At 42.9% G+C, this 576,716-nt stretch overlaps 3 protein-coding genes across 5 annotated transcripts; 2 read left to right on the forward strand and 1 right to left on the reverse strand.

Annotated features, from left to right (window-relative positions):
• The first annotated feature begins 252,674 nt into the window (after positions 1 to 252,674).
• Positions 252,675 to 374,861, forward strand: Vwc2 (von Willebrand factor C domain containing 2). The gene is made up of 4 exons (XM_063234339.1): positions 252,675 to 253,117; positions 254,139 to 254,937; positions 277,455 to 277,584; positions 374,370 to 374,861. The coding sequence occupies exons 2-4, from the start codon at positions 254,242 to 254,244 to the stop codon at positions 374,519 to 374,521; spliced, it is 978 nt and encodes a 325-aa protein (XP_063090409.1). The 5' UTR covers positions 252,675 to 253,117; positions 254,139 to 254,241; the 3' UTR covers positions 374,522 to 374,861.
• Zpbp (zona pellucida binding protein) lies at positions 363,505 to 445,978 on the reverse strand. Of its 3 annotated transcripts, none has more exons than XM_063234337.1 (8): positions 445,850 to 445,978; positions 444,209 to 444,289; positions 438,113 to 438,238; positions 434,024 to 434,173; positions 431,324 to 431,542; positions 423,601 to 423,677; positions 400,557 to 400,734; positions 363,505 to 363,945 (listed from the first exon to the last, which is right to left on the reverse strand). In XM_063234337.1, exons 1-8 carry the CDS (start codon positions 445,971 to 445,973, stop codon positions 363,908 to 363,910), a joined length of 993 nt encoding a protein of 330 aa, XP_063090407.1. In that variant the 5' UTR covers positions 445,974 to 445,978; the 3' UTR covers positions 363,505 to 363,907. The 3 variants fall into 3 exon arrangements, with proteins under 3 accessions (XP_063090407.1, XP_063090406.1, XP_063090408.1); XM_063234336.1 differs by lacking the exon at positions 363,505 to 363,945 and adding an exon at positions 390,224 to 390,432; XM_063234338.1 differs by lacking the exons at positions 363,505 to 363,945; positions 400,557 to 400,734 and adding an exon at positions 416,530 to 422,836.
• Positions 445,979 to 446,208: 230 nt separating this feature from the next.
• On the forward strand, positions 446,209 to 484,571 carry Spmip7 (sperm microtubule inner protein 7). Its single transcript, XM_003463470.4, has 9 exons — positions 446,209 to 448,777; positions 453,998 to 454,095; positions 462,389 to 462,465; positions 464,576 to 464,714; positions 466,043 to 466,110; positions 470,050 to 470,091; positions 470,406 to 470,513; positions 479,347 to 479,454; positions 484,392 to 484,571. Exons 1-9 carry the CDS (start codon positions 448,219 to 448,221, stop codon positions 484,513 to 484,515), a joined length of 1,323 nt encoding a protein of 440 aa, XP_003463518.2. The 5' UTR covers positions 446,209 to 448,218; the 3' UTR covers positions 484,516 to 484,571.
• Positions 484,572 to 576,716: the final 92,145 nt, after the last annotated feature.

The following is a 576,716-nucleotide window of genomic DNA, read 5'->3' on the forward strand; positions in this document are numbered from 1 at the left end:
CAGAAATATAGGAAAAAGACAAAACGAAAGACCAAATTACAACCTCAAACCTCCAGCCCATCGCAAGAAACCCTAGAAGCGATGTATATAGAAGAAAATATATCCCATCCACCTCATATATTGGACACAATAGCCACTGAAATTGACAAGCAACTCCAGGAAGCTTTAAAGAAATTCAAACTCGAAATAATCTCCCAGATAAAAGAAGAAATGATAAAAGAAATGAAAGAGATTCTAAATATATCTAAAGAAAACACAGATAATAAATTGGAGGAACTAAACAAAAAGATAGAATCCCTAGATGAGCAATATAAGAAACAAACAGAATACATAATGCAGATGCTCAGAGATATACAGGAAATAAAAAACTCCACTGAAAGTTGTAAAAACCGCCTTAATGAAAGTGAAGATACAATTTCAGACCTTGAAGACAGGATTGCAGCTAGTGAACAGGAAAGGAAAGATCTTTTGAAAATAACAAGGAACCAGGAAACAACAATTCAACAACTGCAAGACGATGCAAAGAAGAATAACATAAGAATGATAGGGATTAATGAAAGAGAGGGAGACAACATGAAGGATGTCAGGAGGATATTTAGAGAAGTAATAGCTGAAAATTTCCCAAGCATGAGATCAGAAACTGACATCAGGATCAGTGAAGCATATAGAACTCCAAACAGTCATAACCAAAATAAAACTACACCCAGACATATAATAATCACCATCCCAGAAATCCAACACAAGAATAGATTATTAAAAGCTGTCAGAGAGAAAAGACAAATCACTTATAAAGGAAAACCTATCAGAATCACAGCAGACTTCTCAGCACAAACGATAAAGTCAAGAAGAGCATGGAGTGAAGTATTCCAGATCCTAAAGCAAAATGATTTCCAACCAAGACTGATATATCCTGCAAAACTATCATTCAAAATAGATGGTGCAATATGATACTTCCATGACAAAGAACAGCTGAAGAACTTCATGAACACCAAACCAACCCTGCAAAAAATATTGAAAGACAGTTTAGATACACAAAGGAAAAAACCACTAAGCAAAGCAAATAATTAAACAGAACAGAAAGATAAAGATGCAACAGCAGAGAGATAGCATTCCTACAATTAACCAGCATTCAACAGTAATAACCATTAATGTAAATGGTCTCAATGCACCAATCAAAAGAAACAGACTAGCAGAATGGATCAAGAAACAAAATCCAACCATATGCTGTTTACAGGAAACCCATCTAACCCAGAAAGATACTCACAGACTGAAAGTCAAAGGATGGAAAACAATTCTTCATGCAGCAGGAATCCAAAAAAAGGCAGGAGTAGCCATTCTGTTTGCAGACAACGTGAACTTTAAACCAACAATGAACATAAAGGACAAAGAAGGTCACTACATACTCGTAAGGGGAAAACTCCAAGAGGAAGACATACCTAACTTAAATATATACGCACCAAACTCCAGAGCACCCAGTTATATAAAACAATTATTAACAGAAATGAAAACTCAAATTATCAGTAACACAATTGTAACAGGAGACCTTAATACACCACTGACACCATGGGACAGATCAACCAGACAGAAAATGAGCAAAGAAATAACAGAACTGAATCACACCTGTGAACAAATGGGTTTGATAGACATATACAGAATGTTCCACCCAACAACATCAGAATACACATTCTTCTCAGCAGTACATGGATCATTTTCTAAAATAGACCATATATTAGCTCACAGAACATATTTAAGCAAATGCAAAAGAGTTGAAATCATCCCTTGCATATTATCGGATCATAGCGCTCTGAAATTAGAAATTAATGACAAAGGATACTGCAAAAATTCTGCAAACACATGGAAACTAAATAACACACTCTTGAGTAATCAGTGGGTCACAGAAGAAATTAAAGAAGAAATTAAACAATACCTAAAAGAAAATGAAAATGCAGATACAACTTACCGGAATCTGTGGGATGCAATGAAAGCCGTTCTGAGAGGAAAATTTATTGCACTGAGTTCCCACATCAGGAAAACAGAACGAATACAAGTAAATAACTTGATGCTACACCTCAAACAGCTAGAAAAAGAAGAGCAAGTCAAGCCCAAAGCCAAAAGAAGAGAGGAAATTATAAGAATCAGAGCAGAAATCAATGCAATAGAGACTAAGAAAACAATCCAAAGAATCAACGAATCAAAGAGTTGGTTCTTTGAAAGAATAAATAAAATCGATAAGCCCCTAGCCAACCTTATTAAAAAAAGGAAAGAAAAAGCTCAAATTCATGCAATAAGAAATGAAAAAGGAGAAATCACTACAGACCCAATAGAAATACAGAGGATCATCAACACCTATTTCGAAAACCTCTACTCTCAAAAGTTTGATAACACAGAAGAAATAGACAGATTCTTAGAAGCATATGAAGTACCAAAGCTAGATCAAGAGGATATAAAACTGTTGAATAACCCAATCTCTGCTAACGAAATTGAGAATGTAATTGGGTCCTTGCCCACCAAGAAGAGCCCAGGCCCAGATGGATTCACTGCAGAATTCTACAAGAAATATAAAGAAGACCTAATGCCGACACTCCTCAAACTATTCAATGAAATTGAAAGGGAAGCAATCCTTCCTAAGTCATTCCTGGAAGCAAATATTACTCTAGTACCAAAACCTCAGAAAGACCCAACTATAAAAGAGAACTATAGACCGATCTCCCTAATGAACACAGATGCAAAAATCCTCAATAAAATATTGGCAAATAGGATCCAGCAAATCATCAAGAAGATTATACACCATGACCAGGTGGGATTCATCCCAGGAATGCAAGGATGGTTCAACATACGCAAATCAATAAATGTAATCCACCATATCAATAAAGCCAAAAATAAGAATCACATGATGATCTCTATAGATGCAGAAAAAGCCTTCGATAAGGTCCAACACTTATTCATGATAAGAACTTTACAGAAAATTGGAATAAATGGTCTTTACCTCAATATAATAAAGGCCATTTATGACAAACCAACAGCCAGCATCATACTAAATGGCCAAAAATTGAAAGCCTTTACTTTAAAATCGGGTACAAGACAAGGATGTCCTTTATCACCACTCCTATTTAATATAGTACTGGAAGTACTAGCCAGAGCAATTAGGCAAGAAAGAGAAATAAAAGGGGTAAAGATAGGAAAAGAAGAAGTTAAATTATCATTGTTTGCAGATGACATGATACTCTACATAGAAGACCCCCTAAACTCCATTGAAATACTCTTAGATACAATAAATATTTCAGTAATGTGGCTGGATACAAAATCAATACTCAGAAATCAATAGCATTCCTATACACGAACAACAAAATTACAGAGAGGGAAATAAGAGAAACTGGACTATTCACATTAGCAAGCAAAAAAATGAAATATTTAGGAATTACTCTTACGAAAGAAGTGAAAGACTTATACAGTGAAAATTATAATACACTGAAAAAGGAAATTGAAGATGATCTCAGAAAATGGAAAGACATCCCTTGCTCATGGATAGGAAGAACAAACATTGTGAAAATGGCCATTCTCCCAAAACTGTTATACAGATTCAATGCAATCCCAATAGAAATACCATCAACATACCTTATAGATCTAGAGAAATCACTCCTAAATTTGATCTGGAACCAGAAGAGACCTAGAATCGCAAAAGCAATTCTAAGCAGCAAAGACAAAGCAGGAGGCATCACAATCCCTGACTTGAAGTTATACTACAAAGCAACAGTAGTAAAATCAACATGGTATTGGAATCAAAACAGAGCTGAAGATCAGTGGAATAGATTAGAAGATACAACCACAACTACGAACACACTCAACCACCTTATCTTTGATAAAGGAGCCAAACAGGTTCACTGGAAGAACGACAGTCTCTTTAATAAATGGTGCTGGAAAAACTGGCTCTCCATTTGCCGAAAACTAAAGCTAGACCCATGTCTGTCACCATGTACTAAATTAAAATCTAAATGGGTCAAAGATCTGAATATTAAAACAGAAACACTAAATCTATTGGAAGACAAAATAGGTAGAAACCTTGGAGACATAGGAGTAGGTAAAGAATTCATGAACAGGACTCAAACCGCACGGGAAATACTTCCCAGAATCAATAACTGGGACCACTTCTTATTAAAAAGTTTCTGCATGTCAAAAGAAATCTCCAGCATAGTGAAAAGAAAACCCACAAACTGGGAAAAGATTTTAGTGAACTCTCTCTCAGACAAGGGCCTCTTGTCTAAAACATATAAAGAATTAAAGAAACTCAGACCTCCGAAATTCAAAGATCCAATCCAAAAATGGGCATCTGAGATGAATATGCAATTCTCAGATGAAGAAATGCAAATGGCAAATAAATACATGAAAAAATGCTCATCATCATTGGTCATTAGAGAAATGCAAATTAAAACCACACTGAGATACCATCTCACTCCTGAAAGAATGGCCAGGATCAAGAAAACCGACAACAAATGCTAGAGAGGCTGTGGGGAAAAAGGAACTCTCCTGCACTGCTGGTGGGAGTGTAGACTGGTACAGCCTTTGTGGAGATCTGTCTGGAGATTTCTCAAAAAGTTGGGATTGGAAATCCCATTTATTCCAGCTATTCCACTTCTAGGCATATTCCCAGAAGAACTGAAAGCATCATACCACAGTGATATATGTGCACCTATGTTTATAGCAGCACAATTTGTAATCGCCATATCTTGGAAACAACCCAAGTGCCCATCAACTGAGGAATGGATAAAAAAGTTGTGGTATTTCTATACAATGGAGTATTATTCAGCTATAAAGAAGGATCACATTGAGATATTTATCAATAAATGGGCGCAGCTTGAGACCATACTCATAAGTGAAATAAATCAATCTCACATGTGTGAATACCGAATAGTTTCCCTAATGTAAATAATGATTCAAATATATAAAAATATGTGGTAATCATGATTCCCCATTAGGTGGCCTTGAAGTCTTATAAAGTTTTCACTCATTAATTAGAAAGGCTTTATTCTGGGCTTCTTGATATGAAAATATTTGAAGCTAGAGTATATGAAGTTTTATCCAAATATTTCAAGGAAAAAGACACTATGGTAACTACTATTAAGTCAGGTTATAAGGTGATGAAGTACTAGGTTGTTGAAACAGTCATGCTGTGACCTCTATTGTTATATTGTTATGTCCTGTTTTATCTCAATCTCTCCCTTATTGTTTCAAAAAAAATTATTTAGTCATTTCTTATGTTTGTCTTAATTAAAGAAAAAATTCAAAAAAAATTAGGATATATAAATAGTAACTCTTTTCGATTTCCTATTAACTTGTTTTGAAGTCCTGTAGTACTCCCACGATCTTGTTTTGACTGATTAGACTCTGTTCCATTCTATATGATAGTATCAAGTTTGAAGACATAGGCAACTACTTTGAAGACAATAAGATTCACTAAGATACCCATTCTGGTTTGACTATTGTCTTCTTTGGAAGTCCTGTAATGTTTACAATGCCTAAGTTTTATTGGTCTTGTTCTCTACTGTTTTGTCCAACTTTATAATATCTAATAAGATAGACAATTCTTTTTAAGGAAACAAGGGACAACGTTGATAACCATTGTTGATAAACTTGTACTCTGTTCTACACCATGTGCTATGTCTATCCTTGGTATTGACTGACAGCTTTGTTTTGCCATATTTGACTGTATTCTTCCCCCCCCCAAAGAAAGTAATAAGCACTAAGGAGTAATAAAATCCAAGATGTGTAAATTTTGTTGTAAAAAAGAGAGGGAAAAAAAAAAGAAAGAAAAAGAGCTCTAACGGATATAACAGCAAGTGTGTTTGGGGGTGTTAAATAGCTGACTTTATCAATGTTTTTGGAACATTGAACACAGCTGTTTGCAGTCTCCCTGTTTGAATGTCCACCTTGTGTTCTTTGATACTGTGATTTGAGGAACTATTTTCAAGAAGATAGTGTGTAATCTACTAGCAGGTGATTTCTTACTGTTATGTTTTTTTGTTTTGTTTTGTTTTGTTTTGTTTTGTTTTGTTTTGTTTTGTAGTTCTGTATTGCGTGTACCCTTACGCCGCTTTGGTTTGTTTTGTGTTTTTCTCTTTTTCCTCTTAAATAAAAAAAAAATAATTTTTGGACTTCATCATATTCTGTATTTTTGTAATGTTTCATCCCTTCCTCAAAGTGTTGCTCTTTCAGTTAGAAACCCAGATACCTATATTTTGATGTGTGGATTACTTTTTTTAAATCTCTATTTAAACCACCCAGGAATAGTTTAAATTTAACTTTAAATATATTTAGTGTAAATCTCCAAGTAATTACATAAATTTTTAGATGTATGGTGTCCATGCTTCTAGATTAATATTATTTTAAAATTTTTAGCTCAGTATGTAGGCTTCATTTATTACATGGCTAAGTGAAATGCATGGGGTTCCATCATCAGTGTGATATCCATATCCCACTTCAGCTTTGCTAATGTAGGTATTTTGCAAAGATAAACGTTCCAATCCCATCCTTGATGACAAGTTTGGTGTGGACATGTGTATCTACTTCCAAAAATTTTTTAGCCTCCAACTAGACTCACCCATCATTCTCCTTTAGCCCTTTCCATCAGCCCTTGGAAGAATTGATCTACTTTTTGTATCTAGTGCAATATGATCCAGTGGGTTTGCTCCTAGATTTCCAGTCCAGAGAACTCAAAACAGACATTTAACTATTTGTGCATAAATAGCCATAGCTACACTCTTCACAGTAACCAAAAGGTTCTAACAATGCAATACAAGTATTAGCAACAGAAGAAGGGACAATAAAATGCCATACACTTCATCTCTACACCAGATTACCAGGCAGCACGGAATGAATGGAACACTGACACATGCTGCAACATAGATGGACCACTTCATTCTTCCTTCCATCATCATCGCCACCCAAATACCAGGAGTCTTCCAGGACTTGCCCTCTGCAGGTTTGTGAGGGAGCAGGTGGAGAGTGTGATCTGGCTGGCAGGAATTCTTCCTGGGTCATGGCAGCGATGGCTGTGTGCATGTGAAGGCCACGTCTCCTCTTTCTCTCTAGCCCTCAGCATGGCTCTGTGACAGGTCTTTCTCTGTCAGCAGACCTCCCAGCATCTCCTGAGAAGCACGTGCCAGGCTTTGTTCTGCTATTTGTGAATCAGCAGTAAAGTTCCCTTCCCCACCCTTCTCGAACTTCACCAGTTTTGGCTGCCGTTCTTCATACATTGCACCTCAGGATTATGGGTATTTCTTACAGCTGTTGAAGCCAGAGTTAAATTTCTTCTTTCCATTCTTCCTGGACTTGAATGGTGTTTTACAGGCAAGGGTGACAATGTCATTTTTATTCACTCACTTTTCTTAGTGTGCTTCAAATTCTTTCAAAACACTTTCATGTGAATAATCACCTCCTATCAGGATGGCACCCCTGTGTGGTTGGTATGTATCTCCCAGGCTGTAAATCACCCTGCATTGATGCTGCAAATGGCAGCAGCTTGATTAGAACCAAATTCTTCTGGATCCCTTGGCTTCTCTCCGACACACTGAAGCATAAATTTCCAGACCTTGGGAAAGTTAGGTAAGATGTCTGAGCCTACATTCTTCATCTGTCAGAGCAGAAGTAACTGTTCACGGGGAGGCTGATGAACTGGCAGAGCAGGTGTTCATCATAGGCCATGTGCTTTGTAAATGTTGACCTGATATGAACTGAACAAGATACAATGGTGCCATGTGTGATTTTCCAATCATTGCCCCAAAGATACTCTTAAAAAGCATCAATTAGGATGGGGCATCTTATATGGTGTGATGAGCTCAGAAGGAGATTGTATTGTTAAGTGTCTTAATTACTTTCCTCTAGCTGCTGAGACAAAATACCCAAGACCCAAAGTAAGGGAAGCAAAGGTGTATTTAGCTCACAGTTTGTGGAAGTTTCAGTCCATAATCAGCTGGCTCCAAGGCAGAGTGGTGTGCCAGAACGACAGCGATTCATGCAGGTGGAAGATACCAGGGTTACCAAGCAACAAAAGCAACAAAAGAGGAGAGAGAGAGCAAAGCACTTTTCCTTCCTTGTGTGCAGGCTGCCTCCTAAGGTGGGTGCAGTACTCACATCTTCAGTCCCAGCACTAGACAATAAACAAATCTCTAACTCTAGATTCAGCTGCCTCCAAAACACCTGCCCTCTATGATTGCATGAGGCTTTGGGAGCACATTCAGACACAAACCATAGTGTAAAATTGGAGTGCTCATGGTACCTTTTCTGGTTAACCTGGTTTGCCAACTGACTGGATCAGGAATCTCATCAGTGGGTGAATGGGCTCATAGCTGATGGGGCCGTTAGGAGGTGGTGCCTGTCTGGAGGAAGTGGGCCCTGAGGGGGTAAAACTTGGTAACCCTGGGAAAGCATATATCATCTCCAGGTGCTTCCTCTCTGGGCTCTTCCCCTGCACTCTGATTCCAGGTGTCCTAATGCAAGCTCTATCCTCCCCAGGCCCTTCTGCCATGATGCATCTGCCTTGGAGCAGTCTGCCATGGGCTGAACCATCTGAGGCTGGGATTTCAAATGAATCTCTCCTCCTTCACATTGGAAACTCCAGGTGTTCTGCACTAGCAGTAGGAGAGCTGACCACACATTACCTGTGTGCTGATTTGCATGTTTTCTGTCTGTTAAGAGAGCAAGCTGAATCCAACCTCCTGCCTGGGGTCACACTGTAATGCCACCAGTCAGTAGCTGTGCCACACTGTCTGATGAAAGCCTCCTTTCTGTCTCTGAATATTAATGATAACAGCAATATCTAGATTATAGGTTGACTTTTATATATAATGTTTATACCATACCTGGTATATGGTCTCCATTCAATAAACACTTGCTGTGACTCTGTGTTCCAATTGCCACCAATTTAGCTATTTTGGAAGCAAAAGTGATCCTGGATTTTGGGAGACACAGCACCCCAGGCATTGGGAAAGGGTGTCTCCCCTTTTAATCTAGCAGCTTGGCTTTCAAGTTTTTAAGCTAAGCCCTTGTTCCTAGCTCCACATCTGTGTGTGTGTTTTTTTTTTTTTGTTTTTTTTTTTTTTTGTTTTTTTTTTTCTGTATCTGATCAACATCGGGTGCCTTTAAAATGGCAAATTGCTGAAACTGCAAAGCTGGCAACAAGAATCCAGATCACGGCTCCTATAAATGGCACAGCCTAAGAAGACAGCTGGCTCCTCAGATGACACTTGTGCTCCTACATAACCCGACTCCTGCGGGTGGGGTTGGTGCGGAAAGCGCACCCTCTGCAGTGCTTTGAGTATGAGCCAGTGTCTGTAGGATCTCAAGTCCTCTGGAGAGATCAGCTCTCTCATTCACCTCAGCCCATGCTATTCAATGAATGCCACAGCAGCCCCCACCAATCCAGAGGAAGTGCTTTGCATTTGCAAATCATTCTGGGAAGCCAAATGAATTGGCATTTCTAAGCTTTAAAAAAATGCCTTAAAGATGCTTATCAATTTACATCCTGAAGCAGAGCCAAATCTTTACTCATCACATTTAAAAAACAGCATAACATAGAATTCTCCCATTGAAAGAAAATCAGTTGTTCCTTTACTGACTTGTATATAAGCCTAATAAGTATCTTAAGGACTCAGATGGTGACACATGAGAGCCAACCACATATGCAAGAGACCAGCTTTCAAGATGTGGATGGGGACAACAGAGAGGGGAGATGCTCTGCCTCCCGACCCAGGGGTGGATGTCCTCACCCTCTGTCTATTGGGGAAGAGGACAAAAAAGGCTCAGATCAGCTCCACTAAGCTCACAAAGGGCCAGCAGAGTCCTGTGGTTGAAAGCACCTAGAAGAACTCTAAGTAAATGACGTGGAGTGTCTTGCTTGCTTCCAGTGGCTTCTGCACTCCATGTAGATTCTTCCCACTTTTTATTTTATTTTATTTTATTTTACTTTTATTCTAAAAAAGGGTAAAACTAAAAAAAAAAACAACAAAGCAGATCAAAAGCAAAACAATGTAAGTGACACAGATTTCAAAGACAGACAACAGGAGATCATCACTGTCTACCATAGTGTCTCTTGTTTTCTTCCAAATAGTTGTCTATATCTCACACACAATGAATTCATACAAAACAGAGTAATGGAGGCATTACAGGCCTTCAAAACCAGATAGTAAAAATGGCTGCCATATTGTCTCTTCAAAGTAACTGTCCATACCTTCATGTATGTTGAAATTAAAGAATACAATACAATATAGACTAAAACCACTCTGAACAAAGATTAAAAGCATTACTGGATTTCACAGCATGACACTACAGAATCAGCACTGGATACCATAATGTCTCTTTTTCTTCAAAGTAGTTGTTCATTTCATCATGCATTATATAATCACTTCTCATAAATTGTTTAGAAGTTCTAGGCATGTTTAAGCCTCTGCATGTACATCTTTCCTTTCTGCATTGGAGGGAAAAAAAAACGAAACAATTAAAACAGATTACTATAAAAATAACAAACAAAAAATACAAATGCATAACAACAGCAAACACTTGGCAATGAAAATTCTTCTTATGTTCTGATTGTTACCTTCAAGGAGAAATGAGCCTCAGTGAATCGAATCGCTCCTGTACTCTCTACATTGCCTGTAGCAGATTGTACCTCCCCGCCCAGAGATATTCCCCATGATCATTCGAGCATCTTCCTTGTACCCCAGTTGGGAACCCTTTGATCTGTTTCTTCCCAGTTTCTGTTCTTGATACCACTTTCATTTACATCTCTGCATTTAAACACAGCCCTCTGACTTTCTCTCAGTCCCCGACATCCAGCTGAAGCAGAAAGGCCTCAAATCAGCTGCTTATACTTCAAGCTCTGTCTCTTCAATTGCCACAGAGAATTTCACCTCCTGAGAGATCCCCGGGAGAACCACTGACTCCCTGTGAGTCCTCCAAACTACTTACCTTCCCAAGAGCAAGGTTTTGCCAAACCTTACCTTCCCAAGAGCAAGGTTCTGCCAAACCTCAGCTTCATGGAGAAGGTGTCTGCAGCCCAAAGGGAGTCAAATGAAGTTAATCCTGGGTTCTTCTAGGAGAGGTGAGAGTGTAAGGATAGGCCATACATCCTTGTGTTGCTGCTGTGACATTTGGAAGGCACAGAATTTTTAATGAGACTTTTATTTTGTATCACACTGATAAACGTTATCCACCTACAGTCTGCAGACTGCTTCTGAGAAAATTCTCTTAACATATCAGGAGAACTGTAGGGTATAGAAACTGATCGGTTCTTTACACGTAAATCAACATCAAAAGTTCCATAAGCAATTTCTCCAGGTTGACACCAAGTCTCCACTCCAAAACAGCTAGAGACCATCTGCCCACAGATACTTCCCTCTCTCTACAACCATGATCACCACCTGTTTTTGTAAGTAAAGACTTAATGGAATGGCCATTCATTGGCCATTCATTTTTGTAATATGTTTAGATTCCTCCCGCACCACAAGAACTGAAAAACTATAATGTCAATTCTCTGCCTTCACATTACAAAAGCTGCTACCATGACCAGTCACGAACAGACTAACATTTTGATAATAACGTTTGTATGAATTTTCCTTGTGGAAAATAATCTCTCTGATCGGTGTGAAGAGGAGGGAATGGGCAGATCTCGGGCACCTGCATCCGCCTCCCCGTGTGTCTGGAGGACTGTGGATATCTCAGCAAGCAGGGGAGCATGGCAGGTTCCAGAGGCCCCGCAGCCTGTGGTAAGTGCTCAGTGCACTCTGCTCAAAGCCCAGACTGTTCGGGACCCTCCAGGTTTCCAGGTGCAGTGAAGTGGATAAGTGGGTTTGAGGCATCTACATCCACCTCCCCATGCCAGCTGCACTTGGAGAGCTATGGAGCTTCCAACAGGTAGGTGGGCGCACGCTATCCCCGGAGCCCAGCATATTTGGGACTCTGCACCTCACAATCGGTGTGCAGAGGAGGGGCTGGGTGGATCTGGGGCACCTGCATCCGCCTCCCCGTGTGTCTGGAGGACTGTGGATATCTCAACAAGCCGGGGAGCATCACAGGTTCCAGAGGCCCCATGGCCTGTAGTAAGTGCTCAGTGCACACTTCCCAAAGCCCAGACTGTTCAGGACCCTCCAGGCTTCCAGGTGCAGTGAAGTGAATAAGTGGGTTTGAGGCATCTACATCTGCCTCCCCATCCTGGCTGCCCTTGGAGAACTGTGGAGCTTTAAACAAGCAGGTGGGCACACAGTGTCCCTGAAGCCCAGCTTATCTGGAACTATGGAGTTTTAAACAGGCAGAAGACGGACATTGATTCTATAGGCCCAGTGGGTTGGGGTAACGGTGTGCCAGAGTCTCAGGAGCTACGAACATACAAGGGGATTTCCAACAGACCCTGGGGAAACTTTCAAATAATACTTGAAACATAGAAATATAGGAAAATGACAAAACGAAAGACCAAATTACAACCTCAAACCTCCAGCCCATCTCAAGAAACCCTAGAAGCAATGTATATAGAAGAATATATATGCCATTCACCTCAAATATCGGACAAAATAGCTACTGAAATTAACAAGCAACTCGAGGAAGTTTAAAGAAATTCAAACTCAAAATAATCTCCCCGGTAAAAGAAAAAATGATAAAAGAAATGAAAGAGATTCTGAATATATCTAAATAAAACACAGTTAAAAAATTGGAGGAACTAAACAAAAAGATAGAATCCCTAGATGAGCAATATACGAAACAAATAGAATACATAATGCAGATGCACAGAGATATACAGGAAATAAAAAACTCCACTGAAAGTTGTAAAAACCGCCTTAATGAAAGTGAAGATACAATTTCAGACCTTGAAGACAGGATTGCAGCTAGTGAACAGGAAAGGAAAGATCTTTTAAAAATAACAAGGAATCAGGAAACAATAATTCAACAACTGTAAGACGATGCAAAGAAAAATAACATAAGAATAATAGGGATTAATGAAAAAGAAGTAGACAACATAAAGGATGTCAAGACGTTATTTAGAGAAGTAATAGCTGAAAATTTCCCAAGCATGAGATCAGAAACCGACATCAGGATCAGTGAAGCATATAGAACATCAAATAGTTATAACCAAAATAAAACTACACCCAGACATATAATAATCACCACTCCAGAAATCCAGCACAAGAATAGATTATTAAAAGCTGTCAGAGAGAAAAGACAGATCACTTATAAAGGAAAACCTATCAGAATCACAGCAGACTTCTCAGCACAAAAAATAAACTCAAAAAGAGCATGGAGTGAAGTATTCCAGATCCTAAAGCAAAATGATTTCCAGCCTAGACTGATGCATCCTGCAAAACTATCATTCAAAAATGATGGTGAAATACGATACTTCCATGACAAAGAACAGCTAAAGAACTTCATGAACACCAAACCAACCCTGCAAAAAATATTGAAACACAGTTTAGATACACAAAGGAAAAAAACCACTAAGCAAAGCAGATAATTAAACAGAGCAGAAAGATAAAGCTGCAACAGCACAGAGATAACATATCAACAATTAACCAGCATTTAACAGTAATAACCATTAATGTAAATGGTCTCAATGCACCAATCAAAAGAAACAGACTAGCAGAATATATCATGAAACAAAATCCAACCATATGCTATTTACAGGAAACCCATCTAACCCAGAAGGATACTCACAGACTGAAAGTCAAAGCATGGAAAACAATACTTCATGCAGCAGGAATCCAAAAAAAAAGCAGGAGTAGCCATTCTGTTTGCAGACAATGTGAACTTTAAATCAACAATGACCATCAATGAAAAAAAGGTAACTACATACTCATTACGGGAAAACTCCAAGAGAAAGAGATAACTATCTTAAATATAAATGCACCAAACTCCCGAGCACCCAGTTATATAAAACAACTATCAACAAAATGAAAACTCAAATTAACAGTAACACAATTGTAACAGGAGACCGTCATACTCCATTGACACCAAGGGACAGATCAACCAGGCAGAAAATGAGCAAAGAAATAACAGAACTGAATCACACCTGTGAACAAATGGATTTGATAGACATATACAGAATGTTCCACCCAACAACATCAGAATACACATTCTTCTCAGCAGGACATGGATCATTCGCTAAAATAGACCATATATTAGCTCACAGAACATATTTAAACAAATGCAAAAGAGTTGAAATCATCCCGTTCATGTTATCGGATCATAGCGCTGTGAAATTAGAAATTAATGATACAAGATACTGCAAAAATCCCACAAACACATGGAAACTGAGTAACACACTCTTGAGTAATCAGTGGGTCACAGAAGAAATTAAAGAAGAAATTAAACAAACCTAAAAGAAAGTGAAAATACAGATACAACTTACCAGAATTTGTGGGATGCAATGAAAGCCATACTCAGAGGAAAATTTATGGCACTGAGTTCCCACATCAGGAAAACAGAACAAATACAAATAAATAACTTGATGCTACACCTCAAACAGCTAGAAAAAGAAGAGCAAGTCAAGCCCAAAGCCAAAAGAAGAGAGGAAATAATAAAAATCAGAGTAGAAATCAATGCAATACAGTCTAGGAAAACAATCCAAAGAATCAACGAATCAAAGAGTTGGTTCTTTGAAAGAATAAATAAAATTGATAAGCCCCTAGCCAACCTTATTTTAAAAAGGCAAGAAAAAGCTCAAATTCATGCAATAAGAAATGGAAAAGGTAAAATCACCACAGACCCAATAGAACTACAGAAGAGCACCTATTTCGGAAACCTCTACACTCAAAGGTTTAGGTTTGTTAACACAGAAGAAATAGACAGATTCTTAGAAACATCTGAAGTACCAAATATAGATCAAAAGGATGTAAAACTGTTGAATAACTCAATCTCTGTTAATGAAATTGAAAATGTAATTAAGTCCTTACCTACAAAGAAGAGCCCAGGCCCAGATGGATTCACTGCAGAATTCTACAAGAAATACAAAGAAAACCTAATGCTGACACTCCTCAAACTATTCAATGAAATTGAAAGGGAAGCAATCCTTCCTAAGTCATTCCTGGAAGCAAATATTACTCTAGTACCAAAACCTGAGAAAGACCCAACTAAAAAACAGAACTATAGACTGATCTCCTTAATGAACGCAGATGCAAAAATCCTCAATAAAATATTGGCAAATAGGATGCAGCAAATCATCAAGAAGATTATACACCATGACCAAGTGGGATTCATCCCAGGAATGCAAGGATGGTTCAACATACATAAATCAATAAATGTAATCCACCATATCAATAAAGCCAAAAATAAGAATCATATGATCATTTCTATAGATGCAGAAAAAGCCTTCGATAAGGTCCAACATTTATTCATGATAAGAACTTTACAGAAAATTGGAATAGATGGTCTTTACCTCAATGTCATAAAGGCCATTTATGACAAACCAACAGCCAGCATCATACTAAATGGCCAAAAATTGAAAGCCTTTACTGTAAAATCAGGCATAAGGCAAGGATGTCCTTTATCACCACTCCTATTTAATATAGTACTGGAAGTAGTAGCCAGAGCAATTAGGCAAGAGAGAGAAATAAAAGGGGTAAATAAAGGAAAAGGAGAAGTTAAATTATCATTTTTTGCTGATGGCATGATACTCTACATAGAAGACCCCTAACTCCATTGAAAGACTCTTAGATACAATAAATAAATTCAGTAATGTAGCTGGATACAAAATCAATACTCAGAAATCAATAGCATTCCTATAAACTAACAACAACATCACAGAGAGGGAAATAAGTGAAACCACACTCTTCACACTAGCAAGCAAAAAAAAATGAAATATTTAGGAACTACTCTTACGAAAGAAGTGAAAGACCTATACAAGGAAAATTATAATACACTGAAAAAAGAAATTGAAGATGATCTCAGAAAATGGAAAGACATCCCTTGCTCATGGATAGGAAGAACAAACATTGTGAAAATGGCCATTCTCCCAAAACTGTTATACAGATTCAATGCAATTCCAATAAAAATACCATCAACATACCTTATAGATCTAGAGAAATCACTCCTAAAATTCATCAGGAACCAGAAGACACCTAGAATAGCAAAGGCAATTCTAAGCAGCAAAGGCAAGGCAGGAGGCATCACAATCCCTGACTTGAAGTTATACTACAAAGCAACAGTAGTAAAATCAACATGGTACTGGAATCAAAACAGAGCCAAAGTTCAATGGAATAGATTAGAAGATACAACCACAACTTCAAACACACTCAACCACCTTATCTTTGATAAAGGAGCCAAACAGGTTCACTGGAAGAAAGACAGTCTCTTTAATAAATGGTGCTGGAAAAACTGGCTCTCCATTTGCCAAAAACTAAAGCTAGACCCATGTCTATCACCATGTACTAAATTAAAATCTAAATGGGTCAAAGATCTGAATATTAAAAGAGAAACACTAAATCTATTGGAAGACAAATTGGGTAGAAACCTTGGAGACATAGGAATAGGTAGAGAATTCATGAACAGGACTCAAACCACAAGGGAAATACTTCCCAGAATCAATAACTGGGACCACCTCTCATTAAAAGTTTCTGCATGTCAAAAGAAATCTCCAGCATAGTGAAAAGAAAACCCACAAACCGGCAAAAGATTTTAGTAAACTCTCTCTCAGACAAGGGACTCTTGTCTAAAACATATAAAGAATATTAAAAAAACTCAGACCCCCAAAATTCAAAGATCCAATTCAAAAATGGGCATCTGAGATGAATACACACTTCTCAGATGAAGAAAAACAAATGGCAAATAAATACATGAAAAAATGTTCATCATCATTGGTCATTAGAGAAATGCAAATTAAAACCACATCGAGATTCCATCTCACTCCTGAAAAAATGGCCAGGATCAAGAAAACGAACAACAACAAATGCTAGAGAGGCTGTGGGGAAAAAGGAACTCTCCTACACTGTTGGTGGGAGTGTAGACTGGTACAACCTTTGTGGAGGTCAGTCTGGATTTCTCAGAAAGCTGGGACTGGACGTTCCATTTCTTCCAGCTATTCCACTTCTAGGCATATTCCCAGAAGAACTGAAAGCATCATACCACAGTGATATATGTGCACCTATGTTTATAGCAGCACCATTTGTAGTCGCCAGATTTTGGAAACAACCCAAGTGTCCATCAACTGAGGAATGGATAAAAAAGTTGTGGTATTTCTATACAATGGAGTATTATTCAGCTATAAAGAAGGATCACATTGAGATATTTATCAATAAATGGGCGCAGCTTGAGACCATACTCATAAGTGAAATAAATCAATCTCACATGTGTGAATACCGAATAGTTTCCCTAATGTAAGTAATGATTCAAATATATAAAAATATGTGTTAATCATGATTCCCCATTCTGTGGCCTTGAAGCCTTATAAAGTTTTCACTTATTAATTGGAAAGCCTTTATTCTGGGCTCCTTGATATGGAAATATTTGAAGCTGTAGTATATGAAGTTTTATTGAAATATTTCAAGGAAAAAGACAGACACTATGGTAACTACTATTAAGTCAGGTTATTTGGTGGTGAAGCACTAGGTTGCTGAAATAGTCATGCTTTGACCTGTATTGTTATTTTGTTATGTCCTTTTTTTATCTCAATCTCTCCCTTATTCATTAAAAAAATTATTTAGTTATTTTTTGTGGTTTTTTTAATTAAGGGGAAAAATTTTAAAAATTAGCAGGATATATAGTAGTGACTTTTTTTGATTTCCTATTAACTTGTTTTGAAGTCTTGTAATACCCCCATCATCTTGTTTTGACTGATTAGACTCTGTTCCATTCTGTATGATCGTATCAAGTTTGAGGGTATAGGCAACTACTTTGAAGGCAATAAGTTTCACTAAGATGCCTATTTTGGGTTGACTATTGTATCCTTTGGAAGTCCTGTAATGTTTACAATGCTTATGTTTTATTGGTCTTGTTCTCTACTGTTTTGTTCAACTTTATAATACCTAATGAGATAGACAATTCTTTTTAAGGAAACAAGAGACATTATGGTAACCATTGTTGATAACCTTGTACTCTGTTTTACATCATGTGCTATGTCTATCCTTGGTTTTGACTGACAGCTTTGTTTTGCCATATTTGACTTTATTCTCTCCCCTCCCAAAAAAGTAATAAGAACTATGGAGTAATAAAACCCCAAATGTGTCAATTTTGTTGTAAAAAAGAGAAGTAAAAAAGTGCTCTACAGGATACAACAGCAAGTGTGTTTAGGGGTGTGAAATAGATACCCATATTAATGTTTTTGGTTGGATCATTGAACACAACTTTTTGCAGTCTCACTGTTTGAATGTCCACTTTGTATGCTTTGATACTGTGACTTGAGCAACTATCTCTAAGATGATAATATGTAATCTATTAACTGGTGATTTCTTACTTTTTTTTTTTCTTTTTTGCAGTTTTGTATTACTTGTACCCTTACACCGCTTTGATTTGTTTTGTTTTTTTCTCTTTTTCCTTTTAAATTAAATTTTAAAAAAAGAAAAAACGGAAAATAATCTCTCCTATCTATGGTCCTCTTCAGTGCTGTGTAATTTTCACCACCATTGATCGGGGCAGACAGTGTTGAGCCTACTACCAAAGTTAGTTCTCCGGGGTAGGAATAGTTCTTTATAGGACATAAGCACTAAGCATCTTACACATTTAATCGTTTGATTACAAACTTATCCACAAGGGCCATCAGTAAGTAATTGGCACATTCATAGCTTATATTCCAATGATTTCATATTTTCAACACTTTGCTCGTTAATACAAAAATTCTCAAATCTTATTTGTAAAAAGTTAAAAGAAATTAACAGTATGAAGACTTCTGTTGTCCAGTCCTTTCCTTTGAGGTGGGGTCAGGAAAGACCTGAATGGTGAACCCCCTGGCTTTGCTCTCAAGGTGACCCTGCTTATGCTATAGCCCCTAGTGTTGACTGGGCGCTATAACACACATTACTCAATCTACACAATTGCACAGGGGCAGGCCCTGGATTTCTGCAATGGATTAGGAAAAAAAAAATTGAGAAAAAACAGATTCATTTTTGTCAAATCAGACTCATACACATCTCAGCTCTTTCTCAGTACCGTTGTTTATTTTTTTTAAATTTCCGGGTTCTGGTCTGTCTCTCCCTTCTCACCTTACTGGGCATGATCTGGTCCACACTTACATGTAGCCACGTTCTCAGGGAAAGAGGTCTGCCTGTGAAGCACCTTTAACTTACTCTCAAAGTCTGAATGCTTCCTAGACTTCCCTCCTCAGGAATCTGTAGCTCCCAGGTGTGTTTTCATGGGCTTTCCTAATGCCCTATGATGGGACTTCCTGCTTGCACTTCCTCTGGTAAGAACTCTGCGCTGCCTGGTGAACCTATCCCTGCTCCCGGGAAGTACACTTGCAAGGAGACTTCAGGGAGGAGCCTTCTGCTTTCCCTGAAACTGCTCCTTAAGTTCTTCCAAAAGAGTCACCTTGGGCCCCTGCTGTTCAGCCCTGAGTTACCATCCGGGAAAGGCAAAAGCCAAGAGGCCAACACTTCACAAAGAGATCAGAATCCTGTGGCACAAAATTGAGACCGAGCTCAAAGCATGTGAGTTTCAAATTGTGCTTTTGCAGGTCGATGGTGGGTGGTGGTTTCCGGGCAGCTGATCTTTTGGACAGAAGTGAATCATCTCCTATGGAGACAAAGAAAGGAACTAAGGACCTTGGAAGCAGATAGACTTAGTCTCAATCTGTGTACCGTGGTCCCTGACCCCAGGATGTCATGCTCATTTCTCTGAGCCATGATTCCCACTCAGCAGATGAGCCTCAATGTTGGGGAGGAACAAACCAGAGGAAAGGATGTGCAGTTCTTGAAAGGAAGCCCTGGGTCCTGCCCCAGATGGTCCCAGCTGCATTAGCATCTCTTCCCCTTTCTTCCAGGCATTCGATGTGGCCAGGGAGCTCACAGTAGTCAGAGATGACTGCTCTGCTCCAGGTCTCAGGGATCAGCCTCCTCCATCACCCTTCCCCTGCCACTCTTTTGCACGGAATCACTTCTTTTCTCCTCACAACCCCAGCACCCTGCAGTCAAGACTGGGTGTGGGCTTAGGACTAAAGGCACTTAAACAGTCTCTTGCCTTTCCCGTATTTCCGTGCCGTGTGGTGAGTCACAGGCCAGGCAAACACAGTTCTCTGTGCTATTGAGGATGAATCACTGGTGGAGGAGACGAGTTGGGCGACTCCCCTTGAATGCAGAGCAATTGCTTTAGCATGAGTTAAACCAAACCCATCTCCATGTACTGAAATGTACAGAGTTGGCTCTGCTATTTTCTTCTCCCTTTAATTCGCTCTAAGCAATGTAAGCCAGGCCAGCTAAGGTGTTGCTATATGATCCTTGAAGCCAGCTGACAATTTTCTGTTTCCTCACATCGCACTCCCTATAAACGGTTGAGGACAGTGGAAAGGCAGAGCCACATAGCTCCAGGACTGTCAACTGGGTTTGAGCCTCAAGATGAGAGGCTATGACTTCCCAGGGCACAAAGGTTTACATATCAGAAACTAAAACGACAGCCTAAATCATTCAGCTCAGTTAAGTTGTGCAGATTAATTTCTCTGCATAGCCTTCCCTTGCATATTGCAAGAAGCTTTCTCTCTACCTGGCCAGCTCAGCTCACACTATTCATGTAATTCCCACCATTCTCACCATCCCCCACCCTTGAGCCATTGCCTTCTTCATGAGTTAATAAATGCTGGGTGATGATCCAGATCAAGGCCTCTGTTCCATGGATCATCACCTGGTCTGGACTCAGGACCCCTTTGGTTGCCTATGACTATGAACGTGTGCCAGAATCTTTATTCTCTCTGTGGATTACACTGCAGGTAGGAGATTAGAATTAACTTGCCAGGATTCCAATAGTATTTGAATGGGATTACAAATTTAAAACTTCATGAGCTATGAGGACAAAAAAAGAGATTACAGTACTTGGATTCCAATATAAAAACTGGATTATAATAAGTGGAATTGAGGTTAAGATAAGAGCTTATCATGCAGACATGGCCCTCAACATACAGGTTATGCAGTGGAGCATTCAAAGCAAGATCATACAGAGTGGTTAAGGGAGAATGATCAGGTAGGAGACCAAGGACCCAGTCAAAGATCACAGCCTAACTTAGATTTTGTCTAATTTCTTTTCATGAGAAACTGTCCACATCTTCGTCTCTACTCCTTCAAAGTTATTCTTAGCACTTTCTACTCATTCTGTATCTGATTGCCTCCTTGCTTCTCCTCATAGATTTTATCCAGGCCATTTCCCCTGAGCTCCACAGAAGACATACCTGTGACTCCCAAGACCTCTGATCTGTAGACAGGCTCTTGGCTGCTGAGACTTTGGCTGTAAGTAGAAATGGTGGGATGGATGTTAACAGGAGCCAGAGATAGCACAGAGCACGTGGTAATTACTGCAGTGCCAGCTGGGGAGGGCGGCATTAAAAACAGTATTTTTATCACATCCATAGGAGATATTTAGATTAGAACACAAACAGCACTCAGTTAAGTTTGTGTATTTCTACTCTGCTGTGATGTCTGTTTAACAGTTAAACTTAAATTATGCAGGAGGGAAAAGCACAGTTTGTTGGAAAAGCCTGAAAATTCATGCTTGAAAGACTATCTTTCTTTAGTAAAGTGCTTCTCTACAATAGGGACAGAGTGGAACTTCCCTACAAGAAAGTAACCATCCCGAGTCCCAGGCTGCCACTCTGCTGATTTGGCCTAACTTTCTGGTAAAGGATGTATAGAAATTCTCCAAGGATTCTGCACTCATTCATGTTCCATATGTCTGTGACTTAACAATGAACTAAACCAGGACTGTGTTACATTCAAATAAATAATGAGGCTTGAACAGTGAAGCAGGTAAACACACATGCTCTAAAAATACAGTGGATGCATAATTTCAAAGATCTATTACAGTGAAAGACATATTGCTATTAATCACCCTCAGAATATGGCCCCTTGCTCTGAATAACCTTACCCTACTCTGCTTGCCACGTTCTGAAGCAGTTCTGGGGTCCTCGTTGCTGACGGAATTCACTTGGGCTGTCTTGGCCCTCTCTTTGTCCTGAGCCCATTCAAAACTGTCCTGTTTCATCATCGTTTTGACTCTGAGGAAGAGCCAGAAGTGCATGGTGCTACATCCAGGAAATAAGGTGGATGAGAACAGGCCACAGCCTTTCTGCAAGCTGGCCTTTCAGTCACGTGGCACTCAGCAGGCGCCGCATTTCTGCTTGCGCCTTGTGAAGACACTTAGGAAAGAGGACTCCCAGAACCGCTTCAGAAAGTGACCAGGATGATGGGATAAGTGGGATCCTAGTGAGAGGGACGATTTTGAGCAAGATTAATGACAATGTGTCTTTTACTGTAATCCATTTGTTAAAAATTTAAACATTTACTATATATTTTGATCCCATCTCAGAGGCAAATAAATGTAAGTGGCACATTTTTAATTTATGTTACTTGATTATGTTATCTTAAATAAGGGAGACATTTTTGGCATCTTCAGTTCTGAGATCACTGTGTCTGATGGAATTTCACCATGTTCATCTGTTCTCTTGAGTCTCACCCCAGCTTTGACTTTGGAAGTGGCTGCGGTCACTCTCTTGCTCTTTTCTCGTCTGCCTTTCATTCTGGCATGAAGCCCTGTCAGACAAACACAGGTACAAGGCAGGAACACAGATCGTGCCTTCAATGTGTATGCAAACACAACATCTTTCACATGGCTAAAGGACTTGCAAAGCTCTATGCAGTTAATTTTATTCCAAAGAACTACTCCATCCTACACTGAAAGCATGAGGATGCAATTATTTTCTTAGACTTTCAGGGTAATTCTTTTAGCATCTCTCAAAATACACTGGAGAAGCAGAAATCACATTTCCAATAATGACTGTGTCCGGGATGAGTTATGTTACTTAACTTCCCTTCCTGCTGGCTTTGGGGCCTGATTGCTTAAATACCTTAGAGATATTATGACTCATTCTGTATTTGGTTGGTGTTTATGTTAGCAACATCCAAAAATCAGAGCTTATATTCATTTAAACTCCAGTGATTGAATTAGTTATTTTCAGCTGAATCATCCAGTACAGATTAAAACATAAAAATAACCTACGCTTCCTAAATGTTTAGTCAGGTTGTTGGGAGGTTTGAAGGGTTAATTAGGAAAAAGGCTGACTAATTATATTTTTCCACACTGGGAGTGCTAAGGCCTAAGTCAGCTGATTCTGCTCAACTCCAAAAATGACTCTGCAAGCACGTTGTCAAGTTCATTGCTTTACCATTGACATGCCAAAGAGGTCAAACATTAAAATATGCCCAGAGTCATGTCATTGGCTAGGAACATACTATTAACATTCCAAATTTTTAAGAAATTGTTTGTTATAAATTTATGGGTTCAATAATTGCTCCTGAGCTTTTGTCTGCCATGCATTATGAATTGTGCTAAGGAAAGCTACATTTATGAAAATTCCTGGGCACACCTAGAGGGAAACCACAGTCAGTGCAAAATGTAAAATTAATCAAGCAATGAAAATGTAATGGGATATGCTGTTCTGCTAGAAAACTATGAGAGGCTGTGAATTTTAAAAAGCAAGGAAGTTAACTAGTGTGGGTGGTGATTAAAGATTCCTAGGAAGGAGGCATTTAAACAGAGACTTATGCTTTGTGAATTTTCCCATTGGAAGGGCACACCAGAAAAGGAGAAAAAAGGAGGCTAAGAAGCAAGATTCTGCAGACCAAGAGTTATACATGCTCCTGCAGCCTTCTGGGGGACGGGGAGGTCTGACACCCTCTTAAGTAGAACTACTAATATGTGCATATGCATGTATGCACATGTGTATATTTTGTTGGAATCAGATAGGCAAATATGGCTTACAAATGCTACTTTAAGAGTAAGCTCCAGAGAGGGTAGACACACTTTCAAAATTAAACATTAGAGGTAACAGTTAATAGCACACCCAGAAAAATGGACAAAATATAAACAACAGTTGCAAAACACTGAATGTGAGGTAAAGAAGGCCAGGGGGCTGTGAGAAGTCCCTCAATAAGTGAGGACCCAGGTTCCTGCTCAGGGTGCTACCTGGTGAGCAAAGCTCAGACTGGTGTTCAGCAGGGAAACCCAGCCAAGACTAAGCCAAACACATGGAGTCTGCAAAGACCAGGAGACTGCGCATCAGAGCCAAGAGAGCTGGAGAAGGAGAATTCTGCACACCTTATAGGATTCACTGCAAGTGCTAATCTGAATCCTGATCACAGGTGTTTTGGGAAGCTCTGGTACGGGGGAAACAGCACCTGAAATGATTAGAGGTGAGAACAGTTGGTGTGATCACAGACCAGGACAGAGTGCCCATTGTTTCCAGTAAAAGCAGGATTTGCGTGATTTGTGGGACTTTGGGGAGTTTATCTTGCCGTATCTTGATTTATTAGAGGAGAACAATTAGCTTTCGCCTGGTCACATTTGAAAACTATTAAAAACTAGAGGGGAAAAACTCATACCATTTCAAAGGAATGTAAACTCATCCTGAGGTCAAGCTTACATAGAAATCATGATTTCTGTAGGTGTGATCTTCCAGGATCTTCATTTTGGAATTCCAGCCCCAGAACAGTGTTAATTAAAAATCTACAGTTTAAGTGGTGCAGTCTGAGAAGGAGTGTTTTTATTGCAGCCCAAACCAAAGGAGACAAAATTGGCTCAGAGAGTGATTTTCTGCCTAACCAATATCAAACACTGTGAAAGCAGTGTTGGAACTTGATGGCAGGTAGAGGTGAGAAGAGCTTGAAGGTGCATGTGAAGTAGAAACAAAGGCTTTTTTAAGGGAAACTAGAGACAGGAACCACTGCCAGCAGCAGAAGCGCCCTGCAATAAATGGTTCTTCATACAGGGAAAACATGATATAATACAGAAGCATGGATCAATAGGAAGAAACTAAGAATGGACGGAACTTCAAGGAAAAATGGAGAAGCACTATTAGGGTTGGAGACTTTAACAACTTTGGTAATTAATATATGAGTAAGGCAGAAAATCAGTAAAAATATAGAGAATCTGAACAGACCTGTCGCTCAGCTTCATCTTCATGTAATTGATGTACAGAAAGTTCCATTCAGCAAGGGTACAGTATGCATTTCTTAATCTCATGGGAACACTCACCAAGGTAGAACCCAGTCCAGGTTGTAAATTGGAATGCAAATTGCAAAAGCAGACACCCCAGCCTTGTTCCTCACCTTTTGATGGAAGTTTTCAGCCTTTTTTATATCAAGCCTAGGTTTGGCCTAGGTTTTTGTACGTGCCCTTTTTCAGGCTGATAGAGAAGCCTTCAATTTCTACTTAGTTAATTGTTTTCACTTTTTTTAAAGAGAAGATTCATTTTGCAATTTTGCAAAATAACTTTTCTGTATCTACTGAAATGATCATGCTGCCCCTTTCATGCTGTTATTAAGGTATTTCAAATTGATTAGCTTTGTTGACTTAAACTTTGATTTCTGGAATTAATCCCAGTCATGGTGGACAAAAGGTTTCTTGTGTTGGTGAATAAGGCTGGTTATTACTGCTAAAGGACAAAATTGACTTTGATTCTTTTTGTGTAATTTCTGTCTCTGTCAATACTCTTTTGTTAAGATATATCATTTCTCTAGCTTCCTTTTACTATTTAGTCTTGATTTAACTTAGTTCTTAAAAACATATGTGGCAGTTAAGTCTTTGTCCTGTAACTTCATCCTGAACAACTTCTATTGATTTATTAGTTTTCTTTCTGTATAGATCATAGTTTTTTTCTTTGCACATCTCAAAAATTGTTTTGAAAAGCAGACACATTGAGTATTCCCCATGCACCTACCCTAGGAATCAGGTCCTCTTTCCAAGTGGGATGTGTCACAGCTTGTCATGGAAGTTATATTTTGTTTAGTGACTTTTCTAAACTGACTTTGCAATCTCTGGATTCATTTCTCAGCTATGGCTAAGGTCTATATTTGTCGTGAGCTATTTAACAGAGATTTCCACAAACACCTTGGGCACAATAAACAAAGAAACAAAACCCCAACCCGTGACTTTCAATACTAAGTATAGTAGTATCGTTGTTTACAGCTCTGCTTTAGCCTTCCTTTCCTGTTTGCACAGGACATGATGGTCAGTCTGTCAGTCGAGGACATTCCTAGATTCACCTGAGCATATTCTTGAACCTAAACTGAGATTTCATTTTCTAGATTCTCAAGAATGTGTGGAAATTTTTTAAAGCCTTTCTTTCCCAAGGGTGCTTATTCCTTCCTCCTTTGCCTATTTCTTTTTGCATAAATTAGTCCTACTCCAAGTGGTAGGAGCTAATACTCATTTCCAAAAGTTTTTGAACATCCCCAGGTAGGTTAATCAGCCCAAAACCTATCCCAGAGTCCTGAGTTATGCAAAATAAAGTCAAGTCCCTCAATCAGGGACTACCTCCCAGACAAAAAACATTCTGTTCTATCTGGTATTTTTCAAAGGCTACCTCCCTCCCAGACAAACAACATTCTGTTCTATCTGGTATTGATTTTGTACCAGGAACAAAGGCTGCTTCCTAGAGACCTGCTGAGCTTGCGAGAAGGAACCCACTGCCTTAGTTAAAATACTGCGACTTTCTCACTCTCATACACCTGGGTTTTGTCATTGCTGTTTTTAATTAAGTGTTGCAAGTATTTTAATAAGCTTTTTATTTCATATCAGAGCTCCCATAAAGTATATTCCAACAGAATGTTTTTCTTATTTGTAGGGACAGACCTTTGATGCGACTTCCTCTCTGTTTTCATTGATAGTAAGATTTACAAACTGAGAAAAGAATCCTGTGCATTTCAGAGAGCACACTGACCATTATAACACAAAGCGTAATCAACTATATAAGTGATTGCATTTAGTAATAATGTAGCAATCTTGTCTCACTTCTAAGAACAAACGTGTCTTGAAATGTTAGCAGTAGAGTAATCTGAGTGCGAGACATACAGACATGCTCAGCCTTAGCACTACAATTTCCAAAACTCTGAACTGTTCTAAACTCAAAAATTGATATTAAAAGTAAGTCAAACTAAGTAGAATGAATTCAGGATTACCTCCTGATTAGCGGGCTTTCAAACAAAGATATCATAGTGAATAGAACAAGGAAAGACATTATACAAGATAAATTATAAGAGTTCAAACACAGAAATTACTTGATTAAACAATTCCTAATGAAGAACAGCACAATTTGTAATAGCTAAAGCTTGGAGACTGCCTGTACACCCACTAGCAGATGAATGGATCAAGAAAATGTGGTAAAAAAAAAAATCTAACACTACTTTGCCATAAAGAAAGATAAATGTGAGGTATCTAGGAATATTATTGCAACTGGGGAACATAATAGTAAGAGAAATAAGTCAGACCAGCAAGTGTAAATATTGCATGATTTCTCTTCTATGAATGGAGACAGAAATAGAAGACAGAGAAATAAGAAGCAGGAAGATCTTTTTTGAAAGTATAGACAAACAGGAAACAGTGGGTGAGGGATGGAAGGGAAAGGGGGTGGAAAAGCAATTAAGACAAAAATGAAAATGGAGCTTTTGCAGTCGAGATGGAGATCAAAAGTTGGAAGGAGCAGGAAGGGAAGAGATGAGCAGAGAACTAAAAACAGGAAGAATTAAGCAAGATGCCCATGTACCAACTCCCCGTGATAACTGTGATTAATACGTACTGCAAACATGGACTAATCAAAAATTTCAAAAAATGCCTTCCTAATGACTACAAAATATGAATATAAAAACATTATACTTTTACTCAAAATGATGAGATTTAAAGAATAGGAAGAAAGAGAACACAATGCAAACTCTCCCGATCAACATGTGTCACCACCGAAGAACTAAATACTGGGCTCCCTTCCAGATTCTTGTGAGCAGTCTCTGTAGGATCGAAGGGCGTCCACTCTGAGGCCATGGTCCCCACCTGGTAGGAAGCAGCTGAATAGCAGGTGGTGAGCCCAGACTAGTGAAGCTTCATCTACTTTTACAGCGGTACCCAGCCTCTTTTCAGGTCACTTGTGGCCCTGGATCTGCACTGGGCAGTGAAATCGGTGACCTGTGAATGCCGAAATCTGCGTTTCTTGCTCCTTTGAATCATTCCAAAGCATCGCAGTCCAACCTGGCCCACTGAAGAATGATCCTCAATCTGAGCCCCAGGGCCCAAAAGGCTGTGGATCCCGGGTCTAGAAGTCACAAGGTAAGTTTGCAAATTCTCAGACAAAATCATTTTTAAGAAGATTCTTCAAACAGACAAACTAAAGTCAAGTTTTCAACTCCAGCATATTTTAAATATAAAATAACTTAATGCATTTTATACACAACACTTTTTCCTAGGCAGCTACTTGACATGACAGAGACTACAGAGACGAAAAGTAAAGAAATAGACCAAAGAAATGCCAGGGAACAAAACACGAGAAAAGCTTCGAAAAATAATGGTAGAAAACATCCGGGAAATAAACCACTGCAGAATACGGTGAGGCAAAGTAAATTCTAGGATTTTTCAAAAGAATTACAATATGTAGTTCATTGGGAAATAGAGACAAATTTAGGGCAGTAGTAAAGATGTTAGAGGAAGTTTTAAAAAGAAATTGGCATCTACTGCTTACCAGGCGTTTCTGTGCTGCACGCACGCTATAGACACACACAGCTTACAATGTCACCCTAATGTGCTGTTTCGTTTTTATCAACTTTACAAGTGTAAATAACTGTTGAAACCTTCCCTAAAGTGTCAGGGATGAGGGAAGAGTACTGACACCACTATTTTATTTAATGAGCACTGAAAGTCCCAGTCAGTTCTATTAGGCAAGAAAAATTAATGTAAGTATTGAAAATGAAATAATGGAACTGTCATTTCTCTCATAGGATTTCAATTATGCATTTAAGTGTCAGGAAAAACAATTAAACATCAATAAATCTAATCAAAGTTCAGTGTCATTGACCCATAAGTCTGTAACAAATGGGGTGATACACTGTGCACAGATTGGGAATGTTGGTATTGTAACAGTGACTCTTCCTGAACATTAATATGTGCAGTTAGTGTAATCACTAACTGCTGTGTCTTTTAAAATAGAAATTGACCGTAAAATTTTAATTTATACTGTAATTTATAGGTCCTGCACAGGAAAATTAACTATAAAAATAATTTCCTACCAGACTGATGTAATTTACCCAATATAAAATTTATTATAAAGCTATTATAACTAAGTCTTAATATTATTTTTCTGGAGCAATAAACAAGTAATAGAAGAGTAGGTATTAAAAATTATAAATGTTCACACAAATGGACACTCAATTCACAACTACATTAGTACTGTAGAGTTATTGGGATAAGATTTATAATTTAATTTAGTGTTATTTGGATATCAGTCTGAAAATTAGAAAAAGTTGGTTTTATATCATAGGAAGTTAAATTCTAGTGAGTGTTAAATTCAAATTTTAAAAACTTAAATTGAATCTAATTTTTTAAAAATAAAAATTGAATTTTAAAAAATAAAGATCCTAGAAAAGTATTAGCAATATCTCTATATTGTTGTCCTAGTAAAATATTCCTCAGATAAGGCCAAAGCACCTGGTCAGAATAAAAACATCAAGGGGCTGGGGATTTAGCTCATCGGCATAAGCGCCTGCCTTGCAAGCAGGCAGTCGTGAGTTCGATCCCCGGTACCGATAAAAACAAAAAAGACCAAAAAAAAAAAAAAAAAAAAAAAAAGAATTAGAAACATCGATCAATTAGGGTTCACTAAGTTAAGAACATTAGATTCTCAAAAGACCATATTGAGAGACAAAGAGGCCCAGCATAGAATGAGAGGTTATGTTTACCGCATGACCACGGTAAGGTGTGTGTTGGGCACATGCGTTTCACTTCTAAAACAACAAAACACTGAACAAAAGTCAGTGAGATCAAAGAGCAAGAAATCAAGAAATACTGAGAAGGTACCCCAAAAAGAGTGTGTATCACAGGAAAAGAATGTGGCAAGCATATTCAATTTATAACCAATCAGAGAAAGAATATAAACAGATTTCCTTGGCTGCCTTTCATAGAAAGGTACCTGGGATTGAAGACCAAGAACTCAACAGAGAAAATCCCCTCTAAGCTGTTCACTCCCTCAGTCTTATGCAGTTGTAGTTTAAGGAAGGAGACATGCCACAGATGTCAAGCAAGACAGAGTTTCTCAAAGCTTTGAAGAATAATTGGGGACATGGAGAAAAGCAAACCAGAAACTGACTGAACAGGAGGCCTGGAATGGTAAGGAGAAGGAGGACAGGGGAAGCATTGCCCACACTCATCACCAGTTTCCTCCACGGGGTGTTTGCCTGTCAGAGTTAAAGGCAAGAAGCAAGTAACTCCAACACAGAAATTAAAAAAGAGAGCAGAGATTTTTAAAATGTCATACTGCTGGGCAAAGACCAGAATTCAGGAGCCACCAACAGGGAAGAATCATAGAAAAGACATCAGAAACTCATTCAAGCTTCCAGAGCCTAGATTTCAGGAGGCCAGGTAGGTGGGCAGCAGACTAAGCCCTAGGGAAGGCCGCGTGGTGACCTTGAGTACACTCCTGATGGTGCTGGGTGGCAGTGACCTCAGGAACACAGAGAGCTGAGGACATTCTTTATGAGAGAACTGGGCGGGAGGACCTGCACTGCCACTACTGTTCCAGGCAGCCGAGGCAGACAGAAAGGTTAGAGCAGTCAGACAGGCTGGGCCCTGGAAGGAGGCAGTGCATAAGGCCAGACACCCTGCAACCTTGGAGGAGTCACACACCTCCTGTGGTGGGCCAGACCTCAAGACAAAAGATCAAACAAATACACCCACATCCTCTGGACTGATATTCTAAAAGGGTCTCTATCACCCTGAGGGAGCTAGAAATCATCATCCCAACCTCTACAGGAAGAGTCACTGCTCCTTAAGCATGCCTGCTTGCTGTGCAACTGGCTTCCGCAGCTGTCCCTGATTTAATCAAGTTTACCTAAACAACTAATCTTACTGGTTTTGTCCCACCTCATGCTCATCTTGTGAGTTCCCCTGTTTTCCCACCTTGGACCCATCTCACTTTGTGGTTTTGCCTTATAAAATGTCCTTTAAAAGGAGAGTTTTTGGCAACTCACGCGGCACCTCTTCTGTCTCACTCTCAGACAGAAAGTTTCTCTCAATAAATATATTCTGTTCTTAACCTTCACTGTTCCTCGTTCTTCAGTTTTAGAGAACATGAACTCATACTGGACAGCTAGTAGCTTGGGAGTTTCGCTTCCCTGTATCACTAGCAAAGGGCAATGCCTCCCATAAAGGTGGTGAATAAGAACTGTAAAATGGGTCAAAGAAAAGACACATGGCATAAAGAAAAAGAACAGAGTGTAGAGAAATAGCACCATGACAGGCTATTTAACTTACTACAGAGACAAAGCTGTATAATGATGTCTTCTCAAGGAACTAATACTGGATCGATTTCACCAATTCCAAAGAAAGCAATTTTGACTGATTAGGCAAAAATCTACTTTAGGTAAATTTCATCCTTAAAGCTTAGTTGTAAAGGCAAAATAATTGACTTAAAGAGAAAAAATACCTTTATAATATTTGTATAGATAAGATTTACGTAGGATAATTACAAAACAGTAACCATATGGAGAAATGGATACATTGAGTGAAATTGAAATTACAATTATGCAGTTGATGAAGAGGAGCCAAGACAGGGAAAAGAGCTGATCGGAGACGCTATTTGTAACACAGTCTTTGAAATTGTAATGGCTATTTATGCAATATTACAAGCAGACTGAGTAACAAAAGAAAACAGAGCCATTAACTCACTCAAGTACATTTCTCTATGCAGGAGATTTTTATTTAATTCATATCGATTTTTCTAGAACTTAAGAATGCACATTTACTTTCTCTTGGAAAATATCCTCATGTTCATGTGTACCTGATCCTTAAGTAATTCATCAGTTTTATTTAAGTATTTGCTGTATGTCTTTAAGTAGACTTCTAGTTCTTACTTTATTTTGTTAGCATATCCAGTCCAATTTTCTTTTCTGAAATTATTAAGGTTTTCTTTTCAGAAATATTATTAATAAAGCTGCCATGTATTTCTCATAGTTGCCTGAGAAGAAAGTGCTATTTTGTTTCATTAAGCAAAATTTATTGTATTCATCATGCAAATTAATTCTATTTTCCCATGATAATCATTCAGCTTTTGCTCTGAGCATTGTATATAACTTTAATTGTGTTTATATCTGAGAAAATATGTACATTACACTGCTTGAGGCCCAATTATCCTAAGCTCACTCTTTTCTGGCAATAATTTTTCTGCTTATCAAATATAAACTATTTGTATAACATAATGCTTGCTATCTTTGACACTGTCTTCTCCATTCTTTCTCTGGAACTCTACCTAAAATAGCGTGTGTAGTGCATGTCCCCTGGATTAACTCCCTGAAGCTCCACCCTGGAGGGAGAATCCAGTTCCTCTCTCTCACATGCGGCTTATGGAAAAACAGCTCAGAGATCTGTGGTGTTTTTGTTCACCTCACAGCAGAGTTTGTTCCTGGAGCTTGTTCATAAAAGCATTCATGATAGCAGCCAAGAGGTAGCACAAGCCCTAATTTCTGTCAAGAGGTAAATAAAATGGATAAAAATTCCATTTATATGTCTATACAACAGGGCATGATTTGGACATGAGATAAACGTGGCATTGATAGATTCTACAGCTCTACGCCAAGTGGAAGAAACTTGCTGACAAACTTTATCCCACAACCCACTCACGGAAAGATACACAGTAGGCAAAGCTACAGGGACAGAAAATAAGGTCACGGTTCTTCAGGGTGGGAAGAGGGCTATAAACAGGACAGATGAGTTTAGATAACTCATGGGTGCTGGGTTTTACTTTGAATCTTGGCAAATATTCTATATGACTGTAGCATTGTCTTCAGATCTGAAAACTTTCTGTATTTTAATTGTGCACTTTGCATGGGTGAATTGTATGGTGTGTTAGTTTTTACTGAATGAAGTTATAGTTTGACAAGTGTGATGTGCTGGCCACCGGCTGTGCCTCTCCTAACCACACCCTTTGTCTCCCACCAGCAGCCTGATGACCTGGCCATGTCCAAGAATCCAGAGCAGCTTGGCATCTACAAGCCTGGCACAGTCTCAGAGCCCTTACCTCCCTCATTTCGTGCAGAATATGTTGAATTTTGTTTAACTCTCAGCCTCTCCCTCCACTGATTGATTGATTTAGAGATGGATCCCTGGTCTGAATCAACGCGGTGAGTTTCCCATGGATTTCTGCATCTAGCCTGAGCAAATCTGTACAGTGCCCCTTTAGGAACTCTCTGCCCCTGTCTCCCTAAAGATGGAGTAAACAAGTTTGAAAGGAAAAAGAAAATGGTAAATTTTCATAGCCTTCAGATTCTGCCTAGTTCCTGATGTTCAACTGGGACCCTGCTCTGCCTCTGGCTTAGTGGTCCTTCTGAAATGCCCCATATCCTTCTAGTTATTATTTACAAATTAACAGAGATATTGAAAAATACATACTAATTTAATTTTTGAAAATTATTTAAAACAATGGCACACATGAACACAGAAATGCATCAAAAAGGAATCTGGGAGTCTGAAACAGGAAGATCGAAAGTTTGAGCCCAGCCTGGCTAATTCAGTGACTCCATAAGGCCCTGTTTCAAAATAAGAAAATGCTCAAAAAGGTGCTGAGATATGTCTTGGTGCAAAACTCCTAAATTAAAACTCTAGCACCTACCTCAGGCCCGAAACATAAATGCATAAAAGTTTATTAAAAATTTCAAGTAGACACTTCTATCACAATGAACCCTGCCAGCGGCTGCCAACTGCAGTTACATTTATTATTTTTCTAAATTATTGTACCTCCCCATCAAAATAATATACCTCTAAAGCTATTGTTTGATGTCTGTGTGTTAAACATTGCTTATTCATTTTCCAAGTTAAAGGGTAAAAATTTAACTTCATTTCACTGCCTATTTTACTTTATTTCCCAATGAAATGTAATCCATAGTTTTCTGTTGAATCAACAAACAGAATGTACAATGTGATAGTTATTTAATGTTTTTCTGCGTGTCAAAGCATTCACCACAGTCATATTTTAGGGATCGGTATTTTATTTTGATTAATTTCAATTTTTACTTTACCCTACCCAATTCTCTTACTTTCATTTCTTTTGGGAGTTGTTAAGCCTGTGTAAAATTTGGAGGTATAATACCATAAATATGGATATGCTCTCACCTCTATCAGCTGTTTTAAAATTTTGCTAATTTGGCGTCGTTCTGTTACACACACACAGACCAAAAGCCATTTCAACCCCACAGTATGTAAGTGGTTCATGAACTTAATTCCTTCCACAATTCTAATCACAAACCAAATTGGTTGGGAACAAAATCTAATTCAATGATTAGGTTCAGTGTTGAACTTAAGGGGAAATTAGATTCAGTTTACAACCAGAGTAATGGAAAGAAAGCACTGCACTGTAGTGTGACATGACTTCGCCCCGTGGCCTGGAACTGCGGAGAACGATGAAGGTTTCCCAGGTAGCTACAGAGCAGCGCCCTCCCGTTCACTTCACCACTGCCAGCGCTGATACCACATCTTCTCAGGACAGATGAGCTGGGCTGAAGTTTGCTCAGTGGTTCTGATAACGACTTGTATGGTTGTTTTTCTTCCAGATTCAAGGTTCGAAAGCATGTGACACACTGCATTTAGCTCTGCTCTCTTCAGCCTCTTTTAATGTAGAAGGATCATCAAGTCGCTACCACTGCTTCTCTTGCCTCTCATCACGCTGACCTGGGACCCAGTCACCCTGCACTGATTTGAGCTCCACCTGATGAAGTGAACCCCTCTCCACTCCCTCCGTCATCCCCAGCAGCCCCAGCCGCTCCCCTCTGCTGCTCCCCAGGGCTCGGGGATCCCTCCAGCTCAGCTCTGTTCTTGGCTACTTTTCACTGTGCTGGAACAAGTATTGTGGTTCACATGTCTTGGAACGCCTATTCCACCTTGGCAAGAAATGACACCTAGCAATAAATAACAGCTTGCAGGAGTCTGGGCTCCTTTGGGCTTTGTCTCCTGGCTAGCCACAGGCTGTTGGGAAGCTGGACACATTTCCACTGGGAACTCTGGCTCAGCCTGTCTTTCCATTTTGTTTCTCAGATGTCTTTTTTTTTTTTTTTTTTTTTTTTTTTTTTTTTTTTTTTTTTTTTGGTACCAGGGATCGAACTCATGACCTTGTGCTTGCCAGGTAGGCAAGCGCTTAAGCTACACAGCTAAATCCCCAGCCCCACCCATTTTCTTTTTCATAACCCCCAGCCTGTCCCCAATTGTAACTTTTCATAATTAGTAAATGTTATCATAATTTAATGGAGAAAAGGGAAGTTTACAAATTTATTGTATTATCTTTAGCAGAAATCTTGCATGTAACTTAACTATCACTCTCTATGTCATATTTTTGTCATGTTCAATCATGAGCTACATGTTATTTTGATCAATGTCATACTGCAAATACGATGGTGACCTCAGAAGACTCCATCACCTCTGACTTCATAAATGTCTTAGTCCATGACTGTGGCCACCCAGCAATGGAGTCACCTAAAATACTTTTCTCAAAACAACTCTCTCTCTCTCTCTCTCTCTCTCTCTCTCTCTCTCTCTCTCTCAGCAGTATGGCAGCATATTTCCTTTTAGAAAAACAACACAGTTCCACTTGGTTGGGTATTTTGTTTACTAACACATTGTGGCTATCTAATCATAACTGCCATTAATGAAGCATCTGCCACCACCTTACACCTGGCTAACGTTAGGCTACTGTGGTGATTCTTTTGTACATGGCCTATTGTTCACTGTAAGTGGGTCAAACATTTTATGATCTTAACCATGAAATTTGTGAATGACGTCATCCTTAGCATAAACTCGCCGACTTGACTACCTCTCGCTCCCGAAATACCACACAGGGTGTGGCCTGGACAGTACTTGATTTTCTCATGGTTCTGGAGGCCAGAACTCCAAGATGGAGGGAGCAGCAGTCCAGTTCCTGGTGAACGTCTCTTCCTGGCTCATGGACAGCACCTGCTCACTGCAGCCAGCATGGCCTTTCCTCCGTGCATGTGTGGAGTGAGATGGTTTCTACAGCCTCTAGTTCACTCAGGTTAAGGCTCCACCCTCAAAACTCATTTAATTTCAATGACTTTGTAAAAGCTGCATCTCCAAACATAGTCATACTGAGGGCAAGAGCTTCGAATGCTCTAAAATAAATCTGACTTTGGAGGAGACGTGATTCAGTCCATCACAGAAACTGTGTGAATAAAATCTAACAGATGGCTCTGTGCCTTCTATCATCACCCTAAACTTTTCAGAAATTGTATTTCAATATTTTATATTCACAGTATAGTCTAAATATAGTCACCAATATTTTATTCAAATTTACCAGCAGAATTACAAATAAAAGACAATGTCACTTACTTGGAAATGGTATTTCATTTCAGTGTTGAGTATTTCAAACATAAATCCTTGCTTTGTGTTCACTCAAGACCTAGATATGCTAAACTCCACATGAAAGCCAGCTGCTCAAGAAGGAACTATAGACAGCACTATTTTCTCACAATTGTTGGTATCCAAACCTTCTATTCTACCACTGAAAGCTGCTTTCATCATTCAGAGCTTTCCTCTCATTCAGTTCTTCAGCACAAAACACTAACCTAACTCCTAGTTTTGACTGTCAAAAATTTGAATGTGCCGATAACAGTACAAATTTCCAGTCAGTTTCTTAATCCACAGAAAGCACTGTTTGTAACAGCATCAGGTAAAATGTGGAAGGCTGAACTCCTTAACTTACTATTTATAGAAAGTTGCTTTCTCTCTATTTATAAAACCTTTCAGTTCTCAGAAACTTTCAAGATACAGACTTCATCACACTGCAACAAATTTTAAAACATTACCCTTCATTATGATAAATTAATGCTACATTTGGAATTAAGCATGAGATCACCTTTCTCTACATAGGTTTTGTTAAAAATTTTTAAATAAAAAAAACTATAAATTTGTCTCAAAATATGCTTCCCAAAAGATGGAAATTGTGTGCATTTTATTTAGACTACATATACAAAAGAAAGGATTGTACTGCCTGGAAATACCAAGCAAGGAATCCTCTTGTAGAATGTGCTTTTGTGCCAAGAGTGGCGGTATGCACCTATAATCCCAGCACTCAGGATCCTGAGGCAGGATTACCGTGAGTTCGAGATCATTCTGGGCTACACAGTGAGCTCAAGTCCAGCTTGAACTATGTAGCAAGATCCTGTCTCAAAAAAGGAAAAGTGGGGGATGTACTTTCATAAGCTTTGCACAGATGCTTTTGCCTCTCACCAGGAATGCACACTTTGGTGAGTTCAGTGATGTCAGCTGGGTAAGACAACTTTACTTCATACCTTTGCCCAGAGCCTGTAGGATTTTCACCTGGAATATTTCTTTTAAACCTTATTAACGGTTTATCCCCTTTCAAACTTCATTATTAAAATTTACTTATGGAAGAGAAATTGATTATATCTAAAGATTGTTTCTTACTGAAAATCACATGGAAAAATGCACTCATATTTCAAATGGACTCTGTGGAGTTTCTGTTCTCTGCCAGATATGAGGCAGGGAGATGGTGCGGCCTTGAGGGAGGCCCAGTAATTACAGCATGGCCTCTGTTCCTGTTCATGAGCTTATTTGGGGTTTGTTTGCTTTGGTTTAGCTGTCTTTTCAGGACTTAAACCTCTTAGTCCACACATTTTAGCCATGTTTTGCAGGCACGTCGCAAAGCACTGGACATCTAGGATCAAAAGACAAATGTTGAGGCCATGTCTGTGATGTTTTCTTTGCGATGCCTTTGACAGGATCTGTGGTGCTCTGGAGGCTGGTTTAGTAACATGTAAAAGAAGCAAGACAGACAGGCAAGGTGACGATTAGAAGAACACAACTGTGAAACACAGCAGTGAATACCTGAAGCATAGTGCAGTATAATGAATAGTTAATAAGCCGTGGAATCTGCCAAAGTGTCCACCTGATTCTCTGTCATTTAATCAGTGACTGTGCATGAGCTCGGGGCCTTCTCCAAACCTCATTTTCCTGATACATAAAATGAATACACCTTTCTGCATTGCAAGGAGGAAGCAGAGACTAACACACCATAAGCAGCTGCCCAACAGGAAGCTCCACACAGATGTCTGCAGTCCTAAGAAACTTTGTTTTCACTAAGGTGGAAGTTTCAAGTGCAGTGAGCCCTATAAGAAAGTTACAGATTAGCGTAGCCTCAATAATCAGTAAAACTCAAACTATTTCTGGGCTAAAATTTTCCTTAAATGTGAGTGTGTGTGTGACTGTGTACAAGTGTGTCTGACAGCAGAGCTTGGACTCCACTTTTACTAAAAAAAAAACAAAACCAAATAACTAAAGGAAGTGGATTCCAAGGAAGTGCACAATTTTGCTTCGTAAGTCAGATAAAGTTTGCAAAAAATAGTGATTAGCTGAGTAACGTTAGAGGCATGTTAGAGAGGTGATTCCAGCCTATTTTCTGCATGACTCTCAATTGAGTGCTGATGGTCTTTGGGTTTGTGAGGAAGGTGAGTTGGTTCTGACGGGGCCTTATGAAGATAGAATTGGTGACATGACTCACGCTGTGTCTCGCAGGGTGCATGATAGACAGGTCAAGTCGGCCAGAGAAGAGCTTCAGTTCCCGACTGTGCACAGAGAGGGACTGGGACTTCGTGCTGCTAGTGAGGAAATTGCTGTCTCTGGGGTGGGGTTCCATAGGAAGCTTAGACTGACCCCCGTGGAGTTACTGTGCAACTTTCTTGATGTTTATACGAAGATTGAGTCAAAAGTTTCTAAGCGATGCAAGGAAGGTCAAGAATAAGAATTGCGGTTTCTTTCATCTGAATCAGAGATGAATAGCCGACCTCATTCCAATCTCATTTACATCTGGTTATCAGGAAATATATAAAAGTGATGGGCAAGTTTACTTCAAAAAGCCTTGGCTTCTACACAAAAAGTACTTTAAAATATCAAGATCAACATTAAAGTTTTATTGGTTATATTTTACACTTTTAGATCTTCAAATAAATAATTTAGTAGTTTTAATGCCATCCATGCAATTTGTCTCTATAGAAAGCAATATTTCAAAGCTTGACTTTATTAAGAGCCTCAAATGTGGTTCAAAGTGGGTATTAGCATCCTCCCTCTTCCAGTTACCTATCATGATCAGGTCTGTGGTTTATTTTTCTAAAATATTTGTAGAATAAAATAAAGGCCCAGTAATCAAATACATTATCAATATTTCATATTCCTTACAGTAGTTTTATAGTTGCTCTTTACCTATTTTTAGTTTTAATTAGTTAATAAAGCCATCTGGTTGTGGCCATCACATGGATAACAGAAATGGCAAACACAACCATGAAAAACCACTGGTGTATCTGGTGGCCCACTAGGAAATCACTTTCTCTCTAGAATGTTCTATTTTGCAAAAGTCTGCTCTATCTTTATCCTATCTAGAAGACTTATCCAGGCAATTGGAGCTGCAGTAGAGATAAAAGACATCATTGTAGCCTACAAACATGGAAAGTTTTGTGTGACTGCCAATCAACCTTTTGTCAAGTCAGTAACATAGGGAAGTATCTTCAGTTAATTTGTGGAGGCCACAGAATTGCCTATTATTTACGTGGCGTTTTATTTTTACCAAACAGTTTCACACAGATTTCTTTTAATAATTTTTGCATTACATTATCATTGCCTACATTTGCATTACATTTGAGAACGCTAGACCTCAATTATCTTACATAACTAGATCAAATGGAGAGGTAAAATTCCTTAGACACTCATGCAAATGTCTATATTCCCAGGCCATTGGGTTATTATTTCAGTGCTTTCCAGGAATGTAAGAAACACAAGAAAGTTACTCAGTTTTCTTGATTTGCCTATTAGAGAGAATTTGAAAGGATATTTAATTTCTAGATTAAGCTCAGTTTTCTTTGTTAGGAATATATGCATTTCTGTGAATTATCACCATGACAATTATGTACTTTCAGCTGACAAACATGATTACTACAATCAAAAAGATACCACATAGTAAATCCATTCTTAAGAGCAAGATAATATTTGCAAGGAAAAATAAGGTTTGGGATGAGATAGGTATTAGAGATGTATAAACACATTATAAAGGCATAAATGGAATAAAAACTAAATATTACCATAGTGGGAGCAAATATTCAGAGTGCACCAAACTAAATGATAGTACAGAAAAAAATAGTACTCTATGTGATTTACTGATAATGACTTTTTTAAAGTATGTTATTGGATTTCTGGCAAATCATTTTAAAAAGTACTAGATAAATACTATAAGCTATACAGGAAAGGAGAGGAGAATACATGTGTAAGTTTTAATACAGCAGGGGATGATGTGAGGAGGGAACCTGGAAAGAATTATCAAAGTATAAGAACTTCCAAGTACAAGATGAACAAATGTTAGGGACCTAGTACACTGACAGTTAAATATAATAATGTATCATGAGTGTTGTACATACTGATAATTTCTATAGTTAAAATATGCTAAGAGATCTCAGATGTTCTCACCACAAAAACAATAGGTAACACTGTGAGGTCATGGACATGTTAATTAGTTTAACTGTGATAATTGCTTCACAATGTGTTCAGGTTTTCAAATATCACATTTTATACCCTACATGCATCCAATTTTGTTAATTATATTTCAATGGAAGTGAGGGATCCATCAGAATCCAGTGTTCACAGTTACCACAGCACAGCATTTCAAATATCCAAGTTGCAACACAAAATTCTGAAGTATGCAGTGCACAAGAATGTATAGACCCTCATATTAAAATAAAATAAAATTAATAGAAACAGCCCCCCACAAAAGCACAGACATAGGATTCACCAAGCAAAGCTCTTTGCATATGGGCAAAGATCAAAAGAAAGTGGAAAATGAAGTAAAGGGAACTAAGAGATTAAAACATCACTTTAAAAGGAAGTCTCACCTTCTCTCAGGACTGCCAGGCCAGGAGAGAGGGTTTGAGTTCTGCTCCCACCTCCGTCCATGTATCCCGGATAATGGTGGTTGGCAGCTGGCAAAAGAAACTGGAAAGAATCCACTCCTCCCTCCCTCCACTGGCAGGACTCAGGGCCCTGCAGGTGGCACAGTAGGACCCTGGCTGTGGTGCACACAGTGGACAGGCAGGACTACAGATGCAGAAATATCTCATTCAACAGGAACAGTCCAAGCTAACAGCTGGTAAGATAGGAGACCCAGTGTTGTCCTTGGAAACAAAGACATGAGGAACAGAAATGGGTGGGGGGATGACCCCCTTTCTTTTTCTTGTCTCTTTTCTTTTGTTCTCTTCTCTTCTTTATCTTTTCTAAACAAGTGGGGAGAACTCCAGTCACCGAAAATTAATCCCATCCTCCAAATCTAGAGACAAAGATTAGCCCCAAACCCAGCAAAAATCCCCCTGCACTCTTGGCCAGAGTATACATTTCTGGGATCCGACTAGGACCCAGCACAGAACTGCAGACACTAGAGGAATTTCACTACTTTCATTTTTCTCCATCTGGTTGATTTCCCTCTTGGTATTCAGCTAAATTGGTGTTTTGAACTGCTTTTCATTTTGTTTGTTTTTATTGTTTGTTTTCCTTTCTTTTCTCCTTTTTCCTCTGTCCTGTTTTGTCTTGTTTCATTTTTCTTTCTGCATGTTGGGTTTTTTTCAGAATGTGAGGTTATTTTTCCTTAGTGATTTTTCTTTTTTTCTTTCTATTCCTTTTTCTTTTCTTCCTTCCTTTTTCTCTTGCTCATGATTTAGAACTCCATGTTTTTTCTTTGGTTTTATTCTCCTTGTCTTCTTCCTCTCATTAGCCAACTGTCTCACTTGATTTTATGGTACTTTCATGTGAGCAAACTTTGTCTCTTCTTTTTTTAGTTCACTTCAAAACTCCTAGGCCTTTTCCTCCAATCTTTTCTTCCTGTGTCCTCCAACTAGCCTCATTCATCTCTCCATCCTATCCACTATCCTCCTGAAACCCCCCCCACACACACACACACAACAGAGTAAAATCACTCTACTAAGTGGAAAACGATGTATACAAGTTCCTGAAATAAGTTGGATTATATTTTTGTAGACTTTCCTCTTACAGTTATATATATCAGACTAATAGTTATCACAGTTTGTCAGTATCCAGGCTGCACTTCAGTCTATTGTTACAGCCAACCGACATACTTTAATCAGAGTGTCATACACTCAAAACCAGCTTTTCCATTCTGTATGAAACAACGATAATTGTAAGGGGTCATGACCATTGGCATAGTCCACTATCAAAAGAATGGGCCCTCGGTCAAGTAGACAGCAACTCCTCAGTTTTAATATGTTGAGAAGACAAGTTCTTGGGATAGACATAAAGATTAAGAATAACCTACATCCAGAGGACATCTGGAGGAACAAATATGTCTTTAAAAATCCTCACCACAAATTATAAGGTTATCCAACATAAGAAATCTACAAGCATCAAGACAGAAGATGAAATAAAAAAGAAAGTGAGAAGATGAAGAAATAAAATGCAATAAATGTCCAGTCCATCTCAGACAAGTTCAGAGCACAGAGAGACGGGAAATTGGAAGCTGTCAGATGGAGCTCTCTGAAATGATAACAGCAGAAGTAAAAATGTAACTGCAAAATGCAACAGAAAAAGTAATCTCTAAGGTGCAAAAAGAAATGACAATCAAAATGAAAGACATTAGAGAGTCACACATAAATAAATAGAGGAGCTCAGGAGAATGCTGAAAATAATGTCAAACAGACAAGAAACTGAATCAATGAAATAGATGCAAATGGAAATATAGCAGATAAAAAACCACATTGAAAGTGTATGTAGCAGCTTCAACAAAGGCAAGCATTGAATATAAGATTGAGAAGAACTTAACTAATGACAAAGAAAAGAAAGATATCTTAAAAATATAATAAGCAGGGGCTGGGGATTTAGCTCAGTGGCATATGCGCCTGCCTTGAAGGCAGGCAGTCGTGAGTTCAATCCCTGGTACCCATAAAAACGAAAAAGACTATATATATATATATATATATATATATATATATATATATATGTTATTATATATAATATATATATTATATATAATATGTTATTATATATATATATATATATATATATATATATATATATATATATATATAATGAGCAGCAGAGGAAGGGCTGGGCGGATCTAGGGCGCCTGCATTCGCCTCCCCCTGTGTCTGGAGGACTGTGGATATCTCAGCAAGCAGGCGAGCATCAAAAGTTTCAGAGGCCCCACGGCCTGCAGTAAGTGCTCAGCGCACTCTGCCCAAAGCCCAGACTGTTCAGGACCCTCCAGGCTTCCAGGTGCAGTGAAGTAGGTAAGTGGATTTGAGGCATCTACATCCGCCTCCCCATTTCGACTGTGCTTGGAGAACTGTGAGGTGTGCAGCAAGCAGGCGGGCGCACACTATCCCCAGAGCCCCGCCTATTTGGGGCTCCTGCACCGCACCATCTGGGTACAGAGGAAGGGCTGGGCAGATCTGGGGTGCCTGCATCCGCCTCCCTGTGTATCTGGAGGACTGTGGATATCTCACCCTGCATCCACCTCCCTGTGTGTCTGGAGGACTGTGGATATCTCAGCAAGCAGGTGAGCATCGCAGATTCCAGAGGCCCCACAGCCTGCAGTAAGTGCTCAGTGCACTCTGCACAAAAACCAGACTGTTCAGGGACCCTCCAGGATTCCAGGTGCAGTGAAGTGCATAAGTGGGTATGAGGCATCTACATCTGCCTCCCCACTGTGGCTGCACTTGGAGAACTGTGGAGCTTCCAGCAAGCCAGCAGACGCACAGTGGCCCTGGAGCCCAGCTTATCTGGAACTACAGAGTTCTAAAAAGGCAAAAGAGGGCCATTGGTTCTACAGGCCCAGTGGCTTGGAGGAACTCGGTGCCAGAGTCCCAGGGGTTGCGAACATAGAAGTGCATTTCCAACAGACCCAGAGGAAGCTTTCAAATAACACTTGAAACACAGAAATATAGGAAAATGACAAAATGAAAGATCAAATTACAACCTCAAACCTCCAACCCACTTCAAGAAACCCTAAGAGTGATGTATATAGAAGAAAATATATGCCATTCACCTCGTATATCAGATATAATAGCTACTGAAATTAACAAGCAACTCCAGGAAGCTTTAAAGGAATTCAAACTCGAAATAATACCCCAGGTAAAACAAGAAATGATAAAAGAAAGAGATTCTGAATATATCTAAAGAAAACACAGTTTAAAAATTGGAGGAGGAACTAAACAAAAAGATAGAATCCCTAGATGAGCAATATAAAAAAAAACAGAATACATAATGCAGATGCACAGAGATATACAGGAAATAAAAAACTCTACTGAAAGTTATAAAAACAGCCTCAATGAAAGTAAAGATAGAATTTCAGACCTTGAAGACAGGATTGCAGCTAGTGAATAAGAAAGGAAAGATCTTTAAAAATAACAAGGAATCAGGAAACAACAATTCAACAACTGCAAGATGATGCAAAGAAAAATAACATAAGAATAATAGGGATTAATGAAAAAGAAGGAGAAAACATAACGGATGTCAAGAGGATATTTAGAGAAGTAATAGCTGAAAATTTCCCAAGCATGAGATCAGAAACCGACATCAGGATCAGTGAAGCATATAAAACTCCAAATAGTCATAACCAAAATAAAACTACACCCAGACATATAATAATCACCATCCCAGAAATCCAACACAAGAATAGATTATTAAAAGCTGTCAGAGAGAAAAGACAGATCACTTATAAAGGAAAACCTATCAGAATCACAGCAGACTTCTCAGCACAAACAATAAAGTCAAGAAGAGCATGGAGTGAAGTATTCCAGATCCTAAAGCAAAATGATTTCCAACCTAGACTGATGTATCCTGCAAAACTGTCTTACAAAATTGATGGTGAAATACGATACTTCCATGACAAAGGACAGCTGAAGAACTTCATGAACACCAAACCAACCCTGCAAAAAATATTGAAACACAGTTTAGATACACAAAGGAAAAAACCACTAAGCAAAGCAGATAATTAAAAAGAACAGAAAGATAATAATGCAACAGCAGAGAGATAACATATCAACAATAAACCAGCATTTAACAGTAATAAACATTAATGTAAAAGGTCTCAATGCACCAATCAAAAGAAACAGACTAGCAGAATGGATCAAGAAACAAAATCCAACCATATTCTGTTTACAGGAAACCCATCTAACCCAGAAGGATGCTCACAGAATAAAAGTCAAATGATGGAAAACAATACTTCATGCAGCAGGAATCCAAAAAAAAAAAAAAAAAAAAAAAAACAAGAGTAGGCATTCTGTTTGCAGACAATGTGAAATTTAAACCAACAATGACCATAAATGACAAAGAAGGACACTATATATTCATTAGGGGAAAACTCCAAGAGGAAGAGATAACTATCTTAAATATATATGCACCAAACTCCAGAGCACCCAGTTATATAAAACAACTATTAACAAAATGAAAACTCAAATTATCAGTAACACAATTGTAACAGGAGACCTTAACACGCCATTGACACCAAGGGACAGATCAACCAGACAGAAAATGAGCAAAAAAAAAAAAAAATAACAGAACTGAATCACACCAGCGAACAAATGGATTTGATAGACATATACACAATGTTCCACACAACAACATCAGAATACACATTCTTCTCAGCAGTACATGGATCATTCTCTAAAATAGACCGTATATTAGCTTACAGAACATATTTAAACAAATGCAAAAGAGTTGAAATCATCCCTTGCATGTTATCGGATCATAGAACTCGGAAATTAGAAATTAATGATAAAAGATACTGCAAAAATCCCACAAACACATGGAAACTGAATAACACACTCTTGAGTAATCAGTGGGTCACAGAAGAAATTAATGAAGAATTTAAACAATACCTAAAAGAAAATGAAAATAGAGATACAACTTACTGGAATCTGTGGGATGCAATGAGAGTCGTCCTCAGTGGAAAATTTATTGCACTGAGTTCCCACATCAGGAAAACAGAACGAATACAAATAAATAACTTGATGCTACACCTCAAACAGCTAGAAAAAGAAGAGCAAGTCAAGCCCAAAGCCAAAAGAAGAGAGGAAATTATAAAAACCAGAGCAGAAATCAATGCAATAGAGACTAGGAAAACAATCCAAAGAATCAACGAATCAAAGAGTTGGTTCTTTGAAAGAATAAATAAAATCGATAAGCCCCTAGCCAACCTTATTTTAAAAAGGGAAGAAAAAGCCCATATTCATGCAATAAGAAATGAAAAAGGTGAAATCACTACAGACCCAATAGAAATACAGAAGATCATCAACACCTATTTTGAAAACCTCTACTCTCAAAGGTTTGATAACACAGAAGAAATAGACAGATTCTTAGAAACATATGAAGTACCAAAGCTAGATCAAGAGGATGTAAAACTGTTGAATAACCCAATCTCTGTTAATGAAAATGAAAATGTAATTAAGTCCTTACCTACAAAGAAGAGACCAGGCCCACATGGATTCACTGCAGAATTCTAGAAGAAATGCAAAGACCTAATGCCGACACTCCTCAAACTATTCAATGAAATTGAAAGGGAAGCAATCCTTCCTAAGTCATTCTTGGAAGCAAATATTATTCTAGTGCCAAAACCTGAGAAAGACCCAACTAAAAAAGAGAACTATAGACCAATCGATCTAATGAACACAGATGCAAAAATCCTCAATAAAATATTGGCAAATAGGATGCAGCAAATCATCAAGAAGATTATACACCATAACCAAGCGGTATTCATCCTAGGAATGCAAGGATGGTTCAACATACATAAATCAATAAATGTAATCCACCATATCAGTAAAGCCAAAAGTAAAAATCACATGATCATTTCTATAGATGGAGAAAAAACCTTTGATAAGGTCGAACATTCATTCATGAGAGGAACTTTACAGAAAGTTGGAATAGATGGTTTTTACCTCAATATAATAAAGGCCATTTATGACAAACCAACAGCCAGCATCATACTAAATGGCCAAATATTGAAAGTCTTTACTTTAAAATCAGGCACAAGACAAGGATGTCCCTTATCACCACTCCTATTTAATATAGTACTGGAAGTACTAGCCAGAGCAATTAGACAAGAGAGAGAAATAAAAAGGGTAAAGATAGGAAAAGAAGATGTTAAATTATCATTGTTTGCAGATGACATGATACTCTACATAGAAGACCCCCTAAACTCCATTGAAAGACTCTTAGGTATAATTAATGAATTTAGTAATGTAGCTGTATACAAACTCAATACTCAGAAATCAATAGTGTTGGGAGCCGCGGCCGACACCGGTCGCCTTACTTGGCGGACGTAGGGCCTGTGGGTGGGAGCGGAGCCTGAGCTAGATTGCCCCTCCCATCGAGTGAGCCAAAATGGCGCCTGCTTCCTGCCCCCTGATTGCCCTGGCAACGTAAACAACCCGCTCTGTAAGATAGTCTGCCGAGCAACAGCTGATGTTAGCCAGTCAGCCCGCATCGCGCGCTTTGAACTGATTGGCTACTGTTGCCCTATAAAAGTGAATGCCTCTCCCGCCACGAGAGGAAGCACAAAGAGAGATAGAGAAAGTCCACCGGCGAGAAAGGGCTGGTGACAGAGCGGAGGCCTCGCGGGGCCCACGTGGAGACAAATAAAGGCAAGGTTGCACACCGCCAGACTTTGTCGTGTGTCTTTCCTGCCGGCCGGGAGCGACCCCGACACAATAGCATTCCTATACACGAACAACCGAATCACAGAGAGGGAAATAAGAGAAACCACACTCTTCACACTAGCAAGCAAAAAAATGAAATATTTAGGAATTACTCTTATGAAAGAAGAGAAAGACCTATACAGGGAAAATTATAATGCACTGAAAAAAGAAATTGAAAATGATTTCAGAAAATGGAAAGACATCCCTTGCTCATTGATAGGAAGAACAAACATTGTGATAATGGCCATTCTCCCAAAACTGTTATACAGATTCAATGCAATCCCAATAAAAATACCATCAACATACCTTATAGATCTAGAGAAATCACTCCTAAAATTCATCTGGAACCATAGGAGACCTAGAATAGCAAAGGCAATTCTAAGCAGCAAAGGCAAGGCAGGAGGCATCACAGTCCCTGACTTGAAATTATACTACAAAGCAACAGTAGTAAAATCAACATGGTACTGGAATCAAAACAGAGCCAAAGTTCAATGGAATAGATTAGAAGATACAACCACAACTTCAAACACACTCAAACACCTTATCTTTGATAAAGGAGCCAAACAGGTTCACTGGAAGATAGACAGTCTCTTTAATAAATGGTGCTGGAAAGACTGGCTTACCATTTGACAAAAACTAAAGTTAGATAGATGCCTATCACCATGTACTAAATTAAAATCTAAATGGAACAAAGATATGAGTATTAAAACAGAAACACTAAATCTAATGGAAGACAAACTGGGTAGAAACCTTGAAGAGACAGGGGTAGGTAGAGAATTCATGAACAGGACTCAAACCACACAGGAAATACTTCCCAGAATCAGTAAATGGGACCACTACTTACTAAAAAGTTTCTGCATGTGAAAAGAAATCTCAAGCATAGTGAAAAGAAAACCCACAAACTGGGAAAAGATTTTAGTGAACTCTCTCAGACAAGGGACTCTTGTCTAAAACATATAAAGAATTTAAAAAAACTCAGACCCCCAAAATTCAAATATCCAATCCAAAAATGGGCATCTGAGATGAATACGCACTTCTCAGATGAAGAAATACAAATGGCAAATAAATACATGAAAAAATGTTCATCATCATTGGTCACTAGAGAAATGCAAATTAAAACCACACTGAGATTCCATCTCACTCCTGAATGAATGGCCAGGATCAAGAAAACCAACAACAACAAATGCTAGAGAGGCTATGAGGAAAAAGGAACTCTCCTACACTATTGGTGGGAGTGTAGACTGGTACAACCTTTGTGGAGGTCCGTCTGGAGATTTCTCAAAAAGCTGGTAGTGGAAGTCCCATTTATTCCAGCTATTCCACTTCTAGGCATATTCCCAGAAGAACCGAAAGCATCATACCACAGTGATATATGTGCACCCATGTTTATAGCAACACAATTTGTAATTGCCAGATCTTGGAAACAACCCAAGTGTCCATCAACTGAGGAATGGATAAAAAAGGTGTGGTATTTCTATACAATGGAGTATTACTCAGCTATAAAGAAGGATCACATTGAGATATGTTTCAATAAATGGGCGCAGCTTGAGACCACACTCATAAGTGAAATAAATCAATCTCGCATGTGTGAATACCGAATAGTTTCCCTAATGTAAGTAATGATTCAAATATATAAAAGTATGTGGTAATCATGATTCCCCATTATGTGGCCTTGGAGCCTTATAAAGTTTTCACTTATTAATTAGAAAGGCTTTATTCTGGGCTTCTTGATATGGAAATACGTGAAGCTATAGTATATAAAGTTATATTCAAATATTTCTAGAAAAAAGACAGACACTAAGGTAACTACTATTAAGTCGGGTTATTTGGTGGTGAAGCACTAGTTGCTGAAACAGTCATCCTTTGACCTGTATTGTTATGTTGCTATGTCCTCTTTTATCTCAATCTCTCCCCCATTCATTAAAAAAAATTATTTTGTTATTTTTATGGTTTTTTTAATTAAGGGGAAAAATTTAAAAAATTAGCAGGATATATTACAGTAACTTTTTTTGATTTCCTATTAACTTGTTTTGAAGTCCTGTAATACTCCCACTATCTTGTTTTGACTGATTAGACTCTGTTCCGTTCTATGTGGTAGTATCAATTTTGAGGGTATAGGCAACTACTTTGAAGGCAATAAGATTCACTATGATGCCCATTCTGGTTTGACTATTATCTCCTTTGGAAGTCCTGTAATGTTTACAATGTTTAAGTTTTATTGGTCTTGGTCTCTACTATTTTGTTCAACTTTATAATACCTAATGAGATACACAATTCTTTTTCAGGAAGCAAGAGGCATTATGGTAACCATTGTTGATAACCTTGTACTCTGTTTTTATATCATGTTATGTCTATCCTTGGTTTTGACTGACAGCTTTTTTTTGCCATATTTAACTTTATTCTCTTCCAAAAAAAAAGTAATAAGAACTAAGAAGTAATAAAACCCAAAATGTGTAAATTTTGTTGTAAAAAAGAGAGGGCAAAAAAGTGCTCCAAAGGAAACAACTGCAAGTGTATTTAGGGGTGTTTATAGCTGACCATATTAATGTTTTTGGTTGCATCATTGAACGCAACTGTTTGCAGTCTCTGTGTTTGAATGTTCACTTTGTATGCTTTGATACTGTGACTTGAGTAGCTATCTCTAAGATGATAATGTGTAATCTATTAACTGGTGATTTCTTACTGCTTTTTTTTTTTTTTTGTAGTTCTGTATTACTTGTACCCTTACATCGCTTTTTTGTTTTGTTTTTTTCTCTTTTTCCTTTTAAATAAAATTTAAAATATATATATATATAGTGAGCCACAAAAAATAATCCTGAGTCCCAATCCCACCCTCATGCATTCCAGCCACCATCCTGGAGCCTCTTCGCTGGTAACCAGCTCAGGTCAGGATACAGCGGCCAATCCCAATTCCATGCACTCCAATCTTGTGGAGGTTCTCTGCCAGTGGTAACCAGCACAGGCAGAGAAATGCAGTAGCCAGTCCTGCACCACCACACCCAGTGACCACTATGAGCTACCCATAGCCAGCACTGGCCAGGAGACCAAACAGTCATGTTTTGGAGAAATTTAGCCATCATGGGAAGTGCCTGAGACCCCATAACCTGATTGTCCAGAAGAACCCAAGAATATGTCAAGATGAAGGAGTAAAAGCAGTTTCTGGCCTCCACACCAAGCAGAGTAAGTCCAGGAGATGTAAATATGGAAGAGAACAGGAGTTGCACACCTGAAGATCTAAAGTGATGGCAACTGAAGTAAAGAAACGACTTCATGAGGCTATGAAAGGAATTAGGACAGAAATGCTAGCTCATGTAAAAGAAGAAATGAAAGACATAATAAAAGAATTGCTAAGCACCTGTAAAGAAGACATAGATAAAATAATAGAGGAGCACAGGAAATGAAGGAAATCTTAAATGAACAATATAAAAATGATTCAAAATACATGAAACAGATTTAAATAGATATCCAGGAAATTAAAAACTCCATTACAATCTGGCAAAACTGCTTGAACAAAACTGAATATAGACTTTCAGACGTTGAAGACAGCTTTGCAGTTTATGACCATGAAAGGAAAAATCTCTTTAAAACAACAAGGAACCAGGAAGTAACAATTCTATAGCTGCAAGACAACCAAAAGAAACATAACTTAAGAATAATAAATGTGAATGAAAAAGCAGCGGTCAACACAAACAACATAAAAAGTCTATTTACAGAAATAATTTCAGAAAACTTCCCAAGCATAGGAAAAGAAAATGAAAGGGAGGCGTATAGAACTCCAGCCAGCTATAACCAGAATAAATCTACATCCAGATGTATAACAATCAAGATCCCAGAAATTCAGCACAAGAACAGAATATTAAAAGCTGGTAAAGAACAGATCACCTATAAAGGAAAATGCATCAGAAGCATGACAGATTTCTCAACACAAACCATCAAATCAAGAAGAGATTAAATGAAGTATTTCAAGTCCTGAAAGAAAACAACTTCGAACCCAGATTGATGTATCCTGAAAAAATATCTTTTAAAATTAGTGGAGAAAAAAGATATTTTCATGACAAAGAACAACTGAAGGAATTCATGACCACCAAACCAACCTTACAAAGAACACTGAAGGACATTCTAGAAAGAGATAAATAAAAAAGACCACGGTTCCAGGAACTGCTGTAGAAGGGGCTCACTGAGTGGGGCAGACAATGGAATGGAAAGGAAAAGTAGGCAGGCAATGGCAGGAAAATAGCGTGGCAGAGATGAGGCAGTGGATGTTCGCCATAACCATTAATGTAGATGGCCTCAGTTCACCAATAAAAAGAAACACAGGCAGCAGGGATCAGAAGAGAGGGTCCATCAATATGCTTTACACAGAAACACATTTAACCTAACAGGAGGTTCATAGCCTGAAAGTCAAAGGAGAGAGAAAAATGCTGTATGTGACAGAGAACCAGAAAGAAACAGGGGTAGCTTGCCCACCAGCTGCAGACTGGTTAAGAAAGTCATGGCACTCTATACAATGGAAAGCTACTTAGCTATAAAGAATGATAACCTTGAGGCTCTTGTAGGTAAATGGATACAACTTGAGATCATGCTTATGGGTGAAACAGTTCAGAATAACATGGGTGAATATGATGTTGTCTCCCTAGTATAAAAAACTAAAGGAGTTAGTGGGATCCAAAATGCACAACACATCCTGTGACCCTGAAAGGGGGAGAAGTGTCTAAAAAGGGAAGGAAGTAGCCATTGTTAATCTTACCGTGTTTTGAAACCCTGTATTGTTTAAATTGTTTTGATTAGTCTGGTTTTAATCTGCTTTGTTATGTTTTATTTTATTATATTTGATGGCACTGGCAGCTCATTCAAAGATAACAAAATATAGCATGGTCACCATTATTGATTTCCCAGTATCTTGTTTTGAAGCTCAATATTGCTTTTATTGTTTTGTTTTGATTGATTTTATTCTATTTTGTTTTGTTTATCTGTATTGTGTCTGATAGTATGGGCAGTTACTTTGAAGATAACAAGGGGGATAACAGTAGCCACTGATGTTTTCTTATTGTTTTGTTTTCATTGGTTTTATTATGTTCTATTACATTTGGTTTTGTTGTGCTTGAAGATATGAGCAGTTATTTTGAAGCTAACAAGAGACATTATTGTAGTCATTGTAGATTTCCTCTTACCTTGTTTTGAGGTCCTGTACATGTTCATTGTTTTGTTTTGATTAACTCTATTCTGATTTTTTCTGTTTGGTTTTATTCTCTTCAAAATAAATTTTAAAGAAAGAAAGGAAAAAAATCAATCCAACAACTACAAGATGAAGTGAAGAAGAGCAACATAAGATTGACTAGAATCACTGGGAAAACTAGAGACAGCACAAAAGCCATTAAAAACCTCTTCACAGATATAATGTTACAAATTTTTCCAAACATGGATAAAAAAATTGACATATAAACAAATGAAGCATATAGAACTCCAAAGAGCCATGACCAAAATAATTCTGCACAAAAGCATATAATAATCAAGATTCCAGAAATTCAGCAAAAGAACAAAATATTAAAAGAAGCTAGAGAAAAGAAACATCATTCACAAAAGTAAACCCAAAGAAATCACAGCCGACCTCTCAACAAAAACTCTTAAATTAAGGAGGTATTTGAGTGAGGTAGTTTAAGCCCTAAAGGAAAATAAACTTCAACCAAGATTGATGTAACCCACAAAATTATCTTTAAAAACTGATGGAGAAATAAGATACCTACATGACAAAGTAAAACTGAAGAAATTTTTGACTATCAAACCAGCTCTACACAATGCTCTGAAAGACATATCAGAAAGATATAACTGAAGAAATATCTGACTACCAAACCAGGTCTACATAATGCTCTGAAAAACATATTAGAAAGACATAATGAAGACCACAAAAACATGAATATTAATAGAAAAAAGCTGCCAGGCAGGACAAGCAGTTAAACTGAGGAGAAACATACTGAACAAACAACAGGAAAATGACGTGAAAAAGAAAAGCCAACACGTACCAACTATGATCATCAATATAAATGGTTTCAACTCACCAATCACAAGAAATACTAGCAGAATAGATCCAGAAGCAGAAGCCAACAGTATGCTGAATTCAAGAAACACATTTAACCGAAAAAGAAATTAATACACTAAAAGTCAAAAGATGGAAAACAATTCTATATTCCACAGGAACTCAGAAAAAAACAAGGGTAGCTATTTTATTTGCAGACAATGCAGACTTTAAGACAAAAATGATCAAATGACACAAAGAAGGTCACTACATACTAATTAAGGGAAAACCGCAAGAAGAAGAGATAACAGTCATAAATATATATGCACCATACACAGGTTCTACCAGCTATATAGAACAAATATTAACAGACATGAAATAAATAGAACAAATAGTAACAGACACAAAAATCAAATAAGCACTGAAACAACTGTAGTGTAGAGTAATACTCCACTCTCACAAAAAGATAAATCAACTAGACAAAAAATCAACAAAAAAATGTTAGAATTAAACCAAGCCTGTGAACCAGTGACTCCATAGATATCTAGAGTGTTTCATCCCAAAATATCAGAATGCACATTCTTCTCACATGCACATGGGATGCTCTCCAAAATAGACCATTTATATGAGCTAACAAAACAAGTTTCAGTAAAATGTAGAGTAGTCAAAATCATACCATGCATACTATCTGACCATAGTTAAAGGAAACTAAAAATTGATGATAAAGGAGATCACAAAAACTATACTAACACATGAAAATCAAACAACATTAATGCATGAAAACTAAACAACACATTTCTGAACTACCAAGGGGTCACAGAGGAAATTAAAGTTCAAATTAAGCAATACATATAATTAAAGAATAATGCCAATACAATATGACAAAGCTTATGGGAAACAATGAAAGCAGACCTTCAAGGGAAGTTTATAGTGAAAAACTCAAACATAAGGTAAACAGAATGAGCTCAGACAAACAACCTAATATTGAACATCAAAGATCTAGATGAAGAACAAATCAAACCAAAAGCTCATGTGAGGAAGAAAATTATAAAAATAAGGGCAGAAATTAGTAGAATACAGACAAGAAAACAAGACAAATAATCAGAGTCAAAAAGTTTCTTCTTTAAAAGAATAAATAAAGTTGATATACCATTAACCAATCTCATCAAAAAGTGGAAAGAGAAAATGTAAATTCAAGCAATTATTAGTGAAAAGGGGGAAATCACAATAGATTCCACAGAAACCCAGGAGATCAATACCTACTATGAAAGCATATAGTCTAATAAGATGGAAAACAGAAAAAGTGGACAGATTGCTAGACACAATCAAATTGCCAAAACTAAATCAAGAAGATATAAAATTCTAAATGACCTGATCAACCAATGAAACTGAAAATGTAATTTAAAATTTACCAACAAAGAAAATCCCCAGGCCCTGACTGATTCACTGTTAAATTCTACAAGAAATTTATAGAAGAGTTAATGTCATTAGTGCTGAAATTCTTTAAAGAAATTGAAAGGTAAGACGAACTAAGGCCATGAATGCTGAAACTCTTTAAGGAAATTCAAAGGGCAACGGTATTTCCCAAATCATTCCTGGAAGCAAATATTACCCCGATTCCACAATCAGAGGTGAATTCATCCAAAAAGAAAACTACAGGCCAATCTCCCTAATGAACATAGGTGCTAATATCCTTAAAAAGATACTGGCAAACAGAATGCAGCAAATCATCAAGAAGATTATACAACATGACCAAGTAGGACTCATCCCAGGGATGCAGGGATGGCTCAATGTATGCAAGTTAATACATGTAATACATCATATTAACAGAACCAAAGACAAAAATCTCATTATCATCTCTATAGATGCAGAAAAAGTATCTGACAAAGTCCAACACCCATCAATGCTAAAAGCCCTCAAGAAAATTGGAGTAGTCTTTACTTCAAACTTACAAAGCCCTCTATGACAAACCAACAGCTAACATCATATTAAATGATTGGTGTGTAGACTAGTGTAACCACTGTGTGAATTGGTGTGGAGATACCTCAAAAAACTTGGATTAGAGGCTCTATTTGACCCATGTATTCTCTTTCTGAGTATCTTCCCAGAAGAATGAAAACCATTATACCCCAGCAATATATGTGCACCCATTTTATAGCAGCATGATTTATAGTAGATAAATCTTGGAAACAACCCAAATACCCATCAATCAAGGAATGCATAAAAAAGTTTCTAATATATTTAAGTCCTACTCAATCCCTGAAGAAGAATAAACTGAAGACTTTCACAGGTAAACACATGCAACTGGAGACCATACTCATGAGTGAAATAAACCAGACCCACATGTGTAAAGATCATATGGTCTCACTAGTATGAGAAACTGAGTGAGTAAATAAGATCCAAAATGTACAACAGATACTGTGAACTGGGAGGAAATTGTTGAAAAAGAAAAGACAAACCATGATGGAGGAAAGGGGAAAGGAAGAAAGAGAAAAAAAATGTAATTATATACAAGATAGTTAAGATCTGCGGCTAGTTTCTCTTACTTCATTGAAATGAAAGATTTGAGAAAAAAATGTAATTATATACAAGATAGTTAAGATCTACAGCTAGTTTCTCTTAGTTCATTGAAATGAAAGATTTGTGCTAATATTGTTTGGACAAGATGTGATGCCTATTTATTGTACTCTAAATAACTACTATGAAAACAACCATATGCAACGTTTTTACTGTAACTCTACTTCTAATCCGTTTTGAAACACTCTTTCATTTTTATTTTAATTTTTTCTCTTTAAAATTAAAAAATGAGGCAAAGAATGTATCAGTAAGTAGAACTTTTAAAGATATCAAATTCTTGAATTAAAAACACAATAACACAAATGAAAACTTCACCTCAAGGGTTGAAGATCAAATTTAACCATGCAGAAGAAAATTGATAGATTTAAAGATGGAGCAGTTGAGATTATCCTGTTCAAGGAACAGAAAAAATAATAAAGAAAAAAGTATTTTGTAGTAATACAAATTATATTTGTACAAATTCAAGGTGGTAGTTTGACTTTCAAAGCTAACCATCAAAGAACTTAAATTTAAATTTAGAATCTAGAAAAATAAAAAGCTAGTCAAGGGGCTGGGAATTCACCTCAGCGGCATAAGCGACTGCCTTGCAAGTGCGTGGTCGTGAGTTCAATCCCTGGTACCGATTGTATAAAAGAAAAAAAAAGCTAGCCAAAATGGCCCCTTAGAAAAACTAACAGCAAAAGAATGTGGTAACGGAGGAATTAAGGAACATAAATGATACAACAAGGTGGAAGTGCTTCCTTATCAGTAATTACTTTGCATAGAATTGAAATAAAGCCTGAGTTAAAAGATGATGATCACCAGAACCCATAAAAAGTATGCTGCCACCATGTGCTTTGTTGGAAAGTCCGTTACTCCACCAGGCGATGTAAGCAGCAGCGAAGGCCTGGACTCCACGCAGGTAACTCGCGAAAGGGAGACAGAGGCCTCATGCAAGACACTGTAAGGCAGGAGTTGCTGCAGGAGACAAAGAGGAGCGGTTTATAATGGCGAACGTGCCTATGCATCAAAAACTGTAATGGCTAGAAATGCACAGTGAACACAGCCGCCCTGACATGTGAAAACAAAAACAGCAAGAATTGAAAGGGGAAAGAAACAGTACTAAAAAGTAATCACCACCCCCACGGTCCACTGTCAATAATGAGTAGAACTCGGTAGAACTGTAAAGCCTACCTTATTGGGAAGGGGGTAAAATTGGAATTTTTTTGTTGTTTCCTTTTCCTGAGATTTAAGACTCAGCTTAAGTCTTAAAATAATATGCATAAAAACCTGAGGTATCAAGTGTGTGCAATTACATGTGCATGTGTGTTTCTATAGTTCTGGAAATTAATGTTTTGCGTTCTGATAAAAAATTATTAAAATAAAATAAAGATATAACCTCCCACCTCCCATAGACACAATACCTGAAACTTGGGAACCCTCAAGTTTGCGTAAGTGGCGCCCAACCCCCACGCGTTTATGGCTTTGTGACTGGTTTGGTGTCTAGCACTCGGTTTGGTGATGTGAGTGCTACACCCGCCCAGGGATGGAGCCAGGATGTGACTAATGGTGGGAAGGAGGCTGCCTCCCTATCTTGCAGGTTCCCGCCTTGCTGTTTGCAGACACCTTGAACTGCGGTGCCACCTTGCCTTGGAGCCAACTGAGTATGAACTGAAACCTTCAAGACCTATAAGAAATAAACTTTACCTCCCTTCACTTTGGGTGTCAGGTATTTTGTCAGAGCAAGAAGTAAAAAGTAAGGAGGGCAGGAATTCAACTGTGTAACTCAGCAGTTCCAAAATAAGATCAAAGTGCTGTAGCTGTCCTAAAACATTTCTAGAAAGTATTCAAACTTCTTTAGAAATCGTGGCTGCAAAGTGCATTATTCTCTTTAGACATTTCAACTAAATCAAAGTCATTGAAGACTGAAAACAGGATAATTTCTGTGATTCACAAAGTGCTAAAAATTTATTTTAGATTGCTTTGTCTTAGAGACCAGGGATATAGCTCAACGACAAAACACCTGCCTGGCAATGCAAAGTCTGGAGTTCAATTCTCAGTACCAAAAAAACTCAAAAAACAGTTTCAGAAGATTGCTTTGTTTTAGATAGACAATGCGACCTATCCTTTCAGAGGCCACTGTAATATTTGGATACATTTGTGCATGATGTACTGTTCAAGTGAGAATGTTGACATTGTCTACCATCACAAACGTTATCAATTTTTTGTGAATAGAATATTCAACATACTCAAGCCCAGCTCTTTTGAATTATGCAACAATTTTTTTTATTAAAAATCGTCCTGTTCGGTAGAACCCAGAATTTATTCCTGCTATTTAAATGTGACTTTATATCTGATAACCACAGTCCTTCCATTCTCTCCCATCTCCTACATGCTCCAGCCATTGTTCGTAGCACTTCTTTGCTTTCTACTCCTGTGAACTAAGCTTTTTTAAATTCCAACTAAGGGAAATCATGACTTTGCCTTGCTGTGCCTGGTTGTCTCACCAAAGATCGTGCCCTATCTGCCCACAGATCAGGCCACAATTGATAAGATCTCATCATTTATGTGGCTCAACACTATGTCATCGTAAGTGTGCACTATTTTCTTATCTGTTAGTGGGCAGGCCGGTTGGCAGAGTATCTTGGTAATTGTGAATAGTGTAGGGCAAAATGAAAACGCAGACAGCTTGGATGAGCTGATTTCATTTCCTTCTGATGTGTATCTAGCAGTGGCAATGCTGAGTCAGATAGTCAATCTACTTTTAATTTTTTGAGGAAACTCCATAAAGGTTTTCCATGTTGGTTAAATTAATCTACATGTGTTGAAGTGGGTTTGAGGCATCTACATCCGCCTCCCCATCCCGGCTGTGCTTGGAAAACTCTGGAGCTTCCAACAAGTAGGTAGGCGCACGCTATCCCAGAGCCCAACCTATTTGGGACTCCTGCACCTCACCATCCATGTGCAGAGGAGGGGCTGGGTGGATCTGGGGCACCTGAATCCACCTCCCCATGTGTCTGGAGGACTGTGGATATCTCAACAAGCAGAGGAGCATTGCAGGTTTCACAGGTCCCACAGCGTGCAGTAAGTGCTCAGTGCACTCTGCCCAAAGCCCAGACTGTTCAGGGACCCTCCAGGCTTCCGGGTGCAGTGAAGTGCATAAGTAGGTTTGAGGCATCTACATCTGCCTCCCCATCCCAGCTGCGCTTGGAGAACTGTGGAGCTTTAAACAAGCAGGTGGGTACACAGTGTCCCTGAAGCTCAGCTTATCTGGAACTATGGAGTTCTAAACAGGCAGAAGAGGGCCATTGGTTTTACAGGTCCAGTGGCTTGGGGTAATGGGGTGCCAGAGTCTCAGGAGCTGTAACATAGAGGGGTATTTCCAACAAACACTGAGGAAGCTTTCAAATAACACTTGAAACACAGAAATATAGGAAAATGACAAAACGAATGACCAAATTAAAACCTCAAACCTCCAGCCCATTTCAAGAAACCCTAGGAGTGATGTATATAGAAGAAAATACATGCCATTCACCTCAAATATCAGACACAATACCTACTGAAATTAACAAGCAACTCTAGGAAGCTTTAAAGAAATTCAAACTCGAAATAATCTCCCTGGTAAAAGAAAAAATGATAAAAGAAATGAAAGAGATTCTGAATATATCTAAAGAAAACACAGTTAAAAAACTGGAGGAACTAAACAAAAAGATAGAATCCCTACATGAGTAATATAAGAAACAAACAGAATACATAATGCAGATGCACAGAGATACACAGGAAATAAAAAAACTCCACTGAAAGTTGTAAAAACCGCCTCAATGAAAGTGAAGATAGAATTTCAGACCTTGAAGACAGGATCGCAGCTGAGTTCCCATATCAGGAAAACAGAACGAATACAAATAAATAACTTGATGCTACACCTCAAACAGCTAGAAAAAGAAGAGCAAGTCAAGCCCAAAGCCAAAAGAAGAGAGGAAATTAAAAATATCAGAGCAGAAATCAATGCAATAGAGACTAAGAAAACAATCCAAAGAATTAACGAATCAAAGAGTTGCTTCTTTGAAAGAATAAATAAAATCGATAAGCCCCTAGCCAACCTATTTAAAAAAAGGAAGAAAAAGCCCAAATTCATGCAATAAGAAATGAAAAAGGTGAAATCACTACAGACTCTACAAAAATACAGAAGTTCATCAACACCTATTTCGAAAACCTCTACTCTCAAAGGTTTGATAACACAGAAGACATAGACAGATTCTTAGAAACATATGAAGTATCAAAGCTATATCAAGAGGATATAAAACTGTTGAATAACCCAATCTCTGTTAATGAAAATGAAAATGTAATTAAGTCCTTACCTACAAAGAAGAGACCAGGCCCACATGGATTCACTGCAGAATTCTAGAAGAAATGCAAAGACCTAATGCCGACACTCCTCAAACTATTCAGTGAAAATGAAAGGGAAGCAATCCTTCCTAAGTCATTCCTGGAAGCAAATATTACTCTAGTACCAAAACCTGAGAAAGACCCAACTAAAAAAGAGAACTATAGACAGATCTCCCTAATGAACACAGATGCAAAAATCCTCAATAAAATATTGTCAAATAGGATGCAGCAAATCATCAAGAAGATTATGCACCATGACCAAATGGGATTCAACCTAGGAATGCAAGGATGGTTCAACATACATAAATCAATAATTGTAATCCACCATATCAATAAATCCAAAGGTAACAATCACAAGATCATTTCTATAGATGCAGAAAAAGCCTTTGATAAGGTCCAACATTCATTCATGGTTAGAACTTTACAGAAAATTGGAATAGATGGTCTTTACCTCAATGTAATAAAGGCCATTTATGACAAACCAACAGCCAGCATCATACTAAATGGCCAAAAATTGAAAGTCTTTACTTTAAAATCAGGCACAAGACAAGGGTGTCCTTTATCACCACTCCTATTTAATATAGTACTGGAAGTACTAGCCAGAGCAATTAGGCAAGAGACAGAAATAAAAGGGGTAAAGATAGGAAAAGAAGAAGTTAAATTATCATTGTTTGCAGATGACATGATACTCTACATAGAAGACCCCCTAAACTCCATTGAAAGACTCTTAGATACAATAAATAAATTCAGTAATGTAGCTGGATACAAAATCAATACTCAGAAATCAATAGCATTCCTATACATGAACAACAACAAAATCACAGAGAGGGAAATAAGAAAAACCACACTCTTCACATTAGCAAGCAAAAAATTGAAATATTTAGGAATTACTCTTACAAAAGAAGTGAAAGACATACAGGGAAAATTATAATACACTGAAAAAAGAAATTGAAGATGATCTCAGAAAATGGAAAGACATCCCTTGCTCATGGATAGGAAGAACAAACATTGTGAAAATGGCCATTCTCCCAAAACTGTTATACAGATTCAATGCAATCCCAATAAAAATACCATCAACACACCTTATAGATCTAGAGAAATCACTCCTAAAATTCATCTGGAACCAGAAGAGACCTAGAATAGCAAAGGCAATTCTAAGCAGTAAAGGCAAAGCAGGAGGCATCACAATCCCTGACTTGAAGTTATACTACAAAGCAACAGTAGTAAAATAAACATGGTATTGGAATCAAAACAAGACGAAGATCAATGGAATAGATTAGAAGATACAACCACAACTACAAACACACTCAACCACCTTATCTTTGATAAAGGAGCCAAGCAGGTTCACTGGAAGATCGACAGTCTCTTTAATAAATGGTGCTGGAAAAACTGGCTCTCCATTTGCCGAAAACTAAAGCTAGACCCATGTCTATCACCATGTACTAAATTAAAATCTAAATGGGTCAAAGATCTGAATATTAAAACAGAAACACTAAATCTATTGGAAGACAAATTGGGTAGAAACCTTGAAGACATAGGAGTACGTAGAGAATTCATGAACAGGACTCAAACCACACGGGAAATACTTCCCAGAATCAATAACTGGGATCACTTCATATTAAAAAGTTTCTGCATATCAAAAGAAATCTCCAGCATAGTGAAAAGAAAACCCACAAACTGGGAAAAGATTTTAGTGAACTCTCTCAGACAAGGGACTCTTGTCTAAAACATATAAAGAATTAAAAAAAACTCAGACCCCCAAAATTCAAATATCCAATCCAAAAATGGGCATCTGAGATGAATATGCAATACTCAGATGAAGAAATACAAATGGCAAATACATGAAAAAATGTTCATCATCATTGGTCATTAGAGAAATGCAAATTAAAACCACACTGAGATTCCATCTCACTCCTGAAAGAATGGCCAGGATCAAGAAAACCAACAACAACATATGCTGGAGAGGCTGTGGGGAAAATGGAACTCTCCTACACTGTTGGTGGGAGTGTAGACTGGTACAACCTTTGTGCACATCAGTCTGGAGATTTCTCAGAAAGCTGGGATTGGAAGTCCCATTTATTCCAGCTATTCCACTTCTAGGCATATTCCCAGAAGAACTGAAAGCATCATACCACAGTGATATATGTGCACCTATGTTTATAGCAGGACAATTTATAACCGCCAGATCTTAGAAACAACCCAAGTGTCCATCAACTGAGGAATGGTTTTAAAAAGTTGTACTATTTCTATATAATGGAGTATTATTCAGCTATAAAGAAGGATCACATTGAGATATGTTTCAATAAATGGGCGCAGCTTGAGACCACACTCATAAGTGAAATAAATCAATCTCGCATGTGTGAATACCGAATAGTTTTCCTAATGTAAGTAATGATTCAAATATATAAAAATATGTGGTAATCATGATTCCCCATTATGTGGCCTTGAAGCCTTACAAAGTTTTCATTTATTAATTGGAAAGGCTTTATTCTGGGCTTCTTGATATGGAAATATTTGAAGATATATATACAGTATATGAAATTTTATTCAAATATTTCAAGGAAAAAGACAGACACTATGGTAACTACTATTAAGTCGGGTTATTTGGTGGTGAAGAACTAGGTTGCTGAAACAGTCATGCTTTGACCTGTATTGTTATATTGTTATGTCCTCTTTTATCTCAATCTCTCCCTTATTCATTCAAAAAATTATTTATTTATTTTTTATGGTTTTTTAATGGTTTTTTTAATTAAGAGGAAAAATTTTAAAAATTAGCAGGATATATAGTAGTAACTTTTTTTGATTTCCTATTAACTTGTTTTGAAGTCCTGTAATACTCCCACTATTTGTTTTGACTGATTAGACTCTGTTCCATTCTGTGTGATAGTATCAAGTTTGAGGGTATAGGCAACTACTTTGAAGGCAATAAGATTCAGTAAGATGCCCATTCTGGTTTGACTATTGTCTCCTTTGGAAGTCCTGTAATGTTTACAATGCTTACATTTTATTGGTCTTGTTCTCTACTGTTTTGTTCAACTTTATAATACCCAATGAGATAGACAATTCTTTTTAAGGAAACAAGAGACATTATGGTAACCATTGTTGATAACCTTGTACTCTGTTTTTATATCATGTGCTATGTCTATCCTTGGTTTTGACTGACAGCTTTGTTTTGCCATATTTGACTTTATTCTCTCCCCGCCAAAAAAGTAATAAGAACTAAGGAGTAATAAAACCCCAAATGTGTAAATTTTGTTGTAAAAAAGAGAAAGAAAAAAAGTGCTCTAAAGGATACAACAGCAAGTGTGTTTAGGGGTGTTAAATAGCTGACCATATTAATGTTTTTGGTTGGATCATTGAACACAACTATTTGCAGTCTCACTGTTTGAATGTCCACTTTGTATGCTTTGGTACTGTGACTTGAGCAACTGTCTCTAAGATGATAATATGCAAGCTATTAACTGGTGATTTCTTACTCTTTTTTTTGTAGTTCTATATTACTTGTACCCTTACACCACTTTGTTTTGTTTTGTTTTTTCTCTTTTTCCTTTTAAATAAATTTTTTTAAAAAAATCTACATGCTTTAACAATGTGTGAGTTCCTCTTTCTCCACATCTTTCCTAGCGTTTATCCATTTTATCTTTTCTTGTTGAAATAATCTCATTCTGGTTTCAGTTTGCATTTCCTTTAAGATTCCTGCCATTTTGTTGTCATACTTAAGTCAGTTATGTAGTTTCATTCTAAAAATACCTGTTCATATTCTCTCCTCTTTTTTCAGTGAATTCTTTGGGATTTTGCTGCTGAGATTTTGGGATTCTTTATATACTCTGTATATTAACTTTCTGTGAGATGAATAGTTTACAATTATTTTTCCTACATTCTAGGTTGTCGCTTCTTTCCATTGTTTCCTTTGTTGTGCAGCAAAGTTGTAACTGGACATAATTCTATTTGTCTTTTTTCCCCCTTTGCTTCCTGGGCTTTTATGTATTTGTCCAAAAGTTCTTGGTCGGACCAGCGTCATAGAGTATCTCACTGTTTTCTCCCTTTTTCAATTTTACACTGTTTTTAATCCATCTAGAGTTTGACATTGATATGGAGCTAGGTAGAGGAATAGTTTCACTGTTATATATGTGGACATCTAGTTTCCCAGCACCATTTATTAGAAAGAATATCCTTGCCAGTAGTGTGTTCTGGAAAACAGTCATGTAGCTTAAATGTGTGGTTTATTTCTAGGTTCTCTATTTTATTTCATTGGTCTTTGTGCCTATTTTAATAGGGTACCTATTAAGAGAAGCAATGCCCCAAACTGCTCTCTGAGATTTTCAGTAGTTTTGAAGACTTTAAAATTCAAGCAAATTAAAAGGTTTAAAATTTGTAACACAAATTAATTTTGAACTGGGTGTGTTTACAATAAGTTTCTCAGTATTCTTCCCAATAAACATGTTATATCTTTACTTTTATTCAAAGAATATTTTAAGTTTAATTTTTTCCAAGCAGTTGTGCACACATTGGTAAATTAGTTTCTTAATTATAAATATGCTGTTTCTGTTAGAAACAATACATTAAAATGATCTATTTTGTTTACTACCTGTGTATAGAAACACAAATTTTGTGAATTTTAGGTAATAATTTTTCCACAGAACTTCTACACTCAATTATTAATCCTAATAACAATTTTTACATTTTTTGAATGTGTCATCACAAACAAAAGTTAATGATCATAGACAGAAATACCATTTTTCTACCTTTAAATCCTGTGAATTTATTTCTGATTCATACCCAATTTTATGTTTTAAGATTTTTAGTAACATATTGAACAAATGTGATAAGGTAATATTACATATTATCTTTAATATTTTTAAACAGCCATGTGAGTTATGATATTTACAGCAGGCATGTTTGCCAAGGTTTACATTTTTAAATAAATATAAGCAATGTCTTGTACTATATGTCTCTATAATTTTTAAGGCACTCTTTGCTTCAGCAGCATAGATACTATAATTTTTAAAATGAAGCTTGAGTGCTAAATCTCACCAAGAAATTTTTGTAACTATAGTATTGATTGGATTATTCCCACATTACAAATAAATGCTAAATATCACTGAAATTTTGAAATGAATTATACCCTATATCACACCAAAATCTGATACAAAAAAGGAAAATCTTAGCAAAAGATTTTGTGCAATTTAAAATATCTGCACAGGACAATTCCCATTTGGCTAGGTTCTGTCATGAATTCTTAAAATTCACATTTGAATTCCTACAAATTCTTCCACAAGAATGTAAAAGTAGAAAACATCCAATATGCTTTTCGAAGCCTGTATAACCTTGACATTAAATATGGAAAAGGACATTATGAGAAAGGAAAAGGACAGAGCACACCTCTTCTTAGCATAGATATGAAAATGATAAACAAAAGTTTAGTGAAGCCACTCTAGTCATGCATAAAACTGTAACTACGTTGTGCATAAGTGATGTCTATAAAAATGGTGCTTTAATATTAAAAATACAAAGCTGTATAACTCACATTAGAAACTAAAGACACAAATATGATTAGCTCAACAGACATAGCACAAAACATTTGACAAAATCAAAAACTAGAGACCAAATTTAGAAAGCTCAAAACAGATGGAAATTTTCTTAAGATTAAAAAGTAAAACCACAGAAACAAAAGGATTATGAGAGTGCTATAGACCATTATATATCAGCAGAGTAGATAATCTGGAAAAATGTGTAATTTCTAATTTTTGCGCATACATAATGATTATCTTTAGTGTGGTGGGCTGGTACATGTGCATAACACATCTTAATTCTTTTCTCATTTTGTCCATTTCCTACTTGCAAAATCTCTACTTCTGTTTTTTCTTCAATCTTTTTTCCATTCCTTTTATCCCCCCCCATCTTCCTTTGCTCCATCATTTATCCCCTTTCACATCTGAAACAGATCTCCCTGATTCCATAACTTCTTAGAAATATACCACCTACTTAGACAAATATCATCAAATGCCCATCAGAAATAAGAGTGGCAGAATCAACTGTTACATTTGTCTCTAAAAGACTATTAAGAATGAATGGGCCACACTGGCCTGGCTATCCAAGATAAGTGTGAGACTGAAGAAAAGCAGGCAGGCAAAATCAGTGAATGTGATAAAACAGGAAGGTCATGTACGTTGTTAAAAGGTGGGATGTTGGTTATCTCTGGGACAGTAGTTTGCCTGAGAAGCACATGAGGTAAATAACTGGGTTCTAGTAATAACTTCATTCATACACACATCATCTCAGTTTTGAAAACATATTCAGACACCTAGGTCCATCTTTCTGAAATCTTACTTGAAGTTGAAACAGATAATCAATATCATCTATGCTGTGTATTTTTCTCTGACTGCAGTTTCATTTATCTCTCTGCATATTCAATAGTTCCATTGGGCATGAAATAGAAATGTTAAAAATTATCTTTGGAAACCATGAAATGTTTGCTTCTGTTTTAGCTAATGGCAAGTCCAAGCTTCCGTGGATCAGGACAAACTTGTCATCGCTGACTCCTCTGTTAACCCCTTGCTCTTGAGACTGTCTGCCCAGGGCATCGTAAGAGCTATACTTTCACTTATATCCAGATGCCCGCCAGCTCTCTGCTCTTCCAGGGTTACACCCTGGTTGAAACACTGCAGTTCTTTGCTGAAATGATGATGACAATGCAGTATTACTGCTTCCACTCATTCTTCCTGTTTGTTCTCAGCACAGTGAATGTGATTCCCCCGAGTAAGAGTTACCTCAAGGCATTTCTCTGCATCACACCTTGTGTATGCTTTTCTTTTCTCTCTCTCTTTTTTTTTTTTTTTTTTTAGCTTTTTCGTTTTTACCAGTACCAGGGATCGAACTCACAACTGCCTGCTTTCAAGGCAGGTGCTTATGCCGCTGAGCTAAATCCTCAGCCCCTGTATGCTTTTCTTTTTATGGTGTATAGAAGTGGACAAAAGCCTGCACAGCCTGACCTCCTCCGCCTTTATCCACGTCTGCCGCTTCTCTGCCCACTGTGTTAGAGCACATGTGACTCTGTGTTTTCTACATCCCCAGCTGTCACAGTCCACCCCTTTGTGAAACTGCCTCCTCCATCATTGCTGTGCATCTCAGGGTCAGTTAGAAGGCACACTTAGCCTTGCTGTCTCACTGATTTTATGTCCTAAAGTTGCTGAAACGAGGCATCTTATTAAATGCTTTCTAGACCATACACCTGAAAATACACTAATATTAGAGAAAAAAGGAATCCTAATTGAGCTATTCATCATGATTTGACTTAGTCTACAACATGACTATATGCTACATGCTAAATGACAGTGCTACCCTAGAAGATTATTTTAGAATTATTATTGTGAACTAAATTTTTCAAAACTTTATTCTTTCAATTTTTCCAGAGGCAAGTTTATGTTTATTAAAAATTATAAAAGATAATTAGATAACACATAGATAAATGATTAATAGATGTCTGAAACATAGACATCAAGTTAGAGCTAGAGTTGTTTGTTCTCTCCCTCTGAGAGAGAGAGAGAGAGACAGAGACAGAGACAGAGACAGAGACAAGGATCATTCTATCAAAAATGAAACATTATCTTCAAACTCAGGAGTAAGGAGCTACTATGGCTTGTGTTGAGATGTCTGCCTCACCCAAAGCCTTATGCAGTCATGGGAGTGGGCTTCTCAGAGGTGGCTGGGTCTAAAGTTAGTGACTGATTCATGGTCCGATACTGAGATTAAGGCTATGAGTGCTACACATGCTCTAGGGACAGAAAGAGCCTCTCTCTCTCTCTCTGTCTCTCTCTCTGTCTCTCTCTCTGTCTCTCTCTCTGTCTCTCTCTCTCTCTCTCCCTCTCTCCCTCCCTCTCCTCCCTCCCTCCCTTCCTATCTCTCCCTTTACTACCTCCTTCCACCATGACCTCTTGCCCCTTTGCTATGTGCCATGCTGACTTGGAACCAGATGATTACAGAATGAGACCTCAATGAATTGAGCTAAATATATTTTTCCTCTTTTAACTTTGAGTATTGATTACTTTGTCTCAGCAGTGAGAGAAAAGGAACTAACACCCAGCTCCCTAGAGATTCCCATGCAGGGTGTCTCTCAGTTGATATCACTGATAAGATGTGGAGGTATGAGCCCTCTTTAGTTTGCAAGTCCATCCTCATCCCTAAAGTAAGATCTTCACACGACAAAGGGCAGGATAGGGGCAGGTGAACTAGGATGATTCTACTCTCTATAGTGGGGTGGCAGCAACTTGGCAGCTACCGCCCCATGTTGAACTCAGCTTTTCTCCCATTGCTTATTAAGATTACTCCTTGCTACCTGAGGATGTGAGAAGAGACACTCTGAGTGTTTTTAGTGACTCTCAGATCCTCAATGTAGTTTCTTCTACAGTTGGAGTTGGCAACAACTACTTATCTGTTCTGTGAGGATGGGCTTCACTGTACCTAACCCAGAGTTCATTTTAAAACTATTTGATGAACAATCAATCAAAATCAATTAATGAAACACACTACTAAAGACACAGACAGGGCTGAGTGTGGTGGCTCAGTATTGTAATCCCAGCATTTGGAAGGCTGAGGCTGGGGACTGCATAAGTTTGAAATCATGCTGAACTACACAGTGAGACCTTTTCTGTACAGAGTTATTCTTCTTAATATCTTCCCCCTAAAATTAAAAGCATCATACCACAACAATATATATACACCCATGCTCATAACAGCACAGTATAAATCTTGGAAATGCCTACCAATCAATGAACGAAAAAATATGTATTTTTAATACAATGGAATACTACTTGGACATAAGGATAAAAGTTCAGATATTTCTAGGTAATGAATGTACCTTGAGACCATACTATTACATGAAATAAATTGGTCACATGTGTAAATATCACATTGTCTCTCTGGTGTGAGAAACTGAAACTGTAAATAAGGATCAAAATATAATAGATATTGTGAAATAGGAAGAAATTGTTCAAAAGAGAAGAGGAACTAGGGAGGAGGAGAAGCAAAGAGAAGAAGGAAAAAGAAAAACAAGAAAAGGATAAAATAGAAAACACTTTATAAATAAGGAAGAGGGGAGGATTAAGGGAAGGTGGGGAATGAGAGAAAAAAGAAGAATAGAGATCTAACATGCATAGCTACAAATTCTCTGTGATAAATATGATCATTATGTGTATCTAAAATGTACCAAGCAGCTTAATTTAAAAAGAAATATATATATATATGACAAGATGGGCAAGCTAATTAGCAAATTCAGGAAAAGAACAAATTCAAGCAATGTCAGTTAACAGATGGTTCCAAACCAGGACCAATGATGCCATGGTCCCGAAAAGAAGCACAGAGCGATAAGGGAATTAGAGAGATGAAAGGGACCCTGGAACCTGAGAGGAGGCTCCAGAAATGGCTCCTGCTAGGCACTGCCTGGTAGACAGCAGGGGGCGCTGTAGAGCACAGTTTTATGGATACTAATCTGGGTAACTATGCAGACAATCTATTCTTTGCTCTATAGAACGCATTTTTAAAAGCCAAGAGTGCTGCCAACATCACAAATCTAGAAAAGTCTTCTTCTTCACTAATTAAATGCTCCACAACTCTAATTGGTTTTGAGTTTTTACATAGACATTTTTGTTGGATGGTTTCGGTGGTCTTTATAAAACTACAGCACCACTGCATACTTTTGCGAACGAGAATAAGTACAGGTTTCAGTGTAGCATAGCTGGTGTGAATGTTTGTGATATCAATGCTTTTTGTTTTATTTATAGCACTACCATCTTTTCTTAATGAACGGTCTGTAGACTTTTGAGTTACTTTGCCAAACTTGGGGAAATGTCTACTAAGTTTCTTTCATTAACAAGTTGTAGGATTAATGGCATTTCAAGATCTATCGATTGGCCACTAATCTTAAAGACGCCTGAATTTCTCATTATCTCATCTGTTGTGGACAAGTGGTAGACACTGTTTTATTTTTTAACAAACACTAATGTCACTTTTCAAATAATGCTAGAGGTAAATGTGACAATTCCTGTGAATATAGATCATTTCTCCTCGTGAGTTAAATTATCCAGCAACCTAAGAAATATTTTGCTGCTTCTGTTTGAATTGTATATTTTTCTTTGAGTAAGTTAATTCTCTCAGTAATCTAAAAAGTCATTATTCTGTACATCTCAAAAGAAGACTAATTTCCACTTCCCTTGTTATTCATCTTTCCAATTTAAAATTAAGGTTCTACATCTCAATATGGATTTTCACTCAGTACTTGAATAAATAAATTTAAAGATGTCAAAATAAGACGTCTACAACTAGGTTCAAATCTGGTGATGTTTTTCTCAGTTTTTGATGAAATAACCCAAAGTATCTTTGATATCACAGGTAAAATGGAGCAGTCGTGTTTTATCAACTTCTTGCTTAAATCTGCACCTTGTGTTAAATTTTTTCTGTCAAGCCTTTGAATAGTCTCTATAAAATGTCACTTCACCAATGTTATGAGCTTCAGCAATTTTCATTTTTGTCAGTCTTTGTGTATGACCCAAAGGGCTCCAAGAGAGTGAATTGTGATGCATCCACTTAACTTGATTAGGAATCACCTAACAAATAAGTCAATTCTGGGAGCATCTGTGGATGACAGACATGCAGGCTAGCCAATGGATCTGGGTGTAGCCAGCCAACGAGCTTGTAGATTGGTCAGAGTAAACAAGAAAGCAGTACATTGCCTTTTTGTTCAGAGGAGCTACCGGTTTTACCATTAACCTTCCAACACTGGTTTCCAGTTCTGTCAGGCTTCCAGGGCAGGTTTTTCAGCTTTCTCCAGGAAGCTGTCAGGCCTTTCTTTTCCAGCTGCCACTGGTCCCCTTCAGTTCTGCAGGACACAAACTGCCCTTGTGGGTTCTTCTCTTTCTGGTCCTGCAGACAGCAGTGTGACTCTTCTAACTCGGGCCCTGTAAACCTACCAGATGTGTCCCTCATATAACTGTGCGTGTATTTTATACTGAATCAGTGTCTCTAGAGAGAGAACCTTAACAAATATAGGCTCCCACGCCAACTGCCACACAGCACAGTTGTAGGATGATAAAATCTCTGGAGCTTCACCATTTTTCCTAGTTATTTCATCTTGACTAAGAATAATTGGGGCTGGGGATTTAGCTCAGCGGCATAAGCACCTGCCTTGCAAGCAGGCAGTCGTGAGTTCGATCCCCGGTACCGATAAAAAGGAAAAAGACCAAAAAAAAAAAAAAAAAAACAAAAGAATAATTAACAAAAATTATGCAAATTCAAAGTGCAGGATGTGATGCTCCAACATACATACACATTGTGGAGTCAAACCGATTACAGTACCTGTCATCTCATATGATTGATATTGGGGGGAGAACACTTAAGATCTGCCCACTTACCAACTTTCTAGCATTAAATACATTATTATTAACTAACGTGCTAGATGGTGAGTCTCCAGAAGTTTGTATATTTAGCCAACACTTTCTCATCTCCTTCCCTGATAACCTTCTCCTGTTTCTCCGAGTTCATCCAGGATTTCACATCCAAGCGAGATCATGCTGTATTTGTCCTTCTATGTCTCTGTCATGAGCACAGCGCTCTTCACACTTGTCCGTGCTGCTGCAGTGCAGGATCTCTCTTTATGGCCGAACAACATTCCACTGTACGTAGCACGGCATCTCTGTGTATTCACCCATTACTGTGTACATTTTATCTGTGCATTTATCCATTGATGGAAACCTAGGCTATTTGCTTACCTTAGCTATTATTAATAGTTCTGCTGTTAACCTAGGAATGCTGACTTCCACATCCCAGTTTCAGTTCTGGACACACACCTAATAGTAGGACTGTTGGGTCATGTGGTAGACATTCTTAATTTCTGTGGAGACCCTGTACTGTTCCCACAATGAGTGTACCACTGTACATTCCCAGCAACAATGCATAAAATGTGTCTGTTTCTCTGTGTTGTCTCCTCCATATCCTAGCTTTTCCTTTTGCTGTGAAATTAAACTCTAGGAATATTTTGAGAAAAATTTCTCTCATTGAGATGATTTGCAATGACCTAACTGTACAGGGTGTGAGAAAAAGCTATGTAACTGCATATTTATGTCCAGCGTAAGTGTATCTCTTTCAGCTTCTCTTAGCTGGATCTCAAAATACCTCCTCATGCCTTGGAAATGATTACAAAGGACAACCACAGAGCTTTTGTTTGCAGAATTGCTCAGTGTCATTGAGTTTTGATAGCTCCAAGTGTCAAAAACATCTAGAGCTAAATACACACATGCAGAAATGAGTACAGGTAAAACTAGGAAAATCTAAGTTAAATTTACTGATGGCAGTGATGCCGATCCTTGTTGCGATATTGTATTATAATTTTTCCTAACATCACTATTTGGAGGAACCATGTCAAGTTTACCTAGGTTGAGAGCAGTAGTGTAGGTCTGTAACTGCAGTGCTGTGTGGCTGAGGCAGGAGAACCTCACGTTTAACAATTTAGTGATCTAACAAGACTGTGCCCCACTCTGATAACATCACAGTTATCACATACAATGTGGTTATGCTGGACAGAGAGACAACTCATATTCTAGGTAGTATGGAGCAGACCATGCCAAACTTATTCATGCTAATTGTAAAACTTATTAATTATTTATTTCTAAAACTCTCATTTAGGATCTTCAGGCTGCAGTTGATTACAGTTGAAACTTCAGGAAGCAAATGGACCATAAGGGAGGACCACAGTGTAATGCAACATAACAAATCACAACATGACAGATTAAACCTTTTGCAGTGCGATGTCTATACCCAGTAGTCCTGTCGATATGACCAGCAGTGACTGGTGAGCCAAAGATCTGTCTGAGCTTGGATTTCTCACCACTGCTGTAACTCTGCTTCTTCGGTGTTTAAAGAAAATGTTTACCGAGGTCACTCTCTCCCTTCAAAAATCGTATTTATCTCTCTCCAGATAATTCCACTTCCAACAAAATTGACGATGCTCCAACATCTACAGTCTCGAAGATGGGTCTGCCTGTTCCCACCCTTTTCCCTGTGCATCGGATTTAGTTTTCCTTGGAAAAATTTTGAAATTGAAGCTGACACAGTCCTTCACTCCAATGTCAGCCCTTCACCACCTTGTTATGAATCACTACTATAGCTCTTTAGTTTTCCTCCCTTCTCTAAATCTCCCTTTCATTCATTTGTCTGGTGCTCTATGATTCATACAGTGGCTCAATAATATGTCTATCGTACACGGATTAAGTGTCTACCATGTACCAGGTATTGTACTGTGTACTTTAATGGTCGTCATGCTATTGAATCCTTATAATAACTATAATTAAATTTCTCAGTTATATGGCTAATCCTAAAATCTATAATATCTTTTTCAAAAAATTATGTCATATATACAAATCTGTAATGAGATTAAATGCAAATTCCCTAATTCAAACCCACTGATGTAAGACATACTTTGTAGCTGAGTGTGATGGCTTATGCCCTGCAATCTCAGAACTCAGGAGGTTGAGTAGATCTCTGTGGGTTCAAGGTTAGCCTTAGCTACCTGGTAAGTTCAAGGGCAGCCTGAACAATGACACAATGAGACTGTCTCACCAGCCCACCCCAAAAAGAGGTATTTCCTTTTCAGTTCAGTCTATTTACAAGATTCTGGCAGAAAAAAAAATATACAAGCAGCACATAAAATTCGTGAAGATTTACATAAAGTAGTTAGTTGGTAAGAGAGGTTAATGTTGGTAATAACATATTTCCCTCTCGACCAAAAAAATGGTCATATCCTAGTTGTAAAGTTCTATATTCTGAATATGACTTGATTTCAAAATATTGTCATCACAAAGTAATTCAGTTAAGGATCTTTTTTGGAGGAGCGGTGTCCTGGGAATCAAACTCAGTACCTTATGCTTACTAGGCAGGCACTGTGCTACTGAGCTATATACCCAGCCGTAAGTTACAGATCTCAAGAGGAGAGCATACTGGATTTAAATTAGATCCTAAATTCAGTATTGATACACTCTCAGAGAAGGAAGAGGAGGATGTCCAAAGCTGTGAAAGAATGAATTTCTATTACCTTAAACCTCCCAGGTTGTGGCCATTGGTTAAGGCATTTTAGGGAACCAATACATACCACTTAGACAGAAACTGTCTGGTTCTCTTGGCTGAAAGGCTAACAAACAGGGAATGGCTCTGTAGCAGAAGATGCCTCCTCCTCCAGCCAGGACCCGCAGTTTGTTAGTTGTGCAGGCAACAGTTCCAGTTCCAGTTCCAGTTTCTTAGAAACAACTGGTCACTGTGATGCATAGCTGGTCATTATGATGCATACTGTAAGAACCAATCCCCAATCCACAGGCCATTCTGCCTCTGTACATCCTGCTTGCTTATAAGCCGTAGACCACCAGAGAGATCAGAGCCTGAATTTTAGGGAATGAACTCAATCAGTGCTCATCATTGTAAATAGGTCTGCCTCCAAATCCTGGGTGTCATTTCACTGTTTTTGCTTGCTGTTGTAAACCCTCATGGCAATTGAGTCCGAATGAGCTGCATCTTGGCTCAGGATTTTCACAGTAGAAGGTGCTTGTGGGAAAGCAGGTAGCATCTAGAGGTAACAGTCCAAAAAAGGTGTATAGGTTAGGAACAAGGTGATTAACAACAGTCTACCAGGATCTCGAGCTGTAGTGTGGTTGGGTGTGTTTGTGCTTCCCATAATACCTAACAGCAATGGGGATCACATTCAGGCAGCATATTTGATTGCTAGGCTCAGAGGTGAGTCTTTGGCTTATAACTCTGAGGGCACAGTTTTCACATTGCAGTTATATGTCTCAGGCTAATGCAGGCATTATGGCTCAGGGGTTTCAGTCCATGGTCGCTTGCCCTGCTGCTTTGGGCAGGGCCATCACATGACATCTCTTCTCTTTGCTTCTCTTTTGCTATGACTCTTTTGCTCCTTCCTTCTTCACCACACTCTCCCTTGGCAGCAGGGCCAAAGGACCATCGGCTGAAACCCCTGAAAGCATGGTGTGTAATACACTCCCCTCTTTTTGATGTTGATTTAGCTCAGGAAATTGCTGCTGTGAAGAAAGTTGACTGAAACAATGAATTGTCACAAAGTGAACACGAGTATAAAATCATTCCCAAAACGAAAAATTACAATCTTAACATTCTCAATTAATTTTGTATTATTATAAATATCTGGATATTGGAGAACATTAACCCCAATTACATTGGGTTACTTTACCCTATTTTTTGGATTGTCTTATCCTATTTTTTAATATTCAAGTAAAATACAAATGAAGTACCTTATGATTAAAGATACTTACCCAGAGAGAATAGAAAGTGTCTGAGCTACATTTTATAACCAAATCTGATCCAGTATTCCTTTAATGAAACCCACCTTTTGCGTCTGCACTGTGCCCTACAAAGGTTCATGTGCTGCATTTATGGTTTCTGGTGTGATGGTGCCAACCTGGGGAAACCCTAAGAGGTGGAGCCTAATGGGAGATGATGAGGTCACAGGGCTCCACCCTTAGAAGGGATTAAAGCTGGTATCAAGGACTTAGTTTCCATCATAGTGGTACTGTTGCCACACACACACACACACATTACATGGGATTGAACCCAGCGCCTTTGCACTGAGCTACATTCATGTTTCATTTTACTTTTTCATTTGAATCAGGGATGAATTTACCCAGGCTGGGCTTCAGCGTTCGACCCTCCCGCCTTAGCCTGACAAATAGCTGGCATTATAAGCTTATTGCACCATACCCATGCCCATATTGAATTTATGAATATTCTCCTTTATGCTTTTATTTGGAATTTACATGGCCTGTTGTCTCATTGCATTTCTATTACTTCTTCAAGCAGGCTTGGCATATTACAGTGATAAACATTTAAGAAGTTTAGATAATCAAAGCACTGTATCAGAACAGATGCCACAGGCTGACTAGGAGAGATCCAGCTCCTCCATGCCAGGATCAGATGGCTGTCTCTCATCAATTTTTCATTTTTCCTAGTTTGGTACAGAGCATTTGGGTAGGATCGCACTGAAGGTATCATTTCTGCCTCCCTAATAACTACCACTGGTTGAATAGGCATCTGTCAAGTGCCTGTTCCATCATCCTTTCCATTTTTATTACACATTTGAAAATACTGTACTGGAATTTGCAGCTTCATGGTCTTAATATTTTATGTGGAAGCACAAACAGTCCTAATTTTAATATAAAGCAAAGTGCTTTTATATGTCTTTTATGAACTCTTTCTTATACTTCCTAAGGATTTCACATTACATCTGCTGTTTATCTGGCTGGAATTGTTGAGGGAAGAGATCAAGTCCAGCTTCATTTCCTTCTGGTATAATTACTCAGTTGACCAAGCATATTTCAAAAAAGCACCATTTTCCCATCTATCACCACACTGCCTTCATCATGAAGCTCATATGCCTGTACCGATGAATGTTTTCCCTCTCTTATCTTTCTGCCAATATTGCACTGCCTTAGATTCTATAACTTTTAAAACTGTTATTGTCTCCCCAGGATGGCTACTGAGCAGCATATGGGAGCAGAAAATGACAAAACCTTTGGAGAAAGTGAAGCATTTATGACTGGGTTGTAAAATGGTGCAACCAGTATAGAAAGCAACATGAAGGCTCCTCAAGAAATTACAAATAGACACCATGTGACCCAGCAATCTCATCCCTGGTGTGTATCCAACCGAACTGAAGCCACAGACACTGAAGAGCTGAACTCTCTTTCCCAGAACAATTTTCACACCCATGCTCGTACCAGCACTTTCACACACAGTAGCAGAAGGGGTGGACCACTCAATGTCTATCAATTGGGAAGTGCATAAATGAAATGGATATCAATAGTGGAAAAAATATCCCACCTCTAAAAAGAAAATCCTGCTGTCTGCTACAGCATGACTGAACTTCGAGGACACTTCAGTGTGAAATAAGCTAAGTACAAGAAGACAAATACTGGATCATTCTAGGAAAGGATTCAAATCCAGGCAAATTGAAGGAAAGGGTAGTTACCAGGCCATGGTGGCAGAAGTGGGGTGGGGTTCACTGGATGCACTGTTCACATTTCTAAGATGAAAATCTCTGCAGCTCTGCTTTACAACATGTGAGTTTATTCAACACTACCGAAGTACACACATTAAGATGATTAAGCTAATAAAATTTACATTAACTTTTTTGGGGGATACCAGGGATTGAATTCATGACCTAGAGCATGCATGGAAGGTGCTTATGTTGCTGAGTTAAATCCCCAGCCCTTATATTAACGTTTTATCACGATAAAAATTTTCAATATGTGATCTGTTAAGTCTCTGAGCTTTCAGAGTGAAGATGTCACATTCACCCATTTATTAATTTCTTGTTTAGTTTCTGTATTGCATTCATAGCTTCTGAGGCAGAAGTTCCAAATGTATTAATTTATAACATGGATATATAAGTATTCAAAGTTTTCCACCACTATTCTGATTTTTAAGGAATATTTGCTGCTAGTGTTTCAGAATACTAATAATGGTTTTATATTGATATCATCCCTAGCAACACTGCTGAGTTTATTTACAAAAATTATGGTTTTATTATTATTTTGGATTTTCTATGTATGTAATCACATTATCTGAACTATAACAAGTATATTTTCTAATATTTTGTCATCTTGTTTATTTGTTTGCAATGCTTTTCACTGGATAGTAAAAGAAGAATTGTAACTTAAGTGTTAATGGAAGATTTTTTTTTTTTTTTGTCTTTTTTGAGACGGGATCTCGCTATGCAGTTCAGGCTGGCCTTGAGCTCACTTTGTAGCCCAGGCTGGTCTCAATCTCACAAAGATCCACCCACCTCAGCCTCCCTAGTGCTGGGATTATAGGCATGAGCCACCAAGTCTGGCTGGAAGATATTTTCTGTATCAAAGTTATGTACAATGAAATTTTTTATTTATTTAATTCATAAATTAATCTCTGTACTTTAGTCTGGATATTTTGGATTAATCTCCGTACTTTAGTCTGGATATTTTGGATTAAATATCCAGTTTGGATATTCTGGATATTTTGGATTAAATGTGTTCCATTTCCATAATATTGCCTTTTATCAATTCTAGAAAGATCCTATCAATTTAATTCTTAAAGAGTGATATTTTTTCAGTACTGTAATTTTATTGTGTATATATATATGTGTGTATGTGTGTATGTGTGAATTTTATTATAAAACTCTCCATTTTCAGATATTTTATTTATCTATCCTATATTTACTTTGCAATTATACCTTCTTCAATTTTTAGTTTTTATTAGGAGATATTTGCAGTGAATAATTATTACATTCCTCATGGGGAATTAGTATATGTACCTAAACCTCTTAATTCCTTTTTTACTACCTTTCTTTCAGCTCCTTCCATCTTTTGGGCTCCTTCTCTTTTGCAGAAGACCTATCTCCCTGTTTCCTGTTATAATTGGCTTAGTTACTATTATGGTTTTTGTCTGGATGTCCCCCCAAAGATTCAAGCAGTCTTGGGGGGGTAGGTTTTGGAGGGGGCAGTTTGGGATTGGTTCATTGTCTAGTACATTTTTGAGACAAAATATCCAACACCCAAAGTTAAGGAAAGTAAAGTTTATTTAACTCACACTTTGAAGAGATTTCAATCCATAATCAGCGCCAAGGAAGGGTGGCACATGATGGAGGGGCAAAGCTCATGGCAGTGGAAGACAGCAAAAGCAATAAAAGCCAGAAAGGATAAAGCAAACCTCTTTTCCTCTGTTATATTGTATGCCGGGTACCTGCCCTAGGGCAAGTGTAGCACTCACACCCCCATCTCAGCACTAAATATAGACAATGAACTCTAGATTGAGCCACCTCAAAAAAGCACACCACCTCCGTGACCATATGAGGCCTTTTGGGGATCTTCAGACACCGACCATAGCATCTCTCCTTGGCCCACAAAGTGTTGCCAGAGCCCTAACTGTTTCAGCATTGCTGAAAACTCCAAGTCCCAACCCTCCTCTGAAATGTAAGGCAAACTATCAGCTGTGAGCCTCTATACAAATGAAAAGTTAAACACTTCCAACATGCAGTGGTACAATTTAAACATTTCTGTTCCAAAAGCTAAAAACAGGAAGCTACAAAAGATTAGAACCAAAGCAAGTCCAAAATCCAGCAGCACAAGCGTTGAGTCCTATAGTTCTATGTGAGGCACCCCTGGCAACCTGTGGCAAGTTGTGAGCTCCAAAGGGTTTATGGATCCACTCCTCCCACAACAGCACTGCCAGTGGTGTTAGCTCCCATGGCTTCTCTCTCAGGTATGTTTTGTTCTCTCCTTTCAATTTTCCTCAGGCAACCATACTCCTTGCTTCTCTAAACTTCTGTGACCTCCATGCACCTTTGGCTTCACATTCCCAGTTTCACACACTGTCCTCTCAGAGGCCTCCCAGGCCTTCTGACATTGGGATGGAAGCCTTCTCAACCTTGCATTATGCATGTACCTAAAACCAGAACCTCATGGATGATGCCAACATCTGCTGCCAGCTAAAGCAGTACTAAGGCTTCCTTCTCTCTTAAGTGTAAGGGCTGAGTGCTTGGATCACTGAGCACTCTGAATCTAATTATGAGGAACAAATTTTCTATGCTGTCACCAATCTGCAACATGGTGCTCTGCAGTTTTCTTCTCAAAGCAAAGTAATTCGTTGTTGCAATTTTCAGGCTGCAAGGGGTGGAGATGCTGCTTCATATAAGATGCCCTACATGGCATCATTTCTATTCTCCTGTTCCTTCTCATCAATCAAGATCACTGCTCTGTCTTTACAGTCCAGGGCTTTACTGGATCTTCCCTTCTGAACAAACTCATAACATTTTAAATTATTCTGCTCAGCTCTTTGCTCTTGATTTTCAACATAAACTTGGCTAAAAGTCCCCAACAATAGCAACGCCACCAACTCAACATTAAACTTATTTGCCAGATTAGTTAGTCCATCATCTTCAATCTTAGTCTCAAGCAAAATCTCTGGACATGAAAAAAATGAAAACCAAATTTTTTCCAAGCACTAACACACATTGTCTGGAGTCCAACAGCCTATTAAGTCCTTCTTCCCAGCAGAAACCCACTGAACCTGGTTTTCTGGTTTTTTGAGCTCTGTCCAGAATCTCCCATACAGACAGAACAGTCTAAGGTATTCCAGCTCTACCCTTTAAGTCAGTGTCTCCAAAACTTTCCAAATACTCCCCACAAGCCATTCCTAACGACTCTTAAACCACATGGTCAAGTATAGTCACAGCAATGACCTCACTCCTGGTACCAAATTTTGTCTTAGTTACTTTTCTCTAGTTGCTGTTACAAAATACCCAAGACCAAAAATTAAAGAGAAAAGGTCTATTTCACTTGCAGTTTGTAGAGGTTTCAGTCCATAATTGGCTGGCTCCAAACCAGGTGACATGGCAGAGAGGCAACCATTCATAGCAATGGAAAAGAGCAAAAGCGTAAGGGTAAAAGGACAGGAGAGCAAGCTTGTTTTCCTCCCTTACATTGCATACAGGCTGCCCAGCTTAGGAGGGTATATGTTACTCACATCCACAATCCTAGCACTAGACTGCAAGCCATTCACAATCTCTAGATTCTGCCACCTCCACAGAGCCCACTTCCATGACTGCATGAGGCTTCAGGGAACATCCAGATATAAGCCATAACATCTATCTTGTATTTTGCTCTTTGCTTATAATTTGGATTTTTCATAAAAGAGAACCATTTGATGTTTAAGCTTATGTGTCTTATTTATTCCACTTAACATTATGGTCTTATCTATTTTCTTACAATGACTCAAATTTTTAGCTCGTTATTTCAGGATAGCACTCCCTAATGGATAAATAACATATGTTCTTTACTTATTCCTCTGCTTCTGGACATATAGATCATTTAAATGGTTTAGTTATTATCAGTTGTGTTGCTATAAACATTAATATTTACAGATCACTGTGATATGGTGTCTTTAAGTCCTTTAGGAAGATACCTAGAACAGAAATATCTCAGTAAAATGAAATTTTTAGTTTTAGGTTTTTGAGAAATCACCATACCGAGTTCCATGATAGGTACACTAGTTTACATCCTGACCTACAATGAAGGAAGATCCTGTTTTCTTCACAATCTTGCCAGTATTTGTTATTACTTAATTTCTGAATGATAGCCATTCTTTCTGGAATAAGACGGAATCTCAGTGTTCTAATTTGCATTTTTTTTTACTGGTCATAATTGTTGAACATTTTTTCATGCATTTATTGGTCATTTGTAATTTTTCCTTTGAAAAGTGTCTATTCATTTGACTTGCCCAATTTTAGATTTTATCTTCCATTTTTCAAGCCTAAAAATTTTTAGTTCTTTATATATTCTAGATATTAGCACTTTGTCTAAAGAATTGTTGGCAAAAATTTTCCGTATTCTAAAGGTTGCCTTTTCACTCTGTTGGTTGTTTTTTGTTTGTTTTGTTTTGTTTTGTTTTGTTTTGTTTTTGCAGTGCAGAAGCTTTTAAATTTGATATGGCCGTTTGTTTGTTCTTTCTAATATATCCTGTGTAACAGGGTTTCTGCTCAGAAAGAGTTTTACCTATTTTATTTTAGAGCAGGTTAAATGTTTCTGTTTAACACTTAGATCTTTGATCCATTCTGATTTCAGTTTAATGCCTGGTGAGAGATGTGAGTGGAGATTCAGTCTTCCGCATGTCAATAATCCTCCTTCCCAGAACCGTTTGTTAGAGTCTCTCTTTTCTATAGTGTGTTTTGATTCCTTTGTCAAAGATCAGACGCCTGAATGTGCCTGGGGTTGTTTCTACAATCTTTATTCTGCTCCACTGTTTCACATATCTGTTTTGGGGCCAATACCATGCAGTTTTTATAAATGTTACAACTTTTAAAAGTCATCTTTTCACAAGTAAAAAGCCAAAATCAACTATAAATATGTTTCCATATAATTATTTTATATTTGGGGTTATATAATTCTGTACCTTGGTGTCAACAGTGATACATATTTTCTGCTATTTAGAAAAATTATGCAGATGTGTATGTATGATTAAGGAATAATTATATGAGATTGATTACAGTAAGGAACTTTATAAACATAAGATCTAGATATGTTATAGTATTATCCAATATAAAACAACTAAATTATGTTTCTTTCATATATTTGAATGCTATACATATATTAACTACATGTTAATCTCACAAAACATCACCTAGCCAAAAATTATAAATAGAATAATACTTATTAAATAATTTCATCTGTTAACTATAAATACAGGCAAGTCAAATTTGAAGTTTTGGAAGCTAACATAATGTTTTCTTCGGCCTGAATGAAGTACATCAAAAGGGCTCTGCGGTGTTGCTGGCAACATTCCATTTGCTCTCTTGTGACAAATTGTGTCTTGTGGATTTTTCTATATGTATGTTAAACTTACACATTTTGAGGAAAGCCCTACAATCAGATACTATTTCTCTCATGACGAGTTGGCTAAAATCAAAATGTCAGACAACAGAACTTGGTAGCCAAGCTATAGGAAACCAGATACTACCACATAACATGTCTATTTAAACTGCCAAAAATTGATCATGTTTTATTTAACAAAGATACTTGCTCATTTTCCCCAGAAAACTAAATTAGAGGAAAAGCCATGAATTAATATTTCCCTTTCTCACATGGAGTGTGGAGGAATAGGATGGTGGTGAGTGACCTGGGAGAAAGCAGTGCTTTCCTGACAGTGCATTTCTGATTCTTTTCCCGTCACATGTAACACTTCACTCAAATACAGTACCAAACTAAGTCAGGAGTAAAGCAACGTCTTATCTCTGAGAAATCAACCCTGAGTCATTCTTGAAGAGAACCCCACAGCATCACTAAACTGCTCTGCAGCAGCCCAGCGTGATGTGGGGGAGACGGGGGAGAAAATCGCACAGCTGAAGTGGCGGAAGCGGAATGATGAGAACAGGCGTTCATGATGTCAGGCTTCTTACGCTTCAAACTCCACACGACAAGGAAACCCATGCAAGGAGAAAGACACACAAAAAATTAATGATTACCTCAGTCTGGTGTTATTTTTTGTGGTGAACTATTTCCATTTCTATAATAAATATATAAAATGAATAAATAAGAAATAAAATAAGAATATGAAATGAATACTGGAGTAAAATTTCAAGATTTTCTTTTGACCTATTGTAAGTAAACTCTCTAAAATAATACATGAATTTATATTGATAAGAGCATTTACTCATGAGAGTTGGCTCTGGTATTTTAGTGCTCATATTTACCTAAATGTCTTATTTCTACAATACAATCCTAGTTAATTTTCAATTTTTGTCTTTGTTTTACACTATGCATGAATTATGATTGTATTTGTGGATTCAAATTACAGGTTTATTTTAGCCATACATTACATAAAGCATACTGATGCATGTCACTTTGACCATTTCCAAATCATAACCATTTCCATAACCATAAATATGTTATTTTAAAGACATAATTTACAGTTAAGAAAATGTATTTCAATATCTAAATTTTATTCTGTTTGATTGGAAACTCATGAAACACCCACATTACAACTCAGGAGATAAAAGAAAGAAACATAAAACAAAAACCATTAACAGGAAATAAGGCTAAAGGCTCTTGATTAAAAAAAAAAAAAAGAACTTGAAAGCCTGACAGCATTTTTTATGGATATATGGCAGAGTGATTAATTACAAAAGTATCTTATTAAAATCATTTAGCATCTGTTTAGGGAGACTTTTACCTCTGCCTGTATAATTATGTTGTGTCTAATTGAAATTTTGGAGAGAACAAAATCAGGGAAATTTTTCCTAGACAGCTGTTCAACAGACCTAGATAATAAGTTTCCCATCATTGTTTTTTTTTTTTTTTTTTTTTAATACGAACTTTACTGAGGCTGTTAGTTTGTTTATGGGAGACACAGGGTGTGTGTGTACTAGATGTACCCTAACAATCCTTTCCATTCTACTGTTTATTTCATTATATTTTTGACTACATTTTATGTATCTTGCATTAACTAGATGTTTAATTGCTAATTTGTGCCAGACTCTATGAGAATTTACTGTTTTTAAACATAGTCTGTGTGTAAACGAACTGAAGCAAGTCAACCGCAAAGCCCCAGCAAAGTGATAAAAAAGAGCTGTGCAGTCCAGATGACCAGACCCTGACCAGGGAGGTGAGAAGGGAGACAGGACAACTGGAAACTGGACAGTGATGACATCCAAACCCCCATCCCAGAATCCCCTCCCTGGGATATACCACCCCCACTGCAGAGCCCTGCTTGCCTATCTTCAGGTGAACGATTTATGAGCTATAAGTGACCTCAGATCAATTAATGAAACTTCACATTTCTTTGGGTGGTAACTTTATTTGTAATATGTGAGTAATATAAAAGGGACTAAAAGACCAAATGAGTACTATAATTAGCCACTTTGTGTGCCAGAGACAAAACACCTGATATCCACATCTTACAGGAAGGCAAGATTAATTGTGGTTCATAGCTCCAATCCATGGTTAGCTGATTCCAAGGAACAGAGAAAAAAAAAAAAAAAGCGTAACAGAGAAAAAGGTGTTAAACTATGGTGATCAGGTAGCAGAGAGAGAAGGGAAAGGCTGGGGACAAATACACAGCCTTCCAGGTCTCATAAACCCTAAGAACCACCTCCAACCAAGCCCTACCTCCTACAGCACAGTCCAGTGTGAACTCATCTGTGGGGGAATCCATGATGAATATAACGCCCTGTGATCCAGTCATGGTCCAAACCATCTTTGGGTATCCACTGAAACCTCTGTTTATTTTATTTCTTCCCCTGAGTATCTAACGCATGCTTTTGTCTGTCATAGTCACTATTTTCTTCCCGACTTGCATCATTAATCAAACTCTGCTTGAGTATCATCTTTATGTCATGTACTCATATGCACAGGCTTCTCCTTTTTATCAGAATAGTTTTCTGCAGACTTATTAAATTCAATTCCCAGTGTACTCTTTAGACTCAGAATTACTCAGCTGAATTGATCTACTGCATAGCCTCTCACTTGATATAAAAATCTGTGAACAAAAGAAAACTGTTGGAACAATTCATGTGTATCAACAGTGAGCTGCAGGGATGCTTTCCGGTAGGCTGTCCGTGGCCTGGGAAGCACAGGAAGCCGTGGCTAGTTTTATCACTCCCTCTGTTTTCATGATGGAAAATAGCTCTGACACTTGAAATTTTTACACACCAAAGCAATTGAAAAGAAAAATGCAATAACAGACACTCATGGTAATGATGAGTTCTTACTGAGTTTTTGAATGTGCTGATCTGAAGGGCAGATTGGTCCTCTCCTAATGAAGTAATCAACTTTCAGATTAGGAAGCAATCCACCTCATAAACAGGAGGCATGAGACAAACAGATGCAATGCCCCGGGTAGTCGTCCTTGTGTAGCCACAGCCGAGTGAATCTTAAGACCAAGTATTCTTTCTGTAAGTAAAAATTAGCCAAAGTGTATAAAATAATGAATTCAAACATTTGCCAACAGGCACGCGGGACTCCAACAAACTGTGAAAGAATCAAACAATGTAAGCGTTATGATTTCCTCAGCTCTTCCAGAAGCAGTAAGCTAGCAGCCCAGGACAGGAGCCCCAGCACAGCAAGGCAAGGTCATTGAGCTGAGCAGGCCAACCACAGGAGCGGGGATGTGAAACAGACTTCAGATTTTTAAGCAGAGGCCACTTCTAGACGAGCTATGCATATTCAGAGCACCAAAGTGAGTGAAGAAAACATGTCAAAGAAAGAGTGACCAACAGGAAACTGTGAACAGAAAAATGATCACAACTTGCATGAGACAATGTTTGCACTGAAGCAGATAGTAGAAACTTTGCAAAGAGCCATGATCATCCCAGAGAGAACCCAGAAAGTCCATACATAGGATTAAGGGCAGTGTAGCTCCTGACCAAGACAAGTGCTTTCTTTCAAAGCCTTGGAATACTGAAGGGGATTTGCAATAAATTAAAAATCTGAAACAAAAAACTAAAATACAAAAGTATTAGAATGTGAAACGCACATTGTTCAATGTGTAAGGGAAGATTGTTAACCATGCAAAGAAACAGGAAAATGTAATTCACACATAGGAGAATTACAACTCAACTGAAATGGACTTGAAAATTCCAGTCTTGAAGGGATTAGCAAAAGAATGCATTACAGAACAGTTACAGTTACGTTCAAAGATTTAAAGAGACATACGCATATACACATAGGATGACAAAAGACATAAAAAATAGCCAAATGCAAATTCTAGAGTTAAAAGACTCTGTGTAAAATAAAATATCACTGATCCATGAACTTGAAGACAGGGAAATATAATCTCTCCAGGTAGAAACAGACAAGAAAACCAAGGAGGACAATGAACACATACAGCTTCTGTGAACCGTGAGACCACATGGAGTACAAAAGCATACAAAAAGGAGGAACAAGAAAAGGAACTGGAGACTGGGGCAGGAAGATTATTTGAAGAAATAACAGCTACAAATTTTCCAGCTCTGGTGCTCGAAGAAGTTCAATTGACCTGAGGCACTGTAAACTGAAACTGTAATATATCACTGACACATCCCTGAAATTCAGTGATAAAGATATTAAAGATGTAGCCATGAAGAAAAAAAGATAAAATATACCCAGAAGAACAGCAATAAGATTCACCACCAGAGGCATTTCATTTTGTTTTGTTTTGTGTTTAAGATGGTTTTGTTTTTGCCTAAGCTTCAAGAGACAACAGGCAAAGCATAATCTTACTGCTAAAATCAACAACAACAACAAAAACCTCCAATCCAGAATTCAATATACTTTGAAAATAATAGTGAGCCTTCCAGCTTCGTCTTGGAAATGTAGAGGGTTGAAAATACTGTCCTGCTTATAATAAAAATAATCCTAGGAAAACAGGCAAATTAGTGACTTTTCTTAAACCAAGCAGACAACAGAGATCTTCAGGCAAACTGTTTGAAAAGCTGAGGAGACACACACACACACAGAAGTGAGAAACAAGTTGTGGATGTCTATTTCCTGAGACAGGTGCCATCAAATACTACGTAAGTCAATATACTCCACACAGGTAACATTTTCCCACCAATTGTGAAAGACTGAGTGTGGAACACAAGGCAAATGTGTAGCTGCTGGAGGCATCACACCATGCTGGAGGCACTTCTGCCAGGAGCCCCATGGACATGCGTATCAGTATCCTTGCAGTCACTGAGACAGAATACCCGATGCCTGCTGCTGAGAGGAGAGGCGGGTTTTGGCTCATGGTTTTAGCTCATGCTTCAAAACATGAGGTCATGGTAGAAGGGCCCAGCAGATAAACGTTGTTCAATTCGTGGCATCCAGGAAGTGCAGAGACAGGAGGAAAGCCAGGGACAAGGACACAGCTTCCAGGTCATGGGACACTGCTACCTCCAGCCAGCGCCACCTGCTAGCAGTGCAGTCAGTCATAAACTTATCCGTGAATGAGTACAGCACCCCACGACCCACTGTCTTCCACACAAGGGTCTCTGGGGGGACACTGTCAATCTAAACCATTATAAAACCCAGAGTGGAAAGAGGAGAGAATTCTGAGAAAGTTTTCCACTGCTACTGACCACCACTGAAATTCAAACCAGACGGTGCCTTTATCTATTTCTAAAGAATAAAAATACTCACCTGTAGGTGCACAGTCTAAGCTCACTGGTGAAGATCTGCTCTAGCCAGAGGCAGTCAGAGGAAATAAGCTCTGTTCCTAAGGAAGCTGCAGAAATGTGTGTTAGGAAGAAAGCCAGGAACACATGCGTTCAACGCCGAAGCATCAGTAAGAGCTCAGTGCCCTCGCCTTCCTCCTACTCAGGCTGGCTGCTATGCAATGCAGTGATTGGCGCAACCAATAGGGGTCTCTGCAGGACTCAAGCTTCCTCCAGGAAGTAGAAGAGAAGGAAGACAAGGTGCGTTGATGAATGCTGGTGAATGAGGGTCAGGTCGTGGAACTGTAGTAACTTAAAAACCAACCCAATTCTTGCCAAGATATATACATATGCACTCAGGCCTAACAGAAGAAAAGGTGGGTTTATCTGCAAGTGGAGGAATGTGCACATCAGTATTTCCTGTTTTATATAATAGGTGTGGATTTTATCAAAAAATTTTGATGCTAACAAAAAGGCAAGAAAAACATGATCATAAAGTCATACCAGAATCGCTTTCCGGTATGACACACAAGATATATGTATTGTTCAGCTTTCTCATGGCTGACACAATACCCGAAGTTGAAGAGGGAGAGGTGTATTTGGCTTGTGGTTTCAGAAGATGACTGGCTCATGATTTTAAGGTAGGACCATAATGGTAGGAGGAATGACAGGAGCAAAGCTGCTTAGATCATGGAGGCTGGGAAGCAGAGCAGGGGACAGTGCCAGAGGCGAAGGGAAGAGGGACCAGATACAGAACCAAAAGTCACAAAGCAATGACCCACCCAGACACAGGCTGAAGTGTGCTTTACTAAGCCTGCAGGCAGTTAGAGATCCTTCAGGCTGACATATTTAAATTTAACCACCACAGTACTGTTTAACAAGGGGGCAGAGAAGAAATAGAATAACTCAGATTAAAATGTTAAAAATTGTAATGTAGTGACCATTCGCTGGGAGTTAGGGTCTTCCCCAGGGTGGCCTGACAATGTCTGGAGACAGTTCTGACTGTCTTGGCTTGGGAGTCCTACTGACATCTGTGGGGTAGAGACAAGAGATGTAGCTCAATATCTCACTATGCTCAGAGAAACCCTAAAACAACAACAAAACTCTGTCCAAAGTAGCAAGGCCAGTGCCAGTATACTTATCACTGATGGAAAATAAACAAAGGAAACATTAGATAAGAAATTCCACTAGAGAGAGAGCAACTGTAGAAAGTGTGTAGAAATGCTTGACATCGAGGTGGGCTGGCCCACACTACCAGCCTAGCCCAGCCTGTTTAGCTGCCGCGCCTGGCCACAGGTCTGCAGAGGAGGAGCCGGGCAGATCTGGGGTGCCCTCACTGGCCTCTCTGCATGTCTGGAGGACTCTGGATTTCTGCGCCCAGACTGCTGGAGTTCCCTCAGGCTTCCAGGTGCAGTGAAGGAGAGAGGTGGGTTTAAGGCTTCCACATCAGCCTCCCCATTCCCGGCTTCATTTGGAGACCTGCTGAGCTCCCGATAGGTGGGCTGGCCCACACTACCAGCCTAGCCCAGCCTGTTTAGCTGCCGCGACTGGCCACAGGTCTGCAGAGGAGGAGCTGGGAAGATCTGGGGTGCCCTCACTGGCCTCTCTGTGTGTCTGGAGGACTCTGGATTTCTGCGCCCAGACTGCTGGAGTTCCCTCAGGCTTCCAGGTGCAGTGAAGGAGATAGGTGGGTTTAAGGCTTCCACATCAGCCTCCCCATTCCCGGCTTCATTTGGAGACCTGCTGAGCTCCCAATAGGTGGGCTGGCCCACACTACCAGCCTAGCCCAGCCTGTTTAGCTGCCGCGCCTGGCCACAGGTCTGCAGAGGAGGAGCTGGGCAGATCTGGGGTGCCCTCACTGGCCTCTCTGCGTGTCTGGAGGACTCTGGATTTCTGCGCCCAGACTGCTGGAGTTCCCTCAGGCTTCCAGGTGCAGTGAAGGAGAGAGGTGGGTTTGAGGCTTCCACATCAGCCTCCCCATTCCAGGCTTCATTTGGAGACCTGCTGAGCTCCCGATAGGTGGGCTGGCCCACACAACCAGCCTAGCCCAGCCTGTTTAGCAGCCGCGCCTGGCCATAGGTCTGCAGAGGAGGAGCTGGGCAGATCTGGGGTGCCCTCACTGGCCTCTCTGCGTGTCTGGAGGACTCTGGATTTCTGCGCCCAGACTGCTGGAGTTCCCTCAGGCTTCCAGGTGCAGTGAAGGAGAGAGGTGGGTTTAAGGCTTCCACATCAGCCTCCCCATTCCCGGCTTCATTTGGAGACCTGCTGAGCTCCCAATAGGTGGGCTGGCCCACACAACCAGCCTAGCCCAGCCTGTTTAGCTGCCGCGCCTGGCCACAGGTCTGCAGAGGAGGAGCTGGGCAGATCTGGGGTGCCCTCACTGGCCTCTCTGCGTGTCTGGAGGACTCTGGATTTCTGCGCCCAGACTGCTGGAGTTCCCTCAGGCTTCCAGGTGCAGTGAAGGAGAGAGGTGGGTTTAAGGCTTCCACATCAGCCTCCCCATTCCCGGCTTCATTTGGAGACCTGCTGAGCTCCCAATAGGTGGGCTGGCCCACACTACCAGCCTAGCCCAGCCTGTTTAGCTGCCGCGCCTGGCCACAGGTCTGCAGAGGAGGAGCTGGGCAGATCTGGGGTGCCCTCACTGGCCTCTCTGCGTGTCTGGAGGACTGTGGATATCTCTGCAACCAGGGAGGGTCCACAGGTTCCTGAAGCACTGCGGCCTGTGGTGAGTACCCTAACCCGGCTGCGATTGAAGAACTGTGGAGCTTCCAAGGGGCAGGTGGGCGCACAGTGTCCCTGAGGCCCAGCTTGTCTGGAACTGCAGAGTTCTGAGCAGGCAGAGGAGGGCCACTGGTTCTGTAGGCCTAATGGTTTGGAGTAGCGCGGCGCCAGAGTCCCAGTAGCTCCAAACATAGAAGGGGATTTTCAAGAGATCCTGAGGAAGCTTTCAAGTAACACTTGAAACACAGAAATATAGGAAAATGACAAAACGAAAGACCAAATTACAACCTCAAACCTCCAGCCCATCTCAAGAAACCCTAGGAGCGATGTATATAGAAGAAAATATATCCCATCCACCTCATATATCGGACAAAATAGCCACTGAAATTGACAAGCAACTCCAAGAAGCTTTAAAGAAATTCAAACTCGAAATAATCTCACAGATAAAAGAAGAAATGATAAAAGAAATGAAAGAGATTCTAAATATATCTAAAGAAAACACAGATAAAAAATTGGAGGAACTAAACAAAAAGATAGAATCCCTAGACGAGCAATATAAGAAACAAACAGAATACATAATGCAGATGCACAGAGATATACAGGAAATAAAAAACTCCACTGAAAGTTGTAAAAACCGCCTTAATGAAAGTGAAGATAGAATTTCAGACCTTGAAGACAGGATTGCAGCTAGTGAACAGGAAAGGAAAGATCTTTTGAAAATAACAAGGAACCAGGAAACAACAATTCAACAACTGCAAGACGATGCAAAGAAGAATAACATAAGAATGATAGGGATTAATGAAAGAGAGGGAGACAACATGAAGGATGTCAGGAGGATATTTAGAGAAGTAATAGCTGAAAATTTCCCAAGCATGAGATCAGAAACTGACATCAGGATCAGTGAAGCATATAGAACTCCAAACAGTCATAACCAAAATAAAACTACACCCAGACATATAATAGTCACCATCCCAGAAATCCAACACAAGAATAGATTATTAAAAGCTGTCAGAGAGAAAAGACAAATCACTTATAAAGGAAAACCTATCAGAATCACAGCAGACTTCTCAGCACAAACGATAAAGTCAAGAAGAGCATGGAGTGAAGTATTCCAGATCCTAAAGCAAAATGATTTCCAACCAAGACTGATATATCCTGCAAAACTATCATTCAAAATAGATGGTGAAATACGATACTTCCATGACAAAGAACAGCTGAAGAACTTCATGAACACCAAACCAACCCTGCAAAAAATATTGAAAGACAGTTTAGATACACAAAGGAAAAAACCACTAAGCAAAGCAAATAATTAAACAGAACCGAAAGATAAAGATGCAACAGCAGAGAGATAACATTCCTACAATTAACCAGCATTTAACAGTAATAACCATTAATGTAAATGGTCTCAATGCACCAATCAAAAGAAACAGACTAGCAGAATGGATCAAGAAACAAAATCCAACCATATGCTGTTTACAGGAAACCCATCTAACCCAGAAAGATACTCACAGACTGAAAGTCAAAGGATGGAAAACAATTCTTCATGCAGCAGGAATCCAAAAAAAGGCAGGAGTAGCCATTCTGTTTGCAGACAACGTGAACTTTAAACCAACAATGACCATAAAGGACAAAGAAGGTCACTACATACTCGTAAGGGGAAAACTCCAAGAGGAAGAGATAACTATCTTAAATATATATGCACCAAACTCCAGAGCACCCAGTTATATAAAACAATTATTAACAGAAATGAAAACTCAAATTATCAGTAACACAATTGTAACAGGAGACCTTAATACACCACTGACACCAAGGGACAGATCAACCAGACAGAAAATGAGCAAAGAAATAACAGAACTGAATCACACCTGTGAACAAATGGGTTTGATAGACATATACAGAATGTTCCACCCAACAACATCAGAATACACATTCTTCTCAGCAGTACATGGATCATTTTCTAAAATAGACCATATATTAGCTCACAGAACATATTTAAGCAAATGCAAAAGAGTTGAAATCATCCCTTGCATATTATCGGATCATAGCGCTCTGAAATTAGAAATTAATGACAAAGGATACTGCAAAAATTCCGCAAACACATGGAAACTAAATAACACACTCTTGAGTAATCAGTGGGTCACAGAAGAAATTAAAGAAGAAATTAAACAATACCTAAAAGAAAATGAAAATGCAAATACAACTTACCGGAATCTGTGGGATGCAATGAAAGCCGTTCTGAGAGGAAAATTTATTGCACTGAGTTCCCACATCAGGAAAACAGAACGAATACAAGTAAATAACTTGATGCTACACCTCAAACAGCTAGAAAAAGAAGAGCAAGTCAAACCCAAAGCCAAAAGAAGAGAGGAAATTATAAGAATCAGAGCAGAAATCAATGCAATAGAGACTAAGAAAACAATCCAAAGAATCAACGAATCAAAGAGTTGGTTCTTTGAAAGAATAAATAAAATCGATAAGCCCCTAGCCAACCTTATTAAAAAAAGGAAAGAAAAAGCTCAAATTCATGCAATAAGAAATGAAAAAGGAGAAATCACTACAGACCCAATAGAAATACAGAGGATCATCAACACCTATTTCGAAAACCTCTACTCTCAAAAGTTTGATAACACAGAAGAAATAGACAGATTCTTAGAAGCATATGAAGTACCAAAGCTAGATCAAGAGGATATAAAACTGTTGAATAACCCAATCTCTGCTAACGAAATTGAGAATGTAATTGGGTCCTTGCCCACCAAGAAGAGCCCAGGCCCAGATGGATTCACTGCAGAATTCTACAAGAAATATAAAGAAGACCTAATGCCGACACTCCTCAAACTATTCAATGAAATTGAAAGGGAAGCAATCCTTCCTAAGTCATTCCTGGAAGCAAATATTACTCTAGTACCAAAACCTGAGAAAGACCCAACTATAAAAGAGAACTATAGACCGATCTCCCTAATGAACACAGATGCAAAAATCCTCAATAAAATATTGGCAAATAGGATGCAGCAAATCATCAAGAAGATTATACACCATGACCAGGTGGGATTCATCCCAGGAATGCAAGGATGGTTCAACATACGCAAATCAATAAATGTAATCCACCATATCAATAAAGCCAAAAATAAGAATCACATGATCATCTCTATAGATGCAGAAAAAGCCTTCGATAAGGTCCAACACTTATTCATGATAAGAACTTTACAGAAAATTGGAATAAATGGTCTTTACCTCAATATAATAAAGGCCATTTATGACAAACCAACAGCCAGCATCATACTAAATGGCCAAAAATTGAAAGCCTTTACTTTAAAATCGGGTACAAGACAAGGATGTCCTTTATCACCACTCCTATTTAATATAGTACTGGAAGTACTAGCCAGAGCAATTAGGCAAGAAAGAGAAATAAAAGGGGTAAAGATAGGAAAAGAAGAAGTTAAATTATCATTGTTTGCAGATGACATGATACTCTACATAGAAGACCCCCTAAACTCCATTGAAATACTCTTAGATACAATAAATAAATTCAGTAATGTGGCTGGATACAAAATCAATACTCAGAAATCAATAGCATTCCTATACACGAACAACAAAATTACAGAGAGGGAAATAAGAGAAACTGGACTATTCACATTAGCAAGCAAAAAAATGAAATATTTAGGAATTACTCTTATGAAAGAAGTGAAAGACTTATACAGTGAAAATTATAATACACTGAAAAAGGAAATTGAAGATGATCTCAGAAAATGGAAAGACATCCCTTGCTCATGGATAGGAAGAACAAACATTGTGAAAATGGCCATTCTCCCAAAACTGTTATACAGATTCAATGCAATCCCAATAGAAATACCATCAACATACCTTATAGATCTAGAGAAATCACTCCTAAATTTCATTTGGAACCAGAAGAGACCTAGAATCGCAAAGGCAATTCTAAGCAGCAAAGACAAAGCAGGAGGCATCACAATCCCTGACTTGAAGTTATACTACAAAGCAACAGTAGTAAAATCAACATGGTATTGGAATCAAAACAGAGCTGAAGATCAGTGGAATAGATTAGAAGATACAACCACAACTACGAACACACTCAACCACCTTATTTTTGATAAAGGAGCCAAGCAGGTTCACTGGAAGAACGACAGTCTCTTTAATAAATGGTGCTGGAAAAACTGGCTCTCCATTTGCCGAAAACTAAAGCTAGACCCATGTCTATCACCATGTACTAAATTAAAATCTAAATGGGTCAAAGATCTGAATATTAAAACAGAAACACTAAATCTATTGGAAGACAAAATAGGTAGAAACCTTGGAGACATAGGAGTAGGTAAAGAATTCATGAACATGACTCAAACCGCACGGGAAATACTTCCCAGAATCAATAACTGGGACCACTTCTTATTAAAAAGTTTCTGCATGTCAAAAGAAATCTCCAGCATAGTGAAAAGAAAACCCACAAACTGGGAAAAGATTTTAGTGAACTCTCTCTCAGACAAGGGCCTCTTGTCTAAAACATACAAAGAATTAAAGAAACTCAGACCTCCGAAATTCAAAGATCCAATCCAAAAATGGGCATCTGAGATGAATATGCAATTCTCAGATGAAGAAATGCAAATGGCAAATAAATACATGAAAAAATGCTCATCATCATTGGTCATTAGAGAAATGCAAATTAAAACCACACTGAGATACCATCTCACTCCTGAAAGAATGGCCAGGATCAAGAAAACCGACAACAAATGCTGGAGAGGCTGTGGGGAAAAAGGAACTCTCCTGCACTGCTGGTGGGAGTGTAGACTGGTACAGCCTTTGTGGAGATCTGTCTGGAGATTTCTCAAAAAGTTGGGACTGGAAATCCCATTTATTCCAGCTATTCCACTTCTAGGCATATTCCCAGAAGAACTGAAAGCATCATACCACAGTGATATATGTGCACCTATGTTTATAGCAGCACAATTTGTAATCGCCAGATCTTGGAAACAACCCAAGTGCCCATCAACTCAGGAATGGATAAAAAAGTTGTGGTATTTCTATACAATGGAGTATTATTCAGCTATAAAGAAGGATCACATTGAGATATTTATCAATAAATGGGCACAGCTTGAGACCATACTCATAAGTGAAATAAATCAATCTCGCATGTGTGAATACCGAATAGTTTCCCTAATGTAAGTAATGATTCAAATATATAAAAATATGTGGTAATCATGATTCCCCATTAGGTGGCCTTGAAGCCTTATAAAGTTTTCACTCATTAATTAGAAAGGCTTTATTCTGGGCTTCTTGATATGAAAATATTTGAAGCTAGAGTATATGAAGTTTTACCCAAATATTTCAAGGAAAAAGACACTATGGTAACTACTATTAAGTCAGGTTATAAGGTGGTGAAGTACTAGGTTATTGAAACAGTCATGCTGTGACCTCTATTGTTATATTGTTATGTCCTGTTTTATCTCAATCTCCCCCTTATTGTTTCAAAAAAATTATTTAGTCATTTCTTATGTTTGTCTTAATTAAAGAAAAAATTCAAAAAAATTAGGATATATAAATAGTAACTCTTTTCGATTTCCTATTAACTTGTTTTGAAGTCCTGTAGTACTCCCACGATCTTGTTTTGACTGATTAGACTCTGTTCCATTCTATATGATAGTATCAAGTTTGAAGACATAGGCAACTACTTTGAAGACAATAAGATTCACTAAGATACCCATTCTGGTTTGACTATTGTCTTCTTTGGAAGTCCTGTAATGTTTACAATGCCTAAGTTTTATTGGTCTTGTTCTCTACTGTTTTGTCCAACTTTATAATATCTAATAAGATAGACAATTCTTTTTAAGGAAACAAGGGACAACGTTGATAACCATTGTTGATAAACTTGTACTCTGTTCTACACCATGTGCTACGTCTATCCTTGGTATTGACTGACAGCTTTGTTTTGCCATATTTGACTGTATTCTTCCCCCCCCCAAAGAAAGTAATAAGCACTAAGGAGTAATAAAATCCAAGATGTGTAAATTATGTTGTAAAAAAGAGAGGGAAAAAAAAAAGAAAAGAAAAGGAGCTCTAACGGATACAACAGCAAGTGTGTTTGGGGGTGTTAAATAGCTGACTTTATCAATGTTTTTGGAACATTGAACACAGCTGTTTGCAGTCTCCCTGTTTGAATGTCCACCTTGTGTTCTTTGATACTGTGATTTGAGGAACTATTTTCAAGAAAATAGTGTGTAATCTACTAGCAGGTAATTTCTTACTGTTATGGTTTTTTGTTTTGTTTTGTTTTGTTTTGTTTTGTAGTTCTGTATTGCGTGTACCCTTACGCCGCTTTGGTTTGTTTTGTGTTTTTCTCTTTTTCCTCTTAAATAAAAAAAAAAAAAAAAAAAAAAGAAATGCTTGACATCTACTCAAAGAAAGAATGGTTATGGAAAGAGAATAAATGATGAAGCAAAGATGTACTATAATGACTCTGAAGAACCGAATGTTTTTCATCTCAGTCAAAGGGGACTGAGGACGTGAAGGTGGAGGACACAGACTTGTTTGTGAGATGCTGTCCTGGGGCAGCCAGGTGTTTTTCTCCCGGGAGTGTTCCAAGTATGGTGAGTTGGTGGTCATGGAGGACTCACTATATCATAGGCGTTTCTATCCTTCTGAGCTCAGTGTGGAGAGCGGGAACAAAAGCCAGGCATGTGCAATGCTCACCTGCTTCCTTCTTCCTGCTGCTCTGAGTCACCACCATCTTTCCTCTGCCTGCAGAAGCCTATGGTGCCGAGAGCAGCCTTAGCCAATTCCTCAGACCTGGTCATTCCTCACAGTGTGGCCAGCACGGATGTTAACAGAAAGTGCATTTGCTTATTTTACTTGGTACAGGCTCATGATTCTCTCATGACTTAAATTTCAGAAGAAACATGTCAATAGATGCTATAAGCATGCAGGCCACAAACATCTCCATGAGTATTCTACGTGGTACGTAAGGGGCCACTCTGATCCAGTGACCTGTCCTGCACAAAATGCCAAAGACCGCAGCAGAAATCTCTGCAGCCAGTTGAAGTGGCAGTCAGCAAGCCTGCCGAGACACCCCCGTCACTCCCGCGCTGTGCAGGAATGCTACCCCACAGGAGGCCCCACAGACACTCATGACAGTCATCTTGAGAAACTTACTTTAGCCTCCACAGTCCCCAGACCTTAGGACTATAATCAAGAGAGTTTAAAACTGATCAGCTTCTAACTAATCTCTTATGCCTTTCCCTTAACACAGATTAAGAGTTACTATGCACTCTTAAATCTTGGATATAAAAATCAGTGAACCATGGTCCTCAAATGTGGCAAAGGAAGTAAATGGCAGAGAGCCAGCCTTGCTCTCATATCCAGTGTGGTCCGGGTCCCTCCTATAGTCCTTGAGAAGCTCTTGGTTGATTTTTAATAATTGGATCTCACATTTTATCTGTATCGAGGTCACAGTTTCCCAAGAACAATTTATAGCACAGACACTCTGAGGCTTCAAGTAAAGAGAACCACAAGCACAAGCAGGAAAATATCAAGAATATTTCTTAAAGTAGTCCTCAGGTCAAACACCTTGGCTCTGAGCACAAATCCTGCAGCATCTGAGTCAAGGGAAGCAGTAGTTAATATTCCACACAGAGATGTTAAATTACCTAATTAGAATTAACCTTGTAGTTTTCCTTCTTCCTTAAATCAATACCAAGGAGTTTCTTTTCCTCATACTTCCAGTGAAACTAGAAATTAATAGGACCAGATCATCACAGCACAGCGAGTGACTGTAGAAAAGGAAAATATTCGTGACTGTGGGGCTCAGGCCTGGGAAGTGGGATAGGAATTGAGCCTTCTTCCCACGCCTCGAAATGTTAGTCTGCTAAGTCACTGCATACGCTCTTAAGAAACCTTTGTTGTTACTTTCGGTGTACTGATCTCTGGGCATGTTTTTCAAAAGAGCTCTGATCTTTTGACGGTGCTCTAAAATGCAGCTAAAACTCCATAATGTCTGTGATTGGAGTACATGATTGGAGGAGAGGGGAGGTGGGGGGCCATAGGTGAAAGGTTACCTGTGATTGGTAATTGCTGAAGTAGGGTGATGTGTGTGTGGTGAGTCCCTGCCCCAGCAGGAATTTACAAAGTTAGAAAACCAGAGCATGGTCTGACACCACCGAGGGAGGGGAGAGGGAGGTTTCCAGATTGCAGGTGATGGAAACTGAATTCTAACCACCTCACTTAATTGTCAAGGTAGGAGCTGGCTTTTGCTGTCACTGGACACAGGATATTAACCTCCTTGAACCTCAAACACCTTCCAGGTAACAGAATCACTTTTCTTTCAGGGACACAGAGAAAGAGAGACAGAGGCAGAGGAGAGACACATAAAGTTTAGAGTTAGAGATTCTAACTCTGTGTTACAGTTTCTTCATTATTGTTATGGAATAATTTTCCTTTCCAATAACTGTATTTTCAAACAAGCTCTCTCCCTGTGACAGAAATTATAGCCGCAGGCTTCTGCAGCCTCACCCTTTCCCAGGGGAGAATCTCAGGACCAAGAGTAACCTCTGCCCTGCACAACCCCTTATGTGCTGATCAGGGTCCACATGAAGCTCCCACTGGCTCTGCCTGTCCCACCTTGGCCCGTGCTGTCCCCACTGGAAGAAGGGAAAAGGCTGTGCAGGGAGGTCTTCTCTGGTTTGGGGATGGTACAAAGCACCAAGATGGAGACCACCAGTCCTATAGCTGCCCTAAAGACCTTGAGCAGTTGGCCCCAGCCAAGTGTCTTCATCTCCTGCTGTGAGCTCCTCCTGCGTCCTCCCGCACCCATGCTACCTTACTCTGTTTTTGCTCCGCTGCTCCAGCTGCTTCCTTCCCGAAATCTGAGGATGTGGTTGGCAGGTTCTTCCCAGTGTCGCAGGTACTTCTGCATCTTCCTCAAGGCTACGCCTGGAACATTCAAGTGCCGTCCACCATACCCTTCTCCTCGATCATCCTCATCCTACTCCTCTCGTCTCATGCACAGTTCTTGCCACCTTCTAAAGCACTGCTCCATTCACTTACTTCTCATGCTTGTGACTTTCCTTTACCTCCCCCAAGGGTTTAAAAGGACAAAACATTTCACGAGGGCAGGAATTATTTTGTATCTTAAGCTTCTATTTGATCTCCGAATCCTTGGTTAGTGGCTGGTAAGTCCTCTGATAATATTTAAATATAAATGAAGTTATAAATGAACCCAACTAACCATATCAAAGTAACCCTAACCAAAGTCATTAGCATTGGAGTTGATAAGCTCTCTGTCTCTCTCTTTCTGTGTGTCTCTCCCTCTGTCTCTGTCTCTTTCTCTCTGTCTCTCTGTCTCTGTCTCTCTTTCTCTGTGTGTGTGTGTGTGTGTGTGTGTGTGTTTGTAAGACACGTGGTTCCAGCAGCTCAGACATGTCTGAGAGTCAAGAGTGTGGCACAAGCAGAACCAAATGCCCTGATCCTACAGCTGTATCCGGTCCAGACTTTGCTACCACAAAGCCTGCTTGGAAGAAGAGACATGGAGGAGCGGTAAGAATGGTTAACTGAGGGAGTGCAGTGCATGGAGGTGTGCATGGTCTTCACGCAGAGCTCATCAGGACTTCGGAGACAGCTCATGTGTTTTGCTGGAAGGGTGAACAGGCAAGTGTGAGCAGAGATGGGCTGGAGCGGCTGCATGTCTGTGCTGCACCAACGGGTTACAGTAACGAGTTCAGACTTCAGCCCTCGGGCGCTAGAAAGTTGTTGAAGAGTTTTACAAATGGAAGTGACATAATTGGGTTCATTTGAAAAACTGTTCTCTCTGCAGGAGGATGAAATTGGACCCAAAGAGACCATGAGGGAAGATGGAAAGTTCTGTCAGAAACCACGTGTGGGAGATGATGCCCCAGGTGGAGAGACCCTCTCTCTGGGGCCAAAGTGAGGAAACGCAGGTCTTCTCAGACTGCTTGTGACACACCTGTTTGGAGATTTTCTCAGAACTATTAATATGCTTCACTTTGGATGTGTATAAACTGTTAATTAGGAAGGGGAAAAGAGAGCTTGATGTTATAACTCCATTTGATACATTTTTAGTTGTATCTCAAAATTAAAATTCCAAATTTAGAGTACCCTTCCCAATTTAAGAACACATACATGTCACATGACATAAATCATTATTGAGAGCAAAGAAACGACAAAGTCCCAGCTTGGAATACACCAGTGAAGCAGCATCTTAAATCCAGATAAATGTGTTTATATTTTACAATAATATGTGACAAAAAGGCCCGTTATAGGCTTTTCAAAACAGAGTAACAGACCTTATTGTTTTTATTTGTTTTATCAATTTTCAACTTTCTACCCATGGTTAATAATGAATCAAGAACTATGTGCCAGAAATTCTATATCTGGCTTTTATAAAATGTCCAATAACATTCAGCTATTTACAGCAAGCTTATTCCTCGGTAGATTCAAGGCAGTGACTGCTGAATGCCGGAACTTCCCAGTCCTCTGGCGTGGCTCTGACATCCCACCCAGCCGGGTCTCCACGCCCACAGCAATCCTCCCACCTTACAGATGTGTATCAAGCCTGTTACTTGCACATTGTTTTTTATTTTGTGGAAGCCAAATATGTGCGTGTGACCTGAGAGAATTCATCATCTTCTTGTGTCCTAGGGAAATGTGGGTCCAGTCTTGAGTTTCAGGATTAAAGGCAGCAAGCTGTGTTAGTGGGATTGGAAAGAGGCAGGTGTTGGAAGGAGTTGCAGGGAACAGAACAAAAGAGGAGAGGAAATATCCAAAGTTGGCTTCTGAAGCCACAGCCCTTAGGAAAGTTTCGGTAGTTATCTTACTTAGATCTCTCTGGTGTATGCACAAGCTTGTATATATCTGAGATGGGAACAGACATAAAGTCATGGGGAATTCAGCAAGAGATACGGTGACAGAACTGGGAAACCCCTCAATTTGGAACTCAGTGGCTGATTCTGTGACTACAAGCAAGAAGCAACATCTCCAACTTCAAAGTTGATGGCACTATTGCCCATGCTTCAATAGTTTGTTCCATATTTTTGGATTTATGGAAAATTACAATAATGGTATAGAGAGTTCCCATAAAGCTCTAATTAATGAACCAACATTGACCATTGCTATGGTTGAGATCTAAAATGTCCTCCTGTGCTCTTTGGAAGGTGGTTGGATCATGAAGAGCAATACTCATCTGTGGATTCATCTACAGATGAGTTCACAGCTGAAAGCGCTGTTGGGGGTGGGACCTGGTTGGAGGTGGTCACTGCCGTGTGGCCCTGAAGGGTGCATTCTTGTCCCTGGGTCCTCTCTTCTCTCTGCTTTCTGGCTGCCATGGGTTAAGCAGTTTTTCTCTCCTGTGCCATTCCACTTCTTCTGCCATGCTGTTTCTGCCTGGTTGACCATGGATTGAACCATCGGAAATGGAGAGACAAGCCCCTTTTCTTTTTAACTGTGAGTAGTGAGCATTTTGTCCCAGTGATGGGAATGTAACAAATACAATCATTAGTAATTACTGACTGAAGCACACACTTCATTCAGATAGCATTAGTTAACTCTCACCCACACCCCTCCGTCTGGCTCAGGATTCCATCCAGGAAGCCACATCCCATTTTGTGGTTGTGTATCCTCCGTGTGGCAGTTGGGCTTGAATTGCACAGAGCTTCTTGGGGTTCAAAGATTTTCAGTCTCGAGGAGTGCTGGCCAGGTGTTTGACAGAAGGGCCTCCCTTTGGGTTCCTCAATTGATTTTCTCATGAAGACACTGACCCTGTGGGTTTGAAGGAGGAGGTTCACAGAGGTGAAAGCCCATTGTCACTTTGTTGTACCCAGCCAGATACCACATCCCTGTCAGCCTTGATTACCTGTCTGGGATACTGCATCCGACTTCTCCACTGCCCATCCCTCCTTTTCCCCTCCTTTCCATGGTGTACTCTGAAAGGAGCCACTATGGGGAGCCCGCACTTAAGGAGTTAGGACTTAATACTCAGACTCATTAAGGCTCTTAAAAATGCAAAGGAAAAGGATCGAGTGTCCAACTTTACACATCTTGGCCAATTTTTTACTACTAACTACAAAAAAATTTATACAAAGAAGTCATGCTGCATGAATAAATTCAGTCTACAGTTTCAAAATAAAATGATAATTAAATTCTTTGAAACTTTTTCTCCATGGAAGATTTGTCTCTTCTACATTTATTTATTCAGTAAATTACCTTAATTTGGACTCTCGACTGTGTGCTTTATCCTTCAGGTTACAATACAACACTGGGATGGGTCCTGTGGATCACTGAACGCAGGGCCTCCACGCTGAGCTACATTTCCAGGCTTTTAGTTTGTTTTATAGAGAGACAGGCTCTTCCCAAGGTGCTAAGCTGCCCAGGCTGGGCTCAGACTCGAGATTCTCTTGTCCCAGTCTCCCAGAGTGCCGGGACAAGTGCCTGTCCTCACGCCCAGCTCCAACACTGCATTTGTGTTGCTGTCGTTATTCTTGTTCAGTTCCTTCCAGCCTCGGCAATGGGAATGTCAGAGAGCCCGTGTCTCTGACACACTCACCCATTGTTGGGATTCTGTTTAAGCATTTCTGTACACTCAGGCCCTCCAGGATTATCTCGCACCTTCTTGTCAGGTTCCTTCCCCGGTGCTGGAACTGGGCATTTCTCCAAGAAGCCTGGCTCCTCTTACAGCACCAGTGTCTTCACTGCCCCTGGACTATCCTGATTTCCAGTTGGTGGAAACTGCTTCCAGTTGCCCTCAGGTGGCACAGCAGGGATGTATATTTGTGTAATGACTCACGCCGACACACGTGCGTGTAGGTGTTACAATGTTTGGACAGCTGTAGCTGTGTGAGGCTAGATGCGACTTTGCGTGATGTCTCCAACTCTGAATTCTACATTCATTACCCCAGCGCTCTCCTGAGCTGCTCTGTGTCCTCAGTAGTGGGACACCTGGCTCACACCATGTGCAGATGTGTTGATGGCATTCAGTCTGCTGAAAATGCAGACATACTCTTGACTTTTGCTAGCAGAATCCTCACGTTGGTGTAGCGGATGGGGAAGTGGATGGTATCAGCAGGAGCCATCAGTTACCAAAATGCTGTCTGGAGTACACATGGATGTCTATGCGTGCATCTCCACACTGTCCTGGCACACTGTGGCATGTTCTAGTCTTTTCCAAAGTAACTTAAGTCACACAGTCCTCTCCCTCTGTTCAAGAATATATGTGTAATAGTTATACTACTTTGTCTCATTATGAATTCAATCCTGGATTCTGTAAAAATTATGTTTAATATTTTTTAGAAACTTGTTTATTACTCAAGGATTTACTTTATACACTTTAAATTCTATGTGTTTACTATGTGATACTATATGATGCATAGCATCATGTGTCTACCATGCCAATATAATACAGCATAGTTTCAGAGCCCTAAAAATTATTCCTGTTTCCTACCAACCTGTCCCCCAACCTAAGCTTTACCAGCCATTCACAGTTTTACCCCCTCTGTGGTTTGCCTTTCCCAAAATAGAAGTGATAGAAGATGTAGCTTTTTCATAGAAACTTCTACCAACATGCACGCCAGTTTCATTCATGCTTTCCATAGTTTGGTTGTCATTTATTTTTATCACTGAATAATATTGCATTATATTGACACACCACAGTATGTCTCTTCATCGACTGTTGAAAGACTTCTTAGTTGCTTCCCCATCTTACAATGATTAGTAAAGCTGCTGTAAATATTTGTGTACAAGTTTTTCTATGGACATAATTATTAAATTGCATCTAGGAGCATATAAGTAGTATCTCAGAGCATAATTGCTGGAGGATAAGACTGTGCTTTGCTCATTTATTTTAAAAGCCATTTTCCAAAGTGAGCGTTCCATTTTTTATTCCCTCCAGTAATAAACAAAAGGCCCAGTTTCCACATGCAGGGCTTCCTCCATTTGAATAGATTTGTCATTCACGTTAAATGATTTGAGCCTCCAGTGTACTATGCTGTCCAGCATTCTTTTAAATACTTATTTGTTAACTCTACATGGTTTTTGTTACGTGATATTGTGAGATCTTTGGTTGTCTTTATAAAATACGTTGCTTATTTTCTTCTTGTTGAGTTTTAAGAGTTCTTCACTGTGACAGTTAATCTTAGCTGTCAACTCAACTATCTTAGGAGACACACAGGGTGTTAGTAAAGCACCTCTGACTATGTCTGGGTGGTTATGGAGACTGGAGCTTGAAGACTCTGTCTGGTCACTGCCCTGCCTCTGTGACACTGCTCCCTATTCTGCTTCCTGACCACCATGAATTAAGCAGCTTTGCTCCTCCAACTCCTTTCTGCCATGGTATTTCTGCCTTGGGGCCAGCTGACCATGGATGGAATCTCCTGAACCCAGAGCCAATGGATGTCTCTTCCTTTAAGTATAAGTGTCAGGACTGGGGATTTAGCTCAACAGCATAAGCGCCTGCCTTGTAAGCAGGCAGTCATGAGTTTGATCCCCAGTACCGATAAAGAGGAAAAAGACCAAAAAAAAAAAAGTATAGGTGTCAGGTGCTTTCATGTGTTTTGGACATGTTATTTCCTATGAACCAAGAAAGTGTTTTCTCTTTGTATGTGGTTTACATTTTTTTTTTATAATAATCTCTTCAACAGAGAAGTTTTGTTTTTGTGATACTGAGAATTGAATTGAGGGTCTTCACATTGAGCCAAATCCTCAACTGAGTTTTGTTTTTATTTTATTTTATTTTATTTTGATGTATTTTGTTTTATTTTGTTTTACTTTATTTTGAGACAAGGTCATGCTAAGTAGCTACCATAAATCGCCCCGGCAGATCTTGAGCTTGTGGTCCTCCTAGCTTCGCCTTTCAGAGTGCTGGAATTACAGGCCTGTACCACCACACTTGCCTTTCAATTTTAATTACATACAACTTATCTGTATTTTTTCATTGTATTATTCTTTTAGTGTTGCTGTTAAAAACACACTGACAAACTCAAGGCTACCTAGATTTTCTGTAATTTTTTCTTTAGAATTTTTTTAAGTCTGATATCTTTTGAATTAGTTTTATGAAGGTATAAACTTGTAATTTTATTTTTTTTGCATTTTTGTGTTCAGCATCGTTTACTGAAAAAAAAAAAAAAAAAAAAAAAAACCTGTCTTTTCTTGGTTCAATGGACTTTGCTCTATTTGAAATACGAGCATAGGTTTACATCTGGTCCCTCAACTGTATTCCATTAGCCTGTCCTTTCTGTCTCCAATACCGTGACCTACAAATTATCATCGCTTTAAAGTAATTCTTCAATACAGGTATTGCAAGTCCTTCAATTTTGTTCTTCCATATTGTTTATCTACTCTAGGCCTTTTGCCTCTGTCTAAATTTTAGAATCAGTTTTCCACATCTACAAAGAGCTTGTAGCAACTGTATTTTTGAGATTGCATCAACTCTGTTATGCAAGTTTAGAAAAACTGACATGTCCAAAATATTGCTTCCTCAAAACTATAAATATTGCATATAAGATCCTTGACTTTTCATCAGACTGCCATAGTTTCCCACATACAGATTGTACATAATTTATTAGATTAATATCTAATGGATTTATTTTGGTGGTATTATAAATGCCACTGCTTTTTATTTAAATTCCAGCTTTCTATTGCTGGAATATATGAAAACAACTGTGATAATATATCAACTTTACATCCTGTTGTATTGCCATATTTGCTTATTAGTTCCAGGAACTTTTTCACTTATTGAGACTTTCTACAGTGAGGATCATGTCATCTGCAAGCACATAATTGATTTCATCTTTCCCAAGCTATATCAGTTGTTTTTTCATCTTATTTCTGGTTTCAGCCAAGACTTCCAGTACAACATCAAATAGAAAAAGGAACCTCGTTGTCCTGTTATCCTAGAGGGAAACTCAGGTCCATCACCATGAAGAATAAAGTTAGCAGTGTGTATTTTAGAGACATACTTTATTGTGTTCAGGAACTTTCTTCTCAGTTCCCATATTGCTTCAGAATTTTTATTTTGAGTGAGTCTTGGATTTGTTAAATGCTTCTCCTGCACCAGCTGGACTACCTCATGGTTTTTCTTCCCCATATGTTGACACAGTTGATATCATTGATAAAATTCCTAGTGCTGACCTGGACACCTAGAACTAGAGTTAATCCCATTTGGTCATGGTTGTTAATTCTTTTCATACCTTATTTGATTTAGTGTTTACAATATTTCACTTAAGACTCTTAGACTGATACTCACTAGAGATAATCATAGATAGATTTCCTTCCCTGTAATATCTTTATATGGCTTTTTTAATTATAATGGACTCAGGGAATAAAGAAAAAAGCATTTCCTGTTTTACATATTTATTTTTGGTTTTAGAAGAGATTGTGGTCATTTTTCATTATTCCTTCCTAGAATATCTGGTAGAATTGATCAATGGTGAAATTTCGATTTGGTGGTATTTTAGGAGACTAATAATTTCTTTTTTTACAGTTTCACATTTTTATTTTATGAAAAATTAGATTTTCATAACCAAAGATAAGAGAATAACGATAATTATTACAGTGTATAATTATATTCAAAGTAGTTAGTCCAAGACATAACCAAAAATATTCTTACAAAAAAGAAACCTAGAAAGTGCTCTAAGGGTTATAACCGCATATATGTTTAAGTGTATAAGACAGATAACCATATTACTGAGTGTTTTTTGGATCACTGAACAAAACTGTTCGCACTCTCACTGTTTGAAAGTCCACTTTATATGCTTCAATTTTGTAACTTGAACAACTATTTCTAAGACGAGAATATGTAATCTATTAACTAGTGATTTCTTACTGTTTATTTTTTAAATTTTTTTATTACTTGTACCCTTTTTCTGTTTTTTTTTCTCCTTAAATAAAAAAAAAGAAACCTGATTTAAGTTCTTTACTAGATAGAGCCCTATTCTGATGACCTATTTCTCTATGTGTGATTTTAGATATTTGTTTATGTTAGGGAATTGTTTTACTGCATATAAGCTATTTTATTTGTTTGCATGAAGCTCTTCACAGGATTCCAGTGTTATCTTTCAGTGACCTATTGGTGAAGTGAATAGTTCAATAGTGAAGACTTGTATTTCACATCTAATATTAATAATTTATATCTTCTCTGCTTTTTCTTAGCTTGGCTATACATTTGTCAATATTACTTATGTTTCGTGGGACCAGTTGTTAGGCTTATTGACTTTCTATCTTGTTCTCCTGTTTGTAATTTCATTGATTTCCTCCCCTATTAACTACTTTTTTCTTCTTTTACCTTTACTTCCTCTTATTTTTGTGCAAGCTGAAAACTTAGACCTTCACTGTTAGAAATTTCTTCCTTCTAATGTACAGATTTAATGCCATAAAATTTCCTCTAGCTTTTCTATATCTCATAAATTCCAATTAATCTGTTTTCACTTAGTTGTATTTTAAAATTTTTCTTGAGACTTCTTTGATTCCTGTTATTTAAAAGCTTTGTCATTAAAATGGTATTAGAAGATTTTTGTTACTGTGCTACTGTATTTTTATTGCCATACCAATGACTTCTAGTTTCACTACACTGATCTCTGAAAATTTATTTTCTATGATTTTCTTTTTATCAGAATTTTTTAGACTATGTTTAGTCTCTCCTGGTGACTAATCCCTGCAAACCTTAAGAGGAGTATATTGTACTATGGTAGGTGAGGGTACTCTATAAATATTAACTAGGTCCATTCTATTGGTATGCTCTTCAGGTTAACTGTATCCCTATTGATTTTCTCTCTGCTTGATTTATCAATTACTGAAAAAGGAGGGTGGAAGTTTCCAACTGGCATTGCATTTGTCTCTTTTTACTTGCAACTCTATTAGTTATTTCTTCATGTTCTATTCTTAGGTGAATACACATGTCTGATTGATCTGTCTTCGAGAATTGGTTTCTGAATCAATATGAAATGGCCCTTTATCCTTGATAGCTTTCATTCTGCTAAAGTGTACTGTGTTAAATTTGTATAGCTACTCCGTCTCTCCTTGATTTATCTTGCCAGCATGTAAACACTTTCTTTTCACATTTAAGGTACATATGTCTTTATCTTGCACGCTGGTTGCATGCAGACCACACAAGGGACACACATCACACCTAGATGGGTTTGCTCATCACAGACTGCATATATGACAATGGTTCCAGCAAATTCTGTCACCCGACGACATCGTAGCCATCTTAGTTTCTGTGACATGCAGTGTGTTTGGATGAGGAAGAAGTAACCTAAGGACACCATTCTGAGCATAACACACGGTCAGCAACACAGTTATGAGCCCATCACTTCTTTTCATTGATGTATTTAAAATATTCACATATAAGCTGTTCTTGAAGATGGATCGAGGATCATTTCTGATTCCAACCTATTCATCACTCTTATTGTTCATTGCTTTCTTTGTTCTGCTTTTCCTTCTAGAAATTGAGCAATTTATAGTAGTCTATATTATCTTCTCTTGGGGTATTAAAAATGTTTTATTTCAATTTTTAGTGGCTTCCTTGGGGCTTAAAAATGCATTTTTAACTGACAGAATCCCACAGTCAAATAATACTGTTCCACACTCCCTCTCCCGCTATTTTCTTCTAACTCAGCTTTCACAGCTGCTTTAAGCTCCCCGAATGCCTGTCATTCACTTCACTTGTCCACATGCTATGACATCAACCTGGTCTTATCACTATGACTTCACTGTTTATTTGTTTCTTCGTTTATTTTCAGGACTGGGAATTGAACCCAGAGCCTTTGCACTGAACTACACCTCCAGCCCACCCCCTTAAAATGTTGAGACAAGATCTCACAAAGCTACCAAGTTGTCCAAATTGGGCTCAAAATTGTGATTTCCTGTCTCAGCCCCCAAGAGTGACAAGATCACAAGTGTGCGCGAAGACACCTGGGTAACCACTTACCTGAACTGATTTAAAATCAATTAAGAATAATAAAAAACTAAAGATTTCATTTTCTGTCATTCATTTTTTTCTATGTACTTTTTCATTCCTTGTATAGTTTGAATTTATGATCCATAAGAGATTTTTCTTCTTACTGAAGAATTTCTTTGAACATTTATTGTAAATCAGCTCAATTGGTGATTAATTCTGCCTTTGCTTCTTTAAGGAATTCATTTTTCCTTCACTTTGAAGGATGATTTCATTAGATAGAGAATTCTGGCTTGACGGGATATTTTTGTTCCATTTTAAAATTTCACCCCACTCTCTTCTTGCCTGCCTGAGTTGTTAAGTGAATAGTTCTGCTTACTTACCCAGGCCCTTTACATAGTGTGCTCTGCTCTGGCTTCTTTTTTCAGTATCTCGCCTATGTTTTCTTTCACACTGACTATGATAAATCTCCGTGTATAGCTATCGGTATCTAAGCATCGCAGCTGTTCTCTGAGCTTCCCGTGTCTGTGCTTTCGTGTCTATCATTAGCCTTTATTACTTCCAATTTCTTTACCTCTCTTTGCTGTAATCCTCCTCTGACATTCTAGTGTCACATGTTACACCTTATTAAATTATCCTGTGGCTGTGTGTGTGTGAGTGTGCGTGCATGTGTGCTCTTCCATGTGCAGTCAGGTCTATTGATTTACTCACCACAGACATCCTCCCTGTCTATTCCAGGTTTTTGGGTTCTCAGCATTTCCCTCCAAGTCTTCCTTCAAACTCTTACATAAGCTATGCACCCTTCCATGCTGTCTGCATTTTATGTTAGAGCCTTTAACGCAACAATAACAGTCATGGTAATTCCCACTCTAGTGAACCCAACACCAGCGTTGTGCCCAGGTCTGCATCTGATGCATGCTTCATCTCCTCACATTCTGGTTTTCCTTTTCTTTCCATGCACCCTGTCATCATTTATTCAGAGCTGAACTGGTGTCCCTGTTCTCTCTGAAGAGCTCCTGAATAGCATCTGTTGCTTTGAGCTCTTTCAACTGCAACCCTCTGCCACCCAGGAGTTTTGTCTGGGTGGTGGCAAGGAGTGGGCGAGGAGACACATTCTAAAATCTCAGAATTACACCTCCTTGTTATAGGAAGCCAGTATCTCCAGACTCCAGCCTCTCCATGTGTTTTTCTTTTCTTTTCTTTTTCAACTTCTTAGATAAGACAAAAAAAAAAAAAAACAGTCAGGGCTAGAGTAGGAGAACTGTTCCTGTTCAAAGTTGTTCAGGCTTCTGGAAAAGTTCTCCCTGGCTTCCAGAGCTCTGTGGTGGAGAAGGTTGTGCAGACATTGCCTGACGTACTTTGAGTCTCTCCCCACCAATGCCGCTCAGAGGAACCTGCTTGCACATCCATAGGTTAGCACTGGATGGCGTGTGAGCCCTGGGAGCTTCTCCCTCACCTCTGTCTACACTCAGTCTCAGATAATCACCACGTCCCCACCTAATATATTCCTCTTCCTGTAAGTAAAGAAACCCAAGTAAGCACATATCAGCTGTGGTCGTCTGGGTTTAGCTGTCCCTTTTGGGGTGTTTCCCTTGCAAAATTGTGGGTCAAAAAAGCCCTTGATTTTCATTTTATTCAGTTTATTTTTGTAAAAATTAGAAGGGCCAGTTCCATGATCTTACCTGTTGACCTACTTTCAGGACCCCAAACATTTCCAAAATGAGTCTTTCCACTATGCTCCTCTGGAAAGCTAGTGCATTGTCGTTTGTGGAATCCTTAAAAATTCCCTCATTCCCCATCCACTGCTGCCCTGGCACCCTGACTCCTGTCTACACCACACATCAGCCAGGGTGCTGTTTTAAAATGGATATCGGATCAGTTCCCTCCCTGCCTAAAACTCATCAGTAGTGGTCAGAGAAAGGGAAGAGAAAGCTCCTGGGCACAAACTTTTACCAATTCACAGACAAAGCTCTGTGAAAATGCACATAAAAACCTGGAGACATCAGCACAGCTTGGAGATACCACAAAGTATCAATGGAAAATAGAGGGCTGAGTGTAAAAGCAAGAAAAGAGAGAAAATGAAAAAAATTAGTGTGGGCATGGAACAGCACACAACATGCACTTGAGGTGATAAATTATTGCAAAAGTGTTCCTGACCACTAATCCTGACTTCCCAGCTCCATCGGATTAAGAAGCCTTTTATAAATTAGCCAGCTACACCTCTAGGTGTGGCCCATGGGTCATGCAGGTGTACTGTGTTGTCTCCAGCGCATTTCTCTCCCACACTATTCCCCGACTCTGTTCCCACACTGCCATGAACTAAATGGCTCCACTCCACCACACACTTCTGCTCCTGGCATGGAAACAACAGACCATGGAATGAATTTCCAGCACCTGCGAGCCAAATTAAATCTCTCCTTCTTTAAGTTGTGGGTGTTGGGGACTAAGGATTTAGCTCAGTGGCATAAGCACCTGCGTGGCAAAAGCAAGGTCGTGAGTTCGATCCCCAGTACCAAAAAAAAAAAAAAAAGTTATTGGTGTTGGGTTTTGTGTGTCACCAACACTGATTGCTGAGCAGAGCGCCAGGAATACTTGGGAAATGCAGGACTCCAGACACTATCATGGGTCAACAGATGCAGGACAGAGATGGAAAGTTTAATTGAAAGGCTCTGGCAGGGAAGATAAATACTTAGATACCCACTGTCACACTGTGGCACTGGAGTGAACTTGACAAGGGCTGAGCTGAGAACTCTAGGATGCGGATTCCAGTCGGAGATGAGACAGAAATAAGCTAGCACTGTGCGACCAAGGGGTGGATGAAAATGCACACCCACAGTTGCCGCCATGATGCCGTGGTGATTAATAGACACAAGCATGAATGAGAGAGTGGGTGAGCAACCCAACCAGCTGGCTCCTAAATACTCACAGTTTTGTGGTTTAGAATTATACAGTACAGCCAAATATTTTCCTGTGAAGAAAAGGAGATTAGATGTGATTCAGAGGAGCAATAAAGCAAATATCAAGAAAAGAAATGCCCAAGGTTCTCCCCTCTTCTTATGGAGACCATGCGCCCCAGCATGGTGTCCCTGGCCCATTCCTTGGCCACAGTGTTTCACTGTGGAGCCTTCACCCTGGGGACATGGGCATCAGCCCACCTCCCCGCCCCTGTGACATCTAAGTCTCTCTTCTAGCAGCAGAAAGCAAAAATGGCTTTAATAGAAAGGTAGCGGGTTTTATTCAGACCTTTCCCGAGTCCAAAAATCATAATTCAAATTATATTCAATAGTTGAAGAAACACATCTGTACTTATGCCAGAATTCACATGGCAGGTTTAGTGCAGCAAATCATTGAGAGTCTCTTCATACGTCTGTAAATCTCTCAGATTAATAAGGCCACACAAGTGCTTCTTAGTCATTTACACTTATCTCCATTGGACTTATTGTTAGTATACTAAACGTAAATCAGGACAAGTAAAAATAGTTTTTAAAAAAATACAGTTTAAGAAATACCAATATTAATTACTATAATGGATGCAAAATTCTATACTTAAAATTAGCAAGCCAGGTAGAGCAATGCATAAAAAGCAGGATGCCCAATGATTGAGCTGTGTTTATTTCAGACATGTAATATGGACTTGGCTTTTTTTAAAAAATCAATTATATTGACAAAATAAAGTATCACGTTTACTGATCATCTTAATAGACCCAACCTACTTAATGATTCTTAGCAAATTAAATTTTAAAAATACAAAACAACTTTGACCTGTGAAGGGATGCAAAAAAAGAAATTTCATTGAGAATAAGGAACAAGATGAAGATTGCTGATAACCTCTGCTATTCACAAGTGAACCCGGTGTTTTATCTAGTATCAGGACAGAAAAAAGGTACTTTAGAATGAATGTAAATCAAAAAGAACAAAACAAAATTCTCTCTTTCATAGATGTGGTTACATAATACAAAATAACAATGATTACAATACAGTGTTTTAGAATGAATAAAAATAAATAACAAAGAAACTGGATACAAAAATAATATTCAAAACTCCTTGCCTATTTACATATCAAATAAAAAGAATCTTAAAAGACATATAAATTATGGTATTAAAGCTACAAAGCATTACAAGGAATCTTAAAAATCTGCAAAACCATTATGGAGATCCTTATTACTACTACTGAACAATGTAAAAGAGAAATATATAAATATAGATATTTTAAAAGTTACATAACTGGAGTAGAAAAGTGCCTACATGGATTGGAAAGATTCCATATTTTATGAATTTCATCTACCTACAGCTTTTATAAGGAGTCATTTTGACCCTCGTCAAATCTCGCTGTTATTTTTTCCTGTTGGTTATTTATTTACGTGTTTATTTTTTATATGCAGGGTTAGGTGAATGATTCATAAGCTGCCTACACTTTAAAACATTAACACAATTGGAAAGAGTACAAGATGGCAAGAACTGCCTCGTGACACCCTGTTCGTATTGAAGAGAGTAGAAAGCAAGGTTTTCGAATGGGCTCAGGGGGGTTAGGGTGAGATCTGAACTCTCAGAGCCAGATGAGTGACAGAGGACACCAGTGCATCCGAGAGAGTGCTAGAGATGCTCAGTAGTCCCATGCAGGCAAGAGCACCTCTTTGGGAGCCAAACTGAAGGCCGGTGACTCTCATGCCGTGCAGCCACTTGGTTCCAACCAAATTAAAATCTAAATTTTAGTGGTGACATTTTGAAGCTTTCATTTTTATCAACACTGTGGATGGCTGCTTTCTTAAGATGAAGCAAGTGTTGTAAATGCTGGTACGCTTGACTTTAATAAAACATAAGTTGCATAGAAATATATCATGAGTATGTAAAAACATAAGCAGCTTGTTTATTAAAAATTACAAGTAAATATATGAATTGACAATAAAACCGGAAGTTACTCAGTTAACAGTGAGTGAAAGACTTCAGGGAACAAAAGAAAAACTAAAATAGACAACAAAAACATGAAAAGGTGCACAGGACCATTGGCCATCAGGAAAAAGGAAATTAAAACTGTAAGGCCAATCTGAAAGTTTGGCAAATACTAAGACATTATGTCAGTTGGAATTCTTCGGAGAGGTTGAACCAAGCTGGTTGATTGACTGATTGATTGGCTGATTGGCCAATAAATAAGAGGAGATTTATATGAGAACTGCCTAACAGGATGACGAGACCACAAACTGGAGGCCCTAAGATGCTGGCAGCACCTTGCAGCCCAGGTTGGAAGCGCATCAGAGCCAGAAGAGGGGGCCCGAGTCTTTCCACGGCAGCTGAGCAGCAGGGCCTACAGGTGCAGGTCCTGGAGTCCAGGGTCTGGAGATCCTGTGTTTCCTTCTGGCATCCCCCACCAACTGGCTGGTGCCTCCTCCCTGATCAACAGTCTCAGGCGTCTCACATGAGAATGTGTAAGATACGGAACCACGGCCTTGGTCATACACTGAGGTAATTGCCTAGATCCTAAGCGCATGAGTCGCCTTTACTTATTTTGTGTTGCTCTACATGTACACAGTGCCAAGTAATTTATCATGTTTCATGTTTCCAGGCCATGGATAGTGCAAGGTCCCAGGGCTGCATCTGTCCAGGGTCTTCGGCTCCACACCTGCTGGCCAAAGGCAAAACAGGAGCGAGAGAGCAAGGCAAAAGTGGGAGAGGCATCCATTCAGGAGGGGTTCAGCACTGCAGGGGAGCTCACCAGCATAACCAGTGCACCAACACACTCATGACCCGCTCCCATCACCTGCAAAGTGCTATAGCTACATCACCGTGGTACAGCCAGGTACACTCCAGCGTGCATTTGGGAGGGGACAAACCTCCAAACAAAAACAATTCTGGAATAATAGAAAATTCCACATGCCATTTTGCAGAAACCAGTACCCACATGTTTTTAATTCATCCTCAAGTATAAATGTTAAAGCAACTCTCCTGGGTGACATATACAAGAAGATACCAAAGCAGCATTCTTTCTTGTAAAATCCAAGCCGCAGAAACAGCTTAAATTTCCATCAACAATAGATTAGATAAATTGCATCACATTTACAATGAAATTTTCCAAAGGAAAAAGATGGTAGTATAGCCGTGGGCATCAACGTAGATGAATCTTACATATGTAATTTTGAGCAAAATGAGCAGGTCACAGAAGAGAACCTATAGTGTAATTCTAATTCACATGAATTTCAAAACCAGCCAAAATCAAACATCTCATTCTTTAAATATTCATGCACTGGTGATAAAATCATATTTACAGAAGACAAGGGAATACTATTACAAATGTCAAAAATAGCTCAAGGGAACGTGAGGGACGAGCATACGGAAACTGTACTTACAGGGACAAGGTCCTTTTTTAAAATCTTAGTAGTGGTTACATTATTTACACTATCATTGCTCTTTAAAATATGCCTGGAGCATTTCTAGTCTTTCTTATTGCACAGTGTTTTTTATTACTAAGCTCCTTATCAGACAGTAAAATGAGAAATAATATTGCATGTTATTAAGGCATAAACCATGTCAATGAAACCATGCACTGATTAGGGTAGTTAGAAAAAGCAGTAAACCTGGATGGTTGGGTGGGGGATTGATTTTTGTAAAGAAAGACCCTCAACAATGTGACAGACAGGCTTTATTTGCTATGCAAGAAAATGAAGTCATTCTATCGCCAGGTAGGGTATTTCAAAAGTTCCGAATCTATTCATATAACAGCGTGCTCTAACAATGCACGTGGATCTACAAATCCTTAGAGTACACACACACACACACACACACAGGGAGCTATGGGAAGACAGTGTAGCAGTACCTAGGTGGTTCACTGGGTCAAGGTCATTTATGTATTAAATTGTCTGCTTATTGGATAATTAAAATATGTGTGTCCTCAAAAAATAGTGTTCACTTTTGAAGGTGCTGCTTTAGAGGTGAGCAAAGGTTGATGTAACTGAGAAAGACAAAGGGAACCATTCAAAACCCAGCAAAAATCAATGCAAGTGAGACACAGAGAACAAGAACCTGGATCCTGTGCAAGTGGTGTGAAAATAATGTAAATAGCCTTAAACTGGTTCTTTGAGGGCTCCACCCTCTGGCGATGTTGTCCTGTTTGGCAGCCCCAGAGATGAATCCTGACACAAAGAGCACCCTCTCCATGTGTGCTGGACCATCTCAGCTTGACTCAACATCTCCAACACTGAATTGGCTCTTAATCCCTTTTTTTTTTTTTTTTTTTTTTTTGAGTGTCAATGAGACTGACCATGTGCTTCTCATGAATAGAATTTGGCTGCCTTGTATAATTCTTTGATCTGTCTTGTCACTATATCCTTTGTGCCTTGGTTATTTTTAGAATTCAAGCTGCCCAGTTAAAAAGTCTCCTAAGAAGGACACCCACAGTAACAGAAAGTGACCCCAGACAAGAGACAAGAGGAAATGCAAGACCTTGTGCGAACAACAGATGAGGAGATGTCAGCATTCAAGCCCACATCAATTCTGAATGGACTGCTGGCCAGCTGAGCTCTAAAATGCAACCATGCCCCGTTCAACACATTCTTGCATTTTGTAGGAGATACTAAGCAGAGAAAATCAGGCCTGGACATTGAAACCCAAAAACTATGTAATCAGAAGTATATGTCACTTTCAGTGCTAAGTTAAAGGTATTTTAGGGCCTCAGACTACCTAACAAATATCCCAGCCACATAAACCCATACCTCTGGGAGATAATGGGACATCTCAATCCAGGACACAACCAGTCATGTCAAATACAGTTGAAGTGACAACAAAACGTATATGGCAGGCTTCGGAAATTAAATTCTAAAAAAAAATAACTGCAGAAAGTAAAAAGATTGGAGCATCTTTTTTTCCCCTACAATAACAATGTAAAAATCTTAGAAGACCATTTTCTCAGTAAAATTTGTAAAATTTATAAGCAATACCACCATGGTTGAAATGGTCCTGAGGGCATGCAATAAATAAGTGGTTTTGCAAGGAAATCTACTAGAAATCACAAAGAACATGAGTGCCTGTGGTGTTAGATAATAGCCCCATCCCCTGCTTGTCCTCATGGGAAACACTCTTCTGCAGACTGATTCAGCCAGGTGCTGCTGGCTCCCGTACCCATCAGTGACCCAGGGGTGGTGACATCTCCCCAGGACGGGGAGGATAAGAGCAGGGGTCCTGCTCTCAGGTACTCATAGCAGAGACGGTGTCCTGCCTCCTCCCTTTCCCCACTCCTACCTCGTGCACACAGTATCTCTCCAGGCAAATCATAGAGGGTCCTGCAGTCTCCGGTTTCCTGCAGTCTCTTCCTTTTTCCAGACAGTGGTTTCCACCTGGGTGAATCAACCTGGAAAGATCAGAGGCTGCAGGCCCCACATTCAGCACCTAGATCCCAATGCAGTGGGACGCTGGAAAAGGGATGCACCACTGCCTGCTCCCTAGCCTAAGGGAGAGAGTGCGGTTCCTCCAGATGCAACCAGCCCGCTTCAAATGTGAGATAGCCAGGGAAAGAGACATCAAAGAACAGCCCACCCTGGGTCAGAACAGAGGGCAACTCTAACTGTCAAAACTGTCCCTGTGAGGGGCCCTGAGAGCCATCAGACACAGTCACTGAGTTACATGTGCACCAGCCACTGCCCAGCCAGAGATTAGAGAACATCACAGCCTAGCATGATGTGAAAGAGACAGGAAGAAGAAGCTAAAGCCACTGTCCTGGGGTGATGAGGACACATGAGACCTGAGAGCTATGTCAGCACGGTCACACTGGGAGGAAGCAGGGCTCAGCCAGTTAATCAACAAAGGAACAGAATACGCTAGAAGCAACAGGTGTGATGGGTCAGGTCAGTACCCTGAGTTACTATAATGCATTGTAATAAATTGCCTAACATGTCCAACTTTTAACCGTACATTATGAAGCATGAAAAGAAACAGAATGTATACACATGGAAGAAACTTTCAAAAGAATTTTCCTGAAAGAGTAACTAAAAGTTGTGCCAACAACAATTTCAGAGTAGCTAAGTGTATATGCTTTCAAACAAATAAAAGAGAACAAATTCATAAATTAAGTAAAATGAGTTATATGTGTTAAAAGAACTAAAAGAAGCTATAAATTAAGTAAAGCAAGTTGTAATGTCAATGTCTCACTAGTCTATGTCAATAAAGATAAATTATAAAGAATGCAATTAACTGGAAATTCCTGTGCTCAGAAGTATACAAACTGTAATGAAAAATTCCAGAGAGAGATTAAACAGTAGGCAAAGTAGCAGAAGAGAAGAAAAGATGTAATCAACCTTCTAGACTGATTATTAGAAATTATATCACAGAAAAGAGGACAAGTGAGTGAAGAAAACAAGCACCCTCCGAGAGCTGTGAGACAAGGTGAAGTGGGCACCAGACGAGAAAAGAGAGAAGGAAACGGGCAAAAGAAAGCATGAGAAGGAACAACAGCTAATATCATCCCCTACCTGAGGACAAGAATCAGCCAGCTCTGGGGAGAGCAGACGTAGTCGGATAAATGCGCTCCTGCACACACACCACAGTGAAAACACTGACATCTCAAAACAGGAAGATGTTGTGGATGCCACAGAGAAAAATGACTTGTCCTTTACAAGGGAATTCTAACAAGGTGAAGAGCTGAATTCTGATAAAGAAAACAATAAGAGGGAAAGGCAGTGGGTGGGAGTCTATTTTGTGTTACTATAGCAGTCTATTTTGTGTTACTACCAGCAACTAGGTAACTGATAAGAAACACATTTATTTCTCTTAGGCTAAAAGCTGGCTGCTTTGAGGACTTTCTTTCTTCTGTGTTCTCCCCTGGGAGGAGGAAGAGGATGACAGAAAACCTTCCCAGTCAGCTCCTCCGGGGACCCCGGGTTGGGTCCATAAGGGGTGTACTCCATGCCTTCGTCCACCCTGAAAACCTCACCTCTTATACTGAGACTAGAAAAAGTAATCAGAAGAAAAGAAAACTAAAACCCAATAACAAATACTAAAATACCAAATCCATCAACATGTACAAAAGATTCTATATCATGGATAATTGAGATGTATCCCAAGAATGCTTGCTTAATTTAATGTCCCAAATCAGTTACTGTGATAGATAAACCATAACAGTGGAATTAAATACACAAACCTGAGCGTCTTGGTAGATATAGAAAAATCACTGGAAAAAGTCAATATTCTTTTATAATTTAAAAAAGCAAAATAAATTAGAATAGAAAAGAGCTTACACAGTCCAGTAAGGAATATATACCAAGAATCCAGCATTCTATATAATGGTGGATGACTAGATTCTAAAACTGATGCCTGTAATTCCAGCACTCAGAGGCTAAGCCATGAGAATTGCTGTGAGTTCAAGGCCATCCTGGACTACAAAAGTGAGTCCAGACCAACCCGAACTATATAGCAAGGCCCTATAAGATAAATTAATATTAGGAATAACAACATATGTCCACTTTTACTATCTCTAAATTATATTAGAGATCATAGTAAAGACAACTGATAAAGTGTAATAAAGGCATCAACATAGAAATATAAGTAAAACCATTTATAGCCACTACTATATTTTCTTTTACATAGAAAATTCCAAAGAACCTACTGATTACAGCATTAGAACTCATGCAAGATAAGTTTGGTAAAGCAGACAGGTTCCATTTCAATGATCAGTCGTACAGCATGCACTGCATAGTGGTATTTTGCTCAATGACTGTTATGGTTTGTGTTCAGATGCCCCCCGCCGCTAGTCATGCAATCCTGGACACAGCTGAGTCTGCATTTGTGTTTTGTTCATGTCTGGTGCTACGATTGGTTGTTTGAGAGCTACACATGCCCAGGAGCAGAGCTGGCATACAATATAAGGGCAGAAGAGGCATGTCTTTCTCTCTTTTGCTCTGTTCATGCTTGCTATTTTGCAGCAGCCATGAATGGCTGCCTCAGCATGCCATCTTACCTTGGAGCCAGCTGAGTAAGGACTGAAACCTTAAAGAACTGTAAGAAATAAGCTTTCCCTTGCTTCACGTTAGGTGTCAGGTATTTTGTCGCAACAATGAGAGAAAAGTAACTAAGACAATGATAGACCACACATATGACAGAGGCTTTTACTTTGTCTCCTGATTGCGTCATTTTGTCTTGTACTTGATTTTATTTTCTATCGATTTGTCCATAATCACTCCCTAGTATACAAAACCCATAAAGTGGTTCCACTAAGAGGATACATGGATCAATTAAAATTAGAGGTTATTAAAGATGCCTGAGGTAAAAAAAGATTAGTGATATTCATGACTTACCATTCAGAAACATCCCATTCCACCCTAATGATGTTCATTAATAACAAAGTGGTAACAACTGCAAAAGCCTCTGCTTTTTTGAAGGCAATGAGACTGACACAGGCTTGAGAAAGAGCAAAATCTCCAATATGGAGAAAAGCTGATGACCTTGGCCGAAGACTAGACGCAGAAGCACGTCCTTCCCAGCCATGATGTTTACCACAAAGACAAAATCTTGTTTGTAATAATGAAAGCAGCTGGACCTAATAAATGCCAGTTCAGGGTGGAATAAATGATTCAGTAAGCACTGCTCACTGCACAATGTGACGTGAGTGTTGAGTCTGTGAATGCTGACATGGAAGCAGCTAGCAATGTTTTAGAAACTCTAGTTTATTGCAGAAAACAACGCTTTCCAGAACAAGTCTTCAGCACTACCTTGATTTATGGAAGCATATGTTGCGAAGTTCACACAGTGCTAAATCATCTAAAGACAAATTCTCAGAATGTGACCTCATTGTTAAGCAACAAATGGATTGTTTTAGTTACTTTTCTCTCATTGATGAGACAAAATACTGAATACCCAAATTCCAAGGAGGAAAGGTTTATTTAGCTTACAGTTGGTGTAGGCTACAGTCCATAATCAGCTGGCTCCAAGACAGGGTGGCACAGTGAAAGGCAACAGTTGAAGGCAGCAGAAGATAGAAAAAGGCAACAAGAGCAAAAAGGAAGGGAGAGAGCAAGCCTCTTTTCCTCCCTTATATTGTACACAGGCTGCCCACCCTTGAATAGATGTAGCACTCACATCATCTCCTTGATCTCCTCTTATACAGGTTCAGAATGTTTACAAAGTGAGGATGCTGGCTCTCTGTTGAGTCACTTAGTTAAACTTCTCAAATTGACACAGTGAATTAACAATTACAACATCCCAGAGCATAAATAGCCACCCTGGGGCGCATCCTCTACAAGCTAGACTGAGAACTGCTGAGCCACTCCTTAAGCTTCTAAACTTCTCCAACTGACACAATGAAATCTACCATGTCATAGCTCTGTTTCTGTTACTTGTGTGTTAGTCCACGCTGGCCAGTGTAACAAAACTTCCATAAGTTGTGTGACTTACGTACAACAAAAACTGATGTCTTGAATTCTCAAGTCTCACTGGAAAGTCAAGATGAGGATACCAGCTGGTTTGTTTAGTTCATAGGGACTGTGTCGCCAAAGACTTCACTTTCTCATGGTGAGATGGAAGGACACTGATTCTTTCATGTGGACAGAGTCTTAGAGAATAACTACTTCCCTAGCAGCTGACCTCCTAATGCCATCATCTTGGAGTTGGCATTTCAACACATGACTTTTGGAAGTACATAATCGTGCAAACTCTAAAAATCTGCAATAAACAACTAATAAATAAAATTAAGAAAATAATTCTAATTGCAAAAGCATCAAAGAGAATAAAATACTGAAGAATAAACTTAACAAGGAAGTATAAGACATACTCTAAAACTACAAAATAGTGTTAAAATAACCTTAAGAGTTCTCAATATAGAGGAACCCCCCCCCCTCCGGTTCATGATGTGGAAGATTTTATATTAAAGGATTAATATTCTCAATTCTGATGTGTGGTGCACAGATTCAATACACTCTCTACCAAAAGCTCAGCTGACTGCTTTGTAGAACTTGACAAGATGATTCAAAATTTCATATGTAATTGAACAGGAACATAATAACTAAAACTATCAGAAAAAGAAAAAAACAGTAGAAGACTCATACTTTGCAGTTTCAAATCTTACTATAAAGTAATAGTAACCAAGGCTGTGGGGTATATAACAAAGATCAATTATGTAGAATGGAAGTTACATAAATAAATCTTTGTGTATGTGATCCACTGGTTTTCAACAAAGATTTGAAGACCATTCAATGGAGAAAAAGTCTTCGTAGTGCAGGAATAGCTGAGTACATACAGACAGGAGACTACAGGTCACTGTTCTTCACTTCAGAACATACCTAAAAATTAACTCATAGATTTAAATATAAGGGTGAAGCTCAGAAAATATTTAGAATGAAAGTTAAGGGTAAATCATGATTCATATGGTGTTTGTTTCTTAGATATAACACCAAAAACATAAGCAACCAGGGCTGGAGATTTAGCTCAGTGGCATAAGAGCCTGGCTGGCAAACTCAAGGTCATGAGTTGGATCCCTGGTACCAAAAAACCTTACCAAAGAAACAAAAGAAAACCTCATAAACAACCAAAAATTTAGGTAAATTTTATTTTATCAAAGTTTAAAATTTTTGTACTTCAAAAGACTTTATCAATGAAGTGAAAAGACAGATTATAAAATGTGGTAAAATGTTTGAAAATATTTATCTCTTAGAGAACCTGGATTTCGATATAAAAATAACTCTCATACTTAATAATATAAGAAAAATAATTCCATTTCTAAACTATGTAAATAATCTTGGTAGTTGTGTAAAGATGATATGCAAGCGAGCTTAAACAAAAGTGTTCAACATCGTTAGTCACCAAGAAAATGCAAATCCAAATTCCTGTGCAATGTCACATCACACTCACCAGCAGCACTATTAAAAAAAGTCTGGCAATAGGACTATTGCTGAAGATGTTGAGAAATCAGAGCACTCAGGCATTGCTGCTGGCACTGTAGAGGGTTAGGTGTGTTTTGTGAATAGTCCAACACATCCTCAGATCATTCAGAAGAGATTTACCATATGACTCACATTTGTATTCTTGAGTCACAGATTCAGGAGAATCCAAACATGTCCACACAAAAATGTGGACATGAATTTTCCTGGCAGCAGGATTCATGAGAGTCAAAATGGAAAAATGCTATGTCCATCGATGCATAAATGAATGGAGGATGCAGTACTGATGCACTTTGCAAGGTGGCAAACTTGGAAATCATTGTGCTATGGGAAAGAATGTCTGTCGCTACAAAAAACTGTGGGTTATCGGATTACACTTTTAGGCAATTTTTGGTTCCCTAAGGTTGGGACTGAGTGGTGGTGGATAAATGGTACGTGGTGTCGTTGGCAGATGATAAAAAAACATTCAAAAATTGATTATTTTCATAATTATACTATCCTATGAATACGCTCAAACTACTGAAGTACATCAAACTTCAGTAGAGATCAGTGGCAATTTAACAGGAAAAGATCAAATAAGGATTTAAGGTGTTTTCCTAACAGTAATGAAGACCAACTGAAACAAAAAAATGCTGGTCTTCACCAACTGAATCTTCATATTCTTATACCAAGAAGGAAAAAAAACCAACATTTTTTACCTCTCTGGGCTCATTTTCTTTCTTCTTCCCAGTTATTTGCTTTGCTCTTCCTTACACAGACAGTAAGTCTCAGAAAAGAGAGATGAATGTGGTTGTTTAAACATCTTTCAAAAGATACTATCATTTATTCAAAAGTTCTGTGGAATCCGTGGCAGATTACAACTCTACATTAGTATAGACAAAGCTACAATTATTTTCCCTGTAGTGTAGGAAGGTGACATATTTATAAACTATAAAGTCCATCCTCAGTCACTCCCTCTTCTGTCCCCTTCTTTAGTGAACACGTGGTCACCAGAGCTCGCATATCAGATCATGATAACTAGATTCTCTCCTGAAGCTAAATTCCAAAGTCTCCACAGGAAAACAGAGATGTAGGTGCTCCACGATGTTCTTCACAGTTCATTCTCCATGTGTTCCACACAATCTTCATTAAATTGAGTTGTTTCAGTCTCCACGAGTTCTTTCTGTCCCCACAGTTAGAAACTAGTGGATCATCAACTTTCTTGTTGGGAGCCGCAGCCCCGAGCCCGGTCGCCTTACTTGGCGGACGTGAGGCCTGTAGTAAAGAGTAAAGCCTGAGGTAGATTACCCCTCCCATCGAGCACGTTAGTTTCCTGCTTACCGCGTAAGCAACCCGCTCAACAATATAGTCTGCCTGGCAACTGATGATGTTAGCCAATCAGCTTGCCTTGCTTACTTTAACATGATTGGACACTGTATCCATATGTATACTGGTGCCACCCCTGGGGGGGAAGAAGAAGCCCGGAAGTAGAAGCCCAAAAGGAGCCGCGGGGAGCGGACCAAAGGAGGCTTCGGCTGGGAGCGATCCCAGGGCAGGCTGTACGGAGAAGGAAAATAAAAGAAAAGGTTGTCCACTGCCAGACTTTGTCGTGTGTCCTTCCTGCCGGCCGGGAGCGACATCGACATTTGGAGGCCCGCACGGGGACTGATCACCCCCGAGACGTGACAGCGGACAACGCTCCAGTACAGAGCTGCGAGACAGGTGAGTTGGGGATAAACCTGGGCTCTGGGTGGCGCGCACCTACAGGGCTTTTAGACTCCCCTCAGGCTCACGCGTAAGTGGCGGATTCCTTGGGCCTCACGCGGTGAGTAACATATTAAAAGATGGGAAACATGCTAGGTAGCAACACTAAGAGCGAGGGTGGTTGTGGAGAAAGCTCTCAAGAGCTTACAAAAGTACGCAGGGTATTTGAGCAGGCCCAGTCAGGGAGCTCCCGAGAGGGGCCCGTTAAGGGGAACAAAGATGCTAAGGAGAAGGACGGGGCTCTAGCCTCGGAGTCATCTGACTCCGAGGACGAGGGAAAGTTAAATGGCAAGGAGGCCAAAGAGACCAGCTGTCAGGAGCCTAAGTCGCTCGATAAGGAGTCGCAGGGTTCTTTCCCAGCGTTGCGCCGTGAATTGCGCTCCGCTCAACTTGGTCTGCGGAGGAGTAGAGAGCTCCTGAGCGCTCCCCGGCGCGAGAGGGAGGCGAAGCCTTCCGCCCCACCTTGGGGGCTGTTCCCGGAGGCGATCCCTCGCCGCGAGGCGGCCGCCCAGGAGCTCCCTTCCCCTTCGCCAGGACAGGAAGTGATGCACGGGCCCCCATTTTCCGCCCAATCATGGCCGCCGTCTTATGCTCCGCCGCTGGCGGGTCGGTATTTTTACAGGCGGCTTTGGCAGGGGGGACGTTTGTCTCATGAGGTACATCCACCACCTGGGATAGATAGTGGCCCCTACGGGATATTTCCTGTACAAGTAGCTATGGGCCAGGGACGTAATGCATGGGAGCCTTTTGAGATAAAGCAGATTAGAGAACTTAAAAATGCAGTTACAACCTTTGGGCCAACTGCGCCTTACACCATTGCCATGCTGGAGAACCTGTCTTCTGGGCCCCTCACCCCCGCAGACTGGATTCAGCTGGCAAAGGCGTGTCTGCCCTCAGGTAGTTACCTGGATTGGCGAGCCTGGTACGCAGAGTTCTCTGCAGAGCAGGCTGAGAGAAACGCCAGTCGGGGAAACCGGGGGTGGAACAAGGAAATGCTTATGGGAGAAGGTCGGCACGCTGATGATCAGACTCAGTTCCCCGGCGCTGTCTATGAACAAATCAATGCCATAGGGCTCCGCGCCTGGAAGCAGGTAAGTGGTGCCAGAACAGCCTCCTTGTGTCTTTCAAAAATAATTCAGGGTACCACAGAGCCATTTGTTGACTTTGTGGCCCGAATGCAAGATGCTGCCGATAAGATATTTTCTGATCCGGGAGTGGCTCGACCCCTGGTAAGGCAGCTGATTTTTGAGCAATGTACAAAGGAGTGCAAGGCAGCGATAGCTCCTCATAAGAACAAGGACCTCAACGCCTGGATTAGGATATACAGAGAGATAGGGGGGCCGCTCTCCAACTCGGGAGTGGCTGCTCTCCTGGCCGCGGCTGTACAGCAGAGGGGACCTCGCGGGTTAGAAGGGGAATGTAAGGCTAAAGGGTGTTTTGCCTGCGGGGAGCCAGGACACATTAAACGTCATTGCCCAAACAATGCAGATGCTAGGCCTCGCCCTAGGAATGAAGAACCATATGTTTGTGGGCGATGCAAGAGGGGATCACACAAAGCTGAGGAGTGTAGGTCGGTCTTTGACGCTCAGGGCAACCGTATTTGTGGACGAGATGCTAGAGAGCCAAAAAACGGCCAGAGGGGGCCCCCTTCACAGGCGGGCCCCCGCCCCAGAGACAGGACAGCTCAGGATGGCAGCCTTCAACAAGGGCCACCCCTGGGTCAGCAGGTGTGGACCTCAGTGTCGCCTCCAGACTTATATTAGTGCCTGATATGGGTGTTCAAGTGGTTGAAACCACCTTTAAGGGACCGTTACCCGAAAATTCCGTGGGTCTGGTGATCGGGAGATCCTCCACGGCCCTTCGGGGTCTCATAGTAGTCCCGGGGGTCATAGACTCAGACTACACAGGACACATTAAAATTATGGTTCAATCTCTTGTGGGTACTATGGTAATCAATAAAGGAGACAAGATAGCGCAGCTCTTGCTGCTCCCCAGTCTCCACAAGAGATTCCCCTCAAAGCAGAAAATTAGAGAAAGTCAAGGTTTCGGTTCCTCAGGGGAAGTCTTCGAGGGACTCCATATAATACTTGATAAAAGGCCCATGCTCTCACTTAAGGTCAATGGCAAGAATATAACAGGGCTCCTAGACACAGGAGCTGACCGTTCCATTATCTCCAGAAAGGATTGGCCCTCCAACTGGCCCACCAACACTGCAGATAACACGCTGCAGGGCCTGGGGATGGTGTCAGCTCCTCAGGTTAGTGCTTCAACCCTGCTCTGGTGTGATGAGGAGGGTCATCAGGGCCATTTCCAACCATTTGTGTTGCAGTTGCCAGTGTCTCTATGGGGAAGGGACATCCTCACTCAGATGGATGTCACGCTTACGTCAAACTGCTCCCCCCAGGCTAAGGATATACTCAGGAACCAGGGATATACCCCCGACAAAGGCTTGGGCAATGCCCTACAGGGTCGGACATCCCCAATACCAGTAGAGAACAAAAAAGGTAGGCAAGGGCTGGGTTTTTCTTAGGGGCCGCTGAAGAAGCTCTCCTACCCACTTCGATCGAAATCACCTGGAGGTCAAATGATCCGGTTTGGGTACCTCAGTGGCCCCTGCCTAAGGAGAAGCTATTAGCCTTGTCAGGAATAGTCAGTACACAACTTAGATTAGGACACATTAAGCCGTCAACCTCCCCATGGAACACCCCCATTTTTATAATTAAGAAAAAGTCTGGCAAGTGGAGGCTGCTCCATGATCTAAGGGCGGTCAACGCGCAGATGCAGTCCCTGGGGGCGGTCCAGAGGGGGCTGCCAGCTCTCTCAGCCATCCCTCAGTCCTGGCCAGTTTATGTTATAGATCTTAGAGACTGTTTCTTCTCAATCCCCCTGCATCCAGAGGACACTCATAGGTTCGCCTTCACTTTACCCACCATTAACCAAGAAAGCCCTGATCTCAGATACGAGTGGATAACGCTGCCCCAAGGTATTGCCAACAGTCCCACTATGTGTCAGATTTACCTTGATTCCCTACTGGCCCCCCTACGGAAATCCTTTCCCAAGATAAGATGTGTGCATTACATGGACGACCTTTTGCTCAGCGGCAGGGACCCAGACATGCTAAATAATATGCTCGGCCAGTTGGTCGAGGCCCTGAGACAAGCTAATCTGCATGTTGCCCCCGACAAGATTCAGGGAGGAGAAATGGTGACCTACTTAGGCGCGAAAATCTCCCCTATGCTAGTCTCTCCACAGAAGGTCACCATTAGGACGGATGGCGTTAGGACCCTAAATGACATGCAAAAGCTATTGGGAGACATTAATTGGATTAGGCCATATTTACATATACCAAATTCAGATCTCAAACCCCTGTTCGACCTTCTGAAGGGAGACCCAGATATAGCCTCCCACAGGAGGCTCACTCCTGAGGCAAGAGCTGCCTTACAGAGAGTAGAAAAAGCCTTAGGTGGGGCTACCTTACACAGAATTGAACCAGGGCGACCCTTTGATGTCTGTTTGCTACAGACTAGTCTACAGCCCACAGCGGTGATTTGGCAGAAAGGACCATTACTGTGGATACACCCTAAGGTCTCACCTGCAAAAGTCATAGAGCATTACCCGGAGGCAGTCGCTTCATTGGCCCTTGAAGCGCATGATAGAGCTGTCCAACATTTTGGCTCAGGACCACAAGCCATCCGAGTACCCTATACCGCCAGCCAGATCAAGACCCTGGCTGCCTGCATAGATACGTGGGCCATTCTGAGATGTGTTTTCCATGGGGATATAAACAATCAGTACCCTAAAGACCCTATCTTGTCATTTGTCACTCAGCACCCTATAATTTTTCCAAAGGTTACTGCCTCTGAGCCATTAGTCCCAGCAACTACAATATACACAGATGGCTCCAAGACGGGGATAGGCGCCTATGTGATCCTAGGCAAGCCCCCGGTTACCATACAATTTGAACCTGATCAGCCTCAAGTGGTAGAACTGCAGATCGTTAAAATGATTCTTGAACGGTTCTCAGAAGCCATTAATATTGTCTCCGATTCTAGGTATGTGGTCAATGCTATGCAAGTGCTTGAGACTGCCGGTTTAATTAGATCCACTTCCACAGTGGCTGGGCTGTTCCTGTCTATTCAGACATTGCTTCAGAACAGACACCATAAGGTCTTCACCACCCACATAAGAGCACATACATCCCTGCCGGGGCCCATGGCACAGGGGAATGCGGCTGCTGATACTGCCACTCGCCCGTTATGGATTTTTACCTTACTAACACCAATCGAGCGAGCCCGTGCCTTCCACGATAAGTTTCATGTCAATGCCAGGACACTAGCAAACCATTTCCATGTTTCCAGAGCAGATGCACGAGATATCGTGCGACTATGTGACTCCTGTGCCACATACAAACCTGCCATACCGATGGGAGTAAACCCTCGAGGTTTGATCCCTGGTGATGTTTGGCAGATGGACATCACACATATACAGGAGTTTGGGACTCTTAAATATGTTCATGTTTCCACAGACACCTGTTCTCACGTCATATTCGCAACAGCAGAAACAGGTAAAAAAGTGTCTAATGTGATCAATCATTGCCTGGCGGCTTGGGCCACATGGGGCAAACCAAAAATATTAAAAACTGATAATGGACCAGCCTATATAGGCAAAGCCTTCAATGAGTTCTGCAAAATGATGGAGGTTCAATTAAAACATGGTATCCCATACAATCCCCAAGGTCAAAAAATCATTGAGAGGGCTCATAAAAGCCTCAAAAAAATTTTACAAAAACAAAAAGGGGGAGTAGGCCAAGGCCTGGCCCCAAAGGCACGATTATCCATGGCACTATTCACACACAATTTTTTAAATTTAAATAATGATAATTGCTCCCCAGCCGTGGAGCACTGCAACCCTTCCCCCAACCATAAAGGGTGGGTAAAGTGGAAAGATGTCCTGACAGGACAATGGATGGGCCCGGATCCAGTGGTCAGCTGGAACCGAGGCGCGGTTTGTGTTTTCCCACAGGAATCGGGACGAGAACCACTGTGGGTACCAGAGAGACTGACACGGGCGACAAAGCCCTCGACTAAAGATCAGACCTGCCCTACCGGAGATCCATCACAGACCAACCAACAAGATGAATAGAAATAGCGGTAGCCCGAAATGGACAAGAAGATCCTCAGGCATATGCATGGCTCGCTCGCCTAGCCTACGACCGAGTCTAGGGACGGTGAGCTTCCCACACTCCTCCTCTAAAAAATTATGACATAGCTGGGTAGGAGAGTCAATGACGGGTAAGAGCGTACTCCCCCGGTGCGACTCAACCTAAGCCAGGCCCTACCCCATCCTGCACGTAAGCCGCTGGACTGTTAGATGCTGCCCAGGTCTAAATTTCTCTCCGAGGGGATTTCTTTACGGAGAAAAAATGAGTGCAAGCTTGTGTACATCCAGGTTCCGTCCAGTTTGTGCCTGGCCCTAGAAAAAGGACGAGGGCCTCAGGGCCTTGGCGGACCATGGGACGGCCGACCAGGGTCTAAGCCAAGGACCTACGGTGGGCCTACACATAGGGCATAAGCCTCTGCACCCAGTCCAGGAAGGGCTACGATGCGCACATTCATAAAAAATAAAAAAGGGGGAGATGTTGGGAGCCGCAGCCCCGAGCCCGGTCGCCTTACTTGGCGGACGTGAGGCCTGTAGTAAAGAGTAAAGCCTGAGGTAGATTACCCCTCCCATCGAGCACGTTAGTTTCCTGCTTACCGCGTAAGCAACCCGCTCAACAATATAGTCTGCCTGGCAACTGATGATGTTAGCCAATCAGCTTGCCTTGCTTACTTTAACATGATTGGACACTGTATCCGTATGTATACTGGTGCCACCCCTGGGGGGGAAGAAGAAGCCCGGAAGTAGAAGCCCAAAAGGAGCCGCGGGGAGCGGACCAAAGGAGGCTTCGGCTGGGAGCGATCCCAGGGCAGGCTGTACGGAGAAGGAAAATAAAAGAAAAGGTTGTCCACTGCCAGACTTTGTCGTGTGTCCTTCCTGCCGGCCGGGAGCGACATCGACACTTTCTCCTCTCTCTCATCCCAAAAGAAAAATTCCATGATTTGACCTCCTTGATCCATCCTCACTGCCTGTGAAGCCACCCTTGCTCTTTCTGGGAGGTGGGTCTGCATCTGTGGTCTTGCCAATGTGCTTGGGCTTCAGCAGCATTGGACTCAGCATTTCCAAAGTGCTTCTGGCCATCTCCGGCACTTGTACACCAGATACCCACCGCCCTCCTCTGTACCCCAGTTCCATGCACATTTGTACCCCAATTCCAATTCCATTTCCAAAGTCATGCAGTATCTAACTGTTGATGCACCATGCCACATTCATTTCCTAAACTTTAGCTCACACTGTAATGCCCACTGACTACAGGTCACTGCACATTTAATGGTTTGAGTAAATTCGTGTACATTTCTCTTTAAAATTAAATCCAGTACAGAGTATCATCCCTTAGCTCATTAGGGACATTCATTATAACTGTTTCCAGTGGTAAGTAGCCTTACACATTTGAAAATCAGGAGATAATCGAACACATACAAGTGAGCTCATTTGTTTAAATTAGAGTTTTGGCATGTGCATGTATAGTAAGTTTGGCAAGCAAGATAACAGTGGTTTCCAAGCTACAGAATTTAACAAGAATTTCTCTATTCCTTGTATTTTAATAACATTAGCAATTTCGACTATTAATTGCCATTTTAATATATTTTAAAACTGTTCTTATTTTCGAAAGAAAGCAATGATTGGTCATGACGATTTAAAGTTTACTGAAAAAAAAAAAATAGGCCACACATGTTCTAGGAGAGCTTGAGAGATCTGAGCCGTATTAAGCTTCAGGAAAAATAGAGCATCTACTCTCAGCAGCTGCGGATCTCAGCGTATGTGTATCAGTGAATGGAAATTTCCTTCTTCCATTCCACAGATGAAGAAATTGACGAGAGGGGAATTAAGCAAACTTGCTCAGTGTCACCAAGCAAGCAGTTGAAAAGTCAGGTGTGTCCTCAGGAAGCTGGGCTTTTTTGAGATGAAACCTAATCATCAATGCTGTTGGTGCCATAGAATCATCTTGCTGCAGATCTGAAGCCTAAATGCAGATACACAGATGATTTAATCATGACTGTGTGTATATTTTTGAGGCAAAATACATCAGGTGATACGTACACAAGAGAATGGTTCAAATTAAAGTCAGTCTCAATGAAAATAAAACAATTTCTCAGAATTGTCTGTGGATGAAGTTTCTATAATGAAGCAACATATGCTTTTTAAAAGAGTGGTAATGTCGGATTATCATTAATTTATCCACCATCTGCACAGATTATGCCTTCATCTCAAAGAAGGTTTATAATTGCGGCTGAATGAAAACTGGCTTTTTTCAGTTCTCTGGTGAATTTGCCCACACAACGCATATTTAAAGTAGGACTTGAAAATCAGTGGATTGTTTCTCCGTTTAATCTAAACAGTTCATACAAAAGTAAAGAAACTTGCAAGTACTGATAACTCTCTGTGGCCAGGACTATACACACCAAATTATTAAATATCTATGATAATCCCAGAAAGTAGAAATACATATATATAAAATATTACATTATAATATATATTACAATGTATATATATATATATATATATATATATATATATATATATATAACAATGTGTGTGTGTATATATACATATATATGAAACATATATATATATATATATCATACCTCACAAAGATGAGAAAGAGAACTTCCAGAACTTGTTGAAAAGTAGCAAGGATGATAGGGTATGTGTCTGAAATAGAGAATTTTTAGGGAAATGAATGACAATCTGTCTTTCACTGTTGTAAATGTTTTCTTTAAACAATGACCATAAATTTTGATCATATATATATATATATCACTGAAGCCTAACTCTTTGGGACAAGTTAAGTTTTGAAAAGTAATGTCAGCTAGACACTTATGCAAAGACACATATTTAGAGGCTCTATTTGCATGGTTCTTATCTCTACTAGTAATCCTTATTGATATATTGCCAAGAAAATTTTTGTCAGTAGCTGATTTGCCTAGATGTGATTTTTTTTGGCTGAAAAATGATTAAATATTTTAGTATTATTTTTCTTGGGGTCTCATCATCTGAAAACAAGCCTTCATTCTGGCAATACAGGAACAGCAGATGTTACTGTTAATGAGCTACATTAGGAGCCAAATAGGTTCCCCTTAACAATAAGCACCAGTAACAGACCTGAGGCTCACTTTTCTGCAGTTCCATAGCTTGATAAGCAGTTATGGTCCTATGTGCATTTTAGTTTTATGGACATACTGTTGAATAGCAAAATGTACCTTCCAGGTATGATAATCCTATTTCAAAATTTACACATAGTATGTATTATTATGGATTTTTTCTTATATAAATTATTTCTGCCCGTTCTGATGTCAAGTTTTCATTTATTTCACCACATTTTAACCAAATCATCACATTAATGTTAATAGGAACTGCCAACTTAAAATCCACAAAAGCAAATTACTATGCCTTGCAGTCCTTAGACATGATTTTAATGTAGTTATTAATCTTATTCACAGCTGCATTTTATGTTGATATAAATAGTTACAAAAGACTATACACCTTCAGTCAATGGGGAATTAGTTGTTAATTTAGGAACCAGTCCAGAAAATCCAAAAGAAAAGTTTAGACTGCAACACAGTCGCTGGGTGTGTTTGTTCAATGTCAGCCTCCCATCTTCGCCTACATGGGGACCTCCCAATCAGCATACGAATGAGTCTCCTCTGCTAATCTGAGAACCCCTTTACAACCACATCTATGTTAATGTTACCTGGGAACTCACTGGTTTCCCCAGAGGACCTGGAAGCCATAAGGGCTCTGAACAGCAGAATGCAATTGGCTTTATACCTTCTTAGATCTAGGACTCTTCTTCAGCGTGATATACTTGAGTTTCTGATGTGATTTCAGAGAAGAGACTTCCTTCTTCTCTGTGTAATAAACTGAGTCCAAGGAATGCTTTTCATGATGCACATGTCCTTCATTCCAACTGTCCAAATTTGTCAGATTTTCCCTTGGGGGGACAAATACCTGACACACACAGAGTTTAAAGTAGGAGGGTTTTAATTGGTTCACAATTTTGAAGGATTCTGTCCATGGTTAACTGACCCCAAAACAGAAAAATCATGATGGAAGGGCATGGTGGAGGAAAGATACTTAGTTCTGCACAGCCAGGAAACAAAGCAGGGAACAGCACCAGAGAGGATGGGGTGAGGGATCAGATACAGAAACCAAGGTTGCACCTCCATGACCCACCCAGACAAAACTGAAAGTGTGCCTTTCCAATCCTGTAGGTGGCTCCCAAGCCACCCAAGCTGGCAACTAAGCTTAGACAACACAGCCACCATTCACACATATTTAGCATCCCCATGTGGTGGGCAATGTATTTCTTGGTGTCCTCTTATGTTAAGATGCTTCCCTTGCCTTTAGGGTCCCATCCCAGAAGATGATAGGTATATTAACCTACCACTTGCCATGTTTACTCTGAATTAAAGGAAATGTCAGTTACTTTCAGAGTCCCTAGCTAGTGGGAAATGAAATTCATGTTCGTAGCAGGAGTGTCGTTGGCGCTAGGTTAATACAATGGAAATGGGAGTCAGGAAGCACATGACACAGGTAGAGGCCATAGAGCACACTCTCAGGGCAAGAGACATGGCTGGAGGCATTTGCATGCAAGATGAGTAGGCCTCTTCATGTTAGGGGAGGGTAGGGTCTGCCTCACAGCCTCTATTTCTAGCAATGCATTCAAATTACAGACTCATGGTTCAAACCTGCCCACAGAGAACTCTGCTTGAGAATTTACCAAGATGCAATAAATATGGGCACTAATTCCCAAGAGGAGTATAATTAGAATCACCAACCTAATTCTAATAAACATTACATAAAATATAAAAGTTGCAATATTTCAAGCAAAGGGAACACGAAGGAAGTAATATAAATGTTACTGAAAGAATTAAGAGTGAAATGAGAAGCTATGGGCCGCAATGTCGCCCTTCTCAGTTACACACAGACTTCAGACCCATCCTGCCTGGACATCCTGGGTGTTTCCAGAAGCAGAGACCCTGGGCGTGCAGATCAGCATCCTCTACAAAGGGACCCGGACCAAGGGCCAGAGTGCTCTGGCCTTGTCTGTCCCATGAGTCACTGACTCACTCACATTCTGCACACTCAACACACTGAGCCCGCCATGATCTAATCGCCTCTTCTGAACCCTTGAGGCTTTCGAGGGAATTTTTCTTTGTGGTACTTGAAATTGAACCGAGGAGGCTGGCACTGAGCAACTTCCCAGCCTTTTTAAAATTACTATTTTTATTTTGACATGGAATCTTGCTAAGTATTTAAATTGTTCAAGCTGAGCTCAAATTTGCAGTTCTCCTGTGTCAGTCTTCCAGATTACTGATATTATAGGCATGCACCACTGTGACCAGTTTTGGGGGCCTTTTTTATCCAATCCATAACAAGAGCCAAAGCATAGAGGAGTTAAGTACTGTGAGCTACCACTAGGGAACTATAATTAGTGTCCGGTCATTGCACCTCCAGCCTGGCACTCTCTGCACCTCAAGATGCCAAGCCCATACTCCATAAGTGCTTATGATTATTCCTAAACTAGGGATCACCCCTGCAGCTGTTTCCTAACTGCAGAAGTTAGCAGAAAATAATCCACTTGTGCATTCATGCATTGTTGTTTCCTCAACAGAATCAAAAACAAAAACAAAAATACTTGACCTCTTCCACGCTGAATTGCGAGCCTATCTGCGGTCACAGAGAGCTGGGAAATAGGCAGCCATCCAGAGGCTAAGAGTGCCACTGGCAGCAGACAGCAGACAGATGGGATGAACTAAAAAGGGCAGAAAACCAGAGTCAGATGAAAGGCTTGGGCTGCAAGATGGGAAGATGACCAAGCATCGATGAGACAGATGGAGGCTGGGATTCCAACAGAACACAAGCTCCTCCCAGAGAGTGGAGAGTGAGGAGAAAGAGATGCCACAGACAGGATCTATTCATCTCTCCCAGGTCTGCTGACAGCCAGTAGTCCCTAGAGCTTTCAGAGGCTGCAGAAGCTCACTGAGAATCTAACTTCACTGCAGCACCCTCTGCAGTAGTCTGAGGCCTCCTCTGATGCACACCTTGTGCAAGCCTGCCTTCCCTGGCACCCGCATCAGGAATGGACTTGCACATCAACCCTGCTTCCCGCATCCCCGCTGTGAGTCCAAGGCCCCATCTGCCCAACCTGGGAAGCACTCAGTGTCCAAGGACTGAATCTCCAAACCTTGTATCCGCATCCTCAAGCACTCAGAGGAAACAAACAATGCTCACCCTCCACCCCTGCCCACTTCCTCAGTGCCCACACAGTCTGCCCTGCTGACCCGAGACCATGCTGCAGGAACCTCTGCTGCTGTTTAACAAACTCCAGCACTCTTGCTGGAACAGGATAGGTCTTCCAAGGACACAGTGCCTGGCTTCAGAGAGCAGAAGGAATGAGCAGCCCAAGTTTCAAGTTAAACATTCCTGTCTGGGAACACTGGCAAGTTAAATAGTCTCTTGTACTTGCAGTGCAGTATGGAGCAAATTAGAAATAAAAGATGGAAAGTATCTGTCTCCAGGAACAGAATGAAGAGGAGCAATTGTTATGCCTATTGCCAGCAAAGTTTCCAAAAGGTTGAATTTTAATCCACTCTGACAACACAGATTTTTGCTGGGGCTCTGTTTTATTTTTGGAATTCTCTGGTCAGAGTGGACTTTTCCTGTGTACTGCATGATACACAGAGACCTCCTTGTATACAGCCACATGAAGAGACCTCCTTACATGGATCTGTGTATGCGGACTGCCTGTGTATAGATTCAGCAGTGCAGACCTCCCCCAGATAGCCAGAGTGGTCCCCACATCCACTGGAAAAGCTCCTGCTCCCCGAGCACAGTCCTCACCCTCCCTAGTCCTGGCATCCGAGAAACAAGCTGCTCAAGATCCAATGTGACAAACCTCTAACGTGATTACAGGACTTCATAAAACCTGTCCTCTAGCCTAGCATTTTGCTGAAAAATTAAAATGAACACAATCCATAAGAAATATTATTTGGAAGGCAGAGGCTAAAGTTTTCACTTTTTGTTAAACCCTTAGAGCTTCATAATTCACGTATGCTTCATAGAAATGTTATTTGCTTTTAAAATTTCATAACATGGCAGACTCTTGTATTCATATATTTTTGACGAAGATAAATGGAAACAAACATGTTTGAAAGTCAAGCAGAACTGCCTTCGAAACTTGGTTCCTCTGCATCCTAAAGATCTGGCATTTATGATCCTGTTTCCTCGTCTAGAAAATGGAACTGATAATAGCTTTGCAGAAGGCTGTGACCAAAAATTGAGATCATGTATATGCAATTGCCTATGCTGTTCTGAAACAGGCGAGACGCACAGTTCACCAACGTCTCCCTCCTTCCTTGTGGGACAAAAAAGGCATAAGAACATTCAAGTTCAGTCTCCCTGCTCAAATATTATTTTCTTCCTTGCACCATTTCTTTTAAAAACTAGATGTGTCATAATTAAATGAGAACCAGGACAACTAATTAGTTTTCTGCTGAGAGGAATTAGTGTAGTCAGATTTCCAAGGCAACAAATGGAAATTGTACCATAGAAGAAGAATTTAATTATTAAATGAAAGTCTTTTTCCAGATACCAGCTTATGAAAGAAGAAAATTTATGTGGGAAAGAGCATACAGAATAGAGAGAATCCAAGGAAAAGATGTGATTTAAAAAATAAAAGGGCCTCAAAGAACTGTTAGTGGAACCGGTGGCCAGCTACACAGAAAAGCAAACACTCTTCCACTGCAGGGACTGACTGTGAGCAGATGCGTCTTGCTGCTGTCAGAGACAGATGAGGACAGAGCTCCATGACTGCTGTCCCAAAGTGAACCTATGCAAAGGAACACTCCACCTGCAGCCACCCCTCTCTATCCAGAGCCCCATCTTGACCCTAATATGCACTTCAGACTATTCAGATCCTTCAGTCCAGAGACACAAAGTACCCCATAGCAGGGAGGCATTCAGATTTCCTCCTCTTGTATCCCACTGGCATGTGCAATAGTGATAGCCCACAAGGCTCCCAGGTAGGGGGCAGGCAATGGAAAGGTATCTTAAGATAAACAAGATTCAGAAACTGTTAATTTCCATTTACCATTTCTGGAACTAGTTGCTCAACTAAGTACTTCAGAAAACAATAAACAATATAAACTAACTTATTAAAGAAAGTTGAAACATGCAATACCCAGGACAACTTAGAGAATACAAAGAAGGATCTATTTTGAGACCAAGCTCAAGGGTACCTGCCCGTAATCTCAGGACTGAGGGAGTCTGAGGCAGCCGGAGCACCAAGCCCTAGCTGAATAACCCAGCAAGACCCTCTCTCAAAATAAGTGGTGGAGTAGGACAGATAGCTCCATGTGAAGCCCCGAGTTTAATCCCGAGGACCAAGAAAACAAAAAGGAAGTGAATGGCTTGAGGAGTTGTAATAACTCTATGGGGGACATAGTGGATATTTCAGGACAGTCCTTGTGATACAGCCTCTGGGTGGGGGTGCTTTCTCACTCTGATCAGGCTGGGAAGGTGCCAACTGTGTCCCCAACTTTCTGACTGCATCTTGTCCTGATGCAGGAAGTGGCTCATGTCTCAGCCTCTGCCCTGGCATCCTGAGAGGCCCTTTTCACTTGTTTTGCTGCCTCTTGGAGTTTTCCACTTATTTTGTATGGGCTGCATGCCCACAAGAGACGCTGTTGACAGGGTGTTATTAATAATCCCAGCCATTCCTCTTCTCCATTGATCTCCTGTCCACAACTTTCTTAATTATAACTTTCATTAGATAAGATTCTCAACCAAATGCAAAAGGGAACAGTTTCAACTTACACCAGTCAATGCCATGCTGGCAGAGGTGACTTATGATGAAAATTTCCACTGGAAATATCTCCCATCTGTGTCTTGCCTCACCTAGTGCAGACCAATTAATCTCTGCCGGTAAAAATAATTAACAATTGTAAGAGACACCCTGGCAGACTCCCCATGTACAAATGGGGTGCACCATTACTGGGCTCAGAAGATGGAAAATGGCTATGATTCAATGTGCAGTCAACAAGCATTTATAGAGGGCTTGGGATGGGTCAGCTGTTAGTCATACCCTGTGAGTGCAGGATTTTATTTAGGATTCAAAATAACTGCATGATATAAATACTGCCCCTGTCATTTTATTGATCAGATCATAAAAGAATGGCAAGACTGTACCCTTCATGCTCCTTGCAATACTTTTCCCAGGGCCACAAACCTTCAAACACTGCTGAAGACAGGACGGATGGTGTAGGTGCTGGCCTCCACTCCAGTTAGAAGCTGGCTACATGGCCACATGGGCAGGAAACAGCACTCATACACTTTGCCAAGAATTTCTTCTCACATGTAGATAGATGTAGCAGTTCACATTCATGGATAGCGGTGTGGCAGTCTCAGCCTGTCCTTCCACCAGCTGTAGACATCATACAGGAAGTCAAACCACCAGTGGGCGGTGTGGTTGGCACATGGGGAGCAGTGCGGTCAGACCTGCCTTTGTGCCTTGGCAGACCTGGTGTGCTGAAGATCACTTACTTAAGGATCAGCAGGGAACCCACTTCTGTGAGGAGCACTGCAAGGCTGCTGATGCTGATGACATCACAATGATTTCTCTGAAGGAGTTGCCCGCAGCGCTTGGAAAGTGCATCTAACAATCTTCAGAGGGAGGGACCAGCACGTGCAGGAAGCCTGGGATTCTCTTTATGTTTATGGTTGTTGGACAAGATGGGGGTGATGCTACTGGGGTCATAATTTAGAAGGAATATGGCTCCTTGGGACAACTCAAGAGATGCAGTCAGTCACAGAAAAAAATACAGACTCGGCTCTGCATGGAGGTCTTGCTGCAAATCCGCCTGAAGGCCTGACAGCACTGTCGTGGCCCAGAGATGCAAGTCTGAACCAGCATGGTTGGAAGCAGGGGATCACGTCTCGCACCCCACAGCTCTTGGCTTTCTCTGAGCTTCCTGATTGTCAGCATCCTCGACTTGATTTGCAGAGCTTGACTTCAGAAACCCTGGTTTGGGTGAGCCTGACTAGAGGATCACATCTGTGTATTTCCAAGAAGAAACAAAACTCACAGGAATTCTCAGAATGGATGGCAGACTGCTCTTTTCTGTTCTGTAACTGCTGAGGGAATTGATGTTACTTTTGTCAATTTTTAGGTTTTGTCTTCAGGTTCTTTGTAGAGGGGAGTAGTTGAGCCGTGGAGTGAATGTGCCATTTAAAAACTGGGACCTCCCTGTCGTGGGCTTTAATAACTCCCATGACTTGTCCTCCGCTGGGGGACAAAACAATCCATTGCAAATCAAAGCAGGGTTGGTCACTCATAGCAGCACCACTGTTTTTACTGGACAGAACTGAGGTAGCCCAGCATTGAGCCATGGCTCCAGGAAGCTTCTCACGCTGGAAAGCCTCACGCTGAAGTCCCTGCTGGAGACACAACACACACACACACACACACACACACACACACACACACACACACACACACACATACAGGAGAAACCAGAAAACAGTAAGCCAGGAAATAAGCACAGGGTGACTCAAAAAAAAAAAAAAAAAAAAAAAAAAAACTGAGCTGTACTTGTAGGACAGACTCCATCATGTTTCTAGAGTCCTCATTTCTCCTTCTTTGTGGGTTTTGCTCTTCTGGGAGCCCCAGGTAGACCTGCATGCGGGGCTCTCATAGGGCTGAGCTACATGCAGGAGGCTTCTAGGGGATCAGAGTGGAGCCTAGAGGGCGCCTCCCTCATTTAAACTCCTGGGCAGCTGCCAATGCACGATGTAATTTATACATCTTTTGTTTTCCTTTGTGTTTTAAATAGCCCTCATTTTTTGGAGCAAAACATTGAATAAAAAATACAAATATTTTTCCCACCTACTAGATTACCCCATTACCAACACCTTGTATTACTTGGATATATTTGTTGTAGATTGACTGGATTTTATTAACTAACTCTGATAGTTTACATTAGGATCCACTCTTTGTATTACACATACTATGGGTTGTGACAAAAGGATCATGACATGGGTTACACAGATTAGGTTCACAGCCCTGAAAATATCTTTATGTTCCATCAGTTCCTTCCATACCCCCAGTCCCTGGACAACTCTGGCATAGATGTTTAAGACAGCTTCTTCTGCTTAATAATGCGACCTTAGGCTTTCTTTGTGTGCCGTAGTAGGATGATCATGCATATCTGCTTAACGACTGCATAATATTCCACTATAGTTTATTTACCCATTCACCTCCTGAAAGACAACTTGATGGATTCTAAACGTCAACAATTATGAATAAAACTGCTCTATGTAGAAAGAAACCACTTTGCATTTCTATGAGTAGTGAATGGGAGGTCAGGCCTGGTCATTCCACCCTGTTCTCGGCACTGGATGCTGTGTTTGGGACATTAACCATACTATTAATTTTGTTGGTAATTCATTGTTATTCAAATTGTAGCTCCCTAATGGCACTTTGTGTGGAATGTCTTCTTATGTGCCTATTCACCATCTGTGTGTTTCTTGGTGAAATGTCTGTTTATCACACTTGCTACTTTTCTAATGGGTTATTTCCTTATTGTTGAGGATCAAGAGTCTTTATATATTTTGGATACTAGCTCTTCATGAGGTATGTGTTTTGCAAATATTTTCTCTGGCTCTGCAGCTTACGTGTTCATTCTCTTAATGGTGTTTGTCAAGGGCTGTGGGTGTAGCTCAGTGGTAAGTGCTGGGCCCTGCGTAAGATCCATAGAAACACAATGCCACTGAATAAGGGGTGCGGCCTCAGGCTGTAGTCCCAGCACCCTAGGAGGCTGAGTCTAAAGGATCCCAAATTTGAGCCCAACTTGGGCAACTTAGCAAATTCTCAAGTCCCTCTCTGGAAATAAAAAGTTAAAACAGGGCTGAGGACATAGTTCAGTACAAAGGCCTGGAGTTCAACTACACATAGAAAGAAAAAGGAAAGAAAAATCAGATCAGAAGTTTTTAATGTCAATAAAATCTCAATTATTACTTTGTTTTCTTTCATAGAGCAAGTTATATTAAAAAAGTCATCACCAATCCCAAGGCATCTTTTGGTGGACAAAAAACTGACTGTCAGTTTAAACAGCAGCTGAAGCATGCAGAGGGCCCACCTGAGGACTGCTGCCATGATAAAAAGGAGACCTGGAGAGGAAGAGGTAGTGGTGGTTGTTTGGTGGGGTTGGTTCTCCCGTTGCTGTGGGTCCTCCTGGAGAACCTTGTCGAGCTTCTTTCCTGATATGAACCTGACTGTTCTCATCGTCAGAGGAGCTCCGGGACCTTCTTTTCCCTGAGAATGGCTGTGGTTTCACTTCGAGAGAGCTCTGGTCCTGATGTTGAGCATCCTTTCTTGGTTCCAGAAGGGAGGATGTGTGCTGTTCAGTCTCCAGGAGAAGCTTGTTGCACTGGCTTCCTGGTATGAACTCAGTTGTTTTCATCATCTGAGGAACTCAGGGCCTCATTGTTGCTGAGTACAGTGAGAGACTGTTACTTTTAGGGGAGCCCTGGTCCTTACCTTGAGCATCACTTCCTGGCTCCAGTGCAGATCCCTCAGCCTACTGGCACAGAGCCTTCATCCAGCTGGTATAGACTTTCTTGCTTCCACCACTGACCTTTGGGCTTTGCCAGCACCGATCCACGAAACAGACTTGCAAGAGTCATTGTCATGGGCTGCAGGCCTCCAGTTGAACTCAGGAGGCGCGTTGTGATGAGCTCTAGATCTTCAGCTGGACTCACATAGGACATTAATCTGGGATCCAGGCCCTCAGCTGGTTCTCTAGGTCTTTTAGTGTGTGGACAGATTTCCTGCACTTTCTTTGTGCTTGACTTCTTGGGTGACCATTATAAATAATATTATAAATTATTTGTCCTGTATATAATTGTTTCCTTTGCAAACCGCTGACTACAACACATCATCATGAAGGAATTCTACAATTTAGCTTTTCACCTTTTGGTCTCTAATCCAGTTCACTTGTGTGAGAGGTGTAGCCCTGGGGTGGTTTCTCCTTTGTTGTAGCTGTGGATATCCAGCTGCTCCAGCACCACTTGGGAATAAGACTCCCTTTCCCTCACTCAATCACCTTCACTCCTTTTGCAGATACTATTAAAACAATAGCCTCACTAAACCAACTCAAAGTTAGTTATTTTGTCATCACTTAACAGAGAAAAGAAAATAAGACTTGGATACTGAGTCATTTGCCCTTCAGAGAAAAGCCATGATCATCAGCAGTGAAAAACCCAGGGTGCAAGCCAGGCTCACAATTTCCCTGAATCAGTGTTGACATGGGGTGCTCCTGGGAGAAATCTCCTGATAACCCAAGTTTGCCAAACAACACACAACTCAACTCGTCCTTTTTTCAGAGTTGCAGGGTGCACATTTGCGTGCAGTAGGAATGCGGGACAGTGTGGGCCACACAGGGTTCCCCACAGGGTGTTGCAGGGACCGACCTTGGACTCGCCTCCTGCAGAGCCCGTTCTGCAGTCCTCGATGAATGTTGCCTTCACTTCTGCTCTCTGGCTGCCAATGCTCACCTCTGAAAGACATTAAAAACAGATTTTCTGCTCCTCGGTTCTGACCTCCGGAAGAGCTGTGACATCTCACCTGACATTCGTCACTCCTCTGCGCTGAGGCGTGCCAGACAGGAAATGGAAAGGCTATAAAAAGACCACGCAAAGGGGAGGAGCTCAGTCCTTTGCCAAAAGCTCAGGGGACACCCACGCAGGAAAGAAGACCTCTCTCCATGCAGCCCTGTGGCCCGCCCTCCCCAGTGTCCAGGGACCCGTGGGGTGACACATTGGTGGCTCTGACTGGAGGTGCTGTCCAAACACTTTCCTGAGCTGGGTCCATGGGTTCACCCAGGCCTGAGCTGGATGCATGGGTTCACCTCAGGCCGCGATCACTGTCCTCTACCGAGCCGTCCGCCCACAGCTGGACAGCTGTGATTCACAGCTCCTGAGAATCTCCCTTTCCCGACTCCTGGGCCTCGGCTCCAGCCTTGGCTCCGCTGGCAGTAACTGGAGCGAAATGATTTGTGCTTTCCTTGCCCCACAGAGTGAGCTGCACCAACCCAGAAGCCAGGCGGAGGAGGAGGAGGTCCTGCCAGCTGCTCGGAGCACAGAATGAACCTGCTTCAAGTCCCTTCCGGGGTGAAATACTGATCCTCCTTGTAGGCTTCGGATCAAATCCAGAGGGTTGAGTATCTATCTATCATGCTCACCGTAGGTGTTGTCAAACATAGTTTAGGAGAGCAGTTCTAAAATGGAGCACCCAGGATGCAAGGCCTGGAGGGGAATACAGGTGATCCAAGCAGGACAGGCTTGGGGACACAGATGACACTGGACGAGTCCTCCTCACGTCCAGGAGCAGTGCCCAGCATGCTGCCTTTGTCAGCCCTGCAGGACTCCGGAGCAGGGTCTGTTGTTGTCCTGTTTCCTACATAAAGAAATTAAAATATATATATTTAAAAACAACCAAATATGTTTTAATAAATGATAGAGACACTACCATGGTTCCCTGTACACCCTAGGTTTTTGGTAGTATTTGTTGAATAAATGCCAGTCATGGTGTTCAAAAATGAGAGAATGAATGAATCCATCAGGCATGGCTCACCCTGGCATCCAGAAAACAACACATAGGGCCATCATGGGGCCTGTCCTCTCTGGGGCCCCACTCCCTGTCAGGCGTCCCCCACCACAGCAAGGGCACAGTGCCTGCTGGTTGGCTGTCATCCAGCACACTCAGCCCCTGGGTATGGCACACATGGACACTGGGCTGTGCCAGGGGTGGGATGAGCAGGACCCAGTGGCACAGAGTATCTCCAAAGTGCTTGGGGTAACATGCAGCGCCTTGCACAGAATGGTCACCTTCTTTTTGCAAAGTTCTGATGGGCATCAGCTTTACTGACCACAATGGAAATAGAACGTGTCTGTCTTATGATGACCTTCACCATAGCGTGCTCAACGTGAGCGTTTACGTGAGCGTCAAAGGTCACCGCTGGCTCATTCCTCTGCAAGGCCCTGCATAAACAGCAAGTGCACGTCACAATCAGTGGGCAGGCTTCTTGCAAAGGCAGCCGGTGACCGGCTCCACTTTTTCAGCTTACCTGTGCCCCCAGCTCAGCACAGCTGTGAGCCAAGCTCCAGGTACTGGAGTGGCCAGTATAAGACATGAGTCAAGCTAGAATTAACAACCAGTCCTTCGGCCACTTGCTGTGAGGATATGAACAAGAGTCTAAATGAGACACCAGACCTCCTTTTTCCCTGGTGTCACCCCCAAAAAGATGCATGGCTAGGGGGTCTGGGAGGTGGGGGAGATATCACTCACTAGGGACCCAAACAAATGATTCCTCCTATGCTTTTATGGACCCAAGAGCTGGGAGTCAAGGACAGAAAGGCAAGAGGGACAAGGACACCGAACTGAGTTAACATGGGGAAAAGTGTCCCGTGGGCCCTCTCTTCCTCATCCCTATGAGGACACCTCAGCAGAGTCTCCTTAGGGAACTTCAGAAAAAGGACTAAAAATTGAAGTCACCTGGACCCAGAGCACGAATCTGCACAACAGCCTGGTTGCCTAGAAGGAAGGGACCTCAGGTCCCCACAGTGGCCACAGGGACCCAGAGGAGCCCAGCTCCGCTGCAGCCAGGCCAGCTTCCCAAGGTCTGTGAGGTCACATCTATGCACCTGCCTGAGCTCAGGCCGGAGAAGCCAGACACAGGTTTTACGGTCACAGACAAATTCCTAACTGCACTGGCAGAAACTTATGCATGCAGCCAAGTGTGATGATGCAAACTTATAATCCCAGCACTCTGGGAGGCTGAGACAGGAAGATATCAAGAAAAGCCAGCCTGGGCAAGTAAATAAGATCCTGTCTCTAAATAAGTTATATAAAAAGGGTTTGGGCTGTTGCTTAGTGTGAAGGTCCTGGGTGATGGTGACAAAAAATGTCCCAAAGTCCACACTAGAGGATACGAGACTGGAAAAAGACTCCCATGAAAGGGTTTCTCAGGGATGCCACCCCATGAGAAAAGCACAGAGGTCACAGTTGGAAGCTGATGAGGACACAGCTGGAAGCCAGTGCCAACTTAAAAGGAGAAAATGACAAACAGTGACATCAGAAAGATGCCTATGCTATGCCTTGACCTATGCAAGGACAGAAATGGGGAACAAAAACACTGCAATTCCCAAGATGTCTACTGTTCCAAAGTGCAATTGACCACACAATATTACTTTTACTTTTTAAAAGGCTTCCTGTATATCTATAACTGGCCTTTAGAAAGTTCTTAAGGGTTTGAAAATAAGTGTTCAAATGTTGGGAAATAATCATAACTTTTTCCATGCATGTATGTTAAGTGTGCCATCCAGGTTGACGGTGCATGCATGTAATCTCAGTGCTTTGGGAGGCTGGGGAAAGAGGATTATAATTTCAAGCCCACTGTGAGTAATTTAATGACTTTGTGCCCTCAGTAACACTGTCTTAGTGTATTGCCGTGATGAAATACCAGAAGCAGGGTCTCTCATAAAGGAAAGATACATGTTTTGCTGAAAACTGTAGATCAGGGTCCTCTGATGCAGTCTCTGGTGAGGGCTTCTCTGGCTGCAACACAGCATTCTGGGAGCAGTCTGAGCAAAAGGTGGGAGAGAGAGAGGAAGACAGAGAGAAAGGAAGGACGCAAGCTGTTCTTTCTTTTTATAACTTCAGCTCTGAGGACTAAACCCAGGACCTCAGGACTAAATTACATCCCCAGACTTTGTTAAATTTTATTTTTATTTTTAGACAGAGTCTGCTCAAATTGCTAAGTGGCCCAGCTTGGGCTTGAACTTGTGACCCTCCTGCCTGTACCTCCCAGAGTGTTGGGGTGACAGGCATGCACCTCCACAGCCAGCTAAGCTCAGTCTTGCTGTTTTATAGCCCTGAGTAGCTCACTCCAACTAAACCAGCATTAATTTCTCCTGGAGGTGATGTAGCTCATTACTACCCCCTGGATCCTGCTCTCAAAGGTTTCACCGTCTCTCACATCAGCCGATGAGGGACCATGCTTCCAGCCTGGGAGCCCGTGGAGGATGAACTCAGACCATATCCCAACCACAGAGGTGACCCTAGAAAAAAGCCTGCTATCTTGGGGGACGTCAGTCTCAGCCCTGTGCTAGGGCCAGAAAATACGTGATCTAAACTTGCTGAAAAAACACAATGTAAGAGAAGAACTTCAAATTTGTACAGTCCTAGTAAATAACATTGATTTCCAGCATTTATTTAGGACTTCCTCTGTATAGCATAGACAGGGTGTGATTACTTGGCAAGAGTTAAGTCTATTAATGCTGACAGCAGCCATGCGAGGGAATTTCTATCATATATTATTCATTTATATGACTTTATTCAAAATATGTAAATTACCTATTATATAATGCATTTGAACTTCTGTCATATGTTTTATAGAAAATGAAACAGAGGAATGAGGAGATGAATCCTCTCCTTGCAGAAGCCAGCAATGCCCAGCAGGATGGAGTTGAGGTGTCAGTGTCAGGCGCTGGACTCCCCAAGCAGAGCTTCCCCTTCCATGCATGCGTACTTCCTGCCCAGTGAGAAGTCCTGGCACACCTGGCTGACTCTGTCTCTCCTCCCTCAAGGGCTCAACTCCCCTGTTTACTGCAACTTCACACCCAGCCCCCTATCACCCCATTCCCAGCCCTGCTTTTTGATAGTTGCTTAAAGTGCTGCAGGGTGCTGATCTGTGCATCCAGCCTGCCTGCTCCACCCTATGTGAGTGCAGATGTCCCTGCCAGCCCTCAATACCCTCTCCAGGCCTCCTGTCCTGTGCTGAAGACAGCCAAGACCCTGCCCCAGGGACCTGGCCTCTGTGTGGTAAGAAGGACTAAGTCTGACCTTCGTTTGTTTGTTGTTCTTGTATTTTGATTCCTAATTTTTTGTTGCTTTGTTGTTCTATGGAGCTCAGGTGCCTAAACTCTCTTAATTTGTGGCACACACTCATCATTTGGACATGGCCAGCCCATTTTGCTTAGTTAGTGCTGCTCTTTAGGATTACTGAAGTGTCTCTCAAGGTCTGTGAGTAAAAGCTTGGCTTCTGGGTGATTGCATTCTGAGGTCCTGAGGATCTTCAGAAGGCGGGCTAGTGGAAAGTTTAGCTTGCTTGAGCTTTGCCTTTAAAGAAGCTGTGGGACCACAGCCAACTCCGGGCACCCTCTTGGGCCTTCTACTGTCTCTGCTCAGTAGGAGGTGTCAGTGCTTTCTTCTAACACACACTTGTCACCATGGCAGGAAAAGGCTCCTTCCAAACCTATACAACACCATTTGTACACACAACCTCCAGAACTCTGAGCCAAGTAAATTTTTTCTATTTGTAAAGTTAAATGTCTCATGTATTTTGTTGTAGTAATTCACAGCTGACCAATACAGTTGGTCCCTGGAATCTTGTACTACACCTGTGCGTAGTCAACTACCTAAACAAAAACCAGAACTTTACTCCACAGCAACACCCTCCCCTGACCATGGACAACTCCCTCAATTTTCCTCCTCACTCCCAAGTGATAGATTCCAAATCCCATACCCATCATGCCTTTGATTTCATTTTGATACATGTTGATACCATTTTTATATATTTCCACAAAATAGCAATAAATAGATATCTACATGTACAGGTACATTACATGTACACATTGAACATCCTTAATCTGAAAATCCAAAATGTTCCAAAATCTGAGATTTTTGAAGTCCCAATATGACACCACATAGAAAATCTGCATTATGTAACTTCATTTCATATACAAAACTATTAAACTATTGTATAAAATAACTTCAGGCCTTGTGTACAAAGTGTCTGTGAAAGATAAATAAACCATATATTTAGATTTGGGAAATACAGATATATACAAATATTCTGACATCTTGAAAAAAACTTCAATTCAAAACATATCCTATCTTGGGGTGGGGATTTAGCTCAGTGGCATAAGCGCCTGCCTTGCAAGCAGGCAGTCGTGAGTTCCATCCCCGGTACCGATGAAAAGGAAAAAGACAAAAAAAAAAAAATCCTATCTCAAGCATTTTTTATAGGGGATACACAACCTGTGTCTCTGTGTATATACACCTCTATGCACACACATACACATATCCATATTCATATATATGTACAGACATAATGAATATATTATTTACATATTTGTACCAAGCAACATAGCACATGGACTCTTTGGGGATTTTTTGCTGACTGTGTCACAGCCAGAATTCACCCATCATTTCCCCTGCTGCTGGCTGTATTTGTTTGAGACACAGACTGTGGTTCTAGTGTGGCAGCCAATAGGTAGCAGCCAATTTGTTCACTCTGCAGGAATTACTGTTTTCAGGTAGGGAACAGGGCCACTACTGCACCCTTGCACAGGTCTGTTGTGTTCCATGGGCAGCCATTTCCCCGGGGCACTGCAGTAAGTCGAACTGCAAAGACTGTGAGCTGTGCCCATGTTTTACTTTAGACAATAAAGTCCAGCTGCTTCCCAGAGAAATTGCACCAGGAGCCAACCCACAGGAATGGTTGAGAGGCACTGTATGCAAGAATCAATCAATACTTGTAGACAGATTGCAAAATACCAACTCATCATCTTGATTTTCTTTTCTTTAGTAACAATATGCTTGCAAAACATAATAAACATGTTCACAGTGAGGAGTTGGCACAGGTACATATTGCATCTTGCTCCTTTCTATACGTGATGTTGAACATCTATCTCCCCAAGGGTTTATCAGATACACATTTATCATTTTTAAGAAGTTTGCCCAGGACTTCACATAGACTTCCCTTGATGACTCATGCTGATAATAATGAATCTGTCACCAGAGAAATGGCTGCTCTACCTCATCTTGAATGAACATAGCTAGCCCCACACCCTGAGCTCTATGATTTCTTATCCTTCTCCTATCTATGATGAGCATTAGTGTTTTAAAACTTGAGAGCAAGTCCTTGCCACACAAAGAGAAGCTTCTGGCAGGTGAGAGAAGGGAGAAATTAAAGTCTGGCCCAAGAAGAGGGCTCTATTGGAGACACTTCATCAGGTTCCAGTGGCTGCCTTAGAAGTTTTTGTGATAAACCATGCAAACCCATCAAGTTTTTGTGATTCTGGACTTCCTTCAGGTGACAGCAGAAGGTATTAAAGGATGAAGAAATAAAGGAACTCAAAGGAATATGCCCTGGGCAAACTGTGAACACTGAAGGAGATAAATTAGCAAAAGTTTTTGAAGAGAGCTGTGGGAAGCCATCCAGGTCTTTGTGGGGCTGGGAGGACCTGGAAGATCATCTAGCCAAGTGGAATCTGGAATGAAGGCAAAATATCCCAGAGATAAAAATTGATCAAATCAAAGCGAGTGGGGAAAGGATGGGATTATTCCCAAGGCAGGGTTTGGAGAGGCACAAACGAATCATTTTCTGAAACAAAGGTCCAGCTCTGATTGGTTTGCTGGGTTATTGTGTGTTCCAGGAGCCATGAGCTGCACATTCCGGAGGAAGAACAGCAGTGCTACCCAGAGGCCTTGTAAATACGATATTCATACAGACACAAGATTGTTTTAAAGCATGCTGTTAATTTTAACTGACCTGTAATACTTTCCCCTAGTTATAGGGTATCATGTGGTATTTCAGTGCACGTTTACAAAGAGTAATGATGAAAAGTTGGTAATTGGCACACACCATTTCAGACCTTTGTCATTCTGTGTATTCGGATCATTCAAAATTGATTCCATACACAAAGCTCTGAAATCAGAAGACACGGATGTTGACATTTTCTGCCTGAGGACCAGCTTGGGGACTGTGATATGGCTAAACCTTTACAGAAAAATCAAACAAACTACAGAGGAAAACTGGTGAATTGTCATGAATTTCTACACTTAATATGTTCCAACCATCTGATGTTTTTGGAGCAACAGCCAAATAAGATACAGCACCTGCTCTCTAGGTGCTTAATAATATTAACACGAAATTCGTTTGTAATCAGCATAACTCTCCACACTGGACACATTACAGAGCGTGATGGTTAACGGTGACTCCACTTGATTGGGTTAAGAAAAGCCCAGCAGCTCCTCAAACACACTTCTGGGCTGTCTCTGGGCGTTTCCAGAGATGATTGGCATGTATGCCAGCAAACTGAGGGGAAGTCCCACCCTGATGTGGGTGGCACCATCTAATAGTCTTGCAGGACAGGAATGAAACAAGAAGAAAGAGGTCTGGCTGCCTCTGAAAAGCTCTTGCTTGTTGAGCATCTTTTGCTGCTTCCCTCCCCAGTGGACGTCAGACTCCACCTCCCTCACTGTGGGCTGACACGGGTGACTTTCCAGAAAGCTTCCAGGCCTTGGGCTGTGCTGCATCCTTGACCCCTGTTGTTCTGCGTCTTCTGCTTCCAGGTTTAAGCCCTTCTGGGCCCTCTACTCTACAGCATGCAGAAGCTGCTGTGGTCTCTGCAGCCTGATCCTGTGAGCTACCGAATAAATCCCTGTGCCTAACTGTGTTTTTCCTATTAATTTTGTCCCCCTAGAGAACCCTAACTCATAGACCTTCTCATTTAATCCTGTAACATCCTTATTAAAGTCCGCAACGATTTCTCAATGAGAGCATTGAGGCTTAGGTTCTGATCACACAGAACTGGTAAATTCTGTTTGAGGAGATAGAAATACTAACGTGCTGGTTGATCAAAATCCTTCGAATATTTACATAAATTATTATGCAGAACCTCCATAACTATGCACAGATATTATGTTCCAAATTTTTTTAAATGATGTTTAAAACCCACACATATACACATACCCTAAGGTCACCTGGAGAATCAGTAAAGGGAAGGATTTGAACCTAAACTGTCAGACTGGAGCCCACTTCCTAAGTGCCCAGTCGTCTTTTCCCAGACTTCCCTTTTATCAGAGAAGGGAAGGCTTCTGCGCCTCCTCACAAGGTAACTCACTGTGTATGTGAGTGTGGAGGGTGTGGCAGCAAAAGCCCACCTGTAACCTCAACACTCACAAGGCTGAAGGAAGAGGATCTTGAGTCTGAGACCAGCCTGAGTTAGGAAGGAAGGCCTTGTCTCAAATAAACAAAAACAACAGCAATAACAACAAAAAAATCATAATAGTAACTGCAAATTCCCTTGTCTCTCATGCACATCTAATGTGGAATGAATCTACAGATTAATCACACATCCAATGTGGAATGAATCTACGGATGGTCGACAAGGTCCTATCCTAAGGTGAACAGAATTTGAATTAAAATAGTATGTGAATAGCTAATGAGGCAAAGAATGTGTTTTTTGGGATGCGAATCACCTGGAAGCCCAGATCCTACTGTAGCTTGTCTCCCATCCCTTCCTGCTATGTGAGTGACTGAAATTTCATTAGGACCACGCACTGTGGTGCCATCTGGTCTCCAGTAGGTGAAAGTACATCACTTATGGCTTCATTCACCCTAGTACTTTTCCGATTACAACATGAGGATGACAGGAGCGTTTCCCCGGCACCAACTCGACTATAAACACAAATGGGTGGACAGTAAGTTCCCTGTGCTCAGGTGAAAGTGAGTGACCATTTGAGGCTCCCAGCCCTAAGTCTGAGCTATAGCTTGGTCTTCAGCTCCCTCTAGCCACCCGCTAACTGCCCTGTGGGTTAAGAAGTCAATGCTGAAAAACACAGGGGCCAAGGAATGGGAGGGGACATTTACAAGTCTGCAGGAGCAGAAGGCATTCCTGAGAGGGACCCTGCTGGGCTGGTTCTGGAAGAAGCTGGTCTTGTAGAGGAAAACAAGGTGAAAGAAATGACACTTAAAAAGAGCAAAGGGATGGGGGGGGTGGGAATTTAGCTCAGCAGCATAAGCACCTGCCTTGCAAGCAGGTGGTCATGCTGGTACGGATTTTTTTTAAAAAGGGCAAAGGGAGATCAAAGAGTCTGGGGAACAAACAAGACAGGAAAGATGAAAGAATGCCTGAGGAGTAAGACTGGAGAAGCAGGCACAAGGAAGACCACAGGGAGTTTATGTATCCATCTGTATGGAGCTGTAGCAACCACACCTGCAAATGATGGTGTCTACAACTGCATCTAGGGTCCTTCAACTGTGTCATCTACACCAGCTGTCCCCAGTGTTTTGGCAATGGGATCCTGTTTCATGGAAGACAATTTTTCCACAAGTAGGAGGAATTCATTTCGGGATAATTCAAATGCATTACATTTCTTATGCACTTTACTTCTCTTATCACTACATTGTATACTTTAGCTCTAATATTGCTACAATTAGATTCTCTTAAGAGGGACACAAACTTACATCCCTGGCATGCACAGTCCACAGTAGGGTTCTGTTCCTCTGAGAATTTAATGTTGCCACTGATCTGCCAGGAATGAAGCTCAGCTGGAGATGACAGCAGCTGAAAATACAGCAGCTCAGCTGGCTTCTAGCTTCTCACCTCCTGCTGTGCAGCCCAAATCCTGCAAACTACAACCCAGTGGGTTGGGGGGCCCTGATGGACAACCATCCCTACACCTGTGCCTAAATGCCTATATCATCTGCATCTACACCTACATCCATGGCCACATCTATATAGACTATGTCTGCTTTATGTGTATCCACATCTTTACCCACATATGTCTCCAAATCCACAGCATACACATCTGCATCCACACCTACACTAACAGCTGTATCTACACCAACACCACCTGCACTGACATCCATTCCCACTCTTATGCCTACCACTTGTATACATATGAATTTATCATTTATATATTCATATCTATGTCACTAGATCTATGCACACATATGTATCTACACTTACATTTCTGTATCTGTGCATCTATACATGTACTCATCTACACCCTTAGCTATACTTACATCTGCTTCTATGTGAGTGCACTTAATACATGTAAACCTATACTCAAATCCATGCACACACTTAGATGTATACGTCATCTATATACATATCTACAGCTACAGCTACAGCTACTTTCTTGATCTGCCCATAACCTCTCTGGTGAAAGAGAAGACATCACTGGGTGTGGCTGAATTGCCTGTGAGTTTCTTCTTCCTCCACCACAGGCTCTGTTTGAAGGGGGAGTGCCGGACTGTGGACAGAGTCCACCTGCTTCGCATGTCCTACATCCTGGATGGCAGGGCAATAGGAGGTGCTCACACCCACGGGAAGGAGACTTCAGGAGCTCCCACCCTATTTGCCATTGCCAGGCTTTGCTTGAGTCACGCAGCTGGGATTTCTGTCGGCTTTCATCAGGGTCCCAGCTGCCTGTGATCTCATTGCTGGTGCTCCTATCTCCGTTCCTTAAAGCAATCACTCTTTTTTACAATCATCTTTCTCTAAGACGGACATGTTGGACACTACTCACATGCCATCCCTTGGAAAAGCTTCTGAATCCAATAATCAGTGGGAAAACTAACCAGGGGAATTTAGAAAAAAAAAAATATATATATATATATATATATGCACAAAGAAAATAAACATTCCCTATAAACCTACTTCCTACAGTACTGTTTAATTATTTATAGTGTTTCCCAGAGTATTTTCCCTTTGCATATTGTTGTCATGGTGACACCTGACATTCACAATTAATGGTATAATATAGACATTTCTATGCAATTTGGGGTATATTGGAAAATAAATTAATGTATATTTCATAATTCCTTTTATTTTCCCACATCACTGTCAGGGATTTTGGCTACATTTTGACCATTATTTTCTTTAATTAATAACTGGCTGGAATTAGATCAAAAAAAGCCCGTTCTCAGTGAGCTTACAATTTAAATGGCAGAAGCAGATAGTCAGCAAGTGAAAAAAACATAAGATCCAAAATAAAAGTCATACAATTAAAATTTCAGTTACTTAAGTATCATATAACTTCCTATCTACTAAAATATGTGTAATATATAAATAAAGCAAAAGAAATCTTAGTGTCACCAGGAAACCTAGTCTGATTTACAAATTTAAAGTAGTTTTCTCAGCTAGATTTTACCATTTTTAGTTAAATATCCCATAACTTTGCTTTCTATATTTCTCTTTAAATTCCTGTTTCCACTAATTATTCTTAAACTCTCTGCCCACAGGATTATCTTAACCCTAACCTTAAATTAGCTGATCTTCAGAGTTCTTAGCATCTCCAAGTAAACACACAAGGGAATTCCCAAAATCTCTCTCCAGGGCACGAAAAGGCCAGAGGCACTCAGAAAGCTGTCCTTTGCTACCCACTCTCGAAGTTCCCAAGCCACTTCTCTGGACTCATGGGACACACCCTTCCCCTACGTCAATGATTTCCCAGAAGGTTCCCACCCTATGAAGATGCTCATCACCTGAGAACTTGTCAGAAGAACAAACTCTTCTCGACCTACTGTTAAGATTTAGATCTAAAATGTCCTTCAAAGTTTTATGTCTTTGGAAGCTTGACTGGATCATGGAGATGCTATATCACAGTTGACCCTCTGGTAGGAGGTGGCCTCTGGTCAGAAGAGAGGGCTCACTGGGGTTGTGACCTCTGACCTGGAAAGGCATATTGTCCTCCTCCTCCTCCTCCTCCTCCTCCTGTTCCTTCTTCTGTCTCTGTCTCTGTCCATCCCTGTCTGTCTCTCTGTCTCTCACTGTCTCTCCCTTTCTCTGTCCCTGTCTCTGTCTCTCTCTCTCTGTCTGTCTCTGACTCTGTCTCTGTATCTCTCTCTTTCTATCTCTCTCTCTCTCTCTGATTCTCTCTTCCTCCCACCTTCTCTTTCATCTGGATGCCATGGATGAGTACATTTTCCTATACCAGGTCCCTCTACCATCCTGTTTCTGCCTTGGAACCAGTGAACCATGGACTAAAACCATTAGCCAAAAAGAAGTCTCTCCTTTAAGATACGGTGTTAGGTGTTTCATTCCATCAATGGGCAAGTATGACACCTACCAAGTCAAGGACTCTTCATGGGCATAGAGCTCAGTCTTGAAGGAGCTGAAGTTCACTCAGGGAGATATGGGTGCGTTCTGCCTTAAAAACACCACCGTAAATGCCTTCCAACTCTTTGGCTAAGGCAGCAGGATCCTGACATCTTTATGACACACATGTCATCTAAAACACAAGCTTCAAAGAACAGAAGAAAATGTGCTGTCAGGATTGTTCCCCATCTCCTTCCTTTTCACCTTCTCACAACCTGAAGAGACTGGATTGGAGGGAATCCTTGTGCTAGGTGGTGCTCCCTCCTCTCTACCCTCCTCCTCCTCCTCTTCTTCTTTCCTCCTTTTCTTCCTCCTATTTCTCCTCCTGCTCCATTTTCTCCTCCTCCTCTTTTCTTCCATCTCACAGTTATCACAGCCCTCTGTCTTGCAGTATAGACAAACGGGCCCCTTACATTTCTGGAAGAAACATGATAATTTGCATCTTCCATGTTGGATTCTTAGCTTGTTTAAAAGGTCTCAAAAATCTTTTTTGTTCCCTGTCACTATTGCTTTTACCGAAGCTCCACTTGTCTCTGTAAAGCCTGACTTACCATCTTTTATCTTGATAAAGATTCAAACCAAAAAAGATCTATTTTGACTGTCAGAGTGGAGAAATGAGTCTATTGATTTAACAGGTATGTCTTCTCTCTCTAATGCACTAAAGCTCATTGCTGAGCAGAGGTGAAGACTCCAGGGTAGAAAAAAATAAAGATTATAATATGAAAAGATTTGCTCCTGGCCACCGTGAACTGAGCAGATTTTCACTTCCATACCCGTTTGCCATATTTCTTCTTTGGGGACAGCTGACCATGGTCTGAATCCCCTGAAAACCATGAGCCACATGAAACTCCTCCTTTGAGGGTTGGGGATTCTCTCCCACAGACAAAAGAAGTGACTAAATCACTTATTTTTCTGTAACCTGTTGCTTTATAGACTCAAGACAAGCTTCAGTCATTGACTAGGAATGCCCTGGAGCTCTCTCTCTCCACTTTCTGCCCTTTTTTTTCATATGTCCAGCCTTATGTGTACTCCTGATAGGCAAGTATCAGCCAGCATTTGTTTCGTGACCCAGACTCTGCCTACCCCTAGAAAAATGACTTCTCAGGTGAACCACGGCATCTTCAGCATGGAGAAGTTCCACCATTTCAACCAGGCTGAAAATCACTGGTCCACTGATAAGCTCTGCAGATGTATTTCAGAACCTCCGGGGAAGACTTCTTCTGAGAGAAGAAAAACACACGAATACTTCCTCCTTTAAAATTCAATGTCATCTTGGCTGTGTATCTAGCTATGGGCCTTTCCAGGTTTCAGCTGTTCTCATGATCACTTGCTGCAGGCCTGAGAGACCAGGGACTCTGCCCGTCCCCTCAGGCCAGTCCCTCACAGGCATGGGTGCCTGTTCTGAGGTTTCACAGGCTCCCCTTTCACCGTAACTGACGTGAAGCCACCCAAAGAGAGTTAGTTTTCAGTGAGTCTCACTGAGTTTATCTTGCATAAATCATGATATTTACTGATCTCAGAACCTGAATTAGGAGAACATGACACACTAATTTTATAGCTGATGAGATCATTTGTGGCAGGTCTGTGGCAGGTCTGGAGCAGGACTCAAGCTTGAATTCTCTGCTGCCTCCCTCCTGCATTCTCCCGGAAGCTCCAGGCTGGTCCCCAAGCACCAGGTGACCAGGTAGGAGCAGCAGCCAGGCTGGGCTGTAACCGTCCCTTCCCTGCCCAGGGAGGAGCAGGCGGACAGACAGTCAGGGAGCCCTCCAGCTGCACTTCCAGCCCTCTGTCCTGGCATTGAGATGCCCACATTTCACACATTCCCCACATCCTCATTCTGCAGACCTGTCTCAAACCCAGCCCATCCCTCTCTGGGTGTTTCTCCAACTGGGTCTCTTATTCACCAGCATTCATGATTCCCCGCAGCTCATCCAAGTGGCTCCAAACCCTGCCCTAATGTGAGCTGCAACCCTTGGCCTTGATTCTCCAGGAATGCCTGAGCCAGGAGAGCTCCTCAAGCAAAACACCAAGTACTGAAATAAAACGCCTGCCTCACAGACAGGGTGGATGCCGCGAGGAGCCTGCTCCACCCCTCTCCTCACACACAGCACAGCAGATCCATAGCCTCAAACGAGAAGGCTGGAAAAGCTGACTCTGAAATAGATTTTTATGGTTATAGGGATGACTGCTGCGTAGTAAAGTGTCTGTTGAAATTATTCTGCCGTGGATCTGGGAGTAAAAGAAATGAAATCAATATCAAGACAAGAAGTAACAGCTAAGGCAGGTTCCGCAGTGTCCTCTGAGCCTCCCGCTCTGCTGTCTGCTTCCTGCTTAAAATGCAATAGGGACAAGTGTGCAGCTTACTCAGCACTTATGTCCTTTACTTCCTGGGAATCATCTACGCCATGCAGTCATTAGCAGTGAAACGCAGTCTTCTGGGTTCAAGCTTCCCACAGTTCCAGCTGCGACAGGAGGGCTGCTGGTGAAACCTTGGCACAGGCAGCCCACAAAACCAGCCACTAAAGTCCTGTCGGTCTGTTTTCCTCCTCTCTTGCTCAGCATTTGCAATCAATCCTTTCATTAATTCACCCTGCAAAATTTATAGAGTGTTTCCTCTGCTCTAGTGCCCTGCTACCTTAAAAAGATTAAAAGATGTGTGGTATGGTGGCATACACCTGTCAATCCCAGCACTGGAGGCTGAGGCAGGAGGATTACAAAATGGAGCCTAGGTGAGCAACTTGGTGATTTAGCAAGACTTCCTTCCAAGAGAGAAAGAAAGAAAGAGAGAGAGAGAGAGAGAGAGAGAGAGAGAGAGAGAGAGAAGAAGAAGAGAAGAGGAGAGGAGAGGAGAGGAGAGGAGAGGAGAGGAGAGGAGAGAGGAGGGAAGAGGAGGAGGGAAAGAAAGGGAAGGGAAGGGAAGGGAAGGGAAGGGAAGGGAAGGGAAGGGAAGGGAAGGGAAGGGAAGGGAAGGGGAGGGGAGGGGAGGGAAGGGAAGGGAAGGGAAGGGCTGAGGTTGTACTCACTACAAAAACTCTGGGTTCCACCCCCAGTGCCTTCAAAATGAGGCATAGCGAGCCCCTGCTAGGGAGAAGGTAGCCTCTAACTCAAGGAGACATGGGGAACATCCACTTTTCCCAGGGCTGAGGACCATGCTCAGTCCTAAGGCCACAAAGTGCAGGGCAAACCAGAATACCCTGTCCCCTACGGTGGAGATGTTAGGTCTGACAGGCAGTGGTGACCTTGTGAGAGTGCTATGTGGAGATGCTGCCAGAGGCTCTGAGAGGCCCCGAGCCAGCTGATTCCTGCCACACTTGGAGCCTGGAAGTGACAGACACCCTAAAGTCAGAGTTCGGTCTGGGGATGGGTGGGGCAAATTCACCCACACCCAGGAGTCAGAGGGAGGAGCACGGCACACAGCACCTGTGATAGCTCGGGCTGCTGGGTGAGTGTGGGGCTGGTCTCGCCTTGGGGATACCTGAAGCACTGACTGGTGCCCTGAGCATGCTGGATACAAATGGAAAACCTTAAATGGGACTAACACAAAGGAGTCCTGAAGGCAAGGCTCTGTGCACAAACAAAAGTTCAAGGATGATGGAGAAGTTCGCATGGGCTCATGAAAACCGACCATAAATGGGGTGGGGTAGAGAGACACCTTTCCGAAAACTCACTAGATCAATGAGGAGATGATATGGGGCCTGGAAGGGTACAAAGCACAGACAGAGCATGGGAAATGGCTATGGTGCAGCATAGCAGTGGAGAAGGTGTGAGGCTTTATGAGAGTCTGGGGTTTGTTTCTTGCTGATTTTGTTTTGCTTTGTTTTTTGTGGTACCAGGGAATTGAACACAGGGCTTCCACACTGAGCCACATTCCTAATCTTTTTTTATTTTTTATTTTACTTTGAGGCAAGATGTTGCTAGATTGTTAAGCTACCTAGACTGGACTTTAATTTGCAATCCTCCTGCCTTAGCCTCTCAGAGTGCTGGGATTACAGGTGTGCTTTTCCCATGTTGACTTCAGTGCTGTGTCCTCAAGGATAAGATGCTTCCTTATGTACTCTGTTCTAGTGCCAGCAGTGTGGGCCACTTCTATGTCCCTGGCCTCACACAACCCAGCTCTCAAACTGGGTCAAGCTTCCCAGGCACCAGGCACTTTGTAGGAACAGCAGCTGGATGCCAAAGGCACCACAGAATCCATGCTTGGCATTACATTCACTGAATCAAGTTTATTGCTAAAAGGTAGTCCTGCCTGCAGTTTAGAAGAAAGAGGAGAAAAGCAGGAAAATGCTAGAGAATGGATCTCCATGGTCACAGTGGGGAGGTGGGCAGGCACCCCAGAGGATGGGCAGGCATCTACAGCCTCCACACAGAAGGCTTAGGTTCCACCCCGACTGCCACACAGCAGTGTTCACCTACATAGACATCAGCTACAAAGCCCACATGAAGGACCCCAGCCCCTGGTTCTTGCAGGCCCCACATATTCTTGGGGCCCTAGTTAAGCTTAGGGACCCTGACTGCCCATTCACTAAGTCTAACACACTGCAAGATAGTAGCATCAAGGCAATGTTAGGACCTCATGACCTGTGCCTACATCACTACAACCTGCTGGACTCTGGAGAAACGCCCAGCTCAACTGGACCAATCCAGGAGGGAGTGAAAGCCCTCAGATTCAACCATGAGTGGAGATCAAGTAAGGGCAGGTTGTCTCTGGCCATCTACAAACAAGAAAAGGTATGAGGAGAGTTACAGAGAAATAGACATGAAAGATACCCTGCAGTCCTGGAGAGATAAAAATAGCAGATACACCCCAGTCTTCAAATATTCAGGAAAGAGGAGGAAAAGAGATGAAAAGAATCACTAGGCTCCTGCAAAATAGAAAACACTATTTTGAATTCCAATTTTCTTGTGGCCCAACTGAACTAAATTCTTAAATTAACCCATGCATATAAAGGTCAGACAGGCATCCGGGAATGGTAGTACCCATAAATACTAACTGCTCTTATTACTTTTAAATTTTTTTAAGCAGGGTCTCCTTTATTTGGTATAAAATAAATTGAAAAATTACCTATATTTTAGAACAAACCAATGACAAGGAAATTACATAAAGCAAGAAACAAACTCCACAAATCTCTAGGCTTTTCTGAGACTTGTCCAAGGGTAGGAGGCTGCTGCAATCAGGATGTTTAAGGGTCTTAGTGAGACAGTGTACTTCTCTCAACCCAAAACACATGGCAGGGACTACTTTGGCTAAAGACAGAAGGAAAGATCAGTAACCCGGGAGGATTTTCTTTGTTTTTCTCATTTATTTTTATTTGGTTTTGATATTACCTTATCAAAACCAGAAGTTATCTGAATTCTGGGGCAGAACTCCCAAGACCAGAGAGTTGGAGGAAGCCGTTGAGTCGCTGAAAGCTATGATCTCATCAGTGGTCAAAACTCCTCTTCCTTCATCCCCAGGAAAATGACACTGTGTGGTGTATGTTGGAAAATAAGTGTGTCTTAGCAGCCTCGATGGATTCTTCATGGTCTGCTGCTAAATGCTGCAGAAAATTCCAGAACCCACTGCCTTTTTTCACTGTGGGAAAGTTAACGATTTGGTTTTTCCCTACTTCATTATTAAAATGTATTAAATATTCTAAATGTTTGTTTTCAGGATCAACTGAGCTCTAACTACATATTAGTTTTAGTGTTTCACTTTCTTTCATTGCCAACAACATGACCCTGTTTAAATTGGTTTCAAATCAGATCAGGAAAGTTTTGTACTCTGCAGAGAATGCCTTATTTGGAAGGTCTGCCGAGATCTTGCTATTATATTTTATTCTGATGCAATAGCTTCTGGTCATGGGTTATAAATTAAACTTGAGCAACAAAAATTATAGTTTTATTCTAATACCTGCGCCATAAACTTGACAAAATCTATGACCCAATTACCTGTGTAGAGAACTTTACTTCAATACAACTTACTTTCTGGAAGCCAAATGCCAAGAGGTGTTTAGATTTACCTTTGGTCTTGCTGAAAGGAAACATTTCTCTGGGTTGTCAGTGGGTGCATGAAAATTCCAAGGTCAAGATAGGGTGCACGGCAGGTTTAAGCCTCCTGGAAGGACTGAGTGTTTCTGAGCCTTGGGTGAAGACCAGCAGAACCTAGGTGGCCAAGATCAGGAATGGGCCATAGCGGGTGCAAAGTCTCCCCGAGAACTAGGCTATGAGGCACAGGCAGAGATCCCAGAGGGAGTGATGCGAAGCCGTCTGTGTCACTTTCACAGTCCAAGTCTACTGTGGTGGTGACGCAAGCAAGGATTATCATCACCCTTGGAGGACAGACAGAGGCTGACTTCTGGCCCATCTGTGTTATGAAGCTGGGGTTATAGATTAGATCTAGAGTGTCCCCAAATTCTCACGTGTGGCAGGAGATGGCTGGATCATGGAGCACTCTACTCATCAGTTACTGTGCAGTTAGCAGGCGGGGTCCATGGGAACAGGCAATCACTGGGGAAGAAGTGACCCAGCCCTCTCTTCAGCCCTTCCCTCCCTCTCTGTTACCTGACTGCCATGACATAAGAAGCTTTATGGGGCCATGACATTTCTGCCTCCGAGTCAGCCGAGCACGAATAAATTCCTCCTCTCAGTTGCAGGTGTCAGATATTTTTGTCTCCGCAAAAGAAAGGTGACTAATGCATTTTATTTCTGGTGTTTCATCACACGCCTTACTTTTCCATATGATACAAACACACGATGCCCTCATGGTAGATTGGTTTTATTCAGCTAAGTATATTTTAGAGGAATTAAAGACAAAATGATTTAATACTTTCCTTCATTTATGTCGCCAGTAATGCTCTTTCTTTCCATGTGTGGATCCATAATTCTGCATGGCAGCCCATCCGTTTATTCTGAAGAACTTATTTTATCCCAGTAGCAAGGAAAGTGACCAAGACAGCTGTCAACCAGCCTGGCTCCATCCTGCATGTACACATTTTTGTAGCTTGGCATAACTAACGCCATCTTGTGCCTTATATTTGACCCAGAAGAGTGAAAATTACTCATGGTACAAGTCCCATGAGAAGAGCACAATGAGCCGCACCCACAAGGGAAAAATTAACCTGCTCAACAAAAAGCAGGATACAGGTGTCACTAAAAATTAATGTAAGATTCTAGCAAAATTGCTTCCAACACGATGTCTTTCTTGTGTTTTTTTTTTTTAAAAGCTCTGTAACTTTCCAGCTCAGCACCATTCATTTGGACTCTGAAACAGGGGTACATGGGTGGTTGCTGAGCTCAGCAAATAAAATTTCAAAGGTATTAATTTGGTTGCTTGGATTCCTATACTGTTAATGAATCCACTTCACACATATGAAAGGGTTTCTTTTCTGAATCACACAGAATTAATTAGATCTCACCAGGCAGTCCTTATATATTGCAAAGTCAGTCAATCAGTTAATAACTGTACCAATAAATATTTATCAGATAGAGAACTGGCTCCCAGAAGAATTTGAAACAGTGAAGTTAGCAAGTTGTCCCATAGGTTGAAAGAGGCCATAAAGAGAGGAGTGAGACAGGGGTTAATCACACTGTGCTGTAAGCTGTTACATAAACCAATAAATCAGTTACTTTATCTAAAATTTCAAAATTCAGGCTGGGAGAAAAGTATTCCTGCCATCCATTCCCAAATGCCTACTGGTGCCCGTGTGTCCAATCGGAACAAAGGACATTTTGTCATGTAGTTATCATTTCTCCAGTAAGAGTGAAGGTAGTCTACTCAAATTATAATGTGTCTAGGAGAGAGGAGATGAGGTATGAGAACTCATGGAGCCAGATTCTGACTCCAAACAAGTCTCATTTGTGCTCCTGTGTGTGTGTGTGTGTGTGTGTGTGTGTGTGTGTGTGTGTAATTCAACTTAATTGAATGATTAAAGATCATCTTTTTCCTATTTTTAACAACAGGTCATCTTGGAACATACAGTCAAACTATGTTCTTTGTAAAGACACTTTTTGGTACCATAAGCAAAGCAAGCCTCTGCAGGTACAGAACAGAGCAAAGTCTTCAAACAATGGTCAATAAGGAAACAGAAAACATCTCTAGAGAAGGAATGTGTGATTTAAGGTAGTAAACCTCTAAGTTACTGCTTTATCTGTGAATCCATCGATCTAGCACTGAACATTTTTAACAAAAGCAATTCAGCATGGATTAGAACATCCAAGTATTCAAATAATGGTCAAACAGCTTACAAAGGAAAAATCAAGAAAGACCTAATAAATTAATCAACTTGGAGCCACATTGGGTGACTAGTTTCTCCCAAATAAGACTTTTGTATGCCTTTATTAAGGCACTCGCTCCTCCATTTACCAGATATCCAAGAGTGCCTACCATGATCCAGCCAGAGTTTGAGATGTTAGAGTTACAAGAAGACATAGCAAAATACAGAAGACAAAAACTCACCAAATAAAATAAAAATCAGGTCAAATACAAGTCCAGAAAAGTCCTATGAAAATAATGTAAAGAATGTCTTGATATATCTCTTAGCATTGTGTGATTATATTATGGAGTATTTTAAACCTTACCTAACATATCTCCCTACCACAAGAGGCATGCATTTTGAACTTTTCAGAAAAAGATATCATCCACTATCTGTGAAATATCCCTGGAGACATGAATATTTTAACTGGTAGACAAACACTTTTACATTATCTGCTTCCTTGGAAACGGGAAATGTGCATTACTCCCAGCTTCTCCAAGTCTTTAGAGCTGATTTATCCAAAGAACAGTTAATCCTGGAGTGTGACAATTACCAGTCACCCGGGAACGCCTCAAGAAAGAACCCCCTCATGGCTATGCTGGAGTCAGAAACTCAAGCCTTAGGATCAATCACCTATATGAATCAATAAAATTAAAAATTAAATAATTTGAAAATTTCAGTGTCTGTTATGAATATAAAATCGGTAAACATTTTTTCTGGAATGAGACTTCAAAGGATCTTTCAAGAACCCTACAATTAAAATACCCTGTCACACAATTTTTTTTCCTATTTAAAAAAAAAGCAGTTGATCATATTTGTATATTTCCCATATTTGGGAAATGAAAGAATAGATTTCTAATATAGAATAATATTATATCCACAGAGGCAGTCACAGAATACAATAAACAATATTTTTAAAAGTCAGGAAAGCCATAAGGAGCTGGGAGAAGTGGTTCATGAGTGTAAACCCAGCACACCAGAAAGCCAAGGTGGAGGAACTGAGAGGTCAAGATCAACTATGTAATTTGGAAAGTTTCCACCTCAAAATAAAAATACATAGATAAATAAATAAAAGGAATAAGATGTAGCTCAGTGTGAACATCCTGGGTTCTATCTCCAGTCACACATTACACGCACACACACACACACTTTATATGACGGAATATACAGAGAAAAGAAAATCAAGATGAAAATAAATATATTCAGTATTTCTCACTTAATGTAGACAAATCATTCATGTCTGTTTATCTCTGAGGAGTGGAAATACAATAGTTCTAATTTGTATAATTTTAAAACTATACACAAAGGACATATAACTTCTTGATGGCTAGAGGAAATCTCTCTGTTTGAGTTTTTGCTTATTTATGCTCCCATTTTCATAGGAAAGGAAATTTCCTTTGCCAGTCGAAGGTCAAAGCCTGGTCAGTGTCCAGGAGGCAAGAAACATCAAGCTTCCCTGGGACGCTCTTTATTTGAAGTGTCAGTTTGATGTAAATCTTGGCCCAGCAAGCTTTCTAGGCAATATGCCTGCCTTAAAATTCGTAGTAGGATAAAATTTCTTCCTACAGTTTTGCAAAAGGAAGGAAGGAAGGAAGGAAGGAAGGAAGGAAGGAAGGAAGGAAGGAAGGAAGGAAGGAAGGAAGGAAGGAAGGAAGGAAAGGAGCGAGGGAGGAAAGAAAGGGCTCCCAAGTGTAGTACAAGTGCTAATAATTTGCACAATCTCCCAACAACTGTCAGACTAGCAAGCACCAAGCCTGCAGCTGCTTCAGCTTTTCTTAGCTTCAGGAATTTGTACCTTTTATGATGAAGAAGACCACCGGGCAACCAGTTAACTCTAGTTTATGTTTGCAAATGTGTGTTATGTATAGAACCAGCTGCTTGATGTTCAAACTTGCTCGTTGTTGGTAGGTTATGGTTATAATAGAATTTATTCCAGAGTCTTATAAAAATGTTTTCCACTTGTCAAAAGTTCTGCAGTAGCTCTAGTCATAGAGTGGAGGATCAGATTCTTGCCTTTCAACTTAGGAAGGAAATCACTGGGATCATTGGAGCCCAAGAAGCTGATGCCTGCCTCTGGTTCTTTGCTAACAAACCCCTAGCTCTCTTATGGCCAAATAAGGAACTGAGATATAAGAAATTACATTTTACTAAGATTACCTATTGCATTCTAACTGAGGCTAACACTTCAAACTTCCTAGCATTCATTGAGTGTTTTCAGTAATCTAACATCTGTTGGGACAAATCTATAAGCAGAAAAAACAATTGAACAAAAATTAAATTTGAATATTTGAATAATAGGTAATAATATTAGTACAAGGTATTTATTAAGGGCATTAGTACTAGAAATGCTAAAATACATTCTCACTTAAAATTCAAAAAAATGAAATCTTTTAGTCATAAATATAGTGAGTCTTCATGTAAATAATTTTTATATCTGGTTCTCTCCCTGAATAATATGCTTGTGAGTTTGATCCACATTTTCTTAGAGTATAATTCACTTTAGCCATCCCTTTATAATCTCACATCATGTGAATAAGTCACAGTTCCTTTATTTTACTGTTAAAATCATCACATTTGTTACCTTCATATAAATTTTTTTGAATTTGTTGCAGAATTGATCCTTTCTATTGTGAGGCAATTCTAGAGATTTGTTTATTTCTGAATAATTTTCTTCTAATTCACCATTCATAATACATTTTTATTTTCTTCTATGTTTTCATGAAGTATTATCTTCTTTTCTAGAATAAGATTCATGTTTTCATTTTCACAAATGTTCTCAAATTCATTTGATTCCACTTTTCTTTTTCCCTTCTTTTTTTCCTCTTTTATTCCTTCCTGCTTTTTTTCATCCGTCCTTCCTTCCTCCCTCCCTTTCATCCTTTATTTTGTGTTACTGGGAAATGAGTCCAAGGCCTTCACACTGAGCTACATCCCCAGCCATTTTGTTGTTCATTTTGAGACAAAGGCTTGCTAAGTTTCTAAGCTGCCCATTCTAGACTGGAACTTGTACTCCTGGACCTGCCTCAATCTCCCAGCATAGAAATATTCACCTAAACCAGTTCTCCAATATTTTCCAAATGACCAACACATCACACAACCAACCTCAGACATGAATAAAAGATGTATTCAAAGTGCAAGACAGATCAGTGGGTATTAATACAATTACACACGTAAAGTTTATTGCAACTAACCTTTAAGGCTTTTCCTCTTGCCCAGTTTTAGTATAAAATCCAAGTATATTCATAGTTATTATCCTCAAAGAGAACACTATTAAAATAGTTCTCCATTTCCCAAATACATAGCTCTGTGTGATTATTTTTTAAAACATTCTGCAATCAAACCAACATTCTAAATCAGACTGGAACTACCTCATAGAGATATGTTGTATATCAAACTGTCTTCCTTTAATCCAGACATTATGGAGAGGAATAAACATGTAAAAATGTTACTTTCTCAGTTTTCTTTTACTTGGGAAACATGTACTTATTTCCCATAAAAAAATGATATTGCTGTTAACACATGCATGACATGTCATTATTCTTAAATAAATTAAATGTTGTAATATATCATTTTAATTTCTAAAATGGCGAATTTCAGCTCACAAGATACAAATACATCAAAGCATTCATTTTAGATACAAAGAGACTCTGAGACCCCAAGTTAGAAGATCACAGTTCTAGAACTGAGTCCAGAGAAAAACAAATATTGTTTTTGGTAACTGCATAATGCCCATGCTACAAGTATTACAGAATTCATACTTCCAAATAGAATTCTGCCTCTCAAAAGTCACAAGTTCCTGGAGAAAAAGAGCAATAAACACCTGTGATATGAGACTATATCACCAAAGGCGATGCTCTGGGTTATTTTATGCAAACAGGGAAAACAGATTTGGTAAAGGTCTGGCTCTTCTTTTTATTTAATCCAGTAGCGCACTGTACTGTCTGTGTTCCTATCCTCCAACAAATATGGAGACACTGTGCTCACTGATTAGCAGGGCCTCCTCAAGGCAGGCGCTGTGATTTCCACTAACTTCATCTCTGCAGTGTTGAGACTTGCAATTTGGTCATTTAAATCCTTCATAAAGGTTTACAGTTCATATATATAGCTGGTTAGTATAAACATACATTTAAATGACTTTTTCTTGAGAAATACACAAAGAGTGATAGATTACAATTTCAGCTGAATGTCTGTAAAACAACTATCATTCAATAATACTTGATGATGCTTTCTAATATCACATACACAGAAAAGCCGGACAGGAATTAGTATGAAAATAGATGACTTAGACAATACTGTAAAAAAAAAAAATCTAAAAGAAATTCTGAAATATTTTACCCAGATTATTCTCAAGCACATGAAACATGACCCAGCATAGACCATACCTGAAACTCTAAAATAAGTTTCAGTAGATTTAAAATAACTGAAACCACACAGTATATATTCTCCAGATGGGATGAAATGATAAACAGATGATGGAAATTTAGGGAAACTGATCAACATGTACAAATTAAATAACATAATGTCAAATGGATCACAAAGACATCACATCAAAAATAGTACATAGACATAGGTTACAAACACTCTGATTGCTAAAAGTAGTCAGTCTACCACCTCTGCAGCTTATCTGGCATCACGTGTTGGCCAGTCTCACAAATGTGCAAAAGCACCACCTGTCTCATTTCTTTGAGTATTTCTATCAAGCCTTGGTTTACCCTGAAGTTTACTCTCCTAGTTCATAAGTCACAATTTCAGCCTGCAAGTGACATCAAAAAATAGATTTATCTATCTCCATTTTTTTTTTTTTTTTGGTCTTTTTCATTTTTATCGGTACCAGGGATCGAACTCATGACTCCCTGCTTGCAAGGCAGGCGCTTTTTTGCTGAGCTAAATCCCCAGCCCTATCTCAAATTTTATATGCCCATCACAACCTATAACTATGCTATTTGTATATTGTCTCCCAATATAATATAATATATAAAATGGGTAGTTATAATTAACTTTTTGTGGTACTTCTTGTTATGGTTGGTACACTGTGTCCACTTGAGTTTAGAAGTTTAACTGAGACACTCATCAGGGATCCAGGATCCTTACTTTGTAAATATCCTCATCCTGTGCAAGAGGAGGGCACAAAGATTTTGTGAGTGTTACACTAGTCCTGGAGGGAGTGGTGGCCTGTGTACAATATAAGGTAGGAAAATAGGCTTGTTCTCCCTTTTGCACTGGCTGCTGCCTTGAAGTGTTGCCCCAGCTCCATGCCACTCTGCCTTGCAGCCAGCTGATTATGGACTGAAACCTCCACAAACAGTGAGCTAAATAAACCTTTCCTCCCTTCATTTTGGGTGTTGAGGGTTTTGCCCCAGTAACAAGAGACAAGTAACCAAGACACTTCTTAAAACCAATTTTCAGTACTATTGAAACTTTGACATTAGAATTTGAACACAGTTAATGAGAGTAAATTAATGTACAAATAATTGACACCTCAGGTGACTGTCACCAAAATAATTATAAGGAAAATGGACATATCCTTATTGCATAAATATTTAAAAACAGGTAACAGGGAATTTCCACAACAAGACTAACAATCAGAACATCTAGAATGTGTTTCTGAGCTGTCAATGTACCTTACATAGATTCTGGAAGAATTTTCTTCCTTTTGCCAGATATAAGAAAGGATGGAAACTTTTATATTCACAGTAGGTGCTGAATTCTTAGAAGGGCAGCCTAGCAATGTAGTTCAAAGTCAAATGGTAAAAGAATAGAATGAGACATCTCTCCAGTGCTTGCATTCCCTGTCTACCCAATTACTGTCTTGATAATCTCCAGCAAGGTAACCACTGCTATCATATCCCTGTATATCCTGCTGGATAGACTTTATAGACACACAAATTGGTCTCCTCTTCCAGCTTTCTCACACAAATGGTTGAAGGTGATTTGGCAGGCTGAATTTTGATTTACTTAACTCTGTATCCTAGACATATTTCCATTTTACCTCACAAGGAGCTAACTTATTTTACACTTTCAGAGTGTACAGAAAAATAAGTCAGAATTTATTTTACCATTGTACATTGATAAAAATTTAAGATTTATACATTTTACTGTTAAAAACAATGTTATACTGAATAATATTGTACATATGTGATTTTAAATGTGTTAGAAGAACTATTGAATACATTATTAAAATTGAATTGATGGGTCAAAGAGTTCATGCATTGATCATTTTGATAAACACTAATACATTACTCTTAAACTGGAATTAAACAAATGTTTTCCTATCAAGTTATGTGACCCCTGTTGCCCACAGACTTACCAGTAGAGAAAATTAACAAGCTTCTAATTTTTGTCAATTGACAACAAGCTCAAAGGAACTTAATTTCCTTGTCTAATGCTTAAGACATGTGGATATCTTTTATGAGAATTTCAAGTGGGCAATTAAACTTTTAAAAATCTTATTTCTTATAGGCTGTCTTCATTAAGGAAATTGACTCTTATAATCAAAAGTAGAATTTTTCAATCATATGAATTTTTACCATGCTTCATTTCTTTTTGATTTCCCCAAGTATTTATTTTGTAGTTGTCCTTATTGACTTTAACATAATAGAATATTGCTCTGTGTTCCTTATAGCTGTTAGATTTTGATTTATATTTAGAAAGCCCCTCTCCATTCTGATGCTATAAATTAATTTAAAGTTTTAATTAAAAAGTATTTTAAATTAATTTAATTTGAAATTTAAATTTTGAATAGCACACATTTCCATGTTTAATATGAAGTGATCAAAATTAATTTACTTCCATATTGTTAGCTTGATTTTCTCAGTAGTATATTGAAAAGTCTGTGCTCCCCACACACACACACTGATATGAGAATAAGATAAATTTCCATATACATACGTGAGTATTTTTTAATTGTATTTCCATTATCCTACTTTGAACTACCTTTCTAATAATAGATTGTTTCTGTTTTATTTTATTTACTGAATTACTATAAAGTGTAATCTATTTTGTCTTTAAATATTGTATCATGACTTCAAAAATATATTCTTATATTAATATAATTAACAAGAAAATTGTTTTAATAGACTTTTTAAAACATATACATGAGATCATGTGATTATGCAGATCATTTTAACAAGCATTTCAAATATTTTTGCATGAAATTCAGCAAAATAAATGCATGCTTCCTTTATTTTCTCTATTCCTCATTTTTCCCTGTCATTTATATTTAATATTTTCTTGAATATATCAGTTAATTGTTTAATATTTTTATCACAGACCAGTTCTAAATTGCTGTTTAGCATTTTTTATTTTATAAAGAATTCATTTTTATGTTTCTATTATCTGTGCTTTCTTTTTATTCCATTTCATTCTTCATTCTCTAACCTTCTGTGAAAGATGTGTAACCATTTATTCTCACTAGTTGTGTTTAAGGTGTAATTAATTTCCTTCCTGGGCTTTCAAAACCTCATCCCACAATACTTTACTTCCATGTTCATTATTTTTTATGTGTAATTGGTCCATCATTGTTGGGTATCATTTCTCTTAGACCAAGGAAATAAGTGCAGATACTTAATGTTTTAGGAGGCAATTTTTAAAGTTGTTTTTTTAAAAAAATTTCTCATTGTATTGCTTTTATGGTTATTTTGGTGAATATTAACATACTAAATTTATAATATTTTCTTTTCCATATTCACAGTTTAGTAATTGCTAATCAGGTATTCACTGCTCATTATATGATGCTGGTATTCGGGGTATGACAGGTCTTCAGCTCTCCTGAATTTAATGCTGAGAAAGTTGAATTAAGTTCACCTTCTCCCAGCAAGTATCTATCTGCTCCTCATCTTGTTTGCTGTAATGTTTGCTCTTTAAAAGCTCATTATCTGACTTTTGCTTCATAGATGTTTACATTTTATATATTCTATAACTATCCTTTAACACAACCATGAATGACTCAGCTTCAATTTGTATAATAATTTTAATTAATTTCATTTTGTCTCATAGCCACAAGGCAGGTTATCCTTTCTTTTCTTTTCCTTAATTTTTCTTCATCTCTAACGTTATTTCATTTTCAACCATTTGATTCCCATCCATATGTGCCTCATCTTTAACAAAGAGTTGGGTTTTGTTCGACGAACTATTATGAAAACACTGTGTCTTTTACTCTTGGGAGGTGGCCCATTATCACAGACATGGTTGGCCTAAATTTTTCATATATGTTAATATTATTCTCTTCTTTTCTCAAGTCTTTTATTATGTGCCCTGTGTGTATGTGCACATGTTTTGGTACACTTCTTCCACTACTTAGAAGTTTTGTCTGGTTTTACTTTTTAATTATAAATGGCATGATTTCCTGACTCCTAATTTGGGGGCAATGTCTGTCCATTTTGACTTATGAGGTTGGCTTTCACCCTCTTCCATTCCGCTCAGAGTGTCACACCAGCCGCCCCTCCATCATGTGGTCTTTCTTGATGTTTTCTCTATTATACAGTTTCAGTGTCTCTCCACTCAAAAATCCAAAGTGCTGCAAAATCTGAAACATTGAAACTCTGTGAGCATTAACAGAACACCTTAAATGCAAAGTATCACACTGTGGAACTTTATTTCATTCACAAAATTATTAAGGATGTCGTACTAAATCACTTCAAGCTAGGGTGTACATAACACAGAAAGGAACTGTGTCTTTAGACTGGAGTCCCATTCCCAAGAGATCTGCAGTGTGCCAATATTCCAAACTCAAAAATAAAGATGAGACATAAAAGACTTCTGGTCCCTAGCACTTTAGATTAAAAAAGATCACATTTCTACCTTTCCACTGTCTTTTGTATTCAAAAAATTCATACCAAGTTTTTGTGGTCATCTTACATACATACTCGATGTTCATGGCAGGTCTTTTCATCACATCTTTTAAGGGCTGATTTCTTCTACTCAAGCTTAAATATATAGCACAGTTTCTCCTACATGAGAAACCCAAACTAAAATTAAGAGCAAACTAAAATGTAAGAAGAAATAGGGAGATAGATCTTTTGCACAATTGCAAGGGACAAGAGAAGAAGAGAGGGTAGAGAGTAGAGAGGAGGGGAACATAAAAAGGTTTAACTTGTGTCATGCCCAGGTGCCAGCCCCTGACAAGGAATACCATTACCTCCTACAAACATGAACCCATAAAGAAATAAAATGTGTCTTTTAGAAACTTTCTGAAGGAAAAACATTCTGAATTCTTGTTTAACATTGCTTTGCAGCCTTTAATCTAGTCTAGAGGCACAACTCGGCCAATTTTGAATATTTGGATCACAGTTTATTTGCAAATATTTCAATAGAATTTTACTATATTTTCACATTGAATGCATTACAAGCTGCTGCAGAGAAGTCTGACACCAATTTTTTCCCCTCATAAATCTTTTTAACTGAGCTCTCAGGTGAGTGACTTCTATCCTGTACCTCACTGTTAACCAGGTAAGAGTGATTTGCTCAGCACACAATGCGATCTTTCGGAGCATGGCATCAGCCTCATGTTTATTTGTCTTTTTGTTGTTATTGTTGTAGTTGTTAGTTGTTTGCTGTAGTTTCTGCAGATAACACACCTCGTTTCTTCTGTCTCAACCCCCTCCCACCTTCCATTTCTAAATCTCCTTTCCCCATTCACATTATTATTTAACCATTATTCTTAGCTCATGTTTGTGACACGTAATGGTGACAGGGATCATTAGGGTCCTGTACATGGCTAATCTCAATTTTCCATCCTCTTTCCCTTCACTCACCCCCAGTCTCCTGTACCCCATGCCAAATGCAAGCCGTCTGTCCCCTTGTATCCTTCTATCCAGCCTTCATTTTGCTCCTGTACTTTGCCTTGCTCAAATGAGACATACCATAGCATATTTAAGCTGTGTGTCTGATTTATTTCATTCAACATTATATTTTCCAAGTGAATTCATTTTCCTTCACATCTCAGATTTATCTTTCTTTATAGCCCAAGTAGTATGCCATAATAAAAGATATCACCTTTTCTTAAATTATACCTTTGAATGTGTATTTCTACTTTGTCCATTTGGTTTTTCTTCCTTGGAGGTTGTACATATGTTGGATCTTCTTTCCCTGGGTCTTATACGTTTGAGTCTTACTTCACCTGTTCCTTTAGCACTTCTTTAGTCTATTCTTTTAAAAATTTGTCTCATTTCTTTAAGTTTTTCTCATCCTTCTTTTTACTATAATTTTAATTCTGTGTTGGTTTTGTTTCTGTATTATACTCCTCTCCTGATTCCTCCTACTTAATGCTACAATTCCTCCTTCTTCGGACCATTGTTGTTATGATTTTTAAATATGATTCTGATTTCTTGTGTTTCTTCAGGTGGGACATTTTTTATTATGTTTTCATTGGGGAATTTTTTAATGTAAGCTGAAATTTTTTGTTACAGTTTTTATCATCTCCAAGGCAATTTGCACTGTATTTTAGTAACTTTATCTTTTCATTTTTACCTTACAAAATCCTGATGCTAAAGTTACGTTAAATATTTTGTTTCCTACAGGTTATTGTATTGCATTTCTTCAGGCTTGTCTCCTGTTGACCGGAGAGAGCAAAGTAATTTTCAAGCTTTCCAGGTTCCACTACTCAAATGTGCTCTTCTCTGTTCTTCTGTCTTCTCTGCTCCTTTAAACTGTAGTGAATCCACCGTCTCTCTGCTACAACTCTGTTCATTCATTCATTCCTTATTTTTGGAAAGCACTTCTGAAATTCCTCAGGCTGGCCTCAAACTTGTGGTCCTCCTGCCCCCAGACTCCTGAGCTTGCAACTGTATGTCATTACCCCTGGCTTCTGCTAAGAGACAGTTGCACTTAAAAATGGCCTCTCATCCTCCAGATGGGTGTTTTTGTTTGATGTTTCTTAGATCTGATGCCACCAGGTCTTCTGTGCTATCCTCATTTCTTCTGTTTCTTCTTTTCCACTCCTTTTGTTTCTCATCTGGCCATTGCTGGCATCTAAGAATTACATCTCTCTCTTGCTATATACTATAGCTGAATTTTCTGGCTTTTTGAAAAATTTTACTTTTGAATGATTTCCAAGAAGAGGAGGAACATGGAGACTTCTGAAGCCATGGTCACAACAAAAGTCTTCTTTGGACACATTACAACCACTTCTAAAGCTAGGTTTTTTCTTAAGAATAAGAACATGCAGAAATTCTCAGTGGAACATTCATCAGAAGATAAATTTTAGCTCTCAACTTGAAACTAAGCCAAAGAAAATACTATAAAATAAAATCTCCTGGCACAAATCATAAATAGGAACAGTTTTAGACAAAATCTGGAAGAAATGACTTATGTGTTCATGTAGTCCTAACTTTGTATTCCAGATTAAGGATTCCATGGCCAAGTCTTTTCCTCCAATATTAACTATTTTAAAGGTAGGAATCAGCACTATTGCACTCTATGGACACCACTTGTTAGCACCTAGAGTTATATTTACTTGAAATGAAATGGCAACCATCCAAGTCACAAAGGAACTGTCCCATCTGCTTTCTTATCTTATGTCCATCATCTCCCTGGACATTACAGCTTCTTTTATGATGGTTGATAGAGGAGATTTATCCTTCTCAGTCCTCTCACCCACATGGAATGTTACAGCATTTCTGTACATATATCCACCTTTCCCTCCAGAGAAATCAGCTTCATACTGTTCTCTGCCTTCAGCAGAAGACCTTACCTTTTCTTGGAAATGTTTAAGAGATGAATGGATGAAATATCACCATAGTATTGGCAACTTACTGATACAGAAAATATCTGTATGAGATGGGTGGTGAAAGGGTTATCAACTCTTATCACATTCTCTTTCTCTTCTAAGATAGATATATAGATTGATAGGACAAGTAGGATAGATAGATAGATAGATAGATAGATAGATAGATAAGATAGATCAATTAGACATATAGATTGATGGATGAATGAAAAGATATGTGCTCAACAAGATAGACTGATAGATTGAGAGCTATATATAATAGATGATAAGAAAATGTGATTAAAAATATGGTAGACAATGAAATATAGTTAAATATATAGAAGGATTACAGATAGTCATACTCTATCTGCATAATATTTTGTGATGAAAACATCTACATCTACAGGAAACATTTGATGAAGAATCCTTGATATCACATGGGACATTTTGCCTTTTTCCTTCTATTTCTGTAATCTTATTTTCTCTGTTTTTTTTTTTTTTTACATTTTTTTTTATCTTTCTGCTCAAAGGCTCCCACTACAAGTCTTCTTTCCTACCTTTTCTGTCCTGCTCATAGATCATGAATATAATTGACCATGTGAAAAACTCTATCCAGTGATCCTGACCCAGCCCCATACCCATTTCTCCAGGTGTAACTTGTTATCACAGTGGCTCCTGGCAAGGGAATTGGCTCTTGAGTTCTACAAGTCAACATCAGCCCTCCAGACCTACCAGCCGGGCTGCCACTGACAGCGATAGGACAGGACAGGACAGAACAGGACAGAACAGGACAGGTATCACACCTGGGACAATTGGTTTCTTCTCTCAGTAATTTGGACTGGAGTCATGAAAAGCATATTTATATTTGTCACACTCTTACACTTGTCAAACTACGAGGAATCATTTATACAGAGAGGCTCCATAAATCTAGGTCTGGGGTAGTCACCGTGATAAAATAAAAACTGAACAATCATAAAGCTGTTGTCTGACTTCACAAAACCTTCACTAGTCCAGGCAGTGAATGGATCTGTGAAACTGCCAACTACCTTTTCACATTTCTTTCTTTTATTTTCACTCCCTTTTCTTTCATTAATTTCACTAAACTTGCTATTTATAAAACAATGATTCCATAGCTGGATACACACAGTCCCTAAAATAAGGCAACAGAGACCCGCTTTTGGACAACATAATGATAAATGCAACACAAATCCTTGAGTGACTAAAATTACAACAGAGACTCAAAGTTTGGAAAGATAACTTTATTGTTTGCAGCATTAACTTAAATAATGCAATGTTCAGGGTCACTAGGCATCCAGGAATTTTCAATGGTAGAATAAAACTGGCATAAAATATCACAAATGCTTACATTTTAAACCAGGTATGAGAATCATATAGCTGTGCCTCCAAACCTACTTACGCATCAAAAATGTTAATAAAATCCTTGAGAATGCTCCAAACTAATTAATCCCTATCCACACACATGGAGTTAAGATTCCTTTTTGGCCAATTGAGAGTTTCTGTAAAGTATTGAATTACTGTTGACTAGAAAGTATTTATAATTTAACAAAAAACAAGAAGCATTATGGATAACATCGCAACAACCATGACCTCAGCGGACATTGTCTGGGGAATTCTACTGTGTGAGCCTGGGGACACGAGGGTGTCAGACTTTCAGTTTCTTCCTTTATAAAATGCAGTGCGCTCATTCTAGGGTACCCTAAAATCACTGAAGTAGCCAGTGGTCTCCAAGCTTTATTCCTTTGCTAAAACAGTTCATCTTGCCTGTGGGCCTGTGGCAAAGAGTAAAAAGGGTGAAAGAAACTAAATATTCTGAGTTGGCAAACTTCAATAATGTACAGTGATCTCTGAATGTTTCTTGCTTTTCAGCACCATAAGAGATGCCCTTCCAGTTGTATTGGGTCCTTCTGCAGTAAATAATGAACAGATTTAAACTAAGCCTTTTACATGCCATGCAGTGTATCTGACAGAAATTGTTATTCCCTCAACAGAACTTGCTTAATAACATCTATTGAGATGGCACTCTTCTTAAAAACATGACATTTCCATGGAAGATAATTTCATTATGAAAACTGTAATTAAAACTTTTGTATTAGTCCTGCCAAAACACAAAATAATAAAATAAAATAAAATGCAGTACAAAACAGTACTGAGGACTGAGGAATGATATAAAGTTCCAGTTATGAATCAAGTGAACCTGACCTTGCAATGTGTCCACACCAACAGCTTCTCCATGAGTTCAGCAAACTGAAGAACCCAAGCCAGCACACATATACCCACAGAGCCAGATTCAAGGCTGCACACACTTCTGAAGCATGTTTCTTGTGTGCACTCCCATGGCCAGTGCTGTTAAACCCTTCTGTGTCTCTATCTTTCCCATGTGTGACCCATCCACAAAGTTAGAAAAATCAATGTAAACCAGTTACGCTGGCACACACCTGTAATCTCAGCATTCTAAGAGGCTGAGCAGAAGGATCACATTCTTAAGCCTAGAATGGACAATTTAGTGATTTCGTAGGTTTTGTCTCAAAGTAAAAACTAATAAGAGAAGAGTGACTCAGTAGGAAGGACCTGGCTTCTTGAATGAAAAATAAAGAACAAAATGAAAGATGATGGTAGGAAATCAGGTGGTAGAATCTGTGGGGATGGGAAGGGGAATTGGAATGAGGGAAGAGGAGAGAATGGGGAGGTGAAGGGATGTTAACATGATTAAGATGCAATGTGTATTTACATCAGTTTCCCAAAGTGATTACAATTGTTATGTAGCAAAAGCTTATACAAATATATATCATATTGTGTGTATATATATTTATATTATGAAGTCTTTGAAAGGAATAAAACTGGTGTTGTACAAGAAATTTGATCATTTTGTTTACAAAAATGAAAAATATAAAAATTGTGCATCATCAAAGTATGCAGCATAATGATTTAATACACATATATATTGTACACCGATTACCACAGTCAAGTTAATTAGTGCACCATCGACATCTACAGTTTTCTTGTGTTTGCATGCATGCATGTGAATGGTAGGGCATTTAACATCTGTTTTTATCAACTGCTAGATAAACAGTAGAATGTTATGAATTACAGTCACCATGCTGCATATTGGATCTCCAGAGATGACTCATCTCATCATTGGAAGACTGGACCTTTTGATCAGCATTTCCCCATTTTATTTCTCACCAAACAGAGCTGCAGACTTGTAATTCAGCTATTTCTTTTCTTGCTACTGAATTGTTTTTGAAAGTGTTTAATATTTTGGACACTAACTTTTATCAGATGTTTGGCTTACAAGTAATTTTTCACAATCTGCAGGAGGTCTCTTCGCTTTCATGAATATTTTCTTTGCTGTGCTAGAAGCAGTTCTATGTAAACCTAAGCTAAAGTTTGTCTTATGTGGACGAATAAAAGAATGGTTAATTTTGTATAAGCTAAACGATTGGTTTTATGAAATCCCACTTGTCCATTTTTGCTCTTGTTGCCTAAATTTTTATATCTAAGGGGAAAAAAAACATTCACCAGACTAATGTTTTAGGTTTTCAATCCAAGTTTTCTTCTAGTATTTTTACAGTTTGAAGTTTCTTATTTGTCTTTAATCCACCTTCCATTGCTTTTCTGTATAGATTGAGATAAGTGTGAAGTTTCCTTCTTCTGAACTTGAATGTCTCATTTCCCAAAACATTTTGTTTCAGATTCTGTCACTTTCTACCATCTGTCCCTGGATCCTTTTTGTTGAAAATCAATTGATGATAAATGCTTAAACTAATACCTGGATTCCATATCCTGTCTCACTGGTCTATATGCCTATTGTGTATGCCAGGGTAATGCTGTTTTAATTGTTACAGTTTTGAAATAAATCTTGAAATCGTTTTATATGATGTCTCCAGATTCGTCCTTCTCATCTTCGGACTGCCTTGGTGATGTAGAGGTTTTGTTAACCTATAAATTTTAGGACATTTTTTCTATTCCTGTGAAATACAACACTGGAGCTTTGATAGAGAGTCAACTGAATCTCTGGATTATTTTTGGTAGTATGGGTATTTCAATAATATTAACTCTTCTGATTCATGAACATAGGCTATTAATTTATCCATTTATTATTTATCCATTTGTATATTCTGAAATTTTGTTCATCAGTGTTTTACATTTTCAGTGTACAAATTTTTCATTTCTTTTCTTAAATGTATTTTTAAGCAACACTGGTAGCCATTATAAGTGAAAGTATTTTCGTAATGTATTTTTTTGGTAGGTCATTATTAATCTAAACTGCTTGAATATGTATTTCTCCAAAGAAGATACACGAATGGTCCACAGATGTATGGAAAACATCACTAATCACTAAGGAAAAGCAAATAAAACCTGCAAAGAGATTAACACCTTACTTTTGTCAGAATGGCTAGTATCAAAAAGATGAAATATTGTCACTTTGGAGGAGGATATTGAAATAAAGGGACACTTGCACTGCTGGTGGGAGTATAAATTACTAGAGTCAATATGGCAATCTATGTAGAGGTTCTTCAAACATGTAAAGGTAGAGTTACACGGTCTGTTCTACTTCTGGGTACAAATGATTTGAAACTAGCATGACAAAGAGACATTTCACTAACAAGTTCATTGCAACAGCATCTACAACAGCCAAATCATGGAAGCAATTCAGGTGATATCCACAAACAGATGAATAACGTATATGCACACACACACACACACACACACACACACACACACAAACACACGCGCACACACACACACACACACACACACACACACACACACAGAGAGAGAGAGAGAAATACCATTTGGTCCTTCAAAACAAGGAGGAGAAGTTGGAAGGGGAGTGGCACGAAACAAAGAAAAATAAAATACACTGTGCATGTGAGCCAACTCCTAACAAGGAATGTGACCGTGTATGAGAAACGCTAAGAATATTTTTCTTAATTTTAAGAAAGGGAGTGTCATTTGCATAACAAGAATAAACCTGGAGGACATTATCATGAGTCAAATAAGTCAGGTACAAGAAGATGACCACTACCTGACTTCTGTTATATGTGGAATCTAGAACATTTGAACTCACTTCAGGCAAAAGTAGATTTAAGTGACCAGAAGCTGGCAAATGAGAGAAATGATAAAATTGTCATTAAAAGGCATGAAATTTCAGGTAGGGGATGACCTGATGTGCTCTCTGGTAGTGGATATGTTAATTAGATCGATCATTCACCATTATATACATGTAACAACACTCGTACTCCATAAAATTTCATGGTTAAAACTTGCCAATATGAGAATAACTTTTAAAAAGCAAGCAGAGCTGGGGATTTAGCTCAGTGGCATGAGCACCTGCCTTGCAAGCAGGCGGTCGTGAGTTCGATCCCCGGTACCGGAAAAAAGAAAAAAAAAAAAAAAAAAGATTTCAAAAGCAAACAGAAATCCCATGTCTTTAATTGCACACAAAAATTCACTTAACCTATGCATATAATTCTGTGAGAGTAGAGGGATTATACATGCATTTTAATTATTTTACCTGCTTAACATTAATTAAGAGGCTTAAGTTAATGCTTTCTTCTATTATTCTGATGTCCCAAATGTTTAGTATATTAAATGGTATTTAACTGGGGACTCCATATGAGTCATGAAAATACATTGATAGTCAGTAAGAAGCCAGAACCACTATGTAAAAGTCTCTTCATAGGGCAGTTCTCATCTGCCCTGGCCTGGTGCATTTCTCCATCGATAGGAGTAAGTGTGCTCATGCATGTTGCTTGTGATTTAATAAAATATACGGAATGCAGGATTTATTTAGAATTACTGGCCTTCTCTTTGGAATAAGAATCATACACATGTAACCATACATTAGGGCTCCTAAAGTATCTTCCTTTTAAATGCCAGATACACTTTTTTTTTCCTTAAAAAAAATATCTGACTCAAATCCCCAGTATACAGAATAGTGAAAAGCAGAGCTGCACATTAACGGCAGGATGGTGATGGCAGACAAAACGCTTCCCATTAACTCCAAGAATTCCTAAAACACATGCACACCAGGAAGATAATTGAGTAAAAAGGGCTTTCATCTCGGCTGGATTCGGAAGTAAAACTGCAGCTTTTCTCTACAAGAAATCACTGATAGCATATAGGTTATGTTCTCTGAAGAGAGCCTCAGTCATTTCCACACCTGAATTTTCCAGCTCTTTTTCTTTTACGGTCTTTCCTGGGCCCACGATTACTTTATAGTGGTGCATGGTGTGTACCTTCTCTTGACTCTTAACACCATTCTCGCTTTGCTTTCTGCTTTCTTGTAAACTTAATACATGCAAAGAATGACACAGGACTCCAAGAAGTCTCCTTTTCCTTCTGCTTTAGCACCTGAGTCACTTTTTATAACGTGAGGGTTTGGTGTATTTCATAAAAGCCATGGCGGTTATAACTCTCTCCACACTCCTGTTGAGATGGACATGTCTCATGTGGTTGAATCTGATAAAAGTTAGAACTGAAGACAATGGCTGTAGTTCTGATATGGTCTGTCCCCCAAAACACCTCATGAAGCAACAGTATCCCCAGCATGGCAAGTGCAGAGCTGGGAGGGTGCTAGAGAGGTTTAGCATAGCTTTTATTGGTCTACATTAGTGCTTCTGGGAGACTGAGTTCTCTCCCACTCAAGACTGGACTGGTAGTCCAGTGTGGGTTATCACAGAGCATGGCCACTACACTGTCTCTCCTCTGCATATGCCCTTGGTCTTCCCTCCTTTCACCACGATTTGAAGCAGCACAAGGCCCTCAGGCCCACTGAGAAGATGCTAGCACCATGCTTTTGGGTTCCCAGTCTGCAAACAAATCTTAAAAACCCCTGTATAAATCAGCCAGTTTGCAGTATTCGGTTATAGAAAAGAACATAGGCTATAACAAAGACCTAACCCCCGAGGGCAGAATGACAGCCTCCTAACCTGCTTGTCTAAGTTACTTCCCTCCTTGTTGGGTCAAAATACCCAAACTCAAATCTTAAGAGCAGGCATGGTTTGTACTGGCTCATGTTTCAGTCCATAGTAGGCTGGCTCCGAGGCAGGACAGCACAGCAGAGGGGCCTGGTGCAGGAAAATCTGCTCACAGCATGGCTGACAGGAAGCAGAGAGCCAAGGGAGAAAGCAGGAAGGGAACTGAAATTTACCTGGTCATGTCCCTTCAGGTTCTGTCCTAGATCCCCGATCTCCCAAATGAGTGTACGGCGGAGGTTAAATAAAAAGAGACAAATTGTATGATTTTTAGGGCTCAGGAGGGTCAAAACCCTTTAATTAAGCTCCAGACTTAGAGGGTTAAGACAAAAGATTCTCTGGGTCAATCCACTTATATTAAGACCAAGGACAAAGGGCGGAGAAACTGAGGAAGGTGCAGGCAATGAGCAGGACCTTGGGAGTCACTTTCAAGGACATCTCCAAGTCATGAATCAAGTCAGTTTAGTAGTACTGTCTTATCATGAAGACATGGTAGAAGTGAGACTGTAGGAGTAATCTTTGCAGTTGCAGTCTCTGCCTTGTTAATTGGCATTGGAGCCAGAGTGTCCGCAGCTGTGACCTTATCTTGCCCTTTGAGGTATCTCTGGCCTCACAGGCCACCTCAGGCCTCAGCCAGGACCGGTGATTCATAGAGGTTCACTTATTATGAATCAGCTCCCGTCACCAGGCAAGGAACCTAGGCCTAGGACAGATAAACATAGAAAGCCAATTAGTAAAATTTAAATCCTGCTCAGAGCCGCTTTGGAGTGGTCTCTAACAATGTCTACATTAAATGCTTCTTCCAACCAGATCTAGCCCCCTAAAACAAGTCAGCTGGAAACCCCATAATCCAATTTTGGGGAATGTCTGCACTTTCATTTCAGATTCATTGTTATTTGAAATTTCTAACCGTTAGTGGAAAGACAGATTACTCATTGATGAATAATTAAAATATATTACTAAAAATCATTGTTTTGCACTTCTTTGTTAATACTTGCTCATTTATGGCAGGTGGTCTAACTCCAACTTTTAGTTTTAGTTTACTATTTTGCAATTAAGACACAGCACTGCCTAGATATTAAAATGTTCAGTATTTTTGAAAACCAACTATGAATCAATAATGTATTAGAGCATCAAGTTATTTTGTAAGTAGATAAATTTTCTCTGTTTTACAAATAAAAAATTAAAGCACTCAAAGAGTTGTGCTAACATGCCATATTTCCAGATTCACTCTGAATAGTTTTATAATTGCTTTGTAGTTGGTTTAGACTTGAAAACATGGTCTTTATTTTGGATAATTTAAGAATTAAATTTTAAAGTGCATGTGTTCACTATCATGAATATTTTAAGAATAACACAAACTCCGCTTCCCAAAGTATATTGCATTAATGCATCTTTGTCCTCTATCGTTTTTTTATTTCTATTTTTCAACCAGAGAACAGAGTTGGGAATGGAAGAGCTATGTTCTGATCCTAGTTCAACCTGCTGATGGAGAGAGGTAACTGGCAGTTCTGAAACCAGAAAATAAGTGAAGTTTAACACAAACCCCCCAGATATGCTGCCTGTTCTCCGTGAGGCCCATTGCTCTCATATGGACACTGGTAGTTATATCACCCCCTCATGAGATTATCATGAGGACAAAATGAGGTAATGGCTATAAATCCCCTTCTCCAACTGGCACATCATAAAAGTGAAATTGCTCTTGGTTCCATTTCTCCCATCTTAATCACACATACAAATAACTCAAGTTTACGAAGTTAGACCCCTGAGTACCTTGACAGTCGCCATCCGTATGTCTCTGTGATGCCCTGACTCATGTATGACTGATCAGGTTGAAATTTACAGCAGCTGAGATGTCTCCATTCCCCATAATAAACCCCTCTAAAACAGTGATTGGCTGTCAAGAGTGAGAGCACGAAAACAGTGGTTTTCCCTCAGGAATTTCACCCCTCCCAGAGGGAAGGCTGCCTCAGGTAGAAGTCAGCAGACTGAATTTTTCCCTCACAGGAATTCTCTTGTTTCTCCGCTTGTCAAGCATTTCACAAAACACCTGCTACCAGAATTTAGGGATGCAGATGACAAGTGAACTTCTATTTCCAGAAATAATTCCATATGTTCTTTCCCACTGACATTCATGTCATGGAGACCACTCCAGATTGTCCAGTGAAAGGCTACAGAGTCCTGGTTCCACCACGCCCCAGGGAGTACTTAGCATCTTTGTTATACAATGGTCAAACCTGCCCTTTGCATTCAGCTTCAAGAGGGAGCTCCTGCCCATGTTCACCCGCAGATACAAAGTCCCTAGTGCAGAACTCAGTCTGATAACTAAATAGACAAGCACCATCCTTACAAAGATCTAACGTGTAAGGCCATGTTGTAAGGTCTCTCCCGTGCCTGTCTTCATAGCTGAACATTTCGGCTTTCTAAAAGCAGAGCCACGGAACAGACCCATGAGCAGTCTCCGGTCTTCTTTACACGTAGATCCTATAGCTTTTGCTCACAAGTCTTCTCCTGCCGCTCCTCACTCTTATTTTTCCTCACGTAACCTTTCCTTCTCCTCCTGCCAGCATAAGCCCAGCATTCGTGTATCATTTCAATCGTGTTAGTCGGGAGAAACAACAAGGGAACTCAGCAGGCTAGGACCATAAGGGGTTTTCATATGCTCCGTGACTTACCTGCTTGTGGCTTTGCAGTCTTCATGCCCTGTCTACACCATAATTAGTGATACGGGGGCTTCTCTGGGATCCTCTGGGCCGCCTGTATGCTGCCTTGGTGCCCAGGAGGAGCCACCTTTAGTACTGGGGTTCCCAGGCTCACATTTGGAGAAAACTCGGTATCTTCTCATAGTTGTGTGTATGCGTATGTGTATGTGCACGCACATGGAGGGGACAGAACCCAGGGCCTTGTACATATTAAGTACAGTTCTACCACTTTCTTCCTCTCTCCCCTTAGCTTTTTAAAAATGTCTTGAGCTTCACTAGATTAGAACCATCTTAAATCCTGAGCTCCTCTCACCTTCAGCAGGGATCAAAGTCAACTGACTAGTAAAACTAGACTTTCTCTGGGGAGAAGACACTGCTTATAGCAGAGGGAGAATTACGAAGGAACGTCCAGTAACAGAAGAACCATTAGACTGACTGCATCCTCAGAAGGCATTAAAATGCATTGAATCATGGAATTTATTAATAACACATTAAACTGGTATATTTTCAGATTAAAAGATTTTTACAGTACGTCATGTAAAAGAAACACAAGTAACATATGTGTAAATAAAACATACAAAATTATTAAAATATCGAGTATTCATCATTGGGATAATATACGTATTTTAATAGTGGAAAGGAGAATAAGCATTTTTGTTTTGTTTTGTTTTGGTGCCAGGGTTGAACTCATGCCTCCAGGCTTGCTAGGCAGGTATTTGTGCTGCTGAGCTAAACCTTCAGCCTAGCATTCATTTTTAAATTACAGCATATCATATTAATATATTCCATAGAAATTGTCACCTTGTAATGGAAAGGTACAGCCTTTCCCTTAAGGTGAATGTTGTATGAGGAAAATTCATTTTATCCAGTTTTTTATTGAAATCAATAATATTTCATACCCCTTATATTCAAGGTGGTAACTGTAACATTGGCCTTGTCCAAGATTGGGTAATACAGTATTTTACCATTTTATATATATTGTCCATGATTTATTGAGCCTTATTAGGCCTCCACAATGTATACAGATACAAGGAAAAACAGCAAACATGGTGCATGCATATCCACCGTAACTATTTTTCAGACGTCACAGATAATCTAAAGGTAAATACAACTCTGCTCTCCATGGCTCTCCTCTCTCCAGCCAGTGGTGTCCCACAAACTGGAAACGCCCATCCAGGACCTTCCATAATTTTCTTTGCCTCATGAAAACCTGGAGCTCTGTGCTTCTCCTTGGCTGAATTCCCAGATGCTAGATGCTTTAGTTTTTTTATAAACCTTGCCCATTTTAATCTGATGCTTTCTTCATGATACATGAGCCTCTCCTCTCAGGCTAAGTTCATCTGAGCACAGTCCTCTCATTTTAAATTAATCAGCTGCCTCCGCATTATCCAGATTGAAATCTGGATTGTGGACTATTTGTCTTCTTAATACCAAGAAATTAATCTGCAAGGGAAGGCCACAGGAGGTGCTCTGTTCTCCACCACAAGAGATGAAGTGATCTGATGTCCACACTCAAAGGAATGCTCGCCTCTGTGTATTTATTGCTGGGTGGCCATTATTTTAATTAAATGAGATTGCTTTCTGAACTTCATATTTCTCACATTATTTCCAGAATACCCACCGTAGTCCCACTCACTTCACATCTCTCTGAGACTGCAGCAGCTTCCTTTCAAATGAGAGCTACCTCTGACATCCACTTTCACACCACGCCTAACAGTCTCTGGAGCCCAAATGTAACGCCCACACTCAGATCAGACATTGCATAGTGACAGACTGCAAAGTAGGTCTTGGCTTCCTAGCAGCACATGGCTTGATTCTCATGCCAATCGCCTGCTCCTTCCCATTCCTCAGTCTGTGGTGAGAAGATGTGCTCATTCATAAACGCTGTCTAGAAGGAGAGAACAGATCCATTTCCTGTCCCCAAAAACTGGATCAGATGTTCAGAATCTGCTTCCTATCTCTGTGCTTGGTTGCGGAACAACAATTTAGTTTTACTTTAATATTAGAACCAAACATAGACAGACATGGTTCCCTTACTTGTAGCCCTTGCTTGGGTATAGGTATTAGGAAAAGGAACAAAACTATATATTTATACAGACCCCAAATACTCCTTTCTGGTACTACATGCCCATTCATCAGTCTGTAAAGCAAGGGCTTGGGAACACGTTCTTATTGACTCCCTTAAGCATAAACTGACTGCTTTGTTCAGTTTATGCTTAAGGGAGTCAATAAGAACAATAGGGCCATGGTAGAAGTGTCAGCAGAGCCCTGGAATCAACCCCTGGTGTACGGTGTACGTACTATGTCCTTACTGAACTATGCAGGCCTTCAACCAATATGAGGTGCCAAGAACCTACCTAATCCCAGGCCTAGGAATGCAGTAATAAACCAAAGCCCCAGCCAAGCCATCGTGTGTCATTAAACTTAAAGAGCACAACCAGGAGTTCAATGATTACATGAACTTTCTGAGAAAACGTCTGAGATGCCAGGCACTGTTCTGATGATTTGTTACGGACATTAATTGCCACTGAAATACTTTATGGAAGTCACCACATCTGTCCCTGTTTTACAGAGGAAGAAACACAGGAAGAGAGGGATGTTGCAAAACACATGGCCACTGTAGTGGTTGACTGTGTCAGCCTGAGACATTAACTGAGTGGGTTTAGCAACTCTGCACCCGAGGGTGTAGAAGACCCACCCTAGGTGGCTCATCACCTGGAAGTATAAAAAAAGGAAGGAGGAAGGACAAATGCATTCCATTCTTGGGAGAAGCTCCAGTCTTGCCTTTGGTTTGGACTTGGTCTCCTGGCTCCCAGTGTAGACTCTTCAGCTTTCCGGCATAGACTCTTCAGCCTTTCATCACAGAGCCTTCGGCCTTCTGTCACAGACCAATCAGCCTGCTGGTGTGGACTTGCACAAGACACTAGGGTGAACTCCAGACCTTAGATTGAATCCTTCGGCCTCCAGTGCGTAGACACCCTCTGCACACTTCCTCATCCAACTCTGTGACTGACCATCGTAAGCCAATCTTGTTGTTTCTTTTACATCCATATATCTCGTGTTATATCTGTTGTGTCTAGTAAAACCCTGACTAATACAGCCACCAAATGTACTGCCCGGTTTTAGGCTTTGTGTGCAGGCAAACAGGAGGGGACCCAGAAACTGCTGAGGGCCCTGGTTTGTGTCAGTGGGCTACTCCATCCGCAACACCATGATTTTATGTCTCTGAGTTTCACATTATCTTTCTCCACTTAAAACTAACCACAGCCAGAAACATACCCCAGACCAGCTGGACAGGCCTGTCCATCACTGCCCAGGCTCCACTCAGCAGGAAGGGCAAGTATGGGCAGCACTGCCTGCCTCTTACCTCGGATCCTCTTGGGCTTTTTTGTCATTTTCTTATGTGCTTGAGACCCTGTCGACACGCTCATAGCCTTGTGTCTACGCAACAGGCCACCAACCAGCAGAAAGGCTCTGTTCACAATCCCTAGAGCATCTACTGGCAGAGGATTTTCTTTTCTTCTCCAGCTGTGTCTATTATAGATAAGTAGCTGGCTTTCTGGAGATTCCAGGAAGATCAGAACATGTTTCAGGTATTGATATCTTCTGAGAACACCTCGGGTCTTTACTAGGATGGAGCAGCAGGACAGGCTACTGAAAGGCAGTGGGTGACAGGAATATGGACCAGGAAGAGAGCAACAGAGGTCCCCACTCAACCACATGATAGCTGTGTCCTCTTCTTGGACAGCATGTCTTCACTTTAAAGTGATTATCAAAAGCAGGTAGCTCCTAAAAGAAAGTGGCTTAATTCCTCTCCCCAGGTGCCTCTGCTGCAAAAGCAGAGTTCATGGACCTTACTTGGATACTGATATTATGAAAAAGTAAATATTTATACAGACTCCAAATACAGCTTTCTCCAAGTACATGTCCATGGAGCACTAGGAAGGGAAGGAGAGGAGGTTACTAACTGATAAGCAATCATCTATACAACACAAGCAGGGAATTCTACAACTTCCCAAGGAAGACTGTTGTCCTTTACTGCAAAGGACCCCAAAGAGAAATCCTAAGATCCCTTTTAGAAACCAAAAAGCTAAGAGAGAGGCAATATGGGCCACCTGACAGCCCTTCAAGATGCCAGCCCTACTCCCTGTTCCTGAGCAACCATCAAAACCAGCCTACCTGTCATGCAGGCAATCTTTCTAGGGCTATGGTTCTTGGGATCTTTGTAGTTTGCCTAACACCTCTGTGTGTCATTTCTCCACCACAGAAATTATACAAATCCCTGATTGCTAAGTCTGTCATAGACCACCTTTTAAGCCGGACCGGAAATATTCTGATCTGCTCCTTCCAACCTAACAGTGAAATTTACCCATTCAGCACTTCAGATGTTGATCCAGACTCTAGCCACGACTCTCCCAACAAATCCACCAAGCTTCCAATCCCTGAGCATGCGGATCAACAATTCTTCACATACAGGTACTGCCTTTTTCCTCACTGTCTTCTGACAGGTTTTTCTCAGTCCTCCTGATGAGCCACAACATGCCAAGGTGGTTGAAAGAAACATAATCCCCAGTAGGTAGGATGTACAGTCCTTTCTCGATGATAGAAGCTGTGTGAAGATAAAGACAGGCACCCCTTCGGTGACCTACAGAGCTTATGGAAGTGTGTGTCTCTCCGGGGGAAATGAGCCAGGCAATCAGGCTATGGCCAGCTGGATGGGTCAGTGGGAATGACTCGTCAGTCATGGAGATTCAGGAACGTGTTCCCAAGCCCTGCACCTGGTACTGGAGAATGCTGCCTTCAATTCTTCTGGCATGAAATCAAGCAGGATTTTGATCTATTGACCCATCTCTAACATCAGAATAGAAGATATAAAGAAGTTCGGTCATTAGCCTCAGGGCCACTGTGCCCTTTCTCACTGATTCCCTGTGAAGACTATTCTTTTTTTCCTAGTTTAATTGGACACTCACTCTGCAGAGCATAGCCCCCTTTTCTTCCCTTTAATATCTTTAATAAATGTGAAACCTAACAAATAATACAATCAAATAAACACAAATCAAAGATCTCAATGCTGTAGCTGTGATTTCAAGTCAATGAGATTTAATTCAGCACTGGCTACTCTGATATTTACCCTTCATTCTTTTACTCGTGAACTTTCCTGCATCTCACTTCCAAACATGCATGAGATTTGAGCTTAGGCTTGTTCCTGTTTGATTTGAGGCGTCTCCTCACCTGCCTTGGCTTCTGTTCACAAACAACACTCATAACACTTCTCAGAGCTCTCTGAGCAAAAGGAGCACCCAAGAACCTAGAAGACAAGAGCCCTTTTTGATAATTCTTGTAGGGAAAGAGTTTGAATTTTCATTTTCCCATTGCCAATGCTTTTCATTGAAATAAATATTTTATTTAAATTAATGATGAAGTGGTGAACTTATTTTCTCAGGAATATTTTCACACTGAAATGGTAAGAGAATTTCATTGAAGACCGTAGTGAATTTGAGAGTACAGTTATTCTTTGTGCAAATCAAGTAATGTGATAATATTCTCATACCAGGTGGAAGCACAGAGTCCTGCTGAGTCCATATAGTCTTTAAAGACGCAGCTGTAAATGGGCCATTGCTGGCCAACAGACACGGTGTGAGGCAATGAGTATTTATGTCTGTAATTACCTGATTTGCATAGCTAATTGCCCTCCACTGCCACTGCAGCCTGGTCAGTGCCAGCATCCTAGATACTGGGCCGAGAGCCAACAACTGCCTAGTACAAACGCTCCTTCTGCAATTCATTTGCTGAATGGCTTAGACAAATCACTTAGCGACTCCATGTCTCAATTTTGCATTCTCTGTACGCGTGGCAGTGGTTTATACTTGTTTACCAATTAACTGACTTCGTTAATAAATTTAAATTGCTTTGCAGATAGGTGATACTGAGTGCAAGTAAGTATTAATTATGGTGATTTGTGAACACTTCTCACATAGTGAGTCTTGTATGCAAATGAGGCACTAAGTAGCCTAATTGGGCAAAAAGAGAAATAAATGCTCAATAGGAGTTGTGTCAGCAAGTGCAAATGTTTACATGAAAGCAGAAAGGAAGAATTAGAAGACGCATTGGTAGGAAATTGTCCTTGGACTGCCAAATCAATCAGTTGCTTACAGAGTCTAAAGCAGATTGCAAGTGAATGGGCTGGCAAGAGACCCTGGAAGCCTCCCCTGTGGGGGAAGCAGGCAGCAAACCAAAAGGCTGGAGTTGGGAAAAGGAAGAGGTGGTTACAGTGGTTACAAATGCCTTTCTTGGTGAGAACTGGCTTCTGTGCTCAATATATATGAATTATACACAAAAGACATTTTCTGGGTGAGTGGGAGGAAGGAAATGTATCTGCCACATCTTAATTCCTGACTCCCATATCTCAAAAGAGGTTAATTTGGCTCATGGTTCCAGAGGGTTCAGTCCCTGGTTTCCAGGCAGAAACATCCTTGCAGAGGAGTGTCTGGAGCAAAACTGCTTAGCTCATGGCAGCCAGGAAGCAGAGTGGGGGACAGTGCCAGAGAGGAAGAGTCCAGGCGCCATATATAGTTCACAATACCACGCCTCCATAACGCATGAAGACACACTCGGAAGGGTGCTTTGCTAATCCTCTGGGCAGCCTCAATGTCAAGTTAGAAATTCAGCCTAACCATCACAGATGGATGTGACCTAAAAGAGACCTGTACTGGCAAGTGGTTTTCAGCCTTGAAGTAATTCATAATCTTAAGAGAGGAAACCAATATCATGAACAATCAAGAGAGGTTTCAGAGAAGAAGGAACAGAAACTATTATCAAAGAAATGAACAGCCTTTGGAGCAACAGCATACACAGGTCTTGCCTGCCATTCTATCAAGCATGGGCACGTAGGACCAAAGACAGACACGTCAAAGAGGAGGTGCTTGCATAGGAACAGGTCACCAGAGGAGGGAGAGTGTGACCAAAAGGGACCTCTGAAACTGCACAGTGCACCATCTCCTAGAAAAAGCAGACACTGTACTACAGAGGGAATTTAAAGTCTGTGAAATCATTGCTTCTCACAGTTGATGAAACTTCTCTTTTCAATGAACTTCAAGAAAGTGGAAGTTGTAACAAAATACCAGAGGGGAAAGTACAACAAAGCACACTCAAATATTGGCAGTATAGCAGGGAGACGGAAAGCCACCTAGCAATTAACTGGCTTTTTAAGCTCATATGCTATGGCCAGCATAAGACAGGGCTAAGTGACCATTTATTATTTATTTATTTATTACTATGCACTTGGTCTCATACGTCAGCATATGTTTCCTTCATATTTTTCACTCCATCTGGTCACTCTATCTAGTTATTCTTTTGAGGACAGTCTTTGTTTATAGAAAAGGAAATTTCAGGTCTAAAAATACTAGATCATCTGCAAACAACACAGAAACGGTACCTGCTTCCCTATGTCATCAAGATACAGTTAGACCCGAGTTAAGTAAGTTTGATTATCCATGGAAAGTGTCATGGAATAATGTCTGGGTAAAAGGGGAAGAATGTCAGGCATAAAATGAAAAAAAAAAAAGAGTATTTATGATTACAGTTTGTTGTGTTGGTATGTGACCCTTAAAGCCCACAGAAGCAGAAGCTGACTTACTTTGCCTAGCATTAAAAAATGAGAAACTTGTTAACAAATCATATATCTGATAAGAGATTTCTATCTAGAATATATAAGAAATCTCCCAACACAGAAACAAATGACCAGTAATTCAATTTTTAAATGGACAAATGATTTGAATAGATACTTCTGTAATATCTATGCAAATGACCAATAATCTCATAACAAGATTCAAGATATCATCTGACATTAAAGAAATGCAAATGAAAGCTACAATGGGCTCCTACCTCACAACCACAAAAGTATGCACAATAAAAACAGAGTGAGAGAGACAGATAATATTTGCCAGGGAGAATGTAGAGAAATTACATTTTGGTGCATTGCTAAAGAAAGGTAAAATCTAGGTTAGAATAGAGATAAAGGTCACACACAGCGTGTCCTATTGCATTAACTGCCCAGAGTAAGTGGACCTGGAGAGACAGCAGGTTGGTGGTTGCCTAGGGCTCTGGCCAAGGAGTGATGTGCACTCAGAGGTAACTGAGGAGTAGCTGGTAATCAGTACAAGCTTTCTTTCTGGAATGATAAAAGGGTCTAAAGATTACACTATTGTGACTGTTCTGCCATGCTGTAAATACAGTCTGCCAAGGCAAAAAGGTACACACGTTTAGGAAAAGTATTTTAAAACTAAGTTTATTGAGGTATCAGGAGATTAATGCAAGTTACCTTCCCCTCCACAGTTACAAGAGGTGCCCAAAGTGGTGGCCATGAGCTTCCAGATGTTTATTAATACAGCAATCTGCTGCTTGGGTAACCCTGATCATTGAGATTGGTGCACATGCATTTTCAATTTCTGCCTGAAGTCCAGCAGTGTAGGGAGCTTTCTGTGACATATGACGTCCTCTAGGGTCCCCAGACTAGGGTAATATCATCTGTTGAAAAAAAAATCATACTATTGCTCTTTTGCCTAAGTGTGCATACATTGGTTGGTGAAATGTGCATGCAAAGGCCTCCTACATTTAGACAAACTTTTAATGAACAGGAGCCTATGACATACAAATTACACATCAGCAAAGCTGTTTCCCGAAAGGGGTGCTATTGGTTCAGCTGATAATCATGCCACCTCCTCTAGGTTCCTACTCAGTAACTCTATACAGTTTAATGAGTGTCTTTCTTTATAGCTAACAAACCTGAGGCTACAGAGATTCGGGGATTGTTTCCAGATAATACAGCAAATGAAAAGTTAATGTTTAAACTGAGTGTCCTATCATGCTTTTAATCAAATAAGTGTTATTAAAATTATAAAACTATGAGCCAGAGATTTAGCTCAGTGGCTTAAATGCTTTCCTGGTAAGTGCAAAGATCATGAGTTTCATCTCTAGTACAAAAAAAAAATTACAAAGCCAATATGTTTTGAAATTTTTACACTAAACCTCATACACAACAGCTGATGACATTTATGTTAATGTTTCCATTTCATAGTTGAAAAGGGGAGGCTCAGAGGGAATTTTTTAAAAAGCTTTACATAGTTAATAAGTGACTATCCCATATATATTTGTACTATATCTATTATGCTTCTTTATCCAGAAGTTCAAATCTCTTAAGACAATTATGCTTCTGAGACATCAAAAATTATGTAAAACAAAGTTGTCATTTCTTCAACGTTGCAAAAATACAGTATCTGCCATCAAAAGATTGCCTTAAAGTGAGTGAAAAGGCACCTACTGTGTACGTAATGACGATGTTCTCTCAATCCTAAATCCAGTTCCCTAAAGTATATGAGAGGTACTGTACGTCTAAGAATCTACATTTAATTTAGTCTTTTTTAATTCTTGCGAAATACATTTAATCTTTAAAAAAGTAAGAAAATCAATGCATTGATGGTGCAGGTAGAAAAGTGAGAATGAAAGACCTTTCCTTTCTAGAACAGGTGTTAAATTAGCCACAAGAGGACTCTCGTGTTATTTCCCCAATGTCATACAATAGAATTACAGGGAATGCATCAGTAAAAAGGAGAAAGCTTTTTAAACTCCTATTCTCCAGTACAAATTAATAGCTTCTAGGTTTATGAGTTCCCAGAAGGAAACAAGCTGAATTTGTTTACTCCTACATATGAATAATCATATCCATCATGTCCCAGTGGAAGAAAACATACAAAAATGATTAATGTTCCTAGTTATATGAAGTAAACAGAAGGCTCAGAGGTAAGAAGGGAGGGAGGCTCGAAATAGAACACATCAAAAAAATGTACTAGGAATCTTAGATGTGCAGACAGACAATAATCCATGAGCAAACCTCATTTCTGTACAACAAAGATGTGACCTTACTATATGCCCATTATTGAATAAGAAAGACTCTCCTCCCCTGGGGTATCACAGGGCTCACTACTCCCCACAGCACATAGAGTTCTATATTTTGGATGTACAGGAAATGGAGGAGGGAATAAGAAACTTTCAAACAAAATGAAGGTGAAAAGAACATTCATTAATAAATCTTACAAAGCTGGTTAATACAGACCATCAGTGATTTAAATACACATTAACTTCATAGGACCCTATGAAACACTGATGCCCACTGTGATGGCTCAGCTTGACTGTCAGTTTGACTGGTTTGTGAGTTGCCTAGGTGACTGGTAAAGCACTCTTCTGAGTGCCTTAGTGGGTCCTGGCGCAGCGGCCTTGGCTATAATACTATATCTAGTTCTGGTCCCTGCCTCTCTGGTGCTGTTCCCACAGCTTCTGATTCCTGACTGCCATGCGTTGAACAGTTTTCTTCCACTTTGCCCTTCTGCCATTTCTGCTTTGGAGCCAATGACCGTGAACTAAGTCCTCTGAAGCTGTGGGCCAAACAAATCTCTCCTCCTTTAAATGTTGATGTGAGGTGTTTCGTCCCAGCAATGAGAAGTGTGCCCACTACACCCACATTTTCTGGTACAGAATACTGGATTTGGAGCAGTTGTGTGTCTCCAAACTTAAATAGCTAAGTCTGTGTTTACCATGAAAGACCATCTGCTTCTCAAAGTCAGTCCCTTAAGCTTTATAATTATCATTCCTCAGGGAAGAATAAGCAAACTCAAGGCTGCAGAAAATCACAAAGGCATAAAGGTCAGTAGTAAGATGATATGAACTGACACCTTGTGCTAGCAATATACTTGCCTGTAGAAGGCTTTGGGGAAGAGTAAAGGGGAAAAAGCAAGAAAGTCAGAAAAAACCAGGTTGTGGAAATTGCTACAGGGGATTTGTCACAGGTGACTTTGACTATGTAATATATGAGCTCAAAACATCAATGCACACAAACCCAGGTGCTTGTTTCTTATTCGCCTGTTAGTGGGCCATCCCAGGTGACCTCTCCACCTGTTTCTCTCCCCGCTGTAGCTGGCTACAGGAGAATGTCATTCTATAGCAATGGCAGAAGCACAGGTGAGTTTTCCCGGCTGCATAACACCGTTAAAGTCCCTCCAGTACCCAGACAGCTGTCAGCCCCGTGGCCAAACCTAGGCACAGGTATATCTTAGAGTCAAGAAATGAGGAAATACATGTTTTCTCTGAATTAGAAATGAGGAAGCAAAAATCTAGAATATATAGATAGAGTGCCAGGAAGAAGTGAGCCCAAACCTTTCATCTGTATCAGCATTGGAAGGAATTTGACCCAGTAGGTAGTTTTTGAAGACAGTGACAGCTTTCACTTATGGGACAAAAACAGTTGAGCTTGTTTTAGGATTACAGTGAGTAGGGGAAGCCAGTTAACCAGCTCACGGGTGGTGTGCTTACTGTGGTAGTTAGCATGAAGTGTCTGTCAACTTGATTGGCTTTGAGAAAACCAGGGCGATTGGTGGAACACTCTCCTGGGTGTGTATGGGCAGGTCAAGAGGCCTGGACTTGGGATCCGGGTCTAGTCCCTGACTTCTATATCTGTGAGAGCTGACACCTACTCTGCTTCCTGGATGCCATGAACCAAGCCTGTTTCCTCACGGATCATGAAGTGTTTGCCTTGGAGCCAGCCAACCAGGGACTGAAATGCTGAAACCATGAGCCAAATTAAATTACAGGTGTGGGATACAATATCTAGCTACAGGACAGCTGTCAAATATAGTTAGGAAACACTTGCCCCTTTCCTGGAAAGCTGGGGAATGGAAATTTCTATTCCATATGAAAGAATGAATGAATTCATGAACCCAGCTCAAGCAGATGGCTTGTGTTTTGGTGTTGAAGAATTTTTAGGCTCTTACAAAGAAGACAGTCTGTACATTTTCTTGTGGTTCTCATGTATACTTGTTCAAAGAAACAAAGCAAAAAAGGGGCCTGAATTAGATCTCAAACTTGTTTAGCACTGAGGATGTGCATGAATCAGAATGAATGCTTTTTACTGAATAGACAAATATTTATATTGCCACCTAATTATTATCCAATATGTACTTTCCATCCCATAAAATAGTAAAATCAAACTATGTGCATTTTTAAATTGCCATCAGCATTGGCGTATACTCCATTTACCAGACTTGGTAATTTACCAGCTTGCCTATTTGAAACGGCATCATTATCTTTACACACTTGAAATTTAAATTCAGTTTTGTGCATTCAACTTTTGTTTGTCTTTGTTTTCTTGTTAAAAAAAAATTAATACCTGCTTTAGAGGGTAGTTGTGAATATTAATGGAAATCCCAAGTATCCATGAAAATAAGACCTGACCAGAAAATAATCACCTTTGAAGTTTAGAGATCAAAAATTCCAGCTCTCATCAGCCTCGCCATGAACAAGAGGATACTGAGGTATAATCTTCTGCGGGGCACTGTCCATCACCATGGAAACCAGCGGCTTAGTTTTCAAGGCTACTTATTATCTGGTTAGGCCTGATTTTGGGGACGTGAGGTGGACAGCCAGCCTGCATGACGCCTTCCATTAGGGGGCGCTGTGGTCAGCATTGCTGCCTGTGTCCCCCAGGCACAAGTGGGCACCTGGTTACCTCAAAGGCTCCACTTTAATCCCTTGGCAACCACAGCACTGTTTTGTTTCTTAACAATCAATGACTCGAATATAACTTTAAAAAACAACTATAACCTTTTCTCCTTTTTGGCCGGCTTCAATATAACTGCACCGTGGGACTGAAAGTTATTATTTACCTGATGACCCCAAATAAAGAAGGGAACAGCGTTTCCATCCAGACCGGCCAGACCTGTGTCTGGTGCAGCTAGAGGAATGTCCTCAATTGCCAGCCTTCTTCAGGGGTCCTGAGCAGGTTAGGGACCCTTGGATGTACTCTTCCAATAGGAGGGACCTGCAGGGGGAAATGGAGGTGGAGAACACAGCCCCACACATCAGCATGGCTGCCTCCCTCCTTCCTTTGAAGAGAATACACAGAGCCTCTCCACCCAGCGCAGCACTGGTTTAGATTTACAGTGTGCTGAAGGGGAGTTCGTGGTGATTAAATTGCTCTGTATCTGACAAAATGTCATCATACATTTGCTTCTTGTGTTTGCTCTGACAGCTGGCGTTCCATCCAAAACTAAAGCCTAACACACCTAATTGTCTGTTAGCCATAGCAGTAACTAGTCAAGGCATTGGGATTTCATTTCTTAAACACAAGAGGATTCCATTTTTCTCAAGCGCCCCTATTAAATGTTTAAAAAACATTCAACCTCTATTTGCTTTTCCCTGTGTTAAAACATACCCTGGGGTTTTAAAATTGTGTTAAAGAACAAGACTGTCTGCTGTTCAACTTTGCCCAGCATATCCATCTTCGATGTGGGTATTTAGACAGTACATTCAGCATTTTTTGAATCAGACAAAAGCTGAAAAGAGGAGTATATTGATTGGGTACCAGCATGCCAACCCATCCACATGACAAAGCCAACAAGATAAAAATCAACAGCAGGGAGAAAGTAACTTAGTTTTTATCTTGCACTTTGTTGAGGGAAAAAAGAAATAGCTGTGATGTTTCCTACACCTCACCCTGCAATACAGTAACCAAGAAGGGGACAGTAAAAACCAATATCAGACCAGGACCACAGAAGAGGCTGCCTGGGAGACAGTCTTGGGTGTCAAATCAAAGATGATTAGTCTATAACTTCCCAAGAAATGCCCACTAGTGACCAATGCCAAGTAGGCAGGTATTGCAGGAGTCCTCAGATAATACAGTCAGCCAGCCCTGAGAGCCGGTGAAAAACCATGCAGTCAAACCTGAAGCCAGGGATGAAGCTAAAGAGAGAGCAGTGTGATCAGGGCAGAGTGCATCTAGGTGCTGGGCGACACCAACCTGAGGCCAGGCATGAAAGGTCCTCTGTTGTGCTGATTGATGGTGAACAGCCAATTGGTTTGGGTGCCATCACCATCTAAGACAACCAAAGTCTCCCAAAATCATAGTCATTGCACTCTGACCCACTGTGGTCAGGGAATGACAGCTCTTCTGTCTTACTCATAGAGTAAAGACCAGCCACAGACACAATCCGCACTCCAGGATGTGATCCTGGGAAGTGGAAGTATCCAGAGTCATCTCAGGATCTGTCTCCCGCATGGGGCTTTCCCGCCTAGGAGAAATAAGGAAAGGAAATGCCACAAGAATCACTCATACTGGGGGCTGGAGATTTAGCTCAATGGCATAAGTGCCTGCCTTGCAAGCAGGCAGTCGTAAGTTCAATCCCTGGTACCGATAAAAAGGAAAAAGACAAAAAAGAAAAAAGAAAAGTTTCCGTCAATCTGTCTCACATGTAGCCTCTACAGTCCTGAAAGATACCACCCATACCAATCCCCTTTTTTTGGTTCCTGTATTGTAGGCTTAGGAGTAAGAAATAATACATGATTATTAGCAGTAATAGAAGTATATTTGCCACACAACTATAGCTTATGCTTCCCTGTTCATGAGCTCAGACATGTTTCAAACATCATCAGAAAACTCTCCGGTTTCTGAAGTTTTACTATCTTTTCCCTTTCACAGTGGTGGAATGAGAAGCATCTAGGAACATCAGGCCTGTTTGGCGAATCATGGTCAGACATTGACTTTAAAGAGACCAAAATACACACATGACACCCCTGCCCAATGTCACCCTGCCCCCTCCACTCACTGAGAAGAAAAATCTCCTTGCCTATAGGGCTAGAATTGACAGCCCCAGTGCGTAGGGAGTTACTCAGCTCTGAGGGATTCAAGCTAAGAATGTTAGTTGGTTAGGATACTGGAAAATAATGATGTGCCCATGAGCTATTGGTTTCTTACGTTCCATTTTTAATGCAGAGAATTAGAAAGGACATTAGTGTGGATGGAGTGCCTTCTTTTTTCCAGACCTCATTACAGATGCTTTATATGGATTTTATTTTGTTAAGTACATGATAATGCAACTCTAACTCACCTCTGTTTAAAAAAAAAAGGCGGGTAGGAGAGTTGAAGAGAAAAGGGACTTGTCCAAGATTGCACATTTAGAGAATGCCTGAGCCAGGATATAAGAGGGATGGTCAAGATTTTTATTTAATTCCACATGCGAATTTGTTTGGCTTCATTGCATGCTACTACCTTATAATTGTAGTCCAGAAGAAACAATTCTGCAGGACTGGATACAGATTTACTCTGGCCATTCCCATTAGTGACTACTCTGTCACCCTCAGGATGATTCAGGACAGAGCGCAAAGGAGGCCACTGGTGCTGTGAACTTATCTTGTTGGGTGGTTTGGCTGGAGGAGAATGCAGAATGCATCCTAAAAATAACTGGCACCTTGTACTGGTTCCCAGCTGTTCTTAACAAAACAGAGTCATGAGAAGAGAAGCGTGAAAAATAGAAGTATTACCTGTAGCAGTGTTGGAGAGTACAGAAGATTCCCTCCAGTTTTAATTCCCCACAACCCCACAACTCTAATCCTAACCCTAACCTTAAATTTTTTATTACACACAGAGTCTGGTGTATTAGTATTAGTTTACACCAAGTATGTATGCAAACACAAATATTACAAGGTACAAATTTTAGGCAGGATTCACAGCACCTCTGCTCAGCTTTGCAAATCTCAGAGCTTAAACTGAAGACAGACACAAAAATCCCTGGAGAAGGATGGTGTTGCTTCAATGGCTGGGAGAGTCTTGGTGACTCCTCAGTCTTCCCTATGGACATCTTGATTTACCGAGGTCACCAGGAATGGGGGTGAGGAGCTGCACTGTTCTGAACAGTTAACATGGGTGTATTAATAGGGTTTTATGGGGTGCTTTTATGAGGATGACATGACGTTACCTGTGATTGATACAGTACTTGGGATACTGTGCTGTACACAAATGTTGGTGATAGATATCCTCATAAACTAGTCACAAAGGAGGAGGTCTGTCCTCTCGTTGCAGGCTTAGGAACCCCATGGGGACTCGATGTGGATCCTGCTTCATGGACCTAGCGGAGGGCAGTGGGAGCTCCAGGTTGTCTTTGAAGGCAGCAGCAACACAGCCCTTCTTGGGCTCCCATGCAAAAGATTGAATTTGCTTCCAGTGAGATATTCTTCGTAGACAGATACATTCATTCTGGGCATCTTGGGTTACAAACTACAAAATGAAGAAGTGGCCTGGTTTTTATTTTTTCAGATGAACCAGCAACAGTGTTAATATTCATGAGAGGAGCTCAGATCTTCCATGCCATTGGGTTTCTGGAAGGGAAGAAGTTTGCACACAGAATACATGGGTTTGAGTCACCACTGGTGCTGGGACTGAAACACCCTAGCCTTGTTCATGGCCAAGGCCACATTGTGGCTTCTCAGCCAGTTTTACCAGCTCATGGATTTATCACTCGTGCTCTTGATTATATTCTTACCTCACCTCTGCAGTCACAATGCTCCATGACACAGCACTGGCCAGCGTTATTACCTCTGTCCTTGGTGGGACTTGAGGTTGCCCTGGTCCAATGCGTTCTGAGCTTGATCCTCCAAATCGCCCTTCATCTACACTGTCATGCACAAAAGCTGGTGCTTAGGGACTAGGTGCCCTGGGCTAAGTGCCAACTGCCTTTTACACAGTCAGGCAGTGAGGGAGCCCTTGAGGAACTAGAGAGGAGGCTGCAGCAGCACCACAGCAGCAAGACTCTGTGCTGGAGCTCCAGCAGACAACTCGCTGCTAAGCATCAAGAAAGTCTCCTCCTTTTGGCCTTCAATCCGGGGACTGGGGATGATGCATGGAATGACACTCATATCTGTCCGTCTTCCCTGTCTCCTTTGGTCTTCTCAGCCCTTTTATTACTGGAATTCCCAACCTCTGTATTCAGCTGTGTCTTCCAAGGGCTTCTTCTGGTGGCTTGCAGTTTCCTACTTGGCTCCTGACCAGCAGAGGCAGCTTCATGAGTGTGTGTACTAGGAGCCACACAGGGACTCCTCGGGGAGCGCTGGGCATGGCTGAGTGGCCATTGTCAGCACTGTTGGGCAGGAGATCCTGCCACGTGCACAGGCTCCTCCAGTCTGCTATGCTCAAAGAAAGGCTTGGAAGGGCTTGTTGGGGATGAGCGAAGCTGGCAGAGGCTTTGTTCTTGACGGAATCCCCTGGCCAGGGTTCCAGACATGGGGCAGAATGTGTACTCTAACATGTAGTGTTTGGAGAGGATAGTGGGGCCTCATTTCTGATGGATCCATTACAAAAAAACTGGATTTTTTTAAATGAACTATCCCTGGCACTGGGCACAAAAATTCTTTGACACAACTGATTTATGTCTGCCCTGCGCCTGGTGGAGTCCTTATCAGAGTGCAGATTCATTACAGTTTTCTTTCACCTTCTAACACTGATTTTGGAGTCACTAGGCCACTCTACAGACATCCCTAGTTTCCAAATATAATCGACTCTCATGAGTGGCAACCCAGCTCATTCTTAATAACTGGGATCAGTTATTGGTGGTTGACAGCCCAAGGACCCCAACTAGCCTAGCAGCGGTCTCAACTTTCACTTGAATGAGGTACTGTGTCATCCATAGGTGGAAGGATGCCTTTCTCTGAGAGGAAAATCTCAGGATTGAACAAATAGAAAGTGAAATACCTGCAAAGTTTATTTATATCCTTGTCCAAGCCAATCATGAGTTCCACACGATAGAAGAGCAAGCCAGCTCTCAACGTGCGCCTTTCCCATCATAACCAAGCCATATATGGACAAAAGGTGACCTTAAGCTGCCCCTCCAGGTGATAGAGTACCTGTCAAAATCACTGCAGCTGGCAGAAGCACTCTAGGAATGAAAAATAAATCTATACCCAGGGACATGTAAGCGCTATGTCCCCCGTCCATAATGAAAAGGTTACAGTGTGACGGAGTAATCATCTCATTGCCAGGGAACTGCCTGATGCCCCGGAAACAGACCTGAACCTGCAGCCCGGTGACTGCCCAGCAGTGGTGTCACAGCAGCATCTAGCATATAATGTGTTGTTAAGTCTTCAGGTCAAAGCCCTGCAAAGCCTCCACCTTGGCCCCCACAGCCTGGGATGTGCGTAGGAGTCACACTGTGGGGCGCCATGTCAGAAACCCACATACTGAGTGTCAGAAACAATGATTACTCTTCACAGTTTTGGAGCCTAGAAGTCCCAGACCAGGCTGCCTGCCTGCAAGGTGGGTTGGTGGGGGAGGGTCCCCTTCCTGTGATGCCCTCAGATGCCATTCTTTGGAGACACCCAGAGCGCAGTAGTGTAGCTCAGCATCATGGTCTCATCCAAACCTAGTTACTTCCTGAAGCCTTTGCCTCTGACTAGCACCAGATTGGGGACTAGGTTTGCAGCATAGCAGCATTGGGGTCCATGATAATGAGCCAAGGGGGAAGTGTCCAGTGGCTGCCTGGTGTCTGCAGGGTGGGTTTTCATGCCCACTTCCTTACCAAGGCCTCCCTCTTCAGAAGATGCCCTCTTGCAAATTTGTATGGGTTTTCACACTCTCTGTCTGTCCGGCAAACCCCATCTCCTGTCTTTTTCTAAAATTCTTTCTAACCGACCAGCAGCAAATCCTTGATTAACCAGGCAAACAGTGAGGCAGTTTCCATGAATAAGGCACATCGCTGGCCATTTCTCCTTTCACCCAAAGCCCATAGCTCAGAATTCCTGCCGACAGGTCCACGCTCTGGGAGGGTTGTCCACATTCACTCACTTTCAGGGCCTCTCCTACATCAGAGTTTGTTCACGTAGCAGTTGCCGTTTAACTAATGTCAAATATGAAACAGAACCTTCTGAAAATGAAGGTCAAGATTTTATCCTTTTCCACAACTGGAATACATGGGACAAAGGGAATTTCCTTCGAGGCTAAAGAACTGGACTGAGGGAATATTGAGAAGCAATGGGAAGTGTAATCATTTTCTCATTAAAGTGGATCTGACTGTTCACATAGGTATAGTACCTCCTCTTTTTATGGTACCGGAACTGGTCCCAAAGTCTTTGTGCTGAGCTACATCTGCAACCTTTTTTATATTTTACATTAAGGTCTCAGTAAATCATTAATCCAGGTGAGGCTGAAATTTGCAACTCTCCTGCCTCAGTCTCCCAGGGTGCTAGTTTACAGGATTGCACCATGACACTGGGCTCTCTGTGTCCATTTTAAAATGACTTTCTGCTGTACACTTCAGGCTTATGATTAGGTGATCATATATCATCCAGTGTATAATGGGAAACTCAGTACCTCATAGCAAGGGACATTCTCTACCAAGACCCAATGAAAAGCAAGAAGCAGGTTTTTAAAAGGAGCAAAGAGGGAGAGTGGGACATTGTTCTAAGCCTCTCAGGGGCTGCTTAGTGGCTCACTGTGCAAAACTCACACTTACAGGGTGGAGAGTTAGGCTTCTCAAAAGCAACCAGTGTACCCAACATGTGGCCTGCAGATTGGACATATCAACTGAAAAAGAGTCATCATGGGCTACATATAAAGTGTAGAGTAGAGTTAATGGATATAAGGAACAAAGCTTCCTTCCTATATTTTTATTATAATACTTTTTTAAAAGGGGGGAAGCAGCCAAACAGCTGTGATTTGGACATTCCTTGTTAGACGTTCTCTTGTCACAGAAGATACGACCTTTGAATCCTATTCACTCATTGATTCAACAATTAATATCGATATGCATGTGTAGAGATCTGTTTTGTATTTCAGATCAGGACCCAATAATATGTTATTTATTGCATTGTTCAAATTTTCCAGCTCTAGCCCTTTGAGATTTCCGGGTGTCTTCCAGGCCCCCGTCACCGTAGCTCAGCATACGTAGCTGTATTGTTGGAGTTTTTCAGTCTTTACTTTGGGGAGAATCGTCTTGTTTGTATTTCTTAACTTTCAGCAGCAATAAAGTGCTTGTGGTCTCTTTGTGTACCTTTGCTCAGTCCTAGATTTGTCCACTTTTCCCAGGTTCCTCTGCTGGTTCATTTTGTTCTAGAATGGAGATAGAAACCAAGGCTTCGGTGCTAGGTGTGCTCATTGGAATCGGGATGTTGTTATTTCTAGGTCCCTTGAAGTGACAGAGCAAGAGAATGTGTAATACTCACATACATACACATGTAATGTGTTTATGTTGCTCTCCACATATGATTTTCTATGCAATTACTATATTTACAATCTAAAAATGAGCTCTTCTATTTTCTTCATCTCTCGTTCATTATCCACACAGATCATTCTACCTCCCTCCCCTCGCTAACCTGCACACCACCAGCAAGAAACCTGGTTTCAACCACCTAACATCCACTTAGATACAGAAGTGCCTTGTCTAACATCCTACCTGCTTAACGACGGTTCAGGCTTATTCCCAAGGCACACAGTTTAGACATTAGGCCCAGTGCTCGGATCTGAGAGTGATGTGGGTTTTTTGTACAGCTCTGTACATCTTGTTGAGAGAACCTCAGTATGTCTCTTCGGTACAGTGTATCTTGCTTATACAGTACTGTAATTTCGGATGACTGATGTACTGTATGATACTGTGGTTTTATGTTCTACTATACATTACAGTTCTGCATGTAACAGTTATGCAAATAAAAGCAAAGTCATCAAGCTGGAGTTTCCTTTGACCATGTCTTTGTTCTGATACTGTAATAACAAATTACATGCAAGTCTCCATTTAGTGTCCAGTTCATATAATGATTTAGTTGTGTAAATGTAGCTTAAATAAGAAATGCATATATGCATGTCTGATGGTAAAGGACCATTAACCCATGCCCGTATGGGAATCAACTGTATCAATCAGATTGCAATCATTATATATCATTTTGTCTCTAGTCTTACAAACTCCACTCAAGTCATTTAAGTCAATACCTTGTTCTCCTACCTCTTTCAGGAAGGTTTTATAATATATGCAGGTTTTGTCACTCTGTGCTCTCCATTCTGAAACACCCTGATTCCTAAAGTATCTTTCTATAATTAACATATAGTCAATTCACTCATTTGTTGTAAATTTCTACATTTTCACAAATGCGTGAAGTGAGGTACCTATCCAGACAGTACTCTACCATTAAGTGCCTCACCCTCGAAGCTCCCATATCACTGATTCAATTCTTTTGGCTTCTAACACTTCCCCAGAACTCCTGGCTCTACTTACTACCTCACTAGCTTTGCATTCTGTAACATCAGACAGTTAGAATCACATAGTAGAAATTTTTATTTTACTTAGTAATGTGCATTCACATACTTATGCTGCTTGATAGCTCATTTATCCCTTCTTTGTCAAATAATACTTCACTGTAGGATTTACAGCAGTTTATCCATTCACCTATTGAAGCCCATCTTGATTGCTTTCAGTTAGAGGCGATTATAAATAAATTTGTGATAAGCATTCGCAGGCAAGGTTTGCATGGACATAAGCGAACAAATCAGTTGGATAAATGATCGCATCAGTTGGCTGTTTCAGTTGGATAAATGCCTTTGGAGCGTGATTACTGGATTGTATAAGGAGGCTATGTTTAGCTTTGTAAGAAACTGCCAAACTGTCTTCCAAAGTAGCTGTACTGTTTGAATTTCTACCAAACACGAATGCGCATTCCTGCTGGTGTGTATCCTAAACAGCATTTGATATGCTCAGTTTTTCTTTTTGCTTTTCATGTGTGTGTGTGCACATACACACACATGTATGCACACATGTTTGCATGTATGTATGTGCATTTTAGCCATCAGACAAGGAAATAATGTTTTATTTAGTTCTCTAGTGATGGCTCCTTATGCTCACTTGCCACAGTCAGGCAAATAACCTCCTCCAGCAGGACCCAAAGGAAAGCCAGAAGCTGTAGAAAGACAGCCCTTTACTGTGGGTGCAGAAGCATCAGGTTAGCCTCACCTCCAAACCCAGCTCAGTCCTGAGCCTGGGAAGCCACCTTCTACTACATAAAATTTTCCTTGCTGTGTGCACTGTCATCTCAGACTAAAGGCACCAACAGAGTCCTCCACAAGGAAACCTAGCCCCATGTACATTCCACCTCTTATCACAGATGAGCAAATTGGCATCAATTGCATAAAATTATTTCTCTCAGGAGTTCAAGTAACATGAGCTGGCAGCCCCTCAGCATCGTCTGCCTCGTTTTCCACCTGTGTTGACTACCAGGGCTAAGGCCAAGCCCTGGACTCAGGGATCCTTCCAAGTCACATGCCACAGTCCATGTACAGTGCACCCTTTCATCAGCCTCCCTTGCTGAGGACCAGCACCCTCCTGAAGATATCAAGAATCCGTCCCTACATAGTGGGCTCACTTGGAATTCCATCCAGCACTTGGAATCTAGGAGGCTGAGGCAGGAGGTTCACATGTTCAAGCCAAGCCTGAGCAACTGAGAGACTTAGCAAGATCCTGTGTCAAAATAAGAAAGAATAATAATTTTAAAAATGAGGGCCTGGGACAGAGCTCATTGTGCAAGCGCAAGCCTTGGATTCAATACTCACTGCACACACACACACACACACACACACACACACACACACACACTGAGAATCCCCTGGCAGTATTTCTTTTCCAAAAACTTGAAATGATAAAATACAAGGTTAAAAAGTTCATCGTTGGCCAAGTCTCCCTGGAAAATGAGATTTTTTTCCTCAAGGAATTGCTGGGATTTCCAGCACCACACTGACCCCCTTTCCTGCTGGGGCTGAGGGCCTCACTCAGCTGTGTGCTGGAAGGAACCTGCAGCGGGCTCGGGGGCAGCTGTCCACTGCTACAGAGTGAGTGCCTGGGATATCAGCTCAAGAGAGGCCCCGAGCACCTTCTTAAAGACAGAAAAGCTCCAGACACGGCCTGGAACCAGTGGCAAACATTCACAGCCATACTGAATGACACCTCCCTTTGTGTGTCACTCAAAGGGACACACACATCCCTGAATGTGACATCCACCTTCAGATTTATGAAGGCCAACTTTCAATGACGAATGACAAGACGTCATTCCTTGTCCCTCTCAAAAAGCACCAAGGTGAAGAACAGCCTAAAAGTACAGGCAAAGGAGTTACAGCTGGGAAACCATAGGGTGAGTAGGGAGGAGAACATGCACTCGGCAGCTCTCCATTCTTCCCAAGGGAGATGGGGTGCTATAGGCGCTTAAACACACACAGTTCTTGGAAAAGCGATTCCCCTGCTTCCCAAAGGACCCTGCAGGGGAGTGACTGCAGAAGCTTTCCCCAGGCCCACGGCTATCTCAGCACATGCCTCCCCTGCCGGGGCTCCAGGCGGCCAGCAGAGGTGCTGCTTGAATTCTCTGCACACTTTTGACTTTCCTCTGTATTTTCTTCTGCTAATATTGACAAAGCTCAGAATAGATGCCCAGCTCCATTGTCGGTGTTGAATGACAACTACCATTCAAGATATGGAATTCTGAGGACATAAGCAAAATTCTAAGGGAGCAGTGGATGAGTGACAGGTACACACGCTGAGAGAAGAGTCCTGAGATCTGGGATACCCAAGGGAATCGAAGGCCGCAGCAATGACATTCCTGCCTCGGCAACGCGGAGATGGGAGATGGGGAAACAATGCTTTAAAATTCAGTGCACAGGAGAATGACGATCCCTTCAGGCACCAGCAAGTGGGTCAGTACTCAATTAGTCAGCTAGGTGGTGGCTATTAAAGTACAAGGCACTACAATAAAATAGCAGGAGCTTAGGCAAGAAGAACTCAGCAGTGTCCATACAAAATGCGAGTTTCTCATGTGACTCTTTGTGGTATTTGTGACAGTGTTGTTCCACGTACTACAGTGTCATCCATGTTTTCATACAGGGTAAGACCTTTCCTTTTCAAAGTTGAATAATATTCCATTACATGAACACACCAGCTTTTTAAAACCAGTTCGTCTGACCATAGGCATCTGTACTATTTCTGTCTTGGTTGTTATAAATAACACCTTATTCAAAGAAAAATAGGACCGTGGCTGCCCGGAAATGAGAGATGGGGATGGAGCACTGTTGAGTGGATACATAATTATCCAACAGGAGCACATTAGTGCCTTCCATGTGGCACTGTGACCGCAGTTAGCTATGCAGAGCTGTGCACAGAGCACTTTTTCAGAAGGTAGAGTTCATGTTAAAAATTCTGTCACTAAAACTTCCTTTTAAAGGTGACAGGTGTGTTAATTACCTTGCCTTGGGCATGTTGTTATATGAATGCGCAAATTTTCAAACATTTTATATATATATATATATATATATATATATATATGGACAGATTTTATATATATATATATATAGATATAGATATAGATATAGATATAGATATAGATATATATGGACAGATTAGGTCCATCGATTTTATTTTTTTATTTCACATGAAAAAATAAAATTTTACAATCAAACAGAGAATAACCACAGTTATTACACTACGTATCATTACCTTCAAACTAGTTACTCAGAGTACAACACATCTTAATAAAAGTGTCTTTAAAAGGAGGGCCGGAATATAGATCAGTGGCACAGGCCTTGCCTAGCCTGAGAGGTCCTGAGTTTGATTCCTGGCACCATACATAAATAAATAGGAACAATCACTACTAGAAACAAGTTATGAATGTGTCTAAATCAGATGTGAGTGGCTGGAATTCCCAACTAAGAGAGATGGAACCGGAGCCATAAGATGGACTGAACTATCTGAGCTTGAGACCAGACAGAAGGGACAGCTTGTTAGGAGAGAGAAGACAGAGGGGGTTTAACTGGATGCTATAACCCAAACTCACTGGTGAAGAATTCTGGGGCCATGGACACAACAAGCTCTTAAATTCACGACATTAATGGTCTCAGATTCAACGCTTCACCAGGAAATCCATACTGTAGCATCACTCTCGAGTTCACAGGAGAGCAAATGGAAAAACGCATGAAAGGTGCTTCGGTCTCTCTGAAGTATGCAGGTGTGCTGGCCTAGCAGGTGACACTGTGTGTGTTCTAGGCTTTGTGGTTTTATTATTCCATTTTTAACCGAATCATTCTTAAGACCCTGTGCATTCTTCGAGAATGGGAAACCAATTTTCTTTTCCACTGCCAATGAAGAGGGGCTCCTACATGTGTCTGCTGGCCTTGTTAGAGATGCCAGGGACAGCAGGGGTGGACAGGGACAGACAGTGAGACTGTCCTGAGGTGGACTGGGCTCCAAAAAGAGTGAGGCCACTTTGAGCAGCTGGGCAGGCAGGGCTACTCACTGGGACTCCAAGCCCATAGCTGCCTGGGTCACCAGCCACTTGCACAGGGCAGATGCGTAAGCAGGACCTCTGACCTCAAGTCCACCAGGAAGCAGCCGAATATGAGTCCTTCCGGGCCACCACAATGACATGTCCAACATTGTGGAGGGCGCCAGGCTTTCCCAGAGCTCTCAGAGGGAGTGCAACCCACACACCTGAGCCATCAAAGCCAAACAAAGGACCACACAAGGAAGGAAAAGCCAGAGCCCAAGAAGAAGCTTCACAGGCCAAGGCTGCTCCCCTGAGGTTGGTAGGATGAGACTAACAGCAAGGAGACCTCGCGGGGCCAGGGTCAGGACTGGCTCGCTGCTTCCGGACGGGTGCATCTGGTGAACCCTCAGGGCCTGATGGCCATGCAGCGTCTGTTCCACATTCTGGGCGCTGCAGCTCTGTGATTAAAGTGGAAATTCACACTGCCAGCGCCCACGGGCACAGAGCTGGGCTCCCCTGAAGTCTCCTCTCCCAATTCACGTGGCTGCTGTGTTTGGCTACAGCTTTGCCCTTTTAAATAAATTTTATTTTTATCATGATGATAAAAATGTAGGTGATCATCATTCAGAATTTAAGAAAAACAGCAGAACATAAAAAGTATTTTTACGTCACCTACCAGTCTCACCACTCAGAGAGCCCTTGAAATTTTTTGGTATGTGTTTCATTTGATATTTTTGCCTACCTTTCATACAAAACCAAAATCCTAAAGTATGAACGATCCTAGCTACTTCTTTTTAGTGAAATTTGTATCATTTATATAATTGCACAAAAGTCCCTTGTAAACTGTGGAAACTACATAATATCCCACTACACAGAGAGAGCCAGTTTTCTTAAATCCCTTTAGGCAGTTAAGGAGGTAGACTTCAACTGTTTTGCTAGCATCCAAGGTTTGTGATACATATTTTAACTGAGATATCTCTACCCATGTGCCTCTTTCCTCCTCAGCCAATTACTTCAGTTGATTATGAATACAGAAGACAGTGCTTTTGAGTGCACCCTGAGAGACTACAGGAAGAGCTACATCCCAGGCCCTTGTTTTATTTTGTATTTTGAGACAGAATTTGACTGCCTCTAAGTGGTCCAGATTAGGCTTCAACTTGTGATCTTCCTGTCTCAGCCTACCAGAACGCTAGACTTGCAGTAAGAGGCATGTGCTACCACACCTATTTTGCTTTTTTTCTTTATTTTTATTAGTCCATGTCTGCAGTACATAACAATTTTATCATCAATAATGGGTTGATAGGTGTGCCTGACACATTTTAAGTCTTTCTATTCCCTTTCCCTCCACATCTCCCCCTTTCCTCCATTTTTTGGTTCCCTTCCCATGTGCACAAGATCCATCTTCATGCTGATCTGCAGCCGGGGGTCTTCAGGGCACAGAAAAAGATAATGAAAGAATTTTCTGCAGTTGCAAATAATTGTTATTGCTGGTCAGGGTAATTCCAGCCATAAAATTGAGTTGCAGTGATTGATCAGAAACTATAACCAAGTTAATCATTTGGTTCCAATCATTGAGGTTTAAATTAGAATACTGGGGGGGGGGAGATTGCAGAATGCAGGAACCTGAAACATCAGAATATAGGCTGTTATAATATTGGTGTGTAATCATAAAAGGACAACAGTTTTAAGATCCCTTTCACATGCCATGCACTTTCTGCCTCTTGAACCAGTATTTCCCACTAGATGGAGTTTTTTAGAACAGATACCTGATCCCCTAGGTAAAGCAGCTCCAGATCCAAGTGTCAAGGTGGGTCCACGGGATATACTCCACTGTCACAGACTGAACTCTGACTTTCTTCTTGAGAGAGGAGCTTGTGGCCTGCACCACCCATGACTCCCTGTTCTCTGCACCTGTAGGGCTCACACGGAGTCTGATTGCTCATATTTTCTATTTGACAACAGGCATTGGGATTTTCTAAAGCAATTAACAGTGGGGTTAGTAAAAAGGGCAATTCATATCTGAATCAAATAAAGCCTAGCAGTTATATCACATTTTCCAATTTACAAAGATCCAAACAAATGTCAGGACATGAACTATTTAGCACTAAATTATGTTTCTCAAAAGCAATTATTAATTATTCTTATTGTTTACCATAAAAATTACTATCCATTATATGCTCAAGTTTGAAAAAAGTTTTTGAAATGCAATTATGCTAAATTGTATGAAGAGATTTCCTTTGTTCAGATTCACAGAAGACAGAAACATAATTCAATCACTGGACTGAAACTCAATCAATCCCATAATCACTCCTTGAGTTTTTCTCCTGTGGATCATAGTCAGAAACTGACACCGGCTGATTAAATAAAAATAAAGGTTTAAGAAAAGATGTCTTTCAAAGCATTGTTTTTAATGGGAAGGAGATAGCCTAGAAGTCTAGTAAAATTGGTGCTAGATTATTAGATTAAGACGCAAAAATCAAAGAAAAGAAAAAAATTAAAATCTACATTGAGAAACAATTTTTCTTTTGCCAACTTCAATAGGGATGATCTGCTTCAAAAAAGTGAAGAATCAAATCAACTGAAAAGCTTGACAGTGCATAATCTGAAGTCAGTAGCAATTAAAGTTTTTCACAATGTTTTTCAAAATTTCTCAGAGGTCTTACCTTCTTTAGGTGATCTCTGCCTCTGAATAAGTTCCCACTGAAATGATTGATTTAATTCAGCCATGTCTTAAAATCCTACAAATGCACTCCCCATTCATCTTACATAGAAATGCCATTGATACACATGGCCAGAACAAATAAGAAAATTAAAATAGCTAACCAGCCAACTCTACTGAAGGATGTTTAGGAAAGACAGGGCTTTTTGTTTTAGCAACATAAAAAATTTCACCAAAACGTTGTTTTTAAAAGTATTTTCGCAAAGAAAAAGTGTTGCAAACTCGAGCAGATTCTAGGCTGAGAGTCCAAAGGTATCCAGTGTGCACAGGTGAAACATAAACATCACATCTCTCACCAAATGCTGATTTAGAGGGAAAAACCAGTCCTAAAATGCAGAAAGAGAAAACATTATAAACACAGCACTTGAGGCTCAGGCAGGAGGATTGCAAGTTTGAACCCAGTCTTTACAAGCAAATGCTCTTGATTTTAGCTAAAGGCTCAGTGGGGGACATGTTTTTTCCAATTTCCCTCACCAAATTTAGTCGGAGGTTTAGATAGAACTTGTGCTATGTGTGTTGGTTGAAACACCTCAGATAAAGAATTTCACTGAATGTAGTCTTGTGGTATTAGAACTGATTACAGAATCTCCAAGAGAACATTTTCCAGAAAATTTCTACAGAATCTAGGCATTTAAAAATATTCACAGGCCTCAGGGCATCACAGCTGGCCAGAGGAGTCTCAGTTCAGCTCCTCCCTTCCTCCTGTGTCCAGAAGAGTATGGCTGGCCACAGAAGCCTTAGATCTGCCCCTCCCTCCACTGGCTGTACTCAGGGCCCAGAGCCCTGCAGGAATGCCAGTGACACAGTGGGACCCTGGCCAAGGTGTGCACGATAGACAAGTGGAATTACAGGCAGCATTAGCAATACAAGCTAGCAGGTGACCTCTGACCTCTCTTTTTATTTCATTCTACTTGACCTCTTCCTCTCTTTGGTCAACTTTCTCACTGGACTTTTGATGCTTTCAGAGGAGTGAACATTGTCTCTTCTCTTTCTGATTCGCTTCAAAACTCCTAGGCATTCACTTCTAATCCTTCCTTCCTATATCCTCCAAGTACCCAAAACCTGGGTGATCATTCTGTGCCCTCCAGTCTTTCTCATACTACATTTAACCTCATTCATTTCTCCATGCTCCCCCGGTGCTCCTGAGCCCCTCCCCCCCAAACAACAGGGTAAAATCACTCAATTAAGTGGAAAACCATTGCACACAAGTTTCCGATATGTTAGATTATATTATATTTCTGTACACTCTCCTACAGTTACAGTTATTAGGTAATAGCCACCACAGATTATCAGTAAACAGGCTGTCCTTGAGTCTATCATTACTACTAACTACCTTTCAGGACATCATATGCACTATAAGCAGTTTTCCCCTGTATGAGAACACTGCAACTATAAGGGTCCATAAGCACCACCATAGGCCAGTACCAAAGAAAGGGACCTTAAATGAAATAGATAGCAACTCTTCAGTCTTAATATAATTGGAAGAAAGGATCCTGAGATAGACATAAACACCAAGAACCACTTACATCCAGAAGACATCTGGAGTAACAGACACCTGCTAGGAAAGCCTCAACATCAGTGATAAGACTATCTAACATAAGAAATCTATAAATATCAACACAGAAAGCAAAATAAAATGGAAAATGACAAGATAAAGAAGCAAAATGCAACCCCAAATACCCAGCCCACTCAGTGCAGCTGCAGAGCTCAAAGATATGGAAGAAATCAAAAGCTAATAATGGAAATTCTGAAAGCAGCAGAAGTGAAAGAAATGAAAGAAACATATCAAAAAAATAATCTCTAAGGTGCAAAAAGGAATCACTGCTCAAATAAAAGACAATGCAGCAAAAGCAGAAACAGGAGAGCTCAGGAAACCAATGGAAACCATGAATGCCAAACATAGACAGGAAAGACAATCGACAAATCAGATCCAAATGGAAATGCAGGAAATTAGAAATGCCACTGAGAGTACATGCAGCATATTAAATAAACACAAGGATAGAATATCAGATCTAGAAGACAGGAACATGACTAGCAACCCGAAACAAAAAGAGACCTTAAAACTCACAGGAGACCACAAAAAATCAGTACAACAGCTACAAGATGAAGCAAGGAAGAATAACATGAGTTTGATTGAAATCAGTGAGAAAGCTGAAGACAGCACAAAAGCTATTAAAAATCTTTTCACAGAAATAATGGCAGAAAATTTCCCAAACATGGAAAATTAAATAATTTGACATACAAATAAATGAAATATATAGACCACCAAATAGCCATGACAAAAATAAATCTACACTAAAGCATATAATAATCAAGATCCCAGAAATTAAGCTCAAGAACAAAATATTAAAAGCAGCTAGAGAACAGAAACAGGTCACTTATAAAGGAAAATCCATCAGTCACAGCAGACCTCTTAACACATCTCTCAAATCAGTGAGAGTTTGGAGTGAGGTACTGCAAGCCCTAAACGAAAACAAGCTTCAGCCAGATTGATGTATCCCACAAAACTATCTTTCAAAACTGATGGAGAAATATGATACTTCCACGACAAATAAAAACTAAAGACATTTTTTGCCACCAAACCAGCTTTACATAATGCTTTGAAGGCCAAATTAGAAAGAGATAATGAACAACTGTTGTTTGTATACATGAACATCAATAGAAAGAAGCCATCAGGCATGCAAGCAATTAGACAGAGGGGAAAGACAGGGGATAAACAACAGGGGGGAAAAAACACATGAAAATGAAAAGCCAATACATACGAGTTATAACTGTCAGTGCAAATGGCTTCAACTCGCCAAGCAAAAGAAACAGACTGGCAGAACAGATTAAAGGTAAAAGCCAACAATATGCTGCATTCAACAGCCACATTTAACCCAAAAAGAAATTCACACACTAAAAGTCAAAGGATAGAAAACAATTCTCCATGCCACAGGAGCCCAGAGAAAAGCAAAGGTAGCTATTCTATTTGTAGGCAATGCAAACATTAAATCAAAACTGATCAAAAGAGATGAAAAGGTCACTGTATACTTGTTAAGGGAAAACTTTGAGAAGAGATAACAACAATCGTAAACATTTATGCACCAAACACGAGTTCACCCAGCTATTTAAAACAAGTATTAACACACGTGAAAAACCAAATAAGCATAACACAATTGTATTGGGGGACATTAATATCTCACTCTCACAAATAAATAGGTCAACTAGACAAAAAAAAAACCAAAGAAATATTAAAATTAAAGCTAACCTGTGAACAAATGGAATTGGTATATGTTATAGAGCATTGTACCTCAAAACATCAGGATACACATTCTTCTCATCTGCACATGGGAAGTTTTCCAAAATAGACCATCTATTAGCTGACAAAACATGTTTAAATAAATGTAGAGGAACTGAAATCATCCCATACATACTGTCTGACCGTAACACAATGCAAAGGAAATCACAAAAGCTACATTAAAACATGAAACGTAAGCAACACTCTTTTGAACAACCAATGGGCCACAGAAGAAATTAAAGATGAAATTAATACATACAATTAAACAATAATGCCAATACAACATACCAAAACTTATGGGATGCAATGAAAGAAGTCCTATGAAGAAAATTTCTAGCAATGAACTCACATATCAGGAAAATAATCAAATAATCTAACACTGAACTTCTTACTTCTAGAAAAAGAAGAACAAATCAAACTCAGACCTTGCAAAAGGGAGGAAATTATAAAGACAAGAGCAGAAATTAATGCAAGAGAGACTATGAAAACAATATAGAGAATCAATATACTGAAAATTTGGTTCTTTGAAAGAATAAATAGAATTGGAAAGCCATTAGCCAACTTCAAGAAAAAACACAAATTCAAATAATTAGGAATAGAAAGGGGGAAATCACAATGAAACCCCTAGAAATCCAGAAGATCATCATGCCTACTATGGGAACCTATATTCTAATAAAATGGACAATGTAGAAGAAGTGGACAGATTCCTGGACAGGGCTGAGTGGCTAAAATTAAATCAAGAAGGCATAAAAATTCTAAATAACCTGATATCAGTCAATGAAATTGAAACTGTAGTTAAAAATTTACCAGCACAACAAAGTCCAGGCCTTAATGGATTCACTAGTAAATAATATAAGCCTTTTAGAGAACTAATGCCACTACTAGTGAAACTCTTTAAAGAAACTGGAAGGGAAGAAGTACTTTCAAAATCATTTCTGGAAGCAAGTATTAACCTGATTCCACAATCAGAGATGAACTCACCTCCCCCCCAAAAAAAATCTATGAGTAAATCTTCCTAATGAACATAGATGAAAAACCTTAATAAGATACTGGCAAACAGAATGCAGCAAATCATCAAGAAGATTATACATCATGACCTAATTGGATTCATCCCGGGGATACAAAGATGTTATAACATATGCAAATCAATAAATGTAATACACCATATGTCATGGTTTATGTTGGTGGCCCCCAGGCCTCATGCGTTTGCATTATGCATCTATGATTAGTTCATTGTCTAGTGCTTGGATTGATGGTGTCAGTGCTACACCCATATAGGGGTGGAGCCAGGATGTGATGTAATGGCAGGAAGAAGGCATGTTTGGCTCTCTTGCCTTGCTGGTTGCAGCTGCCATGAACTGTGGCCCTGCCATGCCAGCCTGCCTTGAAGCCAACTGAGTATGGACTGAAACCTCTAAAAACTGTAAGAAATAAACCTTTCCCTTCCCAACTTGGTGCATCAGGCATTTTGTCTCAGTGACCAGTAAAAAATAACTAAGACACCATATTAACAGAATCAAAGACAAAAATCGCAGTCATCTCAATAGATGCAGAAAAACATTTGACAAAGTGCAACACACATCCATGCTAAAAAACCTACAGAAAATTGGAGTAGACAGTCTTTACCACAATCTTATAAAAGCCATCTATGACAGACTAACAGCTAGCATCATATTAAATGGTCAAAAACTGAAAACTTTCACTTTAAAATCAGGAACAAGACAAGAATGTCCATTATCAGTACTCCTATTCAATGTAGTTCTGGAAACATTAGCCAGAGTAATTAGACAAGAGAAAAAAATAAAATAAATAAAGATAGAGGAAGAAATTAAATTATCATTATTTGCAGATGACATTATATTTTGCATGGAAGACCCCCAAAATTAATAGGCCTGAAGTTCCTTGGAACAGAATAGAAGACACAGGTACACCTCAAACACACTCAGCCACCTGATGTCTGACAAAGGATCCAAACATGTTCACTGGAAGAAAGATAGTCTCTGTAATAAATAATCCCAGAAAAACTGTCTTTCCACATGACAAAGACTAAAACTAGACCCATGCCTATTATCATGCTCTAAACTAAAGTCAAAATGATATAAATCAAAGATATAAATATTAAAATAGAAGGGGCTGGGGATTTACCTCAGCGGCATAAGTGCCTGCCTTGCAAGCAGGCAGTCGTGAGTTCGATCCCTGGTACCGATAAAAAAAAAAAAAAAAACGAAAAAGACAAAAAATATATATATATTAAAATAGAAACACTAAATTTACTATAAGTAGGTAGAATTCTTAGACATAGATGTAGGCAGAGGCTTCATGAACAAAACTCAAATTGCAAGGGAAATACTAAAAAGAATCAACAAAGGGGTTCTCATCATTTTAAAAAGCTTTTGCACAATGAAGCAAATCACCAACAGCATAAAAAGACAACCCACAGAGTGGGAAAAAACTTATAGCCTGTTGTCCCTCTGACAAAAGACTTATATGTAGAACATATAAAAAATTGAAAAAAATTTAGACTCCACATATTCAAAGACCCAATCTAAGTATGGGCATTTGAAATGAATACACTTCTTAGATGAAGAAATAAAAATGGCAAATAACTGTATGAAAAAATGTTCAACATCATTTGTCACTTGAGAGACAAGTGATTACTTGTGACAAGTGACAAGTATCACTTGAGATTAACATAACATTGAGATTCCATCTCACTCCAGAAAGAATGGATATTATCAAGAAATCAAGCAATAACAAATGCTGGAGAGGCTGTGGGGAAAAAGAACATTTCTCCACTGTTGGTGGGAAGGCAGACTGATGCAACCACTAGGGAAATCAGTGTGGAGATTCTTCAAAAAACTGGGACTAGAAGTTCCATTTGACCCAACTGTTACCCTTCTGAGTATCTTCCACAAAGAATTAAAAACATCGTACCACAGCAATATATGTGCACCTCATGTTTATAATACCTCAATCTTGGAAACAACCCAAATGCCCATCAACCAAGGAATGGAAAAAAAAGATGTTGTGTTTTACTCCACCATAAAGAAGGATAAATTGGAGACTTTTATAGGTAAATGGATGCATCTTGAGACCATACTCATCCATGAAATAAACCAGAACCATCTGTGTAAAATTCATATGGACTCACTAGTGTGAAAAACCCAATGAGTTAACATAGAAGAAATTGTAGAAGATATTGTGAATTGGGAAGAAACCATTAAAAAGAAAAAAAAAAGGCAAACTGTGAAGGGGGAAAGGAAGAAAAGGAAAAAGAAAAAATCTATTTATACACAAGATAGTTAAGAAAGTCAGACAACTAGTTTCTCTTAGTTCATTAAAAAAAAGGTTTGTACTAATAGTATTTGGACAAGCTATCATGCCTATATCTTGTACTCTAAATAATCACTACAAAGACAATATACAGTGTATTAACTATTGGCAACTCTCCTACTAACCTGTTTGGAATTTTATTGTTATTTTTATTTTTGCTCTTTAAAAATAAAAAACTAAATTTTAAATATAAAAATAATCACTTCTGAAAATTAAAAGATAATTATCAAAGTGCTCATGCACAGGTTGAACAATAAATTAGATACAACTGAGGATAAAATTTGTAAGATGAGTACAGACATTACTAAATTATTTATTCAGAATACAGGCCAAAAAAGAGTATAAAGTATTCAAGAGGCATGAGAAGATTAACATATATGCAAGGTTATGACTAAGAATTTTAGCTGCAGTGTGATTGTAACAGGGTTAAGAAAGAACAACATTGTGAATTAAAAACTGTAAATGTTTCAAAATGACTAAAAACACTCATCCTCCTGCCACTGGAAAGCCAGGTCCTAACATCGCAAGGAATAATTAATTCACCTGGATTCCCTGTGTTTTGGACAAAATATTTCAGACAAGACTTGTAGCAGCCAGAGAGATTATAGGTGGACTTTATTGCAAAATGATAGCTTTCAGAATTAGAGAGAGGAGAACACAGCTTCAGGCATGCAGATGGCCAGCCAAAGGTGGTGGTTGCCGTGAATAAAGTCTTAGGTTGAATTTCAGTAATTAACTGGGTCTTTCGAGGAAGGTCCTCATTATTCTACAAAAGAAATGGGCTGAGTTGCCTTGATTCAGAGGGAAGTTGGCCCTGGTTTCTTCCCTAGCTGGATGTTTTTCATTTATTTGTTCTGACACCTTGAGTTTTTCCAAACCCCTCGTGGATGGCATGGATTTGGAGCCTTGGACCTCATGTTCAGAGGAGGTCACTTTGTATAGAATTTGAAACCACAGCTTGGATTTTCTCTACAGCTAATCATGAGGAAGGCGAAAGAAAAGCTGAGGGGGAAAATCTCAGCTTCTTTACTTTGCAAATAGCCCCCACGCAACTGTCTGCAAGCCTGCTAATGTCCAAGCGTCTGCCTAATACTCAGACTCAGGATCACAGTGAATCTTCAGATCAACCACAGAAATACAGATATTTACTGGAAAATACTGTTCTTCAACCAACAATACTTATTTATCAATAAAAAAAGAAAAAACATACTACATGGGTAAAGAAGCCTTTGGGAGGAGAGTGCAGTTGTATGATTTCCTTCATATGAATGCAGAAACTGAAAAAACTGATCTGCAGAAAAGGAAATCAGCTGTTGCCTGGGGTTAGGCCAGGGTTTAGTAAGACGACATAGTAAGGTAAGAGCAGTGTCTTGCATAGAGCTAGGAATTTGGATTGCACGGGAACATATGGCTGTTAAAATTTACCAATATCGACACTGCCTGACCCCACTCTAGCAAGAGAAGATGGCCCAAGTAGGCTCTCTGCCCCAAGAAATAGAGCAATAATCCACTGGCAGCATCCACAAAGCCAGACAAACCAGCAGAGAGAGGCTGACAATAATTGGCCACGGAAAACTTCTCATAACCAGGAAATTAAGGAAACATTTACAAGATCTGGGAGTGGTGGTACATACCTGTAATCCCAGCACATGGGAGGCCGAGGCAGGAGTATCGTTACAAGTTCGAGACCAGCCTAGACTACAAAGTGAGTGCAGGCCAGCCTGAACTGCAGCCAGACCTTGTCTTAAAAATCCCAAAAAAATTACATTTATAATCATATTTTTTTTAAATCCAGGAATAAATTTAACCAAGTATGAGAGATTCCTACATATAGAAACTATAAAAGACTTTAAAGCCATAAGTGGAAACACAGCCTAAAATCACAGGTTAGAATTATAATATTGTTAAATTATAATACAACACAAATCAGTTTTCAGATTTACTCTACCAGAATTCTGAGGCTTGAACTGGGGGTGTGGGTCAGAGTGCTTACAGGCTCTTGCTCAGCACTTGCAAGGCCCTCGGTTCAATCCCCAGCAACAATAACAGAAAAAATGACAATAAATCCCCAAGGCTTTTACTCGCACAAATGGAAGAGCTGATACTCACATTCATATTGAATTCCAAAGCAAAGCAATCTCGAAAAATAGAAAAGTTGAGTTACAGTTCTCAGTGTTTTGTTGATAATTAAATCAGTGTAGCAGTAGCATGGGGACTGACATAAAGTCAGGTAATGCAATTTTTAGAACTGAGAGTACAGGGGAGAACCCACACTCCCATGGTAAGATGCTGAGCAAGGCTGACCCGTCCATTCAGTGAGGGCTAAAATACAGTTTCCTCAACAAATGGGCCTGAAAAAATAGAAATCCAAAGCAAATAAAGTTCAAACTTTACGTCCTATCATAGTAGATCAACAGCCTCAATAGAAGAGATGAAACTAAAGGTCTGAGAAGAAAAGATGGGGCTGAGGTTTCCTGAACTTGTAATCAAATACGACCTTGGATTATTAGGTACAGTATCGGAAGCACAAGCCACGAAGAGAAGTATAGACTTGATGTCACCAAAGCTTTTGTAAATCAAAGGGCGTTATGAAGAAAGTGAAAAGACAAGCCACAAAACGAAAAACAATTTTAAAAACATATAACTGATTAGGGTTTAGTGTCCATAGCACATAAAGAACTCTTTCAGCAACAAAAAGGCAACCCAACTCTAGAACCCACACAGGAATTCAATAGCTATTTGTCCTAAGGTGATGTAAAAATGCAACAGAGGATGTAGGAAGGTATTCAGAGACTCTCCTGGTCTCTGGGCCTTTATACTTAGAATTTATTCCTTTTATGCTATTATTCAAAGTACTTAACAGTTTTTCCTCAGCTTACACTAGGCAAGCAAACTCAGTCAAAGCTTACCTTGAGATAGCCAAGTCCATCAAGAAGAATAGTAGTGGGCTGGAGATTTAGCTCAGTGGCATAACCACTTGCCTTGCAAGCAGGCAGTCGTGAGTTCAATCCCCGGTGTCCATAAAAAGGAAAAAGACAAAAAAAAAAAAAGAAGAAGAATAGTAGTTATATAGAAAACATTTTTCCAAACTGCAGTGGATAAGGCACTAACCAGTTAGGATGGATTTTGTCCACAAACAGTTGTCACAGCTGCCCCAGACTGGACCAGCTGCATCTCAGTCCTAGTGCAAAGCAGCCCTGTTTAGAACAAAGTGTGTAATGGTCTTTCATCTGAATACACTCTTTGTGGGTGACACCGAAAGTGTGCCTCCTATAAACACTTGTAGTTTTGCCAAGGCATAATCTTGAATGGTTTCCTAGATTCAGGCTAAGCAGAAGCAAATCACTTAGGTGCAAGTGAGCCCACTCTGACCAGATTTGCTACTTACTGTGTTGTTTTCAGTATTGCGAGAGAGGATGGTTCTAGAATAAACCACAAGCAGTGATGCATTTACAGACCTAATTATTCCCAAGCCACTCCTCCTCCCACCAAACTCCACCCTTCCAAAAATATTCATTTGATGACACGCCAGACTGAAGCAGACTGAAGTAGGGTTTCCCAACTGGCTGAAAAGTGGGCATGATTCACCAATCATGGTGGCCCAGGAGGCAGGCAGAAAAGAAGTTCCCAAGGGCTGTAGCTGGGACCAATCAGAAAATGCTGTTTTCAATTCTCCTGATGCAAAATCAAAACAGTTTTTGATAGGACAGCCTAGATCTGACTTCAGAACCAGAGACACAAAAGACGGTAGCCCTGAGCCTCCTGGTCAAGTGAGCTTTCTCAGCTGTCCAGACTTGCTCTGCAGAACACACTTCCTTCTCCTCCTTTTAATGAGTGTAAAACCTCACTTCATTGTGTGCTTGTCTTTTTCAGTCATTTGTTCAGTACAAGAACCTGGAAAGGATCTCTGGAAAGACCCCTCAGGACCCCAGGACCCCAGGAAAAAAAATCACACCACTCAGCATATACTAATGAATCCTTTGATTTGATTTCTACTTCCACCTCATCATGCAAACCATCAAGTACCTTACTCTGTTCCTCCCTAGTGCCAATCATAGTGCTCAAAACAGTTGTGAAATACTAAAAAGTTTGGAATCACACTGTTTCGAGAATAATCATTGAGCCCCAGAACCACTTAAGGTATTTAAGGATGATCTGTGTTTGATGTCTTTCTTTTTTCTTTGCCTTGACAGGGAAACAATTAAGAGAGAAAGGACATTTTATAGTGCTGCTAAAGTGGCAATTGTGGAGATATTTCTCATCTTAGTTGTGGAGGAAAAACCATTTACTGCTCATGTTAGTCCATCTATAAAAATGGTGCTTGTCAGATAACTTTGGGGAAAATCACAATACAGATACAGAAGAAAAAAATAATGGTATAGATTACTCAGTAAGATGTCTCAGCTTTAAAACTATAAACTCTCAGTTTGTATTCAATCATTGTGTCTTACAAGCCCAGGCAGCTGCAGCCTGCAACGTATCTAAATTGATGTACCATTTTTATTACATAATTCATGACTGTACAGAATATCTTGAAGTTGCAGAAAAATACAAATAAATCCCAGATACTGAAATATCTGCAATTAGGGAAATAAAATCTTTGTGAGCACAATTACATGGCCTTCATGATCTCATCTATTGCTTTTATTTTTTTAAAAAAATCTATCGTTCATCATGTCAATTAGTCTTTGCTTTGTCTAACTCATAATTGTTTTGTTTAAAATATGTAGCTTTAATTCATTGCTATGATTTTCAAGTTCTTATTTTCTCCTGTTTTATTGATTTAAAATCATTTCATGTGCATAAATTAAGTTTGTATGTGTACTAAAACTCATTTCGAAAAAATTAATCTTATCAATTGGCTGAAACTTCTCACTGACTACACATCTGTGTTTTAATTAAGACATGTCACTTATGATCTTCAGTTTCCATGTGTATTTTGCAAATGGTGAGAATCAGGGAGAAATTCAAGCATTTTATGTTTCCCTTCCAGATTTGAAAGAAAGCTCTAACACAGCATTCAAATGTGCTCTTTCCAGAGGAGTCTTAAAGTTACAGGTTAGCGTGAGAAGGCACAATCCCCACGAATCTAGGATAAGAGATGTGAAGAGAGAGTATCAAAAGGAAAACAAGGATGGACGAGGTTCAAGGAGGGTGGAGGAAAGAAAAATACGTAGGAAAAAAAAAAAAAACAAGGACAATCACAGATGGAAAAACACGCTTTCAAGACTGCAGCTCTAGGACACAAACCAAAGGGCACAAGGCTAGCTGGGTTTCCAGTGATAATACAGAAGGTACTAATTCAGCAGACTCCAAAAGATGAGCCCGAGCAGGGAGGTGAGCAGAGAACTGGTAGGACTTCAGTGCAGCATGAGCAGTGTTGAGGCAGCCAGAACAGCTATGGCCTTGAAGTGGTCAAAACACATGCGGAGTGAGGCCAGGTAGGAAGATATCCTCTGGGCTGCCTCCTCCCACCAACAGAAACTTGTAAATACAGGGCATATAAGCTTGCCAGAGTGGGCTGGCCATGAAGCTGTGCGCATGCGTATGCGCATGCGTGCTGGGCGCCCGCACCACACCCACTCAGGAGCTGCTGAGGGAGGGGTGGAGAGAAGGCAACAGAGGACAAGGCTCCTTTTTGGGGGCACCAGGTCCCCCAGCAGGAAAGACCTACAGTGAGCTAAAGGATTAGTCGGTCCTCCAAGTAACTCACAGTTAAAGTCAAAACTGATGAGTCCAACACGTGCATTCATAGTTTCTGCTTAAAATCCACCCGCCCCTATTAAAAATATTTTAGTACTAGCTCACACTGAACCACATCTGGAGAGAGCCCTTTTCATTTGTTTATTTTTCTGAGGCAGGGACTTACTACGTCTCTTTTAAGTTTCCCAGGCTGGACTAAAATTTGTAATCCTCCTGCCTCCCTATCTTAATCCTGCATTTATAATCATGAATGTACAAGCTTGCACTAGAATAAAATCTTATTTCTGAAATAAAAGAAAGAAAAACTTGGAGGAGGCAACAGAAATACTAAGAAAAACAAATGAAAACCAAATAAAAAGTCAATGTTCTCCAAATTATTCTGTAAATGAAATAAAATACATGTAATTAGAATATATATGATAGGTCATATATATGATAATTAGTTATTAGTAATTATTGGTTCTGTAATTCTTAATAAGAATTGATAAGTGAGAATAATACATACATTCATTTTTATATAGGCTCTGCCAAACAATGCATAGACATGTCAGGAAAAGAAAAATAGGATAATGCTTTTTCAACAAGTGGTGTTACTGTTGAATAGGAGACCCGAGAGCATGTCCATGTCATATGCCATAGAAAACCCACTATGCCACCCACCTTAGAGTAGCAGATTGTCATAATAATAAATGTCTGAAGCCCCTAGCCACTGCTCTGAGCATCTCCTGCAGGCCAGGGTTATTTGTATTAATCTCATGATATAAAAATTTACCCAAATATATTGATACTAAGTTTATCTCATGATATACAAATAAACTTAGTATCAATATATTTAGGTAAATTTTTCTCTTCCTCAAGTATGTATGAATTTTTTTGGCAGACTCTGTATTATCTGTTCAACATAATATATATTTGTCCTATCTATGATACGAAACAAAGAGCCAGCATCTTGGCTGGCAGTTGGGTGTGGCGGTGCATGGCTTTAATCCCAGCACTTTGGGAGGCTGAGGCAAAAAGATCACAAGTTTGAGCTCAGTGTGGGCAACTTTGGCAATTTATGGAAACTTTGTCTCAAAATTAAAATTAAAAATTGCTGAGAATATAGCTCAGCAGGAAGATCTTGGTTTCAATCACTAGTATGGCAGAAAAAGGGAGAGAGAGAGAGAGCGATCAATCTAAATCATCAGCAAAAGAAGCAAGATATGCATTTCCACTCTAAGCCCTATACACTTCAGTTTCTTCTATGCTACATAAGATGGACAACCTTCAGAAGCACCTAGGAGACACAAAAATGGAGCAACATCCTGAGGAGAGATTAAACAATCATCAAACACACACACACAAAGATGTGATTCTGGATCAATCTATTTGTCACTGCTATAAATACCTCACGCTAGATAACCTTATGAAGAGGAAAGGTTTATGCAGCTCACAACTCTGGATTCTGAAAGTCCTAACTGCCCAGCCACAGTTGTGGTGAGGGTCCCCATGGCAATATCACATCATAGTAGAAGTGCATACATGACAGAGAGATGAGGATGCCAGCAAGGTGGGGTGTGACTGCATAACAACTCGCTCGGAGAATGAACTCAGGGATTCCACAGCCTCTCCTTAGGGAACACCCCATTGGCCTAAGGATGTCCCACTTTGCCTCACCTGGGGACCAAGCTTCTAGCACCTGAGATCTTGGGGCAAACTCAAATCACAACTGAGTCAGCTGAAGCAACTGTCTTACTATGCCAAAGGATTCGGTATAGAAAGCAGAAATATGCACACACAGAGGGTAATGTTACAAGAGAGAAACTTGCAAAAAAATAACAGAAATGAAAATACTACAGCAGAGTTTTTTAAAATGCCTTCATCAGGTGATCATCTGTTCACAAGACAGAGTCCAGGAAAAACAAACAAATGAAACTGAAGATACAGCAGTTAAAGCAGAGAAAACAACACGGAAAAACAAAAGCAGACCAGAGTATTCAAGAGCGTGGAACAATACCAAATTATCGTGTGTGTGACTATAACCAAAAGTAAGCGAGAAAAGATCAAAAGGCATATCTGAAGAAATAATAGTTGGGAACTGACAAAAAAAAGTATAAAGAACACAAAATTGCACATGACAGAAGCTCAGAGAATAGTAAGTAATATAAATACACACAAGCACATAAATAAAAGCCACCTAGAGAGGTGATGTTCGATCTGGTGTAAATTAAAGACACAGAGGAACTCCTGAAGGCAGAATCCCATCAGAAACTGCCTGAGCTCTACTTTCATTCTATTTACAAAGCAGTAAACCCAGAATTCTTCACCTCATGAATCCACCTTTCCAAAAGCACATGAAATACAAGCTCTTTCAATAAGCAAAAACAAAAAATCCATCAACCACTGGTTTGTACTACAAGAAATGGTAAAAAACACTTCAGCACGGAGGACCAGGAGGTCACACAGAAATGTGGATCCTCTCCAAGAAATAAAGGGTGCTGCTGATAACATGATCAGGGGTTAGTAGTAAATCATGCTTGTCTCTAATTGATCTAAACTCTCATTAGCTATATAGAAACAATGTTGTATGGTGCATCATGTACTGTATTCAGAGAATATATAAAAGTAAAATGTATGACAAAACATCAGAAACGAAGTGTGTTATTCACTGCTCCAGTGCTAGAACAAAAACACCTGACATGAACAATTTAGTGGGAGAAAGGCTCACAGTTCCCAACATTTCAGTCCATGGTCTGCTGCCTCCAAAGCAGAAATGGCAGGCAGAAGGCTGTGGCCAAGGCGAGCTGCTGAAGCCTTAGCAGCCAGGAAGCAGACGGTACAGGGAGAAGTCAGAGTGAGAGGCAGGGACGCAGGGTAAGCATGTCCCCACTATCTGACTCCCCAGCAACCTGGACCCAGCTCCCCCAACCGGCCCCTCCCAACAGCACATTCAGCCTGAGCCTAAAGATGGGTTAATGCCCTCATCAGCATAGCACCCCAGGTTTCAACCACTCCCAAGGCCCTGCCTCTAAAAGGAAACTTCTCATCAAACCACTATATGAAGGGAAGCAGAAAGAATTCAGTTTAGAGAGCTTTGCGCTATGGAGGAAGGGGCATACTACTTGAAGACTGGATACAATTAACTCAGAATGTACATTCTAACCCCTAGAAAAGTCAGTAAATGTCTTTTTAAAACATTTGAGGGGCTGGGGATTTAGCTCAGTGGCACAAGCACCTGCCTAGCAAACATAAGGTCATGAGTTTGAGCCCCGGTACCAAAAAAGCAAAACAGAACAAAATTGATGCTCCAGTACCAGAGAAAAAGAAAAATCATGTTTAAAACTACTGAATTAATGCAAAACAGAACAGTAAAAGCAGAAAAAATAAAAAATGACCAGCAAAACAATAATTCTCAGGGCTGGAGATTTAGCTAAGCGGCATAAGCGCCTGCCTTGCAAGCAGGCAGTCGTGAGTTCGATCTCTGGTACCGATAAAAACGAAAAAGACAAAAAAAAATATAATTCTCACTATAACCACATATACAGCTATAGATATAAAATGAAACTTTATAATTGTAGCTTAAATACATCATTTAAAAGACAGGTGAATGGATAAAATTATTAGCATTCAAATATATGATATTTATAAAATCCTCACTTGTAATACAAGGGATAAGTGACTTACAAGTTAAAGAATATGAAATAAGACACAAATCAAAAAGGAAGCTAAAGCAACTATGTGAATATCAGACCAAACAGACTGTTGAACAATGTAGGACCAGAGATAGTCATTGTGTAATTTTTTCCCTAACAGTAGAGTTCAAAAATACATGAGCTTAAAGAAGACAAGAAATGCACAATTGTGACCTAGAAATTCTAACATTATATCTAGAGATATAGGGGGGTTGAACTACACTTTTTTTTTGGGGGGGGGGGGTTAGTTTGGTTTGCTTTTTGAGTCAGGACCTCACTATGTAGTTCAAGATGGCCTTGAAATCACTATGTATACCCCAGGCTGGCCTTGAGCTTTCAGCAATCCTCCTGCCTCAGCCTCCCATGCTGGAATTATGGGCACGCATCACCACACCTGACTGAGCTACACTTTTGACCAATTTGACTTAACTGATATTTGTGGGCACTTCTGGTTAAAAAGCTATCTTTCACAAAATAAAAAACACTGAAATTATAGGAAAAATGTTCTTGCGTTATTAGGAATAAGGTTGAAACCAACAGAGAAATATATCTGGAGAATTTTTCAAATATTTTCAGATTAAACCAACATTTTAAAACAACCCATGGAAAGGAAGTTATGCAAGACAATGGGGAGTATTTTGAATTTAATGAAAATAAAATTCCAGCACACTGACTGCAATTAAACTAGCGTTTAAGGGGATAATAATAACAAGTGTTCCTGTTGAAAAATAAATTTGAAACTTATTTGTCTAACTTTTTGAGAAACTAGAATAAGAAGCATAAATTAAAACCTGAAGGAGGAGGAAGACCTAGACAGAGGATGAGGAGGAGAGTCTGCCTCCTGCCCACTGCAGGCCTTGGGTCAGGTGATGTGGTGTTAGTTTTTGTCTTTGAAGTAGTCTTGGAATTAGCAGAGATCAGAGGATATGACACAGGGTTCAATCTGGTTCTCCAAGGTATGGAGTCAGAAAATTTAGGGTGAGGCACATTCCTGGCACTGGTGAAGGCTGCTGCGGTCATCTAGTCGACCATAGGCATGGGGTTCTGGCCTGTGAGATCGGGGAAAAGTCACTACTATGTGATGTTCTCTGTGTGATATACTCACTGGAACATAAGCTTTACACAAACAGTGGCACCACTGTTTTTTCTTTTTCGTTTTAGTAGTACACAGTCGCAGTACTGGCTGACCGCATTCATCGTGGGCAGCTGTTGCCCCTAGCGGTCACCTGACACTATTCTAACGTGTGATGCCTACAGGCGGATGGCGAATGATTGCCAAGCTTCGGAAGGATGAGGAGGCGAGCCTTTAACTTAAAGAACACGGCAAATAACGTGGTGCTGTACCTGTAGGAGAAACCAGGAAGCTTCTTCGTGTGCTCTGTTTTCCAAGAAAGTCAGTGACCAGGGCCACAGACCTCCCTAACTGGTCCAGCCAACGAGGATGCCTTAGAGCTAAGAGAGCCCAGAAGGCAGTTCTGAATTAAAATCAAGAGATACACGTGACAGCTAATTACTGCCCAGGGTTACATAATCTGCAGAGGATGAAATGACACACACCTCTCTGATTCCTGACCTTGGCTGCACACAGGCTCCCCTCTCCACAAACCCACATAGGAGGAAACATTGCTGGAGTGGACAGAGGTGGCAATAAGGCAGTGGAAAGTTCCAGAAAGTGCTCTTCAGGTTAGCAACAGTTTAGTACTTACCTGCATGGTTTCTATTCAAGCAACCTAACTCCATATCAGTTTCTTCCTGTGCTGGAGAATGTATCCACCCATCAACTGCAGACATCTGTATCTTCTCAAAGGTCAGTGGTTTCTTTGCTTAGCAAAATTAAATATGGTATGAAGAAGTGATTTTAAATTACAGATTAGTGCAACTTTGAGCAGATGCGAGACACCTTTGCAGAGCTTCTCTCCAATTTAGAAAAGTGTGTGGGCAGATGAGGGCTGCCCCCAAGAGGGGTGGAAATGATTGCCTCCAGCTCTTCCTGGGTGCTCAGTAGCTGAGGCTCCATGGCCAGCCCAGCATCCCCTGGGCTCCCAGTAGTGGTCACTTACAAACATAGGGAGGATCCCAGGGATGGCATCTCTATTTCTTCTTTCAATGTAATCATTAAGTTTCATATTTTCCTTTCTCTTTTGCATAAACACAAGCAACAGTTATTACAGAAGAATAGGAAACAAGACCAAGAAAGTTACATAAAACTCTTATGTACTAAAAAAAGTCCATATATTGAATTGTATCTTTGCAGTCTTATATGCACACACATATAATATTTCCATGTTTCTCTTCCTCTTGGAATGCAAAGCTTTTGATGTAATACATAAACTAGTATCACCATTTTGATACTGTTGATTTGATTGTGCCATAAATTACTTAAGAATTTTTTGCTAGAGACTAGAGAAGAAATGTTATCAATAAAAAATAGACTTTCAACAGCATAAAACAGCAAACAATCTTGGGAGACTGTGTGGATAAATACTTTATATTTTAATAAATGAGTCAATTTGCTAAAAAAAAATCACAATGAATCTTCTGTACATACGAAAATCTTGCAGACTCTGAGAGACAAATAAAGATGAGTCACATGAAGATTCTGATCTCACAGGGTTTACTCTGTCATGGGAAAAGAGCCAAGTTTCACAAACAAACATTTGCTCAACAGGCTACAGGAGATGCTAGAAGGAGTTTCAGAGGTGGCGTAAGGTAAGGGAAGAAAATCAGCACCAGGAGGACAATATGTGCTGCTGGGCAAAAGGAAGAGTGTTTTGTGGAAAAGATGGAAGTTCACTTACACTATAAACTCACAATTTCAGGTCAAACAAGAGTAGACAAGCTCAAGATACCCATGCATAAGGGAGCCTGAGGATTCCTGGACCAGGTGCTGCGCTGGCTCAGGGCCACACAGAAGCCATCAGGAGAGGATGCTGGACCTCAGCTCAGAGGACCAGATCTTGCTCCCCAAACCTCAGTAAGGTGGAGGAGATCAGGTCATTGCAAGCAAACCAGAGCTGGAGATCAAGTTAATCTGATGTTCCCCAACTGTGTAAGCAAGAATTACAGAAAATACTGAAAAGAAGTAAATCCTTTGTGGATGTTTTCCTCACATGAAAAAATATAGGAGTGAACACATTAAATCTTACGGTTTTCACTGGGTGTGGTGGCTCACGCCTGTAATCCCAGCACTAGGAGGCTGAGACAGGAGGATCATTGTGAGTTCCAGACCAGCCTAGGATACAAAGTGAGCTCAAGACCAACCTGAAGTGCATAGAGACCCTGTCTCAAAAAGACAAAAAAAATCTATAGTCTTCTCAAACACCTGTTCAAAATGGACATCACCAACTCTGTTTTGTAAATATTGAAAAACTGAGGTTCAAAGGGCATCAATTTCATCCTCTAATAATAGAGACCCTAAAGAGTGGAATCCATCATAGATTGAAGGGAATTTGCTTTGGAAGATGATGCCTTCCCATCCCTTCACTCCTGCTCTAGGACCAATTAAGAAGAGACACAAACCTGAAGGAATTTTGGCAATGAAAGAAAGCCCTCAAGTTTGGGGAGAAAAATCAAGGGGTTGCTGAAGGAAAGAGAGAGGCAGAGGAAAGATAAGATGCATTTGCACGGCACAAATGGTTTAAGTGTCTAGGATTTCAGCAGAATGACATTTTTTAGCCCAGTTTCTACCATTCCACCCACACAGAGCATCATTCCCGGGCTGTGTGAGACCCAGGAACACCAGAAGGACAAAGCAAGACCCTACCCATGTCACAGCTCAGGATGAAAGGAAACCCAGGCTGGGGGAAACCAGGAACTCCAGGAACAGCAGCGAGTGTGGGAGGGAGACTGTCTCTGCAGCAATCCAAGGTCACGGCCAGTGGTGGGACTCCTAGGCACAATGGCCTAGCTTCATCCTAGTGCTCTGCAAGGAAAGACTGGGTTCCCTGGAATTGTTCATGCACAGGTGCCCAAGGCTCTGCTGCAAACCCTTCCCTTAAAGAGTTGTACACACAGAGGGAAGTGCCATTCTGAAGGCTGGGTGAGATTTACAGCAGCAGGACAGTGGTTGATTTTCATAGGCATGGCAGGTGGATAACCGTTTTCCCAGTGTCTCTGGAGCCAGCTGTCATGATAGCTTTGCCAAGTTTCTCAAAGCAGGTGAATCTGTGAGACAGGCTGATATAACTGACAATATTGAAATTATTTGGGAGGAAAGTTTGGGGAATAGAAGACAGGATTCCCTGCTAATGAAGTCTTGAAATTTCAGTTCCATTGTTGGCTCCTGTAAGATCCCCCTTGAAAGCCAACCTCTGGTCACAGCCATGTCTCTACCTCCTTAAATCAATGGATTGACTTGTTCTTCCTTGATGAGCTTTCTAAAGCAAAGAACTACCCCAAGCTGCCAGTTTTATAAAATCTGATTAGCTATCAGCGACAGCTTATAATAAAAAGGCCAGAGGTAAAGCCACAGATTCCAAATGCACAACTCCAGCCTGCCCCGAGGGTCTTCTTCCTCACTACAGTAACCATGCTGCAGGGGAGGATTCCTCTCCAAGTAGATCAATGGTGTTTCTACATTGCTCAATGCCTTTGCCCTGGCTCAAACAGCTTCTTCACTGGGGCCAGTTTTCTAGTTTCTGCAGTAGTAAGTGGCTGGCACTAAAGATGGCACTTGCCAATGTTGGCACACCATCGTGAAAACAGCTCTTCCAAGCAATGACAAATGACAGGGGGACAGCAAAGCCAACTACTGGCTGGGCTTAAAGCTGCAGAAAAGCAAGCAGTTAACTGCTGTTTCTGTAACAGATGGGCATCCCACCAGGTGACACTGTGGAAGAGTCACCGGAAAGCTTGAGATAGCACGTGTCATTCCAGGGGGCAGGGAGTTTTGTGCCATGGTCCTAGGACACAGAGTGACATCTTAGGCCTTCATTGCAAATAGGTGTGTGATCTTTGGTGTGGAATCAGTATTTAAAGACTTCCGTACAGTGTATTATAAAAAACTCTTCTATAAAAATGCAGCTATGGTCATGGATGGCACCTTGAGTTTCTGAAATATAGTGGATTTACACACACATATTCACAATGAGAAAGACCCTTTTTGGGTATTCCCATTATTACTGATTATTTGTTTATACATTGCTACATTTTTCCAAGGGGACATAAATCTGCATATATTATATTTTGTTTAATGCCCTTCATGTAAGTTTTAATATCAATAAGAATATATTCCTTTTCTCAAATCAATTGTGCTAAAATTTTAAGTTTTTCTTGCATAAAATATTATATTGTTCTAGGGGTCCCCCAGACCCCAAGATTATGAAGTGACTCTGCGAATTCCACTATGGCAAAAGTGGCAGTTCCACTATGGCAAAACAGATGATCACATGTAAGAGTAGAGCTTTCTATATATTTTTAACCTTGTTATTGGAAAAAGAGAAAGCTGTCTTCGTGACATCTTTTTATAGACACAGTATAAAAGTAGTCAGCATTCTGCAATGGGAAATAATGTTGTTAGTTGAGCAAGGAAAATGCAAGAGGCCTCATTAAATTTGAATTACTGATAATCAACAAGCAATATTTTCACATGGGTATGCCCCATGCAATAATTTGTAAATTATAGCTAACAATATCAACCGAAAGAGTCGGAGCTGAAAACTCTGGGTGCTTACACTGAAACTCTGTCTAGCATCAGCCCTGCTGAGCCAGCCTTCAATTTTATGAGTTAAATGAAGGACTGGCTCCTGCTTGAAGCACAAGGAAATGTTCCTTACAGACTCCTCTCCAAGAAACCTAAGATCAACCAAAACCGGTTCCCAACCCCAACTGGGATCCTAGGGCCCAGAGGATTTTGGAGCACTGGTTTTGAGGTCTTTGTATTTGCATCATGGATTTTAAAATTTTTAGTTTTATTTTTCTGGTAACTTTTTAGTATTTGAAAGGATCAGGAAAGAGTCATTCCCATTTGTCAACAAAAATAGAAAAGGAAATTTTCTAAACATTTTTATTGGATGCGAAGAAGGTGTAAGAAGCTGAAACTTCAGAAAGGCTGAGGAGCATCGGGCCACACCCACTAAGCGTCAGACCACACCCTCTTAGAGTCAGGCCACACCCCTTCCGCATCAGGCCACTCCCTCTCAGCGTCAGGCCACACCCCTTCCATTCAGGTCACGCCCTCTCCATTCCCAAGGTAGCCGTGGGAATAGCGAGACAGACTTAGCCAGGGCAGGACTGCAACATTGAGAATAAGTCACCAAAAGTGATGAGGTAGATCAACTCCACAGCTGATGGAAAACAACAAGGCAAGGGCAGATTTTTCAGGTATTAGTAACAAAGCTATGAACAGAATTATACAAAAGCAATTTGACAAACTAAATACCATGAGATTTTTAGAAATGTCATGTGAATTAAAATTTTTAAATGTTTTTAAATTGAACGTGCAAGTTGATTTGTATTTTCATCAAGAAATCTCCAGGTTGAATTTTATCAAGCTTATGAAGAAGAGACAATACCAATCTCTCAGAAATGTCTTTCAAAAAGACAGGATAAGAAATCGTTCCCCAGTTTTTTCTGTGAAGTCAGCACTACAATCATAGGAAAGTTTAACAGAGATCTTATGAAAAAATCAAAACAAAACAAAACAAAAAAACCTCATGGACAATTGTATCTATGAACATAAATATAGAGAGCTTGTTAAGTATTAACAGATGAGTTGCACATCATGACCTACCTGTTGGATTCATCCCAGAAAAACAGCATTTGTTCAACATGCAAAAATCCACAGAAAAATATATGATCAGGAGAAAATAGACCCTCTGAACAAAATTCAGTAATATTCATCATAAAAATAATGAGTAATGAAAACTAGAGAGAAACTTCCTCAGTCTAACAAAGGACATCCACAAATACATTCTACAACCAATAGTAATTGTAGTCATCAATTTTGAATGCTTTCCATGTGTGACTGGGAGCAAAGTGAACTGTTTTGCTGGAGGCTCCCATAGAATACAACAAAGTATGCTTTGTTACTAAAGTACTAAGGATTAGAAAAGAATTACAGTTGTCTTAATTGAAACTCATAAGTCTTTATTTAAAATCTCAGGAATATACACAGCAGTTATTCCAGTTAATAAGTGAATTTACCCAGGTTATCAGATATAAGTTCAGTATGCAAATAGTAATTCCATTAGTATATGCTAGCAATAATCAGTTGAGAAGTAAAATTCTGAAGTGCTTTTCCAGTATTATAAGAGGTGCTTGAGGTATTTAGCTTAGAAATAGGCAGCTAAAAGGAGATGGGTCTGAGATGGAGTCAGCCTTACAAAGAAAACAATGCGTGCACAGGGTCAAGCTGACTCAAGCCATACAGGTTGCTAAGCTCAGAAATGTAAAATTCAACATGGGAAAATGATAGAAGTTAAGACAAAGACTGGCAGTTAGGGTTCCAACTCTAGAATGTAACGCACCAACATAACAACCCCTCCCTACACCCAAGCTGAGTTTCAAGGAATTCAAAGACACTGAACAACTGTTTTTCTTTTGAATTCTGCATTAGAAAGCCTGAATCCTAATTGGTTATTTTAAGGCCATGGGGGCCTCCAGTGATCAATGACCACTGGACACAGCAGGATCCCACGCTCTGCTTGGACAGAAATGAACTAGACAAAGAACACACACCGGCACCCCACTTTAGGACCCCGCCCAGTTGTGACCTTTCTTTCTTATCATCTTCCCAGTAAACACCCCATTAACTGTGTTGTTTGGCCATGGTTTAATTCTTCAACCTCATGAGACATCACCCCCTTTCATATGATAACATATCATTTAAAAACAGAAAATACTTTGCAATTTAAGAAACTTTCATCACTAAAAATGCCACAGAGAAAACAGAGTTAAACATACGTAAAGACACACTATGTTCATGGGTGAGATTCACCCTCTCAAAATGGGTCTATAGACTCCATGCCATCTCAGCAAGTCTTTCTGTAGATGACATATAGATTCTCAGTTACTCTTAGAGGAACTCAGAAGAATTAGAAATTGTAATACAATTTTTAAAGTTGGAAGGAATGACATTACTGGATTCCAAGACTTCTTATAAACTTAGTCTAGCAGGTACGACAGGTATTTGCACAAAGAGTGCACATATGAATCCATGAAACAGAATGGAGATCTGGCAAACCACATTGGTAGACTACTACACAAATCTGACAAATTCTTCAAAGAAATTCTTCTTAACAAATGGTGCTTGAGGGGCTGAAGATTTAACTCAGCAGCATAAGTGCCTGCCTTGCAAGCAGGCAGTCGTGAGTTCGATCCCCAGTACCGATAAAAAAGGAAAAAGACAAAAAAAAAATGGTGCTTGAAAAGCTGGAGGTATCAATTTCTGAAGAAAAAACATAAGCTTTAACCTCTAATTTGGGGAATTTGAATATTACTTTCAGAAAATTACTTTGATTAGATCTTAAACCTAAGCATTAGTGCTCAATCCAGTAAGCATTTAGAAGAGGAGAGAGGAGGAATTGTTCTCCATTTCTGAGGAGTCAAAAGTTATTTTAGAAGGGACGCAAAGGTAGTAAAGAAGTAAACGCAAGTTTGATAAGCTGGAAGTTGGCAAATTGAAAATTCCTGCATTTCAAGACACTGTCAAAACAGGAAAGTACGGTTACTTAAATGTCTTTAAATGAGCAAAAATGGAGGCAAATAATTGCAGTGTAATACTTTTATCTAAGAATTCATATACTTTTTCAAAGAAACTCAATATAAAAAAAACTTGGTTTTTAAGATTAGTATTTCTAAGTAGGCTCTATAGAGGATAACGAAATGAAGGGCCAAAAATACCTAAGAAAGGTTAACATTTTAAAAATTAATAATGTCAGTGTTGACAAGGACATGGCAGAATGAGGTTCCAAATATTCTTGGTAGAAATCTAAAATGTGCATAGTCATGTTGGAAAGAAACTTGGTAATTTCTTATGAAGTTAGCCATATACACAGCAATTTCACTTCTCAAAAAGAATCTGCCCACAAAACCACTCGAGTAAAAAATTCTCCACCAGTTAGGATTCTAAGAGTGAAAATGTGGAAAACATTCAAATGTCCCTTAGCACGTGCATGGGAAACAAAATGGCAGATCCTTACCATGGAGCCTAGTCGGCAGAGAACCCAAGCAGCACCTCAGGGGCAAAAACACATGAAGGAAACTCGAGAGCTTCATGAGGAGTAGAAGAAGCCAGGCCGGCGCCAGAGACTCTAAGGCCTCCTAGGAGTCCCTGAATAGGCAGTCTTTAAGCAGAGACTGGGACTGGCCGTGGGGGCTGAGTTGGCTACACAGAGAACAGGAAAATTTCTGAAGGGGCAGGTGCTGCTCTTTGCAATGGTGGCCATCCTCAGTGAAAAGGGTTCAAATCCTTGACAGCTGAACTCTGGTTAAAATCGCACAACAAAGCAACTCCACTTAAAGACATCTTGGTCTCACCAGGTGGTCATAAAACAGCAACAAATCTTTGCTGTAAGATCCATTCATCCCTCCCAAGGAATCTGACCCATAACCTTCCTCTCCAAGGCCAATGGCCTAAAAATTAGTCCTCTCAAAGACACGTGATCCTATAATCTTACATTCCATATGTGTGCTCTGAAAGGTCTATATGGTACTAAGTAAGGCAGGAAAAGACAATCTTTAGATACTACACTTGCTGCCTGGATCCCTTTTCTATATCCTCCAACCCTTACAAAATTCCGAATCTCTTGCCCTGATTACGCAGCTTCCATTCCAGAAACTGTCCAGGAACCCCTTGGCCGTGAAACCTGATCTAAACACAGTCTTGTCTCTTCCACATTCCTTGTCTATTGGTAAATTCTTTTATTGCGGCCATCTTTTTTTTTAAAGAGAAAGAAAAAACAGGGAAAAAAAGGTAGAAACAATACAGAATTTCAGAAAAACAAACAGTAAAATATCACTAGTCAATAAGTTACATACCGTCATCTTAGAAATAGTTGCTCGAGTTACAAAATTAAAGTACACAAAGTAATATTCAAATAGTGACACTGCAAACAGTTCTGCTCAACAATCCAACAAAAATTTAGTAATATGGTTATCTGTCCTACACACTTGTTTTTTATCTTAAAGAGGGTGGGTTAAATATAACAAAATAGTTTATAAGGAAACAATTTAAAGAAACACAGATTTCAAAGCAAGTCCACTGGAGATCTTTACTGCCTATCTTATTTTCTCTAGTTTTCTTCCAATAATTGTCCCCATCTTCACACACATTGAATATATACTGAACATTATAGGACTAATCAAATCATTACAGGATGATGAAGGCTTTTAGGTCTTCAAGACCTGATTTTGGGGAAGTCAATAATGACTACCATAATGTTTCTCAGTCTCTTCATAGTAGCTGTCTTTATTATTACGTATGCTGAAATTGAACATTAGAGACTAGACTAATATCACTCTGAATGATAGTATTGCTAGATTTTATATCATAATGCTACAGAATTAGCATTGGGTTTCTTAGTGTCTCTTCTTCTTCTGAGTATCTGTTCATTACATCGTGAATTATATAATCTGTTCCCATAAACAGTTTAGAAATTCTTCCCATGTGTGTATCTCTACATGTATATCTATCCTTTCTGTATTATAGGGAAAAACAAATCAAAACAAGACAACAAAATAAATTCCTAGAAAAACATGAAATGAAAAAGACATATAGGATCACAATATGAGGTGATCTATAGTAGTTACTATGCTTTCTCTTGTTATTTTAAATAGAATTGTCCACATCATCAGGTATAATATAATTGAACATAGCATTACATAGCTCTTTTAATAAAAACACAACTTTGAAGACGGTAGGACTTGAAAGCAGTTAATAATCAAAACCAGAATGGATTATCTTTTACATCTTGTCATCCTCAGGGTAGCTGCCTCTACTCTTAGACTTGATACTATCAAGCATACCAAATTCGAATAAAACCAGTCTAGGCTAAACAGCGGTCTAACAAAGCAGCTTCAAATAAGATCAGTCATAGTAAGACAATGTAGGTAATACAGGGTTTCAGTGTAAGTTAATAGGAAATTGCTGCCATCTTGCATGGCATGTTGATTACACCTGTATGTACATTTGTCAAATTTCATCGAAGTATTACTTCACTTTTATAAACTGTTTCCTAGTCAAGTTGGTTTAAAATGTAAGCATATTCTGAACGTTTAGCTGACCACCTTAGGAGGACCATCACATGAGTTATTCCCCAGAGTTCAGACATGTTGATTATTATGCAGATATGACATTTGGTACAATTTGAAAGGCTACAGACTCAGTAAAAACCAGCAGTGAGTCTTCACAAATAACAGTTGAATTTGTGTTAAGCAGAGGCAGCGACTTTATGGAAGCCCTGCTAATGAATTGGTGAAGTAAGTTTAAATAGAGGAAAATGCTGGAGAACACAGACCCCACCAGAACCTCTGACCATGCTGAGCTGAGACGAATGTACATAATTAGAGGCAAAGCCCTCCCATGCTGCTTGAAGCTGCGGGGTTCTCAAAAACTCATTCCCTGTCTTCTTAAATCTGTATGGCAGGTTTCAGCTTCCTTGAGTTTGGAGTTGATTTTATATCTGATCTGTAAATTTATTTTTATAATTGTCTAAAAGCTATATAAGCCCACGGGCTTGGAGTATTTTATCTTTGCATATATTTCAGTAAAATTACAATAAAAAGAATTTAAGTCAACATTGGTGGTGGAGCCTGTGTGAATATTTCCTCCTTTAAACAAGACCAATACATTATTCAAGGCAGGAAAATGCTGAGTGTCTCTGAATGGTGTTATAACTGGAAAAGATCCAGAAACCTTGATTGGGTGCTGGGCTGCCAGAAAACATCCAGCCAAGCTTGGCAGTGGTGACTCTGTGCACAATTCAGGACCAGCACTGCCTCCAAGAACACAGAGGCAGATTTGCTGGGATGGCATGAAAAGGATTCTTGTGCAGGAGAACCAGTGACTTCATTATGAAGGGAGAGACCACTTTGGAAACCAGGGAAGAGATCTAAAACTCATTATGATGGTATTGCAGTGTCTGCAGGTAGGTTTGAGGACCACCATGTGAACTAAGATATAGCAGAATTCTATTAATGAACTTAATGAGTCATTTGATTTGTCTGGGCTTTTGAATTTACAAGTGACAGGAAATTCCAATTCAAATCAGATTGGGAAAAGAAAAGAAAACATAAGGCGTAGGGGAACTGAAAAGAATACCAGTCAAGATATCTTTGGCCTAGATCTGCATGTATCACTCGAGGAGTGATCTGTCTTCTTTTCTTGCTTCATTTCTCTTCTGTGTTGTCTCCATTTCAGTTGGAACCTGTCACATGGGATGCAGATCTTGCTTTAATGTTTACAAGACTCTGTACTAGCAAGGAAAAGAAAATGCAATTATGAGATGGTTCAAGCTCTAGTCCTGGACCTTACTGTCATCTCAAGGGATCATGTGGTCAGCACGCACCTCATGAAGCAGGACCCAGCGGCCAGGCCCTGGTCCCCTCTAGACCAGGTCCAATGTCCAATCAGCAGCTCTGCTTGAGAATTAAGTGTCTTGGCAATGGGTCGCCTTGGATCAGGAGGAAAACTAAGTAAACATTTGTTATCAGAAGGGAAATGGATACTGGGTGGCAGACTAGCAATATCCATCTTAGTCTTAGTCACTTTCCTGTTGCTGGGACACCTTACCCACTGCCCACACTTAAAGGAGAGGTGTATTTTGGCTCCCAGTTGTACCTGGTGGAGGGAAAGGAGCTGGACCCCTGGTGGCCAAGAAGCAGACAAAAAAAAGGAAGAGCTGGAGAATGAGAAGACACATTTCCGGCTCACACCCCTGCTGCCAACCAGACCTTACTCCTAACAGCAAATCAGTCACTGCACCCTCATTTAACACAATAGCCTTCCACATACACAACGATTAGGGGGAGGGCAGGTATTTTCGATTAAACAATGACACCTTTTCTCTGTACACAATCTCTAAAAAGGCTAGGTCTGAGCATATATAAGTAAACTCCCAATGAATAAATAGTAGCAGTATCTCTGAGGCAAGAAGAAATACTTAAATGCAGACATAGAAGTTTGTTTTGGATCTATTTGAAAAATTAGAATCACTTGAAGAATACTAGGGAGTTTCCGGTCTAGCAGGAAAGAAGCTTAAAAGTTGTTCCTTTCCCTCTTTACAGGTGGAAAAGATGAACAAATTGAAAAATCAACAAAAACCTCTTCGATTTCTTTTGGAGAAATGAGTACACAGATGATATATCTGCCCCAAAATTAAATGAGAGAATGAAGGTTTACTGGAGCACAGGTCTTTAAGAAACCACCTCCATGGGATCTCGAGCCAGGGTGGGAAAATCTGAAGTGTGACTGAGTATTTTTTGGGCTCTATATGGACAAATCTGACACTCAAATGTCCAACTTAGCCCAATCCGAGGGGCCCCACACTTCTGTGAGTTTTGCCTTCTGGAGCTCCACCAGGCTCTTATGGGCAGGGGAGGACTGGGAGCATTCTCTAGTCAAGGAGATCTGCCTCAGGAGAAACCAGTTGTCTGAAACTTGCATGCTGGGGTGTTAGGACAGCAGCTGCCTAATTGCCTTCTGGAATGGGAATGCTCATCCCCAACCACTCCAGCCACTCTGTCCCACCTGGAAGGGGATAAAAGTGATTTAAAAGCACTGATTGCATTTAGGCTCACCAGAAACTGAACCCTGATCACTGCCCTACAAATGCTGCCCTTCTCCCCGCCCCCCGAACATTAAAAACTGTTTTTTGCTGCTTTGTTTTAGTACTGAGGAGCTAACGCAGGAGCTTCACAGCCAGCTGCATGCCCAGCACTTTTCCATTTGCGATGTTGAGACACAGTCTTACTAAGTTACTCAGGCTGGGCTCCATGTGCAGTCCTCTTGCCACAACCTCCAAGATTGCTGGAATTACAGGTGTGTGCCATTACCCCCCGTCATAGAGGTCTATTTTTATAGCAATTCCTTCAACCCAAAATATCATGCCCTGTCATCAGGGAGGAAAAAAAAGCATGAGACGTTCTAAAGACAAACAGTTCCCTCTCCCACTCCCATGATAGGGATTTGGAATTATCACACCCAGAATTTAAAACAACTATGACGAATATGCAAAGGGAAATACTGAATAATATGGAAGAACAGATGTGCACCGTAAGCAGAAAGAAAATGCTAAGAAAAGACCAAAAAATAATGTTAGAGATCAAAAGTCCTCCGAGGGAAATGAAGAATGCCTTCCACAGTCTCATTAGTAGACTGAACGGTGCAGAGAGAAGAAAGGTTTTGAGGCGATCCCAAGAGTAGCATTCAAACTGCCAAGCAAAGAGAAGCAAGCCTGAAAGCAAAAGAAGAGAACTGAGATGATTCGGGGTAACTACAAAAGCATGATGCACATGCCTGGGAATTCAAAATAGAAGAAAAAGAATGGAGCGATATTGGGAATGACTACTAAAAACTTCCCCCAAATCAATGCCTTGCACAAAGCTTCAGGTTCAAGAAAGCCAAGGAACACCACTCAGGATAAATGCCAGAGAAATGCAGCTAGACACACGTCACTTTCCAAGTAGGAAAATCAAAGAAAAAGTCCTGAAAGACACCAGAGGCAGTGAAACACTTACTTTCAGGGAGTAAATGTAGGAATATGTCTGACTTCACAGAGGCTGTGCATGGAAGGAGAGTGAAGTAAAACACAGCCACATGCCTCCCAAGGCTTTGGTCCATGAAGGATGGTGATGCATAAGATTACAATGGAACTGAAGAATTTTTTATCCCCATGTGACTCCATACCTGAAGAAGAGACAAGGGAAATGAAGCTGCAAGAGGAGAGGAGACCCCCTGAGAAAAATCACAGGGATGGGCACAGTTAAAGTTTTTGCAAACTCTAACAAATCTTTAAAATGCCTGAAAACATGGACCCTGATGCCGAAAAGTTTTCATTAACTAATAGGAATGTGCACTGTGCGTTATCAGATTAGAAGCAAATTTGTTATGCACAAAGAAGCAAACCAAGCACCACCACCCCACTGTGTGTTTCTGAGGAATATGTACTCCAGAAGGCACTCAAACAGGTCCTTTAGAAGGGATCTCAGAAGAGGACGCTGTGGTCAGAGGCCCGGTGGCAGCTCAGCTATGACAGTCCCCAAAGACCTTCTGGGGCACAGGATGCAAGTCAGAGGACAGCGGGGTGGATGATTCAGACCTTGGGCCACTGTGCATGTTTGTGTCTCAGTTATCAACAGCAGCAAAAGCATTGCATGTTAAAGAGGGATTCACCATACAAAAGCTTACGAGTAGGGATGCAAAGAAAATAGTTTTGTAGACCTGTGCAATGATTTTATGCTTCAAGTGTTGTTACACAGAGCCAAGTAAAGAAAGTAAACAATTTTATGGAATAAGAAAAGTTATGGTAAGCTAAGATTAATATGTTATTGAAGAAGTAACATCTTTGGGATACATTTAGCATACCCTAAGTAATAGTGTTTGTAAAGTCTGCAATGGAATACCCTGATATCCTAGGTCTCAATACCAGCCTAAAAGTACAAAATTATCTCTCTTTTTTCTTTCTTTCTTTTTTTTTTTTTTTTTTTTGGTCTTTTTCATTTTTATCGGTACCAGGGATTGAACTCACAACTGCCTGCTTGCAAGGCAGGCGCTTATGCCGCTGAGCTAAATTCCCAGCCCCAAAATTATCTCTTAAAGATGAAGGAAAAGTAAAGACTTAATCAGACCTACACAAATTAAGGAAATCTGTTTCCGGTAATGGACTTGTGAGAAATGTTAAAAAGAAGCTCATTAGAGAGAAGGAAACTGCTAGAGTTTAAAAAAAAAACTTCAATCTCTATAAGGAAAATCAGAGCATCTGAGAAGGGAAAGATGGAGGTTTAAAAAAAAAAAATTCTCATATTCTGACCTGATCGGAAAGAATAACAGTGAATCACTGGTTGGTTGCAGTCTACACGCAAACCAGCCTTCTCATGATGAGCAAGCCCAATGCGTGCTTGACGGAATCCCAGGGCTCCCTGCATCACCACTCTGTATGAGCCGAGGACTGGTTAGTTAATTTTCTGGAAGATAGAATGCTAATTCAACCGGCAAGACCAAATTAACTAATCAGACGTGAAGAATGAAGCGAAAGGCCAATGATTTATCTGGAAACCTGTTCCAACAAGCACAGGACAGGCAAGACTTTCCCACTCTCAAATGTGCCTTCCCAGCCCAGTGAGACATCCGGTGTCAGACACCTCAGGAGATGATTTCTTTCTTGAACATCACAAGAGAGTGAGAAATCATGAAGATGCAAGAGCTATAAACACAGCAATAGAACAGGAATTCCCGGTTCAGAAATTTCAGGCTTCCTTATGTCTGATATGAAAAGGAAGGAGGTCCTTTCAAGGTCTGGAAATAAACCCAACCAGTGTGCTTTTAAATGAAGAGCAGAATACTAAATCTCTGGGCATGTCCAGCAAGACAGATACCACCACCACCACTCCCGCTGCATGGGCAAGCATGGCCTGGAGGTGGGGAAATGGAGAGATGGAGGAAGATCACCTTGGTTATCTTTAGCGATCCTTACTTAGCTCATCTGACAAACATTTGTCACGACCCGCTTCCTGCTAGAGATCTGACACGTACTGGATTCTGGAGATGCAGAAGTGGCTTCAACTAAGGGGTGTTTGGGGTACAGAGGGTAGAAGACATGGTTAAACAAATGCAGTCAGCCCCGGTCAAGAAGTCCCACAGCCACAGACTCAAGCACGATTGGAAATACTCAGAAAAAAATCACACCTACCATGAACATGTGCACATCCCTATTCTCACCATTCTTCTTTAAACAAATGTGTAGCCGTATTTCCTCAGCCTTTACACTGCGTTAAGGTGTGGTAACCTAGAGGGGGTTTAAGGCACAAGGCAGGGCCTTTGTCTGTTGTATGCTTATAGTAACCATATTGTGTAACGGACTTGAGTGTCCATGGGTCTTAGCTTCTGCCACGGGGCTTGGACCCAGTCCCTTTGGTAACCAAGGGACAGGGATGGCTGGATACGTAACGCTGTCTCACAAATGCGACAGAGTTTAGATTTGAAAATGGTCTTCAGGGCTCCTTGGGCAGTTGGATGGGTTCTGTCTCCTCTTAGCTCAGCCAGGCTAGGTCAGCACCTGAGAAGGACTGTGGAGCCCCCATCACGAGGGGCCACCTGTGCTGAGCACCGTCCAGCAGTGCTGGGAGCCAATGCGTGGCAGCAGTGTACTTGTATCCATGGCCCGTCCTGCACTCTCCCTCAGCCCACAGTTCCCACTGGGCATTTCCTGACTCAGACCAGTAGGTTTCTTACTGCTCTTGTCCATTCCAGTTCCAGATATCTGGAAACTGCCATGTTGGGCTCTGGGCTGATGGAGGCAAGGACCCACCTCCAATTAGCAGCAACCCCGTGGCACTTGGGAAGCCCCTGCTGTCTGTCCCAGCCTGTCTGCATGCTGAACCTCAAGGCATCACAAGTCACAGCTGCAGGTACTCGATGGGGGCCCAGGTGCTGAAGGCTTGGTCACCACCCTGTGGTGACACCAGAAGACTGTGGGTCACGTAGGAGTGGGACCCAGGAAAGAAGCCATGTGAGACTCTGCATGCAGTAGCAGTGGGATTCCTGTCTCTGTCTCCCTGTCTGTCTCTCTCTCCTCCTATCCTTTCCTACAAGAGCACATCAATGCACCCTCTGCAACCATACCGGTTGCAAGTAATCTTACTGTGTTTCCTAACGACGCTTTTCAGAACTTCTCTGCTTACTGTTATGGATGTGTTCTGTGGGACTGCAGTGTTTGCACCCTGGCTGACTTTACAGTATATTAAAAATGGATCCCTGGAAGCAGCCTTCAAGGAGCAAGCGTTTGCAAGTAATTGTAGAAGGATATCTGTGTCATCCATCTGATAGTCTGAACAGCTGTTGCTGACTTTTGACATCCTGCGAAGGGATGGGTCCCTGTGGTGTATTGCAATCGGGCAGCCTGCATGGTGGGCCGGCCCAGGGAACCGTAACTCTCAACCCCGGCCGTGTATCAAAAGGCTGACAGGACGGCGCCATTGCCCTGCTGACATGTAGCTGGCTGCAGAGCAGAACTTTAATTAGTGGCTCCCTTAACAGCCAGGCAGGCTCTGTGGACGTCCCTAAAAAGCCATCTGAGCACTGGGGATGGTGGCTTCTTTGATGCATTAGGCTGAGTTTGTGGTGCACCTTCTACCTGAGCCACAAAATCCTGCCGAGCCTCACTGCAGGCGGTAGTGGCTCTGACATCCTGTCGCCCTGCAGGAGAAAGCTGGGTGGGGCTTCCTTCCTGGTAGCCTTGATCCACAGGGATGAGGATGTGCTGTGTCAGAGGTGTGTGCTCAATGGAAGCCAGTGGTAGACACCTAGGTCTGGGCCTTGGGGTCGGGACTTAGTGAGGAGCTGCACTTTCTGGGGGACACAGGTTCCCAGAGGCCCTCTGTCCCTCGCTTCCTGTCCCTAAGGGCAGCCACCGTGCAGCCCAAGAAGATGCCGAGGTGCCATAAGGGCAGAGCCCTCCTGCACCTGCCTCCCAGCCCCAGCAAGATCTCCGCTCCTCAGCTGCTGCTTCTGGCACCCTAGCTTCACTCCATATTTTCTTTCCTGTTGGCTTTCTATCTTGCCTCTGTGCATGCCTCTAAGCATCCTCCAATCTTCTACTACCAGAGCCTGTCCTGTTTCTCCTGCCAAGGTGGATCTGCTCTTGGTTCCTCATCTTCCAGGTCTCATTTCCCTCCCTGGCTTGTGCCTCTAGGAATTCAGCCCAGGATACATTGCAAACACACAGGAAGCCCAGTAGAGGGGGGCTCTGCTCTGAGCGTGTCCCTCCAGAGGAGTGAGTGTCCAGCACCATGCCTGCCCCAGGCTCTGGCCTCACTGCAGCTTCTCTGCACTCTCCTGCAGGGAACTCAGCCCAGGAGGGGAAACTGAAGGGAGGGGGAGACAGGGCCAAGGTATGGGCTGATGCAGGACCAGCCTGGCTCCTGCTTGTGCAACCTCAGTTGGTCATAAGGCCACTGAAGTGCGGTTTCCCCTGGGACAATGGAAGCAGTGAAGATTCTCAAAGCCAGGACTATTGCAGAGTGTTGCAGCAGGTGCCTGGGAAAACATTCAGTGCCGTGTGGGTGATAAGCAAGTTCCCCGTGGTTTCCATTCTTCCAGCCCTGCTTCCCTCCTTCCTGCCTTCCTCTCCCTCACTCCTCTTTCTTCCCCTTCCCCTCTGTGCTGGTCTGTTTCTCAGTACTCTATGAAACCGCTCCAAGCAGGCCATGTTATAAAGAGAAGTGGCCTCTCTGGTCCTGCAATTCTGGAGCTGCCAGGTCTCGGCCTGGTCCTCCTGCTGGCCCTGGCACTCCTGTTGCCGGAACCCCAAGACAGCAGCGCCATTGGCAAGAGACAGTAGGTGCACTGTGCCCGCTTGACTCTTCCTGGTCATGTAAGCCAGGAGCAGATCTAACCCTAGTCACCTTCCCAGGCCGCCAACCCCAGACACCATGCTCAGATCCACTCTCTTCAGACCACGACCACAGGACCTGGGGAACAAATTCCTGAGTAAGCTGTCAGGGGAGGAGTACAAGCAAACCATGGCACCCTCATCCTCTTCTCTCCCTCCTTCTGCCTTCCCTCCCTCCCCTCTCCCCACTCCTCAGCCTCAGACACTAGGGCAGGGGAAGATGAATTGAGCCCTAAACTGCTATTTCAGAGGACAGCACAGATACCCCCGAGCTATGACGAAATTGACTGTTGAAAGGACTGTAACCAGACAGAGCCCTTGCTCTGCGGAGAAGAGGAAGGTAAGATTAACACTGCCTGCGGGGACAGGAAGGTGATGGGCCTTTCAAGTCTGCCTGGGTTTGTGCCTTGGAAGCCCCTGCTCTGCTAGGCTCCAGGCTGGCCGGAGGCTGAGCACACACCAAGCCTGGCTACAGACAGCACTTGCTGAACGGCTGAGTCCAGCACATAGGGAAAAAATGGAAGCAATAAACTAGGTGAAACCAGGGCCTGGTGACAGAAATAGATCATATTCCTGCGGCACTTTTGGGGTCGTATCCATTTGGAGATTTTCTCTCTTGCCTTTTAAACACACAAAAAAAGATCCTATAACCCCAGGTGACTGGTTAGACACTACAAAAGTGCCCCTGATGGAGACTTCTGTGTCCCCACTGCCTGAGAGATTTGTCTGCTGGCACTGTGGCCTGGAAGGAAGGAAGGAAAGAAGGAAGGAAGGAAGGAAAGAAGGAAGGAAGGAAGGAAGCAGAGGAGAAAGGAGGGAAGAGGAAGAGCAGAAAGAAGGGGGAGGAAGGAAAGTGGATTAACATGTTTCACTGGAAATAAACTGCAGAATTCTTCAATGTTGGCAAAGTCTTCTATATGCTGAGCTCAACGCTGTCTGGGTCTGGTTCTGTCACTGAGGTTAAAAGCTCTCCTGAAATTGCTTCCCAGTGGCATCACCTTTGAGGGGATCTGCCAGCCACGTCTGATTTGGAAGCAAGGTGGAAAAGTGGGACCACCCAGATCCCACTTGGAAACTTACTATTCTAAGGCTTCTTCTTGCAAACTGACAGGCCTCACGAGGGGATTTCCACGGGGGTCCAAGTTCCCAGGGGACCCAGATAGGGTCAGGACCAATTGAGAAAGGTCATTTCCCCTCCATCCACCCCCAAGTGACTTGGCAGTGGAATCCTTCATGCTGTGACCCTGGGAGGAGACTTGCTGGTAAAACACACAGCTCATTTCACACTGGAAAAGAATCCACAAACAGGGAAAGGTGCCTCTTGTCTGCGTGTTGGACCCACACACCGAACATCCCACCTCTACCCCAATTTTTATCTTGACTGCACTGAGCGATCTGTGGAATTTGTAGCTGAGGCTTCACAAAGACACAGGAGCCACAGGTGCTGAGGGCCAAGAGAGCGGCCATCCTGCGTCAGAGAAGCACTGCAAGGGCAGTGGCCATCCAGCTCCAGCCCACAAGCAAGGCAGAGACTGTCCTGTCCAGTGGTGACAGGACAGAGTGAGACAGAGGAAGGCGGAAGCACTCAGATCTCCCTGCAGGTGAAAATTACCCTGAAGAGTTTTGGGAAATCCTGTAGCCAACCTTGCTAAATCTTATTTTGTTGTTCGATGCAGCAGAAGAAATGCAGTGGCCAGGCCTTGCCGTTCTTTCCAGCAACTTATTTAAACCTGGCTGGACTAACATAAAGAGAGGGTGAGAACTCCCAGCTGAGAGGCTGAGGCAGGATGTTTGTAACTCATAGAACCTCTCACAAAAACAAGGTGGGGTGTGATAGGACAGCAGGTGGTATCAACCTCCTGAAGAAGCAGACAGGCAGAGTGGGGGGCAGGAGACAGAGACAGAGAGAGAGAGAGAGAGAGACAGAGAGAGAGAGAGACAGAGAGAGAGAGAAACAGAGACAGAGAGACAGAGAGAGAGACAGAGAGACAGAGACAGAGACAGAGACAGAGAGACAGAGAAAGAAAAACAGAGATAAAGGAAGGAATAGTTAGGACACAATTCACCCCACAGCGCACTCCACTCCTGCCCGCAGCAGAGCACCTAGCCTGCCAGGGAAACGGGGCGAGTTTATCACCAGAGTATTTTTTAGGGATCATAAAATAACATAACCCCTTCCCTGGGAATGAGCATTTCTATAAAAATTCCACCTCCAAAGTTCACAGGTTGATTTGAACCGGCACCACTGACCTGTACTCCTTTATCAAAACTAGAACATTAAAAAAAAAAAAAAAAAATTTCATGGTCAGGACCAAAGGGCAAACACAAACTTGGACCACCCAGACCCCACTTGAAAATTTACCATTCTAATAAGTTAACAGTGACAATGATGCTAATAACAATAATATTAATAATAATAATAGATGTTTCTCTTCATGGTAGAAGACAAAAAGAGGCAGCCTCTCAAAGTGCGCTGCTTGGATTTTTAGGGAAGTTTCTTTCTGTTTAAAGCATATGCCTCCAGGTTTCAGTGTAATAGTGGCAAGCAAACCGAAACTCCCATTCCCACAGTCCCTGTGAATCTGGCCTGCGAGTTCCAAACTGCAGTTTGGTTTACAACCGTGGCAAAACCAAGCTGTCTACTAAGAGGAAAAAGCCAGAGGGGGCAAATCAGGGAGGAAGAAATTAAAGAATAAAGAGAAGCAGGCAAGAGGAGAGGGCAGGCGGGCTCGCGTGGTGGCGCGCGCGGGGACAGGTGGGCCGCACAGGGGCGCGCGCGCGGCGGGCTGTCCCTACCCGGCAGCCGAGGCGCGTGGGGCGGCAGGGGCGGCGCGAAGGCTCCACGCCAGGCTGCGCACGGCTCGCTAGCCGAACGCGCTCCGGGCTGCTCCAGCCCCCCGGACGCGGGAAGCAGGCTGCAGAGCTCCGGCGGGGAAGAACCAGGCGGAGCTCCGGGGCGCCCTGCCTCCTCCTGGGGACGCGGGGACAAGACCCGGAGGGCGGCGCGGGCACTGCCCGAGTTGCAGCCGCGACCCGCAGCTGCCGAGGGATGAGCTGGCCAGGGCAGACGCCTTAGCCGGGTGCACGCGCCGGGCGGAGCGCGCAGGTGGGACTGCGCTCCCCGCGGTCCACCCTGCACGGGTCCCCGGCCGGCCGAAGGATGGGCGCTGGTGCCCTGGGGCCGCGCCCGCTGCAGCTGCTCCCGCGCCAGCCGCGAGCCCGGCGTCCGGCCCGAGTCCCGCGCTCATGTACGTAGGCTGGGCGCAGGGGCCCAGGCGAGGGTGCATGCGGGGTTCCGACCCCCGCCCGTCGCCCAAGTTTGTAAATCGGGAGATCCACTACGGGCTGTGGTCGGCCGGCCCAGGGATGGAGGAAGCAGAAGGCGGGCGGGACTCGGCCTCAATGGAGAGGGAGGAGGGGCTGCGAGGCCAGAGGCGCGGGAGAGCACTAAGGGCGGGAGCGAGGGGTCCCGCGGAGGGGGCTGGCTCATCCGGGTTCAGTGCCATCAGGGACAACCTGGGCCCCTTTGGGCTGCAGAAACTTTGGGGCCCGGAAAGGCTGCCGGGCGTCCCTCCAGCGGCATCGCCCTGAGCCTACCCTGCGTCCTGCATCCCAAGCCATCCGACTTGTGCATGGACCTGACCCCCAGGAAGTGCAGTTCCAGGATGAGCGCTGCGCTTGCCTCCCGGTCCCAGAACCGCGGGGCTCCGGATCCCTACCCTGCAGAGCGAGGAGGGGACTAGGTCTTCCTTCCGGGCCGCGCAGGTGCGGCGGGGAGGGAGCGATTAGGAAGTTACAGATGAGTCTCTGAGGTCCCCAAAGAAGCCTGGTTATCCGCGCCTCCCGGATTTCTCCAGAGGAGACCCCTAGGAAAGGCTTCTCTTTCATCTTCCCAGCCCTGCGGGTTCGACTCCATTGCGGGATTCTCCACTGATCACCTTCGGAAAGTGTGGCCAGGACCCAGGGAGGGAGGGACAGCCCCAGCCCGGAGCCAGAATCCTGTGGGGTTTCGTGCGAGCTTTGCGGGAGACCCGGCTCGCCGCATTTCCCGCGACCATCTCCACGCTCCTCGAGATCCCTGGAGACCCGCGTGTTTTCTTGGACTTGGCTTCCCATGCATGCGTTTTTATGGGCTCGGGTCCCATGCACTGCTGCGCAATCCGTGGGGTCTAAGCTCCCCACTGCGCCCCGCGTGCCCCTCTAGGGCGATGCCCGGGCCGGGGAGCGCGCGGGCCGCGGGGCTCAACGCGGCTGCTGTTCTCTCCACAGGGACGGCGGCTCCCGGCCGGCGGCGGCGCGTCCCCGGGCTGTGAATGCGCCTCAGCCCCCGCCCGCGCTCCGCGCCCGCCTGCCCGCCGGGACACGGTAGGGGATGCCCTGCTCCGCGGCGATGGCAGTGGGCGCGCTCTCCAGCTCCCTACTGGTCACCTGCTGCCTGATGGTGGCTCTGTGCAGCCCGAGCATCCCGCTGGAGAAGCTGGCCCAGGCGCCGGAGCAGCCGGGCCAGGAGAAGCGCGAGCACGCGTCCCGGGACGGCCCGGGGCGGCTGAGCGAGCTGGAGCGCGCCGCGAGGGACGAGGGCGGCGGCGCCCGCGAGGGGAAGGGCAAGGGCGGCCGCGGGCTCAGCGGCCGGGAGGCGTGGAGCAAGCAGAAGCAGGCCTGGGCTGCTCTAGGCGGGGGCGCTGAGGCCGGGGACTGGCAGGGGCGACCCCGCGGGGACACCCCACAGGGGGAGCCCCCGGCCGCCGCCGCCCAGGATGCACTCAGCCCGGACCTGGTGCCCACGCCGGAGCTGCCCGAGGAGTACGCGTACCCGGACTACCGCGGCAAGGGCTGCGTGGACGAGAGCGGCTTCGTGTACGCGATCGGGGAGAAGTTCGCGCCGGGTCCCTCGGCCTGCCCGTGTCTGTGCACCGAGGAGGGGCCTCTGTGCGCGCAGCCCGAGTGTCCACGGCTCCACCCGCGCTGCATCCACGTCGACACCAGCCAGTGCTGTCCGCAGTGCAAGGAGAGGAAGAACTACTGCGAGTTCCGGGGCCAGACCTACCAGACTTTGGAGGAGTTTGTGGTAAGAGGCAGACGCCACCTCCCCGGCCACTGGGCAGCTGCTAGGGCTGCGTGTCCCCCTGCGTGGAGCGGAGATGCTCCATGGGCCCCAGGGGTGGGGTCGTGGTGCTGCCGCCTGGAATGCGACCTCTCTTAAAGGCTATGCATCCTTCAGAGCGTGCCGTGACTGGTGCCCAGTCCTTGCCAGCGTTCGTTCGCTGTAACAGGGTTCCATTAGCAGGAAGCACATGGCTCTGGCAGGAGCTGCTGCAGCAGTTATGAGCCCTGTACTTTTAAACGTAGATTCAGGGTTCCTAATCTAGAAGCGGTGTTGGTGAAATGCTCAGCGTGTTTGCAAACAAAGGGCAATTTACCGTGCCACTCGGGGTGCATGCTTCAGCTAATAGCTCATTAAGGAGACTGTTCATAGAAAGAAGCCATTTCCTTCCAGTTTGTGTTCAAAGTATCATGCAAACCGCCTGAAAACTAAGAGGAAGGAAGGTTTGCTCCCTAGGTGCTAATCTCTATGCATGCCAGAATCAAGCAGCCCAGTCCAAGGTTCAGAATGGCTTCCTGTCTGGGAATAGTAACCTATCCAGGGGCCTGGTCTTTGCCTTAATTGCTGTGTTGGGCTTGGCTGCGTATTTCCTACAGGCCTTGGTTTAGTCCACCTCATGCTGGGCTAGAAAGCAGGTGGTTGGCATCTCCACTTCACGGAGGAGAAGAGGAAACTGAGGCACAGAGCATTAAATCCTTGGCTGGAGCCAGTGATGCTGCAGGAAGGCTCATTCTCATGTGTTACTTACTAAGTGTTCTCTGTAGCTCATGTTTTAACCCTTACGCTGCCCTTGAACCGAAAGCCGACCCACACGTGCACTGGTCCTAGGTAAACCCTGGCCTCGGCCTGGGAGAGGGCACCGTGTGGAGCATCCACAGCTCTGTGGCAAGGGCTGCACTCCTGCATCCCTGGACCTCACTTTTAACTTAGCCATGTCAGAGATTTTCTTTTCCACCTGCAGAGGGCGACCTGAAACCTTCAACTCTTAAAGCAGAGCTTAGAAGGAGCAAGATTTAGGAATCACCCCTGAGATGGGAGGACTCCAAGACCCAGGATGTGCAGGTCACGGGAATGGGTCGGGAATGGGTCGGACCAGTGAGTTGGCCAGCTTTACAGGGATGTAAACGGGCAAGGGCGGGTGTACAGAGAACCGAGAAGGCAGGGATCCTGTGGAGGGCGCCCGGGTTTAGAGTCAGGAAGCATGGGTTTGCAGTCTGCTCTGGCCACTATCCAGGAAGTACGTGTCCCCTCTGGTTTCTTGTCTTTCCTCCGTCAGCTCTCTCTTGGGCTCATAGGCAAGGCGGGCTCATAGCTCTGGACATGCATTGTTATGACAGTCTGCTTCAGCTCTCTGGAGAAAGAACTTGGGGGTGAAAATCCCCCATGAACCAGGCCCACCAGTGCTCACAGAGCCAGGGACTTTCTCCTGGAGAGTTGGCAGATACCTTCCAAATGTTTTGGATGCTACACAATAAAGCATAACCTAAAGGCACCCGTGGGTGCTGAGGGGCCCAGAGGCTTCCATCTTGGCCTGGGGAAGGTCACAGACTGCAAGAAAACAGTTCCCTTAAGTGTTTGGGTTCACAGGACAATCACACTCTTAAAATCAAAGATGAGCAACGAGTTTTAAGTCATAACATTAGGTATAATTCATAACTCTGCGTCTGCACCATTCAGAGTCCCGTAGGATGGTCCCCTGAGCCCAGTTGAGGAATTCTTAGCACCTTGGTTTTAGGACCTCACACTATTCTGGGCGTCACTCACCACCTCGAGATCCCAGGTAGAAAGAGGGATTCAGCCTTCTGGTTTTGTGGCCAACCACAAGAAACCTGGCAGCTGCTCCTGCCCATGGGTGATGTGTTACCTGACCCCTTTTAGTCAGTAGGTCCAGGAAGTGTTTCCAAGCCCTAGAGAGGAGAGAGAGGAAAGTGACAGCCATTTAAGCATTGGACCTTTCCAAGCCAATAAAGCTGTTTTAGAGTATTGTATACACTTTCCATCTTCCATGACATTTCACCTTTAACTTCCATGCAGCCTGGCCAGATACAAGGAGGTGCATATGAATGTTGCAAATCTTTTTCCAATTCTTTGCCACATTGTTTCCAGTATAATACTCCACCTGCATAAGGCTTTTACTGTGTGGTACCATGTTTGTCCTTGCTACTTGGCCTGCAGCTTTTTGCAAGCCCTATTGTGTGTCCATTTTTGTTTCTATGGTGCACAAATATGGTGCTGACATCATAGCACTGTGGCAGGGTGTGGAGACAGGAGTGTGGAAGAAACCGGGTCAGTCGTGCATGCCAGGTGTCTGTGGGTGGCAGTGCCCCCAGACGATTAGCATGCCCTGCCCAGGTACTGTGTGCTTCAGAGAGAGATACTCTGCTGTCTGGAGTTTGCATAGCACAGAGCAGATGGGAGATACAAAAGAAAAACGTCTGTCTGAAGTGCTTTGCGCTTCTCTGAAGAAGAGTCAGTCAGATGGAGGTCAGGCCAGGACGCTGTGGGGTGGGATCATGCTTCGAATGGTATTTACCTTCGTGCTGATGCTGGAAGTGAGAAAGGTGGGGCCTGGACCCCAGGCTCTGCAGAAAACGATGGTGAGCTTCCTGAGAGCGGACATTGCCCCTGATGGAGGCTGCATGTCCCCCCGGTCCGAGAAGAACCCCAGACAGTGCCCTGTGCCGTGAGGTAGGGGTATCCATCTTGACAGAGGGCGGCTTCTCTGCAGCTTCCGGTGCTTTCTGACTTGGGCACACATTTTCTTGCCACTTTCTCTGCTGCTTTCTGCAGATTTCAAACCAGTCCTTCCTCTTCTCCCTGAATACTCTGGCCCAAGAAAACTCCTCTTCTGCAGTAACCCACACCTGTAGTACTAGCATTCTGGGAGGCTGAGGCAGGAAGATCACAAGTTTGAACCCAGCATGGGATACTTAGTGACTTATTAAGACTTTGCCTTAAAACAAATAAACAAACAAGACAAGATAAAAGGGCTATGGATATAGTTCAGTACAAAAACCCTGAGTTCCATCCCTAGTACTGCCAAAGACAAAACAAAACAAAAACCCTCCAGTTCCCCACTGCCTGTTTGATCTCTGCCACCTGTTGGTAGACAACATCCCTTGCTCAACAAACTGAGCTGTCAATAGCCGGCAGTACTCGGGAGAGTAACGCCCCACTCCTCAAGGGACGCTTGTCATTTAATTGGTATGTGCATAGAGGAAGTGCATAGTGCAAGCTCCAAACATACTAAAAAAAAAACATGATTAATTGATAAGAAGCATTTAGAATTTCCCCACTGCCTCTCTTGTGCTCCAGCTTCCACAGCAGACATCCACCTTTGAGCAGGGAAGCTTGTCTGTGGATCTCCTGGGCAACTGTGGCAAAATCCTCTGCTGGGGTTGCTTAAACTGCAGTTTGCTTCAACTCCCTCAGTCCCTGCTGAAGACATGGGAAGGGTCCCTGTCTTCTGAGCCTCTGTCCTTGGCTTCTAGGTGGCCTTTTGTCTCCCCTGTCCTGCCTGCCACCATATCTGCACCCAGATTTCTTCTTGTGCGTCCTCTTCAGGGACTGCTGGGGAGTGTACTAAGCAAGTGTTCTCCCATGGAGCTGCACCAGCCCCACATCACTGGCTCTCAGGAGGCTCCTTCTGGGTCGGAACACACTCTCCCAACCTCATTTTAACTTGAGTTCCTCTCCCATGCCTTGTCACCAAGCACTGTTCATCCTGAGGTGTTAAGAGTCAGTACTCTGATATCCGTGCCTTCCAGAATGTAGGGGGCAGAAGACTCGGGAAGTACAGGCACTGCCCTGTGCAGAGGAAACATAAGCAGGGAAATGGGAAGGAAGAAGGGGTTCTGGGAGCAAAGAAATGCCAGTCAGAGCCCCATGTGCCCACCTGGCTGTGTACCTAGTGGGCCTGAGGTCACCAGAGGAGCGCTTTTCTGCCTTATGTGAATGGGTTGTGTGTGGCATGCAACACGGTTTTAAATCCACTCCTGGTGATTATCGCCCAGTGAGGAGCACACCAAGTGTGAACTCCAGTAACAGAGATAACTCTATTTGGATGGATTCTGTGCTGCTCCTGCCAGTGGGAATTCTGGTCCCCTGGGGTACTGTGAGGGTTGACATGGGAGTCTGTGACTCTGTCTCAGGGTTTGCCTAGGAGCCGCTTGGATTTAAGGAGTTTTAAGAAATGAGGACATGCACAGAAATAGAAAGTGCACGTTGCTTTGCTTTTGGTTGGGATGATACAAATCAGGGCACCCACACTGTTAGCACGGCCAGTCTGAAGCGCTGAGTGGCAATTGCAGAAGTCTTTGAAGAAAAACAGAAAATGAACGATTAATCAGTGCTGCTGGTCCAGGCTGTCTTTCAGAGCTGGAGGGCTGTGGAGAGGAGGTAATGGGAAAGATGCCTGCGGGAGAATTGATCTGTGACCGCCGGGCTAAACCCAGCTGCTGTCCGCAGGCAGCTTCAGGACCTGAGCTCCACTACAAGACCTCCTTTCCAGACTTTTATCAGTGAAAAGATATTTCGACATGAGATTGGGTACCAAAACCTCCGTCTAAATAGATCTTTGTTGTGGTTCTGAGAACAGGCCAGTAAAGAGAAAGATGCAGTTAATCACACGATTTCTGTGAGATAGCATCCATCTATCTGTCTGTCTGTCTATCTATCTCTATCTATCTGTCTGTTGGCTGATGTTACTTAACCAACATCAGTGCCATAATTATCTGCCTTCATAGAACAAAGTAAATCTCTGTGAGTTTCAGGCCCTTTTCTTCAAGTCAGTCTAATGCATGAGCTGTTGCTGCATTGGAATTTTTTTTTAGTACGATCCTACAAATTAGGGACTTGTTAGTTCCTGCTTTTCTCTCCAAAGCCATTTAAAGAGTAACATTTTTTTTTAAAAAGTCTGTATGGCTTTTTTGAACCTCCCAAACGTGTCCCTAACTCACGTTGGGAAAAAGACAGTGTTAAAAGTGTTCATTCCCGTGTTCTGCATTTGCTGTATAAGGATGATGGAATTGATGCCATACAAAATTTGACCTGTTACACTGAGCAGAGGAAACCAATGTTTATCCTATAATTTTAATGCAGTGGGCGGAAAGGACTACTGTTTAGCCTATAGTTTTAACATATTGGCTTTTCCTCCACTGGTAATTTATACAATAAGCTGATAAATTGGTGGCATTTTCTTTATTTTAAGAGAGAGAGAGAGTTCTAACTGGTAACTTGGTGCGAACTGTACAGCTAGTAAACGTAGAACGAGGATTTGCATCCGAGTTTGTCAGACTCTGAAAACTTCCACAATCTTTTCCTGCCCGTGTGCTGATGAAGATCATGCTATGGGGCAGAGAAATGGCATTTCAACCTGGGTACCTGGAGCAGGGACTCCTTCCACAGGCTTGGAGCACCTGGCCTGCATCAGTGTCCAGTCAACGATAGACCTGTTTAGCTGAGCATGTGCATATGTGGGTCTCCTATAGGATTCACATCTTCTCAAAGAAAATAAATGTCCTTATTCTGTGATGTATGCAGTACCAAACTGTACTGAGAGTCAAAGCCCTAAGTCCTGGGTGTTGTACAGGGTTCAGGGCAAGCAGTCTTATGGGCAGTGCCAAGGCGCTGGCCTTCTGGGCCTGGGAAACATGCAGACCTGTGCAGATTACAGTGTCTCACACTCAGTATGACTGGAGCCAGGGTGGCAGGCAGGAGAGGCTGTGTGAAAGGTTCTTACAGACATGTGGATTATCTTTTCTGGTGTACAAGGTGTGATCCAGGGCGGCCACACTTCAGAGCTGAGCACCGCTGAGCTCCGGGAAGGTGTCCTCTTTCAGCTGATCGCATCCCGACTTGAAGATGTGGTGCCCCCCTGCCGTGTTCCTATTTCTGTAGACCCAGGACTTGGACCTTCGCATTGGACATCTGGTGCCTTCTTCTCAGTCACACAGCCAGCCGATGTCCAGGAGAGGCCTGAGGGCCTGGTTCCCTCGCTCTTGGCCTGGGGGAAGAGATAGCTATGGGGGCTTGAGGAGCTTCTGGGGTGAAGCCTTGCTCCACTTCCTCAGGTGCCCTGGGGACAGTGCATGCAGCCGCCTTGGTTTTTGTGGTAAGAAGTAGGAGCTGCCCTGTGTCTTTCTCACGGTAGGACCAGTAACTGAGGTGCACCGAGACAGGGCGGCCATGCATGCATCTGGTGTGGCTTGAAGACCTTGGCAGAGTGCAATATATATATTGGTATTTTGGTAGCTCACTTTAGAAGGGCAGACAGCTGTGCCACCTGCTCTAGGGAAGAAAAGAGTTGGCCTCAGCTGCCAGCGTGAGTGGGTTTTCCAGCCAGGCCATGCACCTGCGACCTCCTTCCTATGCTCCTCGGACCTGGCTGCTGGAATCCTGTTCGCTGCTCTTCTGCTCAGAGGCTGAGGTCCTGCCAGCTGGTCTCATGCCTCAGTCTATTTCTGTCCAGCGCTGGGGTGCAGCCAGGTTGGCAACTTTCAACTCTGGAGAAGGATGCCATCGGTGTCTGTGTGGCCCTGGGAGTTCTCCCCAGAGTGCTGGGCTGGAGGGAAGGCACTGGACTGAAAGTTAAGATGCCCTGTGGCCCTGTACATTTCCAGCTCTGGCAGAAGTGGGGAGCTCCTAACATGAGGAGTCATTGTCTGTCCTAGCAGGATGGAAGATGGCCTCAAAACCACATTTTGCATAATCCACAGAATCCTAGCTGTCTTGTGCACTGCATGTGTGCTGGTGAGTTTTCTGTTACTCTAAAGGATTACCCCGAGATCACAGACTTGTAGGAGGAAAAGGTTGGCTTCAGCTCAGAATCCTGGAGGTCCTCATCCAGGGTGAGTTGGCGCCACTGGGCTGGTCTGAATGAGGTGGCTGCTCCTAGCAGGAGCACAACGTGAGAGAGGGACCTGGTCTCACAGCTCTTTCCAGCCACAGCCTGTGACTCAAGGGCCTCCCCACAGGAGGCTCTGAATGGTCTACCCTCAGTTGTATCACCTTGGTGATCAGGGCTTTTAACTTGGGCCTTGGGGAGATGTTGAAAATCCAAACAAAACCAGGCATGGTTATATATGCCTTCACCCCCACACTCTGAAGGCTGAGGCAGAAGGCTCACAAGTTCAAACCCAGCCTGGGCACCTTAGAGTCTCTCTCAAAATGAAAAATAAAAAAAGGTTGGGAGGGATATAGCTTAGTGTGAAAGTCCTGGGTTCAATCCCTAGTACTGCAAACAAACAAAAACGAAATAAAACACAGAAAGATAGGCCTTGTGAGATCTTTCATAAACAGCAGTTGAGATGGGAGGAACGTGAAAGAAGTGACCATAGAAGTGAAGTTACTGTCTGTACGGCGAGTTCTGTCTCTAAGTGGAAGCTGTCTGGGACTTCTGGCGCTTGCAGCCTGCACCCTGGATAGTTATGGGGCCGGCCTCCGTGTGGAGTTCAGGGCCCCACAGAGAGAATTGAGTCAAGATCTGTCTGGCAAAGGGGCAGAATCAGCAGCCACCCCAGCACCAGGCGGAGGAAAGGACTTGTTCTGTTTCCTCTGAGTGAGTGCCTTCAGGCCCTGGCACACTCCCCCTCTTCTGGTTGTGGGACCCTGTGCACACTTCCTTGTGTGATCTGAGCTACATGAGTGGAACGCTGTTTGGAAAGGCATCTGCCCTGGCAGACACACAAGGGAGGATATCCCCCGCCAGTCAAGTCTGAAAAAGCCTGGGATACGACATGTGTGGCTAACAGACCCGAGGATTGCTCTTCGGTGGGCAAGGCTACCAGGAGTGGGCTGTGAGGATGGCAGATTAGAGGAGGGGACAAGGGAGGGAGCCAGCAGCAGCAGGGCTGCAGAAGTGAGCTAGCATGGAGCACGGGTGTGAGGGCTGTGCATAGGGTCAAGATGTCCAATGCGTGCAGAGAGAATGAGAAAACCTAACACATCCCTGGTTAGACCCTGGCAACAACTGAGGATGCAAGAGAACTCAGGAGTTAGCACCTGAGATGTCGTGATTAAGAAAACCCCGTGAATCTAAAGGAAGATCGATAATGGTATCTTTACATTCAGCCTCATCACAGCAAGGCTGCCCAACCCCCAAGCAGGAGAAAGGTGCTCAAGGCTGTCAGAGAGTGAGGGCATCACTGCAGAGCAAGGCATTTGGCTGACCACAGCCTCAGGTCAGCGGGAGGCAGCACAGTGCACTACCAGAACTTCTTTCAGAAGCAAAGGAAACCAGTGTTAATCTTGTCTACCTGTGCATCAGAACCATCTGTCAGGAAGAAGGCTCTGCAAAGATGTTATTTAAAAATAAGCCATTGAAAAGTGTTGTGTACACCTGCCGATGCCCCAGGAGGGTCACATGGTTATTATGGACTGCAATATGTAATCAGTAAGTAAATAAATAGCCATGCACAGTGATGCAAGACTGTAATTCCTGGTCCTTGGGAGGCTGAGGCAGGAAGATTACATGAGCACAGAAGTTCCCTGCACAGCCTGGAGGACACTATAAGACTCCATACTTAAAAAGAAGAAACAACAAAAAAGAGCTTCTAAAGACTCTACTGGGTGAACAAAGGATGAATCAAGAAGAAAACTGATCTCAGAAGCAAAGTCTAAGGGTCCCAGAAGCCACTGAAATCCGATGTGTCCTCCCCTGTAGAGAGTGACCATCCACTGGAGGGGCAGAGGTGCCAGCCTCCCTGAGGCCTGGGTGGGCTGGGTGTGCAGAGCTGGGTTTTCTGCCTCTGGAGATAGCATCTTTTTTTTTGGTCTTTTTCGTTTTTATCGGTACCAGAGATCGAACTCACGACTGCCTGCTTGCAAGGCAGGTGCTTATGCCGCTGAGCTAAACCCCCAGGCCCTGGAGTTAACATCTTGAAGCAAGGAGGGCCAGGTGAGCCTGGGTGTGCTCTGGGGAGCGGGCTGCTAGCTCCGCCTTCCTGAAACCCAGGTCCTCATCTGCAGAGCAGGAGCTGCGGCCCTGGACTAAGGGCGCCTTCTGCTGTCCCTGCCAGGCTGGTCAGAAGCTGTGACATGCCCCTTCCCCCTCCGCTGTGCCAAGCTGACCACCTTTCCTAGTCCTGTTTGCTTTCCTCGTGTCCAGCTTTAAAAACAATTTTGTTGTATTTTACTTTTGAATTCTGTGTACTGTTGACAACTCAATCTCAGAATTGTTACTTATCATTAAACAACTTTTCTTTCAGCTTGTGGCTACTCATTTTTCTCCCCCAGTACTGAGGACTGAACCTAGAGCCTTTGCACTGAGCCACATCCCAGCCCTTTTTTTATTTTTATAGTTTAAGACAAGCCCTTGATGAGTTGCTGTGTTGCTCAGGCTGGGCTCCAGCTTGAGATCATCCTGCCTCAGCTTTCTGGAGTGCTGAGGTGGCAGGAACTACACTGCCCCCCTCCAGTAATGCTCTTGCTTGCTGGATAATGATGAGGACCTCTCCTAGCAGAACCACTGGGGCGTGGCAGGTGGCCCAGTGTGTGCCCCTGCTGTGCCTCAGCTTTTCACACTTTCAGGGACACCCTGTGGATCGGTGGAAAAAGGAATCATGGTCAGGCTGCTCACTGTCCTGGGCGTGTAAGGCAAGAGGTGCAGGACACCCTGCGGGACACCCTGTGCTCTGAGTTGCCTCACACCCCAGAGTGACTTGCTGTGTGTAGACCTCAGAGACTGGGGGAAATGAGCCCTCTTGGCTCCCAGTCCCAGTGGGGAACACCGTGTGTGAGTGCAGAGCTGCCCTGCTGCTTGCACCAGCTCAGACCCACGGCCAGCGCTAGCCCCAAAGACCCTGCCATGCTGTCCTGCTCCACCTGGGACAAGGCTGGGCTGGGGACCTTCATCAGGCAGGGGCATGACTAATGGAGGGCCTTAAGGAGACGGGCGGAAGCTGCTGTCCTGGGCCACACCACTGTCCCCAAGGGCCATGTTCGAGCTGGGGTGCAGCTCTTGACACAAGCAGATGCCCTTTGGTCATCCTCACTGCTCCTGGCTTAGAGGGGCCATCAGCACTGTCCTCTGGGGCAAAGAATGGCTGGGGGCAGTGGGCTGTGTTCAGGTTGTGTGTGTGCACACATGTATGCATGCATGTCACGTGTGCATGCTGTCTCAGTGCATCGCCGCACCCCCAGGTCTACCTCAGTTCCCCCTCACCCGTTATCCCACTTAGCTCACGGCCTCTGTTTTCTCCTTGACACCTCTCTGGAGGAGGTGGCATTTGTGGTCCCCAGGAGAACAGTTCCCTGCCACACCTGTTAGAAACTGCAGCCATGCTCACTTTAAATCAGAGGAAGAATAAACTCTCACTCCATTCCCCCAAGATTATGGAGCTTTCATGGCTTCCTCTAACTTAAGAGTTGGGCTCTTGTGGCAATTTTAAGAAATAGCAGCGTTCAACTTTTAAACAAATTAGGGGCTTCTTTTCCCCCAAGCCGTTATCACACCTGGCTGACACCACCCTCCTATGAAGACCCAGTTTAGGTTTGTGAGTGAGAAAATTAACGGATTCAAGTCACTGCAAGCAGGCTGGGCGCCCTGGTGCTGGGAAGGAGGCATGAGCCTGTGCTTGGCCCCATGCCCAGTGGCATCCTGGGTCCCTGCTCCTGTGTCGTGTGTCACACTCGGACCCAGACAGGGGTGGGCTGTACCTGTGTCAATCAAGGAGGAGGAAGCCAGGAGGTGACAAGACTCTGGTCAGCTGTGCATCCTGGCCGGTCTCAGTCTGGGGGGCACCAGGTCTGGCCATCACAGACCAAAAGGATTCTTTCTTTTGCTCCTAAACTATTCTGATTTTTAAAAAAATATTTAACTTTTTATTTATTGATTGATCAATTATGTACTGAGCTACATTTCAGCTCAGTTTTTGTTTTGTTTTGAGACAGTCTCAAATTGCTTAATTGTCCACGCTGGGCTCAAACTTGCAAATCTCCTGCCTCAGCCTCTCAGAATGCAGGATGACAGATGTGCACCGCCACACCTGGCTACAGTGCAGCTCTGTGCCTTGAGATCAATGCACCATCTAAATGTTGCCCGAGTTTCCCCTGGTCCCAGCCTGGCAGCCCCTCCTGCTGTGCGTCCACCTGAGGGGTCTCTCCATGGGGACAGACGGTACACTAAGGGCTACAGCACAGTGCAGCTGCTGGTGGCACCGCGAAGAGCCTGGTCCAGGAGTTGTTTTTCTCTTAACAGCCGGGAGCTGACAGCTTGTGGGGACAGTTCTTAATTAAGTTGCTTTGTGTGCAGACCCGTTCGCTGACGGGCTGTGGAGAGACTGAGGAGGAGGACAAAATCCTTTCTTCCTCCTGCCAGGGACCTTTTATTTCTACTTGTGCTGGGATTGTCAAAGTGGCTGTGGGTCAGCTACCATGGACTTCAGAACCACCACCTTCTGTTGCATGTGTGCATGTGCCCCCACCCCATGTGTGTGTGTGTGCATGCACGTGTGCACCCATGTGTGTGAGTGCACGTGTGTGCATATCTGTGCCAGCTCTGGCAACGAAAGGACGTTGGCAGCAGGGCCACCTGCTGACCCTGGGCACCTTGTGGATTCTGGAATCGTGGTCTCCATGTGCCCACGTGGCTTGAGCCCTGAGTCGGGGAACTGTGGACGGGTGGAGAAGGCGGTGTGCAGGAGAAAGCTGAGGCGGGAGCAGAGGAGCCCCTGTGCGGGAGACATGGAAAGGAGGGTGGAGGCCCATGTGTCTCCTTGCAGGCTGCAAGTGAGGAGCCAGAGTACGGGAGCAGGTGTACCCAGAGCCAGCCGGGTGCTCCTGCTTACAGACTACATTTTTTCAGTATTATGGGCTGAACCCCATGTTTTTCTACTGAGCTGTAGCCTCAGGCCTGTTTATGCCTTTATTCTGAGGCGGGGCTTCCCAGAGTCTGTATGCTGGCCAGACTGGGTTTGAATGTGCAGTCCTCCTGCCTCAGCCTCCTAAAGTACTGGGGTTCCAGGCTTGCTGCACCACACCCGGCTCTGACTGCTTATTCGTGAAGAATTGGCCTTAGTGGCCAGTGCTGCAAGGGACCTTAGTCCTCATCCTGGGAGTGCTGTCACCCCCAGAGCACAGTAGGAAAGGCAGACACGGGAAGAGCCACAGTTCCAGGTATCAGAAGCTGACGCAGCGGAGATGAACTAGAAGGGGACTTCATGACTTTGATCTGAGGCCCTGTCCAGGTATGAGCCCACCCAGCTCAGAGGGATGGAGCAGCCAGAAAGGACACTTTCTCCAACTGGTAACAAGACCCAGACAGTGGCTCTGGGAGCTGCCTGTCCTCCCAGGCCAGGTGGAAAGGCAGCTTCTGCGTTTCAACCCAGGCTCCTCAGATTCATCCCCTGCTGAGATCCGAATGAGCACTAAGGTCCGAATGAGCCCAGGTGAGGAGACCGCTCCAGACAGCACTGTGTCCTTCGGTCTCCTGGCTCCTGCACCCAGGCTCAGCTGAGGACACCACGCCTGTCCGAGAGGGCTTCCCGATGTGCTGCGGGAGCCCCAGGCTTGCATTTGGGTGATTCCTGGACAACGGAGGCATTGTCCCCTCAGATGACGTCTTCTGGCTGTCCCTAGTTGCTCCAAGAAGAACTCTGTCATATCACCTTCTCCCTGTGACATCTCCACTATGGTCAGTGCCACCAGTCCTGTGTCTGCCTAGGGCCTCGTCCTAGCCTGAGCTCACCGGAGTGAAGTGCACCTGTTCACAGCCCCTGGCAGTAGGTGTTCGTTTGTTTATTTTTGTTACCAGCAGTGGAACCCAGAATTGTTTCACCTAGATACATCTCTAACCCTTGTTTGTTTTCATTTTTTTGTTTGTTTTGTTTTGTTTTTAAAACAGGCTCTCCTAAGTTGCCAGGGCTGGGCTTGACTTGTGATCGTCCTGCTTCGGCCTCTCAGCATGCTGGGGTGACAGGTGTGTCCCCCAACCTATCTTGGAGTTGGGGTCTTTACATTGTGCAGCTGCCCTGGTGCAGTCTTCCAGGAACACTGGTGCAGCACACACCCTGTGAGCTCTGCATAGAGGATGCCCCACTTCTCCCAGGCCTGGCAGTCCCAGCACCATAGCAAAGGCTAGCTGCCTCCCAGAGGCCTCTGGTGCCTCCATAATTCATCCGTGGAAGGGAGCTCTAGTCCTACGTTCCCAGACCCCCCAACTCTAGTGGGGTGTTTCAGACAGCCCTTTCCACCACTCAACATGGGGTCGTGGCCTTTGACCTCTTGCCTTTGCCCTGTCCTTTCTCCCACCTCCCTCAGACCCTGCTCTCCATCACGAGACGGTGCCCCTTCCCAGAATGCTTTTGGTCCCTTCATTCTGTCTGCTCTGAGGCTGGGCCTGCAGACCTGGACTCTGGTCCCACCCTCAAAGCACCAGGGATGCGCACTTTCTCCCTGAAAGCTTCACATTTCTTACAGACTGACATGTAACCCATCAGGGACTTGCACTGGGTCAGGGCCGCTCTGCGGGATGCTAAGACCCCATCTCTTTGCTCAGGCAGAGGAGGTCAGGTGGACCGGGAGACTCTGGTGAGAAAGCACATGGCTGGGTGACACCACGTGCTCAGCCCTGTGCACCCATGGGTGCTGCATTGTTGATGTGGCCTGCTGTGGATTGAGAAGGCTCAGAAACAGTCACTAAAGCTGCTGCTGATTTCCACAGCTGACATCATATCTGGTGTTACATGGCGTCTGGAGCCTTAAACCACGCAGAGGGCAGGTGTGGGCTCTGTGTGGATGCTGTGCCACTTATCTGGGGACTTGGGTTCCCCACTGGAGGATTCTAGTGTCTGTGGATCTTCGAACCAGTCCTACAGGAACACCAAGAGCCACTACTGGACCACAATTTCTCCACTTGCTGAGCCTCCAGCATGCACATTCACTGGGGGCCTAAGCACCTTGGGCCTTAATTAACTTAACTTCCCATTTTCTAGAGTAGAGCCTGAGGCATGAGTTCCAGAAAACTTGCTAAAGGACATACAGGCAATAGGGGCAGAAATGGCACACTCTGCACTCATACACCCACCCAGGCACCCCAGTGTGGTGACCATTTGCTTGTTTGCTTGGTTTCTCTGATACCTTCAAACACCTTATGTGTGTGTATGGGGTGGGAAATATCAAGGATTGAACCCAGGGCCTTTGCACAGAGCTATATCCCAAGCCCTTTTTTATTTTTTATTTTGAGATGGGGTCGTGCTAGATTGCCAGTTGCCCAGGCAGAGCTGAAGCTTGGACTCCCAGAGTGCTGGGCTGACAGGTGTGTGCCATCGTGGTCAGCTCTGCTTCCCCTTTTACATGAAGACCCTGGGGCCCAGCTGGGTGAAGCATAGACCCATCCTGGTGCTGCCTGACTTTGGAGCAGCAACTCTTTCGACTCTCCTTTCTGGGGCAAGACTAGAAACCTCCTGTTCCAGTGGCCAGAGGCCTCCTGTCTTGGTTTACTTTCTCTTATTATGGAGGCAAAATATCCGACACGCAAAGTTAGGGAAGGAAAGCTTTATTTAACTCACTGTTTGTGGAGGTTTCATCCATAATCAGCTGGCTCCAAGACAGAGTGGCATGGCATAGGCACAACACTTCAAGGCAGCAGCCAGCAGAATGAGCCAGAGCAAAGAGGAGGAGAACAAGCGATTCCTTCTTCCTTATATTGTACATAGGTCACTGCCCTCTTCAAGGATGGGTGTAGCACTCTCCTCATCTCCTTGTCCTTCTCTTGCACAGAATGAGAATGTTTACAAAGTAAGGATCCTAGCTCCCTGCTGAGTCTCTCAGTTAAACTTCTAAACTTTTCAAGTCCACACAGCGTATCAGCCATGACCCCACTGCTCTGTCTCATCTCCTATTTCGTGTGGGCTTGGTGAGAGGAGGCCAACCTTGGTCTGCTACCCAGCTTCTACCCTCAGCCACAGAGTTGTAAGGACAGAGAGGTGAGGAATTAATTCTGCCTGTGTACCTCATCCTGGGCTGGCAGGGATGTGCCTGAGGCCACATGCACACCGGGGAACCAGGTCTGGGTCTGTAGATCTTGAGTACCCTGAGCCCTGTCCTCTGCAAGTAACGTAGCAGCCCCTTTTCCATCCCTGCACAGGGAAGCATCCCTGGGACCCTCCCTGCTCTGGCTATTAGTTGGGGGTGAGGGGATGAGGAGTGGGATTCAGGGCATTTCCTGTATACCTTTGGTGCTTATTTAATGCCCTTTGATGCCAAATGAGTATTTTTCTGATCTTTTTTCTGGTACTAGGGATCAAACTCATGATCTCAGGCTTGCCAGGCAGGCGCTTACTCCACTGAGCTAAATCCCCAGTTAAATGAGCTAAACTCTTTTTCAAAAAGAGTTTGTATGCAAGATTTATCCAATGTGCCTAAAGGGTAGCAGACGTTCAGGCATCTCATGGTTCCCTGGATGCCATGGTTTTGTCACATTTGTTTCTTACCCCGTTGTCCAGTGAAATAAAAGAACACAAAGAGAACCAAAGCTCCCCTCCCTGACCCTCCCTCCTCCTCAGAAGTTCCGGTGAGAGAGAGGTTGGTGCAGGTTTGGTATGCCCGTCTCCTGCGTGGACTTCCTCTCTGCCCTGAACCTGTGCCTGTAGACAGCACCACTGCTCTCTGTGTGCTTGAAAACTTGGCCTTTATGCAGCCCACACGAGGTTTATTTCCTCTCGTGGATAATCATTTGTTAATGTTTGCTACTGTCTTGTCCCTGTTCCAGCTGACTAGCACAGTGGTGTGTGGGACCTTTCTCTTACCGGTGTGCAGTTGTTTCTGATTTTCCTCTATGACAGACTGTTACTGTTTTAGGGTATCCTTCCATAGCATCTGAATAGTTCCCCATTATTTCACTGCCAAAATATTTTTTCTCTCTTGTGGTACTTGCACTGAGCTACATCTTCAGTCTGAGTGAGCTGCTTGCAACGGAATTTACTTGAGGCCTCCTCCTAGCTGTGGGCAGGGAGCGAAGCCGTGAGTGGTGCCCTCTCCTGAGCTGCCATTGTGCCCTTGTGCCACGATCCAGCATCATTGCAACTAGTGGCACCAGAGCTCCTTGCAAAACTGGATGTTGTAGGATGCCACTTGCCTGCAACTCTGATTCATATGAGATACTCACTTGATTTGAATTCTCCTGATTTTTAATGAGATGAAACACTCTTTCTTTTATTAATTGACCATTCAGATTGTTGCTTTTGTGAGTTGCCACGTTCATAGACTTCATTCATTTTTCTTTTCAGTTTTAAAAAAATACTCCTTGCTTGTTTTGTGTACTGGTATCGTGTAGCTCCATTGTGATAGCTTCTGAGGTATCCACCAGTGTGCATTAACTTTGCATGTCTTAATTCATTTCATCTCTCACAATAATCCCTTGAGCTAAACACCATTATAGCATTTGCTTTCAATTGCTGTAACAAAATACCAGTGTAAAAAGCGGGTGACCTCTGCTCTTCTCTGGCTGTGCAGCCTGGTTCCTCATGACCGGAACCACGACCGGAACCAATCACCGGCTGGGCTTGGAGACCCCTGAGTTACAATACAAAAAAAACAGTATGCTGTGGCTGCTGCACCAGCTTTAAAATCAGAAATAGTCTTAAATTCTGCTTCCAGATCTTGCATTTATCTATACGATTTCTATTACTGTTTAGCATTTATATCAGATCTACATCCTGGCTTCCATTTGTGGATTAAGAGTCCCAATCTTAAGTGGATTTGGATACTGAGGGGTGAGATTTATCTTTATTCCTCCTTTCCTTAAGTGTGGCTATCCAACCCTGAGCACTTTGTGAAGTATTGGGAAGCCCTTTGGGTTTTAATTTTTATGGCTTTCATTGTCTGATGTGCATGTTAGTCGTAGATTTTTGTCTTACAAACCTGTTCCTTCTGGACCTCAATATTTATAAAGCCCTCTCTGTTAATCTGTTTTCCACTTCTGTAACTACATACCCTAGGTTGGAGAATGTGGAAAGAAAATAGGCTTTCTTGGCTTAGAGTTTTGGAGACTGAATTCCAAGATCAGGTTGCCCACTTGTCTGTCTTCTCCAAAATGAATGAGATGAGAGACTTTAGAGATGGGCACTGCATCTTTCGTGCCTGGTCGACATCTAGGGGCCCAAGGACTAAAGTAATTTCGAGGAGACAAGTATTGGGAAAGACAGATAAAAGGAAGGAGCCAGACCAGATTGCAATATTTCTCTTTGTTGTTATGTTAATCTGATTCTGCGTCATTGTGGCATCAAAGAATTCCAGGCTTAGAAAAATAAGTGGAACATCTCTGCCGACAAAAGGAACAGGGAGATGGGGAGCAGAGTCTGTGTGGTGTTAAGTGGTTTTAGCTGATAGAGATCCTTGCTGCAGCCTGCGAGATCATACTTCTCTCTTCCGTATTTACATTAACCCCATTTACGAATGCATTGCAATTATGTAGGTGATTGCTGTGGACTTTCAGGCCTCCTGTTTGTCTGTTTTTGAGTCAGCATTTGCATTCAGCCTGTTGCTGCTCCCCACCAGCAAGACACAGTGTGCTCTGCAGCAGAGGGATTCCATGGTGCCTCCACCTGCAGGCAGCCTTCAAATGCTATGGTGGCCACTGTACAGGTGACTGGATCGTTGGCACAGGCATCTCTTGCTTATTCCTCCATGCCACAACCTCCCTTGGCAGCACAGGTTAGGAAGATGTGTCTGTTGCACTCCAGGGAGGCAGGCGTGCTGAGGAATGGGGAGCAGAGGCTGCTGGGAAGACAGGAAATAGCAGGAAGAAGGATCTGGAAAAGGCTTCCTAGTCCCACAGTGGAAAGAGATTGAAGATGTAGACAAGAATGGCATTGAAATTCAGACAGCTCTGTGCAGGATTTCAGAACCTGATTCCTGTGATTATGCTTATAATCAGTTAACAGAATGGACCAAGGCCTTCCCGGCAGTGCCTAGGAGCACCTAGGCTCATTCATGTAAAATACATACGATGCACTACGGAGCTCCTTGTATTCTGGCCCATAGGAGTGCGAACCCAACTTCCCCACCTCGACTGTCCTGTGGGGCTCTTTGTTGGAAGCTCTGCCCCGGTGGAGGATGCAGCAGGAGGAGATGGGTAGGTTGTGAGGGGGCCCTGGATGTAAACAGTACTCATCTTCTCAGCCCCGTTCATTTTCCCCTAAGAACCGTTTCCATTACTCATGCTCACTTACTTGTTTAGAAGTATGTTCAATATTCAGTGTGTAACCCTCACTGCCTGTGTGCATAAGATATAATTATGGAGTGCCGTAAGGTTCTAACTAATTCAGGCCAGTTCTCCTTTAGTCACCATTGAGTTCATGTCTTTCTTCGGCTGTGGTCACAGTGTGACCTCCAGGTTGTGGTCACAGTGCTTCCACTGAAAGAAACACTCCCCTGCCCCTGTCTCCTCTTTACTGTTCTGCCTTTGGTTGGAGGGTGGATTGCTTGGATTCATTTAAGGGACTTTGGTCTACAGAATTGGGTCCTGACCAGGAAAGCCAGAGGATGGGTGGGGAGGGCAGCACCAACCACTTAGGTCAGGTCCCCCCACTTCCTGATCTGTCTTCCTCCTCGTATCTTCCTTGTTCCCACTTTCCCCCAGAACAGCAGAAGCGCTGTCCATCTCTCTGGCCTCTGGACTAGAAAGAACAAATAGACTGAGAATGTCTTTATTTCACTTCCCACTTGGAGAAGCCACATTCTTTTTGATGCAGTACAGCTTTTGACTGTTCCTGGCACCTACCATAGGGCGCTGAGCTGAGGTCTGTGTTGGATTGGTGGGTACCAGGCTGCTTTGGACCTGGCACCATGGGAAGGGCCTCTGGGGCTCCACAGCTTCCGTGTGGAACTCCAGGATTGCAGTGCAGTAGCAGCTTTCCTGTTTGACATGGGGACGCTGGGCGTGGCTGTGTCATCCTTGGCTAGCTGCCAGGCTCAGTGGGTACTGTATTTGTGTTGTATGGTTATGTTGGCAGCATTCCTACCTTGCATGAGGGCCATGTGGGGCCCACGTATGGGCTCAGGGGGTGGCTTAGTGAAGCAGAAGTGTTCAGCTGGTGACTAAGCAAGTTACCCAGAAGAGGATAAGTTCAGCTGATCTGTGACGTGCGAAGGTTTATCTGGTGCGAGTTTTGCTGGGGGCCAGGTGAGCATGAGCAGAGCATAGGTGAGCAAAGCCAGGTATGCTCTGGCTGGTGGGTTGGTGTCACTGAGCTTTGTGCACAAAGACCCAGCATTATTTGTGCACAAAGACCCAGGTCTGGATCGGCCTGGCTGGTTGAGTGGATACAATACCATCAGAATCCAGGGCACATAATTAAGAGAGGAAAGAGGCTGCCTTAGGTTCCCATTGCTGGACGCCATACCTGACACCCAGGCACTGGAGGAGAGGTTTATCATGGGTTCAGTCCATGGTCAGCAGGCTCCAAGGTAGAATGGGCACAGCTGCAGGGTCTGGGTGGAGGAGAGCTGCTCATGTCACGGTGGCCAGAAAGTGGAGAGAAGTGAAGAGCCTGGGAAAGAACACATCCTCCTAGGTCGCACCCGGGGCCTGCCTCCAGCCAGGCCCCGCCTCCTGCATGTAGTCAGCCATGGTTGGATCACCAGTGAGCACAGCACCCCGTGACCCAGTCACCTTGTGGCTCCTGAGATGTTAGGTTCCCTGTAGAGCTAAGTCGTGGCACAGGCCTAGCAGGCAGCACCAGCACATTGGGCTGTGAGGCCAGCAAGTCTTCCTGGTTGGCAAGCCTGTGGGTCAGCCCTGGGCCTGTCCTACCTTCTCTCGGGCCACGAAGTATCTACATGATAAAGGCCCGTTTCTGCTGTGTGATCTGGGTTCTGTATAGGACTTTGGGACTTCTGATCAGAAGAGAAGCTGTGTTTTCTAAAACCCAAAGACCTATAACAGCATGAAGAGCTCAGCTCAGTCAGAACAGCAGGGCACAAAGCTGGCATCTGAGGGGCCCTCACCAGCCCAGCCTCATGGGAACCTGAGCCTTGTGAGAGAGTCAGGAGGAGCCCGAGCAAGGCCTGGTGAGGGCAGACCAGAAGCTCAGAGGTCAGGCACGCACGCTCAGTCAAAGCACCCACTCTGAGTTTTGAACCATGAACACATCTCCAAAGGGTTCAATAGGATTTCAGATATTAAATGAAAGTAAAGCTCATCATCAAATTTTTGATAAAGTTGCAAAGCCTTTAAGAAAATAGCAAACCAAGCAGCATAATGCTATGTATGTGTAATCCCAGCACTGTGGGAAACTGAGGCAGAGAGGTCACAAAGTTCACACCCAGCCTGGGCAGCTTAGCAACCTAGTAAGATCCTGTCTCGGAATTAAAAGTAAGAAGGACTGAGGATGAGGCTTAGTGCAGAGGCCCTAGGCTCAATCCCCAGGACCACAAAATTAAAAGGGAGGGGTTGCGGGGAGGAAGAAAGAGAGAGAGCAAAGGAGAAAGAAGAGAGCCAGTCAGCATGCATTTGTATTTGAGCCACGTTCAGTGCAGGCATAGCTGAAGACTGAGCCCTGGAGTGTAGGGAGCGTTTCCGAGGTAGACCAGCAATCCAGCCCCACTTGCCAGGGCACCAGGCTACCTGGGGCTCCTGCCTGGAGACCGGAACCTTTGTAATAGGAAGCTACATGGTCACCTGGCAGCCCTTCCTGGGGCCTGGCCAACTCCCATCAGCCTTCTGTCAGCTTCTAGCCCAGCCAGACATGGCGCTTTCTGCTCCCTCCATAGAGCACAGCTGAGGCCAGGGAAAAGTGCCAAGCTGTGTCCTTCCCACGGATGCACCCAGATAGTGACCTTCCGGGCCCTTGCTGCCTCTGTGCCCTCTGTTGGGGACAGGGATGGGTGCCCCCTCTCCAGGGACAGCACGGCCATCTCTCCATCTCTGCCCTGTGCACCTGGGTGCAGTGGCTCAGGCCTGGAGCCCTCTCATGTGCAGTAAAGAGCGTCTCAGGCCCCTTGAGAGCTTTGCTTACAAACCCAGTGTGGTGTCCTCATCGGGGTGCCCTGCATATGTGCCCTGGAGACAGAGGTACTGCAGTCTGCACAGGGAAATAAAGGGGTGATGGAGGGAAATGGGGACCACACCCATGCATGCACGCACAGATGACACCTGCTAAAGCCTGGCTCACAGGCAGCTGACTGGGGTTGAGTACCACAGAAAGACCCAGACCAAACTGAGCTTCTGCCAGGATCTGTGTGTGAGCGGACACCCCGTCCCCATGTTCCCCTTGCACACACAGAGGGGGAACCCGGGGCACCGCCAGTGTTGCCTGCCTCATGAGACAGCCAGGCGTATTGGGGTGCACACAAGTCAGCTGGGATCCCCCGTCCCAAGAAAGCAGGAAGGGCAACTTGACAGCACCTCCTACCATTCTGCTGTTCCCCTTCTATTTACTTACTGCACCCCAGGGACCGGACCCAGCACTTTTGTACTAAGCTGCATTCCCAGCCCTCTTTTTCTCATTTTTAGTTTTTACACTGCAAGGGGGTCTCGCTAAGTTGCCAAGTTGTCCTGACTGGACTCTGGAGCCTGCCTCAGCGTGCCTGAGTGCTGGGGCAACAGGCATGTGCCACCATGCCTGGCTTCATCCTCTGACCCTGGGACTGTATGTGCTGTTTGTATCTTTCTGTTTCAACCTTGATCTAAAACCACCTCATCTTTCCAGAAGACAGTCCATCCACGCCCCACACTGCGTCCATCTCTGTGTGAGGTTTGGGTTACGAGCACAGTGCCACTTTTCCAGAAATATCACTGTGCTTGACTCAAACAACTCCAAAAGGTGGAATTTGGTGTAACTCAGAAAAACCCAGAGACAAATTGAACTTGATGGAGAAAACCATCACAGCCCTGGGAAGTGGTGGTCAGGGACCTCAGTGGCATCACAGCCTCCTGGAGACATCTGCCAAGGGCAGCTTGCCTGGCGCCTCTGGGTCTGAGTTTCCACATCTCTAAGCAGGGCTGGCACCATTATTGTTGGCATCTGGTTATTACAGGAAGATGCCAAAGATGGCAGCCTTCATGCACCTCCAGCAAAGGCCAGCTCAGGGACACCACCAGGGCATCTGCCTCGCTACGGTCCCTGTCTGTCCCTCACATGAATTCCCACTCTGGGATCCCTGGGAGGGTCCATGCCAAAATGGGAGGTGCCCTGCAGGGAAAGGAGTGTTCTCATACAAGGGGGACCTGGGTATTAGCATCTGTTATTTGACTGTTTTTGAAAAATGAAAATGTTTCTTCCAAAGAACTCTTGCAGAAGTCCAGTGAGTAGGGCAGAGCCAGTCCTCGGGAGCTGAGAGGGAGGCAGAGTCCCTGGGCCTGCTGAGAGCTTCCTTTACTAAGGGACCCAACACAGCTGTGTCCCCATGGGGGAACCACTGGGCCATGCACTTCGGTTAACCTTCCTGAAACAGTAGAGCGTCTTCACGAAAGTTGGGGAGGGTAAAAACACTAGGTTGATAGGAGCAGCATTGACCTGACCTTCGGGCCTGTGTTCCAGGTGTCCCCCTGTGAGAGGTGTCGCTGTGAGGCCAACGGCGAGGTGCTGTGCACAGTGTCAGCATGTCCCCAGACGGAGTGTGTGGACCCCGTGTACGAGCCCGACCAGTGCTGTCCCATCTGCAAAAATGGTACGTGGGATTCGGACCAGTGGTGGCCACCAAGCTGTCTGCTCCAGGCTCCACGCCTGGCAGACGGATGCGTCCAGAGAGATGTGCGAGCACATGTGTGTGCAAACATGCGTGTCTGGTGTTTGGTCGGAGTTGCCAGAACCGGGACTTTCTGTGTCTTTCTGGTGTCAGCTGGTGTTGTATGGATGCTCAGAATTTCTTCAGGGAGAAATTCAATTTCCACCTCCGAGGAAAGTCACTTGTTTTAATTTGGCTTTGTTTGTTCTTGCAAAGCAGTTTCTCTTTTTCCAAAACAGATCAAACATGCTGCTTAAGATCATTTGCTTTTCATTACTAAGTAAGTTAAACTTGAATCATAATTGAATATTTTTCTTAAGCAAATGAGGCAGGAAATGCTTTCCCCTCGCTCTGCCCTTGTTCCTAGTGAAAGCTGTGGGGAGATCAGAAGCCACTGCTGTGTTGGGGCAGCAGACGCCAGATGTCCTGACCCTCACTGACCGAGGGGCATTCCTCCCTGTCCTGAAGGAGGAGACGCCCTGCCCCCAAGGCCCTGAGCACTGTGCAGGAAATTAATTGCCCTGCTCTGTGAGGTTTGGGTCTCGTTCTTAGCCAGAACAGACTTGGAGATTGTGCTTGAGACGGGGATTGGAGATAGAGGTTGAGGAGAGCTTGGAAGAGGAAAGAATTGAGAGTCACAACCCTGGTGTCCGTGGACCTGAGTGTCCTCCTTGGAGAGAGAGACTGGGCTTCCTGGGCATCACCTATGGAACATCCTATAGTCTCGGTCTGTGAGGTCTTCATCTGTGAGCCTGGCTGGGCTGAGGCTGGACGGCTGTGTGACGTGGCTGTGTATGTGGCCGGTGGACTTGGGGGTATGGAGGCACGGGACGTTCATGATGTCCCAGACTGCTGAAATGCCATCAAAACAAGGGCCCGAGGTGCCTCAGAAGTCTTCTATAGGGCACCACCCTCCACCCCCATGACACTCTTGAGCTGCATGAGTGGGAGGAAGATGACATTCCTGTTGAAGGAAAATCTGAAAAGGCCGGCACTGTATCAGAGAGACACGGATCATGGAAACCTGGTCCAGGAAAATGGTATGGAGTGGGATGCATGGCTCAGCAGCTCTTTTGTGTGTATTTGGAAGAATCCATGAGTTCAGAGTCCAGCAGATGAGGAGGAAGGCAAGCAGCCTGAAGCCTCTTCATTTAAACGAGATGTCAAAACGCTTCTGTGCAGTTGAAAGGAATCCTTGTGATTTATGGAGCTGGTGTACAGGCAAGATAAAGAATGCAGTGAATGTTTACATCAGAAATGTTTACTACACTGAAAGGCACAGTGTCATTAATCCCCTCGGAATCCTCTCCCTCACCTTCAACACCCTGGTCCCAGCACTGCCACCTTCTGCAGCAGCTCTGAAGTCCCCTTTCCTGAGTGTCTCTGCCTTCATGGTTGCATCAGTACCCTGAGTCCATTTAGAATGCTTCCCTCTCGTGGTCCTTGTGACTTTGGGGAAGAGCCGGAAGTCACAGGGTGCCAGATCTGGTGAATAAGTGGATGAAGAACCGCTGATCCTTTGAGAGGCCCACCTTCCTGATGGCTGGGGGGCAGCATCAGTGTGCACATTTTTATCAGGCCTCTTTAAGACACTCAGGAAAGAGACTCTAGAGCTGCTGCAGAAAGGGGCGAGGATAATGGGTGTGGGTGGCTGAGACTGCAGGGGTACAGCACTGTCCCTGGCTTCCCTCTCTCTCTAAGTTTATTACCTCAGGTACTTTGTTATAGTAACGGAAAGCTGACAGCCACTGATGAAGCAAATGCATAATGTTAACAACTGGTGAATCTGGGTGACAGCTATGCTGAAGGTCTTCGTGTTGTTCCTGACATTTTATTGTGAATTTAAAATTATTTGAAAATAAAGAGGTTTTTTTTAAAAAAAATCATACATATATAAAAAAGAAAAACAAAATACATATGTTGAAGTGAAAGGCAAGTATTTTGCAAATGTACCTGTTTTTTACTGTAGTACTTTTTTAAAAATTAAACATTCACTGTATTATTTGGTCACAACTTGTAAGTTAGAAGACATGGAGGAAGCGAGGGACGAGAGAGGGACGAGAGTCTCTGGCCTGGGGGTGACATGGTGTCAGATGGTGGAGTCACATTGGGGTGCAGGACCCCTTGCAGGGAGAGGGACAGGAGACCAGCTGGTCACACAGTCAAACTGTGTGTAGCAAGTGGCTTCAGTGCTGGTGGCTGGAATATGTGGTCTCTTCATTATGCGAGGTTATGTGAGGTTTCACTTCTCTCTTGGTAAATATCTAGGTTTTGAGGTCAGATAGCCATGGAACCCCAGCTCAGGGGGATCAGGGTAGAGCTGAATCAGAAGTTCAATCCTAGAGTCTCTTTTACCTGTCTTTTCCTTTAGAAGAATTTCAGACCAGAGGAAAAGTTGCAGTAATTCTGCAGTGAACAGTGACACACCCCGGTCTGTGTCACCTGTTCTTGACAGTTTGCTTCTTCCTTTCTTGGTCTGGTGGCCCTGGTGACCCAGCTCTTCCCAGCATAAACTAGCAGGGTCAGAGAGATGGCCCAATCATTCTGTCCTGGGACACCCGGAAACCTCCTGCCGATCCCGCCTGCAGACCACATAGCTGTGGCGTGGAGATTGTCTACACATTCAGCTTTACTTCTGCACTCCAAGAGGCAGGAGGGATGAAAAGAAGGCATGGCTTTTCTGGTGAGGAGTTAGAGTTTATTTTCACTGTGTAGCTGTTGTCGTCAGTCCCTGTCTGCAGTGCAGAATGCTCCATCCTTGTATGGAGTTGGTGCACAGACATCGCACCTCTCCATTCTTCCTTCATCCCCTTTTCTTTGCTCCACCTTTCCCTTGGGGAAAGATCCACCTCCCTACCTCTGCCTATTATTTTATTCATTATTTACATGTCAGATTTCTCATATAAAAGAAGCTGTGGAGTACTGAGGTGTGCGTGTCTGACTTACTTCACTTAACATAGCCTCATGGTGCATCCATTTCCTTACACATGATCCAAGGTTTTGTTTCTCTGTAGCGTAGTAATGCTCCACTGTGTGCAAACAACACATTTTATTTATCTGTTCATCCCTTGATGGACATAGAGGGCACTTACAGGGTTTAGCTGTTACAAATTGCTCCACTGCAAACATGGATATGGGTGTGTCATTATGGTAGGATATCTTTAGTTTTGGAGAAGATGCCTATAAGGATGAATAAGGTTTTCTAAACTAGATTTACATTACAGATTTTTGAATGAAGAGATTTGAGCTGATTGTATCAAAGTGTTAACAGTTTCATATTGTCAAGACCACAGCTAAAAGGAAATTGAAATGGGTCTATTCATGTCCTTAGGAAGTTTTCTTTCATGTAGCAGAGAGAACCTGGCTTTGAGCTGTCTCCAGTTACAGGATATTCTGACCTTGACCAGGCATTTTGGGCCAGAGATACCGAACGAAGAGATTTGCTCAAAGAATGAAAACCATTTCTGTCAGAAGTAAATGCGTATGATAATTGAAATTAATAAATAATTTTTAGCAAGTTTCAGTATGTCTGCCTCCCCACATGCAAAACTATAGTGGTTTTGTAAGAAAAGATTTTGTCTGATGCATCACATATTAGAGGACATCAAAAATAGATGCCTTATGTAAAATTAAATGGTAGGGTGGACTTCGCTGGGATGAAATATGAAGGTTTTAGCTCTTGACCTTGGCAGTCCACGCCATGTGTCACGACCTGTAGCATTAAATAGCTCTTTCTCCAAAGAAGGGAAATTACAGTTTGCTTGCTGGCTGCCAGAGTCACTGGAATCAAAGCAGCACAAGATTGAAATCCAGAATGTCCTGCATATAAATAAATGATCACAAATCAAATACAGTTTAATATATTCACTTTGTTGATTTGTGTTGATTCCTCTCCGAAGGTTTCTCTTCTGATAAAAATGGATGCTTTACAACACTGTTTTTCCTCTCTGTTTCTCCCACATGGTACCAACAGGAAGTGCTATATTGACACTCAAGGGTCCAGGTTTTTGTCTGGGCTGGGTGCACCTCAGTAGTTCACAGCTCCCTTTGCACTCAAGGCCCATGACCCCAGACGTGCTTATTGGCATTCACTAAGCGAGGGATAAGAAGATCCTCCTGCCCTGCGTGTGCCATCATCTGACTTTAGGGACCCAGAGAATTGGTAAGAAGTAAGACATCACTGTTCCAATATGAGATCCTTGTCAGAATAGCTCTGCTCCTCCAGGGTAGAGTATAGTACTCTACGGAGCACCAAGATGTCTGCGAAAGCACGGAGACCCTGAATGTAAAGTCTGCATATTTCCCTGGTGGCCCACTGCTGCTTGACAACATCATTTTCACACCAAAATAAACACAGTTTTTGTGGAGGGAAATGCAAAACATTGAACATTTCAGAGAAACACCGAGGGTTCCTATGATTAGATGTACTCACATCTGAGAAGCTCTGAGAACTAGGCAGCGTTTTGTTAGGTGGTTTTCCCAGGGGCTGCTTAGTTAACATTTGTGAAGTGAATTGAACAGGACTGATTGGTGCATGTGGCTGTGATTCAAACCAAGATGCTGTCACAAAGAAAAGCTTCCTGCAGCAGAGGCGTGTGCAATGACTCCTTCCAACATTTACCAAAGAAATACGACTCCCTTAGTGGGGACGGCCTGTCACTATTGACAGATTATATAGCTCTGTCTCTTTCCAAATATCAGGATGAGTAATTAACTTCAGCAGGTTTTAAAAGCAAAGGTAGTGTTTAAAAGTCAGCTATATTATTAGATGCCATCAACAAATAGAAACAAATTAAAAACCACAGTCTCAAATGACATGATAGAAGTAAACCCTGTACTAGATTTCCATAAATAAAAATCTTGAAGCCACATGGAGAGAGCTACTAAAAGATCAAGTAAATAGAGAGAGACAACATAGTTAGATCTGGAAGACTCAGTAACTTAATCATGTCAGGTTGCTTCAGACTAATCTTCTGATTCAGCAAAGTTCCACGGAAACCCAAAGTACATATAATTTAAAGAGAAAAAAAAAAACAAAAAAAAATAGAATACAGGAAACAGAGAGGTAGATTTTTGCAGATAGGAAGAAGATCTAAGGGTGGAGGAGGAGAACGGGAACCACAAAGGCCTGAGAGGTGATACGCACCTGTACCAAATCCCCACCACGAATGTCTTCATTGTGTGTCACAAACACAGCAGTAAAAAGCAAACAAACAAGAATCTAATGACTTTTTGAGGAAAATTACCAGATTGATTCTAAAATCCCAATGGGCATTATGGTAATTAAAAAGAAGCAGGTTAAGTATCCAGGGCCAACAAAGGCAGGACTGATACATGAGAAGGTATTATGACTCATTCAGAGTCACAACAGTTAACACAGGGTGGTGGGGTCCCAAACTGACAGACTGACAAGTGGATCACAGGACAGTCAGAAAAATCCTGACCGTGTATGACATCGATGTGTATAAGTTCGCTTCCACAGAAAGCATGTAAGATTGCTGACTAATGACCAAGCTGATGCCATAGTGAGGTGAGCAGAGGAGGAGTCAGCCCAATAAAGGGCGCTTGGCCAGTTGATTAACAGGGACGGTAAGAGGTGTCCACAATTTTTCCTCCCACTCTACAAAAAAATCAATTTCCAATAGATTTGAGATTTAAATATGAAAGTTAAGTATTTTTTGTTTTTGTTTTGTTTTGTTTTGTTTTGGTACCAGGGATCGATCACGACTGCGTGCTTGCAAGGCAGGCCTTTATGCCGCTGAGCTAAATCCCCAGCCAATATGAAGGTTAAAGCAATCATAGTTTTAGAGAAAGTATAAGAAAACACATTCGTGGCACTGAATGAGGATTAGTGTGAAAAGACAGCAAAAACACCAATGTTAAGGAAAAATTATTACATGGACTTCATTAAAATTAAGAATATTCTCTCATCAAACTATTGCTAAACAAATATAGTGCAGCCAGAATAATTGAAGAAAATATGTACAATAAATACAACTGATAAAAGTCTAAACAATTTCTGCACATCAAATTCAATAAGAAATGTACAAAAGAAAGAAAAATGTAATGGAGATTCTCAAATCTCTGCATACCAGGACTCTTCCCAGCTTCTCCTGTCAGGGAGATGGGCTTTCTCTGAGTTTTGTGCTCTCCACTTGCTGTATCTTCCCGTCATGTTGCATTCCCATGACAGAGCCTGAACTTGTGCAGATGTGAAAGAAAGAAAAATTAGAAAAAGTTTCCTTGTCTACAGTAATTAATTAGTGATAACCTGAACTAGATAGTTATGAATTAACATTCATCTTGTAATTCCTAGAGAAACTGCTAGGAAGAGCAATAAAAGAATTAAGCATAGCATATTATGTGCATCAATTTTAAAACAATGCTGTAAGAGAAACCAACAAAAAGTAGTAAAATGAGAGAAAACAGAAAGTTTATGTCCTTAATCATAATGATTCATGAAGTAAATATGAACAGAATTCCAAGGAGAAATAGGAACAATTATAGTTGGAAATGTCAGCCAATCATCAGTTTGCTCATGGAATATCTGGACAGCTGATTGGATGGCTATCAAAGGAGCAAAGCTGGCTTCGCAGATCACAGGGATGCAGGTGTGGAGCCCACTGTCCAGCAAGGCAGGACACTCATGTTTGTCAAGTCCAGCTATGAGGTCAGTCTCCAGGGCAGACCCAAATGCTGACCATCGCACAATTCTCCATCAATTTAAAGAGCTTTGATAACATCTTTTGAACACAATAGAATAAATGAAAACACCTGAAGGAAACCTAGGAAATCTTCAAGTGTTTAGAAATTAGCATAATTTTAAATAAACCATCGGTCAGTGAAGAAATCGCAGAGATTTTAGAAAATACTTTGAACTGATAGAAAATGAAAACATAATAATGTGGTTGATGGGGGGATGATAAAGAAGCACAGAGAAGGAAATTAACTCTTAACTAATGTAACCTTCCACCTTAAGAACAAGGGTAGATTATACAAAATGCAAATAAAAGAAGAACATGATAAAAATGCAAGAAGTCACAGTGTGGAAAATCAAAAGCTCAGGAAAAATCCATTACAAGTTAAATTAGTTATCTGAAAGTTCTTTGGAATCAATAAAATTGACAAAACTGGCCAGGAAACAGTCAAAGGATACAAGTTAGAAAGAAAAAGAAGGCAATGTCAGTGATCCTACAGGAATGAATATCATTACAAGACAATCTTATGAACAATTTTACATCAGCAAATCAAAAAGTTGGAAGAAATGGGTAAAATTCAAGGGAAACACGAATGAAAATTCAAGTGAATACTTGAATTCACTTCAATAATACAAGCCCAGATCCGCATGCCTTTTGTAGTGAACTGTACCAAATATTTACAGAAGAAATAATATGAGTTGTTTACAAATGGCTCAGAAAATAGGAAGCAAAGAAACTTGTCTCAATTCAGTCTCGGTGTTATAACGCTGACACCAAAGCTCAAAATGGGATTACATGCACAAAAGAAAGCTGCAGATAAATTTCCTCTTGTGTTTATGGATGCAAAAGTCTTCCACAAAATATTAACAAATCTGAATATATAATAATAAAAAGGACTAAGCACTGTAGCAATTGGGAGTGATTCCAGGAATGGAAATTGGACTTAGTGTCTGAAAAATCAATTAAGATGAAATACATCGAATGGATAGATAAAGGGAACAAAACTATGCAGAATCTCAATGCAGAGAAGGTATCTGACAGATTCCAGTACTTACTCATGATTAAACTCCTCAGTACATTAAGACTGAGCAGGAGCTTTCTCAGTCTGCTAAAGGGTAACTGGGAATTCTCAGGTAGCAGTTAAGGTGGCACCACAGTACTCCTAAGATCAGGGATAAGGCAAAGGTATCTACTTTCCTTTCCCTTCCTTCCTTCCTTCCTTCAATTTGGGATGATGGGAAAGAGGAAAGAAGGGAAAGATTAAATTAGAAACAAAAACAGCATTTATTAGGAAATATCATGAACTTTGTGTGAAAATACACTTACACACACACACACACACACACACACACACACACACCTCTGTTAGACCTAACACAGAGTGATACCAGGTGAATATACTAAAAAAAAGTCAGTTCTTACAGCAGATAATGGATAACAAAAGTGAATTTCAGAAAATAATTTCATTTGCAGTAGCTCCCCAAAGAATAAAATACTTAGGAGTAAATTTAATAACAGAGGTGCTAGATTTGTGTACTAAAAGCTGCAAAATATTGCAGAAAAAATAGAAGCTACATGAATAAATGGAGATACAAATGTGAAGAGGATGGAAATTCTTTCCAAATCAAGCAGTAAATCCAGTGCAGTGCCACACAGTTCATGTTTTGGAGGAACTGAGAGGCTTGTCCTAAAATTACGAGGAGCATTAAATGACAACACAATTTTGAAAAAGAACAAAGTTGGATCATTTTTATTATTAAAAAATTATTATAATAATAATGTTATAAATATGCATATAGATGAAGAATTGAAATTCAGAGATAAATACAATATGTAAATTCTCACACATCTGTTTCCATCTAGGGCACTTTAATCGGAGGAATGTTCTTTTTATTAAATGGCATAGGACAATTAAATAATCACATAAAGTGATTTAAGATCCTTAATTCACGCCATCTACAAATGCTAACTGTGAATGAGCCATAGACATACATATAAGAGTTTTAATTGTATAAAATGGGACAAGAGATCATTTTTACAATTTTTCGTAAGGCCAAGTTCTTAGATTCAACACCAAAATCACAGTCCATAAAAGAAAAAAATTGAATCTCATGAAAATTAAAATCTGTTGAATTTCAAGATACACTGCTAAGAAAACCAAATGCAATCATGAGAAAATATTTTCAAATGATGTCTGTAAAAGAGCTGTGTCAAGTATGTATGAAGAATAATACGAGTTGAAAATTAAACTCTATAATAAAAACTGGGCAAAAGATTTGCATACAAGCTTTAGTGAGGAAGACAGACAAATGGGTAATAAGCGAACAAGATGATGTTCAGCCTCACTAGTTAATTGGCAAATAAAAATCAAAGGTATAATGAAGTGCCACCATATCCCATGAAAGTAACTATAATAAGAAGAAAAGGCAGCTAAAACCAGTGATGCAAGATAGAGCACTCCGGCATTGCTGGTGCACGTGTTAAATGGTATACCCACTTTGGAAGACAGTTTGATATTTTCTTAAAAAGTTAGAAACCTACCATACATCTCTAATTCTACCCTAAATTTGCAACCCAGCAAGTGGAGAGCACATGTTCACACAGAGATGTGTACGCAGACACTTGTAGCAGGTTATGCGTCACGGCCTGTGAATGGAAATGGGCTGAATGTTCTCAGCTGGTGAATGGGTGCATATAACATAGTGTATCCATGGGAAGAAATACTATTTAGTAATTAAGAAAACATACGATCATGCTTCAGTGTGAATGAACCTCAAAAACATTATTCTAAAGGAATATCTCGTACGTTCAGAAGGTCTCGTACTTCATGCTGTGTTTACTGGAAATGTCATGAAAAGGCACATTTATTTAATAGCTTGAAGGGTTGTGACCTAGGACTATGGTCTGAGTGGGACTTCACTATGAACAGGCTTGAGGGAATTTACTGAGCGCATGCTGTTGGCTGCCTTGTTATGACGGCTACAGAGTTAAATAAATCCACTAGAAGTTAATTGTGTGCCTAGGATGGATAACTTTAACGTATGTAAAGTATGCCTGAATAAAGGGGCTAAAAGTCTGGACAGCTTCTTAGGAAGATAAGACGGGAAATTTCTGTCATTTCCTTCGAATCACTTGAGAGACTGAACCTCCGTCTTCCCTCCGAGACAGACCTTTCGTTTGCAGGCCTCATGCCCTTGATGACTTTATGAAACTTTCCTTCTTAGGCCTGCTGAAGCCATGACCCTTCTAAGTATATGTCATTTATCTGTGTTGAAGTAAATTTAACTGAGTTTATGGGAGCTGAGAAAGACTCATGAAGAGGTGCAGAGGAAATAGTGACCTTTACAGATTGAACATGGTGCCCCTGTCAAGAAATCCCAGTTAGCTATGCTTGGCATGGTTCTTATGTGAGTGTGTGCAATGCTGTTGTCTGTCTCATTTGAGTGTGGTATGATCATTTTATTGCCTGTGATTGGCTGAGACTCAGCAGTTCCTGATTGGCTGAAATCCAGCTGTTTGTTGGAAGATATCCTCCAAAATCAGAGTTTAGTGTGTTAGGCAGGAACTCAAAGGAGGAAAACAACTTCAAGCCCTCCTTCTTATGTATTGATTTGAACACCATCTGTAAGAGACAGGACGTGTGAGGAACACACAGCCCAGCAGATGCCAGTGGTGTTCCTAGATTTTCTGTGCTCCAGGTGCCCTTGCATGCGTGGACATGTGGCTCCCCAGCTCACCCTCTCTGCTTCCTCTTCCCTGGGCAGGGCAGAAACCTCTCTTTGGCCCTGGAGCTCCCCACTTCTCTGGAGTCCTTCCAGGCTCTTCCTTTTTGTGACCTGTGTCCCTGACCATGGTTCTGAACACATCAGGGGATGGAAGTGCAGTGCTGGCCCCTGGGCTTCCACACAGGCTGCAGGCTCTGCATCCAGGGCCTCCTAGACCCTGTAAGCCTTGGTCCCCTGGAGGCCTGGTCTGTGCAGGGTACCAGAAGGCTGCGTTCCACACTCTGTGTACTCTTCTTTAGTATTCCCTCCCGCTCAGATTTAATGAGAGAAGGACATGGCCTGTCTGTTCTGTAAGGTCACATATGCAGAGCGAGATCCCTTGGACTCTCAGGTGCTTTCCAAATGTGTTGCTTAGTTGAGGTTTGGTCTTTTTCTAGAAGTTTTAAGAGTTTTAGAAATACGTAACATATAGTGCTTTATAATTTGAAAATACCAAGGCAGTGACTGTTAAATGGAAGATTAGATTAGAAAACAGTGTTTCTGTACTCTTGTCTTTAAAGGTGGACATCAAGCCAGCCAGGGTGGTGCATACCTGTTATCCCAGCACTCAGGGAGACTGAGGTAGGAAGATCACAAGTTGAGACACAGTTTGTGCCACTATTAGCTCAGCAAGACGCTGTCTCAAAAATTAAAAAGGGCAGGATGTTAAATAAAGGAGTGCTGGGGGCTGGGGATTTAGCTCAGCGGCATAAGCGCCTGCCTTGCAAACAGGCAGTCGTGTGTTCGATCCCTGGTACCGATAAAAACGAAAAAGACAAAAAATAATAATAATAATAATAAAGGAGTGCTTCGTTGTGAAGGCCCTAGGTTCAATCCCCAATTCTGAAAAACAAAAGATGGGTATAAAATTTGCATATAAGCTGTTCAGCAGCCCAAGTGAAAGAGAATCATAATAAATAATAGTAAATATTAGCTACAAGAAGAAACACAGGCTCTTCCAGGTTCTGAGGCCTGGAAGAAGGGACTTTGTAGCTCGCAAATTTGCCCCAAATAAATAGGAAAATAGTTTTTAGAAGTTTAAGATCTTGCTTCAACTTCTTTGGTTAGCATTGCCTAGCACAAGCCAAGAACTCAGCTCCAAATTGCTAGCAAACTTCTTCTACCAGCATCTCGAGTTCCTAGCATTTGCTTTTGTGGACACAGTGATTGCAGGGAAAGCCGTGCATCCTCTGAAAGCCCGCCAAGCCTCAGATATTCATTCTTATTTGAAGAACTCATTGCCCCAGCTATGGTTCTATATTTTCAGGCTTCTGCTCGTCATGTCTTTGCTTGGTTCAAATTCTGGGCTCACTGCTGCCTGCTTGGACCCCTGGCTGGAGCACCCCTCGCCCTGCTCACTCTGGACAGGTGATGAGTGCAAGTAGAAGAACTTGGTCTCTTAAATTCAGGAGTATCTTCTCTCCTGAGGTCTGTACTTCTCTGCAGGTTTCAGAGCAATTTCAAATGGCCCTTACATTTACAAACATGGATGCCAAACTTTAAAATAAATTATAGGCAGCCTGCCCCAAATGGTTGCTCCCGGTTTCTTACAGTGAAGTACTTTCCTGAGTTAGCTGCCCTCTGGGCTCCTGCCGTAACCTAACTGTGACAAGATTGTTTTTGTTTCTGATCCCCACTAGGCTTGTCATGTCCTTCTTAAATGCTACCCTCTAACCATGCTGAGGAGCGGCCCGAGTTCATGGGCCCAGCCTCACGGGCCTAAGAGTCTCTCATGAGATGCTCCCAAACATCCTTGCTTCTCAAAGTCCTTGCATGGTACATCCCTAAGAGGCCTGCCTCTTAGGAAAATCTCCGTACTATTGTCTGCTTGAGGACCTGAAACTGGTCCATTATGTCCTGCAGATAGGGAATGAGGAAGCACTGTGTTGAAGCATTCTCTTTATTCAATGTTTGGTTCTGCTTTTATTATTTTTGGAAAAGCAAGCAATATTTTTGTTATATTTTTAAAGTGAAACATTGGGGTACTTACTGTTTATTTCTCTGAAAACACAGAGATGCATCAAGTTAGGGTGACCGCCCTTAATGAGCTCATGGTCTGAAAGGGAGTTTGCCTTATAAATGTCCTGAGTTTGCTGTTCTCTGTGAATTACGATGACAGCAGAGAGGGAGGCTGGGAGCAAAAGTAATCCCGCAGTAGCGTCACTGCGTATGTGGCCTTGATTTGTTTTTGAATTATTTCATTAGGATAAATTTCCAAGAGTGAGATGATTAGGTCATGGGATTGAAACATTTTTATGGCTCTGATAATACTGCCCTGATGTTTTCTTAAAGGCTGTGCATGCTTATAAAGACTGGTTTTATTATAACCTTGCTAACCTTGCATTAATTGAATTTACCGAAAATGATGCCTCATTATTTCAGTGTTGAGTACCTGAACTTTTAAAATATCTTGGATGGCATTTTTTTTCTACTGTCTTAAGAAAGTAACTTTGAGCATATTATAAATGGGTCTTGGTAACTGAAGCCTAGTATTAGGAGTTCTGTTTAAAACGTTCTACAAAGGCTGGCCGGTGGGCTTTTGGGAAGTGATCAGATCATGGGACCAGCACCCTCGCAGATGGGATAACCCATGAGTGAGCCCCTAGCTCAATGGCTCCTGGAAGGGGGTGGGAGGAGTCAAAGGGACTGGCTCGTGGGGCTGACGCTGGGAACTATATCTTGTCCCCAGCTCTTCCTCTCTGGATTTTTCCTTGTCTGCTTCCTGTCCTGGACCGACTCAGGTGGTCAGCTTTCCCCAGCCACCCCCACCCACCATGGTCATGTAAGCCCAGCAGTGAGGAGGCCAGACAACCACAGTCTGAAACTGTGAGCCAAAATAATCTTTCTATCTTTTCTTCTTGACATTCTGGGATTTTGCCACAGAGATAGACGCTCACTAACAAAGTCACTGACTGGACTGCTCTGTAGTTCAGTGAGGTCTCAGAGTGATGCTGCCTTCATGTAAGTTGATTTCTCTGCATATTCCTGTTGTACTTGAAAAATGGAGCTGCTAAGCAGAGTTACCTATAGCATGGTGGATTTTGAAGTCCCTCACTAATTTGTTCAATGGGTATCAACTGACTCTTTGCTTTACACCTTGGAAAATAAAATGGCAAACAGCAGGACTTTCAGAAAGACAGAATTAGCTAGAGAAACTGCAGCAGTTGGGTCCACACTATTCAAGGAGCATGGTCTAATCTGAGCACTCACAGTTGAGCAGAGAATGGGTCCAGCAGTGCACAGGGAGGATGCCTGGGGAGGGGGCACTGCAGAAGTGACAAGAGGAAGAAGGTGGGAGGGCCCTGGAGCCTAGTAGGCCACGGGGTGGAAGGCACCGTGAATGGAACAGTGTGGTCCACTGGACAAGATGTGTGAGACAGGGCATGAGGATGGCCATTGACCAATTTGTGGAAAATTTTGCAGCATTTTGAGGAGGTTAGGTTTATGTTAAAGGCAACACAACGCCAATGAAGGGACTTTATGGTGGAAATGGTGCAGAATATTTGAGCCTTTAAAGTCCCTCTAGCTGTGGGATTCAGAGCAGAGGGAAGGGGAATTACGGCCAAACTTGGATGTGGGCAGGGAACTTGTGAGAGCAGCTGCGAGATGGAGAATACTCACAGGTCAGCAGACGCAGTGATCCAAGGTCAAGGACTTAAGGATGGAGCTCTGTTTCAGATCAGACAGGCTGTGGTACAGGTCCTGGGGAGAGGAGGGATGGCAGGAAGAGCAAGGGTGGGGCTGATGGAAGACTGGGGCTTGGAGGTGTTCTCTGCTCAACTGTGAGTGCTCAGATTAGACCATGCTCCTTGAATAGTGTGGACATTAGTACTGGCTTTGGAGCTGGACAGACGCGACAGTCCCCCTGAATCTCTGCCAACTCATCGAAATGACTGATCTGCTACACTGTTCATCTGTACAGTGAGGCTCCTGTTCCCTGCATCCCTGCAGGCTCGTTCTGTGGACTGAAGAAGTCAAGTCCCTAACTGCTTCCTCCCGCCTCAGTCCCCAGGAGTGACACTGGAAATCAGCCTTCTTAAAATTAACATCCAAGTTGGGACCAGTCTGGACAACATAGACTCTATGTTGATAAAGTTTAAAAAAAAGAAAGAAAAGTAATGCTGTTGAAAAATTTCTTTTCAGTCAGTCCTAAGATTTGTTCCATGAACACCATGGCAACGTTCCCAGACTGAGGCTGCAGCAGCCGCGAGGCTTGCCGCGTATTTCACAGGCAAGGCCCCCTCTGAGATGATCCCTGTGTGCCCCCTCACCATCACTCATCTGTTAAAAGCTGCTTAGTCATTAATGCAGTGGCCTAAAATCTCCCCAGTCCATGCCCTCTGCAAAAGTGAAATCAGTTGTCACAACGCACAATAAAGCCATTCATCCCAAGACAGATAACTTTCCCACATCGGCAGGATGATCAGTGGGGCCATTAGCAGAGGTAGCTTGAATTGCAGCCAGCATGCTTACGTGGGATGCATTCTGGTAGAAACCATGGGTCAGGGGCAGACAGTGTGCAGACAAATAACCCAGTGCCTGACTCGCCCAATCCATCTCTGTCTCCACAAGAGTGAGCCAATGAATATTCCCAGCAAGAATTTTCAGCGGATGCTGCTAGGCAATGTAAAATACCCTCATTGTTGATCAGAACACACATTCTGCTCTGATTCCAGCAGCAAAACTCAAACCTTTCATTTGTCTTTCAGGAAGATAAACTTCAGGTATAAAAGAGTCCATTACCCCAGGAGGCATCCTAAACCTCTAATTCTGAAAATTACGTCTCATCTTTTCTAAAACAAATGCTTGCACTTAAAAGCACTTACAATTTGCTAATCTTGACAGCTGTGAACTGAATTTATCTTTAATCACACATTCAGTGAATGTCTTTTGAAAACACACCAGCTATCTCTCAGTAAGGCGTTATCACATGGGAAAAACATTGCCAATTCTTTAATTAGGAACCCTGAAAGTTTTTAGATAATAAGAATCATATACCTTGGGAATGGGTGTACACATTGTAGCTTATGCTATTAATTGATTCTTGTGGGATTGGTTAGGGGTGGCAGTTGTTGGAACAACTATCTGGGACCCTGGTGAGCAGACTGAGGTTGGCACAAAGGAAGACACTAGACTTCATTCTGAGGAGAGCCACCAAATCCACCAGTCAGCTACACTGTCTGACTGGAGAAACTGAGCGGGGAAAGCATCCAAGGGGCAGAAATGCAGACAAGCAGAGTGGGAGGCAGAACGAGGAAGAATTTTTTTAAATTATCCCTCTGAAGTGTTCAGTGGATGGAGAGCTGAGATAAACGCTTCCCAGAATGGGCCAGATGCCTCCAGAGTCCTGCAGCACTGAAGTCTCTTATTCCCCACTAATGTGTATCTCTGACATGATTATGCAGTGATTCCATTTTGGGCTGTGCAGTTTTTTCTCCAGTGAGCTGTCTGCTTTCTTGTTTTTCCCCTTCTTGAGTTCTGTATCACTTTCCCCTGGAGCAGAAGGTGGAGAAACGCCAATCTGGACAGGGAATTCTCACAGACCCCCTAGACATAACTGCGAGCCTGCAGTGGGTTAAGTGGGGCTACCCCAGCCCTACTGGGGCCATCTGTGCTGGAGGTTCTCACTGTCCTCACCTGTAAAGGAGGTCAGGAAAGTAGAAGAGAATAGACATGGGTTTCCCTTTAAAATTTTAAGCGAGATATTACTTAACAGAGGGCAGTGGCCAAAGAAAAAGTGAAGGCAATCAGTGTCTACAAGATGCCACTTGTGTCCCCTACAAAAGTAAAATTCACTTCTGTCCTGATTGGATGCTTAAAGCCCTTGGAATACTGCCGTGCTCAGTACACAGCTTCCTGCAGAGCTGAGTCCTGGCTTCGCTGGCCCTGTGGCTCTTCCTCCGGACTTCTGGCTACACAGAGTCACTAAGCTCTCTGCTCACCTTCACCTGTTTTCCTGTTCATTTGCTCACGTCAGCTGAAGTTCTCTAAAAACCTTCCAGAAACAAGCAAAATGACTCATTTTCAGAGGTCAAAGCAAGTGTCTGTCCCCTGCCTTCCAATGCCACAGTTCCAGGACCTCCTCCTCTTCACTGTGTGTGCTCTGCTGTGACTGTCCCCTCTGTCCGGAGCAGCTGTGATTTGACCACTTTGTCCCCAGGGAGCAGTGAGCAGCCTCAAGCCAGGAACCGGAACTTGCTGTTCCCATTCCTGTTCCCCACCAGGACTTGGGGGCCGAGACACCTGGCTCATCCCCTGCAGCCTCACAAGCAAAACAGGTCTCTTTATAGTGCAGGGAAAGGTATGGAGCTGGAACAGATGCCTGTTACATAAGACAGGTTAAGGAAAGAAAATAAGCAAGTTTATTAGCATGCAATTTTATACATACCTGGGAGAGAGGAGTTGTCAAAGAGGCAGCTTTGAATTCCAGTGTGCAGAGCAACTTCAGCAAGGAATAGGGTAAATTTTGGAGAAGCAAAAGGACTTTGAGATGAACAAAAAGGACATTGAGTCTCCACCAGCAGCAATGTGGGTGATGGAGGCTAAGTGGCAGGGGTGGCTGTGGGGGAACTTGTTATTACGGACCCGTCTGGAGCACCCCTAGGCCTGTGCAGGTATGGAGCTTCCTGTGGTTCATGGATGCCCCCCTACTACTTTGGGGAGGCAGGACATCTGTTGTGTATCGTTTAGATCTAGGATGTTCCCCAGAACACTCTGTGTTCAGAGCTGGGTCAATCCACTGAATTAACCCATCAAAGAATTCACTGAATGCTCTGGTCAGAGGTGGCATCTATCAAAGAGGCACCCAGTCATGGGGTCATGGTGACCTGGAAGGACGCATCTCCCTCCCCAGTGCCCTGCTTCATGCTCTTGCTTCCCAGCCACCATGAGGTGAGCAGCTCTCCTCCGCTCTACCCGGTGGAGCCTTCCACCACCACGCACTTCCTGCCCCGTAGCCAGCCGAGTGGTACTGAACTCTCTAAAACTGTGAGTCAAAATAAACCTCACCTTTAAACTGTGGGTGGCAGGTGTCTCGACCCCGCTCTGAGAAAGTATTTAAGGCAACACCTTAGTCCCTTTCAAATAAAGTGGGGTTACAGACACCACACACTGTGTCCTTACTTCAGGAGAGGCTGACCCATGGGGCCTGCAAAAGCCCTTAGACTGACCCATGGGGTCTGCGTGGTGGTGATGCAGGTCCTGAAAGTGCTCCATGCATGCGCTAACTGCAGCCTCTGTGGAACTCTAGGCTCCACTGCGGTGGTGGAAACATCTCGCAGGCCATGCTGTGGCCACACTCCACACTCCAGGAGCCATGCAGTGATCACCGCAGAGGCCAGCCTGACCATCCTCATCTCAGACATGGCATCGGGATGATGGACATGCTAGGGTGCTCCCCACTGGCCCCCACAAACGAAGGGCTCATTCATTAAGATCCCATCAGCTGAGGGAGAATAAAAGGCTATTTCTTTTAAAGGAATTCATTTCTGTCCAGTGTGTTCTGTCTTCAGAGGAACTTTGTAGGGAGTGTAATCATTATGTAATGCAATTAGATACTAATAATAAAGTTTTTTGAAAACAGATAATGATTAAAATGAAGTCCAGCAGTTGAAAATGGGTCTTCTAACTATTCATTAATAATATTTTGTTCAAATATTCTGAGCAACTGGGAAGAATGTGAGTTTTGTTTCATTTTCCCAAAGGGACACAAGTGTGGCTATTGTTCATATTTAAGGACACAGAGGATCAAGTGCAAGCCACTTGTGCTGACTCTGCCCATCATTTAGCCTTACGGACCTTGGAAATTTTCTAAATAAAATGGAAATCGTTCATGACTCAGAACTTACAGAAAAGTGAAAATAGACAGTCCTACCAAAGGCTCCCTGCAAGCCCCACACGAGGAGTCCCAGAGGGACGGGCTGAGCTGTGGTGAGGGTGGGGAGTCCTCTAGCCTGACCCAGGGACCAGACTGGACCACGGCCTGGAGCTGGGCTGTGCATCCTTCCAGCCAGGGGTTCTGAATCAAGGATATCTGTGCCAGTTGACTCCAGGATGTCCACAGATACAGAAAGCAGTAGGTGATCTGCTCCCTTATCTAAAATGGTGCAGTATTTGTGTATCATCTACACACACCCTCCCATACACTTGAAATCATCTCTCAATTACCGATCCTACTGAATGCAGTGTGAAAACTGTGTGAGTAGTCATGAGACTGCATGCATGTACAGTAGACTTTTTTTCCTCGTGTTTTCAATTCTCCCAAGGCTCGTAATATTAGAGGATTGGTCCCCAGGAAATTCTGTTGGGAGATGATGGAACCCCAGGCAGGTTGCTAAGTCATGGGAAGCATGACCTTGAAGATGACTCTGGGACCTGGCCTGTTCCCCTCCTTTTTTCTAGGTCATAGGTGAGCTTCCTGCCACCTGCTTCCTGCCAGTGCTACCACCCAGGGTCCCCTCCAGAGGTCTAAGAAAAATGGGGCCACCTGATGGTGCTCTGTAACTCCCACAACTGAATCTCAATCAGCCTTTTCTCTTCCTAAGCTGCTTGTCTCAGCAGTTTGTTATGTAGGTTGATTGAGTCCACAAAGGCAGGGCTGCAGATTTGAAGGGTTGACTGTAATTCATTTGTTAAATCCTTTCCAGTTCTGTTCTTAATCCTTTCATTAGCAATTCAAAAGGAAGGAAGACTCCCAGAAGGGTGACAGAAATGCGTACAGGCAGGTTGGGAAGTATTTTGCCAATATTCAACATTGATTTCCATTTCTCTGGAGTATTGATAATGAAGGTTTACTTTGCACAAATTTTACGCTGTTATTGATGGGGATGTAGTGATCTCACTGACTATGAAGTGAAAGATATAAATTTGCTTATGAAGTGCTGAATTTGCTTATGAAATTTGCGTATGAAGCTTCAAAGTTTCATGGAGACCCTAGACACTGTTCACTGCCTCGCTGTGACCTGGGAGTTTGGGAGCAGGTGACCTGGACTTCTTATGAACGTCATTCCTTTCAACTACTAGCTTTCTTTATAGTCATGGGGAAAGTAAGATAATGCTGTTTATTTGCTGCTTTCAGTAGAAGAAGAAAAAAGCAAAACTTGAATAATGTTCACTTTGTATCAGTGTCTTACATGCTTGAAGTAGAAAATCAATAATTTCAAAAACAAAGCCAGTTGTAATTTTATTTTTTTATTTTTTGCTTTCAATTCAATATTTGGATTTGAAGTCAAAACAAAGCTTTATGAAGTTAGTTCCATCAAAGATAGACTACACAACCCTATTGCTGATTCAACTTTAAATATATTTTTTAAAGTTTCATTGGTGACAGTAAAATTATTTTTGACTGGTACTAAGAGTAAATGTTTGACTGTGTGGTTATAGAGACCATGCTCAAATTAACTGTGTAACCACAGAGTCACAATTCCCTTGAATTTGATCATACTGTACATAATTTCTCATCTGTCCAAACTGTGATGTACTATAGAGATAGAAGCTATAATCATCAAATTTAAAAATTCTGTAAACTTTCCTTTGCAAATAAAAATTCAGTCTTCTCTTTCATCAGTTAGATTTTTCTCTAGACCTGATTTGAATTTTGGAAGAGCCACTTTGAAGTCAACCTGGTTGCCTAACAAAGTTTTTGAATCTTTTTGGTAAATGAATTCTATTTTAGCTGCCCAGTTCTTTCAAAACCAGTGGGAAACCTTTAATCATGTTATTCCACAAATATCAAGGAAAGACAGCAGCTTTTGAAGGTTCGGAGAGCAGTGATTGTTGGCGCCATTGCATGATATATGGAGATTGCTGTATTTTTTATTTCTTCCCCTATTGATCAAAGCTGGGAGGGGTCCATTGCATTTAAAAACAGCTTCCTTGTTAATGTGCAAATCAATCCTCCGCTCCCACCCCTGGTCCCAGGCAACCGCAGATCTGATTTCTGTCACTGTGGTTCTGACTCTGCGTGTCGTAGACTTCACAGGGATAGAGTAACAGTGTCTTTACCACTGGCTTCTCTCACCTATCATGATGTTTTCTGGTTTATTCGTGTTATTGCTTCTGTCAGCCCATCCATTTTTGACACTGAGCAGAATTCTACGTGTGGATATATCATGCTTTGTCCATCGACCACATGATGGACATTTACAGGGTTTTTTCCACCTTTTCAGCAAGTCACTGCAAGCCTTTGTGTGGAAATGGGATTTTATCCAGAACAGAAGCACTGGATGTTTCAGAGTGCTTCCCCTGGTAAGAAACTGCCCGGCCGTTTCCCAGCATGGCTGTCTGGGGTGTGTGTGCCCTGGTTTGTGTCACAGTTAGATGATTGTAGGTACGATTATAGGTGTTTTGGACTGCAGACTGGAAGAGAAAAGGTCTCGGAGGAGTGGAAAGCAGAAATCTGTTACTACAGCACCACATTATGAAAGACATGTGTGGGGTCCTCATGTGGGGCACCAGGAGACAGGGTCACATCCAGCAGGGGCCACTAGAGACAGAGATGCAGATGGGGTGGAGTTGGGGGTGCTCCTGGGATGGGGCCCATGCAGTGTTTCCCTATAAGGAAGGGCAGTCCCTGGAAATTTGGGATCACATGCCCTCTGCCAGTTGACTTGTATTTAAGTTCACCAGTGCTGGAGTCCACTGTGCAAACTAGTTGTGATGGAGTTAGAGAGCTGTGTGTAAGAAGACTGAGCCTTCTCAGTGGAGACATCAGAGACAGGAAACCAGCACTTGCGAAGGGTTACAGTGCAGGGGTTCACCTTAGCGCCCACCCACACCAGTGACAGCGCTTCCTTCTGAGAATCCCAGGGGCCTCCTGGACCTGGGCTGGCATTGCTATGACTCCTGAAGGAGAGCAACTTATTCTGGGCCAGGGCTGTTCAGATCTTTGACTCTTTATTGGGTTGCTTGATTACTGTTATTAACTTGAAGAGGTCCATACAAATCCTGTGTAGTATACAGCTTGCCTTTTCAGCTTTGGAAGTGGTATTAAAAGGTTTTTAATTTTGATGAAGTTCAGTTCATCAATTTTCCTTGCCTCCTTCCTTCCTTCGTTCTTTCATTTTGGCTCAGTACCAGGGATTAACCCCAGGGTCTTTGCTCAGCATTACATCCCTAGGCCACTTTTCATTTTTATGTTTTATTTGTCTAAGTTGCTAAGCTTACCAGGCTGGGTTCAAACTCATGCTCCTCCTGCTTTTCAATTTCTAGAGCTCTGGGAAAATTCACCCATTTTTCTTTTATGGTTTACACTTTTGGTGACCAGTTTACAACCTTTGTATTTATATTTTTCTAATTCAAGGTGCAAAATTCCTCTTGTATTGTTTTCCAGTTTTATGATTTTAGCTCTCTAGTTTATTGTCTGTGAGCCACACTTTTGGGGTATGGAGAGGTACATTATTCTCGTATTGATTTTTGGTTGTTCCAGCACCATTTCTATCTTTTCCCATTGTCTTTTTTTGGAAAAAATTAATTTCCTATACAAGAGAGGATTTATTTTTTGGATTCTTTACCTCACTGGGGCAAGTCTTGAAATCAGAAAGCGTAGGTTGACAAACTTTATTTTAAAAGTTTTATTTTAAAAACTGCTTTGACTTCTGAATTGTCATAAAATTTTAAAATCAGCTTGGTAGGTCCTACAAAATCCCTGTTTGAATTTGGAGTAGGGTTGCAATGAGTATGCAGATCCATTTGGGGATCACAAGCATTTTCAGGTATCCTTCCCCTGTACATGGCATGTCTGTGTATTTAGGTAACCTTTACTTTCTCATAGTGATGTGATATAAATCATTGGTAGGTCTTATGTATCTTTTATTATTTCAATTCCTGATATTATATTCTTCCAGCATTAAGTGGAAATGTTTGATTAACTCAGTTTCTGCTATTTGTGGCCTCCAGATAGAAGTACATTTGATTTTTAAAAAAATTTTAGTGTCTTCATGTCTTGCTAAATTTACCGAGTTTATAAGATTTTCAGTCATTATTTCTTCAACTTTTTTTCTGTCTCTGTTTCACTCTTCCATCTTTTGGATGTCAGTTACGCATCTGAAAACCTATTGGAGTGTCTGACAGGTCTTTGAGGATTTGCTCATTTTTTTCATCTGTTTTTTCTATTAAATTGGCTAATTTCCATTGCTGTATCTTTAAGTTTGCATATTATGTCTTCTGCTCTCTCCAATCTTCTGTTACGTTAATCTAGTGCATTTTGCTTCCATAACTGGACTTTTGAGCTCTGGAGACTCCACAGAATTGTTTTTATAATTGTCACTCTTTGCTTTGGTTTACTGATGCATGTCCCCACTAATCTGTGTTTTCTTTCACATCTTTAAACATACTTGAAGAACTGATTTTAAGTCTGTCCACACTTCAATATCTAGACCTTCTCAAAGTCAGTTTCCATAGCATTTTTGTTTGTTTTGTTTTTCAATTTCAATACGGAAGCATACTATTTTGTTCTTTCCTTTTTTGGATGCTAACTTTTGTTTTAAAACTGTGCATTGTATATAATGTCTGCTAAAAAAAGTATACACAGTTCTGCAGTTCATCATACTAATTAAATGTTGTCTGGAAGTTAAGGGTCGTCACTTGGAGCATCTTTTGTGACTGAAAAGGCCAAGAATAACTTGTATTAATCTCATGGAGTCTCAATAAATTTAATGTTAAAATACTTACAAAAATGTTTCTTTCCCTGATGTGTCCTGGGGAGTGGGGGCAGCAGATTGTGTAGTCCTGCAGCAAATCTGAATTCAGTTATTTCTTCTGAAGACTGATGGTTTATTCTCCCATGGACACCTTGGCCTGTCTGAACTCACCTTGTATATAGACAGTCCTGGTGGGGTGCTGCAGCTTCATCCCGTTTTGTTTTCTGTTTGTGTGACTGACTACAGCTGGCGACTCTTAGTTTACTGGTCAGTCAAATCTTCCTACAGTTTTTGCTGGTATTTGGGACTTAACTGTTTTCCATGTGTCCTTGCTTCCAAGGTATTCCCTTCTTTTCCCAGCTGCCCTTTGGCAGCTCAGGACAGTAGATCTTCAGCCTCTCTTGCTTGAGCTGTGTGCGGGTTGGGAAATCTACATGGTTCCTAAATGTAGTTCAGCAGATCTTCTGTGGTGCATCATGTCTTTCAAAGATAGATTTCTCTCTCCTACACTAATTCTTCGGCTGGTTTCTCAGAGCTCCTACTGTGTCTGCTTATTGATCTGATCAACCAGGATCCTGGGCAGATTGTATCCCAAGCCCGGGCTTTACCTATCAACTTGGTGCCCTACCCCAGTATATCCAGCTGTGATGGTGCCTCCCCTCTGCCTCTAGGAGGTGTTTTGTTTCCTTTGCCTGGTTTTCATCTCTGCTCCCTGTGAAATAGTTTTCAGACTGCAACAACACTGTGGCAAGAAATCTCTTATTTTTTGCTTTCAATACAAAGATAGGAGGATTCCTTAAGAAGCTCAATTCATTATCCTTACACGCGAAATCTCGTAGGCAAACAGAAGAATGGATTTCTTCCAAACACCTTACGACATTTTTTTTAAAAAATGGTCCTGTGTTAGGCTACAAATAAAATATTAATGGATTCAAAAAAACGAAACTCAGAATCAGTCATTACAAATTTTAATCAAGTTTCTCTTGTATAAGATATGGAGATGAACAAGCCAGTCTGCCTGAGGGGGAGCACAGATGTGTCCCTGGAAACAGCCACTTAAAAAAGGGATGCTCCTCTTGACTAGTGAAGAAGGATCATATTGAAATTCTGCACAATTTTGAAATTAAAGACATATCAAAGCTGGTAGTAGTCCTCGACATCAGCGTTTTGTTGCATACTATTAATCTGGCTGGAGATTCTGAGCACTTACATTTCAAAGAGCTTCATAAACTTCTTGTGGAGCTAAATCAATTTAAAAGTTTTTTGCAAAAAAAAAAAATAAAAATAAAAGTTTTTTGCAAGCTTGAAAACGTTGTCACAACATGCGGCTTAAAATTATTGAAAAGACTGGAACCTGAGAGATATACTATGTAAGCATACATTTTCCCCCCAGCATGTACTGTGTATTTTGCCTTGCAATAAAAAAAAGTTTGCGGGGGCTAAGGGGTACTGGGGATTGAACTCACCACTTAGCGCTTGCCAGGCCCCCCCTTACAATAAATTTAATTTTACATGAATTCTATATATTTCCTTAGGTATGATTTTATCTTTAGCATATTCAACTTTCCATGTGAGTAAAATCAGTTTATTCTCAATTATTCTAGTATAGGTGCTGTCGAAGTGAGCAGTGTTCTCATTTATTTTATTTTCTTTGTCTTAGGTACAGTTATATAGAAGCATGTTTTTCATCCTTGTTGCTTTCCCAGGCTTCAGTGTATTATTTATTATTATTTCAAATTTTAAAAAATTATTCCTTGCTTAACTTGGCCTTTTGCATTCTGTGAACACATTAGTATTTCTGGCTGTGGTTGTGCTTTGCAGTAAGATTTGTGTCTTTGTTTAGATTTTATATACTTTTTTTATTGGAGTCTTATAGTCAATTCTGATGTTTTTCATATTCATGGAAGCAGAGTGAATCTTTACTTGTTTTTTAGCATGTTTCTGAATGTTGGTGTTAAGAGATTTTTATAGTCATCAAAGTTGTTTGACTTTGATGACAAAGTTGTTTGATGACAAAGTTGATTTTTTATTCATTTTAAATCCTTCCTCTTTTTTGTAGAATAGCCCCACACACCTCAGGGTTTTGTAAATACTGCTAGCCCCCACCGTGTCAGCGAAGCTGCCTCACAGTCCCAAGTTATTTTCTAGAAAAAAGGCCGGGAAAATGAAATGGGGAAAAGCCATGGAGCGTCTGGCAGTGCTGAGGGCCCCCAGACCCCTGAGGGGTTTCCGGAGCTGCTAATCTCCTCACAGCCTGCACCCCTTTTCCGCCAGGAGATGGAAAGTGGGAGCAGAGTCTCAGGGCCATGACTGATTCTGATGCAAATGAATGGCCTGGGCACCTAGCTCTGGACTTGGACTGAGCCTAGGGACTTTCTCTCCTTAGGGACCATCCCGGTGTGTGGGGTCCTCCCTCTCCTTCCCAGCAGGCTGTGTTCCTGTTTTCTCTTTTATGTCTGCTCTCCAGGTAGCCAGAGAGCCCAGAGAGCACCTGGTTCTGCAGCAGGGGTGAGAAGACCAAGACCTTTAATTTTCTCTAGGTCAGATTCTTCATCATGTTAATAAAAAAAAAAAGACTCATATTTGAAGGTGCATTTTCTTGTTTTTAAATTTTACTTAAAGAGAAAAAAACAAAACAGAAAAAGGGTACAAGTAATACAGAATTTCAAAAGAGAAAAAAAAAACAGAAAAAGGGTACAAGTAATACAGAATTTCAAAAGAATAAACAGTAAAAAATCACTAGTTAATAGATTACATATTGTCATCTTAGAAATAGTTGTTCAAGTTACAAAATTAAAGCATGCAAAGTAGACATTCAAACAGTGAGACTGCAAACAGTTGTGTTCAATGATCCAACAAAAACTTAGTAATATGGTTATCTATCTTACACACCTAAACATACATGCAGTTTGTATCCTTTAGAGCACTTTCTTTTCCTCTATTTTTTACAATAACAATTGCACATTTTGGGTTTTATTACTCCTACAGTTCTTATTACTTTTTTTTTTTTTTGGAAGAGGATAAAACCAAATGTGACAAAATAAAATACAGTTAGTCAAAATACAAAGGATGGACATAGTACATGATGTAAAAACAGAATACAAGGTGATCAACAAAGTTACCATAATGCCTCTTGCTACCTTAAAAAAAATTGCTTATATCATCAGGTATAATAAAATTGAACAAAACAGTACAGAACAAAACCAATAAAACCAAAACACTGGAGACATTAGAGGACTTCAAAAGAAGATAATAGTCAAACCAGAATGGGCATCATAGTAAATCTTATTGCCTTCAAAGTAGTTGCCTGTACCCTCAAACTTGATACTATGAAACAAAACAGAATAAAATCAGTCAAAACAAGATGGTGAGAGCAATACAGGGGTTCAAATCAAGTTAATAGGAAATCAAAAAAGTTACTATAATATATCCTGCTATTTTTTATTTATTTTTCCCTTAATTAAAAAAATAATAAAAAATAAGTAAGTTTTTTAAAAAAGGAGCTTGAGATAAAAGAGGACATAATATAACAACACAGGTCAGAACAGAACAATTTAAGAAACATAGTTTTTCACCACAAGATAACCCAACATAACAGTAGTTACCATAGGGTCTCTTTCTTTGAAATATATAACTTCATATACTATAACATCAAACATATAAGACAGTGTGAAACCATTCAAGAGAATGAATGTATTACAAGGTATTTACAATCAACTAACAGAAAATGAACAATGGCTTCTATATTATTTCCTTGCCTACAAAAAATTTTGTTTATACTACCACATATGATAAAATCCAGTAAGATACAACATGATAAAACCAACGAAGACAGAAGAACAACAGCTTGATGGGACTTCAAAACAAGATGATATTAAATCAGCACTAGCTATTATGTCTTGTTTTCTTCAAAATAGCTGCTCATACCATCACAGACAATAAAATCAAACCCAGAATAAAAACATTCCAATTAATGAGTGAAAATACTATAAGGCTTTAAAGCAATATAATAGGGAATCATGATTACCACATACTTTTATGTATTCTTATCATTTCTTACACTAGGGAAACTATTCGGTGTTCATACATGTGAGTTTGATTTATTTCACTCATGAGCATGGTCTCAAGCTGTGCCCATTTATTTATAAATATCTCAATGTGACCCTTCTTTATAGCTGAGTAGTACTCCATTGTATAAAAACACCACAACTTTTTTATCCATTCCTCAGTTGATAAACACTTGGGTTGTCTCCAAGATCTGGCTATTACAAACTATGCTGCTATAAACATGGGTGCACATATATCACTGTGGTATGATGTTTTCAGTTCTTCTGGGAATATGCCTAGAAGTGGGATAGCTGGAATAAATGGGACTTCCAATCCTAGCTTTTTGAGAAAACTCCAGACTGACCTCCACAATGGTTGCACTAGTCTACAATCCCACCAACCGTGCTCTTGTCTCTTTTGAGACAGAGTCTTCTTAAGTCTAGGTTGATAAGTTATCCAGGCTGGACTCCAACTTCTGATTCTTCTGCCTCAGCCTCCCAGAGTGCTGGGATTATGAGCGAGCACAGCACACCTGGCTTGATTTGTGTGATTCCTTTTTCTTGCTGACTGGTGCTGGGTTGTACAAAAGAAACCATTGTGTGTGAATCCATCCTCCTGCTGATGGACACCTGGCTCCTTTCTAGTCTGGGTCAGTAAAGAACAAATCGCTATGAATGTTTTTATCCTGCCTTTGCTCTTGATTACTTCTAAGGGGTGAAGCAGCTTAGGCCTGTGGTGTGGTTTGTACCGTTTTGAGGTCCCATCAGCAGTGTCCTGGTGGCTAAATGTCCTCCTAGGCGCTTTGGGTCTTCCTAAATTTGTTGTTCTGGTGGGTGTGTGGCGGTGCTCACGGGCTGTGGCTGGTTCATCCCAGTGGAGCACGCAGGTCCCTACTTTTGGAGCAGTAGCAAACTGTCCTTCCTACAACACATGGCTCCTCGTCTGTTGCCCTTGCTAGACCTTCCCTTTCTGTAACCACCAGCTCCCCAGCTCAGATGTAGGCATCACGTGCTGAAAACATGCACTGATACAAATTTTTAAAATTTGAAAACAGTGAAGCTGTTCATCGGCTTAAACGTCTTCAGGGCTGGATCAGAGTTCTCCCTCTAGACAAGTTTGGGCTGGGATCTAGACTGACCTGCAGTTTTTTAGTACTGTCCCATTGGTGGGTCTTTTGAGTTCTTTGAGTCCCTCTCTGACTGTGGCCTGGACCCTGCTTTAGAGTCTCTGGGACATTTGCTTTGCTCTGCAGCTGTGGGCTGGGTGCTCTGCTGCCCTGGCTCCTTTCACTTAGGGATATCACAGCTTGGCAGTGTCTGGGTGCCCTGCCTTTCCCTGACTGTCTCCTGGGCATGGGGAGGCCCATGGAAAGGGTCAGTGTTTGGGTGCAAGTTGTTCTCTGGCTTGTCGTGGCCCCTTGGGCCTAACACACCATGCCAGTCTGCTATTCCGTTCAGACCTGTGGTCTCATTGCTTCCCCTGCCCCAGCCTCATCCTCTTCAGTCACTGCCAGGACAGGCTGTGGTGGATGTGTGAGCTCCTGGACAGGCGTGTTCCTTTCGGGATTTACTCTTCTTGGACTTCTGTGTCCGCAGCTCCCTGGTGATTAAACACAAGGGACAAACAGGAACACCAGCCCTGGAAGCCTGTGACTGTAGGTTTTCTAACGCTTTCATCCTAGGATGGGAACGGCAGCCTTGTGAGGCTCTTTCTGTGCTGAGAGAAGCAGGGCCTGTACTGACTGATCTGTCTGTCGTTACTGGTCGATTGGTTGCTGTCATCTTCTCCTGTTGATCCACTCTCAGATCCCCATTGCTGCTCACAGCCATGGGACTGTGTTTACAGATTGCTCTCCTGTCCTCCAGGCACTGAGGCTTCCCTGCCTTCAACGAAAGCCAGCTTGACTGAGTGCAGGCCTCTTGGCTAGCCTCTTGGCTGGCCTCTGCCTGGAACTCTGTCCACCTAGAGCCTCCAGGAAGAAGTCAGAAGCTTTCTCCTTCTTGTCCTTGGCACAGTTCACTCTTAGCATCTCCTCTTTAGACTCTTAACAAAATCTGCAACATGTAGGACTCTGGGGGGGGCGGGGGGGGGGAAGAGGAGTCCTTTCTTTGAGAGTTTCCTTCCCCAGGGCCTTGAGTGATCTGCATTAGAATTCCCCGACTCCCCTGGAACTTTGCCTCCTCCTGTTGGTGCCCAGGTGTGTTCTCAAAATTAGTGACTTCACTTTCTGCCTTTATTGTAGTTCCAGTCCCTTTGGCTGATGGTAATTTGTCTGGGGAAGCCTTTATCTAGCACTGTTGATCCATTATTTCTCTCCATGCAGTTAGACTTCCAAGCCTATTAATCTCCCAGTTCACACAGCACTGGCTGCTTTTACGTGGCAGATACAATATCTCATTCTTATCTACCTCATCTGGGTAGTCCACTGTTCTCCCTTCGTGTTAGGCTGAGGGAGCATCTCCAGAATGTCCTATGACTTACTCCTCTCCTTTGGGATAATAGATGGCACCTGATGTTGGTGAGTTGTTTCTGAAATTTCTTATAGGTCTTTGGAGGTTTTCTGATTTATTTAGATGTGGATTTTCATTTTTTGAAATGATACCCTTTGGTTTTCAGCAGTTGAAATTATTATTGTTACTAGTATTAGTGTTTTGGCAGTGGCAGTCATAAAGAGAAACATTCTTAGCTGTCTGGACACCAGGATCTGGGAATGCTCTGATAAGTGTGTGTGTCAGCATAATTAGAGAAGATTTTGGAGTTTGAGGGAGAAATGCCGTGTTCACTGAGTACGGTTGGCTCTGCAAATCCTCAGGGTTCTGTATTCGTGCATCAGACATGCAGGCCGGAGCTATTTGTGGCTGTATGAACAATTACTTCCACAGCACTGCTATTGTGTCTGGTGCTATCAGCATCTAGAGACGACTGGAGCAGGAGGATGTGCATAGGTTATGCAAGTGTGGCTCCGTTTTGTAGAAAGCAAGTGAACATGCACATCTTAGTATCTGTGAGAGGCCCTGGCAACAGGCTCCCATGGGGCCTGAAGAAGGATTGTAGCTTCTCATGGGAAAGAATTTTGTTTATTCTGCACAGCTTCCGGGCACCTCACAGGTGGCAGTTTGGCTCCCTGCAGAGAGACGCTCCTCCTGGCAACAATTCAGTCGCTCTGACCTGGGTGCTGGGCAGGAATCACTTCTAGCTCCTGCAAGTGCGTGGGCAAAGGTCTCCGGGACCAGAGTTTAGCTGCAGTGATCATAAGAGATGCTAACTTGACAGTGAAAATAAAACCAGTGTCTTTCATCAGATGGGTGATGGGCTGCCAGATAAAGACCTGAACCCAGGCAGGATCTTATTCAAAAACGTGATCGAGAGAGAGAGAGAGAGAGAGAGAGAGAGAGAGAGAGAGAGAGAAGCTAGGGAGGAAGGACTGTTGCAATGGGAGGAGACTGTTTTATAGGGGAATGGCGCCTGATAAGATTTTGGACAGACAGAAAGGAGAAAGAGGCCTTTATTGTGGGCACGAGAGGGCTGAGGAAGAGAGGCAAATACCCTCTGGCAAGAGCAAAGGAGTAGAAGTACTTTTATCAGGTCTGGCTGAGGGAAGAGTTTGGGAGGTGGACAGAATGACACATCAACAGGTGATTTGAAGGAGCATCTGCATAATCAAGACAGAAGGGAACAGAAAGATGTACTGGGGGCTGGGGTGGAGCGCTTTGTGGAGTCTTGGGATTGGAGAAGGTTCCGAGCATGCGCAGAAGGGAGCAAGCGGTTCATCTCTGGAATGAGAAAGAGAACGTAGAAGTTACTCTTGGAGAGATAAGTTGCTTCACTGGACCCAGGACCAAGTCGAACAGATGTCATGTTCGACATAGCTAAGCCCCAGGTTAGCAGAACCTACCAGCACCTAGTGCTGTGTGGTTATAGGACAGAGGGAAGTGGGTGTTGCATGAGGGAGAAGCCTTTGCCCACCTGACTGACAGAGCATAGAATAACTCCAGAGCTAGGTGCAGTGTCCCCTTTAGAGAGAGGAGTGGACAAGGCTGGGAGGAACTAGGGATCGTTTTCCCCGAGGCCCCCAGTTCTTTGAAACTCCAGAGCTCACGGTTCTGAAGTTCTGTCCTGGTTGATGACTGGGAACAAAGGATTTACTGGAGCCTCTACAAGATAAGCATCAGGAGTTTGTGGGGTCTGTACCTGCCTTGCCATAGGCAGACAAATGGCACCTCTGTCCTATCTCAGTGATGTAGGGAAGATCAGTTATTCAGAGTTAGCTGCTTCTGGAATAATAAGAAAGTAGAAAATTCTTTGACCTTGTCAAAAGACAAAAGTATAACAAACTGTTTAAAGATCTAATCAGATTTTATTTATGACTCTAGAGTTGGGCAGTATTTCATTTTGTAAAACAGAATGAATATTTCAGTGCTCTGTGAGAGGAGGTTGCCGTTACAGGCTGGAAAGAGGTAAGAAAGCAGACACAGAACAAAAGGAGGGTGACTTTCAAAGCCCCTTCTCTGGCGTGGTTAATGGGGATAAGGGTCCTGAGATCAGACACAGATTGGCCAGCATCTCCTGGTTTTGGGGGAGCTGGTCTGTTGCATGGTTCTAGCTGCTGGCCTGACACTCAGCTGAAGTTGGCTGTGATCTGTGGGGGCCTCGGGCAGTCACTCAGTCCTAAACAAAGTCCCCCTGTAAACTCTGCCATCGCTCAGGTGCAAATCCACATGGCCAGGACTTCCTTGGATTTCATTAGGCTCTTGATGAGCTGAGCCTAGAGAGAGGAGATTTTAAGCTTTCCTTGGTTGTTTGCCAAGTGCCTACCAGGCACTCTCTAGACCTGGGGTTAGAGTCTGGACTAAAAAGGGACCCTTCTCTAGGGAGATCATAAGCTAATGCTGTTCAGAGCCAAAGGACATTTCCAGATTTGCAGGCCCAGACTGCATTGTCTCTTTTTAGCTCAGTCATATTTTTTAATAGTGATACTTATTTTTTACTTCAACAATATATCCCATTCATGCCATTAAACATTCTAATATTTTTTGGCAAAATACAGTTTTTCCTTTTATTTTTCTCAGTGTCTATTACCTTGGGATTTTAATGTATTAAATATGCTTTGATCACATCCCCCCCCACCCTCCCTCAACCCCTCCACACCCCCTTCCTTCCTTCCTCTTGTTTGATAATTGTCCTGTGTACTTTATGACATCTTTTTTTATACTTCATGTACTGGGGAGAACGTATGATATTTGTCTTCTGAGGGCAGCTTAGACGTCCATTTCCATCCATTTTCCTGCAATTGACAGTTTTGTTCTATTACTTGGGTTTTGTCTTGAGTTGGAAATGTGCAGTGTCCAAGGAGTCCAGATGACCGGCGTAAGGGTGAGAGGTCAAAGACCAGGAGCACAGGCCAACAGAGCTTGCCATGCCCTGCAGTTGCAAGTGAGAGAGAGAAGGACCTCCATCCTCACCGCGGAGTTCACTCTGAAGTAGATGAATAGGGCTGGGGTTTACTGGCACTGAGAAAAATATGGGCCTAGCCAGCAGCGGAAAGGGCCTCGGGAGTCCAGTGTGCATCTCTCAAGTCCAAAAGTCTGAGACTTGGGTCACTGAATTCCAGTAGAATCTGGAATACAGAGGTGGTGTCCAGCCCAGAGGAAAACATGGAGGTGACTTTGGGATCATCACATCCATGGGGCGTGAAGCTGCCCTGCAGGGAGGACAGGACACTGGCGGAGCTACCATCAGAGACAGTACCAAGCTGACTGTGAGGGCCTGGGAGTGAGCCAGGTCATTCCCCTGTGGTCTGCAAGCAGGGCCATTTTCACCAGCAGAATCATGCCATGCGGTTGTGCGAGCCTCGGGGCGGATTTGGAGTTGACTCGATGCAGTTCATTGCTGTGTTCTTTTGTCCTCTATTCACTGTGCCCGGTGGCTGATTCATTCCCAGGGGACTCTGTGGGAGTCACATAGTTCATTATATGGAGAATGAGCCTGGGGAGAGCGATTTCATCACACATTAAGTCACCTGTGTCCTAAAAAATGATAAGCTGTATAAGAGTAGGAATAAAATTATATACACATATTTGGGCAACAAGTTCAGAAGCAGGCTGATTATTTGACATATATGTTAGTCTTATCGGGGATCAGTGTCCCCGGATATGCTGAAGCATCTGTGGAGCGCAGTTCAGGACCATGTGGTGCACAGTTTATTTTCATGACACTCGTACTCCAAGCGAGCAGTGCTGGTGTTGCTGGGGGTCACCTGTCCCATCTACCCACTGCCCATCTCTCTGATGCCTGTAGATGGTGTCTGCGTCTGTAGACATCCACAGGTACACAGAGGCATCTATAGCTGTAGATATCTATATTTAGATATCTACTTCTAAATGTATATAGGTGTTTATAGATAGAAATAAATACTTCAAATATATAACTTAGAGAAAAATTAAGTCAAATCTCCTCAGTGCTGGAAATAAAGCAAGACATAAAACGTGGAGTGATATCACACAGTCCATGCTGCAGAGACTCTAGGGGTTTGGGGCTGGCTGGAGGCCCCAAGGATTGGCATTGTGATTCCAAGTGGGCTGGGAATTTGTGTAAAATTGCTTGTGAGCCCAAAGAACTAGGGCATCTCCCCCACGTAGAGCTGTAACATAGACTGTGTGTGGTGCGGGGTGGGAGATGTTTAATGGGGGACAGGAATGGACTTGGGGTTTGCAATGTGTCACATGCAGCGTGGAAGTGGGGAGAATCAAAGTCCGTGGCTAGCAGGAGCATATTTTGAAGTGAAACTTGGTAAATATTTTCTAGCACTAAAAGAGAAGAAAATAAAAATACGTAGACCATTGTCTTAGAATAGACTATCTTAGAAGGCCAGTGCCTTTCTTCAGTGTCAGTCATGTTTGTTATACTGTAACAAAATGCCAGTGATTACTTAAAAAGAAGAAGGGTTTATCTTGGCCCATGGTTTCAGAGGTTTCAGTCATTATCAGCTGGCTTCTCATTCTGGGTCGTGACAAGGCAGGACATGAGGGTGGGACATGCAGTTGAGGGCACTGCTGTCAGGAAGCACAAAATTGGGTGACAGAAAGGGACTGTCTTCCTTCAAGGCCACGCCCCCAGCGACCAAATTTCCTGCAATGGGCTTTGCATTTTTTTTTTTTTTTTTTTTTGTCTTTTTCCTTTTTATTGGTACCGGGGATCGAACTCACAACTGCCTGCTTGCAAGGCAGGTGCTTATGCTGCTGAGCTAAATCCCCAGTCCCTGGGCTTTGCCTCTTAAAGGTCCAACCACCTCCTAGCACCTTAGGCTAAGGACCAAGGTTTAACACATGGACCTTTTGAGAATACTTATCCATATCATGCTGCCTTATTTATAGCTTATTTTCTAATTTATTGTAATGGTCATTATGTCTCCCATCACAAGAAACAAACAAACAAATTGAAGCCACATTATCACATGTAAGTTCCAAATAGATAAGAAGCTAAGATTAAATGGCTATAGAAGAAAAAATGATCCTTGGTTATCTGTTTCTGGCTATCAGTCATACTGCTTTGGAGATGATAATAACAGAAGCCAGAAGAAGGGACTTATGTAATGCTTTGCATTCTGAGTTTAAGCAGAAGTCTGGGACGCTGTTCCCAATTTATTCCAGTATGGCATCAAGCCATCTAATTTAATTGACATAGAATATAGTAGCTGATAACTCAATAATTGTATTCATGTTTGTAAAACTAAGTTGCTAAGGTTTTTCTACAAAAATAAATTTAACGGGGCTGGAGGTTTAGCTCAGCGGCATAAGCTCCTGCCTTACAAGCAGGCAGTCATGAGTTCGACCCCCGGTACCGATAAAAAGGAAAAATACAAAAAAAAAAAAATTTAACAAAATGAGTAGATTGATGGCTTTCATTAATATTGTCTTTTTAAGAGTTTATATGTGATATATTCCAAACATATGTGCAGTCTGCTCTTAGCTTTGCACAGAATGGCAGTTTTTCTTGAGGCCTGAAAAAGTCTTTCAGAATTCCAATATGCCAAAACACAGAAATACACCACAAATGAAAGAAAGTCACTGTTTAGTTGTAGATTTATCTGTGTATCTCTACATACGTCTTCATAGGGAGTCCTCAGGTGATATCATAGCCCAATCTGAGTTCTATCCCACCTTTACCCTGCCCTTGAGCTATTTTTCAAAATCTTGAGACTGTGCGAGACTAATTTCTAAAGTCTAGCCACTGAGCACTTGAATTTTCAGTCTTTGAAGTCTGAGTTAGTTGGCTTGTGTGACATTAAAAATCTGCTTCACCGAAGATAACACATGACAGCCACGGAAGTAAGTCGAAAACCTTAGCAAAAATGACCTAGTTCTTTTGAAACATTTTTATTAAGCAATACTCCATAGAGATATGAATGACTTAAATTAAGAATTGCAACTGTGATCAGCAGCAAGGGAATATTTAACTAACCACTGCTCCCTGATATCTGGTGGACCATGCCAACATTTCTCATACAGGCTTGAGTAATAGTACTTAATTAAATTCAGACATTCTTAGAGTCATCACTGGAAATTGTGTTATCTCTGCAAAATAAATAATACACACGGCTAGAAAACAAAAACAAGTAACCTGGGCCCTGTGCTTACTTGGACAGACAAGAGCATCGATGTCTACAGGGCGTGTGAAGGAGTTCTGTGTCCCCTCTCATCAGCTGACCTTTTGCTTCAGCTTTTGCCTTGGGATCCCCGTAGGTGGGACCAGGTCATGGAGGAGTACTGGACACCGACTCGGAACACCCGGTCAAGCCTGGAACTTTCTGGAAGCACAGTGTGAGGTGGTGTATTACATCGTAAGAAATGTTTTGAAGATCCGAGTTAGGAATCCAAGAAAGTCAGATTCAATCATGGCTCTTCCACTCACTGGAAAAAAGAACTTTGCAGACTAACACAAGAAAGGAGAGACAAGGAGATTTCAAGTTTTTATTTTTTAAATAGTCATGCAATTTGAGGGAGAAGCACAAGATAAATTCAGTAGCAAGATAATGGCCTGAAAGCTTTCTAAAGGTCACTGCAGTTATTATGAATGAAATGCACACTTCATTTTGAATCTTCTCATAAATGGGGAGGAGGTAGACATCAAATTCATTGTAGGGACCATGGTGTTGATAATTAAAATATATTACTTATATTTATTTATTGTACTGAGACCCAAGAGACATCTGTCTGTTCGTCTTTATGATAGAGTGTAGTAAAAACATGAAGTCCTCGCACTGTTCAGAAGTCTTCTTGTAACCCTGCTTTGTGTGTGGATGGGGCAGGGCCAAGGCCAGCATAGGTGGAATGAATCAGAGGGGAACCATTGCTCTATGGGGCAGATAAGCAAGTGGGCTGGGCTGGCTGCATCCGAGCGCTGAACTCACAGTCTAGTAGCGGTGGAGGACCAGCATCCTGGGATGTGTCTCTCAAGCATGCCTGCTCTGTGATAAGATGGGGGCCAGAGTGTGAGGGACTGATGTCTGCTAAGCAAGTGCCCTGAGCAAGAACCCATGAAAGGTGACACCTTCTGTGGCTGTGAGACATTTCTCTTGTGAAAGACTTATAAAGAGATTTCTCTAAATATCCTTTCCTTAAACTCTTAAACTCTTTCGTTTTTAGCAGATTAGTGCTCCTTTTCTTTCTTTCCTTTTTTTAATCATTGCCAGAGATTGAACCCAGGGCCTTCACATGGAGCTACATCTGCAACCTTTTTTTATTTTGATTTTGATACAGGGTCTCTCTAAGTCGCCCACACTGGGCTCAAACTTGTGATCCTCCTGATCTAGCCTGTGAGCCTGCTGGTACTGAAGGGGGACGCCACCACTCCCAGCTCTGGTTGGGCAAGGCCTCGGATTGTGGACAGAGAACTGTCACTTAGAAGTGGCATGTAGGCAGACTGCCTCGTCAGATCAGCTGAGGGAGGGGAAGCCAAGAAGTAGCTGTGCTGATGACACAGGTGCCCACAGCTAGATTCTCCCAGTGACCAGTGGAAAGGTCCTATAGCAGAGACAGTGTCATGGCATCATTCTGGAGATCCACTGGGATTCATGTCTCTTTCTACAGTACCCTGCCACAGTGTGTGGGATTTTGAGGAAAGGATTAACTAGTATCCTTACGGAGTTACGATGGGTGTGGTAATAATTATGACTTACTTTTGAAGTCCTAAACATTTCCAGGATTTCCAGGATGCTTTAATCTAGCATCTAAGCCTCATCGTATCTCCTTGAAATAAATACGACACATACTTTGCAAATCCTTAAATAGGGCTTAGAGATGGTGACAACCTGTCCAGAGATGCTCAGTTTGTGAAGTGTTCTAGGGAGGAACCGTGGCCTTCTGAAGTTTGTGTGCTGGACCCATAGCCCTGAGTAGATCAGCAATAAGACCTAGCAAGAGGTAATGTAGTTTAAATGACATTGCAGAGGTGGGGCTGGGGCCGATGTGGCTGGGCCTGATCAGAGGCGGCAGAGCCATGGAACGGAGGACGCACAAGCCAAGAAGAGAACTTTTGCCAGACATAACCTCACTGGACTTGGACTTTGGTCTTCCTAGTTTCCAGAATGGTCAGAAATAAATCGCTGTTGTGTAAGCCACTCAGCCTGTGGTGTTTGGTCTGGTAGCCTTGAAGAACAATACAGGAGTGCAAAAGCAGGATTTAAGCCCAGTCTTTAATCCAGCAGCTGTAAGTGACCTCAGAGGTGATGCTGATAATTTCATTTATGTATTCTTCTGTATGCTGTCTTACCATTGAAAATGAGGGAAACCCAGACCTCTCTTGCTCAGAAACACCTGTAATGACCCCAAAACTTCTGTTTGAGCTGAATCATGTTTCAGTCTTAGGGTCAGGGTTAGTACTAGTGTTAGTGTTACCTGTTACTGTTAGTCGGTGTCAACAGAGAGAAAATAGCTTCATCATTGGTTTCTTAAGTGTGGGTGATTTCCCTTGGAGAATATTTAGGTGCAGGATAATCAGTCACCTTCAAGTAAGAATGAAAAGTACATCCCCATTTGTCTCATCTCAAAGGTTCCTTGTGTAGCGCCCAAAGCCAGAAGATCCTACATATGTTGGATCTGTGTAAAACTAGCACAGTATTATTTATAAAGATTCTGAGAACACTGAGCTCCCTGGAGAAGTGAAGTCATTTGACATAGTGAAATCTTTGACATGAGTTCAAGTTTAATGTTGGGAAATGAACTGCGTGTTTCAAGTTGTAAAATCCCATTTCTAGAACCTGTGGTTACAGCATCCAAAGAAGGTCTGATAGTTCCATGCAGCATTTCTGTGGTAGCTGTTTTCCCCAAATGAGTGATTTCTAGGGCAAAGTTATATGTTCCTGTGTGAACACTGTGGTGAGGCCCTGTCCCAAGCACTCTCTGTGGCTGCCACAAAGAACTCAACATCTACACTTTAAAGCAGTAGGTGCTTACTTTGACTCAAAGTTTGGGGGGTTCAATTCATGGTTACTCGGCTCCAAAGCAGAAACTGCATAGAGCCAGGTGAAGGATAGCTGTGTACCCTGTGGAAGCCAAGAAGCTGAGAGAGAGAGAGAGTAGGAGAGACAGAGAGACAGAGACAGAGAGAGATAGAGACAGTGAGAGACAGAGAGAAAGAAAGAAGGGAGGGCCCAGGGAAAGAAAAGGTCCAAATTCACAGTCCCGGTGACTACCTCCAACCAGTAGTACATTCAACTCAGTGGCTGAATTACTCAGTGGCTGAATGAATATGGCAGGTTTATAACCCAATCTTCCAAAAGCCACACCTCTGAATATGTGAGACTTTGGAGGACATTTTCATTTTCAACTATAGCAGGCCCAGAGGAGCACGGTGCAGTATTTGGGTGTAAGGGCAGCTGACCACACTTCCTCGGCGGACCATTCCCTCCAGTCACATTGTAAATCACATAGCACATGAGATGATCGTTCTTTGGTTAGTGGTAGAGAAACTCTTAAGAAGCAATTTCCTAGAATGGCTTGTAGGTGGACAGATGTTTCCTTGGACAGTAATTCTAACCTGTGAGAACGATTGCCAGGAGCCTGGGGTGAGTCATTCAGTGTGAGGTTCTCATCCTCACTTTGCACGTTCACCTGCAGTGTTGAGGCTGTGTTGTCCTGCACTGTCTGCTTTGTGAGGCTCATTGTGTGTGACGAGTGCCTGATTCTGGGCAAAGCCATTTACTATTTAAAATGTCCTGGCTGTCACATGGTAGCCCAGTTCTGTAGAGAGAGCCGTTTAGTAAAACTCGAGTGTTCTGTACTAATGCTTAGTGGTGGGAGGGAGTGATTACAGATCACTGTGCTGAAATCAGGGAGTGAGGTTTCCAAATCAGCAGATGTTTGGAAACTCCTCTGCTTTTATTTATTTATTGTGAGAAAGGAAGGGTACTGGTGTGACTGTTTTTTTTTTTTTTAAATCTTCCTGAATCACTAGGAAATTGTTTCAACGCAACTTCAAGACTTTTGTGCACACGAAGCTGCTATTCAGTTTTACTGTTTGTTTGTATGCTTGAACTCGAAGGAAAATGCCCCAAAATTTGCACTTGTAGCTTCAGTATGCTGCAGGTTCACAAGGAGTTAGGCCTGTCTCCTGTTGCACTGTTTTTCTCCTTCCTCTCTGCAATGAGGAAAGCAGAGCCGTGGCATGGCCCTGGGCTGCCTGCCTGTCGGTGCACCGTGGTGAGTGCTGCAGCTGGTCAGCATGCAGGAGCTCGGAGTGCAGAGCACGGCCTTACACGACACAGCAGAAGGGCCACCAGGAACACATCCTCAGCTGGCCTCCACACAGAGAACAGAAGCTTTAAGTGCTCAGTCTTATTTGGATGCATGCAGGACTAAGATAGGATGCTTTTCCTGTCTGAGGTAGGAGACAGACACATGTGTACGAGGGAAGCTCTCTGTTCCAGCTCAGCCAAGGCTGCAGAGCGAGTGCTCCAAGCCACCTAATCAAAGCCGCTTCCATGTGGAAACATGAATTTGGCTGAGCCTGTGGCTGTGCTATGAAAACAGTCCTCACTGAAACTGCATAGGATGTTTACCTGTGGCTTTTTGATTTGTTTAAATACGAGAATCGGACAAAATAAGCACACAGGCAACAGCTCAAAGAATTGCAGCAAGCAAAAAAGTCTTTTAAGAGTAGAGTAACAAATTGGGCAAGGTAGGGGGAATGTGAGGTAGATATTCCGTGTTTACCTGTGCATGTATAATTCTCACTTAAACAAATTTGAATCAATGCCTTTTCTTTTGGAAGTTTCATGCCTCAGACATCTAATATTGCAGCAGATATTGTAAATCTCTAAGAATAAGTATGAGAAATTTTGCACAATAATTTGGACCTGGAGTTGCCTCCAGATGATCTTTTAGTGGAACAAAGGCCTCTCCCTTGTCCCAGGAAGCCCTACTGTAGAGGTTTGCTCCCATGGCTTGATTTTTTTTCTGACTTTTCATTCTATGTGATGTCCTTGTCCACATAGTTCTAATAATGTGTAATGTTTTATGGAGACATGTTTTATGGAGAGCTGTTTCTGTGGGAAATGTGTGTTTGTCTTAGTCTGTGTTCTGTTGCTATCACTGAACACCACAGACTAGTTTATAGAGAGTAAAGGTTTGTTCAGCCCATAGCTATAGATTGGGACGGTCAGTGATTGGGCAGCTACATGTGGTGAGGTCCACCTTGATGGTAGGTGCTCTGTGCAGGGTCCGGAAATGACACAGGCCATCACGTGGCAACATGGACCATCCTAGTTCCAACCTCCCCTCTCTTTATAAAGCCCAGTCCCATTAGATCAGGCCCCCACCTTTAGTTTTTCATCCAATCTTGATTACTTCCCCAAAGCTCCACCTCCAAATACCATCATCATGTAAAGTTCCCACCATTCTATTACCTCCTGATTGGGTTCAGTTGCAACATGAGTTTTCATGGGTGCCTTCAAACCATAGCAGGCTCTCTATAGTTTTTGAGTTAGGGGAGCATGCCCATGGGACCAAATGATTGAGCACGTTATGCATGGCATGAAATAAGCAACTCTCATGAGGAGAATGCATTACATTCAACTCGTGAGTGATGTTATTAGGATTTCTTAAATTTCCAATAGTTACATATTAAATTTTAATGCACACCCATGATTGGATAAATGGCTATTGCAAGATGAAATCTCATATCAGATACTATTAGTGACAAAATAAAAAGAAATGTAAATATGTCTGATTTAATGCAATTACATTTTTTAAAAAATACGCCATGACTTATTTTTATTTTACTTTCTATTTGGATGCCTATTGAGTGTGCTATTTGAGTCAGGTCAGTGTAGAGGGAAACCTAAAAGCTTGGCCATAAGATAAAAAGGCAAAGCAGAGGCAAAATGATTGGTGGGATGAGCTACCCTGTGGGGCTCAAAGATTCTCGGAGCATCCACACCTTGCCTGTAGGGTGCCTCATGTGCCATGTACAAGCTCCTTCACACCATAATCATGCATTAGTGTGTTTAGATGCATCCCATCAGGAAGAGAGGGTGTACTTGTGCAGTAATGGTCATTAGTGTTATTGGGAATAAATTCGGGAGGTAACGCAGTCTAGGAAAGTCCACTGTTAATGAATGCAAGGTGTGCTCAGGAACAATGCCTTTAATTGTGTGTTAGCTGCCTTGATATCCTGAATCGATTCAAAACGCTTACTTTTTATGATCATTGTGACTGTGTAAGAAGTTGCTCAGTGCTGGATCCTGTGAATAACGAAGTCAAGGACATGCTGTCATGTTTTCTCAAGCCTGCCTTTCCGCAGGATGGCTCACAGCGGCAGCACGAGCCTTGGTATTGGATGCCTCTCCTAAAGACGTGGAAGAAGATTTCTCTATCAGCTTCGGAAAGGGATGAGGGTGATGGGCTGAGCATATTCAAAGCCAGGAGTTGTATTTTGAAGGGGATCAAGAACTACATCCCACTATCATGAATTTATAAAATTTTAAAGTTCACTACATATTTTGATCAACCCTTATGTATCTGTGGAGATTTTAAAGTAGAGGAAAAGCTTAACATGAAAGTTTACCCTTGTGAGTCTTGAATGCATCTTTCCACATCGACTGGATGAGGGTATGGAGGCTGCTGCGACCATGGAGAGAATTGCATTTCCTGGGCTCCCATTGCTTAGCACCAAACAGTTCCACATTATCGCTCATCTCTTCTTTAAGAGGCTGAGAAGAAATAGCAACCTGGATATTTCAATATTATTATGTCAGACCAAATTTGGTTGCAACCAGAAGCATGGATCAAATTCTGCCTCCAGAGTTGTGGAAAGAATTAAGTTTGTGAACCAGGGTACCATGGTACTCACAGAAAGCCAGATTCAAATTCAGAGTTAAGCTTTCTCTTATGGATGAGCCAATTTGCTTAGCCCTGGATGGTGCCAGGTTGCTGGTTTGAGATTTCAGACCCAAAACTATAACGAATAAGAGACACAGCTCAGTGAGGCCCATCAGTATACTAAGCAAATGTTTTTGGAGATTCTAGGAAGGTGCCATGTCATGCAAGTCAGGGCATCATGTTATGAACTCAGTGACAGTGAACCTGCTCAGATCCCTCACCTGGACTAGTTTTCCTGTTTTACTAGAGCAACTACAAAACTCAAATGAACTTCCATTCCTTAAATTGAAAAGGCTTTCTATTTGTGGTATCCACAGTGTAGATAAAGATGTATATTTTTTGTTGTTGTTTTAGTCAGTTATTTGCCTTCTTTCTTTACTACAGAAGGAGCACTGGTGTGAGATTTTTCAGGCAGCACCTTGTAGCACAGCAATGAGACTGGGTGGAAGTAGGTGGGCCATGTTTGATGCTTTCCTCACTTTCCATCGCCCGGACCAAACACCCTGTAGCTGAAACATAAAGCTAGAGAGGTTCATTTTGGCTCACACTTTCCAGTGGGTTCAGTCCATGTTGCCTGGTTCCAAGGCAGAAATGGTCAGGAGGACCTGATGGAGGACAGCTGCTCATTTCATGGCAGCCAGGACCAGGGAGAGAAGAAAGGAGCCAGGGACAAGAACACAGCCTTCCAGGTCATACCCCAGTGACCCCCTCCAACCAAGCCCTGCTTCCTACCGCACAGTCAGCCAGAAACTTGTCTATGGATGCACCGCCTGATGAGTACAGTGCCCATAGTCCAATTCTCTTTCAAATATACAAGACTTTAGGGGCTCATGTTAGATGGAAGCCATAATAATGGAGGGTAGAGCATTCCAGAATGTCTTAGTTCATTGTGGTGGACTTCAGTTGACTTACCTCAATACTTAAGATAGTTATCTGCTTTTTTAAAAAAGTGATAATTGTCCTTTTTAAAAAGCTAGGTGTGTTTTTGAAGCTACTTGAGATACATTTTGAACAGGTAGACACTAGAGATATGATATGTAATGAAGAGATACCATGCGTACACAGGCACTGGCTGGGTCCTCTTTCCCAAGCATTTACATCTGTGACCCTGTGAGACTTACCCCAGAGACAAAGAACACCTGTGCTAGTATTCCGAAGTCTCTCTGGTGTTGGGAAGCACTCTGGAGTTTGGTTTTGTTAGACTCACGAGCCCTCTTGTGAGGAATTGTAATTTGCCTTTGAGGGTTGGTGTTATAAGGCTGGAGAGATCTGTTTCTAGGCCTGACTGTGTTTGTGAGAAGTCCTCTTAACACAAAAGGGCTGCCCTTTCTTAGCATCTGAATTTCGCTCAGACATCTCTGAGAGCTCCTCCTTCACCAGTCTACCTTTCCATCTTTTTTATGGTTAAACCATCAAAAGTCAAGGGTTTTCTATTTCACTAGTGTATTGATGGCCATAATTACAGTCGCTGTTGATGAAATTATGTATCAGGTGTGAAAACGTTAGTTTCTATGACAATCACAGGTCATTAACAGATAGAGTCCTATAAATTGTGTATTTTAGTCACCTCTCCTTATAAAAGTGGAAACTACGGCCCAGGGATGGGGATGAATGTGCCTGCCTCTAGTTATGTGGTTGCCCTGTGCTAGATCCACTGAGCCTAGACCCAAGAGTCTCAGTGCTCACCACTCTTCCATGCTGTTCCCTTATTTTAGGGCTTGTGTGTCTTCCATGGCCTGCTATGGCCTGAAGTGTGTATTCATCAATAACCGTGCAATGGGTTGAATACTGTGGCATCACTATTGCCTCAGGAAGGGTTTATAGGATAGTATTTTGGAAGTGATCATCTCTGCATCATTCAGTCCTGGAGCAGAGCCACTGTTAGTGACCAGCTTGGCTCAGCTGCTGTGGAACTGTGAAGACAGGGAGATGAATTCCTTCGGGGTGTTTCCCAGTTGTAACTGCTGCAGTGTTTTCCATGACGTCATAGGCTGTAAGTCTGGGTCCACGCCCTCGAAGGTCTTCCTCTGTCCTCATGCAGATGATGCCCACTCTCTGCCCCAGCATCCATGGCTCCTGTTAGAAACTCCTGTCTCATCAGACTGATGGGACCTGAACATCTTAACACCACCAATGCACCCTCCACCCCCTCGCCCACATAAGATGATTTGTGTCTGTCCTCCCGAGCCCCCCACCTTCCCAGACTGGTTAGACGGTGGTCTAACCAGTTCCACAGCCAAACCCCAAAATCCTCATTGACCTTTTGCCTTCTCCCTTCTCTTACATACAATCTCACCCCAACTAAACCCACCCCCTAAATCTCCCCTGCCTGCCCCCGCCATATCTCCGGGTCCTCTCCCCCTCTCTGCTCAGGATCTCGCCTTGTGTCTCCTTTTCCATCCCCTCTGCGAGATGGAGAGGTGGGTTTTTCTAGGATGAACCTCTGCCCCCGTCACTACCCAGCCCAGGTCTTTCCATGGTGCCCTGATGCCAGTCACAGTGCCAGCACCAGGTGTCAGCAGTGGCTCTTTCTCCACTGCCCTGCTGCGTAGCGACCCCAGCTTCCCTGCTCAGCCGTGGTCCTGCAGGACGGAGCTCACACCGGAGTGCTGTAAAAGCCTTGTCACCTAAGACAGATGGCTCCCCTCTTCTCTTTATTGCACCGTGGTGTGCATTATTACTTTGCTTGTTTCTTGCACTAAGCTGTAAGTACCATGTAGACTTTCTCATCTCAGTGGCCACCGTGCCCGGAGAATAGATGACGCGATGCGTAGGTCCCTGTGCTACTTGTGTGCTGAATTAATTCACAATCTCCCAACAGGGGTGCATACGTTTTCCCTATTTGAAGCACATGTAAATTTCCCTCGGCATCACTTGACAGCCGGGGAGCAGGCTGCCTGATCACTCCGACACCTTGGCAGTTTAGCCTTAGATGTGGTAAAATATTATGATACAAATATCTGATTGTTTTTCCTTGAAGGAATAATTAACAGTTTGACAGCTTGCATATGTGAATTATTCAGTGCGAGGCTGTAAATTTCCTACCTGAATAATTTAACTGTAGCTTGCAATGAGCAGAAGGTCTGTGTTAATGTGCGGCTGTCTCTGAACGTGTGGGCTTGTTATTTGCTAAGTGTTTTCGGAGACCAGCCAGCTATGGAGATGGTCTTGTCTTAAGAATAATAGATCTTGAAAGGGTCACTGGCGCTGTGTAAGTTATCCTCTGTGGGATGTGATGTTAGCAAAGGAAAAGGGTGAGCATTTTATGACATAATGACTTGCTAGACTATAAATCCCACGTCGAAATAGTGTTGTCTGTCATTTTCTGACAACTTCCCTATCATCCGTGACACTCGGCATCCTTCATGTTGAAGTTGGTGTAATGATGCTGTCTGTGTTGGAGCTTGGGGTCTCCAGTCTCTGGCAGCAGGGACTGTTTTTTTTCTTTTTTTTTTTTTGGTCTTTTTCCTTTTTATCGGTACCGGGGATCGAACTCATGACTGCCTGCTTGCAAGGCAGGCATTTATGCCGCTGAGCTAAATCCCCAGCCCCAGGGACTGGTTTTGAGGAGGACATAAGAGTGGTTTGGGGATGGTTCAAAGGAGTGGGCAACCTAGACCCAGCACGTCCCCAGCAGTCGTGGGCTCCTTTTTGAGAATCTGACACCCGCTGGTCCCATGGGAAGGGATCTGCACCCTGGGGAGCAACAGGAATCACGGTGAAGTTTCGCATGCACACACAGTTTCTACCGGACCCCTGTTGCAGGTTTGTGCAGTGGGAGTTAGGGCAGCTCAGGTGCACTGCTATGTGCTGGCACCCAGAGCCTGGCCACATCACAGTGCAAGCTCTCTCTGAACCTCTCCCAAGCGCACACCTCTTTAAAGGGAGGCTTTGTCATTATTGCACGTGGCAAGGTCCATGGATCGTGAGATGACTGCATGAGAGTTGCGCTCACTCATCCCAAGAGAAGGGGGACATGGGGCATGGTAGGCCACTGGGGATGTCCTAGGTGGGTCGGGAGACAGAGGGGGACCAGCAAAAGCCTTGTTCACAGTTTCTACAGGAAGTAAAATGGGCTGAGGCAGAGCAAGCCACACTGAGGATCGGGATGACTTCAGCAGGCTCAGGGTGTGCAGGGAAGGCCCTGGTGGCCTAGTGTCTAGCCCCGGGGTGAAGAGGACAGGTGGACAGTGGTTCAGAATGTGAGCCCTGTGGAGGTGGCAGAAGGCCCTCTGATTGGTTTCCATGTGAGAAGTGGTGCTCCTGGGCTGGACCGGCTGTTTGCTGTTTCCAGGAGATGGTGCACCCTGGAAGGACCCCCTGCACAGTCAGCAAGGCCTCAGATGTGGCAGCATTGGGCCACAAAAAGTAAAAACCGAGTACAGCTCTGCACGGGGCCTCTACCGCACTTGTTGGTCACTGGTGAGGGCAGAATCTGTGTACAGAATGCCCTGCCTGACGATACAGAACAGGGACCTAGGGGCCGAGGATGCACAGATCCTACACTTGTGCTGTCAATGTCCTGGGATCAGACTGTGGCCCCGCAGTCACTGAGGAGGTGTGCAGTGTCCCTGCCTCCACACAAGCTCTTGTCTCAACCACTTTCATGTTGCTGGGACACAGGACTTGACACTTAAAGGAGGAGAAGTTTATTTTGGCTCATGGTTTCGGTACACCATCAGCCAGCTCCAAGGCTGGAAGGGCCTGGCGGAGGAGAGCTGCTCACCTCATGGTGTCCAGGAAGCAAGGAGAGGGAGGAGCCAGGGATCAACCCTCTGGTGACTGCAGTGCCCCATGTTCCAGTCACCTGCAAGCCCACCTCTGAACACAGGTGCCTCCTGGGGGATATGGGAGATCCAAACTGTGACACCACCCACGACAGGATCTCACAGGGATCTATCCCCCCGCATGGGGCCCAAATGCCCTCTTCTCTGATCCTGAGATGTGGGGGATGCTGTGAGGCCCCCAGGAGCCCGGCTAGGGGCTCTGGATGGAGCAGCACAGGAAACCTTTCTATCCTCTGTCCCCAGATGGCTGCTCCAGGGCCACATTGGACAAGGGTCCCAGCACGGGTTCAGAAATCAGTCTGCACCCCTGTTTCCCAGATTCTGGTCCACTCTGCCATAGCTACTTTCACTAACCATCACTGGTTATTTTCCCACTTGTAAAACTTTGCCAAAAAATATGTACAGTGGGTCCTAGGTCTCCATCTTGACTTCAGTCACCCATGGATGGAAAAAAAGTTGGTAACAAAAAGAGCAGGTTTAGACTTTCTCTTTCCATTTCCCCCAGCATTTCCATCCTGCTAGGATCTGTGCTGCCCTAGTATCAAAAAAAAAAAAAAAAAAAAAAAAAAAAAAAAATCCTTGAGCCTCCTTAGGGTTTGGTGACTGCAGAGAACCCTGGGGCCAACTCTTGGGACAGCTGTCCGTCTGGGAGTCAGCGACTGTCCTTCCCAGTTCCCTCTGGCTTCCTGCGTTCACAGTCTTCCACACAGGAAGGCACATTTCTGGGTTTTGTGTGTGGTAGCAGTATAAACGGATACTTTGATAACTGTGCTCTGGTCCTTTCACTAGTAGTTTTCATGCTGTAATCTTAGTATGTTTTTAAAATGTAGTTAATAAAATGGTGACGTTTTATCCAGATCAGTAGATCAAAGAAGAATCTGGATAAAATTGCCTCTTTGTTTTCCTTCTGTGGTTCCAGGGATTGATGCTAGTACTAGGGTCTTTGCTCAGAACTACATCCTGAGCCCTAATTTATTTTTTATTTTGAGTTGGGGTCTGGTTAAGCCACTAAGTTGCCCAAGCTGGGCTCAAATTTGAGATTCTCCTGCCTCAGCCTCCCAGAGTGCTGGTGTTACCAGGCAGGCACCATCATGCCCAGCTCTGTATCTCTCTTATAGTGGTGTACAAATTTATCTGGAATTTGGGGAATGTGTGCTGATCCCATGAGATCCATAACCCCGCTGATCATTCACATCTCCAGGTCTGAGGGAGCAAGCTTTGGTGTTTCTTATCCCCTGGGTTGCACTTCTGATCCCTCAGGGTGATTCATAAAGCCCTGTAACACACTTCACAGCTCTGCAGGGCAAACGGGGACCTGCCCCACCGGGGGACAGGCCTGGGCCGCAGGATACTTCTGTCTTTCATGACACTTCTCCACAAGGGAGAGGGAAGCTGAGCCATGGCTGTTTTCCTGGGCTCCACAGCTCCTGAGCTAGCCTGGGCTGGAGAAGCCCAGGCCCAACAACCAGGAGGGCCTTTGTGTGTGCTCTGAGCCGGGCCTCTGGGCTGAGTCTGGGAACAGGACTGGGTGGGCCTTGAGTCTCTCCTGGGGGCATGAGACCAAAAGAACAGTCTGCTAACTGTGGCCCCTTCTATGCAGGTGGGTCCCTGAGCACAGGCACCTCAGAGCAGACCTGTGCTGGGAGCCCCCCTGCACCCCAAGAGCTGCCTGTCTGCTTCCAGAGGTGCCCATTGTCCACGTCCGGCTCTCACAGGGTCTTCTGTGGCATCGCCTCTATCCTTCAAATCAAGAAAGCCTAGGAGGTTTTCAAACAAGGGTGGCAGGGCTGGGAACATTCTGGGAAGACTGAGCTCAGGATCACAGCATGTGTGTTGAAAGGGCCTCAAGGATGTTGTGTCCCAGCGCCAAGGAAAGCGAGGAAGCCAGGCTCCTGCATTCACTCAGCAGATCCCGACTTCCCTGGGGAGGAGGCGCTGAGGGTTCCGAGAGTCATCACTGCCAGCCTAGGTCATCGGGTCACACTGGTGGAGGTCAGCATGTGAATCCAAGGCACCGGCAGGGCCTTGGAGGAAGTTGGTCCCTTGTGCCTGCCCTGCCACCCAGTGAGACTGTGGCAGCCCCTCCCGCCCTGGCTGAGGATGTGTCACTCTGGCCCCTGACTACATGGACCCCTGCACACAGGTCTCCTTTTCTCTCGAAGACACTGGTCACTGGGTTTAGGGCCAATGCAGTCATCCAGGATGATTTTTCTCCTAAACTTCAGTCTCCTGGAAAGATGCTTTTTTGCGTTCACAGGTTTTGGGTGGATGTGAACTCTGGAGGCCATCGCTGCACTCATTTAGGTGGTGCTGTCAGGGCCTGGCCCTGAGTGGACAGGGACTGGAGGATGATGGGCAGAGGCAAGGGGACTCCGGCTGAGCATGGCAGTGAGGACAGGTGAACCCTCCTTCTTGTGGGTCGCTGCTGTGAGCTTGGGATAAAGGCTGAAGCCAGGAAGCTCAGAACTGACCCAAGCAGCCCCCAGGCCAATGAGCACTGACTTCCTGCCCTGCTCACTGGGGTGTGGCCAGAGGCCATCTCTGTCACTGCGTCCTCTGCCTATCCCACACTCCCACCCCAGGAAGCCACCCTCTACAGCTCGTCCTTTCCTGGCCATGTAACTGAGGGGTCCCACCTCTGGGGTCCTAGTGGCTCTGCCCTGTACATCTGCAGGACCCTGGAGGCCTGGCTGGTGGCCTTGGAAATGACAGTGAGGATAGGAGCTCCGGACCAATGCTTGTCCTGAGGTGCTGTGCTGTGGACTCGGCAGGGCAGTAGTTTTAGGGTCCCTTTAAGCCATGACTTGTAATCATCTTAAAACCGAGGGGCGTCTCACACCTGGCCATGACACAGTGCAGCGGTCATTCCCGGTGGCGTGAGCATGACTGGGGGCCAGTGCCCTCAGCGTGAGGTCACCACCTCTCTTGGGTGGGGCTCTGCCACTCTGGCGTGGCAGGACTCGTGGTTGCTGCCTCCACTGAGACTGCTCCTTGTGGGGGCTCAAGGGTCTCCGTCTACCTGTCCAAAGCCTGGCTTGCTCTTTTTATTTATTTTATTTTAAAGACATAAAAAGAAAACAAAACAATAAAAGACAAGACAGTAGAACCGATACAGGATTTGGAAACAAGCTGATAGAAAATTAGCAATGGTGACTGTGTCGCATGCTGCTATCTTCCGGACAGCTGCTCAGACTGCAGGCGTGCCACACAGACCAAGCAGTGCAAGCAATCACAGTGTCTTTGCCCGAGCTAATGGGATCAATTTTCCCCATCCCAGCTGTTCTGTCCTTTTGAGCACTTTCATTCCCGTTCACAGTGTCTGTGGTGCCTTTCGGATCTTATCTAACCTTTCAGTTTCTTACACCAGGGAGACAGCACGATGCCTGCACGTGTGAGCCTGGTGTATCTCACGTGTGAGTGTGGTCTCCAGTTGGGTCCCTCTTTTGCCCTGCAGTTCCAAAATGAGCAGATGCTGGGGTGACTTGACAGGCGGAAGCGCCACCTAGTGTCCAAGAGTCGGAACTGCAGGTTGAGGCCGGCGCTGGCACCACTTAAACCCCCCCGGGCCTCCCTGCAAGTCCAGCCATGGACAGCCCAGCCTCTGCCGCAGCGCAGCGGCTGCACACACTCCTCGACTCCCACAGCCCTCTCCCGTGACAGGTCTTCCCTCCCGGCTTGGCTTGCAGCTTGGCTTGCCCGGGCCAGGGGAGGCAGAGGTCTGGGGAGCCGAGTCCAAGGTGGGTTTTGTAGCTAGTGCTGATACTGCTGCAGAAAAGTATGTTTACGAACCTTAGTCTTCCCCTTTGCTGTTTATGTGGGTACCCTAACGCGACACCCACATTTGTAGTGTGTCTCACGGTCACGACACCTGCACAAGATAGCCACTGTTACCCATAGCTTTAGCTGAGAAAAAGGCACCTCACTAAGGTGGTTTCCCTGGTCCAGGGGGACGGCTGATTGATGCCTGGCTAGTAAGCCCGAGTTACTGTCATCAGATGGACACCAGTAGTCACGAGGACACACGTGCTCCGTGACCACAGGGCAGGATCTGAGAGCCACACTGGTGACTTTGTCTACTTCCTGACATCACCGCTTGGGGGCGCCCACTGTGGGCTTGGAAGTCATGCTGCGTCTACACCGTCGGGTGTGGAAAGGCACCACGGGAAGGCTTGGTGACAGGCATGCTGTGCTCCGTGATCCTACAGTCATGTGTGGAACTGAAGGCTGTGACGTGGTCCGCAGCTGTGCCATCAGAAGCCTCCTTGGGAGGATGAAACCATTCAGCTGCCGTACTTTCAAGTAAAAAACTGAACCTAATCCTCTGTGAAACTGTGAAAGCTTGCCCTGCGAGGGTCTTTCTTCAGTACTGGGGCTCACTACCAGGGTTTGTGCACTGAGCTGTATCTTCAGCCATATATGTATGCATGTTTGTATGTATGCATTTTGAGACAGGGTTTTGCTAAATTGTTGAGCTGCCAAGCCTGGGCTTGACCTGGTGCTCCTCCTCCTGCCTCTACCTCCCAGCGTGCTGGGATTACAGGTGTGTGCCACCACCACACCCAGCTATTTTAGGCTCTTAATAATTAAGCTGTTACTGTATTTTTAGCAGCTTCCCCCTGAGACCCTCTTGGTTTCTTAGATGTCATCTCTGAAATTGGATGTGTTTCTCAGTTGGTGGTTGAGGGAAACATTGGGTTATAGTTTTGCAGTAGTGAGAAGAACCACCAAAGAGACATCCAGGATTTGGAGGCAGATTTATTTACCTCAGTGGGTACTGATCAGAATCGTTCCGAGAATATCAGGCTCTGATTTCTGCTGGTCTAGGGCCTATATGGGATGAGCAAGCAGGAAGTGCAGAAGCAGAATGGTTGGGAACTGGTTGCATCGCAGTGACCAGCCGTGCATCACAGTGACCAGCCATGCATCACAGTGACCAGCCGTGCATCACAGTGACCAGCCGTGCATCGCAGTGACCAGCTGTGCATCACAGTGATCAGCTCTGCATCACAGTGACTGGCCATTTCTAAGACACAGGAGCAACAGGAACCAGAACAGGAACTATTACCTGGCAACCAACAAACTAAGTTACCCTGGCCTGGGGGCCAGTTTTTGCTACAGTTTCCTGAGAGTTTATTTTCTGTCTTGGTCATGCTCAGTGGTCTTTCCCATCATCATGAAGACATTAGACTCAACTTGACACCATGCCGCTGCCGTTTGGGTGCAGATCGTGGGAGAGGCTGCTCAGCACGTCTGGGTGAGAGGGAGCGTGAGAGAGTGACCGTCAAGGATGAGAGGTGATCAGAACAGATGGAGCATGTAATTGGCATGTATAGACATTTTTATTACATGTCTTGAGCCCCTTCTCATTTGCAAATAACAGTGGAGAGGAAGGGGACCTAAAATCATTCAGATGTGTCATGTGCATGTACCAGCCTCCCACACGGAGAAGAAGCACTGTGTACTCCAAACAGGGACTGAAAGGAAAGTGAGTGAAAGCATATACCATCTCAGAAGAGCTGGCAGTGTAGCAGCAATAAACAGGGAGCTTACAGATCCTAAAAAGAGAAGTGTGTTACACTGAAAGACACATTGCCATGGATCCATCTCAGAATCCTGCCTGTCACTTAGAACACACTTGCCCCACAGTTCTTACCATACTCTACAGCAGCTTTGGAGTCCTCTTTCCGGAGGGTCTTTTTGGGTCTATATTGCAATATGGCAGGTGCTGCTGCTGAGCACCATCCAGCAGAGAGGTAGCTCACGGAAACACAATGCTCACCCCGTTCACCCACCCCGTTCACCCACCCCATTCATTGGATCTGGCACCGTGTGACTTCCGGCTTTCTCTCAGAGTTAAAATGACCTTGAGAGAAAAATGCTTTGAATTGATTCAGGAGATTAGGGAGCTGCAGTCGCACAACTAAATGCACAAAACGGGGCTCTCAGAACTGCTTCAGAAAGTGGCAAGGATGGGGGGCCAGGGGCCAGGGATGTAGCTCAGTGGCACAGTGCCTGCCTGTCAAGCATGAGGTCCTGAGTTCAATTCCTGATACCCACAAAATAAAGAAAGAAAACCAGGATGGGGGACCAGTGTGTTTGAAGGCAGGAGTGAGGTTTTGAGGGAGAATCGTGACAGTGCATCTTTTACTGGAATGTATTTTTTATGAACTATCATTCCCCTTAGTTTTTGATCCCAGCTTGTACACACAGCAGAGTCAGGCAGGCAGAGAAGGGCTTGCACAGTCACGGAGAGACAAGCCAGGTCCGCAGCAGCCAAGCAGAGCAGACCAGTCGGGCGCTGGAGAGTAAGTCCCTAGGAGCTGGGTCGCTGCTCTGTGGCGCATCTGCAGAATGATCTCTGGGCCTTGCAGTGGCAGGCAGTGGGCAGCCAGCAAGTGCTCTCTTCCTCGAAAGACAGCACAGGGCGCCTTGTCTCCCAGAGCCCAGGAGCCCACCTGCCTGGCCCAGGACAGAGGGGACAGGGACAGCAAGCAGTGGGCGAGGGGATGAAGGTCGACGATGCCTCTTCTCATCAGGCGAGAACACTGTGATGCTTTGTTGTTCTGGTCAATGCGATGCATTATGTACATGGCTTTCATTGACTTTTTTCTTTCAAATTTTAATTTTTATTAGTATGTCAGGACATGAAGTTACATGCATTGTGGAGAGCCTGTGCTTGTACGTAAGACATCTTAGTTCTTTTTCTGTTCCCTTTCACGCCAATTTTTTTATGTTGCATTAACCTTCATTCCAGGGGCAAATCCCATTTTTTCATGACATAGAATCCCTCTAATATACCGTCTGATCCCATTTGCTCCTGTGCTGCTGAAGAAGCTTTGTGTCTGTATCCGCTAGAGGAATTTCCCTGCAGCGTTGTTCTGGTGTCTCTGTAAGGCTCTGGCACTGGGGTACGCTGGCCTCTCCACTGGGATGCGAAGTATTCTCCTCTCTTCGGTCTTACAGAAGGGTTCGAGATGGGTTTGTGGTAATTACTAGGTAAAGGTTTGAGAACAGCTGCAGTGGGGATTTGGGGTCCTGAACTTTTCTTTGTTAGGGAGTTTTTGATTAATGATTCAGTATGTTTACTCGCCATAGGGTTTCTGAGATTTTTATCTTTCTTTTTGAGGCAGTGTGGGCAGTAGGTGTGTCTGTAGGAGTCTGTCCCTTTCAGCCAGCCTGTCTAATCTGTCGGAATGCATTTTTTCATTGTAACGCTGTGCAATCCTTTTAATTTCCACTGCTGCTGCTGATTTTAGGAGTTTGTGTCTTTACTTTCTCATTGTCATTCTAGCTCCATGCTTAGCAATCTTGGTGATGTTTGCAGAAGACCAATTTCAGATTTCTCCAACTTTTCCCCTTGGTTTTCTATTTTCTATATTATCTACTTCAGCCCTAAGTTTTATTTCCTCCTACTGGCTTTGGGTTTAGTGTGTTTCCTTTTTACTAGTCCTTTGCAGGATAAATGATCAATTTGAGACTTTTTCTTTTTTATATAAATATTTGCAGCCATGTGTTCCCTCTTAGCACTATTTCCCTGTAAGTTCCATATGCTGTGTTTTCACTGACTTTTTAAAAATGTATATTTGATTTATTGTACAACAAAATTGGGAATCAGATTTCCCACCTTCTGCAGTCTTTCAGGGTTTTGGGACCACTGTCAAAGGCTGTGACAGATGGTTTGTTGAGTGACTTTTCTCAACTAATTTCCCGAGTGAGCTCTGTGTCATCAGTACCACGAGAAGGTCTGTCCCTGAGTGAGAGTGTCAGTGACATTTCCTTGATTGGGAGGACAGAGAGGGTAAGGCAGGGAGAGAAAGGCTGGGGGAGAGGAGAGTAGGAAGGAGTAGGGGAAGAAATGAAGGGGAGGAGCCCCTCTCTCTCTGTTCGCCCTGCAACCTCACCCATTCTTCTCCAGGCCGCCTCAGAGCCCAGGGATCCCCTGAGATGCAGACTTGGCTTCTCTCTGTTTTCTCCTGATTTGCTCCGGCACGTGCATGATCTGAGTGACCTCCAGAACACCCCAGAGCAGCTCTCAAGCGTGGCCTCTTCTCCTTCACTGTGGGTGGGCAGCTGCATGACCCCCTGCACCTCAACCAATAGCTCTTGGACCAAGGGTTGGTCCTAGGTCTTGCCATGATTTCGGGTGGTGTCCCCTATGTGTGGCACTGACCAGGCTCTGAGGTCATCAGGCAGTGACCAGCACCTCACGTGGCTCCCAGGTGGCCCCAGAGGGTTTGCAGCAGAGCAGCCCAGCTGTTTGCTGAGGCTGCTGGCTTCCTGCTGACCTTGGAGCCCAGAGACTCCTGTGCTAGGGAGCGAGGAGGCAGACCGAGCCAGGCTGGGCACTTTCCTGCATGCTGGACACTGCCTTCTGTTTGATCCGGTGTCCGCAGAGCTGCCGGGGGCCTTTGCCTGCTGTCCACACTTCTGATGAAGTTGGTTCTGACAGGTCCTGCGAGGTCTGCACCATTTCTGGGAAGAGAACAGAAGGCTCAGGCTGTGCCCTCTTTTACTTTGCTGACACCCTTCTATATTTATTCTTAAAGTCCCATTTTTGTAAGCAATTTTAATCTATTTTCTGTCCTGTTTTCTCACTGTAGCATGTAGCGTGGAAGTGTGGTTGATTTTGCATGTGGGTTGGATGAGAAGAGAACCTTCGCCCCGAAGGGTGAAGTGTGGCCCACGAGTTAAGAGAGAAGAGAACGATGTTGATGGGTTCGATTAGTGAGCATGGCTGTGGAACCAGCTTGCCTGGATCAAATCGTGGTGCTCTCTCATCCATTCTGTAACCCCTGATGAGTTACTTGAAATTCTCACGCTCAGTTTTCTCAGCTGAAGAACTGGTTCTGTCCCAGCCCCAGAAGCAGCCATGGTGAGAGGCATGGCTCCAAGTAACAGTCACTTCACTTGGGCTGTGATTCTGTGGGTACCAGGGCCGCTGTGCTGAGGGCATCTTCTTGCCATGAGGTCCCTCGTTCTCATAATTCTTCAGGGATGAGCTCAGGGCTGCAAACTGCATCAAAAGAGGACAGAGCCCAGCATGCACAGTGCCCTCCAGAGTCTGCTTGGAGGGAATCCATCTGCTCTTATCCCATTGGTCAAAGCAAGTCACGTGTCAGATCAAACCACTCTCAAATCACATGCCAAATCAAACCACTGTAGGCCCACAAGGGTGTTGTACAAGGGGGTGCAGAGCCTCATGAGGCGCCACAAGGACAGTCTTGCCCAACCCACTGATATAGATTAAAAACTGGTGGTCAGCTTAATGCCTGCTGAATTAAATCAGCATGGTGCTGAGCACAGATGTTCCACCTGGGCAAAGTTGCCAGCATAAATAGAGATGTGGAGAAGAGCTGGGCATTGTGGGTCCTCCTAACTGTTGCTGTTTCAAGCCTTTAGTTCTCCAGGAAGAGCTCGTCATGACTAGCTTCCCAAGTGTGAGTTTGACCATTTCATCAGAGGAGCTCAGGACTTTGTCACTGAGAGTGTCTGTGGTTCACTTAGGGGAGCTCTGGTCCTTACATCAAGCATTGCTTCCTGGCTCCAGAAGGGAAGATGTGTGCTCTTTAATCTCCAGGAGAAACTTGTCATGCTGGCTTTCTGGCATGTATTCGACTATTCTTATAGTTGGAGGAACTCGGGACCTCCCTGTCGCTAAGAATGCTTGTGGTACTTTTCAGGGCAGTCCTGATCTTATTTTGAATGTGACTTCTGAGCTCCAGTGTAGAACCCTCAACCTACCAGCACAGCTCCTTCACCCTGCTGGCATAGACTTTCTAGCTTCCACCACTGCTCTTTGGGTCTTCCCAGCATGGATCCATAAAATAGATTGGTGTGAATCCTTCTTGTGGGCTCTAGACCTCTGTTGGACTCATGGGAGGCATTGTCAAGGGCTCTAGGTTTTCATCTGGACTCATGCAGGACACTGCTGTGGGATCAGGCCCTTGGCTGAATATTCTGATTTCCTGCATTTTCTTGTGTTAACTCTGAGTGGCTATCATAAAATAATATTATAGATTCTATGTCCTGATTCTAATTGTTCTCCTCACAACCCCTGACTACCACACCCGCTCTGCAACACCAACGATGCACCCACCTTTTATATGCTTGATGTATCCACCTACACACCAGTACCCCAGAATTCTCATCCAAGACCCAATGCCTGTCCAGGGGTGACAGCATCACATGTGCTTGAGACACAGTCCGTAACATTCCTAGAAGCTCTGGTGTCCACTTGAGAGACCACATGCAACTAGGAACCACCTTAACTCCTTCTCTAGTATTATTTAAAAGATCTTACAGACAGGCGTGGCTGTTTTCTGGTGGTCATAACAAAGTACCACCGAGAGGCTAAGTTATAAAGAAAATAGGTTTGCTTTGAACACGGTCCTAGGTAGAAGTCAAACGGATGCACCTAATGGCACCTTCTTGCTGGTAGAGTCCAGGGGAACCCCCAGACATCACATGGTGACAGGGAGTACATGATGGACCTCTCTAAACTGGCTTTTACAGCAAGCCTGTGTCCACATAACCAATGTACTGTCCATCATTGCCTCAGCCATGCATGGGTGTGGGAGGGGAGTATTGGGGGTTACACCCCAGACCTTTGCACTGAGCTGTATCCCTAACCTTTTGTATATTTTATTTAAGACAGGATCTCACTAAGTTACTGTGTTGTCTCTGTTGGATTCAAACTTTCCATCTTCCCTCCTGTCCTGTGCTCATGGAATGCTGGGATGACAGGTGTGTGCCACCGATCCTAACCCTAGTTGGTGTCCTAGAGGCCCCACCTTACCCCATCTCTCACACAGAGGATGGCCTGGCAACAGGATTTTGGCAGGAAATGCACCATGCTCAGATCACAGTGTATGCTTTTCTCTTATTTTTCCTCTGAGGCCATGCTTTCTTTCAAAACCTTTGTCAGAGAGATTGGAAATACAAATTCATTTTCCTTCTGCCCAGCAGTTCCTGGCTTCTCCACTGTTTCTCTGAGTTCTGCTTCTAAGCTGAGGCGCTGCTTGCCCTTCTGCCCGCTTGCCAGTAATGTGTGAGACACAGCTGGGAGAACCAGCTGGCCCTCAGCCAGAATCAAGGCTTCGCCGGTACTTTACTTATTTACTTCGTTTATTTTCCTGTTAGTTCACTCCAATGTCAGCTGTGCTAACTGTTCTTCCCATGTGCTAACAGTAGTCACCCCTTTTTCTGCCCAGAATAGCTGTGTCCCAATGCTTCTCTAGCTTGGTGTCTCCAGCAGGCCCAGTGCTGCAGGGTGCAGAGACCACCGTAGTGTCTGCCATTACAGGCCAGGCTCTGCCTGCATCCATTTGCTGATGGTGCATGTTCATAACATGGCTCAGGAGCAGCATGGAATTCAGAAGATGGAAAATAACCTCCAGTGATTGATGGAGGAGATGCACAGGCACATCACAAAGGTGTGGTCACTTCTGATGTGCCCCAGGGTCTGGGTGCTCAGACCATGCAAAGCCACTATGTCCTCATTTGTTGGGCGGCAAGGACCCCTGCACAGCACTTCTGATGCTGATCATTCGCAGCCTGGGAGAGCTGGAATTCTGTGTGCAATACCAGTATCCATTATGACTGCGTCTCTAAAGCATCCTCTAAAATGTTCCATAAAAATGCAGATTGTGTTGCAGGCTTGGTTGCTGGCACTTGGGCTCTTGCTCCTTCCATGGCACCATTCATTTATAAGGTAATAATTTTGATGGTGTGCTTGGGAATTGGGACCTAGTGGAAGGTGTAGATAGACCATTGGGGGTGTAACTATGGCGACCATATCTGGACTTTTCTCTTCCTCTCTCTCTGCTTCCTGGCTGCCATGAGGCGAGCAGCTTTCCTCCTCAAAGCCCTTCCACCATGATGCTTCTACCTGGCTCCAGACCTGAGAGCACAACAACCACTGGACCATGGACTGAAACCTCTGAAACCATGAGCCCAAATCCCTCTCCTTTAAGCTGTTTGTGTCAGGTATTTTGTCCCACAGATGAAAAACTGACAAACATGATGACATGTAGGACCTTGTTTTCGTGGGATGGGATCTATGTTCACTTCCTTTCAACTCGGAGAGCCTGAGGCAAGAACTCAGCTACAGAAGCTCCCGTGAACAGCAGCAGCAGGGCAAAGCCACCTTCCCCCCTAAGGACAAGAAACCCAAGAAGTCCCTCTGCTCCCTGTGCTTGCCAGGCAGAGACTCCTCGGGGAGACAGTGAGTGAGGCCAGGAACAGTCCAGATCTGAGTGGAGATATTTGCACCTTGCAGTGGAGATGTGGAGGTAACACCATCCCTGCCTAGAGGTCTTGCAAGCATGTGGGGTCACCTCCCATGGGCAGAGCGTGCATAGAAAAGCCTGCGAGCAAAACCTCTCTGTGTCTGCCAGCTGCCTGTGAAGAGACCGAAGCTTTGCTGTTCCATGACAACTCCATAGGGAAATGATATTGGCCAAAATATCTCCAAAAATATACTTCGTGACTTCTCACGAAGATTGTTGGAAAAGAAAAGAATTCCAGAAAAATGGTCTCCTCATTGAGTCAGTGTCTGAATCTGCTGTTCAGTAAGGATGGGAGCAGGATGAGAAAGTAAAAGATGAGAGAGTCCACTTCCAGGTTCTCCCTCTAGGACGCCGTGCCAAGGCCCTGCGTCTTAAGTGCAACTTATGCTTCCCATTTTCAAGTGCTGTGGTTAGACTTCAGGACGGCTGGGCTAAGCTAAGCCATCCCGTAGGTGAGGTGTGTGGGAGGCATTTTTGACTTGGGATATTTTCAGCGTCCTGTGGTTAACAGGGACACAGTCCCCTCTTGAGTCAAGAAGAAGCATCAGTAACAGAAAAAAGGTCAAGGAGCTGCGGTACTGGGCACCCCAGTTTAAGGGAAAGTCAGGGGATGATCATTGTACTGACCAGACTTTGCCCTATGCACTGGTGTGCCTGCTTGTGTTTTCAAAACAAAGACAGGTAAGTAAAGGCCGATGAGGACACCATGATCCATGCTGTGCAAGAGAGACACACAGACCACCTGACACTTGAGTCTTTGTGGCACCTGTGAGACTCTGGGCTGAAGAAACAGGAGGATTCTGATCCCAAGGTCCACCTATCAGCCAGCCAGGAACTGGAAGGGCTGGGAATGTTTCCCCTCTGTCTTCAATAGCATGGATCCTGTTAGGGTTTTCTGGAGCAATAGAGAAGCAAAAAGAAAGGAAAAATGATTTTATTGAGAACATGGAGAGGAGCACACAACTCGTAGGGGTTGGGCTGTCCCCTTCAGCCAGGTATAGGGACCTCTGACTGGAAGCTGTGCTTGGGGCGGGCATTGACAGTGTATGAGGAACTGATTGGAATTCCCTACATGCGCTAGGGAAAGGTAAGAGGAATTTATAATCGGGGCGGAAGGGGAAGAAGGAGGAAGTGGTTGTTGTTTTTGCTTTGGCCTTCCACCATGTTAAACCACCTCCATGATGTCCAGAATTTACACTAGGGCAGAAGCCTTTCAGAGTCCAGTGAACCAACATGACGTTGCAGGTGAGCAAGATTTGACTGAGTATTTCAGTCTCCCGATGATAATTGTGTTCTTGTTTCTTCAGGTAATGTTAATGGTACTTAGAGAAAGACTAGGTTTGCTGGACAGGAGGCCTACACTGTTCATATGAAAGCAGAGACCTAGAGCCACTTTGGTCCTGTTTGACTGGTCTGATTTTACAGGTATTTATGGGTATTAATCGGTGATTCATTTGCTTGACCACGTTTCCTTGGATGGTGACACTTCTTGAGCATTTCTGAGAAGCCCCTGTAGTTCAGAGCTGCCGCGTTTACTTGTGGATTAGGTTTCTATTTCATTAAACATCTGAATCGCATAGAAGCAGACTGTCATATGGGGCTGTGCCATGTTCAAGTTTTCTAAGTATTCAGGTGGGCATTTTACAGAGTTGCTGTACGGGAAGGAGGTTTCTCTGTACAGCTATCCAGAAGATAATTGCCATAAAAGTAAGGTATGCATTAAGAAGGTGTCAGTGATTTGTCTCTGTGAATTGCAAGGAGTTTTTGTGATCCACATAAATGAGGAAACACTTAAACTTTTACTTTCCCCATTAAATATTCAGGGGATGCCAGCTATGTTCTTACACCTCTCAGGAAGCCTGGGGCATAAGACATAGCGCCCCCTAGAGTGGGACCAGAGGCCTGCATTGCCCATAATTCCAGGAGTGTAAGCATTTGCAAAAGGAGCAGAAAAAAGAATTCTCTGGCATCCAGTGCAGGATGGTAGAGGAAGAAGCCTGAGAAGGTCTGAAAGGCTGTGCTCACTTGGCTAGCAGGAGGAGGGGAGGAGGACTCTTCCAGACAGATAAATGGTTTTCATCAATCAAGGACCATCACAGAATGACCCACTGGACACAGAGAAAAATGGCCTCATGTACTATCAAAGTGGTACTGTGGTCTCTGTGTCATAATATTTTTGAAGTCCACATAGCTTCTTATTAATTACCCTGTAAAAAATTAAATTCCAATTTTGATAGGTTTGAATCAAAGAAGTGGAAAAAAATAGTTCTCAAGATGGTAAGTTATTGACAGAATACCTAAAATTACAAAGCAACAGGAGCTCTCCCAGCGTGAGGTGATAAAACGGAATCTCCCTTAGCTGCATACAGCAGAGAAATGAGTGCACCAGTCTCCTAAAACATGCTTTAAAATGTGTGTACATGTTTTATTTATAAGAGCCCCAGTGCTCATCAAGAGGAGAGTGGAGTGACAAATTGTGGCATACGCACAGCCAGTGAGAACTCAGATGTCCAAAGGAGTGGGCCACTTTTTGTATACAAGGCGTGGCTGACTCGCAAATATAGTGGTAAATAAAGAAGCCTTGTACAAAAGAGTGCATCTTACTCTGTTTGGTGTTCAGGAACAAAAAATGAATCTGTGCTGAAATAGGACAGAATAGTAATGTTGATTGGGAGAGGGAATGAGGAAACTTTCTGGGGTGAACAGTGTTTCTGTATCGTGATCGGGGTGATACACACATTCAGCAACCTGCAAGGTTTACATCTTTCCTTTCTAGGAAGCAAAAGGTGTAAAGGTGGGCCCATGCGAATGATGGTGGTTGCCTGCATGCCTGAGCACAGGGATGGCATAGAAGGCTTTTCACACCTGTGCTGGTGAGCTACGGCAGCAGGGGGAGGATTATTTTCACTCACATTTCAGACCACAGTCAGCTGACTTCCAAGCAGGACAACATGGCAGACGGGCATGGTGGAAGACCGATGCTCATATTGGCGCAAAAGAGAAACAGAGAGAGCAGACAAGGAGCTGGGGCGGGAGGCAGACCATGCCCGAGGATCCCTCCACCCACTGCCTGACAGCAGTCAGCTCTAGCACTCCGTCATCCAATCACCAGCCCGAAGCCCCGCTTTTGAGTATGTGAAGATTGAAGAAGATATGGCCCAGAGGGAGCATTACTCACAACTAGTAAAGAGTGACCCACAGAGAGGAATGGAGGCCCCACACTGCATTGTAGACTGAACCTGGTGGGGTCACCTACATGCTGCCATTGAACCTGATATGTCACCTGCCCTCTACTGAGAAACACCCAGCAGGTTAGGAGAGCCTGCTCCTGTAAATGTCCAAATGGGTCTGGGAGCTATAACCCTGGGTGTACTGCCTCTTCCCTGACACCTTCCTCTGTGGCACTGGCCTTTGCTCTGTTTCTTGCTGTCACAAATTAAGCAGGTTTGTCCAGCACCCACTTCTACCACCATGTGTCTGGTTGGAGCCAGCTGACTGTGGGCTGAAGCTAAGCAAATTAAGCCCCTCCTGTCTCATTTGTGGTGTGAGGTATTGTGTGCAGTGAGTGAAAAGTGACTAATCCACTCCAACTCAAGGCACTATCAAAAAAATTAAGTAACAGATGAACTCCAGAGAGCCCAGGCAAACCAGCCCACGAAACAGGTCCAGAATATACATGGGACTCTTTCAGAAGATGGCTCCTTTATTTAGTGAGTTGATAATAAAAATTGTGAAACATACCAAAAAGTATAAAGCCATGAAGATATTCCACAGAACTGACAACCTGGAGGTTAAAGCCTAAGCATTTAGAGATACTAGAGCATTTCATAAGAGACTTCAGAATAGCATTCTAAAAATACACGATGCGGAAAAGGAAAAGACCAGCTGACAGCAAACTTCGAGTAATAAGTGTGAATGATAATATCTATTGTTGGTTCCTTAATGAGACTTCTCACATGTGTGACTGGGCAGGGTTACCTAAAATTGAAATCTCACTACCTTCCAAGTTGCTGTCTGGTTGCTGGACCCATAGGGCAATTAAAACCCCACACATGAAGGTACAGTCCACAGATTTCTTCTTTATTATAGCATTGCTTATAATAAGAACGTGTAGAATTATGGCAAATGCTTACTGATAATAGAGTGGCTGAATAAAATATGCTCTGTGCATTCTTGGGCCAGTCTGCGTGATTAAAAGGAAGGACTTAGCAGTAGATGAGTTGGCTTGGTGGGATTTCCATGGTATGTGTTTCTGTAGAAGAACCAATGGCAGAAAAGTTGACATAGTGTCTCATTTTTTCTAAATATCGAAGAAAGCAAAATAAAACTTCTGAGGTTTTGTTCGCTGTTTTCTTGTGACTTGAGACTAGAATATTTGGGAGATACTACCGGTGACACTAGCCATCTGTGCAAGTGTTGGGGTGGGGAATTTGGCTCAATTATGGTTTCTTTAAAAATACAGTGTTCTTGGAAATGGCATGTATTTTATAATCAAATTTATGATATATGACACCCAGATATATGACAACATGTGTGTATGAGAGAGAAGAGAGAAGGAAAATCAGAATGATAAAATGACAAATGGAAATAACAAAACTAATAAAGCTAAAACATTAAAGATATGTATATACAGATATAGATGTAGATTCTTTTCCTGAGACAGGGTCTTGCGTGTGGCCCAGGCTGCCTCAAACAGTGATCCTTCTGCCTCAGCCTCCCCAGTTCTAGGATTACAGTCGTGTGATACAGTGCTCAGCTAAAATATATTCAGCTAAAAATAGATTATCAAACAAAACCAGGTAGCTGGGGCATGAAAGAAGTAAAGGTTCCCACAGCTGAAAACACATGGGCACTGAAACTCACACTCCGTTTGATTACTCACGGTTAAAAAGTGAATCAGTGGATGGCAGGGGCTGCAGAGTGCGAAGCGGCTGGGAGGTGACAGTGACTGATGACGTTTGAGAAGTCACACAGGGAAGATCTGGAGTTGAGGTGTGTGCAGAGCATCCAGTTAGGTGGGTGGGAGCTGCACCAGAAAAGATGAGTCCCCTCCATCTGCCTCGTGGAGAAACTGTGGGAAGAATTCCTGGAAATGTCCAGAGAAAAAGCCACTTCCTGTGAAGCACCCACAGTCACAGAACCAGCAACTTGACCCTCAGTTAGAACAGTGACATAGCTTTTAAAGGTCCCAGAGTTCTCTGTTCTCATGTGAGAACCAATTGTCATCACCGAGACAGCGACTGCTCAAATAAAATTTTTATTGCAGTGAAAGACTCCCTGCTCTGAATCCCCCTCCCTGTGCTCCCCTCTCTTCACCCCTCATCCTCACCACTTCCTCAGCAGCTCGGGAGAACTCTTTCCTGAGGGTCTTGGTGGTGCTGTCCTGGCTGCCTCAGGGTCCTGAATGGATTCAAAATGTTTCCCTTTCGTGGTCACTGTGACTTTGGGGAGGAGCCGGAAGTCGCACAGTGCTCCATTGCTGAATAAGGTGGATGAGGAAACACCCGTGGGTTTTTGAGCCTGCCTTGCCTTTGGATGACTTGCCATTCACCATGTTTCTGATCATTCCTTTAAGGAGGACCTCCCGGACTGCTTTAGAAAGTGGCAGGCAAAAAGGAGTATTTTAATGTGGATTGATGGCAGTGTGCCCTTTAATACATTTTTATTTTTTGATCAGCGCTTGTAAAAGTAAAAGCATTTTTAAATTTAGAAAAGGTAGGAAAGTTTGATGCTGAAGTTGTACCTCATGACAAGAAACAACAGAAAAAAAGGGGTGGGAAGACAAACAAACATGCCAAATGCAAAATACAGAGATCATGAAAATAAGTCTGAAGAAACCATTTCTCACAGTGAACTTAAAAGTATGTCCTACTAATTAAGCAAAGAAACTTGAATTGTCATAAACAAAATCTGCTTATGTTTTCTCAAAAACTGACACCATTTGCCCTAGTAATAATAATACAGGACTTTAGCACACATGTCCAAAGTGCCCCAATTTATAAAAGAATAAAGCAACGCAGTGCACATACCACCTCTTGCAAAGGGAAGACCCAGTTGGCATCGGCTTCCCTTCTGAAAATGTGATGTATGGTCTGGCACCTCAGCAGCCAACTTGGGGCATGAGAGGACCCAGCATCGAGGACACAGAAGGAAGGACACAGGGGCTCTGCCCGGCTCTGCCTGAGGTGTCACCTCCCAACTGTGAGAGGAAAGAAAGCTCAAGCAAAGTCTGTTGTTTGCGTACAAGCCGAGCCCTCGTGGGTATTAGTGAATAAATCCTACTGAGAAAATTGGGTTTCCATATGGAAACAAATTAAGTTAGAGTGCTGCATTGCAGTATAAAAAAATTAAATGCTAGATGGTTTAAAACTATAAATGTCAAATGTAAATAATCAAATGTTTGAGAATCTATGGTTTATGGGAAGTGAATATTTCATTAAGATACAAACAGGAAAAAACAAAGTTCAAAGAAAACCTGACCATGTCACATTACAGGAAGGTGTAGTAAAGACCATGAAGGAAGAATGTGCTTTCCACATAAACACAATGGTAAATCAGTAAGACCACAATATTTGAGGAAGGAAAGGGGACAGACCCAGAAGTCGTGATGACAAGAATTAGATTGCTAGTTGTTTGCAGGAATGGAAAAGGACAGGGAGAAAGCCAAGCCCACTCGTGACTTTCAAATAAGAATAAAGAAGAAAGGAAGGAGGGAGGAGGACAGGAAGTGACTTGCCAGTCTGCTTGGATTGCTGTGATACGATCCCGGAGTGGGTGAGTTACAGACAGCCATAGTGTACTGCTCCCAGTTCTGTGGACTGGAGCCCAGGGTGAAGCAGTTCTGAGTTCACAGTTCTGAGGGGGAGCCCCCTGGGCTCTTTCCTGCCTGCGAGGATCCCACCCCAGGGCTCTACACTTCTCACCTGGTCACTTCTCCCCAGACCCCACTGCCCAGTAACTACCACCACCTCGGGGTCAGGACTCCAACCCAAGACACGACCCTGTGAACCTCTGCCCCTATACAATCTCTACGTGGGGTTTAGAGGATGGAGATGGGATGGGGGGTGTAGGAGATGGTAAGGGAGTGGGGTGTAGGAGTTGGTGAGGGTGCTGGGGTTCCAACAGTGATGTGCACAGCTGGTTTTGTGCAGGAACTGGAAGAGCTGCTCTGGAGAAATGTTTGATTGTCTGTTTTTAAATCATAATTGTGCAGATAGACAAACTGCAGTAATATAGATTTTTGCCTCTGGATAGACAGAAAGAGAGAAGCCCTTGTGGATTTTGGACAAGGAGACTACTACCTTTCTACATGTTAAAGTAGCATTGTTATGACCCAAAAAAGATAACAGTCAAACGAAAACAAGAAAGCAGCCTGAACAGTGGCAGTTGGCAGTGTTGATACATTAATTGTGGTGCATTCACACCGCAGGCTGCTTTGGGCTTACCTCAACGTGGAGAAGGAAAATCCTAAGCGAATAAAACATGAAAAGCAAGAGATGGCAGAGGCTGAGTCCATTTTCCATTGCTATCACTGAATGCCACAGAATGGGTGAAGAAAGAACTGTATTAGCTCACCTTCTGGGAACCTCAGGCAATAGCTGGAGCCCCTGTGGCATCTTGGTCACCCGGCAGAGTGAGCCTTAGTGAGCTCTGTTTCCTAACAGTGCCACGCTGACAATGACCACAGAACCCACTGCAGACCATGAAGGGACTCATCTATTGCCTCTGAAATGGTGCCACCTCTTTCTTCTTCACAAGGGACTAAGTTTCAACCTGAGGTTTTGTGTGGTGATACACTTGTTTAATGTAAAAAGCAAACAAATTAAAACCAATGCATTATATCTTTATCTTTTGGCACGTGAGTGTGTGTGTGTGTGTGTGTGTGTGTGTGTGTGTGTGTGTGTAAATGGGGGATATGGTGTACACAGTGTATTTTGATAATATGAAAAAATTGGGACAGGAATTGGTGGGTAGAGGAGACTCACTGTGGGGGCCATGTAAAATCACAGCTAACCGCACGCCATGCTCACACATGCATGTAACCAGGAGAAGCTAATCAAGTTCTCAGGTCTAGGTGGTGGGATTTAGGGTATCAGTGTGATTCTTTTTTCTGTCTTGGAACGTGTACATTCACTGCAAAAATGGCAAGGCGACACAGACTAGCCTTACAAACACTCAGGTGATGGATGCAGTGATTCTCTCATCTCGCTGGTCCACAACTCTCCTGCTTCCAGGGAAGACTGCTGTCCCTTTTCATAATGCAGAGTGGAAAGTAGGGACACCGAGCATCAGAACTTCCCGTTGTCCCTTTCTATCAGAGGGAATCGGAATCCTTGAATTGTAATTTTCCGCGAAGATTAGTTTAGATTGCTCTGAGATGTAGTTGAAATACTTGTATCATTGTAATATGGTTTCCAATGGGGAAAAAGCTTGGAGACAGGACTGAGAACTGTTTGTGATACTGTTTCTGTGAAAAAGTGTTTGCAATATGAATAATGGGAAAACAGTGAGACCATCAGGATCTGAGTCCACTCCCAGTGTGGGAGCTTGTGCTGAGTTAGAGACCCAAACTGAGGTCCATGTCTACGGGCTGACCTTCACTGCATGAGCATTCCATCAGTGATAGGAGGCAAAGGGCGCTGTGTTAGGTTTCCGTAGAGAAGCAGAACCAATATGAAAGTACATGTACAGCTATACAAGGAGTTTACTAAGTGTGATCAGAAACACAGGGTCAGAAACCACCTGCAGGATCACAGGCTGAAGAATCCAAAATGGCCGACTGCACAGGAGCCCGAGGAGGCCATAGGAGTCAAAGGTCAAAAACTTGGCAGCTCCGTGTAGCTGCCAGTGTGAGCTTGTGTCAGGAAGCCAGAGTGCACATGGGAAAGGCTGTGCTGAAGGCCAAAGACACTGGAGACAGATGTTCAGAGACACTGATGGGAGTGCTTCCAAAAAGGAAGACTTCTTCCTCTTTCCTTTTTATTCCTTCAAGGCTCCAAGCCTGTTGGCTGGTGCCTCCCACATCATCTCAGTTTGCAGACCTGTGTGTCAGTCATCTGCAGACACACGCAGTGCTTGCTAGTCGGCTACAGCAGGCAGTTCTTAAGTCACAGTGCCCTCCCACCCTCCCCTGGCCTTATTGGCTGTGTTATCTCTGTCCCTCATGCTCTTCCCCGAGCAGTGAGACCAACAGCAGGTCATGTTCCCTACCTGAACTGCCCAGGAGGAGAAGTGTTTTGGATTTCATGTTTTCAGATTCTGGAATGTGTGCCTTCATGTCATGAACTATTTTGGGCAGGGGACCCAAGTCTAAACAAGAAATTTATTTATATTCTGTATACAGATTATATACACGACCCAATGATAATTATGCACAATCATTTTAGTAATTTTGTGCATGGAACAGACTTTAGTGGCATGGAATTTTCTGCTCATAAAACTATGTTAGAGCTAAAAAAGTTAGAAGCTTCGTAGCACAGGTCTATAATCCCAGCACTGTGGGAGACTGAGGCAGGAATACAACTTTCAGTCCAGCCTGGATGACTTAATAAGACCCTTCCTCAAAATAAAAATGCCTGGGGATGTAGCCCAGGATAAAGGCCCTGGGTTCAATCCCAGTATTAAAAAAAAAAGAAAAAAAACTTTCCTTGAGATTTTTTTTTGAGGAGTATTTCTGTATCTCAGATTTTTGGTTAGAGATGTTCACTTTGTAATAGTACTTGATGGGGTCCTATGAGATTTACCATGTTTGATGTGCATTTCACTCCTAAAATAATGTAGGTATACCCAAAGTAGCTATTTCCTGTTTGTATTGATGTTATTATTCCCCTGAGAATCTGTCTCCCAGGTGACCCCAAGATCCCTGTGGAGTGGAATCAGACCTAGTTTCTTGCCACTGTGTCCTTGTCTTCTGTTGGATGTGGATGCTTAGTAAATAGTCACTGAAGGAATACAGAGGAGAAATGCATGTTGTATTTTGCTGATACACATGCTGTATTATGAATGCAAACCTGGAATACTTATGGAAAGTCATTTGACAGTATCAAGTAAAAAAAAAAAGTGCTCAAGATTTGTTGAGGCCTGGGGATTGTTGTCTAGACACTCCTAAGGGAAGAGTCCTGTTGGGGTTCAGAGGTTATATAGGAAAAATTCCTCAGCTACCAAGGAAAGTAGAAATGATCAGTACTTTAAGAATCACAGGCTGGGCCAGGCATGGTAGTGGATGGCTATAATTCTAGCACTGGGGGAGGCAGGAGTTTTGCCACAAATTCAAGCCTGAACTATGCAGTGAAAGCCTGTCTCAAAAATAAAAAATAAAAAAGGAAGGGAGGAAAAGAAAGGTAGAAAGAAAGAGAGAGAAATAAGAGTCACAGATTAAATTAGTCATGTTCAGATAGAAAAATGGCAATTTATTGTCCAAGGTAATTTGAACACATTGGCAAATTTCTGTGGTGGGTAGCAGCTGTGGTTGGCTCAATGCATAAACCTTTCAGTTAAACGACCTGAGTTTAGCTGGGCCTGAGGTCACACACCCATGATTCTAGCACTTTCCCCTGACCCAGGGAAACAATGGCCAGGTGAGAACAGATCTTAAACTGAACACTGAGAAGACTGGAGATACAGCGCAGTACACAGGGCCCGGCTGAAACTCCAGTTCTGCCACAGACAAAACACTGATTTTGTTTTTGGTGCTCACCATTTTCTGGTTGTCAAGTTTGAGTCCGTTCCTTAATACCAGGAAGCCTCAGTTTCCCCATCTGTAAAATGCAAAAATAGCACTTAAATCTTATGGTTCTGAAAAGAATCAACGGCACATAAGATCTGTTTTAAGGTCACAAACTTCAGATGTGATTCTCAGGTGGTATTCAGGGGTGTGCTCTCGACAAGATGCACATCTAATTTAGCACTTTGATGAAATACTCGGTTGGAGCTCCCAAGTCTTGGGCACAGACAGGACTCCCCTGGAGATCAACAGAGTCTCCCATCTTTGCTTGGCATTTTATCCTATTTTAAGAACTTCCTCCCTCTTTCCTGACAGCCTGTGTCTGGATTCAATCACTACCTGTCAACACAGTTTTATTTGGTATGAATAAATATGGCGTAATTAGCTTGGAAACGATCCTCTTAATTACAGTTGTAGAGTTGCTTTATTTGCTCAGCCTTCATGTCTCAAGGAGATGACACAGCCTGCCAGCAGGACTTGAAGACAAAGTCTAAATTTATCACTGTGAGCCTTTGGAGGCATGCACACTGTTGTGGCCTTACCCGATTTCTCTCGGCAGATCTTCAGGCTTCAGACACTCTTAATTACATTTATTCCTCTGGACAGTGTCGGGGGCAGTGCTCCCCACTTGACTGTCAGGTTGTCTCAGCCAGAATTGGAGCGCGTGCCCCAGGCGCAGGTGGGAAGGGTGCCCAGGGACAGTGCCGCCACAGTGTCGCAGCATCCGAGACTGGAAGCAGCAGTCAGCCTTACAGTTACTCCTGCTGTCATCCTCCCGGGTGTCCTTTGTGTTTATTAGGATTGAACCCCTGAGTCCCGGGTGGACCACATCAGGGCTGCAAATGTTGATGATGTACGTGGGATAGGGTTCAGAGAGACTGGAACTGAGGTTACAGCCCTTCCTGCCAAGCTCTGACCTTCATCCTCCGCTGCTTAGACACCAGCTGCATCCAGCTCTGCTTTCATTAGTCTTTGATAGAGGTAGCGTCTCTCAAAGTGTCACCATTGTTTCTTCACCCCACTGGGGAGCCCCTGCTGTTCCGCCATTGTAGCCCCTGCCCTGGAACACAGACTAAGATTTCTGTATTTCTATGTTCTGCTGTTGTTGGGCTCAGTGTCTTCTTTGGTGTTTATTTGCTGTTTTACAGTGCTGGGGATTGAAGCCAGGGCCTCCACACGGAGCTACACTCCAGCTCTTTGCATGAGATGCAGGTTAACCAGACCGTGCAAAGTTAACCAGACGGGGCTTGAACCCGTCGTCCTCCTGGCTCAGCTTCTCAGGGAGCTGGAATTACAGGCACACAGCACCGTGCTGGGCTTGTACCCTCCGTGTTTTCTTTGGTCTCTGGATAATTTGCTCTGAATACTCTCAGCTCATTCACTCCAGGTGGATCTTTCTTTGTCTCATTTGCATACGGCATCTTCTAAGATGTTGATGTTGCATTTCTGTTGGAGAAATTTCCACTTGATTCTTTAGTCTCCAATTCTCCATCTAAATCTAATTGAAAAAAATTTGAAAAATAAATTCTTGATTGTGTTTTCTACCTTCCTGACTATATTGAACAAATTTAACTTAAATTCTGTCTCAGCGTTTTATAGTACGTGGAGTGATTGCTTTATTCTTCTTACTCTAGCTGATCCAACATATCGATTATTTGTTATTTCTTGGATATCATTCTGCAAAACTGGGTAGGAATAATGTGAGACTTCTTGATGACATCTTTCCCAAAGAGGGCTTCTGTGTGCTCACAGGCTGCATAGACCATCATCTGGGATCACTTGGCCTGGATGAGTGCTCCTCCCTGAGTCTGTCCACTTCCGTTTTACTTCTGGGAACAAAGTGAGTTTGTCATTCCAGTTCCTGACCCAAGCTGGTGGAATTTGCGGACACTTTGGTCCCAGCCCCAGACTGCAAATGAAATCCTGAACCACAGTTTCTGTGATAAAATCTCCTCCTGGTATGTACTCTGTCGTTCTTCAGTTCTTATTTTCATTCTTGTAACCATTTGTGCTTGATGCAGGCTCTGCCATCTCTGTGAATTTCATTCAGAGACTTTTAAGTACTGTCACTGTGGTGAGTGGACACTTCTCCGTTCCCTATTTTCAAACCTCAGGCAGTTATTTGGTTTCCTGGTATCAAGAAACAGCTTAGCAGCCCAGGCTGCCTGACCACTGGGCTGCCAGTTATCTATTGTGCTGTGTCCTATATCTCAAATTTCAGGTCCTACACTTTTCAAGCTTATAGAAAGCAGGGAAGATGGGGCATCATTGTCTAGTTGTTGATTTAAACTGATTTTGAGGTCACATCATTTAGAAGAACACCTCTCATTAAATTCTCTTAAGTTGATTTTTTTGGGGGGAAGAGCAAAAATAAGTATAAAGAACGGAGATGGGTTAGGTGCTCATGCCAGCTCCCCATGATGTGTGTCACCACAGGTACAGCAAACACTTGCTAATCAACCAGGACTCACCTGCCTTGGCATCATCCGCTAAACTTTTCAAACGCCACTGTCCTCTCCTGTGTAATGGTGTTGGTTTGCTTTGGTGAGATGCCTAGCAGAATCACTAGAAATAGAGATTTGAAAGACGATCTCTCTTTTTGAAACACTGATTTCTCATATATTGATAATCTTTACTGCTACAATGGCTCATTTATTTTTGTACTATGAAACAGGTATATTTCCGAAGTCCAATTTACAGATTCATTTGTAAAGAATGAACAAATATAAAAATCTCTTTTATGTGCTATGTTCAGACTCCAGTTAATTGAGTAAAATGCTCTTTTTCTGTGTTTAAACTTGTCTTGGAAATAAATTATATTTTTGTATCATTTTATAAGCCTCCGAGAAAATGAGAAAGAGCTTTTAGATAAGCATCCAAGTGCCATCTGCTTGCTTACCAGTGGCACACAGACTTCTTTCTATTTCAGAAATTATTTAAAACAGAAAATGACTGTGTATAAATATTTAAGAATAGATTTAAATGTGCGGCAAATCTGGAGAACAGACTGGTGACATGATCAATATTTGCTCTGTTTTTAAATTAATTTAACAGAAAACAAAATGAAGTGGATTAACACTGTCTTTCCTTTCATGGACATGGTCCAAAGTTTGCAGTTAGGAGTAAAAGGAAATATTCTTACGTATTTATTTCTCTTTGCTCTGCTAAGCCCGCCTCCACCAATAACGTTGGTACATATTTTAAGATAATAAGAAACAAATTAGAAAAAGAGGAAAATGTGCCAGTATTTCATACTTATAAGCCATTCAATATCTTCATGTTTTTGTCTTTTCTTCTACTATTTTTCTGTATATGTCCCATAATTTTAGGTCATCATTATGAAGGACAGGGAGAAACAGAGAAAAGGACAAAGAGAGAAGAGACAGAGAGGAGAGAAGAGAAGGAACGAATAGTATTATGGGTTATTCTCAGGTTTTGCACCTCAATTTGCACTAACGTATAACTCTAATGCCACACAAGAGACACAGCAAAACAATTTTACTAAAAGGAATCTGATTCTCTACCCTAAAAGAAAATTACAGCAATTTATAAATGTCATCTCTTTTTGTTTGTGTGTTTGAATTTTCTTGTGGCTTGAACTCTGCACAGCAGAAATCCACTCAGAGCCTCAAAGCCTCTCTTTAGCACCTTTCCCAGTTGTCAGTGTGGTGTCTGATTGAGTATTTTGGGGACTCAATCTAAAGACACAGAAATAATGAGGACAAAGACAAAGAACAGCAAGACCTTTAATGCAGGCACGGGAGACACACACGCCCTGAGAAGGCGGGAGCTCTCTAGGTAGATGAAGGATTGGGGGTCATTTATAAAGATGACCTTTCTGGGGAGGGGTCTGGTTAGCTGGCAGTGAAGGATTATTGCTACATGTTAGGCTGTGCAGGCTGGGGATTGGAGAATCCCTGGTGCTCATAGGAAGGAAAGACAGGAAGCCTGTTTTGGGGCTTGTAGCACCAGAGGACAAAAACTGATAAGGTGACTTTTTATGGTCTCTTTGCCATGTTGAAATGCTGCCATGGGGATGTGGCAGATTTATGTGGCTAAAATCCTATGGGTAGCCACTGTCCCTCAGAGTCCCACTGTGTGCATCCTCAGAGACAGGGCTGCAAGGGAGTTTCACAAAATGGAGCAATGTTGAGTGGAAATGAGGAGGAAGGCTTGGAGAGCTGTCAGAGGCAGCTATGACCTTGAGGGGAGAGACAAGAAAGGGAACTTAGGCGACTGCCCTGACTAGTGAAACCCATTCAGCGACAGACCTTCTGACAGGGTCTTAGTCACTTTGCCATGGCTGAGACATAATATGCAACACCTACAACAAATAGGAGGATAGGCTGATTCTGGCTCACGGTTTCAGGCCATGGTTGACTGGCTCCAAGGCAGGAACAGTAGGGCAGAAGAGATACACACCTCATGACAGCCAAGAAAAAAATACAAGGACAGACCCTTCCAGATCACACCCCAGCAACCACCTCCAGCCAGGCCCACCTCTTACAGCACAGTCAGCCGTTAACACATCCATGGTAAGTCCACTCATGAGCACAGCATCCTATGATCCATCACCTTCCCCCCGTGAGATGTCTGAGGGGGTATTCTAGGTTGAAACCATAGCTCAGAGCAGCAGCTGGAAGATGCACACCCCAGGCCTTGCTGTGGGAGAATAGACTAGCATGGTGGACACTGTTAGCAAGCTGCTCTGTATAATATCATCAATAATATTTGTAACTTCCTCTCTGGAGGAAAATGGGCTCCATCATTAGTGAGTTTATCAAGATGTAGAAAGAATTTTGTAAAAAAACATGATCATGTTCCCCAAATTAGCATTAAAAAGAATAAGATATCTTTGGAATTTGAGTTAAGATAACCCAGGAAGATTAGGAAAAGGAAAGATCATGAGAAAATTAAAATTGTATTTGTCAGTGTTTCAAAATTACAGTGTGAACGTGAGCAGGACATGAAGAGATGAGCTGTGGCATTGGTTCCAGTGTCCAAACGTCAAATCTTATATTCCTACAATTTCACAACCTAAAAAAGACATCACAAGTTTCTCACTGAAGTTGAAATGGCTCACAAATCATCAGTAGAGATTCAGGGAAAGGACTCACTTCACAGACACACACCAGTGGGGTACAGATGGCTGTAGGAAAGTCGCGTGGGCCTTGGGTTTGCCCTCTGCTGTCTAAGAGGGCAGTGAGGAAAGGTAGTGGAGCAGGCCTCTGGGGTGCTGTTGCCTTGCAAGGTTTGGGCACTGAGGGTGAGGGAACGACCACGTCAGGACCCAGCTCCCTGGTGAAAGGAGCCAGAGACATCACAGGAAGAAGCGGAGCCCAGCTCCAAGAAGACGATCGACCTCTGGAGCCACAGTGCTGGGCAGTCTACAAGACTTGGGAGGGAGAGAGGTCCAGGCTGCAGGCAGAGAAGCCTCTGTCCACCAGCGCAGAAGAGAAGCAAGGACAGCTTGCAGGCAGGGAGTGGGCGCCAGCTGGGGAAGCAGGACCCATGGACCAGGCTCTGCAGATGCCCATGGGGTTCCAGCACAAACTGACTCAGACTTCATTGCTTAAATATTTTCACTTTGGAAAAAGGGGGAGAAGAAGAGTGTATTGCTACACTGCAGAGAAAAACAAATAAAATTTAAGAAATAGAAAATTTAGTAGCTAGGAAAAACAAATGGAAAAAAAATAAATCAGAAAATAGAAATGATACAGAGAGGGGCTGGGGATTTAGCTCAGCGGCATAAGTGTCTGCCTTGCAAGCAGGCAGTCGTGAGTTCGATCCCTGGTACCGATAGAAAGGAAAAAGACAAAAAAAAAAAAAAGAAAGGAATGATACAGAGACAATTGATAAACTTCTATATCAGTTTCCTCAGCCAAACCAATAAAATTATGGCAGTTGATCTGTCAAAATTACCAAAGGCATAAATTTATTTTATATTTTCAAGAGGGTATAATGATTGGAGAGACAGATTTAACATTACAGAAGTTTTGTACCATTGTAACTTTTTACCTATTAAATGTTAAAATCTCAATTACGCAGACTGTTTTGTGAGTTTACTCAAAATGTCTCAAAAGGAGTACAGAATGGACTGTTCTAAAAAATCTCATAAAAATTGAAGCATTTCTTAAATAATTTAGTTTCAGAAAAGTTTTAATAGAGACTTTGCAAGCTCTTGAGACATGCACTATATATATAAATATAGTTAATATCAGCACATAAAAGGGAAGAAGTTTCTCAATGAGTTTCATAACATGAGATTAATTCTAAACTATAACTTTAAAAAATAGCTCTGAAAAGAAAACTATGGGAACATTCTGTTGCCTGATAAAAGATGGTAAATGAGCTTTATCAAAAGACAATCTGAAAAGCTAACCTTCCAGGAATATTTGGAATGTTTTCTAATAACTTTTAAATGACAAAGAATGTCTTATTTCAGCTCAATCTGATATTAAAAACACAGCATTTTTTATGGAAAAGGGATACTTTTCCTCATTTTATTCTGGAAGTTCCACCTAGACCAGTTAGAGGTGTTGACTTGGTAAAGACTCAGGAGAGATTAAAGAGTTTGAGAGGTGTCCTTCATTGTTAGGGACTAACAGGAAATGAGACCCAGGGGCTAATTCACTAGTGGATTCTTTTAGGGGCTTGAACTCCTGGAACCAAGCAGGCATCAGTGGAGATGGTGAGGAGCAGGCGGGCCGGTGTCTACAGGGGTAACCCGCAGACACACACTGTCCTTCAGGATGGCAGATGCAGAAACAGGAGCCTGCGGTGCCCCGGTTTGGATCTGAGTGTTCCTCCTCAAGCCCGCGTGGCAAAGGCTTAGTCCCCAGCCTGATGCTACTTGGAAACAGAGGAGCTTTTAAGAATGGAGATTGCTGGGGGTCACTAGGGAGCATGCCCAGGAAGGGGATGCTGGGACTCTGTCATTGCCTCTGCCTAGGCCTCTGTCTCCCTTCCCCTTCCCGGCCACCAGGGGGCGATCATCTTCCCCTCCCTCTGCTCCCTGCCGTGTGAGCTTCCTTACCACAGCCCCAAAAGCAACAGCGCCAACCCAGCATGCACAGAAACCTCTAAAAGCATGAGCTGAAATACATCTTTCCTCCTTAACCCTGGTGATCTCAGGCATTTGGTCATAGGAACAAAAAGTCAACTGACACCGGGCTGTCTCCAGCCAGGGTAAGTGAAGGCACCTCCCCTCCTTGCAACCAAAAGGTCCAAAGTCCGGAGTTCTGCTTTTCATTTCCTTTTCAGCCATTTCCATTTCATTTTCCTTCTCATTGCATGTCTGAGTGTAGAGGCAGGTCAGCAGTGCACGCAGGAGTCTGGGTTCCGAGAGACCCACGTTGGGTACTTTTGTCAGAGCTGGGCAGGGTCTGCAGCCCCACCCTGGAGTAGAGACAGGAAGCCATGTGTGCTGTGCCTGTGCCTGGGGCTTAGCCTGGGGCTGAGAGAAATAAAAGGACTTGGCAAGCTACTCTACTCCTATCACCCTTCCACTGAAATTATTTGTGTGGCTTTGCATCATTTTTAGTAAAACTCTTGAATATTCAATTCAGACCTAAGTACATTTCCTATTCGGACATGCAAAATTCACCACATTAGCCTGACCTCAACAGTGCAAATTAAGCTTCTTATACTTTCTGAACCACTGTCTAATAATTGCCTTATGCCGATAGAAGTAATTAAAAATGATGTGACTGTATTAAAATTTCATTTAAATGTTTCATTGCTATGCTCTTTGGCATATTAAAGTTTAAATGCTATTTTTCATTATACTTTCTACTTTATAATGTTCCTACCCATCGCTTAAATTACCTTGTAAACATCATATTATGATATAAAGTTCTACAAGAAATGACGTAATACTTAAAACTGATCTATTTATAGACTTCTAGATTTTCATTTTTTATGTTTCTTGGTAGCCACATTTCAGTGCTTATCTTTTTATAATGAAAAACATTTAGGTCTCAGTAAATAGGAAAATACATATAGTACAAATGTTGATCCCATCTGGTAAGACTTCTGTCTTAATTTTTTCACAAGTGATACCTTTTATTTATTTATTTATTTATTTTTTCCTTTTGTCTTTGCCTTTATTCTTGGAGAATGTTAAGTACTTTTTATTTTCCCCGGTACCGGGGATCGAACTCACAACCACCTGCTTGCAAAGCAGGTGCTTATGCCGCTGAGCTAAATCCCCAGCCCCTAAGTATGTTAAGTACTTTTTGAGAGAAACTTATTTCAAATCATTCCAGTTCCTTTCTGATGTCTTTGTACCCAGACATATTAAAATTTAATTACAAAACCCTTTATCAACAAGGATTCAGATTTTTTTTTTTTTTTTTTTTTTTTTTTTTTTTTTTTTTTTGTACCAGGAATCAAACTCAGGGCCTCACACTTGCCAGGCAGCTGCTGTACTGATGAGCTACATCTCTAGCCCTGGATGGCACCTTGGATTTTCCCTCTTGTCTCACTAGTTGTGTCTGGAACCTGGATTTTTGGTCTAGTGCTGACATACACTTACCCCTAAGTGGCTTTGGGAGAGGTCTTAATAATTCATCAGCACCAGTTTGACCTGAGGACATCAGCATCATTTGAAAGACTTGTAACTGGCTGTTTTATGCTGCCTCCATTTGCTTGTTACGAAAATGACTCAGTAAAGATGTTGATATCATTGAGACTAACTTTAAATGTGGATACAAGGATGGACGTCAGTATCTGAGATCATCACAGGCTTCCCAGAAACTTCCAGCACCCTTAAGTCTCAGAATGCTCTCTGACCAGAGAGTGGCTCAGAAGTGCACCTTGGATGGAGGGATGAGGGGAAGGATGAGTGGGTGGATGGATGAATGAATGATTGGGTGATGGATAGATGGAAAATGGATAAATGAATGATTGGATTGGGTGATGGATGGATGTGTAGATGGATGAATGAATGGGTGATGGATGGGTGTGTGGATGGATGAATGAATATGGGTGGGTGGATGGATGAGTGGGTGATGGATCAGTGGGTGGATGAATGAATGAATGAATGAATGAATCGGTGATGGGTGGGTGAATGGATGGATGGGTAGCTGGATGAATGAATGGATGATGGGTGGGTAGATGGATGGATGGATGAAAGGTGATGGATGGGTGGATGGATGGGTGGGTGGATGGATGGATGGATGATTGGGTGCTGGATCAACGGGTAGATGGATGAATGAATAGATGATGGATGGATGGATGGATGGGTGGGTGGATGGATGAATGAATGGGTGATAGATGAGTGGGTGGATGGATGGGTGGGTGGATGGGTGGATGGATAGGTGATGAATGGATGAATGATGCATAGACTGATGGATGGATGAATGCTTGGATAAAGCCGGGAACCCCTCAATGAATAGGGGCAGAGTGGAATGAGCTCTTAAAACTGATCTATTTATAGACTTCTAGATTTTCATTTTTTATGTTTCTTGGTAGCCACATTTCAGTGCTTATCTTTTTATAATGAAAAACATTTAGGTCTCAGTAAATAGGAAAATGCATATAGTACAAATATTGATCCCATCTGGTAAGACTTCTGTAGCACGTAGCATGTCACCAGGCTGTACGGTTGTCTGAATATCAAATTTAAGTGAGACTAGATACAGATGGAAAGTTTGGCTCCATTTCTGTTCGGTGCTTTATGTATGACTGTTCCTTCCTATCTGAGTCATTCTACACCCACTTTATATTGATAATGTTGGTAGATTAAATATAATAATAAGGCTTGGAAAGGACATTTTCCAGAGTTGCTATTTTCCTGGAAGTTTTTCATTTTGCTAATTAAGCTATTTTGAAGGTTAGATTTGATGAAATGTCATCATACTAAAGAGAGCTAGGTCTGACAAAATTAGAAAATACAAGTTTAGCAGACTGACAGCCCCAGTGTGCTACACACACACATAGGACATTGCTGGACTTCATAGTACGGGAGAGTAGATGGGAGGATGAGGAGGGGTCAGAAGGTGACAGCAACATCCAGGAGAAGGGGTATTCACAGGGATCAGATGAAAACGGAGTCCCAGAATCTGGACACTAACATGTCCCAGGGGAAAGAAAACAGAACCCTGAGATCTTAGCAAAGAATAATTGAATAAAAAGTACAGGTACCTGGAGGGGTACTATACCAGTAATTATAAGTCACGTATATTTGCTAGAAACTTTAAAACTCCGTTATAATATGGATTATATCCGCATAAGGGCATAAACAATACATGCAACATTATATTTAATCTGCTAATGACAGAACCTGCAGGGACACAATCCAGGGTTTTGTAGTTAGCTTGAGAAAGAAGGTGCAGCTAAGACCGCTAAGTCACAGCCCATACTGTTTGTCTTTGTGCAGACCAATGAGACCCTAACCCTGGGTAGCCGTCCCTCTGAGACTGTATAGTCCTTAACACCTCATCACTCTCTGGGCGTGAACTTCAGGTTTTCCAGGTCTGCATTGGATCTCTTCTTTCTCATTTGAATCTTGATAATCAGATACACTGTAACAATGAAATCATAATTCCACATTTTGTTCTTTGCCATGATGTAGTAGAGATTGTGAGAGTAACTCTCCCACTGAGAACAATGCTAAGGGATGTGTAGAATAAACAGCATTACAAAAATGAAAAGCAAAATGCTGGTTGGAAGCAATATTGTATACAGGAAAACAAACATTTTTCCTCTGCTCCCATAACACAAAAATCAGTATGGATTTTTGTGACCTCACCAAGGTGTGGGATTTCTCTCACCAGCCAGCAAGCCATTGATTCTACAGTGGACACAGCTCATGTGCTCCAGTGCCATCTTGTTCTGATGCTGACCACCTGGAGATGGTGTCAGATCCCACTGGGTAAGAACCTGGTCTCTGCAAGGCTACCGCTCTTTGAGTGCCAGTCACAAGCCCCAGGTGGTTTTGAGGCAGAAGAGGAGAACTAAAATAGGTAAAAAGAAAATAAGGGAACTTGTAGTTTTAAAATTCTACCTTAAATGAAAACTACACACATCCATCAGCAATTCCTAAGGTCTTAAAGACACAATAAGCCTTGTCTGTGCCTTTTTACCTACAAATGGGGCTTCTGCACCCATGAATAAACCACCCCTCTTCACCTGTAGAATTAGCCTCTCCCTGTGGGTAGGCAAGCTCTCCAGCTGGGATGGGTGTCACCTGTGAACAGTCCATCAGACTTCTCCAGCACAAAGCTGGCACTTTTCATCTGCAGATTTCATCTGCAAATTCATCTACAGATTCCTACCACAAAATCCCTATAAATATACCCTGGAGACCGTGTTTCTCTATTAAGGATCCACATTCCATTTCTTAGACTGTGTGCTTTAAAATTAAATTAATAAATCCCTTCATGCCTTTGACTGGCACAGCCTGCAAATTCTCTTATTGTGGTGGCGGCCAGCAAACCTACAACCTGTCCTGTAGGTAGGATGAGCCAAGTTCCCCATCTTTGCTTTGGGAACCTTCTTGGACCCTGCCCAGTGACACTTTTACCTGAGCTTCTGACTGACCAGCTGTGGAGCAAAGTTCTTCCGACTCACTACCTCAGGCTTGATTAAGCCAGGTGGCACACAGAACTCAAGAAAACGTTTACTATGTTAGTTCAGAGACTAGCACAGAGGATACAGGTTGAGTAACTGCCTAAGGCAAGTTACATAGGAAGGAACAGAACCTCCACCCCTCTCTGGACAGTCCACCCTCCAGGTGAAACAGCTGGTTCCATACAAAGGATATGAAACTGAGGCTGTTGTCCCCCAAAATCAAAGAATGAAATTGTGGACAAAAGGAGGAAGTTAGTAGAGTGTTTCTGGGAAGTATAGAAAGAGAAAAAAGCTCCTGGTAGTTAGGAGGGGTCCCAGAAATTGGGCTGCCGTGGGGGGCCTGTTCTCCAGAATCTTGTATGGATAAGCAGAGCTTAGCAAACCCTCAGTTGTGCAGTCACCACTTACAACAGGTGGTTCCATGGGTTTAAAATGCCAGCTGGGACTCAGGCTCCCTAAACCAGTTACTCAGCATTTAGAGTTTAAAGGAAACCAATTTAAAACCGGAAAACAGTCAATCAGCATTTTTAAGTTCCTTGAAACTCAGCCCTGGAGATTGGGAGGAGGTTGCATCTCATTCCACCTGAGGGATTCCTTTCCAAGTCAGTTGCAGTCAAATTGTCCATTCAGATTTTCTTTCCTAGCAGCAACCTGACCACCTCAACTCCTGCTTAGGTTGTGTCTCTTGCTAGCTGCCTATTCATAAGCAACCAAAAGGTCTCTTACAGGCACCTCCAGGTGCTCAGTTACCCACAAGTTCTCTTTAAATTGGAGGCTTTGTTACAGAGGTGTGATGGATCACATTGTTGGCCATTGGTGTTCAGCCTTAACCTTTGGTCTTGTTCCTATGCTGGGTACTGTGATTGGGAGAGATTGTCTCTAGAGGATAATCCCAACCTTCCGATCTTGCCTTGGTCTTTTTGGTGACCCATCCTATCTGTTAGATACAAAAAAGCTCTTTAGAATGTTAAAGATTCCAGTAATTTTAAGAATTGTATGCCAAGAAATAGGGGCAAGCACCAAAGATATATTTCACAATATCATAAGGCGTTAGAAAAGGAAGGAATTGAAAGTCTGCCTCTCAGACAATGAGATACTGACCTAAGCCCCATCCTTGTTCACCTCCTCATTTTTCCCCCCTGGGAACATTGTCAATACAGAGATCAAAGAATGGATGTCATGCTGAAAGAAGGAGGCTGAATCAGTGGGCAGCACCGTCACTGAGACAAGGGGACAGCACTTGTCACTAGGGCTTCCAGGGCAGCTCCAGGGACCTGAGAGGCTGGAGTTGCAAACACAGGGTACCACAAAGGAAGGAGCCAAAAATTCTGCTTGGAATATCTCTTCCAGGGAATTTTCAGCCTCCGGACTTGCATGTGTGCAGAGCAGGATGGCGGAAACTCAGCATAAAGTTGGTGACTGTTATGGTTTGTGTCTAGATGTACCCGCAAAGTGTCATTCAGTCACAGAGGCAGACTTCTAGAATCTGTAATGGATTCAAGGTCCAATACTAGAATTATGGGTATGAGTGCTACACCCACCCAAGGTGGGTAGCCTACATGCAATGTAAGGTACAGAAAGAATCTTCTCGCTGTGCTCCTCCCTTCTTGCTCACGTTGCTTTCGCTATCTTCTGCCATCATGAACTGTTGCCCTCTGCCATGAGCCACCCAGCCTAGTATCCAGCAGATTATGGACTGAAACCTCCACAACTGTGAGCTAAATAAACCTTTCCTTCCCTAATTTGGGGCATCAGATATTTTGTCTCAGCAATGAGGAAAAAGTAACAAAGACAATGACAGAAGAACTGAGCAGAGGTGTCACCAGTGTCACAGCACTGCATACAGGAGAGAAACAGTTCCAGGCCCTTCTGGGGGAAGCCCTAGAAAACATCACCTTAACACCTGACAAGGGCCACACTAACAGTGAGGGGGACACTGGAAAAGAGCAGTCCTCATGAAGCTTAAAAGTAGTTCTCTTAGGCCAAGGATATAACTGAGGGCGACCAATGCCAGCCTGCAAGTGCAAGGTCCTGAGTTTGATTCTCAGTACCAGTATATATATTTCAGCTATCTGAACCATCTTTCCATATTATCTCTGCTTGCCAGTCTCATCATTCAGCACTTTTACAGTTTTGTGTATAAAGTAATGAAAGTTTGCCAAGCAAAGAAATAAAATCCAATGAACAGAATACAAAATAAAATAAGAAACCTATTCAGAGCTTATCAGCATATGTCAAAATGTCATTGCAGAGTTCTCATTGTAACCACAGATTAACAATCTCAAGAAAATAGGAGTTGAGGATTTTCACTAAGAACTGAAATATTTCAAAAAAATTTTGAGAACGGAAAAATGTAGTAACTGAATTACGAATTCAATAGAAAGTGGTACTAAAAAGATTAGGCAGAGCAGAGTAGAGGATTAGTGATAGGCATATCAATATAAAATATCCAAGTAAAATGGAGAGAAAAAAGAATATAGCAGATTTTTTTTATGAAAGAGAAAACTCTGATGCATGTATAATTTAGGTCCCAGAAGTACTGAAACATAAGCATGAGACACAAATAAATCTGAAAAAAACAGAGGAAGGAGTACTAAGAAGGCACATCAAGTCCTAAAGCCAAGAAGTTCAACAACCTTCAAGTGGAACAAATTCGAAGAAAACCACCCAGGACAGATAGTAGTGAAACTGCTGAAGCCCAAAGGCACAGATGAACAGAAAAAAGAGGCATTGTATCTGCAAAAGGGCACAATGTTGACCCCACAATTATTCAAGGAAATGGTTGATGTTTGGGAAATGGAACACAGCACTGAATATTAGCAAAAAAATTGCCACCTACACTCCATGACTGTTGAAATTAGATTTCACCAATGAAGGCAAAAAAGAGCTATGGTCTCTCCCAAGACAAAATAAAAACTGAGTGTTTGCTTCCAGCTGACCTGCACTACAAAAATTACTGAAAGAGTAGTTCAGGCGGTAGAAAAGTAACAACTAAATAGAGTGAGAAACAAAATAGTAACAAGACCATAACAGAGGAGAAAAAAGGAACCAAGACAGGCCCTTAGAAAATAAGGAATAAAGTTATATATTTAAGGAGAATGTATGCAGCACTAGGTTAAATAAAAAGTATTAAATAGTCTGGTTAAAAGAGAGATTTTCAAATAGTGTAGAAAATCTCTGTGCTGCTTTCAAGAGACTATAACTATAGGGCTGGAAAATGTTGAATATAAGGCAGGGAACTATATAAGCTCTAACCAATCAGTTGATATTACAAAATAGATTTTAAGGCAAGAAATACTGGTATTAGTAGAGAAAAAGTGAGAAAAGGCTCAACTGAATCAGAAAAATCTGATAAATACATATGTACCTAGTAAACTAAGTTTAAACCAAGTAAAACTAAATTTGGGGGAAAAAGCCTAAAGAAAAAAAGCTTAAAAATAGATTAAAAATCCCACAATTAAAAAGTTTTGCCTGTAGTCATGCATGAGACCAAGAACTCAACCAGAGTAACTGAGATTTTTTACAAATGCTTACAAAAGGCCTGCAAACTCACTGGAAAATAATGACAAAACACACGTATTTAAAAAGAATATCCAAACCATTACTCATCAGAGATGGGCAAATTAAAACTATCATTAAATGGTTATTATTGCAGTCCCTTGATGGGAAAAACAGCACGAGAACAACTAATATATCAAAACAAAGGATGTGTATCAAATGAAATTGTCACATATTGATCCTTGGTGTCAATATCAGTGCAAACACTTTGGGAAAATGTGTATTGGTTTCCCCTACAGCTACAAGTCCCCATGAATCAGTTAGCATATGCCTGGGAAATGTGTGTCGGTGTACACCAGGAACACATCTACAGATGTTTCTTCAGATTGCCTTGTACCATGCAGAGGTCCTTCTAAAAGCTACAGCTTTCTACTATTCATAGATGGGAAGAAACTATCAACAGGGGAAAGTATCAAAAATAATAAATGGCTGTATTCTGATAGAAGGGAGAATCATTGAACACTGAAGATGATGTTACCACAGCTTTGTGCAACGGGAATGGATCTCATGAACACCGTGCTGCGGACAGGACAAAGCACAGGTGTTCTTTTGTGAGAGTCCTCTTGCTGGGAGTGCAGAAGGAGGCAAAGCAATTCCACTCCGTTAGCAGCCTGCTCAGCACGGCGCTGTGAGGGTCCCTCCCAGACCCTGGAACTTCTGTTCATCAGTTCCTCTAGCTGTTTCCTGCAGGCCTTGGCATTTCGGCGGTGGGTGCTGTCATCTGGGCTGGGTACTCAGAGAATGAGCTTGTGAGGGGGCAAGTTGGGCCTCTCAGATCTGTGTATCTTGTACGAGGAGCTGTCAGTGTTTTCTTTACTTGCATTTTGTTGGTTTATTTTTCAAACACTCCGCTGCAAAATACAAATATTCATCATTATTAGTGACTATTTGTGAAGCAGAACTTTGATGGTCAATTCAGAAAAGGCTGCGTAGTCCAGCCTTGGTTCAGAGGCTCTCAGTAAATACTAGCATACTTAAGGCTCGGAAAAGATCCTTAGGAAAGGACCTTCGCCTTAGTTGCTTACTGAAGCTTGGCCCCAATTTACTTGACAGTGGGGGATTTTTTTGTAAACAGGGTATGTTTTGCCATATTGAAATAAGAATTTGGAAAAATATTTTCCTTCCTTTCTCCCTTTGAATGGAACGTAATTATTTGCCTTTTCTAAGAACTTAAAAGTATGTGAATGCTTTAAAGCTTCAGTTCAGAAGGAGGATGCATTTTATTTCTTGAGTTTTGGTGGAGACTGAATGGTACATGAGAAATATCAACTCAAAGAGAATGGAATAAGGTGACTGAGGAGTTACGCCCCAGGCTCCAGGAATCTAGGTCAGGGCCCAGATTCCTCAGTTCCTGTTTCCAGAGCAATGGACAGAAGTAGAAACAAAGAGAAACTCCCAGGATGCCCACCGCCTCTCTGGGTGTGAAATCCACACCCCTGGCACTGAGCAGCATCTCCAGCCCTTTTGAACTGTTTTAAAACTTGGTCTCATTAAGTCATTAAGATACTAAGGCTGGGCTCCAACTTGCAGTGCTCCAGCCTTGGCCAAATGCTGAGTCTCGGGTGCGCTCTGCGCTACACACCCACCTGACTTTTTTTGTCTTGATGTAGATTATTTCCTCCTCAGAAACTAAATGCGTCTCATTTTCATGCATGTTTTGTTGTTATTTGCTATTTGCCTCATTTTAATTGTTCTGAATAAAAATTAGGTTGTACCCGACGCTTATCAGAAGAACAGTCAGCACATGGGGCATGCTTACGGGGCATGCTCACAGGGCACACTCACGGGGCACACAGGCCGTGCACACACACGGGGCACACTCTAGGTGCTGCATTTCACCTGAGAGAAATGACAGTGCCTCCTCTCCTTGGAGACCAGTGTCTTGTGAAGCTGAAACATATCAGGTATGTGCAAGAAAAATGGAGATGCAGTAGGCGCCAGCTTTCTCTTTGTGGGTAATGGTTGGGGAATTTCCTATTTGGAAACTGAGGTACAGAAGACCTGATCCACAGCAGGGTGAAGGGAAAGCAGCTGTTTGAAAACAGGTTATGGATGTGAAGTTCAGGATACGTGGCTTTGATTTTCATTCCAGTTTCCTGGCCCCAAGGGCAAAATCACCAATAATCTAGTTCCTAAAATAAAATGTGGTGCTGTCAGTGAATGATGGGGTGTCTGGGCTGCTGGACTGGGTAGCCTTCCTCTCCATGCTTTGCCATTCTGGGGTGCCGGGCATTCCTTGGGGTGCAGTCTTGGGGGAAGACACGGAGCTATGACCGCTGGCCCTTGTGTGTGTCGGTTTTCATTAGCATTCTGTCTTCTGTAACCTTGACTCTGAAACATCTTGCAGCCCATGTGTAAGCACAGCCATGGTGCTACAGTTGAGGCGGGCAATTGGTGATGGAATTCTAGCAGTGTACATGAGTGGCACCTGCCCTGAGCCGCAGCGTGCAGCACTGGATCTAAGAGGCAGCCAGCCAGTCCAGGCAACCAGCAGGGTGGCTCGGTTTGAAGTTTGTGATCCTCAGCCTCATTAATCTTCAGCTTAGCACTTGCTGAGGTAAACACCTGTCGTGGCCCAGATTGTGTGGGTAACTAAGACGGGGTCAGGACCAGACTCTGCTCTCCTGGAGAGTCTTTGTAGAGATTTTTTTTTTCAGTACTGGAAACTGAACCTAGGACCTTCATACTAAGCTATCTACTCAGCCCTGTTTATGTTTTACTTAGAGACAGGGTCTTGCTAAGTTGCCCACACGGGGCTCAGACTTGTGATCTTCCTGTTTCAGCTTTCCTGAGTGCTGGCATGGCAAGCATGCACCACACATCCAGCTGTGGAGAACCTTAAAAGGTGAAAGGGGCAGGCTCCTTCTCCTATGGGTCCATCCAAGCTCAGCCCGTGTTAACTTCCTAGCAGCCTTTGGAGTGCTCTAAGACTGAGGGTCCTAGTGTGTTCGTGCTGCAATAAAGAATTGCCACGGGCTGAGTAGTTTACACACACCTGAGACATTTCCTCACAGCTGCGGAGGCTGAGAAGCCCAAAATCAAGGCTGTGGCGGGCTCAGTGTCTAGAGATGCCAATTCTATGCCAGAATCTCCTCAAAGTAGGAGCCAGACTTGGTGGAGGCAGGCAGCAGGAGGAGAAAGGCACCCTCCTGTGGAATCCCCTTGTAAGGGCACGCTAGTCACTTACGCTCTTTGAGATGCAATCTCTCTTGAATTCCATCACAACTGAAAGACTCCACCTCGTTCTGATGTCACCCTGTTGACTAGATTTCCACCTACAGATGTGTCAGGATCAGCGGGATTCCAGCTATACCACTGGTGCACCTGGGGTTCCTTGCTTAGGGTCCCAGCAGTACCCAGTGACCGAAATGCTCAGTTTAGCACCTAGCATAGCAACGAGAAACTTACATATAACTGAGCCTGAGAATGATTGTTGCTGTTATCTCGCTAATGAAGTTCGATGAATAGGAGCCCAAGTGTCACTGAGTGGTGATTAGCAGGGTCTATTTTCATTCATCTTTACTCTTTTAAGTAATTTGCATTTTAGTCTGTCTGGTAATTGTGAATGATAGTTCTCCAAGCTTCCTAGAAGTTTGCTTTGTCTGAAATTAACATAGTTTATGCTTTTTTTTATTCCTGTCAGCATGGTACAACTTTCTCCATCCATTTACTTTTAATCTACCTGGCTTTATCTCTAACATGGATTTCTAACATAACAAAGAGTTATGTGCCATTTGTGACCCACTTTGAAAATTTCTATTATTGGTCTGCTTAAATTATTGATATTTAATAAGTGATTATCAATGTAATTGTATTGCGATGATGATATTCTTTGCTTACTTTCTGTTTGCTACCCTTGATACTATTTTTGTCTTCTACCCTTTTTCTCATTTCGTGGTTTTAATTGAACATTTTATTGTTTTATTCTTCTGTTTTCTTAGCATATCTGTTATTTTTCTTTTTTCGATTTTTTTTTTTGTAGTGGCTCCACAGCTTGCAATTTACATTTGCAGAAATGGCAGGGGAATTAAATAATGTGCTAGAGAGAGCAGAGGTATTATGCAATAATAAAGGAGGGGCTGGGGATTTAGCTCAGCGGTATAAGTGCCTGCCTGGCAAGTGTGAGGTCATAAATTCGATGCCCTGTACCCCCCCCAAAAAAATAATAAAGGAACCAATTCTGCAAGAAAAGTGTAAACAGTTTTCAACACATCTTTGCCTACAAATGGATCACTCAAGAAATAGGTGACAAACTCTCACAGAACTACATAAAGAAATAAATGAAGCCATTATCATACACAGAAACTTCAACACTCCTCCACCAGAAATGGGCTTAGTTAGCAGGCAGACATCCTGAGGGACACAAGTCACTTAAAGAGCTCTGGTCACCAGCTGTATATAATTGGGCTCTGGGGACCACATCATCTGGCACCAGTAGAGTTTTCTCAAGATGATCCAGAGCATTCTGTGAGACACAAGGTTCTTACATTAGCAAATGTAAGAGAATAAAAACTGTACGGTGTCTGCTGTCAGATTACAGTGGGATTAAATTAGATAGCAATCACATCAGGATAGGAAAAGACCAAAATGCTTAAAAAGCAAATGGTACAATTGTAAAGAATACATGAATCCCAAACTAAATCTCAAGGGAAATTAAATAATATTTAAACTAAATTAAAATGAAAATAATTATCAAATCCTATAGGATGCAGTAAAAATACAGAAAATTTATGAAATTAAATGTGTATATTTGAAAAACATATCCAAAATAAAAAACATGTAGGCTTGCACTTTAGGAAACTAAAAAATGAGAACAAATTAAATTCAAAATAAACAGAAGAAAATAGAATAGATTCAAAAACAAGACAGAAGGAAATCCCCCATATTTGCTATATTGCATTCTATTATCCTCCTAATAGATGCTCATTATCGGCCTCAGGTCTGCAAAGTAAATCATTCGTTGATACTCAGTACCGTTTCCTGTGCATCTATGTACAAGCAAGCAAGTTCTGCTCTACGACTATAATTATACAATGAAAGTAACTGTAGGATAAAAAAAAAAGGTGTCCATGTTCGTGACTTTTATCCTTTGTTTCCTTCTAGCTGGCCCTCGTGGCTATTCCAGACACAAGAGCTGCTGATCAAAAACTTTTGGCCGCTTTGTACTTTACAACTTCAGCCAGAGTTTTAGCCTGTAATTACAGCATGTTGGGAGGCTGAAGCGACATGATTGAAAGTTCAACCCCAGTGTGGGCAACTTAGCAATTTAGTGAGATCCTATCTTAAAATTGAAAATAAGAAAAAAATAGCTGGGAATGTAGTTGAGTGTGAGGGCCCTAGCTTAATCCTCAATATCAGAAAGAAAGAAGGAAGGAAGGAAGGAAGGAAGGAAGGAAGAAAGAAAGAAAGAAAGAAAGAAAGAAAGAAAGAAAGAAAGAAAGAAGAAAAAGAGTCCCAGTGCTATAGTTCCAGAGGCTGAGACAGAAAGGTCATTTAAATTCAGTAGTTTGAGGCCAGGCTTGGCATACTCTAAAAACAAAATAAAACCAAGAAAAGACAGAGACACACATGGACAGAATTAAAATATAAGAAGTAAAATTTAGACAAATCAAGTAAGTGCAAGTGATAAACTTAGTGTTTCTTTGTAAGAGTAAAGATACATATAGTCTAAGAAGAAATATGACCTTATGTTACTCTTCTTAGCCCCATCTGTGGAGGACAACAAGATGGTACACAAGTGCAGTACCCAAGGCATGGGTCTGAATCTGTTCTCTACCCAGAGAAGTCAGGGCTCTTTGAGATGCAGGAAGGGTGAGCTCACTCTGTTCGTTGCTTCAGAAATGGAAACAGCTTTTTGTGCCCAAAGAAGTGTGCAGGAAGTGTATCAGAGGCAGTGTGAAGTTCTGTAACAGGAAATGGCCTCCCAGTCGGTACACTTCAGTTTCTTAGTTGCCCAGGGTCCTGTTGCAGTTCCGGTTGTACCTGTCTCCTAGAAACAGCTGGTCACTGTGATGCATGTTGTAAGAACCTGTCAAAGATATCTAAGTACTCTTACTTATCTCATATAAGCCCTAGACCACCAGAAATCAGGGCTTGATATTTTGGGAATGAGCCTGATCAGTAACCATTGATACTTCAAATCCTAGATGTCTTTTTGAGGTTTCTGTTTTCCATAACATCTGGTGCATCAGTCAGGAAGACCAGTTGTGCTGACCTGCTTGGTCACTGGTCAGGCTTTCCTAGATGGAGCAAAAATTTTTACAGGTCCCAACAGAAGGCACACCCTTGAGATTTCTTGAGTACCCTTAAAGGTCTGGAGAAGGATTCCTGGTTCCCTGCTCCAACAGTTTGCATCAGACCCCAAAGGGCAGAGGATGCAGTCTGTCTGTCTGCCTGATTCTGTTAAGGCCATTGGGGGCACTACAGTTTTTCTGTGAGCCCTACTCAGCTCAAGCAGGGGAAGGGGAGTCTGATCAACTCTTGTTAATCAGAACCACCCTCAAGAGATGGGGTTAGAATATTTAAGCTTGATGTGCTTGCAAAATGAACGTGTGAGTAAATGGACTGGACAGCATAGGCAATAGGCTGCTCTGTCTGTGTACCAAGACTGAAAAGCATTGGCTCTGGTGGCTGACTGGATCCCCACCAGTGGTTCTGTGGGGATCAGCATATGGCATGATGCAGGCCTCACACCCTCCTTAGCCAAGTCATGCCTATGAGGGGCACTGCCAGTTGGGCATCTGAATGGTTTCTCTCTGAGGGATACCCACTCTTTGTCTGTTGCATCATTGTTCAAGGGTATACAACACATACTAGAAAGTCAAAGATGGTAATTAATTTGTTAAAATGCATAATCCCTGGCTGCAGGAAAAAGGGCTTGTATGGAGTTAAAAGTGAAAACAAACTGCTCCCTGTGTCACAAATCAAAAAGAAAAGAAAAAGAGACCCATTCTTCCTGAGAATTTGGCCTTGACACCCTTGTTGACTGCTGCATTTGCTGCAAGCACCTATCACTTCACTCCCTGCTCCTGAATCATCTGCTTCAGCCAATTGATCTGGTTCCAGCTAGCCATTGCCTTCATTTAGCCACAGAGCCCCTCACTGCAACTTCCATTGCTGTTAGATGTCACAAAAAGCACAAATGAGTATCAAGTCACACATCAGCCTGATGGGCCACTAATCACTTTGGGTAAGGTGTCCTTGCCATCACAATGCAGCCACATCACTTTGCATTTTGTAGTTCTCAATCCATGCACCCTTTGGACTGTTACCCAGTTGCCACAGGGTTTGGGAACTCTCACACTATTTTCAGGGAAGCTCTAATAACAGATTTGGCCAAGTTCCCATCACCTTCTCTCCAGGACAGCCTGTTTCTCTGTCCCTTCCAGCTCCTTCTAGGTTCCCCAAGAAAATAAAAAAAGAGGCTTTGAAACTGCAAAAAAGTGTATTGGCTGTCAAACTGCTAAAATGCATCTCTCTGGTCACAGTGATGCACAGGTAGTCACTAAAATGCATATGGTAAGAACCAATCAAAGACAGGCAAGTACTCTGCCTTTGTACGTCCTGCTTGCTTGTCTCATATAAGCCCTAGTCTGTTGGGGACCACAAATTCACAATGGCTAATTTTGTATACTTCCCTAAGGGATAAAATATAGATTTGGGGTTATCAGTACCACCCATCTGAGATTCTCCACTGACTCATTTTAGTTCTTTTTTTTTTTTTTTTTTTTTTTTTTTGTCTTTTTCATTTTTATCAGTACCGGGGATCGAACTCACGACCGCCTGCTTGCAAGGCAGGTGCTTATGCCACTGAGCTAAACCCCCAGCCCCTTACTGACTCATTTTAGCATGAAATCATCTACCTCATCTTGAGTCATCCCAGGATTACCTCCTGGACAAGATCCTTCTTAGTATGATCATCTATGCCCTCTTGAGGCATCCCAGAGTTACACTTGCCCATTGAATCATAAATCTCTGAGTCTTCTGCCAAATTGGAGTCTTTTGCTAGCCTAGCCTATCACTCAATACACCCAATAAACAGTAGCTTTTAGGAGTGTGAGGAGGAGGGCCCATTGGGAAACATTGATTTCCCAGCCATTCATGTATTACTAAACTCATCTCTATTGTTTATTTTTCTCACCATTCTTTAATACAAACAGTTGGGACTCAACAGGTCCCTAAAACTAAATCTCCAGCGATCAGCACCTGATATTCTAGGAATGAACCTGATCAATGCCTGTCAAAATTAATCTGCCTCCAAATTCTGGGTGTCATTTCAGAGTTTATGGTTGCCATAGCAGTTCCAGTCCCACTGGTCAAATTTCAGGTAATTTGAACATCAGCACCTGTCACAGCACCAAGAATAAAGACTGCAGTAGGTTGCCAGACATGAAAAAAAATCATAATTTTGGTGGGCCTATTAAAGTATAAACTAATAGCCATGTAAGTCCAGAGAAGCAACTACTAGAACTGCCATGGAAAGGTTGATCAGGCAAGGGTGTTTCTAGCATTTGTAAAATAAATATGTGAAGACAGAAGTGCATTATCATACAAGATTCTTTGGTATACTGCTGCTACCATCCTGCAGTAAAGCTATCAAGGCAAGAGATTTAATAATTTAGTCCATGGTTACATAACTGTCAAGGAAAAGTACCAGATACTCAATCCAGACTTCTTTGGAAGACAGTGGTCAGTATGGGGAGGTGGCCAGGTAAGGGTTGCACTCAGCGAATGCTGGGATATCATATGTCCTGGAAAATAAGTGGGCAGGGGTCTTGAGTTTAAAGCATTACAAGTTACCAGAGCTGATGGATGCATGTCTTTTGGATTTGTGTTGTTCTTTTGGTTATATGAGAAAGGGTCTCACTAATGTACCAGGAGTAATCAAACATGCAGTGGTACTTCCATTTTAAAATATTTAATACATGGACATTAATACCCATCAAAATACTCTCCTTTGCTTCAGACACTCGTTTCTTCATTCGTGCCACTTTCTGAAGCAGCTCTGCCAGTTCTCTGAGTGAATGCTGCTGCCGGGAGCCACCACATAGAAAGACACCTCATAGAAACAGGGCACTGGGGGCTGGGGATTTAGCTCAGTGGCATAAGCGCCTGCCTTGCAAGCAGGCAGTCGTAAGTTCGATCCCTGGTACCGGTAAAAAGGAAAAAGACAAAAAAAAAAATAAAAAGAAACAGGGCACTGTGTCCTTATCCACCTTAGTCTGCCCTGTGTGACTCCTGGCCCTTCCCAAAATTAAAATGACCATGAAACACAAATGGCTTGAATGAATTCAGGACATTGAGCATTGAGGTAGCCGTAATAGCACCACTAGACACTCAGGAAAGAGGACTCCAGAGCCGCTTCAGAAAGTAGCAAGAAGGATGGAACCATTGTGCTCAAAGCAAAGGGGATTATTTTGAAGGAAACTGATGAATGGCCATGAATCTCTGACTGTACATTTTTTTTTATTTAAACCACCTATTTTTCCATCACACAAGTCTAGGCTAGCCTTGAACTTATCTTGTAAACAAGGCTGACCTTGAAATTGGGATCCTCTTGCCTCAGCCTCCTAAATGCTGGGATTACAGCTACACACTGCCATACTCGGCTTGGGAGTGTGACTTTAAGGTAAATAAAAATCAGATATAGGTGGAAGACACCTTAGATCTAGGCATACTCACTCTGCTGTTATCAGTCAGTGTTGACATCTGCCCTCTGGAAATACAAGATGAGAGCACAGAAGAGGTAAGAAGATTGACTTGTAATCAGAGAGTCAAATGTACCAGGGTCCCTGAGGGGAAAAGAAGAGGTCTAGGGTAGAACTTAAGACATGTTTGAGGGGCTGGGGATTTAGCTCAGCTGCATAAGTGCCTGCCTTGCAAGCAAGCAGTCGTGAGTTCGATCCCCGGTACCAATAAAAAAGGAAAAAGACAAAAACAACAAAAAAAAAAAAACAAAAAAAAAAAACCCAAAAACAAAAAAAGACATGTTTGAAAAAGGAGCCAGGAAAAAACAGAATGGAGAGAGGGAGAAGGGGCCAGGTGTGTCCCTGTGAGCCAAAGCACAGTACTGCAGGGGCCACCACCCGGGAGCCCAGCTAGCCCTGTAACAGGCATCAGGGTGCCTGTTAATGCAGGGCTTCAACGGTTTGTTTTTAAAAATATCAGCTGGTGAATCTTTTTTCATTTCTTCGATGACTTCATACATTAGAATTAACATATTTTGGTTCTGAGCACATTCTCAAAGACTTTCAGAAGTTAAAAAAAAAACATGGAGAATGAGAAATCTGGCAAACGGTTGACGGTCAAAGCTGGGGCCTTTATGTGGGCTGCAAACATTCATAGAGTGTGAATTCTAGAGAGTGTTGGATGCGGGGCAGTTGTAGCTGTATGAGTCCTAACATAAACCAGTAACCTTTTCAAGGAAATATCTTTCAATGCACGTGGGAAATCTCGGTGACATTTTTCTTTCATTGACTGTGTATAGGATGAAGTGCAGGTGTGATACCTTTGTTGGTTAAACAGTTTATCATTGATGTCATTTGTGTGCGAATTACAGAGATTCTTGGTTCTTATCAAAGGTAAACTCCTGGAGTGTGCTAACATGGTGTCCCTCAAGTGTGGTCCCAAAGCCAGCAGCAGCCTCATTCCTTGAAAATCTATCTAAGTGGATTCTTGAGCCCCATCCCAAGCCTAGGGAGTCGGGAGTTCTAGGCATGGGAGCAGTCACTGGCATTTCGAGAGCCCTCAGGGGCTGTGATGTCTGATAAAACCTGAAAACCTGCTCCGTGAGGGATGGGAGGAGCCCTGGGTGTATGCTCCCTCTGCTAAAAATGGTGCTCTGAAGGCCCTGATCACACTTTTTCTACAGTTTAATAAACCTGAATTTGTTTTGTTTCGGCACCAGGAATGGAACTCAGCACTTTGCACTTGCCCGGTAGGCGCTATGCCACTGAGCTATATCCCTGGTCCTGTTAGCATGAATCCAATCCAGTAAATGTAGCTGATTTGGCCTCTGCATGAGGTCCCAACACCGAACAGTCCGTTAATGAAAATCATCCCGCTGTTGCTTATAAACATTTTAACTAACACTGGTTTCATTTTAGGAAAAATAAAAAAACAGTGGTAGTACTTTGTGTCATTAGAGTTAGGACTTTTTCTCCTGTCCTCAGAAGACAGAGTGAATAAAAGATAAACCGCTGTGCTCATTACCTGCTTATGCACATTATATATTTATGCGCACACGCAGAATAAAATGTTTTCTTCTGCGTCTCAGGTCCCAACTGCTTTGCAGAAACTGCTGTCATCCCGGCCGGCAGGGAAGTGAAGACTGACGAGTGCACCATCTGCCACTGCACCTACGAGGAGGGCACCTGGAGGATCGAGCGGCAGGCCATGTGCACCAGGCACGAGTGCCGGCAGATGTAGGCGCCCAGGGGGGCGCACGCTGGCTCTTCTGGGACGCTTTACCAATGGCGCATTCTGGCTGACTCTGGGAGATGTCACCCCAGAGGAGAAGTTTGATAAGGAATTGCTGGAGAATGGTTGGTACTTTTTCTTTTCTTGGTCGCTACCAGAGAAGGCAGTGGATGTGTTTCAAAACGTCAACCAGGACTCTGGGCATAAAAATCCCTCTCTAAATAAATGTGCTATTTTCACAGTAAGTACACTATTATATAATAAATGTATTTCTATAACCCCTCTATTAGAGAGCTTATATAAATGTTTTCTATAGATACAGATTAAAACTGCTGTGTTGTCACCCGTCCTCCCTGTGTATCTGCATATCTTTGACCCATCCCCGGGGACCCTGTCACGCAGGGTACTTCACCAGTTCGAGGATTGCATGCAGATGGGGGACTGGTTGCTACCCAACTCCTCCCCAAGTTCTGTTTGCATACAAACACTTCTCTCGCGTTTACCCTCGGAAGGTGCCGTCTAAATTCCATAGATAATTTCCTTCTTGTAACAATGTACTGCTTTTCTCACTACATGTTGGTTTGAGTGGCATCTGCCCTGGTTCACTGGCACACACTTTCTAAGTTCTTACAGAGCTCCTGTATTGTGGAGTGTCAACACATACACATTACATATTTCATTTGCATTTGTGTACCTTCTCTTCCAAGCATGATTGCCACTCCCTAAACTGAGGAATAGGTGGGCTGGGAAGTTTGCATTATTGTCCCATCAACCTGAAGCATGTCACAAAATAGGATGAAAGTCATTTGTTTCTCTGGAGGAATATTGAGGAAAACTGAATTCCCAAACACGTTTATGCCGGAAGTGTTAACTACAGTACAGCTCTCAGTTCGGCACGCTCACGTCACTGACTGAGGTGAAGCATCTGTCCTCCCTAACGTACCCAGGAAGATCCTAGTTGATAGTCCTGTCCCCCTCGCTGTGGGGAGCAGAATGTCACTGCGGTCTTCTGTCCAGCTGCAGCAAACCAAGCTGAAGACTGAGTGTATTGTGTGGCTTTCCTGTAGTCACGCATAATCCACCCCAGTTTCTTTTCTCCTCACTTGGACAGGAAATAAAAAAGGCCATGTAAACATGTATTTGAGAATAGTTCCACTGTTGGTGGGTCACATCAATAAAGAGACAGTGAAAGAGGTAATCAGGGTGTTAACAGATGTGAGGAGAAAAAGCACAATTATAATAACTATTTGAAATGCTTTTTCCCTTCCAGAATTTATTTCAAATTTATTCCCAAAGTTTGAGTTAACCACTTACTAGCTATGAAGTACTGTAGAGCACCTTTGGTCTCTGATATAACAGGATAAGGCAGTACAATATATTTCATTAGGAGCTAAAACTCAGAGCTATGAAATGAAAATAAGAAAGACTCCCTAAAAAAGTGTGCCTATTATACCAAAAAAACTCATTATATTAAAAAATTCAATCATTAAATGCTGACCAATACAGTATTCAAAAAATATTGATACCTCTGCCACTGTTAAGAAATTGAACCATTGTGGACCTTAGAAATGTAAAAACACAACTTGAAATCATCAGAACATTTACATAGGCACACATCAGATTTTTATTTTGCTTAAGGAAAATTATCTCTGGCCAAGTAACCCAACTTGTGTATAGGTTTCATTAAAATACTCAGGGAAATTAACTCATTTTTCTCAGGTGTGATTCCAGAACTAAGGTTTGGTACTAGAATTTAGCTGTGCCTCCATTAGTAGAAGACAGCTTTTCTTGGGGGATAGAAACTTCCATCTTGCCAAAACAGGCCCCCAGCCCTTGTGAGCCGAGCCATTGAGCCCGGCTCTCCAAACAAGTGGACTCTGCTTTCTCCCAGACACTGGGCAATTCTGGCTCAGTTTCTATGGCCCATCTGCCCATTTCCCTTGGTGATACAACTCCACCCAGGACGCTGCTGTAGCGCCCAGACCTTCAGTGCCATGGGAACTTGAGGTTGGTGTTTTGCTGCATGGAGAGTGAACATGGTAGCCTCTGGGGAGATGGACTGATTTTCGCCCTGTCTGAGTTGCTGCACTCATGCCCAGTGCACTCCCAGGAGCTGGAGCCCAGTGGCTGCTGCTGCACAAGCGTTATTCACTTCCTGTCCCATGTCACCCCCCCACCCCCGGGCCCTCTGCACACACAAACAGTGCAGGAGCCCTATGTGGGAGCATGCAGCACTCCACACACCTACTCAGCAGGAAACCGTCTGCGTGGTGGCTGGGAACGAGCTGTCCTTCCTGTAGATAATCCAGACTGCCACATCCATATAGCTTTTTAAGCAGACTTTTTATTTTCCTCTCTTCTGGTCTCAGAGACCTCTTTGAGAAAGTGCTCTGCTCAGTAAGCACAACACCTCAGTTAGTGCGTTTAAAAAAAGGACAGAATGAGTCCAGGTTATCTGATTCCAGCATTTCATGGCATCAACATGGTACCCAAGAAGCTTCACCATTCCAGTTCAGAAGTTTTTGGGAAGCCATAAATTTTTAAAATTTGAACAGGCTCTGTAATTACCTAGCAGTCGTTAAGTGATTTAGCTATGTATTTTTTTCAAAAAGGAAATTGTGCTCACAATATTACATGATTTCAAACCTATATTTACAACTGCAAATATTTAGTCACTTGGGTAAGCCAAAGGATTTTTCTAGAAATGATCTAACAAGTTTTCCACATAGACCCATTCTTTCACTCCTAGGATATCTCTTCACTGGGCGGGCACTTCAGCAGTCTCACTTGCATTTTACAGACGTCGTAGGTAATTTCAGAAATGTGTGTCTCATTCTTGTGGGCTGCAAACATTAGCTGCAATACAGCCCAGGCCTGGAACCCTAGAGACCAGGGAGTTTATGTACCTTGAGGCCAACTTAGACTTCATGATGTGACTCTCATTATTTCAGGATTTATGTCATCTGCTTTGCATAATACAGCATGCTAAGAGATGAGCGCAGACATGTTAGTGTGTGCAGCATGGTGGCTGGAGTCTAAGTAACCCTCACTTCCCTGATATAAATGTGTACTGCATTGGCACAATGTTTTTGTTTTTGTTTTGTTTTTGTCTTTTTGAGACAAGGTCTCGCTATACAGTTCAGGCTGGCCTTGAGCTCACTTTGTAGCCCAGGCTGGTCTCGAACTCGAAACAATCCTCCCACCTCAGCCTCCCAAGTGCTGGGATTACAGGCGTGAGTCACCATGCCCAGCTAACACAATGTTTGAAAAGGCTTTAAAATTTCAAAATGTAGATGTCTTCTACTTTTTGTTTCAGTTTTAAGTAATGAAATGAAAAGATTATATGGATGCATTAGTTGAGACATACAAGATACACACTATTTCTAACAAGAATTTTTGGAAACCACATCCATTTTTTTTTTTTTTGTCTTTTTCCTTTTTATTGGTATCAGGGATCGAACTCATGACTGCCTGCTTGCAAGGCAGGAGCTTATAGCTTATGCCGCTGAGCTAAATCTCCAGCCCCCACATCCATTATTTTAAACTACACATATTCAGAAAACAGCTAGAGGCCTACAGCATGACTTAACCAATGACAACTTACAAATTTGTTCCGTACACAAGAGATCAAGTGTATTTTTAAAAATGGGAATTTGTTTTTTTCTTCAATACAGTGTAACATGAAAAGTACCCTAGAGGTATCCAGAGTGCCCTCCTGGGTGCTGGGTGACTTCAGATGTGCAGATAACCACACTGGACAGAATATCCGCCCTCCTCAGCTGATGTAACTGTAACTATCTGGGTCTAAACACCCATCCTCTTCTCCCCCAGTACTACCTGGGGATGGCTAACATAGTAACCTTCCTAAAGAACTGGATTTGGAAAAAGCAATCCCTTATTCTGGAATAAATGCAGTTTTCCAGCATATTCTTTTACATTCCAGTTGCTACTTCCAAAACTCAGTGTCTTGATCCAGCTGGAGATGAAATGGCCTACTTAACACCACCTCCTCATGAAAAGGCCACTATTTCAGTCTCCTACACACAGATCTTAGCCTCACTGTCACCCGAATTCTTTGAGGCTCCCAGTCACACACAGTATTGCACCCAAACTCATCAGCATGATAGACTGATCTCTTCAATATGAGGCTGGTTAGCAGTATTACTAAATAGGACCCAGTCCTCTGCCAGAGTCACATGCAGGCTGTGAATTCAGAGGCACTTCCTATCTTGAGGACCAATGTACAGAAGGAAGAGCAGCTAGCAGCCCTCACTTTCACTTGCCTGCCCTCTTTTTCTGGTTTCTGGTTTACCTTGCAAGGCTCAAGTATCCAGGGCACAGCCACAGAACAAACACTGCACAGTCACAGTAGCTTCAGATGAACTATGGTAGCTGTTGGGCATTTCTAATGCAAGGAAGGGGAAAAAAACAGTGCTTCTAGTGTAAATGTCCTGATGCTGAAGAGAATGTCTTACAGTGAAGAGAGACTGGCACATATTAACCGTAAAAGAAGTCTGGTTCACAGTTCAGTATTTATTGCTTGCTTCCAATTTCTGGAATGCAAGTTTCTAATCTTAGACTTTGTGATCTCAAGTATTTCTGCACATTTTATTATTTCTGTATATCATAATTAACACCTTAGGAGGTGGCTAGAGAATTGATAAACCAGTGAGCTCAGTACTCTGGCAAAAGTGCATTAGTATTGCTGGAAAAGTATTCAGACGTGACATTATCACAGTGTTTGGTTTCATTCTGAATTTGGCAAAGTGCCTGTTGCTTTAGATTCAGCAAACATCACACACACACACACACACACACACACGACGTAGAAAGAAACTAAGTCCAAATGCTTAAGTTTTAAGTGAATAAATGCTGATTATTCACACCAACAAGCTGAAAGCGTTGACTTAGAATGTCAGTAATGTGAAAGTCTCAGGTCCAAATGCTCATCCCATAGGGAATTCAGGACCCAAATAATCCACACTGCCTCATTCTTGTTACAGTCAGAAAAGTACAGAAGACCCACGGCTGTCCCACTGCACAGACGCACAGCAAAAGCTAAGAACAGAGCCAATGGCAGCACATTCTGATGCAGCCCGATGGTTTAAAGAATCATAAACATTCCCCCCTAATCACTCTCAGAGAGAAAAAGTACTACCCAGTTTTATCTAATGTGTAATAATATTTTACTCAAAATTTAAGGATGAATATTTCCTACTTTTTTAAAGCCCTGGAATTTAAATCCTAAGGAGAACTGTATCCAGATACATTTAAGAGAATTTTCATTTTTCTCATTCTCTTTACTATATTGACCTTAAAACTCAAATTCTATTTTATTTCTACTTGAATCCAGAGATTAGTTATTTCCTAAGCATGTAATTCTCAAAATGGACCAGGGTGGCAAAATACCCACCAAGTTATGTCTCTCAATGAGGTTATGAATGTGCTATACATAAATGAATAGTTGCTTTCATATTTTTAAAAATACACTCTAGGCAATCAGTGAATGTATATCACCAGCCAAGCACAATGCTAGGCTTTGTCACGTACTCTGTTTACCCTTGTGACTCCCACAAACAGTGGTGACACTGTTCACTTTTTCACAGAAAGGTAAACGTAGGTTCAGGGAAATTCAGGAAGTGCCTCGAGAATCAGCCTTGAAGGAAGGGTGCAGACTCAAAGCCGCTGAGCGCCAGAGACCTGGGGCTTGAGGTTTTACTAGTATCAGGGAATCCAACAGGGACTTGTTAGTGCCCGCACAGCCTGCTCCCGTGGAGGAGGGGAACAGAGCCTGCTCTGTGGATCAATAAAGGCAATCTCAGAGTTCATCAAAGGAAAAGGTAGCTTCTCCCGAAGTTTAAAAATACTTTACACTTTCACACATATTTTGACTCTTAATTAAACTATACCTAGGCCTCTTGTTAAAACAGTCCTCAGACATCAGCAGTGCTTTATATGATCTTTGTTTAGTGCTGAAATAAAATGCAAACATATATGACCCATATTAGTTTCCTGGAGCTAATTAAAGCAAACTACCACTCACGAGGTGACAGGTGTTTAATTCTCCCGTCTGATCTCTTCCTCTTATCAGCGCTGGGTATCTGTGGGGAAATCAGCACATGGCAGGGCTCCTGTCCAAGTCCAGGGGAGGACTGAGCCATGTCTATCCATTTCCAGCACCCAGGGAATCCCAGGGTCTCAGAAGGCGCAGTTAGGCTGGAATGGGTAACTCCGCCTCCATTCTTCTAGGGAAGAAGATGTTAACCCTATTCAGTCTTTTACTTCCTCTTACAGATATTGGCTGAGTGCTCCTCTGTCCAGTTTACCTTAGATCCAGCAGACTACGTACAATCTCTGGACCCCCGAGCCCTCAGCGTCCCTGCATAAGTCCTTCCACCAATAAAAAGAGTGCTGGTGTTGTACACTCTTTTGAACATTCACATTAAAATCATTAACTTACGTCAGTTACAATTTTAAATAAAGGGCTGGGGATTTAGCTCAGCGGCATAAGCACCTGCCTTGCAAGCAGGCAGTCGTGAGTTCGATCCCTGGTACCAATAAAAAGGAAAAAAGACAAAAAAAATTTTTTTTTAAATAAAAAAGTTGCTACCTCCTGATAGTAGCTAGTGATAAGATTACAGAGTCAGTGTTACCTAGTACTAATAGCTTACAAATAAGTGCCTACTTAGTACCTGCTACATACAAGATTTTCATTTAATCCTCACAAACTTCAGGTTAACTAAATCAATATAGTTTAACTATGCCCACGTTACATAGTCTGTAACTACGTAAGTCTGTGATTTCAAAGTACATTTCATTATTTCTTCAAATAAAAACAAATACTGTCCCTGATCAAAACAGCAGCAGCACCGGTCCCTTGTAAGCAGTGGCCAGGTCTGCCGGGCTGTACTCTGTCCTTTTCTCCCAGGGGAAACATTCCCATTTAAAAATAGGCATCATTGCAAAAAGCTGGCTGATCTAAAAACATTATTCCTAATGTATCTTTTTGTAGGTCGTAGACTGTACCAGACTGATACTCAGATTTATATATATTAAAAATAGCCCTTAAGTGAAAATTAAAATCATTTTTCTGTATAAGCTCAGAGCCTAAATGTCTTTAAAGAACGCATAATTGGTTTTAGTCAAATACACTTGAAAGAAGAAATAATTTAACATAATAACCAAGATAGGAAATAAAGCAAATGATTAATTTTTGACATGGAAATGCTGAAATTTAGAGTAATACAAGTTTAAAGAGGCATGCTAGGAACCTTATTGAGAAGTATGACATAGACTCAACCATTCCAATACATAAAGAGCCTTTTCACACAGAAGAGGGCGAATTAATAAAACAAAGGTAGTCTCTGAGGGAGAGAAATTTCCTTCACATTCACTCCTCAAAATTATCCAGACTTTCCTTGGAAAGTCTTGGAAGCTCATCTTTCTCTGTTGTGTACAAATGGCTAAACTGTTCCCCTCTCAATTAACCAAGCTCCAAAAGGTAGAAGGCAGGATTTCGTCCAAAGAGGCAATGATCGTTGCCTGGAAACTCTTTCTTCTCAGCCATCAGAGCAGGTCTGAGGTCAGCAAAGGGTGCGTGGGATTCAGGGAGGTCTCAGTCCACTGTGCCTTCTGCGTGTTTCCTGTAAACAGAAGCCTGCACCAGCTGTCTGCACAGAGACAGAGCCCTGAGCATCTGCACATGCACATAAGCATTTGCTACTTACTGCCTATAATTTAAATGACTTGTCAGGATGTTCACTTTTGCCATAGAATGAGTATTGGAAAATTTGGAAAACAGATCATTCTGAATGGCGTCATTTACCAGATATGTGTGATGCTTCCCTGGGTACTGCACTGATCTCAAATCTTAGCTCAGCCTTTCTGTTTCTAACAGACTGTTGAAGGAAATACAGTAAAAGACTGGCTCTGCTGCACTTACGCATTACAGACAATTTTCTGCAGGCTGAGAACAAGAATATGCATTTATACATTCGCTGGTGAGTTTTCCAGTAAATATCACATCCAGCACCAGCTGCTTGGGTGACGTGCACGTCCCCTGCCACTGTGAATGTCAGTAGATACATTGCCAGACACCACTGCTCCTGTGTGTCTGCCTGATGGAGACCTCTGTGCTGCATGTTGAAGATACCAGAGGGAACTCAAGATGGGGACCAAAGAAGACAGGAAGGTGACCCAAAGGAAAGAAAGGCTCCTGGTGCTCTCAGAATGGGGGGCAAGACCTGCTGGCCAGGGGGCCTGGTGTGGGTGTCAGGAGAGATGACCGGCTCAAAGCCTCAGGACGTTAGTTGGTCCCCACCCAGCTTTGGCATAACCCCACTTCTAAGGTGTTACAGTCTCTAGAAACAAAGGGCAGAATGTCCTTGTAGCATCACGGCATGAGCGTTCCCACAGAGGTCTGCAGCCTCCCGGCCTATTGTGACATGGCAGTCCAGTTCCCAGCCCTGGAGGCCAGCTCCCACCCCAGACCCATCACTGCTGGGCTCTGTCCACTGCAGGTCACCTGCCTCTGTGGCCAGCACTGCTGCCAGCCAGGTGGGGACAGGAGCACCAGCATCAAAGGAGTAATATTCGAGGACATAGAATAGGGCACTTCTTATTGATAAAGCACAAGCTGTGTAAAAAGTGTTAATTACCAAATACCCTGGACCTATGAGAATCCTGGGATTTCAGCAAAGATTCTAATTAAAAGTCAATGTTGGGTCTCTCTTTTATAATCTGTGCTTTTCATGTTTAAAATATATGAGTTACATAATATCTTAGTTTTTATCCCACTTACATGTTATTTGTGCCAGAAAAATGTTTTTGTAATTCCTTAATTCTGTGTGGAGTTGAATTTATATAATCAGAACCAATTTGTATGTGTCATTGGATGGATATGTGTGTTGGACTGGTTTATAAAATAAAATATTTATTAAATTGGGTTTTGCACTTCAGGTAGAGTGACATTTAAGAGACTCTTTTGAAATATTTCAGCCTTTTAAAGTACTTTAAACAAGATCAATAAAACATGTCATTAAAAATACTCAAAAAGCTTCACATACTTTGAATATATTTAAATAATCCTGAGGCTGAGTCAAATACATAACTTTTGCTTACATTTAAATGAAAGATGCATAGGGCTTTACTGTGATGGAATATCCGTAATATAATCATGTCTCATGGTTTTGATGGCGGTAATACATTTTAACTTTGCCATTTCAAAAGTAAATGTAATTCTTATTAAACTGCATATCTGAAAATATGGACTAACAGTAAATATCTTAAATTCAGATTAATTTGTAGGACCACACTCTGCTGTGACTTGGAGACTTTTTAAAAAATAAAACCCGAAGCTTTCTTTTCAAAGCTTAAGAACTTCACATGTCTGAATTAGAGGATTAGGTAATTTAGAATAATCCTCCTGTCCAAAGTAACCAGAAAACATGGGTGGAATGCACATTTCTTTTCTAAGTCATTGGAGAACTCAAAACTTAGTTATTAGACTAAGCACGCAGCACTGCCCGCATATAATTTAACCTGGCCTTCTAAGCATTTTGCCTGAACATATTTCCTATTGGAAATGGTGAGCGGAGGAGGTGATTTAGAATCAAAGTGGAACGAGGACTCCAAGCCCACTGGGAGTTCGTCCCTTTGACTCTGTGGGCCTACTTAGCATCTCCTGTGTGTGGTTACACATACACTTAGACTCTGTTCCTTTGTGAGCCCTAATAATTGCTACATAGAATCGTGAAACACAAGTAAATACTAGATCTTCTAGTAGAAGGCTTTTGTACGCATACTGTAACTTATGGACAAGTTATATAAGTTACAGTGAATAGAATGAACAAGGCAACATGATCAGGAAGAATAGAAGGCCCTGAAGGATGTAACAGCTAAGCTGGCCCAGTGGACATGGCAGCTCTAATGCTACATGAAAAGACAGCTGAGTGCACCTCCCCAGCACACAGGGAAACTTCTAGATGATGACTTTCTCCTGAGCCACAAAGAGAGCTTCCTTATAAAAAACTGATGCATACAGATTATAAACTGACAATCCCAACTATAAATCAATCCAAGCTATAAATCAATAACACACTGAAGTCACCATGCACTGCAAATTAAGAAATAATTCCCAATATAAATGAAAGAAGATATCGCAAGAGATTCTGAATCTGACCAAGGACCAAGCCCAGCCAAAGACAAAAAGGAGAAGGCACTGAGAGCTAGTGCCGGGAACAGAGAAAGGGCCGTTCCGAGAGACTTGGCAGACTTCTGCTAAGAAGACAGAATCAAAGCTGAGCCTGGGGGTGCACACCATAATCCCAGCACTCTGGGAGGCCGAGGCAGGAAGATCACAGGTTCCAGCCAAACCTGGGCAATTGAGTGACTGAGACAGACCCTGTCTCAAAATATTAATCAGTAAAAAGTCAGTAAATAAATAAAATAGGTATATAGTGCTGTACAAAGCTCTGGGTTAAATTCCCAGCACTGGGGAGGGGAGAATAGAGAAAGAAAGAGAAGAAAAAAATCAAGAAAAAATAAAAGAAAGAAAAAAGAGAGAAGAAAAAAAAAACAATTACAAGATGGGGGATGCCTCATTCTGCCGTGAGAGAGTAGCGCCCATTCCTCCCGAAGACACTGGACACAGCATGGTAACTGAAAGGTGGAGAGAAAGAAGCAGCTGTCTCAGGGCTCTAGGACTTGAGGAAAACACCACAGCATCCTCTGGTTTCATTTCTGCTTCCCTTGGGTCCCAGATCCCCCAGCAGCCTCAGACGAAGGAGGCCTAATGGGCCCAATGGCCCACATCTGTAATCCCAGCACTAAGGAGGATCACCACAAGCTGGAGGCCAGCCTGAGCTACATGAGACCCTGTCTCAAAAAAATAAAATAAAAGGAAAACCCCCTGCAAAGGAGCTCTGGGTGGGCGCTGGCACCACACACACACAAATGCACGCCCAGGCGCTGTCCCGCGCTGGGAAAGGTGGAGGCAGCTGTGAGGCAGCGGCAGCCAGCACTGGACGCACCTGAGGACACCTGCCATGAGGAGGAGTGGCCGGGAGTATCTGTCGCTGAGGAAATGAGTCGCTCTGGGAGGACACGCTGGAGTGTGCGTAAGTACATCCCAGGATTCACAGCAATCTGACGTAGTTGTTGTAGTCAGGGGTTGTACACAGAAAACAATCAGGATTAGGACATGGAGTTTATGATATTTTTATAATGGTCACCAGAAGTTAACACAGGAAAATGCAGGAAATCTATCTGCAACATCAAAGACATAGATTATTTAGTCAAGAGCCGTAAACCCCACGGCAATGTCCCAGGACTCCAGATAAAAACCCAGAGCTCAGGACAATGCCTCCCTCAAGTCCAACTGGAGGTCCAGAGCCCACAAGAAGGATTCACGCCAGTCTGTTTTACAGATCTGTGCCGGGAAGACCCAAGGGTCAGTGGTGGAAGCTAGAGAGTCTGTACCAGCAGGATGAAGGAGCTGTGCTAGTGGGATGAGGGTTCTACACTGGAGCCGAGAAGTCACACTCAAAACAAAGACCAGGGCTATCCTGAAAGACACCATAGCCTTCCTCAGCGAAACGGAGGCCTTGAGCTCCTCCAACAACTAGCACAGTCAGGTACGTGCCAGGAAACAGCATGATGAGTTCATCCTGGAGACCAAGCAGCACATGTCTTCCCCTCTGGAGCCAGGAAGCAATGCTCAATGTGAGGACCAAAGCTTCTCCAGGAGAACCAACAGCTCAGACAGCAACTTGTAGGAGAACCCACAATGCCTCCTTAATGCCTCAACCCTCAACACCTCCCTTCTCCACTTATTTATCCTGGCAACTTTCCTCAGGTGGAGCATCTTCACTCAATGCCACGATGATGTAATCCAGCTAGCATTAAGTTGACCACTAGTTCTTAATCCATAACAGTAGTACAGCACTGCTGTGGGGAGCAATGACAGGGTCCGGCTAAAGCCCCCCTGTCCCACCAGTCAGAGAGCCCTAGAGACCCAAGATAGTCACTGAGCACCAGGTGCCTCATTCATTATGGTAGCAGTCCTGCTGAAGGAACATTTCAGGGACTGCTGATCCCACATAACATCTTACCTCCAGATCTTAGTGCTGCAGGGCAGCCATGGCTGTCAGTGAGGCACGGCCTATCATGATGGTTATGTGTCTGCTGCCCAACACAACCAGGCTCATCCACCCAGTGCACTGCAGTGGGACGCTCACGGGTCATGCCCACATTTGCACTGGCTGCTCAGGTGGCAATCCCGCCCAGCACCCAGCTGCTACCTGCAGCAGCACACAGTGTCTGAAGGCCCAGCGGTGCAAGATCACAGCAGGGGAAGACATATTGGGAGTCCTGTGTGAACACATGATGCTCTCACAGGACTTTGCTGCCTATGAACTGGGGACAAATGTTGGTATCTGGCAACAGCAGGGTGGGGTGTTCCTGCAGAGGGTATTCGTGAGCTCCTGGGCACTGAGTCTGAGAAGCTTGGCTGATCAAACTGGAAGCAGCAGTGAGGGAGGAAAGGATGAACTTCCACCTGATGCTAAGTAAGTGGCAGAGGTGGCACATGTGCAGTGGCCCACAGATGTCAGAAGAAACAGACACCAGATACGTGTGCTTTGCAGAGCTGCCAGGCAGCTGCAGGAAGGTCACAGGCACACCAGGTCCACCACACATGTCCAGGTCCCTGTGCCTCCCAATCACTATTAAAGGGAAACTGAGGACTATCCTGGTGGAACCTTCTCATTCAGTGATTAGTTTTTTTAAGAAAATTAGGAAGGCCAATTACATGTTCAGCTTCAGGTGGGGTTCACACAGGGGAAGGCAGTGATGTGAGCAGCCTGCCTCTCCGTGCAGGCGGCTCTTCCCACAGAGTTTCACTGCTGTTGATAGCGTAACAGTTAAATCTTCCTGAAAATTCTGTGGTATTTTAAAGTCTTCCCACAGGATTTGCTCAGACCTGCAACACTGTGGTGGCCAGAAAAAAGCTGGCTGGGGTCGCCGGCACTGAGCACGCCTGGAGTTCTGCTAAGGAGAGGAGAGGTGAGTGGATTCTGAAGAGGGATTGCTTCCCAATCGCTGCTGCTTTGCTAAGTGACTGCTCCCAAGATTTTGAAAGTTATTTATTTCATTGAAGACAATTTGGAGAATGGGAGACACTGCAAAATTCACAGAAAATCTTCATGCATGAGACAATCATTGTTAAGGTTTGGGTGCATTTGTTCTAAAAGTTTAATCAACAGATAAATACTTCAGATGAATCCTGAGTCATTTAATTTGAAAATGGGATCTTAATGAAGTAGTAACAACCATTTCTCTCTTGTAGGTCCATTTATGTAATTCCCTTTTCATAATTTTACATAATGTGGCAAATAATGATTCCATTGGACATGTTATTTCAGCTGGTCTCTGTTTACTTCTGTAAGATAGTTTCCAATTAGTGAGATTACTGGACTGAACCTGTTAAGGTTTTTTTAAAATGTTGCCAAATGAGTATGTGTTACATGTTGATAAGAAAAAAACTTGAATAAATGAAAATGGGAATTTGACCATATAATTTCAGACTTTGGCAGAAAATGATCATATCATTTAAAAAATACTTTGTGCAAGTTAAGGCATCATATAAATGTAAGCTATTATTTTGATGCAAAGAAAAGTATCTGAAATTGGTTTGTAACATTTATAATTTTCATCATATATACTGCTACCACTATAAACAACTTTCAGTGTTGCATTCCCTATCTGGCATTCCCACAGAAGCACCTTTTGCCTTAGTTATTGAAATATTTTTACCTACAGGGCCTTAATTAATTAGTTCAAATTATTAAGCACCTATGTCCCATGAAAAGGGCCATGAAACTGGGAATCTCCTAATATAAACGAATGGGGACATCGTTTATACAATCAACTAAATACACAATCAACTAAAATAAATGTGCTTAAGAGATGGAGGAGAACAAAAACCACTGCAGGATGGGAAAGGAGAAGGGGCATGGCTACCACTTCCTCCTCCACCCACTCTAGTCTCTGTGTTTCAGTCTCTACCCGTTCTCTTCACCTGAGGCTCCCTATCACATCTTGCTTTGCCCCCTGCTAATGGTGAGATTCACTGAGTCTGCCTATACAAACTGAGAACCCTGAAGCAAAGCTAAGCCTCCTCTTAGCCCCCATCCACTCTTAATCACCTGGGTCTGCAGGATGGACCTGACCACCAGCCTTGACCATCCATTTCCATCACAGCTTGGTCTCGCCTTTGCCAGGTGACTGCTAACCTCATGCTGTTCATGCCTCAGCAAAACAACCTAAATTAAATCACTAAGACCTTTTTAACTAACAGGAGAAAAGTGAGCCAACATTAACCAGCGAAGGAGGAAGGAGGACATTCATCATTCGTCCTGTTCACCCACTGAAGGAGTGTGGAGCCGGGCTGGCGCCCTGCTCTGCAGTGATGCAGGGACCGAGGTCTCACTGCTTACAGAGCTCGTACTGGTGACCGGAGAGGGATGGTAGCCCAGTGTGATCTCCACCTGCCACTCTGGAAGGCAGGCACTAGAGAAACCTCTGCCAACCAGGTGAAAATGATCACAGCATGATGAGAGGGCTTGAAAAGCACATCACCAGAGCTAGCAAAACACAGCCCTACTACAGCCTCTCTGTGCACCCGCCTGAGGATTCTGGCGCTGAGTGGCATTTGTCCACAGGATGACCAAACATGAGACTTGGTTATTAACGTGGCTATTTTATAAAGGTTAATAGGTCCCAAATATTAGTGACCCTTTTTCTGCTCACATGTAGCTTGGCTTTTCCTGGAGCCAACCTATGTTGTTTGCCCTTTATAAACAATTATGTCCTGTGAGGAAAGGAACTATGTACGGCAGAGCAGTGACTACAGGGAGAGCAAACATGACACAGATATAAATCAGGCCACAACCAGGACATGGAAAACTGTTGACTTAGCAAGCCACTCATTTCCCTGGCATTTAAATATTTAAACTTTTGGCAATATTTTTTCCAATATAATATTCCAATATAAAAGAAGCTAATACTTGTGCTGGTCACAGTAATACCTGTCACATTACACTCATTGTGACCATGAAGAATGAAATGAAGCTGTGGTGATTGACTGATTCCCCTTTCTAAATGCACTAGCAGGGAAATAAATCGCTTCGTTTCTCTACTGTGAAAGGTCACTTGTTACTTTAGTGATATACAATGACCACTCTGTTCTAAAATGTCAAGAAGGTAATTTAAGAGCCTTTACATTGAAAATTTACGATAGCCACATTGAACTATATTAACACCCACAGTGTGACTGGAATGAGAGCTTACTAAAGAAGCTAAGGACTGCAATAACAAGACTCCAGGCTTTTAAGAACTGGCTCGGTAAAAGGTCAAACTAGCATAACTAAAACTCCCATAAAACTAAATCAAAGAATGAAACTGGCTGAAATGAAAACTATTCTAAAAGAATACAGTGGCCTGAATCTAGTGAATATACACTAAAGATAAAATGAGATATTTCTGAAGAATTCTGAAAAATCTTCTGGGCCAACACAATACAGAGCATTTGAAAACTATTTTTAAAACACGATTTTGGAGTCAGATGTCAGTCTAGCAGTAACAGATACAGATGACAAGACAGTCAGCTGTATAAAGTATCTGAACACACAGTATGTGATTAAAATGACACAGTTTTTGGTAAAATATGATTATTTAATTTTGGCATAATACTGATTTATTATATTTTAATATTTCAAAAATATACTTTCATATTGAATAAACCACCAAAGAGCTCCAGGTGATGGCCTATGGGCATGTTTTCGCTCCGAACACCAGGCTGCTGTTGCATGGAAGGCAGTGAATTCCATCGCGGGGATTGTAAGAGCCAGGGCTGCAGATCACTGTGAACAAAGAATTAATTCATGAGCGACATTTCCCTGACCTTCACAAGAAGGACAGACTGCCAAAGAACATTTTTTTTAAATTTTTAAGTGCAGAAAGGTTTACCGCGCTGGCTCTTGGTAAGTGTGGGTTAGAGCAGCTATACATGCTTTCAGTGTACTACAATCTGCAGGACTTTCATCCTGCCAAACTGCAGGGCGCGCCCACTCCACCACGCCCTGTCCCGCTCCCCAGACACCGAAGCCCCACCATCTCCACATTGTGGGTATGAGTACAGCCCTCCCTGCACAGATGCAAAGCTCTGTCTTACTGTCACTCAGATGATGACCTAAGCATCACTGCCCAGGTCCCCCAGTGCTGCATTTCAGTGTGGCTTGCAGAGAAGTCAGAGACCATCATCGGAAGCGCAATGCAGTATGCTCCTCAGGTGAACATGACTGTGTCTTAGATGTATAAGGGGGTCCCAGATCAACAGAGAGACCGCATCTCACTTCCCATCTAAGTTCAAGTCCATGTGTCCTTTGTCCAGTACCGGGAGAATTACTAAATTAACCAAGTTTGATAACCCCAAGGATAACGTATATCACAAACACATTACCACAGGTCCCTCTGCATGGCTAAGTAAAGAAGCATGCAAAGAAAACAAGTTAAAATATTATGTCATTGAAAGTTCCATTTTCTTGATTCGCAAAAGAGTTAAAACAACATCCACCTCCATAGTATTACTGTGGGAACTAAAATTGGGTGATTTCTACAAAAAAGCACCCAGCGTGTCCATCACAAGCACTTGGCAGACGCCTCCACTAGGCTTCACCCACCCCATCCGCCTCTTGGTTGTCACTGAGGCCATCAGGGAGCCTGCTCCTCTTTGCCCGGCTAAGTGCAGTCACCTACAGATCTCGGGATATGACAATGCTGCATCTGAGGCATGATCTTTATCAGTAAAAGTCTTTCTCCAGTGCCATGCACATGTTTTACAAGATAAAAAAGGTGGGCTGGGGATTTAGCTCAGCGGCATAAGCGCCTGCCTTGCAAGCAGGCAGTCGTGAGTTCGATCCCCGGTACCGATAAAAAGGAAAAAGACAAAAAAAAAAAAAAAAAAAAAGGTTCTGGCACTTGGCTGTACATGTGATTGAGGTATGTGTGTTAATGCTATTTGGGCTCTTATTTTTAACATGTGCTTTTCCAAACTGGGAACTATTATAACGGTTTACTCATTCCCATACAGAGTTTTCCAATTTTAATAATGTTTTATTTGGGAAGCGATGCTGCAGTTGGGGAAAACACTGCTTAAATAAAGTTAAATAGATTTCTTTTACTTTAGTAATAAAAAGAATCTTTAAGCTAGTAATGCACATGGTATGGTTCTCAGAGGTATTTATAATCATAGTTCCCATTCTCTCCCATCACACTTTGCTACTTCTTGACACATGATAGAGAGATGAGCAGACACTGAGAATGTGAACTCCGCACATGTGCAGACATGACCCTGAGAGCCATCCTTATATAACACCATATACTCACCATCATAAACAGGACTGATCTAGCACAGAAGCAACTACATTCAAAACTGAAATAAATATGGTCAAATCACTATTAGAATGAACCAAACTTCATGATGCAACCATGGGACTCTCTGTAGCACTTTGTTCCTGTAATCTACATACTAAAAAAATATTTTTCTCTGTTAAGGGGCATTAAGGAAAAATGGTAACATGTAATTTAAAGGGCAAAATTAGCAGCCTACATTTATTAAAAGAGTAAAGCACCAGTGACTAAGCAGTATTGACTTACAAAGAAACAAGAAAGTACGGAGAAAACTTCATGAACACTTGATAGGGGATTACTTACAAAGGCACAAAAAGTATTAAACATAATACAAAACTTCGATGCTAAAATTAAAATATCAATCAAGGAACAAAATTAGAAACAGTTGCAGCAACACAAAGAACCGAGGGACATTATTTAACATATATAAACAACTCATATAAGTCAATGAGGCCAGAAAAATAAGCACAGAAAAAAAGCAGAAATGGTCAACTAATTTTTTTTTCTCAAATCAGAATCAGCAATCTAGAAATGCAAATCAACATCAAAATGTAACACCCTGAGAAGAAGGCCAGCAAGATGGTAAATTAGTAAATTCTGGAACCTTGTAAGCTACCAGCGCCAAGCCCGGAGTCTGCGCCATTCCGCCCCCTCCCTGCGGGAGGTTTCTGCTCAGGCCTCTGTGACGCCTCTGTGAGATGGAGCCCAGAGCTCAGGCCAGGAGCATGGTTCCCTACAAGCACCCGCCGCTGGGATGGCCAGGCCCGCGCATCCAGGGACAGATCCGGAAAGCATGGCGGGCTGGGCGTGACCAGGCCTTGCAAAGGAGCCGTCCACACGGAAGCTGCGGGAGAAAGCAAGCCCAGAGGCGCTCATGCCACACATCCTACAAGGCACGCAGCCAAAGCCATGGGGAGGCCTCATCCCTGTCGTCCATTAGGATGGAAAAAACAAACGCGAGAATGCGGGAAACGTGGAACCATATACGCAGGTAGAATATCAACAGTGTTGCCACTACGGAAAACAGAAAGTCTGGAGGATCCTCGAAAAACTAAACGTAGAATTACAGAGGTTCAAGCCAACCCGCTTCGAGTACGAATTCAGAGCAACTGAAGGGAGCCTCGCCAGAAGACACCCGCGCACCCCTGCTCTCTGCCCTCATTCAGATCCCGGGGCTGGAGGTGACCCGGGGCAGAGGACGCGGAGCCCTAGCACAGCCCAGTGTCCGCCTCCAGCAGGCAGCGGCCTCTGTGACTGCTGCGTCCTCAGACTTGCGTGGCGTGAAGTGAATTAATTACAGAACTCAAGGATGCAGGATTCACCTACTCACAGAAACAGAAATCAGAACTGTGGGTGCCAGGACTGGAGCTCAGGTAATGGGAAGTGCTTGGTTGATGGATATACGTTTTCAGTTTGTTTCTGTTTGATGGTGGTAACTCTTAAGGGTAAATTGAAAAGCATTAAGTTACAACATACAATATACAGTATTTTGGAATGATCTGAATCATGATGACAAAATGGTTACGTACTGAAAACAACCAAAACTCACTGAAATAAACCGAGGAAAGCTCTAAAGGGAATATGCCCATGGTCAAGGGTTAGAAGACGTAACACTGCTGAAATATAAACCCTGTCCAAAGCTATCTAGAGATTTAATGTAACCTATATCAAAATGCCATGACCTTTTTTATCGGTACTGGGGATCAAACTCACGACCCCCTGCTTGCAAACGCCCATGACCTTTTAACAGAAAAATACACCCTGAGATTCTCCTAGAGTCTCAAAGGAAACCAAATAATCCAACCATCTCAAAAAAGAAGTTAAATGTCTCAAATTTCTTGACTTAAAACATAAGACTATGCTATCAAAACATTGTAGTGCTGGTATAAAGGCAGACATAGGGAACACTGTACCAGAATTATAAGTCTATAACCGCTCTTATAGGGTCCAATGATTTTTCAGTAGTGGAATAAGAGGTACAACATGAGGAAAGGAATGTTTTTTTCCTTTGGTGTGAGGAAAACCCAGTATTCATATGCAGTTGAAGGAAGCTGGATTCTTACGTTACAGTATATGCAAAAATGAGCTCAAAACAGATCAAAGACTTAAAGCTAAAAGTATGAAGTATTTAGCGGAAGCCTTGGGGTAAAACCATGACACTATCTTTTGCAATAATATCTTTATGTGACACCAAATTAGATTCCATCAAAATTACAAACTTCCTGTGCATCAAAGGACAGCACAAATATAATGGAGAGGTAACCTCCAGCATAGGGGAGACCTCTGCAAACAGTGTATCTGATAGGGGCTAATATTCAAAGCACATCTAAAAACTCCCAACAACTCGGCAGCAACAACACAAACAAACTCAGTTAAATAAACAGAAGACCTGAATAGACATCCCTCCAAAGAAGACAGCTATGGGGCCAATAAACACACAAATATGCAAACCAAAGCATCAGTGAGGCGCGATGAAAACCACTAGGATGGCGAACGGGTGAGGACGTGGCGAAGCTGTGAAACTTGTGCTCAGTTAACCGGGCAGCTACTGCAGAAAACAGTGCGAAGGCTCCTGGAGAAGTCGAAAGGATCATAGGAGCCAGCAGTTCAGCGTGCAGCTGCAGGAAAGGACCGGTAGCAGAGATTCACAGAGATGCTATACCTGGAGTGCGCTGGGGTCTGAATGCTGTGTCTGCTGAGGTCCAAGCCACAGTGAGGCTGTGTTCAGAGCGGGGCTGAACTTCTAAGAAGAAAAGGTGATGAGGCAGGGCCTCCTTTCCTCATGTTGTACCTCTTATTATCCCCTACTGAAAAATCATTGGACCCTATAAACGGTTATAGACTTATAATTCTGGTACAGTGTTCCCTATGTCTGCCTTTATACCAGCACTACAATGTTTTGATAGCACAGTCTTATATTTTAAGTCAAGAAATGTGAGACATTTAACTTCTTTTTTGGGTCAGCATCTTTGTAAGAAGAAACACCAGAAAGACCACACATTCTCTTCCCTTTTCTCCTTTTCCCAAAGAAATGCCCTGGGAGACACAGGAGAGGTGGTGTCTGCAGCCTGCAAAACAGCCTCAACTAAAACTGCCCTGGCTCAAACCTGACCTCATGCTTCTACTTTCAGAGCTGGTAGAAAATCAGCTTCTCTGGTTTAAGACACAGAGTCTAAGGGATTTAACCTTGGCCAGCCAACCTCACTACCAGTGTGTCCGAAAGAATTGGAAGAGTGTGTTTCAGAGCAGCAGCCAAAGGAAGATAGCAGCCGCGAAGAGCTGACTTCACAAAAAGGAAAATGTGGTACATGTGCCAAGGAAGATGATTTAACCTCTGAAAGGAGGTGACCTGGCCCACGCCACAAGGCCACCAATGAAAAATGCATAATTCCATTGACACATGCTGAATGGCGATTTTCTAGAATCGGCGGCTGGGGAGGGGAGGTTTTATTAAAGCGGAAACTTTAATCTTGGAACAGGAAAGAGGCTCTGAAGACAGGTAACAGTCGGTGTGACACCACCAACCCTTTGTTTAAATGCGCTTAAAATTTTATATCACGCATATTTTGCCAAATAAAAATGATACATAACCTACACGTCACATTAGTAAATATTTGAAGTTTGTTTATATTTAACTTACACCAAAAATTGACATAGATATGGAAAAACAATTTCTCTTATACTACTGTTATAAATGAACTTATATAACAACTATGGAAAATTGATATTTTTTAATTAAATGTGTATCTTCTGACCAATTAGTAGGTGAAGACCCTGAAGAATTCTGAACAACAGGTTATATACAAAAATAATCATAGCAGTGTTATCTGTGTAGCAAAATTTAAGAATCAATGTCCACTAACAATAAAATCAATATATACACCTTGATATGAATCATATAGCAGAAAAGTATAAAGATATGAAAAAATTATAGTTACAAGAAAGGTATGAAGTAATCTCATAGATATGGTCTGTAATAATGTGAAACCATTACATTAATTTATTGCTAAATAGGTTCTCAGACTTCTAAAAATCTATTGCATGCTTTTGATGTAAAAGCAGTTTATTAATCTATGTACATGCAATAAAGCACAGAAAATTCTGAATCATGACTTTATTTAATGTAAGGGGATAAACCAATTTAAAATTTAGTTTTAAAAAAGAGAATGAAGATGGCGATGTAGCCTCTCTACACAGAAAGACATGTAATTTTTTTATACCAAATGATCAAAAATCCATGTATTTAAACAATGCAGTTGTCAGTATGACAAACTCATTTTGTCTTTAGATACACAAGGCCTCATTTCCATTTTGGATCTTTACATTTCTAAGAAAACTACAAATGACTGAAACATCATGGCCAGAGGATAGGTAATCCTATGAATCAGCCGAAGGTGTTCCTGCATTTTCTTTAAAAGTAACAGATTTACTTAGTGCCAGAAAACTCAGGAACAACTCAGCTGACTGTAACTGCATGAAACTATCTTAAGGATTTTTAAGAACTAACAATGTAATGAAGATTTGGTGGTACCTACAAAGTAACAGAACCTGCTTCTTCAGGCTACAGCAGATGAGTTCTGTGCAGACAGAAGCTCCTGCTGAGAACACTGGGGAAATTGATTAAAATATAAAAGACAAGGGTCAGGGCAGAAAGGTTCAAGGGACAGCGGTCCTAGGTGGAAGTAAACTACAGAAATAAACGATCTGAAAGGCACCAAGAGTTCAGGACACATGTCTGAACAGGATCAATCTGCAGAGCCTAAAGGACCTTATGTAAGAAAGCGGTACCTAGGACCCATCACCCTCTCACTGAACAGTTCATTGAAAGTGTGAAGGCCCAGGTCAGTGAGGAGGAGGTCAGGGTGACTGCCTGCCCTATCACATCACTGACTGGTCCCTGACTTCTCCTGGTCGCTGTGGAAGCTGATAGTGGAGAGCCTGTTCCTGATTCAGCTCGGGCAAAGCCTCTTCATACAGCTACAGAAGGAGTAATGCTGGGTGCTGATTTCCAGCTACACTGAGACTCTGACAACCAATGCCATGGCCCGCTGTCGCAGTGCGAGGACAGAGACAGGAGGTCCAGCAAGTATATCTGTTTTGTTTTCTTTTTTGAGGAAATTAGGATAAAATGGCGAAATATAAACAAGATACAGTTTCACAGAAATACAAGAAATTATAAAATAGAAACTGAAATAAACTATTTCAGAGTTTATGTTTTGACAAAATTCTATCAGAAAAAGTACATTTGCTGGGCTTCAATTGTAGTATCTCCAAGATGATTTTATCAAATTATGAAACATCTATAATATACAAGTTTAGTTTAAAACTTTTTAAAAAATGATCAACAAAAATAATGTATATAGGCAGAGGTTATTGCCACAGGCAGCGGAGTTAGATGAAGTATTACAGGCCGTCAGACAGTGTTAGGCCCTTCCAGGAGCCAGGGCAAAAGACCAGCTACCTTGCAGCTGTGTGTGGGAGACAGACACCTCTGTTGGGGGCCAGATCTCAAAACAAAAGGTAAACTGAATGTACCCACCTACTTCCTAGGGGTAAGAATCAGGGATGGATATTCTAACTAGGTGTCCTGTCACCCTGAGGAAGCCAGGAGTCACCTCTACAGGGAGAGTCACTGCTCTGTATTCATGGCCACTTGCTATGTGACTCCACTCCCCATCTGTCCCCAATTTAACCAATTGTACTTGTGCAATTCATCTCATTGGTTGACCATAGTTCTGTCCCACCTCAAGCCCACCTTGCGAGTTTCCAGGTTTTCCCCACCTTAGACCTGCTCACTTTGTGGTTTTGCTCTGTAAAATCCTTAGAAAACAGTGTCTTTGGTAATCCACTTGGGAACACTTCTGTCTCTCTCTGACAGAAACTTTCTTGCTCTCAATAAATATATTCTGCTCTAAATCTCTGTTGTTCCTAAAATTCATTCTTCAATTTCAGAGAACACAAACTCACACTGAAAATCTAGTAGGCTGGGAGTTTCATTCCCCTGTGTCATTATGGCACGTATCTGGAAACCCAGCACTCTGGTAGGCTAAGGCAAGAGGACTGCAAGTTGGAGCCCAGAAATAAAAACAGATAGGGATGTAAAATGGATCACGATACTCAGGGGTCAATCTCCAGTACCACAAAATATAAAAGTAAAGATAAAATTAAAAATAAATACAATATACAATGCTAAATGCAATGTTACAGAGAATTTTCATAGTAAAAAAATGGGAAGTGAATGGAAATAGTAAGAAGGCACAGGTATAAGTATTATATCTCCACTAGTTTATAATCACTCTTTGCCATCTAGAAATAAAAATTAAATGAGGCAAAGAAAGTACCCATAAAAAAGGAACAAATCCAGTGTTTCATAAGGCAATAAATTTCCCTCACATAATAAATATGTCTGGCCTCCTTCTCTTTTGCTGAGCATAAATGTACATCTCCACTCTCAAAATAAGCCATCTTTACCACACTGCATGTATCTTATAAGCTGCCATGGACACATCGATGGAGTCTAACTCCATCACGCATGCTGATGTCCTGGAACAGGCCATCCCGATGTGGCTGATACTCATTTGGACAACGACTCAAATGTGGTTTTGAGTCCTGTGTACCCCTGTGAAAACGTGGAGCAATGGCTTTCTGGATTAGAGGGTTAAAAAGGATATGCTGGGAGCCCGAATGTGGCATTTTAGTTAATGAGTTTCTGTTGAGAAGGGAGCAGCTTCTCACTTTGCCTGCAGAGTCAGTAATTGCAGGAAGGCAAGTCCAAGTCAAAGGATTTATTGTCACAGGATGGCATGGAATGAAATGAGGAATTTGGCAGATCACCAGTTGGCAAGTCTACCAGGAATGGCAGCGAGCCCGTAAAAATACAAAACATGAACAGTCCTCGTCTCTCCTCCACACAGTGACCCCCCCAACACACTGATGTCTCTGCTGGACTTTGCCTTCCCAGGCTGCTCACCTCCCAGGGGCCCCCGGCCCCCAACCCAGGCCCACACAGCCCCTGCCGCCTGGCTCCTGCCCACAGGCGCCTGCTCCTGGGCATCCCTCAAAGCAACCAGGTCTACCCTCAGACCACCAGGAAAACCGCACCTCGGGTACACTATGTCTTCATGACCTCTACCACCTCTAACTCGAGTTTTCCTTAAGTACTTGTCTTCTTGCATTTTAGCAGTTCTCGTGGCCTATTTCTTTCCAGGAGAAACTGCCTAGTCCCTAAGCTCAGGACAGCAACCATTTGGAACAGGATTTCAGAGACAGAACATACTGTTCAGATTTGTGTATGAATTTTCTTGTATAGTTTCATGAGGTCTGTTGACAGAAATAACTGCTTAATTAACATGCCCCGAAAGCAAAACACAAAGTAATGTGAATGTTGTGATACAAGGTGAAATTAGACCCTGAAAATTGTATGACTACCCAAATTTTTATAATTTAAAAAAATAGTGCCAAAATCACCTGTAATCCTCAGAAATTCTGTATCATTACTTCACTTGAAAGAGCTGTTTACTTCTAAATTCTAGAGATGCAAATATACTTTACCTTTTTAATGGATAAAAATACAAATGCACAAAAATAGCTAAACTACTAGGTTCTGTTTACTTTTCTGGGTATTTCTAGGATTTTCTTCACCTTTACATTTGCTAGAGTGATATACCCAATCACCAATTAGGAGCACTGCATTTGTTAAATTTGTATTGCATTTCTTGTGTTAACTGTTAATGCATTTTGTTAAATTTCATATATTTAAACAAAAATAAAACAAGAAAATGATAAGGCAAAATCTAACTAATGCAAGTGAGAAGAAAATTAACTGCTTTATTACAGGGAAAATGTTCACCTAAATTACTAGAAGAGAGAAAAAATCAGAAATAGCTCAATGAAAATGTTGCTGATTTAGTTATAGTTGTACCAGAAAGTTCTTTAGGTAGAAATTAATTGTCCCGCTGGGCTCCAGAAAACAGCAGTGCAAAGGGCTTGAATTTACTCAGAGGAAGCCAAGAACCCCCCAGAACTCTTCTGTGATTGGGTGAAGAGGGGCAAAGGTCAGAGGGGCTCAGGACCTGAGGGCTGGGGTCCACAGTCAGAGAACATGATCGCTACTGAAGGAATCTAAACATCTACTTTAAAAGCGGGGGCTGGGGGATTGGGATGTAGCTCAGTGTAGAGTACTTGCCTACAATGCACAAGGCCCTGAGTTCAAAACCTAGTACCACAAAAATAAATAAATTTTAAAAAATGAAATAAAAAAAGGGAAAGTCACAAAGATACCCATACCCTAGGATACACAGTAAATACTCAGTAGCAGAGTCCAAAGGCTGTGTCCTTGCTGTTTTCAGGATAAATGATCGTAAGTGACTGGGAACTGTACCTGTGTCCCCTCCCAGACACCAATGCTCCTGAACCCCAACGCTGCAAGCTGTCCTTGTCCTTAGGTCTGCTCCACGCCATCTGAAGCGGTCCTCAAACAGGAGGGGCAGCTGTGCGCTCGGGCACCTTGAAAGCCAAGGCATCCGCGCTAGGCTGCCATCTGCTCACTCCATACGTCCACTCGCTCCATACGTACCGCAGCACTCGGGGCAGTGCGGGTGCTTCAGGAAGTTCATCCCGTAGCCTGGGAAGCAGCGGTTGATCCACACCATCTCCAGGGTGCCTTCAATGTAGTAGATTTGAGGCAAGGGCTCCGCGCGTCTGCCCAGAGCTTCTACTTGTTGATTAAAGAATCTCTCTATGAGATGTCTAGCCTAAAATAGAAACAGAATTTGAAAAAATATATCAGCCACAAATGAATGTAATTTTCAAACCGATGAGACAGAGGGAGAGGAACGTTGAGTCTCAAGGTCTTATTTCATTTTGCATTTAGAGGATCCGGGCAGTGCATGTAAAATAAAATGACTTTTATTAAAATAAAATAAAATCTACACACTGCCAGTATTTCCACTTCAAAGGCCACCCAGAGAAATCGTTTGGATACAGTATCCAACATTCCATCTCTCTGCTTTGTGAGTAAGAGAAAGACAAGCATCCAAGCAAAACCAAAACAAATCTTGAAATTAAATGTAATCTATACGTTAAACTTAATGAAGTATTTTAGGACTCACTAAGGCGCATCTTCTCAGGCATCCCCCTTTCAGAAAGAAAAATGGGGCTTAAAAACAAGAAAAAAATAAAAAAGCATTATAACCTCTTGTTTTGTGCTGCGAAAGCTATTTATAAAACAAGACTTCATTCTGATCTATAAAACCTTTATGCTGGTAGTAATAACTGTGGTGAGGCCCCTGCAATATAAGAAGTTCCCATGGTTGCTCAACCCAAAGAACAGTTTAAGCCCGAGTTAAACCTAAGTCTACCAGCTGGTGCCTTCTGTACCTCCAGTCTCGGCCACAGCATGGACCTGAATGACCAGTGGCACCCAGCTCTCCTGTGCTCTTTAGATGCATCACAAAGTACATTCTCTCCCATGGAAAAATTCAAGAAATTATTGAAAATGGGTTTGTTTGTTTTGTTTTTGGTACTGGGTATCGAACTCACGACTGCGTGCTTGCAAGGCAGGCGCTAGTGCTGCTGAGCTAAATCCCCAGCCCTGAAAATGTTTTTTTTTAAATATATTGCACTCAAATACACAACTATTGTTCTGTTAATTAATAGCTTTCCACAGTTTCAATGAACTTCTGTGCTTTGGATAAATTCTGGTAAATCTATCAGTTTTCACTTGATCAAACACAAAGAAGTACTTAAGAATTAGATGCAAATGTGCTACGCAATTAATTACATTTAAATGTAAAACTATGATTACAAGTTTCAGAAGACATATTTATAACCATGACTTCCTAACATCCTGGGGAAAAAGCTCAAAACTAACAAAAACAGTGAGCTAGACCTGAGAAAACCTGGGAGACACAAAACTCAAGACAACTTTTCCCGATTAGGAGAAGGGATCCAGATCTCTTATCTAAGCAATGTTCTGAATCACTAACTGAATATTCTTATTCTAAACACGTTAGGTGTTGGCGGGGGTTAATAATTCATATCCCAGGGTACCATGTGGGAACTCGGTGAGTTGTATACAAATGCAAAAGTAAAAAATTTTTAATCAATCTGGATGCATAAGGACAATCATAATTCTAAAGCTCTTGGAAAGTCGGCAGCCTGGATGAAGAACATACTGATTTAAACAGCATCGGCCCCGAGCCACACTATCCACTTTCCCACCCACCCCCAGATAAGCCTTCCTGGAGAGGTTAAATATTTATGGCAGGAATATGTTCCCCAACAGTTAGCCAGTGGGGACAGGACTGGAAAAGCAACCGCTGCTCAGCCACGAGCACCATAAAGTGCTTGGCTGGAAGGAGCTACCTAGCTCCCTTTAAGTGCTATCACTCCTGCAAGACATGGTGTTTCAGTGCTGGATGAGACGGACTGGACAGCTAGCTTGCTTGCTTTCTCTCTTTCCAGTTTGAACAGTAAGCATCTCTTTATTTACAAAAACTGACCAAAGTGTCTTCTGAACTGGTGTCAGAGCAGTTATTCCCCTAATGTGTTAAAACACTTTTGTCTTCACCACTTTGATCTTCTGAACAATCAAATCAAGCAAAATAAGGTAAAAGATTACACATTTGAATGCTGAGATCTTTGCACTCCTGGACAGCTTTCTCTGTTTGCTCTCAGGTCCAGCAAACCTGAAAGGAGAGAAGTACCTCAAAGTAGGGCTGTTCCTGGAGATGCAGTGAACGCTGCTTTACACCAGGATCAGATCTAAGGGGCTCTGATCTCCTCAGCCAAAGCCGTGTAAACCAGCTGCTACACATATAAGACAGAGGCCTTTGGGTATCTTCAGTGAAGACATACATTTGGGGACTTCTGAGGGAAAATGAATGCAGTCATCAAGCAAGACTGGAATTCTTATTAAAAATCTAACAAGGAGAAGGAAGTAAGGGAAGCTTAAAGTGTCCCGGGTGATTTGAAAACACACGGAAGTTTCATAGAGAAACCAGAGGCTTTATACTCAGGGAACCAATGAGCACCAGGACACCCAGATCTTCTAGAACATCCAGTGGGAACTGTGGAAAATGAGAGGCGGAGCCCCAGAGTTGTCCTCCTCCTGTCAGGCAGACAGAGCAGGACAGTACAGCCTCCTGCAGGAGCCTGGGCAGAGAGCTGTCAGATAGAGGTGGATTGGAAAGCAGAATCGAAGAGAGAAGGAAAGACGTAAAGGCCCAGATAAGAACAAGAAGGCAGGGATGTAGCTCAGCATTGAGGTCCTGAGTTTGAGTCCTGATAACCACACACACACACACACAAAAAAAAAAAAAAAAAAAGCAAAAGAATGTGAAGTCATGGACACTCGAACCCACTCCTGAGAAGCACAAGTCCTAGGATTTTGGAAGAGAAAGCTTTCACTGCTCATCATGGAGACGACTGCCTTTGCAGAGCAGTAAGCCGCCAGCGCCCTCCTCAGCCACACTGTGGGAGCAGCGGCTGCTCTATACCTGAAGCGCACATTAACAAAAAAAAAAAAAAAAAAAGCCTTTAGAGCTATTGAAAACCGTCCAATTTAAATTAACACATTGTTTTCTTTTTAAGAAACAGTGCATTCCTCATTAAAAAAACAGAGATTTTCCTGTTTAGTATTGTTTAATCTCAACATACATGAAGGTATGGACAGCTATTTTGAAGAGAACAAGAGACATTATGGCAGCCACTGTTGATTTCCCTATCATCTGGTTTTGAAGGCCTGTAATTCCTCCATCACTCTCTTCTGATCAGTTTTATACTATTTTGTTTTGTATTAATTCATTGTGTGTGAAGATATAGATAACAACTATTTAGAAGAAAACAAGAGACATTATGGTAGACAATGATGATCTCCTGTTGTCTTGCTTTGAAATCTGTGTTATTTACATTGTTTTCTTCTCATCTGCTTTGTTCTATTTTGTTCTCTTTGGTTTTACTCTCTTTAAAATAAAATTTTTTAAAAAACCAAAATAAAAAAAAACAGACAGAGAAAATGGGGAGTAGACAGAATATGAGGTTTAAAAAAGAGAGAAATTGTCGTGCTACAGATCACCAACCTGATCACAGAACAGGCTTGGGCAGGCCCATTTCTATCACAAGAGACGGTGCGAAAAGGAAGACAGGAGGGTGGACAGGCAGGAGGGGAGGGGAACCCGAGGAACAACAAACAAAGCAAAGATGAGGGCCGAGGCACGGAGACAGCTGCACACACAGGGACACTGCCCTGCCACTGGTACTAACCTCAGCAGGCCAGTGCTTCTCATTTACCAGCCTATGGAGACCACGAGAAGTCTCTAAGCCAGGGAAGAGACCCAAGACTCCAGAAGACAGTGGTGGACCAGGAAAATATACCAAAAAGGAGAAAAACAAAAACACCTCTCTGTAAGAAGTGGAATATGAGATGGAGAGATGGGGAACAAACAGATGGGGGCAAAACCTCCACAAATCCCAACGTAACAGTCTGCTTACTTGTGGGTTTGCCATTTTTATAGCATCTTTTGTGTTGTACGGGAAACTCCAAGGCAAAAAATAGCTTCAGCTAGGCTCTGCTCAACAACAACCCTGGAGCCTGAGGCAAAAGGACCCGAAGACCCTCTGTGAAACTGCTGAGGGAGGTCAGACACCGAGGCCACACTGGTGAGAGGCACACCTTAAAGGTGACCCACTGGAACCACAAACAGTGAACGAAAGGAAATTAAAACTGTGATGGACAGAACAACTAGGCCCAGCTGGAGCCAGAATAATGAAATGCAACAAACATTACTCAGAATACAAAAATAAGCAAGAAAAAAAAAATCCATGTAAAAGAGTTAGCAAAAACAACAAGAAAATCCAAAACAGAGCCATTAGAAACTCCAGAAAGACAAATGGGGGGAAATAATTGCAGGGCCCTATCCACACATTTTTCTGAATTGGTGAGAGTAGTTATCTGTACAACAGGAAGCATGGAAAATTCTGGAAGAAGGAAATGACAGGCAAAGGGCTGAGATGCAAGATGTCAAAACTAGATAAAACTGTGCATTAACCTATAGTTTCCAGTACCCTAAAATAGTCTTAAAAAAAAATACAAAAGCAATAAAAACAACAGAGTTAACATAACTCTGGAGGAAAGAAGCCATGAAAAGTGAAAGCTGGTCATGAACAACTAGAGATGCTTAAGGTATTCAGTTTTTAGGTAGATATGATAAACTAACTTTCAACACTTTTCTCAATTATGTATGGTAAAACTTGAAACTACCATAAGAAAAAATACAACATATAAATAACATAAAATTTTGTATCCATTTTTTAAAAGTTAGGAAAGTAGCATAGCAGGAAGAATAGCAAACCAGAGAAAATGATACATAATAGAATAAAAACCAATCCATACACAACAGTAAACATCACTTGCAAATAATAAAGCAAACACTAAGCCAAAATTACAATACAGAATCATTTTTAAAAGGTGAAATCAATCAAAAGAAGAAAGATAAAAGGCAAAAAAGTTACAAAACCAGATGGGACATAACAGGAAAAAGTTGGCAAGATACTGAATTTAAATACGAAAGAAACAAATTGATAGCTAAACCCAATTGGCCTTAACAGTCCAACTACAAGGCAACAATTGTCAAATGAGTTTAGAGCAGTCCCAGCTGCAGTGCATGAACGTCAGCTATGTTCTGTGTACAACCAAATGTAAAATAAAAGTTTAAAGTATTTACAATAACAAACAAAACTTACAGAAAGTTTAGCAAAATAAGAACTGAAGAAAGGAAGGCCAACATGTAGTTTGGGGAATTTAAAGAATTTTTAATTTTTTTTTTATATTTTATTTAAAGTACAGAAAAAAAACAGTGTAAGGGTACAAGTAATACAGAATTTCAAAAAAATTTAATAAGAAATCACTAGTTAATAGATTACATATTGTCATTTTAGAAATAGTTGTTCAAGTTACAGGATTAAAGCATACAAGTGGACATTCAAACAGTGAGACTCCAAACAATTGTGTTCAATGATCCAACAAAAACTTAGTAATATGGTCATCTATCCTAACACACCTAAACACATTTGCAGTTGTATCCTTTAGAGCACTTTTTTTTCCTTCTTTTTTACAACAACATTTACACATTTTGGGTTTTATTACTCCCATAGTTCTTATTACTTTTTTTGGGGAAGAGAATAAAACCAAACATGACAAAACAAAGCAGTCAGCCAAAACAAGGATGGACATAGTACATGATGTAAAAACAGAATACAAGGTAATCAACAAAGGTTACCATAATGCCTCTTGCTACCTTAAAAAGATTTGCCTATATCATTAGGTATAATAAAATTGAACAAAACAGTACAGAACAAGACCAATAAAACCTAAACATTGGAGACATTACAGGACTTCAAAAGAAGATAATAGTCAAACCAGAATGGGCGTCATAGTGAATCTTATTGCCTTCAAAGTAGTTGCCTATACCCTCAAACTTGATACTATCAAACAGAACAGAACAGAGTAAAATCAGTCAAAACAAGATGGAGGGAGCAATATAGGGCTTCAATTCAAGTTAATAGGAAATAAAAAAGTTACTATAATATATCCTGTTAATTTTTTTGATTTTTTCCCTTAATTAAAAAAAATAATATTTTTTTTTTAAAAATGGGGAGATTGAGATAAAAGAGGACATAACATAACAATACAGGTCAAAGCATAACAATTTCAGCAACCCAGTGCTTCACCACAAGATAACTCGACTTAATAGTAGTTACCATAGTGTGGTCTTTCCTTGAAATATTTGAGTATAACTTTGTATACTATGGCTACAAACATACCAGTGCAGTGTGAAACCATTCAAGAAGATTAAAGTATTACAGGGTATTTAGAACCAACTGATGGAAAACGAACAATGGTTTCTATATTATCTCTTTGCCTATAAAAATTTTTGTTTATACTATCATGTATAATAAAATCCAGTTAAGATACAACATGATAGGGCTGGGGATTTAGCTCAGCGGCATAAGCGCCTGCCTTGCAAGCAGGCAGTCGTGAGTTCGATCCCTGGTACCGATAAAAACGAAAAAGACAAAAAAAAAAAAAGATACAACATGATAAAACCAATGGAGACAGAAAAACAACAGTTTGGTGGGACTTCAAAACAAGATGATATTAAATCAGCACTAGCTATTATGATGTCTTATTTTCTTCAAAATAGCTGTTCATATCATCACAGGCAATATCAAACAGCCCAGAATAAAGCCATTCCAATTAATGAGTGAAAACTTTATAAGGCTTTAAAGCCACATAATGGGGAATCATGATTGCCACATACTTTTATATATTTGAATCATTTCTTACAATAGGGAAACTATTCAGTATTCATACATGTGAGTTTGATTTATTTCACATATGAGTATGGTCTCAAGCTGCATCCATTTATTTATAAATATCTCAATGTGATCTTCTTTATAGCTGAGTAGTACTCCATTGTATAAAAATACCACAACTTTTTTATCCATTCCTCAGTTGATGGACACTTAGGTTGTTTCCAAGATCTGGCAATTACAAATTGTGCTGCTATAAACATGGGTGCACATATATCACTGTGGTATGATTGTTTTCAGTTCTTCTGGGAATATGCCTAGAAGTGGGATAGCTGGAACAAATGGGACTTCCAATCCTAGCTTTTTGAGAAATCTCCAGACTGACCTCCACAATGGTTGCACCAGTCTACACTCCCACCCACAGTGCCGGAGAGTTCCTTTTTCCCCACAGCCTCTCCAGCATTTGTTGTTGATGGTTTTCTTGATCCTGGCCATTCTTTTAGGAGTGAGATGGAATCTCAGTGTGGTTTTAATTTGCATTTCTCTAATGACTAATGATGAACATTTCTTCATGTATTTATTTGCCATTTGTATTTCTTCATCTGAGAAGTGTGTATTCATCTCAGATGCCCATTTTTGAATTGAATCTTTGAATTTGGGGGTCTGAATTTTTTTAATTCTTTATATGTTTTAGACAGAAGTCCTTTGTCTGAGGGAGAGTTCACTAAGATTTTTTTCCCAGTTTATGGGTTTTCTTTTCACTATGCTGGAGATTTCTTTTGATATGCAGAAACTTTTTAATAAGAGGAGGTCCCAGTTATTGATTCTGGGAAGTATTTCCCGTGCGGTTTGAGTCCTGTTCATGAATTCTCTACAAACCCCTTCAAGGTTTCTACCTAATTTGTCTTCCAATAGATTTAGTGTTTCTGTTTTAATATTCAGATCTTTGATCCATTTAGATTTTAATTTAGTACATGGTGATAGGCATGGTCTAGTTTTAGTTTTCGGCATATGGAGAGGCAATTTTTCCAGCACTTACACCAGGCCGCTGGGCCTCTGGAACCAGTGGCACCCACCTGCTTGCTTAGAACTACATAGTCCTCCAAGCACAGCCAGGATTGGGGAGGCGGATGCAGGCCAATAATTTTTTTATTTTTTATTTTTATTTTTTGGTACCAGGATTGAACTCATGATTACGCGCTTGCCAGGCAGGTGCTCAGTCTGATGAGCTAAATCCCTGGCCCTTAAAGAAGAAATAATAAATGAAAAATGACAAGCTCAGAGGGAATCGATAAACTTAAAATCTCAGCTCTCACCAAACATAACACACTCCGTGTATTCCTAATCTAAACTCCTGCACTCCTTTTCTGGAGTTACTGATTTTGGTATTTAGTTAGAAGTGGAGCATAACAAAAATAGGCAAAACAACGTTATAGAGTAACACTGCGGAGTTGACACCCCTGATTGAGGTGGCACACAGGTGCATTAAGCATGGCAGAGCAGAACCCAGGTGAGGCAGGTGCAGAGACAAATGGGCCAGGACAGTGCAGGGACAAGCATTTATGCTCACCTTACTATGAACAAAACCGTAAGGGGTGAGTCAAGGAGAAATGGATGGACTTCCAATCAATGTTCTGCAAGAAAGGGAAATTCACAAGGGGAAGCTAACCTCAACCCTTCTTTACAACAGACACAAACACTGACTTGTTTGTGGTTCACCAAACTGAATGTAAAACTGTAACTCAGAACTAATGTTGAGAAAATATTTACAAACTAGGGGTGGGGAAAGATTTTTTACACAGAGCATATAAAACATACATATACACAACTGGTACGAGAAACAAAAAATTAAAAGTTTTGATTTCAAATTTTTAAATTTAAAAAATTTTTACCTTGGCTTCTACCCCATTACCCTGAAGAGGGTTGGTACATTTTTCTCCATTCTTCCTTCTATCTTGGTTACTTTTGTCTCCTTGCTGAGACAAAATACCTGACACTCAAAATGAAGGAAGGTTTATTTAGCTCAACCTTTGTAGAGGTTTCAGTCCATAATCAGCTGGCTCCAAGGCAGACTGGCATGACACAGGGGCAAGACTTCAAGGCAGCAGAAGACGTGAAACAACAAGAACAGAAAGGGCGGAAGAACAAGCCTCTTCTCCACCCTTATATTGTAAGCAGGCTACTCCTTCCCAGGCAGGTGTAGCACTCATATCACCTCCAAACCTCCTCTTACACAGGCTGAGGATTTTTACAAAGTAAGGATCCTGGCTCCCTGCTGAGTCTCTTAGTCAAACTTCTAAACTTTTCAAATTGATGCAATGAATCAACCATAACAATTCTCCGATTGCCCACCTGGCAACCAGACACATTTCTTTAAACCTGTTTCCAGATACAAGACCTGTTTACTCATATCTTTTCACAGCTTGAACATCGTAACTGTCTTAGTTACTTTTTACTCGTTGCTGAGACAAAATACGTGCAGCCCAAGTTGGGAAAGGAAAGATTTATTTCTTACAGTTTTTGGAGGTTTTAGTCCACACTTAGTTGGCTTCAAGTAAGGCGGGCATGACTGGGCGGCAGTTCATGGCAGCTGCCAACTGCAAACAGGAACCAGCAAAGAGCAAGACACACCTTCTTCCTGCCATTACATCACATCCTGGCTCCACCCCTATGTGGGTGTAGCACTGACACCATCAATCCAAACACTAGACAATGAACCATCACGAATGCACAATGCAAGCTCATGAGGCCTGGGGGCCATAGACATAAACCATGACAGTAACACAGGTTTAACTATCCTTAAGAGCCAATATGGAGCCCATCAACATTATATTTTATTACATTAGAACCACAGCATTCCACCCCTGGCCCCCAAAGACCCATGCACATCCCTTTATGCAAAAGGCACTTAGCCCATCTGCAAGGCCTAGACATAGTCCTAACAGTTTGAGCACTGCTGAAAGGCCCAAGTCCCAAGACCCCTCTGAAATCTAAGGCAAATCCTTAGCTGCAAGTTACTGCACAAATGAAAACATAATTAAACACCTCCAACATTCAGTGGCACAAAATAAACATTTTCATTCCAAAAAGTATAGAAAGGGATACAAAGGATTGGGACTAAGCAAGTGTTAAATTCAGCAGAAAACATTAAGTCCTGGAGTCCCACAACCATCTGAAGCAATCTCTTTCTGAGCTCCAAAAGGCTTCAGTGACTCCACCCCCCGTAGCACTTATGGTGGTTGGAGCTCCCACAGTTTCTGTCTTGTGCTGGCTTCACTCCCTTCTTGCAGGTTTCCTTGGGTGATCTATGCTCCTGGCTTTTCCAAACTGCTGGAGTCTCCACTGCACTTTCAGCTTCATACTCACAGCTTCACACGTTGCTTTGTCTCCAGGGCTTCTGAAATTGGGTGAACTCTTGCATTTGGTATGCACCTAAACCTAGTGCCACGAGGTGATGAGGTCTGCTGCCAGGCTTTCTTCTCTCCTGTCTGTAGGGGTCAAGTGCCTAGATTGCTTCACACTCTCAATCCAGTTCTGAGGAACAAATTTTCTGTGCTTGTGCCATTCTGGAACATGGCCCTCTGTGGCTTTTTTTTCTTTTTTATCAGTACCAGGGATCGAACTCACGACTGTCTACTTGCAAGGCAGGCGCTTATGCCACTGAGCTAAATCCCCAGGCCCTGTGGCTTTCTTCTCAAAGCAAAATCTTTCACTTTTGCAGGTTTGAGGCTGAAAAGGTTCAAGGCTTGCTGCTTTTTGTAATACCTTTAGGTCATCTTTTCTATTCCTCTGTTCCTCTTCAGCAATAGAGATCTCAGCTCTATCTTTGCAGTCCCCAGCTTTATTAGAGCTTCCTTTCTAGCCAAACTGACAATGCTTTAAGCCATCCTGCAGGGCTCCTTGCTCTTGATTTGCAAAACAAATCTGGCTAAAAGCCTCCAAGTATAGCCATGCCACAGCCTCAACATTTGACTGCCTGGAAATTTCTTCTGCCAGATTAATTAGTCCACCACCCTTAATTTCAGTTTCAGGCAGTCTCTGGGCATGAGCAAAATACAAACTTTCTGCCAAGCCATAACATGTATCCTCTGGAGTCCAGTACCCAACACAGTCCTTCCCAGCAGAAACCTCCCAAGCCTGGTCTTTACCACCAAGATTTCTGTCAGCTTTCTGGTCTCCTGAGCTCTGACCAGAACTTCCCATATAGAACAGCTTCAGATGTTCCAACTCTACTCCCTCAGGTAACACCTCCGAACCTTCCCAAACTCTTCCCACAAGCCAGTCCCAAAGGCTCTTGAACCACATGGTCAGGTATAGTCACAGCAAAGACCCCACTTCTCTGGTACCAAATTCTGTCTTGGTTACTTTTGTCTCATTCCTGGAAAGAAATACCTGTCACCTAAAATGAAGAAGGAAAGGTTTGTTTAGCTCATTGTCTGTGGAGGTTTCAATCCATAATCAACTGGCTCCCAGGCAGGGTGGCGTGGCACGGGCAACACTTTAAGGCAGCATCCATCAAAAGCAGCCAGAGCCGGGGCGGGGGGGGGGGGGCAGGGGACAGCCTCTACTGCCTTATGTTGTAAACAGGCCAGCCTCCTCCGGGGAGGGTATAGCACTCACACCATCTCTGTGCCCTGCCCTTGCATGGGCTGAGGATGTTCACAAAGTAAGGATCATGGCTCCCTGCTGAGTCTCTGAAGTTTCTAAACTTCTTAAGTTGACACAATGTATCAACCGTAACACCTGCCAGATACAATTAAGAATGCTGGATATTATATAGGAAGCAAATAGGAAACTCAGACAGTTGGGAAGAAGAGGCCCTCGGCTAGAGACCTTATAATCAATGAAAGAGATGGTTTTCTTGGGCTTTTGTTTCACACTTGGGAGTCAACAAAGCTGGCAACTGGGATGCGCTAAGCAGTGTGAGTAAAACCAAAGCACCACCAAAAGCCTTGGGTGTAGAAACACACAAGGAGCAGTCTACAGAGAGATAAATATTAGACAATAACATTCTACACAAAGGTGAGGGCTCAGTGCACAGCTCTCTAACATCTAAGAGGGAAACTAACCGCTGCATCAGCCTGCCACCCAGCACCCAATTCTCACACTGGGGTGGCATCACAGAAGTACTAGAAAGAGAACAAAGCAGGACTTCCATTTTCCCTGCTCTGTATCCAGAAAACAATAGGGCGCCATTTCACAAGCTGGATAGAGAACCTTCAGATGCCTAGACTTTCAATTTTGCTCACCTAGGTGGAAAGAGGCCACCCTGGAGCTCAACAGCTCATTGTGGGTAAGGATCACCCAACTCACTCAAAACTTGCATTCCTATCTGGCAGAAATGAGATGCTACAGGTCCCTGCTCAGTTGGTACTGCTCCCAGTTGGTGCCATAACTCAGAAGGGCATTTTACTGTTCTGATGAGTTGTCTGCCCCAAGATAGTGGAAAACATGGTAAACACAAGTAATTCCATGAGCATGGGCCAGGTGCCACACTTCATTTGCTGTGAAGAGAGTCCTCCGATCAGAAACAGCACTGCATAGAATGCCGTGTGGATAAAGCATTATGTAGGTCCATGCAGACTCATTTTGGCACAAGCACTGCATGCAGGAATGGCAAATCAATATGCAAAGACCAGCCCCTTCTGTGATGGAAGTGGTCCACGGCAATCACCTGTCACCAGGTTGCTGGCTGGCCCCTTAGCAATGTGGCTGTACAAGGGTCTCCATCTAGATCTCTGCAGCTGGCAGCCTGGGCATGCATATATGATGTCTACCACTGCCACTATGCATATGCTGCTCATGAATCCAACTGACAGTGACAGGCATGGATGACGAAGGAGGCTGTGATCACAGGAGAAGGCACCCTGGCCCAGGGTTATTCATGTTGTTGTGGTCTCCCTTGGATAAACACTCACACAGGACAAAAATGCACCCACCTGTACTGCCCACTCAGAGAGGTCTGTCCACCCGCCTCTTCCTCACACTCCTTTGACATTAGTTTTCCAATCATGCTTCTGCTCAGTCCCTGGTAATCCAGAAAAACACACTGACCAGACGCTACCCATAAGCATACAGTGCATATCCAGTCATTATTCCTGCCAGGAAAAGTGTCCAAACATGGGCCAGAATAACACAACCAACTGAGAAAAATGTCACCTCCAAAATCCAAGTAACCTCACTGTTGTGGTCAGTGGTTTTTCAAGAGAACAGGTTTTATGCAAGACACATAAATGATCACCCAGAAAGTCAAACGCAGAAGAGTGCAAGAGCTCAGCCCGTGCATGAGACCCAAAGGATTTAGACGAGGACCTGCTCCCACAGCAATCCTCCCTACACCCCCAGTCTAGCTTGAGCCCAGAGCCTGCACCAATGCCTCATGTCAGGAGCCCAAGTAATCCAAGATGGAGGACCCAAGGGCCTGGGCTAGAAAGCCCAAGGGCTGGCACTGGAGGCAGAAGAATCTTCACCAAAAGGCTGAAGGCTCTGTATCCGAAGGCTGAGGCATCTGCCCTAGAGTCAATAAGTGAGGCTCAGGACAAATGACAAGACCAGATTGTTAATTCCTGCCACCTCCCCATGCGAAAGGCAGCCATCCCTGTGACAGAGAGAACCCAAGCTCCTCCTCCTATGAGAGCTGCTGAGTGTGAATCAGGAAAACCAGCCAAAAAAGCTTTTCCTGGAAATCAGCAGTATGAAATCCTCTCCTACCTTTCTCCTTTTATGCTGTTGACAACCATCTTCAGATGGGTCTTCCACATCCAGAACCATGCTGACTCCTCTTAACTGGGCGTTCCCACTCGGGTTAATTCACCACACCCACTAAGCATGGTACTTCCTTTTGGTTTCAAGAAGGACCAGACATCACAGCCTGTGTCACACTACCAAACCCCTAGAAATCTCACTGAAGTAGAAGGCCTCTAAATTTTAGTCAGATTTATTTTCTATCCTCTGACATGCAAATGTCTATTCAAAGAATTTAGAATAATTACTGCTTCTCACTCACTAGGTCCAATTAGCACAATCTAATCAATATAATGGACCACTGTGGTATCTCGTGGGTGGGAAAGGCCATTAGGAACTGAATTCTAACATGAGCTAGCAAGCTGATAGATCCTGAGGTAGATGAGCAAAGGTGCATTGCTGGCTTCTGCCAGCTAACATCAAATATCTGGTAGGCTGTAAGGACAGGGATAAGGACAAGGAACTGCCACATTAATAGCTACAGACCAGGCATCCAGAGATGTATTAGTTTGCTCAAGCAATGAAATCACATGTGGTGGAGCAGCTGCAATTAGTGACCTTCACCACCTGGTTCTGCTTATGATAATCCCTGCACTGCCAAGATACATCTGTCCGCTTCTGCACAGTGAAACAGGAGATAATGGGGAGGTGGCAAGAATTAGCAATCCTCCATCTTTTGAGTCAGTGATGCTGGAATCAACCTCTGCAGCCTCCTGAGAGGGTGGCACTGCTTTTGATTTACAACATTCTGAAGGCAGAAGCATTTTTTACTGGCTTCTCTTGGTTTTTCCCATCACAAGTCTATAAAGTCAAGAGCCAAGGTCGGGTTTCTGCTAGTTGCTAGGTTTGCTTTTCCCATTATGTGTTTTGGAAGTGGGGAAGTAACCAGGGGTTACTTCAGAGATTCCCGGGACCCACTCTGGGATCAACCTGAGCTTCACTGATCACCTCCACTGACCTCACCCTGACAGGGAGGCCACAAACAGTTTGGGTCTCCTGGAACCAATGCAGTTCAGAGGCAGTAAATCACAGTTCTACTGGTCTACTTCCTTCCCTCCAGCACACAGCGCTCTGGGAAAAGGGCACTCTTGGGGAAGCCCAAGGCAAAGATCAACAGTACAATGTTTTAGTTACATATTAGGTTCTACCCTGGACCTAATTCTCTATGTATTAGAAACTTAGTGTTCTTCCCAACATTATCCCCCCTTTAACACTTCACCACCACACATATTCACTGGATGTTTTTCTGACACAAATCAGAAGACTCAAGTGGTTCTTTTGGAGCAGAATACACATTCCCAAGGGCCACACTTCACGCCTCATGCTTACAAGTCTGCTGGGACTGGAGTCCAGCTGTAAGTTTGGGAGCAAAGCAAGTGTTAGGACTGGATCCTGAAGAGAATCAGCACCACTCCACATAGTAAGTGCTTCAGGAGAGGCCGTTCCCATTTATTCAGGCCATGTGCAGGCCAGGCTCCCTGGCAGAAGTGGAAACTGTGAGTGGAGAGCCACAACCACTGCATCTGGGGAGCACTTTTATGGCAGCCTAGCACACTGATCAGGAAGCCGCATCAGGACGTAAGGCTCTGTGACACCAGCCTCCTCAGGCTCCCCTCACCATCTTCATTCCAGCTCACTAGGTCCCATCGTTCCCGGGCAGCCTTTGTCTTAACAGCACCTGTGCTGGGAGGCATGAGACCAAGCTGCCTGTGACTCATTCGGGCAGAGGAGGCAGCTTGGATCTGAGCTCAGCAATGCCAGTCCATAGCTACAACAGATAAGGCTCTCTTTTTTATTTGAATTTTTAAAAAAATTCAACATTTATTTTTTTCCCCAAATCCATTTTATTTTAGGGATAAAAAGAAAAAGAAGGGGAAAAAACTACAATATTTCAAAGCCTGTCCATCAGGGGACAACAATGGTACATACGTTGCACATTGACATCCCCAAATCATTCACCCAGAGCACACGACATCCGCATTCTATTGTCCGAACAAGACCAGCACTTATCTTTCTGTTCAGCAAACTCAGAGAAATCAGTAGTATAACTAGTTTAACTATTTTTAATATATATATACCTGTGCATGTTTTGTTTCAGATTACACTGAAACATTTACATATGTGTTATTTATTTCACTAAGGAGTATGCTCTCAAGTTGCATCCATTTACTTGTAAGTCTCCACTTTATCATTCTTTACAGCTGAGTAGTACTCCACTGTATATGAATACCACATTTTTTATCCATTGCTCAGTTGATGGACATTTAGGTTGTTTCCAAGATCTAGCTACTACAAACTGTGCTGCTATCAACATGGGTGCTGTCTTACTTGTTGCTGAGACAAAATACCTGATGCCCAAAGTCAGGAAAAGTTTACTTCTTACACTTCTTGGAGATTTCAGTCCATACTCAGCTGAATTCAAGGCAGGGTGGCATGGTGGGGCTGCCGTTCATGGCCGCTGCAGACAGCAAAAGCACAAACTGGAAAGAGAGAAAGAGACAGACCTTCTTCCCACCCATATATCATATACTGGCTCCATCCTAGGCAGGTATAGCACTCACACCACCCATCCAAGTGCTAGATAACAAGCCATCACAAATGCTAGATTTGGTCAAGTCCATAACTGCATGAGACTTGGGGACCACTGACATAAACCATGATATGTGCATATACATCATTGTGGTATGATATTTTTAATTCTTTTGGGAAGATACCCAGAAGGGACAGAGCTAGGTTAAATGGGACCTCTAGCTCTAGGTTTTTTTTTTTTTTTTGAGGAATCTGTACACTGATTTCCACAGTGCTTGCACTAGTCTGCATTCTCACAACAGTGGAGGATACCTTTTTCCCCACAGCCCCTCCAGAATTTGTTATTGGTTGATTTCTTGATAGTAGCATTCTTTCTGGGGTGAGGTAAAATCTCAGTGTTGTTTTAATTTTTATATTTCTTCATCTAAGAAGTATGTATGCATCGCAGATGCTCATTTTCGGGTTAGTTTTTTAAATCTAGAAGCACTGATTTTTTTTGAGCTCTTTATATGTTCTCAATAGTGATCCTTTGTCTGAGGAACAGCTGGCAAACATTTTCTCCCAGGTTGTGGGTTGTCTCTTTACCCTGTTGGGTTCTCTTGCTGTGCCAAAGCTTTTTAGTAGGGTGAGATTCATTGTTGACTCTTTATGATAGTTCCTGTGCAATCTGGGTTTTGTTCATGAAGTCTTTGCCTATATCAATGTCTTCCAGAGTTTGACTGTCTTCCAGCAGATTTAACGTTTGTTTTAATATTAACATCTTTGATCCATTCTGATTTTAGCTTAGTGCATGGTGAAAGATATGAATCCAGTTTTAATCTTTGGCACGTGTAGGGCCAGTTTTTCCAGGGACATTTACTAAAGAAGGTATCTTTCTTCCACTGAATATGTTTGGTACGTTTGTCAAAGATAAAGTGCCTGTGTGTAGAGTTATTTCTGCATCTTTTAATCTGTTCTGTTGACCTCTGGGCCTATTTTATGTTGTTGTTTTGCCAGTACGAGTTTTTTTTTTTTGGGTTTGTCTTTTCCTTTTTATCAGTACCGGGAATCAAACTCACGACTGCCTGCTTGCAAGGCAGGCACTTATGCCGCTAACCTAAAACCCCAGCCCCTTATACCACAGTTTTTTATCACAGAAACTTTATAGTATAATTTCAAGTCAGGTATTGTGATGCCCTCTATCTTGTCTTTGTTGCCCAGGATTGTCTTTGCTACTCTAGGTCTCTTCTGGTTCCAGATGAATTTTAAGATTGTTTTCTCTAATTCTGTGAGAAATGAAAATGCTAATGAAATTTTGATTGGTATTACACAGAATCTGTAAAGCAGTTTTGGAAGTATGGACATTTTCACTATATCGGTTCTTTCTATCCAAAAGCATGGGATATCTCTACATTTTTTAACATCCTCCTCCAACCTCCTTTTTCAGAGCACTGTAATTTTTAATGTAGAGATCTTTTACATCCTTTGTTAGATTGATTCCTATGTATTTCATTTTTTTTTTTTTGGATGCTACTGTAAATGGCATTGTTTCCCTGATTTCTCTCTCAGTGAGTTTGTTATTCATGAACAGGAAGCCTATTGACTTTTGAGTGTCGACTTTGTAACTAGTTCCATTACTGAATTTGTTTATTAAGTGTAGAAGTCTTTTGGTGGAGTTTTTTGGGGTCTTCTAAGTAGAGTATCATGTCATCAGCTAATAATGATAGTTTAACTTCTTCCTTTCCTATCTTTATTCCCTTTTTTATCTTGTCTAATTGCTCTAGGTAAAGTTTCAAGGACTATTTTGAGTCAGAGTGGAGACAGTGAACATCCTTGTCTTGTTCCTGATTTTAGAGTGAAAGCTTTGAGTTTTTGTCCATTTAGTATGATGTTGGCCGTTGGTTTGTCATGTATGACTTTTATCAGATTGAGATAAAGACCATCTATTCCAATTTTTTGTAGCGTTTTTATCATGAATGGGTACTGGACTTTGTCAAAACCTTTTCTGCATTTATTGAGATGACCATATGATTACTGTCCTTGACTCTGTTAATATGATGCATTACCTTTATAGATTTACATATGTTAAACCATCCCTGCATCCCTGAGATGAATCCCCCTTGATCATGGTATATAATCTTCTTGATGATTTGTTGCAGTCTTGATTGCCAGTATCTTATTGAGGACATTTGCATCAATGTTTAATAGAGATATTGGTCTGTAATTCTCTTAGTTGGGTCTTTCTTTGGTTTCAGTATCAGGGTAATGCTTGCTTCCAGGAATAAATTTGGAAGTACTGCTTCCTGTTTAATTTCATTACAGAGTTTGAGAGGTAGTGGTGTTAGGTCTTCTCTAAATTTCTTGTAGAATTCAGCAGTGAATCTATCAGGGCCTGGCCTTTCTTTGCTAATAGGTTTTTAACTACATCTTTGATTCCATTAATTGATATTGGATTATTTAGAATTTCTATATTCTTTTTGATTCAGCTTTGGTAATTCATATGTATCTAGGAATCTGTCCATTTCTTAGTTTTTTTCATCTTGTTAGGATACAAGTTTTCAAAGCAGGTATAGATGATCATCTGGGATTTCTGCAGGGTCGGTTGTGATTTCACCCTTTTTATTCCTAATTGCATGAATTTCCTTTTTTGGTTGTTTGATAAGGTTGGCTAAGGGTTTGCCAATTTTATTCAATTTTTCAAAGAACCAACTCTTCAATTAATTGATTCTTTGTATTGTTTTTTAGTCTCCAGTGTGTTAATTTCTGCTCTGATCTTTATAACTTGCTCCCTTATACAAGATTTTGGTTTATCTTGTTCTTTTTCTAGAAGTTTGAGGTGGAACATTTGAATTCTGAGATCATCTTTACTTTTGTTCGGAGACATTAGCAGCAACCAAGCAACATTAGTTTACTCCTTTTTCCAAAACTGCAGAAAATTATAATGCCCAAAATTAACCAGCTCTTAAAAGTGGTTGATTAGGAGACTCCAGTGCAGCACCTCTGTATTGTTCTGAACCGTATTTCTCTGAACACTATGAATAATGTCTTTAATACTGAAGTGCAGCCAGTCACTATCAGATTAGGGAGTCAATTCTAGAAAACACAGAACCAACCTCTAAGACTCATTCTTAGAATTGTTCCAGTAGAATCACTCTTGTCACAAAAAACTGCACTACCCAGAGTTCTCCAAAGAATTGGATCAATAACACATACATGCACACACATGGAGTTCCATGCTTATGGGTTCAATCAACTGCAGAATGAAAATATTTCTCAAAAACTGTGTTTGCATTGAACAGGTATAGACTTTCCTCTTGCCTAAGAAGCCAATATAGTAATGATTTACTCAGCGCCTACATTGCACTAGGCATTACTGTATATCAAACTCTGTGGATGGCTAAGTCCCTTATATAAACTGGCAACTATTCACTGAGACTCATTATAGGAATAGGTTCACACAATATGGAGACCACACCCCCTGCTCACATTTGCTATAGAATCAGAAAGGCTAGGAGTACAAAGCCCAGTGAGTGGGGGAGCTGGAGGACAGGAGGTAAATTCCGCCTCATCCAAGGACCAGAGGCGCCAGCATCCCAAGGCAAGTGGTGATGAACACTGCAGCTCACTCACAGGCAAGGAGCGCCCTCTGTCTGCCCTCTTCTTCTAGCTACGCCCTCAGCGGACCAAGCCATGCGCCCCTGTGGACTTAGTTAATTCCATCAATCCAAATGCCAATCATTTCCAGAAACGTTCTCATGGTTACAGCCAGAGAAAGTAGTTTTATTCTGCTCTCTAGGCATCCTTTAGTCAGTCAAGGTGACACATAAAATGTACTATCACTGGATAGTAGATTTTCTCCGTACCAGATCAGAAGCAAACCTGCCAACACCATCTGCCATGGTGCTCAAGGTGCACAGAGGAAACAATAAGACAATCAGAGTTTCTCAGGTGGACAGGGTATGTAAAAATAAATGGAAGTAAAGGTTTTACATTTTACCTAAAGTAACAAAATAATGCCAGGAAGCATCAAAAGTATGTTTGAATATTACAGCTGATGGCCCCTAGAATGTAAATAGTATAAAAACATGTTTCATCTTTAATAGTCTGATTTCAGATTTTATTAATTAAATTCCAAGCTGTCAGAAAGCAAAGAATTAAATACCCTTCTGTGGTGTTTCTCCTTCCCAAGAAAGTACTGTTCATTTTTCTTGAGGAAATTAGAACTAGATGTGTATATGCCTATGATAATGAAATACACTGAGAAATGAGAAAATTTAATGCTAAGCTTGAGTGAAACACTTGGTTAAAAGTGTTTTTTATAACTACCCCAATTTAATGAATATTCCTATGAAATAAGAATCTACTGTTCACTGTAGCAAATGATGTAGGGGAAGCTCTCTAACTCTGCTGGAGGAAAGGCAACAGAGCCTCAGGGGCCACCCAGGTCTCCTGTCAAGGCTTCAGACTCCAGGCTGGCAACAGGGCACATGGTACTCATCATCACCTGTGAATGGGTTAGCAAAGCGGGTGGCACTTCAGTGGCATTCAGTGTCACATCAGTGTGACTGGAATAAAGAAAGAGCACAAAACTCCCCAAAGCTATTCGCTACTGTCTGATAACCCTAACTCTAACAAAGTGAATTTCTCTCTCTCTCCCAAGTCCTATGTTGATAGCCTAAGCCCCAGAAACTGGGGAAATGGCTGTATTTGGAGACATAAAATAGATGCAGGCATTTAAAGATAAGGCCCTCAGAGGTAAAATGAGCCCATTAGTGTAAACCCCAACTTGATCAGTGTCCTCAATAAAGAGATCAGGACAGAGACACACACTCAGGGAAAGGCCTTGTGAATACAAAGCCATCTTCAAGTAATGAAGACAGATGAAACCAACTCCACTAACAGCTTTAACTCAAGTCTTCTCAGACTCAGAGTCATAACACAACAAATTTGTGTTATTAAGTAACCCAGAATATGGTATTTGTCTAACATCCAGTCCGTGGTACTGTCAAAAATACATCCACAACAATGTGCTCAGCTACACTCTAACAAAGACGCCAGTCATGTATTGAAAGAAGCATGGCATTTTCATTACATACTTCTGGAGGAATGAGACACTCACAGGAAAGCAGCAACAACAAAAATATCTTCAGCGAAGTACCGCACATTTGTAACTTCAAAAAAATAGGTCCAAATCTTCAGGATACAGGAGTATACACACAGTTCTTAAGTTTCATACCAAAAGGAGATTAAAAAGGGGTGAGGGATTGGTACATCTGATTTCATAAAAATTACAAAGCTCTTTTCTATGAAAATCCATGTGAAGATGAGGAAAAGACAGCTATTATCTAACAAAAAATATTTATGAATAAAACTGGAAAAAGGAATATGACCTAGAATATACGAACTCTGAATCCAGAAGTCAAAAACAATTAAACTAGAAAAACAGTTAACAGAAATCGCACAGAAAATGTGCAAGTGGCAAAAAAGAGCAAGAACAAAAACGCAAATAAAACCATGATGGGCCATTGCCCCGAGATTAGAAAGGCGAGCATGAATATTCACTAAACCCGCTGGCAATGAGACACAGGAAAGCGCTCACCCACTCAGTGCTTGTAGGATGGAAGAGCGACTATCATATAACCCAGAATTAATGTCCCAAATGTTATTCTACATAAAACACAGTGCATGAAATTTACAGAAGCTTTAACTGCAGCAGTCAAAAACCAGGTCTCCACCAGGTCAGCGCTTAAACATAACTGTGATACATGCATCACGGTGATGCTACCACGAAGAACAAACCACTGACACATGGACCACCTGGAGTGAATGTTCATGTTCTTAAATCATCCCACTTTAAAAATGGACAAGAAAAAATTAGACCAGCAGTGGGAGAGAGTCTAGAGGGAGTTGTGGTTACAGATAGGCGGCACCCGCATCTGGGCTGTGCAATTGTTCTGGGTTTCCATTACAGTGGTGGACACAAGATCCTACACAAGTGATGAAACTATATACACTTGACAAACAAAATGAAGACAAGTAATTGGGAACAGTCAAAGAAGAGCATTAAACAACAGCAACGTCAACAATCCTTAGTTGTGATAGCATACTGTTTATTTGAAAAAAATGTACAAGGAATCTCTTGAAATTATTCTCGTAACTATAAATTCACCTAGTTATCTTCACAGTTTTCAATTGAAAATGCTGAAATAATTGATGTGTTAATGTCTTTCTAGTCAGTGCTGTGGCAGTTTCAAAACATGGATCTATGATACAGGTTCTATGGTGCATGTCCTACAGAATAGAGAGAGTACAGTAAGAAGGGAAACAGAAAAATCCTTTATTTCCAAAGACAAAAAACACTAACACACATGATGAAGATATCTGCTTCTTTCAATAAAATCAGAAAAAAGTATTAGATGAGATTTAACAGCATTTATAATATAACCCAGTCGATAAAGAACAAAAGAGAACGTCCTCACTTTGAGAAATAATGTCTATGAAAATCTAATGCTATTACCACACCAAGACTGCAGGCTTTGCCTGTGAGACTAGGAACAGGGAATACTACCTATGTTTAGTGTTGGGTCCTAAATTCTGCTGATTCAAACAAGATCAGAAAAGAAAAACAGATATGACAACGCTAAAGAAGTAACACTGTCTTTCTTTGAATATGATTTGAATATTTGCACAAAAATCCTAAGCAATCTATAAAACAGCTACTGTAATTCACAAGTGAATTTAATAAACTGTATGATATAAATATGGAAACACCTTTGGAAATTAAAAAATCTGGGGAAAATGACAGCTATAATTTTTTATGAAAAATAAATTAATAGCAAAAGCAAGTAAGACCAAATAAATGAAAAATCCTTCATATAATCAATTACATTTAATGGGAAAGTATTTTATAAACTATATTTATTTTTGGATGCAGTTTTTTCTTACTATTCAAATTCCTAACTGTGGAAATTTGATATATTTTATAAATATATAAGATGCTTACTTACACACTGAGATATTCATTCAACTTTTTTTCTGTTTCATATATAGCATACCTTAGATAATCTTATGAAATATTCACAATCATGGCCTTTACATGTCTTGGGTCCTTTTTCAGTGTCTAGAGATGAAACTGAGAAAATAAATTATATTTTATCATGGGTACAGATACTATACCACAAAATTTAAATAGGCTTTTGAGAATTAACATGATTATTTGTCTAATATTTTTCTTCCATTAAACAATACTTTTAATGCTAAATGATTGTTCAGTAAAAATCTAAGTGCAATATTTATCTAAATCAAAAAAGTCACTTTTACTATAAATAAAAATTACTTTCTTAATAATGCTTGGTTACTTTACTTTTATAAAATTTTAACAACAGAATTACTTCAACTTTTATAACGTATGTATCTGTAGGTTGCAATCATTCAGTTCTCTCTGCTCAGATAATAGAGTGTGTGTCACCAGACTAATTCAGTTCTCTACCCCTACCTGCCAAGTGTGAAGGGAGATAATCTATGGTGCCAGGTACGGGGAAAACCCAACACTTGGGAGGCTGCAGCAGGAGGAATCACAACACTTGTGATTTGAGGCCAGCTTGGGCAATTCAGTGACTTAGCAAGACACTAAGAATAAAATGTCAAAGGCCCTGAGTTCAATCCAAGTATGCACAAAATAATACAAAACAAAAACTATGCCAACAGTACTGGAAAGGGAATGAGGTTGGACTACTGTAGTGGCACAATGACCGAAATTACAAGGGTATTCCCCTAGGAATGTGCTTATTTACTTAAAAACATCACTGCCCAGGCACCATGTGCCTGGCCGTAGGTATTTGGTATATATTATGTTAACCAAATCAGAACAATCCCACAGGTTTAAAACTGTGTAAATGAGTAATATCTTTGTAAGATCATCTGAGGAAATTCCTATAGTGCAATCAAGACAGAGAAATCAAAAAGGGAATACGAAATAGCTGACTCCAAAGATTTCCAGTAATTAATCTTTCTAAATTATAAAAGTTTTAGTACCAGAAAGTTCAAAATCTCCCCTAGTTATTTCCACTATCCACCAAAACACATGGAAAGAAATTTTATTTGTGGCCCCAGATCTAGCACTAATAAACACAAGCATATCGTTTAATTTCTTTTCAGGCTTTCACTCTGTACTCTGTAAACCAACAGGCTGAATAATGTGATTTTATCATGCTTTATAGCTGTGAGAATGTCACTAAACCACAAATCTGTCAAGTCTAAAAATGCCATCTATAATTTAATGACTGGCATGTGCAATGTTATTTTTGCCTAAGTCTTGCCATATCCTAGTAGCCATCCTAGCCTCTTCTCAAATATGCACTGTGCTAATTGAGTACACGACTGCCATGGTTTGTGTCTGGATGTTCCCCAAGGCCTCATGCACTCACAGAGGGGGTTTGGCGAGGTGACCGACTCATGGGGTGCTATACCTAAATGTGCCACTAAGAGGCGGGGTTTGGTCAAGAGGGGTCACTGGGGTGTGACCTGGCAGAGTTCTCTCCCTCCCCAGCTGGTCCCCTTTCCCCCTGCTGCCTGGCCACCAAGATGTGAGCTGCTCTCCTCTGGCAAGCCCTTCTTGCCACGCTGCTTCTGCCCTGGAGTCAGCCAGAAGCCTCTAGAAAACGTGAGCCAAAAAAAAAAGTCCTCTTCTTCTTTAAGTTGCAGGTGTTGGGTATTCTGTCCCAGGACAACAAAAGAGACAAAGACAGTGACTCAAAGAAGTTCATTTTCCATAAACATCTTTCAAATCAGCAATCATTGTCCGTGGAATTTAGTCGTCCATTTCCTTAGTAACGTCCTTTCCCCTCCTTCAGAAACCACAGAGCACATGAGACAGCACAGACACAGATGCTCTAGACAAAGCTCTGAGTTAGTTGTTACCAGTATGGCCAAAGAGCTAAAGAAAACCATGTACAAATGACCCAGAGAATGCTGTCTTGACAACTAGAGAATGTTGATAAAGTGAACGAAGTTATAAAATGCAAACCAATAGTGTTGGGGATGTAGCTCAATGGCACAGCTCCTGCCGGGAAGTGCAAAGTTCTGAGTTCAATTCCTGGTACCAATAAAAATTCTAGAGCCTAAAGTTATAACTGAGAGGAATTCATTAAAGATTTACAGCAACAGATTTGCAGAGACAGAAAAAACAATCAACGAACTGGAAGACACATCACTGAAATTATTCCAAAAGAGAAGAAAGAAAAAAGGAACAATATTTAAGAAAACCTGAGCAATCTGTGGGACAGCAAGTATATCAACATATGCATAAAATAGTAGTCACTGGAATAAAAAAGGAGAGAAAAAGAAAGAATATTTGAAAAACTAATGATTAAAAATCCCCCAAATTTGACAAAATACATAAATCTACATATACGAGAGAATCAAAGGAATCCACATATGTCCAAGAGAAATGCAAGGAATTCCACACTCAGATATATTATAATCAAACTTCCAAAACATGGAAGACGAGAAAATCTAGAAGGCAGAGGGAAGAAGTGATTTGCCACATGCAGGGGACCTATAATCAAATGAACATATGATTTCTTATTAAATATCACGGAGGCTAGAATGTAGGTTGTCCATTAAAAACCCACTTAACACAGCAATGCATAGACAGATTAAAAGTCAGCAAATGGAGAAAACAGACCAGGCTACTCTGGAACTAAAGAAAGCTAAATAGAAATCAGACTAAAAAAGTATCAGGAGTAAGTGGACTCTTTTTATTACAACAATAGGGCCTAGTCTCCATATACATAAGTACCTTTCATATGTATGGAGTAACATGAGTGTAAAGATAAATATTTAAGACAAAAACTGGCAAAACTGCAAAGTGAAGAAGAATCACTAGTCACTGTTAGGTAGGGAGACATCAACACCCTTCTACGAGTAACTGGAAAATCCAGAAAGCAAGAAATGAGACCAGAGGAGACCTGACCAGCAACACCCGTCAGCAGGACCAGCTGAATATTTAGATATGCTGTTTCATCCAATAGAAGTGGACTATCTGCATCTCTTTCTCAAAAAATATTCACAGAAGAGACCCTATCTGGGGCCATAAAAAAATAGATTTCAAGGAACAGAAACTGCACAATGTATGCAGACTAGAACAGAATTAAACTAGAAACTCATGATAGAAAAACAGAAAACTCAAAAATATTTAGATATTAAATATATTTATATCAAATCTTAATAAAAATTATATATTTCAAACTAAATGGGAATGCAACTTATCAAAATTTATGGCGTGCAGTAAAAAGAGAGAAATTTATATCTTTGAAAATGCAGACTAGAGAAAAAATTACATAAGTTCAATTACTAAAGTTTCTATTTAAGAAACTTTTAAAAGGAAGAGCACATTCAAGTCAAGAAAATAGAAAAATAATGTAAAGTTTTGAGGAAAAATCAATAAAATTAGTAACAAAAAATCAAAATGTGAAATCAAAATCTAGTTGTCTAAAATAGCATTAATGGATAAATCTCTGTGGGGAAAAAAAGAGAGAATCCACTACAAAAAATAAAAATCACATTATTTCTGATTTATAGACCCTAAAAGAATATTAAGAAAATACTAAGAAAATCACCTGAAACATGATGACCTAGATGATATGGACAAATTCTTAGAATCTATGAAAACACACAAGAATAAGAAGAGAATTTGCTCTGTATGAATTAAAGAAACTGAGTAACTACTTTCCCAAGTTGTACTTGAAAATGATGGTTTCACTGGCAAATAGTTCTGTATGAATTAAAAGAAACTGAGTAACTACTTTCCCAAGTTGTACTTGAAAATGATGGTTTCATTGGCAAATTCTACCAAAACTTTGAAGAAACAAATTATACCACGGCCCACAATATATCCCAGAGAATATGTGTGCTCACTCCAGAATGGGCGGGGACATTTGGGAACTGGTCTCTGAGGACATTATAGGAGGACAGGATTACGCTACTACTAAACCAGATCAATACATTACAGGAGAGCACAATTACAGACAGATGCCACTAATGAACATTAATATACAAATTATCAACAAGATAGTAGCAAATTAAACTCAATAATGTATTAAAAAGCAATATACCTTGGGAGGAACTGGCACTTAAGACAGGTAAACAAGTCTGGTCCAACACGTAAAAATCAAAATACATTGACAAGGTGAAGAAAATCAATCCCATGGCAGATGGAGAAAAACACTGCATGAAGTTCATTACCTTTTCTTGACAGAAACTCAGCAAACTAACAAACTCTCAGCTTCATAAAGAACATCTCTAACACACTCACTGCAGCTCCATCGTGATACAAAAACAGAACTCTAGAGAGTTTCTTCCTAACACTGGGAAAAGGGAAGGCTACATTCCTTCTCCATTACTATTCGGCATTACACTAGGAGTCTTAAAGAAGACATTAATATGAGGAAAAGACGCAAGAAGCACATGTGTACACACATAAGGGAAGAAGCAAGGCTCCTCATGAATTACGTGATGTCTGTTCCAAAAACACCAAAGATCAACCAAAGAATAGGAACAAATAAGCAATAACAGCAAGACTTCAAGATACAAGATTAACATACAATGTCTAAAATGTGTATACAATCAAAAAGGTTCCTGGCCAAAGAAATTCTGAGAAAAGTCTCTAACCTCATTACAAAACAACAGTAACCAAACAGTAGCAGCATAACAACATACCCGCGGCCTAGTGGAGCAGATAAGAGAGCTCAGGAATAAGTGCAAGTATAGTGATCAGCTGAGTTTCAACAAGGGCACCAAGACAACATAGCAAGTGAAGGGTAAACTGATATGTGCACCTAAGAGAATAAAATCAGACACTTACATTGCACATACAAATCAAAGAATTTAACCTATGACCTGAGACTCCCTGAGGAAAACAAAGGAGGAATGATTCTTGACGCCGGGGTTGGCAATGACTGTTTAACAGTGTATAAACAGTTCAAGCAACGTAAGCAAACAAGGGTGCAAGCTTGTGCAAAGCTTTGTTAAAAAAAAAAATACATATATATATATATATATATATATATATATATATATAAACCAGAATATATGAGGAACTCACACAACCCTAGCAAAAGAAATAATAATAACATGATTTAAAAATAGGCAAAAGATCCAAGTAAAATATTTTCCCAAGAATACATAAAGATGCCCAACAGATATATGAAAACCTATTCAATAACAATATTTATTTAGAAATTCCAATCAAAAGCACAGTGAGACTGTTTTCATAACTGTTGGGGTGGTCATAATCCAAAAGATAAGTGAAAACATGTTGTGGAAGAAGTGGGGAAAAGGGTGCACAATGTCAGTGGGAATGTACTCATAGACTGCTGGGATGCTCAGAAAAACAACACAGAACTACCTTAAAGAATTAAAACACAACTATCATATAACCCCGCAACCTTTCCTGTAGGCTCACCTCAAAAAGGAGCTGCAATCAGTACGGAATAGAGACATATGACATATTCATATGACGAATACGATTTGCAGCTGTCTATAAGCCCTTCAATATGTGTATGAATATAAAAATATGCTGTACACCTTAAATTTAGATAATAAAAATCAAAGAACCAAAGTGACTGCTATCCTATGACATGAATGAAACAATGCAAATTGAAATTAAAGTATAATGCCTTTCTATTTTAAAAGTATAAAATACTTAGATATAATTCTAATAAAATATAATGTAAAAAGGAAAGTATAGTACGTATAGTGTGAAAAAGAAATTAGGAAAATAATGAGGAAAATAGTTGACTTACAAGAACATCACAAAGAATAACTTATTTAGGGGTAAATTTGCCAGTGGGTTTGCTATACTGAAATAATAAAATTCCACTGAAAGAAAGTAATGAAGTCCTAAATTAATAGAAAAGTATGCTGTGGTCATGAATTGGAAGACAATATTGTTAATGTGGCAGTAACATCTGTCTTATTTACTTTTCTCCTTGTTGAGACAAAACACCCAAAATTAAAGGAAGGAAGGTTTATCTGCTCATAGTTTGAAGACGTTTCAGTCTACAATCAGCTGATTCCAAGGTAAGCTGGCAATGCAGAGGGGCTTTTCAGAGAAGAAACAGTCAATGGCAGGCAGAAGGTAGCAAAGGAACAAAGGCAACCATGACTCTTTGTATTCTTTATGTCTTATCCAGGCTGCTCAGGGCAAGTAGCATTTTCTCCATGAGACAATCCCAGCATCACACACTCCAGATTCAGTCACCTTTGAAAAAGCCCCACCTATGACCATATAAACTTTGAGGGGACATTTAGACACAAGCCATAACAACATCCAAAGCTACATGCAGATTTACTGCAATCCCTATCAAAACATCAAGGGGTTTTTAAGGCAGGAATAGGAAAGCAGATAACAATAATCATATGGGAATGCAATCACCCTCAGTTGACTGAAGACACTGAAAAGGAAGTGTAAAGTTAGAGGACTCTCATTTCCTGATCCAAACTTCATCAGAAAGCTGCTAAAGCCAAAAAGATGTGCCACTGGCATCAGGAGCATAGCACTATAGACACAGAACCATGCAACTGACAGGGACCTCCAAAACAAGCTAATGCTCTGTGGCTATATATAAAGGAGTCTACCAACTGAGGAAAAAGAGACACACAGCCTAGCTTAAAAACACTTCTCCAAGAAAATGCATGAATCACCAAAAGCACAGAAAAAGATTACAGACAATATCTGCCACTGGGAAGTGCAAACAAGTTCACAACGGCTCATTGCTACTTAATGTTATCACTTTCTCTTACAGATTCAAACACACAAGCTTTCCAGGAATATGTCTTCCCATGAAAAAGACCAGGGAACAAAGATTTCACCTCTCCTTTGAACGCTAGTAATAGGTCCTAGAAGAGCTAAAGAGTGAGTCTATTGCTAGTAATGTATCTCGGGGGCTAGTGAAAGTTTTTCTACATTTTCTAGGGAAGAGGAGATAAAACAGTAAGGAAGACAAAAGATTGAAAATGAGGTTGAACAATCTTGTTCTTTACCTTTAAATCTTTGTGCTTCTCAGCTGTGTCTCTAAAATATCAACCTTAGAAGACAAGAGAGGGGGGAGGGAGACAGTAGGAGAGAGAGGAAAGTGAGTAAAATGGGTAAGTGTAAACAAATACTGAGGGCAGACAAATCTAGGAAAATAAGAGAAAGCAAGGAAAAGAGAGAAGGACTACAGTGAGCAATTGCATAGGAGCTGAAATAGGGACTGCACATCCTTCCAAGCAGTGGGTGGGTTTCCTAAGAGATCAGTCATAATGGACCGTCCATAAACCTAAAGTCCCCAAGAGAATACTGGATCCCCATTCCACATTATAAGGAAAAGCGCAATATTAGCCCATCTTATATTTTCAAAAGTGTAACCTCTATAACTGAGTATCATGAGCACTGCACTGTTTTGTTTCATAGTAAATTACCACTCCAGGGATTAGCATATTTCACTGAGCAAACTTTACGCTTTTGTTTTGTTTTGTCTTGTTTTTGGTACAGGGAATCAAACTCAGGACCTTGTGCTTGCCATGCAGGTGCTTGTGCCACTGAGCTATATCCTCAGCCCCAAAATTTACGCTGAGTGCACAATTCAGTGAGATTTAGGGGATTAATAAGTCAAAGTACAGAGCAGAATATATGTTTATAACATTTATATTTTTAAAAAGCTTTTGATAATTAACATGTCTTTAAAATTGGTTATGCATTGTAAACTTGTTTTTTAAAACTTTGCAAATACTTACCTGAAAATGTAAAGAACATTTCATTTTGCAAACCAGCCTTTTGCATTTTAATACGATGGCACTGAGACTTAAGTAAGGAGATCTCACATGAAAGGTCAAGAACCAATTTGCTTAAAATCTGAAGAAGCTTCTTCTCGAAAGAAACATTATAGACACTATTGCAGGGGGCTGCATGGTACCGAGCTGTGAACTGGTAATAATAATGAGGCTCACGATAAGCTGTCAAGTTGGAGAGAGACGGACACAGACATGGTTATTTAGGTGAACAGCGAAAACTGCAGCTCTCAGGGATAAATCATTATGTGAGATACATTAACATAACATTTTATATATGGCTATATTCACTCCCATATAAAAACCCTTTTCTAACAGTTACTAAGTACCAAATACAGTTAGAGACACTTTACAAATACTGACTCCCTTAAGTCTCAGCCTCATTTAAAACTGTATTGTTATTCCACCCACCACGGAGAAGTTGAGGGACACAGGTACAACAGCATATGTTCAATACCTATGCCCTGAGAACTAAGACTGTCCACCACTACACGTGCTTCTCACAGTCAGGCTTAACACTTCTCTATGTCTGTGTATTCATCTTAGAAGTCTACATTCAGTGCAACTTTAAAATGTGGTGACTGCACTTTAAAAAAAAAAATTTTCACTATCAATAAAAACATATCCCCGTGAATCCCCCCGCGCACTCCTGCTTGCTTCAAACGCACTGACCCCTCATCCTTGGGCTTCCTTAAGCAGTCCTGGCTCAGGCCTCTAGCATTGTTGCTGTGGCTGTCTTCATGGATTTAAACATTTACCTTCCGTGTGCATTCTGCCTTTGCGGGAAGCACCAAAGTCAGAGGGTGCCTGATCCAGTGAGTACCAGGGATACGGACACGGCACCTTCACACTGCTACAAGCCTGCCTTTGCGCTGGAGGCCACCCACCAGCAGCTGCATTTGTGACTGCACCATGCGACAACACTCAGGGAAGAAAACTCCCAGAACTGCTTCAAAAGCTGGCAATAATGATGGCATAGGTATGTTCAGTGCCAGCAAGTGTGTTTCAGGGAAATGCATGGCCATGTGTCTTCTACTGTGATTTTATTTTATTAATTTATTAGTTTTGGTATCAGCATTCAAACTCAGGACCTTGCATGTGGCAGGAGGCGATATGCCACTGACTATATCCCAAGCTCTTTACCTGTAATTTTAAAAAATGATTTTTAAGGGCCAGGGATATAGCCTAGTGGCAAAGTGCCTGCCTGGCAAGTGAGAGACTGTACATTCAATTCTCAGTACCAAAAAATTGAAAAATAAAAAATGATCTTAAAATCTTTGATCACATCTAATAATTACCAAAATTCAAAGTAGTTGTTTCTAATAACTCTATAGTTTTATTGAGTTCAGTACAACATGTAGAACTAAAAACAGGTTATCTTTTGAAGTTCGTCCCCAAACCGTCTTTGAAATATACAAGAACTACAAAAATGAAAACAAATATACAACACCACCAAAAATCAGGAAGGTTCACCTGCCAAGGCCAAATGCTTTGCCACCAGTCGGTCTTCTGCCCCGAGTGGCCCTGAAACCAGCGCTACCACTGCCCACTGCCCACCGCCTTGTACCCGTGTGCTGAAACAAGCACATGTTCTTAGCTACTGTGAGTCTGTGCTCACTGCGGGGGACAGACAGCTTCTAATCGCCGCTGAAACATCCACCAGCTTCACATGCAAATCAAAACAGAAACCGGACTCACCCGCCTCACCTCTGGAGAACTCCAAGACCACGGGAGTGAGAATTAACAAACCAAGAGGAAGAAACCTAACAGGTAGTTAATGGAGGAGGGAATCAATGAGTTTTTAAAACTCTAAACAGTAAAGACAAAAACACATGAAATTATTACAAAGCTATTGTCAAAGAGGATTAGCACATACAGTTATCCTCGAAAAACTAAAACATGTGAAATACTGACACTGAAAAACTAAATCAAATCACAACAGGTAAAAATGCAATAATTTTGTAGATTACAAAATAAAAAATTCTTGCATAGAATATTATAAAATTAGAAACAAATTAAAACTGTAAGAACAACATACAGTTAGGAACAGAAGATTTCCAGAACAGAGCAGAGTCAACAGAAAAGAAGTCAATCAAGGGACAGGAAAAGTACTGTGTAAGCTGAAAAAAAATGCATGTCAACACACCAACAGGGCTGACTAAATAGCGCGCAAGAGTACTGAAAATAAATGCCAAGCACCATACTGCACAGATTCTTCCCAATGTCCAGTGCAATACAGAGAGCACACAATAGCGTACATGCATGAAGGAGCCATCAGCAGGCCAAAGGCTGCTGTCAAACCTATGCCTACAGGAAAGCCTTCCTCCCCGTCAGGAGCACAGCCGTATGCAGCCGAGAGACCCTGCACACCTCTCTGCCTCTCAGTCAGATTTTTTGTGGTTTCAGGCACTTTCTGGTGTCAAGGTTATGAGGCAGGTTCCTGGTAAGCACTGAATGCTAAGTTTCTAGTGGGTCCCTGGCTGTCATTGTTAAAATGCACAAAGTAAAACATACATAAAATATAGACCGGCAGAATTTTTTTAATTATTAAAAGAAATGAAAAATAGAAAAATCATATGTAAAACAAAACTGTAACAATATGTATTTTAAAACTACGAAAAGTTAAAACACAAATTCACCTCTTACCGTATACAATGTATTTCAGTTGAAGATTTTTAATGGCTTCCTCCACGTTAGGCTTATACTCGAGGAAACAAGTATAAATCCCACTCATTGTCTCCTCGAAGTTCTGGAAAACAAGGCTTCCTGTCGAGGTCACTTGTGCGGTGCTATTTTCTAGTAGGGGAGCAATAGACTTGCTTCAGCTATGTGGGACAGACAAAATGCCAAAGCCTTCTTCAGGCACAGAAACCATTAACATTTACCTCCACGGTCCAAGAGGAGCCCAGGACATAGCGGGCCCTGGTACCTGGTGTTTGCTGACAATGGACCAGGACAACTTCACAGTGTCAGATTTCACCACCCTTGAGCCACTGACAGCATGGCCAAGTGCCAAGAGACTGATGCTGACATGCCACGCATATCCTTAACCTGCCCTTTGCACCGAACAGGCACTATTAAAAGTATGCATACATCCATATGGACAATTATATACACATCTTACAGCTGTGGCATGCATAGGACATATATGTGAATTATATATTTTATACACTATATGTTCCTGTAGCATATAGGAACACACGTAATATATATAGTGTGTGTGTGTATGTATATATATATATATATATATATACATATAAAATACACATAAATATGTACTATATTTTAATGATGAGTTACAGTTTCAGTAAGCTTAGGAAATAGAGAAAAGAGTGTTATCTAGAACACAGGCTATAGAAACAAAATCATCAACAGCTAGAGATTTCAAGCAGCCATACAAGACATAGGTAAAAGTTGGACTATAACCTTGAGAATTACAAAAAAAAAAAAAAAAAAAAACACAGCAGCCCATCTGCCTGCCCGAGTCACACGGTGTGGGGCCGTGCCACACTGGGAGTTAGGATGGACCACAAGCCCCCTTTTTAATTCAGCAGGCCTTAAATGTCACACAGGAAAAAGCCACGCTGGAAGATGGGCAGTAGGTTTGTCCTCGAGGCCTGCAGACCGGGGCTGAGGGACTGCCTTTCTCCTCATGCACTGTGGAATCCCAGGTAACCACTTTATCTCTGTAAAGTCCAGCTCCCGCCATACACAGAATATGATGGCCTATCTCATAGGATCATTCTGTATAACAAACACAGTACTTAATAGAGCATTTGAAATTACTGTAAGTCACTAAGCAAATAAGCTGTAATTCTGAAAGTTTATAACTACACTTTTGTATCAGAAAAATCCTCAGATATTAAATTTCTTAGTCAATAATGTACTATTCCATTCATCAGAATTGAAGATACATTTCTAATTTAAGTAATGATTTAATGTTTACAAATAAGTCAAAATGTTTCCTCAAACTAAGATGACAGACAAGTATGTTTAGTGCTGAAATTTTTCTTATTGAGTTTTTAACAAATGTTTATTTAATTTCTAGTACATGCAAAGCCCAGCTCAGATATTGAAGGAGAAATGAACAGACAAACACAGTACCACCAGGGAATTTGCACAGAGCGTTGTGCTCTGAGAACTCCCATTTCTGCATCCTGGATGAAAATGAAACACATGATAGGAATCTGGGAAGCATTTTCTGGTAATACCTATTTCTCCATGAATATCTTTGATAAAAGACTATGTTTATTTTACCCATGCTGATTCTTCCCTAAAATGCATTAGTAGTTTGCAAATGTTTGCCATATATTTTAGCAGAAATAAAACAGGTCCATAAACGTTGGAGAAATTTGAGAGTACCACATTATCAAATATGCTATGTATTCACTGCAGTCATTTGAAAGTTTTCACACCAGAAGTTTCAATAAACATGTAAAATACATATTTAAAAGTCTACGAAATGTTAAGTGTTTTGAGAGCCAGAAAATTGGGCAGCAAGCACATAATAAAATTCTCTCTGGATATATTCAGGCTTTAAAATATTGAAGAGTACACTTTGAAAAGATAGCCAGAGGGCTCCATATCAAATATAAAAACTCATTGTGTAATATCTTGTATCAGTGGTCATTTCATAGATCCTTAAGTGACTAAGTCTAAAAGGAAATCACCAAGCCCTAGCTTGGCTATGTTCCTGGTATGAATATATAAGACAGTGTAAGAAATCATGCATTCACAGATACTTAATAAACACCTGCTTCATTAAAGTTGGCAGGTACTAACTTCCTAACTTGGTTATCTAAGAGTTCACAGACTCAGACAGGTATTATAGGAGCATGTAATTTAGAAATCTAAAATTATATGACAGAAATTAAGCACAATTTAATTACAGCCTATTATTTTCAAAAACAGATTTATGCTACTTTTGGTTTCTTCTCAGATATAAAAAGTACATATGAAACATCAATACCCTGGTGGTACATCATTACAAAAAGGAAAAACCTAAATTAAAAACCCTGTAACCAACGTTTCTTGGACCCATTATGGAATCAAGGGGGCAGAGCAAATCCGAGGGCAGACAGCCAGCAGAAAGTGCCAAGACCCGATGAGCGCTTTAGCTGTCAGTGCAGCAGGTCAGAAGGGTCAGTGAGCGTCTCGTTGAACTGGTAAGCCAAGTAAAGACCTAGGCGAGGAGGCCATCCCTCCAAAGGACAGACCAGTAGAGATCATCACTCTCTGACAGGCTTCTCGTTCACAAGCACCTGCCCATGCTCACATGGAAGAGCTGGGTGCCTGGGGCCAGCACCCCACAGAGTGATATACTGAAAACTGACGTGCAATCATGAGGTCAGAGTATCAGAATTCCCTGGAAAACAGATAGATGGACAGATGAGATAGAAAGATAGATGATAGGCAGGTAGGCAGGCAGGCAGGCAGAGAGACAGTGTTAATGTGATATCCTTATCTGGAAACAGCTACATTACTGAGTATCTATTTTTCCATTATGAAAGTGTTCTAGTTGAAGCATAAAGTGACTTATATGCTATATTTTGCAATATAAACTGTAAGACCTAGCATGCTGCCTTAAAGGAATTTCAATTTCCAAATCAAAGAAACAACAAAGAGAAAAAGTCAGTGCATAAGTGTTTCTATTTTTCATCTTACAAAGTTTCACTACCAAATGTAGACTATATTTAAGATACATTTGTATTGTAGGATGTTGCTCTACCATAAAACAGTAAAAATAAAATTTGATTTTATTTCTAGCATTGAGTCCTTTTACATCAGACCATTTCATTGACGCCCATGAAGTGTCAAACCTTGCAGGATTTCTTTCACGAACCCTCCTGCTCCATGAACAGCTGGCATGATGGTTCCTACCGTGTTACTGCATTGAGGCGAGGTTGTGTCCGACTGCAAATCCTACCATGGCATCTACCAAGCTGACTCGCTTTGAAAGAAAAACTCTGTGGTTAAAGCGTAGGTTAACTCTGTAAAGTCTGAGGTACTTAGATCGGCAAAAAAAGTCTTTACCACTCAATTACATAAAATATGAATTAAAAATGTCACAAAATAAATATTTCCTATGAATGTTTCTTCAGCAAGCCATTAGACAAACATGGCCTCTCCTTCATTCAAGACAATTTAGTAAGCCATCAGGTTTTAACCCAAGGAACCGTTCAAAAGACGAATATGGATTAAAAAGTAAAACAGCAGCAAAGAGGAAAACATGGTAAGGAAAAGCTTCCTCTGTGGAGTGCGAAAATGAGTCAGTGCTTCACTGCAGTCTTCAGGATGAAAACTCATTACTCTCTACTTTAGGAAGGATAAAGCCCAGCCAAGGGAATCTGCACTTTATGAAGTACACTGCAAAAATGAATTACCATTTAATCAAATTTAAAATTTACAATAGAAATAAGCTATATATTTTAAAACAAGAGAGTGAAAAGAGAAAATACCAATCAAGTCAGTTATACAGACACTAATTTTTCCTGAATGGTAACTGCTTCTGGACTAGAGATGTTTAGAGACATCTCCATACAGTTCCGTCTTCTAGTATGTTTTTATATTCAATAAAGATAAATGCAAAATATAACATGATTTATACTAGTATAAACAACGCCTACAGAAAATTACAAAGAATTGAGAAATAGATAAATTATGGGATACAAATATTTTCCTCACTGAGTATAATTAAGACAGACCTATTTCCATATAACTGAAATAAAATCCTACCTGAAATAATTTTTCCTTTTGGTCCATGCCATTGGAATGCTGGGTCTATCAGTTCAGCATTTCGAAGTTGCTGGTCGACACACAGCACGTGTGGACTCCGCTGATGGAGCATGACATAGACACTCACTGAAAACGCAATATAAAGATGTCCCAATAACATTTTATGCTTCGTCTTCCTCCTATTATAATTGTACAGTCTGGTTTACAGGGTCTTACATAATTTCTTTGAATCAATATTTAATTAACCCATTAAGATCTAAATTGCATTTCACCTAGGTAACTAGCCTTAAAAACATGCCCCGTGTTTTATTCACCTGTGAGTTTATGTGCATGTGTGCATGTGTGTGTGAGTGTGAATGTGTGCATGGTCAACTTGAACAAAATGTGTTGGTTCTTTTTATTCAGGACTCCAGCGTATTCTCAGAGTATAATTTCAGTGACAGAGTACCAAGGTAATATTAAGATAATTCTATATCTATACTGCATCTGTTTTGCCAACATTTTTATTATAGACAAAGCTTAGTATAAGTCATATAGATTAGAAAATAACATATGATTCACAAGAATATAGCACAATGTTCTGAATTAAAATAAGGGCTTAAAAAGTCAACATATTGCTTTGATTTTAAACAGTAAGCATTCTGACCCACTTTAAAATGTAAAGAATCATGATGAGCAGGAATAATATTATTTAGGAAGTCAAAAGGAATACAGTAAAAATTAAATTGTTTCAAGCTTACCCATCAGTAAGTTTTTAGAAAAGTCTCTAATAACCTTTCAGAGACTGCATGCCAACTGTTCAGTGACTTGCCAAATGGAAAGATTTTTGTGATCCAATAAAATAAAAATTGTTTTTCAGAATCACAATTGTCCTTACCTTTAAAGAGACTGCCTCTAAAGTTTTTTAAATTGTGATATGCACAATGATCATGTTCATTATAGGAAATTTGTACCTATATGCAATGTATTTTTATTCTTTTTAAACACCTAAAGTTTCACCACAACACAAATGTTTACTGAACACACAAACACACATGTTCTCACACATAGCCCCCACACACCCTTTTCCACAGGCTTTGAAAGTCTCTCTATTCTTCATTTGTTATAAATTGACATTGAACCTTAACAAATTTTATCTAATTGCAGTGATTTTAATGAATATTTAATTGAATCCTTGACATCAACAGGTTGATTTCCTAGAGTAAATCAAATTGCTAATGCTATTTAGCTAATCATCTTTGGATCCTTCCTCCAAACCCTCAAAAGAGCCAGTGCTGCCAATATCTTCACTGTGGGCTTCTAGCCAGTAAAACTATGGGAAGGTTCTGACACATTGCTGTTATTTAAGTCATTCAGTCTATGGTTTGTTTTGTTTTGGCTTGGTTTGTTTTGTTTTGAGACAGGGTCTCACTGTGTAGTTGAGGCTGGGCTTGAACTTAATATGAAGCACAGGCTGGCCTCAAACTTGTGACGACCCCACTGCCTCAGCCTTCCAAGTGCTAGGTAACATCCTGGCTTTCATGCCTTTTATAGCAGCAATAAAGGACTACTTCATAATAACAGAAACCTAGCAGCATGTACTGTGCACAATTCCCATCACCAGCCATCACTACAACCTCAGTTTTGCAATAGCCCTGAAGACGACCCTGACATTAAAGTGGGAACCAGCAGTGTGGCAGCCACCGGAAGGGCAGTCATGGTGGCAGTGACTTCAAAACTCCTCCCCACAAACTGAATTTATTATACCTTCCCAGTAAGTATCAGGGATTATGGTTGTTTTTGTTTTTGTTTTTGTTTTTTGAAACAAGATCTCGCTGTGTAGTTCAGGCCGGTCTTAAATTCAAAATGTAGTCCAGGTTGGCCTTGAATTCATGGCAATCCTTTTACCTCAACCTCCTGAGTGCCTCCTTATAGGCATGCACCACTGTGCCTGATAGGAATGTTTTTGAAAGATCCCACTTGCAAGGTTGTTTTACCCTTACTCTATGAGCTCCTGTTACAGTGGGTAATAGGTACAGAAAACAGTAAGTTAACCAAAACCCCCAAGAGAAAAAATGCTAACGCATGACACAGCCACAAAGACTTTGAAGTTCTGACACAATCTCTGGAAAATAGGCAGCCGCCACCAAGCACAGAATCATATAAGTGGCCAGCACAGAATGCGCACTCCAGACATGCCAGGAGGCCTTAGGTCCTCGTACTTTCCTGACACAAGTTCTGCAGAACATAACTTCAGTGGTGAGACAGAGTCCCCAGCTGCCTGGGTAAGATGAAGGTGCACCCCAGCAAGCACAGAGCTGCTCAGCGAAGTACCATGGATTAAATGGTGCCTGGCGTTTAACGAAACTTCTGCTTATGTGTTAGGCTAATGAAACTGCACAGTGACTTCAGTGGCTACACTTGACACACACGGCATAATTTACCAAACTAGTTCATAGAAGTCTCAAACAAATAAAATCGGCATCTTATTCTGAAAATGAAGAATTATATTTACAGAATTAATATACATTATTTAACATTTCAGGTTTTCAAATTAAAAATACAATATGCAAAAAGAAACATAGTCATATGCATTTTAAAAAGAGCTGTGAATTGAAATATATCCCAAGAAAGATCAAATTCTGTGCTTACGGATAAACACACTGAATTGGCTATTATAAATATGAGCCGAGGAGGCAAAGTACTTAAGAGCAGAAGGCATCTCTTCAAAGAGAATATCAAGTAGAGCTAAAACTGTAAAAATGAACCCAGGAAGCTATACAAAAATATAATAGCTGAAATGAAAAATTCAGTAGAAAGAATCAATGCCATGGTAGAAGAAATCACTGAATTTAAAGATAAGTCATCTTGGGATTACCTTGTCTGAAAAACAGGAAGAAATGACTACAGATAAATGAACAGACTGCAGAAACCCGAGGCAAATAAACGTATACAGGCACATGTACAAAGACAGTCCCAGTAACAGCAGAGAGGGACACAGAACATTTGAAGAAATCATGAGAAAAACTTCTCAAGCTGGATTAAAAAAGAAACTAGAAATCCAAGCTCAATAAACACTACATAGAATAAAGATTGAAGAGATTCACAGCTAGATGTCAACAAAGACTGTTTATAGGTATCAATCTGTAAACAAAAAAAGCACCATAAAACTAACAGAGAGCAGCAAACTAATCACAGACACAAGACACGCAATTGACAGTTTATTTCTCATTAAAGCCACAATAAATTGAAAATTCTGAAAATATCTAAAATAAATAGCATTTAAAACTTCCATAAAGAAAAATGCAGCATCAGATGGATTCACTGAAAGTCTTCCAAGAGTCTTTCATAAACTCTTTGAAAAAGTAGAAGAGAAGGGCATTCCAACATTTTCTGTGAAACCAGTATTGCCTAAAACCAAAATCAAAGAAATCGAAAGAAAACTATAGACTTCCTTGCATGAATAGACATAAAAATTCTCCAAACAATAGCAACAAAATCCAGTACCATCAAAAGGCATTTCACATCATAGCTAACTGAGATTCATCCCAAATGCAAGGGTAGATTCAAATACAAAAATAACTCAAATAAAAGATAATAATATATCATCTCCATAGATGCAGAAAAAGCTTGTGATAAAATTCAACTTCCTTTCACAATAAAATCATTGAGCAAACTAGGAACAGACTGGAACTCTCTCAAACAGATTGAGGGTACTTTATTATCTATCAAAACTCAAAACTATTAACATACTTACTGGTAAAAACCTAAACCTTTCCCTTCCCCAAGATCAAAAGCAAGACAAAGATATCTGATTTTATGAGTACTGAACTGGAAGTTGTAGCTGAGGCACTTGGCAAGCAAAAAAAAAAAAAAAATACTGAACAGAAGAAATATAACCATCTTTATCTGCAGGTACTATGGTCATGTATACTGAAAACCCTAAAACATCTCTCTCAAAATAGAAGTAATAGATGAATTCAGGAAAGTGGAAGATTGTTATGACATCAATACAAGAACACCAACTGTATGTCTGTAAACTGGCAATGAACAATCCTAAAAGTAAGTAAAATCATTCTATTTACAAAAGGATCAAAAATAGAATATTTAAAATTAAATTGAACCAAAGAAATATACAACTTGTACACTGTAAAGTAAAAAAATCATCAGGAAGGGAAATTAAAGTAGATTTAAATAAATGGAAAAGCATTTCACATTCATGGATTTGAAGACTTAAGATTGTTAAAGTTGGGGCTGGGGATTTAGCTCAATGGCATAAGCACCTGCCTTGCTAGCCTGTGGTCCTGAGTTCGATCCCTGGTACTGGTAAAAATACAAAAAAAAAAATTTATAAAAAAAGATTGTTAAAGTATCAAAAATTAAACAAAAAATTCAAAGCTTGATAAATCCCAATATATATTTTTGCAGAAACTGGTAGTTTGGTCATATAATGAATATCATATTATAATGGACAAAAAGTAGCCAGAAGAATCTTGAAATAATCAAATTTGAAATATTTACACTTAATGATTTCAAAACTTATTGTAAAGCAACAAAATCCAAAAGTGCTAGGATCAGGACAGGCATATTACAGATGAACAAAATAAAATGTAAAACCTGTAATAAACCTATACAACTATAGCTATTTTAATAAGTTGACAAGACAATGTAACAAACATAAAATACTCTCTTAAAGATGTAATGCTAGAACAACTAGATAACCACATGCTAAAAACTGAGTTTGATCTCTATCTTACATCGTAATAAAAATTATCAAAATGAATCAAAACATCTACATGAAATATCAAAAACACAATTATCAGAAAACAAAAGAATAAAACCTTGTGACTACTTATTAGGAAATAATTTCTTTGATGGAAGCATTAGAAAAAAACAGAAATTAGGCTTTATGAAGGTTCAAAATGCATTTTGCAAAAGCTAGATTAAAAAGTCAAAAATAATAATCCAAGAATGGGAAAAAAACTGACAACTGTTTATGTAATAAAAGTCTACTAACCAGAATATATACAGAACTGTACAACTCAGCAGGAACAACACCCAATGAAGAAACAGGCATCTCCCCAAATAAACTACTCATACAGCCAAGATACACATGAAGAGTTATTAGAAAAACACCCTCAAACCAATTAAATACCACTTCACACACATCGTAACTTAAAAAGCAGATGAAAATAACAAGAGGCGATGCAGAGGTAGGGACACCTGAACCCCTACATATTGCTGATGTGAAAGCAAGTTAGTGTAACCACTTTGAAGAGTGGCTTGGCTGTTCCTCAAAATATTAAATGTACAATTAACACATTACCCAGTAATTCTCCTCTGTAAACAAGAGAAGCGAAAACACACATTCACATACAACAGAAGATACTCAGCCATAAAGAGGAATAATTTCTTATATCACCTATGGCATGGACGAAGCTCAAAAACATTACACTCTGTGAAATGACGCAGATTCACAAGGCCACACAGTAGACAATTTCACTTATACACCAAACAGGTAAATAGTAACAAAAAGGCAAGAGATTAGGAGCTTCCACAGACTGCAGAAGGACTGATAAATGAGTACAGTGTGTCTTTTGATGGTGATGAAAATATGAAACCATAGTGACAGCTGTTCAAACTTGTCAATGCACAAAACAACAGCTTAATTATATACATTAAAGGAGAAATATTTTGGCAAATGAATATCGCAATACATGTAAACAATACTTCACTTGCATCTCATATAACTATTATAAATTTTATAAATCCGAAAGCTTTATAATACGTATATCTTATTTGAAAAAACATTTTAGCATAATTAAGCTGCCCATATTACCATATTAATGGTAACTAGTATTATAATAAGCAAATATAGGTACCTTTTAGATAACTTTTAGAAATACTTATTTTCACACATGTAACTAGTTATAGCATACAGAATTAGACCTTAGTGAATCTAAATATATAAACATTTTATTTCACTTCTGCAGAAGGAAAAGGACCTTATGGGACTAGAAAAACTGAGGGACATTAACCATTTTGGATAAGACTATTAAAAGTTCAATGAATGCTAGTAACATTTTTTTAAATTACTGAAAATCTATTTATGAGTACCTGGAAAATGTGCTGATCCCACTATTTTCACCGGATCCTGAGAAATGCGAAAACCTCTTGGCAATCGAATCAAATATTCATCTGTGTAAAATAAATGATTAACACTTTGCCTCACTATATACTTCAACATATTAAAAATACTATTGTATCATAATACATTTTATCTTCCCTCAAGGGGAAAAACCATAATCCAAATTCCTCTGACGTCTGATTTCAGGTTTCCAAATGTACTTCCCTTCATACAGCCTAATGAATCTTATCTACCCATTGTTTCTTTCTATTATTAACATCTCACCTGAGGCTTTTTCGATAGCACCACAGAACACACTTTTAAATCCAAGACTGAAACCACAAATGCTCCCCCTTCAAACCTCCTGTTTGCCACTTTTCACCCCATATGGTACATCACCAGTAGTTCTCTTACAACACTTATTATACTTTGCATATAGTTATTTATGCACGTATGTAATTTCCTCACAAGATTCTAAATTCTACTGATGGAAGCAGTGTTTGTAAATGTACATGCAACAACATCCAACAGTGTATCTTGTGCCTAGCAACTATTATATAATAATTGTGAGATACATCCTGATAGTCTTCATAGTTGAATAAGCAGATACAGTAGGCATGATATATGAACAGCAAATGAGAAAAGAGGCTGTATAAAAATGCAATACTGTAAGCATTATACCTAAATAATCTTTACAGCACAAAAGTAAAGTACAATGGAAAGGGTCTGAAGCCAGACAGCCTGAATTTAATCCAAGTTCTGCCTTAAGTTGGTTTTAGGAAAATCACTTTAAACTGCAGAATCTGTTATTTCCTTATTTGCAAAATTGGACTTACAGAATCACTGTAGGAACTGAGTGTAATACTGTGTAGGCTGCAACGTGCCATGTAAGTATCTGGCCTTTACTATTCGTAGTTTCCATGTTAACCCATTGGCTGCTTGCCTACTTCTCATAACTCTTGTCAATGGATCAACAGAAAGCAAACTAAGCTTTCAAAACAGAAACATACTCCATCATTCCTAAGTACAAGGCCATGAACCGTATTTCAAAGCATCTTTCTCTAACAGGACAACTAAAGGCCCGTAACCATAACTTTTGCATTTCTTTCTCAACCCGTGGTTACTGCCACATTCCTTTTACATTTATATTCTTAGAGGAGTTATGAAGCAGAAAAACAACTTTCTAGTGAGACAACAGTTGGCCTGAACTTTTCCTTCTTTCTTCAGACATTTTTCATGTCATAAATAATTCAGATGTCAAAATTAAAACTCCAAATGAATCCTGCATTTTACGTCGACAACCAATAGAGGGAGCTCCACTACCGCCGATACTTTAATGCACTCGGAAGTCTATTCCTTGGGAAATACTCAATACATCCACGTAGAATCCACTGCAATACCAACATAGCCAACGGCCCATGAACTTCCTTAAGGAATTTAGAAAGCACATTAAATTTAAAGCTCCATCGGGGTCGTTCGCGCGATCTGTGCCAGGTGTACATCCCTAGCTTTGCAGGCTTGCTTGCTGGGTAGCAGAGGACGCAACGCTCCCTTGCAGGAACCAAGGGGCCCTGACACCGGAAATAGTTGTCAGGCGGCAGCCGCGGCCGCAGCGCGGCTCCGCCCCTCACCTGAGGAGGGCACGGGCACCAAGAAGGCGGAGAAGAGGAGGATGGTGGCCCGGGAGAGCGGCCAGCCCGCGGCCCGGGCCCGCCGCCAGCCCCGCCACGCCCGGCGGGGGGCCGAGGCTCCCATGCCACGCCGCAGCCGCCTGCCGACCCTCAGAAAGGAAGGTCGTTACGGGGCGCGCGCCCACCCAACGCCGGAAGTTACAGGGCGGCCGGCCGGAAGAGGGGACCGGAAACGCGCCAGCGTTTCCGCCGGAAGCGCCTGCACTTCCGCAGGAAACTAGGCCGGAAGGGCGCTGGCGTGTGCGCCTGAAGCCCAAAGGCGGGGAAGTGCGGGCGGTCCTATCTAACGCTGCACGGTCGGTGGGACTTGGACCAGCCACGTTGCTCCTAAGGGAATACGGCACAGTACAAATGACCAGGGTAGAGACTGCAACCAGAAGGGGAAACCAGGACCCCAAGACGGTGTCTTTAACTTTGAGAGACATTTGCGGACTGAACGAAGATTTTTTTCTTATTTTCTATCAGAACCAAGCCCATTGATTGATTGAATTGTGATATAAACTTTTGCTAAATCACCTAGGTTGTGGGGCTGTAGTTGAACTTACTATACTCCTGCCTCAGCCTCCCAGAGTGTTTGAGTACAAGCATGTACCACCATGTCCAGTCTGGGAAGACCCTTTTTATATAAACTGATTGCATACTTGCAGGCTTTGGGATCCAATTCCAAGCAACAAATAGAATTTGTGAGTCATACACAGCACTCAGAGTTTGTCTGGGTCTGGTAATATCAGTAGAGTGTGGTGCTTGCTGGAAGACAATGGTAGTGCACACCTTTTGGCAATTAAAGGTAGTGCTTTTAGTCCCACCCAACAGAAACTTAATGGAAGAATGGAGAATAGGACCACAGAAAGAACTGATTTCATGCAGTGCCCATTCTGGAAAACCATCTTTCACCACCTAAATTCAGAAGAAAGAAAAATACAAAAGCCCCTATCAACCGAAGAGGCATTTCTAGGGAAAAAGTGAAGATCTAGAAATAGTGGAAAGAGTAATACCTGTCTCCTTCCCTGTCTCTGCAAGGGATTGCTTTATATTTAGGATAGACAAAAATCATATACACTGGGTATATGAAAATCAAACATGGCAGTTTGAGCAAGTAAAGACTATGCCTACCAAGAAATCTGTGATCACCTTCTATGTGAAATGAGTGATTCTGAGTAGACTTAGACATTCACTGGTTATGTTATGCATATTATGGATATACTGTGTCATCAAGGATTTCAAACACGCATCTAAACTGTCTAACACACCCTCCCTTAGTACATCTCATCATTAGTACATCTCATCAGTTATTAATACATCTCATTATCAATGATTTTAGGTGGGACATAGTCATTTTATTTTACCCATCTTAAATTTTTGCTGTCTTACAGTGGGCTTGACTTACATGTATCTGGCCCTTCTAGAGTTTTGCATGATTTATACAGTTGCTTCATTAAGCATGTGAGTTTTTATCCCTGTGTTCTAATGTTTGGAATTTTTTGTAGCCATTTTTAGGCAAGATAAAATTATTTGAAAATAAGTTTGAACTGCTATGTCAGTCATTTAGATGAGATCTTTTAATATGGGCTAGCAACTGATAATCTTCGCAGTTGCCTAAAATAATTTTAAAATGCTAATTGCTCATTCTGGACATCATAATAGTATTAAAATATGAATGATTTAGAATGTGCAAATTAACTTTGCCTTTTATCATAATTTCTGAGTTGCTAACAATTAGACAGATCAACTTAATTTTAGTATAATGCATGTTTATTTTTGCAGTGTGCTTAAGCTTAAAATTTAGATAAATGTTTCAGCTAAATACTTCATTGTAATCACATATCTGTTGTTTAAAAATATATTGTCACTAGGTAACTGCTCCTTGATTGAGTACCATTCTACCCATAAGATATCTACTATCCTATTTCAAATAAATAGCATAGTTTTATTGAGTATAGGAGATAAAAATATATTGGAATTGTTCCTGCAAAGATTGGTTTTTGTTTTTCCTTAGAGTTGCATTATGATGTACATGTTGAGTTTTGTGCATTAGAGTTCTAGCTGTTGCCAAGCAACAAGAGTTCTGGTTTTCTTTTTCTGTTCTGTTGCTGCTCTTATCTTTCCTTTGGTGGTTCAAAAAAAAACTTTTTATCTTAAAAAATACTACTTTACCAATATTTTAGAAAGCTGAATCAATAATTTAATGCTACATTAGCTTTGGTCTTCAATTGTTAGAAATACAGGAGTTTGTATAGTGATAGTTAAAGAGCAAACAAGTATCAGAGCAACATAATTTACCGACCTCGAAAATTACAAAGAGAAAGGCCATGGACATGGAAATGCAGTACAAATCTGGAAAGATAAGTATACCTGAGAGGTTCATCTTTTCAGGAAAGAAGACGGTTGAGAACAGGGATTACCCACGCTACTGTGATCTCTTAAGAAAAATGAACATGCCTTTTGTGAAAGGGGTTGAGGACAGACATGACTTTGGCAGATTTGAGAAGAAAGGCAACCCTGCTTTTCTTAAGTTTCATCCTTATCCCCCGTCGGTACTGCCAGACTATCACTTGCATCACCCTTATCCACCTCCGTTTGGCCCAAATTACGCATTATCTCCACTTCGGGATGATACACCCTTGGGGGACCCTTGTTCAAGCCTCATGAGTCCTGGTGGTGATGCGGACTTAAAACCTGGCATTGGCAGAGCTATACCCAACCTGGGGAGTTTCAATGATGTGAAACCTCAACACAGAGTTCCTAGACCAGACACAGGCTTTCAATCAACAATCAAAAGGCAAACAATACTGTTACAAGAGCTGCAACAGGACAGAAGATGGAATTCCAGGAAAGTACTTGACATTTCCATCAGAGCAAGACTTGGAGGTAAATAAGGAAGTGTGGCCCTTATGTGTCTTAAATACTCCAATGAGGGAGGAGGGCATGGCTATCAAAATTAGAGGTTTTTTTTGGTCTAGGCATGCTGGCACATGCCTATAATCCCAGCACTTAGGAGGCTGAGACAGGAGGATCATGGTGAGTTCGAGGCCAATCTGTGCTCCTTAATGGCCAGCCTGATCTCTATAGCAAGATCCCATCTCAAAAAAAAATTAGATTTTTTGCAGTAAAATTAGCATAAAATAAGGTATTATTTTTATATTACACATTTTAAGAAAATCATAGAATGATATGGTACATAAGTCTACTGTAAAGCAAAATTTAGCTTAAATAAAAGATGATTTTTAGGTTAAGTGACCATAACATAAATAACATTATTGTAGACCTGCAGACTTATTTCACTACAAGAGGATTTATGTATCACCTTGACAACTGTAGCACATTTCTTTTTCGGTATCTCTCCCTTGGAAACAAAATCTTCTGGTGGTTATGAGGTTGCAGGTGCTAAAATGAATTCAGAAAAGAGGTGAAAGTAATTGTGGAGGTCCACTAATAACAGGAGTTGAAGAGAAGCAAGCCCTGCGCAAACGTACCACAGTCCTAGCCTCAGGGGTGATGATCCTTTGTGGCATCTGCAGAACCTTAACTGACTGTGAACTCTCTCCTGTTCAGCCGTGTGCCTGGGCCCGAGTGTTGAGACATCCTCCAGAGGGAAACCACAGAGACAGTTTCCCCTGTAAAATTGTGTTTGACAGGCAGGGAGTGAGAACAGATTACATCTGAGTCTGTGCAAAGGAAAAGACCAAGTGACACGGCCGAAGGTGCCTGGTTGGCTGTCATATGAGAGAGGGCACTGCCGTCCCCAACTCCACTTCAGTGCCCAATCATAGATAAGACAATGCAGGTGAAAACATGCGATTTGAAGCACACGGGACCATGGCATTTTATATTCCCAGCAAACCTAATGATGTTACCTCCTTGCATTCCCTGGCCATGGTTTACTACCCCTTCACTGTGCTATTAAACACTTTTATAGTATTTTGTTCAAGACTCTTGCATGAGTATTCATAAGGAATGTTTGGAATATTTTTTGTTGTTTATTTTTCTGATTTCAGTATTAGGGTAATGCTGGTCTCACAGAATGAGTTTGAAGCATCCACTTCAATTTGCTTTGAAACAGTGTGAGGAATATTGGTGTTCAAATCTCTAAGTTTTGGTAGAACTCTCCAGTGAAACTGTCTGCTCGTTGACTTTTATTTGTTGAGATTTTTGGGGTTTCATGATCTTTATTATGGATTCACTCTCCTTACGTAGTTATGGGTTAGTTCATAGTTTCTGTTTCTTAATGAGTCAGTTTTGATAACTGTGTTTGTAGTAATTGGTCCATTTCACCTAGTGTACCCAATTTGGTGATGCACAGTTACTCAGAGTACTCTGTTTAATCCCTTTTTGTTTCTGCAAAGTCAGTTGTAATGATTTCTTTTTCATTTCTGGTTTTAGTTATTCTATTTCTTTTATCAGTCTGTCCAGATACTCATCATTTTTGATGATGTTTTCAAAGAACCAGCCCTTGGACTTACTGACCTATCTCCACTATCTTTCCAAGTTTTATTTTTGTTTATATAATACCAAGTCTTTGTTTCCTTCCTTATTCTAACTTTTGCATTATTTTCTTCTTTTTCTTGTTCCTTGAGGTATAAGTTTCAGTTTATTTAGGATCTTCTGTTCCAATGCCAGTAATCCCTATTATGAACCTGCCTCTCAGTTCAGTTTTTTGCTACATCCTGTAAGTTTTGGAACATTTTGTGTTCATTTTATTTCCAATTATTTTCTGGTTTTTTGACACAAAAATCTTTAGTACTAATTTCTACGTATTTGTATGTTTTTCCATTTTTCCTCCTACCATTGATTTCCAGCTTTATTCCACTGTGATCACAAAAGATTCTTGGCATGATTTTGGTTTTAAAATTAAGACTTGTTTTGTGACTTAACATGTGATTTATCCTGGAGAATGAGCTGTTTGTCCTTGGTAAGATTTTACATCAAACTGCTGTTGGGTAGAATGTTCTATGTATGTTTATTAGATCCACTTGGTCTGTGTGTTATGTAACTGCTGTATTTCCTTGTTGTTCTTCTGTCTGAATTATGTGTCTATTATTGAAAATAGTGCACTGAGACCTCCTTCTATTCTTGTGTTCCTGTCTCTTTCTCCCTTCAGTTCTGATTCTCCTGACCTTAGTGAGCCCCTTAGTGGCAATTATTTTGAATTATCTGTCAGGGAAATCATGGCTCCATCTTTTAGAAAAGTGTTCTAAGAATTTATCTTCCTCCCTTTTGTGAAACATTTTTGCCTGAGTTTTCATTTTCTTTCACCCTCTTTGTAGATGTTTGTGAATTAGACAAAGCCCACAAGTCTTCTAGTCTCCGTGAACTGGCATGGTAAATAAGAAGACTTCTCCTTTTCAGCCTGGCCAGAGATTCTACCAGTTCTTTCCATTTCTTTGAATTCATTTTGCTTTTCCCTTGTGCAGGGTGTGAGCTATGGTTTCTACCAGTCCAAAATGCCATCTTTTTTATCTCCTGTGAAGTACACTGTGCCAAACCAACAGAGCTCTAGGACTGGTAAGACAGGTGCCATGGTTTTGCACAGCACCAAAAAGATGAGGCACAGGTCACAGGGATGAATCAACTCCATCTCTTCCCTGGAAGGAGCTCAGAGCTGAGATTTCTCGCTTGCTCAGTCTGTACTAAATAGAGGATCTATGTCATCTAGCAAGCCAAACTTACACCCATTCTTCTCTTGGGTTTATCTATAGGGCTCCAAGCTTGTTTCAACAGAAGCAATGGTTAAAACATGGGGCCTCTTTCCTAAAGTGTGAATGCTGCACATGTGAATCAATCTGTGTCTCTCCTTGGAAGTTAGAGCTGCCTTCCTGAATTGTGTACACTGTGCCTGAAACATAAATAAGTCATTGTTCTAAGACGCTGAGTTCTATCCTGAGGTTTGGGATTTTTTTTTTTTTTTTGTAGCAGATACTGAAACTGGTTGGGGGCAAGAATGTCATACTTTGATCTAAATGTGATTATTCTGATGGCACAACTGTAGTCCCTCATTCTCTTTCTATTTTCCTCCTCTAACTAAAAATTAAAGTTGACTTTCAAAGCAATTAATTGAATGGCTGCAAATAAGATGGATACCACAAAGTCTTGTCCTGTGGTTTTGTAGGATAGATTTGTAAAGGATTTTCTTTTCTATAATGTGTCACAAATAGCAATTACCCATATGATTTTCAAAACCTAGATTACATGGGATTCAATTCTACTTTTCTCCCTTTGCCTCTTACTTCTAAATCTGTATCACTTTTTCTGGCTACTACCACAAATTGCCACAAACTTAACAACTCAAAAACATCGATTAGTTCCCAGTCCGGAGGAGGAAGTGAGAAATGTGGGGAACCTCACCTGTGTCTATTTATGATCTAATGACAACAAATTCTGAGCATTGGCTCTTACCTAGAGTCCCTGAAGAAAAATGTGCTCCTAGGTCATTCAGGTTTTCATAGAACTCAGCTCCTTGTGCCGGAGGTACCCATCTCTTTGTCCCAGGAGCCAGGGAATGAGCTCTGTACTCAGAGGCTGCCCACTTCCTTCCCATGTGGGCTTCCCCTGGCTTCAATATCAGCAAAGATACACCAAGGCCTTCTGACACTCTAATCCCTCTCCTGGCCTTTGAGCTTGCAGACTAGCCCTCATCCACTTGTGTCCTACTCTTCTGCCAGGTCCCTCTGCAGATCCTATGTCAAGTTTCTGAATCAGACGTTGACTGAGATATTATCTTCTTTACAAAAAGTATATTATTACATTAACACTACCAGTAATACTAGGGGTGAACACTTAAGCTATCTGCATGTCATTCATTTGTAGTCTGAAGTTATGGCTTTCAACTCTACCAGCAGACAATAAATGTGAGGGTAATGAAGCTAAGAAGGACTAAATAACTCACACTGGTCACTGGCATTTAAGCAATAACGTACAGCATCTGCTAGGTAGGATTCACAGGCGAATCCTGAGCACTTACGCTGTCTAAGCATCTCTTCTAATGAATCTTTCCTACGCTTTTAGCCTCACCCCCAAATTTATACTTTTCTAAGTTGATTTCATTCATAGTGCAAATCTATAAAGTTGAGGACAAAAATCAAAAGCCTCTCCTTTCCACATAGGTTTGGCAAGAATATGGAAACGGCTAGAGCTAATCCTACTGTCTTTACGTTTAGGGACACCTGTGTAGACCACACTGATTTCCCAGAATTACCATTGTCGGCTTAGAACCCTCCAAGGGCAGCCCATCCGTGACTTAAATCCAAGGCTCTCCTAGCCTGGCCCTGGGCTCCCTCTCTTTTTCATTCTCCACCACTCTTTGCCTACCGTGCCAAGATCTAGACATAATGAAATTTTATCTTTTCTTAACTCCGTGATAATGTCCCAGCACTACCCCGCTGTCACCCCTGCTGATTGCCTGCCTGGAATGACTGCTCTTGCTCCTCACTTCCTCTTTTTAAATTTATAGCCTGTTCAGTTCTCAAGATGAGATCAGCTGTCACCTTCAGGAAGATGTTCCTCACTCCCAACAGTCTGGTTGGATGAGATATCCCTCTTCTGTACACCCACAGATTTGGGGCTCAACTAATATCGTGATTGCCACATCATCCTGAAAGTTTATTTATAAACCCAAATTTTCCATTTTCTCATGGGCACCTCAAATTCAGAAGCACTATTTTAAAAGTTTTGTACACTCGTCAGGTTCCACTAGTGGCACAGTGAGTACTTGTGGAAGGATAGCTTTATATTCTTAATCAAATGTTGCATGTTACTACAAGGGTTTAGTTAGCTGCATGGAAGCACAGTGGTGTTTCTCATCACATCCTCGGCATGTCTAAATAGACATGCACAGAACATTGTACCCGACAGGTCTCTCCCAGTAATAACTTTAAAACACCAAGTAGTGATCCACTATGATAACTCTATTAACATGTACAATTTCAGTACTATTCTATTTTCACTGCCAAAAAAAAAAATCAGGAAAAATCCCTAACTCATCCACCAAAGACCAACACTGTCTAGTTTAGTTCTCCAGTACAAAACACTTATGATGGAAGAAGAGATTTCTGTGTTTCTACCCGAGGGAATGCACTTCCGTTCGGTTTCCAGGATGGACCAGCCCAGTGAGAGTGACTCCCTCGCAAACCCATCAGGAGCAGAGCTCCATAAGCCGCAGGAATGTGTTGGAAGAGGAGGAAGCACATGTGGTAAGATTTCTCACCTGGGCCTTAAACAGGTCTTACAGTTCTCCTGTGTGCTTGGCTATCTACTGCTATGAGAACAAAATAGCTTCTAGTAACAAGGAACTCGGTGCTTGCCAGGCCCTGTGCTCAGATTTGCATCCCCTGAATCTGTGCCCTCTCCGTGCCACCCCCACAGTACCATCCCAGAGGAGGGAGAGGAGGTGCTGAAGCTGCCCCCTCAGACTCCTCTCAGCAGGGGACAGGGTGGCGCCCTAATATCTGGAGGGCTGTGCCTGCCCCCGACCCTGCTCACCTCACATCTTGGCAAGTGGAATGCTTGGGGGAAGCCTGGCTGGCCTCCTGGCGTCTGCTCCCTTCCCATGGGCTTACCCCTGCCCTTATCCTGACCCCCCTCCTCCTCCAGCTGGAAGCTGTTCCACAGGAGTCCCTAAAGCAGCTATCCTGCCTCCGGCTCTGCTTCTCAACAAGGTAGCATGTGCACCCGAGAAAGGGAAGCCCTCTGATTTTACAGCTCCTTTGAGCCAGACAATAAAAGACAAAGTTTGTACCTATGCAATGTCTAAATTAAAGGATTGCATTCTTGGTCATGTTCCTGTGCAGATTTGACAGTCCTTAAACCCGGGACAGCTGAAGACTCCTAAGGGATGCGCAGACATGAAAAGTATTTGTAAATAGCTCTATTGAGACACATTCGACATAGCATAAAATTCACTCATTTAAAGGATATGATTTAATGTTTTTAGAATAGCCACAGAATTGTACAATCATCACTAGGCTGTAATCTTAGAACATTTTCATCACCTCCAACGACACCCTATTGTCAGTGAGAATATGAATGCATAGTAAAGAATCAGCTTGCATCCCTTTGACAGTCACACATGCTCCTTCTAAAATTGATCTTCCCAATTAATCTTTTCCTGCAGTTCCAGGGTCACATAGACTTCTGTTTCCACCTCTCCGTTCACAGCGTCTTCTAATCTTACCGCTGTGGGCTCTGGGGGCACACGTCCCACACACGGCAACAGTCATGCTCCGGCTCATGACTGTGGAACAGAGATCAGAGTCTGTGTCACGAGGGCCACCTGTCCTGACATGTCATGCATCATGGGAGGGCACTTTGCTTTCCCTTAAACCTGTGCATTTCTGCTTTATAAAAAATGTGTTACTAGATTCGAGAGTAATTGGATCTATTTGGGGGCTTCTAAATGTGGCTGTGATATAATTAAAATTTGTTTTCACTAACTTCACTGATTCCATATCCGAACTCATCAAAGGATTCACTGCTCTCGTAGGTAATTCCTGTGAGAGCAAATCAAATCGAGCATTATAAAACATTCAAGTCATCAGTGCCTGTTTTCATCTAAGCTACAAATTTGTGACAAGGCTACATGCCCTATACGGCTCTTTTAGAATTAAAGAACTAGATGCTTCTTGTGGGGAAGTTTACTGGAATATTAAGTACAGACTTTTTAAGAGCAAAAAGTCAGTCTGTATATTTTATTTCCAATTAAGAAGACTTAGTAACATTGACCAGTACTTCCAAAGGCACGACTAAATTCACATATATTTTTAAAGTGCCCAGAGCTAATAAGGCAGAGAGAAATTACTGGGCTGAAAATAAAACAGAAATTCTAAAATTTAAGCTTACCATATAGAGCTACTTTGACCCAGCAGGATTTTATTATTCTGAAAGATGTAACTGAGAATTTGATTTGATTTCTCTGGGAGTAAAAAATCAAAAGTTGAAGCTGTTCCATAAAAACCACACACTTCTTTGGGCTGGATAACCTAGAATCCTGCCCTCAGGAAATAACAAAATGTCAACAGTAAAGACTCCTTGAAGTAAATGAGAAAACTTCAAATCTTGAACTAGAACCCAGGGTATCCCAGAATGCTGTCATTTCCAAGAACCAGGCAGAAGCAAAAAACAAACAAACAAAGAAACCTATCTTTGGAAGAGGATAATATTTACGAAGCCTCAAAGTATTTCCATGAATAAATTTAACAATATAAAATCATATGCTACTGATACTATCCAAACAAATAAATAGAAAATTTACTAAGAGTGAGAATCATGGAAATGAGAGAAAACAGAAAGAGAAGAAAAAGAGATGAGCTCACAGTTTTCATAAAGTGCAAATTAGAAAATGTGAAAGTAGGAAATTGGAGATAATAATTCCAGAGGAGAAAAGCACAAGACATAAAGAACTGCTTGGTAGAGCAGCAGGTTAGACTCATGTAAGGAGAGAACTAGTGAATAAATATATTAGATAGAAGAAACCACATACAGTGAAACACAAACATATGAGAAGATGGAAAATACAAGAGTCAAAAATAGGAGGTAGGGGCTGGGGATGTAGCTCAGCGGCGTAAGTGCCTTCCTTGCAAGTGTGCGGTCGTAAGCTTGATCCCTAGTACCGATAAAAACGAAAAAGACAAAAAAAAAAAAAAAAAAAAAAAAAAAACAGGAGGTAACCTGGACGAACTTGGAAATCCCAGAAATAGAAAAACAAAAGCAAGGTATGTAGAAGCAGACATTGAATCTAGGTTTATTTTGGGGTTTCTCTGAGGCTTCTTTCCACAGCCTCTCCGGGACACTGAGGCAAGGGATGGGTCCACACAGGTAAACTGAGGCCTGCCGTCACAGCAGTGCTGCCAGCGCCACCCTCAGTATCAATGGCAATGGTAGCAAAGGTCTCAAAGGGACAGAGAAACATGGCGCGGAGGACACGAGGATGGGAGAAACCAGGAACCTCTGAAGGTTCCATTTTCCCACATAGTGGGAAATGCATCCATTGAAATCTTGACCTTGGTAACCTCTGTCTTGTTGAGCTTGAAGAAAATCCAGGACCACGATGCACTGAGGGTACTGATGCCATGGAAGAAGCTCACTATGGTGACGGAACATTCACTTAGGGCATGGATACCCTTCGGCTGCAGTGGTATTGGTCTTGTCAGGAGACTTTTAAAGGCATCTATCCTGAGGAGATCCCTTGAAATTTAGTTTCAAGAGCATATATATATATATATATATATATATATATATATATGTATCAGACAGTGATAGAGAGAAGACATAGTGGCAAGAGGACCCTGGAAAGTGAAGATGCACCTTCAGGATAATAAATAAATCTGTGAATCTGGAATCGAAAACATTTAATGAATGAAAGATATGTTAAACACAACTTAAAGAGCTACAATCAGAAGTTGAAAGAAGTAAAACAAATTCCTGTGAAAGATTATATTGTAATATAATATATACCAGGAAGTGTGGTGACGACGGGATCCAGCAGAGAATAAGTAAGTTTCAGACACCACTAAAGAAGGGTTAAACACAAGTTCAGAGGGAGTAATTGCCTCCAAGATAGAGAACAGTAAAATAGATAGAGTTCAGACTCTGATGACTACCAGTAGGAACCCCCTTGGAAGGAGTCGCCATTTACAGTGATATTTGGCAGTGATTATATCTTCCTTAGAATTTTTACCAGCAAATACATGAGTTAAAAGCACAACTTTTCAAACACTTGTAACATTTACTAGTAAATCAGAGAAATGTTTACAAACATTTCGATGGAAGTCTGAAACGACCTTAAGTTATTTCAATTATTTTTAAAATTCACTGCAGTGGAAAATTATATCTTGAGGCACAAAACAATATTTAGACCTACGTACACTACTAAATGGGTCCTCGAACACCATTGTTCATACTGTTACGTAGGAAAATGTAAGTTACTGAAGCTCACTCTCAAGCGTGCACCGCCTTGGACTCATTAAGCAATTTCCAGCTAACAGCTTTACTGTCGAATTGCTTTTATGAAACAGCCAATAAGGGCTCGCTGCTGGGATTGATTTGCAGGGTACAGAGAATTTCTCTGGCTTTTCTGTCCACAATGTGTGAGACATTTCCAGTTGATTATTAGGCTCAAAATCAAAGAGATTTTACATGTCAAGAGATTTTTTTTAATGTAAACCTTAAATTGTAATTAGACAGTTTCTGTATGCTGACTCAGGGTGTCGCTAACCCCTCCCCCCAGCTATAAGGAAAGCTATAATTTTCTGAAGTGATGGTTTTGCTAATGCAGCACTGATATTGTCAATATAACATTAATATTTATTCAATAAGATTAATCCATATTTTGAATTTTATGGCATTATTACATTTTTTAAAGGAATAACGAGACATGAATGATTAAGAGTAAAGGTTGGCTAGACATTCTGTACACAGTCATTTATAGAATTCTGGAAATAGAAGATCAATCATATTGTTGTCAACTTAAATGTTTTAGAATTTTAACTATCTAAACAAATGGACCTTATATTTACATTTATGTATCAAGAGTGTAGGAGAGTAAAAGTAGTAATTAGTACTAGCCATAATGAATAATATAAGCATTCATTTTGCAATTTGTAAGAAAACTAAATGGAAAAGCAATAAACAATGCTAACACAATTGATGGAATAATGGAAAATTTATCCAAGGAGAACAAGAAAGAGACAAAGCCATATGGGACATATGACACAATGGTTTCAAACTCACATATAAGTATTTTACACATGTATTTTAAATGTTCCTGTTAGAGTGCCACCCAGACTTGCTAGTACACACCACAGTCTCAGCACTTAAGCAAGCTAAGGCAGGAGTTTTGCAACTTTGAGTCCTACCTGGGAAATTTAAAGTGATCCTGTTTTAAAATAAAAAATAAAAAGGGGCAGAAAAATAATTCAAGGATAAAATGTCCTCATGGGTTCCATTCCCAGTATCCAAATAAATAAAAAAAAAAAAACCCTGTTATCAGAATGAAGTAAAATACCCATGTGCTGCTTCATGTTTAATAAAGGCTAGGGCTCCCAGAAAGTTTATAAGAAATGTTATGGAAAAAGACATACAAACATATAACATTCTAACTTCAAGGAATATTTAGGAAAATTAATGTATACTGTGCCATAAAATACAATTTTCTCAAGTTTCAAAATTTAAAATCCTACAAAGTATCTTCTTTGACCACAAGACATTTACAGCAGAAAAAAGCACCTTTGCAAATTTTGTACTTGGAAGTATAAAAGTGTGTTTATAAATAAGTCATGGGCCAAAGAAGAAATCATAAGGGAAACTAGAAAATAACTTGATGAGAATGGGAAGAAATGTTGTGATGAAATGTGCAACAGAATTATTTTGGTTTTTTTTTTTTTTTTTTTGGTACCAGGGATTGAACTCACAACCTTGTGCTTGCCAGGCAGGTGCTTATGCTGCTGAGCTAAATCCCCAGCCCGTGCAACAGAATTAGAGTCAAGGCTGGAACTCAATGCGCAGTACATTTTGTTACAGAGGAAAACAAAATAGGTTTGGTATGAAGTACAAGCTCCACTTCAAGAAGTTAGAAGAATATGGAAAATCACTTCAAAAAACAGGGCGAAGGAAGAACTTAATTTAAAAAATGGAAAACTAAAGATCGCCAAAATCACAAGTTGGGTTTTAAAAAAATTTCAGTAAGTTTCTGCCAAGACTGATAAGGAAGAGCAAAAGAGATTAACTTTGGAGGAACCAAATACAATGGTGTCTGAAAATAACTGTTGCTGCCTTAAAGCCTCAGAAGCAATGCACAACAACAAAACAATACCATTTAAGGCACCGCCTTTCACACAGCTAGACAACAGAGACATTCTAATCTGCAATTACTACCAGTAAATGTAAAAAAAAAAAAAAAACAAAAAAAAAAAAAACAAAGTCTTACCAAGTCTCTCTCTCAACAGAAATCTTCTGTAGGAAACCAGCGTAGTCTTGGGGAAACTACATGGTAGAGAGAAGAGAGCTTGCAGTAAGTCTAGAATTGAGCTAAATGCCAACAGAAAGATGAAGCAGAAAGTTTATAAGGAAAATGTTAAAGTGCAGGATGTGAGACAGCCTTCACCAAAATGCACTGACTGTACAGGAAGAGGAGAATGATAAAAGGAAGGACAGATGCTCTTGCAGGTTGGATGGTGAAGCAAAAGAAGAATGTGTAAGATTCTGAAGGGCGAAAAAGGATAAAATACTTGGGGGTTACACAATTCCTCCAGCTGCCACCACAAGCAACAAAATTTTATTTAAGGAACTGTAGTGTAGTACACTGACAAAAGAGGGCGCCATTGAGCTAAGAATGCTGTAAACCTCCCTGGATCCATACAATGAATAGAAGATGGAATCAATCAATAAAGGGATTGTGATCAAATTGAAAACAAAAATTAAAATACTCCAGTGAACAAAATTAGCTCCTGAATCAACTATGCAACAGAAAAAATTATACTATGACACTCAGAATGGAGAAGCATTTGTACTGTGAAAGATTGCCTTTGCACAGAAACTTTAAAATGAAAAGCGAAAAATTTTTTTAAAAAAGAAAAGTGAATAACATGGTCAGTGAAAAGGATAAAATATAATTTTTATGTTAGGTTGTAATACTTAGCTACAAGGAACCAAGGGAAAAGAGACTAAAATTTTTAATATTTTTATTTTTAATTTTAATTTTTAATAAGATGTCAACAAAGAGCAGAAGACCATTCATGAGAAAGAGATTGAAATGAGTTGAAAAGTGTCAGGAAGTGGTGGAAATGGAAGGTAGGCATAGAAGAAGCAATGTACCTGTAATTGGAGGCCCTGGTGAAGAAAATCTAAACAATTCAACAGCTTTAATATCATTTGTTTGGGCTGAGTGGTTCCCTGCTGTGGGGACCCCTGAACCATACACATGTCCTCTTCCCACCAGGTCTTCAAGTTAATGAAATTCCCTTCTCACATATGTTGGGAAAAGTTAGAAAAACACAAAGCCCCGAAGAAGAGGTAATTGTAAAAATTAGGACTGTTTCCCCAAACTCCACACCTAGATGGTTTCACTGATGAACCCTGTAAAGGTTCCAGGATCAACTTACACTGGGATTCTATAAGTTATTCCAGAAAGTGAAGGCGCACACCTCTCAGTCAGCTTTAGGACCCTGACTTCTGATGACAAAGCCAGACGAGGCAGAAAGAAGGCGCTCACAGACTGATATTCCTCATGTACACAGGTACACATAACCCTGGCAAATCAAAACCATGACTTATAAGCAGAAAAAAAAAAAAAAAAACAGGGAAATATATATACGGCATGATCAAAGGAAACAAATCTGAAGAATACACTGATTTAATGTTAAAAAGTCAATGCAATTCAACATGCTGACCAAATGAAGGAGAAAACTGTTTTGGAGTTGATGAAATTTTTAAATGTATACTCACCAGAATTGAATACAGTCTAGAAACAATAGAAAAGGGGATGACAAGTAGGAGGCTGGTAGTGTAGAATGAAACGCACACATGGAAGATGAAGTGATATGAAAATTAGGAGGCTGGGGTCAGAGAAAAAGGTCCAGTGTTTTAAAAGGTGGTGGGAAATAGTGTCCGCTGGCAGACAATAAAGCGATAAAGACCTAGAACTGTTTGCTGGATGCATGTCGTGAATTCTTGGACTGGAGAAACATCTCAAACCCTATACCAGATGAACATAAGCATCTCCTCTCCCCAAGACATTGTATTAAAAGTGTAGAAAACTCAAGAAAATACACTGAGACCAGACAGGGGGGAAAAACGGAATACCTGCAAAATGACTCAGGGCAGTTTTAAAGACAACACCACAGTCAGAAACTAGATTAGATTTACTTGATACTAGAAAATCATTTCCATTGAGCTAGACTTCTAAGCCCGTGAAAAACTGCAAGTTCACAGCTTTGAAAGCATCACTGAAAACTGAACCTCAGCAACAAAGCAAATGGAACCACAAACCAAGAAAACCAAGTAGGTCAAAATGCAAAAGTGGGCACAGAGTGGGTAAAATATCATAAAAACCTAAATAAATACTATCAGTTAAAGAATAATAATGATTATAAGGTAAATAATTAATTAATATTGGTCTTATAAGGTGGAAGATAAGGAGAGAGAAGACATCTCAGAACTTATCTCCCACACAAGAATTTAATGTTTTAGTTACATGGTGTTCAAACTAATTATTTGCTAATGTTTAAAATGTAAGCACCTTCTTTTAAAAATCTGAATTTCCACTAAATTTAATATGTATTTTATTTTATAAATTTTAAGTTAACATTGCAAAAATATAAATATAATGTAAATTTCCAAAACAAAAGAAGAAACTGACCTTTTGGTCAGTCCAGAGGTGCTCAAAACAAAACAAGAAGAAAGAAAGAAAGAAAATGTAAATGTGGTGAATAAAAAAAGTAGCAAACTCCATTTATTTTCGCTTTCTTTTAATTTACTGTTTATGTCTTCCAGGATGACGGTGAGCCACTTGTACCATCAAACAAAGAGTATAATGTGAAGGACTCAGTTTACAAGTCTTCCACACAAAAGTAGGTATTTTCCTGATAGAACCTAAAGTCCGTCTCCTTGTGTCTGATGCCCCATCTGCAGTGTAGCCCTGACCCCATGAGTAATTCAGAGAACACCAAACACAGACATCTACTTATGTCGACTAAATAAGAAACATGTGTCCAGGTGGAAGGGAGGCCAATCAGACAGGACAAGAAGAGGGGCCGCAGCCTCAGCAGAAGGCAGAGGAGGGCTTGGAACCAGACCTCACGGGTGCTTTCATGGAGCATGAGGACCAGCGACAGGGCCCTCTGGCAAGAAGGACCTCAGCCAGTTCTGCATGAAGGGAGGTCACGTGTGGAGAGAGTGGTTCAGACACTGTCAGCGTGTGGAGGGGCTGTAGTTGGTAGAGCAGGTGCGGACAGGGAGTGGCTGCCGGAGAGTGCTAAGCAGCCAGCGCGATGGGCTGGGCTGTGGTGCACCTCTAAGGAGGAGGAGTCCAGCATGATCCTGAAGCTTGGACCCCTGTAGCTGCACTGTCTGACAGCACTCTTTCCCTCGAAAGGCAAAGGCAGGTATGCATGTTTGAGGGGAAACCTGAAGGACAGCTTTAGGTAGGCTGACTATATAAACATTCACTGGACATCTAGAGATCGCAGTGGATGTGTCCAGTAGGCAGAGGGATCAACAGGCCGGAACCTTGGAGAGAAGTCTACTAGAGAGAACAGATCCCGGAGCCAGAGCTCACAGACGCCAGGCTCTGGTGAGGACCCTAAAGGAGAGGTGCAGAGAGGCACCGAGCCTTGACAGCCCTCCGTGAAAAGCGCAGAAGGGGCAGGCACCAGCAGAAGCTGAGAAGGGCACAGGCAAGGTGGAGAAGCCTGCAAGATCACTGGAGTCTGGAAGCAGAAGGCAGGCGAAGGGGGTGCCCAGAAGGGCAGAGTGAGGAGGTGTTTCGTGCCCTGCTGGCTCCAGGAGGGGAGGCCCAAGATGCATGAGCAGGGCACTCTGCAGGCTCAGAGCGCAGCAGAGTGACAGTGAGGAGCAGAAGCCAAACACAGGCACAGCAGGAAACGGGAGCAGAGAGGAGAGGGGCTGTGGCCTGGGGAGCCACCCAAAATGAAGGAAGAAAGGTTTATTGAGCTCACTGTTTGTGGAGGTTTGATCTATAATTAGCTGGCTTGAAGGCAGGGCGGCATGGCCCTGGGGTAATATTTCAAGGCAGCAGCCAGCAAAAGCAGCCAGAGCAAAAATGAGGAGAACAAGCCTCTCTTTCTTCCTTATAGTGTATGCAGGCCACCCCCAGCCCCCTAGGGCGGGTACAGCACTCACACCATCTCTGTGCCCTGCTCTCTCACAGGCTGAGGATGTTTACAAAGTAACGGGTCTGGCTCTCTGCTGAGTCTCTCAGTTAAACTTCTAAACTTCTTAAGTTGACACAGTGTATCAACCATAACAGGTTTCAAGTTTAACCATCAGTAACTGAGTAACCTTCAGCAAACAAAATCAATTTTTGAAGCAGTAATGTATTTATAAACTCATGGTATTCTTTTCTAGTGGTAAAGGAAAGATGAAATGTTTTTGGAAAGGAAGATGCATTACATTAGGTCCACGTATCAGTTTTCCACTCTTGTGTCACCAATCACCTCAAACTGAGCGACTCTTACCATTGTGTGTTCCTACGAGTCAGAAGTCCAGGCAGGACCTGACCCATGGAGAGCATTCTCCAGGCTGACACGAAGCTGTCTCATCCTCCAGGCTCATTTAAGCTCTTGGCAAAACTGTAGCCTTGAGAGTGGTGAATTCTTCCTTCTGGAGCGGCCACCGAGCACCTGCTGCTGGGTTTTGGCGCTGCCTGGGGCTGGCTTGCTCCAGCAGACCCACTGAGGGTAACCCAGCCCTGGGGCAGCTGAGACTCTGCCGACTGGGGACCTCACTTAGGGGTCATGAGTCCATTTCGACATACAGAGTGGCATGCTGCAGGAGCAGTGCTCTATGTGCTCCGGGCTGCTGGGCTGGGGAGAGAGGACACCGAGGGGAAGGAATCCGGTGTCGCCCTTGGATCCTGCCTATCACAGTGTACCACTGTTGTGAGCTTTCACCGCTGAATGTTTGCTCTTCCTAAAACATCCTCACCTACTCATTTCCCAGAGCTTACGAAGCTGTCCCTTGGGATAAGATGCTGCCACCAAAACTTGATCCAGAGGAAACAACGGTAGAAAAAGCTGCTGACCTGGTCTCTCAGAGTTGCACCCTGAAAAGATATGAGAGCGCACCCGCAATCACCCAGGTCAGTGAATGCCTGCAGGGGCAATGCGTCCCCACTGTACTCACACTGTGGTCCAAGGCTTACAGTCACACTAACACTTTATTGTTAAAAATTAACGAGTCAAAATGCTGTGACCCTGAAAGTCACTGGTAACTGCAAATTGCTTGATATCCTGCATGCTAAAGATGCTTCCATAAAGATGGTCTCTTTCTCTGAAGTAAATTGCAATGGCTCTATTTGTAGCATCACAGAAGAAACAGTGCATAGCAGAGGACAGGAGGTAACTGGGTAACTGGTGCCGGGTGTCCTGGAGGTGGGACCGAGACCTTAGTTCTGTGCTCCCCAAGGCAGAGAGGAGGACTCTGCAGTAACAGGTCACTCTCTGTCACCTCTTCTGGGGATGCAGCAAAGCATCCTAAGCTGTTGGGAGTGAGGTCCCTTCTTTCCATTCCCAAACACTGAGATGTCACTGTGTGGATTACTGAAACCACGTGAGAGCTGGCATACCATTTGTGAAGCGTGTGAGGCCTGTGACTCCACTGCTGAAACACACCTTTTCTTACAAAGTATAACCCATGCTGCTTGAGGTGCTGCACAGCTACTGTCTGCCCACAGCCCACCCCTCACCTCTGCTTCCCAACCCCATTCTTTCCGTCTGGTGTTCCCCTCTTCTGCCCAGCGTCTCCCCACACTGCATCCCGCCCTCTCCCTCCAGCTTCCCTGTCCTGGAGTCTGCCTTGCTCAGGTCCCTCCTCCCTCCTTGCTCTCTGGTTTGTTGCCGAGCTGGGCCCCACCCTGCCTGATACCCCTCTCTGTGCTTGCACAGTGCCCAGGGTCCTCGGACCCCTTTTCCTCTGGCCCATCTCTCCCTGCACTGGAGTCTGCAGCACTGTGGGGTGGCCCCTGGGAACAACGGGGTACATGGGAGCCCCGGGGCTAGGAAGGAAACCAGTATTATTAAAATGCCGCGACAGGGTACAGGAGCCCCAGACCAAGAAGTCCCTATTGTGCTCCAAAACAACTTCAGCTTTTGCAGAGCAACGTGATAAGAAGAGAGAGAAAACATAGCTTTCCTTAGACTCAAACTATAGAAATTAAAATAAGTTAAGAGATGTAAAATATGTAACATTCCATCTGGATTTAAAGACCTCTCACCTGCTTTGATACTTTGAAACCTTGCAGCCATGGTGAGTTCGTCGCTTCCTCAGTGTCCTGCGCCCTTGCCAGGCAGGAGAAGGCTCCGGGCTCGGGGCTGTGCTGCGCTGGGAAGGGTGGCTGGGGCCAAAGCCAAATACAGACTCGAAGTCACAGCTGCGTCCTTAACTGCTGCCTACTGTGCTCGGTTCTAGATGGTCAGTGGACTCTGGGACAGATTTCAGACACGACGGTTCTCCGCACCTGCCAAGCCCATCAGTTTGTAAGTGTTTACCCCCAAGGTCCCCACCAGCTTCCTCATGGTGGCCGAGCTGGCTTTCAGAACCCAAGCCCTCACCGAGGGCAGCAGGGCAGGGGAGGCCCCGGAGGCCCTGGCCCACAGCCTGGGGCAGGAAGAGGCCCTGGCCCGGGTCATGGGCTCAGTGGCCCCTGCTCTCTGCTCTCCTCCTCCTTAAATTTAGGCCGTCATAGGTACCTGGACCATGGTAAGATAGGGACTACTTTACAAGCAGCTCGGCGTGGACAGCCGTATCACAGCATTCCACCGACTGCGTATAAAAGGGATTGTAAGATATTTCTATCCATTGTGTCTGACGTCCTTATCCCATGGTCTATTAATGCTGGAAACTACTCCTTTTCCATGGGCAATTTTAAACACTGTAAAAAAAAACCTTGGGGGCTGGGGATTTAGCTCAGCGGCATAAGCACCTGCCTTGCAAATGTGTGGTCGTGAGTTCGATCCCTAGTACCGGTAAAAACGAAAAAGACAAAAAAAAAAAAAAAAAATTGAAAAGGTTACCATTTCGTCTTTCTCATGACCCAGATTATCATTTTTTTCTTTTAAAATTCATTTTTGATATTTCATATGCACAAAAACATACCAATAAAAATAAGATGGACGCTGTGTATCTGAGCCACGTGTGATGTTGCACACCTGTAATCCCAGCGCTCTGGGGGGCTGAGGCAGGAGGATTACAAGTTTGAACCCAACCTAGGTAATTTAATGTGATTTTATCTCAAAACTTAAAAAAGCTTTTTAAAAGGAGGTAGGGCTATGTCTTAGTTACTTTTCACTCGTTGCTGAGACAAAATACTTGATGCCCAAAGTTGGGAAAGGAAAGGTTTATTTCTTACAGTTTTTGGAGGTGTCAGTCCAAACTCGGTTGGCTCCAAGGCAGGCTGGCATGTGGAGCCATGCAGCTGCAAACAGCAAGGCCGAAACCGGCAAAAGAGCAAGACACACCTTCTTCCTGCCAGTACGTCACATTCTGGCTCCACCCCTAGTGGGTGTAGCACTGACATCGGCAATCCAAGCGCTAGACAGTGAACCAATCACAAATGCATAATGCAAATGCATGAGGCCGGGAGGCCTCAGACATAAACCAGGCTATAACTCTTAATCTTCAGTGCCAAAAATAAAATCTGTGCATCTCTTTCTCTCTTTACAAATAAAAGGCCATCAACACAGCAGAAACCCACCCTGTGGCTCTCCATACGCACATGTGTCTCCTTCAAAGATATGACCATTCTGTATTTGACCTTCTGTATCTTCACTCAAGCTTTGAGTCCTTTCAAACATATTGAGAATCAACACACAGCTCGGGGTTCTGTTTCTAAACTCAGCATGCATGGCATAAGACACAGAATTATGCCAGTTAACATGCTGGCCAATATTGCTGGACATATTGACACCTGTGTCTGCAAATGCTCTTTTCTCTGCTGTATGGTCTTCCTCTGGGTGGAAATATCCCCATCGTGAAACTCCTGGTGCCGTTAGAGAAATGTCCACCTCACATATTCAAGTGTAAATGTATTTCTGGATTTTATACAAAATTCATGCCTACAATTGCTTGGTGAGGAGCTTTATATTCTCAAGCTTCTGGTATTTCCATGTTTTTCTCCCACTGAATTTTCCCTGTGAGCACTCCTGTGAGCAGTGTATAAATTCCATCACTGTGCATTTGTACAGTGTTCAGGATTTTCACACTGAAGGAGCTCATTCTTGTGAGTGTGAAATTGTACTTCCTTAAAACCTCAGATTCCCCTGCCCGACAACTGGCATCAGTTTTTGTAAGCTTATGAATTTCTTGGATGCTCATACCCTGTCCTCTCGTGGGTTTTTTTATTTCATCATTTCCTTTTCTCTGCATTGTAGAAATGTAAGAGTTTATTCCTCCAAATAAAATCCTTCCTTGCTAATAACGAACATCAAAATATCTCACACTAGTCTGTGGGTTTCTACGTTCAGTTGAGTTTGCTGAAATGGAGTATTGAGTTGTAAGGTAACTGACCATCAATAGATTCTTTCAGATCTTGTTATTTTCCCTGCTTTTTAAATAAACCGTTCCCTACTCTGAAACTGTAAAGACATCCGCCTTTTTTACTATTTTTCTGATTTTTTTTACTACTCAGGATTGCAGCGAGGATCTTTGGCAACAACTTTGGGTTACATTCACAGCCCTTTTTGTATAGTTTTAACCTTGCTGAGACAATTTTAACCCCTGGCTAAGCTTAAACTTCTCCCCCTCAGCTGCCCAGAGTGCTGAGAGTATAATCTAAAACATTTAAAGGGGGTATAATCTTAAACATTTATCTCTTTAAGCCACCTTTTACTTTATTCATAATGAATTAGGAATGCATTTTTCAACATTAATAAGAAATAGTCCTTGGTCAGTTTAATGATTGGACTTTACCGAATAGTCCGGCGGTCATTTGAAGCCTGTTGGCTGCATCCTGTTAGCAGTGAGTCAAGCCAGAATTTTGCAAAAAATTAAATAGAATAGAAAGTGGGAGTGAATCATATGGAATTTTACAACAGAACTGTGTCCTTTTCAACAAAAACTGAGGCCACGTGCAAACAACAGTGTGAGACAGACAGACAGACATAACAGAAGGAAGACAGGCTGTCAAGGAAAGCTCTTTCCTCTGTGTCTTGTCTCTGGAGCTTCCGGTGGGAGGGTGCAGCTCATGTATTGATTTATATTTGCCAATGAATGATTGATTGCAAAGCAAAGTACAGGAGACCTTTGCCCATAATTAGCTGAATGAGTGAGTTTTCTCATAAATTCTAATTATAAAAATAATATTAAGGGTAACATTTTCCAAATCTTGGATAACTTCATAATTTCAATAAAAATATTTTGTCATTGACAGAAAAAGGGATCGTGCAGTGGGAATGTACAGAATCCTAATCAGGTCTGATTTCAGGATCTACAAACACACAGAGACAGTAAAAAGAACCCTGAGACTCGTAAAATACATTTATACTTGATTGAGGCATATTTCAAAATAATGTGCAAGATTTTGAATTTCCTGGGTTCCATCTGCAGTACTTAAAATAAACGCAATTATTTAAATTATTATCTGGACAAATATGTAAAACATCCCAAATTAGGCTCTAATGTAGAAGCTAAGTGATAATAATTTATAAAAAGATTGAAATGTTAAAAACTGTCAGCTCTTCATGTATACAGGAAGCAAGAATTGCTGATACTCCTCCTGTAAATCTTTTTTAAAATGTATAAAATCTTAGTATTAATTCCTAATACATGAATGTTAAATCAGTGAACTTCATTGCCATATTGTTAGTTCACATTACACTGTAAAGGAACAAATTACTGCCCCAAACTATAGATATTATTATGTTTACATGGACCCATTGCATTTCCTGTTTGATTTTTGCTGACAAATCCATTGGTGAATGAAGGGTAAGTCTTCTAGGACTGTGACAACTCAGAAATCCTGATTCTGCACCTAAGAAATGTACACTCAGGAGCCTACACAAAAGCCTACATAGGAATGTTTATGACAGATGAATGTGTGAGCTCCAGAGCCTAGAAACAACAGTGTGCATTTAGCAGATAAATGGGTGAACACAGTGGAGGAAGCCCACACAGTGGAGCAATACTCAGCACGGAAAAAGACCAACCTTGCACACAGCAGTAGGTAGAGACCTAAACACATTTTCAGTGGAAACAGCCAGGCTCAAAAGGTTGCACCTTGTACATCCCCATTTACATCACAGACTGGAAAAAAAGTCCAAATTTAAACATCTTTAAATTATTTCTAAACTCACAGTTATTTCAAAGGCCAGTGAGGAATGTCTGAAGACTTATTATTTCAGCTGGATAAATAGTTTAAGAACTGGGTGTTTATTAACTATATTCAGTAACTCAGATGTCCCTGTTTTCTCTTTTCCTAGTGTGAACCCGAGTTCTAGAAGTAAATACATCCCTCTCTACAGGTGAGTACCGTTTCTCCACGCTCTCAGTGCTGGCCTTATGTTCCGCTCCTCGGACAGCGCAGGTCTGGAGTTTCCTGGTGGGCTGGGGGTCCCAGGCCAGGAGTTCCAAGGCTTGTCATAAAGATTTTGATTAATTTTTTAAAAATGAGGAGTCATGATTTTCAGTCTTCCCCAAGTCGGGTTATTTAAGGGAATAATAAAGCCGGCTGGTGCTGCTGCTGGTGCCACCAATCGCGTCTTCCGGCCTCAGGAGGTTCCGGGCCCCTCGAAGTCAAGCTGTGAGCCAGCGGCTCCTCTTTCCTCCCCTATGACAGTGGCCACCTGCCAGCAGCCGACTCCGATGCCTTGGACGACCCCTGCGGAGACATCATGGCCTTGCCCCAGCCTCGGCGGTCGAAACCTCTGTACACAAACACCAGTCGGTGAGTCTCCCTCACGTACTTTATCAGGGGAATGAGACCTGGCACACATGAAGGAACAAAGTGATTGCCTGGCCCAGCGTGGTCACGGATGCCTGCAATCTCAGCACCCTAGAGGCTGAGGCAGGAGGAGTCCAAGTCTGAGTGCAGGCTGGGCACCTTAGTGATTAGGGAGACTTTGAATCAAAAGACATACATAAACGGAGGATGCAGCTCAGTGCAAAGGCCCTGGGTTCAGTTCTGGCCCTGAAAACAAAATCACCTGGCCTGTTTTTTAATGTATCATAAGAAGAACATATCCGGTGTTTTAGGGACTCACCAGAGGGCTTTCAGCAAATCACTTCACCCCTTGACTGCAGTCTCTTCACTTGGAAACTGTGGCACATTATGCCACCAAGCAGTTAGACCATGGGCAAGTAGATTCAGCATCTGAGCCACTAGAGACATGGCTGGTCCGTGACAGGTCATTATTAAAGTTGGCAGAACTGGGTTCTTCTTCAGAATGACATTGGTACATTTTAGTGCTGGAATCCTGCTGGGCAGAGCACTGTGGGCACTGCCTGCAAGGACTGGACCAGCAGTGCTCAAAAGGCAGAGAGGGAAACTCAGGCTTCGCAGTGCAGCTCCTGCAGAACCTCTGCACCTGGGCGCCATCCTAAGGGAGAAGGACCTGAGTCCAGCCGTCCTGTGCATTGTGTTAGAAAGCTTGCGTTCACAGTTGACGTCTAAAATATGACCACACTGCACACACACGGACTTATAACCAGTGGCAGCACAGTCTCAGGAAGGGTGAGTGACCACAGACACCCTCACTGTATCTGGGGACCAGGTCCAGGACCCTGGGATCCCGAGGCCAGAGCTGCTGAGGTCTCTCGTGTGCTGTAGAGGAGGACTTGCATAGAATGGGCATAGTCATTAAATCATCACTAGGCTACATCGTGTAGGGTGAGTGTGGGATAGCCACTTACTCTGCTGCTCAGAGAATACGCACAGGGAGAAACAGTTTGTGTATGCTCAGTATAGTGAAAATTCATCCCCGGGGTCTTCTGTCTACAACTGGCTGGGTCTGCAGAAGGAAAATGCAGGAGGTGGGAGCCTGATGGAGCTCCCACAGCCTTCACAGCGGCCTGCACCTGACATCCACACTCTTCCTGCAATGACAGGGCCATTCCACCTGTGGTTTCTAGAAGGAGGGGCAGATGGGGGTGAGGGCTTCACACGGGGTCGTGGCACCAATCCTTGCAGTGGGGTCAACGTTAATGAATTTGCTAACATTGGTTTTGCCCATAAGACAGCCCAGATGGGTTTCACATTAGCAATTCTTAGATATATTCTATTATTTCTAAAATGCGATGCTATTTCCTCCAATGACTTTGGAGTTTTCTGTTATCTATTGTGTCTCAATTCTTTTGACTACCTGTAGTCAACTGTAAAATGCGTGTGGGATCTATCTTTGGCCCTAAACTCTAGTCACATCGCCTACCTCCCCGAAGCATTTAATGGGCATGCAAATCTGAGTGTCAAACATGCTGCAGATGCTGTCCCAAGAAGAAAACATTGCAAAGGGACAAGCTGTTCGCAAACAGTCAAAACGCAGGATGAGACAGAGCCCACACAAACTGAACTTCATGTTTCTGAAGTCCAGCAGGAGAGACAGATTTCACAGCTGGCCTGAGAGCTGCCTTGATGTGTGGAGTCCTGAGGATGGATCTGGGTGCTGTGTTTCTTCCATAAATTCTGCAAGGAAACCTTGCAGAATTAAATACTGCTACTAAACATCAAAATCTCACAAGTGACCGTGCCTCCCCGGACATTAGTTACTTGGGAGGCTGAGGCAGGAGGATTCTAAGTTCCAGGCCAGCGCTGATCAGCTTGGTGAGACTCTGTCACAAAAAATTTAAAAATTTTTTTAAAAAGCTGAGGGTGTATCTCAGCATGAGGCCCTGCTCGATCTCCAGCACTGCAAAAAGCAAGCAAACAAAAATAACAAAATCCAAAAATCACAAAAATTTTAAAGACAATTTTAAAACTTTTTTCAGATATAAAAGACCAATGGTGTTTCTTTTTTGAATTGGATATGTGAATTTTGCAATGCTCCACTAAGCATATTCTTGTGGATCAATCTTCAAAAGGAATAGGCAACAATCTAGAAGCATTTTTAAAACGTGACATAAGAACATACTGTTCCACTTGAATAAATTACGGAGTATGCTATTTTTCTCATCTTGTTTAAATATATCTGTTTAAATATCTGTTTTAAAGGAAGTGAAATTATAAAGCAAATCGCGTTGTAACGAAATAATAACTGTATTTCTCTCATTTGAACACGCGAGGGCGCCCGAGCTCGCAAAATTTCTCCTTGATTCATTTTTTTTGTTTTGTTTTTATTTTCAATTTTTAACAAAATCTTAACCTTTTAACACAAAGAAATAGCTCCCATTTTTATTATAAAATATGTATAAGTGCAAAACATACGATATCGTATGTAATTTATAAAATAAGGCCGCATTGCCTGTGTATTACCGGCCTAGCTTAAAAAAGTTTACTCAACTCTTGCGCCCCTCTCAATCCACCGCTAGCATCCCAGCCCCGTGCGCAGCCCACTCATCCTCTTGCACCCATTCTTTGTTGCTTTGCTTTACAGGAGCGTTACCCCCAGGACACGCTCTTTAAACAGGATAGTGTGTAGTTTCTATAATACCATGTTGAACTAAAAACTAAAATACAGAAGAATTTATACAGTAGGATGACATTTTCCTAAAGCCTCAAATCCACAGACACATGTGCTCGATGCCAACCGAGAATGATATCAACGTATTCACCTATAAATTCCCTCACTTTAAGGTTTCTTCCACACAGCTGGCGGTATTCAGCCGTGGCTGCCAGCGAGCTGTTCATGGATGCCATCTGAAGGTTTTCAAAGTCCCTCACTGGCTGGCTTTGGTTTCCTTGGTCGCCAAGTCATCTGTGGTCTTAGGTTGGTGGGCTATACTAACAGTTTAAAGGGCAGTTTGTGATTTGTGTTACGGAATTGAACCTGCTCATTATAGAGAAGTTGTACAAAAATGAATAATAATGAGAAAAAAACTCTCACAACTGCTGATGACAGCCGGGCACCTTCTCATCTGTAACGAGCATCTGTAGTCTTGCGTTTGTGTTGGTACAGTGATCACCTCAGTGCATGTAAGGTTCTCACCGCCTTAACGTAAGGACAGAATTGTGGGCACACATTTTCATGAACTCTCCCTGATTCTGTTCATGCAGTGGTGCCATAGGTGATGTTTCTTCAGATTGCATATGTAAATCAGTGCCGCTTTGATAAGTAAGTCTCTCATATACTTTTGCATAAATATTTTATGATTTGAAATTATTTATATAAGGAGAGACTCCTTGGAATAGATCCTGGAGTCAAAACATATAAACACTGCTGAGCCTATATAAGTCTTCTCCTGGAAGTAGAGAAATTTACCACAGAATGGGCATTTATTCCCACCTTTAATGTCAACCCAGAGGGGCACAGTCATCACTGTGTTACTCCCTAAATGTCCTCACTGTAAAAATAATGCCAGTATTTTTAAAGTAGAGCTCAAACCTCACTTCCGTGTTCAGTCCCACTAGTCAAAGTCTGATTTCTTCTTGCATACCCTCTCCATGAAGCCAGGCACGCTGCCACATGAACACACGTGCGCATGGTGGGTGTGCACATGTGCAGAGGTGTGAGAGATACAAACTGGGAACAAAATCTTCTTCACGGCTGCATGGTTTGCCACGGACAGATCTGTATCCAGTTCATAGGGTTTTGACTAAAGGATTTTTCTTGTTAAGAATAAAGCAAAAACCACCTTTTATATACCTTTGCACAATTATGTGTGCACACCTGCAGATAAAATAGCAAAAGTTGAAATTATTACAGGAGATTGCTCATTTTTTAAAAAGCTGTCTAGCTATGGTAGGCATGTCCAACTACTATAAGGTGCTGAGAGCCCAGAAACTCAGAACACTAATGCGGTTTCCACGGGTTTTAATGAAGGATGACTGCAGGAACTAGAGGATCCAAACACCCATTGGTCAGGACAGGAAATACTGACGCTCGGGTAACTAAGTTGTTTTGTTACTTTTTCAACAAATAAGTGCTATTTAACAGCTCTGGATAATGTTCATGATTTTTTAAATAATATAAATTTGCTCCCATTTCTGCTCTGTGTCAAGCAGGAAGTGAGGGTCAGGCTGAGACGAGGGTCTCACTTTCCTGTCTGACTGTCCCATCTCTGAGGAGGAGGCCAGGATGGTCGCTCCTGGCCGTGGCCTCCTGATCCCACTCTGCTCTGCCATCAGGAGCCACCAGGACGAAGGGCCTGGGGCCGCGGGTCCATGCACAGCCGGGACTCAGGCATTCCTTCTCACCTTTTCCCAGAAAGACCAAAGAAACTGCCCTCCTTTCCCGGGTCCAGCACAGACACGTGTCCCCCTGTGTTTCCAACTCAGGCGTCTGCCTCCACCGCGCCAGCTGCCACTAATTGCAATCTTTCCTCTCTGAACACCACACAGATTCTTATTTGCTGTGCTTTTCCACCTCAGTGATTTCTGTAAGAAAGCATTTACAAAAGAAAAAGAGGAATTGTCCAAGATGGTTTCCCAGACAGCACCTGGCGGATGTCTGAGTGGAACATCGGAGGCTTCCCTGCCCACCACCAGCTTATGTTGCATTTTAAAAAAATCCTGCCACAGGCCAGGTTCAAGAGCAGCTATGAATAGTAGTTCCCTCCACAAGCTCAACACTTCTGCCTTTTCGGAGGACTTTCACATCTACTCTCTCATTGGCTTTTCAAAATAGTAGGATGAAGCCAAGGTTGGGAGCCTGTTCTGTACCCATTTGGCAGAAAAGGAGGCTGAGGCAGGAGGAAACTATGTGGAGAATCCCAAAGCATACATTTCATGAAAAGCCCAGAGAACAAGCCCAGCATCCGCAGGGCAGACCTTTGCCCTTGACCCATGTCAAACTTGCCTTTTGCCAGGGCTTCACCCTCGCCTATCATTTCCACATCCCCTTCTAAGTAGAAGACTTGAAGTTTCTGAGGACAGAAGAGAACATCTGTTTCCTGGATGACACTAATCACAGTAAAACTCTACTTCCTGGAGAAAACCTGGGAGCTTAGCACCTTTAGAAAAAGAGTCCAGTGACCAAAAACCACCCCGAAGTGGTTCTGTTTTGTACACATTTCTTGCTGAAAACAACACCAGACAAAGTCCCAGCCCACGGGGACGGACAGGCTTTCTCTCTCTGCTGCGCACCACCAAGGTCTCCATGGCCCCTCCCTTCGCCAGGCCTCTGGACCAGGCTCCTGCAGCCCACAGTGGAGGTGCCCCGCTTGTCCCCACTCCGGGTCTCCCCACCTCTCCAGCCCTCCCTGAGTCCACTCACACCTGCAGATGCTCCCGGGACCACCGCGTGGGCCTACATCAGTGCCTGTCTTCATCACAGGAGCCCACAGCCCCAGGAAGGGGTGCAGTTTCCCCAGCACCAATGTGGCCTGCAGGAGAAGCCCTTCTGAAACAGGGCTGCCAGGCTCAGGTCCGGCAGCTGCCAGGGTCACCCATCCCTCACCAGTGTCTGTTTCTCAGCTACCTCCTCTTACTTTGCATCTCTGGGTCTTTAAATCTTTAGATGGGCATTCTTTAAATGTCCTCCTAGGACTGGAGAATGCAGGTCAGTAATGGGGCACTTGTCCAACATGCATGAAGTCTGTGTTCCATCCCCTCCCTGCAGGAAAAAGAACAAAAAGTAGCCAAGAATGTGAAAGACCTCGCCTGCCTTCTGCCTAGAACCCAGCTCACCCAGGATTTTCCCTGGGACTCGACCTTGATCTTACAAGTTCACCCTGAGCAGGGCCACTGTCACCTAGCCAGGCCCTTTCTGCTGGACTGGGGCCCCCAGATGCCTTTTCTTCTCCCTGGGCAGTGGCATCCTCTCTGAAGCGCAGGCTTTCTGGGATGAGGTCTGCTGCTGCCTCCTGACGGTTAGGATAGCTCTGGGTACCTGACTCAGGCTTTCTCCGTCTGCCAGGTAAAATCCGGCATGATCATCAGACCCATGGTGCAGCAATACTGTGAAAATTAAAGCGTCAGTCCATGGAAAGCACCTAAAGGGGAACACAGCATAACTCAGCGAGAATTATCATGCGTGCAATGCACAGAGAAGTCACACGGTGCCTAAATCTTTACCAGCACAATGTGTATTCCACATGTGACATGCTTTCCCATGTTTCCGTTATTTCCTGTATCGCTTTTAATTATACAGTCTGGGCTCTTTTTGTCTGATTTACTGAACTTCCTTGCTTTCTGAAATTATTATCTACTTCACTGTGCTTAGTGGAGAGAAACCAGTCTGTGTTAATCTTAGGCAATGTGATACCCAAAGTTAGCCAGTGGAGAGCAAAATCCAAGCTCAGAAGGGATGCGGTCCAAAAGGTCCAAAACACCTGTAGTGTAGAGACAAAAACGTAGTTCACATTTTAACGGGCCTCTCTCTGCTGTCCTCAGGTGGGGGCCGGAGCTCTGAATTGGCAGGGAACCCTGGAATCCGTCTCACAGTCTGTGTGCGCATTTCAGTGTCTCTTACATCTTTGTTTCCTCCGCCTGAAAAATATCACCTCACAGCAGCAGCCTCAAAGCATCCCAGAGTGTGCTCTTTTATCTCACTATAAGGGCAAAGTATTGCGTGGAACACGGCAAAAACTCCGCTCGCCATAGCCCTGCCTGCAAGGGTTAAGTGGGTACATTCAGAAGCAGCGTGGGCGACAACTTTCATTTTCAAATACTCGGCAGTTTATTAGGTAACTGAAGCCCAGGCAGCGAATCTGTCAACTTATTTCATGAAGAAAAGTTTTTATTAGATATGATGTCACATCCCTCAACAAAGTGTAACGTGTGCCACCGTTGATGTCAATAACCCACGTTCCACAGACGCGCACGGCACTGGAGGCCGTGTCCACCCAGCCCTCCCTGTGGCTGGCCAGCGGGTCAGCGCACCCAGCTCCCTGACGCTTGGCTGCTTGTGTGCAAGGCTCTGACTTTACAGGTGTTTAACTTTGCAGGTGTCTCCAAGGCAGTGGAAAAAACCTGTCACACAGACGGAGGGGATTTCCTCTGCGACATGCATCGAAGCCTTAATGAGTGTTTGTGGGTAACACACACATCGATCATTTTGCCTCATTGGTAGCTGCCTCTCCACATGATGGCTCTGCTTCTTGAAGAGAATTCTGAGAAATCCTAAAGGACACTGTGGGGGGTTTAACAGCTTTCCTTGCTTACCCATCCACCGTGTATTAAAATTGATACTCTGCTTTCTCCAATTACACAACCCCAGTTTTGGACACATTTTGTTTCTTTGAAGTCTTGCATGTCCGCTAAAGTCAGCTGAGCACCGCCTAAGCGGTAATGAAGCCCTTGCTGCTTGCACGTTTAACACCTCGGTCCCCGGTGTAAACTGTCCTCTCTGCACTGCAGTAGAGGAGCGGGGCTCCAGGAAGCTCTCTTCACTGGAGTGGTCTGCAGTCAGGCTGGGAACGGAAGCCGCCCTCCAGGTGGGGCTTCCCCAGCCTCATGCAGGGCATCAATTTGTGCCGGTGTTGCCCTTGATGTGTTTAGCGTCCCTTCATCAGAGTCACGGGTCCCCTGACCACAGGCTGCAAGCCAGTGAGCCAGCACCAGCAGAGTCAGAGAATTACACTCTTGGAGGGAAAGTGTCACATTCATTGGTGCAGCTTCTTGCCTCGTGTGTACGCTTTTCCCTATCGCTCCAATTGCTTTGCTCCTTGTAGTTAAGACAACAAGTCATGATCAGTAATCAGTGCGGGGTTAACCCTAAGAAACTGCAATTTGAATTACCATATTTTTTCACTTCACTAGAGGACAGGTCTGCAGGGTTTATGTCATTCCCCAGGGCCACCGCTGGCAGTAGAGCTTTGAGGTGTGCTTCTGAGAGCCGATGGGGAAGGTCACGTATTCTTCACTGTTTTTCTAGCCTTGAGTGCAGACACTTTTAACTAACTAAGCTCTTTGGTTGGGCCCGTCTCCTGACACTTTAAAGGGAGTGTGTTTGGCAGCTTGCTGCCACTGTGACAAAACACCTGAAAGAAGCCACTCATGAGGAGGAAAAGTTCACGGTAATTCACAGTTCGTTGCAGTTCAGTCTGTGGTCACTTGGTCCCTCTGCTTTGAGCCCATGATGGCTCCGTACATCATGGTGGAAGGATGGGCAATGGACGGTTGCTCAGATTGCTGTGTCCAGGAAGCAAGGAGAGAACTCAGAGGGACCAGGGTCCCCTTCAGTTCATGCCCCAGAGACCTAACATTTCCCCTCAGGCCTCATCTCCTGACAGCTCTCCCATAGGGCCCCCCAGCTGGGCTCCTGGGGGGCGGCTCTCAAGACCCAAATCATCAAAAAGAAGAGCAACCTCCTTTAAGCTTCTTGAACATCATTCCCAAGATAAATGGTTCCAGGAGGTGGACACATGAAACTGTCCAGTAAGAGCTGGTGTCTTCTTGCATTAGGAAACTGAGCTCAGGGGTGAGTCACAGATGTAAAAGGCCCGCAGTCATTCACAGTACGTTTTCTCAGCCCCAGGAGGAGCTGCAGGGTGAGCATCTGTGAGCCAGCCCAGCCGGCAGGCAGGCTTTCCCACTCGGACAGCCCAAGTTCCAGACCCCAGACAGAAAAACCAAACGAGACCACAATCTCCTTCGTATTTTTCTGTTTGGGTTCTAGTCACAGTGACTATTTCACAAATTATTATTTTCATTTCATCTCATCCCCTCTTTTAACTCCTCACTTTAGGGCTGCAAATATTCCGGGATATACTGGCAAGGTTCATTTCATGGCTACCCAGCCAGCAAATTCTAATATTCCATCAACAAGCCCATCCCCCAACTCGGAGCTGCACCGGTGAGTACGAAGCCCATTACTCAGTCTGCTCTGATACATTAACAGGGGAAGCCCTAATTATGGTCTTTCCATTAAAGAGCAATTAAATACTCAGAAAATTAACATTTTGTAAAAATAGGGCATCAGTCCAAGAAAGGGAAGACTTATTTTTCCCACTGAGGGAAATTTTATTAGGCTTTCTGCATGCTTTTCTTCTGGAATCTTATTCAAAATTACACTGGGAAATGTAGATTAATGCTTATTCAGGTGTTGCTCAAAGGGACATCAAAAGACAGACGTTTGACACACAGCACACAGCAGCGGGGACGGCGTGTTTGCCCGTGGGGCCGAGTTTCACACACACGCCACGCCCTCCTCCTCGGAGAGAGGTCCGTGGGAGGAACTCACAGGAGACCTTATTCACTTCTTTGAGTGTCATCTTATGTTTTACAAACAACAGAACCCCCTTGGCTGTCACAGATGGTTTTAAATTTTGCCTTTGCAAATTGAAAGTACAAGATACTGGATGTCGGGGTGGAAGAGTCCGAGTCCAGTGGCGAAGGGCAGAGCATTCTCTCTCGGAACTCAAATCTGAACGCCCTGGGCGGAAGCCCTGGTCTGCAGAAGAGAGGATGCTGCTTTGAAAAAGCAGATGCTCCCCTGGAGTAGATGAGGAGCCTCATGGGGATGCAGGAGCAGGGAGAGGAGGGGGCACCTCTCTCGGGGTCACAGGGCCTCCTTTATCATCACTGAGCCCCACCTGGGGCTTCTTCAAGAGCCCAGATTCAACGGGTTGGGCACGAAAGATCCCAGCCTACAGCGGCTGCAGTTTCAGGATGGAAGAAGAGAACCATGAAGTTCCCGAAGATGGGGAGTGATTTTGGATGGTTACCTACACCATGGGAAGTCACAGAGAGGGTCAGTGAGTCCTGTGACAGCAGCAGGCCAAGGCTTCCTGAAGAGAGGACATTTGGACGGAACTCTTTCTTTTTACTGGGTGTGGGTGTGGGGGGAGTTATTTGGTTGTTAGGAGACAGGTTCTTGCTCTGTAGCCCAGTCTGGCCGTCAATGCACAGTGATCCTCCTGCCTCAGTCTCCTGAGGGCTGGGATCAAGTGTGTGCACCAGCTCATCCACACGTTCATCCTTTCCTCCACTCTTCCATTGTTGGGTGAACTCATCTGTTCAGCGATTAAGTCGGCAGCATTGCCCAAGCTGCAGATTTTCACAGGAGCGAAGCCCTTGTACAAGGAGCTTGGGAACTCCCAGTGAGCACAGAACAGCCACAGGCAGGACGTGCGATGACCCGCACTGGACACTCACTGTGCCTCCTCAGAGCAGGACCTCTCTCCACCACAGCAGGTGCCTGTGAGCAAGGGCCCCTTGCTGGCCCACTTGACAGATAAGAAAACTGAGCCCCAATGCCTAGGACCACTGAAGAGGACTTGGAAGGGGAGAGTGAGGGAGGGCAGAGTAAGGAGTTGGCTAACAGACACCAGGAGTAGGTGAGGTTGGGGGGCTAGGGTCTCAGGGGGGGTGCCCTGAGCATATGACTCACCCTCTGGATGCCACTGCCTCTGTGTGTGTGTGTGTGTGTGTGTGTGTGTGTGTGTAGGACAGGGATTAGAGGAGAGGAATGGTGAGCTGGTTGTGGTGGTTCATGCCTCTAATCCCAGCACGCTGGGAGGCTGAGGCAGGAAAACATCTAGTTTGAGTCCAGTCTGGGCAATTTTATAACTTAAGGGGACACAGCAAAAGAAAAATCAATCAGTCTATCTATGTATCTACCTATCAATCACCTAGCTATCTATCATCTGTCGATCTATCATTTATCTGTCTATCTGCCATCTGTCATTTTTCTATCATCTGTCTATCTATTCTATGTCTATCACCTGTCTGTCCATCTATCATCATCTATCTGTCTATATTTGTCTGTCTATCAATCTATATCTGTCTGTCTATCATCTATCTACCACCTATCATCTATCTATCTACATCTGTCTGTCTATATCATCTATATATCACCTATCTATCTATCTATCTATCTATCTATCTATCTATTATCTATCTTCTATCTATCTGTCTATCTATCTATCTATCTATCTATCTATCTATCTATCATCTATGGCTTCTGGCTTCCATGCAGCTCAGCCAAACGGCCCTGGTATCAATCCCTAGTAAATTCCCCCACCAACACACACAGAAGCTGCACCCTGACACAGGGAGTGGGGATTTCTGGCCTGAGGATAGAAGCCTCCCAGCCATCTGATGAATCTTGCACTTTGCCTTTGTCAAGTGGAACGTTGGCTCTCTGAACTAATCTTTTGCATTCAGTTTACTCCCCAGATGCTTTGGATTTCGGTCTCCACATTTATGCGTACAGTTTTTAAGATAAGTTCTGTGTGTGTCCAGGGCAGCCAGGTGTTATGGGGTACAAATACATAGGAAGGTGGGCGCTATAGTACAGGAAACCAACTAGTCTGTCATCTCATGTAGTTACCCATTTTCCTTGCCCACTACAGGAGAAGGTAAAATTTACACACAGTAAAAATTCTGCCTTCGATCTTCTCACCCCAGTGCCTGAGTCCACACCCTGACACCCCACTCTCCACTTGTGGGCGGTCACCTGGCAGAGCACCCTGCCTGCAGAACAAAGCCTTTTTGTCTTCCTGCTGGCTCTCTCCTCCTGCTTGGAAAACCATCTCTGCCAGTCAGCACCAGGGGAAAAGGACCTGAGTGTTCTGTGCAGATGTACACAGCTGTTCCTGGGAGGCTTGTGCTGTACACATGGTGGTCACCCTGTACCCTTGCTCCAGAATGGGGTCAGTGTCCCCCCCGACAGGCACTGTGTCTGGGGTGTTACTCCGAAGGCCACCTCTGAGTGACTGAGTGACCTCAGTCTCCCCCACAGCAGCTCCTGACAGGCTCGGGGCTCTGGCCCCAGGAACGTGCAGCAGGGGCGAGGTGGACAGAGTTCAGCCGCATGCTCCCCCGTGTCACCCTGCAGACAGCGGTGGCCCCGGACACTGAGCCTGGCCCTGGTGACCAGAGGCTGCTGCTCAGGGAGTATCCCCTCTGGTTTCCTACAAACATGTATTCCAGAGCTTCTGCAGAACTTTGCAGCAGGAACAGGAGCCCAGGTCCCCAAGAGCGTAGTGAGCCGACTGCTCCTGTTGCTGACCTGGCCGAGTTTTTCCTGTTACTTCTCCGCCTGGGATTCCTGCCTGTCCCCCTCCGCTGTCCTCCTCCAGTTCCTTGCTAACCTGCTGCTGGTGTATTCACAGCCTCGGGCACACCGCAGCCATCTGCACACTTTCCCCTGCCACCTGAGCTTCCTGAGCCTTCCAGCTCCCTCCCCCGCACAGGCCTGCCTCCTGGGCTTTCCCTTGCGTCCTCCACCCTCCCCCCACTCTCTGTGCCCATCTCAGGCTTCCCGCCCTCACTTCTCTGTCTGACCCTTGCTTTCTCCTCCCCCACTCTGCTTGCTCATTGGTGCCCAGCTTGTCCCTCTGCCCTGTGCTTTAGGGAGACCCCAGTCCTGGCTCCCTGCTGTCCCTTCTGAGGGACTGCCTGCTTCTCTCCCTTCCCTTCATGTTCCTTCACTTCCACGCAGACCAGCATGGTGGTCACCCTGTAACCTTGCCGCCTCTCCCTCCTGGCCAGGCTCCTCAACTCTGACCCTCAAGATGCTCCTGCCTGTTGGGCTGGGAGCTGCTAAGAGGACGGAGGGGAGTGCTGCTCTTCAGGCAGGGGGCCTTGCAGTGCATTTGCCCTGGGTCTTGGTGGTTGGCGTTTTTACATTGCTGAGGACCTCAGCACACTCACGAAGGGGCTCTGTCCCACACTGGTGGGAGCGGTGCCCACCGCCTCACCTGGATAGCCTTGGGATTCACACTGTGTGGGATGTAGGAGAGACCGGAAGGGATGACCAGAAGGAACCAAAAGCCAGGCTGTGGGCTGTGCTGGTGGAGGACAGAGGCAGACGGGCCTTTTCCATCCCTGCTAGGTCCAGAAGCGCATCCCCTGGCTCTGAGAATAGCTCCCATAGAAGAGGGGTGCACACTGCCATGACATAATGATAATAATAATAATAATACTACAACTGCACATGCCCTGGCTGTCACAGTGGGAAAACAAGCCCTCAGGGAGGGAGCTGCTGGCAGTGTGGGGTTGCACTGTGGCCCTGGAACCCTCACTGCTGTCACACGTGAGTGTCGTGCTGCGTGTGTGTTTGTCAGCTACCTGCATGCTTGTGCACTGCATGCCCATGACTGCAGCAGCAGTGTATCCACAGCTGAGCTCCTGCAGGCAGGGGCTGTGGACCTGGGCATCGCGGCTGCCATGGACCCTGTGGAGGCGTGGACAGCCCCCTCGGGGAGCAGCAGGGTGACGCTGGCAACGGGATAGGAGCTCACCTGCACAACTGCTTGCCCAGCTCTTTCCTTTCTTTCAGTCCTCACGGTAAATTCGCAGGGCTGATTTCCTCCTACTGTGTGGGCCAGAAAGCTGAGGCAGGCGTTGTGCAAGAAGACGCCTTGTCGCCCGCAGACAGGAGCACATGACTGTCCTGGAGGCACCGGCCTCCTGGACCTCCCTGCCCCTGCAGCTCCCAGACCCAGGCTCCTTGCACCCCTGTCTTCTCCTCGTCTCCTTGGATGCCCTTCCAGCATCTCCTGCTCCCCGCCCCAGCCTGGCCACCCACAGAGAATTTCTGCACAGCTGTTCACCCGCCTTCCTAGCACCTATCCTAGCTCTGGGTCCAGAGGTGTCCTGCAAATGAAAGGCAACGCAGGCAGCATGGATCGTTCCCAGTCACTTTTCTCTATCTGAGCTCTCTCTCTGTCTCTGTCTTCTCTCTTTCCCACTGATGTGTACCATTAGTTGGAGAACAGATGAGGTTATATGTTTTCATGTCGATTTTACCCATCATTCTTCTTTTCTTCTTTCATTCTGTCTCAGCACCTTACGGAAAGAAATGAGAGTTGACCTCTTCCGTCACCAGGGGCCACTGTCCCGGATGGTCACAACTGTGAGACCCTACAACCCCTTCAACAGGAAGGAAAAAGAGACTGTACTCTTCTGAAAGAGACCACGCCCCAGTGTGCACAGTGTAATGGGGAATAAAAGATCCAGAATGCCCTTGTGTGTCCTAGTGACATCTGTGGACCTCACAGAAGCTCCGAAGTGCCCCCATAACTAACCTATGATAATTCTTGGAGCAGGAGTTTTACACTTACCTTTCTTACAGGATGTGAACCCAGGAGTAATGATGATCAAACTCAGGATCTTGGAACTGAGCTGAATCTCAAGCCCTTTTTTGAAATTTTTAATTTTGAGGCAGTTGCTAAATTGCCAGGCTGGGCTTGAAATTTGCATTTTCCTGTCTCAGCCTCCTAAAGCACTGGGATTATAGGTGTGTACTGCCATGCATAGCCGTAGCTTCCTATTTTATAAATAACATACACTGAGTCTTGGAGAAGTGAAGCACTTATCTGGAATTTATATTTTCCCAACTTAGATGTCTTACCTGCCCCTCCACTTTCCCACAGATTGGATGATCTTCACTGGATTATCAAATCAAAACCAATAGAAAGCAAGAAGGAAGGAAACCTCTGCTGTCTCTAGCGTTTCCTGATGTGGTTCCTAGGAATTCTTCCCGCAGGCTTCTTCCCCAAATGCAGAGTGAGACCGTGACCCTGCAGAAGTCCAAGTAAATGTGTAGCCCTCGAGGGGCTGGGTCTCTCTTTTTCCACAGAGAGGGAAATTGGCTCTTTTTGTTGAAGAATGATGTTTGAAACAGGAAAATCCTGCTGCCTCTCAGGAGAATATGTGATGAATCATTGCACATGGACACCCACTGCCCTCTGTGTCTGCAGGTCCCACATCCACAGAGTCAAACAACCAAGGATGGCAGACATTTGAAAACACTGTATTTGAACCGATGAGACACAGAATTTTCATGTCATTTCCTCAACAATACAAGGCAACAACTATTTATGTAGGATTTACATTGTAAGTAATGTAGAGATGATTTAAAGGGCATTGAATGCCAGGCATGGTGAAGTATACCTGTAAACCCAGCACCCAGGAGGCTGAGGCAGGAGGATCACCATGTATTCGAGGTCAGCCTGGGCTACATAGTGAGTTCAAGGCCAGCCTAGACTACAAAGCAAGATCCTTGTCTCAAAAAACAAATTACATTGGAAGATGTGTGTGGGTTTTAGGTAAATCTATGCCATTTTATTTGAAGGACTCAAACACCCACAGATTTTGAGGTTGGGGAGCTATAACTACCCCCCCCAGTCGGTATGGAGGGATACCAGTATGTTGAAATATAATATTCACATGAAAAAGTTAATAAAGCCTAATAGTTATTATCTTGGAAAGAAACACAACATAGTAAGTGCAAAAGCACATTTTAGAGCAGTATGTATTATCCCTTTAAATTATATGTAGTAACAGGAAGATATAAAAAAAAAGGTTAATACCTATTACTGCTCTGTTTGTAAGTGCGTTTCTTTAAAACTGGAAAATCTGAAGCTATAAAAAGTCACTATCCCTTATATAAAAAGCTTTTTATATAAAAAAGAAGATTAAAAGCCCCTTTTAAGAATTTAGAACAGGAAAATGTTTGTGGAACTTGTTTCTGAGTCTGTCGGGTAAATGCACACCTGCCTTGTTCATTTCCAAAGCTTGATGGTTCGCAGCACAGAGAGAAGTAAAATCAGATAAGGTGAAGCATTTCCATTTTCCCCTGCCAGCCAGGAAGCTCAAGGCTGATTAAATAAGCACACTGACTTAGACCCTGGAACAAATGGAAACCAGTTTCACATTCAGGACTGCTATTTTAAGAAGCCTTTGAGTCATGCCCTACACACCCAAGATTGTGGTGGTTTGTGGACCTGCTACCCACCCACCTCTGCTTTCCCCGTGGTGTTAGATCTGCTGGCATCACTCTAGCACCCTGGTAGTATCAGAAGCTCCCTTAGATCTTCTCGAAAACTGCTAAGATGCAAATTAGGTTGAAAATATTTAATTTTTCCCAAAAGTGTTTCACATATACAATGCAGTGGGTGGGGGTTTGAGAAAGGAAATAAAAGCAAATCCTTTCCCTACTCGATGTCCAAACTGCCTTTGCTGTCAGAAAGGACAATTGGTCCAGTAGGAGGAGTGACCTGAGCCCAGAATGGTTTTCTAATAAGTGAGAACATTCAACAGTACACCTTTTTGCTCCTATTAGCTCAGGTGGATGAGATTGTCTTTCATCTCTGGGAAGCACAGACTTTGTCACTGTGAGCTGTAAACCGCTAAACCTAAAAGACAACAAAAATGTAAAATTAAAGAATATAATAAAAAGAAAGAGCAGGCATGTTTCTCTGCAAAGCGTATTTTTTAGATTGATCATTTAAAATATCTGCTTGAGGGGTGGGGATTTAGCTCAGCGGCATAAGCACATAAGCACCTGCCCTGCAAGCAGGCAGTCGTGAGTTCGATCCCCGGTACGGATAAAAATGAAAACGACAAAAAAAAAAAAAATCTGTTTGTAAACAAATCTTGCATGGATTCTCTTATGTGAAAATCCAAAAATATAAATAAAGAGCAAAACAGAAGACAGATAATGCACAGGAGGGAGACAGATCCTGTGGGAGGGAGATGGAGAGGTAGGGTGAGGAGGGCAGGACAGGGGAAGAGAAAGCCCTGAGATGAACTGTGCTCCTGCACTAACTCCCCACGAGGAGTTTGGAGTGTGAGCCTCAGGTCCTGGGGTATGCACTAATAAAATACACATTAAAGAAAGACAAAGTGAAAGATCTACTTGAAAAGGGGCATTTCAATCCCATTCCATCGGGTGACCCATCGAGGTACCACAGCCAGTCTGGACCTGTCCAGCTGCCTCGTTACCTGGGAGACACAGCAGCTGGAGCAGCTGAAACCTGAGCCTCGTGCCTTGGCTGTAATTGTGAACATTCTTCCTAGTGGGGCCCAAATCATGTGTGGGGCAGCCTGTGACAGATAACCTTCCTTTTCCAGTACAAGCTCATTATGGGTTCAGCAGCTCCTGGCACACACAGGTGTCAAGGAGCCCTGTGATACCAGGGCCCATGGGCTCCACACCCAGTCAGGTCCAAGAGCAAACAGGATCCATGGCTCAAGAGTCACCCAAAAATACATGTGGATGCTAAGGGGGCCTCGGCAAGGACCAGCTGTCCACACACTCTCAAGCCAGGCAAGGATGGCCTTTCAACTTTAGTTACCTGAGTGATCTTTCTTAAAAACTATGCTCTGCTTTTAAAAATTGAAATGTTGTGTCCTTTTGCAAGATAAGTGTGCTCCTACCTATGCATCTATGCAAATATGCTGAGAGGACAATCCAGGAGTAAGTAGGGACACATCTGTAGTGAAATTTCATGCTTTTTTTTTTTTTTTTTTTTTTTTTGTCTTTTTCATTTTTATCGGTACCAGGGATCGAACTCACAACCACCTGCTTGCAAGGCAGGTGCTTATGCCGCTGAGCTAAATCCCCAGCCCCTTGGTGAGATGCTCTTTCTGAAAGTATGAATTCCATGGGGCGAGGCATGTTACCCACCTGGACATGTTACCTGGACAGGAACCTAGTAGTGCTCAGTACATGTTATAGAAACTACAGGGAGATACAGATTCTGGGCTGGGCACCATCATTGTTAGAGCTTTGTGTCAGTATTCTTCCGAAACAGCATCTGGTTTTAGTCAGTGCACTTGTTTTTTGTTTTGTTTGGACTTTTTCATGACAGCCAGCTTTGAACACACTACAATACCCTTCACCAAGGCAGTTCCTGTTTCCTTGCCCAATGGAGAGTTGGCGCTCCCTAATGAAGAGGACAGGTGCTTGGAGGAGGACTGCGGGCTGGCCATGCCTGCCAGCTCCGATTCTGCCTGTTACCCAAGGGGCTCCCGGGCAAACTCTTTGCTTCTACTTCTGTAAACTGCGAAGTGTGTTGGGTGAGCACCTATTTCTCCAGGGCTGGGAGACCGTTTTCGTTGTCTTCTGTGGGCAAAGCCACAAGATGGAAGATAAGGGGAGACTTGGTGTGGGGCCAGGCAGGGAGCAGAGCAGAGGGAAGGGCCCGTGGGGGCAGGGTGCCCAGGCTTGTAGGGTGGACAGCGGGAGGGACAAGGCAGCACCATGAACCATGCCAGCTCCACAGTGTCTGCTCTCAAGGGACCCAGACCCTCAGGTACCAGCCTCTCACTGCATGGCCCAGCTGCAGGCTTCCTGGGGGATCGCTGAGCTATAGGGCAGGTTAGGGGAAGGATGGAGGTGTGCGGAGCAGAGCAGAAATCCAGAGAGACCAGGCAGATGCATGGAGTGGTAGGGGACAGCCAGGTGGTGTGTGGGGACACTGTGTCACCTGCATCCTGCTAAAAGGAACCACTGCTGGTCAGCAATTCCCAGTTGAGTGGGCAGAAGAGGTAAAGGCAGCCACGCCTGGGTACATGGCAGGTGGTTTCCTGGACCCACAGGCACCCAGGCCTGCAGCTTCTCAGGTCCATGGTGCAGCATGAGAGTTTGCACCACGTGACCCAGACGCATCCTCGCATGGAGATTTTTTTTTTAGCAATTAGCAGGTATTTTTATTGAACTTTGGAAGGAAGAAAGGCAAGCTAGCGGAACATCCTAGTCTCCATTGGGAAAATCTACCCAAGCTTCTGTTACTTTTCTCTGGGTTATTTACTTTATTGATTTATTGATTGATTGATTTTATTAGGATGTGTCTGTGGCGCAGAATGCTTACACTCTTTGTGTCACGCAGTGTAACACAGCCCCCCCTTTTTCATTCCCTTCTGCTCCCTTCTCTCCCCCTACCTCCCTCCCTTGGCCCCTTCCTCATCTGAGAAAGATCTAACTCTGTGCTTCCTGCTATTTATCTGTCACTCTGCTCTTTTTCCACAATTTGGATTTCATATGAAAGAGAAACCACGTAATATTTAAGCTTATGCATCTGGTATACTTCCCTTAACACTGTGGTCTCCAGATGCACCCATTTCCCTACAAACGAGTCGTTTATCTTTTCTTATGGCAAAGTAGGACTCCCCTGTGAGTAACACCACACTGCTCCTCCATACATCTGTTGATGGACACAAAAGCCATTTCCAAGACTTAGCCATTATGAATTGTGCTGCTGTAAACACGGATATCTCTGTATCACTGTAATATGATTTTTTAGAAGAATAACTGGGTCAAATGGAATTTCTATTTTAGTTCTTTGAGGAATCTCCATGGTGGTTTTACTAGTTTATGCTCCCATCAATAGTACAGATGGATTCCTTTTGCCCTGCAACCCATGACAGAGACAACCTCAAGCACATTAAACTATTTAATCTTTGACAGAGGGGTTCACAGTGCACACTGGTGGAAAGGTGGCCTCTTTAATAAATGGTGCTGGGAAAACTCGCTTGCCACACACAGAGGACTGAATCTAGATCTTACCACGTACCACACCAAAATCAAACTGGGTCAAAGAACTAAATAGGGAAACAAACACAACCTACAGGAAGACAAAGCAGGTAAAACTGTCAAAGTCGTAGGCACAGACAAGGACTTTCTGAGCAGAACCCCAGTTACACAGGAAGTAACACCGAGAATCAACAGATGGGATCATATCGAATTAGAAATCTTCTGCTCAGCAAAAGAAGCAACCAACAGAATAAAAAGGAAACCTGCAAAGCAGGGCAAACCTTGCCAGCTATCCCACAGGCAGAGGACTAATATCTAGAATATATAACAAACTCAAAAAATTAAAGCCCCCCAAAATATAAAGCACAGTCAAAGAAGAGGCCTGGAAATGAGAAACCACTTTTCAGAAAAAGCAGGGTAGGAGAAAGCGCTCAGCTATCTGGGTCCTCCGGGTAAGAGGTTCATGGACACAAAACCAAATTCAGCCTTGGGTCAACATGGAGGAAAGCCAGGTACCAAGGCGAGGGAAGGGGGGGTGCCCTCTGCTGTGCTGGGGCCGTGGTGCCTTCTCGACAGGCAGCTTCCTTCTCTTCTCTTTCCTTCAACTTTAACTTATAAATGCTAACTAAGCCTGCAGTGCTCTAAAAATTAAATGAACTGTGCAGTGTGTAGCATGGAACTTAAGCCAAGGACAATGACACATGCTGGTAATCCCAGCATTGAGGGAGGCTGAGGCAGAATGATCACAAAGTGGAGCCCAGTCTGGGCCACTTAATGAGAACTTATCTAACAACAACTACAACCAAAAATGCCTAATGGGCTAGGACAGTAGAAGCATAGTAGTAGAATATCTTTGGGTTTGATCCCAAGTAACACAAATAATAATAATAATAATAATAATGTGGAATTTAAGAGTGTGCAAAGGGTTAGACCATTTCAGAAGTTGTATCTAAACCTCTGTCTGGAAAACACTGGGATGCGTGTATGTATATCTTCCTCCAAACACTTGAATTTTACAAGTTCTCTTGACTGTACTGAGGCTTCCAGAAGTGACTTACTTCCCATACAAGGGTCAGAAATATATGCATTTTAGGTGATCAGTTCTCTACTTTTGCTATTTAAAAGCATGTATCTCAACTAAAGGTCACAGGAATATTAATATGCATCTGAAACAAGAGGACCAAAAGGCTCAGCTTCAACACCAGTTAAAATGTAGTGATGCAAATTGCAGAAAATCAGTGGCCTGTGTATTTCCATGAGTTACTGCATCATACAGACAGCTGCTAGGAGAAAACTCGAGCCTCTCTCAAGTGAGGCCAGACATGGACATGGGATGTGCAAGGGCCAGCAGGAGCCATGAGGCCCTGAGATGCCCCAAGGAGGATGAGGGCCACCTGTTGTGGTCTCAGGCCCCAAGGGCCAGCAGGTGACCCTGAAGTTAACAGTGACACAGAGCGGGGGAGTGCACCCCAGCCGGGGCTCTGGCCCAGGAGGTCCCTGTGCCCTGGCTGAACTCCTCAGAGGTCACGCTCAGCAATTGCCAGGTGCCTCGCTGGTGCAGAGGTGGGGCTTCCAACCAGCAGGGCCAGGCAGCTCTCTGGGGCCTGGGCTCGGGGCTCTGGAGTCCTTGTTTAGCACTCTTCAGTTGCCTGGTCACAGCCCTTCCTCTCTGTCCCATGCAACGCTACCACTGGGCGAGGTATTCCACTTCCTACCAGAGGGGCAGTGGCCATGGAAGGGGGCAGGAGGGGAGGAGAGACAGGGGTGTAGGCAGAGGAGCCAGTCTGCATCTGGAGGGGCCTGGGCTTCAGGGACTGACGGTGGGTGCCCCTTCACCCCTGAATATGGGGTGTAAGAACTATTCTGTGTGGGCCTGAAATCCTAGCACACTAGGAGTCTGAGGCAGGAGGATCACAGGTTCAAGTCCAGCCTAACCAACGTAGCAATATATCCAGACCCAAAAATAAATCAAGATAAAATGAAAGAAAGGTTAGGGATGTAGCTCAGTGCACAAGCCCAGGGCTCAACTCCCCAACACAGCGGGGATGGGAGTAGTTGCTTAGTCTTGGCTTAAGTTTTCTGCTAATCATTAACTTTGATACCAACTTTTTGTTGTTCTGAATCTCTAGCTTCCTAAGACTTCCAGATCTCTAAGGATGGACCGTAGAGCTGGGGCTCCTCCCTGAGAACACAGCCACAGTTTCCCCAGGCTGTAATTGGAAGTCGGAGCCCTCAGATCCTGCAGATCCCCATCCACATCTGCCCACCCAGAGCACCTGGCTGGGACTGACCCCAGTGCACTCTCAGGCTTGCAGAAGGACTCTGAGCCCTCAATGCCCCACGGTCCTCCCTGGGAAGGTGAGGGGCTGCAGTGGGTGCCCAGGAAGGGAATGAGCGGAAGAGCTGGGCGCATTGGAGGCACCCAGTGCATACTAAGGCTGACTGCCTGCTGCCAAGGACAGTGCTTCAGTGACCCCCGTTTTCCTGGACAGCTGGCTCCCAGCCCTTTAGCAGGGCCCACCTGGTCCTTCCAAGTTGGCCTTACGATTTCCACCACTGTCCTTTTCACACATCCCCCACCAGCTCTCAGTTGGGGCTCCTGTCACACTTTTCAAGTCAGCTCTGTCCCTGGCCTTTCTGCCGTGCTCCTCAGCCTGCAGACAGAGGAGCCATCAGATGCGAGGTGAAGCCTTCCCCATCCCTGGGGGAATTATTGGCTCATTCCTCCTCCTTTCTATTGCTCTCTGTTCATGGTTTCATAATTTTTATCCATATGCCTGCCCTGTCTGTCCTATAAAGCTGCCCTGTAAGTGTAGAAAAATCACCCAGCGTATGTCAGGAAATCAGCTGAGATTGGGAGAAGAAAATTGAGGTTCACATATAAGAGAGAGAGAAAGTGGTATCTATTTGCACCATGCACCATATCTAATAGCGTTCCTAAGACAGCAAAGAGGAGGGGGGATTGCAAAGTCACCCACTGCCATCTCTCACTGCCACTACCTTAAGGGACATCTTTGAAAAGCCTGCTGCGCCTGGGAAAGCGTCATACTGTCCTTTTCCAGATAAATCTGGAGGACACAGTGCTCCAGTGCTGGCCACGTGCACGGACACTGGGAGAGGCTTTTGAGTGGAACAGGAAACAACCACGCCAGGTCAGAGCGGCAGAGGGGGGAGACCTGTGGCTGGGACCTCCCAGCTGGGGTGGCAGGGTGAGTGCTTAGGCAGCCAGCCCACTGTTGTTGAGTCAACTTTAGAATTAAGTAAAGGACTTGGACTTTGCCCTCCTGAGAGTGGCAGAGACAGCGGGTCATGGAGGACAACAAACTGATCAAGGTATGATTTGTCCACTTCCGCCGCCATCCCATCCTCTGATGGTGACATCAGACATGATTCTCACTTCAGGCGAAGAGACCACCCATTGTCACCCAGAGTCCCTTTCCCATATCCGTGTCATGGGTTGGTTCAGGCAGGAAAATGCACTGTGTTTTTCCATATTCCATCAATATGAAGCTATTTTCTGCTGTTTTGTTTTGTTTGTGCTACTGGGTTCTGTAAATCCCAGCACTCTGGGCCACCCCACAGGAGGGTAGGAAATTGTGCCACTTTAACTCCAAAGTACTGCTTTTATTGTTCTTGGCTAGAAACCTGTTACCTTGCTTTTGTGTCATGGTTAAGATCTCTCCTGAACACCCCAGCTCCTTCCTGAATACATTTTGAAGCCATGTGTGTTTTTCTGGCTTTGCCTTTGCTTACAGAGTAATTAAGTACTTTCTGTGGAGAGACACCCGTCAGACCATTTTAGTCCACAAGTAGTCTATAATTGCTGGATCCAATAACATATGTTTAATGATAACCTCAGAAATGAAAAACTTTTGTCAATGGCCTTTAAGGGACTGCAGGAGTAGAGGCTGCAGAAAAGATGCCATTGGGTTTCTGAGTCATTCTATGGCCCCGTCTAGCACTGTCAATAACATAAACACTGCTGACATGATAGCTAATCATTGCCTATAAGGATCATGCCAACTCCTTTGCAATTTTGTTGGGTTTAGTAATACCTGTGTTCATTCAGGTTGGTTTAACAAATTATCATAGACAGTGGCTTCTAAACACCAGGAATTTATTCCCATAGTTTTAGAGGTCAGGAAGTCCAAAGTCAAGATACAAACAGAATTGAAGCCTGCTGAGGGCCCACTGCCTGGCTCGTTGACACTTCCTTTTCCCTGCATCCTTGTGTGATAGAAGCACAGAATTGTTCTCCAAAGCCTCTTGCAACCATGACACTAAATCCCATTCACATCCCAAATTCCTGTCTTCTTAATACTATCACCTAAAATGTTAAAACTTTTTTAGCATTTTTATTGTGATGCATAAACATTTAATCTTTACCAATAGATAAATGTGACCAATGGTTCAGTATGCAGATGGTCCCCAACCTGGGACATTTTGACTTAATTTCTTTATAGTACAATGGTGTGAAAGCAGCTTGCATGCACACAGTGGAGAGTGTACTTGAAATTTTCCTGGGTTGGTGATTGCCTGAAGACCCTCCTGTGTGAAGCAGACCAGTCAGCTGTGTGATCTCAGGAGGAAACACCCAGTGCTCTGTGTTGCCAGGGTGATGTCTGCAGGTTAGAGGGATTCAGTGTGTTTCAAATCACAATACGCTGCTCAATCCACAGTGGCCAGGAAGCAGACATGGGAGGAGGGGTGGGGGACAAAATATACCCTCAAGTGCATGACCCTATTACCTGCTCAGCCAGTGGTACCATGCCTCATAAGAAGGCTCGGAACTATGCCCTCATCATGTGTTAATCCACAAATAAAGTGAAAGCCTTTTGAGCTCTCTTTGCTTCCCAACAGTCTCACCTCTGATCATGGTGGCACTGGGACCCAAGTCCCCAACACATGAGCCTTGGGAAACACCTATCTGAACCACAGCAAGAAGTCACCTATATAATCTGCATACTAAGCATCAGCAGATCCATTTCTACCTGAGAATAAGATGAGTAAAACATGGCTAAAACCAACCAACTACTTCTGGGTTACTCCCTTCTCTCCCTTTTTCCCTCACCTAGTGAGACCCCTGGGGCAGGAGTTTGGCATCTTAAGGCTGCTAGGTTTGTGATCTGTACCATGAGAAAGCTTGAAGTTCAAGGTGGGCATAATCCCATAGTTCCACTCTGCACCCCATATGCTGGGAGGGAGCTCCTCCACTATGGCTCTGTCAACAAATAAGCCAAAAATGGTCTATATAGATGCCCATCAATGTACAGTGGGTGTCTTTTTGTGAAGGCATCGTAGATTTGCTTCACCATACTCTGCACCATGATGATCATCAGCCTCATCTCTGCCCAGTGTGATGAAGCCAGGAGACCATGGACTGAAGCCTCTGAAACCACACGCCAAAAACTGACCTTTCTTCCTTTAGAGTTATCATAGGGATTTTGTCATGGTGAGAGAAAGCTGGCTAGCACATTCCTGTAACTCAACAATAAATAACTCAGTTTAAAAATGGGAAAAGGACTCAAACAGACATTTCTCCAAAGAAGACATACAAATGATCCAGGTGATCAGTGAGCACATAAAGACAAACACAACCGTTCATTTTTTTCTCTATTAATTTTTTTCTCTATTAAGTTTTTAACGCAATCATTCATTAAGGAAATAAAAGTAAAACCTGCAGTGAGACATCGCTACTCACCCAGTAGGGGGACTGCTATTTTTTAAAAAGTAGAAAAGAGCAATCATTGCTGTGGGTGTAGAGAAATTGGGACCTTTTTTCACTGATAGTGAGAATGTAAAAATGTTTAGCTGATGTGAAAACCGAGGGGATTCCTTAAATTAAATATAAGATCCAACAGTGCTACTTCTGAGTATGTACCCAAAAGAACAAAAGCAGGGTCTTGAAGAGATATTTCACAGCAGTATTTATGGCAGCCTATGTACAGTAGCCAACAGGTGAATGTCTTTATGACTTTCTCACTACTCAGACACAATACCCCAACGTTTGAAGGAAGAAGAGAAGGGGCTGCTTTGGGCTCATGTTTCAATCCCTGGTTAGCCCGCTCCAAAGAAGAAACAGCATGGCAGAGGGGCATAGCAGAGAAAAAACTGCTCATGTTATGGAGGCAAGGAAGCGGAGAGCAGGAAACCAGGCTTGATAGGAGACACATGCCCGCAGTGAACTTCATCCAGGTCATGCCCACAGTGAACTTCTTCCAGGTCATGCCCACAGTGAACTTCTTCCAGGTCATGCCCACAGTGAACTTCTTCCAGGTCACGCTCACAGTGTCTTTTTATGACCAGACCCCTCTTCCTAACAACACACTTAACTGTATAGCACCCCCATGATTCAATCACCTCCCAAAAGCCCAACCTCTGAGCACATGAGGATTTGGAGATATATCCAGATATAAATCACAATAGTGAATGTCCACTGACAGGTGAACAAGTAAAGAAATTCAGTGGTACACAAAAGGGCAAAACAAGTCAACTTTAGAGATGAGGAAAATCTTCACCCATGGTGCAACAGAAGCTTATGGACATCGGGCTAAGTGACAGGGGTTAAGTACGAAAAGACAAGATCTACGTGTCTCTCCTTATATGAAGCATCAAGAAAAATCACAGACACCTCTGGGGAGGAATGAGGGATTAGTGTTTAATGAGCACAAAGTCTTAGCTTAAGAAGATGACAAAGTTCTAGAGCTGGATGGAGGCAATGGTCACACAGCAGTCCGCCTGTGTCCAGCACTTTAACATGATGGAGGTGATGCAGTTTTATGATATGTGTATTTTACCATCATTCAAAACAAAACACACTATGAAAAATAGTTAAGGTCAGAAAAAGGAAGAAAGAAGAGAGGAGACAGTGTTATGGATTAGATCTAGTGTCCCCCGAAAGCCTCGTGTGGTCAGAGGTGGAGACTTTGGAAGGTGACTGGATCATGGGTACCCTGCTCACCAGTGGGTACATCCAGTGATGAGCCATAGCTGAAGTGTGGTTGGGAGAGGGGTCTGATGGGAAGAGGCAGGTCACGGGGACAGGACAGGGTGGGGTGAACTGCCCTCTCTGGCTCCTCCTTTCTCTCTCTGCTTCCTGTCCACCATGAGGTAAGCAGCTTTCTGCTGCTGTGCCCTTCCACCCTGCTTTCCACCTTGGAGCTGGCTGACAGGAGCTGAACCCATGAACTAAGATAAACTTTTCTCAATTTTAGGTACTGTGTCCCAGGACAAGGAGAGTGATGAAGAGAGTGATGAAAGGCATCAGTAGACTGCATGGGGTCCCAGAGCTTACAGGGACAGAAGAACTACTCAGTTACATAGATAAGTGAATATTTTGCTTCACTCTTTGGACATATATATTTTATATTTGTAGTCACCTAGAAACAAGACTATGTTCTCTTGGGTACCAGCAATGCCAGGCTGAGCTTCCAGGCCAATTCAGGCATAAACAGAGAGAAGAAAATATGCCCTGTGTCTTTGACTGCTAACTCCTTGGGGCAGCAGAGATACATCCAATTAGCTGGTGGCATCATCTCATCAGGACTTTTATGTAAATATAAACAAAGTCTAATGAAAGCAGTTCATCTTCCCTGAGAGCATCAGAGAATCGCAGTAGAGAGCTTTGCCTTAAGAAAGAGACAGATTGTTCAGCACCCTGGGACACATGCATTTCATCTGTTATCCTACACCCATGCACAGCCACTGCTCAGGGCCCAGGGCAATTGGTTCCAGGATCCCCAGTGGATAACAAAAATGGTGGATGTCTAGTCTTGAGAGAAAAGGATGTTGTATTTGCATGTAACGTATGCACACCCTTCTGTATTTCCATCATTCCTCCCTCAATTACTTATGACACCAAACACAATGGAAAGGCTGTGTAAATAGCCTCCAGGCTGTGCTGATTAGGGAATAATAACAAGGAAAAAATAATATACGTGTTCAGTACAGATGCGGTGTTTTGGGAATATTTTCAATATGCAGTTGGTTGACTCCATGCAGATAGAGCCCACTGACACAGAGATGACTGAACAGGAATTATTTTCAAGCAAAAATAAGATAAAAATTGTAAGAATGATGGGGGTATGGTGTGGATCGTGTGGGTGTTACAGGTGTCGAGCTGGAGTCCGTGGAGATCAGGGTCCCACTCCCGGGGCGTGTGCAGACTCAGAGAGAGACTCAGGCAGAAACTGCAGACAGGGAGGAGCAGAGGAGGCCACCACGAAGACACAGGGAAGGCACCAACCACCCACCCACTGCACTTATGCCAGGAAAATTGAGGCTGGCAGTGAGAATCGACCCTGCTGCTTTCTACTGAAAACACAAAAAGCACTCCTGTTCTTCCTTTCCTCTTTTTTCACTTTTCAGTCCTGAGGATTGATCGCAGGGCCTTCGTGCTGACCCATTTTCTTATTTTTATCTTGAGATCGGGACTCACTAAGCCGCTAAGATGCCTGGGCTAGTCTCTAACTCTGGATCCTCCTGTCTCAGCCTCCTGGAGTACTGGCATGGCAGGCATGTGCCCTTCAAAGCACCTACTGTCTTCCAGCCATTGAAGGAGTGGCTGGGAATTCAATGGAAGCCTAGATGCATCCCCTGCTCTTGAGAGCTCATGCAGGAGCGACAGGAGGGATGCAGGGGAGGTCAGTGTGGACAAGACGGCACCTGTCAGGGCTTTGCAATCCTCACAGTGGCTGGGGTGTCACCAACCATCCCATTTTACAGATCAGAAAACTGCGACATAGAGAGACAGAAGATCTCTGCAGAGCAGTGTTTGACCCAGCAGGCCCAGTACGCACAAAGAGGAGAAAGGCGTTGGAAACAGACGCTCCTGGCACTAAATGTAGCAGTAGGGCGTAGCAATGGCAGGGCTTCCAGGGCACCGGCATGAGACACGGGTTGTGACCGGACCCGGAAGTCCAGTACTTTTCATTCCTAAGTTGCACCCCGGCCATCACAGTTTTCCTTGAGGTTCCATGGGGATTTTGCTTTTTCTTTCCCTGAGAGTTAATTACACTAATGTGCTGGCCCTGATGGCCACGAAATTAGACTTCCCAAGCGCTTTCACACCCGGCTGGCTTCAACAGCGATGGATTCACCATTCTGTTATCCACATAGCCATCAACCGAAGCCGGCACTGACATGAAGCCTGCGTCCCTCCAAATTAGCTTCTATGGCATCCAGATGGGGGACGGGGACCGGGGGCACCCCAGGCCTGCAGCCGGCTGGCTGACCCCAGCAGGTTCGCTGCCAGCCCCCTTGCGCAGACCTAAAAGATGAAGCCAGAGCCCACGCTGAATCTTGTGTGTTACCCTTTTCTTTCAAACTTTCCAGGAAATAAATCCTGTCACCTTTACCGAGTTCCCCGTCCATCCAGACACTTCCGTTAGAAATGCGTTTTTGTGTATAATAAATTGCTTCTACTCGGTGGAAAATCATTTCTGGCCCTTATCTCTGCGATCGGTTACTTCTGGCGCGCTTTTAATGGACTTCAGCTGATTATACGCTAGTCATTAAAAGCTTACCCCTTGCTACAATGGTATCTTATGTAGAAGGAGCCACGGGAGCTTTATAGAGGCTTAGCAGCCACAGCCTTAATTTTCCTCATTCGTCTTAATTTTTTGTAATCATTTTTTGTAAAGAGGGTATAATGTCAGGCTTGCTTCCCGGTCTCTGACAGATCCAATCTAGCAGATAATTACCATAAGGAAATTGATGCTTTAGTGTGCGGGAGAGAATTTAATTTACTCAGACAACCTCCAGTACAATACATTCCAGAAGATATGAGGATTTAAGTTTTTAAGAAATTAAATTTTACTATTTAACATGATTACTTATGTCGAACATCATTAACTAGCTTTTTTAACTGTTTGAAATAATTACGAGCGCACTGGCTGTGTCTCAGATCCAAGGCTCTGCTTTAAATATGGGTTAAGGATCCATGAAATGGAAAGAAAGACCCGCACTCTTTCCCCCTACTTTGATTTTCCATAAACTGTTCTATAAAATCTTCGGAGCAGTGGTGAGGCACTATGCTCTGTGAGAGATATTCCTTTCCTGCCTCCGTTAAGGTATTATACTAACTGGTACTATATTAACAGTTTTGCTTTTTACTTTTTAAAATCCCATTGGTCTGGACTGAGGTGAGGCTCTTGGTATGCAGGTTAGAAGAAACCGAAAACATCTAGAGGGCTGATGGGGGCGGTTATTGTGGCTGGGTTTGCAAAGACAGCCTTGTGTGTGCACACACACACACCAAGTGAAGACCACTTCCGGTGTTTTCCTGTTTTGTTTTTTTTAACCTAGAGCGGGGAAAAGCAACTCCAAGAATATTCCCGGGACTGCCAGAAAGCTGGAGGACCTAGGGAAGAGGGAACCCAGGTCTCCCGCGCCCCTTGCACAGCTGGGCCTCCAGGACCCTGGGGCCAGATGTGGGAGCAGCAGTTTCCATTGCGTTGGTTCTAAGCCTTTGTGAACTGGATTCCCAGGAGTTCCTCAATCCTTTCCTAAACGTGAAGTGAAACACTCAACAGGAAATTTCTGGACACAGCCAGCCCAGAAGTTCCCTTTATCCTGTGCCTCTCCCCGGTCACATTTCCTTTCAGGAGAAGCTAGCACTGTCCTGTGCCCACGGCAGGCCCCGTGACCGTTTGGGTTAGCGCTGGGGGATTGCCCAAGGGTCCTCATTTAGAATTCCCCATCCGTCCCCTGCGGAAGCTGAGGGCTGCGGTGGTCGCGGGCCACCTGTCAGCTTTGTCCTCCCCGGGTATCTGTGAGTTTTGCCAACTTCTATCTGAGGCTTGGAATCCTGGTCAAGTGAGGGTGTCAAAACCCCTGTGATTCAGAGGCACCCACGCCCAGGGAGAACCAGCATCTCTCAAAACACAAAGTGAGGCCATGGCTTCACACAGGCTTGGGACCGTCCGCCTCCTGGGCATCCTTGGCCCAGGGTACCTGTTCTAGGATTTAACATCTTGGACATAATTCGATTTGGGGATGCTCTCACAGGGGTGAGTCTTCATTTTTAAGTGGCACAGAAAAAAGAAGTAAGGGTGCCAGTGATATAGAAAGTCTAAATCTAAGAAAGTCAAGAGGTAAGCACGGGACAGAGACCTTGTGTCATCACCCAGATTGTCCCCTTTGTGTCAGACAGCCATTCTGCAAGTTGAGATTCCTGTTTAGACTTCACAGATAAGGACACTGATACGTGGGCAACTTAAGTGTCAACTGATGACTAAAAATTTCAGAGATTTACCATGTGCCAAGCATGGTCCCAAGCACCTCACCTACACAGATTCACTTAGCATACATAGACACACATGTGCACAGATAATGCTATCACTCGGAGGAAACTAAAGTGTACAGAGGTTGAGTTACATGCCCAGGGGCTCACAGTCAACCAGTGGCTGAGCCGGGATTTGAACCCAGGATGCTGACACAGACATCCTTGTTCTTATCTAGCAGTCAGTCCATGCTCTGAGAGAACCAGTCCCCTCTCCGTGCCTAGGTCCATCTCTACCTTATGAAAATCCACCATGGCCATTGACATTACTTCCTTTAGTCACTGTTAGTCAAGATCCGGCAATGCATCTGACCATCTCACCAGCCAGTCTGTGGTTATCTGCAGGCATTACAGACACTTGTCCCATGCCGAGAACATTCCAGAACCTGCATGGAGGATTCTGGATAAATCTCCATCCATGATAGATGCTTGTCTGCACCGAGATGTGCAGATCCACAAACCCACACTAAAGCGGCCAGTCTCCCAAATCTCTCTCATTTTCATGGTGCACACAGCATGGTGGGATCCCTCCCATCCTGCCTACTCTTTCCCAGCCTCCTGCTGTGGCCTCCCCCACCTGACCACAGGAGCTCAAGCCCCAGCTTCCTCTTTCCACCAGGCAGGCTCTTCCCAGCATGGGCTCCTCACTTCTGCTCCCATGGAAATGCATAGCACTGGTGCACTTCAGGTTAACCATTGAATTGCTGGAGCACAGCCTGAGTCTCAGCTACACCACCAAGTTCCCTAACTGTCTGAAAAGCTTGGTTATATATGAGGTGTGATTTTTAAAATGTATGGCTAATGTCTAGTTTTTAGAAAATCATTATAGTAAAAGACACCTCCCCATGAATCCCCCTCACTTCAAACACACTTATCCCATCATTCTCGCCACTTTCTGTACAGTTCTGGAAGTGCTCTTTCATGAGTGTCTTTAGTTGCACTATCCTGGCTGTCTCAGTGCCCTGAACTGACTCAAAAGCTAACCTTCTGTGGTCATTTTGACTTCAGGAAAGAGCCGGAAGCCATGCAGTGCCAGATCTGGTGAACATGGCTGGATAAGGACACTGATGTTTTGGGGAACCTGCCTTTCTGCTCACTGGCACAGGGAGGTTAGCAGCATTCCCTGTGATTCTGACCCCACCGTATAAAGACACGCAGGAGAGAGAACGTCCAGTGCTGCTTCAGAAAGTGACCAGAAGGGTAGCGTCGAGTGCGTCAAAATTGGGGTGAGGGGGGATTTTAAGTGGAGTTAATAGCAGTATGTTCTCTACCATAATAAATTCTTTTATTTAAACCTTCACCCCCTATCTCAATCACAGCCTCACCTTAGGAACCAGCATAGGATCTGAACGGAGTCAGATAAAGGTTTCTGACCTGTAACCCACAATAACTTCTCCTGGTGTGCTGGAGGAAGAATCACACCTGGTGTCCAAGCTGGCCTCCCCATCCCCACCTGGCACCTCCTGAAACACAGAGTGTGGATTTGTTGACTGTCCATTTGTAACTGAGGCATCTGAAGATGTAGAAACCTGCTCAAAGTTTAGGATTCAAGTGCAAGGTTTTAGGACTTTTGGAACTCAGGTGTTTCCAAGAAGCCCTAGCAGGTGATAACTGGAGAGCATCCCTGCAACGGATGTGACAACGCTTCTGCTTCCAAGCCAACAAATGTGTCAATGGCTACGTCTAAGAATGCAAGTTCCCGAGATCATGAAGCCCATTTATTGTGTTCCACCCACCACTCCAGCTCAGCTTCAGGCACAGAGCAGGTGCAGGCAGAAATGAGGCAATGAATGAATGAATGAATTCCCATACTCCACGAATTGCTTCAGGATTCCCACCTCAATGGCTCACTCTTCAGCCTGGGGAACTTTTCAGGACCTCAGACTCACTGGGGCAGATCCTGAAGAGGTAGCAAACAGACACATTCTGAGAAGGGAAAAGATATGTTGCAGAGACTCCTAAAGAAAGAGAGATTCAAAGAATTAAAGCCATTTTGCCCCAAAGCACACCCCAGTGTACATCAGGGCTGTCTGAAGCCTGGGCTGTGTGACTCCTATGTGTATCCTGCTGATACTCATGCCTGGTGCACCATACTCTACACTATATAAACTTTTGTGCAAACCATGGGGAGGTCTTTCGTGAAGTTTCTTTGTGTTTGCAATCATGATAGCTATGTCCAATCGACTGTAATATTTTTTACTTATTAAAAAAAACTAGACAACTGTTTGCCTTCAAAGATGTGAAGTGCATGCAAATCCTGTTTACAAGCAAGGGCTGGAGCCCATTCCCGGAGCAACCTTAGCCCAGTCCATCTCACTGCTCGCAACTTCCAGCCCTGTACAGAGGTGTGTAGCAAACTTTGGGCCACGAGACAGGAGACTGTTGGTGGAAGTGTAGACTGGTACAACCACTGTAGAAATGAGTGTACTGAGATTCCTCACAAAAACTAGGACTAGAGGTTCCATCAGCCTCAGATACTTCCTTTCTGGGTATTTTCCCAGAAGAATTAAAAGCATCATACCCCAGTGATATATGTGCACCCATGTTTATAGCAGTACAATCTGCAATAGCTGAATCTTGGAAACAGCTCAAATGCCCATCCACTGAGGAATGGATAAAAAAGATGTGGTATTCCTATATGACTGAAATGAGAAATTGAACAAGTAAATAAGATTAAATGTACAAAAGATATTGTGAATTGGGAAGAAACAGTTTAAAAGAAAAGACAAATTATGATGGAGAAAGGCAAAAGAAAGAAAGGGAAAAAGAAAAACTGCATGGACATACAAGATAGTTAAGCTAGTTATACAGCTAGTTTCTTAGTTCAGTGAAAAGAAAGGTTTGTGCTAATATTGTTGGCACAAGATATCATGTCTGGATCTTGTAGTCTGAATAACTACTATGAAGATAAAAATAGGCAGTGTATTAATTATTGTAACTGTCCTACTTACCTATTTTGAAACTATTTTATTGTTTTTTTTTTCTCTTTAAAATTAAAGTAAAAATGGTGTCTCATACCCAAGTCCCATTATCAGGGAGACCACAAGTGGGTCCTCATGGGCCTTGCCAGGACCACTGCAGGAGCTGCATGCTGGGTCTCACACGCTGGCCTCATCCTACCACCCGTCCATCTCTGCAGCCCAGCTAGGGTGTGTACCTTCCTGGACAGCTCCCCATATGGACATGACCAGATCTCTGGGCTCTGCCTGACCCTGGCTTGGCTCTGCCACTTCCCTTCCCAGGTGCCTCACTGCCCCAGCCTCACCAGGAACTTAACAGGTACCACAGGTACCCGCAGCACCTCAGCCTCCTCCAGGAAGGGTGCCCACTGCCACTGTGGCTGGAACGCTTATGTCTCTTTGCCTGCTTGGCAGGTTCATGTTCAAGCTGTAAGATGCCAGCCAAAGATTACCTCCTGTGGGCAGTGACCTCTGAGTTCACCACACAGCTGTGGACCTTTGTGCCGCTGCCCATCCACCATGGAGCCTGGGAGTTTTGTGGCCTGCAGACAGGCGGTGAGATGCAGACCCTACCTCACCACTTGAGGACCAGGTCATGTCCAGGGGAGAGCTCGTCTCTCTGTAGGGCAGGCTTACCCCTATGAAATGCAGAAGGAAAAGTACCACCCTCCTGGGGTTCATCGTGAAGATGACAACTGTGCCTGTCAAATGCAAGCACCACTGTCACACCTGCCTTGCAATATTGTTTTGGCTATCCTTGAATTGTCCACACTACACCACAGGCTTCACGAGAAAGTATGGCTCCTTCCACGGTGTCCGTCCAGTGCTTGGGGCCCCAGTGCTGAATACCCCTCGGTCAATGTTAACAAAATGACCAGGAAAACCAAGCTGAGCCTGTGGAGGCCCCTGGGCCTCCGATGCACCACACAACTGGGTGAGCTGCAAGGTCCAGGGACACAGCACTAGCTATCACATCCATGGAGGACTTTGCCTCCATCAAGTCACCCTCCTGGAAAGGAAAGCCCTCCAGTGCCAGCACATGGGAGTATGGCAGACCTTTGGCCCACATTGCTGGCAGAGGTGGGGCCGGCAGCGTCCAACAACTATGAGGAAGCACAGAGACAACCTGCTCGGGAAATGGTTGTCGCGGTGGGCTTTGGTTCCATCAGCGGTTAGTGCATGAGGCAAAGGGAACTGAAAAGGGGCAGTGGTTGTGTCACACAGCACACACGCTGGATTCACTTTTCTTTGCTGGAACTCTCAGGCACTCCATGAACTTTGACCATAAGGAGAAATGGCCCTCTGTCCCAGGAGACCTTTCCAAGTGGCCTGTGACAGAGTCGAGGACAGCGTCCAGCGTAGCAGGCAACGTTCCGGCTCAGCCACTGAACAGATGCTTCACCTAGAAGTGGGACTTTTCCTTTAACATCTTTGAGCCTCAGTGTCATGTGTGAAACTAGTTGACAAGTATTTTGCCACGTAACTGAGATCGTGTGGAGTGCCTGACACAGGCAAGGGGCACGCCATGCTTCGGGATGAGCGAAATTAATGCTAAGACACTTTTCCTGTAGTTTAATATGGAGTCCACATCAGATGAGAATCCCCAAGAAGCTTGAGATAAGAAAATAAAGGAGACAATGTGTGGAGAGAAGCCGCACACGTCACAGAGTACTTACTGAGCCCAGATAGTGAACTCCAGGCACTGGATTATGTACCACATGCATCACCTCGTTTCCTCAACACCCAAAGGTGAAATGGCACAGCATCTGGTGCCTCCTCCTTTTTCCAAAAATCCCCATGACTGGAGATACCAGAGAGCGCTGCTAGCCCAAGCCTACCGGACAGGCGTTTTCACTGGAACATTTCTGTACATTGATCAGCAGTAACGGGGTTAACGATGCTTTTATTCAGAGTCGCAATTATGTTTCAACATTAACACCCATTAAGATGAATGACAATGCATTATAAGTAGTCTTTCAATTTGAAATTGAAATTATATCAATTAGCCTTTAAACTAACCTAAATAAATTCCGTTTGGTAGCTTTAAAATTATTCAAATGCCATGATTTCAAGTAAGAGGGTTTTTTTTAAAAAAAGTTTTTGATTCTATTCTAAAGATTCATAATAGTAATCATATCTGCCTCTCTAATCTCATGTCTTAGAAGAGAAACAGGACTGCCAGCTGCCACATCATTGCAGCCTGATTGTGAGTGTGTAGCAATTTTGAGAATGATTATTTCCCAGAGCGGGAAACAAACAAGGTCTTTCCAGATTACTGTGAGGGAAAACAACTTTTTTTTAATTCCTGGGAGGAATTGTGTTGAACTGTTTTATGACTTGTAATGACCAAAGACTTTCAAAGATACACTGGTGACCTAGTATGTGTGAGGCCTTGAATTCAGTCTCCAGCACTGGAGAGAGAGAAAGAGAGAGAAAGAGACAGAGAGAGACAGAGAGAGACAGAGAGAGACAGAGAGAGAGAGAGAGAGAGAGAGAGAGAGAGACAGAGAGAAGCAGGAGGGAGAGAGAGACTTGATTACCATCTTTAGAGGATCCTGTACCCAGCCTTGAGGTCACAGCTTCAAGGTCACAGGTAGAATTCTGTCTTCATTCCTCCTTGGCCCAGCCTTCCCACCCACCCCACCCACCCCTTTTCTAGTCTCTGTGCCCATGTCTACCTCCTAAGTATTAGTACTGTCGAGGGCAGTGAGCTGGTTTTACTAATCTCCCAAGTTCTATTTATGTCCCATTAATCTTCCATTATGAAACTAACAACTTATGCCTGTTAGAGCAAGTGCTTTGTCTTTTTAGACAGTGCTCTAATTCACTGAGGTTTCCAAGTGCCATGTATGGTACTTTGGGTCCCCCAAACTCATGTGGCCAAAGCCTGATCCCCTGTATGAGGACACAAGGCGAGAAGGTGGGGCCTTAGGAGGTGGCCAGGTCATGAGGGTGGAACCTGTAGTCATGGGATTAGTGCCTTTCCAGAGTCCCAAGACAGCACACTTTCTGTCTCTGCTCTGCCTTGTGCCATGCTCCCAGAAGTCAGCACTGGGAGACTGGGAGACTAGGAGAGAGCCTTTGCTGGGGCTTCTGATGGCTTTGTTCTATTATGTTACTTGAACAGATAGCTGCCTCTTGAGATGAGAGTCCATTTCCCACAATGCCTTCTATTGCTGTCTCTCTCCAAAGGTAAGGTGAACTCACCTGTGCTTTACAGCAGAACTCTGGCCGAGTATGAGACTACGTCTCTCACAGCCTTGGGATTATTTATGCTAACACAGACACAGTGATTCTCACACGGGCAGGGCTGCTGGAAAGCTGCATGTGTGTGACATGTAGTAGGTACACAGATAGGAGAACCAGAATTGAAATACAAAATGTTGTGGTATCTAACAATGAGATATCTAAGCCTAAATCTAAATCTAAATTACCTAAATCTAAATCTACATCTACGTTGGCTTACTAAAAGTTGTGTCCCTTTGTGGGCCTCAGTTTCCTCCTTGGAAACATGAGGTTTGAGATCCTAAGTTGCCCCTGGAGTTCCGTCAGGTCCGGTACAATGATATGTGTAAACTGGGAAGCCCAAAGCAACGTGACCCAGCCTTGCAAACTGTGTGTCCCTATACAAGCACCACAAGTGTTACTGACCTGGCTTGGAAAAGACCCTTGGGATTCCCTGAGCAATCTCAGTTGCATTTGTTGTGGGTAGAGAGTCATCATCTTGGAGAAGGAATTCTTAATGCTGTATCTGTGGAAGGGTGACCTTGAACTATGCGGAGGTCCTACGTTGTTTACTTTGAGCTGAAACCGCTTGAAAACAAACTAAAAGCAGAGACTCTTGTCTGTTCTTCTAAGAGCCCTCTTTTGTAGCATTTTGTTTCTTTTCCCCTGTGTGGCTCACATCCCGCCTCCCCTTTGCTCCCTGAAATCCTGCAGGCTCGGGGGAATTCACTCTGCTCTCCTGCAGTGCCTTCTGTCTATCTCTTCTTTCGTCCATCTTCCTGCTGTCACTGTGTTACAGAGACTGAAGCATGGAACCACGTGAGGCCAGAGGCCAGGTCTGCCTACTGGTCTACCTACCTTGTGCTGGCCCTTTCGGTAGGGAATGAAATGAATAGCTGCATTTTGCTAGAGGTGGGGTCCCTGGCACCCAGTGTCCTGGCTGGGCTCTCCTACCCCTGCTGCCTTTGGCTCCAGCCCACCTGTTTCCATTACACCGAGGGTCCCTGTCCTCCTGCCCTAGCTCTTCTCAGACAACGATGGCACCTACCTGTACCAACTCACCAATGTGATGGACAGCATGCTATAAATGCCCAGTGGGTATCAGAGGACAGGAGCGGGGGGCAAATGCACCATCCCTCCCCTGCCCAGTGGCCACTGTAGGCAGGTGCAAAGCATTCCACTGCTGCTCGGGTGACTTGAATGATGGAGCCCGCACCCATTGGTGGCTTCCCCTCCCCTGTGGCTCTTCTCCTTGGCTATTGCTGGTCTTTGGGAACCTTGCCTGCCCTGGAGCCTGGTCTCCCAGTCTTACTTGCTGCCAGCGATCTGAGCTGGCTCCGGAGATCAATTAGGAGTCCTTTTCCCATGTCCTTCTGGTTCCCCAGGGCTTCATAGGTCCAGGACTCTCTGGAGTCCCAAATGCACATCAGCAAGGCTGGACCAGCACTCAAACCAATGCGTCTCTATCCTTATGTCCACTCTGAGCAGCATGGTATAATGGAAACAATGCCTTAGGCATCAGAAAATACAGACCCAAGTCCCAGTTCTGTCTTTGGTGGGGACATCACTTAGCAAACACGGTCTAAAATGATGGGGATTCGTGTTATTAAGTTATCACCACTCAATAAAATATGGCTACCATGACAATGATGCTGATGAGGAATATTTCTAATTTGTTACCTTACACATCCAGAGTTTAATTTCTGCATGTGTTGCTGGGGCTGCCTTCTTTCTGTGCACTGTTGTCCCCTTGAGACTTTAAAGGAGTAGTAAAAAAAATCTAGTTTTTTTATATATTTTTCTGCTTCTGTCTTTTCTCCTATCTTCCCTGGAGCCTTAATTGACCCTTTATTATTCTCTTGGTCCTGACGTTTTCCATTTCCAATATAGTTCCAGGTGGGTAACTCTAAGCTGCTGTTTGAACCTGTCTCGCCGTAAATACAATTTGACAAACTATTTCCAAGCAGTCGGTAATGTGAGGAGAGAGGGAGTCTTGCTTCTCGTCTCATTGAACTTCACACGTCTTTTCAGTGTGATCGGCCGTGCAGGAGTAAGCAATGCTATTTTGCTTAGATTTCAGACAATCAAATCTGTGATCATCACTGTGGGGACTGAATTTCAGATTTTCCCCTTCCCTCTGCTGCGAGAAGAAAAGGTCAAAGCTGTTACGGGGAGATCGGAGCAGGCTCGGGACAAAGCTTTGGAGCCCAGGCTGGATTCACATGGCTGTGCAGAGATGCGAGGAGCTCAGAGATGTGAGGAAGAGGAGGAATTCGATTTCTCATCCCCATCCACTCATTGACTCTCAGAAGAGATGCAGGCATACAGCAAATGCATCGGTCATCCCTGGCTTGGCACTTTCAGGGCACAAAGAATATCTTTACCCAGTATAAAAGCTGAGGAATCTTCTCTTTCTGTATATCTATAGGTTGTGAGTGACAGTGATCCATTGGCTATGTTTGAAGAAGCAAACTTCTTACCTATCAAAGTAAAAAATGTTTTCATAAATATTTGCATGTGACCTGTTTTAACAACATGGGCTACAAATTGCATATTTTTACCTTCATTACTGAGTACACCGGCTCTTACTAACAGGAAGGCCTGCATTTCCCTGCTGAGCCTACTGGCTCAAGGGGTCCATCTTACAGCCTCCCTGTGGGCAGAAGGTACATCTGATGGACCAGTGGAGCTTCCACCTGCTCTCTGCCCAACAGAGGGACACCCAGCCACTCTGCAGAAAGTCTGGCCTGTTCGAGGTCACAGTGGTGCTCCCATCATCGACCCCCATGGTCAGGATGCTCCCACTCATTCATGGTAATCCACCCACCACTTTCATTCTTGCCAGTAGCTCAGCCATGGGAAAGTGAGCATGAAGCTGACCAGCTTCGGTCTTTACAGTGTCACAGGCAGAAGATCGATGCTCACTGTCGCTCTCTGTAGTTTCGTGTTATAATTTTCACTTTCTTTTTTTTTTTTTTTTTTTTTTTTTTGTCTTTTTCATTTTTATCGGTACCAGGGAACGAACTCACGACCGCCTGCTTGCAAGGCAGGTGCTTACGCCGCTGAGCTAAATCCCCAGCCCCGATTTTCACTTTCTTCATTAGTTAGAGAAGTTTCGCGTTTTCACCTAAGGGCAGCATTCCAAGGTTTCTCACTGGCATAGCTGAATTCCTAGCATTGCTATTCTTGTGCTTTGGGGCCACCAATAAGAACAATAAGTCACTTGAGTAGGGCACTGAGGTATCACAGCAGCTGATCTGATAACTCAGGTTCATACTGAGTGACCGATGGGTGGGTACCATAGACAAGGTGGATGCACTGGACAGAGAGAAGATTTGCATCCTGGACAGGACAGAGTAGGACTGCAAAGAAATTGGTCATATTCCTCATGACCATGGGCAATTTCAGACATGAACAACTTGCCCCTGGAATTTTCCATTTAATATTTTTGGACCATTGTTAGCCAAGCATAAGTGAGTCTTTAGAAAGTGAAAGCGAGGAGAAGGGGAAGCTACCCTGTGCCCTTCTGCAATGTAAAATGTTTTGCCTCAATGACTCTTAATTACCAAAAAGGTCTTTTCCAAGGTGAATTTTTGCCTCACACAGTTGTGGTGGAAATAAGTAAGTAAAATGGCTAGACATTGTGTAATACCTGCCAACCCACTGGCAGAACGGCTTCCCCTTCCAGGTCGTCAGTTCTATCTGTGCACCTCACCTGCCCCAGTAACATCCAGGACATCACTCCGGTGAGGGTCTCAGGAACATCTTTGCAGGTGTAGCCTGAGGTCCTCCATCCCGGGCTCTGGTTGTTAAGCCTCTGGGCACTGTCCCCCTGTCCCCTTAAAGTACATCCCCAGCCCTCACTCCCCATCAGCTCCGCAATTCATTCAGCTCCCTCCAGGTGCTGACCTGAAGCACAACATTTTGAGGGGCACCTCCTGTGTTCACCACGAGCGTGGGATGGTTTAATGTGCTCATGGGAGCTAAAGCCTGTGAGACCATGCTCGTCATCTGCTGGATGCAGGTCACCCACAGTGTTAGGCTGAGACCCTGGGTGCAGGTTGGGACAGGGAGCAGGTCAGTGCTGACACAGACGATGGGTACTGAGGTGAGATCTCGGGCCCGGGTTGTGGGCCACAGGGTAGGAACAGACATCTGAACATCCCCCTTGTTGAAATGTCCATGGTAATACAGTGCCAGTCCTACGGGCAGGCAGCTGCAGTCTCAGAGAACCAGGAGTGCGGGATGTCTGTGCTCTGTAAAGCTGCTTTGTCCTTGGTTTGGGGAGGTCTCTTGCTCTCTGCTCCCCAAGAACAAGCTTTCATCTCCCTTCCCCCACAGCAGTTGAAACTCCTCCCCACACACAACACCACTCAGGTTCCAGACCCCAAGGAAAACCCCATCTGAGTCCCCTGAGTGGATTCTACACCATGCAACCCTGGATGTCAGAAGACTTCAAATGCATCTTCTATATGAGATGAACTTCAGTACATGGAGGGTACAGGGCACATCTTTCTGTAGCCTTCCGAGTAGCAGCAAGATGACTCAAGCCTGGCTGGGTGGATGATGGTTGCCTGGGAATGAATCTTCCCATAACTCAGGCACAGCTGCGAGGCACTAGGAAGAGAAGTGGGAACCTCAGAAGCCGCTGGGGACAGTAGTCAGGCTGTTACCCAAGTGACCAAGACCCAGAGTTGCCACCTGACCCCGAAATTGCATTCAGAGGCACAAAGCCCAGAGAAATGAAATCACACAGCCCACAAAGCCTCCCCCAGGAAGGCTCAGGGGAGTGCTTTTCACAGCAGCTAAAAAGCGAAACTATTCCTACTGTCGATCAACTGATGAGCAGATAAGGCAAATCTGGTGTGTCTGCACAGTGGAGTATTATGCTGCAGGAAAAGGAGTAAAATACTGACACTTGCTGAAGCACAGATTTGCCTCAAAATCATCAGAGTGACTGGAAAAGCCAGAGGCAGATGTTGCTATGAGCAGGATTCCATGAACCACACAGTGCAGAGCAGACAGAGCGCAGGCATGGAAGAGGAGACGAACACTGAAGGAAATATCTCAAGGGCAGGGAAGGCTGCACAGCTCTGTGAAGGATTTTAAAACATCAAATCCTACAGTTCAAAGCACGCCTTGTAGCACGGAATCATATCTCACTAAGCTACTCAACGCTCAGATTAGCAGAAAGGAAGAAGAGGAGGGTCCCGGACACCTGGATGGATCTGTCCTTCCGGCCTAGGGTCTGGGAGCTGCTCAGGCTGCCGCCTGGTGGGAGAGCCCAGGAGACCCCGCGCACAGAGCTGCCTTTCAGGGTGCAGCCTGCGGAGTCAGTATTTTCCAGGAGAGAAACAGGACTGGGTCACGAGCACAAAGGGGACATCCAGTTCCAAGGTTCCATGCGAGGTGCAGGATAAGGAAGAAAGCAGACTAAGATCACAGCCCCAGGGTGCCCCAAAATGTCGACATCAGCAAAGAGACTGGGAAGGGAACCAGGAGGAAAACTGTGGGGCAACAGACCACATGGGCCTGAGAGAATGTAATTTTAAGAAGAAAATGGTAGTCTGCGGTGGTGATATAGGCCTTTAACTACAGAATTCTGGGAAGCTGAGGCAGGAGGATCACCAGCTCAAGCCCAGCGTAGGGAATTTAAAGATACAGTGAGGCCCTGTTTTGCAATAAAAATAAACTAGGGCTGGAGCGTTGTAACTCAGTGCAGTGGTCCTGGGTTAGTCCCAGTATGGGGAGAAGCAACAGCATGAGTGCTGGGAAGAGGTGGAATTAGGCAGGAGCATCGAATGACCTTTGGCTGGGGGGCATCCTCAGGGCCCTGCCAAGAGCCCGTGAGTGCTTGGTGCCCCAGTGGAGGCTGGGGAACGTGGTGCTACCAGCTCTGCTGGTGACCAGAGGCCATGCCAGCAAGGGCTTCATGGTGTCCACCAGGAGAAAAACAGGCCAGGACCAAGGGGGATTCTTTATTCTTTAAAGACACAAGATCCTAAGACACTGATGTGCCGATGTCCAGATCTGAGCAGAAAAACCAGAGAGGAGGGTGCGGTAAGGGGCGAGGAAGGTAAGGGGAGTTTCTGTGGCTGTGCACCCTGGTTTGCTGGGGCCCCCATCACAAACCCCATGGACCAACTCGGCGGCTGCTCCCAGACCTTGATCTTCTCGGTGCAGAGCCAGGTGAGTCCCCTGAGGTTCTCCACCACACGTGGATCTCGTTTCCCTCCTGTGCCCTGCGTGGTCTTCTTTGAGGTGTGGTGAACATTTAAATTTAAGTTTTTCACTGCAGTGAAAGACACAAGGCCATGCATCCCCCACTCGGAACACACTTGTCCCACCATCTTTGCCACTTCCTGCAGCAGCTCCTGAGTCTTCTTTCCTGAGGGTCTTTAGTTTCGCTGTCCTGTCTCCCTCAATGTCTTGCCTGGATTCAGAATGTTTCTCTTTCATGGTCCCTGTGGCTTTGGGGAGCAGCCGGAAGTCACACAGTACAGGATCCAGTGAATAAAGCGGATGAGGACACAGCATTATGTTTTTATGAATTGTCTCTGTTGGGCAATGTTTGGCTGCAACATTCACCAAGTTTCTGATCAAACTGCATAAAGACACTCAAGAAAGGGGACTTCCAAAATCAGTAAGCATGATGAGATAAATACATCAGAAGCAAGAGGAGGATTTTGAGGGGATCCATGGCAATGTGCCTTTCACTGTAGTAAGCTTTTTAAATGGAAACATTCACCACATATTGGATCATGCCTGGTGCTTGTCTGTGCCTTGGTCTCCTCTCACAAGAACAGGAGTTAGATTGGATCAGGGCCCGCAAGGTCCGCTTCATTTTATTGCAATAACCTCCTCCTGGGTGACCACCAAGTGCCTCACTCGTGACCCCAGTGGCTCCCGTGTCTTCAGCCTCTGCGTCCTAGCTCCTGGCCTGGGCCTTTGCCTACCCCACCAGGTCACTTTCCTTAACACACAGGGCTGGGATGGGCTGGAGCTGGGCAGAAGCAGAGCAGAAACAAAACACAAGTCGATAGAAGCTTCTGGGTCATGCACCAGGGTGAGACCAGAGAAAGCGTCAGATGCAAGGCACCCAGTCCTGGGCCCCTGGGAAGCAGTCATGCTGCAGCTGGGGCCAGATGGGACAACTCCCCACTCTGGGTGCCTCACTCAGTCTTTCTCATAGGGCCTTCAATGGATAGAACGAGGCCTAGCACAGCCGCTTTACCCCAAGTGTACACAGGTCAAAGCAACCCTCATCTAAAACCACCCTCCCAGAAACATCTAGACCGGCTGTGAGAGCTGCATAAGCTGATGCTTAGAATCTGCCAGGACGCAGAGTGAAGACATAGACACTCAGCTTTCTCTGGAAGCCTGTGTGACTAACCTAGGTGTGAATACCTGCTTGCCAAGGCTGTGCAGTGGACGTGGAAATGTGCAGGGCATTCTCCTGGTGCCTGCAGTCCTCTGGGCGACTCCTCTTACTCCCTGCTGTCCAGGCGGGCCCTGCTCTCCACCCTGGCTCGGGGCTCTGTGCTTCATGGTTCACCTTGATCCGCACAAAATACGCTTCTCCACCGCACTGTCTGTGAAGAAGCAAGCCTTCAGCTCGGAACACCCCGCAGTCTGGCATAGGACGGTCCGAATTTCCTCTAGAAGTTCACAAAACTATGAAGTGCCATTCAATAACAGTGCATGGTGAAATAAGAAAATCATTACAAAAGCAGCCTCATTGCCCTGAGTCCCTTCTCAGAATTCTGCCCTCTTGCTTGGAAGGCACTCACCCAGCCGTGCTGGCCACTTCCCAGAGCAGCCCTGGAGCCCCTCCTCCAGGAGGCTCTGGATCTGCACCCTTGTGGCTGCCTTGATCTCCTCAACTGATTCAAACTTTCTCCCTTTCGCAGAGAAGTTTCATTTTGACTTTGGGAAGAGCCAGAGTCTCACCATGTTGGATCCAGTGACAGGTAGACCAGAACACAGCACCTTGTTTTGATGAACTGCCTTTCCTCTGGATGGCGCTCAGGAGCTGCCTTCACTTTATTTTTGATTGTGCCTCATAAAGACACTCAGGAAAGGGGATCCAGAGCTGCTTCAGAAAGCAGCAGCAAGATGGAAACCAGTACCATGCTCGGGCTGCTGCAGGAGTGGGGACAGCCACACCCAGGCCTCTCTCTGTGAGTCAGGGCCATCCTAGGACTGTGAGGGGAGAGAGCCAGGCCTCACCAGGATTTGACCCCTCCCGGGAAACCATGTCATTTTCACTATTTTGTTGGCTTGGGTTTTATTCTCTTTTGTTTTGTTTGATTATGATAAATCTGATGGCAGGAGCAGCTATTTTAAGATAGCAAGATGTGTTATGGTAGCCATTCTGAATTTACTAGTGCTTATTTTGAAGTCCTTTATTGCATTCATTGCTTTGTTTTTATTCATTCTATTTTGTTCTGTTTTATCCAATTTTTACTATGTCTGAAGCTGTCTGCAGCTATTTTGAAGACACCAAAAGGCATTATGGTAACTCTTGCTGATTTCTTAAGGTTTTGAAGTCCTGTATCATTTATATTAGTTTATTTTGATTGGTTTTATTCTGTTTTATTTTCCTTGGTTTTATCCTCAGGAAGAAAGAACGAAAGAAAGAAAGAAGCAAGCAACAAGACAGGACAGTGTTTGAAAGGAGTGGAAATATTTTGAGGTGAATTAATGGCAATGTGTCTTTCACTGCAATAAATTCTGAGGTTTTTATGTAAGCGTTCAGCACCTATTTGAATCCTCCTCCAGCTCCCTGGCCTTTGCCAGTCTGGTAAACAAGCACTGGATCAGCCCCATCCTCCTGACCCCACAGCTGCTTTGGGGGCTCTTTCCTCAGCTCCCCAGACACAGCACCTAGCTTGCTTCAAGCATTCACACTGTGCTCAGTTGGACCCGGGGGAGCCCGAAGCCCTGCAGGGTTACTCCTCAGACTCCCCTGGGGCCAGGCCAGTATGAAATGCTACAAGGCACAAAGGAAAACGTACGGCTGATGCCCATTCCACTTGTCTCCTCTTCCTTACCCCTGCAGCCCCCACCCTTCTGGACTCCAGGGCCACTGCATGGGTCAGTCCCTCCCCTACCCCTCCCTACCTGCATTGCCCAGGGTGGGGGCAGATGACTTGTTGTGATCACTATCATTTATGTAGAAACACACTTTGCTTCGAGGAAAGCAAACCTCTCTCTGTCTCTCTGTTTCTCTGTCTCTCTATCTCTCACTATGACCAACTGTTAGTTTAAAGCAACTACAGAAAATGCACCAAACGATTTTGTCTCCAAGAGCAGAGAAAGAATTCACTCCAGAGACTGACTTGGACCTTTGGAAACAGAACCATCCTTGAAAAACACTCGGGAGCCTGTGTTCCTGACCCAGTGGGATGAGGACGGCACTTCCAGGCTGGAGAAGACCCAGGGGACATCACCACCTCCCACGAGGAAGATCCCGGGAGCTCCTAGGACTGACCTGGGCATAACGGACAGGTATCACTAGGCTGGAGCAGCACTGTGGGGTGTGTGCATTGTGTGCCTGTGTGTGTGCGTGTGTGTGACACTGGGTCGGAGCCTCTCTCTGACTCAGTGGCCTGCCATCCATCAGCCTGGGCAAGTCACCTTCACCAGGTGACATTGTGATGCTGACCATCAAAGCCAGCACCATGAGGAGCACTTGAGAGGCTGCAGGCGCGACACCTGCCTTTCCAGTGGAAAGCATTGTTCTGATTCTAGCTCTTCCAGCTCCAAATGCTACTGGATATGTAAATTGAAAACCATGACTTACCATTTCCCAGCTGCTAAGAAGTGTTTGAAACACAGAATAAAACATTTTCTACCAAGGGCTTCTATCTTGGTGATAAAGAGTAACAGTACAGTTATCAAAAGGTTTTTCTCCTTCTTAATTCTTCAAAGGAACCGAATCAGATTAATCTTCCAAGGGACACATAGCTCTTGGTTCTTAAAATTGATTTTAAGGAGAAGAAACACAAACTAGGATTTTATCTCCCAGTTTCCGCCCTTACGGAGTGAGCATCATGGAAATGGATGAGAATGTTGCTTCCCGTGAGACTTTGTCCTTAGGCCTCATCTTCCGAGGTGAAAGGGTGAGTCCACCTCCCAAACCTGTTCCTTGTGAGGCACCCTTGCATAGTAGCTGCTGAGTGTGAGGATAACTGATCTGCTGCTGAAGGCTCCTCCTCACCTGCTCCCTGAGGCAGGAATTCAGGAGGGCAGTTACCAAGACAAAAGGGAAAGTGTTGTAGTCAGGGGTTGTACACAGAGAACAATTCAGATCAGGACATGGAGTTTATAATATTTTTATAATGGTCACCGGAAGTTAACACAGAAGAATGCAGGAAATCTATCCGCAACACCAATGACATAGATTATTTAGTCAAGAGTCTAAATCCCACGGCAATGTCCCACATGAGTCCAGATAAAAACCCAGAGCTCAGGACAACGCCTCCACGAGTCCAACTGGAAGTCCAGAGCCCACTAGAAGGACTCACGCCAGTCTCTTTTACGGATTCGTGCCGGGAAGACCCGAGGGTCAGCGGTGAAAGCCAGAAAGTCCGTGCCAGCAGGATGAAGGAGCTGTGCTAGTGGGATGAGGGTTCTGCGCTGGAGCCCAGAAGTCACACTCACAACAAAGAGTGGGGCTGTCCTGAAAGGCACCACAGCTGTCCTCAGCGACACGGAGGCCCTGAGCTTCTTCGACAAGCACAGTCGGGTATGTGCCAGGAAGCAGCGTGATGAGTTCATCCTGGAGACCAAGCACCACATTTTTCCCCCCAGAGCCAGGAAGCAATGCTAGATGTGAGGACCAAAGCTTCTCCAGGACAACCAACAGCTCAGACAGCAACTTGTAGGAGTACTCACAATACCTCCTTAATACCTCAATCCCTCCCAACACCTCTCTTCTTCTCCACCTATTTATCCTGGCAACCCCCCTCAGGTGGAGGATCTTCTCTCACTGCATGCTTATGTAATCCAGCTGGCGTTAAGTTGACCACCAGTTTTCAAACCATAACAGAAAGATTAGCTTTAAACTCGCATGCACAGTGGAATCATTTTTCATCTTGTTCTTTTTCTGCCGGAGAAAGGTGATGAGGATTTAAGGCTCGCTGGTTTGACCCCCTGTACCTATCCAGTCTGGTGCTGGCCTCAGTCCCATCCCAAGAGTATCCTTAAGCCTCCTGCTTGCTCCATTCCTCAGCCTGTAGGGTCCACCACGCAGATCTTCATCTCCAGGCTACTCAGCTTCCGACACAAGTTCACACTTCTCCTTCCCTTCTGACCTGCTCAGAGCCTGTGTCCTTCTCCTCATGTCCCCAGCTCCTCAGTGTCACTGAGAGTTTCCACGTGTGTCCTCCTGGCCAGTTTTCGACCTGCACGTCTCCTGGAGGAGAAACAAGACATGCAGGGAGCCATCGGGGCAGTGGTGGCTTGTGACAGGATCTGGTGGGTGCAGAGTGTGGCAGGACCCCGTGGATGGAGGGGGTGGGAGGGACCAGGGGTGCAGGGGGCTGGAGGTGTGAGAGTGAGGAGGGAGTCTCAGGGCGCCTGGAGCATGGATGTCACGCTTTCATGATAAGACTTCGAACTTCCTTCAAGAGATGAGTCACCATCGCTTTTTGCTTTGTCGTCTTTGGATGGAGGGGGCTCCTGCATGCTAGGCACGCACATGCTCCACCACGGAGCTCTCTCCTCAGACCAGGACCAAGAAAAGACCTGGTGCATCCGACCTCTCACCCAGGGGAAGGCCACCATGGTAAACAGTCTGGGGCACCCAATGGGTTTGATTGTGGGCCAACTCCCTCTCATCAGCTGGGACTGGGAGTCATAGAGCCACCCCCGATGAGCCCCAGGCTCTTCTGGGGAGACAGGCAGTCAGCTCTTCCGCAGCCAGCATTGGCCCCAGCTGACTGACACCCCAGCTATATCTCTCCCTGTCCCCCAAGGCTGTCCCACAGACCCACACTGGGAATAAACACAAGGTTTACCCCCAGACCAGCCAGCAGGGACCCCAGATGTCAGCGCTGAGGTTTTGTAACTGAGTGGAACATTTTAGGCAGGGAAGCAAGGTAAAAATTTCCCAAGGGGTTTCTACAAGATTTCCAGCACTTCCTAAATTAGCCCTGACCAGTAAAACCGCGAGAGGAGACTTCCTGGCAGCGCGGGGTGCTTCCATTTCCAGTCCCAACCGAAAGCAGGAAGCATTGAGACAAGCCATAACTCAGCTCTTCAGCTGGCTTCCAAAATTATCCGCGCCCAGGCCCCTTGGCATTTGCACCAAAGGGCAGGAGTTATTCTGACTTGATCTGTTCCCGGTTATCGACTTGTTTATAACAAACCTGCTGCAGATGGAGATATTTCATACCCTCTGCTCCATCCCCACCTGGGGGAAGCGCACGGCTTCGTGCCAGTGGAGGGGTCTCCGTCAGCCTGGAGAGAAAAGGCTTCGGTCCTCCAGTGCCTTGGATTCTGACCAGCTGAGCGCAGCTCTCAGCTGTGCGTTTATTAGCCGGGGACCTTAAGCAGACTGTGGGTACTCACTAAGCCCCGGCTTTCCATTCTATGAAATGAAGGCACTCCACCACCCTAGGATGCGACTAGCACGGACACAGAAAACAACAAAGGCTGGAGAAGACACGGAGATGCTGGGACCATTTCCCTGTTCTGCAGAGGAAGCTGGGCTGTAGCTGCACAAAGCAACTGCACATGAGGTACTATGTGATCCAGCAAATCCACATGCTGGTGGGAGCCCCAGAAAACTAAAAAGGAATCTTGAAGAGATATGTGTGCACTCCAGTGCATTGAGCAGTATTCCCAATAGTCCCAAAGTGGAAAGTCCCCAAATATCTGTCACTTGGGTGGATAAACACAATACAGTAAATCCATACAGTGGAATATTACTCATCCCCAAACAGGAAAGAAACTCTGACACATTCTGCAATGTGAGTGTACCTCGCAGATACTGTGCCAAGTGAAATAAGCCAGTGGCCCGTGGATGAATGAGTCCTCCCACGGGTGGTAGCTCCGGTAGCGAATCCATGGAGCAAGGAGAATAGGGTCTGTGGATGCTGTGATGAGATGGAAACAGGATTAGCATTTGACACGAAGGAAGTTTCGGGAAGCACTCACGATGGCTGCTGGTGACGGCTGCAGGAGGATGTGAATGCACTTAGCACGGCAGAACCCCACGCTTGGTGATGAGCTAACATCTCCTTGCTTGCTCCGAGCCCTCCCTGACCAGGCCACAGGCCACTGCCAAAGCCACTCGCCACTGGGGCAGAGGTGACCACACTTCCTGAAAACGTTTCTGCTGCTTCCTCGTGGCGGGGTGGCCTGTGCGTGGCCAGGCAGGAGGGCTGGGATGGACTGGGCAGCCTTGGGGCCAATCTGCTCCCTGCTCCCCACCCGAGCCGCCGTATTGTGGGATCAGCGCAAAAATCAATGGCCTGACAGTGCCCCGCCCCTCCCTCTGTCGCGCCTGCCGTTTTTAGTGTGTCTGTGTCCCGCTCTCTCTTCCTCCTCCCCTTCCTTCTTCCCTTCTGCCTGCTTCCCCTCTCCCTCTTCTTAGGTCTCCCTGACCACCTCTCTCCTAGTGTGCATGAGTGTGAGCGTGTGTGAGTGTGTGTGTGTGCACGCACCCTTGTCCTGCTCTCCCTCTCAGAGAAAGAAGCAAGCAGCCCCTGTGAGTCCCCCAGCTGAGTCCAGCGGCCAGCAGCACTTGGCCTCCTTCCGGGACCGCAGCCCTAGGTCCAGTGGTGTCACCACGACCCTCTGCCCCCCTCCGCTTCCTTTCAGCTAAGGCCTGGGGCTCAGCATCACACAACAGCAGATGATAGGTGCCCTTGCCTTCCGTGTGCCCTGATGAGCTCCTGAGCCATACTGCACAGAGCGGCCGGTTGTGTGCATCCCTTCACAGAGATCCCCGTCCCAATAAGGGAATCTGGGTGGCATTCAGGTCATCTTTGATGTCCTTTGCAAGGACTCTGGCCATCTTCACACACTGTGCCCCATCCCACGACCTTTACTCTTTGGGCCTGGAGCTCTGAAGCCAGCTCTGTGACAATTCTGGTGACCACACATGTCTGGTTTGGGCTGGGCCAGTGTTCGTGGGGAGAAATCAGCCCATGAGCCACCTAGGAGTGAGCACAGCTTCTAGCCTTGCTGCTGCAGGCTCTGAGGCTCAGTTTGCTCAGCTGTAAAATGGGAAATTAATAAGAACCTGGGCGGACCATTGTGAGCACTGAACAAGATGGAACAGGTGGGGCAGGTAGGGGAAATGAAGCAATAAATGAATCCAAAACCTCATCACTCAGAGCTGCAGGGAGGCCCCAGTGCTTGGGGCTGTGTGCTACATCCAACCCTTTTATTTATTGTACATTGAGACAGGACTCTGCTAAGTTATGATGTTGCCCAGGCTGGGCTTGAACCTGCAGTTCTCCTGCCTCAGACTCTCAGTCTTCCGGGGATGACAGGCAGACACCATCCTGCCCAGCTGGTTGTGGCCCATTCCAGATTCCCAGGGTGGGGAAACAGCCCCCAGGTCCTGGTGGAAAAGCCAGAAAGTCACATTGCCAGGGGCGCCATGCTGGGAGGAAAGTGCTCGTGCACTTTCTTTTTTTTTGTCTTTTTCATTTTTTATCGGTACCGGGGATCGAACTCACGACCGCCTGCTTGCAAGGCAGGTGCTTATGCCGCTGAGCTAAATCGTGCACTTTCTAGGTAGCACAAGCACACAAGAACTCTCCATGGTTCCCCAGCTTTGAAATGTGCTCCGCCTGTGACCTCGAGGCTGTTTTGCCTCTCAGAATCTCACTCTGCCCATCTGGAAAGTGTCTCTTTGCCACTCTGCAGCGGGCAGCTGCTGCCTTCCACTCTCCCATCTTCCAGACAGAGGCAGAACGAGGGTGGGGGTTGACCTTCCTGGAGAAGCTGAATCTCAGCAACAACCTCCCCCCACAGTGTCACACAGGACCCCTACAGCCACCCCCAGGTGACCTGGAGGAACAGGGAAGGGTGGAAGTCTTCTTCCACCCACCCCTGAATTCAGATTCTGACTCCTGGATAGGAACAGGGTGGAGTCAGAATTCAGATTCTGACTCCTGGATAGGAACAGGGTGGATGTCAGAAAGGAGGTGGCCCAGAGCCTGGGCCCAGGGCAGGAGTGCCTTCCCCACCTGTGTGTGACAGCAGCCTCTTCCCCACACTCACTGGAGAATGCCAACCAAGGCATCCCTCTATCTGGGGACCCAGCAGAGAAGATACTCAAAGAGCCAGGGCACTCCACGCCAGAGGTCACCTTGTAGGGCTGGGACCAGGGATCCTTTCATCCAGACCCAGGGTCTGTGTCCTGTGATGCAGCAGCACAAGGACACTGAGTGCTGTGCGAAGGACCACAAGGAGGAGAAGATGCCATCCCCAACCCCGTTCTCAGCACCTGCTCTTCTGGGTGCTGCTCTGTCTGGAAGCCAATGGGGCCTTCACGAAGCTTCTCTCCCTGCATTCTTCTCCCTGGCACCTGCACCTCCTGCCTTACAGGACTGCTGCTGCTCCACCTCCAGGGATAGTTCGGCCAGCACCCCGGTCCATTGTGTCTTCCACAGGTGCATGGGCAGAGTCCTGACCCATGGCCCACACTGTGCTTCTCCAGCTCTCTCTCCCCACCCGGAGCTCTGTGCCTTTGGAGAGGGGCTTCTCCCCCGCCCCACTGAAACATCTTCCACCTAACTCCCCATCTGAGTGACTCTTATTGTCCATTCCCAGGTCCCTCACTGGGGAGGCCAGCCAACCCTTGGCTGGCACACCCAGTCACTCTGCAGTGCACTGGTGTATAGCACATCATTTTCCTCAGTCACGTTCTTGGTCATGATTATACCAGCATTTAGGTGATGTTTTTGTTCATCTCCATCTTCCCCAAAGTGCCCTGCACCCTGACAGCAGGGCCAAGGGTGGTTTCTTCACATTCTGTTCACAGCTCCAGTGTAGTCCTTGGCCACAGACTCTCCACAACTGTGTACACAATCAAATGGGTGGATGGATGGATGGATGGATGGATGGATGGATGGATGGATAAATGAATGGATGGATGGATAAATGGATGGGTTGATGGATGAATAAATGGGTGGATAGATGAATGGATGGATGGATGGATGGATGGATGGATGGATGGGTAAATGAGTGGACAGATGAATAAAGAGATGGATGGATGGATTGATGGATAAATGAATGGATGGACAAATGGATGGGTGAATAAATGGATGGATGGATGGGTTGATGGATGGATAAATAAATGGATGGATGGGCAAATGGTTGAATAGATTGATGGATAAATGGATGGATGAATGGGTGGGTGGGTGGGTGGATAGACATATGGAACTATGGATAAATGAGTGAATGGATGGATGGATGGATGGATGGATAAATGTATAGATGACAAATAAATAGGCAGATGGATGGATGGATGGAAAACTTGCAGCATGGGGCACAGATACAGCTTCTGAGTCTTTGAATAACCAACTAGGTCCCGACAAGACCTCACCTCCCTTCTGAGGGCTCCCATTTTTCCTTCCTCCCTCACATTTCAACCTGGCACCTTTAGTGACCTCACCCTTTTTCCATGAGTCCTTCCTGCTGTTTCTCCCAGGAAGGTGAAGAAAGTCCCAGGGTAGATAGACTCTATCCGGGCCCCAACACCCCTCAAACAACAGACTTGGTCCCCAAAGAAACTTGACCATCATTCAGAGGCCAAGCACAGAAGGTGCTGTGTGACACAGTGTTTCCTGCTGGCCTGTCAGGTGCCTCCACTCTGCATCGGGTGGTGGTGAGGAGAGAAGGACCAGAAGCAGAGTCACGAGTCAAAGCTGCTGTCCACAGCCAGAGTGCCGTCTGGGAAAGACACTTCCAAAAGCCCAGAAGCAGCACAGACGAGATGGGACTTCCTGTCGGCTGCTCTCCAGACAGTCTGGCCCAGCTGAGACACAGCCCTGGTGCACAGGGGAACTTCATCCCTGCCTTTGAGGCCCACAGTCCCCTCCAGGATCCAACAGCACAACAATGGTCATTGCTTTCTGGAGTGAGAGCAGCAATGAGGAGATACCAGGGGTGCTGGACATGGGCAGCCCACATTTGATGGCCTATGTCATGACTGGAGATCCAAGGAAAGAGCGAGGAGTAGGTGGCTGATCCCTGGTTAAACTTACTTTGCGACATGTACCGTTAACCTGTTCCCATGTGAAATCCAGGGCCATGTTGGAGCCCAGGCTGGTGATGGTCACTCTGGCCCTGTGCTTCCCTGAGCAGCTCCTAGCAGGGAGGGGAGGGTCCTGAGAAGGTGACTGGCCATTGTCCTCAGAGGTCCCCAAATGCAGACCAGGTTACACTCACTAGAAGCTGTCTTGGGGACCTGTGCATACCTGGATGGGGGTGGGAAATTGGGAGAGAAAATTCATGGGCTGGAAATCCTTTCCCTCTCTGCTGGCCCTGTGAGTGTTGGAAAATTGGGGCTTGCACCCCACAAAATATAAAGAACAACAATTGCAGAATTACTGTGCAGTTGGATTTGAGCCCCACGTGCAAATAGGGCCATCAGGTGGCAGCAGTGACTGAGTTCTTGCACCAATCTTGCTCTGGGGAGGTGACTGAGGTCCAGCACTGGGAAATGTGTCACTGGGTGCTTTGTAGTCAGCTTCTCCCAGCTATTCAGCCTCTCCCAGCATCCTCTAGACCCAAAGCTGTGGCCAAAGAGGATCCCAGTTCCTGGAGGTGGAAGCACACTCTCTCTCCCCCGGGTCTGCAGAGTTGAGCGTCCGCTGTATGCACAGGGATGGTGGCGGGGCCCTGGACGCTGACTCCCATGTAGCCTGTGCCCCATACCCAGCTCCACCCAGCCCTCAGCCCTGGCGAGCCTGGCTCACCATGCACGACAGTCTCCCAGGAAGAGGGCGGGAGTTCAAAGCCCAGGTGACATTTGAGTTGTGTTTTGAAGGCGTGTGTGACTCACAGTTGCCTACCAGAGAGGAAGGCAAGGAGATCCAGGCAGGGGAACACACCGGCCGCCCTGGCCCATGTGGCCTGTCACGGAAGTTGCTGAGGTCGCCGCCAATGTGCGTAGGAGTGAAGTTCAGGGGATGCGGGCTGTGGGGGAGGCTGCTGGGACAGGGCTCCTCCGTGCAAATGACAGCCCCGTGGGTGGCCGGGGGGTGGGGGGCTGCGGATCTGGGACAGAAGAGTCCTGAGGCTACACGCAAGCTGGAGATGAAGCTTCCTCACCCTCAGCATCTCCATCCTCTGGTCTCAGAGTTGCTCAGACTGGCTTTGAATCTGCGATGCTCCTGCCTCAGCCTCCCAGAGTCTTGTGATGACAGGTGTGCACCACCACGCCAGGCTGGCAGTGATGGTTGGATGAGATGGGGAGGAGACGATCAGACTGGAGGTCCAAGTCAGGGCCAGGACCCTGCTGAGTGCAGGTGACACCACGTTGCTGACTGCTGGCTCCCTGTGCTGTGGAGCAGAGGCTGAGAGAGGGCAATAGGCAGGAATGCCAGGAAAAAAAGGGGGCAGGACACCAACCAGAAATGGGGTGACAGCAGCCACACCAAGGCTGCCTCAGTCCAGCTGAGGGGCCAGCAGATGCCACTGCAGACCCAGGACCAAGTCACCCCTCCCAGGCGCAGCCCCCAGGAAGCTGGTAGCAGGGCATTCCTAACTAACCCTGCCTCTTACCCCAGAGTGGTGCCTCTCAGAGCCTGATGTGAACCCTGGGCATTCTCCAGCCTGGCCATCCTGTTCTTGCTTTCTGGGATTGTCAACACTTTTTAGGAAAGATTGACCCCTACCCTTTATGGTACGGGGGGTTGAATCCAGGGCCTTCTCAGGGAACGACATCCCCAGCTCTCTTTTATCCTTGTTTTATTTTGAGACAAAATCTTGGTAAATCACTAAGTTGCCTGATCTGGGCTCATATGTGTAATTCTCCTGCCTCAGCCTCCCAGACCACTGGGATTACAAGTGTGCCTAGTGACACTTGTTATTACCACAAAGGGGTCTCCATGTCCTGAGTCCGTAGGATCACTGTAGATGAACAAAGGGTGCCACTAACCCTCCAATTTCTTTCAGAAAGATGGACATCAGCCCACTCTGTGTTCTGCGGAGGGCACTGTATCCCAGTTGGGTCCCTCTTTGACGTGGAATATAACTTGACCACTTTATGTTTCTCTGAAGGCACTGTCAGACACTGTGCTCTAAAAGTATTGGCACCTAATTTTCAGGAACTAAATATTTTCGAACATTTTTACAAAGTCTTGCAAAAATTGTAGGATAGAAATTTAAGGTAGTTTCCTTGCCAGGGAGGAAGTAAATACATGGAGCCAGATCTTTATTTGATCACAGTAGCATCTTTCGCTTTTTCTTTTCCATGCTGGGTATTGCACCCAGAGCTTCACACCGCATTTTTATTTTTATTTTATTTTGATACAAGATCTTACTAAGTTGCCGGGGCTGGGCTCAAACTTGTGATCCTCCTGTCTCAGCCTCCCAGAGCACTGGGATTACTGCATAAGCCACCAAATTCCACTCTCCATAACGCACAGTGGGATATCAGTTCACAGAATTAATTCTTTCCACAATTCTGGTTGCAAATCGAGCTGGACAAGAAACCAGATCGATGGTCAGGTTCAGAGTGGACCCTATGCGCTCAATTCTTGTGAAATAATAAGCAAGCAATGCATGAGTGCCTTAGAAATGAAGAAGTGTACACGGCTGAGATCACACAGCCTTGGGTAAGTGTCCAGCTGGACCCAGGCCGCTTTCCAGTGAGAACCCCCAGCCTCCGAGCAGGACCCTTAGGTCATCTGCACACACAGTCCTCCCCCCACACCCCAAAAGCCTTGCCAGTCTCCCCCTGAGGACACCAACTTTGAGAATGTTTATTTCAGAAGCCAAGCGCCATCGATCACCCTGTCCTGCTCATGGGTCAGGCCTAGGGCCAATCCGCCATCTGGGGCTGTTGGCCAGGAAGCCGAGTCCTCACACCGAGCTGCCCAGGGAGCCTGGTGCTGCCCTGAGGCCTAGCAGGTCCCTTCTGTGGTTGCAGCGCACCCCCCCCCATACCACCCTAAGCCTGCCAGAAAGAGTTCTCCCCCCCACCACGGCTCCCAGGAGCACAGCATGCATGTCCCCAAGCTGCCATCTGCACACGCTCCCAGCAGCCCCATTACCTCTACAAGGGACAGGAAGCACAGGAGACACTGAGCCCCAGTCCTCTGGGTCCCCCTCAGGAAGAGAAAAGAGGCCAGAGACGTGGCATGCATCCCTGCCTGGCTGCCACTCTGGCACTCATGACCATGCTGAGGAATCACAGGAGCCTTGAGCACATGCAAGAGGCCCAGCTCCTTGCAGTGTGGACATTCAAGGCACCTTCCCATGCTGTCCTGATACACAGTGCATGCCAGCTCCACCTGCAATCCCTTACTCTGGGAGGGATCTTACTCTGAGGCAAGAGGGTGGCCAACCTGGGCAATGAGTCAGGATCTCTTAATGAGATCCTGACTCAAAATAAAAGGGATACAGCAGCCCAGGGGTGCAGTTCAGTGCCAAGGTCCTGGGTTTGAGTCCGAATCCTGGAAGCAAATGTTAAAAGAGATAAGAGATAAAGAACACCCCGATCTCCTGCTCATGTTGGGGCCCTGCCGTGACCTTCTTCTCGGTCACTGCAGTTTTTTGAGAGAAGCACTGGGGGCCACAGCTGTCCATATGTGGAAGCCAACAGCCAGGGGTCCCCCAGAGCTGAGCATGGGCAGCAGGTGCAGGCACAGGTGTTGCTTGTGGTGTCCCCGGCTCTGCAGATGGGGGGCAGGCTGCTCCCCAAGGAGCGGCTCCAGAGCACAGGAGGGGGAACAGTCACTGTTCCCCATGCCCCGCCCCTGGCAAAGGCCCCATGGCCTGAGCTCAGTGTCTGGTGGGGATGTGTGCAAACTGACCAAGGGACTACGCAAACCTGTCCTTATCTGTGCCAGTGCCACCTGTGCAATAGCTGTGTCCTCAGCGCCAGCCCAAGAAGCTTCGAGGGCCACGCAGCCTTGAGCAACAGCTGCTGTGTCCACAAATCTCTTGCCCAACATCTCTTTCAGCTATGCTAGGCTCGAATGCCAGAGGACAGGATGTCCACCTTGGCGTAGTGAGGCTTCCACCCCCGGGGCAGGGGTTGCTCGTGCCATCTCTGTACTCACGAGGAGTGGACACCAGGGGTGGCAGTGCCAGTCATGCCCCTCTTCAAGAGAGGATAATAAGTCACGCATGGCGGCACAGGCTCCTACTCTTGTCACTCTGGGAGGCCGAGGCAGGAGGACTGCAAGTTTGACCCCAGCCTGGACGACTGAGCAAAGCTTAGTGTGAGGGCCCGGGGTTAATCCCCAGCAGAAAGAGAGAAAGAGATAGAGACAGACAGAAAGACAGAAAAAGAAAGAGGGAGGGGGGCAGGAGGGAACATTTCCTCTCTGCTCAACCCTAGTGTCCCCCACTCTGAACCACCCCCCTCTTGCACCCTTAATTGGTTCCACAGCAGAGTCAGAGCTGGCCCTGAGCACCAGGGCATCCACACGGGTCACAGGGAAGGGGCAGGAGAAGCCGCTCTCAGGCCAGGCCGGGTTTATCTCTCCATCAAGCACACAGGAGGCCGGGACGGGGATCCATCTCAGCCCCGGGGCTGGAAACCACATCCGCCCCGGCTGCAGGGAGAGGAACGCCGGGTGGGGGCTGCTGCGGCCTCCACCTGCTGTGGCCACTTCCTCCAGAGCCAGTGCTCTGTTCCCACTACCATCCCGTCTTTCCCGTGTGTGTGTGTGTGTGTGTCCTCACTTCTCCACCTTGCAGAGTGCACACCCCCCCTAGCCTCATGGCAGGCCATGTACACACAGATCCTTTTTCCGTCCTGGGCATGTGGTCAGCACCCTCAGCACTGCCCTCCCAGGCGGGTTGCCCTCCAAATCTATCTGTCTGTCCCTACCACGCTCCCTGCTCTCCCGCTGCAGGTGCATCAAGCCTGAGAAGGCTGTCAAAATGCAGAGCTGTGGAGCTCAGCCTCTCTGTGGCCTCAGTTTCCCCATCTGTAAGACGGGGCAGCCTCAGGTTGGCAGGTGGAATTAGGAAGAAATCACCTGGCCTTTCTTTGTCTGTTGCATGGGAGCGCTCGGGGCTCAGCGCCTGGGAGGATGGGGAGCGGGTCCCCCCTACCCCATAGGACTCATGCCTGTCTTCGACCCAGCAGCCATTGTTCCAGGCCGTGCCCTCTGGGAGGAGCGGAAGAACTGGATACTCCACAGAGGGGACAGGGACCTACTCTAGGGACCATGCCTCTGGGGAAGCCCAGCATCTACACCGTTGCTTTGATGCTTCACTGCCCAGCAAACCCCATGTCCCACATTATAACAGCTGCGGACAAGTGGGGGCAAGTTCAGGGTGGCATCCCCGCCCACCTCCCAGGGAATCAAGTGTCCGTCCCAGCAGGGCTCCTGGCAGAGCCCCACATCCTAGGGGGCCTCTGTGGCTCTCGCTGCCATCAAACTCTAACTGTGATTACTGAAGATCAGGGCCTGGGGTGAGCAGAGCCTCGCCCTAACCTTACGATCTGCTCTGCTCACCAAGCCAAGCTTTCTGCAGAGACCTTCCTATGCCCTCCTCTTACACATGGAGGCTGTGCAAGCTGCTGAAAGTCCAGATCTATGCCAACTCAAGTTAAATGACTCCCCCAGACTCCCAGGAGCCGTTAGAGCCAGCTGTGTCTCAGAAGAGTGGGGGAACTAGCAGCCCGCTCTGATCCCTGTGGCTTCTCCCCATCTCAGAGAACATTGTAGAGATTCTGAACCACCATTTTATTGGTTTCATTCTCCAGAACAATAACCATGACAGGGCACATCTCTCTGTCATTTCTCCATCTGCTATTAGAGATGAAGCCTAGATGCCCGGGTGAAATGAAGGGGGGTTGCAATGCGCTTTCTTATTGAGATTGCACTGTATGTGACTATTTCACGATCTCCCATTTCCTACTTCTAATGTAATGGTCAGTCTTTTCCTGTTACCCAAGGGTAGCAATTGCCACTTTAGACAACATATTTCTTACATACCCTTTGGTAATCATGGACGACTTAATGATTTCCCCTTGTTCTCTGTACAGGAGTGTGTGGCTGTGTCTGGGGGCAGAAATGCCAGGCTCCTCTCTTCTCCTCTCCTCTCCTCTCCTCTCCTCTCCTCTCCTCTCCTCTCCTCTCCTCTCCTCTCCTCTCCTCTTCTCTCCTGTGCAGGCAGGAAGCCTGTGTCAAAGCCCTGCTCAGCAATCCGGGGTTGCATATCTCACGTGGCACAAGAAACTGAAGTTGTTTTTAAATGTCAGGGAGGAGGCCCTTCCCAGGTCACCAGCAGGCTGCCAGGCCTGTGGGGAAAACAGGTCGTGACTGATTTCTCAGAGGAATGTCAACCACGAGAAAGATCAAAAAATAAACCTAAAAGCTCATTGCATGCAGAAAGCAGATGTGTGCACCTTCTCCAGACAGCAGCCTTGCAGAGCTGGGTCAGCAGTGTAGGGGCAGGGGAAGTGATCCAAGGTTAGAGGTCGATGGCGCCTATGGAGGACAAGGAACTGCTTGGAACACAGGAGACTGGTTGTTTTAGAGAAGCCCTAAGCAGAGCCTGATGGGGCCCTGGGTGGAGAACCTCAAGAGTGAGTCCAGGAATTGGCTGGGGAACTGGTCAGAGGGGACCAGAGGGAAGGGTTTGGTAAGAGCTGCAGGTAACAATCGTTCTCCAAGGTCCTAAGCGTACCTGAGCCACACCCTCACACAGATCTGGGAAGTGAGCCCCGTCCCCAGTCTAGAGATACAAAACTGAAGCTCAGAGAGGGGAGGGGGTTTGCTCAAGGTCACGGGTTCACAGTAGAAGACAATGCAGCTTGAACCCAGCAGAGAAAAGCTCTCTGCCCATGGCATTGCTGACAGCTCCTCTCACTCCAGGTCCACCTGGGGGCACACTGGAGATGCAGGACATTGAGGCCCTGCTGTGGTCATCTGGAGACGAGGAATTTCCTAAGCCCGCGCCAGAGAGACCATGACTTTGCAGAATTTGAATGTGGGATCAGGGGTCCCAGCAATGGTAGAAACCTTCCCATTCCCAGAGAGATTGTAAATCAGCAACAGGACGGCTTTGGCAATGTAATTTGACAGCCTGTGAATTTGGATATTGTCTAAGTCACTTATCTTTCCTTGCTGAGACGTAATATCCAATGCCCGAAGTCCAGGGAAGAAAGATTTATTAGCTCACAGTTTGTGGAAGTTTCAGTCCATAATCAGCTGGCCCCAAGGCAGTGTGGTGTGGCAGAGGTGCAGCTGTTCATGGGGAGCAGAAGACACCAAAAGCAACCTGAGAGAGGGAGGGGCAGAGCCAGCCTCTTTCTGTTCCCTGTATGGAATCTAGTCTACCGGGATTAGGGCGGTGTTAGTCCAATCAGGGGACTGATCCAGTAGTCACCACCCTTAATCCCAGCATTTCACTATGAATCAATCACACAATCTAAACCTCGCCACCTCTGAGAAAACACTCTGGCTTCGGGGGGACATCCAAACACAAATCCTAACCAGCACCCTGAGTCCACTCCTGAGACTGCAGTGAGTCCACAGTTCCTAACACAAGAGTTCCCCCTCACCCTGGAAATGCCTAGGGTGGCTTTGGGCTGGAAGCTTCCAAGGTGGAGCGACCCTGTGTTTGTCAGGTAGGTACCTCCCTCACGTGGCTTGGCACTGTGCCTCTCCCATATCTCTGCGAGACCTCCTCACAGTTTAACTACCCCAACACTCACACCTGCTTACTTTGCTCCTAATTGGCATGGGCTGAGGCAACAAATACTTACAGCTCCACAACTGTCTCCTTCTTCCCACCCTGTAGGATTTAATAGCATCCCCCGCAATCTGACCCTGTCCCAGCACCCTCTCTCCTCCTCCTTCTCCTCCCCATCCTTTCCCACGGACCTGACTCTGAGCATCTTTTTGTTTCTGGCCAGTCCTCTAAATTCTTTGCACAGGTTGGGGTTCCCTGAAATCCAGAACCCACACACCTTGGCAGATGGCAGATGGCTCCAGGAGCCAGTTCTGCAGATGGTCACAGCAGCTGGCACCCTCTGCAATACCCACATCTATGCTTTGTCTATTGCTGGGACTGGGCACCTCTGCCTGACCCGGTGCCCACTCTATGCCCAGAGCTGTTGGAGTTCCTAAGTCCTGGGATACTCCAGTGCCAACAGCACCCTCAGGCCTGCGGGCTCCTCCCACTGGTCCCCTGACCTTACGGGCAGCTTAAGTGCCACCTGGGTCCACATGGGTGTCAGAGACAGCGCCCTTCCTGTCGACAGCACTTGCTCTTTTGTTAACACAGAGGGTCCCCGAGGAGTAGCCAGGGTAAATGTGGTGAATTAACTGTAATTGCCTGTGAGAAAGCATGACACACGTCATGGCGAGGAGTTAGGCAAGAAGTAAAGGACAACCTCCTAATAGCGGAAGTGAGGTAACTCTGGCAGGGGCCAGGCAACCACCAAGCCCAGCAGGAAATGGAAAGGAGATTAGCATGTGGGGAGGCACCGGAAGGGAAGTGGGGAGGCTGCTGCCTGGAGCACTGACCAAGGCGCCTTCCTGGGCTCTGCTCCTGACTCTTAGCCACGGGCATTCATGTGCAGTTTCAGGAGAGAATTAGAGGGTACGATATCCAGCCTGGAGTCCATATTAGAGTGATTATGGAAACTGAAGTAAGCAACCTACAATGAGAGACTAATTTGCATATGTTAAGTTACTTTTTAACCCAGGCAACAATTTCAGCTGGAGACATAAACCAGTCCAGACCATTTCTGTGAATCCCCTCGTGATTCTCTCTGAAGGGTCAAATGTAGAACTATGTTCAACCATCCACACACATGGACACAAATGCACAAACATCTACACCCACGTGTATGTAAATGCAGGAAAACACTGGGGGATAATTAAATACATAATACTGCATGGCCGCATTCTCAAAAAAAGTGACAGTCCTAAGGTTTGGCCTCTTAGTCATTAATTCCAGCTAATGTAGAGATTAGAGAGGGAATCACTCACTGGAATCAGACGGCAGCCACAAATAATGAGCCAGGCTCGTGCTGCTTTTAATAGGCTTTTCATAGATCAGCCTTTAAATGTGGAGAAACGAAGAGGTGGGGAAACACAAACCCATTCAAAGGCACGCTCCACGCCTGACAGCAGGATTATAGCAGGTACTGCAAACTCCAAAGCTTAGCCCTCGTCTCCGCAGCCAGGGCAAAAGTCAGTTGATAAATGGAATCTAACAGACTGAGGAAACCTTAAATGTAAGTGTCAGTGATACAGAGAAAATAGTGTGCCCCTTCTGGCCCCTCCTGGCCCCTTCTGTCCAGTCTTGTCACTTGAGGAGGTTTCTTAGTGGGTTATTTCCACTCTGCTCCTGCTGTTTGCCGCTTGTGAATGTTTAAATCCTTATCGATGCAGGAAAACGATCAATATTTCTTATGGGGAAAAAGAGAAAAGTCTTCAACAAAATGCTGGCAGAGTGAATCCATCAATATCGAAAACAAATCATATACCACGTGTACACACGAAGTAGGACTTATCCCAGGAATTCAAGGTTGGTTTACCATCTGAACATCAATCCAATAACTTCATCAGCAAGATAAAGGGTGAAATCCATCCGATCACATAAACGCATGCAGAACAAGTGACAAAAATCCAAACCCCTTCACAATAATACACTCATGAAATTATAAATCAACAGAGCTCCTTGTTCCTCACAAAAGGCTGTAAAAATTCACAACTAACTTAATGGGAAAGGACCAAGATAAAGAAATCAATTCTTGCCAAAAAGTTGCCCAGCCAGAGCAATTAGCCAAGAAAAGGAAGCAGATGGTTTTCATATTGGAAAGGAAGACGCAAAACTACTGTTCCTTGTCGATGCCACGACACTGCGCATGGACCATTGCAAAGAATGCACACACACGTGCGCATGCGTAAAAATACAATTAATAAGTTTACTAAGCTTATGGCATGTAAAATTAGCATGCAAAAGCATTTACAAGTCTGCACGCGAACAATGGACAGTCTAAAAATGAAATTAAGAGAGCAGTTTCATTTACAAAGACTCCCCAAATAAAATACTTAGGAAAAAACTTAAGGAGATACAAGATTTGTACCTAAAAATCTTTTTAAGAAAACATTTCTGAAAGAAATAAGGGGCCTAAATGGAGAGACCGTGTTCAAGTGTTGAAAGACTTAGTATTACTAGGATAATATGTTCCCAGGTGATCTAAAAATTCAATGCAATCCCTGTAAATACTCCAGTAGCTTGTTTTAAAAACAGAACTGTAAGTCAGTTTTTAAATCCATATGGAAAATTTTCTGGCCTTTTCACAATATCTATTATATTTTAGACCTTATTTACTCTTTCAATGTCTCACACAAGGGAGACAATATGATATTTACGCTTGTGAGTCTGATTTATTTCACTAATGAGTATGGTCTCAAGATGCATCTATTTACTCAAAGTCTCAAACTTATCCTTCTGTAAAACTCAATAGTACTCCATTGTATAGAAAATACCACTTATTTTTAATCCATTCTTTGGTTGATGGATGTTTAGGTTGTTTCCAAGATTTGGCCATTACAACTTGTGCTGCTATAAATAAGGATGCACATATATCACTGTGGTATGATGTTTTTAATTCTTCTGAGAAAATACCTATAACATGAATAGCCAGTTCAATGAGACCTTTAACCCTAAGTTTTGAGGAATCTCCACACTGATTTCTACATTGGTGTACCAATCTACACTCTGCCACTAGTGGAGAAGGGTGCCTTTTTCCCCATATCCTCTCCAGCATTTGTTATTGATTGACTTCTTGATAGTAGCCATTCTTTAAGGGCTGAAGTGGAATCTCAGTGTTGTTTTAGTTCACATCTCTCGAATGACCAGAGATGTCAAACATTTTTTCATGTATTTGTTTGCCATTTGTATTTCTACATCTGAGAAGTGTCTATTTATCTCTGATGCCCATTTTTGGATTAAGTCTTTGAATCTAGGGGTTTGATTTTCTTTCAATTCTTTATATCTTCTAGACAGGAGTTCTTCATCTGAGGGCTAGTTTACTAAATTTTTTTTTCTCACTCTGTGGGTTGTCTTTCCACTTTGTTGATGATTTCTTTTGCAGTGTAGAAGCTTTTTAGTAAGATGAGATCCCACTTGTTGATTCTTTGAAGTATTTCTCGGGCAGTCTGGGTTTTGCTCTTGAACTCTCTGCCTATGCCTATGTCTTCAAGAATAAAGAAACTAGGATGGATGAAAGGGAAGCAGGAAAGAAGGAAAAGATGTGAGCTGGTTATACTATTAGTGTCTCTTAAATTCCTTAAGAAGGAAGGTTTGTGCTAATATCAATTGCAGTAAGTTTTATGTCCATATCTTCTACCCTGAGCAACTACTTTAAAGCCAACAACATGTAATATATTAACTGTTGGTACTGTCCTATTATTTTCTTATGAAATTTTGTTTTATCTTTTTTTCCATAAAATAAAAAGTTTCATATAGAAACACAATAGAACTTGAATACTCAGAACAAACTTGAAAAGGAAGAATAGAACTGTGGCCCTCACACTTCCCATTTCTGAATCTTACTGCACAGTACTGGCATAGTGGGAGACTCAAGTGGTGGAATGAAGAACCCAAAAAAACCCGAACCTCTGCCGTCCACTGATTATTCGATCATGTGCCACTAATACAGGAAAAGCGTCTTCAACAAGTGGCTCTGTGATAAATGGATATGCACGTCAAAAGGGTACTGCTGGGTCCTTTCCTGATCAAAGATACCAGGATGAGCTCAAAAGTGAGTCACAAAAAGTCACAAAAAGCCTACAAGTGAATCTTCAGGGCTAAGTATTTTGCGAGGTTATTTGGATATGACACCAACAACATCCGCAGCCAAACAAAAATAATATCAGCCTGTGTTAAGATTAAAAACATTCCTCCATCAAAGGGTCCTAAGAGTGGCAAGACAGATTATAGAATTGGAGAAAATGTTTACAAAGTGCACATCTACTACAGGCTCAATACCCAGAATATACAAGGAGCCGATGCAACTCGACAGCATAAATTATGCAATTGGAAAAGTACTAAAATACACCTTTTTGTAAATATTATGCAGAAATGGTCAATGAATGCACGGAAAGCCACTGGTCATTAGGTAAATCTGAATGCAAACCACAGTGATACTACCTCACATGAATGATAGCTAAGAGCTGAAAATAAGCATTGGTGAAGATGTAGACAAGTTGGAGGTTTCATGCATATTAGTGAGAGTGTAAAATGGTATAACTGCTGTTGGGGATGGTTTGGTTGTTCTTCATGAATTTAAGTGCACGATTGTCTTCTGCCCCAGTACTCTACTTGTAGGTGTAAACGTGTAACAATGCAAAATAGGTGAGCAACCAAAACCGTAAATAAATATTAGCCCTGTGAACAATCCAAATGTCCATCTACAGGTAAATGAATAAACAAAATGCAGTATATTTATTGAGTAGAACAGAATTCAATTGCAAAATACATGATTACAACATTCTACAAAACCACAGTACTAATGAAGGCAAACACAGAGGATACAACTCCACAAATCCACTCATATTAAATACACACAATAGGCAAATCCACAGACAGAAAGCTGTTTCATGGTTGCCAAGGGTGGGGATAGAGTTAAAGTTAACAGAGAGTGACTTCTTGTTATGAGTTAGACCATAAATGTCTCTCAAAAGCCTTATGTGTTCAAAGGTGGGGCTTTAGGAGATCATGGGGGTACTATACCCATCAGTGGATTATTTGCTGATGAGTTCATAGCTACATGTGCTGTGAAGAAGTAGGGCTTGGCGGAATAGGTGGGTCACCAGGGGTGTGACTCTGGAGGGCTATCCCTCTTCCTGGCTCCTCCCTTTTCTCTGCTTCCTGGCCGCCATGACATGGGCAGCTTTCCTCCACTTGCCATTTTTGCCCCGAAGCAGGACCACCATAGATTGAACCTACTAAAATTGTAAGCCAAAAATAAACCTCTTCTTCTTGAACTTGCAAGTATTTGATATTTTTTCCCAGGGATTGGAAGGCTTAGTAATGCAAGGCTTGAAGAGTACAGGCTTCCACGTGTATCTTAGTGTTAGTTTTTCAACAAAATACCCAGCATCCACATTTAAAGAAAGAAATGTTTATTTCAGCTCACAGTTCATAGAGGTTTCAGTCCATAGTCAACCGGCTCCAAGGAGTGTGGCTTGGGAGCGCAGCATCCCAGAGGAGAAACAATCCATGGCATGGTAGGCAAAGGGTGCCAGCAGCTTGCCTTTCCCTTTTGTCCCATCCAGGCTTCAAATCTTTCAGAAGGTGCCACCCACACTCAGGGCGGGGCCTCTGTCTTCAGTAAATCCACTCAGCCACACCCAGAGCTGTGCTAATTCCAATCAGTGGGCTACCACACACCCTTAACCCCAGTGTCACACATCCTAAATCCAGCCAGCTCCACAACACCCCACCCAGCAGCACATGAGGCTTCAGGGGACATCTAAATATAGGTCATAATGATTTGATGTAGTAACAGAGTTTTGAAGTTAGACAGAGATGATAGTTGAAAAATGCTATGAATGTACTTAGTGCCAATGAACAATAAACTTTGAAATAACTAGAGTATTAAACTTTGTTATGTGTATTTTACCACAATTTTTTAAAGGTATAATAACTAACATTGATGTCATGCTTTAGTTAAACTTCCCAAGATGCTTGAAAATTCCATTTGTGGTGAATAATTTGGAATTCAAGGAAATAAAGAAAAAAGACCCAAGGGTGGTGTCTTACTCAGAGCTTATGCCTGAAACTTGTAGAAACTTCAAAGATGAATAAATAAGTCAGTGAAGGAACGAACAAGGGAACCAACTGAGATTCAGAAAGCTGGACTGACTTTCTCATGCTCATGTAAATGATAGGTAGAGGAGCCAGAATTCAAGCCAACATCTTGAGTTCCTGTCTCACATCCATCCCACTGTGTCATGCTGTCTGCCAGAAATACATTCCCTACCTTCTTTTCTCTGCACTTCGCGGAATTGCTAATAATTTAGAAAAGTAAGTGATCCACATCTATCACCCTCCATTAGGTCAGGCAGCACAAAACAAAGCCAAAAATCTAGAGACAAAGTCATAGTTTTCACATGGCTACAAAGGCAAGGTATTCTAGAAAGAGCCTGGATAAACTATCAGGAAGACAATGTCCTCCAAACCCAACCACGCACACACTTCCAGTGCACCTGCCGGTCGTGGTCACAGTTCTGGGACATGCTGGGCCTCAGTGATAGTGCTCCTGGGCAGGAAGCCGGCTCTCGCAAGACAGCAGAATCTGCTCCAGAAAGAGGCTTAGTTGTTTGTCATTTTGACTCGTGCATGATGACATTTAAGGTTAGGAAGGAACTGTTTCCACCAGGACCCCAACATCTGCTTCAAAAGAAAAAGATGTTATCTAACTGTCAGAAGACTTGTTTACTTGCCGCTTGAATATATTGACAACTACTTGGATTTTAAAACTTATTTAATCTGGATATGAAATCACAGGTGTGCATATTTATACACAGAAACTTGTCATTGAATATTTAGATGAGAAATAATTCAGGATCCAGCACCGAGGAAGCCACAGAGGGCTGCAGCCTGAGATTAGGGTCTGAACTCTTGCAGCCCAGATGTGATGGGTGTTTTGGCACTCTTTTACTGCAGGACATTGAGTACAGTGCTCTGCTGTGCCATGATTTGTTTCTCTATCTGTCTAAAGGGTTAGTGACAACCGTATTGATGCAATAATTAAAATATACTTAGCACAGCGTCTACAGATAGCAATCACTCATGTATCGAGGTTGTCTTTAAAAACCAGGCATGTAGTGGTGCCTTTCCACCATTAAATCATGTTAATAAGATATTTTCCAACAGTTTTGGGTGTCAGATGCAGCAATTGATTAAGAACTCTGTAAAACACAGATTTCTAGGCACAGTCCTGTTAATACAAAAACAAACCAAAGAGGATGTGTTCCATGATCCAAGATTCTCAAAAGAAAATGTAACAAGACCTGGATCATACTAAAAAATCTAGCTTGGTAAAAAATTGCACAAATGATAAGATAACAAATCAAAGTCACTAAGGTGAGTGGATGCTTGGCTGTCAGTATAAGGCGAGGCTTGCAGAATGTGAACACGGCAAAAGACGGAGCTTCGAATCAAGTTCCCAGGCAGACAAGGGCAGAGTGGAGTGGCCCAGGGCCAAAGTGAATCCTGACAAGGAAGCCCACGATGATCCAGGAGATCAGAGTACCAAGCCACGCTGTGTCATCACAAGCCAATGAAATTCCATCTCGGGTAACAGAGAAGGCACACGGGCAGACTCAGTCACAGGGTCACCAATAATGATGTGGTAGCTTTAGATGCAGGGGGACCCTCAGGTCCTGTCCCTCCATCCTTTGTGCCACTTGGGAACAATCTGCTCATCTCTCTGGTCTTCATCTTTTTCCCTGCAGACAATGACAGTGTATACAGTAGCCAATAGCAGGTCATTTTACCTCCAAAGGTACCAATTTAATCAATTTATCCTCAATCCTAATCTGTATGCATGACCATGATGGCAATATCAGCTAACATTCACAAATCAGATTAACCACAGTTAGCTTGAAACAGACAAAGTCAGAAATGGGAAAGTGCCAGAAAATGGTCTTGTTTTATACAAATAATATTTATCATAGTTTGGGTCTTGAGTGTCCTACAAAACACCCACATGCTGAAGGGCTGGTCCCAGCCTACGGAGCTATGGGGGAGGTGCAGAGCCTTAAGGAGCCAGGATATGGTGACAGGAAGTCAGGACATTAGTGTGTGCCCTCGAAGGAGAATTGGGACCCCATCCTGTCTCCTCTCCCTGTTTGCCTCCTGGCCACTATGAGGTGACTGGTCTCCCTCTAGCACATACTGTACTGCTACAGACCCAAAGCAACTGGGCCAAGTTGCCATGGACTGAAACCATGAGCCAAAATAAACCAACTCTTCTTTTACATTGACTTCCCCGGGTACTCTGCCACAGCAAGAGAAAGTTGACTAATACAATATTTTAAAAATTAGAACGCCCTAAATAAAGTCACTCAAACTCCCTAATAATTATAATTGCTGGAATATTATGATGCTTGGATCCCTTATAATCATGTAATAAGCTTGTGAGTTCTATGGTGACAAATGTCTCCTTAACACAATCCCAGAAAGCAAGACATGGTTTGGCCCAAAGCAGTAAGCATATGGTGGAGATGAGACTCAGCAAAGGCTTCTGACTCCGGAAATCTGAATTCTTCCCATAATACAGGGTTACCACCGACACGAGAGACTGTTATCAGAAGTAAGTTTTCAGATCTCCAGAGCTCAGCTCCTGGGCTCCAGGTCCCTCAAGTCCTTGGTTGGAGGCTTACTTGGAAATGGGAGGGAAAGGTCAGGGATTCTCAGGCCTTGCTAAGTGGTGGTAAGTACCAAATATTTTCTGTTTGGAACAAGGTTTCCAATTCCTGGGGATTCTTACAAAGCAGTCACCCTATCTGAGTGGCTATTACTGGAGAAGAACGCCTTGCGTCATTATCTAGCAGAGGCGATCAGGATTTGGGTTTCAGGCTGCCGTTTCTTAGAATTGGTTTCCTATTTTCAACTAAAGGTTACCTTCCCCATTTTGTTCTTTCTATCATAGATACTAACATTTCCTGACTCTCTCCTTTTCAAAATGAGCGGGGAGGTGAAAAAAGTCCACACAGTTAAGTGTGCACTAGACACCACCATGCAGGGACAAATGTGGTTTAGCTGCCACAGTTAGCGTCAACAGCAGCCTCTGTTTCCTGTCTTGCAGTTTCCCTGAAATAATTTCACTGCCACTTAGATCCAGAAGGTTGTCTGTCTTGGAGTACAGCACCTCAGGTCCTTGTTCCCTGCTAACAAATGCGGTGTCCTGCCCCTCTGCAGATGCCTCCGGCATTTAATTTATGTGAGATTCAAGTTACTTGCCATGTCCCCTCTTCAGTGGCCAAGAGGCTCAGTGCTCTGCACAAAATCAAGGCAGTGACTCTCTACACTAAGGGCAGATGACTGGTGATTTCTGCAACTTGTTTATTAAAAGAGAAGAAAACAGTGAGAGACCACACACACATGCACACACACACACACACACACACACACACACACACACACACGAGTCCCCACTGCTCCTCCACTCAATCTCTTCTCCAAGCTAGAACCCAGAATTTTTTGTTTTCATTCATTTGTAGTCAGAGCGAACGCCACTCTTTTGGATCCTATGAAATAAATCTATGTTTATATTTCCACCGCAATTGCTATTTTTATTAGATGCTAGAACTAAAATGGACAACCTTCACTTGGAAGTATTCCCCTTATTCTAGATCCTCAGCAGTCTTTCAGAGCTTAATTAACGGAAGCAAGTCTCATCTTAAAATGTAACTATAGATCGCCAGTTGGCTCCAGACATGGCTTTGCGTTGTGGCTGAATTTTGCAGAAGATCAAAGGCAGGACGGGCACTCTGCCTCCTTCAGGTTCTCAGATTGCTTGGTTAAGCATTCAATCATTTGCATTCAGATTCAAGACAGGATTATCAGGAGGGAAGTGTATTCTATTTTCTTCATTCCTGGATGTGTCATTCATTATTAAACTACCACAGGCTTAATAACATTTGTAAGCATCTGGGTTGGGGAACTGTCACTAAGTTCCTTCCTAACTTCTCTGTGATTGGAATACACCATGTGACCCAAGCATGCATATTCATCCCGTGCAGTATATGCAGTGCTAAGCCTGAGGACTTGCCAGGAATTGTATATCTGAACTTGCAGAAAACTCAGTGGCCTGGCTGAGTTTTCTCTGAAGGTACTTACTTGACCTTCAGTTGTTCACCAGTACTTTACTCCTGGTGCGTGTCGCTGATAATTTACAAATACTCTACCTTCTCCTCTTGCTGACACTGCCAAGTGAAAATTAGAGCAGGCATTCTGGAAGGTGATATCCGGGAAAGAGGAAAGGGTGCTAGGGAGGAGCACCCTAAGGAGACACAGCAAGGGGCACCTACTTGCTTCAGGAGGAAAATTTGCAATGTAGCTTCTGAGAGGATTTGGCTTTGTGTGTTTGTTTTAGTTACTCTAAGAGAGTCAGAAGTTATCTCTAGGGGAAATTTCTCTACATAAAAGAGGATTAAGTTATTCTGGGAAAAATTCAGTCATCCAGGGATCATCTGGTTTCCAAGAAGGTGAGTTGTACTGAGAATTAGAAGGGAACCATTTGGAATCCAGCAATAAAAGACCCAGGAAAGAAAGAAACACATCACCTTGCAGTGGAAGGGTTGGTCAGAGGCAGTAAAAAGAAAGATCACTGGGGCCAGGGGTGATTTAGCCCAGCGGTGTAGGTGCCTGCCTGGCAAGGGCAAGGTCATGAGTCTAATCCCCTGTACAAAAAAAAAAAGAAAAGAAAAGATTACTGAGTTAACTTGAGCAAGATTATATTTAATGAATTATCTGTGCAGTTATAAAAAACATCTGGGATCACGATGTACTTCATGCTTTTGTCTGAATATTTAATTAGCTAGTATCTTGCCTCGTCTTATCTTTTAAATCTGCTTGTGATTTTTCTGAATATTTTTCATCCATTTGTTATTTCTTCCCCATCAGGGTCCACAAGCAGTTAGTCATCAAACCCTGCTAAACCTAGCTTCTCCTGTCCTGCATCTGTGTATCTATCTTCCAGTCCTCCATTGGGAAAGTCTTAGTTTAGGCCTTTATTATTTCCAGCCAGTGATGCTCTGATAATTTGCTATTATACTTTTCTTTTTCCAAACCCTCTTTATCTTTTTAGGGAAGTCACACTGCAAGCAGATGATAGAGCATTTTGGAGACCAGTTTCCTTATCATAACCCAAACACAGCACTCCTTTAGTAAAAAACAAGATATCTATTAGATGTCACTAGAAGTCAATCCAGGACCAATTCACCTCAAAACTCCATCCTGAGAAAGAGAGAATACTGCAATTTTAAGCAACTGGCAGTAGTGTTAGGCCTGGTTCAGCAGTAGTCCTTGCACAGAAACCTAGGTCAGAATTACTGTGACACACGTTCCAGTTCCACATGATGGAGACAACCTCTGAAAACAAGTCTCTGTAATTCTGAAAAATTTTTCAGAATTTTTCCTCAGATGAAAAATTAATAATCCACCCTTTTTATGAGCATACAGAGAATATAAAAAGATATCTTAGAATCACCTGTAGTATCACCACCTAGAAAACTGTCAATAGTCTCTTGCAGTCTTTCTCTGCTGAATGTGAATTTCACAATTGAGATACGCATGTATGTGTACACATATATGTCAATACCCAAGTACACACAGTCATCTGAGAGAGCTTAGTTTCAGGGATCAAACTCCATGATCGGTGCATGTTTAAGTTTCCTGTGTGGCATATGTAGCATTTGTATGTGACTTCCACACTGTCTCCCATATACTTTAAGTCATCTTTGGGTTCTTCGTAATATTCAGTACAATGCCTCCCCATCACTTTGCATGCAGCATAGCACTTACCCTATGGCAAATTCAAGTTTCCCTTTCCTGAAACTTTCTGGAATTGTTTGTTCTGAAAATTCTTTATCTGTGGTTAGTTGAATTTGCACCCTTCACAGCTGTGTAGGGTGAACTGTGTAAATGTTCATCATTTATCACCACACATAACATGGTACTTGGCAAACAGTAAGCTAGTACAAGTGTTAGTTTGGGATTAGTAATGGATATTGAAAATTTAAAAACAGAAAGTTTACCAATAGGTAGGAAAACCTGTTCAAGAGTAATAACTAAACAGTAGATGAATACCTAGTCCAACAAAATGTTATTTTGTACTTTTGACATCAGAACTGATTTATATTCCTGAAAGTCTTCACCTTCACTTTTCCTCTTCAAAAGAGATGAACTCAAAGAAAACTGTGCAGTGCTGGGCTTGGGAAGGTTTGCCAAGGTTTGCAAAGCTGTGAACCAAGAACTGTCTCTTCTTACATGAGAAATATTTGATGATCGGCAGGCTGCCCTCCAGCAATATCAGGTAGACTAGGAAGCAAGGCTTGGGACAGAATCCCTCCCACTGATTTCCCCTTTCCTTCTTCTAGAATGCAGGTGGTTGGGAGGTGGAGAAGCCTACTGGTGAACTGGTGGTCCAAGCTTGCCAAAAGGCCACACTGCATTTCTCACACAGCATAGGAGAAGGTAAAGGAACAAGAAATTTCAAAGTTAAATCCGAAAGAAGACAGGAAATGAATACAAAGAAGAGAGACACTAAAAGTACAAAATAAGACAGTAAAGCACATCCAAATACCTATTTTTATTATTTTTTTCAAATACCTTTTAAAAATATAAGCTCATTAATGTCATAGGTCACGTTCCCTGAAAAGTTCTGAGGTAAAAAGTTGCATACAGGAAGTTTAATGGGAAATTTCTCATGATCAACTCCTGTGAGGCAACGAAGGAAGGAGAACCAGAGAGAAGCAGCAAAAAACAGTGACAAAAAAGGCCTCAGCCAATTGCACAAGGATCCTGAGTTGGAGCCTTTCAGAGGTAACCTAATGTGCACTCACACCGAGCTTGTGGAGCCTTGCATTGACCACGCATTGGATGTGGGCTGCTGCAGGGAGGTGTGACTTTGGGGGAAGTGTCTCATAACCACTGCCTTAGCTACTTTTCTCACTGCTGACACAAAATATCTGACAGCCAAAGCTAAAGCAAGAAAGCTTTATTTAGCTCACAGTTTATAGAGGTTTCAATCCATAATTGGCTGGCTCCCAGGCAGAGTAGCACAGCTGACTGACAGCACAGAGAAGAAATGCTCCTGGTGGATGAATGTAACAAAGAAACAAAGGGAGACCACAGCTCTTTCTATCTCTTGTATCTTATCCAGGCTACTCAGGGCGGCAGCCCTCACACCCTTAATCCTAGTGCCCTTGATCCTAGCTCTGCACCATGAATCAATCCTAGTGTCATGTGCTCTAGATCCAGCCACCTCTGAAAGTCTCATCTAAGACTTCATGAGGCTTTAGAGGACATCCAAACACAAACCATAACAACTACTGACAGCAGTCTTGGTTAATACCAGAGCTGAGTCCCAGAAATCATAAACAGCTCTGGAAGTTTCATAAAGTAGTGTCTGTCTCCTAAATAAGGGAATTCACCTGTGCACCAAGAACCCACCATTACTAAGCATTACTAAGCATGTGTAAGTTTGTCATAGTTTATAATGACAAAATATCCAACTCTGGGTTATTTATAGGAAGGTACCTAAAATATGAGAACATAAAAACAAAAGAATGAAAGACACAGAGTGTGGCTTTTGACATCTTTATGTAATACATATTGTTATTACATAAAGATGTAATACATAAAGATGTCAAAAATAAAAAATTAAAAAGTAAATACATAGCAATATTGTTATAGCTTGTACACATGTTCCTTAAAGTCTGTGTCAGGATGTGTGTTGGAATCAGGATGGCACTGTTGGGAGGCCTAGCATGAGGGACTTCACAGATAGAACCTTTGGGTCACTGCAGAAGTGCCACTGAAAAGAATCATAGGGCCCCCACCTTGTTCTTTCTGCCTCTTACGAGGTAAGCACTTTACAATACTATCTGTTTCCAGCCATTGCCACCCAGAACACTCACTAGAGAAACAGAGCAATGGGTCTGCATGGCCATAGACTCGGACATCTGAAACCTTGACCAAAATACGCTTTCTCTCTTTGTAAGCTGATAACCCAGCATTTCGTTATAGTGCTGGAAAGCCAACTCACACAAATGCTACAATGTTCTTAGTTACCGAGTGGTGCCTTAGATCATGAACCTAGTTCATCCCATGATTCTGGGCAGGTGGCCACATGTGTGTTCATGTGGAGAAGATGGCAATGGTCATAATGCAGGGTTCCTAAACAGGATTCCTAAACAGAAGTGAAATGTCAGTGAATGCTTCTGTGTGCAGACCAAACTGTTTGCAGTCAGAGCCATTCATTGATCAGGTACTTCTGTATTAAAAGAAAAGGAAAAGTTCTTTTTTATGTTAAAGAGAGAATGCACAGAAATTTTTGAAAAGGAAATAAATCCAAAACTATAAATGCTTTTAACAATAACATGATGACACTAAATATAATTGGATGATTATCTAATATGTAAATCAATGTGTAGTGGACAAGTTCCTAGAAAAAAATATAACAACAAAATGACTTGAGATTTGCTTAAAAAATCAAATTGAATTTTTGTTTAAAAATTTTTTCAAAACAAAATAAGATAATTGTACAAGCAAATTATAAATAATTTACTAATATAATAATTTATAAATATTCTAACAAAATATTAATATTTATAAACATTAATTTGTAAATATAACATAATAATTTATAAGTAATTTGGTAATATAATAATTTACTAAAACAAAGCCAGATAATTGTACAAGTAAATTATAGAAAAATTTATTAAAAGTACAGATAATTCTATCCTTTAGCCAAACTTTCAAAAGTATAGGGAAATAAAAGAATACTATTCAACTCAGTTTATAAAGCTAACCTTTCCCAAATGTCAAAACAATCACTTAGAATTTTCTCATAAAACATGTAAAATACTCCTGATATAGAAAATCCAGTTAGGAAGTGGAGAATTCATTTCAGTAGAATTTCCAACAAGAGAAAAAAATATGAAAACATGCCCAACATCATCAATAATCAGAGGAAGTCCTATCTAAACCACAGTAATATTATTGTTTATAACCAGAGTGGCAACCCAGCTGGAGATTCACCATATCAAGTGTCGAGATCATAAAGGGTTGGGGGGTAGTAAGTGGTTTTTCTGGACTGGGTGTGTAGCAGGTGCCTCAAACACAAGAGGGCTTTTATGTAACGGTCCTGTGTTTAACCATAAGAGGCAAGTCCTGCAATGGCATAACGAAGCCACGTGGTTTCAGACTCAAATCACAGTCCCACAAAACCAGTCATTCTTACAGTATTTTCAGTGTACACCTATGCTGGTCCAGAACTCCATGCAGTGTCTGAAATCTTAATCAAAACTTAAGTCAAATAACACAAAATTAAAGTAATATATAAATCAGCCTTTACTTATGTTTACATCTTGTGTTGCTTACTTTTCTCTCATTGCTGGGACAAAATACTGGACACCCAAAATGAGGGAAGAAAAGGTTTATTTTGCTGTTTGTGGAGGTTTCAGTCCATAACCAGCCGGCTCCTCGGCAGGCTGGCATGGGACAGGGCAAACACTGCAGGCAGAAGACTGCAAAGCAACAAAGGCGGGGGCAGGGAACAAGGTTCTTTTCCTCCATTACATTTTAAGCAGGCTATGCCCTTAGGTGGGTGTAACACACCATCCCTGTGCCCTTCCGCTTCACAGGCTAAGGATGTTTACAAAACAAGGACCTTGGTCCACTGCTGAACCACTTAAACTTCTGCCCTTCTCAAACTGACTCAATGGACAATATCCTAAAGAGGTGAGGGTGTGTCCTCTACACCCTTGAGTTACTTAAGTAAGCCTTAGACTTCTCAGGTTGACACAGTGTATCAACCATAACAACTAGAATGAGAGATGTTTCAGATGACTATAAACAAATATGGTCGCTGATATGATTTTTAAAATCATCATACTAATTATTAATGCTTCCAGTACTTATAATGTGTTTTATATGATCTACAAGTTACAAACAAGTTTTCAAAATATCTGTATTATGAGGAATACAACCAAACAGACATCCAAGGTGTTACAGGTTTATTTTGTCTTTTTTAAATTCTCTGTGAAGCAATGTGATCATGAAAGACAGAGAACTACAATGACAGAGGTGACCAGAAATTTGTGGTGTGTTCAATAAAATCTAAGAGGCCTTTCCACAGTGTTGTGGTCAGGGGTTGTGAGGAGAACAATTAGAATCAGGACACAGAATTTATAATATTATTTTATGATGGTCACCCAGAGTTAAACACAAGGAAGTACAGGAAATCTATCCACAACAATAAAGACCTGGAATATTCAGCCAAAAGCCTAACACAGCAATGTTCTGCATGAGTTCAGATGAAAACCTAGAGCCCATAACAATGCCTCCCACAAGTCCACCTGGAGGTCTAGAGCCCACAAGGACTCATGGCAGTCTGTTTTATGGATCTGTGCTGCGAAGACCCAAAGGTCAGCCGTGGAAGCCAGAAAGTCTATGCCAGTGGGGAGAAGGAGCTGTCAGTAGACTGAGGGTTCTACACTGGAGCCGAGAAGTCACACTCATAATAAAAACCAGGGCTGTCCTGAAAAGCACCACAGCCATCCTCAGCAACACGGAGGTCCCGAGCTCCTCCGATGATAAGCACAGTCCAGAACATGCCAGGAAGCCAGCATGAGTTTGTTCTGGAGATTAAGAGGCACATGCTTTCCCCTCCAGAGCCAGGAAGTGATGCTCTATGTAAGGACCAGAGTTCTTCCAGGAGAACCAAGGGCTCAAACAGCAACACTTAGAGAAACCCACAACACTTCCCTTCTCCTTTCTCCATGTCTCTATTTATGCCAGCAACTTTCCTCAGGTGGAACATCTACGCTCAGCACTATGCTGATATAATACAGCTGGCGTTAAGTTGACCACCAGTTCTTAATCCATCACACATAGCTTTAGTATTTGGGGTCCTTTTTGGCCATGATTCTTCAATTCGGTGGATATTTTCAAAGTTGCCCTAATTTCCAAACCAGTAAAAGATGAAAAGGATGAACTGAAAACTCAGTTCAGCCAGTCCAGAAATTCTAAAATTCTAGAATACACCACTGAAGAATGGTTAAACCACAGTGTTGTGATCACTCACAGAATTTTGCAACTCTGAGTATATACTAAGAAGAAAGCATCCTGCCTTTTCTTCTGGAATCATCTACAGGACTTCTGGCTTTGCGGACCACCTCAGCCAACCACGATGGGCACAGACAGACACAGGTTCTGGGGATCTGCAATCAGACAGCACAGATTCTCTCTCTGAAGCCAGCTCTTGGATTTCCCTTAGCCCCAGGCTCCATCTGTAGAGTAAGGCCAACTGTACTCGCCTGTAACAGGTCTGCCTGTCCCTGCTCAGCTCATCCCCATTCCTACCTGGTGAGCCCCGGAGACCACCCAGCACTGGAGGAGTGTCCCAAGGCCAAACTGGAGACACGCCCATTGGACCACCCACCCGTCATCCAGCTCTGGCCGCCCTGCCACTGACCATTGCCCTCTCTGCTCCCTCCCGCCCAGGCCCTTCTAGTTCATTTGCTGCTGTTGTCCACCCTCAACCTGTCCCCTGACACTGATGGACATCTCTGCCCTCCAGCGCCTGCCACGAGACATTTGCTTTCAAAGTGGAAAATCAGTGCAGCTCTATGACTGTCATTCAGTCCACAAACACTAGTTGGCCCCAAAATATCCTTTATAGAAAAATGACCAAGTTTAGAATTACACATTGTTGTTTGATTCTAATTTTTCTTCTGTGTCTTTCAATCTGGCAGGAATTAGTCTTCTCCTAAGGTTCATGTTCTAAACCCCTTTGAAGAGTTCAGATCAGTTATTTTATGAATTCCTCACAATTTGGGGTCAGCTGGCACTCTCTCACAGCAATTTCTCTTTGTTGTGTCCTCAGTAAATCTTATTAGGAGGAACCAAATTTTAATTGGTTCCCTTGTTGGTGATGCTGGCTTTGATTGGATTATTCTTCCAATCTTTTCCTGTGTTGAGGAGCAAACCCAAGGGCTTCCACATGCTGGGGAGATGCTCTACGATGAGCTACAATCCCAGACATTCTTTTTCCATTTTAATTAACCGACATGCTGTGAGGAGCTAGTTTGAAACCATGCCATTGGATGATAATTTATTCAGAAATTTGTTAATTATATGAGTACAAACTCACGGTTTCCTACTCCACTCGATGGACTGTAATCCATTTTTATGCTTTTTATTCTGATTTCAATTTCTTCCAGATGTGGACAGTGAGAGCCTCTTCAAGTTATATTCCATATCCTTCTGTGTTTTTTTACACTTTGTTTTCTTTTTTCTTTTTATCGGTATCAGGGATCGAACTCACGACCGCCTGCTTGCAAGGTAGGCGCTTATGCTGCTGAACTAAATCCCCAGCCCTATTCCATATCCTTGAATACATTCAGATTTTTAAAATCTTCTTTATTTCCTGACCAGCAATCTACTCCAGCCCACACTACACTTTCCTTGTCCACATTCTGGACTCCACCACTCCTCCAAGGAGCTTGGGTCCATGTGGCGGAGGCTGGGTGCACTCATTGCCGGCCAGCGTCCACATCCTGACTCCTGAGGACGGAGTCCTGGAGTACCTGTGTACGTATGAATATGCACATGTACCATATGGATGTGTCTCCACAGCCCTGAGCAGTCAGCCAGGACCACAGTTTCAGTTTACACCTTTTCATGTCCTAACATCCTTCTTGAAACCCTAGGCTTCTCGGGAAGGGCTAGAACTTGTGTTCCTCTTGCCGTGGTCTCCCAGAGTGCTTGCCCTTTATCCTTTTAATACTGTTACAGAGGAAAGCTTTGAGATGAAGACCATTACACATTTGTTCATAATTAATTTCTTCATTTTTTCTTTTTCCTTGACCTTATAAGAGATTTTATTGTTACTACCATAATTGTAAAAGGTTACCAAGGTGGTCCTAGAAGATCCCACTGGATTAATTTAGCTTGCTCCCAGTGGACTCCTTTATTCACTGTATTAATCTATTTCTTGGAACTATAGCAAAACAACTAAGACTGGATAATTTATAACTTATTTAACTAACTGGAGTCTCCCAGGAACTGTGTTAATTCCCTCTAAGATCACAATCCCAGTGACCTACTGGTCTCCTGCTATGCCACACCCCTTAAAGGTTCCAGCTTCCTTTGACATTGTCACTCTGAGGGAAAAGCCCTCAATTCTTGGACCTTTGGGACCCATATCCAAAATGTATCCAAATCATCACATCAGGTCGGCAAGGTTTAGGTTATTTTTATTTCATTTATTGCCTTTATTCTAAATGGTTCATTTTCTTTCTTGGGAATGACTTGGTTCAATCTCTTTTCCCTTTTCTCTAAAATTACCACCTCATCTTTCACCTTTTTTATTCCTTTGTACATATCGTTAAAAAGAGAGCAGAGTATTTTGGTTTTCACCTCACAGCATGGAGTTAATTTTCAGCTCTATGAGACATGCTCTTTACTGAGGTGCTCTTGCCCTCAATCAGCTAAACAACTTTCTTTTCTTTTTTTTCTAATTTTTAGGATATGTGGATATAAAACTCAATTAGGACTAAACTTTACCTTTGAGATATTATTAGAAATACATGGTGTAATCCAACCAATTGATTAAAAATAGAGTATAAATTTTTAAAAAGAAAATTTAAATTAATCCTCATGAGTGGTCCAAATGGAAATTCTGAACTGAAATGATTATTAACCAAAATGAAAAATCCATTATGGGGCTCCCCAACATATTCAAGACAGTAGAGAAAATATTCAGAAATGTTGAAAATATATCAATAGCAATTATTTTAATATAAACAACAAAGAGAAAATATCAAATAAAAATGAACAAAATTCCAGGCACCTGTGGTACAAAATGAAGTGCTTCAATATACAAGTAAAAGGAGTCCCTGAAGAATAAGAGAGAGAAAAAGACATAAAAATAAAGACGTGAAGGACAAAAGCTGCTCAAATCTGTTATAAAAATAGCAATCTACAGACTCGAAGAGTTGAGCGACTCCACTTTGGACAATGAGAAGGGGCTTCGCACCTGAACACATCATACACATCTGGCAAGGAGGAAAATGTAAAGGCACTGAGAGAAAAGGGACTTCTCGTGCACAAACGGTGCAACCTATAGTTTTTTTGTTGTTGTTGTTGTTGTGGGTTTTTTTTTTTTTTTTTTGTCTTTTTCTTTTTTATCGGTACTGGGGATCAAGCTCACAACTGCCTGCTTGCAAGGCGGGCGCTTATGCACTGAGCTAAATCTCCAGCCTTGCAACCTATAGTTCTCATGAGAGATAGTGGAGGCCAGAAGCCATGGCTGACATGGTCCACAGGTTAAACAAGGAAAACTGTCAATGTAGACTCCGACACCCAGCAATGTTGAGTCATTGATAATAGTTGCAGACTTTCCACCCTGACGGCAGTGTGGAATTACACAACCATGCTTCAAAAGGGAAGGAGTAGGTGTAGCCTTGGGAGAGTAAAGGCTGAGGATGTGTTGGTGAAAGATTTGTCCTAGAAAAGTGGTTGCAGACTGATAGTTGTACCAAAGGTAACCGAACCCACAGGGTTGGGGGAGCCCTGGAAGTGGTGGACAGGTGGGAAATAGAAGACACTGCATATTTTTCTCTTTTTTTTTTCTTTTCAAAACATGTGGTTAGGGCCGGGGATTTAGCTCAATGACATAAGCACCTGCCTGGCAAGTTCGAGGTTGATCCCCGGTACCACAAATAAAAAAAGTGATGTCATAATGTCATATGCTTATAGTAATAATAACCTGTAGAGGCATAATACATGTGACATTTGGGCTCAGAAGGGAAGTGAGGGAGAGCGTACGTATTAAACAAAGCACCTCTCAGAAGCAGGGGTTGGGAAGCCATATATTGGAGTACTGGGTGCAACCACTAGAGAAAACAATTTAATATAGCTTTTAAACCATGTGACTTAAAATAGCACACTAAAAACCTTTATGGAGCAAAACAGAAAGAAGGAATGGGACCCCACAGACATGAGAAGTAGAAAACAGATTTCAAACCCAGCAGCCACAAATCCACCCATGTCACTAATAAGCAACACAATTACTTAGCACAGGAACTGGAGGGAAGAACTGGACGTGAAACGTAACGTGTGAGACCCCATCCGCAGAAGTTCCTACTGAGCATTGTTCCTCTTCTTCCTCACAAAGCCCTGCTTTCCCCGACAGCCAAGCTGAGACATGGAGAGGTTAAGCACCCCACCCAGAACCCCGTATATATTCAGTGCCCAAATCAGGGTGAAAGAGGCCTGGTGCTCCCAGTTCCTGCCTTGCTCACCATGCTGGGCTTGCTCTCCTGAGCCTCATGACCTCCTTGCTGCCATTGCTGCTGCTGCAGGAGCTTCTTGTAGGACACACTGCGGCTCACATCCTCCATTAAGGAGGCCAGAGCCTGGCCCTGCCTTCCTCCCTGCAGAACCTGTCGCTGTCCTGCACAGCCCTGAGGATGCCTCTATTTCAGCAGAAAATGAGTGAGGAAAATCAAGCGACATGAAGATGTTCAGAAGGGAACGAATCATGATGCAAATTACTTTTTTCTGCTTTGGTGCCGGGGATCAAACTTGGCTCCTTCTGTGAGGCAGGTGCTGTACCCCTGAGCCCCATCCCTTCCCTAATGGTGGAATAAATGCTTTCTTTATTGACTCTGGCCTCATCTTTTCTTTTCCAGAGACGGACGCATCTGTGTGGATCAGTACTGTGCTTCTGAATGTGTGTGAGCTTTTCCGACCTTGCTGCATGTCTGGATGCAGCACTGGTCGGGGAGCAGCCCCAGTGTGGGAGAGATCGGTATCTGTGGGTACTGAGGTAACTAGGACACCCTGTTCCGTGCACAAGTCAATCTTTTACTCGTTGGATTCAGACTATTCCTGCCCTGTAGCTCTTGGTGGAAGTGTTTGTTCCAAGAGCAACAAAATATGGAGGTGGAAAACTAAATACCTTCTAAATCCTAGTAGCATAGGTGGTAATGTTTTATAAATTCTTTAAAAAAAAAAAAGATGTCTTGTTTGGAATCTAATAAACCTCATAATGCTTTACCTCATAGGTTAGATAAGCATCAAAAAGCTGAATGCTTATCTGGAAACTGAATTTTGGTGCCTATTTGTGTAGGAAATATCATGACTGAGTTCTGTTGCCTGATTTCCAGAACTTCCTGGTTTCAAAGGGGCCAGAAACTCTTTTTAGAAAGAAAGAGAAAGAAAGAAAGAAACCAGAAAAGCCATGCTGGTTTCCAGCTATTTCTGGCAGAGAATCAAAAGAGCTGGGCAGAATTGCTCGGGAACCATCCATCTGCCCAACCTGACTAAGGCTACCTCATACACAGCCTCGCCTCCCCCAGACAGCAGGTAGACCACAGCAGCTGGGGGACTTCTAGCTCCATTCACCTGGTGGTTTCATCTTTCTCTGGGGGCAAAGTTGTGGAGTAGGCAGCTCACATCTTCTGCCCTCCATGTCTCAAATTCCCCCTCCAAAAATATGAAGGGAAAGCCCATTTCACCAAGTTGTCATGAGGATTAGTAGTACCTGGGGCCCTGGAAAGGCCGTCTCCTGCCCTTTCTCCTGCGCTTTCCCATTGGCAGGATTGTTCTAGTGATGAGTTTGCCTGAGACAGACATGGTTGTACCACCATCCTGTGCCTCCTCGCACCCCATGGAGGAGAAATGAATGGGGCTCAATGGTTCCTGCTTGGGGCGTTGAGTCTAAGCTGCACCCTATGATGACGCTGAATGCTGTGCAGAAGAGAGGATATTCTTCCCTGTGAAATAGATTTCCATGCTCCAAAGAGGTCCCAGGAGCCTATTGGATCCACCTTGCTTTTCAGTCAATTAATGGATTCATTTTCTTCTTGTTATTCCTAAGAATAATTGTGACTATCCCTGGCTGAATAACAGTGACTCAAAAGCAGAGTAAGAGGAGGGAGAGACACGGTCCTAAGGTTTCTCATGTTTCCTAGATTGAGTAAACCAGTGAGTCATTACTGGATTTGGTTCTCACTTAGCAGCTTCAAACCCATCCAACATTGGACAAACAGGAAATGAGCCAGGCAGGAAGAGGCAGAGCGGCCAGTGTGACCCAGCATGGTGCTCTCCATCCAGATGAACTGGGTGTTAAACTGGGGACGCCGACCAGATCATTGCCAATCCCGGGTATTTCAGAGCAGCATGCCTGATTACTTTCACTTTGAGAGTTTAGTAAAAGAATGCTTTGAACTCTCCCAGGCTTTACCAGCATTTTTTACCCTCCTCGACTCTCCTTACTCTGATGCCTATAAAAGGAGACTTGATCTCTCACCTGGCAGAGTTTCTCAGGTGCAGATCGCTTAAGGAAGGAGTCAGTGGTAGAGCGCTTGCCTAGCATGGAGGAAGCCATGGGAAGCCTCCATCCCTAGTGCCACAGAAAAGTTAAAAGTGATGCACAGATGATGATCTTTCATTCATCACTGCCATGTGGGTGCTGGCAAAATTCCTGTGAGAGTGGGGACCCAGAATCAGTATTTAATGTGACTTCTACTCTAGACCAAAACCCCATGGGCTCTGGGAGTCTGGAGAACAGGTCTCCACCACCTCCTTCGTAGGTGTCCATTCTGCAATCCTCCATGTCTTCCCTCGACGGCAAAGATTAATTGCTGGGTGAATGACAGAATCAGTGAGAATGTTCACTGAGTACCTTCCAAAGATCCAGCTGGAAGAAGCATTAGAAGTCAAATTCCCTGGGCTTTGTGGACCAAAGTCTAATTGAAAAAGCCTGACATAAATATGGAGGAACATAAAATGTTGGGGAAGTTTAAGTTGCATACAAAAATATGAAGATGCTCATTACTGAAGAAAAGTCACCAAGAAAATACTAACAGGGGACCAGGGAGGACTGTGGGGCCTGGAGGACTGACTGGAATTTGCTGTCTTTGCAAAAAGGTTCTAGAAAATGGAAGATGCACAGAAGGAAATGAATAGCACTAACGGGCTTCACGCCGAGCGAGGTCCTCTACTGCTTTTTCTTGTAATTGGTGTTTTTCAACTTTTGATTTTGAGGTAGGGTCTCTCTAAATCAGCTGGGTTCAGACTTTCGATCCTCCTGCCTCAGTTTTCCAGGGTTCTGGGATTACAGGTGGGCACCACCATAGCTGACTGATGTTTTCTAGGTGACCTTTCCAGGAGCATTCTGTCACCAAGTGAGAAGGATAATGCACACTGTCCGTAGAGGCCTCTGCATCTGCATGCAGTTCTGCCTCCCTAGAGGATCATGGGGCTGTGTCCTGCTGGTGAGTAGGAAAGGCCTGAGTTAGGTGGGGACTGGCAACAGCAGATGGTACTAGATGCGTGGCTGGTGGAAATTCAGGTTGCAATGTTAAGGTGGGATGTTTGCTTCTGGGCTGGCAGTGCCTAATGTAAGCGCTTCCCGAAGCCAGCTCTGCACCTGGGACTTTGTTCTGGACTTTGAAGGGGAAACTTTTTAAGAGCTGCTAGATGGGTGCTGGCACTTCAGGAGAAGTAACCAGACACTCCTAGGGGATAAGTAAAGCCAGGGGAGGTCCGGAGGCACGAGTGACAGCCGTTTCCACAGTTGGAGAGGAGCAGTGTCCACGGTCAGCTGAAGAGTTCTGCTGTCTTTTGTCCTCTTAAGTGCAAGGCATGATTGCACCTTAAAGAAAATGAGAAATGTTTGAAAATTTATGACTGTAAAAGACACACTGCTGTTAGCTCTCCTCAAATCCTCACTCTCATTTTGAACACATTTATCTCATCCTTTTTGCTACTTTTGGAAGCAGCCCTGAAGCCCTCTTCCCTGGGAAGCTTTAACAAGGTGTGATCAGTATGGTGAATGCTGCTGCCGAGCACCACCCAGCAGAAAGGCAGACTTGCAGGACTGGACACTGAGTCCTCATCCACTTTATTCACGGGATCTGGCACCAGGCAACTTCAGGCTCTTCCCCAAAGTCAAAACGACCATGACGTGGAAAGCTTTGAATCCATTCAGTACATCAAGGGAGCCACAGCACACTACAGACCCTCACCAGAGGGCTCCAGACCATGACTCATCGGTGGTTGACACCTGCTCTGGAGGAAACCAAGTCCTTTCATGCGCTGTGGAATTTCCGCAGCTGGGATCGCTGAGTGTCCCACAGAGACCACCTGCCCCCTGAGATGAATGTCAGTATGACTTGGAAAAAAGCAGCCCGCCCACCTCTCTGACAGCCTGTGGATGGGGGCAGAGCAGCCCGTGCACCTTCCCACCTGCTCCCAGCAGCTCCCTCTCCTGAACACACTTCACTCAGGATAAATGACTCACCTAGCTTGAAAAGTTACCTCACAATGTTAAAAAGCAGGAAAATTAGCAAAGAAATCAATACACATGAAACATGAGGGAGTGGAAATGGTGGAGGATGTCATAAAAGAAGCCTTTGTTGACAGTTGTTGGGTAAAGGGTACCAAGCAAAGAATTGTAGAGATGGCACTCTGGGAGGCTGAGGCAGGAAGCTGGTAAGTTTAAGCCCAACCTGGACAACCTAGTGAGCCCCTGTCTCAAAAAAAATTTTTTTAAATGAGCTGAGAATAAAAAAGGTCTGGGTTCAATTGTCAGAACTGTCAGGAACAAAAAGAGAAAAAAAAGCAGCGGAGCAGAGAAGGAGAAAGAAGAGGATGAAGGGGAAAGAAAAAAAGGAAAAAAGAAAGAGAAAGGGAAGGAAAGGAAAAAGGGAAAAAAGGCAGGAAGGAAAGGAGGGTGGGAGGAGGAAGGAAGGCAGGAAGGAAGAATAGATGCCAAACCCTTCGCTCTACTCTCCTCTTCCTGTCAGGAAAGAGGGGAAAGCCAGGCTGTCCCATTCGCATTGTAATTTCTCGGGGTGGAGGTGGGGTGCTCAGGGTTTGGGAGATAGATATGCTAATAAACCTGATTTAATCACTACACAATGACACAAGTATCAAAACATCACACTGGACCACGTAAATATATGCAATTATGTATCAATCAAAAACACCACTAAAGAACCCTGAAACACAGAGCACTGGCCCAAGCACCCACATTTCTGCAGAGCTAGCTGAGTCTTGGGGCGAAGTCCGCTTGACCCTTTCCTCCACAGTATGGAGGACAGAAGCCAGGGCCTTCACTCAGACCTACACTGTGAGCTCTGTCTCCACTGCTTATTTTGAGGCAGGTCTCACCTAAATTTCCCAGGTTGGACTGGAACTTGTGATCCTCCCACCTCAGCCCCATTGTTTGCTGCACTGCCCAGCTAAGACTGACTCATCTTAAGGAAAGGTGGCCACGCAGGTCCACCAGGCTGAGGGTTCCTCCGGAGGCACTATCTATGCCTGGGAGGCCCATGCCTTGACAGCCAGTCACCACACTTGGGGCAGCAGAGCTCCCTGCCTATGGTGCTGGCCTTGTGCTCTGCTACCAGCTCTGCTGAGGGCAGCCATGTGGCAGGCGAGGGCCACGTGTCCTCCCCACTGGGATCTGCTGGTCTCCGCCCCCCATGTAGTGCGCCCTGGTGCCCACGTCCCATTTCCTCAGGGAAGGAGCAGCGTGCACAGGGCCTGAGGCCCTCCCTCTCCTCCTGGCCCCCAGCCTGGGTGCTAAGCCAGTGCTTGGCAGGGTGGGGACAACTTCTTGTTGCTCCCCTGGCCGCCCCACACCCCATGCATCTCACCAGCTCCCTCTGCCCCACAGCCCTCTGTGCTCCTCCCTCAGCATTTGTAGCATTTGTAGTGAAAAAAAAAATTTCAGAAGCTACAACCACAACGCAAGCCTTCCTTGTAAACACACACACACACACACTCGTGCACACACGCACACAGGGCCTGATTGTCTCATTTCCATCTCTGGCCACCGTGCTACTTCTCGCAGAGGCCTGACACAGGCTGATTAGGGACCATGGGCTCCATTTACATAACATTAGAATTACTGACTACACGTGCAAAATAAACTGAACCCCACTTCTCATTTCCCAGTCCAGAGCTGCTTCAGAAAGGCTTCTGCCTATCTTTGGCATCTCAGCCACTGGACTCCTTCATTTGCCCAGTCTGGGTTTTCCTGGCCCTGTAACTGGGTTCCTGGCTGAGCTGGGGTGCAGGAGCCCGACCACAGGCTGGGAGAGGGTAGAGAGGGGGAGAGGGGGAGGGGGGCCCTCCCGGCTATCTCATCTCCCAGCATGCCTTGCAGCTGCAGGAAGCCACCCACCCGAATGTCAGAAACCACAGGCTCCTGTGGGTTCCAGAGCCCATGTCCTGTGTCCTTGAAACATACGTACCATTTAGTATCTGGTTAGTCACCTTTTGCATGACTCAATTGGACCGAGGTAAGAGGCCGTTCGCCCTGCCCCACGCATGGTGTAGCCTCCAGTGCCCCTTCCCTTGCAGCCCATGGTTTGGTGGAACTGTCCCCTGGCTATGCATTCTCCGTGGCCGCTTATCCTGCCTGAACCAGATGCAGCCCCCATAGACTGTGGCAGGAAAGGCCACCAGGGGCTGAGCCAGGCTAGGTACGGGGTCTCCCATGCCTGTGCCTTTTCGCCTGCAGATCGGCCTTCACCTCCCCCCACCACCACCTACTTGCCATTGAGGACTCAGCCCCTGGCTATCACACACGCCTTCTGCATGCTACCTCCAGCTCCTGCCTCTGCCCAGGGCACTGTGCTCCGAGCCATGACACAGGCTGAGCAATGCCTGCCCTTCCTCCTTGAGCACAGCCAATGGTCTGGTGTCACAGGCACTGGGCATATGCACCCCAATGCTCCAAGTTAGAGGTGCCAACTGGGCCCAAACCCAGACCTTGCCACCCCTGGAGCACACTCGGCCTACCAGAAGTGAGTCCCAGAGGCCATTCGTCAGTGGCTACAGCTACAGCCCAGCTGGGTACCCGGGCCAACCCTCCTCAGCCATCAGCAGTCCATCCCAGGGCACCCTGCAGGCCCAGAAGCTTGGGAAAGGGAGCTACAAGCAAGAAATGCATGAAAACCAGCTGCTAGAGCCAGGTCGCTGCGCTGTCTCTTGCTCCTGCTGCCCGCAGTGCCTGTGCAGCTGGGCTGGCTGTGTGCACCTGCAAGGGGCCCAGTGATGACCATCCTGAGGCTACAGGCTTAAAATTCTCCATTTCGTCTTGAGCTTGTGTCTGTCCAGTACAGGGAAAGAGTAGCCCAATGGAAGGAGTTGCAAGGGGCCTTGGGTCCTTGGCTCAAAGCTCGGAGTCCCAGCCACTGTCCTGGCAGCTGCTGCCCCCAGGGGCCCCAGGATGAGCACAGGGACAATGGGCACAGTCTGCACAGTGACACACCATCCTGGGAGCCCAACTCTGCAGGCTCTTCCCAAGGGATGTTGGAAAGTGGCCAGTGAAAAACACTCTGATAAAGGCAGAAAGAGCCTTGAGGCAGAAAGAGCCTTGAAAGGGTAGGCAGAGAGTGCTTCCTGTCTTTTGAAGGAGAGGTCTCGATTTTCCATTTGCACTGAGCTCTGCAGGTTATATATGCAGCCCTGCCTGGCACACAAGAGCCAGGCTGCAGCTGGAGCATGGGTCCTTCAGCCCCCAGGGTAGGTGTGTTGACTGCAGGCCTTCCTAAGGAGCAGGCCACAAGGAAACACAAGCTCAACACGGTGCCAAGGAGACGGACTCAGCCTCTGCCTTCCTCCAGCGTGTGACCTTCTCCACCAAGGGCCGGCTGGCCAGCGAGCACGCTCCGGTCACCTCCTATTCACGGCACAAGATGAAAAAATAGTGTTGCTGCACTAAGAGTTCCAGTCTCAACGCTTGTGTCTAAAATAAGCCCTGAGTTTGCATCTGCAATTATTGATGCCTGGAAACAAGGAAGTGAAATTCCCACCTACAGGAAAGGCAGTTACAAGGGCTGCTCCTCCAGGCGAGGGTGGCTGAGAGTGGCTGAGGGCTGTGCATACAGTGTCACACGTGCAGGGCAGGGACAGGCAGCTGCCCGGGGTGCTGCTGCCCACGAGACTGGGGGAAATCAGCCTCCCCCGTCCCTCTGCAGCCCACTCTTTGGCAGGGGTGGCCAAGGAGGAGTGCTGGCTGTCTGGTGCCCTTCTCGGGGGTCCCTGGCCTGCTGGGACGCTCTCAGGCTCCCCTGAGAGAACCCTGCCTGTGCATCTCAGGGGCTGAGGAGACTCAGAGTCACTGCATGTGGGGTGTGGCCCCAATGTGCAGAGAATGTTTACATTCTAAAGTTTTACTCCAATAAAAGGCAAATTGCCTCTAATTCCTCTCTAAATACTTGCCTCACTTCACATGCACTCATCCCATAATTCTTGCCAGTTCTGCAGCAGATCTGGAGTCCTCTTTCCTGAGGGTCTTTACAAAGTATGATCAAAAATACAGTGAATGCTGTCACTGAGTGCCATCCAATGGGAAGGCGGCTCATAAACACAGGACGCTGTGTCCTCCTCCACCTCAGTCACCGGATCTGGCCCTGGGTAGCTTCTGGCTCCTCCCCAATGTCAAAACGATCATGAAAGGGAAATGTTTTGGATCAATTCAGGACATTGAGGCAGCCAGGAGAGTGCAGAAAAAGAGCCTTAGGAAAGAGGACTCCAGAGCTGCTGCAGAAAGTGGCCAGAATGATGGGATGAGTGTGCTCAGAGCGAGGGGGAGGATTCTGAGTGGGATCAATGACAAGGTGTTTTTCACTTTAATGATTTTTTATTTAAACATTATTCAACCTCACAGTGTCCCCTTTTTTTGTCTTGGATGTGGGGATTTTCCTACACCAACACTTACCAAAGTCTTCCACCTCTGTGTCTTGGAGTTTCTCCCAGAAATTTCCTCTGAAGCAAGGCGTGGCCTGAGAGTGCCCACCATGGTAGCCAATCACTGTGAATACAGCAATCTGTTAAAATACAGGCTCTGCCCAGACCAGTGCCACGGGTATTTCCTGGGGCCTTTGGGGAAAAGAAGCTCTGTTTCAGGCGGCAACTTGAAGGGCAACGCCCTCCCTTCCTCTGAGCCGTGAGAAGCTGTGGTTTGCCTGTGAGCACTGAGCTCACCCAGGACCCACCCTGTGGGAGTCAAGGCTGGCCCTGCCCAAAAAAGGCAGACCAGAAAGCACAGGGAAACTGAGGCAGCCCTCTCCCCATCTGCAGGGCCCAGCTTCTCCTGTATTATTTAGACAAGTGCCAATTGCTTCTTTTTTATTTTAAAAATAAGAACTTTACGACTTGTACCCATTCGACAGGTGTCAGATTATATCTGGATGTTCAATCTGCACTTTCCCATGGGGATGAGGGTAAGTGTTCATCTTACCTCCTCTGGTTGAGGAAAGCATCTCAAAGCCCTGAGCGGGGTCATCTTGGGGTCTGGTGATTGACTCCTCCTTCTTCCCCAGGAGGGAGACAGAGGCCTCTTGGTATGAGCACGCACCTAGGCAGTGGGAGCCACTACCTTCTCCCCCACACAGGAAAGTCGGTCATGCGAAGAGTGACTCTGAGTCAGAGGCAGAGGGTGTGGAGGTGGCTGCTACCATGACCCCAGCGGCCTCTGACCTGTGTCACGGTCTGTCCCTTTGGGTACGGGGGAGCCCACTGTCCAGTGTGAGTTCCCCAGGCCAATGTGTCTAGCACTTTGCATCACAGCAGGGCTTTGCAGGTGGAATGCAGCTCAGGAATCAGTTGGCTTTGGGTTGATCAAGAGATGCACTGGAACCCTAGTGGAACCCGACTTCTTTAAATCCAGCTCTAGAGATTAGAGTTGGAAAGGGAGAGACCAAAGGCCTGAGAATGACAAGAGGCGAGGGAGGATTGCTGCCTGGGACATGGAGCTGAGCTGATCCCTCAGCCAGGAATGTGGGCAGCATCGTGGAGCTGAAGGCAGCCTCTACTGAAAGGTGACAAGAAGCCGGGTCCTTGATCTGATGCTGGGAGAAGCACAGTCCCGTCCACACTGAAGGAGCTGAGGCAGATCCCTCTCCACAGACTGGAGACAGACTCAGCCCAGGTTCCCTGGATCCCAACCTCAGAAGGCCAGGGTGCTGTGGGCTGGCCTTTTCCTCTGCAACTAGAGACAAATAACACAGGAAGACGACCGCAGGACCCTGTTTGGGAATCTCATCCAAAGAGCTACATGATCATTTGTACCTCCTGCTTTTGTTATCTGGAAAAAGAGAGTCCTCAATCTACCCAAGTTGGATGAAGTTCAGTTTCTATTCCTGGAGACCAGAAGCCTAGTGTCTCTCTTATATTATTTTAATTTCTTACCTTGCGATGTGCTGTTAAGAATGGATAAGGAACATATGCACAGTGGAATACTACTCAGTAGGGAAGAGCATAAATTTGAGTCGGTTGCAGGAAAATGGATGCATTTTGAGATCACAATACCAAGTAAAATTTCAGACACGGAAGGTTAAATGTCACATGGTTTCCTGAATATGAGAAAACTTAAATGTAAATAGTTTATGAGCAAAATAGAAATGATAGGAAATAGGATGTAGGCTCTGGAGATGGGAAGTCCATCTGTGGGTGGGGAGGAGAGGGGAGAGAATAAAAGTGACCAAGATGTGACATACGTGCACCAATTTCCTAGAAAAGAGTGTGATCACCAGGTACCCCAACACGCATTAATAGTGAGACGTAGAAAGAACACAGCTACTGGCCAGGGACCCTTGATTTCCAGAAAGTGTGCTGAGAATTCTTTTTTTTTTTTTAAAGCCAGTCAAATTTAGCACTGGGGGGGGGTGGTATACCAACTTTAGTGACACTAATGTTAATAAGTTCTGATAACCCACTGCCATCGGACCAGCCTGTGCTGAGAATTCTTAATCCTCTTCCAAGGAACTGCACTGCTGTGTCTCAACCAAAAATCTGTGTGTCAACAACCTCAGAATTCCACCACTAGGGATCCCTTGTATTATTCGATAAAAAGGTGACATTGATTGGTGTCTCTGGAGTTTTTTTCCAGTCCTTCAGTTTGTTGTATATAACAAACCTGGATGACCTATCTGTTCTTAATTTTGTGCAACTTTCTACTGGGGACCTGATATATATATGTATATACATATATATATATATATATATATATGAATATTTATTAACTCTCTCATTTGCTTAAAGTATGCTCATATGTGATTTTTTAAAATTCTATTTCTATTAAGTGTATTATGTTAATTGAGGAGAAGTGTCCTATTTTTTATACCCTATACCCATTTCCTTCACCATTTTTTTGTATTAGTTCAAAATCTGGAATTACAGAGAATTTCTCTATTTCTATTTTATTTCTGTATTCCTTTCTAGGATATGCTGACACAATTTGCTTCTCCGAGAGTTATATCTTAGATTCATTTATCCATTGTAGTTTGGTGAATTGTTCACTGATTTTTAAATTTTTTTCTTTATCACAGTTTAAAGGGGAATCTCAGTTGCTAGGCATGGGGATCCAGTTCACACTGGTGTGAATAACTCTGGATGATTGATCAGGAACCTGCTCATGAACTTATAGACTGGTAGTGTGATCTGAAGAGTCACAAGAGCAGGGCCGGGCCGGGGAAGCAAGCCTTGGGAACCCTCCATGTGTCCCTCTGTCTCTCCCCCCGCCCCACCCCAGTCCTTGGTACTGAGCCCAAGGCATTTCACTGCATCACACCCTCAGCTTTTCCCTTTCTCTTTCCTTCCTTTCTTTTCTTCTTCCCTCCTTCCTTTCTTCCTTCTCATCTTGCATTTTGAGACAGAGGCTCACCAAGTTGCCAAGGCTGGGCTCACACTTGCAGTCCTCCTGCCCCAGCCTCCCAGTGTGCACCCCACCCCTCTCTTGCTCTCTTCTCTGGCATCCAGGGTATAACTTTTGCAGCATCGCACCTTCTTCCAGTATGAAGAGCACCGGCACCTCACCCCACAACCTGGTAACTCCACTGTCAAGCAATGGGTCTGCCTCCTGCGGCGGCGAACAGCCAAGGAAGAACCCAGCCGGCCCAACACACGAAATCTGAGAGTCCTGCGTGAATTATCTCTCTAGGAAGTCTCTGCTCTTGCGTGGTAAGGAGCATTTGAGACTCACCATGAAAACTGCACCCTTCCTGGTCTGAAGTCTCCCCAAAGTCGGAGCTCAGCTATACATGGACCTGCAATGTTGAGCAGAGGTCCTATCACTGAGCATGACCAGGAGGCTATGTGGGGTCACCCTGCCGTCTCCCAGGAATGACCACAGATACCTACAGCAGCAGGAAAGCTGGAATTTCCCAGTCTACTTCCTGACGGGGAGGCCGCAGGCTTCTACAGAATCCCCTGTCCGCTGCTTGCCTTTGGAAAGAGACGTGGGTGGCTAAATCTACACTACTTGGTCACAACAGGCCAACTCCAGGCTTCCCTTTCATTTCACTATGAGTGGGGAGGCCAGGACAGCAGTGCTCCCTGCAGGACTCTGTGCCTCACCCCAGCAGGGCAAATCTCCCTCTGCTCCAGGAAGCCCACTTCTGTGGAGACTCAGTCCCCATGAGGGCCCTTGCAACACCTCATGATGCCTTCCAAGGCACACTCTAGTGGGAGAAAACTCTCTCTACTGTCTTAAATACTTCTGGGTTTCCAGCATACGTTGGTTAATTTCATTTGAGTCACTGGGAGCTTGGATTTGAGTCAGCACTTTAATAATTAATAATTTACGCTCCGACTTAATGGGCTGCAGCAGGGAGGAGACGGGTCTGGGTCAGGTGGCGTGCACGCCCCACTATGGACAGCTATGAGCAGCTCTTGTGCGTTGCCAAGTGCATTACAGGGTATAAATGGGTAGCGAGCTGGGCCGTCTGCACGGGTGCTAAAAATGAACTCCAGATTAAGTAAGACAAGAGTTTTCACTGACTTCCTCGGCCATCAGGGGCGCCTCTCTGCGCACCCACATAAGCTCAGAATCCTCTGCCACCTGTACAACCATAAATGGGTTATTTCAGAAGCCCTGGCTTCTGAAGCCCATTAATCAGATGAGGCCCTGAGCTGAGTTCCAGAGCACGTGCCCTGGATCAGTCTCCTGGTGTCGCTCAGAATCTTCTGTCCCCTTTAGCAAGGAGTGGCCTGCGCTGCCCCAGGGGCTGCTGGTGTGAAACAGTCAAACAGGAAAACCTCAGCGGCCTGCAGCTGTCAGGGCGGTGCCCACAGGCTGCGGGAGGGACCTGCAAAGACTGGAACACGGTGTCCTGAGAATGGGTCCCCGCACCCCAAGTCCAGTGGAGTCTGCCTGCTTTCAGATGGTGAGGGGAAAGGCACCAAAAGTCACCAAAAAGCTGTCAGAACACTCTGGAAAGCCCAAAGCGTCCCCTCCACCACTCACAGCTGTGACATTCATCTGTGCTCCAGCCCCAAGGAGTGGAAGCTGATGTGGGCCAAAGCCAGGAAAAGTCAAAAGAATCCCTCTAGAGACTGTCACTCAGAGCAGTCCCAGTCACGCAGACTACAGCTACGGTACGTGGATGGCACACTGGGATGGATACTCAGTGACTACTCTCTATTTATTTTTTGACATGGTCTTGATGAGTAGTTCAGGTGGGTTTGAACGCACTATGTAGCCCAGGTTGGCCTCAAACTCATGGTGAGCCTCCTGCTTCAGATTTGTACCACTACACCCGGCCAATGATTCCTATGTCTGAATAAAATTTGACTCTTAAGCAGGAATAGAGAGACTAAGAAAGCAGAATTCTTTACAGAGCTTGCTTGAAGGTGGCTATACAGATATGTTACAGAGTTTCCTAGCCTTTCAAAGAATGAAAAAGAAGATTGAGGTGAGATAGATCTGCTGGTCCTTCAGCTCACCTCTGCAGTATCCCTGACTGCGATTTGGTCACACACACACACACACACACACACACACACTCAGGTGGGAAGCAAAGGGGCCTGGTGCCCAGTCCTGTCTGCTGTCCCCCAGCCAGATGGGGCAGAGTAGAAATGGACCACTTCACAGGCTGCAACCCCAGACAGCTCAGGAGGCAGTGGGTGGGGAGAATCATCCACTGCCCTTTACCCTCAGCCATGCAGCAGACATCCACTGTGGCCAGGAGCCCTGCTCCAGTGGTTCTGGGCACCTTGGAGGGGTCTGTAGAGGAGCATCCTGGTGGCTCCTGGGCCTCCTGATGCAAATCAGCTGTGGGTTTGGGTCTTGGCTAATTCACCCATAGGTGCTGATTGAACACCTGTCCTGAGATGCAACACGAGAGCAGAGCTTCAGGATCCTGACCTGAAAACTCACCAAGAGGACGAGCAAGGTCACAAGTTCCTTGGGTTCTCTGCAACCCTTCCCGAGGTACAGAGCTAAGAGCAGAGGCCAGCAGGGACCTGCCTCTGAGGACAGAGAAAACACAAGAGAGCTGCACAGGTGGACAAGTATGGTGTCCGGTGAAGTGTACACACGCCAGTACCACTCTGCTCCCCTCCTGTCCCCGTCTCAGCACCACGGCTGTGCTGCCTTTCTCCCGATCGTGCCAAGCTTTCCACATGCATCGCACTGAACTTCAAGCAACCCTACAGGGAGACATGAGTATTACCCGCTTTCATAGACCAGGAGACACAGATAGAGAGAGGCCATCACCTGCAGAGGGACACACAGCGGAGAGAAAGCCCAGACCCCGATCTGGACTCCATGCTCCTAATCCTGGGGGCTATCTGGGGTGATGCCTGTGAAGCGAATGTGAGGGGTCCCTTGCTCTGTCTCCAAATTCTCCGGTAGCAGGCTCGTTGCCTTGAGCCACCTACAAGGCAAGAGAACATGTCACAGAAAAAGGAAAAGGAACTTACACGTCCACATGGTAACTTCATAGATGACCGTCTGTAGTTAGCCAGCTTCAGGCGACCCATCCAGCAAGGCTTGGGGAGGGAGCTACACACATTCAGTGGTGCATAATAGCTGTGCAGAGGACAGCCGGCACCCAGACATAGCCCAGAAGATGCCTCCACAAATGAAGGTTCCGGGGAGCAGAATCAGGACACTCACCTCCCTCAAGGGCCACCAACACCTCTACAGAGCCTGGGAAGATGCTGCTAATGGTTCTGAGGACAACACAGATGCAGAGACCAGAAAGGCCATGGTGATGTGATACTTCAGCACTCAGGACGGGCTTCAGGATTTCCATGGACAAATAGCTATAAATAAACTGAGTCACACAGGTTCAGTGAACACACAGTGGCGCTGAGAAATTAAATGAAGCTCACCTTGCTCTTCCTGGGAAAGGTGCGTTGTAAAGGAATTTCCTAATCCTGTTTCTCATCCCTGCACACATCCAACCCCCTGCACGGATTTCTTTGCCTTACACATAACACGTTATCAGCAAACAAATGTATCAAAGGCAGTGGACTCGAGCACCAGAACAAATGAGTTTTCCTCCACTCCACTCAGTTCCTCAGATAACAACTCTGGAGCAGTGAGATGTGGGGAGAGGAGAGTCCTGTTTGCTGGGCATCATCTTGCCAGTCTGAAATTCTCATCACAGAGCAATGGCTTTGGTACATTTGCAGAATGTCTAAGTGGAACACAATTATTTTAGTGAGAAAGTTGGAAGATAATTATCCAAACTTCGCCACTGTCCAGGCAGTGCCTTTCGGTGTAAATGGTGACACCTGGCAGCTACTTAACATCACACAAAAAACTATTTCAGTGGTCACTGTAGAGGAGGAGATGCGTGAAGTGATTGGGAGAAGGGGAAAAAGAGAAAAAGAAAGGAAAGGTAAGGCAGGAGGTGAGACATTTTTCTCATCTGATTGTACAATGGTGCAATTACTCTCTTTTACACTTCATTTCCTCTGCGCCTGTGTATTTATACAGCTCATGAATGGGTGCCCCATGCCCAGGAATACTGCCTATCAGGACCACATCTGAAAACCCTACACCCCTGCCCCAGCACCCCAACCCTCCTTCGTGGCTGGGCTGATTGATCTCATTAATTGGTAAAAGCTATTTATTTCTTCTCTGATAAATACTTCTTAATTCAATTAATTTCCTCTCAAAGCATATGCTAAATTTAGAGATGGCACTTGGACTGTGCAGGCACCATGATGCAGGAGGATTTCTATAATAGCAAATTCATTCTTTCCAGAACATTAGCCCAGAATTTTTAATAACCTGGAAGGAGCAATCAGGTCTGCACTCCACTACTACAATGGCTAAGTCTCTGGCCCAATTTATTCTCTTATGCAGATCCCCTCTCTAACTAATTCACGCGTCTGAAATGTATCAGTTTTAAATTGGGAATTCAGAGGTCTTCTCCATCGAAAGTAGTAAAGTAGCACGCTCCAATTCCAGACGTGTCTAATAGAAATCTTATTCCTAAACTGTTATTAAATTACTTGGATATTGTGCTCTGCTTTCTGTGACCAATTACATTCTGCCACATCTTTATTTAAAGAGTATCTCTAGGCCATCTTTTCAACAACGATAAAAATATAAGAGTTATCACTAACAAAGGAACTCACTTCCTAAATTCTTATGTTTTTGTTTTCCTTTCCTCCCACCCCCTTTCTGTGTTAGGTGATCAGGACTAAGTAATTAATAAACACTCACTAAATGTCAGAGTAGGGGAGTTTCCTGGCAAAGATGGATTGAAAGCAGCTTCCTAATTTTCTTCTTTTCCCTTCTCCTCCCTATGCATATTCGACCCTTTTATTCCTGCATATTCTAATTATTCTGAATCACTAAGATGAAAATGCAGTTCTTGAAGTTTAAAGGGAAAAGGAAAACACTAAATTTGCATAGAAGAGAATTCCATGTAAGAGACATTTGCATATGGATGGCCGACAGTAAAAGACGACTGAGCAGAATTGAAACTTGCACCACTGCTGTGAAGTGGTGGGCAGACAGGCAGACAGAAAGTCTCTGGAACTGGAAGGCGCCTCAGCCTCAGGAGTGACCCGTTGCTGTCCCCTCTGCCCAGTTCCTCGCATTCACCCTTCCTCCTCCGCAGGGAGGGAGAGAGCGAGGGAGCCCATCCTTGTCCTGTGCTCACACAGTGGCCCCCTGCTTCCTAGGCCAAGCCACCTTCAGTCACAAAAGTTATTAAGATTGTGTTTAAAAAATTAGAGACAGGAGAATAGCCCCAAACTGGAGAATAAAAACACTTACATTTACATCAATGGAAAAATAAGTCAAAACCGGTGTATCCAAGTTACAAACTATTAAGCATTTTTAAAAGGCAGATATAGAACTGTATATTTGAAATTGAAAACTTGCCCATGACATTATTCTTCTTTTGCACAAATACTGAGAAAATAGGGTAAAAAAATATATATAGGGGTCTGGGGATGTAGCTCAGTGGCACGGCACTGCCTGGTAAGTATGAGGTCCTGGGTTTGATTCCTAGTTCAACAAAAAGAACTGGGCATGGTGAGCGTGGTGGCACATATTACATAATGAGTTCAAGGTCAGCCTGAACCACATAACAAGACCCAAAATACTCCAAAATCCAAAATAAAATAAAATGTGAAGTGTAATGGCTAATCACTGAGCAGTCATGGTCTCACATAGCACTTAATAAAAACCAATAATCACCATCATTCTGAGGCTCGTGGGAGGTCCCTAATCTTACCCTCTCCTATCCCTGCTCAGAACTCTTGGGCTACCCTAAATTTTGGCCTTATTCCCCTCCATCCTTTAGACAATTATTATTTTCCAACATCCGTTACACGAGGTAGGGCCATTTACAGAAGACAATGAAGTATAATTGTTACAGAGGATGAAGTATAAATATTACATTCTTTTGTAACTTGCTTCTCCCACTTGAAGATAGGTTAGTGGCACTCATCTGCCTTGCAGTATGACCTACAGTTAGCTCATGCCACCTGCTCTGGTGTCCTGTAAGGGCACATCACACCTCTTACAATAGTCACCACCCAATGGAATAATTTGTTATGGTAAGAGGATAATGTGGACCTAATTTGCATTTTCCTAATTACTAAAGAGACTTAGTATCTTTTCATACTTTCTTGAGTCTTCATTCATGGTCTTCTTTCCTGAGTGTCTTTTTCGTGAGTGTTTTGCTTTACTGTCAGTTTTTAAAATCTGGTTTGCAACACATCTTTTGGCTAGAAAAAAAGTTGGACCTTCACAATTTCATCTTTCAATATTTGACTTGGGAAAAAAAGAGCTGAGAAAGGGTTAATGGTTATTTTGCCCATTGGTTGGATGATGGACTGGTCTCAGTTATGATTTATTTAAAATGATGTTATTTCTGCTTACCTGCAGTCCAAGCTCTGTAAAGCACTGGGTTTTCACATTTGTGTGAGTCTGTCTTAGGGTTCTCTTGTGTGGGTAGATCAATTTGCCTATTCCTGAGCTGCTGTCAGACCATCTTAACTTACTCTATTGTTCATAATATTTCTTGTTAGCTGATAAGGCAGTGGCCCCATATCTTTGCTCAGACTTTGCTTAGAGAGTATTTTAAATGTAGGTGATTTTAATATAGATAATTTTCTACCAGATAAAAGACAAAAGGAAAATTAATAATAAAGTCATCTTGTCAGGCTCTGTAAAGAGGTAAAGCTTTAGTTGGATTTGAAATGTATTCCTTAATCAATTTGAAAAATTAAAATCCTTAAAATATCTAAGTACTCTATCCATGAACATGGTATATCTTCCTGTTTAGGTGTATAATGGTTCAAACTTATATGTCCTTTTTTGGTTTTTTTTAATGAGGTTATTTCTTACTTTAAATGTTTGGAATAATATTTTTTTTCTGACAATGATAACCTTATGCTTTCAGTTCCCTGTATTTTAAAGTTCCTTAGTTTGGAATATAACAAGTCCTTTCTTTGCTGTGGTCTGCTGTATATGGCTGTCATATCTTTTCCTGAAGTTTTATTTTTAATTCTTTGGAAATTTTCTTTTTTTTCTTTTGTCTATTGTAAAAAGCACATATGATTCATCTTTAAAATCCATGCTGAAAATCCAGTTTAATGTAGTAGAAAATTTATCCTATTAAAATATTCCTATCACCTTATTTTGTGTTTCCTATTTTTTTGCTTTTTCTTTTTTAGCATCCGCTTTTGGTATTTTGTTCTTCACCTCTAGCATGGAAATAATATTATTCCTTTCTTTTAGTGGTCACTATAGTAGTTTTAAGATTTATACTTACTGCCTAAAGCTGATAAACAGCCTTAGAATTTGCCCAAACTATCTTTTTCCTGAAGCTGAAATTTATTTCCCATATTAGTATAGCCTAACATCTGTTCTCCCAGGATCTTCCCCACCAGTTCTGGGTGGAACCAGATCAAGTTCATCCACAGACTTGTGTGAAATCAGAGAAGTGAGAGAGAGGAGCCTGCACCCTTAGGCACATCTTTACCAGGCCATAACCGTCTTCCTGTAACTTACTGCCCCTGACCAAGCCAACTCTGGGTAGGCTCAGAGTGTAGCCACCGAGAGCTGTGTCTGTTACATATCCCAGGCACTTGGGGTCAATTTCTGGTTGTAAGAATACTCTGAAGTTCTTTTCAGAGAGGAGAACTCGGAGGCTCTGAGAGAGGAAGTGACTGAGGTCACCCAGGAGTCAGTTGGCAGAACCAGAAATAGACTCCTGGTCTACTCTCAGTTCAGACAAGGCAGCATGTTCTGCTTTGATGATGTGTGTGTGTGAGAGAGAGAGAGAGAGAAAAAGACAGAGAGAGGGAGGGAGGGAGAGGGCAGTTCAACAGACACCATATTTACTGACCCAGGAGGATGCGGGAGAATTATTTTCCTGTGAGCGCGTCTTCCTTCTGCCTCCTAACTGTCTGGATGACTTGGAACATCCCAGACTGGAGAGGGCCACAGCCGCCCTGTCCACAGCTGCTGCCCCGTCTTATGATTTCCGCTGCACTTGACTCTGCCTGCTGTTTCTCCTTGCCCTGTGTGCTCACATGGGAGACATCTTTCTGTCAGGAGCTGTTTGGGCGAACCTCCTCCACTGAGGGCGGCAGCAGGCACAGACACCTTGACAAAGGCCAGCTCTGACACAGCTTCCAGACCTCCTCTGGAAACCACAGATGTGAGAAGACGCACTGTACCTTGGACCTGCTTCTCACTCTGCTCTGAAGTCCCCAAGACTGAGACCTCAAGGGAAAGAGAAAGGGTGGAGTCTCTGCCCCCAGATCCTTTGGGAAAAGAGAATTAACTGTTTCTTTCTTTCTAACTTTTCTTTCTTTCTTTCTTTTCTTTCTTTCTAACTTTTCTTTCTAACTTTTCTTTCTTTCTTTCTTTCTTTCTTTCTTTCTTCCTTCCTTCCTTCCTTCCTTCCTTCCTTCCTTGTTAGTATGTAAAACTTTTCCCCCCTCGTGGGGCACTGGAGCCCCACACATGATCCCCTAAAGGACCCCAAGAACTCCTTGTGGTAGGAGAGAAATGAGTGCAAGCTGAACTCATTCTTTCTGGTGGCCCCTCTTTCCCAGAAATAAAGGGTTATAGAGAAAACACAAATGGAATCTAAATCTGGTAAGATTTTGCAGAACCTGATGGTTTCGCTGGGTCAGGAACAGGGTAAAAATAGTCTCTCGGGATAAATCCTGGCCAGGAAAACCGAGACAAGTGAAGGTTGGGAAAACGCATTGTGAATTTCACTTTTTCCAACTGCCTACTTCATTTTCCTCTTTCTGTCTGAATCACTTGTTTCCACCATGGCCCCGTGGGTAGGCCCACTGGAGCACTGGGATCTAAGAAACCAAGAATGAGGACTTCTCAAAGGTCTGATTATAAATCGGTGTAGCAAAAATAGATCCTAGCAGTAGGCAGTATGCCCACACAACTGGCCAGACAAATTCCTGTGATTCAGGAACCCACTCTCAACTCAAACAAGGTCACGAAGCCCACAGTGCGCAGAGGAGAAGTCCTAGGAAGAGGAAGAGCTGAAGGTTACTCACAGGGCTCCCACTACTCAGACAAGCAAATCACTCCTTGTTTCTCAAAATCACCACACAGAGACCTTTCCCCGAGAATTGTTGTGAACACTTATGCTAATTTCCCTGCAGGCAGTCCTGCCCTATTCCCATCCAGACCCTCATTTTTTCTCCAAATGATCCTTTTAAATTTTAGGATTACAGAGACAAACAGGGGCATGGAAGGATAACATTTGTTGGTCACTAGGGTTATAATAGTCCCCTTCTAAAAGGAAATTCAGACACAGTGGTCAACGATCCTGAAAGTTAAGAATGATCTGTTTGTATAATTAGTGTTCTTTGGGTTGCAACCAAAATATTCAAGCTCCTTTACATCAAAAGCTGAGCCTGGTCTTGTTTTCTTTCATTGATTCTTTTTTAATCAGGAGTGAGATGGGTTCCATGATAACTGAGAGCAAGGCGACACCTTTCCAGACATTAGATTTACACATGAGGAAGTGTACTCAGCCATCTCCATGTGGAAACACTCTTTTTCTCCTCCCAGTACCCATCTTATTCCATAGCTCTGCAGAAGCCTTTTCCTGCTGCAGTAGGTATGTGATTAAGGTTGACTGCCCTGCCATATTTCCTAAATTGTCTCGAGTATCACCTGTTCCATTAGGTACCAATCCCAAATTCTTGTGAATGAAAATACAAGGCCAGATCAAAGACTATGGTGTGTGTTTAAATTTTAAAAAATCATTACAGTGCAAGATACATGGCCATTAATCTTCCTCAGAATTTTCCCTCACGCTTTGAATACACTTACTGGATTTCTCCTGCCACTTTCTGCAGCTGTTCTGGAAGTCCTCTTTCTTGAGTGTCTTTATGAGGTGTGGTCAAGAAGGGGGTGAATGCTGCTGCTTGATACGGTCCAGTGCAAAGATAGGCTGGTGACAAGATGTTGTGTCCTCACACACCTTATTTGCCAGGTCTGGCACTGTGTAACTTCTGCCTCTTCCTCAAAGTCAAAATGACCATGAAAGGAAATCTTTTGAATCAGTTTAAGACACAGAGCCAACCACGACAGTCTAAACCAAAGACTCTGGCACAGGGAGTGTTCTAAGACTGGTTCAGAAGGCAGCTGGAATGATAGGATTCATGTGTTTGAAGTAAGCTGGCATATGCTGAGAGGGATTCATGGCAATGTATCTTTTACTGTAATAATTTTTAAATATTTAAACATTCATTGTATTGTTTATCACAATACATATAACCATCCTATTTTGCATTAGAAGACTGTTCTTGGTCTGATGGGGAGGATGATTAAAATAAAGATACCTGCCCTCAGGGGCTGGGGATTTAGCTCAGCAGCATAAGCACCTGCCTGGCAAGCACAAGGTTGTGAGTTTGATCCCTGGTATCAAAAAAAAAAAAAAAGAAAGAAAGAAAAAAAAGATACCTGCCCTGCCTCTAGTGGACCCTACACCTGTCTATGGTAGAGAATACCTGGTATCTTTCATGGACTTGAATTAATTAAAAAAGCTTTGTCTTCCCATAGGGTAAGAAATGACAACTCTGAAGATGAGGTCATTGGAATACCCACATCCTTCCCCAGAATTTCCACCTTTCATGTTAGGTTATGCCCTAATATGCCCTTGTACATAAGGAAGCTTTGAATGGGCCTGAGGCTTTTCAAGGTGTGTTGATAGCAGCCCATGTTTACCAGGTTGTGGGTTAGGTCACCAGTGAATCCACTCACTGTCACATGGTCCTCTGCGTAAGATTCTTCTCAATACTAACCTGTGCCCAGAATTTTGTACATTCAGCCATAACAAACAACCTCTGTCACCCCTGGGAAGAACTCTCAAAGGCTGAGTATGCAATAGAGAATGCTTTGCTGTGTGGTGATGTCCAGATTTTCATGATCCCTTCATCACCAAATGGGTTATGAAGCAGCCCCTGCCTTCCTTGAGGCCTTCAAGATGTTCATCGCCTCTGCTGTTGTCACTGAGTGATCTGATTTCATGTCTGTCCTTAAGTGAAGGCAGCCTAGTTTAGCATTCCCTAGGCTCAGGACCTGGCAGGGAGTGGTGGACCATTGATAGCGTGTGGGTGAACAAATGATAGGTGGATATTTAAGGATGAAGGTTGAAAAGAAAGGAAGGAAAGCACTGGAAGGGAAGAAAAGATTGAAGAGGGAGAAGAAGGAAGGGAAAGGAAGGAGACAGAGAGAAAGTCAAGGTTCAGTGCAACCCTGGCTCTCCCAGTAAGCTGGGTGGCTGTGTCTGGGATGAAGCTGGGTGTGTGTAATCTCCTGGACCAGGTAAAAATGTATATAAAAAGCTGCTAGCCAGCTATTACCAGCTACCAGGGTCCCAAGACACAAGGCTGAAAGCTCGAAGTGTCATGGTAGCTTGGAAAGTCCCTGTCTTCTTTTGGGGGCCCTATTCTTCATGCAGATATGACCTCCGCCTCTGGCACCCTCCCCAATCCCCTAGGGAAGACAAACTGTGGACTTTTGCTGAGTGGACAGATCACATAGCAATGTGAACACATTTCCTCCACACTGGATGGGGGTTCCCAGCCTTGGTGCAGGGAGCAGAGTGCAGTTGCGACTCCAAACCTGGCTGACACCCTCATAAGGGCTGTACACCTCTCCTCATCCCCAATGGCTCCCACACAAAGCCTCA

Source organism: Cavia porcellus, unplaced genomic scaffold (assembly GCF_034190915.1).
Source record: "Cavia porcellus strain 051 isolate PalLab524CR breed Dunkin Hartley unplaced genomic scaffold, mCavPor4.1 scaffold_23, whole genome shotgun sequence".
In the NCBI taxonomy this organism is placed as follows: Eukaryota; Metazoa; Chordata; class Mammalia; order Rodentia; family Caviidae; genus Cavia; species Cavia porcellus.

What these genes read in the sequence shown, in the direction of transcription:
- Vwc2 (XM_063234339.1), top strand. Translation starts at nt 254,242, where the DNA reads ATGCCCTGCTCCGCGGCGATGGCAGTGGGCGCGCTCTCCAGCTCCCTA. An exon ending in AGACTTTGGAGGAGTTTGTG is followed by an intron (nt 254,938 to 277,454) that starts GTAAGAGGCAGA and finishes CCTGTGTTCCAG; the next exon opens with GTGTCCCCCTGTGAGAGGTG. An exon ending in CTGTCCCATCTGCAAAAATG is followed by an intron (nt 277,585 to 374,369) that starts GTACGTGGGATT and finishes TCTGCGTCTCAG; the next exon opens with GTCCCAACTGCTTTGCAGAA.
- Zpbp (XM_063234336.1), bottom strand. Translation starts at nt 445,973, where the DNA reads ATGGGAGCCTCGGCCCCCCGCCGGGCGTGGCGGGGCTGGCGGCGGGCC. An exon ending in GGTGCCCGTGCCCTCCTCAG is followed by an intron (nt 444,290 to 445,849) that starts GTGAGGGGCGGA and finishes TATTTTACACAG; the next exon opens with ATGAATATTTGATTCGATTG. An exon ending in AATGTTCTTTACATTTTCAG is followed by an intron (nt 423,678 to 431,323) that starts GTAAGTATTTGC and finishes TTATTTTCTCAG; the next exon opens with TTTCATCTCTAGACACTGAA.
- Spmip7 (XM_003463470.4), top strand. Translation starts at nt 448,219, where the DNA reads ATGGACATGGAAATGCAGTACAAATCTGGAAAGATAAGTATACCTGAG. An exon ending in GCGCACCCGCAATCACCCAG is followed by an intron (nt 464,715 to 466,042) that starts GTCAGTGAATGC and finishes GCTCGGTTCTAG; the next exon opens with ATGGTCAGTGGACTCTGGGA. An exon ending in AAATACATCCCTCTCTACAG is followed by an intron (nt 470,092 to 470,405) that starts GTGAGTACCGTT and finishes CCCCTATGACAG; the next exon opens with TGGCCACCTGCCAGCAGCCG.